At 44.3% G+C, this 576,716-nt stretch overlaps 5 protein-coding genes across 7 annotated transcripts in view; 2 read left to right on the top strand and 3 right to left on the bottom strand.

Annotated features, from left to right (window-relative positions):
• The first annotated feature begins 152,398 nt into the window (after window positions 1-152,398).
• On the top strand, window positions 152,399-416,036 carry CDK6 (cyclin dependent kinase 6). The gene is made up of 8 exons (XM_077490798.1): window positions 152,399-152,791; window positions 162,453-162,887; window positions 260,208-260,343; window positions 294,153-294,320; window positions 384,398-384,507; window positions 400,511-400,561; window positions 407,147-407,282; window positions 409,479-416,036. The coding sequence occupies exons 2-8, from the start codon at window positions 162,658-162,660 to the stop codon at window positions 409,638-409,640; spliced, it is 993 nt and encodes a 330-aa protein (XP_077346924.1). The 5' UTR covers window positions 152,399-152,791; window positions 162,453-162,657; the 3' UTR covers window positions 409,641-416,036.
• A 14,621-nt stretch (window positions 416,037-430,657) lies between these two features.
• LRRD1 (leucine rich repeats and death domain containing 1) lies at window positions 430,658-454,601 on the bottom strand. The gene is made up of 6 exons (XM_077490799.1): window positions 454,369-454,601; window positions 447,461-448,983; window positions 442,019-442,217; window positions 439,621-439,782; window positions 437,453-437,573; window positions 430,658-434,092 (listed from the first exon to the last, which is right to left on the bottom strand). Exons 1-6 carry the CDS (start codon window positions 454,445-454,447, stop codon window positions 433,909-433,911), a joined length of 2,268 nt encoding a protein of 755 aa, XP_077346925.1. The 5' UTR covers window positions 454,448-454,601; the 3' UTR covers window positions 430,658-433,908.
• Window positions 454,602-464,697: 10,096 nt separating this feature from the next.
• Window positions 464,698-489,222, bottom strand: GATAD1 (GATA zinc finger domain containing 1). 2 transcript variants are annotated; one of them, XR_013277496.1, is made up of 8 exons: window positions 489,076-489,222; window positions 482,333-482,368; window positions 480,805-481,023; window positions 477,617-477,742; window positions 474,600-474,659; window positions 473,142-473,325; window positions 469,077-469,501; window positions 464,698-465,106 (listed from the first exon to the last, which is right to left on the bottom strand). XR_013277496.1 is itself a non-coding variant. In XM_077490800.1 (7 exons), the coding sequence occupies exons 3-7, from the start codon at window positions 481,021-481,023 to the stop codon at window positions 469,311-469,313; spliced, it is 780 nt and encodes a 259-aa protein (XP_077346926.1). In that variant the 5' UTR covers window positions 482,333-482,368; window positions 489,076-489,222; the 3' UTR covers window positions 467,938-469,310. The 2 variants fall into 2 exon arrangements, 1 of the variants encoding a protein (XP_077346926.1); XM_077490800.1 differs by lacking the exon at window positions 464,698-465,106 and having other exon boundaries at window positions 467,938-469,501.
• Window positions 489,223-513,280: 24,058 nt separating this feature from the next.
• LOC143996011 (ferroportin-like) lies at window positions 513,281-536,040 on the top strand. Its single transcript, XM_077490801.1, has 8 exons — window positions 513,281-513,604; window positions 520,134-520,201; window positions 527,688-527,847; window positions 529,307-529,422; window positions 530,767-530,893; window positions 531,065-531,310; window positions 531,834-532,493; window positions 534,609-536,040. The coding sequence occupies exons 1-8, from the start codon at window positions 513,565-513,567 to the stop codon at window positions 534,926-534,928; spliced, it is 1,737 nt and encodes a 578-aa protein (XP_077346927.1). The 5' UTR covers window positions 513,281-513,564; the 3' UTR covers window positions 534,929-536,040.
• A 7,747-nt stretch (window positions 536,041-543,787) lies between these two features.
• KRIT1 (KRIT1 ankyrin repeat containing) overlaps window positions 543,788-576,716 on the bottom strand; it is an 82,675-nt gene continuing 49,746 nt past the window's right edge. For both annotated transcript variants that reach the window (XM_077490803.1, XM_077490804.1), the window contains 11 exons: window positions 576,466-576,581; window positions 573,624-573,767; window positions 569,897-570,053; window positions 568,879-568,986; window positions 567,291-567,447; window positions 564,143-564,294; window positions 559,146-559,312; window positions 557,475-557,562; window positions 556,449-556,655; window positions 545,846-545,971; window positions 543,788-544,126 (listed from right to left, as the gene is read on the bottom strand). In XM_077490803.1, the coding sequence (XP_077346929.1) occupies window positions 544,037-544,126; window positions 545,846-545,971; window positions 556,449-556,655; window positions 557,475-557,562; window positions 559,146-559,312; window positions 564,143-564,294; window positions 567,291-567,447; window positions 568,879-568,986; window positions 569,897-570,053; window positions 573,624-573,767; window positions 576,466-576,581 (1,512 nt within the window). In that variant the 3' untranslated portion in view covers window positions 543,788-544,036. The remainder of the gene's footprint in view (window positions 544,127-545,845; window positions 545,972-556,448; window positions 556,656-557,474; window positions 557,563-559,145; window positions 559,313-564,142; window positions 564,295-567,290; window positions 567,448-568,878; window positions 568,987-569,896; window positions 570,054-573,623; window positions 573,768-576,465; window positions 576,582-576,716) is intronic.

A 576,716-nucleotide genomic window follows, 5' to 3' on the forward strand; every position in this document is an offset into this window, starting at 1 on the left:
GAACTCACTACATTCATAGACCTACAGTAGATGCTAAAGTGATATGAAGTTGGCCCCATCAAGCACAAAGTCCAAGCAATGAGATATCCCCACCACACCATTGTAGAAAAGTATAAAAGTGATGCATATTTGCTGCCTTCCCCAGGTAATATTGTCATCACTGCTGCCCGAGGAAAAGGTTCCCAGAGGTCCTGAAACATTGGTTTCCTGTAGTGCCAAACAAATGTACCCTTTATTCTTTTCTACAATGGTATGCTGGTGATGGTGATAGCTCAATGCTTGGACTTTATGCTTGATGGCACCAACGTCTTATCTCTTTGATTCCCTCAACATCTCTGGCTGTTTGGAGTGTGCTGAGTTTCACAACTATATGGACAGACCACATTGTGTGGGAGCTCCCAGGTCCTCCTCAGTCCCCAATGGTGTGCTAGAGACATCTCATTACTTTGACATTAATATGGACCTTCACACCTGGTGGTTCCTCTTTAGGATTATATATATATTTATATATAATTTGGCCAAAATAGATCAACCACATTGCTCGGCTGATCAAGGCCACCAACAATGTATTCATGGGTCCACCATCACCCCCCTTATCACTGGAAACTGGAAGAATTTGTGACAATGCTTGTATATTTAAAAAACCCAAAATGTGACCTGCACAACAGGATTTTTTTAATTCTAATGCCGCGTACACACGGTCGGACTTTCTGACGGCAAATGTGCGATTGGAGCTTGTTGTCGGAAATTCCGACCGTGTGTAGGCTCCATCGAACAGTTTCCATCATAATTTCCGTCGCACAAAATTTGAGATCTGGTTCTCAAATATTCCGACAACAAAATCCGTTCATGTAAATTCTGATCATGTGTACACAATTCCAATGTACAAAATTCCACGCATGTTCAGAATCGAGCAGAAGAGCAGCACTGGCTATTGAACGTCATTTTTCTCGGTTCGTCGTACATGTTGTACGTCACCGCATTCTTGATGTTTGGAAATTCCGACAACATTGGTGTGACCGTGTGTATGCAAGACAAGTTTGAGTCAACATTCGTCGGAAAAAATCCCATGGATTTTATTGTCGGAATGTGCGATCATGTGTACGCGGCATTAGAAAATTTTTAACAAAGCCATTTGAATTTGCTCACATCGATCTGCATTGCACTAAAAGTAGTGCATGTACTAGTTTTGGAAACGCACTAAGAACGGATTGCATGGTGCAGGCAAATGTGCTGCAATTACGACCTGCGTTTGGAGTGTCGCAAACATTACAATAACACCCGCTGCAAATCACAAGGGACGTGCAGGGACATTCATTTTGAACGCAGTGTGGAAAATGTTTTATGGATCACAGGATTTCCGCACTGCAATCTACTGTAAACCAGGACTAAAGCTGCCCACAGATAGATTAAAATTCAGCTGGTTCAGTAGAGACCAGCCGTATGGGTGCTGTAATTGTACAGAAGGTAATCTACCAATCAACTTCTGTACAACCACCCTGTTGGAGAATTTCCTCTGCAGGCTATAGCTCCCCGCAGTCACAATACAGAGACACAGTGGAGAGGATTCCCCATCCACATCTAGTGTGTGCATGGGGGAATTGGGTCCGTTTTTTTCAATAAACCTACTGGATGAATGAAAAAAATGGACTCATCTATGGCCAGGCTTAGTCATTGTGCACATATTTTATATGTATGTGTATACATATATATGTGACTTGTTAGTGTTACAAGGTCTCAAGTGTGAATGGGGAGCAGGTGTGTTAAATTTTGTGTTATCGCTCTCACTCTCTCATACTGGTCACTGGAAGTTTACATGTAAATAACCGGCATTCATATGTAAATAGCACTGACAGTCATAAGTAAATAGCTGCGTCCGGCAGCATTGATATGTAAATGAAGGCGGTATTCATATGTATATCATGCCCCCCTGCAGTAAGGAGATGATGTGCTGTAACCTCTAGCAACCCATTGGTGAGCGGTATTACTGTACGGTAATCTCTAGCAACCAATTAAGGAGCAGAAATAATTTGCTGCAACCTCTAGCAACTAACCAGTGAGCCGTAATGTGTGCTGTAACCTCTAGCAACCAGTCAGTAAGCAATAATGATATGCTGTAACCGCTGGCAACCAATCACAATTGCTGCCTGATCTGATACAGTAAGCTGATTTTAAGTCTAGCTGCTATTTATTGTATGTCTCAGAGCAGGTGGAGAGTGAAATTGCATGGGGGGAGGGGGCCCAAGAAACGTTTTTTGCCCAGGGTCCAATCAATATTAAAGACAGCCCTGCCCTTGACACATCTGTATCAGACACTATAGTGTCAGCTGTAAGTGCACAGGACAGCTCCCCATCACATGAGAATTGGTGGGAAGCTCCTCTGTCTGTATTGTGTAACCGTATAGAGACAAGAATACAGGATAGAGTTAAGATTTTGAACATCTTTGGGGACCAAAGAGACAAAGTAAGGGGAGTGTGTAGCGCTGGCATCCTTGCCTACAAAATTACATTATCATGTACAATGAAAGTCTATGGACGTTTATATGGCTTAGTGTTTGGCGACATCTAGCAGCCAAACACTGATAGTGGACTTAAATGATTTTTGCTTTCACAAAGCATTGAACTTTGTACAGGAAGTGACTGTTATTTACTTTTGGAGAGTTGACCTTTTTACCCAGGGTGCCGGTTGACCTACCCATGGACACCCTCTCTGACAGTGCATGCTGGGTAGGACATAAAAGGAGCCTGAGTGGCCATCGTAGGTCTCTTGGGAATGCATGGCCTGCCTGTAAGGGCTTATGAGGGGGCCTAACGGAGGAAGCGGCCTACTGCCATTGCGGCACGCAACCTTACTCGATTGTGAGTGACCTGAAGTGCCAGGGACACAGTAATCATATTGGGAAGATCCAGAGACACTCGTTTGAGCATCGGAAGACCGAGTCCACCTATTGGAATGGAATGGAGTGACAGAGACGGCTGACATAGAAGCAAGCTGCAAACACCGGACCAGAGCTACCATACCGAGCTTCCGATCCAGTTGGTGAGTGGTTTGCGGCCCATAGTTTATTAACTTTTGCACCTAGTCAGACTTATACAGGCCTCGCTGGGATCGCTCCATAGTCCTACGGAGGAGGAGTATAGCAACTGACACTAGGCAGGCATAAGGCCTATCTGCTATTGCATCTCAAGCCTTGTATCATAGTTACGAAAGCCACATCAGGATCATCATTAACTCTACTTTAATTACTTTATTCCTTGGATTACAAATTATAAGAAATTACAATAGCTAGCAGAAGACAAGAAGACTAAAGACTGAGCACTTTTAATGAGATCTCACAAATAGCTATAAAAGTAGGAGGAGCTCCCTTGTAATTATATTGTTTATAATTGTTTTATCAGAAATCATTGTTCTGTCATTCTATGTTGGGATGACAGCACAATTACTGTAACTAAAAATATACTTTAGTTAAGTACCTTGTTGTGTGGAGTATTGTTTTCTCCCAGCAGGTGGAGCCAGTGGATCCTGAGGTGACAATACAGGTATATTGTGTTATATTATATTGTACTGGATTGTATTGCACCACAGCTGTGTCAAGGGGACTGAGTCAAGCAAGTGGGGTTTATTAGCAGAGTGCAGGCCTAAATCAAACCAGTAGCTCCTTCAGGGGTCAGTGCTACATTTGTTTTTTTGAAAGCCTTAAACTTTTCCTTTAAGTGCCATACATATCACTATTCAGAAGGCCTCAGTCCAAAGCTTGCTGTACAGCAATATTTTGCAATATACAAGAGCTTAATGACAGGGGTCAATTACTCCATTTTATAACTAAGTTTTGCAACATCTAATGAGTAAACACAATCTACTGATGTCCTGGAAAAGTCACAGATCGGCCTTCATTGGCTAAACAGATCTTTATTCAAGAATCAACATTTTGGGAGATTACCATAAAATAGTGCCCTTTGCACAAGCTGTGTAAGCTGAGACTTCTTAAAGAGGAGATGCAGACCTGACCTGTCAAAGCATGATTCACTAACAAATAACAAGCAACTTTCTAGAACGGTAATCAGATGATGGAATTTAATGCTGGGGAAGAAATGATTGCTTATTCAGCAAGGGAATATAGAATGTATGGAAATACATAAAACTATTGAAGGAGCTGGTTACACTCCAGAGGAATATGCTATAAGCAAAGTAAAACTCCAGTCAAAACATGTTTTAGGATTTTAGATTCGATTAGATTTAGACCAGTGGTCCCCAAATTGAAGCCCCCCCAGGCCAGATGTGGCCATTTGCTTTCCTTTAACCAGCCCCTGGGGCACTTTTCCTCCTACTGACACCAACATTAGTGCACTATTCCTCCCATTGACATCAATGTTGGGGCACTATTGCTCTCACTGACACCAACATTGTAGCACTATTCCTCCCACTGACACCAACATTGGGGCATTATTCCTTCCAGTGACATCAATGTTGGGGGCATTATTCCTCCCAACATTGGGACACTATTCCTCTCACTAACATCAACATTGGGGCACTATTCCTCCCACTGACACCAACATTGGGGGACTATTCCTCCCACTGACACCAACATTGGGGGACTATTCCTCTCACTGACACCAGCATTGGGGCACTAGTCCTTCCACTTGGGAGGAATAGAGGAATGATGGGGCACTATTCCTCCCACTGACACCAACATTATGGCACTATTCTTTTTACTGACACCAATATTGGGGCACTATTCCTCCCACTGACATCAATGTTGGGGCACTAATTACACCAACATTGGGGCACTATTTCTCCCACTGACACAAACATTGGGGCACTATTTCTCCCACTGACGCCAACATTGAGGCACTAGTCCTTCCACTAATACCAATGATGGGACACTATTCCTGCCACTGACACCAACATTATGGCACTATTCCTTCCACTAACATCAAACATGAGCACTATTCCTCCCATTGACACCAATGATGGGGAACTATTCCTCAAACTGACACCTATGGAGGGGAAGTACTTCTCCCACAGACACAACAATAAGACACTTTTGTTTCCTATGAGACTAATCATGGGATGCTATTTCTTCTATTACAGGGGTGGCCAACCAGACAAAGACCAAGAGCCACATTTTTTACCAAGTTACCGCAAAGAGCCACATCATACGCATGGGCACACATGAACATCACCCCATCCCTTGCTCATACACACATACGTTTGCTCAGCTGGATTTATTGTAAATGTCACACACTGTTTTAACACTACAAAGACCACAGGCCAGTCATTTTCAACAATGAACACTGTGTGCACTCTCACACAGACAAACTCTGTTTAACCAAATCCATAACAAGAATAATAGAACAATTTACAAAACATTTTACCTTTTATTATGCGCATTATATGTGTTATTTAGTGGGACTTCTGGCAATCCTTGTCTTGAACAATCCTGTTCAAATCTGGCTTGTACTCCGTTGTTGTAACTCGAAGCAATTCTTTCACATGAGTGTCGGTCAGAACAGACCGATGCTTCGATTTCACGTGTTTCAGGGTGGAAAACACAGACTCGCAGACATATGTTGACCCAAACTTTGACAGTATCTTAAGTGCAGCTCGTTTGACATTGGGGTATTTTTCCATTGGCACAAGTTTCCAAAACTCAATGGTCCCTTCCTTTAAAGCAGGTTTCAGTTTGTCCTCTTCACGAAGATCAATCATCTCCATCTCAGCCGCACCCTCATCTATGACTAGCGGGGCTTTCAAACAGTCCGTCTCAGCGTTAAATGGGTCGACAAGGAACGTAATCTGTGGCCTTTTCAGTTGTAGATCACGGAACCGGGCCACAAAGCTTTCGTGCAGCTTTTCAACCAGTGTTGCATATCTGGCTCTTTGCTTATTCAGGACGGTGCTGGTGACCTGCCCGCTGGCTTTTAGTAGAGTGGGAAAATGTGTTAAATCTCCCTTTTGAATATGCGCCTTGAACAAATTCAGTTCGTTGACAAATGCAAACACACTTTGCACCAGATCAGGCAGCATTTTTAACTTACCCTGCAAGGTCAGGTTCAGTTTGTCCAAGTGGCACAGCATGTCAACCAAAAAGGCCAGATCCATAACCTACTCGAGGTCCGAGAGCTGTGGATAGTCCTTGTTCTTCTCTTCCATGAACAGTTTCACAGCATCCAAAAGCTGGAAGAAGCGAGAGAGTACCTGGCCTTTTGACAGCCACCTTACAGTGCAGTGTTGCGCCAGGTCACCTGGAAGCCCTTGGTCCAGCTCAGCGATGAGATTCTTGAATTGCCGGTGGTGAAGCGCATGTGTATGGATGTAGTTGACGATTGCCATCACAGGCTTCATGACACTGTCCAAATTCAATGTTTTAGACACAAGTTGCTCGCTGTGTATGATGCAGTGGAAATTCCAAAACTCTGGAAATGTTTGGCGAGCTTTGCACAGCCCCACAAGCCCATTCACAGATCCAATCATGGTTGGCGCTCCATCTGTGGCTATTGCAGTTAGTTTCGCTATGGGCAGATTTGCTTTCACAAATGCATCCATCATTGTATCTTTCACATCTATGCCACGGGTTCTGTCTTTTAAAGGCATAATATCGAGGAGTTCCTCTTTGATCAAACAATCGTTTGACACAGACCGTACAAATATTGCCAATTGAGCCTTGTCTTGTATGTCACAACTCTCATCCAATGCGACACTAAAATACTCACAAGCTTGAAGATCAGAGTGCAACTTTGACTGAATAGACGTGTTAATGTCTGATATTCTGTGCTCAACAGTGTGGCGGGACAGTTGGAGGTCTGATACCATTCGTTTTACTTTGTCGTTTTCAGGAGACAAGATTTCAACAATGTCACAGAGGCATTTTTTAATGAACTCCCCTTCATTGTATGGCTTTTTGCCCCGTGCAATGTTCCAAGCCAGTTGATACGATGCAAGCGTTACAGTCTCTGTGTGCTTTGTACGTTTTTTGAAAAACTGTGCCTGCTTTTCTGTCTGACTTTTCAAAGTAACCAACTTGTGCTTGCGAAGTTCAGTCCTTTTTGGAAATTCCTGGTCGATGTTAGCATGGAGTGAGCTGAAGTGGCGCTGAAGGTTTGAAGCTTTGAAATGCGACAAGGACACCTGACATATAAGGCAGAATGGCTTTCCATTACGTTCAACAAAAAAATATAAACTCTCCCACTCTGTTAAAAACGTCCTGTGTTCTTCTTCATATTTTCGTTTTGCTGTGCATTTTTTCCCTGCCATTTTGCTCTTACTGAAAAACTGCCCACGTGTGCATTTGACGTAAATACAGAGCAAGGGGGCGGGGTAGAGAGAGTGAGGGGTGAGCGGAGGTGTGTATGAGAGCGGCAGAGTTCTGGCCGAAAAATTTTAAACAAACTCCGACGGATTCGAACATGATGACGTAAGACTCGACTCGAATAAGGAAGTTCATAGCCAGGAGTAGCCAATAGCTGCACTAGCGAATTTTTCGGTAGGAACTGGGTCCGGCAGAGTTCTGGCCGAAAAATTTGAAGCATGTTTTGCAATTCTGATGGACTTTCCGAATGAGCGGACTTGGCCACACACAATCATACCAAACTCCGACGGATTCGAACATGATGACGTACGAATCGACTCGAATAAGGAAGTTCATAGCCAGTAGCGTAAGAGCCGCACGGAACCGGGCAAAGAGCCGCATGCGGCTCGGGAGCCGCGGGTTGGCCACCCCTGTTCTATTATAACCAATAGGGATGATCCGAACACCCCCCAGTTCGGTTTGCATCAGAACATGTGAACAGGCAATAAATTTGTTCGAACATCCAAACACCGTTAAAGTCTATGGGACTCAAACATGAAAAATCGAAAGTGCTCATTTTAAAGGCTTATATGCACGTTATTGTCATAAAAAGTGTTTGAGGACCTGGGTCCTGCCCCGAGGGACATGTATCAATGCAAAAAAAAGTTTTAAAAACTGACGTTTTTTCGGGAGCAGTGATTTTAATAATGCTTAAAGTGAAACAATAAAAGTGTAATATTCCTTTAAATTTCGTACCTAGGGGTTGTGTATAGTATGCCTGTAAAGGGGCTCATGTTTCCTGTGCTTAGAACTGTCCCTGCACAAAGTGTAATTTCTGAAGAAAAAAAAGTCATTTAAAAGCACTCGTGGCTATAATGAATTGTCGGCTCCCAGTAATACAGAGAACGGTCATTGAAAGTTATTAATAAAAAAAAAATGTGTGGAGGTCCCCCCAAATTCAATTACCAGGCCCTTCAGGTCTGGTATGGATATTAAGGGGACCCCGCATCAACTTTTAAAAAAAATGATGTGGGGTTCCCCCCAAATATCCATACCAGACCCTTCAGGTCTGGTATGAATTTTAAGGGGAACTCCACGCCAAATTTTAAAAAAATGGCGTGGAGTTCCTATTTCTGTTACATCAGAGGGGGCGGGGTCACCCACACGTCACTGGGGAAGCCCGGGTTTCCACTTGCGTCGGGGGGGGGGCAGGGTCACTTGACGGGTGGTCCCGTCCTCCTCAGCTAAGAGACCTGTCAGGCTGCCAGGATTCCTGCGGTGTCTCCGGTGGAGACAGGATGCTCTACGCTGGAAATCATCGCTAGACCCTGGACCTGGAGAGGAGAGATGATCACCCATCGCAGGATACCGAAAGTGGATTACCACCACTGGAATCTTTTTTATTTTTTTTAATAAAGGACTTATCCCAACGGTGTCTGTGTGTTTTTTTTTTTATTTTTTACACTTTCTTTGTGAAATGGTAGGGGTTCAATGTACCCGTTACCATTTCAAACAGGGGGGGCTGGGATCTGGGGGTCCCCTTGTTAAAGGGGGTTTCCAGATTCCGAAAAGCCCCCTGCCCGCAGACCCCCACAACCACCGGGCAAGGGTTGTGGGGATGAGGCCCTTGTCCCCATCCCAATGTTGAGGGCATGTGGCCTGGTACTGTTCAGGAGGGGGGGGGCGCTCTCTGGTCCCCCCTCTTTTCCTGTGGCTTGCCAGGTTGCGTGCTCGGATAAAGGGTCTGGTATGGATATTTGGGGGGAACTCCACGCAATTTTTGTTTTTGAATTTGGCGTGGAGTTCCCCTTAAAATCCATAGCAGACCTGAAGGGCCTGGTAATTGAATTTGAGGGGACCCCCACGCATTTTTTTTTTTTTTATCAATGACTTACAATGACTTCTCTGTATTACAGGGAGCCGACAATTCATTATAACCCCGAGTGCATTTAAATTACTTTTTTTCCTTCAGAAATTACACTTGTGCAGGGACAGTTCTAAGCATGGGAAACATTCATCCCACTGACACTAATGAAAGGGCAGTATTCCTTCCATGACACCAATGATAAGGCACTATTCCTCTCACTGGCACCAACATTGGGGTACTATTCCTCCCATTGACATCAATAATGGGGCACTATTCTTCCCACTGACACCAACATTAAAGCACTATTCCTCCCACTGACAGCTATTATGGAGAACTGTTCCTCGTTGATTTCAAACATGGGCACTATTCCTCCCATTGACACCAATGATGGGTAACTATTCCCCCCACTGACACCTACGATGGGGAAGTATTTCTTCCACTGACACAACAATAAGACACTTTTGTTTCCACTGTGACTAATGATGGGCTGCTTTGAATGCCTTTCAAGCTTTGGCCATCTCTCTTTTTTTTTTTAAGATATATGTTTACATTGGCTAAAAAATTTCCCATAAACACATCCTCAGTGGTGGAGGATTCTGCCTGTTATCTCTTTATTTTAGCAAAAATGACACTTGGACTGCATTACTCAGCAAGAAATTATTTCCATGTTTTGGGAAAAAAAAGGCGAGACAGAACATCTCGGTGTAAAACAGGAGGCTTGAATTTGGATGACTTAGCATGTTTTATTGCAGCTGTTAACAGCTTTAGAGCATACCTGTGGTTCTGGAAGAAATAGACAATCAATCAAGATAGGCATTGCCAGTGAGACCACCCATTGCTTTTGATGTGGGATAGAACAGTGCAAGGGTAGGAGGAAGAGGAGTGCCAGAATGTATTCATGAATCTCTGGTCACTGATGGCACAACAGAATCCAACGGTTTTAAAAGGTCTTCATGTGCTCTGGACGTAATCTAGAAGTGCCTGCTGAAAGGTCCTGGGGCCACTTTATCAGGTAGGATGAGCTTGCAGGTTTGATTAAAATTGCAACTGTGGCCAGGATTCCAACATTTTGAGATGGGAATGAGGGACACCTACTAAAAAACGTATGTAGGCATAGGCCACACCCCCTGTCACACCCCCATAAAGGAGAATTAACTAGAAAAAGGTTGATTAAATCCACAAGGACTATTCCCTTATATTGGCTTTTAAAATGTAGAAATACAGCAATTTAGAAATTGGATGAAAGGTTTAGCACTGGGAAACACTTTTTTTTAAAGACAAAAGGTGAATTTTTTATACAACTATATAGATCAAACCAAAATGAGGGACAGATGAGGAGGAAAGAGGGACATTGCTCAAAATCAGGGACAGTCCCTCAAAATCAGGGGCAGTTGGGAGCTATGCATTTAAAGTGATATTAAAGGTAGAACAGAGCCTTGGAGGCATTCTACACATGCTCAGTTTGGTGTGCATTGCTATTGAGAGTATGTTTTTGTTGGGAGGGTGCATGTTATCAGCAGAGGGTGAATAAGCATTGCCCAGACAGAGGGTCAGGAGCCCTGCAGCCTCATAGGACAGTCCAAGGAGAATGAAAACTCCTCCTACAAGCTTTAACCAGTGCTCGGCCAGGCACTGATAGATGTCACAAGACAGTATTTAGCAGTTTATATTTGCTAAAATAATTGCATTTGCATGTTCTGTGTACTGTGGGAGACCAGATATAAATGTAGCATTGTCTACTTAGGTGGGAGCTAGGAGGTTAAGACTTTTGTAGTGTAGGTACATTTTGGCAGGCATAGCTGGAAGCCTGTTTGTTTTGATCTATGTGGGCTAGAAGTGGCTCGGTGTAGCAGCTGTGATACACAGACAGCATTGGTCCATGGTTACCTCCCTCTTGCTTCTAGAGGATTCTAGAAGACGACGAGGGAAAGAGAGGTGGAGCAGTTTGGGGTGTCCTAGGGAGCCCTGACCAACCCCAACTAGGATTGGCAGGGGGCAGGCCTCCTTGAAATATCCAGGGTCAGCCCAGCTGGGGAGGAGTTGTCGGGTGGAAGAACTGAGGATGGAATACTAGGCTGTCGGGGCCTTGGAGGGAGCTCCTAGTCTGGAGGTTGGGGGATGACCTTAGGCCTGGGACTTGGGTGCAGGACTGATCCCTTCAAGAACTCATGAAGGATCTGAACAGGAGCCACAGAGAGGAGTTAGAGAGGACAGCAGGGGCTAATACTGCCGGGCAAGTCTTCAGGAGGGAACCACTGGTTTGCAGCCAGGAGGGCTGGTGAGTGACATGTACTATCAGGAGGTCTGGAGAGGCATGCCAGAGAGGACTCAGAGGAAACAGTCAGAGCTGGGTGTGGAGCCAGTGAGAATTGCAATGTCACAGGCAGGGAAGACAGGCAGCTGCAGCCAGGAGGGCTGGCAGGGCCCGAAGAGGGCTTACTGGGTGCAGTAGTCCACCTAGGACAGCTAGCACTGAAGACTTCCTATTTCTATTTTTGCTACATTAAAGGGGCATGCGGTCCCTGCCCGCAAGTGGTAGGTACTAAGGCTTGGCTGAGTCAGTGTCAGGTCTAAACATGTGCTAGCTGTGCCTTAGAAGTAAGAGATGTGCTGGAGAGATAGAGAGAGAGAGAGAGAGAGAGAGAGAGAGAGAGAGAGTGTAACAGTCTGAAAGCAAGAGTTGTGCTGGAGGAGACTGGAGTACCAATGTGTATATAGCTGTCCCAATTGATTGCTATACAATCGTCCAATTGTTTGTTCCACTGGGCATCCTATAACTCCCCCTACTCATCCAAGTTCTATTCCCTCAATAAAACAATAAAGCAAACTTCTGGATTGTTCATTGTCTCCAAAGTGATTGGGAAGTGAATACCAGTGGGCAGGGTGACAGGCGGGCCACATCACTTAGCAGCCCCTACGGTAACACTTTAAGTTATCTTGTGATTTCTCGCTGTCGCCAGTAGATGTCACTGGTATCATTGATCATAGTATGAGATTTCACAAACAAAACTACTTTTATGAATATCTGTATTTTCATCAGCCAATCCAGTAGGAGATTTAGGCCACTGGTGCAAGCTGGGGGAGGATATACATATTTGGGACAGGTTATGTGCTCTCTCTTTTTCCTTGGGTGAGGTCTAGGCAGGTGCTGCTGGATGGAGCTCTGCTGTTAGGCCTATCAGCCTGTTTGGGGGTCTAATGTGTGCCGAAGTGGTCCTGAAACTGTCCTGCCTGGTCTGGAGGAAGCTGTGCCAAGGAGTAGAGTCAGGGAGGCTCCTTGCTGGAGAGAACCAGGAAGAATGCTAGCCTCATAGAAGGGCCTGGTAACTCACTTGGAGGACGCACTGAAATTTGGGAACATGCTTACACTGTTGTTGGGTCAGCTTAAAGGTTCTGGGACCTCTCTTACCTCCTTAACTGGTCTGCAATAAAACTTTAACAAATGGTTGCGACGGCATACTCTACTATATTTACATATTCAACTTACCGTTATGTATAAGACCTATATATGATTTACCCCTGCACAACATTGAGTGTTTGGAACTATTACGGAATCAATTTCTCTTCTTTTCCTCATGAAATTGTAGACAATAACAAAACATTCCTTTACAAACATAGTTTTAACTACGATCATGAATCAAAAACAATTCATCAATTCATTTAAAAACAATTCATCATTTTTATTGCATATATTTTAATAAAATTTGTTAGGTTTTTTTTTTTTTCTTATTGACCCAATTGGGAGTATAAATGCTTATATATTTTTTTCTTGCACCCACAATAGTTTACATTGCACAGAGGGTAGCGCTCTAGGCCAAATTGCACTTATAGATCCTTTCCTTCATACTAACACCATGTGCAATAGGGAACCGGGAAGTGAAGCCGCAAGGCTTCATTTCCTGATTACCTTACCGAAGATGGCGGCGGCAGCACCCGAGGAACGAGGGATGGTTCAGCCTCGGGTGCCGACATCGCTGGACCCTGGGACAGGTGAGTGTACTTATTTTAAAAGTCAGCAATTGCAGTATTTGTAGCTACTGACTTTAAAAAAAAAAAAAAAAACTGCGGGACTCCCGCTTTAAATACTCCCCATACCCATGAGTTCCCTATTCCCATGACTAAGCTCCAGGGGGGCGGAGTGAAATGTGTTGGGGGCGTGGCCTGGTCCAGAGTCCAGGTTGAGGTTGCCATTCCAGCCATTCACTGCAGCAGGACACCATAGATGTCCAACTTCCGGGGGTCACCCTTCCCTTCTTACTCTCATGCCACATGGGGAAGCATGAATGTAGAACAGGGGTCTCTAAACTTCCTAAAGAAAGGGCCAGTTGACTGTCCTTCAGACTTTAGGGGGAAGGACTGTTGCCATTGGGAGTAAAATATGTCCTGGCCTCAGTGAAAGTGACTAGTGCATCTTTGGCATTAGGGACAGGAAGAGTGCCCCACCGTTGGTGTCAGTAGAGGAATAGTGCCCCATCGTTGGTGTCAGTGGGAGGAATAGTGCCCCATCGTTGATTTCAATGGGAGAAATAGTGCCCTATCGTTGTTGTCAATGGGAGGAATAGTGCCCCATTGTTGGTGTTAGTGGGAGAAATAGTATCCCATCATTGGTGTCAGTGGGAGGAATTGTGTCCCAGCACTGGTGTCAGTGGGTGAAAAATGCCTCATTGTTGTTGTTAATGGGAATAATAGTGTCCCATCACTGGTGTCAGTGGGCTAATACTGCCCCATTTTTGGTGTCAATAGGAGGAATAGTGTCCCATCATTGGCATCAGTGGGAGGAATTTGTACTCCCTCTATTTCCAGTACATCTTTCCTGAGGACTGGTGCCCAGAACTGGACAGCATACTCCAGGTGTGGCCGGATCAGAGTCTTGTAGAGCGGGAAAATTATAATTTTATCTCTGGAATTAATCCGTTTTATAATGCATGCCAATATTCTGTTTGCTTTGTTAGCAGCAGCTTGGCATTGCATGCCATTGCTGAGCCTATCATCTACTAGGACCCCCAAGTCCTTTTCCCTCCTAGATTGGAAAAGGACCAGGGGGTCCTAGTAGATGATAGGCTCAGCAACTATATTCTTCAAAGTACTAATTTATCCTATGAGCATCCCATGTCCCTTTTCCCCAACCAAGTTCAATCCCCTAATAAAAACAACAGAAACAAGCAAAAGACTGTTCATTGACTGTAAAGTATGTCTAATGGGGGTCTAATGGAGGTCTGGGATCATGTGTGAATGCTGTAACACGTAGCAACCCATCGCTACATGTGTATGTGTGCCAATCAGCTTCTGAACTTCTGCATGTTCAATTGAGCTTTGACAATAAATCCTGGAAGCTGATTGGTTTCTATGCAGAGCTGCACCAGATTTTGCAGGCCTCAGTTTTAGCAAATATCCTCCTGCTTGTCATCATAGACAATGCAAAAATCAAAAAACAAACACACAGTAGTTTAAAGTTTAAAGTGGTCGTTAACCCTGGTAAAAAAAACAAAAAACATTGCATACTATCTCATTATGACTTACCAGAGAACGAAGCCCCGGCAGCCATCCACGTCTCTCCCCCTCCCGCCGTCGACATCTCTCCTGGGGGTTTCTTCCGGGTATAGTGGCTCTAGCGCTGTGATTGACTGCACCCGTGATGACGTCACTCCCGCGCATGTGCGCAGGAGCCGCCGGCAACGGCACACAGACTGAAGTAAAGGCACATACGTGCCATTGCTTCAGTTTGCCCCAGTGCGCATGTGCCGATGTCATCGCCACATGCAGGGGACAGGAGATATCTCCTAAACCGTGCAGGTTTAGGAAATATCCTGGGTAGCTACAGGTAAGCTTTATTAGGTTTATTAGGTTTACCTGTAGTATAAAGTTGCTGTAAAGAGTTTACAACCACTTCAAAAGTAGTAGTTTTATGTTAGTGTGTTTTGGGCAGGCGTATACATCGGAGTTTACATCAAGTGTTTTTGTAATCTGACAAACAGGTAACATTCTTAAAGCTGGGAAAAATATTTGGGACTTACAGACAGGAGAGGTTAGGGTTAATTACTCTAGCAATGAGGCCGGGATATTTCTGGAGGTGTGCTGTGGTCTGCCTCTTGCGATAAATATAAAAGTTTATGTTGTTACTGGGTCGATTCGCCGTTTTGGTTGCCAGAAGTCATAAACTGATTATTTCTATACAATACGGCCTTCAGTTCAGCCTTAGAAAACACACGCCGCCCCGTGACGTGACCTTCTCCGTGAGGTAGAGAATGCTCTGCTCCTGCATTCTTCTCCCCCTCTGATTAGAATCACCTGGGCTTAGTCAATGAACTTCTCAGAAGGGTCTGGTTTGGGGCCCAATTCAAATACCTGATGTATGGTAAGGCATGCATAATTGCACTCATTAAAAGTGTAAATATAAATCCCCCACCAAAAATTTAATATATTGAAACTTGTCTCATGTGGTAGCTGCATTCATTTTCTTTTTTCAGGCTTTCTCTCACTTTATTCTACCTGGTGATCCTGCCAGTAAAGCACTTCCTGTCCTTGGGTGACAACCCTCAGTCAGTGTACTGCATCTATGGAGGAGCAGTCTTGTCACCCAAATTTGGACTAAAAACAGTTGACCCTTTGCTCCCCTTCATCCTCCATCCTAAAATTTAACTTTAGTCAGAAAATGAAGTCCTGTTAAATCACTTCAATCTGGCCCCTTGTGCAGGTATAGCGATGTAAAATAATAAAAATAAGTACCTATATTGTAGGGAGGGTGGCCCCTCTAGCCACTTCTGAAAGCCGCCTAAAATGCTTTCATGAGAAAACCAGCCGTCGGCTGTAAAAAACAATACCGGGGTTATGGCTGATATCTTAAGCTATAATCTAAACGTAAAACTTCAGTCATTTTTTCATCTTTACATCTATTAAAGCTTCTGTCCTTGTTGTTTTAACCACTTCAGCCCCGGAAGGATTTACCCCCTTCCTGACCAGAGCATGTTTTACGTTTCGGCACTGCGTCGCTTTAGCTGACAATTGCACGGTTGTACCCCAACAAATAGAGCTTTCTTTTGGTGGTATTTGATCAACTCTGCAGTTTTTATTTTTTGCGCTTTAAACAAAAAAAGAGCGACAATTTTGAAAAAAAGCTATATTTTTTACTTTTTGCTATAATAAATATCCCAAAAAATAAATAAAAATAAAAATGTTTCCTCAGTTTAGGCCAATATGTATTCTTCTACATATTTTTAGTAAAAAAAATAAAATAAAATCGCAACTGCATATATTGATTGGTTTGCGCAAAAGTTATAGCATCTACAAAATAGGGGATAGATTTATGGCATTTTTATTATAAATTTTACTAGTAATGGCGATCTGCGATTTTTATCGGGACTGCTACATTATGGCAGACACATCAGACACTTCTGAAACTATTTTGGGACCATTGTCATTTATACAGCGATCAGTGCTATAAATAGCCACTGTTTACTGTATAAATGACACTGGCAGGGAAGGGGTTAAACACTAGGGGGCGATCAAGGGGTTAAGTGTGTCCTAGAGAGGTATTCTAACTGTGGGGGGGGTGGGCTACCACTGACATGACAGCGATCACTGCTCCCGATGACAGAGAGTAGTGATCTCTGTCATGTCACTAGGCAGAGCAGGGAAATGCCATGTTTGCATATGCATCTCTCTGTTCTACCTCTCCGTCTCACAAACGCGGGACGCCAGTGGACATCGAATTTGCAGCTCCTGTGGTGCACGCAAATTTAAAGGGATGTACAGGTACACCCATTTGCCTGTATGAGCCATTCTGCCATCGTATATGTGTGTGTGGCGGTCGGCAATGATTAACCACTTCAATATCCGGCCATAGTCCTATGACGGCCACAGATGGGATCTCCCATCCTGGAATGGACGTCATATGACGGCCTCGGTATTTCTCCGCTCCTGCGGGCCCCCGGGGGCCCGCAGCGCGGCGATCGGGGATGAGGTGTGTCCCTCGGACACAGCCCATCCCCGATCTGTGGGATTTTCCTCCCCATCCACCCCCCGATACATGTGACCGGCCGTGTCCAATCATAGCCGGTCACATGTACTGTGCCGTTACAGGACTCGTGCGCGCGCCTAGGGCGCGTGCAGAGTGCCGATCGGGGATGCGGCTTGTCACCCTGACACAGCCCAACCCCGATCGCAGTAAAGAGCCAATGAAATTGGCTCTTTACCACGTGACCGGCTGTGTCCAATCACAGCCGGTCACAGAATGTAAACAAACCGTGGTAACGAGATGTTACCGGGTTCTCCTCCTCACACACTGATCGTGTGTGAGGAGGAGATTGAGGTAACATCTTGTTACCGCCCAGTGTACACACCAATCACACTGAATACCCCCCCAATAAAGAGGACCTGTCATCACCCATCACAGCCCATCTGAGTACCCGAGTACCTGTCAGCCCATCTGAGTACCTGAGGACCTGTCAGTCCATCTGAGTACCCGAGTACCTGTGTACCTGTTCCAGCCCATCTGAGTACCCAAGTACCTGTCTCAGCCCATCTGAGTACCTGAGTACCTGTCAGCCCATCTGAGTACCTGAGTACCTGTCAGCCCATCTGAGTACCCGAGTACCTGTCAGCCCATCTGAGTACCTGAGTACCTGTCAGACCATCTGAGTACCTGTCCCAGCCCATCTGAGTACCCGAGTACCTGTCCCAGCCCATCTGAGTACCCGAGTACCTGAGTACCTGTCAGCCCATCTGAGTACCCGAGTACCTGAGTACCTGTCCCAGCCCATCTGAGTACCCGAGTACCTGTCAGCCCATCTGAGTACCCGAGTACCTGAGTACCTGTCAGCCAATCTGAGTACCTGAGTACCTGTCAGCCCATCTGAGTATCCGAGTACCTGAGCACCTGTCAGCCCATGTGAGTACTCGAGTACCTGTCCCAGCCCATCTGAGTACCCAAGTTCCTGTCTCAGCCCATCTGAGTACCTGAGTACCTGTCAGCCCATCTGAGTACCTGAGTACCTGTCAGCCCATCTGAGTATCCGAGTACCTGAGTACCTGTCAGCCCATCTGAGTACCTGAGTACCTGTCAGCCCATCTGAGTACCTGAGTACCTGTCCCAGTCCATCTGAGTACCCGAGTACCTGTCCCAGCCTATCTGAGTACCCGAGTACCTGAGTACCTGTCAGCCCATCTGAGTACCCGAGTACCTGAGTACCTGTCCCAGCCCATCTGAGTACCCGAGTACCTGAGTACCTGTCACAGTCCATCTGAGTACCTGAGTACCTGTCACAGCCCATCTGAGTACCTGAGTACCTGTCACAGTCTATCTGAGTACCTGTCACAGTTCATCTGAGTACCCGAGTACCTGTCAGAGTTCATCTAAGTACCCGAATGCCTGTCACCAGCCCGTCGGAGTACCCGAGTACCTGTCACCAGCCCGTCGGAGTACCCGAGTACCTGTCACCAGCCCGTCGGAGTAACAGAGTACCTGTCACCAGCCTGTCAGAGTACCCGAGTACCTATTTGCAGCCCATGCCTCATAGAATACACATTGGGGTGTTTGCTTTCCAAAATGGGGTCATTTTTTGGGTAATTCCATTGTCCTGGTGCTCCAGGACCTTCAAAAGTGTGATAGGTAGGAACGAAATGAGATATCTAATTTATGCTCCTAGAACGCCTGAAGGTACCACTTTCATGTTGGACCTCTGTATATGGCCAGGCTGTATAAAAGTCTCACACATGTGGTATCGCAATACTTGGGAGGAGTAGCAGAATGTATTTTGGGGTGTAATTTTTGCTATATACATGCTATGTGTTAGATATATCTTATAAATGGACAACTTTGTGTAAAAAAAAAAAAAAAAAAAAAAAAGATTTTAATTTTCTTTCCACGTTTTCTGAAGACTTGTGTAAAAAAATTAACCGTTCAAAAGACTCATAATTTCATTGTCCTGGTGCTCCAGGGCCTTCACAATTGCAATAGGTCGTTAAGAAATTAGATGTGTCATTTATGCTCCTAGAACCCCTTACGGTGCTCCCTGCATGTTGGACCTCTCTGTGTGGCCAGTCTGTGTAAAAGTCCCACACATGTGGTATCGCCATACTCGGGAAGAGTTGCAGAATGTATTTTGGGGTGTAATTGGAAGTATGCATATGCTGTGTATGAGAAATAACTTGTTATTATGACAATTTTGTAAACAAAAAAAAAAACATTCTTCTATTTCCCTAGAATTTTGGGAAAAAATTACAACTTCAAAAAACTCACCATGCCTCTTACTAAATACCTTGGACTGGCTACTTTTCAAAAAGGGGTCATTTGGGGGGTATTTGTACTTTCCTGACAATGATAAAAATTTTGTTTGGGTACAGTGTTGCATGACTGAGTAACTGGCATTCAAAGTGTGAGAGCGCTGAAAGCTAAAAATTGGTCTGGTAAGGAAGGTGTATAAATGCCCTGTATTGAACTTGTTAACTTTGGATAGTAAAACATATTTTTTCTGCCAGTAAATACCTTATACAACCCTGTCTGGTAAAAAGCCTAGGCTTATGACATCATGCACAGCTGTCTCTCTCACTCTGGTGACAGGAAAGGGGATGAGTCATGAGAGGGCCAATCAGATCTGCAGGGCTGCAGACCTGGAGGTGTGCCTCTGTGTAAATCCAGGAAGTGCACAGGAAGCAGCTTCAGCTGCCCACAGTTAAAAGGGTTACAGCCAGAAGGAGATTTCTGCAGCATATTTGGCAAGTACATAAAGCCATGGCCTAATGGTGACCTCCAGAGCCAGAGAGAGCTGACATCCATCTTCACAGTGTGGGTTACTAGTGTAGCACTAACCCCTGAAGGAGCTGCTGGTTATTTTTTTGGGCTTACCGTTACCTTTCGTTCTCCTTGAGACACGTCTAGGGGATGTCCCGTGGTAGATGGCCCAGTAACTTGAGACTGACAATAGATCCAGTTTAATGGATTTTATTTGCAAACGTCAACCATTGAACAGTCTTTTAACTTGAGATTAAAGGGTTGGAAAGGAAAGTTCAGGTACTCTCAATGTCAAAGTCTATAAAAGTTATGGAACTTGCTTACTTCGACTGCATCCAGAGAATAGCCATTCGCAGCTGGATGAACACTCAGGTTGGACAGTCCCTCTCTAACAAGGCCTAGCAGCCAACAAGGTGCTTACTCAGGAACAAAATCTTTATCACTGACATTGTTGCAGAACACGTAGGAAAAATGAAGCGGTAGAACACTTGGCGATATCCCCAAGACCGGATTCTCTCGGTTACTTCAGCCCTTCCAGGCTCTTGTTAAGAAAACCAACCTCACGTGTGGTGTTCTTCTAAAGAGTCTTTCCCTGGAATGCTCGAAGTACAAAGGGTCTCTCCCGGACCGGAGACGGCACCCATCCACCTCGGAATCCTTCCTTAGTTCCCTTGTCTTGGGCTAGCCAGCCCCGAGGCATCAAAGTTGGGTGGAACCGCACCCCAAGCCATAGCCTTCACTGGGGCTGGTTAGGAAGACCAGGACCATACACTCAGCACAGCATACTGGACCGGAACCCCGAACAACGTGACGTTCATGTCTTAAATACCTTCTCCCAGAGGGCACAGCAGGAGGGCCACTCCCACTGACCTGACTCCGAGAGGGAATAATTCAAGCGCCTAACCAGACCATAGTTCCACACCTGCCCCCAGAGACAGTGCCCCCTGTGGCCAGGCTGAACAACTCACAGTCCAGTCAGACTGACACACAAGCCAAATTTTGTCAAATAGGCCCAAACCAAACTGTACTTTGGGTAAAGCTTTTAACTTTGAAAAACATAGTGTGTGCTCTTCAGGAGCCCTGCCGCTACACTAGGCATAGTGGGTGTGGTGTAGATATAGTAAGTTGGGCGCCAGACACTTTGAGAATGCAAAAAGAGATTTATTGTCTCTTAATAGAACTGGGGAGAGAGGGTTAGGCCTGAACACACTTAGGCAGATGCAAAATACGTGGCAACTTGGCAGCTTTACAGTTCAAGGGCCTTTAAGCTGAATTGCAGCAAACTGTACCCATAGACCGCTGCCTCCTATTTCAACTGATCTGGTAGCTTCAACTTCAAAACAGATCACAACTCACAGTATCCCATTGTAGATCCTCTCACTGAGCTTCCAGTCTCTCACTAGACTCTTCAGATCTCAGCCGCCACTGGATCCATCAAGCTCCTCCAGAACTATCCCGCTGTGGCTTCCAAGTGTCACCCACACTGTCCCACTGGGTCCTTGACTTGGCTCCTCAGCTAACCTGCTGAATCCTCTGCAAGCATCACCCACACTGTTCCGATGGGTCCCTATCTTGACTCGGCTGAAGCTTTCCCAACTTCTTCACTGTTCAAAGCTAGTGAAAAGGGATGCTCTGGTACTTCTTCAGTCTCCACAGAACCTGGCCTCTGATAACAGGAGAGATTGTCCCTTGCTGGCGACTGTCCCTTTTACCTCTGACTCTGGTTTTCACTTGCCTCTGGCGACAGGAGTAGTCGTCTGACGGCAATTGCTTTACTTCACCTGTGGCACCTACTTTTTTTTTTTTATTATTAAATCCCTTTATTACATTTCTTAACAGGCAAACAAAACAAAATACAACAAGACATCATACACACTGAACCAAAAATACAATAATACAATTTAAAAATCCAATATATCAATTATTAATCCAAAATGAAATAAAAAAAAAAGGAGCAAAAGATTTTTAAAGCAAACATTAGTTCCTTCTTTCCCCAATGACCCCAAACATTTCTCATATGGGAGCACAGTGCACACCTATTATAAACTATGGCCCCCATGGGCATTCAATGCTATATACGGTTTGTCCAGCCACTTTGCCCACACTTTATCATACTTACTAGAACAGCCCCTATTCATGTAAGTATCTCTATACAATGGAAGATTATTATTTACCAATTGTTTCCAATATGAGAGCGTAGGGGACCGAGGTTTCTTCCAATACAGCGCAATAGCTTTTCTTGCATAAAATAATGTTATATTAACAAACACTCGCTCAGACACTGTGGGAAGAATAGTCTCTACCAGGCCAGTAGACAGACAAAAATTGAAACCGGTAAGGGAACAGAAGTGATAGAGTTCAATAAATCCACCACTTCCACCCAGAAGATAACTATATATGGACCAGAAAATATGTGTAAAATCCCCCTGATTGGCGCCACATCGCCAACACTCTGAAGAACACACAGGCTTTATCTTTTTAAGTCTATGTGGTGTAATATATGCTCTATGTGACAATTTATCTTGAATCATACGATCTCTTAATGATCTCAAAGATCGCAGAGGGAAATCCCACACACCCCTCCAATCCTCCATATCTAAATCTGGTAATGATAGAGTGAGAAGGGGGTCCCCTCAAAATAACTCAACACACAGCCATTAATGTCAAAACCACTGGCAACAAAAGTGAGTACACCCTTAAGTGAAAATGTCCAAATTGGGCCCAATTAGCTATTTTCCCTCCCCGGTGTCATGTGACTCGTTAGTGTTACAAGGTCTCAGGTGTGAATGGGAGCAGGTGTGTTAAATTTGGTGTTATCGCTCTCACTCTTTTATACTGGTCACTGGAAGTTCAACATGGCACCTCACGGCAAAGAACTCTCTGAGGATCTGAAAAAAAGAAAGAATTGTTGCTCTACATAAAGATGGCCTAGACCAGTGTTTCTCAACTCCAGTCCTCAAGGCACCCCAACAGGTCACATTTTCAGGCCTTCCATTATTTTGCACAGGTAATTTGATCAGTTTTACTGCCTTAGTAATTACCATAGCTGTTTCATCTCAGGGAAATCCTGAAAACATGACCTTTGGGATGCCTTGAGGACTGGAGTTGAGAAACACTGGCCTAGACTATAAGAATTTTGTCAAGTCCCTGAATCTGAGCTGCAGTACGGTAGCCAAGTCCATACAGTGGTTTAACAGGACAGGTTTCACTCAGAACAGGCCTCGCCATGGTCGACCAAAGAAGTTGAGTGCACATGCTCAGCATCATATCTGGAGGTTGTCTTTGGGAAATAGACGTATGAGTGCTGCCAGTATTTCTGCAGAGGTTGAAGGGGTGGGGGGTCAGCCTGTCAGGGCTCAGACCATACGTCGCACACTGCCTCAAATTGGTCTGCATGGCTGTCATCACAGAAGGAAGCCTCTTCTAAAGATGATGCACAAAAAAGCCAGCAAACAGTTTGTTGAAGACAAGCAGACTAAGGACATGGATTACTGGAACCATGTCCTGTGGTCTGATGAGACCAAGATAAACCTATTTAGTTCAGATGGTGTCAAGTGTGTATGGCGGCAACCAAGTGAGGAGTACAAAGACAAGTGTGTCTTGCCTACAGTCAAGCATGGTGGTGGGAGTGTCATGGTCTGGGGCTGCATGGGTGCTGCCGGCACTGGGGAGATACAGTTCATTGAGGGAACCATGAATGCCAACATGTACTGTGACACACTGAAGCAGAGCATGATCCCCTCCCATTGGAGAGACTGGGCCGCAGGGCAATATTCCAACATGATAACGACTCCAAACACACCTCCAAAACAACCACTGCCTTGCTAAAGAAGCTGAGGGTAAAGGTGATGGACTAGCCAAGCATGTCTCCAGACCTAAACCCTATTGAGCATCTGTGGGGCATCCTCAAACGGAAGGTGAAAGAGCGCAAGGTCTCTAACATCCACCAGCTCTGTGATGTCGTCATGGAGGAGGGGAAGAGAACTCCAGTGGCAACCTGTGAAGCTCTAGTGAACTCCATGCCCAAGCGGGTTAAGGCAGTGCTGTAAAATAATGGTGGCCACACAAAATATTGACACTTGGGGCCCAATTTGGACATTTTCACTTAGAGATGTACTCACTTTTGTTGCCAGCAATTCAGACAATAATGGCTGTGTGTTGAGTTATTTTGAGGGGACAGAAAATGTACAAGGTTATAAAAGCTGTACACTCCCTACTTTGCATTGTAGAAAAGTGTAATTTCTTCAGTGTTGTCACATGAAAAGGTATAATAAAATATTTACAAAAATGTGAGGGGTGTACTCACTTTTGTGAGATACTGTACATCACCTGTCCTGTATACAGCTCTATATACATCCACCTTCCTTCCTGTATATACTAATACAATCCATCCCCTCTATATACACATACTGTACACCCTCCGTACTGTACAGGCTGAATTTGATGGGCGCAGTGAGGCTGCATATGATGGGCACATTGAGGCTGTATACCATGGGCACATGCCTGCGCTTTATGTGATAATGACTAGGCCCCTCCCCTTCTTGACATTATTTAAAAGGGACGGAGCATAGGTGACCTTAAAATTAGGGGTGCAACGGATCGTCACCGATCCATGATCCGAACGGATCAACCTGTTCGGATCGGCACACCACGGATTACACGGTGTGCTCCGCGGATCGCATGGCTTCGGCCTAGCTGTCTCGTCAGGAAGTGACATTTCATCACCGCCATCTTGTTACACCCCACACTCCTGCACGGTAATGATAGAGTGAGAAGGGGGCAAGCGGACATCTTGTTACCCCCATCGGAGTTTTAAATTTCACAGTTATTTTCAACACAAAACGGAGCTTAAATGCTTAAATACAGTATTTGTAAATCCGACGGACTGTTTAGATGTTAAATTTTAAAAGCAGCAGCAAACCTGTTGACCTTCCATGGTTGCTAATGTGACAGAACACCTCTGATTTTCACATTTAACATTCCGTTTTGTGTTGAAAAACCATAAAATCCTTCCCTCTACCAATTGCTTTTTTTTCTGTGAGCAAGAATCACAAAGGTGACTCATAAAACAAGCATGCCCTCTCTTCTCCTTCCTAGATAATTAATTTCCTCTACACCCATTGTGAGGATAAATAAATTAGGTGATTGTTTAGTGTCCCAGCAAAGCTAATGCATTTTAGAGCCGCAAAAATGAAAGGGTGCATTCCTCCGTCAATTGATTGCTGTTAACAAATATTTATTTGAGTATAATTTGTGAGAGGCTGAGAGTGAACGATGCCCTTTGAAGCTCTGTACAGAGCCTGCACATGATAAATGGCACTGTCTAAACATTCAGATACATTCTCATTATGGATGGAGGTGACGAGGCAGCTTTCACGTGAATTTTCCATAACCTCCTCGGCATTGTGCCTTTCTTGTGTGGCATTTTGCTCAACATCTAAAATCACCCCTTTTTTTAATTTGTTTAAAGGAACAGTACATTAGACCTATTCTGTACAAAAATTGAGTTGAGGATAAAAGCACAATATTTTTGGGTCAATGAAAAAAACACAAAATGTAAAAAGTAAAGCTAGTAGTAGTTAAGCCAGCCATAGATGGAACGATTTTCTTCCCTGCAACCACAGGTAGAAAATCACTTGATTTCCCCATCAACACTGGGAATCCCTCCCGTGAGCCATTGTGCTCTCCAGGTGGGAAGAACATGGTGATTACTGCCATTGGCTATAATTGCCACTGGCAATAATCGCATGCAAAATCCCACAGGCTGCTTGTACGAAGTTGATTGAGTCATCAACTTGGGTACATTTTACCTGTGCATACATAGTTTGAATACCGGCCAGTTCCTGCCGATCAAGCCGAAATTTAAAGCGTCTATTGCTGGTTTTAGTCATATTAAATAGGGCTTGTTCTGTAATGTTGAAGACATTTTGTAGCTTTATCAAGCCGATTCTTCATCCCAAATGAGTGTTGGGAAGATACCCCAACATACAGTATATATCCACACATGTAGTAGAGAAGCCTCAATAAATCTCTATGGAATGGCAGATGTTATTGTCCAAGAACAGGATGGGAGGTGTGAAAGTTGAGGAACCACCCTGTTTTATTTACATGATCGATTCCTTGGTGTTAGAAAGTTTACATAGGTGGTAATCCTTCAAAACAAATGGCCCAACATAGGAGGGAGAATTGTACAGAGTGACCCAACAATAGAAGGGCAAATTCTATAGAATGGCCCAACCAGAGGACACATTCTACAGAATGACCAAACTAAAGAAGCACAAATTCTACAGAATGGCCCAGCATAGCAAAGCCAATTCTACAGAATGGACCAACCATAGGACGGCAAACTCTACATCTCAAGACTCAGCGGTTTTTCACCGAGATGTTAATTTCCAAGAACAGGATGGAAGGTGTGAAAGTTGTGGGACCACCCTGTTTTAGTTACATAATCTCATGCTTTGTGTTGGGGAGTCTGCACAAAGCAAATACTCCAACCATAGAAGGGAAAATTCTACAGAATGACCCAGCATAGGAGAGCAAATTCTACAGAATGGCCCCAATATAGGAAGGCAAATTCTACAGAATGGTCCAAATAATAGAAGGGCAAATTCTACAGAATGGCTCAAAAATAGGAAGGCAAATTCTTTTTTTTTTTTTATAATTGACAGTAGTTATTAAGGTTATATCATTTTTCAATATAAATAGAAGAACAACAACAAGCACTGGAAATCTTGCAAGAATCCAACAGCAATCTGTTAAGGAGTACATGCATTATTTCACTTAGGTAAACAATGGTGCCTTCAAATCTGCGGCTAAGATCAGCTACAATATAATGCATAGACTACAGGAAAATCAGACAAACTAGTTCTAAAATAACATTGCAGTGGTTTCCTGGAAAAAAAAAACTTTCCTAAGAACTTCAAACCCAAAGGGGTAGACCAGGAAGGTATATTCTAAAGAATAGCCTGAGCATAGGAGGGCAAATTCTGCAGCTCATTTCTCACGGAAAAGCAGATTTTATTGTCTAAGCCCACGTACACACAGTCAGAGATTTTGCCAACCAAATCCGTCGGATTTTGCCCGTCGGATTTAGTCCGACGGATTGTGTCTGAAACTGTTGCATACACACAGTCGGGCCAAGTTGGCGAAAAATCCAATCTTTCAGAAAGTGATGACGTAATTTCGTTACGATGGGACTACATTCAGGCTAGTCGCCAATAGCTTTGATGTAGGAATTTGATCTGAGCATGCGTGGCACTTGGTCCGATGAAAATGCTCTACACATGATCGGATTAGGTCCGTCCGGCCCAGTTGGTCGGGAAATCTTTCCAACATGTTGGAAATTTGGATCGGACGGAGATTCGGACAGAATCAGTCCGATGCATACCACACACAGTCGGATTATCTGACGACACTGTCCGATAAGACTCATTCCGACAGATTCTCCGACCATGTGTACAAGGGCTAAGAGCAGGATGGGAGGTGTGAGAATTTTGGAACCACCCTTTTCTAGCTACATAATACCATCGTTGGCGTTTGGGAGTCTGCATAGGTGTCTTTCAAACAAATGGCCCAACAAAGGAAGGTGAATTCTAGAGCAGGTATATGCAATTAGCGGACCTCCAGCTGTTGCAGAACTACAAATCCCATGAGGCATAGCAAGACTCTGACAGCCACAAGCATGACACCCAGAGGCAAAGGCATGATGGGACTTGTAGTTTTGCAACAGCTGGAGGTCCACTAATTGCATATCCCTGTTCTAGAGAATGACCCAACCAAAGAAGGGCAAATAGGCAAGGAGATATTCTACAGAATGGCCCAAAATAGTTGAATATTGGTTGAACTTGATGGACTTTTTCAACCAGACTAACTATGTAATAGGAGGATAAATTATACAGAATGGCCCAGCAAAGAGGGCACATTCTACAGAATGGTCCAACCATTTAAGAGCAAATTCTACAGATCAAATTTTTCCATGCTTTAGGGTTCATTCAAACTAAGTATATAGGGATGGGCTGGGCAGCCATGCAGTCCTTTTTTTCAGTGCAGTGGGTTGCAGCATAAGCCACTGCATCCCAACATTGATGGTTGAATAGAACTTAATGAAATGTCACTTGTGACATTTAAATAAAGTTCTAGACAAAAAAGAAATAGCAATAGGATGGGCAGTTTGGTACTGTATCATCCCAAGCGCACATCAAAGGTCATAGGTACAGCACGGCTGCTGGTGCAAATGGCCCCTAAAAAAAGGAACTTTCTTTTAAGGACAGTGAGGTATGCATTTTGGGCTGAGAGGACAACTGGTTCACAAGAGGCTTGAAAGAGGCCATTTATGCCAAACTGGAACAACAGAGGTGTGGTCCTTCGACCTTCTTCCATAGATAATAGCATTTTAACATCCCTTCCCCAGCGTTTTGATAATGGTACACATCTGGCTATTGACATCTTAAAGTTGAGAAGATCTGATGGGGACGTTAAGAGCTGGTGGGGACCTGTTTGGAAGAAAGGCTTTCTGGTGCCAGGCAGGGCCACACATTGAAGATTGCTGGAATGGTAAGGAAGGTAAGTATTAACCATGACAAGTTGCACTCTTGGTGGGTAGGGAATGAGAAATGATTTAGTAAAGGACAAGTTCACTTGTTCATTAAAGTTCCAGGGTGCTCTAAGGGGGGAGAAGCAGATGGTGCAGGTGCCCAGCCTGGAGTTGTGATTTAATATGACACTTGCATAATACACTTTAAAAACTCAACTAATGGAACAACATGCCACCTTTTGGACTCTGTTACATGTGCAGTGCCATCTGAAGAGTGATCCACAGTGGATCACTCTTCAGAGGGCATATAAAAGGCAGTAAGGAGGCATTATTTAAATGCTTTAACCTCTAAAAATCTGCACCACCACGCCGAAATTGTTTGCAAAATGCGAAAAACTCCAAAAAAGGTATGAAAATGTAAAGGTCACCCTGAAAACACACAGTTATTCCCCTTTAATTCTTACAGAAGAGGCACTGCACAGGTAACGAGCCTTTAGCCTAGTCGGAAGCAGCACGTGAAGCATGGAGATTAATGGAGGGTGCAACTCAACAGGAAACACAAGCCAAATATTTGTTGTAACTTGATAAAAGTCGTGAAATGTAATGTTCACTGAGGTAACTCTCAATTACAATCTTAATAAAGCAATGGCTTGGCATGTCACAGCAAGGGAGGAAATACAATACCTGGGCTGCCTTGTAATTCATATTTTTGTCTGTAGTTACATCATATTTTGTGTAATGCCTTATGCTGCATACACACGATCGGACTTTCCGGCAAACAATCCGAGGGACTTTGCAGCTGAGGTCCATCAGACTTTCAAACGAACGGACTTGGCTACACACTATCACTCCGACGGATTCGAACGTGATGACGTAGAATAAGGAAGTTCATAGCTAGTAGCCAATAGCTGCCCTAGTGTCGGTTTTAGTCCATCGGACTAGCACACAGACGAACGGATTGTCCACTAAAAGCCGAGTCCGGTGGACAAATTTGAAGCCAGTCTTATTTCTAGGTCCGCCGGACTTTTGGGAAGAAAAAGTCCGCTGGATCCCACACACGATCGAATTGTCCGGCGGACTCTGGTCCGCCGGACCATGTCCGCCAGAAAGTCTGGTCGTGTGTACGTGGCATGAGAGTTAGCAATGGGTCACATTAAAGAAGGACTTAAGGTAGGGCCATTTATATCTTATCGATCCTGAAACCAGAACTCCTATTCTTGGGCTCCATTTGGCTCTTGTTCTGACCATACTCATTTCATCCAATGCACTTTGATTCCATAATGCAATCAACTGTATGAAGAAAATGATTGTTTAATAATTTGCCTGCTTTTAATTACATATGTAGCACCCTCCACTTTCAGGTAGGTGCTAGATTAGTATTTTTCTAGTTACAGCTGCAATTATTGGCACAGTAAGGCTACAATTTTGGGCATGGTGAGGCTGCAATTATGGGCACTGTAAGGCTGCGATTATGGCGAGGAGCCACGGGGAAGGAGCTAAAGATAAGTATCTTCATCTCTGAGGAGTGCATCAGATTTCTGTGACCGGGAAACATAGGACTTTGATACAAAAGGAGAAGATCAGTGTAACGTTGAAGAAGCAGCACTAGTACTAGAAGTACTAGAGAGAGTAGCGTAGCATGCTGTGTGGTCTGGTAGCACAGTATGGACAGAAGCGGACAGGCTGGGAGCAATAGTCTGTCATTTACCATGTGCCAAGTTAACAGGAGGGAAGATCCTGTGGGTGCACGGTTGCAGTAACTTCCAGAGACTGTGGGGCTGTTTAGTTCATTGAGCCATGGCAGATAGGCGGTATAGACCTTTGGCTCTCTGATTTGTAGCAGGAATACCACATCAGTCTAATACAGGGGAATTATTCAGAGTGATTCTTCTTATCTAACTGGAAGCCGTGAGTAGTAAATCTTCAGTCAGATAGATAACAGAAGGAGCAATAGTCTGCAGTGAGGACTTTACAAGGGAAATCCATTAACAAGGTCAAGGCCATGGATGATAACCTATCCTTTAAAAATCTTCATGGGCATCTCATACATCCCTCATATCTCTCAAAGTTTATCCCATAAATAAAAGCAAGAAAACGGAACAACTGACTGTTTATTGTCTTTTGGGTGATTGGTGAGGGGGTGGCAGCAGGGTGATTGGCGGATTGGACCACAGGGGTACCACTACACATAATTTGAAAAAACAGTATTGCTGCATGTTATGCTTCAACTTGATTGGTTTTCTCTGTAAAAGGATGCATACAGAGGGTAACTGTAACTTGAAGTTTATTAAATAGGGGCAGAATTGGATTAACAATATAGACAGACACAGAATTTCAAAACAAATGCATTCAGTACAGAACCACTGTCAGAGGACTAACAGAAATCCACCCTGCCAGTGTCGGCGCTTCCCTGTGCGCCTGCGGGGCAGAGTTGTGCAATGGCGCACGCGGGTGCGCGATGTGGCGGGTCTGAGCATACGGGTGCGCAAATTAGCGGGTTCACGCACACACAATACAGCGGGCCGGCCCACGCGTGTGCGATGCGGTGCAACGGCATGCGCACAGTTGTGCGCACAACATGATTCCCCTTGGCAGGCCTATAAAAGGCAGCTCTGTTTCCTCTATTATTGCTGGTTTGTCTTATCAGCTCCAGTGTTCTTGTGCCTTGCCTGTGTTTCCTGTGCCTACCTGTTGTGACCCGGATTGACCTGACTACTCTCAAATCTCTCCTGCACCTGACCCTTGGCTTGCCTTAAGAACTTCTCTACCTGCTTGATACCTGTGTTTGAGCTTCAGCTTCCTCCTGGATCTGTGCCTGCCTGCTCCTTGTGTTTGATGCTCGGCCTGCTGCTTGACTACTGTGTATGACCCCGGCTTGTTTCCAAGACTTTGTTCCTGTTTGGACTTTCGTGTGTTTGGCCCTTGGCCTCCTCATCTGATCCTGCTTCAGGCTCCACCTACAGCTCCAGGTGTTTGAGCCCCAGCCTGGCCTGCTCCAACCAGTGTCAAGTCCACCCTGAATGGGTCTTTCTTCTGCCAGACTTGTCAGCAAGCTTCACCTACCTGCTGTCGACCCGCGCCTCTCCATGCCCACTACCCACCCAGCTGCAAGGAGAGCCGCTCTCAGCAACTCGGCCCTGGTGAGTACCCGACAACCACGTTCAAGAGACTGTGCAAATCAGGGGCTCCTCAAAGCAATGTCACTGTTATTAAGAACACAAGGCATAAGCACTGCAAAGTCTCTATAAGATTCTGTAGCCAGTAAGTAGTATAGTACACAGACAGATACAGATCTATCCTCTCTGGCAGTGTCCCTTGCAGTGAAGTCCAGGTCAGGTATGGTAACAGAGGCGATCCGCTGGAGGAACCTCAATGCTGGTACCACAGGGGGGCACCTGGAGGCACAGGGACATCCCACTTCAACTGTCTTCCATAGAAGCTGTGTGCTATTGGGCTCGTACCTAGCTGCTCACACACTAGAACACAGCACTACAGTAGAAACTGTAGAAGTACTTTCTACAGAGTCTTTCATAGAAACTGCATGCTATTGGTCTCCTACTTGGCTGCCCACACATCGAGACTAACAGTGTCAGAATAGCAATGAGTGTGTAGCCACAGATACCAGAGAACAATCACGATTTCAGAAAATAGTAGGGTACACAAACAGACCTATCCTCTCTGACAACATCCCTCACAGTAACATCTAGACCAGGTCTTCTAACACAGTCAGTTGGCTGGAGGAGTCTCAGAACTGGTACCAACCACAGGCATTCGGTTGGAGGAGTCTAAGGACTGGGACCACAGGCATTCGGTTGAAGGAGTCTAAGGACTGGTATCAGAGACTAGAGATGCAGGGCCACTCCACTTGAAGTGCAGTGCTCTGACATCAGCTGGAGCAGTGCTTTCTGCAGTGGCTGGGTCTTTCTTAGAACCTGCGAACTACTAGCCACAGATACCAGAGAACAACCACTATTTCAGTAAATAGTAAAGTACACAAACAGACCTATCCCCTCTGACAACATCCCTCACAGTGAAGTGTAGGCCAGGTCTTCTAACACAGGCAGTTGGCTGGAGAAGTCTCAGAAATGGTACCAACCATAGGCATGTGTCTGGAGAAGTCCAAAGGCTGGTTCCACAGGCAGTCAGTTTGAGGAGTTTTAGGGCTGGTACAACAGGCGTTCAGCTGAAGGAGTCTCAGGGCTGGTACCACAGACATTTGGCTGGAGGATTCCAAGGACTGGAACCACAGGCAGTGGGCTGGAGGAGTCTCAGGACTGGTATCACAGACTAGAGAGGCACTTGGTGTGCAATGCTCTGACATCAACTGGAGCAGTGCTTTCTCCAGTGGATGGTTCTTTCATAGAACCTGCTTACCATTGGTCTCCTACTTGGCTGCCCACAGAATGAGACTAACTGTACCAGAATAGCAATGAGCATGCATTCAGCATAAAACCATGTTTAACAGATCATGTAGCTGTGCAAAACAATGTGACTGCTACTCAGTAAGTATACAAGGTGTCAGCACTGCACAGTTTCTATAAGACTCTGTAGATACAAATACCAGAGAACAGCCACTATCTCAGTTAATAGTACAGTACACAGACAGCCCTATCTTCTCTTACAGGATCACTCACGCTGCAGTCCAGGCCAGGTTTTCTAACAAAGATAGTTGGCTGCAGGAGTCTCAAGACTGGTACCAAAGGCATCTGGCTGGAGGAGTCCATAGACTAGTACCACAGGCATTTGTCTGGAGGAGTCTCAGGACTGGTACCACAGGAAGTCAGCTGCTGGAGGAGTCTCAGGACAGGTACCAAAGGAAGTCAGCTGGAAGAGTATAAGAACTGGTACCACAGGCATTTGGCTGGAGGAGTCTCTAGACTGGTACCACAGACTGGAGACACAGGGCCACCCCACATGAAGCTCAGTGCTCTGACATCAATTGGAGCAGTACTCTCTGCGGTGGCTTAGTCTTCCTTAGAAGCTGTATTCAATTGGGCTCGTACCTGGCTAACAGTGGAGGACACCTGGCTTCAGATCACATGCCCAGCCACCTTTACCTCATCAAGTGCGGTCTCCCTGAGTTCCAGAGGGTGGGAAACAGGAGCCCAGAGGAGTATGGGAACCCAGGGGAGCTCTGGAAAAATAGTTAAAGGAGCACACACCTGCATTTGAGCATGAGGATTCAAGGGGCACTCTGCTAGAGTTCTACTAGAAATTACAAAAACACTGCACGGTTCATCAAAACTGATCTAAAGGCTGCAGGGATTAGGAATGTCTTGAGCAATACTTTGCAAAACCATTCCTAACCCCACCCAATTCCATCTTTGATCTGATGCCAATAAAATGACTTAATGGGAATGAACTAATTGTTAAAAGCGTTAGATATTTACAAGGTTCCCTCAAATTATCAAAACAATAGCAGATCATGTATGATCTGTAGAAATGTCAAGACTCTTCAAGTTATTTCCAACAGGTCTGAGTCATACAAAAATATATGAAACCCAGCATCCCTTGCAATATGAAGGTTCTTCAGCTACTCGATAGTACTAAGTGTACAAGTATATGATGCACCATGAGGGTACCAGAAAGAAGGGCTGCTGGAATTAAAGCTAAACTCCAGCCTTCCCCTCCATCTTGATCAGTTGTACAGGCTTCTCTCTTGTACAGAAATTGCGTATTCTGGTCTCACTGCACACGATAAGCTTCTCACACTGTGCAATAGAAGCTTCAGAAAGTCAGATAGAATCTGTCTCATTTGCTGGTTGGAGAAGGTCCAGCACTATATAGACCAGGGATCTCCTACTGGTGGCCCTCCAGCTGTTGTGAAACTACAAGTCCCATGAGGCTTTGCAAGGCTGACAGATTTAAGCATGACTCCCACACTCAGAGGCATGATGGGACTTGTAGTTTTGCAACAGCTGGAGGGCCGCCAGTTTGAGACCCCTGATCTAGACCCTTCCTCTTTAGCCTGACTGTCCATGGTCCTCTCCTGGATTTTTATTATTTTAATCATGGAGGCTCAGCAGCATAAGTGGGCATTACCACAGCTTCCTATTTTCCGGAAGCTATGTACAGTACCCTGCCAGCTCCTCCCACCAGCTGTGATCTGCCCGCATTGCATAGAGAAGCATGGGGTCTACAATAAGGTATGTAAGGAGAACGGAAAGGCTGACTTCTTTAGAATGTTTATGAGGGGGGAAAGGGGGAACCAAGGAAGCCAAAATAAAAGCATTTTAAACTTTAGTTTTGTTGTTAACATTTAACTATAGTCAGGGCTATCTTAATGCGTGGGCACCCCTGGGCAGTGCCCAGGGGCCCCAGGTGCATGAGGGCCCTATGATAATCTTGCATTAAATCATATTTGCCATATTTGCTGGGACAATCACACTTTTTACTAAGCTGTCCCAGGATGGCAGTGTCCCGGGAACTAGTACTATGCCCTAATGACCTCACTGGGAACCAGGGGCGTAACTAGAAATCACAGGGCCCCATAGCAAAATGTTGTATGGGCCCCCCCCCCACCAAAAAAAATGAACTAATGCCATTAAACAACAGACTACCACACCCATGTGGCACAGTACCCAGGCAACGGCTTATAATAATTTTGAACAACAAAGTATGCAGTATACTCTATGCAGTCCCTGAAGGGAACACATTGCTGACCTCCAGGCATTTTAACCAATTTCTGTTCTGTTATATAAAATGAAATAGTTCAACTCACCATAATGCAAAATCAGTGGAATCCCTGAGCGTGTCACTTGCCATCATCGCCTGCCACCAGATGCAGATTGTAACTTGTCAAACGTTGCGGAATGTCACCTACCACATGTTGCGGATTGTCACTTGCCAAGTCACCTGCCACACATTATGGATTGTCACTTGCCACGTCCTGGATTGTCACTTGCCACACATTATGGATTGTCACATGCCACATCCTGGATTGTCACTTGCCACGTCACTTGCCACACATTATGGATTGTAACTTGCCACGTCCTGGATTGTCACTTGCCACACATTAAGGATTGTCACTTGTCACATCACCTGCTACACATTGCAGATTGTCCACTTGCCACGTCGCCTGCCACCAGATGCAGATTGTCACTTGTCACACATTGCAGAATGTCACCTGCCACATGTTGCGGATTGTCCACTTGCCAAGTCCCGGATTGTCACTTGCCACATTACCTGCCACACATTACGGATTGTCACTTGCCATGTCCTAGATTGTCACTTGCCACGTCTCGGGTTGTCACTTGCCACGTCACCTGCCACACATTACGGATTGTCACTTGTCACGTCACCTGCCACACATTACGGATTGTCACTTGTCACATCACGGATTTTCACTTGCTACGTCACCTGCCACATGTTACGGATTGTCACTTGCCACATCCAGGTTGTCACTTGCCACGTCACCTGCCACACATTACGGATTGTCACTTGCCACGTCCTAGATTGCCACACATTACAGATTGTCACTTACCACATCCTAGATTGTCACTTGCCACACATTATGGATTGTCACTTGCACGTCCCGGGTTGTCACTTGCCACGTCACCTGCCACACATTACGGATTGTCACGTCACAGATTTTCACTTGCCACGTCACCTGCCACATGTTACAGATTGTCACTTGCCACATCCAGGTTGTCACTTGCCACGTCACCTGCCACACATTACGGATTGTCACTTGCCACGTCCTAGATTGCCACACATTACAGATTGTCACTTACCACATCCTAGATTGTCACTTGCCACACATTATGGATTGTCACTTGCACGTCCCGGGTTGTCACTTGCCACGTCACCTGCCACACATTACGGATTGTCACTTGTCACGTCACGGATTTTCACTTGCCACGTCACCTGCCACATGTTACGGATTGTCACTTGCCACATCCAGGTTGTCACTTGCCATGTCACCTGCCACACGTTACGGATTGTCACTTGCCACGTCTCTGGTTGTCACTTGCCACGTTGCCTGCCACACATTATGGATTGTCATTTGCCACGTCATGGATTTTCACCTGCCACACGTTACGGATTGTCACTTGCCACGTCCTGGGTTGTCACTTGCCACGTCGCCTGCCACACATTATGGATTGTCACTTGCTCTGCCACTTTCCTGCTGTGTCACAGAGTCAGCCAGCAGATTATCAGTCAGGCAGCAGAGAGATAATGTCATCTCTCTGCTTCCTGGCTGCCTGCACAGTGAGGGGGGAACTGCACTGCAGGGATGAGAGGGCGGCGAGAGATGATGTCATCTCTATGCTCCCTCGCCCGTCAGCTCCCTGATTGGCCAGCCCCCTCACGCCCACTCTCTCACCAGCGGACCGGCCACTCTCATCTGCCTCCCACTATCACACCGCCCGCTCTCACCCGCGGAGCCGCGGACTACCCGCGGGCCGCCGGCGAACCGCCAGCTCTCGCCCGCGGAGCCGCCCGCGGACCACCCGCGGAGCCGCGGACTGCCCGCGGGCCACCCGCGGAGCCGCCCGCTATCTCCCGCGGAGCCATAGCGCCTGTCCTCACCGGGCCCCATTTGACTGCGGGCCCCATAGCGCCCGCATGTGCTGCTATGGCGGTAGTTCCGCCACTGCTGGGAACTGTGTCTTTCTGCCTCCCCCTGTACTGTGCCCTTTGTGTTGATTAGTCTTTGATTGATGCCATGTTTTCTCACTGTTTAAAATTGATTTTATTGAAAGTACTAATCAATATATTTTTAATTCTATCAACTAATTTCCACTATAATTCTTGAGAGTAGGTGCGTAAATTGGGGTAGGCTGGTAGGGAACCCAGTGTATTACTTTGCCCAAGGGCCCATGATGTTATTAAAATGGCCCTGACTATAATCCATTAATCCAATGCTGATTAACTATTCTGGGTGTCGGGTTTGCCAGAGAAGATCCTTTGGTTTGCTTTTGAGGCCACACATAGATGTGGGTCCATTTTTCAGAATTTGAAAATGTTCTTGAAATAGGTTTCATGTTTCCTTTTCTCTCTTTATTTTCTTATGAAGTGTAAGACCCCGTTTACACCTGAGTGACGATGAAGCGTCACTTTTTTTGTACATTTTTGTGGTGTGTTTTTGGAGTAGCACCATATATTTTGAATGGGTTTTCCCCTGCTCCAAAAACAAAGAAGCTAATGTAACAAATTTTGCCACTGGGCCAGGCATGTTTGGCCTTGGTGTTCTGTGGCAAATTTTGTGCATTTTGTCGCACCGCATTTAGGGTGCAATTAAGAAATAATGACATCAAAGCGCATCATGCAATTTGTTGCAATTCTGAAATCGCAAGAATTGCTCAATTCTTCCCACGATACCAAGCTCAGGTGTAAACAGGGCCTTACATGTGAAAAAATCAGGTCAGTCTATTAAGTTATCCCTTCAATACACTATAGAGAGGTGCTGACCTTCCTCCACTGTCAAAACAATAATGCTTGTTCAACACTATGATTGGATCCAACAGAAAAGGTTATTTCATAAATTGAAAATGGGAAATTTAACATTAGGAATTTTCTAAATAATTCAGTTTAAAAAACTATCACAGCATATTTGATTTTCAATTAATTCCTGTTTATAAGGGCATATTTACAAAGCTGTGATTGGATAGAAAGGAACAGAAGCTTGCTGATAAGGTTATCTTTCTCTTCTCTCCATTCAGAAAGCTCCAATAGTTAGACTCACAGCACTGTGCAATGCAGTAGAGCCTGGTAGGCTTACAGTAATGTGCATCCCTCTCCCATGTACCCTTTCTTGGCTAAATTAAAGAAGAAATCGAGCTGAAGATACCAAAATAAAAATGAATAGTTTCTACGAATGAAGAACAATCTATGAATGGAGGATGGGCAGGGCAGGCATAGCAACACCTGATGACTGCAAATGACAGGTTCCTGGGCTCTTTGAACCCCCACTACACTGGAAGATTGAGGCAGCTGAGGTGGGGGGGAATCGGAGGAGAAAAATGTCAATGAAAGCAGGAGCCAGCAGCAAGAGGGACACATCTCATTGATTGTAAGTTTGTTTTTATTTTGACTGAAAACTTTGACTTTAAGCCTTGTGGAGTATCTCACAAAAACTGAAATTCCTATTACAGAGGATGCCTAAAATTCAACTTCATTTCTTAGTGCAGAAAATAAGTAAGCCAATCACATAAGCAGGAAATGACATTGCTGGGGTTATTCTGGTCACCTAACATCATACAGAACCCTTTAGGTTGCCATATTACATAACTTTACAGAATTTTTACACATAATTTTTTTGGAAATATCATTTTTAATAACATTAATCTACAACATGGCTTGTATATTGATTATTATTATTTTTTTATAATTATATATTTAATTATATATTTAATTATAAAGTAAGAAGTTAGCCCTTAAACTCCAAATTCTCAGGATTAATTGATGACTAACATGGTAAAAGACTATACTACTGCTAAGTTATTGAGACGAATTTGCAGCAAAATAAATGACATAAGTTTGTGGTTGGTGAAGCATGCTGAGATGCTGGATCGCTTTTTTCCACTGGAAACAGAGTTGGTTTGTCAGTTTGCTGGTTTCTCCTGTCTGAAGCTATTAGGTGAGACATGGAGGATGAATTGGCAGGTCTGTGCAGTTGTACCAGTAATTAGGAAAGAATCTGAGCACATTCCAGGTCTCCTGTGGAATCCATGACATCATGAATCAAAGGTCAATGACCCTGTATACTTCACTTCAACACGTTTGTTCTTTATACATCCTTAGAGTACCAAGTACAAGTGGAGAGGTTTCAGACAACGCCTCCTGAGAAACGTCTCCAAAAAGGGAGAGGACCTCTGAGAACATGCCATGTCCATTTAATCATAGTACAATGACTGCATGGTCATCTATCTTCTGTGAACTTCACACCCTAGAACCTTACTTTTCCTCTGTAGCTCCATGTTTGAAATGAGTATGATAGGCAATTTAGCAGCGTGTAGCAGTGTAGTAGTGAGTCAATAGGTAATGGTAATAGTTCTTCTTACACATTTTTAGGTGGCACTTCTGGTATATGAATTTTCATGCTTGCAACTTAATATCACAGAGTGCACATTTTTTTTTTTTGTATTTTCAGTCAATAGTATGTTGACTTAGACATGCTTGGAGCAAATATAGAGCTACATTCAGAAAAAAATAATTGGGCCAAACTTGATGGACCACATGTTTTTTTTTTCTGTTTCTATGTTACCATAGTCTGCTGATTTTTAGACCTGCGTACATACTTGGGCCAATTTCGACATGAGCCAATTAGTCTATCAGTATGTTGGGTAGGTGCAACGTGGTAGGGCAGTAGTGAACACACAGAGGCCTGGAGTGCAGCAACTAATGTATTGAAGAACTTTCAAACAATAAAACAACTCAGCAGGGAAGCTCACTTAACCAGGAGCTTACAGTTCCATGCAGCAGAGAGTCAGCTGAAGACAGTGCTTGCTACGGGGGGGGGGTGGAGTGTAGCCTGGCCATCCAACCCAAAAGGTAACATGCTGAAGTGCAGATGTAGGCCCATAGCCATCCCTACTACTCTGGAACATGTCCACTAATGCTCTCCCTACACTAGCCACTTTGCAAATGCACCCCAAAACCTGGGGCAGGAGCTTAAAAAGACTCTGCGTGTGGATCACCTGAATGCAGCATAGCCAACCAGAACACTGCTCCAGAGAACCAAGGGACTTCCCCTCCAGCTGCAGTACTGCTCCAGATGAGCACCACCTACACTGGAGACTATAGACTGCACCTGCCTACAAGTATGTCCTTGGAGTGTGGGAGGAAACCCATGCAAGCTGTCACGATCGACCTACTGTTCCGATCGTACATAGGAAACTCACCCGCAGGTTCCCCTTGCAAGAAGCTCGTCGGTGTCCTCAGACGCAGGTTGGCGCGAACGAACGCACACTTGTGCGTGTAGATCCTAACAGGCGCACACGGGTGCGCGTTGACACGAGCGAGCGCACACGGGTGCGCGACCAAGCGAACGGGCGTACGCGGGGACGCGGGGTCACGAACGGGAGCACGGTTACTCGCGGGGGCACGCAAACTCACCGTGCGACCGTTCTTGGCGCCCAACAGGTTATTTAAGGAATCAGCTCCTGTTCTCCCGTGCTGTCCTGTCTACAGCGTTCCCGTGACTTTTGCTACTTGCTCCTGCCTGTTCCTGATACTGAACCTAGCCTGTTTTGACCTTGTTTGATTGCTGCCTGCCTCCGACCCTCTGCCTGCCTGACCACGCTCCTGCCTTCTGCTGTGTACCTCTGCTGCCCGCTAGTTACCGACCCGGCTCGTTCCTGACCACGCCTGCTGTACCCACCTGAACGCCAGTACCAGCTGCTCCTGCTGTTCCTGCCTGTCTGCCAGTACCAGCTGCTCCTGTCGTGCCCGCTGTCTACTACCTCCCGTTCCAGTCTGACCTCCTGCACCAGCTGGTGGTGGATCTCGAACACAACAAGGAGGTCTTCGATAAGAAGAGAAGGGGGGAGCTCAATCTCAAGGTCGGGGACCAGGTCTGGTTGTCCACTCTAAACCTGAAATTGGCCTGCCCATCCAAGAAGCTGGGCCCGAATTTTGTGGGCCCATTCCCTATTGTGAGGAAGCTGAATGACGTGGCTTTTGAATTGAAGCTCCCGGAGTCGTTTCGGATCCACCCGGTCTTTCACGCTTCATTGCTTAAACCTACTGTTCCGGACCCCTTTGCCAATCGGAATGCCAACCCCCCGGTACCTGTGATGATTGATGGAGAATTGGAATACGAGGTCGAATCCATCCTGGACTGCAGGAGAAGACAGAATCGGACTCAGTTTCTGGTCAAATGGAAGGGGTATGGCCCTGAGGAAAACTCCTGGGAACCGGAATTCAACCTGCATGCGAAGAGGCTAATCCTTGCCTTCAAGAGGTCTCATCCGGATAAGATGGCACGGTTGGGCCATCTTGGGGGGGGGCAATGTCACGATCGACCTACTGTTCCGATCGTACATAGGAAACTCACCCGCAGGTCCCCCTTGCAAGAAGCTCGTCGGTGTCCTCAGACGCAGGTTGGCGCAAACGAACGCACACGTGTGCGTGTAGATCCTAACAGGCACACGCCTGCTGTACCCACCTGAACGCCAGTACCAGCTGCTCCTGCTGTTCCTGCCTGTCTGCCAGTACCAGCTGCTCCTGTCGTGCCCGCTGTCTACTACCTCCCGTTCCAGTCTGACCTCCTGCACCAGCTGGTGGTGGATCTCCGTTGCTGCAACCCGGCCTGGCACTTGTGCCCTCCGAACTCTTGAATCCCTGTCTCCACCTCCCGGGGCTCTCGAGCTGGAGGCTTACGAGGCGCCGCTCCCTGCATTCTGGGCTCTCCTACCAGGTAACGTGACACAAGCATCGAAAACAACATCAAGCGCTGCAAGACATAAGTGCTAACCCATAAGCCACTGTGCTGCCCCTAAATGCAATGTTATTCCAGTACAAACAAGGCACTTATCAGCATGGAGTCCCAATGTAATTATTGGGTCCTCAAGGATTCCATGTGGAAAAACAAGCAGTCCAACAGTTTGTGTCTGTGCCCTCCCTTGCACTGAATTATGCTGATTGGGAAGGGAGCTATTTTATTGTTGCATTTTGGGAGCTATTTTTTTCCCCTCCTTTTTGATCTCACAAATAGTGGGAACAAAATCTACCTCTACTCTACCTCTACACTTAACCCCTAAGGAGAACTATTTCTAAAATGATCAGATCATCCAATTTTACTGTATGAAACAACAATTCCAAGGGTGTCAATGAGCTGGAGAGGCTAACAAGCGGGGTGTTCAGACTGGGCTGGCCACGTCGTGACACTGCCAAAAATCACAGACCCTTCATCAGAGATCATGTGATCCAAGCATTTAATCATATCACTGGCAATGAGGAGTTGAGACTTTGTTGTTTTTTTTTTTTACAGAAAAGGTAACTTTATCTGAAACTGTGTAGCAAAAGCTGAACTCAAAGGCCATATAAAAACACCAATGAATCAGGTTACAGTACAGTATGTATTCATTAAATAACTGGTAAAGTGAAAATAAAATGAAAAAGTATAAAAAAAAATCAAACCTGTGAAAAAAAAAATCAAACCTACCTCCCTATTCTCAGTATTCTTTAGAGTGTATTATGAGCTGCGCATGCACAGCTCAGTGAACATGGGATCGCACCAAACCAAATGTAGGCCAGCGAATAAACATTAAGGATTATCATGCATTTGGAGCACAGGGAAGATGGGGAAGTGTGGGGTTAAAACATGTTGTCAGGCAACATGGGGCTGCAGGGGATTGGGCAGTCAGCATGGGGGAGGGACTGCAAGAAGCCAGGAGTGAGGGAGATAAAGGGGACCCGGACATCCGGGGAGTACCTTCCTCTGTGGTTCCATGATGTCTGACTCCCTACACCTGCCAGAGCAGCTCCGCTTGAGCTAGATCGCAGCCATGCTGGCTCAGGTGCGGGCGCTGGAAGGAATCCCCATCGGGGTAGAGCTCTGCGGTGCGGGGATACAGCCCTATACCATCCCCCGGTCCCAGTGAGGAGGAAGAGGCGCGAGAGCGTGGCTGCATCTCTGGCGGGGGTTGCGCTAGGAATGGCAGTTCAATGGGGGGGGGAGTGGCGCTACGGGTCCAGGCCAGTCAGGCGTTGCAACCAGAGACCCCATTAAACCCAAAACCGGGTGGGATCAGAAGGCCTCCATTACTGGTCAGAGCAGCAGGGTGCCTCCCACCAGCGGGGGGTGAAGAGGAGCCATGCAGCAATGGCCGGTCACACCAGTCCTGGGGGACAGAGGCACAGGAGAGACAGCGAGCAGTCGTGGCCTTCCATCCTCAAATTTTTGTGGCATTTTGCTGGCTACGGTACAGCACCTCACAGAGTGTTTTGGTATTCCTCTTATGTCACAAAACAGAAGGCCCAACGTCAGTTCCTGGGTATAGAGATTGATTCCCGGGCAATGGAGTGTCGTCTGCCTGAAGACAAGTTACATGCTCTGAAGGAGGAGGCTCATTTGGCCTTTGGCAGACACAAGATTCAGCTACAAGAGCTACTGTCGCTCCTCTGTAAGCTCAATTTTGCATGACGTATCATGCCGATGGGCAGAGTTTTTGTCGCCGGCTGCCTGCCGCCACTGTTGAGGTTAGTTTGCCAACATTTTATTCGGCTGAATAGGGAACATAGGGCGGACCTGCTGGTATGGCATGGATTTTTGGGCAATTTTAATGGCCATTCTATCTGGATGGAAGGGCTTGTCAGCAGCTACGATCTTGAGATTTTCACGGGTGCTGCCAGCTCCACTGGATATGGAGCATTCTTAGGGGGTTGGTGGAATGCTGTGCTCTGGCCCGCCGAATGGCGGGAGGCGGGATTCCTAAAGAATTTGGTGCTTCTGGAACTTTTTCCAGTGGTGGTTGCTATATCCCTCTGGGGAGAATCGTCGCAACAAAAAAGTTTTTTCTCCACTGCGACAACTTGGGTGTAGTGCAGATTATCAACTCTCTGTCAGGGTACTCCCCTCCGGTTATATGTCTGTTGCAATATCTGGTTTTGTGTTGTCTTCAGCAAAATGTTTTTCTGTACGCTGTGCATATTCCTGGAGTGGAGAATACGGTGGCTGATGCACTCTCTCGCTTTCAGTTGGACAGGTTCGGCTGTGGTGGATTGCATTGGAATCGCCACCGGTTTGATTCGAAGCTCCTTGAGCGAGTCGACAAGGTCCTTCTACACTAAGGTCTGGAGAGAATGGGGACCTGCTACAGTGGGCAGGCGTTGACATGCACAGTTCTGAGGTCGGACATCTGGTTTGTCTGTGTTTTGTGGCTGATGTATCTATTTCTGCTATGAACCAGAAATTGGCTTGCCTGGCCTTTCTGTTCAAATTGCAGGGCATTCCCGATTTTACCAAAGATTTTTTGGTAAAACAGGCCCTGAGAGGTTATCGAACTTTTGATATCCTGCAATCATTGACTTTGCAGATGATGACTGTGTGTTCGTCCAGTTTAGAAAATTTGCTATTTAGGGCGGCTTTTGCTTTTACCTTTTATGGAGCCCTCAGGGTGGGTGAGTTAATTAGTCCATCCAAGGCTGCCCAAGGGGGCTTGTAGGCGGCAACAATCTGGGGATTCGGCCCAGCCGACACCTCATACATGATGTCAATTTTGACGTGCTCTGACTGCAGTTAGCCTTTCCTCATATGGTGGTGGTGTGGTCTGACATGGTAGGTTTCGTTTTGACAGGTCAGTGTAAAAGCTGAACAGGGCCAGAGTAAAGGTTAACAAGAAGGTTAGTAGGTTTATAGCTCAAAACAGTGGTTTCGCAGTAAGGCATCGGGAGCTGGAGGTGGATACGTGGCGGTATCTCCGCAGTGATGGGGTCCACCTGAATGTGGTGGGCACAGATCTGTGGTCCCTGGGTTTGCAAGACGGGGTACAGCAGGCATTGCGTTTTTGGTGGAGCGCAAAGGTTTGAGGCTTCACATTTTGTGCTGTGGTGGCTGGGTCTTTTGAGGCATTTTTAAATAACCTGCTGTGATTAGATGATTGGGACACATCTAAGGTATGGGTCCCCGGTTGAATGCCAGTTATGATCGATTAATAGGTAGTTACAATGGTGTATCTACAGAATGTGGTTCGTCCCCAAGTCGGTGCAGTGCAGCAGAGACCGTGGAAGTTGTGTACGCAGATACAAGGGAAAAGTTTGATACTTAGTGCCTCCAAGGATCGTCCATTTTGCTCCAACCTTTGTGTCAGTATATTTTTGGTAATTATAGTTGGGGCAATAAGATGGGGTACAGAAATTTATGAGTCAGGATACATCTGGGGTTTTTTTTTTTATGTGTAAACTTGAGAAATTAAAAAAAAAAGTTAGGCCAGACATATACCTGGAACCTATCAGACTCCCATCTACCCAGCCTTCTTATTATTGCCTCATCTAGGCCCATCCTAGCCACCTCTGCGGCAGCGCCAATGCGGAAAGAATGGGCCGAGAAGAAGACGTCAGATAAACCAATGACGCTTAAAAACTTTGTATACACTGAAGAGAATTGATATTTGGTAAGTGGTAAACCTGAGTGTATCAAGAAATTACCTGACAAGGGAGGCATGAGAGCTATGCACTTTGTGATGACTATCAAGGAGCAGATTATGGGATCCCTGCATGGGAAAGGCTGAACCCAACACTCTTTCCCCAGCTAATCTGTCTTTGAGTGATGTATAAACAAACAAATACCAGAACCTGAAACAGAAACATCCTGGAACCTCAACCCAGAAGTAATAGACTTATTAAGGGGTACCAATTCCGACACTCGGAGTGCAGCAAAAAAGGCAAGACAAAAAGGCAAGACAAAAATAAATGCCTCAAATTGATCATGGCACACTTGACCTGTAGCTAAGCAAAGCCATTTGAGCATTTCAATGGAGATGAGCCTACGCTTTTCAGGGACAAAAGTGCTCTTTCTGTAACCTTTCAAGGCTTGCTTGACTGAAAAGAATACATTCAATGGAGGCAAGCTATGAAGTTTGAAAAAGAAAAAAATTCCAGCCAAAATCTTAGTTATGTGGCTGTGGGACAGATGGTTGTGCATTAAAACACATAAAAAGACAAAACAGCACCCTCCGAGTGTTGGTAATAATGAAAATCTAAAGTTCTACAGAAGGCCGACCATCTATTCCAAGCAGCTGAATAGTCAAACCATGTGTGAGGGGACAGAGAATTCCTAATCACCGTGGATAAGGCATCTATATCAAATTCCAAAAGTGGGCTGGATACACACATCCCTCACAATCCGCTTGAGGAAAAAGCTGCCGGAAACATGAAATCTGCAAACGGAATAAAGCATCCGCAATTATGTTAAATTTGCCGGAAATGTGCTGAACTTTTACCCATATGTTATGTTTTAAACACAGTAAAACAAAATACCAAATTAACTAAATTACAGAGAATATAAACAGAAGATACTTAGAAGATTAACTATTTATGGCAAAAAGCATGCCATTGTTATCGGTTTGAACAATTATTAGTTTGTTAGCGAAATGAGCACTCCAAAGCTCAAAAGCCACAATAGGAAAAAATTCTAACAAAACATGTGCTTGGTAGCATTCCGAACAATCCAAGAATCAGGCCAAGAACAACATAGCCAATGTGTGCACCAAATGACTGCAAACCCTTGGGAGCCTGCTGCATCAGTGGAGAGCTCCAAGTCGGCTGGAAAAACATAGTCATCCTGAAAGATCAACCGCCCGTTATATTGGTCAAAAAATTTATACCAAACCGATAAGTCTTTTTTCAGGTCTGCAGACAAACAGATGTGGGAAAGAGGCGATTCAAGCCTGGCCATCACCAGGGTCAGGCAACGGGAGAAGATTCGGCCCACCAGCATGACCCTAGATGCAAATGCTAGAAGACCAAGCAGGAAATTGAAGATCCCTCAACAACACTTTGCGCCTGTGAAGCATGACCGAAATTGGTGATTTCAAGCTAACAATCTTGTATGCAGGCAGCCTGAACTCCATGGCTAATATGTCAATTGTGATGCCTAGAAATTCAAGAGAAACGGATGGAAGAATGGTCTTTTCAACTGCAAAGGGGATGCCAAAAAATGCAGAGATACTAGAAAAGAGCTGAAAAAGATAAAAGCAAAGGGGGGAACCTGCCGGACCAACAAAGAGGAAGTCATCAAGGTAATGTACAATGCTATCAAAGCCGTACTCAAAAAACACCACCCATTGTAGAAAGGATGCAAAGGATTCAAAATATATGCATGATAAGGAACAACCCATAGGAAGACACATATCGAAAAAATAAAGACCATCAAAACAGAAACCAAGCGAGTTAAAGGATAATAGGGAAATCTGCAACAATCTAAGAGCGAATTTAATATCCGCCTTAGTCAGCAGAGCCCCCCGCCCAAGGCACTGGATAAACTGAACTGCTCCCTATGGGGAAAGACAAGTGGTGTATTAATCTGAAAGAATTGGGTTCTTTTTTGGGCACGATGCCCAGAGGGGAGACTCGAAAATGATCAAAATGCAGAGAAATAAAGGGGCCAGCCACCTGCCCTTCCCTAATATCTTTTAGGATTTTTGCCAAGACAGTATCTGAAAACCTATCCACAGACCTCAAATTCTTTACCGGCTGGCAGCCTATTCCAGAAAATAATGTTAAGGGAAAACCGTCCCTAAAACTCTCAGTTAAGAGACTGGCCCTCCCCGTGTCTGGGTAAATTGATAGCCAATGGAGCATGTTTTCCAGCCTCACTGGAGTTCAGGCTCTTGGAAAAAATATCCCCCTGTGAGCTATCGGTACTGGATTTTTTGAAGCACCTAGCCAAGGGGTGAGAGCCAGAACAAATATAGCATTTATGTTTATAACGGCAAGAACTACTCCACTTACACTGACTCTCATTAAAAGCGTAGCAATACCCTTTCTTGTAAGGGGATTGGAGGCCAGGAGCTGAAGGTGATTCGGAAGAGAAGATTTTTGAGGAACAATCAAGTTCGGCCAAAGGCCAAGGTCCTTCATGCCCCACTGCAAGCTAAGGTTTTACCCCATGATACTAGAAAAAATGCAAAAAGCCTTAAACCAATTAAAAATTTACCTGGCAATAGGCCTTCGCCTATCATTCTCGACTTTATCTTCAGATTTTCTATCAGCACGCAGAAATTCCTTAGAAGAGGGAAGTAATGATAACATATCAATGAATTCCCACTTCCATATTTTTTCCTTTACTGAAACAGGTAAATGAAAACCAAGGGGGGACCATGCACAGGGCAGAACTTCCCTAAAAGACGTTTCAGGAACAGCATGTTTAACCCCCCTGGCGGTATTCCTGAGTCTGGCTCGGGGTGAAAATTTAGTACCATTAGTGGTAACCCCGAGCCAGACTCGGGACCGTATCGCTGGATCCAGGAAGAGGTTACTTACCTTGTCCCCTGGATCCAGCGATGTCTCCCCGTCCTCCGCTCGATGTATCACATCGCCGGGCTGCGTTCCCTGCAAGCGTTGCGACGCACGGGGACGGAGATCGGCGCCAAATTCAAAAAGTAAAACACACACATTACATGCAGTATAATGTAATCTTACAGATTAAATTGCTGTATGTAATTATTTCACATCCCCTTTGTCCCTAGTGGTTTCTCCAGTGTCCTGCATGCAGTTTTATATTATAAAAACTGTTCTTTATGCCTGGAAACTAGAGATTGTCCATAGCAACCAAAACTGTCCCTTTACATCAAAAATGCTTTTAGACCAGCTAGAAAACAGTGATAATAAATTGGAATCACTCGCAGAATTGAGCAATAGTGATTTGTGGGGAGATCCGTCATCAAGTACTGAAAAGTAATGACAGTGACAATTCTGCAACTGAGCAAATTTCAGTGTTTTTGATTTGATTACATTATTAAATAATTTTTATTATTGTTATATTATTATTTGGTATAATTATTTATAGTTATTTATTATATTATTATATCATTTTTCAAACTTTATCATACCCGGGATGTCTACCAGACTCTGGTTTGGACAGATTTAAGTGAGTTATTCCTAAGAATTACAGGACTACAATATGAAACGCCAAATTTTTCCAGGGAGGTTAAATAAATCAGCTGATGGAGAAATGTCAGGTAAGCATTGTGCGACATGTGTTTGTGCAGGAGCAGATATGTTAAAATTAGGAGACCACACATTAGCAGGTGAAAGAACATGAGGAGAAGAAGAGGAATGCTGGGACACTACAGCCTCAGCTATTTTAGAAAAAGAGGATACCAGAGAATCCAGCAGAGGAAAAGAGCCAACAGAATTAAAATGAGGCAAACACGCTTGTAATGAGGGCACAGAGAGGTTAAATTACCTTACTGTTGTATAGCTGGTGCAGCCGGCAATTGGTCCTGCAGAGGGTGCCCGCAGGCCGCTCAGTGGGTTACCCGGCAACAAGAGCAGGAGGTGGAGGCGTGGCTTGACTTGGCTGACTCCACGACTCCAGCCGGGCCTATTCGGTGATGAGGAGAGAGCTTGCTTGAGCCTGCCAGAGCTCTGCAATGCTGGTGGAGCGGCAACGCCTCCTTCATGCTGACGCCGGGACTCCTCCTGTTGGGGTGCCACAGCTGCTGGCCAGTCCACTGCGCAGCTGCACCTGGGTTTGATGGTGAGGGGTGTGTAGTCATCATGGCACTGGACCTCTGGATGGCTGCTGGAAGCTCCCGTGGACCCGGTTATGGCTTCTCCCTCCTCTTCAAGCCGCGTATCTTCCGTATTCCCCATGGCAAGACAGCGGCGGATCCATTCCTTTCCTCCGTAGCTCTCCCCTTGCTCCAGGAGTTCCATTAGAAGAGTCTTCAAGGCGGGCACGCAGGAGCAAAGTCCAGTGCCCAGCCAGCAGTAAGGAGCACCGGCTGCTGCTGCCTTATATAGGGTCCAGCTGGGTTCCAACCGGTCACCTGCTTCACCTCGACCAGTCAGAGATCACCTTGTCCCAGGTAACCTGTAAATTTAAAGGGGTAGCGACACCAGAAACCAATATGCAATACAAATGACATTTTTTATTTTTTATTTTATAAATAAAACAGAATATTCCTAGGGGAAGGAGAGGGGGAGGGGGGTGGCCGTGAACCCACGTGCATGGGCATAAATGAATTGCACCATTTAATGCCATTCTTGTCATCCCATACCAGCCAATCAAGATGGCCAAATACCCTACCTCTGGAAGAAGATGGCAGCAGCGGCGAGGGAGTTCACAGATGTCTCATCTCTGGACCATGAGCATTTGCAGACTTTGGTGCCACTTTAATCAAATTTTCACATAAAACAAAAGAGCCTTACCTTGTCTTGATCTCATACTTTTGCATTCCACTGGCACAGCAGCACTCAGAGGGGCAACACAGTTAGCCAGTTAGGCTCGGCTGCATGGCTCAGTGCAGTCCACCTACCAACAAAAGTTTCCTGACGGGAAGAGAGTAAAATGATGACCTCTTTTGAGTGCTGCTGCTCCTTTATTGTCCAATCACAGGCTAGGGCAAGTTCTAGACCTGACTATTTCTCACAACTGGCTGTGCTAAATGGAATGGGTGCCTGGATCACAAGACCTCACAAGAGCAGCTGAACAGAATCAGGAATCTTTTATCAGATAAAAATGTATTTGTATTCATTTTAACTGTTTGTTACGCTGTTTGCCTGGAGTTGGGGTTTAGGGCAGGAAAAGTCGGGATGAGTGGATAGTGTGCACAGTACAGATCCGCTTTAATCTTTCTTTGTACAATAATAATGAATGATCAATGAGCAAACATCATTGTACCCCTTGAAGACCCCCATTCAGAACACGGTATACTGTATACTGCCCCCCACCCCGACCGAGCAAGCTATAATCAGTCTTTATATATATTTCTTGTGTTTAGCAGCTCTAAAATGTATACTTATCTACCTCCACTACATATACATTAGACCTGCCGCCCACACAGACAGTTCTGCTCTTATCCAAGCCCTACAGCAAATAATCCATGTGAAATAAGAATGGGACCCACCCAAAGCATATTTTCTTTTAATAGCTTTCCTTCATCATAATGCCTTAATGATGCCCATACTTGCATTCCAATGCTGTTTACTTGCTGGATATTTGATCCTAAATGCCTTTCACCTAACTCACAACTTGTCAGATGTTGATTTAAAGTGGAACTCCAATTTACAGCCCAGAAACTATAAAGATTTAAATTACAGATGCTTTTCACAAATTTTATTTTGACATTTAAAAGGTTGCTAAAATGGTTGGGATGGTGTTCTCTGTCTCCCCCATTTTGAATGATTTTAGAGCCAAGCCATGCCAACGTCCAGACTCCAGGGGCATCTTAATAGCATCATGGGCCCCTGGGAAAAGTAATGCATTGGGGCCCGTACCAGCCCGCCCCAATTTACGCACATACTCTCAAGAATAAAAGTATACAAAGTTGATATTTTACTGGGATTTTATGTGATAGACCAACACAAAGTGGCACATAATTGTGAAGTGGAAGAAAAATAATAAATGGTTTTCAACATTTTTTTACAAATAAATATGAAGCAATGTCTGTGCATTCTTGAGGTCTATGGAACTCAAGTTGCATCAAAGTGGGACCAAAGTAGTGCAGGGACTACTTTAAAGTCGCTGTGACTTGAAGTCGCACAGATATAAACGGTACTCATTGGAAATCATGGGCTATGACTTGTCATGTGACTTTGCAGTCCCAAGTCACATGGCAAGTTGCACTAGTGGAAACCGAGCCTTAGGCCGCGTACACAGGGGCGGATTGTATGGCCTACTTAGTCCGTCATACAATCTGACGGACAGTCCGTCCTACTTTCGAATGAACGGACTTGACCACACACGGATGCACAAACAGTCCGTCGAAAGCTTGCGCGATGACGTGTACAGCACGTACGACGGGACTAGAAATAGGAAGTCCAATACAGAGCAATGCAACCTTTCGCTGTGTAAATCCTTTCTGAGCATGCGCCATTCTTAGTCCGTCGAACTAGCCTACTCACGAGCGGATTGTCCGCTGAAACCAAAGTATGACGGACAGTATTACGGAAATTCCGAAATACTTAGTACGCCAGACTGCACGCTGAAAAAGTCCGCTGAAGCCCACACACGAGCGGACTGTCCGCTGAAATGTGTTTCGACGGACTAAGTTGGCCATACAGTCCGCCCGTGTGTACGCGGCTTTAGTCGTGCACTCCACAAATCTGGCCTTTAGGAAAAGTGGCAAGAAGAAAGCCATTGTTGAAAGAAAGCCATAAGAATTCCCATTTGCAGTTTGTGAGAAGCTATGTAGGGGACACAGCAAACATGTGGAAGAAGGTGATCTGATCCCACCCTGTAATCCTAATGCCTCGTACACATGATCAAACTATCTGCCCGTGTGTGGGCTCCGGCGGAATTTTTTTCCCCAAAAGTCCGGCGGACTTAGAAAGTAGTTTTGACTCAAAAATTGTCCGCCAGACTGCGAGTCAATCCGTGACATTACAATGGGCGGGGACATCACCGGGTGACCCCGCCCATTGTCCCTATATAAGTTGCCGCGCAACACATCCCTGTCATTACGGCCAGAGACAGCGTTGAGTCAACATCTCAAGGAAGAAGAAGAGAAGGCGGCGGTGGAGACAGAAGACCGGGCCACCGCTAGTAAAATAGCTGGAAGAAGGAGCAGAGGCCCGACAAGAAGAACCGAAGAGGGTGAAAAGACCCCCGAAGTCGGAAGAAGTGGCAGCGACAGAAGACCGGCCACTGCTAGTAAAAGAGCTAAAGGAAGAAAGCGGAGGCCCGGCAAGAAGAACCGAAGAGGGGGGCAAGACCCCCGAAGAAGTCAGAAGAAGACCCCCAGGCGGCGGCGACGAACAAGAAAGCCGGGCTCCTCCGCTAGTAAAAGAGCAGAAGATAGCGGAGGAGTCCGGCAAGAAGACCCCCCCAAGACGGAAGAAGACCCCCGGAGCTGTGCAATAAATGATTTTGAAACCTTGTGTTGTGTTTTATTTACATTTTTTTCACAGGTGAATGGGTAGGGGTACATTGTACCCCATACTCATTCACATAGGGTGGGGGGCCGGTATCTGGGAGCCCCCTTATTAAAGGGGGCTCCCGGATTCCGATAAGCCCCCCCGCCCGCAGGCCCTGACAACCAATGGCCAGGGTTGTCGGGAAGAGGCCCTTGTCCTCATCAACATGGGGACAAGGTGCACCCCCCATGTTGAGGGCACGCAGCCTGGTACGGCTCAGGAGGGGGGGGGGGCGCTCGCTCATCCCTACCCCCTTTCCTGACTGGCCGGGTTGCATGCTCGTATAAGGGTCTTATATGGACCTTTGAGGGGACCCCCATGCCGTTTTTCGGGTGTAGGGCTTCCCCTTTAAGTCCATACCAGGTGACGGGGCCAGCGATTTGTCAATCTCGCTGCGATATTTACTCCCTTCGCTAGTCCCGGCTACCTGGAGCCGCGTTCAAAATGAACGGACTTTCCTCCGTGTGTGGGTAAGTCCGTTCATTTTCAAAAGTACGGCGGACTCCCGCCATAGTCCGGTTGTGTGTGGGTAGGTCCACTCGTAAGGAAAGTCCGGTGGACCTCAGCGGTTTGTCCGCTGGGCTAAGTCCACCGGACAGTCTGATTGTGTGTACGTGGCATAAAACTCACTGTAACACAGGGGTCTTAAACTGGTGGCCCTCCAGCTGTTGTGAAACTACAAGTCCCATCATGCCTCTGCCTGTGGGAGTCATGCTTGTAACTGTCAGCCTTGCAATGCCTCATGGGACTTGTAGTTTTGCAACAGCTGGGGGGCCGACAGTTTGAGACCCCTGCTGTAACATAACACTACCCCCTAAAACCCTAACACTCACTGTAACCATAAAATTACCCCCTAAAACCCTAACACTCACTGTAATCACAACACTGCCCCCCTAAATCACTAACACTCACTGTAACCATAACACTACCACCCTAAAACTCTAACACTCACTGTAACCATAACACTGCCCCTCTAAAACCTTAACACTCATTGTAACCATAACACTACCCCCTAAAACCCTAACACTCACTGTAATCATAATACTACCCCCCAAAACCCTAACACTCACTGTAAGTGTACCACTAACACTTACTGTAACACTAACCCTCCCTGTAAATCTAACACTAACCCACCCTGCTAACACTCCCTGTAACTCTAATGCCGCGTACACGGCCAGCAAAAGACTGATGAGAGCTTTTCGTCGGAAAATGCAACCGTGTGTATGCTCCATCGGAATTCTGCTGGCGGAATTTCTGCCAGCAAAAGATTGAGAGCATGTTCTCAAGTTTCTGATGCGCAAAAACTCACGGATGCTCAGATTCAACTACGAAATGGAAGCTATTGGCTGCTGGCTATTGAACTTCCTTTTTCTAGTACCGTCATACGTGTTGTACGTCACCGCGTTCTCGACGGTTGGAATTTGCTTCTGTGAGCACAGGTTCACTTTAAAATGTAATCTATAATAAAAGCAAGTTATTACAGGCCTGGTTAGAGGATCATGTACTGTACATGATTTTATCAAACAGAGTAATTTAATGACAATTTCTCCAGAGTAATTCTGAGAAGTGAACCCTTTTCAAGGTGATGTTTGCCAGTTGTTACACAATCCCACAACTGTCACCGCATATTTCATACCTCACCACCTGTGCATCTAGTGTTCCAGGAAAAACTCTTTGTGTGGAGTGACTAGTATCTCGTGTATATATATATATATATATATATATATATATATATATATATTTATATGTATATCCTGCACAATCTTTACAGTGGGGATAAAAATATCAGTGCTCAAAGACTTTGTTTTGCGAAGGCTTCCCATAGTTGTCAGACAGAGTGCCAGCCAGAAAATAAACGTTTGTTCCATAAACATTAGAGACCGAGGCTGTTACCCACCATGTTGCAATGGGTACATCCGAATGATATCACCCTATGGTAGAGGCTCTGACCCTTGTATCACAGACAGGCGGGCTCACGGACACCCGCGAGTGCAGCACGATCTCCCGCAGAGCCTGCACTGCCACTATGCCTGGAGTAATCACAAACCGCTGTGTCATGCAGCTGCAGTCTTAACTGTTTTTGAGGCTGCATTGTTGGTACAGTGAGGCAGCAGATGGGCACAGTGAGGCTGCAGATGGGAACTGATGAGGAAACAGATGGGCACAGTGAGGCTGCATTGTTGGCACAGTGAGGCAGCAGATGGGCACAGTGAGGCTGCAGATGGGAACTGATGAGGAAACAGATGGGCACAGTGAGGCTGCATTGTTGGCACAGTGAGGCTGCAGATGGGCACAGTGAGGCTGCAGATGGGCACTGATGAGGATACAGATGGGCACAGTGAGGCTGCATTGTTGGCACAGTGAGGCTGCAGATGGGCACAGTGAGGCTGCAGATGGGCTCCGATGAGGAAACAAATGGGCACAGTGAGGCTGCAGATGGGCACAGTGAGGCTGCCGATGGGCACTAATGAGAAAACAGATGGGCACAGTGAGGCTGCATGCATTGTTGGCACCGATGAGACTGCATTGTTGGCACCGATGAGGCTGCAAATGGGCACAGTGAGGGTGCATTGTTAGTGAGTGTGACACAACATTATCTTTTAAAGTATTATTTTATTATGGCATTATATTATTAATTATCTTTAAAGTATTATTTTATTATAGTATTTTATTCTGAAGAGAGGGTGGCAGTTTTTGCAGGTTGGGATGTCTGGTATCATGAAATTATTTTAGTAAAACTGAATGCTAGAATGCTTTTTAAAAGGCAACATGGGGTCTGCTTAACTCCTTCATACCTATGCCTTTTTTTTGCCATTTGTTGCCTACAAGTTAAAATCCATATTTTTTGCTAGAAAATTACGTAGAACTCCCAAACATTTTATATATATATATATATATATATATACTTTATGTCACACCGTATTTGTACAGTGGTCTTACAAATGCAATTTTTTGGGAAAAATAATCACTTCTTTTAATTAAAAAAACAGTAAATTTAGCCCATTTTTTGGGCTTTATGTTTTTCTCTATGAGTAAGTACGTGATAGTGTGAAAGGCATTAGGGTAGTCTAATCTCTCTTGGTACACTGGACTATTTTGCAAACAGGTAATTCTTCTAATTTACTGATGGGCACTGATAGGCTGCACTGATGAGCACTGATGAGGAGGCACTGATGAGGCAGCATGATGGGCATTGATAGGTGGCACTGATAGGCCCTGATGATGAGACACTGATGGGCATCACTGATAGGTGACACTGATGAGGACGCACTGATGGGCACTGATTGGCAGCACTGGTAGGCATTGATTTGCAGCACTGGTGGGACAAATGGTTAAAGCTGAACTCCAGCTAATACTTTTTAATAAATTACAGTAATATTTTTTTTTTCCTTTTGAGATGAAGGTTTTGCATAAAGGAATAAAAGCTGACCATTGCAGGCACCTACATTGATGTTAAATGTTTTGTCTCACCCCTCTAAGAAAGAAAGAAAGTTGAAAAATAACAGACTTCCTGGCAGGAGCACCAGGTGAAAATGAAGGATAAAGCCTATGAAAAAGAAAACTAATGCCACAACCAAATCTAAGAACCAGTAAGCTACAATATAATAAAAATTTAGATTTTGAGTTTACATATGCTTTAACTGATTCACGGCACTGGATAGAAGTGAGACAGTTGTCAGTTTTAGCCCCTGTAAAAGTCCAGGTACACATCTACGTGGTTGCTCGGGCACTACAGCCTATGTATTCAAATGGGCTGCTGCATCCCACTAAAAACATAGGAAACGGTCCCTGCACCTTTTCAGAAAATGTGAACGCATAGTGCATAGTGAACCACTCTGCAGTTTTCACTGCGTGAGGGCGCCATTAGGGTTAATGGTATCCCTACACACCTCCTTAACTGCATCATTTTTTTCCTGCAGGTGCTGCAAGGCATGCGATTACATGCCTTCCCGCAAACCTGCACTACTACCTAAAGAAGGAATGTTATTTGATGGACAGCTAAGACCCAACACAACAAATAAGTATCTCTGAAATTAGCTATTTTTAGCAAGTATGAAGTACATTAGAAAATGTCACACTTCACCTTAAACTGATTGATGTGTATGATTTTTTAAAAGTGATATGTTCTCATTATTCTCAAATTCCAGACGCATGCTGCACTAAAATTTCTCTCTTTGGACTGCCATTGATGCCAATGTTTTTTTTTCAGCTATAACTATTTTCTTCTAAATCCCATAATGAATGTTTGGCTAAAAGGCTGTGACTGCTGGCTCCGGGGATGCAAAATGAAATGGAAAGGATAAAATATATCATAAAATGCTAAGGCATTGGAAAATGGCCCTAACAAACTTATGTCTTTCATTTTTAAGGAGTACAACTTGTTTTTTCCCTGAATGGCATTATTTTACAGGGGATTTTTTTTCTTTGTAAAAGCAGAAAGGTTGGTGAATCTAAATTAAGTTGCAGTTATCTGGCTTGCTTCCCAGGCTCCATTTTAAGAGAAAAAAAGTTTCAGAAAGACAACAGAGATCTTTTGGGCTTCGGCATTCCAGACGTTTGAAGATGGATTACAGCATGGAATGGTTCGGCTCTTTATAGGAGTCTCCTTGGTGGTGCGGTATTGGCTGTAGGCAATGGTCAGTCTAGTTCATCTTGTGAGGTTCTGAACTACCAGATGGTTTCCAGGCATTGACGGCTAGGTACCTAAAAAGTCCCTATATACATTTGGCATATTGTTCCTGAACAAGAGACTACACATTACACAATCCATAAAAAAAAGCTAAATTTTTCTAATTCTTATATTTGTTTGTACCTATAATCCAGACTAATTAAATGGCTTAAAAGGTCAAGCTATCCAAAAAGTGTTTTCTGGTTTTGGGTGGGTAAAGTAAGCCTCTGGCTTCTTGTTTTGGAACAAGATAGGAACAGTCAAACAGCAAGATCTCCCTCCATAATACCTGACTTCAGACTACTCCTTTTACATTCTCCATAAATTAAAATTATTTAATGTATTAAATTAGAGTGGAAGTACTTATAAGGGCCACAGTAGATGTGCAGACCTGGGAACTCACCAAAAATCTCATCAACAGAGTTTAGGAGAGATACACTATGTGGCTAAATGTCTATAGACAACTGGTGATCACAACTGCATGCACTTGATCAACACTCCATTCAAAAACCATGTCCAACACAGAAAACATGCTTTGCCACAAATGACCTGGTAGATTAGAACTAACTGGTGCTTTGGCTGAAGTGCCTTTAGAATATGTAATAATTATCCTCTAATATAATGAAGTTGGCTGCTCATTGACATCCATTGCATTAATTCATTATTGGCTGTATGGCAGGATTTAGCAATAACATGCTAATGTGTTTTGGCCAAAGCTTTACTCATAGCTATGAGTAGGGCTTCGAGCAAAACAGGTTATATTATTACTTTTAGAGGATTTTTCAAAAACCATGGGTATTAATATGAAGTTGGCTCCCCCTTAGCAGTTATAACAACCTTCACTCTTCTGGGAAGATTTTGGAGTGTGTCTATCAGAATTTGTGCTTATTCAGCCAAAATAGCACTTATCAGGTCAGGAACTAAGGTTGAATGAGAAGACCTGGCTCATAATCAATGTTCCAGTTCATCCCAAAGGTGTTTAGTAAAGCTCAGGTCAGGACTGTGCTTATAGAGCTGGCTTTGTACCCTTTAGAGGTTAAGAAGCCATGGTGTGTTATTTGTACGTGCATGGCTTCTTAACCCCTAAATGCATGTACAAATAACATTTTACACACCATGGCTTCTTAAACCCTAAATGCATGTACAAATAACATTTAAGGCACCTGCATACAAGTGACCATGGTGTATTGTATGCTGCAGTAAATAATTTGGGATTACCAAACTGGCTTTATTGTCCTGCATAGAGTGACCATTTGCTATGTCTGACTGAACCAAATTTTAGCAGCTAAAAATGTTAAATTGTATGGATGCTAATGGTGTTTTCGCTGTTCGTCTAGAGTTTGGCTTTAAAGAGAACCTGTTCTTTGCCCATTCAGGCCAAGGCATCAAGTTCGCTTTAATGGCGGTCTGACGAGCCACACATGCTCACCTTTGCTATGCTCCCCTGCTGCTCAGTTTGACTATCAGGAGAGAAGAGAGAAAACGTGTGTAAGCTCCAAATTGCATGTAATAGCTTACTATGGACCCATTCTAAAAATGCTAGTGACCCACACAAATGTATACTATCTGATGGCTAGTATTTTCAGAAGGCAGCCAGCATAGTTCAGCCCTCCTCCATAGTTCTGGGGCCAACGCCACTTGACATAGCCAGTTGCATAATACCAATGGCCTTTATATTTGTCTGTAAGGGTGGCATCCCGACCTCCACTGTAAGGGAGGCATTCTTCCCATTGGCAGACCAGTATAGGGGGCATTTATTTCACTGACTCCTAAAAGATATGGTTTTAGCTGGGAGAGGGGGGTTCTCCATAACTTGGAAATTATTTCAAAGTTTCCTCTGAAGTTAAAAAAAGGGGTTGATAATTGTTGAGAAGGTTGAGAGTGCTGTATGCACCATCAGCATTTCTCTGTCCTGGTCCAACACACAGCTGTATTTCTGCATTCTGTATAGAAATATCTGGAATTCCCAAGCTGCCTTTGACATAGCAAACATTCCAGTTGTGTCATACCTGTTCTTCTCTCATTCCACTAACTGCAATACTTAGAAATACTCTGTCATTCCAATGGGATTTGTATCTGCCTGAACAGAACAATTCTAACATAGCAATAACTATAAATGTTAACTCTATCCTCACTAAAAGAGAGGGCAAGAGAGTGCAGGCATACCCCACTTTTAAGTACACAATGGGGTTTATTTACTAAAACTGAAAAGTGCAAAATCAGGCTCACTTCTGCATAGAAACCAATGTGCTTCTAACCCCAGATTGTTCAATTAAGCTCTGGTAATAAAACTTGGAAGCTCACTGGTTTCTATGCAGAAGTGAGCCTGATTTTGCACTTTCTAGCTTTAGTAAATAAACCCTATTACGTACTTAAAAGTGGGGTATGCCTGTATAGAGAAAAGTTTGCATGTGTGTTGTACCACGTGGTCAGCAGATACTCTGAAAGATAAAAGCTCCACTCAAGCCCAGGTAAGGCACTTGGAAGAGGTTGTAAGCAGGGGTCAATACCCCTTTTAGGGAAACTCCCTCCACTGAGTGAATATGTTGGTTAGGGCTAGCTTAGTTGTTAAAATCAAGAGCCAGAGGCAGAGGGTGATGGTAAGAGGCTTCCTCCAGTATATTGGCAGGTAAGCTTATAGCCTTAGGAAATGTACCCTTCAGGGTAGGCCTAGTACAAACTCCGTTGGATAACCCACCTATAGGAACCTACAGTGAGGGCACTGGAAGGGTTGGTCGGCAATCCTATGTTAAGGTTGAACTTGAACTGTGCAGAGTTACTGATGTTGGGACTAAAAAAGTGGAGGTGAAAAGTGTTTCAGCAAAACAACTGTACATTATGTTTCTGCTACAGTAAAAATGTAAAAAAAGGCTGAATGTGTGGACATTTCTTATTTCTGAAGGTGGGCCTTGGGCAGGTAGAAAGTAAATGACTAAAGATGGCGGAGTTCCTCCATGTTACAGGTGTATGTATTCTGTCTCAGTCCTGTGCGGGAGGACGGTGGCCCTGCTTACAAGGCCATCAACCAATCTATAGCAAGAGGTGGGGAGGGATTGGTCATGCATTATATATAAGTATTGGTATCCAACCTAAACATATGACAATGGAACTATAGAGGTTGGTATTGTAAAACTTATTTTTGAAAATGCTACTTGCATGGCTGCTACGCTGACCATATACTGAAGCTTTAAGATAAATGTGTACTTGGTGCAGAGAAAGTATACAGATAAAGACAGTTCCAAATCAGTGATTCAAAAAATGAAAGCCAGAGGTTCAGCATGACAGCCAAGCAACCAACACTTTCAGAAGGTGAGCTCGGTATTGGCAGCCTTCATGTTTTTCTCATGACACATTTTAGTGCCAGGATTGATCTGAATTTCTTAAAATTCAGTTTTCTGTAATCCATTGCAGCCTTGATGGGGTGTCGACTTACTGAGTGATCCAATGCAGGACACATTCCTCTCGCCCTAAACTATAGAGCCGTAACTTTACATCTACACGCTACAAGTGACATTTCAAATGTTATGTGATGTAATAATACAATTTGTGATTTCATTTGAGCAAGGGCAAGGGTTTTACAAAACATATTGTGGAAATCTATGAACCTTAAAAGAAAAAAGTGTTTATTTTATTTTTTTATTAGGCAAAGGCTGGGTTTACACTGATGCGGTGTGGGGACCACAGAATTTCCATGACGGTTCCCGCACTGCATCAAAATCACAGGCAGTTCACTCTGCACTCTGCAAACCGCTAAGGGTGTCAATAGAAAATTGATGACACCCCCAACTCGGTTTTCAGAACATCGCTCATCGCAGCTCTCTAGACAAGATGAAATCCCGGTGGCACGGAGGCCACAACACACACTACCAGCTGCACAACCACAAAATGTAATGCCTAATAATTGCACAGATAGATCACCAAGGGGATATAGAACAATATGGTAACTAATACAAAAAATATATACAGTGGTGTGAAAAAGTGTTTGCCCCCTTCCTCATTTCCTGTTCCTTTGCATGTTTGTCACACTTAAGTGTTTCGGAACATCAAACCAATTTAAACAATAGTCAAGGACAACACAAGTAAACACAAAATGCAATTTGTAAATGAAGGTGTTTATTATTAAAGGTGAAAAAAAATCCAAACCATCATGGCCCTGTGTGAAAAAGTGATTGCCCCCTAAACCTAATAACTGGTTGGGCCACCCTTAGCAGCAACAACTGCAACCAAGCGTTTGCGATAACGTGCAATGAGGCTTTTACAGCGTCCTGGAGGAATTTTGGCCCACTCATCTTTGCAGAATTGTCCTAATTCAGTTACATTAGAGGGTTTTCGAGCATGAACGGCCTTTTTAAGGTCATACCACAACATCTCAATAGGATTCAGGTCAGGACTTTGGCTAGGCCACTCCAAAGTCTTCATTTTGTTTTTCTTCAGCCATTCGGTGGTGGACTTGCTGGTGTGTTTAGGATCATTGTCCTGCTGCAGAACCCAAGTTCGTTTCAGCTTGAGTACACGAACAGATGGTCGGACATTCTCCTTCAGGATCTCTTGGTAGACAGCAGAATTCATAGTTCCTTTTATCACGGCAAGTCTTCCAGGTCCTGAAGCAGCAAAACAGCCCCAGACCATCACACTACCACCACCATATTTTACTGTTGGTATAATGTTCTTTTTATGAAATGCAGTGTTCCTTCTCCGCCAGATATACTTGGACACACACCTTCCAAAGAGTTCCACTTTTGTCTCATCGGTCCACAGAATGTTGTCCCAAAAGTCTTGGGGATCATCAAGATGTGTTGTGGAGAAATTGAGACGAGCTTTGATGTTCTTTTTGCTCAGCAGTGGTTTTCTCCTTGGAACTCTGCCATGCAGGCCATTTTTGCCCAGTCTTTTCCTGATGGTGGAGGCATGAACGCTGACCTTAACTGAGGCAAGTGAGGCCTGCAGTTCCTTGGACGTTGTTGTGGGGTCTTTTGTGACCTCTTGGATGAGTCGTCGCTGCGCTCTTGGGGTAATTTTGGGCGGCCGGCCACTCCTGGGAAGGTTCACCACTGTTCCATGTCTTCGCCATTTGTGGATAATGGCTCTCACTGTGGTTCGCTGGATTCCCAAAGCTTTGGAAATGGCTTTATAACCCTTTCCAGACTGATAAATCTCAATTACTTTCTTTCTCAATTGTTCCTGAATTTCTTTGGGTCTCGGCATGATGTGTAGCTTTTAAGGATCTTCTGGTGGACCTTACTGTGTCAAGCAGCTCCTATTTAAGTGATGCCTTGATTGTGAACAGGTGTGGCAATAATCAGGCCTGGGTGTGGCTAGAGAAATTGAACTCAGGTGTGGACAACCACAGTTATAGTATGTTTTAACAAGGGGGGCAATCACTTTTTCACACAGGGCCATGATGGTTTGGATTTTTTTTCACCTTTAATAATAAACACCTTCATTTACAAATTGCATTTTGTGTTTACTTGTGTTGTCCTTGACTATTGTTTAAATTGGTTTGATGTTCCGAAACACTTAAGTGTGACAAACATGCAAAGGAACAGGAAATGAGGAAGGGGGCAAACACTTTTTCACACCACTGTAGGGGTATATGGCCTCATTTAAAGTCCCAATGTTTCCCCTCCCCCTTTTCCACAATTGTTGCTTCAATAGGGATGGAAGCACGTGGTTGTAATTAGCTGGTTTATTTATTTATTCTTATTATTTATTCATTCTGCATCTTAGTGGCCCATTATCAACCTTCCCTACTTTACCCCTATATATTTTTTGTATTAGTTATCATACCACGAGGGCTGAACGTGGTTGTGAGGGCACCTGGTCTTGGCGCCTCCTCCTGTTCATGGTGCTCGTGCGTGTGATGTTGGGGGGGGGGTCTGGTGGCAGCGCATATTTATGGGTGGTTGCCCTGGTCGGATCTGGTCACACGAGGCTCCTGCACACACCAGATAACATGTTCCTCCTGGACTAGGGCTCTTCTCTCCCCCTTCTCCAGCACCAGGTAATCTTTGTACAGTTTGCAGTCGCTTTCTTTGGTTTGTCGCTCATACACACTCCTTCCCTCAGGTGTCCTGGTGGCAACCTTTTGTCATGGCTGTCCACCCTCACTCATGTTCATTCACCCTCACCAGTATTTTCCCCTTCCCCTGTATACATTAGTCCCACCACACGACACAGGCCTCACTGTCATCACACCCCCATTCACACCAATTTTGCACTACATTTATTTGGCCTAATCACCTCCTACTCTTATTGTCATATGTTCACCTTAGGAATGCTCCGTCCACCCGGGTTGCCGCCAGTTATGTGTGCCGCCATTGGACCAACATCCCCAGCTCCCGACACTGATGCCTTTTGGGTGGTCCGTGGTCCTTGACACTATGCCTCCAGCTGCATATATACTTAAAAGTGATCTATTGGGGGGGGGGGGCGCATCTATATTCTCCTCCCCTGTATTGATACAAGGTTGTTTATCTAGTTATTAATCTCCCTTTTGCAGATACGCCATGTGCTTGCTCCTGAGCATCAAGCCATGAAACGCGCCGTGTACTACAGCTTTAACAGCTTCTAATGTTTATATATTTGTACCATCACATCATGTGACAGGGACTGGTAAGGTCATAGGCCACTTAGATGCTATCTTGCAACATTGTAAGGGGTGTTTTTATGTGGCGCTACCTAGGTAAATACTGATAGAATAAAAAACTACCAAAATTAAATAAATACGATTGTAAATTAAATTATGTGAATCAATCCAATAATGAAAATGATAATAATCAGGCTACTAAGCAGCAATAAAGTGCATAAATGTCAATTCCTCTAAATATAAAAGTGCATCAACAATAAGTCTTAATTATAAAAATTCATGCGACAGTGCAACTAGTGAGAACACACCTAGCATAATGCTGCCATGCTTCTTATTAGACTAAATAAATAACAAGTGCTTAAAAATCCAGAAATATATCAAAGAAAATAATAAAAAATATTCATATACAAAAGTGGAAAAATCCGTGTTAACCGCAGATTGCATGCACCAGTGTTAAAAAAATAGTGCAAAATCCAGCAAAATAAACAATGAAAATTATATTCTGTGAGCATTCAATTCCAGTGCCCAGTGAAACATAGTGTAAACAGTCCACTCCAAACAATGTGCAGTTCGTTTAGCAATAATATCCGTGCAATGTGAGCAGTCAATATGTTGTCACCCTTTGAGAAAGTCACGTGATCGTGACGCAACGCGTCAGGGAGGAGTTGAGGTGTCACTTGCTACTTCCGGTCGCGGCCGAGACCGGAAGCCCCGCTGTGTACAGTTCTGGAAAAGTTTTTCTTTAATGTAAGTGCTGATTTTATATTTTAAATAAATATTGTGCGTTACTACTCATTGGAGCCCCCCCTCATTCTTTCATATACTGCCTGAATCATCGCTATTGGAGGAACTGGTGGAGGTCTTGGAGGCTGTAGTTTTTGATGGTGGAAGAGTGGTTATTAACCATCCCCTAAGTGTGATCCGGTCTGTAGGGGCCTTTATTGGAGGTAAGAGGCTGGGGGAAACAAGGGGTGCATGTAATAGCACTGAAAGGAAGCACTAAAAGGAAGAGGGAACAACATATTGACTGCTCACATTGCACGGATATTATTGCTAAACGAACTGCACATTGTTTGGAGTGGACTGTTTACACTATGTTTTACTGGGCACTGGAATTTAATGCTCACAGAATATAATTTTCATTGTTTATTTTGCTGGATTTTGCACTATTTTTTAACACTGGTGCATGCAATCTGCGGTTAACACGGATTTTTCCACTTTTGTATATGAATATTTTTTGTGTTTCAATGTTTTTATTGATTATTATTGATAAAACAAAGATTGCATGTTACATACACATAGTAAAACATAAATCTGAATATCATTGTAATTATGAAATACAGAATTTGAAAATAAAGCAACAATATGAATTGATATTTGGCATAAGATAGAAATGCATAGATCAATAAAAAAAATTAAACAAAAAAAATAAAAACACACTTGTAAATATCTATCATATAGATGAAATTACTCCATGCTGGATAAAATTGATTTAAACAACACATGCGTATATATGGAGTCATATTAGTCGCATACCTACATCTCATAAGAAACCAAAAAAAGGTGTAACAAACTAGAGTAACAATGAATCTGTAAATTCCATATTATCTCACGCACCCCTAATGGGATCAAACTGTGAGCGAAAATAATTTGAGTATATGAATATTTTTTATTATTTTCTTTGATATATTTCTGGATTTTTAAGCACTTGTTATTTATTTAGTCTAATAAGAAGCATGGCAGCATTATGCTAGGTGTGTTCTCACTAGTTGCACTGTCGCATGAATTTTTATAATTAAGACTTATTGTTGATGCACTTTTATATTTAGAGGAATTGACATTTATGCACTTTATTGCTGCTTAGTAGCCTGATTATTATAATTTTCATTATTGGATTGATTCACATAATTTAATTTACAATCGTATTTATTTAATTTTGGTAGTTTTTTATTCTATCAGTATTTACCTAGGTAGCGCCACATAAAAACACCCCTTAAAATTTTATTTAGAGTGCAAAGAACACTTTTATATGTGAGCAGCTTCCTATATTCCATATTCATTTTTTATTGAGCAAGAGTGTTGCGCAACAGGACTTTCCCATTTTTTATATCTTGCAACATTTTTGTACCCAACTGTGACATATGGTGGACTCTGTAACTCTGTCATGTTACTCATTTTTAACTATGTTATTACCAGTTACCGCTGTTTTAGGAACTGTCGCCATGTTTAATGTGTATTCCTATTTGTATGTATATCGGAATTATGTGTGTAATCTTGTTATCTACAGAATAATAAATATCTCAGTTTCCACCATTGTATTCATTTCAACCATGTGCTTCGTTCAAAGTCCCACCCTCTTGCTCCTAATTTTAAAAAATATCTTTGTAAAGAGCCAGCTAATGAAAACTGACAGGGTGAGGAAGGTAGAAGGAAGGAGCCATTGCTCTGACTTATTCAATTAAACATAAATTTCAATTTTTTTCTGTATTCTTACATTTAAGACAGGCAGGATATGTTCTTGCGTAGAGAAAAGTCAGTCGGTAACACAATAAAGACATAAACATATTTGCATGTATACAGAGAGCCCATTTAGTCAGAGCAATGCCAGCCTTGTGTCTCTCTTTATTTCTTGCACTTTACCCCCCAGCTATTCCAGTAAGTGTTAGACCCCAAGCTGGGTATACTTTATGGCTTTAGGTTCACATTAAAAAAATTATACTTTTGAGCTCCCTTTCCTTGCTATTTAAAAAAAAAGAAGAAAACTTCAGGCATCTCATGTTCTGATCCTCCTCATTGTTTATGCAGATTGAGCTATTAAGCTCTGTCAACAACTGACCTTTTCAACAAAGCAGGCAGACAAGTGTGTGTAAAAATGAACCTAGAGCTTAACCTGCTGAGTGGAAATGAGATTACAAAATAATCATGTGCAATAATTTATATAAAAAAAAACAAAAAACATTTTGATTGTACTTTTTTAGAAGGAGGGGGAAGTGAAAAAAAAGCTTGGTTTTAGCAGAGGGTTCTCCATGCGGAACTCTGATTGGCTGCCTGTCACTATCGATCATAGGTACTTAACCCTGAAGTGTTTGTGACACCACGGTCACAGTTCTGGGGGTGGTGATGGAGAGTGTCCCAGGACAAGATAGCAACACACATATGTGACAGCTGGGTGTTAAGGCATCTATATCCTGGAAAGTGAAGGCCTGGGGGAAAAAAAATATGAAACATTGGGGGGGAAAAAATATGAAACATTGGGGGAAAAAACTGTTTTGTTCCATATTTTTAAAAGCTGTTTTTTGGGGGATTTTCTGGAAAAATTGGGGAAAAAAAAGTGTGGAATATGTTCTTTTACAAGAATAAGTAATATATCTATTATGTGTATTCAAACCAAATAACATGGAGACCTTAATAAAAGATTTCTGGGATTTTATGTAAAGTATTAAATTATTGCAAGTGCAGAAAGGCTCCAGTTTAGTTTGCTTGTGGGCGCCATCTTGTACCTCCCATAGTTGGGTAATTGTTGGGATGCAGTAGATGATCGTTTCTGTCCTAATTCCTATGAATGTTCTCCACCATCACAGCATAATGTTCCCTATAGTCTGCTCAGTAAATAGTTTTTTCGTTTCCTCCTCTTAGTAAAATGGTGAGACCAACATCTAGAGAGTTTGGAAACATTTCCACAATGCACTTTCTGCTGAGAGCAAAACTGCAATTTGCAAATAATTTGAGAATAAATATTTTCCAAATGCTACAAGGATGACAAAATACTTTATGGAACGAAATGATGAGGACCAGAATGAAAGTGCGAGGAGCTTTTCCCTCCAGAGTTCTCATTCCAGAAACACTCTTTCTGCTGCTTCAGGATCATCACAAAGTGTTTCCTCACCAGCAGCATCTTCAAGTAAGAAAGTGTTACAAACCATAATCAGGTGAACATTCATCAAGTTCTTGCAAGAGCAATATATGCTTCTGGCTCAGCATTGTCAATAACTAAAAATGCATATTGTCAGGAAGCTTTTACATTATTATAAGGGAAATGGGGGTGGTTACCTGCTCTCATGTATAGTTGAAACATTCTTAACATATACAGTCCTTTTCATTCCATTTGTAATGTATCCAAGTCCCGGGGCCCCTGAGGCCTAATGCCTACCTCCAGGGTTAGGGACAGCTGACATCCTTCTCTGTAGAGTGGGTTACAAGGCATGGTAGGTGTAATGCAAAGTAGATTGATGGGCGCCAGACACTTCTTGAATGCAAAGTAATTAATTGTCTCCTAAACAGAACTGTGGGCGAGAGGATTGGGGTCAGGACACCCTTAAGTAGATGCAATGTTAACTGGCAAACTCAGAGACTTCTATAGGTAGTAGACATGTGCAGAGTGAAATATTTAATTTCGGAATTTCGTTTTCGTCCAAAAAATAAATTTATTTAGTTACTCCTGAAATCTGTTTTTTTATTTTTTTAAACATGAGTTCTTTTTATTGAAAAAAAAGGAGGTACGGTACATACAGAAAAACAAATGCGGTCTTCATCGAATCATATGATATTCACAGGTGCACTCATCACACACAATGTATATACACGTCTCACATAGATAGTCAAGTCAGTACATGGTATGGAATGGTTACCGGATCCAGATCATCTCCTCCAGAAATCCACCCACCCCTCCCCTTCCCATCCCCACCCGCCCATACTCAACTCTTCTGCTAAGTCCCATCAAATAGTACCAAACAGTACTCCGCAAGGGGCAGATTAAGTTATGCATGTTGCAGGGTTTTTAAGCCACCTGTCCCAGATCCTCTTATATTTGGAAGGGCATCCCCTGTGGAGGTATATAAGTTTCTTAAAAGGCAAGACACCATTGATGTCCCCAAGCCATTGGGAGATCGTGGGAGGGTCAGATCTCATCCAGACTCTAGCAATCATTTTCCGAGCAGAAAATAGGGTTTCATGTAAAAATATTTTAGTGTATTTGTTCAAAGCCGTGTCTGGGAAAATACCCAAAAGACACAGCTTCGGCTGAAGTGTAACTGGGGAGCCCATCGTATCATGGAGAAACCTCACCACCTGGGACCAATACGCTTGAATTTTAGGACATTCCCAGAGAAGATGAAAAAAGGTGCCAGACGCACGCGCACACATAGGGCAAGTGCCAGGGCACGCGCGCCTGTACCTGGAGACCGTAAGCGGCGTGAGGTACGCTTTGTGCGTTATAAAAATTTGAGTTAACCGGTCAGAAAGTTTGGGCGAAACTAGTTTACAGGTTTCCAGCGCATCACTCCATTCATCATCGGTAATAGGCCCCAACTCCCCCACCCACCAATTTTTAAGGGAGAAGGCAGCTACAGTCATGGAAGGGAGTGATAGCATAGCGTAAAATTGTGAAATTAATTTTTTGGGATCTGGGTTTTTAATTGCCGCCATCAATGGATTGGGGGGTACAGATGGGTCACCCATGGGGAATTGGGCACGGTAGGCATGTCGAATCTGCAGATATCTGTAATAAAAGTGATTCGGGAGCCCGTATTCTGCCTGTAGGGCAGAGAAGGGTTTCAGCTCGCCATCAGTAAGCATGTGAGACATGTAAAACATGCCCTTCCCGCACCATAATCCGCTATCCACTATCCGTCTGAATTCTGGGAGGCACCAATTATGCCATATGGGGGTGTATTCATGCAGGGACGGAAGGCACAACTTCAGAGAGGCAATTCGCCACACCCTCCTGTAATGGTAAAGAAGAGATGTGGCAGACTCCTTCCCCCCTCCCCCCTCCGGCCCCCCAACAATCGCCACCATCGGGTCTGAGGTAGGCCCGATCCATGACGGGCACAAGAAGTGCAAAAACCTGTCTTTGTCTGTTTTATCTATATGAAACATTTGCGACAACTAAGAAGCTATATAATAGATATTAAAGTCCGGCATTGCCAGTCCCGCTAGGTCAGTGGGTTGGTGTAACTTTTGCCATGCTAGTTTGTGCCTACTATTACCCCACACAAAGGGTTTCAAGAGGGCCTCTATCACCTTAAAATGTTTAAGAACCAGGTAGACGGGGGAGTGCCAAAGCATGTACAAAATTTTAGGAAGGAGAACCATCTTGATCAGATTTGTACGCCCCATGACCCCCAAGGGAAGGCATGCCCAAAGCTGCGTCTTCTGTTTAATCAGGTCAAGCAAAGGAGTTATGTTAAGTTTAATATAATCTGACGGGGATCTGGAAGTCATAATGCCAAGATATTTAAGCGTGTCCACCCTCTGCAAAGGAAGCAGAGCTCTGTCTCTAGGGGGCGGGAAACTGTCCAGGGGCAAAATCTGTGCCTTGTCCCAGTTAATTTTAAGACCAGAAAACTTGCCAAAGTCTTCTATCAGTGTCAAAGCAAGGGGGAGTGATTGAGTCGAGTCGTTCAGGTACAGTAGGGTATCATCAGCATAAGTGCTGATCTTCTCCACTATCCCACCCCTACACAAACCCACTATGCCCACGTGTTCACGGATTGCGATAGCCAGTGGCTCCGCCGCCAAAGCATACAGCAAGGGCGACAGGGGGCACCCCTGTCTAGTCCCTCTAGACAGAGGAAACTGCCTCGAGGGCCAGCCATTCGCCAAGACCTTGGCCACCGGGTTCTGATAAAGCAGTTGGATCCACCTAATAAATTTAGGCCCTATACCGAACCGAGCCAAGCAAGTCCATAGATATCCCCACTCAACAGAATCAAAAGCCTTGGCGGTGTCCAAGGCGACTATTATCCTAGAACCAGGATCGTCATGGGGGGTCTGGAGATTGATAAACAGTCTGCGGAGGTTAAACGACGTGTTTCTACCGGGCATGAATCCCGCTTGATCCGCATGGATCAGCGAGAGGATTACTTTATTGAGTCGGATGGCAAGAATCTTAGCAAGTATCTTAACATCTACCTGCAAGAGGGAAATAGGGCGATCAGATTCCGGGAGATGCGGGTCCTTTCCAGGTTTAGGGATTAACACAATAGTCGCCTCCGTCATAGACATAGGAAGTTCGGCGTGCTGAAATATGGACTCATAGATTGCTAGCAGCTTAGGGGCCAGTAATTCTATGTAAGTAGAGTAAAATTCTATCGGTAAGCCATCTGAGCCCGGGGCCTTGGATGACGGGAATGTAGCAATAGCTGAAACTATTTCGTCCCGAGTCAGAGGTGCCTCCAACCCAGAGACCTGTTCCTCAGTCAATTGGGGGAACTGCAGTCCATTCAAGAAAGATTCCATCAGGGAGGGATCGGCCGAGGCAGTAGAGGTGTACAGAGAGATAAAGAAGTCGCGAAACATCTGCGTGACCCGTATAGGATCGGTCTCAAGTACACCCTGTGGCGAGCGGAGGGAGATCACCACAGGAGGTCTCTCCTCACCATGAACTAAATAAGCCAATAGTTTCCCCGCTCGCTCACCATGCTCAAACGACCTCTGCCTGAGAAAGAACAGCTTCTGTTTGGATGTTTCATAGAGCAATAGGTCAAGTGTTCTAGAGCAAAGCCTAAGACTATCTGCCTTTTCTGCCGAAGGGTCACGCATAAAATCCTGTTCCAGTGTCTGAAGAGCATGTGTTGCCTCAGCTACATTAGCAGCAGAAGATCGCTTTACCCAGTTAATTTGGGCCTGCAAGGTCATTCTAGCATGAAGTTTAAAAGCCTCCCAAACTACATACGGTCTGGCCGAGCCCTCGTTAGTCTCAAAAAAAGCCCGCCATCCCGATTCATAGTTACATAGTTACATAGTTAGTCAGGTTGAAAAAAGACACAAGTCCATCCAGTTCAACCCTAAAAACAAATAAATAAAATAAAAAATAATCGTACAATCCAGATACCCAATTTTATGCCCACAATTGATCCAGAGGAAGGCGAAAAAAAAACCCAGCAGAGCATGCTCCAATTTGCTACAGCAGGGGAAAAAAATTCCTTCCTGATCCCCCAATAGGCGATCGGATTTTCCCTGGATCAACTTTACCTATGTTAGTACCTAGTTATATTATGTACCATCAGGAAAGTATCCAGGCCTTTCTTAAAGCAATCTACTGAACTGGCCAGAACCACCTCTGGCGGGAGTCCATTCCACATTTTCACAGCTCTAACTGTGAAGAAACCTTTCCGTACTTGAAGATGAAATCTCTTTTCCTCTAGACGTAAAGAGTGCCCCCGTGTCCTCTGGGTTGATCGTACAGAGAACAACTCAACACCAAGTTCACTATATGGACCCCTAATGTATTTGAACATGTTGATCATATCCCCACTTAATCTCCTCTTCTCAAGAGTGAATAAATTTAGTTCCTCTAATCTCTCCTCATAGCTGAGTTCCTCCATGCCTCTTATCAGTTTGGTTGCCCTTCTCTGCACTTTCTCCAGTTCCCCAATATCCTTTTTGAGAACTGGTGCCCAAAACTGAACGGCATATTCCAGGTGAGGTCTTACTAATGATTTGAACAGGGGCAAAATGATATCTCTCTCTCTGGAGTCCATACCTCTCTTAATACAAGAAAGGACTTTGCTCGCTTTGCAAACAGCAGCTTGGCATTGCATGTTGTTATTGAGCTTATGGTCTACCAAAACCCCATCAAGGTCCCCATCGTCAGGAAGGAGAGTTAGCCAGAAGGGATTAAGGCGCCAAGTCGTCAGGGGGTGAGTATGCCGTAGGGAGAGCGTCGCCCAGTAGGGGCAGTGGTCAGAGAGCGATCTGGGGTGTAGGCCCACGTCAGCAAGTCTAGACTGGAGGGATGTAGAGAAGAGTATAAGGTCTATGCGGGACATAGAGTGATGAGCAGCGGAGAAACATGTGAAAACGCGTTGTGTTGGATGCCTAGTTCGCCACGAGTCCATCAGGTGGAAATCGCGGAGAAGTCTGGCAAACCTGGTTAGAGAGGGGCTCGGGGTGCCTCGAGAGGGGTTCGCCATCCTATCCAGGGACCTGTCTAACACATTATTAAAGTCCCCCATCCACACCACGGAGGCAGCGGGATGAAGAGCCATATAATTAAATCCCTCAGACAGCACACCAAACTGGAATGGTGGGGGCACATAAAAAGCCATTATAAGAAACATATCCCCATGCAGTTTTGCCTTAAGAAATACAAATCTACCCAAGGGGTCAATGACCGAATCCTGGAGCTCAAAGTGTGTGTGTTTAGCTATCAGAAGGGAGACACCCCTGGAATGGGTAGTATGAACAGAATGGTATCCCCAGCCTATCCAAGGACGTCGGAGCGCCCTAAGCATAGAACCCTCAGCATGTGTTTCCACTAAGGCCACCACATCTGCCTTCATCTTTTTGAGCTGCCCGAAAACAGCTGACCGTTTAATAGGGTCCCCCAATCCCCTCACATTCCATGTAAGAAATTTCAGTGTGGCTATGGGTGCTTATCAATCAATGGTGAGACTCCAGGAGACAGATCAACCCACAAGGACAGAGCAACCAAGACCCGCCCCCCCGGAATAAAGGAGGGCCCCACCCCCCCTGCCAGACATACATTGTACCATAGAAAACAATCATAGTAAAACTCAAAAAAAACTTGTTTATCCCATAAAAACCATACATCCCCCCTCCCCGCCCTGCACTGGCCCCAATTAGTGCGGGCATTGACCCCAAACTGCCAACAGGGCATAAACAATGTCCAACTCGGAAAGGAACAACACCGCAACTGGGAATCACCCATAGAAACAGGAGGAGGAAAAAACAAGGCGTTATGCCGGTTGTTCCAGTCCGAGAGGTGCATAGTAAAACTTCGGGCGAAACTTCGCTGTATTATGTGACACTATAGGACTGTGCTCACAGAGCATAGTGAGCTTGCTGGTTAGTTGGTCCCCTCCGCCGGCCAGGAGGGCGCAGAAAAATACATTTCTATAATAAGTAGTAAAAGAACCAAAGTTAAAGTTTCAACACAGACATTGATACGGGTAGCCGTAGTACACAGTGAGATAACACAGGGCTCCGCAGGAAGCAGGGGTCTTCTTCAATCCAAGCCGTCAGGCAAGGCAACTAAAACCGCCCCAATACCATCCTGCATAGGACACCAGACCAAAGTCAGGAGTTCCAGCACATACAGGGTGGGGGACCCTTCCCCCATTCTCTTAGGCAGCAGTATTATCCAGTGAAAGGTGTGTCTAGGTGGACAGGGGCCCCATCACAACATGTCCGGTCCAGCCATGCGTGCGCGTGTCAGGGAAATAGGCGTAACCTAGCGAGGTACGATCGTGTTAACGCGCGTCAGCGCTCACGGAGGCGCAATGTGGTTCCCAGACGAACGCCTGATGCTGCGTCCGATCGAGTGCGAGTACGCGGGGCAGGACGAACGCATAACGTTACACGTCGTAGGCGTACGAACGTGATGGCGCGCTCACGACGTAACCCAAGCACCGTGCCTATTTAAACGTTCACCTGACAGTGCCGCATCGCTGGATTATCGTCAGCTTCTCCTGTGTACCTGTGCCTGTTATCCCTGCTGTCTGATCTCCTGTTACCGACCCGGCTTGTTTGACCTGTTTCTGCTACTCTCCTGGCTCCGACCTCTGGCTTGTACCCGGCATTCCTTGTCTGCTCCCGGCACCCGACCTCGGCTTGGCTTGGCTTCTGCTTTCCGGTCCCCAGTTCAGGACCCATTGCTCTGACCTCCAGATTGCTCTCCCGTGATTGACCTTCGGCCTGGCCTTGACCCTGTCTTTGGACTTCCTTGCACAGTTGCCTCCAGAGACTGGTCTTCTCAGCTTTTCCATCTACTGCTGCTACCCGGCAACCTGTGCTACTGTGGGCACTGCATCCCTGTGTCATCTTCAGGGTTGTACTGCACTCGGCCGCAAGGGGAGCCCTCTCAGCATCTCGGCCTCCTTACCTCGTTATTGATAGCGCGCCAATGAGAATGTTAAGTCGCATGAAACAAAACGGATACAGTCAGCATCACAACATTGTAGGTCTGGAAATAGTGTGTCTAGTAAAAAGAACTGACAGGCCATGGCATAGGCAGTAAGAAGGTGGATAGACACGGCCCCAATCCAGGGAAACAAATACAGTCAGAAGTGTGTAGGTGGAAAAAAAAGGGTGCATTTTCATCTTTGCACATATACTCATCTGCCAGCATCCCGGCGCTCCAGCCACGACAGCACTGTCTCAGGATCCTCAAAAAAGTGGGCCCGGTCCGTGCCTTCCACACGCAGACGAGCAGGAAATAACATGGCATACTTTATATTCTTGATGCGCAGGCGTCTTTTCACTTCCATAAAACGTTTGCGTTTTTTCTGAACTTCAGAGGAGAAATCAGGGAAAACTGCTACGGTTTTGTTTTCAAAAGGGATATTCCCCTTTTCCCTGCTGAGCCGAAGGATGGTGTCTCTATCCCTAAAATTTAGGAATTTAGCAATAAAAGTGCGGGGGGGCGCCCCCGGGGGGGGAGGCTTGCCTGACAGCCTATGTGCGCGTTCCACCGCAAACATGGGGGAGAATGAGTCCCTTCCATAAGTATCCACAAGTAACTTTTCCAAATAAGTTGGGTGGTCTCTGCCCTCCACCCCCTCAGGTAGGCCTATGAAATGCAGGTTACATCTGCGAATCCTGTTCTCAATGTCATCCTGTTTCTGAAGGATTTGATGTACTTGGTGCTGCATGGCCTCTGAGGAGATCTGCAGGGGGGGGAGGGAGTCTTCTACATTACTCAGGCGGGTTTCAACTTCAGTGACCCTCTCCCTAAGCTTCTGAAAGTCTTGCCGAACCAGCGATATATCTACCTTTACCTCCTCAATCCTGGCTGTTAGGTTAGTCTGGCAGTTCGTTACCGCTTCCTGGCAGGCCGTAATGGCATCGAGGAGCCTGTTCGTGTCTGCGCTCCGCGTGTCCTCCTCCCCCTGTATGGCGGCGCCATCTTGGTCTGCGGGGCCTGGTCCTTCATGCCTGAATTGTGATAGTCTGGCGGCCGCTGCTTCGTCGGCAACATGTGCCCCGCGGTTGTCCGGTCAGCGGAGCGATCAGAGCGGAGAAAAAAAAAGGCAATCTGCGTCTCAGGATAGGTGTTCAGGATATGCGGCCGGCGGAGCTCAGCTCACATGCGTCCTATCTCATGCCGCTCCAGGCCACGCCCCTCCTGAAATCTGTTTTTATATTAATTTTGTTTTTCGTTCAAAAATTGCATTAGTCCGAAAATTCACATGAATTACGGTCGAATCTGTCTTTGAAGGCTTATGGTGTCTGTCTAATGTATAAAGAATTTGACTTGCTGCCCCTTCCCACAGTGACAGGGTCACTTTAACTGTCAAGGGACGCACAGTCCTAACATGATACAAATGAAAGCTGTTCTACAGTTGTCAAGGGGCGACTAGCACCTGTCTCAGAAGATAACTTCACTGGAAAATGTAAAAAGCCTGCAGCAAAATGAGCAAACACTTTTATCAGGTGTTTACTCAGTGATTGCACAGTTATCAGATTACTATTGATTTAAAATCACATTAATCCCTTGTTTTTTGGAAAGACTTGAATGCACTTTTTTAATAAAGCACAATGAGTGTTCTGTTTATACTCTTTACATTCACACTGTGCCAAAGCGTTATCCCATATCGGCCTCACTATCGACAATGAATCAGACATTCCTCATATCATACTGAAGGCATTCAAATACAATGTTGTATGAAGTTAATCAATAAAATAATGCAAATAATTCAATCTGAGTTTTATCCCAGTACGGGAAGCTGTACAGATCTCCAAACATTAAAAAAACACCGACCACTAACATCCAGCTCCTGCAATGGTGTGGCCCTTGATCTATGCTGACCTTTGCCCTTCTTCACTTCTTTAAAGCAGAGTTCCACCTAGAAATGGAACTGATCGGATTCCTCCCCCCCTCCAGTATAACATTTGGCTCATTTACAGGTATCTGCTCCACCTTTCAGGGGGAGTAGATACCTGTATAATCCAGGTTAGACATTGGCGCAGTGACAATTTTTTTTTTCATGTTTCATTTCCTTCCGTATGAAAAAAAATCGTTAAATTTCGTTAGATTCGTAAACTTTTCGTTAAAATAACGAAAGTTCGTTATGACGAATTTATCATTATGAGGGGTTCCCACCATCCCTGTGCTGTGCTGACTTTCTGGGTTTTTAACTTTTAAGTTTGTTAACTTTTCGGAACAATTACGAATTACGTCCCTGTTCTGAGTTCCCACTTCCCGGGTCTGTACACCTGCTGTGTGTCCATTATGAGGGTCTCCCACCATCCCTGTGCTATGCTGACTTCCTCTGATTGGTGAACAAAACACCAGTCATGTTTCTGTTAATTTGGATCCGGAATTCGTTAACGAAATTTCGTATTTTGTATGAAATTCCTAAGCATAAAAATTCGTATTTCGGATTCGTACAATTGCACATGTCTAATCCAGGTATTTGCTCCCACTTCCGGCAAAAGAGTGCTGCACATTGTAAGGCGAATTTCGCTATGTCCGGCCCTCCTCCCGCTGTCTTCTGGGAGACACAAAGGTCACAGAAGACAGCAGGGACCATTCAGAGCGTGCAGCACAACTCACAAGTGCGCAGTTGGGAACCAGGAGTGAAGTGGAAAGTCTTCACTGTCTGGTTCCCTTACCAGGAATGGCAGCAGCAGAACCAGTCAATTCAAAGATCGGCTTTGGGTGCCCACATCGCGGGCTCCCTGGACAGGTAAGTGTTCATATATTAAAAGTCAGCAGCTACAGTAGTTGTAGCTGCTGACTGTGAATTTTTTTTCCCAAGTGGATTTCATGACCAGGATATTTTTTGCCGTACGGCACTGCGTTATTTTAACTGACAAGTGCACGGTAAGGCAACACTGTACCCAAATAAAATCAATGTCCTTTTTTCCCCTCAAATAGAGCTTTCATTTGGCGATATTTGATCACCTCTGTGGTTTTTATTTTTTGTGCTAAAACAAAAAAAGACTGACAATTTTGAAAAATAAAACCAATATTTTTTACTTTTTGCTATAAAACATATTCAATAAAAAAGAAAAATGAAAAAAAAAATCGAATTTCTTCATAAATTTAGGCCAATATGAATTTTATTACATATTTTTGGTAAAAATAATCCCAATAAGTGGATATTGATTGGTTTGCACAAAAGTTATAGCATCTACAAACTATGGGATATTTTTACTTATTTTTACCAGTAATGGTGGCAATCAGCGACTTATAGCGGGACTGTGATATTGCGGTGGACAGTCGGGACACTAACTGACACTTTTATGGGGACCAGTGACACTAATACAGTGATCAGTACTAAAAAATATGCACTATCACTATCTTATTGACTCTGGCTGGGAAGGGGTTAAACATCAGGGGCGATCAAAGGGTTGACTGTGTACCTAGCCAGTGTTTTGTGTACTGTGGGGAAAGTGCTTTTACTAGGGGAAAGCATTGATCCATGTTCCTGCTTTGCACAGGATCAATGCCTTCCCTACAGACAGAACGGCGATCTGCCTTGTTTACATGCCTCTGTGCTGGATGATCAGTGGGTGCCAGCGGATATCGAGTCCGCGGTAACCGTAGATCAGCTCTCACTGTCTAATCAAAGCAGAAGCCGGTCGCATGCATGGCCCAGACCCAGAAGTATTGGATCACATACTAGGTACATGATCCAGCGGAGAGCGGCCGCCCTGCCGCAGTATATGTATGGTGGGCAGTCGTGAACTGGTTAAAACTACTTTTTTTTTTTTTTTTTTTAATACTTATATCAGAAAATATAAACATTACAACAGATGTTGACAAAATTCTTGTGGTATTAATGTGGTATAGGCATTTTATCAACATCTGTTGTGATGTTTATATTTTCTGATATAAGTGTATGTAAAGACAAATAGATTAACATATCTATGTTGATTGCATCATTATGTATTTACAGTAATTATATGATATATGGTACATTTCTCAACACTCTATTTGTAGAATTCACACAACGTTTACATCTGTGCTATCCTCAAGGCCCTGATGAATCGAAATCACGCGCGAAACGCGTATGCCATTTTCTGTGACACTAATACAGTGATCAGTACTAAAAAATATGCACTATCACTATACTATTGACATTGGCTGGGAAGGGGTTAAGACAGGGTTTTACCATCCTGCTAGCGCACCGCTCCAGTCTGAAAGCCCTCGGGGCTTTCACATTGGAGAGACAGCAGCGGCTGTTTTAGGTCGGTTTGCAGACCCTATTTTTAGCGCAATAACACCTGCAAAACAACCCTGTGTGAAAGGGGTCTTAGATGCTAGAGGGGAGGGTGGGGGATGGGGTTGATTTCTCCGACAGCCACCCCTAAAGACTGTCTACTGTTGGAAAGTTTAATATACCTGTGTGTCATGTTACTGGAGGAGATAGTTTACCCCACCCTGGGTCATTATGCAAAGAAGGGGGATTGTCCCTGAGTGTATATCTCTTTGTGCCTGTGTTTGAATAAACAGTCTTCTGATCATCTTCACCCCTACACTGATATCTCGGCAAGTGACTGGGTGGGCTATGGGCTCTTGTATCGTGCTGGTATTGGGCAAAGGAAGCTTGTACGGCGGACATACTCTTTTTGAGTAGGGGGGTCTGTCACATAGGGGCTGATTTACAAAAGGTTTGCGCCATGAGTTGCGTCGCACGCAGACGCGCAACGGCCATTTTCGTATTCACAAAGCATTTGCGCCTGTAACACAGTGCAATTTCCCATTTACTATTAGCATGCTGGCGCATGGGCGGCTGCGATCTGTGTGCCGCTATAGACCTGGCACACGGCATCTTCAACTCAGAATTAAAAGAAGCTGGAAGTGTCAATATTATGGGGGTGATGTGGGGAAGTATAGATATAACTGTCCAAGTAACAAATATGCCCAAAATAGAACGGAGAAGTGTGGATTTTGAGGCGGACCCCCACGCCATTTTTTTTTGACGCGGGGTTCCCCTTAAAATCCATGCCAGACTTGAAGGGCCTGGTATGGATTTTGAGGGGGGCCCCCATGTCATTTTTTTTTTTTTTTTTTTTTTGGCGCGGGGTTCCTATTAATATCCATACCAGACCTGAAGGTGTGGAATTTCGGGGGACCCCCACGCATTTTTTTTTTTCTTCATTTTTGTTTTTTTAATGCTAACATGACCTGTGTACAAATAGCCTTAAAAAAAACCCATAGAAGTGAACTAGCACAAAAAAAAAGTCAATTTGAGAGGTGCGCCTGTTCAACTTATGCAAATGAATCTACGCGGCTTGACATTTATTAAGATTTTGCTGGCGCACTTTAACGGGCGCAAATGCTGCTTGCGCATGCGCAGTGCATAAATTGACTAAGCGCAGTTCCAAGGGTATTTGCAGGCGCAGCAGGCTTGCTCAGACTTTTCCGTTCTCTTTTTCTGACAGGTCTTATATAATGGGACCGTGCATCAGAGGGGGCGGGGGGACCTGTCAGAAGAAGAGAAGCGTCACACAGCGGGAGCCTCCCATTGTGCGGAGCGGCCCGAGAACGAAGAAGAGACACCATTGAGGAAGATGACGGACAAGAACACCAGAGCAAGAAGAAGAGGATCAGAGGAAGAAGAAGATGGAGGAAGAAGAAGATGGAGGCAGAAACCGAAGAATGAAGAAAGGAAGAAGAAAGAAGACGAAAGAAGACTTTAATAAAGGAATTCTCAAAAACTGTCTCTTGTGTGTTTTAAAACTTTTGTCACTTTTTTGGTGAAATGGTAGGGGTACAATGTACCCATTACCATTTCACACGGGGGGGAGGCCGGGATCTGGGTGTTCCTTTGTTAAAGGGGGCTTCCAGATTTCGACAAGCCCCCCCCCGCCCGCAGACCCCTACAACCACCTGCCAGGGTTGTGGGGATGATGCCCTTGTCCTCGTCAAAATGGGGACAAGGTGCATTGGGGGGGGACCCCAAAGCATCCTCCCAATGTTGAGGGCATGTGGCCTGGTATGGTTCAGGAGGGGGGGCGCTCTCTCGTCCCCCCCTCTTTTCTTGCGGCCTGCCAGGTTGCTCGGATAAGGGTCTGGTATGGATTTTGAGGGGGACCCCCACGCCATTTTTTTGGGGCGTGAGGTTCCCCTTAAAATCCATGCCAGACCTGAAGGGCCTGGTATGGATTTTGATGGGGACCCCCACACCATTTTTTTTGGTGCAGGGTTCCCCTTAATATCCAAACCAGACCTGAAGGGCCTGGTATGCTCTTGGAGGGGAACCCATGCCATTTTTTTTTTTTTATTAAAGTCGGCTTGCCTGGGGGCGACTTAAAGTCATGTTGTAAGTCGCCGCAAGTCGCGCTGTCATTCACACTCAAGTCGTGTCCAAGTTGCCTCCCAAAGTCACGCTGGAAGTCGCGTTGCCCCTGTGTGAATGGACTGTTAATGATACGGCGTGCGCTATTATCAACTGCGCCGGCATGTTATGTGTTTCGCTTATGCGTGCGCCGGTTCATACGCTCACTTGATAATTTATCTGGCGCATAAATGGAGGTATGAACCAGTGCAGCGCATTCATCTTAGTATATCAGCCCCATAGTGTATATAAAAAAAATATATATATAGTTAATAGTTAAAATCCAACAATCTTTATTACACAAGGTGTTCTAAAATTAAAAATCAAGTATATGATGATCTAATTCATAGTAAATAGCGGGACATAATATAAGGCTGTTTTAACAACATAAATGGTCTGTGCATTTTGCAAAGCTTCCCACTTCGTTAGGACCATCTGTGAACAATCATCATTAGAAATTAAAATAAAACAAAACAGATGGTCCTGATGAAGCAGGAGATTTTAGAACACCTTGTGTAATAAAGATTGATGTACCAATATAGGTATTGGTACAAATACTGAGTACATGTACTCATGCAAATTCTCTGGCACTAAAACTGGTTCCTTGGTTCAACCAGTGAACTGCTAAACAAAGTCTCACTGGAGGGAGTTGAAATCCTGCTGTCAAAACCGGACCGCACATATGTGAACAGTTCTTCATAATTATAAGGAAACAGTAATCATTTTTCATTAGTCTAAAAAAACTGTTACATGACACTAAAAATAGGTATCGGGACTTGGTATTGGCGAGTACTTGAGCAATATTATCAGTACTTGTACTTGGTCTTAAAAAACTGGTATTGGTGCATCTCTACTTTATACACCATTTATTGATTAAAACAAGTCATACACTCACAAACCAAATGTAAAAAAACAAGCTCATCAATACAATCCAGAAACCGCTATGTCAGGACCACTTCACCAACTTATTATCAAGAGAAGAAGCCATGCAGGTCTACAAAGGCTGGCGCATTTTAAGGGGTAGCCCCTCTTCTTCAACCCCCTCTTCTACAGAGATAAAACTGGATTGCTTTGGTGAGCGCCCTTTCTTTTGTCTTTACAATATATGTGGTCATATGTTATGATAAGATAAATGACAGCAGGGAGCAATAATTTTGCTATTTGTCTCCACCATCTGTAGTTATGTCCCTGCCTAGAATAAAGACTTCCAGAGCAACACAAATATGTAGATTTAGTGATGAAGTCTGGTATCAAACAGACAAATGTTTAATGCCATCAGTTTACAGTAGAGCTGCACGATTAATCGCCAAGAATCGTTATCACAATTTTTTCCCTGTTGCGATCTTGACTAAAGTGTTTCACAATTCTTGCTATGCAAAGAATTGTCTCTGCTCTTCTGAAGCCACAGCCATCAAAAGAAAGGAAGAAAAAAAAAACGGGCAGTCTAGCAAGAATCACCACATTCTTAAGCAGTGAAACTTACATATAAACATTGTAACAATTTGTCAATGGAATAGACTTGTGTGTAAGTGAGGAAATGTAACCACTTAAAGTGGAGTTCCAACCAAAAAAAAATCATTAATGTGCATGAAAAAAAACGAAACATTTGGAGATATTTTTCTTTTTACTCACCTCTTTAATGCCTGTTGCTAGGGGTTCCCTCGTAATCTGCCTCCTTCGGCACCTGGGCTCCTGACCTCATTTCCATAGGCGCAGGAAGGGAGATCAGCTCTCCCCCCTTCCTCTAGGGAATAGTTTGTGACACATTATAGGTCGCAGATGATTGCGCGGCCAGTCGTGGCGTGGATCGCGTATGCGCAGTGGGTGCCCGGCTGTGAAGCCACAGCCGGGTGCCCACAGTTAAAATGCCAGCACCGCCGAGCGGAGGGGTAGACGAGCGGGTCTTCGATCCTTCCCGCATCGCTGGACCCTGGGACAGGTAAGTGTGCGATTAAAAGTCAGCAGCTGCAGTTTTTTTTTTAGTGGGAACTCCGCTTTAAACACTAAACCTTTTTATGACATTTGTTGGTTTCAAGTTAAAATCATTTTTTTTTTGCTGCAAAATTACTTAAAACCCCAAACATTATATATATTTTGTTAGTTGAGACCCTATAGAATAAAATGATGGTTGTTGCAACATTTTATGTCTTTGTATTTGCGCAGCGGTCTTTTTGGGAAAAAATTACTTTAACCCACCTGGCATTATTCCCGAGTCTGGCTCGGGGTGAAACTTCAATACCATTAGCGGTAAAACCAAGCCAGACTCGGGATCGCATCGCTGGATCCAGCGATGTCCCCCCGCTGTGCGAGAGGCTTATCCTCTGCTCGATGTATCATGGAGCTGAGCTCTGTTCCCTGCGAGCGTTGCGACGCACGAGGACGGAGCACAGCACCAAATTCAAAAAGGGAAACACACATATTACATAAAGTATAATGTAATCTTACAGATTACATTGCTGTATGTACCGTATTTATCGGCGTATAACACGCACTTTTTTCCCCTTAAAATCAGGAGAAAATTGCGTGTGCGTGTTATACGCCGATCCCCCGCCATTGTGAGCCTCTGGGTGGCTTTCAGCTGCCTTCGGCTCTTCTTAGCAGCTTTTGGCCTCCTTCGGCTCTTCTCGGCAGCTTTCAGCCGCCTTCGGCTGTTCTTGGTGGCTTTCGGCCGCCTTCAGCCGTTCTCGGCGGCCGAAAGCTGCCGAGAACTACCAAGTGCCGCCGAGATACACAGGACATCCGTCTCTGTATCTCAGTGGCACCATTTTTAAAAGGAAAAGCTGCAAAAAAAACTGACAAGGCTGTAAATGACACTGACAAGGGTGCAACGATGGACAAGGTTGCATGACAAGGCTGCAAATGATGGACAAGGCTGCATGACAAGGCTGAAAATGACACTGACAAGGGTGCAATGACGGACAAGGCTGCAGATGGACACTGATAAGGCTGCATTGATGGGCATTTAAATGTAATTTTTTTTCCTTAAACTTCCCTCCTAAAAGTTTTTTTCCTTAAAATTCCCTCCTATACTTGGGGTGCGTGTTATACGCCGATAAATACGGTAATTATTTCACATCCCTTTTGTCCCTAGTAGTCTGCCAGGTGTCCTGCGTGTAGAATTATATTCTAAAAACTGTTTTTATGCCAGGAAACTGGAGATTGTCCATAGCAACCAAAACTGTCCTTTTACATCAAAAGTGGTTTTAAACCATCTAGAAAACCGCGATAATAAATTAGAATCACTCACAGAATTGAGCGATAGCGATTTGTGGGGAGATCCATCATCAAATACTGAAAAGTAATAACAGCGACAATTCTGCAACGAGCAAATTTCAGTGTTTTTGATTTGATTACATTATTGAATAATTTTTATTATTATTATTTGGTATAACTCCTTATAGTTATTTATTATATTTTAATTTATGATTTTTTTTTTCACATTTTATCATACCCGGGATGTCTACTAGACTCTTGTTTGGACAGATTTAAGTTATTCCTAAGAATTACAGGACTACAATATAAAGCGCCAAATTTCCATGCAAAATAATTGTCAGCACCAAAAATCTGAAATAATCATACCGCCAGGGAGGTTAATGAATTAAAATAAAACTAACCAGTAAAGTTAGCCCAATTTTTTTTTGTATAATGTGAAAGATTTTACGTTGCGAGAATCGTGATCTTTTTATTCTAAGCAAAAAAATTGTGATTCTCATTTTGGCCAGAATCGTGCAGCTCTGGTTTACAGTGTAAAAATAGAGTGTGGAATCTGTCTACCCTCAAAATGTATGTGATGGAAAAACAAATATTTTATTCCCAAAGTGTCTGCATGACTGTGGTCAATCTAATCTCTGATGTCCAGGATGGAAAAAGACCCTCCAGAAATTCCATAGGGAGTAGGTATTGTCTCCAGGAGCTGACCGAGGTGCTGAACTCACACTTGCACACCATGCCTCCTTCTTGGCCTAATTTATTAAAGCGTCTATTGGAAAACTGTTCTTTTTTTACTTTTATCAAATTATACATTCCTTTTTCTAGTATAGCGTCAGTCCAATTCATAGTATCTTCGTTTTTGGTGGATACTGGATAGTAAAACCAGCCCGACAACGACCTATACACATTATCTCAGGGACTCTCACTTCTGGATTTTGTGCTTCTTTAATATTATGAAAAATGTAATAGGAGAAGCTGGAACACACATAGATAGGTAGACAGAAACAGAGTCTGAAATTACTGTTATGCCCCGTACACGTGATCCGAAAATCGTACGAAAAATGCCGCATTCGAATCGATCGTACGATAATCGGATCGTTAGTACACGAGAGCTGATCAGGACAGTTCATCTGATATTATTCTATCGGACATGCACGGAAATATTTTTCATACGATGCCAGATTATACGATTTTCGTTTAATCAGTACAGCTGTCGTTCAAAAATGCAATACAAATGCATTACAACACATGACATCACTTCCGAATTTTTATTCTGTCGTACGAGAATTTTCCTGACTTTAGGAAACTCATCAGATTTGACGTTTAAATAGCATGCAAAAAAAAAACGGACAATCATTCTTCCGATAATCGGATGGTGTGTATGGGGCATTAGGCTAAGTTTAGACATGCATTTAAAAGAAGTGGCAGGTTCCTTGGCTTTTTTAATGCCCCCCTTAAGCTGCAATGGCAGTAGATGGGGGTGTGCACATGCTGTGGCCGCAACGGAGATATCCAACAGAACGTAACGCAATTTATTTCTGATTCCTCCAGTATTGAATTGCTTTGTAACTGTACTGTTTGCCCTAATGTTGTAAAGCACTGTTCAAACTGTAGGCATTATATAAATCCTGTATAATAATAATAATGATTTAACCACTTTCAGACCGGACCAATTTGCTGGTCAAAGACCAGACCACTTTTTGCGATTCGGCACTGCGTCGTTTTAACTGACAATTGCGCGGTCATGCGACGTGGCTCCCAAACAAAATTGACGTCCTTTTTTTCCCACAAATAGAGCTTTCTTTTGGTGGTATTTGATCACCCCTGCGGTTTTTATTTTTTGCGCTATAAACAAAAATAGAGCGACAATTTTGAAAAAAACGCATTATTTTTTACTTTTTGTTATAATAAATATCCCCCAAAAATATATAAAAAAACATTTTTTTCCCTCAGTTTAGGCCGATACGTATTCTTCTACATATTTTTGGTAAAAAAAATCGCAATAAGCGATTATTGATTGGTTTGCGCAAAAGTTATAGCGTTTACAAAATAGGGATAGTTTTATAGCATTTTTATTAATAATTTTTTATTATTTTTTTTTTTTACTAGTAATGGCGGCGATCTGCGATTTTTATTGTGACTGCGACATTGTCGGGGACCCATCGGACATTTTTGACACATTTTTGGGACCATTGTCATTTATACAGTAATCACTGCTATATAAATGCAGTGATTCCTGTGTAAATGACACTGGCAGTGAAAGGGTTAACCAGTGGGTGGCAGTGTAGGGGTTAAGTGTTCCTAGGGGTGTGTTACTAACTGTGGGGGGGTTGGGCTTTCATTTAGTGTACACTGATCTCTGCTCCAATCACATGGAGCAGAGATCAGCGTCACTAGTTGCTAGGCAGAATGGGAAAATGTTGTTTATACAGCATTTCCTCCATTCGGCCGCTCAGTGAGACGATCGCGGGGATGCCCGCGGCGATCGAGTCCGCGGGTCCCGCGACTGGACTCACGGGGGTCCCGACCAGCGCGGGAGCGCGCCGCCGCCGGCGCGCTCCCGATGGCACGGCGGCAACGAATATTGGACGTACATGTACGCCAATATGCCTGCCCGTGCCATGCTGTCGACGTACATCGTCGTGCGCTGGTCGGGAAGTGGTTAAAGTGTAATAAATATTTACAGACCTCGCAATGGGACAAAGATGGCAAAAAAATTGCTCTTACTTTATCAAAAATTCAAAAATAAGTTTTGTTGTGGATATACTTAAACCATTTGCTTACTGGCCACTTAAACCCCTCTCCTATCCAGACCAATTTTCATCTTTCAGTGCTGTCGCACTTTGAATGACAATTGCACGGTCATACAACACTGTACCCGAATGACATCTTTATCATTTTTTTCCCCCAAATAGGGCTTTCTTTTGTTGGTATTTGATCACCTGTGTGATTTTTATTTTTTTATTTTTTTTTTAAATGTAAAAAGACCGAATTAAAAAAAATATATATATATATTTTTTTAAAGTGTTATAACTGGTAATTTTTGTCCGTCATCGATGTACGCTGATGAGGTGGCACCGATGGGCACCGATAGGTGGCAGTGATGGGCACTGATGGGTGACAGGGATAGGCACTGATCGGTTACACTGATAGGCAGCACTTCTAGGTGGCCCTGATTGGCACCACTGGTGGGCATTGATAGGTGGCACTGGTGGGCATTGATAGGTGGCACTTGTGGGCATTGATAGGTGGCACTTATGGGCACTTAGACTCTATAAATGAGGCATAATTGCCTCTTCCTTTTCGGGAACGATGTCCCTTTAAGATAAGCCGGTGATCGGCTTTTTTTTCCGAAAACGATCACCAAGCTTTTGTTTTGATCATGTGATCAGCTCTCATTGGCTGACAGCTGATCACATGGTAAGGGGCCGAGACTGGCCCCTTACTCAGAACGATGATCACCCGAGTATCAGTGACTCGGTGATCACAGCGTGCTCCACGTGCGCCCTACAGGGCGTGCGCAGGAAGCGTGCACAGGGGAGGCCGTCATATGACAGCCTCTCCGGGAATTCACATCCGCGCTGTGGCCGTCATTCGGCTATAGTGCGGATGTCAGGTGGTTAACACAGCATCCCTGAATTCAACATCTATATCTATACAGCTGAACAGTTTATGAGCCTCAGATCTTGATTTGTATACAGTGTATAGGGTATATAATCATTTGAACAATATTTCCACTTACTGCACTATATATGCTGGAGGGTTAAAGTGTATAGAAACCTAAGAACAAAAATGTATTATATTGCAGCTTACCAGTCCTTAGATGTGATGGCTGCATTTGTTTTCTTTTTTTTCAGGCTCACTACCCTTTCTGTGGGTCCTACCAGAAATCCAGTACCCTTGTAACTTTCTGCACACTGAAATGAAAGTGATAATACACTCTTATGCCGTTGTAGTGTCACATTTTGCTGCCTATCACAGGATGCTGCGGGGAAGTGACGTTGTTGCGTACTGCGCATGCGCGATGCGTTCCAAACACTCGCGCCGTGCGTTCCAACATAGTTTCGGCAATACAGTTCAGCGAAACCATCACATAATGTTACGGAAGTGATGTTACACACAACACAAACACTGGGCTGTTCGTTACAACACTAATACTTCCCTTGTTACCTAGTAGGTTTTGCATTGCTGGGACTTGTAGTGCCTATCCTGAGCTACATGCTTCAATGTTCAGTGTCCTCATCCCTATCCCCATGCTTCAATGTTCGGTGTCCTCATCCTTATCCCCAAGCTTCAATGTTCAGTGTCCTCATCCCTATCCCCATGCTTCAATGTTCAGTGTCCTCATGTCCTCATCCCTATCCGCGAGCTTCAATGTTCAGTGTCCTCATCCCTATCCCCCTGCTTCAATGTTCAGTGTCCTCATCCTTATCCCCGAACTTCAATGTTCAGTGTCCTCATCCCTATCCCCATGCTTTAATGTTCAGTGTCCTCATCCCTATCCCCGTGCTTCAATGTTCAGTGTCCTCATCCCTATCCGCGAGCTTCAATGTTCAGTGTCCTCATCCTTATCCCTGTGCTTCAATGTTCAGTGTCCTCATCCCTATCCGCGAGCTTCAATGTTCAGTGTCCTCATCCTTATCCCCCTGCTTCGATGAGGACACTGAACATCGAAGCATGGGGATAAGGATGAGGACACTGAACATTGAAGCTCGGGGATAAGGATGAGGACACTGAACATTGAAGCACGGGGATAAGGATGAGGACACTGAACATTGAAGCTCGGGGATAAGGATGAGGACACTGAACATTGAAGCTCGGGGATAAGGATGAGGACACTGAACATTGAAGCTCGGGGATAAGGATGAGGACACTGAACATTGAAGCTCGGGGATAAGGATGAGGACACTGAACATTGAAGCACGGGGATAAGGATGAGGACACTGAACATTGAAGCTCGGGGATAAGGATGAGGACACTGAACATTGAAGCTCGGGGATAAGGATGAGGACACTGAACATTGAAGCTCGGGGATAAGGATGAGGACACTGAACATTGAAGCTCGGGGATAAGGATGAGGACACTGAACATTGAAGCATGGGGATAGGGATGAGGACACTGAACATTGAAGCATGGGGATAGGGATGAGGACACTGAACATTGAAGCTCGGGGATAGGGATGAGGACACTGAACATTGAAGCATGTAGCTCAGGATAGGCACTACAAGTCCCAGCAATGCAAAACCTACTAGGTAACAAGGGAAGTATTAGTGTTGTAACGAACGGCCCAGTGTTTGTGTTGTGTGTAACATCACTTCCGTAACATTATGTGATGGTTTCGCTGAACTGTATTGCCGAAACTATGTTGGAACGCACGGCGCGAGTGTTTGGAACGCATCGCGCATGCGCAGTACGCAACAACGTCACTTCCGCAGCATCCTGTGATAGGCAGCAAAATGTGACACTACACCGTGTACACACGATCGCACATTCCGACAACAAAATCCATGGGATTTTTTCCGACGGATGTTCGCTCAAATTTGTCTTCCATACACACGGTCACACAATGTTGTTGGAAATTTCGAATGTCAAAACGCTGTGATGTGCGATGAGCCGAGAAAATTGAAGTTAAATAATCCAGATCTCAAATTTCGTGTGTCGGAAATTCCAATGGAAAATGTCTGATGGAGCCTACACACGGAATTTCCAACAAAAAGCTCAGATCGCACATTTCCACACAAATCTGTCCGTGTGTATGGGGCATTACATATACCTAGTGAAGTGACTGAACGATCGTTGGAACTACAACATCCTGCGCACGGGGCAAAGAGGTATTGCACGATCATTAACCTCCTACACAAGATGTACCTGTTTATCTGCTGCACTCTCTCCTCTACAGCCTTCCAAAGTACACAGATCAGAAGGTATTTTTGAGCTTCCAGGAGGAAGGGGTCAGGGATCTGAAGACACACCTCCCTCCACAAAGGCTGATAAGGAAGCATGTACATCTGAGGCTGCCAATCAACTGCTTAGAGGGGGTGTGCCATCACCATGGATAGCCTGGAAAACTGTGTCAGGTGCAGATAGCAGGGGAAGGAGAGAGCGGCCAGGATCGACACTGGGTGCTATGGACTGAGGTAAGTATAATTTATATGGGGATACCCAATGTTCATTTTTCATTTTAGAAATTTACAGCACTTTAAATCTCAGATGATGTTAATGGACCTACCTGAGTTCTCCTCTGTAAAATACAGTAAATAGTACCATCCCCCCATACACACACACCATTGTTATAATGATGAGGAGAGGGGGAGGTGTTCTGTAGGGTGGCAATACTGCTCCTCTCTAGATGCAGTACAGTGATGGAGTGTTGTCACCCTTGTTACTGGCAGAATCACAAGATGAAACGAAAGGGAAGAAAGCCTGGAAAAATGAAAACAAATGCAGCCATCCCATCTAAGGACTGGTGAGCTGTTATATGTTTCAAATTTGTTGTTGGAGTTAAATACACTTGAAATCACATTGGGGGTGAATTATAAAAAATATGTAAAAGGGAATATCTATTGCATGTGACAGAAGCACTGGGGAAGACAAAGTGGCCTTAAAAGGGTGGTAATCACTGCAAAAATATATATTTCTTGATGTCACATGGGACAAGCAATGCAGCTCACACACAAAGCCTGGACCTGGAAAAGTTAAAGCTGAAATCCATGATAAGTAAATATTGTCCAAAATTAAGGCTCATGTGTAGTCTGACTTAGATCTTGGTGTGCTTTGTGTATTTCTTCCAGATGTGTGCAGTAATCCAGATTGAGTCATTCCCTCTGTGGAGGAGCTTCCTGTAATAAAGACCGGTGACTGCTTCTCCTTGTGTAGGGTGACTGGTCTTGTCTCCGCCCCCTCCTGTTACTATGGAGGTTACGAGTTTAACCCATAGAATGTTTGGATACTAGTTACTACTCGAATTGCTGGACTGCCATTTATACAGGCCTATTTTTCTGCAAGGGAGTACAATTTGTCAATAAATATTTCCTTCTCCTCCCCTGGGTGAGTCTAATCTACATATATATATTTTCTACTTATTACACTCCCTTAAGGTTATGCAGCTAAGTCTAGTCTGTCAAATTAATTATACTATATATACCTTACATGCTTTCTAGACAGGCTTGATATTGTATGACCTACTCTGCACTTCCCACCTTGTTTATTTGTGGTCTTATATGGCCAACACCTTTCGTCTAGTGTGCGCTACTATATACTGTAAGCCTATATGTGGCTGATTTAAAGCTTGGGTTTGTCTGTAATTCTTCCCTTGTATCAAGTTTGAAACTTACCACTAACCCCATTACCATCTCATTAACGTTATCACGTGTGCCAATCCACATGCTTATTTTGACTAGGTGGCGGTCATCTGTGTGTATATGTGTGTCCCCATGTTAGCATGCGCCATTTGGAGGGTTGATCATGAATGCCATGTTTGATATCAGTGTAGCGGTGACACTTTGGACAAAGTGTCTGTCATGTACAAATTTAGTTTTTGCCTCAGGACAGTAAAGGGGTTCTGAGGGTTAATTGTGTTGGTTTAACTTTGATATCAGTTTGGCTGGGCTGTGTTAGAGTTCTGCCTGGTCATGTGTATAGTGAGGTGCACAGGACAGGCTCAGAACCAGGCCTGTTTGGACGTTTTGGGTATCAGCTTCCCCGGAGCCAATCAGTGGGTGAGCCGCGCCCCGCTAAGGAGTCTGGGGAAGGTTACTTAAGGTGTTGAAGTCACATGTTCCGGGTTCATTCGTGAGGCCTTAGGGGTCTGTTCCTGATTCTGGACCGGGGTATCCCTGCGAGGGGTCCCGGGCACGGGAGCGTTCATCGCTCCGCAAACATTCTTCGGTTGGTAAACCCCAATAGACCCCCCTGGTCTGGGGTAAGGATTCATCTGTTTCAGAGTCTCGGAACCGGCTGGTCCGAGGAGCAGTAACTGAGGGAGGATTCAAGGCGCCCGGGTGTGCCCTCAGCTTGGAGGGGCACTGAAGCTCGTGTAAGTGACTGGGGGAGGACTCTTCGGAGGAGGGCCAACAAGCTGGCATCCTGAGAAGTGCCTGGTTGCTGAGTTGTGAAGGACACTGACGAATCCACGCTTTTTTCCAGTACTGTCAAGGAGACAGAGAACGTTCCAGGTACTGAGGAAAAGGTTCCTGTTCACTTTCAGTTACAACTTGTTCAAGGTCAGAGATTTCACAAGTTCTGAGTCAAAGTGCTGATTGCCATAATCTCTGGCTAGAGATTTGTTCAGCCTTGAAGTGCCCAGCTGTGAGTGGCTACTCTCTGGGTGGTACTAGAGACTTTGTGATATTTGCAGTTCAAGGTGCCTGAGTTTCTTCACCCTTGCCCTCTGTTCCCATCTGAGACTGTGTTTGTTGGACGTTACCCCTGCAAATAAAAACCTTTCAAAAGGACTTTATTGGTGTCAGCGTCCAAGGTTGTTGGGTACTAACTCTGGGAACCCCTAGACGTGGAAGAACAAGCCAAGAGGAGGTAACTGGTAGGCCCAAAAGTTAAGGCCACCCTGTCAAGGGTTATGGCCGCTACATCAGTATAACTATATATTTGCTTTGTTATCTATATGATTTATCACCTGTTTCTGTTTATTTCGAATATTGCCTAAGCTCCTGAGGAAGCGCTGATGCATGCAACAAGTAGATTGCTAATAGACTACAATCACCCACACCAAGCCCAATTGGATACTGGCTATTATTATTATTTAGGGACATATATAGTGCTATCGATTTACACAGTGCTTTACATATACATTCACATCGGTCCCTACCCTCAAGGAGCTTACAATCTAAGGTCCCTAACTCACATTCACATACTAGGGCCAATTTAGACACAAGCCATTGAACCTACCAGCATGTCTTTGGAGTGTGGGGGGAAACCAGAGTACCCGGAGGAAACCCACGCAGGCACATGGAGAACATGTTGTGGTTGGGATTCAAACCAGCAACCCTTTTTACTGCTAGGCGAGAGTGCTAACCACTATGCTGCCCTTATGTACCACTCTTTGGATTTCTCAGGAATGGGTCTTGGTGACTTAAGTGGTGTTATATACAGTATCTCACAAAAGTGAGTACACCCCTCACGTTTTTGTAAATATTTTATTGTATCTTTTTGTGACAACACTGAAGAAATTACACTTTGCTAAAATATAGTGTGTGTACGGCTAGTATAAATGTGTAATTTGCTGTCCCCTCAAACTAACTTGATACACAGCCATTAATGTCTAAACCTCTGGCAACAAAAGTACACCCCTAAGTGAAAATTTCCAAATTGGGCTCAATTAGCTATTTTCCCTCCCCAGTGTCATGTGACTCGTTAGCGTTACAAGGTCTCAGGTGTGAATGGGGAGCGGGTGTGTTAAATTTGGTGTCATCGCTCTCACTCTCTCATACTGGTCACTGGAAGTTCAACATGGCACCTCATAGCAAAGAACTCTCTGAGGATCTGAAAAAAAATAATTGTTGCTCTACATTAAGATGGCCTAGGATATAAGAAGATTGCCAAGACCCTGAAACTGAGCTGCAGCACAGTGCCCAAGACCATACGGCGGTTTAACAGAACAGGTTCCACTTAGAACAGGCCTCGCCATGCTCGACCAAAGAAGTTGAGTGCACGTGCTCAGTGTCATATCCAGAAGTTGTCTTTGGGAAATAGACGTATGAGTGCTGCCAGCATTGCTGCAGAGGTTGAAGGGGTGGGGGGGTCAGCCTGTCAGTGCTCAGACCATATGCAGCACACTGCATCAAATTGGTCTGCGTGGATGTTGTCCCAGAAAGAAGCCTCTTCTAAAGATGATGCACAAGATAACCCGCAAAGAGTTTGTTGAAGACAAGCAGACTAAAACATGGATTACTGGAACCATGTCTTGTGGTCTGATGAGACCAAGATAAACTTATTTTGTTCAGATGGTGTCAAGCGTGTGTGGCGGAAACCAGGTGACAGGTATGTCTTGCCTACAGCCATGCATGGTGGTGGGAGTGTCATGGTCTGGGGCTGCATGAGTGCTGCAGGCACTGCGGAGCTACAATTCACTAAGGGAACCATGAATGCCAACATGTACTGTGACATACTGAAGCGGAGAATGACCCCCTCCCTTCAGAGACTGGGCCACAGGGCAGTATTCCAAAATGATAATGATCCCAAACACACCTCCAAGACGCCTTGCTAAAGAAGCTGAGGGTAAAGTTAATGGACTGGCCAAGCATGTCTCCAGACCCAATCTCTATTGAGCATCTGTGGGGCATCCTCAAATAGAAGATGGAGGAGCGCAAGATCTCTAACATCCACCAGCTCTGTGATGTCGTCATGGAGGAGTGGAAGAGGACCCCAGTGGAAACCTGTGAAGCTCTGGTGAACTCCATGCCCAAGAGGGTTAAGGCAGTGCTGGAAAATAATGGTGACCACACAAAATATTGACACTTTGGGCCCAATTTGGACATTTTCACTTAGAGGTGCACTCACTTTTGTTGCCAGCGGTTTTGACATTAATGGCTGTGTGTTGAGTTATTTTGAGGGAACAGAAAATACAAGCTGTTATACAAGCTGTACACTCACTACTTTACATTGTAGCAAAGTGTCATTTCTTCAGTGTTGTCACATGAAAAGATAGAATAAAATATTTACAAAAATGTGAGGGGTGTACTCACTTTTGTGAGATACTGTATTTGTGTGTGCGTGTGTGTGTATATATATATATATATATATATATATATATATATATATATATTCTAGGCATTAATTGGCAGTGACATTTCATCTTTTAAAATGTGTTTAGTTTAATAAAATGTTGTAATAAAGAAAAACTTATTATATCTGGTTTACTCTGTGCTTATAAAGTTCATGATACTGTCCCATTACATTCTTCTGCATAATTAGGATGTTGCACATTCTTTACTATCCAAAGTTCCACCCTGTTGTGATACAATCCAATTAATCCTGTCTAAATTTGCCCTATCATGTATGTGCATGCATAAGAGAGATGCACTTAGATTGTAAGCTCCTTGAGGTCAGGGACTGATATTAATGCACAGAATGTAAAGCGCTGTGTAAATTGTTGGTGCTAGTCAGCCAGTCTAGGCCTAACACAGCCACTTGGTAAATTCCTTGAAATCCGTGCTAGGTCATAGGAAAGTGAATAACAAGCAGCACTTGTTATTCACTTTACTGATCTCCCTTTGAGACGTAGGTTCTGCCTTGCTTGGGTTATATGCAGGGCCGGTGCTTCCACTAGGCAAACTAGGCAGCCGCCTAGGGTGCCCTGCTGCCTAGGGCACCCAGCCACTTGTGTTACTACTCTCTTCACTCTGCAGCAAGAAACGCTGGTGAGGCTGAATTGATGAGCGCTGGTGAGGCTGTATTTGATAGGCACTGGTGAGGCTGCATTGATGGGTGCTGGCAAGGCTGCATTTGATGGATGCTGTGATGTAGCATTTATGGGCACTGGTAAGGCGACATATAATGGGCGCTGGTGAGGCTGGTGAGGCTGCATTTGATGGGCGCTTCATTAAAAAGGTGGGGTTTACATGGGCAGGGGAAAGGGGGTGGAGTCAGGGGTGGAGCCGGGGGGGCTGCAAAATTAGGTTTCGCCTAGGGTGTCAAAAATCCTTGCACCAGCCCTGGTTATATGCTGCACTTTTCAAAGTTTGCAGAGTAGAAAGACTACCTCTAGTGCACCAATGGTCATCTAAAGGCTCCAATGTCAACCGCTAAAAGATCCCCTTTAGAGACTGTCACCTTCACTAAATTTAATAGCCCCTTTCCCCTTAATCTTTACACAGCTTATGTGGTTTAAGGCTGACCCATGCAGTCTAGGCCTAGCACAGTCACTGTTAGAACTTACGGCGGTATCATTCCTGTGTTGCTAAAGCAAACCATTGGTTCACTGGCTGTCTGGTATTCTGGGTGGCACTGCTACTGTTTCTTCTGACCTGATAGCATCACGCTTTTGTTGCCTGACCCTCTTTATTTGTCAATTGCCCAGTGTGCGGATTTTGTAATCATAATTGCCATTCTGTTGCATTTGCTTGATTAATAACCCTTATAAATAACAATATACAAGCTCACTTTTTCCAACAGTCTTGGCACTTTACTCAAGGTAGTCTTAGTACTGAGTCTCATGAAAATATTAATTGTGTTGCTTTCTCTCTATTAACCTGGTGGCTCAGAGGGGTCAAGGGCTTTGGGAGGTTTTGACAGAGGACCCATATTAACCAGCAGGTCCTTTGGGTGTAGTGCTACACATAGTTAGAGGTCCAGCTTGGACCAGTGTAGCTATGTATATGCTATACCTGTGCGATCCTTCTAGAACAGGGGTCCCCAAATGATGTCCTGTGGCCACATCTGAACCCCTACAAGATTTTATCTGACCTGCACTCCTGGATAAGCTGGGGACTCTGATGGGCACTCCTGTTGCTAAAATGGGACTCTGATGGGCAATCCTGGTTGTAAGAGGGTAGTCTGATGGGCACTCCTGGATGAAGGGGGAACACTGATGGGCACTCCTGGATGAAAGGGGAACACTGATGGGCACTCCTGGATGAAGGGGGAACACAGATGGGCACTCCTGGATGAAGGGGGAACACTGATGGGCACTCCGGGATGAAGGGGGAACACTGATGGGCACTCCGGGATGAAGGGGGAACACTGATGGGCACTCCGGGATGAAGGGGGAACACTGATGGGCACTCCAGGATGAAGAGGGAACACTGATGGCCACTCCTGGATAAAGGGGGAACACGTCCTATTTGCAATTTCGGAACACCCAATAAGAGGACAATATATGATCGGTCTAAACTACGTGGCATGTTCACCAATGCCAGGAGCCTGCTGGACAAGATGGGAGAACTAGAGATACCGTTGTACGAGGAGGATATGGATTTTGTGGGATTTCAGAGACTTGGTTCAACAGCTCTCATGATTGGCTGCCAAAAATTCAAGGTTATTCTCGTTATTGCAGGGATAGAGAGGGTAAAAAAGGGGAGAGAAGCATGCCTGTATATCAAGAATAATGTACAAGTGAATGTGAGAGATGACATCACTAAGGTAGCTAGGGAGGAGGTGGAATCCTTATGGGTAGAGCTCCAAAGGGATGAAACTAAGGGGAAATTAATACTGGGAGTATGCTTTAGGCCCTCTAACCTGAGGAAGGAGGGGGGAGACGGACCTCAGACTTTTTCTGATCGTTTGTAGAGAATTCCCACGGACAAAGTGCCACGCATGCTCAGAATAAATTATGAGATGAAAGCTATTGGGCACTGGCCTCTACGTAGTTCCGTCGTACGCAACGAACATCACCGCATTCACAACTAGCGGATTTTCCAACAACTTTGTCTGACCATGTGTATGCAACACAAGTTTCGGCCAAAATCCGTCAGAAGAAATCCAACGGATTTTGTGGTCGGAATGTCCGACCGTGTGTACGGGGCATATTGCCCCATACACACAATAGGATTTTCCAATGGAAAATGTGTGATAGGACCTTGTTGGAAATTCCGACCATGTATAGGCTCCATTACACATTTTCCCTCAGAATTTTCCGTCACACAAAATTTGAGATCAAATTTTCTGACAGCCAAATCCGTTGTTGGAAATTCCGATCGTGTGTACACAATTCCGATGCACAAAGTGCCATGCATGCTCGGAATCAAGCAGAAGAGCAGCACTGGCTATTGAACTTCATTATTCTCGGCTTGTCGTACGTGTTGTACATCATTGCGTTCTTGACGTTTGAAATTTCCGACCAACTTTGTGGGACCGTGTGTATGCATGACAAGTTTGAGCCAACATCTGTCGGAAAAAATCCCATGATTTTGTTAGGCTCGCAAGTTCCTAAATGTCTTGCAAGAAAAACCCTATCATGTCCATTTTGCCTTCCTGGTTTCTCATCTCTCCCTCATCTGCCTGTTAATTGCCATTGCTGGGTCTCTGTGCTTCTCTACGCAATGCAGGCAAACCATGGCTGGTAGGAGGGGCCAGCAGGGTGCTGTACATAGCTAAGCATCACAGTACTTTTCTCAAGAGCCCTCAGCCCTCATCCTAGCGGTGAGCTGACTCTTGTCTTCATCTTGTGCCTTGATGGGTGGATTGCTGGTGGAATTGTGCACATATACATACATATAGTATAGTTATTTATAGAGATACCTCCAGATGAATGTTGCAGCAAAGACCCATTGCAGGGGCCCCTGAGGATGACCCCCCCTGTGGTGATGAGAAGACTCTCCAGCTGTTATTCAACCAGCCTGGAATGCAGCCCTAGTTATCTGACAATAATTGTCACCTCTGATCTGGTGTTAGTAGCATGGATAGTCTTATCAATATTCCAATCGCATACCTTCCTGGAAACAAGGCTCATCAGTAATGAGTTCTGCGGCGATTAACAGCTGGATAGTGGAGATGCAAATTAAATGTACATATTCGCCATCACGCCAGGAATCTTCAATTACCATCCACAGGTTTTTAATGCAGATAGATCACATCCAAAAACAAGTACAACATTTCAGAGCCGCGCAGGACCCCTTCGTCAGGTATGTGATGAGTAGCATGGACAGGACATGTGGCTGAGACATTCTATCTCTCCACTTCCCCCTTCCAGGATCTTTTCCCAACAACTCCTGCATCAGGAAGTGAAATGCATAATTATACAGTGTGATACTAGCAGTTGACAGTAGAGGGCAACAGGTTACCTTACAACAGGAAGTGCCAGAATAAGGATCCTCGTGGCATAATCATCTGGCATTCTTTTAATAAAAGCTACAGATTTAAAAATAATGAATACGGCTTTTGAAGTTACAGTTATGCCGCGTACACACGACCGGACTTTTCAACATCAAAAGTCTGACGGAATGATTCTGGCAGACCATTCGATCGTGTGTGGGCTGCAGCGGACTTTTGATTTGCAAAAGTCTGACAGACTTTAGAAATGGAACATGTTTCAAATTTTTCCGCCAGAACTCCGCCGGACCCAGTTCCTACTATGTTGGTGTCGCTTGTCAATTTTGCATTGTATTTTTTTAAATGTAACTGTCTACTCCCAAACTGTCATTTGAAGTAAAACACATAGCCAAGTATTATTCTCCACAATTTTTTTTATTGTGCATTAAAAAAAGAAAGCAAATACAATTAGACATGCTATCTGCCAATAGAACTTAAACAAAAAGTGCATTCTATGCATCCAAAAATATAGAAAATATACCAAATCAAATCATTATTATTCAACCTAAAAATAAAATTAAAGCCTCATGCATGTGTCCTGCTTCTTAATATAGGGGGTCAGTAATGGCAAGAGTTGGTGAAAGCAGGGGTCCGTCATCCGGAGATAATTGCGTAAATCATCCGGATTATTCTCCTAGAGCTTCCGCAGCAAAGGCATATGACATAATTGGTCACGAATAATGAAACAAACAATTTTTGGTCTAAGAAATCCTCCTCCTCCTGTCCCTGGACTGGACTTGAGTCAAAGCAATAACTCCAAAGCCAATAATAAATAACACATTATCTCCTCCGATTCCGCAACGGGTCTGGTTGACGAACGGGCGTTCAGAAACGAACTGAAAAGCATGAAATGAAAGGCGCAAACTGAAAAGCGCTGAATGAAAAGCAAGAAATGAAAAGAGTAAATCAACACTCACCAAACTTCGACTAAAACAAAATTAGCAGATGGAGCCCAAAGGGTGGCGCTAAAGAGCTGAAAAACTATGTAGTACGTCACTACGTTTGTGTTTGTTGGCTGACAATTCCTTGCCGTTTGTATGCAAGACAAAATCCAGGCACACGTTTCGGATAAAAGTCAGAGGTTTTGTCTGTGGAAAATACGATCACGTATACAAGGCTTTAGACATGAGTATCACCCCACCTTCTTCTCAGAAAATAATTAGAGAGCTCAGCTGGGGTTAAAAGAACATTCCCGGAAGTTCAGCGATTGTTGGCATAATTAATCTGTTACCTGCGATAGATATGTTCTCAGAGACAGGAGTCTGGTTCTGTTAGTTTTCAAGGCTCCTGGCATTGACAACCAGTGCGCATACTTCAGCTACCCTGTGGTTTACTAAGAACATAATATGTTGTTCCTAATCCTCCAACCCTACATTTAACCTAGTCCTTAATATTAAGAGCGGTCGGTCCATTAGGGGGGCTGGGGTGCTGCCCCTCTAGTTTGTATGAAGGGGGATGCATGCCAGACTCATACGTTTTGTATGAGGTTTTATTTTTATTTTTTTCAAGCCACATGATTAGAGCCAGATGCTCTAATTGGCTTGAAAAAGGTTGGGCTTGGGGCGCCCGAACCCACCCACTTGTGACAATAGCGAATCAATATTCACTATTGTCTTCTGTCTTCTCCTCCTGTCCTGATTGGGTTGGCCAGGAGAAGAAGCAGAGGAAGCCCCAGAGGGCCTGAGTGCGGGAGGACCGTGCTGTGGAAGGGTGAGTGCGGACCGAGGGGAGGTTTGTTTGCCACCCCCCCCCCCCCCCAAAAAAAAAGTTTAGCACCAGCCGCCACTGGTTAATATAATCTTAAAGCAGTACTATATGCAAAATGTTTTGTTTCACTTTGGAAAGATTAAGGGAGGCTTACCCATGCCAGTTGTTTTTTTTTTTTTGCCATCTGTATCCTATTGGGGAGATTTACCTTCACTTCCTGTCCCATAGCCAAAATAGCAAGTGAGGAAACCCCTAAAAGTTGGGAAATTAAAGGACTCCCTTGGGGGGGGGGGGGGGGGCGCCAGGTCACCAGAACTAGTGTACTCATTGGAAGATTTCCTCTCTCTTTTCTGGTGACAACCAAAAATTGGGGACTTTCACTTACTTTCTTACTTTCACTCTTGGTGATAATAGTAAACAGGACAAATAGAGAGGGTGAATCTCCCTAATGGGGGCAAATACAGCAATAAAAACCTATTAGGTGTAACCAAAAAAAATAAAATGTGCCTTTAGTTGTACTTTAACACTTAAAGTGGTTGTAAAGCCTAAACATTTTCTACCTTAAAGTGGATGTGAACACTCACATATACCCGGTGAAGTGAACAGCATCTGATGATACACAGAGATTAAACAAATCTCCCTATATGAGTTTTACATGCATATCTGCTGTCTTCTTCTTGCTATATTCTTTGGAATTCTTACATCGTGTTAGGCTTTTTACTTCCTCATTCAGCTGTAGGAGTGAAGTCTTGGCATACACTGTATGTGAGCTGATTGGAGTAAAGGCACCGCCCCCCACCCCATAGGCAGAGGAACAAAGATACTTTCAGAGCTGTGCTGTGACAAGACAAGCTCCCTGTCAATCTATTTACAGCATCCACCCCGACACAAATTTCAAGCTGGTTTTATCTCGCATCTCGGAGAACTAGTCAGAAGTTATCATACTGATAGCAAAGAAATGAAGCACCAGAATGACACGGGACTTAGTGCTTTGGAGAGAGATAAGTAAACGTTACAGATATATAAAAAAAGAATCAATATATTTACTTAATGTTGGTGCGGTTTGACCAGTTCGGTGTCTGCTGCAGCTAGTGTTCCATTGTTTATTGTTTTCCTGGTAGTGTGGAGATATTCTTATTTACTAGATATATATTTGCCTAGGTCAAATTTCATGAATCGGGTTTACATCCACTTTAATGCATTCCTTGAGAATTGCAGCTCCTCTCTCCCCTCACTTCCGAATCTCGCTGGCTTTGCTGGGGCACCGGGATCCATTGACTCCCAGTGCTATCATTCAAAGCCAGTGACGATGGAGTGGGGGGCGGGGCCGAGTCCCGCTGTCTGTGTCAATGGACGCAGTAGCAGGGCTCAGGTGTGAGGACGTACACGTGCCCCCTGTAGGAAGCACTGGACAGAGGGGAGGGGCTAGGAGCACCGGCAGGGGGACCTGAATGAAGGAGGTTCCCAGCCGCTCTGTGCAATTCCATAGACATACTATTAAAATAACATATATGGTGGCCATGTGTTCTTAGGTAATACAGGAAGTGTCTGCAATTTAAAAATAGGCTAATCACATACTAGCTAAATTTGCTCTACTCTACCATCATGGATTATTCCATTCATAATACTTTAAGTGCTAGCTGAAGATTTGCCGGATTCCACTGAGTTACTATTAACCCCTTTTATTCTCTTCTCATCTTCCCAAGTGACTAGTGTTGTTTAGCACAAGGGGTCCACTCTCATTTCTCTGGAACTCTGTTTAAAGGAGCCAGACAATTTAAACACAACAGTTTGCTTAATGTCTTCTCAGTTGATTTGATGTTAATGGCCTGTGGGCTGAGGAGACAGAAAGGAGTGAGCTGACATAGACCACAAAGTGCCAGTCCCCTACCTTTCTGCTGCCTTTATGTGTCACGTTTACCACAGTATAAACAAACTTGAGCTGCTTCATTGTTATTGTGTAAGTTTCTTGTTATTGGTGTCAACTGTAAAAATGACCGAACCCAGGGTGTCAGAGGTGTTGGAGGACTTGCAGAGTCTGGGCAACCAGTGAGGTACAGATTCTACCGGCGGCCTTCATGAGGAAAGCGCTACTTTTAAAGTGGTTGTACACCTCTGAAACAAAAATGGACAAAACATACTGTATCCGTCTATAGTGTGTACTAGCCTTGATCCAAAGCATCTAGCATGGTGTCTGTCTACTCTCCCATTCCTTTGTAATCTGCATGAATCTGTTTTGACAGATTATCTGACACCACAGGCCACACCCTCCTTCGAGCATGCAGTAGGTGATTGAAAACTGGGCATGTTTCCCTATGACACAATGTAGAGGGGAGTGTGTGCTTTCCCTCCACTCAGATCTCAAATTACACTCAGCTCCCTGTTCTATGCTTTCCAGCAGTGTGTGATATCAGATCTCCACCCCCTGCCTTCTGGAGCTCAGAAATGCTGTGTAAAATGTGTGCTTTAGGAGGATGTAGAGGAGAGAGGACCTCAGATAAACAGGTACAACTTATGTAGGATAATTTATTTAATCTTTGTGTATCAACTGAGGCCAATCACTTCACTGGGTATATGTAAGGGTTTACAGCCATGTTAATATGTAACCTCATCCCTAAAGGCCCGTTTACACAATACGAAAATCGTAAGTAAAATTTTGTCCAACGAACGATCTGCCGATTTTCAGATCATTAGTATGGTGCTTTTGACAGTCGATTCTGATTTTTTATCTGACAAAAGCTGGATGTGCAGACTATAAAATTGTTGTCGTACGTGAACTCTACATCCGATTTTCATTTAATTAGTGCGTTTTTCATCTGAAAAAAATCGTAAGAGCAAGACTATTCATGTTCAGAAATGAAAGAATACATACAAAACTATTCAACACACTACTTCACTTCTGAAGTTGTATTCTGTCTTACGAGAATTTTTGTATAGTGAGTAACCTCTTCACTTTTGACATGAGACTAGCATGCAACAAAAAACAGACGAACGTTCATCCAAAAATCTGATCGTGTGTATGAAGGCTTAACACTGATCCCCTAACCTAAATCCTAACACTATTCTACGCTTGTTCAGCTGATCTTGCAACTGGGGCATGGCAAGGATGTGACAACAGTGTGGTAGTGGGTTATCCTGTTCACCTCTTTAAAGTGGTTGTAAACCCTTACAGACCACTTTCACCTACAGGTAAGCCTAGATTAAGGCTTACCTGTAGGTCCATGAAATATCTCCTAAACCTACACGGTTTAGGAGATATTTGGAAAAAGACAGACACCACTGTCTACGACGCATGCGCCGTAGACAGCAGCGCACAGGCGCGCTGAGCATGCTGCTGCTAACGGCGATATGCCGTTAGTGGCGGCTTCCGTGACGTCATCGCTGTTCCGGCCACTCACAGTGCCGGAGCAGCGATACCCAGAAGAAGATGGACGCTTCGTGCTACAGGGGACATCGGTGACTTCGCTGGCTCCTGTGTCAGGTAAGTGACACATAATGGGCTACTATACGATGCATAGTAGCCCATTATGCTTTACCTTTGCAGGGAGACAAAGAGTAAGTAAATCCATCAGGGTTTACTTCCTCTTTAAGCTACAGAACACCCCCAACTATAGTATAGAGATGAGTAGAGGGGTGATGTTTTGTAGTCCTAAGAGACGCTTCCTGTCCTAGGATGACAACACTGCACTTTTCTAGATAGCATAAGGTGAATGAGCTTTGTTGCCTTAGGACTGGAAGTGCTTTACTGTCAGGATAAAGAGGTGATGAAAACTAAGTGCTGCTAACTGCAGTATTACAATTTTGCTTTTGGGTTTAGATACACTTGAACTGCACATAGCAATGATATGCTATGTGCTATGATTTATATATAAATTTTATATTCCCAATAAATACCCCAAAAAAGAAACCCTATACTGTTACTGGAGTCAGTGGAAGAGTGATAAAAATGTTGGGTGCCTGGCTGTGTGTGTGCTAAGTGGAGAAATATGCCCAAATTCATAGTTTCCAACAAAATTAAATATTTCAACTCACCATAATCCAGAATCAGAGTCCTGAGTGTGTCACTTGCCAAGTCGCCTGCCACCAGATGCCATCAGGTACCCCCTGCAGTGTCCCTCCTTAAACCAGTTATTCCCAGTAGAGTCCCTCCTTACATCAGGTGCCCCCCACAGTGTCCCTCCTTACACCAGGTGTCCCCAGTAGAGTCCCTCCTTACATCAGGTGTCCCCAGCAGAGTCCCTCCTTACATCAGGTTCCCCCAGTAGAGTCCATCCTTACATCAGGTGCCCCCCGCAGTGTCCCTCCTTACACCAGGTGTCCCCAGCAGAGTCCCTCCTTACATCAGGTGTCCCCAGCAGAGTCCCTCCTTACATCAGGTTCCCCCAGCAGAGTCCCTCCTTACATCAGATTCCCCCAGCAGAGTCCCTCCTTACATCAGGTGCCCCCACAGGAGTTCCACCTTACATCAGGTGTCCCCAGCAGAGTCCCTCCTTACATCAGGTTCCCCCAGCAGAGTCCCTCCTTACATCAGGTGCCCCCACAGGAGTTCCACCTTACATCAGGTGTCCCCAGCCAGCGGTGTCCCTCTTTACATCAGGTGTCCCCAGCCAGCAGATTCCCTCCTTACATCAGGTGTCTCCAGCCAGCAGACTCCCTCCTTACATCAGATGTCCCCAGCCAGCGGAGTCTCTCCTTACATCAGGTGTCCCCTCTTCACCCGCGTACGGGCTGCTGGTGATTAGGGCGAAGGGAAGAACCAATCTTTAGGATAGCTGGTCTCCAGTAAAATGGTAGCCGGCAGAGACGTTTTACCAGTGCCGGTCACGGACCTCTAGACCTCTACACTCCTTAACTCATATCTTCAACCTCTCACTCTCTACTGGCATCTTCCCCAACCCTCTAAAACATGCACTAGTCACTCCCATACCAAAAAAGGCCTCAGACCCCACCAATCTTAACAACTTAAGACTCATCTCTTTACTCCCTTTTGCCTCCAAACTCCTTGAATGTTTAGTCTACAACCAACTGAGCAACCACCTCATTGAAAATAACCTTCTCGATCCTTTTCAGTCTGGATTTCGCCCAGAGCACTTCACAAAAACTGCCCTCCTAAAACTCACTAACGACTTACTAACAGCCAAAACCAACGGTCATTATTCCATACTCTTACTCTTGGACCTTTCTACTGCCTTTGATACAGTTGACCACCCCCTCCTCCTCAAAAAACTAAATTTGCTTGGTATCCATGGCTGCACTCTCCGTTGGTTTGAATCTTACCTATCTCATCGCACCTTCAGTGTCACTTAAAACTCCACTTCCTCTTCTCCAACTCCGCTTTCCGTTGGGGTCCCCCAAGGTTCTGTCCTTGGACCTCTACTATTCTCGATCTACACGTCCTCCCTGGGTCAGCTGATAGCCTCCCATGGCTTTCACTACCATTTATATGCTGATGACACCCAAATCTATCTCTCTACCCCTCAGCTCACCCCATCAATCTCCTCACGCATCACTGATCTACTAACAGACATATCAGCCTGGATGTCACACCACTTCCTCAAACTTAATCTATCTAAAACCAAGCTCTTAATATTTCCTCCCCCACATACCCCTTCGCCTGACTTCTCTGTCAAGATCAATGGCACATCTATCAGTCCATCCCCACATGCCAGAGTGCTAGGGGTAACCTTAGACTCCGAACTGTCCTTTCAGGCCCACATACAAACCCTGTCCAAATCATGCCGCCTTAGCCTCCGAATCCTTTCCAGAATACGCCCCTTTTTAACTAATGACACCACCAAGCTTATAATTCACTCCCTGGTCATCTCTCGCCTTGACTACTGCAACTCCCTCCTCGTTGGATTACCTTTACACAGACTATCCCCCTTCCAGTCCATAATGAATGCCGCTGCCAGACTCATCCACCTTACCAGCCATTCAGTGTCCTCCACCCCTCTCTGCTAATCCCTGCACTGGCTTCCACTCACCCAACGAATAAAATTCAAAGTACTAACAATAATTTACAAAGCCATCCATAACTCTGCCCCCAGCTACATCACTGACCTAGTCCCAAAATACCAACCAAACCGCCCTCTTCAGTCATCTCAAGACCTCCTGCTCTCTAGCTTCCTTGTCACCTCCTCCCATACTCGCCTCCAGGATTTCTCCAGAGCTTCTCCCATCCTTTGGAACTCCCTACCCCAATCTGTCCGACTGTCCCCTAATCTATCCATCTTTAGACGATTCCTGAAATCCCTTCTCTTCAAAGAAGCCTGTCCTGCTTCTAATTAACACTGTTTTACTTCCTCCATCAGCTCACCCCCCACAGCTATTACCTTTTGTATCAATTGCCCCTTCCTTTTTAGATTGTAAGCTCTAACGAGCACGGCCCTCTGATTTGTAATGTAAATGTAATGTCTGCCCTCATGTTGTAAAGCGCTGAGCAAACTGTTGGCGCTATATAGAACCTGTATAATAATAATAATAATAATAATAGTGGCGGAGGCAAAAACAGGAAAACTGCGTTTTACCAGAATAGTTCCCAGAAAACAGTTAGACCGGGACAAAGGTCTAAATCCCGGGAATGTCCCGGAAAAATTCGGGACAGTTGTCAACTATGCAAATTCACCAGCGGCTTCTACAGGGGTACACTACACAAGCATAATTTGTTTTTTTCATTTTGGCGTGCGTAATTGCGTACGTTTATGCACCGTTACTGGCATATGGTGTTGAGCAAAACCTCATTCTACAATTTTTTTATATTCTGGCCACTAAAAAATAAATATGCATGCATTGATGGCCATTTAAGGGTGTACGCACATAAATTAACCTCCTAAACTCTTCTCAAACACAAATTAGCTGCGTTTTTTTATGCCTCTAAAAACACAGGTCTTAAGATACTGATCTAAACGCCTGATGTGCATGGCTATGGCTGCATAGGCTAACATAAAATTGCGTTTAAAGCTGTAAAAAAAAATGCTTTATACCTGTAAAATATGCTGTGTGCATGATATAAACTTTAAATGTAGCCCTGGTATAAATACCTAAATGCACAAAAGGGGTTCTTTTTTTACTGCCAGAACTCCAGTCCCATCCTGCTGGGTTGTCTGCTTTCCTCTGGGTCAGCAAGCATGTGGCGGTGTGAATTGCAGGGGAGTGATTGTGTTTTCCTCTTCGGTTCGCTGGAATATCTACAGTTCTACAAAAACATACTCTGGAATCAAGCCAGATACGTCTCTTTTCCAAATTCTTAAAATGCTGCTCGATTAATGTAAATTTAAAAGGGCTGAGAGGAAGAACGATTCCTGTAGATGCACCTTTGTGCCTGCCTGAGTCCCTTTCCTCTTCTAGATTAGGTGTGACCTCCTTCCAACCATTTGGATAACTGTTTTTGTTGCAAATTCCAGGACAGTTGTATCACCATGATTCTGCTTCCTCTGTGAACCATACTGTTTTTTTAAAAGAAAACTACAATTTTACAAGTGGTAGTAAACTTCTTTTTTTTTTTTACCTACAGGTAAGCTTATAATAAATTAAATTAAATGAATATCTCCTAAACGTACATCATAAAGGAGATATTCTAGCGAGCAGCATCTGGTGACGTCACCGGCGTATGTGCTCTGAAGGAACAGCATACCCGTGTTGTTGCTCCAGAACTCTGCATCTCGGCCATGATACACTCCTGGCATTCGCAGGAATGATGTCATCAAGGCTTGGCCACTTAAGAGGCTGCAGACCGTGAACCTGGAAGGAAGACCGGGTGAAGATGGAAGCCTCTGCAGCAGTGACAGCATACCGCTGGAGGCAGGGTAAGTCTTACATAATGTATGCGCTGCCCTTGTGCCCTCGATAACGACCCAAACACACTTCCAAGATGACCACTGCCTTGCTAAAGAAGCTGAGGGTGAAGGTGATGGACTGGCCAAGCATGTCTCCAGACCTAATCCCTATTGAGCATTTGTGGGGCATCCTCAAACGGAAGGTTGAGACATTAATGGCTGTGTGTTGAGTTATTTTGAGAGGACAGCAAATTTACACTGTTATACAAGTTGTACACTCACTACTTTACATTGTAGCCAAGTGTAATTTCTTTAGTGTTGTCACATGAAAAGATATAATAAAATATTTACATATGAGGGGTGTAATCACTTTTGTGAGATACTTTTGTGTGTGTGTGTATATATATATATATATATATATATATATATATAGATACATATACATATATATATATATATATATATATATATATATATATATACACAGTGCTGTGAAAATTTATTTGCCCCATTCCTTATTTTTTTTTTTTTTTGCATATTCCTCACACTTAAACGAGTCAGATCATCAAACTAATTTTAATATTACACAAAGATAACCCGAGTAAATCCAAGATGCAGTTTTTCAATTATTATTTCATTTATTAAGGGAAAAAAGCTGTTCAAACCTGCCTGGCCCTATGTGAAAAGGTAATTGCCCCCTCCAATGCTGAATCATGAATGACATGTGATTAACCACAATTTTTTTAAAAGCTGAGTTAACTTTCACTTGTCACACCCAGGCCTGATTATTGCCAGACCTGTTGAATCAAGAAATCACTTAAATAGAAGCTGTCTGACAAAGTGAAGCACGCTAACAGATCACAAAGAGCAATGCATCATGCCACAATCTAAAAGAATTTAAGAACAGATTAGAAATAAACATGTACGATCTAGGAAGGGTTTCAAAGCCGTTTCTAAGGCTTTGGAACTCCAGTGAACCACAGGGAGCGCCAGTATCTACAAATGGAGATAACTGGGAACAGTGGGGAACCTTCTCAGGAGTGGCCGGTGTCCTATCATATACAGTCCCTCATTGGATAGTGTCCACTGTGTACTGCGCATGCGCAGTACACAGCACACACAGATTCCAAAAATAGGCGAAGATGAACGGCCCCTGCGCCGTGAGTCCAGGTTCTTGCCCCACCATCCAAGTGGACATAGAGTTGGAATATAAAAGAGCTGAGCGCAGCGAGGCTAGGCCCGAAGTGTGGCGAGTGAAGCGTGGCGAGCGAAGCGAGGCCGGGCCCGAAGCGCGGCGAGCGAAGCGAGCCCGCGAGGGGCCCTCTAATTTTCCCAGCCCTATGTCCGCTTGGATGGCGGGGCTACCACTTCGACTCACGGCGCAGGCGCCGTTCATCTTCGGAGATCTTCCGAAGCCTCTTCTGCTCCGTACTGGGCAAGCGATACTACACTATATGATGGCCGGACTGAATATGCCAGAACACCGGCCTCCAAGAGCGTGACGACGACTCACCTATGAGATTGTAAAATAACCCAGAACAACATCTAAAGAACTGCAGGCCTCACTTGCCATAGGTAAGGTCAGTGTTCATGACTCAACAGTAAGAAAGAGACTGGGAAAAATTGGCATCCATGGGAGCGTTCCAAGGCCAAACCCACTGCTGACCAAAAAGAACACAAGGGCTCCTCTTACATTTAGCAAACAAAATCTTGATTATCCCCAAGACTTTTAGCCAAATATTCTGTGGACTGATGAGACAAAATATTTTACTTTTTGGAAGGTGTGCGTCCCGTTACATCTGGCATAAAACGAATACAGCATTTCATAACAAGAACATCATACCAACAGTCAGACGTGATGGTAGCGTGATGGTCTGGGGCCGCTTTGCAGCTTCAGGACCTGGACGACTTGCCATAATTGATGGAACCATGAATTCTGAGCTCTACCAGAAAGTCCTAAAGGAGAATGTCCAGCCATCAGTTTGTGACCTCAAGCTCAAGTGCACTTGGGTTATGCAGCAGGACAATGATCTGAAACACAACAGCAAGTCCACCTCCAAATGGTTCACACAAAGCAAAATTCAGGTTTTTGGAGTAGCCTAGTCAAAGCCCGGACTTAAATCCAATTGAGATGCTTTATGACCTTACACAGGCTGTTCATGCTGGAAAATCCTCCAATGTGGCTGCATTCATTTCACTTGTTGCCAGCAAAGGTGGCACAACCAGGTCATTAGTTTTAGGGGGCAATTACTTTTTCACATAAAGCCAGGCAAGTTTGGACAGCTTTTTTGCCTTAATAAAGGAAACCATCATTTAAATACTGCATTTTGTATTTACTCGGGTTATCTTTGTGTAATAATAAAATTTGTTTGATGATCTGAGTTGTTTAAGACAAATATTAAATATTATAGATTATCAGTGTCCCAATTATCAGTGCAGTCCCAACAGTGTTGCCTACAGCCCACATCAGTGATAGAAAAAAAAATTACCTGTTTGCAAAATTTTATAACAAATTATGGCATTTCTTTTTAGTCTTTTTTTATTTGTTTAGCAAAAAATAAAAAGACCAGCGGTGATTAAATACCACCAAAAGAAAGCTCTATTTATGTAAAAAAAGAAATTAATTTGGGCATAGTATTGCATGACTGTGCAATTGTCATTCAAAGTGCGACAGCACTGAAATTTGAAAATTGGCCTGGGCAGGAAGGGGGTGAAAATGCCCAGTAGGCAAGTGGTTAATATTGCATATTGATCATCATTTAAACCAGCAGGTGGAGCTTTAGGCTCCTTTTTCACATTTGCTTCCATGACGTCCTTTTTTTTCCCACAAATAGAGCTTTCTTTTGGTGGTATTTGATCACCTCTGCGGTTTTTAATTGTTTGCGCTATAAACAAGAAAAGAGCGACAATTCTGAAAAAGACACAATATTTTGTACTTTTTGCTATAATAAGTTTCCCCTTTTTTTTAAAAAAAAAAGCTATTTTTTTTCTCAGTTTAGGCCGATATGTATTCTTCTACATATTTTTGGTAAGAAATTGCAATAAACGTATATTGATTGGTTTGCGCAAAAGTTGTAGCGTCTACAAAATAGGGGAGATAGATTTAAAGCATTTTTATTATTATTATTTTTTTTTTTACTAGTAATGGTGGAGATCTGCGATTTTTATTGGGACTGCGACATTATGGCGGATGCATCGGACACTTTTGACACATTTTTGGGACCATTGGCATTTATACAGCGATCAGTACTATAAAAATGCACTGATTACAGTAAAAATGGCACTGGCAAGGAAGGGGTTAACACTGGGGGCGATCAAGGGGTTAACTGTGTACCCTGTGTGTGTTTCTAACTGTAGGGGGAGGTGACTGCCCTAGAGGAAATGACAGATCTTGACAGATCTTGGTTCCTGTATATTAGGAACTCACGATCTATCTCTCCCCACAGAACAGGGATTTGTGTGTTTACACACACACGTCCCTGTTCTGCCTCTCATGCCCACGATCGCTTGTGGCCGGAGGTCATTGCGACCATTGGCCACGAGCATCGGCACCCCCGCAGTGCAACAGGCGAGTGTATGCCTACTATCCCGCAGATAGGAGCCGACATATAGCTGCGATGGCTCATGGGATCGTGCCAACCTGCCGCTGTATAATGACAGCGGCTGGTCGGCAAGCGGTTAAATTTAAGGGACACTAAGGAGACTATTTATAAAAGATGTGCTGTGCAAATGTCTCAGCTTTTACATAGACTTCACGAATAATACATGTAATGGGCCTAATATGTTTATTAGATATGATCTTTATCTCCATCTAGTGGCCATAAAGCGGTATTTTCTTACATTAGGTATTTCAGGAAATAGCGCATTATGGCCACTAGATGGAGCTGACAATCATATGAAATAAATATATTAGACACATTACAGGAATTATTTGCAAAGCAAATCTTTTATAAATCCATTACTATGGGGTTGATTTATTAAAGGCAACTAGACTGTGGACTTTGCAAGTGCAGTTGCTCCAGAGCTTAGTAAATTAGGGGAAGCTCTGCCTTAATCTAGGCTTACCTGTAGGTCAAAGTGGTCTATAAGGGTTTACAACCACTTTAACTTTAAGTTGTTAAACTCAGCAACATCGTGTACCCAGAAACTTTTCAAAACTGCTGGTCCCTCGGACGGTCATCTCAGCAAATTGTACAGAATAAAATAATAACTATTTTCACTTCTGTTTTCCACCGATGAGTCATGATGAGCATTGCTTTCCAAGTTGCCATTTTTTTTTTCAGTTTAGCAGACCGTATTTGCAGTGCTAATCTACAGGGACAAGGCTATGAAAGGCAGGAAAGTAGCACTGAGCAGAGGAAAGTATCAGCCAAGAAGGTGACTCAGCCTGCAACAGTTTAAAGTGATATAAATAGCCAAAAGGTATAATAATAGTAACAATGAAAATGCAAATACAAATGGTTTCATGCATGTACTGTATATACACTGTACAGGATATGAATTTATTCTTACAGGGTCACTTTAAAGTATAACTTACTATAACTCCCAACTTTTCGTATTTTAGAGCACTTTCACACTGAGGTGCTGGGGCATTGGAGGTAAAACACCACTATTTTTAGTGGTGCTCTACCATCGTTTTAGTGGCGCTTTTCGGACACTATTGGGGCGCTTTTAACCCCCACTAGCAGCTGAAAAGGGGTTAAAAGCACCCGCTGCAGCGGCACTGCCCATTGATTTCAATGGGCAGTGATGCTTTAGGAGTGGTGTATACACCACTCCTAAAGTGTCTCAAAGAGGCTGTTTGCAGGACTTTTTTAACATTCTGCCAGCGTACCGCTCCAGTGTGAAAACACTCAGGCTTTTACACTGGAGTGACGGGAGAGGCGATTTGAAGGCGCTATTTCTAGCACTATAGCGCCTGTTGAAAAGTAGCCTTAGAGGGACAGTCCTGTTTGTGTACCAGGATCACAGTGTCCCTCTTTTCTTTTCTACCTTTTAAACTAACCAAAGTTTTTAGATTTTAAGCATTTTGGCCAGAAAATTCCAGTAAGGTTGATTTCCATTTCCTACCCTAATTTAAGAACTAATTTAAGATTAAATGCTCGATGCTAAACAATTTTTTTCTTGCACATAACCCCTAGTACTAACCCTTATCCTAACACTAATTCCTAAACCCGCCCACTAACAAAACTTTTATCCTAACAATACCTTCTAAACCTAATCCCTAACAATAGCACCTTTTCTAGGTCTAATTCTTAACCCCAAACTCTAACCTTTAAACTAACACTAATTAGTAAACCTAACCACAAAGTCTAACTCTTATCCTAACACTAACTCTGAAATGTAACCCCTAAGGCCGCGTACACACGCGGGGACTGTTCGCCCAACTTTGTCCGCTGAACAGTGTTTCGGCAAACAGTCCGCTCGTGTGTGGGCTTTCAGCGGACAGTTTCAGCGAACAGTCCGCTGAACAAGTTTTTTCGGAAATTCCGAAAAACTGTCCGCTGAAACCTTGTTTCAGCGAACAGTCCCCTCGTGTGTAGGCTTGTTCGTCAAACTAAGTTCCGCGCATGCTCAGAAAGGATTTACACGCCGAAAGTTATAATGCAGTGTATAGGACGTCGTATTTTTCGTCCCGTCGTACGTGCCGTTCACGTCATCGCGCACGGTTTCAGCAAACTGTTCGTCCGTCGTGTGTGGCCATGTCCGTCCATGCTAATTTTGAGCGGACTGTTTGCCGAAACTGTTTGACGGACAAAGTTGGGCGAACAGTCCCCGCGTGTGTACGCGGCCTAAGACTAACTTTTATCCTTACACTAACTGCTAAACCTGATCCCTAACATTATCCCTTTTCCTAACGTTAATTCCTAACCCCTGACTCTAACCGTTATTGCAACACTAAATCCTAAACCCAACCACTCATGCCGCATACACACGATCAGAGTTTCCGTCAGACTTGGTCCGGCCGACCGGAATCTGTCAGACAATTCAATCGTGTGTGGGTTCCAGCGGACTTTTTTTTCCCAAAAGTCAAACAGACCTAGAAATAATGTTTCAAATCTATCCGACGGACTCAAGTCCAACGGACTAAAAATCGGGAAAACCGTTCGTCTGTGTGCTAGTCCGATGGACCAGATACGACGCAAGGGCAGCTATTGGCTACTGGCTATTGAACTTCCTTGTTTAGTCCCATTTACGTCATCACGTTCAAAACAAACGGACTTTCGAATGGACTTAGTCCGGTCATGTGTGAAAGTCCGTCGGGAAGACCGTCGGACCTAGTCCATCGAAAAGTCTGGTCGTGTGTACGTGGCATACCACTAAAGCCTCGTTCACACAATCTGATTTTCCGTCAGGAAATGTGTGATAACGGGCTGTTGGTGGAAAATCCGACCGTGTGTACACTCCATCTGACAACTGTTGTCGGATTTTCCACAGAAGAATGTTGGTTGGCAGGCTTTAAAACTTTCCGTGGACAAATGTCTGTTGTCGGATTTTCCGATCATGTGTACACAAGTCCGTCAGACAAAAGTCCAAAGTACAAAACACGCATGCTCGGAAGCAAGGACGAACCAGAAGCCGTCGGTCTTGTAAACTAGCGTTCGTAATGGAGAATTAACATTCATGACGTGACAAATTATGAAATCTCGAAATGCAGCGCACAATTCTCTTCTTCTTTAATGGGATAATAATGAAGCTGGTTTGCTGGTGATACTGATGGAGTTATTGCAAACAAATTTTCAAAGGTTTTTTTTTAGTTTTTTTTCTAGTGATATCAAGAATAATATTATTATGCTTGTTATTTTTTTTTCGGTGCAAGTTACCAAAACACCATTATCCTGTAGTTTATAAGATCAAAGATACAACTATGTTGGTGTCCTTTGTCAATTTCACATTGTATTTTTTAAAATGTAACTGACTACTTCCAAACTGTCATTTTAAATAAAACACATAGCCAAGTATTATTCTACACAATAATTTTATTGTGCATTAAAGAAAGAAAACAAATAAAATTAGACATCCTATCTGCCAATAGAACATAACCAAAAAATGCATTCTATGCATCCAAAAATATAGAAAATATACCAAATCAAATCATTATATACCAAAAAATTAAATTAAAGCCTCATGCATGTGTCCTGCTTCTAAATATAGGGGGTCAACAATGCCAAGAGTTGGTGAAAGCAGGGGTCCGTCATCCAGAGATAATGTCAAAAATCATCTGGTTTATTCTCCTAGAGCTCCCGCAGCAAAGGCATATGACATAATTGGTCACGATTATACAAGCAACCAATTTATGGTCCAAGAAATCCTCCTCCTCCAGTTCTTGGACTGGACTTGGGTCAAAGCAATAACTCCAAGGCCAATAATAAATAACACGTTCTCTCCTCCGATTCTGCAACATGGCTGGTTGACGAACGGCTGTTCAGAAACAAACTGAAAAATGCGAAATGAAAAGTGCGAATCAACACTCACCAAACTTCTACTAACACGAAATTGGCAGAAGGAGCCCAAAGGGTGGCGCCTGACAATTGAACTTCCTCTTTTTCGGCTCGTAGTACATCTGGTATGTTAATACGTTCGTGATTGTTGGCCGACAATTGTGTACTATTTGTTGCAAGACAAAATCCGGGCACATGCCTTCGGACAAAAGTCTGAGGTTTTGTCTGCGGAAAATTTGATCGTGTGTACAAGGCTTAACTCTAAAATGCAACCACTAACACTAACTCTTACCCTAACACTAGCTTCTAAACCCAAACTCTAATACTAACTCCTATTCTAACACTTCTAAACCTAACACCTAACATTTGCCCTTTTCATAATGCTAATTTGTAACCTCTAACTCTAACCTTTAAACTAACACTAATTAGTAAACTTGACCGTAAAGTCCAACTCTTATCCTAACACTAATTCTGAAATGTAACCCCTAACACTAATTCTTATCCTAACCCTAGCTGCTAAACTTGACCCCTAACATTAGCCCTTTCCTAATATTAATTCCTAACCCCTAATGCTAACCCTTTTTGTAACACTAATTCCTAAACCCAACCACTATCACTGAATCTTATCCTAACACTGAGGCTGCGTACACACGGGCGGACTGTATGGCCTACTTAGTCCGTCGAAACACATTTCAGCGGACAGTCCGCTCGTGTGTGGGCTTCAGCGGACTTTTTCAGCGTGCAGTCTGGCGTACTAAGTAGGCGACGGCGACAGCAGCGACAGAAGACCGGGCCACCGCCTGCAAAAGAGCTATAAGAAGGCGCGGTGGCCCGGCAGAAGAACCGAAGAGGGGGACAAGACCCCCAAAGTCGGGAGAAGAGGCCGGCGGCGGGGAGGAAGAAAGCCGGACTCCTCCGCTAGCAAAAGAGCTACAAGAAGATAGCGGAGGAGTCCGGCGAGAAGACCCCCGAAGACGGAAGACCCCCGGAGCTGTGCAATAAAATATTTTATCTCGTGTGTTGTGTTTTTTTTTTGTACTTTTATTTTACAGGTGAATGGGTAGGGGTACATTGTACCCCATACTCATTCACATAGGGTGGGGGGCCGGTATCCGGGGGCCCCCTTATTAAAGGGGGCTCCCGGATTCCGATAAGCCCCCCGCCCGCAGACCCCGACAACCAACGGCCAGGGTTGTCGGGAAGAGGCCCTTGTCCTCATCAACATGGGGACAAGGTGCTTTGGGGTGGGGGGGCGCGCGGCCCCCCCTTCCCCAAGGCACCCCCCATGTTGAGGGCACGCGGCCTGGTACGGCTCAGGAGGGGGGGCGCGCTCGCTCGCCCCCCTTTCCTGGCCGGCCGGGTAGCATGCTCGGACAAGGGTCTGTTGTGGACTTTGGGGGAACCCCCACGCCGATTTTTTTCGGCGTTGGAGTTCCCCTTTAAGTCCATTCCAGGCGGCGGAGCCCGCGACGTCTCCTTCGCGGGCCCCGCCTACCTTGACACGCACTCGAAATGAGCAGACTTTTCTCCGGGCGGGAACAGTCCGCTCATTTCGAAAGTACAGCGGACTGGCCCACACACGGGCGGACTGTCCGCTGAAACCAAGTTTAAGCGAACAGTTTTACGGAAATTCCGTAAGACTTTGTTCGTCAAACAGTCCGCTGAAACTGTCCGCTGAAGCCCACACACGAGCGGACTGTCCGCTGAAACACTGTTCAGCGGACAAAGTTGGGCGAACAGTCCGCCCGTGTGTACGCGGCCTAAGTCTTATCCTGATACTAACTTCTAAACCTAACAACTAACTCTAACCCTTTTCCTAACACTAATTAGTAAACCCAACTACAAACTCTCACGCTTATCCTCCTAAGGCTAATCGTTATCTTAACACTAACTGCAACAGTCAAGCCCTAACATGAATCTTTATTCTATCTGGCTATCTCCTACTCTGTCCAACTTTAGGCAATCTCTAAAAACTCATCTCTTCAGGGAAGCCTGTCAGGTCGCTACCTAAAAACTGAACTCTCTCCATCAACAGTTGATATATTTTGTACCACCTGCGCTTTCTCTTGGATTGTAAGCTCTCAATGAGCAGGACCCTCTGAACCCTCTTGTCTTGAATTTTATTGTAACTAGACTGTCTCTGTTTTGTAACGTGCTGTGCATGTTGAGAAACCTGATTCACCGACAGCTCCCACCAAGCTGGCCAAGGGCCTCTTCCTCATGAGATAGGGTACACACATACCTGTAAAGAGGGAAACTCTCAATTACCACATATACTGTCAAATGGGCAAAGAGCGTGGTTAGCCCTTGCAATGCGTGATACAGTATTAAGAAGCTTAATAATAGAATAGTGATTTTCTCCAGTAGAAAACTGGGTAGCATGAGATCCCAGGGCAAATCTCACCACCAACCCAATTATACTCTACTTTGCCGCACCTTCTGACAACTTCTTTGCTTCTTCAGTGGCCTTGGGGAAATAACCAAGGTATAGTAGTATGGAGGACCATGTGACCTCATTCTAGGATGCAGTGTTCATGCCTGAGCTGCCAAAAGGACTGACCCAGACGCTGTCATCTGAGGAGGATGGTGACATCATCAAACCTATGTTAGATTCAACATCACCCAACACAGTGCTTTTATAGGGTAGGGACTGTTGACTATGACATGGGAACAGAGGCACGGAAGTACATGTAGGTTGGCGTGGTAGGCTTACTAAAGATTCTCTTACTTTGTCATGAATAGGCAAAGTGACAGAGTCCATTTAAATAGCCCCAGGCTTCCCGAAACTGCCTATGTTGTAATAAAACCACATGCTAACTGGAGCCAAAGCCATTAAAACACCATCCGTAAACAGCAAGCTCTTCTGGAAGAACGCCTCCATGGCTCAGCCCTTTTGACAATTCATAATGTTTTTTTGCAATATGAGATGTTCGGTGTTTTGGCAGCGACTGGTCCTGACTTCGATGAAAGGAAGAGAGTATGTCATGTATTTACTGCTGTAATTTGATTGTGGCCAGTCCATGGAGCTGGATGTGTTGGTCCAAGCTCTGGAATGTTTTTGGGGGTCTGACAAACATCACATAAGCAAATGTGTTCTGGGAATAACAAAGTATTCAACATAGAGAATTGAATTGTAGCAACGGGCAAACATTTGTTTTGCACACTGCAGAAAAGCTTGGGAAGCATCCACTTCTTTTTATTTTGGATAGGAAAAGAAGTATACTGTTTAAATAGCCACCGGCTTCTTATAAAATAGTTTTTATTTCCTGTGGTTCGCTATTGTTTCTATTAGTGTTTTGCCCATCATGTAATACATTTGCTTAACCACTTCAATATCGGGCACTTTCACCCCCTTCCTGCCCATTCCAATTTTCAGCTTTCAGTGCTGTCACACTTTTAATGACAATTGCAGGGTTATACAACACTGTACCCAAATTAAATTTTTTAGTATTTTTTTGAGACAGCTTTCTTTTGTTGGTATTTAATCACCACTGTTTTTTTTTTTTGCAAAACAAAGAAAAAAAAAGATAATCTTAAAAAAAAAAAAAAAAAAAGAAAAAGAAATTAAGACATTTTTATTCAACGATGTGCGCTGATGAGGCTCCATGGGCACTGATGAGGCTACACTGATGGGAAATGATGAGGCTACACTGATGAGTACTGATTGGCTACACAGATGGGCATTGATAGGCTGCACTGATGGGCACTAATGAGGATCTACTGATGGGCTGCACTGATGGGCACTGATGAGGCTGTACTGATGGACACTGATGAGGCTGCACTAATGGGCACTTATGAGGATGTACTGATGAGGCTGCACTGATGATATAGCACTGATAAGCTGCACTGATGAGGATGAACTGATGAGACCGCACTGATGGGCACTGATGATGCAGCACTAATGGGCCCTGCTAAGGTGGCACTGATAAGCAGCACACATGGACACTGATATGCTGCATTGATTGTCACTGATGGGGCTGCACTGATGATCAGTGCCCCGATTATCAGTGTGAATGTGTGCTGTCACAGGATAGTCAGTTATCAGCTTTTCTTACCTTACACAGTGACAGCGCTGAGGAAAGGAAATACCGATAACCGGCATTTGTTTACATGTGATCAGCTGTGATTGGAAACAGCTGATACATGGCAAAGGGGCGCTGCAATTTGCCCTTTACCTTCATCTGTGATCAGCTGTGTCCGAAGGGCACAGAGCATGCCCGGGGGTGCACAGGGGGGCAGGGGTTCTGGGAAGATGTCAATAGACACCCTCCTAGAACCATATGACCACGCTGTAGCCGTCGTACGGCTTTAGCATGGTCGGCAAGTGGTTAAAAAAGAAGCAGTCGCCAAAAGTGATAAGCAAATCCGACAAAATTCTGTTTGCCCAGATTTTTGTTAAATTAAAAGATAAATAGAAATACTTAAAGCTCAATTCCAGGTATGGACTTTGGACTTTATAGCATAGTTATTGGTCTAGCTTGGACCAATGTAAATATACATATTCTATACCTGTTGGAGCCCCATAGAATGTTGGAAATCATTGCAGATGTCACTACTACAGTGATCATTCTTACATTTAAGTACCGCAATGATTACTAGCATCTACAGTGTTCCCAAGGTGGACCAATACAACTATGCAATAAGAACTATACCTGGAATTCAACCTTAACCACTTTCAGCCCAAACGTCATATGACTTCTTTGACTTTCAGTGGTGATATCTGAATGATGCCTGCAGAAAGAATCCGCCACTGCCGCATGAAGAGCATAGAGATCTTTTGTGACCAGATGTGACAAGATCTCTATGACTGTTGGAGGCCCAGGTGTGACGTTATGACCTCACGTCTGGGCCGCAGATGTCAACAAAGCCGAGATCGGATCTGTCTTTTTTTTTTGATCTGATGCTTTCCAGCCTGGAGGTGAGATGTGGGGTTTGATAGACCCCACATCTCTCCATAAAAAGGACATGTCGTGTAACATTCCTATTACAAGGGATTTTAACATTCCTTGTAATAGCAATAAAAGTGATCAAAAAAGAAATAAAAAAAATTAAAAAGAAAGTGTAAAAATAATTTTTTTTTGTAAAATAAACAATAAAATAAAAAGGTTTAACCCCCCTAGCGGTAATCCCAAGTCTGGCTCGGGTTGGGATTTTAATTACAGGAGCGGTAACCCTGAGCCAGATTTGGGATCGCTTCGCTCGATGCAGGGGAGGACACAGGGAGAGTTACTCACCTTGTCCCCTGGATCCAGCGATGTCCACCGCGCTGTGTGATCGAGCTGTCCTGCGCTCCGTGCTCCGTTCCCTGCGACGTTACGGCGCACGGGATCGGAGAATGGCGGCAAATTCAAAAAAGTACACAAAACACAAAAACACAAAACACAGCACTGTAATCTTACAGATTACAGTGCTGTATTAAAAAATACACACACCCTCTTTGTCCCTAGTGGTCTGTGCAGTGCCCTGCATGCACTTTTATATTATAAATACAGTTTTTTTCTGCCTGGAATTTGGAGATTGTCCATAGCAACCAAAAAGTGTCCCTTTTTCAGTGTTTTAGGATTTGATTACATTATTGAATATTTTTTATTATTCTTTATTATATTATAAACTTTATCATACCCGGGATGTCTGCTAGACTCTGGTTTGAACAGATTTAAGAGCATTATTCCTAAGAATTACAGGACTACAAAATAAAACGCCAGATTTCCATGCAAAATAATTGTACCGCTTTCAGCACCTTATTCCAGACTGAATCATACCGCCAGGGAGGTTAACCACTTTCCGACCAGCCGCTGCAGTTGTACTGCAGCAAAATGGCACGGCTGGGCGAAACTACATTATGAAATGTTGCTTCGCCCTGTGGCCACTAGGGGGCTCGCTCCCTGAGCCGATGTGAGTGCCCAGTGGTCTCGCTCACCGCCGGGCTCCTGCGATCGCCACTGAGACACGGAGAACCCAGAACTGTGTGTGTAAACACACAGTTTCCGGTTTTCTGAGGGGAGAAGTGACAGATCCTATACAGAGTATGAACAGCGATCTGTTATCTTCCCTGCACAGTCCCCATCCCCCTTCAGTTAGAAAACAAACTAGGACATTTTTACAGTAATCAATGCATTTTTAATCGCACTGATCGCTGTATTAATGTCAATGGTCCCAAAAATGTGTCAAACGTGTCCGCCATAATGTCGCAGTCACGATAAAAATCGCTGATTGCTGCCATTACTAGTAAAAAAAATTAATAAAAATGCCATAAAACTATCCCCTATTTTGTAGACGCTATAACTTTTGCGCAACCCAATCAGTCGCTTTTTTTTACCCAAAATATATAGAAGAATTTGTATCAGCCTAAACTGAGGAAATAAATGTTTTTTTATATATTTTTTGTGGATATTTATTAAAGCAAAAAGTAAAAAATAATGCGTTTTCCAAAATTGACGCTATTTTTTTTGTTCATAGCACAAAAAATAAAAAAACGCCAAGGTGATAAAATACCACCAAAAGAAAGCTCTATTTGTGGTGAAAAAAAGACGTCAATTTTGTGTGGGAGCCATGTCGCACGACCGCCCAATTGTCAGTTAAAGCGACGCAGTGCCGAATTGCAAAAAGTGCCAAATGGTCCGGGGCTTAAGCACCCCCCCGTGTGCTTGCGCACAGAAGCGAATGCACATGCAAGTCATGCCCGCATATGTAAACGCCATTCAAACCACACATGTGAGGTATCACCGCGTGCATTAGAGCAAGAGCAACAATTCTAGCACTAGACCTCCTCTGTAACTCTAAATTGGTAACCTGTAAAAACATTTAAAGCGTCGCCTATGGAGATTTTTAAGCACCAAAGTGAGGAGTGAACATTTAGTTTAAAAGAAACAAAGTCTCCCTGCTTTTTTCGCCCCCCACCGTAAGAATAAAACGTATGCTGTACTGAGTAAGAAAGCCAATATTGTGGAGGAGCAACACCAGGTGCTCCCCTCAATATGGAAAACCAGGAGAAAGGAGACACAGACGGGGTCCTGCACTTCTGAGCCCATTAGCCCTTGTACACGCGACGGACCAAGTTTTCCAACTTGCCGGTAAAATTTTCCGACAAAATGCTCCTATCGGACATACTCCGATCATGTGTAGCCTACTCAGATGGACAAAGTGCCACGCATGCTCAGATCAAATTCCTACACCAAAGCTATTGGCTACTAGTCTGAACGTAGTCCCGTCATAACGAAAAATAACGTCATCACGTTATGTACAATCGGATTTTCCGACAACTTAGTCCGACCATGTGTATGCAACATCACTTCCGGACCTCTTCCGGAATTAAGGAATCTCCGACCGTGTGTACAAGGGCTTAGAGGAGAACTAGACATGTGCATGACGAAAAAATTTGTTTCATTTCATTTAGATTCGATAATCTATTTATGTAGTTTTGTTAAATTTGGTTGATTCCTTGAATTTGTTTCCTTTATTTTTTCAAGTTTCTTCAATTTTTCCTGTTTTTTTTTTTTCGATTGGAAACGATTAAACCAAAAAATTTTGTCTCAGCCGAATTCGAAAATTTTGAAATTTTTCTACATAAATTGCAATTGAGGCAAAAAAGTTTTTTATATTTCTTTCTTTAGACCAGAGATTATTTATGTTCCTCATAGCCTTAGCCCTTGTACACACGGTCGGAGATTCTGACAACCAAATCCGTGGGATTTTGTCCGTCGGATTTTGTCCGACGGATTTTGTCCGAAACTGTTGTATACACACGGTCGGACAAAGTTGTCGGAAAATCCGACATGATGACGTTATTTCGTTACGATGGGACTATGTTCACGCTAGTAGCCAATAGCTTTGGTGTAGGAATTTGATCTGAGTATGCGTGGCACTTTGTCCGATCGGAATTCTCTACACATGATCGGAGTATGTCCGATCAGAGCATTTTGTCGGAAAATATTTCCGGCAAGTTGGAAAAGTTGGTCCGACGGATATTCCGACGGAAACAGTCCGATGTAGACCACACACAGTCGGAATATCCGACAGAACGCTCTGATCGGACACATTCCGACTGAATCTCCGACCGTGTGTACAAGGGCTAAGAGTCCTTCAGGTGCTTTTTTGAAAAGTCCAAGAAGACTTTATTGTGTTTTGCAATGAGAAGAGGCTTCCATCTTCATCTAGCCACTCTGCCATAATAAAGGCCACATCAGTGGAGGCCTGCAGTGATGGTTGTCGTCCTCGAAAATTGTCCCATCTCCACACAGGATCTCTGGAGCTCAGTCAGAGCCGGTTCACACAAGGGCATCCAACGTCAGGTTGCCCCAAGTCGCACTGTTGAGAAAATCTGTTTTAGTGAATGGAGCCATCTTAATGTACACTACAGCAGTCGCTCTGACTTCAAAAGAGGTTCCTGTACGACTTCAAACCGACTTCTAGGCGACTTGTACCCATTGATTTCAATGGAAGTCGCCTCCAAGTCGGATCTCCATCTATATTGAAGAGACAATGTCGCCTCTCTAATAATAAAAGCCGGCATGGGTTCCCCTCCAAGCGCAAACCAGGCCCTTAGGTCTGATATGGATTTTAAGGGGAACCCCTACGCCGAAAAAACGGCATGGGATCCCCCCAAAATCCATACCAGACCCTTATCCGAGCACGCAGCCCGGCTAGTAAGGAAAGGGGGTGGGGAAGAGCGAGCGTCCCCCCCCTCCTGAACTGTACTAGGCCGCATGCCTTCAACATGGGGGGGTGGGTTGGTAAAATGTGTTTATACTGTTATATAATACAATGATATTCCCGCGCTACCAAATGTGTGCGTTTTTTAATGATATGCTGCAACACTGAAGGAAATATCAGAACCCATAAAATATAAGTGAAGGTAGTGCTGCGCTATGAACCTAAACACTGTGCAAGGTGCTCAATGAAAGATATGGTTGAAAGAGGCAATGTTCAAAGGTCAATATATATATTCAATCCTAGGCAGTATAAAAACGTGTTGCATGCCCTGTGATTTGTACATATAAAACAATAAAAGTGTATCAATAAGACAATAAAAGTATAAATAAATCAATAAATAAATAAAAGTATATCAAACACTCAAATAATTCTTCATAGAACAGTGATAGGAAATATATCCATATGGTGTGCAAATGCAGTGAAAAAAACAGTGCTCAAAAAAAGGTGCACTACAATAAATCCTGAAGGAATAGGTGAAATTCAAAACGACGTATAAAAGCATACAAAAAAGTTTCCTCCATATACGGTAGGTATATGCTGCAAATGTTCTTATAGGTAAAGGCAAAAAAGATAAGTATTGTCCATATAAAGTGCATGGTAGGTAAGTGGTTATATATTAGTAGTGTCAGCATAAAATGTCAAAGTGCTGGTGCTGGTGACAATCCTCTGGCATAAAATGCTGATGATAGGTGACTTCCTGGTTCCTGTGCAGAGTAATGTATAGATGTACCATTACCTTACCGCTGTAAGGTAACAGCATGTGGGTATATCTCATTCTCAGTGTGTTTCTTGGCAGCCTCCCAGTATGGCTCCACTGGTGCGTGCCTCTAGTCTGGAATCAGAATCCCCCTATTGTCCGCATCCAAAGAACCTCGCAATGGGGCATGGGGGGATGTAAAGAGGGATGTACGATAGTGTAGTATTTCCAAATGTTTATTGACAAAACAGTAAAAGTAAAACCAAGGTACTCACAATTATGCCTTGTACACAAAAAAAAGGTCCGATCGGATTATATTGTCGGAAAATCCGATCGTGTGTGGGCTCTATCGGACTTTTTCCGTCTGACATTCCAATGGAAAAAATTTGAGAGTAGGATCTCAAATTTTCCGACAAAAAAATCAGATCGGACTTTTTCGTTTGTAGAGAATTCCGATTGGACAAAGTGCCACTCATGCTCAGATCAAATTATGAGACCAAAGCTATTGACTACTAGCCTCAACATAGTCCCGTCGTAACGAACGAACGTCATCATGTTCTAAACGATTGGATTTTCCGACAACTTTGTCTGACCCTGTGTATGCAACACCAGTTTAGGACAAAATCCGTCTGAAAAAATCCAACGGATTTTGTGGTCGGAATGTCCGACTGCGTGTACAAGGCATAAGAAGTATCAAACAGCCATACAACAAGCTCGCCCACATGTTTATACTGTAATTTGGAGATTTGGATACATCCGAAACTCTGAATAACGAAAAATACAAAACTAACCATACATGTCTAGTCCCCCCTGGTCCCAGGCATTGGTGAGCACGTTCACAGCGAAAGGTATCCCCCTCCACACACCTTCTTTTCAGCTTGTGCCTTCTGCAGAGCAAGCTAAGTGGGTTCTCGCTGGTTTGCCCTTCTAATGTCTTCCCATTTATCATCCAACGGCCTGTTCTCCTAGTATGACCATCTCCTTATACCAAGTGACCCATTGACCTGCTATAGACATTCTAATCAGTTCTATGTTGAAGTTGTTCAAGCTCTGATCGCTTAGAGCAGTAGTCCCCAAACTGCGGCCATTTGCTGGCATTTATCTGGCCCTTGAAGCATTGTTCCCCTCACTCTCAGCAACAGTGGGGCGTAGTTCCTGCCACTGACAATGGGGCACTATTCCTCCCATTGATACCAAAGATGGGGCACTATTACCAATCATGAGACATTTTTATCCTCTTTGATGCCAGGAAATTTCTACTTCTATTGGCCATAGTGCGTGTGCCCCCAACCAAAAGTTTGAAGGACAGTAAACTGGCCCTTTGTTTAGAAAGTTTGCAGACCCCTGTCTTAGATGATCCCACCCATTCCAACCAGTGTCAAGAGATCGCTAAACAGAAGTGGGATTCAAAGATCAAAAATCCATATTTATTCACTGGGCTGGTGATCACAATAAATATTCCTTATACGAGTAGTGCCTAAAAGACCCCATGGGAGGAGGACAAAAATCTTTACAAATGTTTATAGCACACATACTCATCCTCGGCCTATTCACAAACCAGGCATAGCCAATACTTCTCTAAAACACCGCAACAACACTTCACAGACACAATAAAAAATTATTTATAAAAATCATGCACTGTGACAGTCCAATACACAGATATGTTTATAACTTCGACTGTTGTATCAATCTTTGCAGCCGATTGATATTGTATCTAATTAAGATAAGGATCTTTACGGTTCTTTTGTTGGACTATTTGAACTCTATGTCTCTTCGGCACCTTTGAAGCCTATGAGATATTCTGCAACATATTGCTTTGAGGATTGCTTTGAATAGCTCTCACCAGCAGTTATGATTTTATTCTTTGCACCGCCTTACATGCCTTTCCAAGACTTACAGTGATTCTAAAATCTTTTTTTTTTTTTTAAATGGCGATAACAAACAGGTTTATACTTACCTGCTCTGAGCAATGGTATTGCACAGAGCGGCTCGATCCTTCTCTTCTGTGGCCTCCTGCCAGAGCTCTTGGCTCCTTCTCTTCTCTGTATGCAACTATAGGAAGCTGCTTCCTATGGTGGCACACCTGTGGGCTCGCTCCTGAGCTGGGCTTCATTAAGTCCAGTAGTACTTAATGAAATAAGGCAGAGCAAGGCCCCCTAGGGTTTTAGACATTTGCAAAGTATTTTTCGCTATTCTAGGGGTAGCATCCTTCCAGATAAAGGAGATTACTACACTATTTAGATTTTTCTAAGAATGCATTTGGTATAGGTATCGGTGTTTGCCTAAAATGGTATGTAAACTTAGGTAGAATCGTAATAAGGTTAGCTCGTTCAACTGGGGTAAGAGGTAGTGACTTCCAGACAGCGCATCTCTGAGTCAGGAGGGAGACCACTGAGGTTAGATTAAGAGAGATAAACACCCAGATATCTAAACTGAGAAACTTCCTGCAGCGGGGCACTTGTCAGTGAAGGGGCAGCTAAAGGGTGAAGAGGAAATAAAACAGATTTCCTCCAGTTGATAGAAATACCTGAATACTGCCCATAGTTGTTAATAACTGACAGGGCGGCCTTAAATGAGGCATTCTCATCCCTAAGATACAAGAGGGTGTCATCGGCATATAAGGAGATCTTTTCTTGTACGGGACCTATAGTTATGCCATGAACATCCAAGGAGGACCACAGGAGAATGGCCATTGGCTCAATAGCCAAAGCAAAAAGACCAGGGGAAGCTGGGCACCAATCTCTGGTTCCCCTGTGTAGAAAGAAGGGGGGGAGAGTAGACCCTGTAAGCAGGCCCGGACAGGGACAAAAAATAGGCCCGGGCATTTTGCATTAAGCAGCCCATGACGTTAACCGGCCCCTTCCCCACTGTCCTCCCTGACAGATCCCCTGAGAGGGGGAGGGGGTGAGGTGGGACCAGGAAAGAGCATGGGGGGTTGGAGAGCACAGGGAAGAACCTTGAGAACATGGGGTGGGGCAAGTGCACAGGGGAGAGACAGAGAACACAGGGAGGAAGAGGAGAGCACAGGGGGGCAGCGTAGAGCATAGGGGGGGGTGGAGAGCACAGGGGGGCAGTGGAGAGGATGTGGGGAGGTGGAGAGCACAGGGAGGGCAGCGGAGAGCACGGGGGGGGTGGCGGAGCGCACGGGGGGGTGGGCAGAGAGCACGGGGGCAGAGAGCATGGGGGAGGTGGCGGAGAGCACGGGGGAGGTGGCGGAGAGCACGGGGGAGGTGGCGGAGAGCATGTGGTGGCAGAGAGCATGGGGGTGGCGGAGAGCATGGGGGCGGCAGAGAGCATGGGGGCGGCGGAGAGCAATGGGGCGGCAGAGAGCATGGGGGCGGCGGAGAGCATGGGGGCAGCGGAGAGCATGGGGGCGGGGGAGAGCATAGGGGGGTGGCGGAGAGCATGGGGGGTGGCAGAGAGCATGGGGGGGTGGCGGAAAGCATGGGGGGAGGTGGAGAGCATGGGGGAGGTGGCGGAGAGCATGGGGGAAGGTGGCGGAGAGCATGGGGGGAGGTGGCGGAGAGCATGGGGGTGGCGGAGAGCATGGGGGAGGTGGAGAGTATGGGGGGATGGCAGAGAGCATGGGGGGAGGTGGAGAGTATGGGGGGAGGTGGAGAGCATGGGGGGATGGTGCAGAGTATGGGGGGATTGTGGAGAGCGTGGGGGGATGGTGGAGAGTATGGGGGGATGGTGGAGAGTATGGGGGGATGGTGGAGAGCATGGGGGGATGGTGGAGAGCATGGGGGGATGGCGGAGAGCATCGGGGGGTGGCGGAAAACATGGGGGAGGTGGCGGAGAGCATGGGGGGAGGTGGAGAGTATGGGGGGATGGCAGAGAGCATGGGGGGAGGTGGAGAGTATGGGGAAAGTGGAGAGCATGGGGGGATGGTGGAGAGCATGGGGGGAGGTGGAGAGCATGGGGGGATGGCGAAGAGCATGGGGGAGGTGGCGGAGAGTATGGGGGAGGTGGTGGAGAGCATGGGGGAGGTGGCGGAGAGCATGGGGGTGGCGGAGAGCATGGGGGTGGCAGAGAGCATGGGGGCGGCAGAGAGCATGGGGGGATGGCGGAGAGCATGGGGGGGTGGCGGAGAGCATGGGGGGGAGGTGGAGAGCATGGGGGGATGTCAGAGAGCATGGGGGGAGGTGGCAGAGAGCATGGGGGAGGTGGCGGAGAGCATGGGGGAGGTGGAGAGTATGGGGGGATGGCAGAGAGCATGGGGGGAGGTGGAGAGCATGGGGGGATGGTGGAGAGCATGGGGGGATGGTGGAGAGCATGGGGGGATGGTGGAGAGCATGGGGGGAGGTGGAGAGTATGGGGGGATGGTGGAGAGTATGGGGGGAGGTGGAGAGTATGGGGGGATGGTGGAGAGCATGGGGGGAGGTGGAGAGCATGGGGGGATGGTGGAGAGCATGGGGGGATGGTGGAGAGCATGGGGGGAGGTGGAGAGTATGGGGGGATGGTGGAGAGTATGGGGGGAGGTGGAGAGTATGGGGGGAGGTGGAGAGCATGGGGGGAGCGGTGGGGGCGGCTGCATATAGAAGAATAATTCTCTCCATCTTCCTCCTGCAGTCTCGGAATGCCTACTTCTCCTCTCCCTCTCGCAGGCATTCCGCTACTGCAGGAGGAAGATGGAGAGAATTATTCTTCTATATGCAGCCGCCCCCACCGCTCCTCCTATGCAGTTTATGGGGGGGTCTGAACTCACATTTTCACCGGCTCCAAGGTGTCTGCTCTGGCTCCTCCTCCCGGCACCGACGGCTGACCTGTACAGGCGGCCGCGCAGCCGTGCAGAGGCCGAAGGAGTCTCATCTAGGTCCTCCCCCCGGTGCCGATGGCTAAGCAGCCGGGGGGCCGAGGAGAGGCTGGATGAACGGCTCAAGCCCCGCAAGGACTTGCAGCCTGGCGGCCCCGGCCCACCGGGCAAGTGCCCGGTTTGCCCTATGGCCAATCCAGGCCTGCCTGTAAGCACTCTGGAGACATGTACACGGCCCGCACCCAGGAAATGAATTTGGGCCCAAAACTAAAATGAAGCAGGATCTCTCATTCTACCGAATCTAAAGCATTCTCAGCATCCAGGAAAGCTACCACGTTGGAACGGGTAAGATAGGGTAAGATAGCTGGTCCTTAAGTGGCAGCAGTTAGCTGCCATAACCCCGGTATCCCCTTCTTCAGCGGGCAGTCCGCTAAGATAAAAGTAGTCTCTGTGGCGGATTTGCTGCAAGATCACTTTTATCGGTGTTGGGAGAGGGGGGCCCCCCTTCTGCCACTTACCGGAGCTGTCGGCAGCGGCAGAGGCAATCGCGTCCTGTCATTAGCTGTGCATGGAGACGAGTGAGGGGAAGATGGCCCCCACCCGTCTCCATACAATTGCTGGGTGGAAGCGATGTCAAAACGTCACTTCCGCCCACAGCTCTTAAAGGGACAATTTTTTTAAATGATTTTTTTAACCACTTGGGATCCGCGCTATTGCCGAATGACGGCATTAGCGCGGACCTAGATTGCCGGGACTACGTCTATTGACGTCGTCCCGGTTACGAGCGGCCTGCGCGCCCCCTGAGGGGCGCGCGCGGCGCGCTCTGTGATCGGCGAGTCCGTGAGACTCGCCTGATCACCGATCCGTGTAAGGGGTCGATCCCGACCCCTTATCACGTGATCAGCTGTCAGCCAATGACAGCTGATCATGTGATAAAACGGAGCCGGTAATCGGCTAGTATTCCTCCTCGCGCTGACAGCGCGAGGAGAAAAAAAAAAGCCGATCGCCGGCGGCCGTGTTCGGGACATCAGTCCCGATCACGGCCAGCAATTCAAGCGGACACCTGCCCCCTGCCAGTGCCCACCTGCCACCCGCAGTGCCATCCTGAAATAAAGTAAGTGCCCCCCTGTCAGTGCCACCCAGCAGTGCCCATAGTGCCACCCAGCAGTGCCCACAGTGCCACCCAGCAGTGCCCACAGTGCCACCCACAGTGCCACCCAGCAGTGCCACCCACAGTGCCACCCAAAATCTGCCTCAAAGGTGCTGCACCCCAGTGCCGCCCATCAGTGCCCAGCAGTGCCGCCCATCAGTGCCCAGCAGTGCCACCTATCAGAGCCACCTATCAGTGCCACCTATCAGTGCCCATCAGTCTCATCTATCTGTGGTACCTATCAGTGCCCATCCGTGCCACCCATCCGTGCCACTTATCCGTGCCACCCATCCGTGCCATCTTATCTGTGCCCATCTTTGCCCATCAGTGCCGCCTTATCTGTGCCCATCGGTGCCGCCTTATCTGTGCCTATTAGTGCCGCCTTAACTATGCCTATCAGTGCCCACCAGTGCAGCCTATCAGTGCCCACCAATGCAGCCCATCAGTGCCCACCAATGCAGCCCATCAGTGCCCACCAATGCAGCCTATCAGTGCCGCCTAATCAGCGCACTTCAATGAAGGAGAAAAATGACCCGTTTGCAAAATTTTATAACAAACTATTAAAACATGATTATTTTTTTTTTTTTTTTGCATCTTTTTTTGTTTGTTTAGCAAAAAATAAAACTCCGAGCTGTAATTAAATACCACCAAAAGAAAGCTCTATTTGTGGGAAAAAAATGATAAAAATTTCATTTGGGTACAGTGTTGTATGACCGCGTAATTGTCACTCAAAGGGCATCAGCGCTGAAAGCTGAAAATTGGTCTGGGACTGAGGGGGGTTTAAGTGCCCAGTAAGCAAGTGGTTAAACTACAATTTTTTTTTTTTATTGCATTTTAGTCTAAATGTGAGATCTGAGGACTTTTTGACCCCAGATCTCATATTTAAGAGGACCTGTCCTGCTTTTTTCTCTAACAAGGGATATTATTTACATCCCTTGTAATAGGAATAAAAGTGACAATTTAAAAAAAAAAAATGAAACTGTGTAAAAATAAAAAATAAAATGTAAAATAAATAATAATAATAAAAATTATTTTTTTAAACTCGCCCCATCCCGCCGAGCTCGTGCACAGAAGCAAACGAATACGTGAGTAGCGCCCACATATGAAAACGGTGTTCAAACCACACATGTGAGCTATCGCCGTGATCGGTAGAGCGAGAGCAATAATTCTAGTCCTAGACCTTCTCCTATCAATCTTCTACTGTATATTTGGGTTGATAGTCCTAATCATCACAGGTTATTAAGGGTAATTTTTGGAGTAGCCCTTGTCCAAACCCCCCTCTTCCTTATTACACCTAATAATTGGTAAGCTGCGATATAATAACTGTTTGCTTTAGAGTTCAATACCGCTTTAAATGTGGTGGCTGCATTCATCCAGAAGAAAGAAGTATCTTTTTTTTAGGTGGCTCCAGTCCGGTTGTGTGATCCCCTGTGTCTGCCAGCAACGGCTGCAGGGGAAAGGAGCGAGCGCTCCGATAACAGCTGCGTGCATTTTGGTAGAGTTTTGTATTTAACAACCTGACTATTCATACTACAAAAAAAATGCATGAAGCATGAAAACGCATCGAAAACACACCAAAAATGCTCCACAAAAACGCATTATTCTTATTGCTGCCATACTGAGCATCTGACCAAAACAAATCTGGAACTCTGCTCAGAGCTACAGAGTGCTACTAATACTGTGGGTATAAAATAAATAATATGTTTATTAGGAAACCTTTTATATGTTATACAAAGGGTCTTCAGGCAACCAAGATCCCTTGTGTATCCTCAGTTTAATTTCATTTTGTATGATATTTATATCACTAGGGGGCAGTGTTGCCTTGTAGATAATGCTCAATTGCTTTTGATTACTAATACCTTCCAATGGTAACAAATAATTGGATAAACACGCTGGGGCATATTTCTAAGAACCTACAAATCAGAAATGTGCTTTTAAGTTGTCGTTGTATTCATGTATTACAAAAAAGTCAAATGTTCTTAAAAAATACTTTTTATGAGGGGAAGCAAAGCTTACTTTTGGCATTATTGTTTTCCAAAAATTATTTTATTCACAATTTTTAGGCAAAATATGTAAAAAATATATATTTTTTTCTCTTTTGACCGGGGTTAGTTTAAAAAATATAAAAATTAACGTAATGTTTCTTTAAACAATGTCATATTCAGATCAAAGGTAACTCCTTATCCACATATACAGTGCCTTGAAAAGGTATTCATACCCCTTGGAATTTTCCAAATTTTTCATGTTACAACCAAAGACGTAAATGTATTTTATTGGGATTTTATGTGATAGACCAACACAAAAAGACACATAATTGTGAATTGGAAAGAAAATGATAAATGGTTTTCACAATTTTTTACAAATAAATATGTGAAAAGTGTGGTGTACATTTGTATTCAGCCCCCCTGAATCAATACTTTGTAGAACCTCCTTTCACTGCAATTACAGCTGTAAGTCTTTTTGGGGATGTCTCTACCAGCTTTGTACATCTAGAGATTGACATTTGTGCCCATTCTTCTTTACAAAATAGCCCAAGCTCTGTCAGATTGTATGGAGAGCGTCTGTGAACAGCAATTTTCAAGTCTTGCCACAGATTCTCAATTGGATTTAGGTCTGGACTGTGACTGGGCCATTCTAACACATGAATATGCTTTGATCTAAACCATTCCATTGTAGCTCTGGCTGTATGTTTAGGGTCGTTTTCCTGCTGGAAGGTGAACCTCTGCTCCAGTCTCAAGTATTTTGCAGACTCTAACAGGTTTTCTTCTAAGATTTATTTGGCTCCATCCATCTTCCCATCAACTCTGACCAGCTTTCCCGCCCTCGCTGAAGAAAAGAATCCCCACACTATGATGCTGCCACCACCATGTTTCACAGTGGGGATGGTGTGTTCAAGGTGATGTGCAGTGTTAGTTTTCTGCCACACAAAACATTTTGCTTTTAGGTAAAAAAGTTATGCCGTGTACACACGACCGGACTTTCCGGCAGGCTAGGTCCAACGGACTTCCGGCGGACTTTCTGAACGAACGGACTTGGCCACACACAATCACACCAAAGTCCGACGGATTCAACCGTGAAGACGTACGACCGGACTAGAATAAGGAAGTTCATAGCCAGTAACCAATAGCTGCCCTAGTGTCGGTTTTCATCCGTCGGACCAGCATACAGACGAACTTATTTTTCGACCGGACTTGAGTCTGTCGGAAAGATTTGAAAAATGTTCTAAATCTAAAATCTGTCTGATTTTTCAACAGCAAAGGTCCGATGAAGCCCACACACGGTCGAATTGTCCGGCGGATTCGTTCCATTGGATCTTTGCTGTCGAAAAGTCCGGCCGTGTGTACACGGCAATACAATTTGGTTTCATCTGACCAGATCACCTTCTTCCACATTTTTTCTGTGTCCCCCAACATGGTTTCTTGCAAAGTGCAAATGGGACTTCTAATGGTTTTCTTTCAACAATGACTTTCTTCTTGCCATTCTTCCATAAAGGGCAGATTTGCAGCGTGCACGACTAATAGTTGTCCTGTGAACAGATTCTTCCACCTGAGCTGTGGATCTCTGCAGCTCCTACAGAGTTACCATGGGCCTCTTGGCTGCTTCTCTGATTAATGTTCTCCTTGCCCGGCCTGTCAGTTTAGGTGGACGGCCATGTCTTGGTAGGTTTGCAGTTGTGCCATAATCTTTCCATTTTCGGATGATGGATTGAACAGTGCTCCGTGAGATGTTCAAAGCTTGGGATTTTTTTTATAATCTAACCCTGCTTTAAACTTCTCCTCAACTTTACCCCTGACCTGTCTGATGTGTTCCTTGGCCTTCATGATGCTGTTTGTTCACTAAGGTTCTCTAACAAACCTCTGAGGTCTTCACAGAACAGCTGTATGTATACTGAGATTAAATTACACACAGGTGGACTCTATGCACTAATTAGATGACTTGTGAAGGCAATTGGTTCCACTATATTTTAATTAGGCCCCTTTCACACTGGAGCGGTGCGCTGGCAGGACGGTGAAAAAAGTCCTGCTAGCAGCATCTTTGGAGCGGTGAAGGAGCGGTGTGTACATACAAATACAATATGCACCCCACACTTTTCAGATAATTATTTGTAAAAAAGTTTGAAAACATTTTATAATTTTCCTTCCTCTTCACAATTATGTGCCACTTTGCGTTGGTCTATCATATAAAATCCCAATAAAATACATTTATGTTTTTGGTTGCAACATGACAAAATGTGGAAAATTTCAAGGGGTATGAATACTTTTTCAAGGCACTGTAGATGAAATAGTTAATACAAACAAGAAACAATACATTGATTCATTGTATTAGGCCCCCATTCCCATCATTATATAGCGGGAACGAGCATTCCCGCTACGCAAGTTTGTTGAGGGATTAGCACGAGAGTTTGCGTGTCACATAGAGCCATCCCAAAAAGAAGCTCCTGCTCTCTTCTGGGCGACAAGCTTCACGCAAATTTGAAAGGTGAGGTTTGCCGAAATTGCCACGTGATCCTGTCGTGCGACAGTTGCAGGAGAATCACATTACATTTGGGGTGCTATTAGGGGATAATAGCACCCAAACATGCATTGCGCAGCAATTCTGCCTGCGATTCCAAATCGCAAAGTGAAAATGGAGAAAATCTGCAAGCGTCCTTTCACCCAGGATCGGCCGCAGGTTGACAGACGCTCCTCTTGGGTAATACAAAGCCATTCATGGCTGTCATTTTGAAGGCTGGTATTGTAGTTGCTGGTAATAGTGGTGGGAGGTGCAGCAACAGCAGGAGGAGAAGAGCTGAGCGTAGAAGATACGTCCTAAAACCTATATTGAAGTTTTTTAGGACGTACTTCTTACGTTCAAAATCTTCAAGTGATTAACCACTTCAATACCGGGCACTTTTCCCCCTTCCTGCCCAAGCCAATTTTCAGCGCTGTCGCTGTTTAACCATTTCAGCCCCGGAAAGGATTTACCCCCTTCCTGACCAGAGCACTTTTTGCGTTTCGGCACTGCGTCACTTTAACTGACAATTGCGCGGTCGTGCGACGTGGCTCCCAAACAAAATTGGCGCCCTTTTTTTCCCATAAATAGAGCTTTCTTTTGGTGGTATTTGATCACCTCTGCAGTTTTTATTTTTTGCGTTATAAACAAAAAAAGAGCGACAATTTTGAAAAAAACGCGTTATTTTTTACTTTTTGCTATAATAAATATCCCCCAAAAATATATAGAAAAACATTTTTTCCCTGAGTTTAGGCCGATACATATTCTTCTACATAATTTTCGTTCAAAAAATCGCAATAAGCGTTTATTGATTGGTTTGCGCAAAAGTTATAGCATCTACAAAATAGGGGATAGTTTATGGCATTTTTATTAATCTTTTTTGTTTTTACAAGTAATGGCGGCGTTCAGCGATTTTTATTGTGACTGCGACAATTTGGGGGACACAGCGGACAATTTTGACAAATTTTTGGGACCATTGTCATTAATACAGTGATCAGTGCTATAAAATTTAATTGATTACTGTAAAAATGTCACTGGCAGTGAAGGGGTTAACCACTAGGTGGCAGTGTAGGGGTTAAGTGTTTCTAGTGGCGTGTTTCTAACTGTATGGGGGCGTGGCTGTGTGACACCACACTGATTGCTGCTCCTGATGACAGGGAGCAGACGATCAGTGTGCTGTTACTAGGCAGAACAGGGAGATGCTGTTTACATCAGCATCTCCCCGTTCTTGAGCTCCGTGACACAATCGCGGGTATCCCCGCGGCGACCACAGACACGGAGCTCTCGGCAGACGCGTGCACATGGCGGGGAATTCAAAGTAACGTATGGGTACGTTACTTTGCCCAGCCCTGCCATTCTGCCGATGTATATGTGCAGGAGCCGGGTTAAATGATAATTGCGCTGTCGTGCTAAGCTGTACCCAACAACATTTTTGTCATTTTCTTCCCACAAATAGAGCTTTCTTTTTTGTGCTATTTGATCACCTCTGCGGTTTTTATTTGTTGCTAAACAAATAAAAAAAAGACAGAATTTTTTTTTTAAACATTTTTCTTTGTTTCTGTTATAACATTTTGTAAATAAGTATGTTTTCTCCTTCACTGATGGGCAATGATGAGGCTGCACTGCCGGGCACTGATAAGGTGGCACTGATGAGGTGGCACTGATATGAGACACTGATGAGGCTGCACTGCCGGGCACTGATAAGGTTGCACTGATGAGGTGGCACTGATATGCGACAGTGATAGGCACTGATGAGGCTGCACTGCCAGGCACTGATAAGCACGGATGAGGTGGCACCAATGAGGTGGCACTGATATGCGACACTGATTGGCAATAATAGGTGGCACTGATATGCAGCACCAATAGGCACTCATAGACGGCACAGGTGGGCCATAGGTGGCACAGATGGGCACTCATAGGCGGCATAGATGGTCACTGAAAGGCTGCACTGATGGATACTTATGGGTGTCACTGATAGGTGGGCACTGATAGATGGCACTGATTAGCATCGCTGATTAGGAGGCACTGGCAGGTATTGCTGGTGGGCACTGGCATCATCTAAGGGCACACACTGCCACCCATGGCTACCAGGGATGCCATACCTGGTGGTCATCAGTGGTGGCCATCCTTGGTGGTCCTGGTGGCATCCCTGGTGGTCCTAGGTGGGCATCTGAGGGGGGCTGCACTGATAAACAATCATCGCAAACCCCCCCTGTCAGAGGAGCAGCCGATCGGCTCTCCTCTACTCACGTCTGTCAGACACGAGTGAGGAAAAGCCGATAAATGGCTTTTCCTGTTTACATTGTGATCAGCATAGCTCCCAACGGTCCCTGATTTCGAGGGACTGTCCCTGATTTGGAGCAATGTCCCTCTGTCCCGCTTTCCTCCTCATTTGTCCCTCATTCTGGTCTGATCTATATCGTTGTATATAAAAATGCACTTTTTATCTTTCAGAAAAGTGTTTCCCAGTGCTAAACCTTTCATCCAATTTCTAAATTGCTGCATTTGTACATTTTAAAAGCCAATATAAAGGAATAGTAGTGGGGAAAAAAAAGCCCTTGTGGATTTAATTAACCTTTTTTTGGTTAATTCTCCTTTAAGGGGTGTGGCAGTGGGGCGTGTCCTGTGCCTGCATACATTTGTTAGTAGGTGTCCCTCATTCCCATCTCAAAATGTTGGGAGGTATGTGATCAGCTGTGATTGGGCACGGCTGATCACATGGTAAAGAGTCTCTGTCAGAGACTCTTTACCTAGATCGAAGTTGCGGTGTGTCAGACTTACACGCAGGAACAACGATCGGCACGATGCGCAGCAGCTTGTTATCCTGACCACGTCATATGACGTCCAGTCAGGGTATCGCAACCACGATGCCGACATCATTTTGCTCTATGGCAGGCGGCAAGTGGTTAAACATACAGTATATATAAAGCCAAAACATTTTTAGGCCTTGTGTATACTGCTGCTCCTAAATGGGATTTAAAGCGGGAGTCCGCCGGGACTCCGCGTTTTTTTTTTTTTTTAAAAGCCAGCAGCTACAAATACTGCAGCTGCTGACTTTTAAAATAGTGACACTTACCTGTCCAGCGCGCCCGCGATGTCGGCACCCGAAGCCAATCTCTAGAACGTCCCTCGGGTGCTGCCGCCGCCATCTTGGGTATGGGAATCAGGAAATGGAGCCTTTCGGCTTCATTTCCCGGTTCCCTACTGCGCATGCGCGAGTTGCGCTGCGCAATAAGGACGGTCCCCACTGCCTCTGGGATCTGTGTGTTTCCCAGCAGCCAGCGGGGCACTTGCGGAAAGGGGCGTAATCTACGCCCCTTTCCGCAGAGAGCTATCCCGGAAGTGGGTGCAGATGCCTGTACTGTACAGGTATCTGCACCCCCCTCCCCCCTGAAAGGTGCCAATTGTGGCGCCGGAGGGGGGGAGGGTTCCGATGAGCGGAAGGTCCACTTTAGGGTGGACCTCCGCTTTAAGGAGCTTTTGGCGTTTTTTTGCCAAAGCCCCTGAACTCAATAAAAGCTTACGGTGGGGATTTACTAAAGGCAAATAGACTTCAGAGCTTAGTAAATGAGGTAAGGCTAAGAATACCCAATGATGTGCAAGGGAGAAAAAAAACAACTGCATTTTTGCTTGCACATGATTGGATGATGGAAGTCAGCAGAGCTTCCCCTCATGTACTGAGCTCTGGAGCAACTGCTCTTGCAGAGTGAACAGTATATTTGCCTTTAGTAAATCAACCCCTATAGGCTTTTATCAGAGTTTAGCGGTGGAAAAACGACCCTCTCTGTTCAGGAGAATCGCGTTCAGGAGAGGAACATTTTGGCCAAAAAAACGCATGTAAATGCTCCTAAGTGCTTGCCGCACTTGGGGCGTTTATTCATTTTAATGGCGAGTACTCTGGCCAATGAAATAAATAAACTCCAAGTGCTAAGCATGGCAAAACCGCAGTACCGCTTTTTTTGTCACGTTTTTCTGCTGCCAGGAGAGTTGCGTTTAGTGGTGGGCGGTGTATGTGGCTTAATTCAATTTTGGATAGAGTTATGTTTTTGCTGTCTGTACCCATCAAGGACATTTTTTCTTCACTTCCTTTTTAGAGCCACAACAGGAAGTTAAAGGAGTTCTCTGCAAAGGAAGGGAAATCGTCTTTTATAGAGTTGTCTCCAGGCCATGTGCAGACATTGGAAGATTTCCTTGCTAGTCCTGTTCCAGTAGCAACTCAAAAGTTTGGATTTTCTATTTCTATCAGTCGCTCTTATAAAGGTCACTGGGACAAAGAGAGAGAGCGAATCTCCCCACCTCGGGACACATAGAGCAATAAAAACCTAACAGGGGTTCCAACCCTTCCATTCTATATCCAAAATGACAAATTTAACATAAATTGGCTGTAGATACATACACTATATTATCAAAAGTATTGGTACACCTGCCTTTACACGCACATGAACTTTAATGCTTTAAGGGTTCAATATTGAGTTGGCCCACCCTTTGCAGCTATAACAGCTTCAACTCTTCTGGGAAGGCTGTCCACAAGGTTTAGAAGTGTGTCTATGGGAATGTTTGACCATTCTTCCAGAAGCGCATTTGTGAGGTCAGGCACTGATGTTGGATGAGAAGGCCTGGCTCGCAGTCTCCGCTCTAATTCATCCCAAAGGTGTTCTATCAGGTTGAGGTCAGGTCTCTGTGCCAAGTTTTTCCATCCCAAACGCACTCATCCATGTCTTTATGAACCTTGCTTTGTGCACTAGTGTGCAGTCATGTTGGAACAGGAAGGCGCCATCCCCAAACTGTTCCCACCAAGTTGGGAGCATTAAATTGTCCAGAATGTTTTGGTATGCTGACGCCTTAAGTGTTCCCTTCACTGGAACTAAAGGGCCAAGCCCAACCCCTGAAAAACAACCCCCCATCATAATCCCCCCTCCACCAAATGATTGGGACCAGTGCACAAAGCAAGGTCCATAAAGACATGGATGAGCGAGTTTGGGGTGGAGGAACTTGACTGGCCTGCACAGAGTCCAGACCTCAACCTGATAGAACACCTTTGGAATGAATTAGAACAGAGACTGTGAGCCAGGCCTTCTCCTCCAACATCAGTGCCTGACCTCACAAATGCTCTTCTGGAAGAATGGTCAAACATTCCCATAGACACACTCCTAAACCTTGTGGACAGCCTTCCCAGAGGAGTTGAAGCTGTTATAGCTGCAAAGGGTGGGCCAACTCAATATTGAACCCTACGGACTAAGACTGGGATGTCATTCAAGTTCATGTGCGTGTAAAGAAAGGTGTCCCAATACTTTTGGTAATATGAAAAAAAGTTTTGAGCTTTTACAGTAACGGAAGGTGAGGGGAAATCTTCCACCCGTTCCGCTGATAACTGTCTGCCTCCGTTTTGTGTCTCCCACCTGTTACATCTCCAGGACAGGGAGTAAAGGGAACTCTCCCTAATTAGAAAAAATAAATAAAAATAACTGACAGAGGATTTTAAATCTTTCCTACTCTATTCAAAACTAAAAAACGTTTTTGTTTTACTTTCATGCAAACCCTGAAGTACAACTAAAAGCAACTTTAGTTTTTGGATGGAGTGGAGAGGGATTAGACCCCTTGTCAGGCGTTTATTGAGGTCCCTGTGCCCCATTAGGGAGGTTCACCCTCTCTATTTGTCCTGTTTTACTGTTATGCCTGAAAGCAAAAAAATTCCCACATATTGGGTTGTCACCAGAACAGGAATAGATGGGAACTTTTCCAATGGTCCTCATAGTTCTGGTGAGCCTGGTAGAAACTAAGGAGCCCCTGACTTTGAAGGGACTTCCTCTCACTTCCTGTTGTGACTATTAAACAGGAAGTGAAGGGAAATCTCCCCAATGGGGCATAGATGGCAACAAAAAAAAACTGGCTGGGGTACTCCAATACTGTATCCAAGATGAAAATAAAGTTTGCCTTTAACCACTTCCCACCCGGCCAATGCATATATACGGCCGGGTGGGAGCCGTCTACTCCTGATAGGCCGTTCAGGAACGTCCTTCAGAAGTAGCGGATCGCGCGCGCGTTCCCGCGCAGCGGCGCGATCCCGATGTGCTTGTGTCGCCCGGACACGGCACATCTCAGATCGGCAGGAGGGCTCTGTGATTGGCCCTCCTGATCACATGACGGCCGTCATGTGATGTAAACAAACAGCCGGTTGCTAGGCAATCGGCTCTCCTCTCCTCACACGGAAGTCATCGCTGAGGAGAGGAGAGCAGAACGCTGCAGCCGGCTGATGATCAGTGAGTATGAGCTGTTTTTTTACAGCTTTTTACTCACTGATCATCAGTCTAGTGTCAACACACAACACACCACACAGTACAAACACAGTCCCCACATATGTCCCCAAAACATTCATGTCCCCAAATAATAAAAACACATGTCCCCAATAATAAAAACATGTCCCCCACATATGTCCCACTAAAATCACATGTCCCAATGATTATCTGCACACATATGTACGTGATCACCTGCACACATATGTACGTGATCACCTGCACACATATGTACATGATCATTTGCGTACATATGTCCCTGATCACACAAACCAATTATTATACACTTAACTGAATTTTTTTTACCAAAAACATGTAGCAGAATACATTTTGGCTTAAATTTATGACAAAATTTGATTTTATTGGATTTCTTTTCAAATAGAAAAAAGAAAATATTGCTTTTTTTCCAAATTTCCGCTTTTTTTGCGCTTATATCGCAAAAAATAAAAACGGAGTCGTGAATAAATAACACCAAAATAAAGCTCTATTTATGCGAACAAAATGATAACCATTTCATTTGGGTACAGTGTAGCATGACCGCGCAATTGTCATTGAAAGCGCTAAAGCGATGAAAGCTGAAAATTGGGCTGGGAAGGAAGGGGGTGAAAGTGCCCTGTATTGTAGTGGTTAAAGAGGTTGTATACCCCTTTCTTTTACATTCTTACCCACAGGTAAGCCTATAATAAGGTAAACCTGTATGGTTTAGGAGATATTCACCTTCGCCCACCTCGTCAGTGCTCACCAGTGCCACCTATCAATGCCCAACAGTGGTGCCAATCAGTGCCTCATCATCAGTGCCACCTAACAGTGCTGCCTATCAGTGTCACCTATCAGTACCCATCACTGCCACCTATCAGTGCCCTTCAGTGCCACCTATCAGTGCCCTTTAGTGCCTCCCATCAGTGCCACCTATCAGTGCCCACCAGCACCGCCTCATCAGTGCCTACCAGTGCCACCTATCAGTGTTCATCAGTGCCGCCTTATCAGTGCCCATCAGTGCAGCTTCATCAGTGTACATCATTAAAGGAATGTAGCATGACTGGGTAATTGTCATTCAAAGTGTGACAACGCTGAAAGCTGAAAATTGGTTTGAGCAGGAGGGGGGTGACCAGTAAGCAAGTGGTTAAGAGCACTGAGTGTAATTTCTATCTTTTGTGCGGGTATACAACCACTTTCATGCCCCTTCCAGATGGAATGGAATCTGTCAAACGGACCCACCTGCTCAGTGGGGGATCTCTCCGCTGGACAGGCAGAGGAAAGGTCCGTGTCTGCTCCACTATGCAGAGCAGATATGGACACAGCCCACTGTTTTCTATGCAGAGAGGACACGGACACAGCCCACTGTTTTCTATGCAGAGAGGACACGGACACAGCCCGCTGTTTTCTATGCAGAAAGGACACGGACACAGCCCGCTGTTTTCTATGCAGAGAGGACACGGACACAGCCCACTGTTTTCTATGCAGAGAGGACACGGACACAGCCCACTGTTTTCTATGCAGAGAGGACACGGACACAACCCGCTTTTTTCTATGCAGAGAGGACACGGACACAGCTCGCTGATTTCTATGCAGAACGGACACGGACACAGCCCGCTTTTTTCTATGCAGAGAGGACACAGACACAGCCCGCTGTTTTCTATGCAGAGAGGACACGGACACAGCCCGCTGTTTTCTATGCAGAGAGGACACGGCCATAACCCGCTGTTTTCTATGCAGAGAGGACACGGACACAGCCCGCTGTTTTCTATGCAGAGAGGACACGGACACAGCCCGCTGTTTTCTATGCAGAGAGGACACGGACACAGCCCGCTGTTTTCTATGCAGAGAGGACACGGCCATAACCCGCTGTTTTCTATGCAGAGAGGACACGGACACAGCTCGCTGATTTCTATGCAGAACGGACACGGACACAGCCCGCTTTTTTCTATGCAGAGAGGACACAGACACAGCCCGCTGTTTTCTATGCAGAGAGGACACGGACACAGCCCGCTGTTTTCTATGCAGAGAGGACACGGCCATAACCCGCTGTTTTCTATGCAGAGAGGACACGGACACAGCCCGCTGTTTTCTATGCAGAGAGGACACGGACACAGCCCGCTGTTTTCTATGCAGAGAGGACACGGACACAGCCCGCTGTTTTCTATGCAGAGAGGACACGGACACAGCCCGCTGTTTTCTATGCAGAGAGGACACAGCCCGCTGTTTTCTATGCAGAGAGGACACGGACACAGCCCGCTGTTTTCTATGCAGAGAGGACATGGACACAGCCCGCTGTTTTCTATGCAGAGAGGACACGGACACAACCCGCTGTTTTCTATGCAGAGAGGACACGGACACAGCCCGCTGTTTTCTATGCAGAGAGGACACGGACACAGCCCGCTGTTTTCTATGCAGAGAGGACACGGACACAACCCGCTGTTTTCTATGCAGAGAGGACACGGACACAACCTGCTGTTTTCTATGCAGAGAGGACACGGACACAGCCCGCTGTTTTCTATGCAGAGAGGACACGGACACCGCCTGCTGTTTTCTATGCAGAGAGGACACGAACACAGCCCGCTGTTTTCTATGCAGAGAGGACACGGACACAGCCCGCTGATTTCTATGCAGAGCAGACACGGACACAGCCCGCTGTTTTCTATGCAGAGAGGACACGGACACAGCCCGCTTTTTTCTATGCAGAGAGGACACGGACACAGCCCGCTGTTTTCTATGCAGAGAGGACACGGACACCGCCTGCTGTTTTCTATGCAGAGAGGACACGAACACAGCCCGCTGTTTTCTATGCAGAGAGGACACGGACACAGCCCGCTGATTTCTATGCAGAGCAGACACGGACACAGCCCGCTGTTTTCTATGCAGAGAGGGCACGGACACAGCCCGCTTTTTTCTATGCAGAGAGGACACAGACACAGCCCGCTGTTTTCTATGCAGAGAGGACATGGACACAGCCCGCTGTTTTCTATGCAGAGAGGACACGGCCACAACCCGCTGTTTTCTATGCAGAGAGGACACGGACACAGCCCGCTGTTTTCTATGCAGAGAGGACACGGACACAGCCTGCTGTTTTCTATGCAGAGAGGACACGGACACAGCCCGCTGTTTTCTATGCAGAGAGGACACGGACACAGCCCGCTGTTTTCTATGCAGAGAGGACACGGACACAGCCCGCTGTTTTCTATGCAGAGAGGACACGGACACAGCCCGCTGTTTTCTATGCAGAGAGGACACGGGCACAACCCGCTGTTTTCTATGCAGAGAGGACACGAACACAGCCCGCTGTTTTCTATGCAGTGAGGACACGGACACAGCCCGCTGTTTTCTATGCAGTGAGGACACGGACACAACCCACTGTTTTCTATGCAGAGAGGACACCGACACAACCTGCTGTTTTCTATGCAGAGTGGACACTGACACAGCCTGCTGTTTTCTATGCAGAGAGGACTACGACACCGCCTGCTGTTTTCTATGCAGAGAGGACAAGGACACAGCCCGCTGTTTTCTATGCAGAGTGGACAAGGACACAGCCCGCTGTTTTCTATGCAGAGGTGACACGGACAGAGCCCGCTGTTTTCTATGCAGAGAGGACACGGACACAGCCCGCTGTTTTCTATGGGGTGGTCGGATGGAAATGGACTGCCTGTCCATTTCCATCCGACTGTCATCCAATCCGATATGCCGGACATATCCCCATACGTCTGTTTATGGTGAACCAGATGCTGGCGGGTGTCAGCCGACATATCCGCCGCTCCATAGAGAGCAATAGGTGGCCCCATCGGGTCCGCTGAAAAACTGACAGGCGGACCTGATAGGTCCGCTGGTGTGAAAGGGGCCTAAAGTGAACCAGTGCATCGCACACGCAGGGTAAATGCATCAGGAGCACTTGACCACCAGCTCCGCACACTGTACCTCCCTTCCTTTCGGCAGAACTCTGGGTCACCTTAACCCCATAACTCCTGACCCTAATTATGACCCTAATGCCCAGGCTGGGAGAGGTCCCTCAGCTGCCAACTGCCATGGGGTGTGCCCTGCCCGGGACACTAGGAGCTGTTGATCTTGTATAGACACCCGCGCACAAACACCTACACACACACACCCAACCGTTTGTGGTCTGGCTGTACACACACAGCTTTCTGTGCACATTTAACCCTTCCTCCCCTACAAGGGAATTCCTGCTTTCATTATGTGGTGATGAATTCATTAAAACTTGTGAAACTACAGTGGTGCAATACTTTTTTTTTTTTAACGCTTTTGTCTGTATTCACACATTTTCTCCAGTGTTATCCACTGAAACAAACGGAAACACATGCGTTAAGATGTCTTTGCATCATGGTGCCTGCAAATGCATAGTGATGAGCATCAATACATGTTGACATCCAATACAAAGTGCATTGCAATGCACATTAAAGCCGCACGGCTATGCGCATGCGTGAGCGTCTGGATGCGTTTCCATTTATTGCACTGGGGGGGGGGGGGGAATGCAAAGATGTGAGTCCAGCCTTGAAGTGGCTGTAAACCTCAGACATGACATATGAACAAAGCATATCCCCCTATAGTGTGTACTTGTCTCAGTTATTCTCCTCGTGTCCGCACTATAACCTGCATTGCTGGGACACCGTCATATGACGTCCTCCCGTGTATGAGCTGTATGAGCTGCCTGTGCACTCCTGCTCTGTGATCACCAAATCAATGAGACTCGGGTGATCACAGATCGGACTAAGGGGCCGATCTGACCCCTCACCACGTGATCAGCTGTCAGCCAATCACAACTGATCACGTGATGAAAACAGAAGATCGGCAATTTTTCTTTTTCTTCTCCTCACGCTGGTAGCCGAATACCAGCTTCTGTGATAGGGACATCGGGCACCTCATCTGTGCCCCCCAGTGCATATCAGTGCCACCAGTCAATGCCCACCATTGCCACCTATCACTGCCCAACAGTGGTGCCAATCAGTGCCTCATCATCAGTGCTGCCTATCAATGTCACCTACCAGTACCTATCAGTGCCCGTCACTGCCACCCATCAGTGCACCTATCAGTGCCCTTTAGTGCCTCCCATCAGTGCCACCTTTCAGTGTCCACCAGTGCCATCTATCAGTGCCCACTGGCGCCGCCTCGTCAGTGCTCACCAGTGTGACCTATCAATGCCCACCAGTGCCACCTATCACTGCCCAAAAGTGGTGCCAATCAGTGCCTCATCATCAGTGCCACCTAGCAGTGCTGCCTATCAATGTCACCTACCAGTACCCATCACTGCCACCCATCAGTGCCACCTATCTGTGCCCTTTAGTGCCTCACATCAGTGCCACCTCACAGTGTCCACCAGTGCCACCTATCAGTGCCCACCAGTGCCACCTATCACTGCTCAGCAGTGCTGCCAATCAGTGCCTCATCATCAGTGCCACCTAGTAGTGCTGCCTATCAATGTCACCTACTAGTACCCATCACTGCCACCCATCAGTGCCCTTTAATGCCTCCTATCAGTGCCACCTCTCAGTGTCCACCAGTACCACCTATCAATGCCCACCAGTGCCGCCACTCGTCAGTGCTCACCGGTGCCACCTATCAATACCCAACAGTGGTGCCAATCAGTGCCTCATCATCAGTGCCACCTAGCAGTGCTGCCTATCAATGTCACCTACCAGTACCCATCACTGCCACCCATCAGTGCCCATCACTGCCACCTATCAGTGCCCTTTAGTGACTCCCATCAGTGCCACCTCTCAGTGTCCACCAGTGCCACCTATCAGTGCCCACCAGTGCCGCCTTAACAGTGCCCACCAGTGACACCTATCAGTGTCCATCAGTGCCGCCATATCAGTGCCCATCAGTTCAGCCTCATCAGTGTACATCATTGAAGGAGAAAAATTACCTGTTTGCAAAATTTTATAACAGAATATAAAACTGTTTTGTTTGTTTTTTCAAAATTTCTCTTCCCTCCAATCAGCTGTCAGAGCTATCCTCACTGAACTGTGCAGAGTGTAACTTCAGCTCTCCACCCTTCTCTTTTTTTCTGAAGGATTAGACACACTTTATAGTTTTGGACAGATGTAGAGAACAGAAGACAGCAGATAAACAGGTACAACTTGTGTAGGAGGATTTGTTTCATCTCTGTGTATAACCTGAGGCCAGTCACTTCACTGGGTATATGTAAGGGTTTACAGCCACTTTAACCACTTGCCCCCCAGAAGGTTTACCCCCCTTTCTGCCCAGGCCATTTCTTGTAATACGGCACTGCGTTACTTTAACTGACAATTGTGCGGTCGTGCGACGCTGTAGCTTTATGACACTTACTAATGAATGATTAGTAATTTTTACCTACAGAGTATGAATCAGTATAATAATATATAAAGAAAAATATATTAAACTAAATATGGAGACACTAATATACTGTACAGTCATATGTCATTTTTTTCCCTTATATAAATATATATTTTGGTAATATTTAAAATGATATAGAAAAACATATATCTATGAAAAGGAAAATTAATAAACAAATATGATAAATAAAAATAAATATGATACATATCATACATAAATATGAAACAAATATGATAAATAAAAATAGTGGTGCAAGTACAATAAATTAAGAACATGCGATAAAACAGAAACAGAAAAAGGAGTAGAGTTGGTGTAAGAAAAAAAAAAAAAAAAAAAAAAAAAAAAAATATATATATATATATATATATATATATATATATATATATATATATATATATATATATATATATATAGATATTATATAGATATCTCTCTTTCTCTCTCTCCCTCTTTGTCTATATAAAACATGGACAATTTACTGAGGGAGCACATTTTTTACTGTCAACCTGAAAAATGACAGAACTCCTAATAAAAACTAAGACAACCAATATTTAAACAGTACAAACATAATATGGAAACACTGACAATACCCATAAAATTTCATTTGCGTGATTTACACTTAAATTGTCAACACGACATGACAAATTATCAGCCCCTGATATTTACAGACAGTTGTAAAAAATCACTTGTTTTTACAAAACTGTTGTAAATTTACTGACAGTTGGCAACCCTGAATGATAGACAGATGTGGACTGATGATAGATTATTGCTAATAAAAGTAGATGGCATTATAGACAGGTAGATATTCAAGAAATAACAGATAGATATTATTGATAGAATATCTATCTATCTATCTATCTATCTATCTATCTATCTATCTATCTATCTATCTATATATATACATACATATATATATACATATATATATATATATATATATATGTCTGTGTGTGTGTATATATATATATATATATATATATATATATATATATATATATATATATATATATATATATATATAGCTATATATATCTATATATATATATATATATATATATATATATAGTAGGAAATATCTATAGCTATATCTATATATTTTAGATTATAGGTGGTTAACAGTAGACTGCTAATAAATGATAGGTAGGTGAATACATACAGTATAAATTATAGATGTTGATGAGAGCTTCTATTACATAGATATAGATAATAAGTAGATATCAATAGACTGGTAATAAATTACAGGTAGGTAAATTAATACCAATACTAGATATTGATGACTGATAGATAGCTATTGATAATAAATTATAGATAGATATGCAGACAAGTACAGAATAATGATAGATTATATTATAAATAGGTTGTCACTTATAGATTACCGATTAAAGATTATGGCTATGTTAATTAATAGATACTGATCATAGGTGATAGATGTGGATGGATGATACAATTACAGATATTGATGGTAAATGATATTATAGATAGATAGATAGATAGATAGATAGATAGATAGATAGATAGATAGATAGATAGATAGATAGATAGATAGATAGATAGATAGGATAAGCCAATGATAGATGGATGGATGGATGGATAGTGATGATAGACCGGTAAAAGGCATAGAAGTAAATATGTATACAGGTACAGATTATAGATATACAGATAAATAGATGCTGGGTGTGGACTAATGAGAGATCATAGATATTGATGATAGATATAAGAAGACTGAGGATACATATTATAGATTGTGATAGATAGGTATCGATGATTAGGTATGACTTTCATGCAACTTTTCAGGGTTAACATTTAAGTGTATGTATGGCACTGTAGTTGCATGAAAGTCAGACCAAAGTAGTGTGTGAATTACTTTGAAGTTGCTGCGACTTTAAGTCGCACACATATGAATGATTATCAGGGCTGTTTTTAAGGCAGGGCAAAAGGTGCAGCTGCCCTGGGCCCTGTCATTGTTGTGGGGCCCAAAGCAGCTGCCTCATACTTGCCAGCTATCCCAGTTTAAATTTCCTTGTGTCTTGCTGTGTCCCACTATCTCAGTGTGAAATGATGCTACTAATGCTGCCCAGCTCTGCCCTATTGTTGTGTACAGATGACTCACCTGCATACCCTGTGTTTACATGTAAACAACCAGCATTCATATGTAAATATCAGCAGCTTTCATATGTAAATAGCTGCATAGATATGCAAATAAAGGCGGCATCCATATGTATAGCATGACCCCTGGAGTGAGGAGATGATCTGCTGTAACCTCTAGCAACGAATCAGTGAGCAGTATTACTGTACACTAATCTCAACAAGTAGAAATCACGTGCTGTAACCTCAAGCAACTAATCAGTGAGCTGTAATGTGTGCTGTAACCTCTAGCAACCAGTCAGTGAGCGGTAATGATACACTGTAACCTCTGGCAACCAATCGCAATCGCTGCCTGATCTGATTCAGTAAACTGATTTTAGTCTAGCTGCTATTTATTGTATGTCTCAGAGCAGGTAGAGAGCAAAACTGCATGGGGGGGGGGGGGGGGGGCAAGAAAAGTTTTGCCCAGGGTCCAATCAATATTAAAGACGGCCCTGATGATTATCATTGGAAAACATGGGGAACAACTTTGTCATGCAACTTTGAAACATAACAAGTCACAAAAGTGTGAATGGAGATGGATAGATAGATAGATGATAGATAGATAGATAGATAGATAGATAGATAGATAGATAGATAGATAGATAGATAGATGATAGATAGATAGATAGATAGATAGATAGATAGATAGATAGATAGATAGATAGATATTGATAATAGACAGCTAATCAGACATAGATTTATATATGTAAATAGATACAGATTAAAGATATACAGATAAAAAGATTGTATTTATGTATATATATATATATATATATATATATATATATATATATATATATATATATATATATATACACACAGTAATATAGATTTTAGACAGATTTATATTCATGATAAGTGATTGATAGAGTTAGATTAATGGCAACTAGATAAAGATTATTGGATTATAGATAACCAGATAGATATTTATGATATATGTAGGCTAAGGATACGTTATAGATAGATATTGATGATTGGTAAGCAGATGTAAATAGATACAGCATATATATATATATATATATATAAAATAGGTGTGTGCCGGTGGTGTGCCGGACGTGCCTGGGCACACCCTAATCACCCTGTGTGGTGCAGATTCTCCCTGCTGATATTTCACCAAAGCCCCCCAGTGGGGCTCCTCATTTTATTTATTTTTTTAATTAATAAAAAAAGAAAAGTAAGTAAAGTAAAAAAAACGACTGACACCATCCACTGCCCTACTGACAAGTCCACTGCCCTGCTAACACCGTCCATGTCTTATAAAATTTGGGGTGCACCTATATATATATATATATATCAAGAAAGTAAAAACAAAAATATAAAGTGACAAAAGTAAAACTGTAAGCCATGGAGAGAGAAGAGGGAAGTTGGGGTGAAAGTAATATAAAGTGCCCCTTCGCCGTGTGTCTCCCGGGGTCCCCCCTGGCAGGGAGGGCACAGGAGGAGGCGGCTGGCTCTTTGTAGTCGGAGGAATGCGGAAATGTTCTCCTCCATGTCAAACGGTTTTTGAAGCGAGGTCACATCAGCCAGCGTGGGAAAGAGAAGAAAAGTGGGAATAGAAGAGAGAGGAGAGGAGAGGAGGAGGGAGGACGGGGAGAGGAGGAAGAGGCACGCTGCTGCCTCCACTCTACTACTACAAGCACTGCTACCTCCTCCGCTGCTACTACCACTACCTCCTCCGCTACTACTTCCTCTACTATCTCTGCCCGTCCTCCTCCCCCATGGACTGGCAGCGCTGTGTATGGGGAGGATGGCTGTAGGCGGCGGAGCGGGGCTACCTGTGTGGCCGGGGACTTTGTGAGGGGCAATCAAGCAGGAAAGATCATAGAAGAGCCCTCCTCCTCCTCCTCCTCCTCCCCGCTCTGCCCTCCGGTGGATGCCCCGGCTGTGCGGACAGGTAATGTCACCCATACATGTGCTCACCGAGCCGCTCCTCCTTCCATGTCAGCCCGGAGAATTGGACGGACCAGCCGCTGCCATGTGCCCGACCCCTCCTGGGGACCCTGACTCTGCTCTGCCCCCGACTCATTGTTACCACGGTTTACTTTTCATCCAGCTGCTGAGGAACCACAAGTTCCAGCATGGACTCCAGATGCTGGGACTTGTGGTTCTTCACCTTGTCCTCCAGCTGCAGGGGAACCCCGAAATCTAAAATGTTCTCATGGTCTCCAGATGCTGGGACTTGTGGTTCTTCACCTTGTCTTCCAGCTGCAGAGGAACCCCAATATCTAGTATGTTCTCATGGCCTCCAGATGCTGGGACTTGTGCTTTTTCTTCTTGTTCTCCAGCTGCAGAGGAACCCCAATATCTAGTATGTCCTCATGGCCTCCAGATGCTGGGACTTGTGCTTTTTCTTCTTGTCTTCCAGCTGCAGAGGAACCCCAATATCTAGTATGTCCCCATAGCCTCCAGATACTGGGTCTTGTGCTTCTTCTAACTTGTCTTCCAGCTGCAGTATGTCCTCATGGTCTCCAGATGCTGGGACTTGTGGTTCTTAATCTTGTTTTCCAGCTGCAGAGGAACCCCAATATCTAGTATGGCCTCCAGATGCTGGTACTTGTGGTTCTTCACCTTGTCCTCCAGCTGCAGAGGAACCCAGAAATCTAAAATGTCCTCATGACCTCCAGATGCTGGGACCTGTGGTTTTTCTTGTCTTCCAGCTGCAGAGGAACCCCAATATCTAGTATGTTCTCATGGCCTCTAGATGCTGGGACTTGTGGTTCTTCACCTTGTCTTCCATCTGCAGAGGAACTCCAATATCTAATATGTCCTCATGGTCTCCAGATGCTGGGACTTGTGCTTTTTCTTATTGTTCTCCAGCTGCAGAGGAACCCCAATATCTAGTATGTCCCCAGAGCCTCCAGATACTGGGCCTTGTGCTTCTTCTAACTTGTCTTCCAGCTGCAGAGGAACCCCAATATCTGGTATGTCCTCATGGTCTCCAGATGCTGGGACTTGTGGTTCTTAATCTTGTCTTCCAGCTGCAGAGGAACCCCAATATCTAGTATGTCCTCATGGCCTCCAGATGCTGGGACTTGTGGTTGTTCATCTTGTCTTCCAGCTGCAGAGAAACCCCAATATCTTGTATGTCAGCATGGCCTCCAGATGCTGGGACTTGTGCTTCCATTTCTTGTCTTGCAGCTGCAGAGGAATCCCAATATCTAGTATGTCCTCATGGCCTCCAGATGCTGGGACTTGTGCTTCTTCCACTTGTCTTCCAGCTGCAGAGGAACCCCAATATCTAGTATGTCCTCATGGCCCCCAGATGCTGGGACTTGTGCTTCTTCCTCTTGTCTTCCAGCTGCAGAGGAACCCCAATATCTAGTATGGCATCATAGCTTCCAGATGCTGGGGATTTTGGTTCTTCATCTTGTCTTCCAACTGCAGAGGAACCCTGGTATCTAGTATGTCCTCATGGCCTCCAGATGCTGAGACTTGTGCTTCTTCTTCTTGTTTTCAGCTGCAGAGGAACCCCAATATGTAGTATGTCCTTGTGGCCTCCAGTTGCTGGGACTTGTGCTTCCTTGTCTTGTCTTGCAGCTGCAGAGGAACCCCAATATCTAGTATGTCCTCATAGCCTCCAGATGCTGGGACTTGTGCTTATTCTTCTTCTTGTCCTCCAGCTGTAGAGCAACACCGATATCTAGTATGGCCTCCAGATGCAGGGATTGTGGTTCTTCTTTGTCTTCTAGCTGCAGAGGGACCCCAATATCCAGTATGTCCTCATATCCTACAGATGCCCAGACATATGGTTCTTATTTGTCTTTCATCTGCAGAGGAACCCCAATATCCAATATGTCCTCATAGCCTCCAGATGCTAGGACTTGTGTTTTTTCTTATTTGTCTTCTAGCTGCAGAGGATCCCCAATATCCAATATGTCCTCATAGCCTCCAGATGCCCAGACATATGGTTCTTATTTGTCTTTCATCTGTAGAGGAACCCCAATATTTATTTAGTATGTCCTCAAAGCCTCCTGATACTGGGACTTGTGGTTATTCCTTTTTGTCTTCCAGCTGCAGAGGAATCTCAATATCTAATATGTCCTCATGATCTCCAGATGCTGGGACTTGTGGTTATTCTTATTTGTCTTCCAGCTGCACAAGAATACCAATATCTAGTATGTCCTCATAGCCTCCAGATGCTGAGACTTGTGCTTATTTGACTTCCAGCTGCAGAGGAACCCCAATATTTAGTATGTCCTCATACTCTCCAGATTCTGGGACTTGTGGTTCTTCTTATTTGTCTTCCAGCTGCAGGGGAACTACAAGTTCCAGCATGTCCTCATAACCTACAGATGTTGGAACTTGTGTTTTTTATTTGTCTTCCAGCTGCAGAAGAACTACAAGTTCAAGCATGTCCTCATAGTCTCCAGATGGTGAGATTTGTGTGATTCCTATTTGTCTTCCAGCTACAGAGGAACCCCAAGATCTAGCATGTCCTCATAGCCTCCAGATACAGAGACTTGTGGTTCTTCTTACTTGTCTTCCAACTAAAGAGGAACTGCAACTTAGTTCCAGAATGTCCTCATGGCCTCCAGATACTGATACTTTCAGAGGGACCACAAGTTCCATCATGGCTGGATGTCAAGACGTGTACTTCTTTTTATCTGTCTTCTATCTGCAGGGGAACCACTTGTTCCATCATGTTCTGAAAGCCACCAAATGATGGGACTTGTGGACCTTCTTATTTGTCTTCCAGCTGCAGAGGAACCACAAGATCGAGTAAGTCCTCATATCCTCCAGATACTGAGACTTGTGGTTCTTATTTATGTTCTTACTTGTTTTCCAGCTGCAGGGGAACTTCAACTTAATGAGACTTGTGGTTCTTACTTGTCTTTCAGCTGCAGAGGAACCGCAACTTAGTTCCAGAATGTTCTCATGGCCTCCAAATACTGAGGCTGGTGGTTCTTACTTGTCTTTCAGCTGCAGAGGAACCGCAACTTAGTTCCAGAATGTTCTCATGGCCTCCAAATACTGAGGCTGGTGGTTCTTACTTGTCTTTCGGCTGCAGAGGAACCACAGCTTAGTTCCAGAATGTTCTCATGGCCTCCAAATACTGAGGCTGGTGGTTCTTATTTTTTTTCCAGCTGCAGGGGAATCCCAAGTGCAGCCTCTAGATGCTGGGACTTGAGGTTTTTTTTTTCCAGCTGCAGGGGAAGCACAAGTTCCAGTATGTCCTTATGGCCTCAAGATTCTAGGACTTGTTTATTTTCATTTGTCTTCCAGTTGCAGAGAAAGTACAGTTTGCTGTATGTGCTGACAGCCTCCAGATGCTGAGACTTGTGGTTATTTTGTTTCATCCAACTGCAGAGGAACCACAAGTTTCAGTGTGTCCTCGTGGCCTCCAGATACTGAGATTTGTGGTTCTTCTTATTTGTCTTCCAACTGCAGCGGAACTGCAATTTAGTTCCAGAATGTCCTGATGGCCTCCAGATACTGATACTTTCAGAGGAACCATGAGTTCCATTATGGCCAGATGCCAAGACGTGTGCTTCTCTTTATCTGTCTTCTATCTACAGGGGGGACCACTTGTTCTATCGTGTCCTCATGGCTTACAGATGCTGGGACCTGCAGTTCCAACTATTTTTTTTTCAGCAGGAGTGGAACCACAATTTACAGTAAGGCCTGATGGCATTCAGATACTGGAACTTGTAGTTCTTTTCATTCTTTTACTGGAGCTTGTGGTTAATACTATTTCTTTTAACTGCAATGGAACCACAAGTTTCATCAAGTCCTGGTGGCCTCCAGATATGGGGACATGCAGTTCTTCTAATTATTTTACATCTGCAGCAGAATCCCAAATTCCAGCATTTCCTTTTGGCTTTCAGATGCAAGCACTTGTTATTATTGGTTATTATTTATTTATTTGTTTTGCAGAGGAAACACAATTTCTATCTTGTCTTCATGGCTTCCAGCTATGGCAACTTGTGGTTCTACTTACTTTTTTTTCCATCTGAAGCAAAACCCCAAGCATCCAGCATGTCCTGATATCTTTCAGATGCTGGGACTTGAAGTTATTAGTTTATTTCTTAAAATGAACCACAAGTTCCATCATGGCCTTCAGATATTGGGACTTTTTTTCTTCCAGCTGGGATGAAACCCCAAAATCCAGCATGTTCTGAAGGCTTCAAGATACTGGGATTTGTGGTTTTCCTTATTTATTTTTTTGCAGCTATGGAGGAACTACAAGTTCCATCATGTTCTGATGAATGCTTGAACTTGCAGTTCTGCAACTGGAGTGTTGAACTTTATTGAATAGTGAATAAACAACTTGACGCATGCCTAGATTATAATAATTTTATAATCAGAAGGAGAAAGTTGTAGGGTTTTGCACTGAAAGTGTAGGTTAGGTTCTTCAAGTCATCATATGACAAAAATTAGTGAATCTAATAGAATGTAGTGAAGTTATCCAGATCATCGAATGGCAACAATAGGTACACTGGGTTATGTTTAGTACATGTGCTTTTAGAGGTGTTATATACTGTATGCAAGATTGCAATACCGAAAGAAGTTGGCAGTTGTTTCCGATGCAAGGAGTTCTTTGTTGTGTTCTGGAGGTATGACCTTTTCATGGTACAAAAAAAATAATAAACTGGATTTGGGGTCTGCAGCTGGTGTGGACATTGAAGTCTATCTCTGGGAGGGTTTTCTTGGACCTGGAGTAGATAATAAGTCTGTAAAGGTTCTCAGGTCATGACATTTCAAGTAGTAATCACATTAAACAGGACTTTCTAGATATTTTATAGCTTCTCCAAGCCACTTCTGCAGGTCCAGTGAGTGCTGGGAAGATACCCCGGCATTTAGATCCACACCTTAGGACAAGTTCATCCAATCACCATTGAATGTGTAGATGTTGATTGTCCAAGAGCAGAACTTTCATACCACCCATTCAGTTCTTGGACAATCAACCTCTACATATTCAATGATGATTGAATTAAGATGGCTTCTCCAAGCCATTTGTTCAGTTCCAGTGAGTGTTGGGAAGATACTCAAGCATGTATATCTACACTTTAGGACACCTTCATCTTATCGCATCAAATGTGTAGATGTTGATTTCCAAGAACTGGATGGGAGGTGTGAAAATTCTACTCTTCGACAATGAATATCTACACATTAAATGGTTATTGGATGAAGGTGTCTTAAGGTATGATATAAATGCTTGAGTATCTTCCCGACACTCGCTGGAACTGAATAAGTGGCTTGAAGAAGCTACCTTCATCCAATCATCATTGAATGTGTGAATGTTGATTGTCCAAGAACTGGATAGGGGGTGTGAAAGTTCTGCTCTTGTACAATCAACATTAACACATTTAATAATGACTGGATGAAGGTGGCTTCTCAGAGTGTCGGGAAGATACTCAAACATTTAGATCCACACCTTGGGACACCTTCATCCAACTGAATGTGAAGATGTTGATTGGTCAAGAACTGGATGGGAGGGGTGAAATTTCTGCTCTTGGGCAGTCAACATCTACACATTCTATGGTGATTGGATGAAGGTGTCTTAAGGTGTGGATATAAATTCTGGGGTGTCTTCCCGACACTCTCAGAAACTGAAGAAGTGGCCTGGAGAACCCACCTTCATACAATCATCATTGAGTGTGTAGATGCTGATTGTCATAAGAACTGAATGGGAGGTGTGAAAGTTCTGCTCTTGGACAATCAACATTTACACATTCATTGGTGATTAGATGAAGGTGTCCTAAGTTGTGGATATAAAAGCTGGGCTATTTTCCCGTTACTCATTGGAACTAAAGAAGTCGTTTGGGGAAGCTATAACTTCTCCAACAAGTCCTGCTGATCGTGACTAACTACTACTAGCGGTAGATACTAGGGTTGTTGTCCTCTCCAGAGGTTTGCCCCATTTTTCCAGTAATATGGTATTTCAATTTGTATGTTCCTGTTGTCTATTGATGTGCAGATATGTTATATATGCTGAACTGTCTTCACTGCTCACATTTAAACTTGCGGTCCTAGCTAGGAAAGTATAAATACACTAGCTGTAAAGAGGAGAAGAGGGTACTAATCACCCCCATTTGCTAGTATAGCTCTTCCAAGGGCTCTTGCACAGGCCTGTGTATTAGGGCATATGACTGCACAGAGTAAAATATTAGTTTAACATTTGATTTGCTCGGTAGCCACAGCTGTTGCTTAATTTTGCCCATAGACACGCATTACAAAATATGCTGTACATGGCTATATGTGCGTGAAAGCTGGTACTTACACTTACATATGCATGGTGGATGTATTTTCTCAACCACAGAATTTTACCCTACGCCTTAATATTCAGCCATTTGCAAGAATCCTAAATGGTTTTGCATTCAACACGTGCAGGCAGTGAGCACAGGGCAGTAATGCCTGGCAACCAATCAGAATTTATCTTCCATTGATCTGACTACTGATAAGTGACTGCTTGTTTTGGGTTACTGCATTCTGTATATGATCACTAACAGATATAAAAAAAAAATTGAGAAGTTTTAGATTTATGATGTGTTTGTAAATATACATGAGCAATCTTAGCTACCAAAATAATTGTAATTCTCTTCAAGCTTCTAAACCGCATACACCTGTCATATTCTATAGCCAGGTCTTGGCCATTTAGCTTTCTTCACTGTGCACTGAGCAATGCAGCTTGCTTTTGTAAATGCCCAACCTGTGATTGGATAGCAAAGGAGTAGCAGGTCTCTGAGGAGGTTATTTGTTAGCTCTCTCTTCCAGTCAGCACTGTGCAATGCAATAAAGCCTGCTAATAATTGTAATAAATACTTGAAAAGTGTGTTTGTGCTACTAAAATTAACAAAACATACACTGGATGGTTTGATCAGGGACATCTGTTTCTGTTCAAACATATCAGCTACATCATAGCTAAAGTATCTGTAAGTATCTGAAATTGACCTGGTATCAGGCTCTTACAGTCCCTGTACAGCAGAAGTGGATTGTGGGAGGAAGAAGCGGCACAAGGAGCCATGTGCTGACAAGGAGCGTGCTGAAAGTAGGAGAGATCAGAGTGATGAGCTTATCACTGTGCTGCTTCTTCTTTCACTGTCCAGTTACAGGCTTGGGGCAGGTGCAGGGCAGCCAGGGCATAGAGGAAGTAGGTTCAATAATTCCGGCCATCAGACTCAAGATATCTAGTGCTGCAGGGGAAATCTGTGGCTTTAAGCTGAATATTGCAGCAAATGCTGTTTTCATTATTTATTCTTTTAATTTACTGTTCATTTATATCTTCTTTTTTTTGGGGCTGAAAGTCTGCTTTAAAAATATATCATATATTATAATTGTTAGTTCTGATGTCATCATTTAAAGTATCTGCTTCAAGATTTGAGGTAGGGTAGTGATGGGCACTCCACATCATAGCACTGTGACATGGCCAAGCCTCCCGAGCTCCGTGTGACCGCAGTCACTGCACCCAAGCAATGTCAGGAACAAAGGTGACTCCTTGTATAATGTCATGTTGATAAGGCTTTAGATGACACTCATAGATGACATGACTGGAGTCTCGGTATCATCCAACTGCCCTTCCATCATACGACTAAGTGGAAAAGTGACACTAGTGGTCACACATAGGTAGCCAAGGAAATGTGATGACAGCTAATAGCAGACAATAGTCAGGGGACAATGAAGTCCCAAATGGTTTTTCCTTAGAAAAGAAAACACCCTATTTGGAGTATGCATAGAACAATATGTCATTTTGTTCCTGCCCGGAGTCCAAGTTTGCAGTAATACCCCATTGTCCATCTTTCTTATTTGTTATCGGAAACCTTGCGGGAGGTATCCCCATGCTGGACTGTGCTCTCCTTTATTTCCTTCTGCTTTACTTCCTTCTTACTTTACAGTTCTTTCCTTCTTCCCTTTTCCTTCCCTCCCTCCCTTCGTCATTCATGTCTTTTTTTTCCTCCTTCCATCCCCTCTTCCTTTCTTCCTTCCATATTTAGAAGCTCCATTCACACTCCATCCATTCATATATTCTTTCCTTTCTTCTCCTTCTTTATCCTTCCTCTTGTTCTCCCTCTCTTTCTTCCTCCTTCTTTCCTTCCTCCCTTCCTTCTTTGCCTCCCTCTTCCATCCCTTCATTTCTTCTTTCTTTCCTCCCTTCTTTCTCTCCTTCCTCTATTCCTTCCTTTTTTATTACTTCCTTCCTTCTCTTCTCCCCTCCCTCTTTTATTTCCTTCCCTCTTATCTCCCCTTCTTTCTTCCTTCATTTCTTCCTTCCTTCATTTCTTCCTTCCTTCTTTCCTTCCTTCTTTCCTTCCTTCCTTCCTTCCTTCCTTCCTTCCTTCCTTCCTTCCTTCCTTCCTACCTCTCCCTTCTTTCTTCCTTCCTTCCTTTCTTTCTCCCCTCCCTTCTTTCTATCTTCCTTCTTTCCGTTCTTTCTCCCCCTCCCTTCTTCCTTCCTTCCTTCGTTTCTTCCTTCATTCCTTCTTTCCTTCCTATCTTCCTTCCTTCCTTTATCCCCCTCCTTCCTTTCTCCCTTCCTTTCTTTCTCCCCCTCCCTTTTTTCTTTCTTCCTTCCTTCCTTTCTTCCTTCCTTCCTTTCTCCTCCTCCTACCTTTCTTCCTGCCCCTTCTTCCTTCATTCTTTTCTTGCTGACTTCTTTCCTAGCTTTCTTCTTCCGTCTCTCGTTACTTCCTTTTCATTCACTCTGTACTGAACAGCACTGCAGTGGAAGTGACCTCGCACATAAATTCTCTTTATTTTAGTTCAGTTTAAACTAGCATTCATATTATTATTTACAACTATATTGATATCAAGCTGGTCTTTGTTACAAGTATATAGAAATCATTGAGAAGGCGAAACTTCCTCTTTGAGGCCCCCTGTATGGATCTGTGTACAGATCTGTAACCTCAGCTCTGCTAATGATGAGAATGGGGAGGGGACGTAGCTGGGGAGTGGAGAGGAAGACACGCTGGCTGGTCGGGGGGACAGTGATGATCTGAATAAGTATTTTGGGTTGTCCTGTTGACTGTACACCGTGACAGCAGCCAGCTTACCCTGTCTACAGGCACCCATAGACATGAGATTGTGGCCAGATGTAGCTGATAATGAACAATGAACAATGAACTTTCCTTTATTATCTATAGACACTTCACAACTCCTAGCCTTTTCACACCCTTAAATCTCAGTGGAAAGTTAGGGTGTTATAATAGACACAGCAGACCATGCATCTGCTATGGGGCCCTGAAGAACCAGGGATGCAGGACTGTCTGACTACACAGATAGTATTTGGCATATACTGTACATATCGATGAACTACATATATACAAAGTTCAGAAACTTTATATACAATTTCTATTAAAACAATTAACATTCTGAATGAGAAAAATTGCCTTCCAGATTGAGATTAGAGAAATGGGGGCCCCTTCATGGTTTTGTTATGGGGCCATATCATTACGACAATGCCCATGATGAGGTTTACTTGTGTCCTGTCCATCATCAACTTGACTTTGGTTTAATAACAATCCAGGTGTAACCTGTGTAGCCTAATTCTTTCACAGAGAGTTAAATAAATGTTATGTGATAGTGTGAAGTAACAGTGTTTGGTTTCCCTTTCCCTGCAGATGATGTAATCCTTCGGATCGGTGCCCTCTATGCGCTGCGTCCCGCAGCTCGCCCCCCCGCAGTTCTTGGCTGCGTCTCTCTTCAGGACCTTCAGGACCCATCAGCCACCACAGACTTAGGAATCCAGCTCTTCTACTCATACTTGGACCACTGGGAGGAGGAAACCCTACCCCTGCCTCCTCCCTTCTCATCTCTAGGGTGCTTATGATGGAGAAGGACCAACCTGCAGATCAGCAATATGAGTGTGTGGCGGAGATAGGGGAAGGGGCATATGGCAAGGTGTACAAGGCCCGTGACCTGAAGAATGGAGGACGCTTCGTGGCCCTGAAACGGGTGAGAGTGCAGACTGGGGAGGAGGGAATGCCGCTTTCCACCATCCGGGAGGTGGCTGTGCTGAGACATCTGGAGACCTTTGAGCATCCAAATGTAGTCAGGTAAGAACGAAGGTGGCTCCTGTGACCTCACAGGCACAGGGTTCGATTCAATGTTTAAGAAATGTAAGCATTTGCTAAACGAACAGCGCCTAAAGTTGTAAAATGCTTGTAATAGTCTTCCAAAAAGCCTCAAAAACTCAAATAAAAATGCCAGTAAATTGCTACGCTCGGGTGTTAATGCAGCCTAGGACTACCCTGTCCACAGGTTGACCACGATGTTCCATGAACGGTGTTGTCATCCTGTTATAGGGAAGTGGAAAAAAGAGAATGAATCCACTGGGAGGCTCAACAGGTTAGAAAAATATATTACTGGGGGACTGTGGAAAATAAAAACGTCAACGTTCGCAACAAATTGTAGTGGGGTTTTGTTTCCCAAAGTGACAGAGTCTGTCTAAAGCTATCCTCTCCGACCACTTTATACTCAGCTTTACAGGGCTCTCCCACTGATCCTTCCTCTGTGGCAACCTTACCTGGTGCTGTTAGGTATGGGGGAGCATATTCCTTTTTCCCTGCTCGGGCCTACTGACCAATCTAGATGCCACGGAGAATCATCGAGAAGGCGAGCATAAGATGGCTTGGGGGGGGGGGGGTAGGCTTTAATCAAACCCTGTCATGGGCAAGATCACATGATCTCATTAGGGGGGACAACGTTGACATAAACAGTGCTACCAGGGCCTCTTCTTAAAGTGTTGTGCTGTAGAGGTGCGCGATTAATCGCGAAACGATCGCGATCTCGATTCACCCCCCCACGCGATCTAAGTTCTGGGTGACCTGCGATTTTCGATTTTCTTTTAGTGCCGCCGGTTCCACGTAACCAGCGTTGAACGCAAATGGCGGATATCGGAACTGACGTCAGCCATCGGAACTGACGTCAGTCATTGGAGCGTGCGATGTGGCATGCCACTGCCTGGTTGTGGGCGGGTACAGTGGCCAGGAAACAGCACGCTGTTTACACTGTGATCGCTCAGACGGAGCGATCACTTGTAAACAAACCGGCGTCATATCATGACACCGGTTCCTCTCTCCCCCTCTGTACTAATCTGTGCAGTGGATGGGAGAGATCCAGAGATGGAAGCAGCCATCCCTCCTTACCCTGCCAATACTCTAGCAATACCCTGCCAATACCCTAGCAATACCCTGCCAATACTCTAGCAATTCCCTGCCAATACCCTAGCAATACCCTGCCAATACTCTAGCAATACCCTGCCAATACTCTAGCAATACCCTGCCAATACCCTAGCAATACCCTGCCAATACTCTAGCAATACGCTAGCAATACTCTAGCAATACCCTGCCAATACTCTAGCAATACCCTGCCAATACCCTAGCAATACCCTGCCAATACTCTAGCAATACGCTAGCAATACTCTAGCAATACCCTGCCAATACTCTAGCAATACTCTGCAATACCCTGCCAATACTCTAGCAATACTCTGCGATACCCTGCCAATACCTTTCCTGCCAATACTCTGCGATACCCTGCCTGTAAATTTTTCAAATAAAACAGTTTTTTGAGAATCGTGAGATAATCGGGATCTTCATTCTAAGCAAAAGAATCTTGATTCTCATTTTTACCAGAATCGTGCACCTCTACTGTGCTGTCTATACAAAGGTGATCTCAGAGTCTTAAAACAATAAAGAATTTCTCATTGCATTGTATTATTGTATTTGCATTCCATTGCTATATGCGTGTAGGTGTCTTCTGTGGATACGATTGCATTTCAGTTTACAACAAATGTCTTGTCAGCAGCATTGGTGGATATGTATCCTTGAAATGACCAGCTGTGAGGCTCTGTGACGTGAAGTTCTATTGCTTCTTCAGCGATACAAGGTCAAAATATATTTTCGTTAAAATAAAAATTGGAACATTTGTTTCCTACATTTCCTCAGTGCTCAGGATTTTGTACTTGGATTGAGAAAAATATGGAGGCCGCCATTGCTGACCTCTCTGAAAACGTCAGTTGCCTGTCAGTCTCTGGTGTTGGCACTTTTTGAGCCACATCCATGGAGAAATGTTATGAGTGGAGCAAGTCAGAATCCTTGTTTGGATCACTGGCTCAAAGGTATTGAGGAAAGCAGGAAAGGAAAGTGACAGATGTGTTTTTTCTAGAATATGTTTTTTTTGCCTAAAGTTGTTCTCATCAACAGTAAAGCCAATACATTTTGGTGGTCAACAGGTCCTCCGTCACCAAGGCGTAATGGATGCTGAAGAAAAAAACCCAGATTGCTTCTGGAGCAGACTCTTTCTATCTTTTGTTACAGAAATGATCCTTCAGGATCACCACATTCTTACCAGTCCCCTATATGTGTTCTTCCTTCAGAATCCATAAAGCCCTGATGAAGGATGGGCTGTGGAACCCCTAAAATATGTTGGATTTAACTGAATCTGAATGTTAATATAACAAAACTTTTGGGCTTTCAAAAACACATCTGGTGCTTCTCCTTTGCATACTGGCTGATCCAAGACGTTCCTCTGTAACTCCCTAGAGAGCTACCACAAACTGAATCGTTTTTATATGTCAGACCTTAGTTTCAGTTGGAATAGTTGCTAAAAAAAACAATGCCCTATCATTGGTATCAGTGGAAGGAATAGTGCCCCATTGTCGGTGTCCGCGGCAGGAACTATGCCCCACTGTTGTTGACAGTGAGAAGAATAATGCCTCAAGGGCAGGATAAAAGCAAGCAGAGGGTTGCATCCAGCCCCAGGGCTGCAGTTTGGAGACCACTTTTCTAAAGCCGGCCATAGACAGAGCGATTTTCTTTCCTGCAACCACGTGTTGCAGGAAAGAAAATCGCTCGACTACTCCATTTACACAGTCAGTGTTGATGAGGGAATCAGGGAATCCCTCCCACGGAGCCATTGTGTTCCCCCAGACGGAGAGGCATGGGGAGCCATCCTCGCCTGGAGAACACAGTAATTAGTGCTAGCAGCTATAATAGCCACTTACAATAATCGCATGTAAAAGCCGGCAAGCTGGTTGTACCTGAGTTAAACGATCAATCAACTTGGGTACATTCAGCCTGCCCATACATGGTTCAAATCTCGTTCCTCCTATAGCGGCTGAGATTTGAACCATCGATGGCTGGGTTTAAGCATTGGAACCACTGTATCAGCCTGGAAGTATGTTAGTGACTTTTTTCAGCCCATGGTGTGAGGATCACACAATTATGACTTCATAAGATATAATGTGGTGTTGGCCACCATTAATTTAGCATTGACTCCACATGGTTGCGGACTGGGATATCCAGCAAGCTTAAAAAGGTGTGATAGTCAGGCATCCACAATATGTGGCTTCCTATCTGGGTGCTTACTCATTTGTTGGAAAAAAAAATGGCCCCTTGATTCTTACCCTTAGAGGAAAGTGTGGAGTTTCCCTTTGTGAAACTCCACAAACATTCAAGTTCAACATTCCCAATGCACGCATTCCTGAAACTGACTGTAAGTGTAAACGGGTGTTACAGCGACCAACTGGAGACCGAAGACATTCAAAAGGGAGAAGAATGTCACCAGCACACCAAGGATCTCAAGAATGGGTCCAAAGCTTTATTCAAAGATCACTTCATAGTTATAGTGACAGTGTTTCAGAGACTTGCAGGACCCCTTCATCAGGCATGTGACAGATGTCTGATGAAGGGACCCTGCGATTCTCTGAAACAACGCTACTGTAACTATGATGTGATCGCTGAATAAAGCTTTGGACCCATTCTGGAGATCCTTGGAGTGTTGGTGACATTCTTCTTACCCTCAAACATTGACACACAAACACGATGCAAAACTCTTTGGGGTTGATTTACTAAAGGCACATAGGCTGTGCACTTTGCAAAGCGTAGTTGCACTCTGCAAGCACAGTTGCGCCAGAGCTTAGTAAATTAGGTAAAGCTTCACTTTGCAAAAAATAAACAATCACATGCAAGGGAAAAGAAAACAGCAATTTTGCTTGCATATGATTGGATGATGGAAGTCAGCAGCACGTCTACTCATTTACTAAGCTCTGCAGTAACCGCACTTTGCAAAGTGCACAGTCTATTTTCCTTTAGTAAATCAACCCGTCTATTTTAATACTGTTCAATGTAATGAATTATTTGCGGAAACACAAGAGAAATTCTGCATAAGGACCTAAAGATAAAACCTATCTTGCAATGTGATCCACTGATGTTATCCAAAAATTGATAAAACAACATCTTGTGAGTCACTGTCCAGAAATAAAACCTCCAGTAAAGGCCTAATTCATCAAGAAGATCTCCAAGAAACATGATCAGTCAAATGATGTAACCCCATCATTTTTGTCTTGCGTTAAAAAGTTATGTTTTAAGAAAATCTCTTAATGACCCTCCTAAAAAAAAAAAGAAAAAAAAAGAAAAAAAGAAGCCTGCTTCAGGTATGAGGCGCAGGTGTCTAGAGGGTCTCATGGCTTTTTCTTAAGGCTGAAATCCTGGCCGTTTTGACAAGCCAGGATTTGGCACTTCTTGCTGAAGCTTGCCCATCCTTGCTTGCCCTGTAGGCCAGTGATGCAGTCCATCATAGTGAAGGGCCAATCGGAATGTGAAGGGGGCTAATGGAAAGCCTTGACACTGCCCTGAATTAATTTAGCTTTGTTAGAAGGGTTGAAAGCTTGAGGTTGGGTTCACACTGATGCATTTTTCCCGCATCCAATTCGCATGACAGGAGACTGTGACCGGCTCTCAATGGAGACGGTTCACACAGCTCCGGGGCGGCCACCGAGTGCATTGGAAAAGGGTCCTGTGTGTCTTTGGCTCCTGTGAAAGCAGTAAGTGAGGGGGGCAGTGCTGGGGCCGTGGACAGTGCAGGAGCAGTGAAAGAGGTAATTTAGGTGTTTAGGGACAGAGGAGGGTAGGATGTGTAGTGGGGTTTATTTTACATTAACACGGAGTTCCGCGGTTTTTTTTTTTATATATAAAGTCAGCAGCTACAAATACTGCAGCTGCTGACTCTTAAAATATGGACACTTACCTGTCCAGGGCACCCGCAATGTCGGCACCCAAAGCCAATCTGTCCCTCTGTCCCGTGCTGCCGCCGCCATCTTTGGTAAGGGAATCAGGAAGTGAAGCTTTGCAGCTTCACTTCCTGGTTCTTGACTCGCACTGCAGGTTCCCACTGGTACCTGCTGTCTCCTGGGACCCGTGTGTCTCCCAGAAGACAGCAGGGGGGGGGGGTTGGGCGAAGTAGCGTAGATAACCGCGGGTGGCTTAGGTATCTATGTCCAGAAGTGGGAGCAAAATACCTGTATTAGACAAGCATCCCCCTCCCCCCCCGAAAGGTGCCAAATGTGACACTGGAGGGAGGGGGGGGGGGATCCTGAAAAGCGGAAGTTCCATTTTTGGGTGCAACTCCGCTTTACTGTATTAAAAAGTAAAAAATGTTTAGGCTTTAGTACCACTTTAATTGCTGATGCATGTGGACATTAAAGGGGTTGATTTACTAAAGGCAAATAGACAGTGCACTTTGCAAAATGTAGTTGCACTCTGCAAGTGCAATTGTTCCAAAGCCTAGTAAATGAGGTAAGGCTTCACTTTGCAAAGAATACCCAATCACATGCAAGGAAAATTTAAAAAAAAAATGTATTTTTGCTTGCACATGATTGGATGATGGAAGTCAGCAGGGCTTCTGCTCATTTACTAAGCTCTGGAGCAACTACACGTTGCAAAGTGCACAGTCTACGTTTAGAAAATCCCTCCCATAATATGCCTAATTTAGATCTAGATGGGTTAGAGCTCATCCTACCTCTATGATAGCCAAGAGTAACCGAGGAGAAGTACTTGCTCACCACTGTGCATGCCAGATACTTGCTTAGCTAGAGCACTGTGATGTCATCGAGAATGCAATCTATCCATCTACTAAGCAACAATGATGGATGAACATGGCCCAAGGCCTAGGAACTTGGTCATGTGACCTCTACTGATGATTGGCAATCCTAGAGCATATCATGCTAGGCAATCCGTACCATGCCGGGAACGTTTGACCACCACAGTCCAAATTGTTTGACTAGTATGATGGATCTGTACAGTGGTTCAGCATATCATACCCTGGATCAGTTTAAGAGAACATGGTTCAGTTGGTCTCAGGCATGGTATAACTCTGTGTAATGTAGAGCTAAAGATAAATAGACTGTGCACTTTGCAAAGTTGCTCCAGAGCTTAGTAAATGATAAAGTTCAGACTTCCATCTTGGCAAAGTGAAACATTACCTCATCTACTAAGCCCTGGAGCAACTGCACGTTGCAAAGTGCACAGTCTATTTGCCTTCAGTAAATCAACCCCAATGCGTCTATGCAAACAGGGGGGTTGATTTACCAAAATGGAGAGTGCAAAATGTGGTGCAGCTCTGCATAAAAACCAATCAGCTTCCAGATTTTATTGTCAAAGCTTAATTGAACAAGCTGAAGTTAAAAGCTGATTGGATGACATGCACAGCTGCACCACATTCTGAGAGCTCTGGTTTTAGTAAATCCCCTCCAGAGTCGTTTGATCAACAGCCTAGCCATATAGTCATATGATTTCTCTTGAAGGGGAGAATCAGAATTTAAACTTTATACACCTATAAGGATTTTTGTATTTTGCTGGGGTGATGTACTAAATACGTGGCTTGTGTTTTAGGCACGTTTTACGTGCATTCCTCTCGAGTAATATGTAATGTGCATTTTGTGGAGACCTGCATCAAAGATGCAACAATCATGAGTTTTTCCAAGGCACCACACCCACAGAGAACCTACACGGTGCAGATGTTAACAGAGGCCAAGGGCATATTCATGCAGGGCATAGTTGCCTTGTACTGGGCCCAAATATGATTGTGCCCGTTCCGTACTCCTTCACTGACCTGCAATCACATTGTGTTGGGCCCCAGCACACTTATGTCATTAGCTCTACATTACACAGAGTTATACCATGCCTGAGACCAACTGAACCGTGCCCAAGTTCTCTTTAAGTGATCCAGGGTATGGTACGCTGAACCACTGTACGGATCCATCACACTAGTCAAACAATTTGGACTGTGGTGGTCAAACGTTCCCGGCATGGTACGGATCGCCTAGCGTGATATGCCCTAGGATTGCCAATCATCAGTAGAGGTCACATGACCAAGTTCCTAGGCCTTTGTCCATGTTCATCCATCATTGTTGCTTAGTAGATGGATAGACTGCATTCTCGATGACATCACAGTGCTCTAGCTAAGCTAGTATCTGGCGTGCACAGTGGTGAGAAAGTACTTCTCCTTTGTTACTCACAAAAATAACCATTACTAAAATTGAAGTCAGTTGATTATTTAAATATTATCTAACTTCCTCTATATAAAGGGGATAATAGGAAGTAATGAACAGAAATTTTGGACCTATATACTTTTTTGTGTGTATGCGGAGCTCTTGTGCAAACATTGTGGCTCATTGAGTAGTGTGCAGTGCGGAGGAGCCCATTCAGTTCGTTCAGAACAACAAGAGATGAATTGCCATGGGCTATGGACATTTGCATGTTATTCTTTGTCTTGCAAAATAACTCCAGAAGTGTTTGTCTTTATTTATTGGCATCATTCCTAAATAATCAGAAACAAGCGTGACGAAATAAAGAAGTGAAAACCGGTCCGTGATGGTTAATTGTATCCAGAAACATTGCAGCTATGAATAAGCACCTGTTTTGATGGTGTGAAACGCGTTAGTGGTTTTATCCTTGCTGTATGGATTTATATTAATAAAGAAATAGTTTATTATTGGAGTGCGGCCACCCGGACTTTTTGTTCTTTTCTTGCATTGCAGTTATTTTAGAGATTATGTAGACTGTCTGTCTAGCAAGCTTATATATTTAAAAGAAGAAGTTTAGCCAAAGCTCGTTTGGCTGGGCTTCTATGGATCACAGGAGTGCAGTCTGTTTTGCACTCTTGTGACCTGTTTTCAGCAAAGAGCGGGCTGAAGTCCACTCTCTGTTGACGTTATGGATGTCAGTCCAGGTACCGCGTCATCCCGACAATAAAGTCTAGATCCGCCAGGTGCCTGGACTGACACCCCGGTCAGCCTCTCAAGGAGACGACCGTTTCCTGCCCTTCCACAGTCCAGCGCTCCAGTGAGCAAGAAGGGGGACTGACAGTCTACAGCTCTCTGAGCTCTGAAAACTGAGCAATCGGCAATGTTTGATCGCTGGGTTCTCAGTGCAGAGGTGCTGGGGGACAGATGCTGCATCCACCTAGGTAGGTAGGATTCGGGAAAAAAAAAATCCTTTACTTCTCTTTTAAATTAGTACTATTGACAAAACTTTTTTTTTTCATTTTGGATACAGCAAGGGAAGTTTATAACCCCTGTCAGATTTTGTTTTTTTCCCCATCTGTGTCCCATTGTGGAGATTTCCCTTCACTTCCTGTCCTATAACCAAACAGGAAGTGAGAGGAAGTCCCTGCAATGTAAGGGAACCTCTTGAGGACCCCCAGGTCATCAGAACTAGTGTCCCCATTGGAAGATTTCCCCTGTATTACTATTCTAGGGACAACCCCAAACTTTGGATTTTCTATTACTTTCACTTTCAGTGATAATAAACAGGACAAATAGAGAGGATGAATCTCCTTAAAGCGGAGGTCCACCCTAAAGTGGAGCTTCCGCTCATTGGGACCCTCCCCCCCTCCGGCGCCACAATTGGCACCTTTCAGGGGGGAGGGGGGTGCAGGTACCTGTACAGTACAGGTATCTGCACCCACTTCCGGCGTAGATATCTGCAGAATACACGCCCCTTTCCGCAGATATCTACGCCCCTTTCTGAAGGCCCCCAGCTGTCTGCTGGGAAACACACGGATCCCAGAGACAGCGGGACCATCCTTATTGCGCAGCGCGACTCGCGCATGCGCAGTAGGGAACCGGGAAATGAAGCCGCAAGGCTCCACTTCCTGATTCCCATAGCCAAGATGGCGGCGGCAGCACCCGAGAGACAATCGAGAGATCGGCTTCGGGTGCCGACATCGCGGGCGCGCTGGGCGCGCTGGGCGGGTAAGTGTCATTATTTTAAAAGTCAGCAGCTGCAGTATTTGTAGCTACTGGCTTTAAAAAAAAAAAAAAAATGGCGGACTCCCACTTTAACAAGGATAAAGACAGCAATAAAAACTGACAGGTGTTCTAATCCCTCTCCACTCTATCCAAATAAAAAAAAAAAAATGTTAGTTGTACTATAAAGGGGTTGTAAACCCTCAAGGTTTTTCACCTTAATGCATTCTATGCATTAAGGTGAAAAACCTTCTGTAGTGTAGCAGCCCCTCAGAGCCCCTCCTTTTACTTACCTGAACCCGATCGTTCCAGCAACAAGCACAAGCCCAGCAGCTCCAGCCACTGTCCCGGGTCCTCATTGGATAGATTGATAGCAGCAGGAGCCATTGGCTCCCACTGCTGTCAATTAAATGAAATCCAGTGACATGGGGGCGGGGCCAAGTCCTGCTGTCTGTGTCAATGTTCGCAGCAGCAGGACTCATGAACACGCCAGCACCAGTGCTCCCATGGAAAGTGGCTCTCCGTGGGGGCACTTGATAAGAGGAGGAGTGCCACTGGGGGACCCCAGAAGAGGAGGGTCTGGGCTGCTTTGTGCAAAACCCTTGCACAGTGGCGGTAAGCATAACATGTTTGTTATTTAAAAAAAATAAAAAAAACCTTTACAACCCCTTTAAAGTAATTTGTGATGTGGCATAAATGGTTTTGAATGCTTGCTTTTCCATATTATTGTGTTGAAGATGAGCCACTAGATGGAGCTGTCAGTACCTCAGTGCAATTACTTTGCCTCAGCTGGCCCCCCTGCAGGTAATGCCTTAATGTGCTAACATGCAACACATACTAGCACATTATGGTACACTTGCCTTCCAAATGAAAACCTCCAGCAGCGTGATGTCACCATTGCCAGGCCTTCCATCTTCACTTGGTCTTCCTATTGTGCGCTTCGACCATTTGAATGGCCAGGCTGTGATGACAGTGTTCCACATCCCCCTCGATAAGTGTGGGTGCCTACTCCAATGGCCTGCTCCTCCAGGTTCGTTTTAGGGTAGGCGCTCACTCCTTGTGAGGATATAGAGGTCCAATGGATGTAAAGGTCGCTTTGGCCCTACACTTCCATAGTCATTCTAAACAGCTTTTCAATGCAATTATACTTCTATTTTGTTTGGAATACACACTTGAACTTTTTTAGGTCTGCAAAGGAATGTGAAGGTGCAGTTATCCTTCAAAAACATCCACAAAATGGCCGCCTTTGTGGTTTTTAGATTATGGCTGTAATGTCCAAGTTTCAAGGTTATTTTTATCAATGACTTGCAGATTGTCGGCGCTGAAAATGAGCCAATTATGGTGAATGTGTCATCTCTTCCAGAAGGAAGTTGTGGCAGCTAGACTTCCTCTTGGTTCCATCCAGTCGTGACGTGGTGACACCAGCTCGAGCCTTGGTGTCCGCTACTTCTTCAGTCTCAAGAAGACTTCCTCAGCTAGGCTTTCTCTGTACTGTGCAACGAGCAGTGTTTGGGGGCCAGTACTAACCAATCAGATTTCAGTGTTACTGTAGTCAGAGGGGTGACGGGTGCTGATCTTTTGGATGCTGTCAATGTTTCAGCCACCTTGACCACTCGTCTATGGAAGGTGGACAAGACCTAAACCACCGAGCATCTACAATCTACCCAACTTCACCAACACACAGAGAGGTCTAGCCAACAGGCTGCTTTTCTTCCAAGAGCAACGATAATGTGCAGCAACCCGTACCAACCAATCAAATTTTACTTTTCTTTAAAGCTGAAGGCTAGAAAAATCAAATATTGTCTACATACAAAAGTCAGGTGTATTCTTCTTGAATCTCATTGTGCTTTGTGTATTTCGTCCAGATTTGTGCAGTAATCCAGTGTGAGACTTTCCCTCTGTGCAGGAACTTCCTGTAAAAAAGACCGGTCACTGCTGTTCTCTCTCCTGGTGCAGTGTGACCAGTCCTGTCTCCGCCCCCTCTTGTAGTTCTCTGCAGGCAGCCTGAAGTGGGTGGGGCTTGCTGGTCCCTCCCACTGCTCTGCCCTCTGCACAGCCTATGTACAGCCCAGTGATGATTCCACTGCTAAATTTTCATAGTAATATCTGGATTTGAAAAGGCATTTGGTACACACAGATTGGATTTGCACCCTTTTTGTACATGGAATTTATTTCAATAAAAGTTTTTGTGCCTGGAGTTTAGCTCAAAGTTGACTTTCACCCCCAAAACAGAGATTTGCTCCCTGCAACCTCTCCATCCTGAAAAGACAATTTTTTTTAATACCTCCTCATCCTTGCCGCTATTCTCACCGCAGAATGTTGTATCCCTGGATCCACAGCAGTGTTGCCAATTTACCAGATTGAAATTTACTGACATGACACCCAAAATTTACTGGCACAGCTAGGTTTTTACTGGCATTTCCAAAAGTTACAAAATTACAGTTTTAAAGAGGAAGTAAACTCTCCCACTCTGATGCTTCTTTTCATTTAGTCCATTATAATACGTAATTATCAAACTATAGCCACTGTAATCCAGCCCAAATCAAATATTACTTACTGTTTAAAGAAACTTTAAAAAACTTGTTTCCAGGGGTTAGGCAGCACCATCTTAAGTATTGCTTTCTGAGTCCACAGTGGACTGTATTTCTGCCCTTACACTGAGCACTTCCTGTACTGTTAACCAAGCCTCCTTCTCAATCCAACGTTTCTATGGCAACCCTGCTTCCCTGTTCATAGCTGACTTGTTTTATTTCATAGTATTTACTTGTGCTGATTGTCTAATGTTTACCTTTGTCAGTCTTATCAGCTTCAGCTGATAAGACTGCAGTAATGACCAGGTTTACACTGCATGTGATGTCACATGGTCACATGGTGTGTAGGAGGAAGCTCTGAGTGATTATGAGAAAGAGAAAGGGTTAAAACCACTTGCAAAGTGCTGCTGCAACAGCTCTTTGCTGGCGGTATAGCCACGCTGCCCATTGATTTCAATGGGCAGGAGTACACACCACTCCTTCACTGCTCCAAAGATGCTGCTAGCAGGACTTTTTTTAGCGTCCTGCCAGCGCACCGCTCCAGTGTGAAAGCCCTCGGGGCTTTCACATTGGAGACACGGGAGCGGCTCTTTACAGGCGCTATTTTTAGCGCTGTAGCACCTGCAAAGCGCCTCATTGTGAAAGGGGTCTAAAAAAAAAAAAGAACACACATATAAAAGTCCTTGCAGTCCCAACATGTGTTGTGTTCATATGTGTTTGTGTTCTATATAACTTAATCCGTGCTCCATAGACTTGTGCTCAGACTGGGTGCCCTACATGGGTATGCCCTCACCCTTAGATGTTGACCAACTATTTCTAGTATGGTCGATTAGGCATGTGGGGAGACCCCTAGATAAGTCCATTGTTGACACCTCATGCACTAGATAGACCTCACATGGATAGATGGAAATAACAGAGGGAGAACCGCATAGCGTAAAAACGTAAGTTTATTGGGTGGAAACAGGTGTGAAATTACACTCACATTTGATGGTGCCTATCATCCTGGCACCCGGTGTGTACAGCATGTGATTTTTTGGGGGGAAATCAGCCTGCAATCTGCTGATGACATACTCGTGGATTGCCTTCATTCCCAGAAGTGGTGTGGGTGGACGTGTGTCGCGATGACGCGATCGAGCCTCGACACATTTCAGCCAATCAGTGGCCCGTCATCAGGAAGCTCCTCGGGGTTGTTCATCATTCAGAGGAGGTGTAGTACCCTATCATTGGTCTCAGTGGCAGAAATAGTTGCCCCATCATTGGTCTCAGTGGGAGCTGTAGTGCCCATCAATGGTGTCAGTGGGAGGAATAGTCCCTTATGTCAGTGAGAACAGTGTCTCGTGGCCAACAAAGGGCCACATTTGGCCCATAGATCACTGGTCTAAGTGAACCAATGCAACTATGCATTATGAATACAATAACACTGGTGAAAGTGTTATTGTATTGATAAAAAAAAAGAAATACAATGCGTTTTGTGAATGGCAGGGCTGAGTGAGCAGCTCCCTGCGGTTACTAAGCAGAAGGAAAGCTGCTTGGCACCGAAGACAGAAGATCGCTGCTATCAATGTAGTAGCGCCAACTACTACAGTGGTTCTCTTTCACAGGGATCGCTCAGGTATGAGATTTTTCACACTAAGCCCTTGTACACATGGTCGGAGATTCCGACAACCAAATCCGTCGGATTTTGTCCGACGGATTTTGTCCGAAACTGTTGTATACACACGGTCGGACGAAGTTGTCGGAAAATCCGATCGTTCAGAACGTGATGATGTTATTTCGTTACAATGGGACTATGTTCAGGCTAGTAGCCAATAGCTTTGGTGTAGGAATTTGATCTGAGCATGCGTGGCACTTTGTCCGATCGGAATTCTCTACACATGATCGGAGTATGTCTGATCAGAGCATTTTGTTGGAAAATATTTCCGGCAAGTTGGAAAATTTGGTCCGACGGATATTCAGACGGAAACAGTCCGATGCAGACCACACACAGTCGGAATATCCGACAAAAAGGCTCCGATCGGACACATTCCGACGGAATCTCCGACCGTGTGTACAAGGGCTTACAATGACCCAAGTGGACCAATGCGACTATGCAATTAAACCATTAAAATGGAACTATGCAATAAAATAATTACAATGTAACTATACAATAAAAATATACCTGTAGCTGAGCTGTAAGCTGTATCGGTGAAAGTGTTATCGCACTTTGTTTTTTTGCTTTTCTTTTTAGTCCTTCAGAAGCGCCATCATTTCACACCTGATTCGGCATATCCTAAGATCGCAGCAAGCAAATTCCGGTCCTTTTCCTTTGTAGAAGTGACCCGTTACCCTTTTCCTATCCGCTTGTTTTTTGGTTGCTAAGCAGATATCAGCAGTACAATCCCGTGATGGAATAGCTTGTTTGTATTTCAGCGTCAAACTGTTGCTGTGCAAAACACAGAAATATTCCAAAACCTGGCAAGTTTAGACAGGCCGACAAAGCAACACACAGATTGAAAATGAAAGTGCTGGAATTTTGAATGATGGTATTCCGTTTACTGTCCCATGGCTCATACCAGAATTAGTGAGATCATTAATGACATTTCCAAACTCGTATAGACATAGGATTTAGACGGCCTACGCAGGATATGAGCTTAGAGCCCGGGCATGGCTTGTTCGCTTCATTCGTACACTCTGAATGAGCCAAATTAACTAATGTGCTTTAAAGCAGAACCTTAACCAATAATGAGATGATATGAAAATCCAATTAGAACAGTGGTCTCCAAACTGCGGATATGGCCCATTGCTTACTTTTATTTGGTCCTTTGGGCATTATTCCTTCCATCGAATCAAGCCTCCTATTGACAACAACAATGAGACAACATTTCTTCCAGTGCGACCAACAACTAGGCATAATTTCTCCCACTGACACCAATGATGGGGCACTATTCCTCCTACAGACACCAATGATGGGGCACTATTCCTCCCATTGGCACCAATGATAGGGCATTATTCCTCCCATTGACACCAGCGATGGGGCACTATTCCTCCAATTGATACCAACGATTGAGCATTATTCCTTCCATTGAAAGCAATGATGGGGCATTATTCCTCCAATTGACACCTATGGCGGGGCACTCTTCCTCCCACTGATACCGTTGATGGAGCACTATTCCTTCCACTGGAACCAATGATAGGCCATTATTCCTCCCATTGACACCTACAATAGGGCACTATTCCTCCCATTGACACCAGCGATGGGGCACTATTCCTCCTATTGATACCAATGATTGAGAATTATTCCTTCCACTGACACCAATGATGGTGCAATATTCCTCCCATTGACCCCTATGATGGGGCACTCTTCATCCCACTGAGACCATTGATGGAGCACTATTTCTTCCACTGGCACCAAGGATGGGGCACTATTCCTCCCACTGGTACCATTGATGGAGCACTATTCCTTCCACTGGCACCTATGATGGGGCACTATTCCTCCCATTGATACAAACAGTAGGGCACTATTCCTGCCATTGACATCGACATTAGGCCACTAATTCTCCCATTGACACCCATACTGGGGCATTATTGCTTCCACTGACAGCAATTATGGGGCATTATTCCTTCCACTGACACCAATGATGGGGCATTATTCCTTCTACTGACACTGATGATGGGGCACTATTCCTTCCATTGACACCAATGATAGAACACTATTCCTCCTATTCACACCAATGATGGGGCATTATTCCTTCTACTGACACCAATAACGAGGCACTTTTCCTTCCACTAATACTGTACCAATGATAGAGCACTCTATTTACCGTATTTATCGGCATATAACATGCGCCGGCATATAACACACACCCCAAATTTAGGAGGGAATTTTAAGGAAAAAAACTTTTAGGAGGGAAGTTTAAGGTAAAAAAAACGTACATTTAAATGCCCATCAATGCAGCCTTATCAGTGTCCATTGCAGCCTTGTCAGTGCAGTCTTGCTAGTGCAGCCTTGTCCCAGTGCAGCCTTGCCCCAGCGCAGCCTTTCCCCAGTGCAGCCTTGCCCCAGTGCAGCCTTGCCCCAGTGTCTAGTGCAGCCTTGCTAGTGCAGCCTTGTCCCAGTGCAGCCTTGTCCCAGTGAAGCCTTTCGCCAGTGCAGCCTTGCCTCAGTGCAGCCTTGCCCCAGTGCAGCCTTGCCCCATGCCCCAGTGCAGCCTGGCCCCCAGTGTCCATCACAAATTGGCACTGCCGAGACTTACCGGAGTGGAGCGAACGCCGCCAAGATCACAGGGACTGGGCAGAGCCGAGATACACATAGCTGAGTGTACTCGGCTCTTCTCGGCTCCGCTCACAGTCACGCCCAGTCCCGCCCTATGATGGACATAACACAGGTCCAATGGTGGCACTGGGTGTGGCTGTGAGCGGACCCGAGAAGAGCCGAGTACACTGGGCTATGTGTATCTTGGCGGCGATCGCTCCGCTCTGCTCACAGTCAACGGAGATCGGTGGGGATTGGCGTATAACACGCACCCACGATTTTCCCCTGATTTTAAGGGGGGAAAAGTGCGTGTTATACACCGATAAATACGTTATTTCATTTCCACTGACCACAAGTTCAAGGAATTGTTTACTCCATGCGGCACTTTCTAATCCCACTGGTCAAAGTTTAGACTCCCTAAAAAGTTTGAAAACTGAGCGATTAGTGGTCTTTGATCATTAAGTTCTCAGCCTTAGAGCTGGCAGGGGAGATGCAACATTGGTACGACGTAAGTATGATTTCTGAAACAGAAATAAAAACCTAAACTTCTCTTTTAAGGTAGGTTACAATTTTGTGTTGGGCCATGTTCCTTGCCGTCTTGGGCCGCAGGTTGGACACCACTGATTTACATCCTTTCCACCCTAGACAGCAGTCCCACAGGGAATTAACTGGGGCCACGTTTCTAGACTTAATGCTCAGGAAACAGCCCCATTCATCGCCCTTTGGAGAGCAAGGAACTCAAAGAGCCGCTTTACTTTTAAAAATTGAAAATACATTTTGGGTGCTGGTATTTGGAGCAAATCCTAAACATATGATTAGAAAGCTATCTCTGCGAAGGAAACTTACAAATTATAGTGTTCAACGTGATTAGACACAAGTTTGTGTTTTTCGTTTTAATCTCTGAGCGTATAATCAGCATGCAGATGACAATTGCTGTAATTGGAATGGCAAGTGGTTTTCATTAACCCTTTCCTCCAAGGAGAGACTTGCTGTTTTTTCGCCATTGAACAAAAAAAAAAAAACAGCACGTGTTTTGAGTCAGAAACAGATGTGTTTTTATTTGCAGGGTCTGCTGGGGATACGGTGTGTAGTAGACGCATGTCTTATAGATGGAGGGATTTTAAACTGTCAACAATGTATAATAGGTGATAAAAATAACTCAGTCTGGCTGGCTTGTTTACAGCTGTGTTATACATTAAAGAGGACCTGTTCTCATGAACCTCTGGAGCCTAGATCCTTGTACCTGTCCGTGTTGTGTAGATTTAAAGGAAAATGCATTGGTTAGTCGACGTTTTAGTAGTTAGGTCTACCTGTGCTTTTGTGAGGAAATCCCCCAAAAAACACAACAGTAAAAGGGTGTACAAACCTAGCGCAAAGCGTGGTGCCTTGATATTTCCAGTTGAGAAGAGGATGTATATGAAGAGCTGGTGCCAGATCACCAACACACTCATGTGCAGAAGATGTTTTGTCCCATTGAGGAAATCCTCTTAACATATTCTGATGACGAGCCCAAAGTACAGGGTCAAGACCCACTTTAACCACTTCAATACCGGGCACTTAAACACCTTCCTGCCCAGACCAATTTTGAGCTTTCAGCGCTGTCGCACTTTGAATGATAATTACTCAGTCATGCTACACTGTAACCAAATGAAATTTTTATCATTTTTTCCCCACAAATAGAGCTTCCTTTTGGTGGTATTTGATCACCTCTACGGTTTTTATTTTTTGCTAAACAAATAAAAAAATACAGAAGATTTTGAAAAAAAATATGTTTTTTTTTGTTTCAGTTTCAAAACTTTGTAAATAAATAAGTTTTCTCCTTCACTGATGGGCACTGATGGGGCTACACTGATGGGCACCAATGAAGTGGCACTTATGGGCGACACTGATGGGCACTGATAGGTGGCACAAATTGGTACTGATAGCTGGCACGGATTAGCATGGATGGGCAGTACAGATGGGCATGGATAGACTGCACAGATGGGCATGGATAGGTGGCACAGATGGGCATGGATGGGCACTGATAGGTGGCACGAATGGGCACTGATTGGCGGCACAGGTGGGCACTGATTGGCGGCACAGGTGGGCACTGATAGGCGCCATTGTATTATGTTATACTGTACTAATGGATGCCAATGAGTGCCAAACAATAATGCATGCCAATCAGTGATGCCCATTGTGGGCACTGATTGGCATTCATTATGGACACTGACTGGCATCCATTGTGGGCACTGACTGGCATCCCTGGTGGTCTAGAGAGGATTACCTTGTTCTGGGCATCCCTGGTGTCTGGTGGCGCCCCTGGCGGTCCAGTGTGGGCATCCTCGGGGGGGCTGTGCTGATAATCGATCAGCACAGACCCCCCCCCCGTCAGAGGAGCAGCCGATCGGCTCTCCTCTACTCACGTCTGACAGACGCGAGTGAGGCAAAGCCGATCACCGGCTTTTCCTATTTACACTGTGATCAGCCGTGATTGGACACGGCTGATCATGTGGTAAAGAGTCTCCGTCTGAGACTCTTTACTAAGATCGCAATTGCAGGGTGTCAGACTGACACCCCGCAACAACGATCGCCACGATGCGCAACCCCGGGGGCTCAAAATCCTGATCACATCATATGATGTCCGGTCAGAATTTTGAAACCACTATACCGCCGTGTATCTGCTATAGGGCAGGCGGCAAGTGGTTAAAAGACTCAGTGTGCACTCTGACCAAAATGACCAAAAAGCTTCTATACCTACTATATGACCAACGTATGGGGACACCCCTCCAAATAATCAAAGTTAGGTGTCTCCAGTGAAGGGTACCGGTATTGCTACAACATACAAAAACATTTTAGACAATTTTGCACTTCCAACCTTTGTGGGACCATTTGGTAGAAGATTGTTTTTTGTTCCAGTATGATTGGTCCCCTGTGTACAAAGCCGGATCCGTAAAGTCATGGTTTAATGAGTTTGATGTGGAGTCTCTCAAGTAACCTGCACAAATCCCTGACCCCCAATGCTACTGAGAACGTTTGAGATGGGTCGGAATGCCAATTGCCAGCCAGGTCTCCTTGTCCAACATCAGTATCCAACCTCAGAAAGGCTCCTTGGTTAGATGGCCAAAAATTCCCATAGATACATGCCACAATTTTGATGAGTTGGATGTGGAGGAACTCAAGTAGCCTGCACAAATCCCTGGCCTTAGTGCTACCGAAAACTGTTGGAGATGGGTTGGAATGCCAATTGCAAGCCAGGTCTTCTTGTCCAACATCTGTATCCAGCCTTAGAAATGCTCTTTAGTTGGAAGGGCATAAATTCTCATAGATACACTCCAAAATCTTATGGAAAGCCTTCTCAGAAGAATGGAGGCTGTTATAGTCATAAAAGATGTGGACAGCTCCATATTAATCACCATGGTTTTGGAATGGGACACCAGGGCAATAACTTCTCTGCAGGATGTTTAAACCTTGCAAGAAGATCTGAACAAATGAAAGGGGTGGGCAACTACATGGCAAATGAGGTTTAATGTGGAAAAATGCAAAATAATGCATTTGGGTGGCAAAAATACGAATGTAATCTACTCACTGGGGGGAGAACCTCTGGGGGGAATCTAGGATGGAAAAGGACCTGGGGGTCCTAATAGATGACAGGCTCAGCAATGGCATGACAAAGCAAACAGAATATTGGCATGCATTAAAAAGGGGATTAACTCAAGAGATAAAGCAGTAATTCTCCCGCTCTACAAGACTCTGGTCCGGCCTCATCTGGAGCTGTCCAGCTCTGGCCACCAGTCCTTAGGAAGGATGTACTGGAAATGGAGTGAGTACAGAGTAGGGCAACAAAGCTAATAAAGGGACTGGAGGGTATTAGTTATGAAGAAATTTTGCGAGCACTGAACTTATTCTCTCTGGAGAAGAGACGCTTGAGAGGGGATATGATTTCAATTTACAAATACCACACTGATGACCCCACAATAGGGATAAAACTTTTCAGTGGAAGGGAGTTTAATAATACATGTGGCCACTAATTACAATGAGGAGAAATGAGATTTAACTTTAAACTGCGTAGAGGGTTCTTTACTGTAAGAGCGGCAAGGATGTGGGTTTCCCTTGCACAGGCAGTGGTTTCAGCGGGGAGTATCGATAGTTTAAAAAAAAACTATTAGATAAGCACCTGAACGACCACAACATACAATGTAATACTGGCATATAATCACACACATAGGTTGGATTTGATGGATTTGTGTCTTTTTTTCAACCTCGCCTACTATGTAACTATATAACTATATAACAAGCTCATAAAGGCAATGATGGTAAGGTGTTTACAAAATGTTGGGCCACATAAAAATAGCTGAGATTTTTGTACCTGTCTGTGTTGTGTAGATTTAAAGGAAAACATATTGATTAATCAGTGACAGAGTAGCTAGGTCTCCCCATGCTTTTGTGAGGAAATCCCCTAAACATATGCTGATGATGAGCCCAATGTACAGGGTCAAGACCCACTTTAAATGACCCAGTGTGCACTCTATATGACCAAATGTTTGTGGACACTTGACCATCACACCTACTGTGTGACCAAAGTATGGGGTCACACCTCCAAATGATCAAGGTCAGGTGTCTCCAGTGAAGGGTAATGGCAATGCTACAACATACAAAGGCACTTTAGCCAAATGTGAACTTCCAACCTTGTGGCAACATTTGGAGAAAGATTATTTTTTGTTCCGGTATGAATGTGCCCCTGTGTACAAAAGCCAGCTCCATAAAGACGTGGTTTGATGTGGAGTATCTCAAGTAACCTGCACAAATTGCCAATTGGAATGCCAATTGTGAGCCAGGTCTTCTTGTCCAACATCAGTATCCAGCCTCAGAAAGGCTCTTTGGTTAGATGGGCACACATTCCCATAGATACACTTCAAAATTTTGTGGAAAGACTTCCCAGAAGAGTGGGGGCTGTTATAGCCACACAGAGTGGGGACAGCTCCATATTAATGTCTATGGTTTTCGGAATGGGATCTCCAACAAGCTCATAAAGGGGATAATGGCCTTAGAAGTGAGGGTAAACCAGATCATCTCTCCTCTTCACCTCTATGACCTAGGAGGACTGGGGCGATGTCATGACATCCCTTCCGGTTTAGGGCAGATGTAAATAAATAATTTTTTAGGCATCAGATTAAAGTGGTTGTTAAGCCCTTGCAAGGTAAAGGCATAATGTGCTAGTATGCATCGCATATTAGCACATTATGTTAAACTTACCTTAAAACAAAGCCTGCGCTGAGATCTCAGAGCTCCCATCTTCACCCATCTTGCTTTCGGGTTTGCAGACTCCGGCTCTGTGACTGGCTGGAGCTGCGATGACGTTTCTCCCATACATGCGCGCAGGAGTCGCCGATTACGGCACGGGCTCGGAAGGAAGGACACGGGACAGAGCACATGCGCCAGTGACATCACTGGCTGCATGTAATGTAAATATCTCCTAAACGGTGCATGTTTAGGAGATATTTACACTACCTATAGGTAAGCCTTATTATAGGCTTACCTATAGGTAAAAGTAATGTGTGTAACTATACTTTCTCCTTAATGGTTCTTGTTTTTGACCTGATGTATTCAAGGGTAGAGTAGAGATCTGGTGTTTTAGCCCTTGTACACACGGTCGGAGATTCCGACGGAATGTGTCCTATCGGACCGTTTTGTTGTATAATCCGTGTGTGGTCTCCATCGAACTGTTTCCAACTTGTCCGTAAAATTTTCCGACAAAATGCTCCGATCGGACATACTCCGATCATGTGTAGCTTACTCCGATCGGACAAAGTGCCACGCATGCTCAAATCAAATTCCTAGACCAAAGCTATTGGTTACTAGCCTGAACGTAGCCCTGTCGTAACGAAATAACGTCATCACGTTATATACAATCGGATTTTCCGACAACTTTGTCCCACCGCGTGTATGCAACAGTTTCGGACAAAATCCGTCGGACAAATTCCTTCGAACAAAATCCAACGGATTTGGTTGTCAGAATGTCCGACCGTGTGTACAAGGGCTAAGAGCGGATGAGGACCTGTCATCCCTTATTTCTATCACAAGAGATGTTTACATTTCTTGTGAAAAGAATAAAAGTGATAAAAAAAAATAAAAATTAAGGGGACAGTATAAAAATAAATAATAATAAAACATTTTTTTAAAGCTCCCCCATCCCTCCATGCTCAGGCGCAGAAGAAAACACATATGTAGGTTGAGGGAAAGAGCTGGGAACACGCCGCTCAAAGCCTCCTGTGAGGATCTGATGAGTTGCTGAAAAGATCCAGGTGCTTGCCTGGTCCGCAGCCAGGGAAATCCAATAGAAACAAAGAAGAATGGCGGCACATCCGGAAGTAAATTCAAGAGAATTTATTGAAAGTCCATAAAATTAGGTGAACATGACAAACATCAATCCAAAAAAGATGCTCACTCATCATATGTAGGTTGCACACGCATATGTAAATGGTGTTTTCACCACACATGTGAGATATCACCATGAACGTTATTGCAAGAGCAATAATTCCTCCTCTGGAACTCTAAACAGGTAACCTGTGAAAAATGTTATAGAATTGCCTATGGAGATTTGTAAGTATCGTAGTTTGTCGCCATTACACTAGCGTGCGCAATTTAAAAAAATGACATGTTGGGTATCTGTTTACTTGGGTTAACATCATCTTTTATCATTTCCCAAAAAAAGTGGGTTATATATTGTGTTTTTTTGCAGTAAAATTCATTAAAGTGTATTCTTTCCAAATAAACTGTGTTTGAAAAACCGCTGCGTAAATACCGTGTGAAATAAAAAAAATATCAATGTTTGGCATTTTATTGTCTAGGGTCTTTGCTAAAAATGTATATATAATGTTTATATAATGTTTGAGGGTTATAAATAATTTTCTAGCGAACAAAATACTGATTTTTACTTGTAATCAAAAAAGTGTCAGAAAAGGCCTGGTTTTAAAGTGGTTCATTTTAAGGATGATCTAACTGAAGTTCTTCTTCGCTCGAAAAATTTGACTGAAAAATGTACATCAATGAGATGAACAAAAAAGGAAACATTACTGAAACCTGAATCAGACCTCTTCTCTGAAATGTTCGTTTCACTTGTCTTTATGCAGTTTCTTAGGAAGGAAAGTCGAAAGCTGCATGTGGGGTTTCCTTGTACTTCCCCTCAGGTGGTGATTTGGTGATTTGGAAGGATGAGTTGAGTCTGACACATGGGTGGCGTTCTGGGTTTTTTGCAGGATCACAAACCTAAAGACCAAAATCTAAGATGTCATTGGTGGCTCAGTAACATGTATCACAAGGGGTCCACGTAGAAATATATTTTAATTTACAGTACAATTTTAAGATGGTGTAACCTTGAATTTTTGGCAAATACCTACACAAAGAGATAAAATTCACACAAAGGATTTGCATTTCTGTCCATCCAGTCCTGGATAGAAAGCCCTGGAATTGCATGGTCAATGACATCACTGGACTATAGGAAATTCATAGGACACACATTGACGTCATTGTTCTCAAGTGAATGTATAGGCAGCTTTTTCAGTGATGTCTCTGGTGGATGAATAGGCTGTATGTTCCATGATGTCATGGTAAACAATCCATGGATAGGCTGCATTCACAGTGATGTCACTACTCTATAGTGAATGGATATGTTGCGTTCACAGTGATGTCACTACTCTATAGTGAATGGATATGTTGCATTCACAGTGATGTCACTACTCTATAGTGAATGGATAGGCGGCATTCACAGTGATGTCACTACTCTATAGTGAATGGATAGGCGGCATTCACAGTGATGTCACTACTCTATAGTGAATGGATAGGCTGCGTTCACAGTGATGTCACTACTCTATAGTGAATGGATAGGCTGCATTCACGCTGATGTCACTACTCTATAGTGAATGGATAGGCTGCATTCACAGTGATGTCACTACTTTATAGTGAATGAATAGGCTGCGTTCACAGTGATGTCACTACTCTATAGTGAATGGATAGGCTGCATTCACAGTGATGTCACTACTCTATAGTGAATGAATAGGCTGAGTTCACAGTGATGTCACTACTCTATAGTGAATGGATAGGCTGCGTTCACAGTGATGTCACTACTCTATAGTGAATGAATAGGCTGCATTCACAGTGATGTCACTACTTTATAGTGAATGAATAGTATGCATTCACAGTGATGTCACTACTCTAAAATGAATGGATAGGCTGAGTTCACAGTGATGTCACTACTCTATAGTGAATGGATAGGCTGCATTCACAGTGATGTCACTACTCTATAGTGAATGAATAGGCTGCGTTCACAGTGATGTCACTACTTTATAGTGAATGAATAGGCTGCATTCACAGTGATGTCACTACTTTATAGTGAATGAATAGTATGCATTCACAGTGATGTCACTACTCTAAAATGAATGGATAGGCTGAGTTCACAGTGATGTCACTACTCTATAGTGAATGGATAGGCTGCGTTGACAGTGATATCACTACTCTATAGTGAATGAATAGGCTGCGTTCACAGTGATGTCACTACTTTATAGTGAATGAATAGGCTGCATTCACAGTGATGTCACTACTCTATAGTGAATGGATAGGCTGCATTCACAGTGATGTCACTACTCTATAGTGAATGAATAGGCTGCGTTCACAGTGATGTCACTACTCTATAGTGAATGGATAGGCGGCACTGTCAGTGATGTCATTGGTCTCTAGTGAATGGATAGGCTGCATTCACAGTGATTTCACTACTCTATAGTGAATGGATAGTAGTCTGCATTGTCAGTGATATCATTGCTTTCTAGAGAATGAATAGTAGTCTGCATTGTTAGTGACATCATTGCTTGCTAGTAAATGGATAGTCTGCATTGTCAGTGATGTCACTGGTCTCCAGTTAATGGATAGTCTGCATTGTAAGTGATGCCACTGGTCTCTAGTAAATGGATAGGATTCATTCTCAGAGATGTCAGTAATCGCTAGTGAATGGATAGGCTGCAGCATTGTTAGTGATGTCACTGCTTTTTAGTTAATGGATAGGCTGCATTCTGAGTGATGACATTGGTCACTAGTGAATGGATAGGCTGCATTGCTTGTGATGTCATTGATATCTAGAGGACGGATAGTGTGCATTGTAGTGATAACTCCAGTGCCAATGGGATTATCTAGTTTCTCTTCAGATGCAGATTGAAGATGTTTTGGGTCTTCTAGTTGTTCTTTATTGTGACTGAATAAAATAATGCCATGATTGAAGATCTATCAGACATCATTGTGCCAACTGGAGAAATTAATCTGAATGAACATTTATTGGGTAAAGCCATTTTAGGTGGATATTGATGATATTGGATGGATATTGAATCACCCATCAGCTTTTTAAAGCGGAGGTCCACCCTAAAGTGGACCTTCCGCTCATCGGAACCCTCCCCCCCTCCGGTGCCACAATCGGCACCTTTCAGGGGGGAGGGGGGTGCAGTTACCTGGATAATCCAGGTAACTGCACCCACTTCCGGGATAGCTCTCTGCGGAAAGGGGCGTAACTTACGCCCCTTTCCGCAAGTGCCCCGCTGCCTGCTGGGAAACACACAGATCCGACAGTATGGGCCATACACGGAATAATATATCTACATCAAGTACTTTCAAATTCCGGGCTTAAACCATTTCAAACACTCAAAGAAGAATTTATGCTCCCAAATCATCCAATCGTCAAATACCTACAGCTCCAACATGCAATCAGAGCCCAATTACCAAATCTTGAGATAGCGATGGAACCCCCACCCCAGTACTGAATATAGTCATGGGTGAAGACCCCTCTAAACTTATATCAAACCTGTATTTCACGCCCAGACATCAGAGAAACATAGCAATTACTCAAATGGTAAAAACGGCATGGGAACAAGATATAGGCCCAATTGAAGACGCTGACTGGGATGAAATACCGGTACTTGAAGGAACAAAGACACAACTATATATAGTACATAAAGCCTACCTAACGCTGTTGAGAATGGCAAAATTTCAGCACACATACAACCCGATAGTTCCTATATGTCAGTGCTGCTCCTGGCACATGCTACCACCTAATATGGAGCTGCCCAACGGTACACACATATTGGACACAGGTTGTCCGCTTCCTGCATGATAATATGGGATCCCCGTGGTTCTTGACCCTAATTTATGCCTGTTGGGATTGTTACCTAATGCAGAAATTGATAAATATCAAACTACATTCATATATGAAACTTTATTTCTAGCACGTAAAGTGATAGCTAAGATATGGATGCAGACTCTGCCCCCACAATACAGCTATGAAAGATAGATGTCAATGATACACTGCCATTCAAAAAACTGGCATATACTCACAGGGGTTGCACACACAAGTATTCCAAAGTATGGGACAGATGGCTGGAGGATGGTGAAACATGTATATAAAAATCCCAAACCCTACTGATCTCCCAGGGGCGGACTGACAACTCATGGGGCCCCCGGGCAATAGGAGATTATGGGGCCCCCAGGCAATCAGAGATTATGGGGCCACACAGTATACACAAACAGACACACACAGTATACAAACACACAGTATAAACAGACATGTTTCTATTGGCTGAGAAGGTACTGGAGAGGTGGGTAAGCTATAATCTCGGAATTTTTAGACCAAAAGGATGTCGGTAAGGGACATTTCAGAGACAGATGTAAAAAAAAAAAAAACACACATTTTTACATACTGTCCCTGGTTTTACTGAGGCTGGCAACCCTGATGGGGCCCCCTAGTGGCATGGGGCCACTCGGGCAGTGCCCAGTGGCCCAATGGTCAGTCTGCCCCTGGGATCTCCTAAATTAAACTTCTACAGGTACCACTAGCATAATAAAAAAAACGAAAACCACGGTGAATGCTATGTGAAAGCATACCTTTATTGACAAATATAATTGAATGCAATGTATTCTGTGCTTTATTTATAATCAATCAATTTAGAAAATATAAATTATATTTAAACAATTCTTTAAAATAGCAGTAAACATTTACAAGATTCTCGTATCATTTCTTTTAACACGTACAGCCACTTCTTACTCTACATGGTTCGCTCAGAAGAGCTTCCTCAGGAGGTTTTTGGAAGTGACGCATGAAGTAATATATACTATAAGAGAAACAACAATTGTAAATGAGTATGCTTAAAAATTGACGTGAATAAAATCGCATGGCATGTCAATAAGACGTACCTGTATATATTATTATAATGAAATAATCATATATTATACAAATTACATTTTATACAAGATAATGATGAACTGAGACTGCGTGCCTACCGGATGCTTGCATTCATGAAGCCTGGATTTACAAAGTGAGAAGACCTTTTGTAACCAGAGAGAGAGGATACATTAAATTAAACATATTGGTATAAATTAGAGTGATCTTGTGAGGGTTGTAGTAATGAATATGGCAAAACATTTACCTTGATTCTAGATAATAAGGAAAAGTGGAACCAATTTAATCTTCCATCCCTAAACTGAAAGGATGATGTAATAAAACAGACAAAAAACCGAAGGACTGGAGATGGAAAATGCCGCCCCTTGTTTTTATCTTTACAGCTCCCAGAGACTCACCCCGTGTTACGTCTACTAAAGGGTTCTACTGTTGGAAACAGAAACCTGGATTTGTCCTATGGAATAAGAAAAAGTTTAATTTAATATATTGTTAATGTTCTCTATAGAGAAATTGAACATATTCCAAGCTTTCCATCCATAGTGGGCGATTGATCGAGGAGTCAGTTAATAAGGGAGGGGGGAGATGGGATGTAGTACCAAATTCTGATCTCCTATCACCCAGCTCTCAAATATATATCATTCGTAAGTAGGGCACTTACTATATAAACATACTTACAGTACATTGTTCTAAGCCGGACCAACATAAATATTGACTTCCCTGGAATTCATCTTTAACCACTTGAGGTCCGGGCCATAGCTGAATGACGGCTACAGCGTGGATCTCAATTTCCGGGAAATGTCATAAGACGTCCTCTCCTGCAAGATGCGCGGGGAGCGCGCTGTGATCACAGAGTCACTGAGACTCAAGTGATCACCCGGCCTCTTACCATGTGATCAGCTGGCAGCCAATGACAGCTGTTCACATGATGTAAACAAAAGCTAGGTAATAGTTATTTTTTTCTCGCTGAAAGCGTGAGGAGAAAAAAAGCCGATCAATGGCTTATGTTAAAGGGGTATCAGTCCCGAAGAGGAAGGAACACAGGCACCTCATCTGTGCCAATCAGTACCCCCTGCCAGTGTCACCTGTTATTGCCACCTGCCAGTGCCCACCAGTGCCACCTATCAGTGCCCATAAGTGCCAGCTATCAATGCCCACAAGTGCCACCTATCAATGCTCACCAGTGGTGCCAATCGGTGTCACCTATCAGTGTAAGCAATCAGTGCCCATTATTGCCACCCATCAGTGCCCATCACTGCCACCCATCAGTGCCCATCACTGCCTCCTATTGGGACCCATCACTGCTGCTAACATCAGTGTACATCAATGAAGGAGAAAAATTACCTGTTTACAAAATTTTATGACAAACTATATAAAAAATAAAAACCGCAGAGGTGATGAAATACCACCAAAAGAAAGCTCTATTTGTGGGAAAAAAATGGATAAAAAATTTAATTTGGGTACAGTGTTGTATGACCGCACAATTGTCATTCAAAGTGCTTCAGCGCTGAAAGCTGAAAATTGGTCTGGACGAGAGGGGGGTTTAAGTGCCCAGTAAGCAAGTGGTTAAAGTATAACTCAAGGCAAAGCTTTTTTTTTTGTTGGATAAAGTAGAGATGGATTAGAACCACTTTCAGGTTTTTATTTCTGTCTGTGTCCCCGTTAGGGCGATTCCCCCTCTCTTCTTTTCCTGTTTACCATTATTATTGAAAGTGAAAGTAAAAGAAAATCACACATTTTGGGTTATCCTCAGAAAACTAATAGAGGGCAAATCTTCCAATGCTGGTCACCTGGGGGTCCCCAAGGAATTTCTTTAATTTGCAGGAATTTCCTGTCACTTCCTGGCTATGGGACAGTGAAATAAAATCTGACAGGGGCTGTAACTAGGGGTTGACCGATTATCGGTGCGGCCGTTATTCACTTTTTTTTAAGCATCGTTATCGGTCACAAAACTTACCGATATTGCTTCAAGGGGTTGTACCAGGGTGATGCCTGCAGCTGCAGGCATCACCACAATACCGTAGAGTAGATGCTCGGCTAGCTCGTGATAACAACCGATGCGGCTCAGCAGCAGCTCAGCTGTTATTACAAGCAGCGGGAGGGGACGTCCCCCGCCTTCCGCCTCTCGCCCTGGCTCTCCCGTCCCACCGGGAGACCCAATCCACCAGCTATATAAGTCATTCATCATTCATTCAGCTGGCACATCCGCCGGCTGGCTGAAGACCCGAACAAAGCTGATACTTTCGCCTCTGATCTAGTAACGTGGAAGTGATCTCAGGACATCTTAAAGTTTAAAAAAATGTAAAGTATTCAAAAATGCAGATTTTGACATTTTGAATATATTTAAGTGCAGAGGAGGGGTTTGGGGTCTTATAGACCCCCGATTCCTCCATAAAGAGTACCTGTCACTCCTTATTACTGTCACAAGGGACGTTTACATTCCTTGTGACAGCAATAAAAGTGATTAAAAAATTTAAAAAAGGACAGTGTAAAAAAAAAAAGTTAAATGTACAAAATATTGGCAGCCGATATCGGCTACTGGCCTGAAAGGCAGCCAAAAAATCGGTATTATATCGGCCCTGAAAGACCGATATTGGTCGGTCCCTAGCTGTAACTCTCCTTTATGCTGCGTACACACAACCGTTTTTTCCATCAGAATAAACTCTGATGGTTTTTCCGACAGAGTTCCGCTGAAACTGACTTGCCTACGCATGATCACACCAAAGTCTGATTGTTTAGAACGTGGTGACGTACAACACGTACGACGAGACTAGAAAAAGGAAGTTCAGTAGCCAATAACTTCCGTCTCGTACTTGCTTCAGAGCATGCGTCGTTTTTGGTACATCGGAACAGCATACAGACGAGCGGTTTTCCCGATAGGATTGGTTCCGTCGGAAATATTTAGAACATGTTCTCTTTCTAGGTCCATCAGAATTTTCAGAAAAAAAAGTCAGTTGCAGCCCACACACGATCGGAATATCCAATGAAATGATTCTGTCTAACTTTTTCTGCCAGAAAGTCCGACCGTCTGCACACGGCATTAATGAAAAAAAAAGTTTTGCCTATAGTTCTACTTCAAGAAAGAAGCATATGGGCGATGGATGAACTTCCATCTGCTCACAGAGCAGACTACAGTCTGAATTAGTGAAGTACTAATGTACAATAAGGATTTCCCTTTGGAAAGCCTACCTAGAGACTGTTAGTTGTATGTATTTGCTTTTATCCTGCTCTCCAGATGGGACATGATTCCATTTTCGCCTCATAAATCTGATTCCAGAGGTCCAAGAAACTCATTGTTCTTAATAATATGTATTCTATATGAGATTCAGAAAATCAGTCATGCATTGTTAATCTTTGAATCCGTTCATTCTACAGCTGGATGAAGCAGAATGTAAATTGTGAATGAATTTGCCAAGCCAAATTCGAATGGATGAGGCAATAGATTGAGTATCTGTGTCATACAATGGCAGTCTAGCACCGAGGAGATACAAATTGGAATGTTTCTGGCATAGAAGATGTAATTGTGGAATGGCTTGTATATTACCACTACTAGGGCCAATTTAGACAAGTATCAATATATCCCCCAGTTTGAATTTGGAGTGTGGGCAGAAGCATGCAAACTCCATGCACATAGAACCGAGGCGCCCAATACTGCAAGACAGAAGTGCTAACGACTATTCCTCTGTGCTGTCCCACATGTCTGAGAGACATTTTTTCCATAGCATTTTCATGGCAGGTCAAAAGTGGAACTAAACCTTCCTATCGTTTTCAGCCAGGAAAGCTGTCATCTTTGCTTCCGCTTGATGGCGCTGGCTGCCATGGCACTGCACATGTGATCAGTTATGACCCCAACCATTTTATGGATTTGTACTTTGGCTGAGAGCACAAGCAAATGTGACAGTTACATTCCCAAGATGTCTGATTGGCTGCTTTTCTGGGCCGCTAATGGCCATGTAAACAAAGAGGCAGAACCAGAAGTGATGACATACTCAACGCTCCGGGTTTCTAGGGTTACAGCGAGAGAGGAACAGCATCAGTTCTTCTCTCTTTGTACAGGGCAGCCAGTGTTCTATCAGTCTTATTCATCAGAAAGTGCAACCGAAGTCATGTTTCATCACGGCCATCTTGGTACGCCTGCACTCTGCCACATTAAGCCTATAGTCTGAAGTTGCAAAGCGGACATCTTTTTTTTCTTTTTACCAGTTAACTGAGCTTATATAGTGACATACAGTATTTAGAAGTCCGTGTGACTGTTTTGATGATGTTTGATCTCACAGATTTACTAATCTGACAGAACACTGCTGATTTTAAAATTCAACATCAAAATAGTTTGACGGATTTCTAAATACTGTATGTCACTATATAAGCTCAGTTAACTGGTAAAAATAAGTGTGAAATGCAAGACCCCGGTGGGTTTAAAAAGATGTCCGCTTTGCGAATTCAGACTGTAGGCTTGGTTTGTCCAAGTGCGGGTGTACCAAAATGGCCGCGACAGAACGTCACTAAGGCTGGATTCACACCTATGCATTTTTAGTGCTTTTTGCATTTTGTAGATTTGCACTACAGCCCATTTAACATGGTTTCCTATGGAACACGTTCTGTAGTGCAAATCTGCAAAATGCAAAAAGCACTATAAAAGCCATAGGTGTGAATCCAGCCTTAGGTTGCTTTTTCTGATGGGTATCGGCTTTCTTATAGAACCCCTGGCCGCATCGCTCCTGGGCACCGCGATGGGACCGGAGAGGCTGGAGAGGCCACCCACAGAAGTGACTGAGTGGCTAATTAGCCACTCAGATCATTTCTGCAAAAAAGATCATTTCTGAAAAAAAAGAGAATCGATGATGGGATGATGCCTGTAGGTGCAGGCATCATCCTGGTATAACAACAGAAACCCAAGGATGTCCATGTACGTACCTTGGGTGTCAAGTGGGTAATTAAAGTGACCTACCTTGTAAAAAAAATTCCAGAGCAAACAGAGGCTAAGATGTCAGCTTTCATGGCTGAAAAAGGATAGGAGGGTTTAGTTCCACTTCAATCCACCCAATGGCTAGGCTTGGCACTTGCACTCAATAATACGTGCAAAGCCAATTTGTACATGCCTACTAGGGCCAATTTAGGCAGCATGTCTTTGGATTGTGAGAGGAAACTCACGCAACATGCAAACTCCATGCATATGGTGTCCTGGCCATGATGTAAACCAGGGATCCCAGTACTGCTAACCACTAAGCCACTGTGCCAACTGGATATCTCCTAAAGACTGGAGATAACATGTTTTTTTTTTTCCTTCATGATTTTACTGATTAATTGAGTTGCTTCTCCACTACTGCAGGTATAGGCTTTCCTATCTTACACTGATAAGCCAGTGGTTTTGGATGTAAGGGTAACCATAACATTTACTAGATTTTGGAGCTGTCATCTATCAAAACTGAGCCTCCTCTCGATGTTTTCCTGCACATTGGTAGGCAGGCTGCCAAAGTAGAGCAGTATATCTAATTCAAAAACTTGCGCTGGAGAGTTAACTCAAATAGTGAAATATGAATAAACAAAAATGAAAATTAATAGGAAGACCGCAGCTGCTGTACAAAGGTGCTACAACCTTAAAGCAATGAAAAATATATAAAACAGCACCAGCAGCCTATATCAAGCAATATACATCCTAATAAACAGTGCCTAATGTATCAATGTTAAGAGAAAACATTGATGACGCCCTGGAGGAGGGGCAAAACGCGCTGACGTACTTCCGGTTTGTGTTAACCATTGACGCAAATTTCCTTCTCTGTGGAACACAAGCCATTCAACGGCGAACTTGGATGTATATAATGTATCAATGTTAAGAAAAAGCATTGATGGCGCCCTGGAGGAGGGGAAAAACGCGTTGACGTACTTCTGGATGGTGTTAACCATTGATGCAAATCTCCGTCTCCGTGGAACGCACGCCATTCAGTGGCGAACTCAGATGATTTTTTTGCAGATGCCTGTTTTTGCAAAAAAATCCTGTAAGTTGTGCATTGAATGCGCTTGATAATTGATGCCAAACGTTATTTCGCTATGAGTTCTCTGTCTGTTTCCCCATCTATGGAGTGTGGTATATCCTTCCAGCCTTAAAATGTCTCCCTGCAAGATTTTACTGAGGAACCATCCAGCATATCCCCAGATCATTTGATCAATACCTTTTTGATCCAAGGCTACGAAGCTGAGGATCCAATAATTTTGGTGAGTGGGGACACCAAAGGGGGAGCCGCTTCACCAATTCAAATGTGTTGTAGCACCGTTGAACTTTTCACTGAAGCACCTGAGCACTTCTAGATTTGATGTTTTTGTTTTCTCTTAACATTGATACATTAGGCACTGTGTATTAGGATGTATATTGCTTCATATAGGCTGCTAGCGCTGTTTTATATATTTTTCAAAGTGGAGCAGTGCCCACCAAAAACATACCCACACCCAGCGAATCCAGTGGTGTTTTGTAGTAATCCACCGCTTTGCTGCTGCACACCTGGTTCCGCGCTGCCATCTTCTTTTCTTATATCATCGGGGGCCGGCTCTCCCTTCCTGGATCTTGCAGCCGGCTCCCAGATAACACGCGAGGGCAGAAGCACATCATAAGGGGGCTGGCTGCAAGAACGGAGTGCAGGTTGCCCAAGTAGAGCGGTGTCCACCAAAACATATTGACGCCCGCAAATCCCGTGGTATTTGGCAGGAAACTGCCATTTTGCTGCTGCACACCCAGTCCTACACTGCCATCTTCGTTTCTTACATCATTGGTAGTTGGCTGTGTCTTGCTGGATTGTGCAGCCAGCCCCTTGACAACACACATGCATGGAGGCACATCATCGGGGGCTTGCTACAAGACTGTTGCCTCCCGCCCCATGATGCTCTCAGCAAATGCCGTAGGTTACCCAGAGGTGATGAAAAAGTCATCTCCGTCCAGACAAGAATCCAGGAAATCCAGAGAGGGCTTTCTGAAAAAAAGTATTTAATAAATAATATGCGGTTGTTAGAGAAGAGAAGGGTAGCAATAGAATGACAGAAAAATGATGGGGGAAGGGGGGTAGGGGTAAAGATCTGCTTCAAATGGCAGCTCCACTAAAGTTCAGTTGGAACACAAAGGGCTGTCTTATGGCAAAAGGTTTGCAATGCTTGTGATCCACCCACATCATCCACACCCACACCTTTTAGGGTCTGTGGTGCCACTGCCCCACCTCATTTATGCTGATAGGCCTGTCAGTGATCATCACCACACTGGTGACCGCCCACGCGGATCTCCCTTTTCCTGAGCTCTGATTCATTCTGCATCGTATGGGATTTATACTGTACTTTCCCTTCAAGAGTTTATAAACGTTTTATATCATTCCTGGTTCCATGGTTAGACTGTTAGCTCAGGATCGGAGTCTGCATAACTTCTTCTTTTTTTATATTTTTGACCCTGGATGTACATTTCCTTTACAACCAGTTGTAAAACGCTAGCGAAATTACTTTTACTTTATAAGTAAAAGATAAGTAACCCTTCCCATAATCTTACAAAGCAGGCACTCAGCATTCCCATTCTCTGGCTGATTTCAGATCTGGTTGTTTATGCAATTGCCTGTTGCTGTTCCTTAACTCCAGCCTCACTTTTAGTCTTGCACAGCTGTAGGGGGCTCCTCTTCTGTACTGACATTGCTTACTCTGATTTCACTGCACACTGTGAGCTTCCCACAGTGTGCATTAGAAGCTGCATAGACAGTAATTCCGCTCACATCCTGTCTGACTCTTCTCAGTGATAAAGCCGACAGCATTAAAGAAAATCTTTACTGAGAAAAGGTAGAGTCTTCCATTGCTGACTTCGTCTTTAGAAGGCACTGGTTGCCTGGTAGTCACGTGATCTAATGACACCAATACTTTAGGTACAACCAAGAACAGTTACTTTTATGCTCATAAGTTTACATACCCTGGCAGAATTTATGATTTCTTGGCCATTTACCAGAGAATATGAATGATAACATAAAAACTTTTCTTTCACTCATGGTTAGTGTTTGGCTGAAGCCACTTATTATCAATCAACTGTGTTTACTCTTTTTATATCATAATGGCAACAGAAACTACCCAAATGACCCAGATCAAAAGTTTACATACCCCAGTTCTTAATACTGTGTATTGCCCCCTTTAACATCAATGACAGCTTGAAGTCTTTTGTGGTATTTGTGGATGAGGTTCTTTATTTCCTCAGATGGTAAAGCTGCCCATTCCTCTTGGCAAAAAGCCTCCAGTTCCTGTAAATTCTTGGGCTGTCTTGCATGAACTGCATGTTTGAGATCTCCCCAGAGTAGCTCAATGATATTGAGGTCAGGAGACTGAGATGGTCACTCCAGAACCTTCACTTTATTCTGCTTTAGCAAATGACGGGTAGACTTGGCCTTGTGTTTTGGATCATTGTCATGTTGGAATGTCCAGGTACGTCCCATGCGCAGCTTCCTGGCTGGATAATGCAATTGTTCCTCCAGTATTTTTTGATAACATACTGCATTCATCCTGCCATCAATTTTGACCAAATTTCCTGTGCCTTTGTAGCTCACACATACCCAAAACATCAGCGATCCACCTCCGTGTTTCACAGTAGGAATGGTGTACCTTTCATCATAGGCCAAGTTGACTCCTCTTCAAATGTAGTGTTTATGGTTGTAGCCAAAAAGCAACATTTTGGTCTCATCACTCCAAATGACTTTGCGCCAGAAGGTTTGAGGCATGTCTCTGTGCTGTTTGGTGTATTGTAAGTGGGATACTTTGTGGCATTTCCATAGTAATGGCTTTCTTCTGGCGATTCGACCAAGCAGCCCATTTTTCTTCAAGTGCCTCCTTATTGTGCATCTTGAAACAGCCACACCACATGCTTTCAATTTTCCTGGCAGTTGTGGCTGAAATTTTAGTTGGTCTACCTGACCGTGGTTTGGTTTCAACTGAACCCCTCATTTTCCACTTCTTGATTAGAGTTTAAACACTGCTGATTGGCTTTCTGAATTCCTTGGATATCTTTGTATATCCCTTTCCTGTTTTATACAGTTCAACTACCTTTTCCCACAGATCTTTTGAAATTTTTTTTACTTTCCCCATGACTCAGAATCCAGAAACGTCAGTGTAGCACTGGATGAAAGATGCTAGGGTCTGTCAGGAGTCCAGAAACGCATTGACCTTTTATACACATACTAATTACAAGAAAACAGATCACAGGTGAGGATGGTTACTTTTAATAGCCATTCAAACCCCTTTGTGCCAGCTTGTGTGCATGTTATCAGGACAAAATCACCAGGGTATGTAAACGTTTGATTGGGTCATTTGGGTAGTTTCTGTTGCCATTATGATTTAAAAAGAATAAACACAGCTGATTGATAATAAATGGCTTCAGCCAAACACTAACCATGAGTGAAAGAAAAGTTTGTGTGTTATTATTCATATTCTCTGAAAAATGGCCAGGAAATCATAAATTCTGCCAGGGTATGTAAACTTATGAGCACAACTGTATGCAGGTCAGGAGTTCTGACTTCTCTATGACTTTACTTGGCGCATTCTGAAAGAAAAACAATGTCTGCTCGGAGCCTCGCCACCGGTCCTCAATCCACCGTGGTGCTGCACGGCTCAGAGATGACATTGTTTTCCTTATAGGAGCTTTTGAGTGAGCGGATCCACTGCTCTTTTATTATTATTGAATGTGCTGTTTTACACTGTTATCTATTCACATACTGTATGTCTGACCTGGATCAGTGACCCAGAAAGTACTGAAGCCGTGGGATCAGTGTGACAGATGGGCAGCTAGAAAAAGGTCAGCAATGGCAGCCCCTTATTTCACTCTGCAGAGGCAAACATCTCAACACACAGATGAAGTACATATATGGAAACTACCTACCAAAAGATTTGTATTTCTGTCCATCCAACCCCTGAGATTTACACAGCTCTAGCACACAGTATGCCCCTGTCTGGCAGGGAAGGGGACCTGATTTTTCCAAACTTGATGTAAGGGGGCACTGTGATGGGGACACATGATGGAAGGGGGGACTCTGATGGGGACACCTGATGGAAGTGGGCACTCTGATGGGGATAACTGATATATAGGGCACTCTGATGGGGACACCTGATGGAAGTGGGCACTCTGGGGACACTTGATATATGGGGCGCTCTGCTAGGAACACCTAATGGAAAAGGGGCCACACTGATAGAGACACTGAATGTAAGGGGGCACTGTGATGGGGACACCTGATGGAAGGAGGCACTCTGATAGGGACACCTGATAGAAGGGGATACTCTCATGGGGACACCTGATGGAAGCGGGCACTCTGATGGTGACAATGGATGGATGTAAGGGGACACTCTGATGGGGACACCTGATAGAAGGGGGCACTCTGATGGGGACACCTGATAGAAGGGGGCACTCTGATAGGGACACCTGATAGAAGGGGATACTCTCATGGGGACACCTGATGGAAGCGGGCACTCTGATGGTGACAATGGATGGATGTAAGGGGACACTCTGATGGGTACACCTGATAGAAGGGGGCACTCTGATGGGGACACCTGATAGAAGGGGGCACTCTGATAGGGACACCTGATAGAAGGGGATACTCTCATGGGGACACCTGATGGAAGTGGGCACTCTGATGGTGACAATGGATAGATGTAAGGGGACACTCTGATGGGGACACCTGATAGAAGGGGGCACTCTGATGGGGACACCTGATAGAAGGGGCACTCTGATAGGGACACCTGATGGTAAGAGGTATTTTGATAGGAACACCCGATGGAAGGGGCATTCTGATGGGTAAAACTGATGGAAAGGGGAAATGTGATGGGGACACCTGATGGAAGAAGGCACTCTGATAGGGACACCTGATAGAAGAGGATACTCTCATGGGGACACATGATAGAAGGGGGTACTCTGATGGGGATACCTGATAGAAGGGGATACTCTCATGGGGACAACTGATAGAAGGGGGTACTCTGAAGGGGGATACCTGATGGAAGTGGGCACTCTGGATGTTAGGGGGCATTCTGATGGGGACACCTGATGGAAGAGGGCAGTCTGATGGGGACACTTGATACATGAGGCACTTTGCTAGAAACACCTAATGGAAAAGGGCACTCTGATGGGGACATGTAATGTAAGGAGAATTCCAATAGAGACACCTGATATGGGGGGCACACTGAAAAGTGACAATATTATTGAAATACACTGGACATTGCACATTGCTTATTTTTATGATAGGTATAAAATGACTATATGTATATTAGGATCTGAGTCTGCTGGAAGAATATTTTACTGAATGACCTCCTTGAATTTTAATTGAATACCTCTGATTTTCATATTGTGGGATGGAGAATAGTAATTCCTCCTGGGTTGTGACATTGGTATCCAATACAGACAGTCCCCGGGTTACAAACAAGATAGGGTCTGTAGGTTTGTTTTTAAGTTGAATTTGTCTGTAAGTTGGAACAGGTCCATTTTTTAAGTATAACTTCAGCCGAAAAAATTATTTGTACGTTTTTTGGGTAGCATAGGGAAGGGTTCGCACCCCTGTAACATTTGTTTTGCTGTCTGTGCCCCTGTTCAGAAGATTTCACCTCACTTTCTGTCCCTGTGAAAATTGGATTTTGAAAATTTTGGGTTGTCTTGGAATCAAGGATTGGTGATAAAGCTTCAGTGGAGACATCTTTTCTTCACGATAACTCTTATGCCACGCACACAAGACTGGTTTTTCCATCAGAATAAACGCTGATGGTCTTTCCGACAGAGTTGCACTGAAACGGACTTGCCTACACACGATCACACCAAAGTCCAATCGTTTAGAACGTGGTGACGTACAACACGTACGACGTGACCAGAAAAAGGAAGTTCAATAGCCAGTAGCCAATAGCTGCCCTTGTGTAGTTTTTGGTCTGTCGGAAAAGCATACAGACAAATGGTTTTCACAATAGAAATTGATTCTGTCTGAAAGATTTAAAACATGTTCTATTTCTAGGTCCGTCAGAATTTTTGGGAAAAAAAAGTCAGATGGAGCCCACACACGATCGGAATATGCGATGAAATGATTCCGTCTGACCTTTTCTGCCGGAAAGTCCGGTTGTGTGTACACGGCATTACAGGAGTGAATTTCCCTTCCTAGGGGTAGATTTCTTCTCACTTCCTGTTGTCTCCCTCCATTTGTAAGTATGAGTCGGATGTATGTAACTTGGGGACTGCCTTTAATTCATTGCTATCCTCCATTCATGCTACAATATGTAAACAGACGTGCCAGTTCCTCGGTGTGCACATATGTGGGATCTGGCACTGCGTCTTTGGGGGGGTTGCAGGAACTAGAAAGAGGCAGCCGGCTCTATGTAATGTAAACAAGGAAGATGGCGGCATAGTGCAAGAGAACAGGACAACACTGCACCAATGGCTCTTAAAGCCCCGTACACACGAGCAGACTTTTCAACATCAAAAGTCTGACGGAATGATTCCGGCAGACTATTCGATCGTGTGTGGGCTGCAACGGACTTTTGATTCGCAAAAGTCTGACAGACTTTAGAAATGGAACATGCTTCAAATTTTTCCGCCAGAACTCTGCCAGACCCAGAAATCCGCTCGTGTGTGTGCTAGTCTGACGGACTAAAACCGACACTAGGGCAGCTATTGGCTACTGGCTATGAACTTCCTTATTCTAGTCCAGTCATACGTCATCACGTTCGAATCCGTCGGACTTTGGTGTGATTGTGTGTGGCCAAGTCCGTTCATTCGGAAAGTCCGTCAGAACTCTGTCAGAACTCCGCCAGAACTCCGTCGAAAGTCTGCCGGACTTAAGTCCTGTCGCGTGTACGCGGCATAAGTGTATTTTGTTTCTCTTCATTACTATTTTCAGTAGGTTCCTGATCCTGTAAAAAGCTGATAGGAAGTACAGGGGACCTGCTATAGAAAACAATAAAAATATGACAGATAGAGAGATCCTTCTGCACTCTATCAAAAACATAAACCAAACGTTTCCCTGGAGTTCTCCTTAAAATATAGCTAAAGGCAAAACTTTTTTTTTGTTTTTGTTTTAGAGAGGAGAGGGATTATTAGAACCCATGTCAGGTTTTCATTGATGTCACCACAATCTCTGTGTTCAGTGTGTGGTTCTGCATGTGCATTTACATGCATTTGTAGTGCATTTTTGTCACCTTTGCGATGCAATTTTAAAGTATTATTTTTTTTATTTTTTTTTTAGCTGAGGTGCATTTATAAATATTATTGCATTATTATAAAAAAGTATTTATACCCCTTAAAAAATTCCACAATTTATCATGTTACAGCCAAAAACGTAAATGTATTTTATTGGGATTTTATGTGATAGACCAACACAAAGTGGCACATAATTGTGAAGTGGAAGGAAAATGATAAATGGTTTTCAAATAAATATGTGAAAAGTGTGGTGTGCATTTGTATTCAGCCCCCCTGAGTCAATACTTCGTAGATCCCCCTTTCGCTGCAATTAGAGCTGCAAGTCTTTTTGGGGATGTCTCTACCAGCTTTGCACATCTAGAGAGTTACATTTTTGCCCATTGATCTTTACAAAATAGCTCAAGCTCTGTCAAATTGGATGGAGCAATTTTCAAGTCTTGCCACAGATTCTCAATTGGATTTGGGTCTGGACTTTGACTGGGCCATTCTAACACATAAATATTCTTTGATTTAAACCTTTCCATTGTAGCTCTGGCTGTAGGTTTAGGGTCGTTGTCCTGCTGGAAGGTGAACCTCTGCCCCAGTCTCAAGTTTTCTGCAGACTCTAACAGGTTTTCTTCTAAGATTGCCCTGTATTTGGCTCCATCCATCTTTCCATCAACTTTGACCAGCTTCCCTGCCCCTGCTGAATGAGAGCAACCCACAACATGATGCTGCCACCACCATGTTTCGCAGTGGGGATGGTGTGTTCTGGGTGATGTGCAGGGTTAGTTTTCCGCCACACAGCGTTTTGCTTTTAGGCCAAAAAGTTACATTTTGGTCTCATCTGACCAGAGCACCTTCTTCCACATGTTTGCTGTGTCCTCCACATGGCTTCTCGCAAACTAAAAATGGGACTTCTTATGGCTTTCTTTCAACAATGGCTTTCTTTTTGATTAAGAAATGGTGTTGCGCTCCGACTACTTAGATCTAATTAAATTAACATGTACTCAAGTGACAACCAAAACAGAAATAAACTAAAATGTGAAACTGTATGTTTAAATAAGCTCAGACAATGTGCATAAATATTAAAGTGCAATAAACCAGGTCACATTGTGCGCTTGACAAAAAACTTGATATGAAAAATCCTCTATAGATGACAGTGAGATGATATTAAGTATATATCCAAATATATAAATGATATGAAAAAAAAAAAAAAAAAAAAAAAACACAACTGAGTGTCGTTATAAAAGTGCAAAACAGATCAAAGAATACACAAAATACTAATAATCCATGTGTAGTGTATCACGTGTCTGAACAAAATACTAATAGTCCATAAGCAGTGAAATGTGTGTTTGAGCAAAAATTCCAAAAACAAAAATAAGGTGAACTATAGTTATATGGAGAGCATATCCATTTAGTGATAAAATGCGTCCATTTGATGATCAACAAGGCAGTATCCTGCGTGCTCCAAAAGCAGGGGGTGGATTCCACCAGTGCTCCTATGCGTATAATATCCTCACACTAGGTGCAGTAATTACCTTACCTTACTGCTGTAAGGTAAACAGCATTTCCAAAGTGACGCTTGTTGTCCAATGTAGGTTCAGTAGGTGATGTAATCCTGGACTCTCATTCACCATGGGCACGTTGTAACATGCAGAGAAAGCAAGGGGAACACTCCAATAGTGAAGTACGTATTCACAATTTATTGGGTATAAAACGAAGGTAAGGTACTCACATTTAAAACAATAATAAAAGCACAACTTAAACGAACGCGTGTCACGTTCGCGCTTCCGGACGTCACTTCCGGTGTCCTTACTGGCCAATTGTGTTCCTACGCGTATCGTCAAATGACTTCATCAGGGAAAGTTTTGCCACTCTTCCATAAAGGCCAGATTTGTGGAGTGCACGACTGATAGTTTTCCTGTGGACAGATTTTCCCACCTGAGCTGTGGATCTCTGCAGCTCCTCCATGCGCCTCTTGGCTGCTTCTCTGATTAATGCTCTCCTTGCCCGGCCTGTCAGTTTTGGTTGGACGGCCATGTCTTGATAGGCTTGCTGTTGTGCCATACTCTTTCCATTTTCGGGAACATAGATTGAACAGAGCTCCGTGAGATGTTCAAAGGTTGGGATATTTTTTTAAACTAACCCTGCTTAAAACTTCTCCATAACTTTACCCTGACCTGACCTGATGCTGTTTGTTCAATAAGGATCTCCAACAAACCTCTGAGCGCTTCACAGAACAGCTGTATTTATACTGAGATTCAGTTACATACAGGTGGACTCTATTCACTACTTGTTGACTTCTGAAGACAATTGGATCCACTAGATTTTAGTTCGGGGTATCAGAGTAAAGGGGGCTGAATACAAATGCACACTTCTCAGATATTTATTTGTAAAAAATTTGGAAAACCATTTATAATTTTCCTTTTACGTCACAATTATGTGCCACTGTGTGTTGGTCTATCGTATAAAATACATTTACGTTTTTGCTTGCAACTTGACAAAATGTGGAAAATTTCAAGACGTATGAATACTTTTTCAAGGCACTGTACAGGTTTGCAGTGCATGTATGTAATTTCCGGTACATATATGTGCAAAATGTTGCAGCATGCACACACATGAAAGCATCGCTCACAATGGTGTAAATTAGGCTCATAAAAATATGTTCATGTTTCTTGCATAGGTATCTGTACTGTATTTAACCCCTTCCTGCCCAGCCCTGGCATCCTCTTGGAACTTTCTGAAGGCCCAGGGGACTGGGAAGGATCAGCGATCATGTGACCACTGTGATTGTTTGCCACTGTGATTGGTCACATGATCGGGAGCTGGTCCTGTTAGTGGAGACCAAGAACTGTCTATCACAGCTTGGTCTCTGTGCTTCTAGCACGCAGTGAGTGCGCTTTCAGCTCAGAAACATCCGGCCCAGTGATGCTCAAGTGCGGCACGTGGGCATTAAAGCGCAAACTTTGGAGGGATTTCTTCTCACTTCCTCCTGTAGCTATGGGACAGGAAGTGAAGGGAAATTTTCCTAATGGGACACAGATGACAAAAAAAATACTTTCCAGAGGTTATAACCCTTCCTTATTCTATCCAAATGAAAAAAACAAAAAGTTTTGCCTTTAGCTTTACGAATACCATTGGAGATGTCAGCCGCTTCCAGTAGTTTGTGCATTGCTGACGAGCAAAGCGTTAAATAATCCCTCTCGGTTCCCCAGAACGTAATTATGATCTGCACGGCTCCTTTTGTCTCTGGAGAAGGAGGAAAGCGGTTGGAGGGACAGAAATCTTTCATTATTTTTTTTTCTTCTCCTCCTTTCTGTCCACATTTGATGTGGTCGTTTGCATACAGCTGCCTAGTAGACAGTTACCTCTGAAAAGAACATTTGGCTGGTTTAATTTGATTAGGGAAAACCACCTCAATCATTTCTGGACTAAAAGCGTTCTCATTTTCACTTGGCAGAAGGAGTTGGGAATGTACTGTTTGCCATCACATACGCGGGGGGAACAAAAGGGGACACGGCGAGCCTCTTAAAGGAACAGTGCACCTTGTGGTTTCCAGGATCCAGGGATCTGCAATGTTCAGGGGGCCTATTTATAAAGAGTACATGTCTTATTATGACGCGCACTCCAATCCACTCTTGTACCCAGTACCGTGTGCACAAGGACGACAGCCTAATGGCATGAATTAGGCATCTTAACCAATACAGGGCACTTTCACCCCCTCCTGTCCACGCCAATTTCTAGCTTTCAGCGCTTTCGCACTTTGAATGACAATTGCGCGGTCATGCTACACTGTACCCAAACAACATTTTTATCATTTCTTTCACACAAATAAGCTAGTGCAGTACAGCGTCATAATCATCATCATATTATCATCAATAGGGCGGCACAGTGGTGTAGTGGTTAGCACTCTCACCTAGCAGTAAAAAGGGTCGCTGTTTCGAATCCCAACCACGACACTACCTGCCTGGAGTTTGCATGTTCTCCCTGTGCTTGCGTGGGTTTCCTCCGGGTACTCCAGTTTCCTTCCACACTCCAAAGACATACAGGTAGGTTAATTAGCTTCTGTCCAAAACTGGCCCTAGTGTATGAATGGGGACCTTGGATTGTGGGCTCCTTGAGGGTAGGGACCGATGTGAGTGTGCAATGTACAGGGATAGGAACAATTGTAGACACTCACTCAGGTTGAACTGGATGGACTGTTGTCTTTATTCAACCTTACTAACTATGTAACTATATGACCTTGTACACATGGTCGGACATTCCGACGGAAAATGTCTGATCGGACCGTGTTGTCGTATAATCCGACCGTGTGTGGGCTCCACCGGACTGTTTCCGTCGAAATATCCAACCGACAAAGTTTTAGAGATGGGCTGTAAAATTTTACAACAACATGATCTGATCGGACTTTGTCCGATCGTTTGTAGAGAATTCCGATCGGACAAAGTGCCACGCATGCTCAGATCAAATTCCTAGACCAAAGCTATTGGCTACTAGCCTGAACGTAGTCCCGTCGTAACGAAATAACGTCATCACGTTCTGAACGATCGGATTTTCTGACAACGTTGTCTGACCGTGTGTATGCAACACCGGTTTCGGACAAAATCCGATGGATTTGGTTGTCGGAATGTCCGACCGTGTGTACAGGGGCTATGACGGGAGTGGCGGTGATCAGGGATTCTGATTGGTGACAGCACGTAAAAAACATTTTTCATTTTTTTTCAATTTTATTTTTCTTTTATAATATTTTTTTTTTCTTTTTGACTGTACTACTCTGGGGAAGTGATCAGGATTTTATTGTATTTATTTTTTACATATTATGATTGTTTATACCAGTGAAATTCACTGGTATAAGCAACCATTTTTTACTGAATGAATCTGATTCATTCAGCATGTTTTGTTGTTATTGGCCTCAACTAATCATGTGGTACAGATGGACTGTGATTGGCCCTGTCTCTACCATGTGTTCACTGTGACCAATCACAGCTAGCAACACAATTGTACACAATGGATGTCATGAAAGGAAGCCATCCATTGTTTATGTGTGTCATGTGATCTGCTGTGATTGATCTCAGCGATCACATGACACTGGCAGTGGGTCGGAACAGTGATTAGTCATTGGTTATGTCTGCTGGACCCAAAACAGGAGAGATACAACTCCCAAATTTCAGAGGCAGATCTCTGTCAGCTTGGGTATCTTGGGGGACCATCTGAGTAGTCTAAAGCCCCATACACACTATCAGTTTTTCTGATGAGTTTTTCCTTCAGATTTACCAAAACCACATAATATGAGGTCAAACCTTTAGGCCGCGTACACACGCGGGGACTGTTCGCCCAACTTTGTCCGTCAAACAGTTTCGGCAAACAGTCCGCTCAAAATTAGCATGGACGGACATGGCCACACACGACGGACGAACAGTTTGCTGAAACCGTGCGCGATGACGTGAACGGCACGTACGACGGGACGAAAAATACGACGTCCTATACACTGCATTATAACTTTCGGCGTGAAAATCCTTTCTGAGCATGCGCGCAACTTTGTTTGATGAACAAGCCTACACACGAGCGGACTGTTCGCTGAAACAAGGTTTCAGCGGACAGTTTTTCGGAAATTCCGAAAAACCTTGTCCGTCAAACTGTCCGCTGAAACTGTCCGCTGAAAGCCCACACACGAGCGGACTGTCCGCCCAAACACTGTTCAGCGGACAAAGTTGGGCGAACAGTCCGCCTGTGTGTACGCAGCCTAAGAGTTTCAATTTGTATGCAATCAGGCAGGCCCTTGCACTACATGGTTTTGGTAAACCTGAAGGAAAGAATCTGCAGAAAATCTGATAGTGTGTATGGGGCATAAAACAATGTGAGAAGGATGAGAGCTCCAAGGGTACAATGTGAGTCCAGTTGATCTTTATTTCACGTGGCAGAAGATAATAAGCATAACCCAACAAATAGAGCTTTCTTTTGGAGGTATTTCTTCACCTCTGCGGTTTTTATTTTTTGCGCTATAAACAAAAAAAGACCGGCAAATTTAAAAAACAAAACAAAAAAACAATATTTTTTACTTTATGCTATAAAACATATCCATACAAAAATTGAAAAAAATCAAATTTCTTCATAAATTTAGGCCAATATGTATTCCGCTACATATTTTTGGTAAAAAAAAACAATAAGTATACATTGATTGGTTTGCACAAAAGTTATAGCGTCTACAAAATAGGGGAAAGATTTATGGCATTTTAATTTTTTTTACTAGTAATGGCGGTGATCAGCGATTTTTAGCGGCCGACAGATCGGACACCTAAATTACATTTTTGATACTTTTTTGGGAACCAGTGGCATTATTACAGTGATCAGGGCTAAAAATAGGCATTGGCATTGTATTAATGACACTGGCAGGGAAGGGGTTAACATCAGAGGTGATCAAAGGGTTAAATGTGTTCAATCAGTGTGTGTTTCTAACTGTGTGGGGGGGATGGGCTGCCTGAGACTACACACAGATCCGCCTTCCTGCATAGAAGAAAGACAGGATCCCTGTGTCATCCCCTGACAGAACGGAGATCTGCCTTGTTTACCATCGTGGGTGGCCTGCTGGTTGGCCGGCCAATGGGCGCACGCGCGTGTGCCCACAGAACCTTGTGCACGAACCGACGTACACCTACGGCGATTCTCGCAGCCGAACCAACCTTACGTGGTATAACTGCGGCGGCTGGTCGGCAAGAGGTTAATTTGCAGGGATTTCCTCTCACTTCCTGTTTGGCTATAAGACAGGAAGTGAAGGTAAATGACTGCAATAGGGCACAGATGGCAAAAAAAATAAAAAATCTGACCGGGATCGCTCTTTAGAGGAGCGGAGCATTTCGCCATATGTCTAAATGGACCCTTACTTTGTGAGTGCTCCGAGACGCCTCTGCAGTCCATGATTTGTGGAATAAGAGACTGTAGCCAACGAAACAAATAAAACAATAAAATCTGAATTTAGAAAAGTTTTCCAACCTCTGGGTCACATCATGTGATCAAACAAACCTCTGGACTCTCAGGTCACTGCGACCCCAAAACGCTCACAAACAGCACCAGCCGTGGGCTCCCATTATAATTGAAAATACACAAAGCTGCTATCAGTTCTGGCGGCTCAGTCTTGTGTCATCCTATAAACGTTTTATATTCATCAGAATTGCACCTGTGCGTTTTATATTTTGTAAAAGTTTGGGAAGGGAAGTTTCCATGTCTGAGTGCAGCATAACCATTGGTGACCCCGTCCCTTGTTCACACCAATGCATTTTTTGGTGCTTTTTGCAGAAACGCACTATAGTCCATTTAACATGGTTTCCTATGGGACACGTTCACATTTATGTTTTTTTCAGCCGCTGCATTTTTGGAAAGGGTCAGGGATCTTTTTTAACGCAAAATTGTGCTTTTTGGTTGAATAGACTTCAAAAAAGAAGCTGCAGAAAAGTATGTAGTATGTATTGTATGTAGTAAGTATGTAGTGCGTTTTTGATGCATTTTGCGTTTTTAATCTGCCTGACAACAAATTGACTAAAAAAAAAAAAACTGAAAGGAACACAAAAAAATTGTGAAAAACGTGTAAAAAAAACATGTGCAAAAACACATCAAAAGCATAGCATAGGTGTGAACCAGTCCTTAGAACTGCAAATGCAGTGTGCTTTTGACATTTTGTGTCACATGTGAGATCATTGACAATTCAGTAGCTGCATTAAGGCTGGATTCACACATATGCATTTTTAGTGCTTTTTGCATTTTGCAGATTTGCACTGCAGTCCATTTAACATGGTTTCCTATGGAACACGTTCTGTAGTGCAAATCTGCAAAATGCAAAAAGCACTAAAAATGCATAGGTGTGAATCCAGCCTAAGGCTATGTTTCTACTATTGCGTCCCCAAAGTCGAGCGATTTTGCCACAATTTCACTGCCATTTTTTTGCCGTGACATGAAGCAATGCCTGTCTATTCTTGAGGTCTATGGACCACAAGTCGCATCAAAGTGGGACAAAAGTAGTGCAGGGACTACTTTGAAGTCGCTGCATCTTGAAGTCGCACAAATATGAACGGTACTCATTGGAAATCACGGGGTACGACTTGTCGTGCGACTTTTCAGTCCCAAGTCACATGAAAAGTCGCACATAGCCTTAACCTCCTACTGACCTACCTCTGACTTGTTTTTATTGACATGTATAGATAGAGAAGCAGTTCCGAACTGAACAACCTATCGACACCGGCCTCAAAAATCAATGCATGGCATCAGATCACGTGTCGAGCAAGTATTGTACATGCTTGCTTGTTTACTCTTGGTTCACACCTATGCATTTGTTTAGTGCGTTTTTTAGAAACGCTTAACAGTCTATTTAGCATGGTTTCCGATGGATCTAGTGAACATCTGTGCATTTTGAGCCGGTGCGTTTTTTAGAAAGGGTCGGGGAATTATTTTTTTCCCACAGTAGATTGCGTTTCACGTGTAATAGACTTCAATGGACCCGCACCAAATTGACAAGTGTGTTTTTGATGCATTTTGCTTTTTCTTTTTTGTTAATAGGAAAGTATGATAGTTCTGTTCATGGAGTGCGACTTTACACTCTCTAGCACATCAAAGTTGCATCAAAGTAGTGCAGGAAGCTTTAGGTGTTCAAAGTCACATGTTAGAGTAGGGGTTATGGTTAGGGTTAAATGTTAGCATCAAAGTAAGGATTATGGTTGGGAATTAGAGATAGGGTTAGAGATAGCGTTAAATGTTAGGATTAGCAGTAATTGTTAGGGTTAGGATGTCCCTAATTCTAACCTAACCCTAACATTTTTAAACGCAACACTTAACCCTAGCTCTTAACTATAGCCCTTAACACTAACATTTAACCCTAACCCTAGCACCTAACCATAATGCTAACATTTCATTCTAATCCTAACATTTAACCCTAGCCATTAACTCTAAATTCTATCCCTAGCCCTTAAAGTAATACTAAAGGTTCGTAATTTTTATAAAAAAAATAACAAACATGTCATACTTACCTCCGCTGTGCAGCTCGTTTTGCACAGAGTGGCTCCGACCAACGTCTTCTGTCTCGGCTCTGCCCCGCATCACCTAATCCCCTCTGGGAAGCGCTTTCCCAAGGGGGTTACCTTGCGGGCGCGCTCCCAAGTCCAACATTTGCATCCATAGACACCAGAGGCGTAACTAGAAACCTCAGGGCCCCGGTGCAAGAAATTAGGAAGGGCCCCCCCCCCCCCCGAAAAGCATGATTTTGATACTATATTTTTTTCCACTGTACAACAAAGTAAAACATTTCTGTGCAACCTGTGTCCCCAGTGGAACCTGTGTCACCAGTGCAGTGTTGGTCCTGGAGAGGGGTGGTGGTACTGGAGGTGGGTGGCGGTGGTGGTACTGGAGGGGGGTGGCGGTGGTGGTACTGGAGGGGGGTGGTGGTACTGGAGGGGGGCTGGTGGTGGTACTGGAGGTGGGTGGCGGTGGTGGTACTGGAGGGGATGGTGGTCCTGGAGAGGGGTGGTGGTACTGGAGGGGGATAGTGGTCCCGGAGAGGGGTGGTGGTGGTACTGGAGGGGGATGGTGGTCCTGGAGAGGGGTGGCGGTGGTACTGGAGGTTGGTGGCGGTGGTGGTACTGGAGGGGGATAGTGGTCCTGGAGGGGGATGGTGGTCCTGGAGAGGGGTGGTGGTGGTACTGAAGGTGGGTGGTGGTGGTACTGGAGGTTGGTGGCAGTGGTGGTACTGAAGGGGGGGTGGTGGTACTGGAGAGGGGTGGCGGTCCTGGAGAGGGGTGGCGGTGGTACTGGAGGGGGATGGTAGTACTGGAGGTGGGTGGCGGTGGTACTGGAGGTGGGTGGTGGTGGTACTGGAGGAGGGTGGCGATGGTACTGGAGTGGCATGGTGGTCCTGGAGAGGGGTGGCGGTGGTACTGGAGGTGGGTGGCGGTGGTGGTACTAGAGGGTGAGTGGTGGTACTGGAGAGGCATGGTGGTCCTGGAGAGGGGTGGCGGTGGTACTGGAGGTGGGTGGCGGTGGTACTGGAGGTGGGTGGCGGTGGTGGTACTAGAGGGTGGGTGGTGGTACTGGAGAGGCATGGTGGTCCTGGAGAGGGGTGGCGGTGGTACTGGAGGTGGGTGGCATGGTGGTGGTACTGGAGAGGGGGTGGCATGGTGGTGGTACTGGAGAGGGGGTGGCGGTGGTCCTGGAGGTGGGTGGCGGTGGTACTGAAGGTGGGTGGCACAGTGGTGGTGGTACTGGAGGAGGGGTGGCGGTGGTACTGAAGGTGGGTAGCACGGTGGTGGTGGTGGTACTGGAGGAGGGGTGGCGGTGGTACTGAAGGTGGGTGGCACAGTGGTGGTGGTACTGGAGGAGGGGTGGCGGTGGTACTGAAGGTGGGTAGCACGGTGGTGGTGGTGGTACTGGAGGAGGGGTGGCGGTGGTACTGAAGGTGGGTAGCACGGTGGTGGTGGTGGTACTGGAGGAGGGGTGGCGGTGGTACTGGACATCAGGATCCCCAGATACCCCCCCTTAATTTAGGGTCCCCAGAGAGCCCCCCTTACTTTAGGGTCCCTAGACAGTCACCCCCCTTAAAGAGGTTTCTCTGTACCTTGCTGGACTCCGCCGTGCACCTTGGCCCCCAGCAGATCTCTGTACCTCCCCCCGCACCTGGGGGGAGGCAGCGATCAGCAGCTCTATGATGTTGATGGGCGGCGGGATCTTCCTGAGTCTCTGCACACACTGGAGAGGAGTCAGCACGGCTGTGAGTGAAGAGCGTGTCTCATGTAAACAGCAGCACAGAGACACCGGCACTCGGGAGTGAAGTTTCATTTTCCCTTGTCCTCTCGCAAAACACACAGCTGATCCTGCTCCCCCTTCGGCCCCCCCTCCCCTCCTCTCCTCTCCTCTCCTCTCCTGTGTTCTCCGCGGGAAATGTGAGCTTGTTAGCTTCACACCTGAATGCCCGCGGAGAACACAGGAGAGGAGAGGAGAGGAGGGGAGGGGGGGCCGAAGGGGGAGCAGGATCAGCTGTGTGTTTTGCGAGAGGACAAGGGAAAATGAAACTTCACTCCCGAGTGCCGGTGTCTCTGTGCTGCTGTTTACATGAGACACGCTCTTCACTCACAGCCCTGTGAATAGCAACCACGCCGGGGCCCCCCCACAGTGATGGAATTCCAGGGCCCAGTCGCAACTGCGACTGTTGCGACCCTGATAATTCCGCCACTGATAGACACGCATGCTGGACTCGGCCCGTCCCCGATGCCCGTGTCATTTGGATTTGATTGACAACAGCACGAGCCAATGGCTGCGCTGCTATCAATCTATCCAATGAAGAGCCAAAAAGACTGGGCCGAGAAGAGCCGAGAAGCCAGCGTGTTCTCGAAGCGGGACTTTCGAGGGCTCAGGTAAGTAAACTGGGGGGCTGAGGGACTTGTAACTATCAGATGTTTTTTCACCTTAATGCATAGGATACTTTAAGGAGAAAAAAATTGAAGGTTTACAACCCCTTTAACCCTAAAATTTAAGCCTAACCCTAACTCTTGACACTAAAATTTAACCCTAACCCTTGACCCTAACATTTATTCCTAGCCCTAACATTTAACCCTAGCCCTTAACGTTAGCATTTAACCCTAACCTGTAATCCTAATTCTAACATTTAACCCCCGCCCTAACATTTAACCCTAGCCCCTAAACCTAACATGCGACTTTGGATGCATAAGGGTTCCTGCACTACTTTGATGTTACTTGAGAGCTAGAGAGTGTAAAGTTGCATCAAAGTTGCACTACATGAGCAGAACTGTCATACTTTCCTATTAGCCAAGAAAAAAAAAAGCAAAACGCTTTAAAAATGCATGTTCAAAAATGCAATATGCGCTAAAAAACGCATCAACCACAACCTGCATAGATGTGAACCTAGCCTTACTATGTTTCAGTGCAGTTAAAGGGTTAGTCCACCTGAAAGCTATATTTTAGTTATAGTTGGAGCCTAGTGATCTGAGTCGGCCCCTGGCGTCTTATATACTGTATCTGGCATACTCCAATAATGTGATCATCCTGCCATAATTATTGGCTCTGTTCCTGACAACCTGGGAGTTGTTTGGGTGTTTCTGCCCACCTCTGTGTGTCCCAGTTCCTCCTCTTACATTCTCCATTATGAAAAATAAATAAAAGATCCCCTTCTAATGGACACAGTGTTGTATCTAGAACAGGGGAGTCAAACTCAGTTTCATTGCGGGCTACATCACTATTATGGTTACCCTCAAAGGGTCGGTTATACACTATATTACCAAAAGGGTTGGGACGCCTGCCTTTACACGCATATGAACTTTAATGACACCCCAGTCTTAGTCCGTAGGGTTCAATATTGAGTTGGCCCTCCCTTTGCAGCTATAGCAGCTTCAACTTTCTGGGAAGGTGTTTTTATTGCGTCTATCTAGCAAGGTTACTTTGTGGTATAAGCAACAAAGCTGAGACCTCTGCAGTGTGTAAATGTGCTTTTACTATACAAAGATTCTGCACATACAAAACTATTACAATATTAGGAATACAATGCAAGACCGACAGATCTATAACAAGCAAAATGCCTAGCAAATAAACAGCCTATGGTCTGTAACAGTAGAAATACACCTAAAAGTTACTTAGCTCCAGTTACTGTGTTCATGATCTCCATTGCTCGCTGATTACAGATTCAAGTGTTCTTCTGTGTTAATTCATGTTGAGACAGTAGCCTATTCATACTGTCAGTTGAATACAACAATGGTATCTACGTTCCCATTGTATCCAACAGCATTTGTTTGAGAAGTTCTGTGTCTGAATGCTGTTCCAGTCTTATAATAGAAAAATCATATTTTTATATCAACCGCAACACATTCCGCCCTTGATTTTTCTTTTCAGACTACACACTCTCTTCATTACTAAACTCATTCTAAACATTAAAGTAAACAGGGAGTTTTGGGACTTTGAATGAAGCACCTGGATAGTGGAGGTGAGTTTTAACCATATTTAGATGTTTATTAATTGTTTGTTCAGTGGAAGACCATAGATTTTAGAAATAGAACATATTCATAATATATATCAACATGAATGTAATAAAAACACAATGTATAGTATCCACATAACAATATTTCACAATAATAAATGCAAAAAGTAAATGAGTGAAGTGGCATGGTATTGCCCAAGACTGCCAGCCCGGCATTGACAAGTAGGCCCACATGGTAGATAAGCATCCACTAAAAACAGTTATTATTTGATTAAGTATACAATCTATAATAAAATCGTAAAAAATTTAGCTGGAACATCAAAATCAAAAGCTCGACGCGTTTCGTGGGTAACTTCCCACTCATCAGGAGCTGATGCTACCACAGAATTCCTATGAGATAAAAAAAATATATAGATAATATAATAATTGTTGTATTAATGGAAATTTCATAATTGTATATATATATGGTTTAAGCCAAGCAAGCTCACCGGTCAGGACGGCAAGTGCAGTGCATGGCGATGGATGCTGGGCGGACCAGGGACAAGTTCCCTCCATGGGAACTGAGGCGACATAAAGATGGATGCGATGTCAGGCAAACCTGAAAAATGCACCAGCTGGTGCATTTTTCAGGTTTGCCTGACATCGCATCCATCTTTATGTCGCCTCAGTTCCCATGGAGGGAACTTGTCCCTGGTCCGCCCAGCATCCATCGCCATGCACTGCACTTGCCGTCCTGACCGGTGAGCTTGCTTGGCTTAAACCATATATATATACAATTATGAAATTTCCATTAATACAACAATTATTATATTATCTATATATTTTTTTTATCTCATAGGAATTCTGTGGTAGCATCAGCTCCTGATGAGTGGGAAGTTACCCACGAAACGCGTCGAGCTTTTGATTTTGATGTTCCAGCTAAATTTTTTACGATTTTATTATAGATTGTATACTTAATCAAATAATAACTGTTTTTAGTGGATGCTTATCTACCATGTGGGCCTACTTGTCAATGCCGGGCTGGCAGTCTTGGGCAATACCATGCCACTTCACTCATTTACTTTTTGCATTTATTATTGTGAAATATTGTTATGTGGATACTATACATTGTGTTTTTATTACATTCATGTTGATATATATTATGAATATGTTCTATTTCTAAAATCTATGGTCTTCCACTGAACAAACAATTAATAAACATCTAAATATGGTTAAAACTCACCTCCACTATCCAGGTGCTTCATTCAAAGTCCCAAAACTCCCTGTTTACTTGAATCTAATTACGGGATGGAGGCACATATCCATGCTTCATGTAAAGTCCCAAAAAACCCCCCTCTACTCTACTGGCATTCTAAACATTAATTTTCCTTGAATGCAACCCCTCCCATATTTCTGTCATTAAGAAGGTGTTTCAGTCTTTGGCTAAAAGTTCATTAGAAAGTCCATTCTAAAGTTCTTTAGAAACAATTCCAGGCTTGTAATACATTGAAGGCCTTGCTCTCCACAACTCTTGTGGTCTTTTGTCATTCTGTCCATCATGTAACCACTTTTCTCTGGTTTTCCTATGGACCAAATTGGAGACAGCCTGTGGAGTGGAAAACAAAGCGGATTATCTGTTCCTTCTAATAATACATAAACAGTAGACCCCGGCCCTTAAGCTACAATCTCTCCTCTAACTAGCTTTTTTGCCTGGATCTCTGACCAACACTTTGCCACCTGCCTTTATCCACTTCTGCCCCTCCCAAAGAACATCAATAGGGAAGAAAAGAAATATACTGATATTTCCCAGAAGATCACTGCTGTTTATTGTTTGACGTTATGTAGCCTCACTTTACACTCTTGCTGAGAAGTATCCACTTAACAGTCAAAGTCCCAGCCACTGTCTTAAAAAGCTCATTTGCCAATGCAAATATAACTTCAAACCTTCCTGCCAGATTCCCTCTCATTCCTAGATAGGCTTCCACTTCAGATATGTCACTCTTGGTTTCTATGTCATGGGAAGCAGTAACATGGTATCTGTTAAGCACTGTTCTTTCAGGAACCTTACATAAATACTGAACTCTACACTCCAGCTGTGAAATCTGTGCCCCAGCCCCTACCATCCTCTCGTATCGTGCTTTTGGCTATTGGCCTAGAATTTAACAACATGACTGCCTGTGTGAGGACCCAATCACACCCCCTTAGTGTATGTGTGGGTGCAAGTTTGCATATCTGGTCCTTAAATAGCCCATTGTATCTTTCAATCAAACCAGTTGCCTGTGGATGGTATGGGATGTGGCACAACCAGTACATTTCAGAATCTTCGGCCCATTGCTGTACTGTTGATCCAGTGAAGTGTGAGCCGTTATCACTTTGGACTTGTTTGGGACAACCATAAGCAACGACAAGTTTCTGGAGCAGTTGAAGCATTGCAGCTTGATCTGCAGGTTTGCAAGGATGAACGGTCTCCTGCAGGACTGTGTCTGTACTTGGGTTGTAGGCTGCTTCTGTCCATTTACGCCCAGACGAGACGATTATGGCTGAACCATCAGTGAACAATGCTGACTCCTTCATGTTTTCTGACAGAGACTCAAAGGGTGGAGCCTCTTGAATGGGGGATGAATGCAGCACAGGAATTTCTTCTTATGGCTGGGTGCTGGTAAAAGTAACAAGCCCTCCCAACTGTTTTGAAATGTCTCTAACATCCCTAGCTGCAATACCCCCTCCGTTTTGAAGGTAACACTTCCATTTCATCAGTGTCTGGTTCTGGGCTACAGCTGCCCCAGTCCATTAGCTCTCACCCATCCTGCTATGGGCAGTGCAGTATGGATGGTGACTGTGTCCTTTCCTGTAATGGTCTCTACATGTTGACATGCTGTGTAGGTCCCAAACAGGTACTTCTCTAGGAGCATGTATCTCTTCTGTGCCCCTGTCAGTTGTTTGGACCAAAATCCAATGGGTATGGCTCTCAGTCCTTTGTTTTTGTTTGGCCGCCATAGACCCCAAGATATGATACCGTCCTGCTCCACTACATCCAGCTGAAACGGTACTCCTTGTCTTACGGGTCCCGATCCCTGATGCTGCAAAATGGCTTCTTTAGCAGCAAGGAATGCAGTCCGCTGCTCTGAACCCCATGAGAACTCAGTCTTTTCCCTGGCAACATTCTATATAGGTCTCAGAATCAGTCCAAGATGTGGGATGATCTCCAGAATCCCACAACTCCCATGACAGCGCCTGGATAGTTTTCACAACTATCTCTGGAATTTTTCTCTTTGGCCTAGTCCACATCATTCCTAGGAATTTCAACTCTGTGGCAGGTCTTTGGACTTTGTCTCTGTTGATAGCCCACCCTCTGTTCTCCAAGTGCTGTAATAGCAGGTGCAGTGCTTCAGTTACATCTTATTTTGTCCCAGAGATTATGATGTCATCAATGTAGTGAAACACCGCGACTTTCAAATTCAGGGTACTTAAATCTCAGGCAATCAGTTCATGACAAATTGTTGGAGAATGAAGATAGTCTTGCGGAAGGACAGTGAAAGTGTACTGGTGGCTGTCCCACACCATAGCAAACTGGTCTTGACACTCTGGGTCTATCAAAATTGAAAAGAAAGCATTATCCAGGTATAGCACAGCATGATATTCTCCTGCCTCTTTAACAATTTTCTCAACAATGAAGATCATATCTGGTACAGACTTCAATGGAGGGGCCACTTTGTTTAGACCTCTGTAATCCACAGTCATTCTATATGTCCCATCAGGTTTCTTTACTGGGAATACCGGACACGAGTTAGGACTTACAACAGGTCTAAGAATCCCTACTCTCAACAGTTCTTGAATAGTCTCCCCAATTTCTTTGTGGCCTCCAAGAAGTCTGTACTGCTTGACAGACTGGCTTCTTTGGTGGAAGAATGTAGACAGGGGTCCATTTTGCATGACCTCTGACCACAGCCTTTACCACCCTAACCAGATACGCTTTATCAGGATACCCGTATGTGAATGTACCCCTTTCAGTCTGAATTGACTGACCTTGAAGTACATCCATCCCAAGAATATTTTCAGGTAACTCTGATAACAAAACATTTGTCCTAAATCCTGATACCTTGTCAATAGCCAATTTCACTCATATCCTAACTTTTGGTGTGGTTTGCCCTCCCAAACCTTCTACATAAATAAATTCTTCTTTGTGATTTAAATGATTTCCTTTCAAAAGTCTAACTTCAGCTGCTGTATCAATTAAGATGACTTCCCCCACCATACAGTGACAGGTGCATATTGGCGTCGGTCTGCTGCTGTCACTGCCCTCACTACTATTACAGGAGACTCACCTTCCCTTCATAAAAGATAAGGAACCTCCCAATCCCCTTTCTGATTCTCTCTAACTCATCCCCAGCATAAAGGGATTTGAGTTTGGGTTCGTGTTGAGTTTTGAGAATTGGTTTGGGACTAACAGGAGTTGTCCATACTGTTTTCTCTAAGTCTAGGCTGATGTTATCTTCACTAGGAGTAGTATTTCTAACCCTGACAGTTTTCCCTACAAAATGTTTCCACCTCTTCAGCATTTCTGCAATAGAAATCCCATCTATCTCATCTTTAGGTACTCCTGCCCTTACTAGGTCCACCCACATTTCTTTCCTAGAAATAACTAGCCTGTGTTTCTCTTTTCACCTCCTGTCTTCTCTCCCACATTCCCTTTCTTCTCTGTAAAAGTTATTTTCTGCTTGTATTCTTCTTGTCTGGCCTTGACCTTATGTACTGCCCTGACCGGTTTTGTTTTAGTCTCCTCTAGCTCCCCCAACTGGCTTCATGGATCTTGCTGTTTAATCCCAGGCCTCCGAACAAGGACAATAATGGAGCCCTGAGATTAAACGGAGCAGACTTCATCAGCTTAGAGCGCAGAGCAGAAGTAAAGGGTTCCATATCTGGACCCATCCATTCTGGAAATGTAATTAATCAGGTTATACAACCCATCTCACGTAAACCTGGAAATACCCTCTCCTATTGACCTCCAGGAGTAGGTATTTTCCAGGTCCAGAGGACTAGCTTATACTCGTACTATTCCATCTCTCACGAGGTCTAACAATGAAAAATTCACACTAAACTCTCTGGCTTTTTGCATTGCCTGATCCAATTGTTGTTCGTGGGTTAACACTCCCATAGCCACTGCTTCCTTACCTGACAAAACAACACTGTCCGTCCCTTCATCCCACAAGCGTAAGAGCCAATTCAATAGGGACTCCTCAGACCTTTGTTTGTATTGTTTTGCCAGCTCATGGAGTTCAGTTTGTGTAAACTCCCGTACCTCTTAAAATTCAACATCTCTGGGGTTGAGATAATGCACCTTCCCATCTGCCATATCCTCTCTATCATGTTGCTGTTTCCTATGCTTAGCAATGAGAGGTCTGGCATATTTTTTCTTTCCCACTAGCAGATCATCATCTGAAATATCAAACTCTCCTCATCCTCACTATCATTTGAGGAGAGCACATCCTCACAATCCTAGTTTTGGGATGTGACAATGGCACGTACCCTGGCTTTCCTAACAGGTTTACGGTGCTTCCTTTTCCTTAAGGCATTCATTGAGTCATAAGGGCTGCACACCGCTCTTGCAAATCATCAGCCCAACTAGTGGTTGAATGTACACACTGAAACAACTGCTAGCTGGTCTTTTAATACCTTAACTTCTGCCTCTGCCTTCTCCCCTCTATGTGATTCAGTATAAATAGCATGAAGGAAGTACTAACTCACTCTGGACACTGTCCTCTTCTCTTTTTTTTACTTAAATCCAACCACTTAAGGCTAAGGCCTCATGCACACGAGACGCAGTTAAACGCGCGTTCAGATGCAGTTGGACAGTTTTTTCAACTGCACCTGAACTCATTCAATGTTATCCTATGTGTCCATGCACACAGTCTCGTTTTTTTGCGTTTATATGCAGTTGCGTTTAATCACGTTTTTCCAGAAGCAAAAAAATGCGTTCAGAGACAAAAATTTCTGCGTTTCAGACGCAAAACGGGGCTAAACGCGGCTAAACGCGGCTGAACGCGGCAACCGCGTTTAGCCGCGTTTGCGTTTATATGCGTTTTTAAAGGTGACCTTTTTTTTTACATTAAAAATCTCAAAAATGATTGCAAATGATGAAAAACCATTAGAAAAATATTTTAAACAATTGCAATTGCAAGTGGACAATCCACAACTTGTGGCAAGTGACGTGGCAAGTGGACAATCCACAACTTGTGGCAAGTGACATGGCAGGTGGCAAGTGATGTGGCAAGTGGACAATCCACAACTTGTGGCAAGTGACGTGGCAGGTGAAGTGGCAAGTGACGTGGAAAGTGGACAATAGACAACTTGTGGCAGGTGACGTGGCAAGTGACCTGGCAGGTGACGCGGCAAGTGACTTGGCAGGTGACGTGGCAAGTGGAAAATCAACAACTTGTGGCAGGTGACTGGCATGTGACGTGGCAAGTGGACAATCCATAACTTGTGGCAGGTGACGTGGCAAGTGACGTGGCAAGTGGACAATCCACTTGTGGCAGGTGACGTGGCAGGGGACGTGGCAAGGGACGTGGCAAGTGGACGATCCACAACTTGTGGCAGGTGATGTGGCTGGTGACGTGGCAAGTGGACAATCCACATCTTGTGTCAGGTGACGTGGCAGGTGACGTGGAAAGTGGTGTGGCAAGTGGACAATCCACAACTTGTGGCAGGTGATGTGGCTGGTGACGTGGTAAGTGGACAATCCACAACTTGTGGCAGATGGCATGGCAGGTGACGTGGAAAGTGGACAATCCACATCTTGTGGCAAGTGACGTGGCAAGTGGACAATCCACAACTTGTGGCAGGTGATGTGGCAAGTGATGTGGCAGGTGATGTGACAAGTGGACAATCCACATCTTGTGGCAAGTGACATGGCAGGTGGCAAGTGATGTGGCAAGTGGACAATCCACAACTTGTGGCAGGTGATGTGGCTGGTGACGTGGTAAGTGGACAATCCACAACTTGTGGCAGATGGCATGGCAGGTGACGTGGAAAGTGGACAATCCACATCTTGTGGCAAGTGACGTGGCAAGTGGACAATCCACAACTTGTGGCAGGTGATGTGGCAAGTGATGTGGCAGGTGATGTGACAAGTGGACAATCCACATCTTGTGGCAAGTGACATGGCAGGTGGCAAGTGATGTGGCAAGTGGACAATCCACAACTTGTGGCAAGTGACGTGGCAGGTGAAGTGGCAAGTGACGTGGAAAGTGGACAATAGACAACTTGTGGCAGGTGACGTGGCAAGTGACCTGGCAGGTGACGCGGCAAGTGACTTGGCAGGTGACGTGGCAAGTGGAAAATCAACAACTTGTGGCAGGTGACTGGCATGTGACGTGGCAAGTGGACAATCCATAACTTGTGGCAGGTGACGTGGCAAGTGACGTGGCAAGTGGACAATCCATTTGTGGCAGGTGACGTGGCAGGGGACGTGGCAAGGGACGTGGCAAGTGGACGATCCACAACTTGTGGCAGGTGATGTGGCTGGTGACGTGGCAAGTGGACAATCCACAGCTTGTGGCAGGTGGCATGGCAGATGACGTGGAAAGTGGACAATCCACATCTCGTGGCAAGTGACGTGGCAGCTGATGTGGCAAGTGACATGGCAAGTGGACAATCCAAAACTTGTGGCAGGTGACGTGGCAGGTGACGTGGCAAGTGACGTGGCAGGTGACGTGGCAAGTGATGTGGCAAGTGGACAATCCACAGCTTGTGGCAAGTGACGTGGCAAGTGGACAATCCACAACTTGTGGCAGGTGACGTGGCAGGTGACGTGGCAAGTGAACAATCCACAACTTGTGGCAGGTGATGTGGCAAGTGACGTGGCAGGTGATGTGGCAAGTGACGCGGCAAGTAGACAATCCACAACTTGTGGCAGGTGATGTGGCTGGTGACGTGGCAAGTGGACAATCCACAGCTTGTGGCAGGTGGCATGGCAGATGACGTGGAAAGTGGACAATCCACATCTCGTGGCAAGTGACGTGGCAGGTGATGTGGCAAGTGACGTGGCAAGTGGACAATCCACAATTTGTGGCAGGTGACGTGGCAGGTGATGTGGCAAGTGGACAATCCCCAACTTGTGGCAAGTGACGTGGCAAGTGGACAATCCACAACTTGTGGCAGGTGCCGTGGCAAGTGACACGGCAAATGCAAGTGTACAACTGCTCTCTATGCTGCTGCTGCTCACTCTGATCAAAATAGCAGAAATAGTTAAAAAAAATGCTTTGAGAGCTTGGGGAGGGTCTACATGATGTTATCTTTATAAACGCGTCTAAACGCAAACGCGTCTAAACGCGTCTAAACGCGTCTAAACGCGACATGCAAACGCGGCAAAACGCGCGTTTCTAAACGCGCGTTTCAGCTTTTTTTTGACAGAGGTTTCATCTGCGTCTCGTGTGCATGAGGCCTAAAATCTACAAAATAATCTGAGATTTTATCACCCCAAGTCATATTCAAGGGAGAAGCATACTTCACAAATTCTTTAGCAAGAGGCTCCCACTCATTGTCTCTGGCCCAGATAGGTAAGCTGTACACTATCTTCTGGCCACCAGAACCCTCTGCAGCCTTGCTTTTCCTAAACAGCTTACGCAGCATTTTACCTAGTACAATTTACACAACACACCACAGAAAAACAGGTCTGCTTCAGTTGAATTATAGCATAGATCACGGCACAAACCCCCAAATTGCTTGCGTGTATCTAGCAAGGTTACTTTGTGGTATAGTGGTATAAGCAAGGAAGCTGAGACCTCTGCAGTGTGTAAATGTGCTTTTACTATACAAAGATGCTGTACATACAAAACTATTACAATATTAGGACTACAATACAAGACTGACAGATCTATAACAAGCAAAATGCCTAGCAAATAAACAGTCTATGGTCTGTAACAGAAGAAATACACTTAAAAGTTACTTAGCTCCAGTTACTGTGTTCATGTTCTCCGTTGCTCCTGGAGATCAGACACCTTCTTCTTCGCTGATTACAAATTTGAGTGTCCTTCGGTGTTAATCCATGTTGAGTGGCTTTCACTATTAGTCTCTACTGCTCCTTTTATTTGTCCCAGTTTGTTGAGAATGGTTACAAACTTGTTTTCCATAACAACCGACTAACAGTCATTCTTTAAGTTTGAGAGACCCTCTCTTACCTGTTTACTGTAGCTATAGAGACAATAGCCTATTCATACTGTCAATTGAATACAACAATGGTATATACGTTCCCATTGTATCCAATAGCATTTGTTTGAGAAGTTCTGTATCTGAATGCTGTCCCAGTCTTATAATAAAAAATCATATTTTATATCAAACGCAACACAGAAGGCTGGCTGTCCACAAGGTTTAGGAGTTTGTCTATGGGAATGTTTGACCATTCTTCCAGAAGCGCATTTGTGAAGTCAGGCACTCATGTTGGACGAGAAGGCCTGGCTCGCAGATATCCACTCTTAATTCATTCCAAGGGTGTTCTAGCGGGTTGAGGTCAGGACTCTGTGCAGGTCAGTCAAGTTCCTCCACCCCAAACTCTCTCATCCATGTCTTTATGGACCTTGCTTTGTGCAGTTGTGGAGAAGTTTAAAGCAGGGTTAGGTTATAAGAAAAATATCCCAAGCTTTGAACATCTCAAGGAGCACTGTTCAATCCATCATCCGAAAATTGAAAGAGTATGGCACAACTGCAAAACCTAAGAAGACATGGCTGTCCACCTAAACTGAACAGGCCGGGCAAGGAGAGCACTAATCAGAGAAGCAGCCAAGAGACCTATGGTAACTCTGAAGGAGCTGCAGAGATCCACATCTCAGGTGGGAGAATCTGTCCACAGGATAGCTATTAGTCGTTCACTCCACAAATCTGGCCTTTATGGAAGAATCAAGAAGGTAACTCTCCTGCACTCAGGTGTAAAGCTCAAGGGAAGGAAGTGTGACTAATCCTTATTGTCCAAGCACAGTCTTGCTTCCTTCTCAGAATCATGGGTATCCATATATATTGTTTTCATTGTTGTTCCTTATGGAAGAATGTAAAGAAGACAGCCATTATTGAAAGAAAACCATAAGAAGTCCCATTTGCAGATTGTGGGAAGCTATGTGGGGACACAGCAAACCTGTGGAAGAAGGTGCTCTGGTCATATGAGAAAACGCTAGGTGTGGCGGAAAACTAACACTGCACATCACCCTGAACACACCATCCCCACGGTGAAACATTGTGGTGACAGCATCATGTTGTGGGGATGCTTTTCTTCAGCAGGGTCGGGTAAGCTGGTCAGAGTTTATGGGAAGATGTATGGAGCCAAATACAGGGCAATCTTAGAAGAAAACCTGTTAGAGTCCCGCCAATACCAGGCACTGTATTTGGTATGAATCTTAAGGGAGAACTCCACGGCAAATTTTTAATAAAAAAACAGCATGGGTTCCCCCTCTGGAGGCATACCAGGCCCTTAGGTCTGGTAGGGATTTTAGGGGGACGGAAAAAACGGCGCTGGGGTCCCCCCCAAAATCCATACCAGACCCCCAGGCCGGCCGGTCAGGAAAGGGGGTGGGGACGAGCGAGCGCCCCCCCCTTCCTGAGCCGCACCAGGCCACGCGTGCCCTCAACATGGGGGGGTGGGTGCTTTGGGGGAAGGGGGGCACCCTGTGGCCCCCCACCCCAAAGCACCTTGTCCCCATGTTGATGAGGACAAGGGCCTCTTCCCGACAACCCTGGCTGTTGGTTGTCGGGGTCTGCGGGCGGGGGACTTTCAACATGGGGACAAGGTGCTCTGGGGTGGGGGGGCCACAGGGCACCTCCCTTCCTCCAAAGCACCCACCCCCTCATGTAGAGGGCACGCGCGGCCTGGTACGGCTCAGCTGGGGGGGGTGCTCGCTCGTCCCCACCCCCTTTCCTGACCGGCCGGCCTGCGTGCTCAGATAGGGGTCTGGTATGGATTTTGGGGGGACCCCCATGCCGTTTTTTCAGAGTAGGGGGTTCCGCTTAAAATCCCTACCAGACCTAAGGGCCTGGTATGCCCTGAAGGCATGCAGGTCTCATTAGTGAACATTGTCGCTGATCTCTCTTGCTCGGTACTATAGGAAAATTACATTTTCCTATTGCAGCCAGCGCGAGAACCAGCGCGGCGGGATCGCGCTGGTTAGAGAAGCCTGTCGCCGGGAACCAGCAGCACCTACTGTACTGTACCCAAAAAGACTTGCAGCTGTAATTGCAGCAAAAGGGGGTTCTACAAAGTATTGACTCAGTCGAATACAAATGCACGCCACAAATTTTCACATATTTATTTTGAAAACCATTTATCGTTTTTAGGGATGCACCGAATGGGTTTTTTGGTACCGAAACCGATACCGAAAATGAAAAATGCACTAGGCCGAAAACCGAAACCGATACCGAAACAGCACCGAAACCGAAAATGGCTTTTTTTATATATTAAAAAAAATATATATTTATATAAAATTGCCTTATAGTATTATTCATTATAGTATTCATATTCAACTGAATCATTAATTTTATGAATAAAAGAATAGTCCAGTAATGTAAAATAACAGTACTTTAATAAAGCAACCCAAATAAATTGGACAGTGGACACAGAAGATAAAATCATAAAATAAAATACAAAATTAAATTATAAGTTACTACAGCATATCCTGCAGTGTAGACTGCAGTCAGTGCACATTGAACCATAACAACAAAATAAATAAAAAAAATGAAATAAAATAATATAAAAATAAAATGATTAAGACTAAGTCTAAGAAGACTTAAATTCTTAGCCCCTGTACACACGGTCGGAGATTTTGCCAACCAAATCCGTTGGATTTTGTCCGTCGGATTTAGTCCGACGGATTGTGTCCGAAACTGTTGCATACACACGGTCAGGCCAAGTTGGCAAAAAATCCAATCTTTCAGAACGTGATGACATAATTTCGTTATGATGGGACTACATTCAGGCTAGTAGCCAATAGCTTTGATGTAGGAATTTGATCTGAGCATGCGTGACACTTGGTCCGATGAAAGTGCTCTACACATGATCGGATTAGGTCCGTCCGACCCAGTTGGTCGGGAAATCTTTCCAACATGTTGGAAAATTGGGTCGGACGGAGATTCGGACGGAATCAGTCCGATGCATACCACACACAGTCGGATTATCTGACGACACGGTCCGATAAAACTCATTCCGACAGATTCTCCGACCGTGTGTACAAGGGCTAAGGTGTCAGCGGCTGCATGTGCGATAAAAGTGTATGTTGTAGCTGCGGGTTACATACATAGTCATACAGTAGACCACACTGTTTTCCGGCCCCTGGGTATGAGCGGAGAAATCCTGGAACACAGTCTACAGTCTGGTCTACAGCAGCGATGCCCAGGCAATCACAGCAAGCAATGTAGACTAGTCTGTTTCTGGAAGTCTCCGCCCATATCTGGAACACAGTGTGGTATAGTGTATAGTACTGGAATATGTAGACAGCCACAGATACAGGACATACAGTTTTGCACATGCAGCGGGCTGAAAGCTTAGGGAGAGGCAATCAATGACTGACAGTTTTGTCCCAACAACAAACTATAAAGAATAACAATGGCAGAAGGCTGTTATTCTATTTCACAGTAATATATAAGTATGCTAAATGCAATAAATATTTTCAACCTGAGAGAACTCTAGTAATTTTATTAATTTTCCCCTAAGTTCTCTCCCTAAGGTGTCAGCGGCTGCATGTGCGATAAAAGTGTATGTATGTAGCTGCGGGTTACATACATAGTCATACAGTAGACCACACTGTTTTCCGGACCCCAGGTATGAGCAGAGACATCCTGGAACACAGTCTACAGTCTGGTCTACAGCAGTGGTGCCCAGGCAATCACAGCAAGCAATGTAGACTAGTCTGTTTCTGGAAGTCTCCGTCCATATCTGGAACACAGTGTGGTATAGTGTATAGTACTGGAATATGTAGACCGCCACAGATACAGGACATACAGTTTTGCACATGCAGCAGGCTGAAAGCCTAGGGAGAGACATAGTTTGGCCCAACAGCAACAAACTATGTATGATGTGTCTGTACAGTACTAAAACTGGAGATCTCTTAAAGCGGGAGTCCACCGGGACTCCGCTTTTTTTTTTTTTTTAAAAGCCAGCAGCTACAAATACTGCAGCTGCTGACTTTTAAAATAGTGACACTTACCTGTCCAGCGCGCCCGCGATGTCGGCACCCGAAGCCGAACTCTAGGTCGCCTGTCGGGTCCTGCCGCCGCCATCTTGGGTATGGGAATCAGGAAATGGAGCCTTTCGGCTTCATTTCCCGGTTCCCTACTGCGCATGCGCGAATCGCGCTGCGCAATAAGGATGCTCCCCGCTGCCTCTGGGATCTGTGTGTTTCCCAGCAGGCAGCGGGGCACTTGCGGGAAGGGGTGGGCACTTGCGGAAAGGGGCGTAAGTTACGCCCCTTTCCGCAGAGAGCTATCCCGGAAGTGGGTGCAGTTACCTGGATTATCCAGGTAACTGTACCCCCCTCCCCCCTGAAAGGTGCCGATTGTGGCACCGGAGGGGGGGAGGGTTCCGATGAGCGGAAGGTCCACTTTAGGGTGGACCTCCGCTTTAAATTGAAGAAGTGCAAAAAACTGTAGAACTACTACAATGAACAAGCAACTAATGGCAGTATGGCACAACTAGACAACTGGAACATACTGGTAGTCAGTCATACTATGTTGTGTGTTCCAATTGTCCAATAGCACAGTCCAATGCCAATTAATTTACTATGTTCAACAACATGGTAAAGGAATTGGTCTATGCTACGGTTTTTTAAATCTATTTCAGTAAAAGTGGCAAATTTCGCTTTAAGAACAAAAGTTGCTCTGCTTTCTGACAGGAGAGACGGTTTCTCTTCTCGTCAAGAATATGAGATGCTAGACTGAATAGTCTCTCACTCTCTGTACTGGTGCTTGGGGCAGATAAATATCTGCGTGCAATCTGTGCAAGCAAAGGAAAACGTTGTTTGTTGATGCGCCAGTACACAAGGGGATTGTCACTTCTGGCGATAGGCTGTTGAGCTAAATAAATGTCCAGCTGTTGGGTAGCTGCACTTGTTGCACTGCTATGGACCGGGGTGCATTCATGTAAAATTTCTTCAAACATATCAGATATGGAGGGAGCGTGTTCCTCTTCACTTGTATGCAACCGTTTCTTCTCACTTTCCTCTGTGCTACACCTCAAAACTCCTTCACCGGATGCCTCCACCACCTCCATTTGTGCCTGTATCATTTCCCGTGCACGCTGCTTTTTCTCAACATTAAAATAATGCTCTTTAAATCGAGGATCTAGAACTGTTGCAATGCAGTACAGAGGGTTGGACTCGGTGTCTTGAAACCGGTTGGTAACGGCCTCCAGTAGAGTGGTTTTAGCCGTTTTTACGCCATGGTCTGTTTCCATCTCTTTTCCTAGCAGACGCTTCAGTGTGGCAATCAAGGGAATAACTTCAGAAATGGAAGCATTAGTTGAGCTTATTTCTTTTGTTAACTGTTCAAATGGAGATAGAAGAGACAAACTATTTTCAACTAACATCCACTGATGTGCACTCAGTGTTGCCAGCAGCTTGTAAATTGGAATGTATGCAGCTAAAACACGCTTTTGTTCAAAAAGACTTTGCAACATATAGTAGGTGCTGTTCCAAGGAGTGGCTACATCTTGCTGCAGTCGTTTCGGTGGCATTCCAAACTGTATCTGCAAAGCTTGTAATCTGGAATAAGCAAGCGGAGAATGCTTAAAGTGACCCACACTTTTTCTTCCTTTTGTTACAATATCAGATATGGTGCGCTGACTCAGCAATCCTTCATTCACAGCCAATTGCAGCGTGTGTGCCATACACGGTATGCTTTTAAGTTCACTGTCCTCCATTGCCTTTGCCATGTTCCGCGCATTATCTTGGACAATCAAATGCAATTTAGACTTCTCAATGTGCCAAGTTTCAAGCATGGATTTTAAAGTGTCAGCTATTGCTGCTGCAGTATGTGATCCAACAAACTCACGTGCGTTAAGTAGGATGTTTGCAATTGAAATTTGTCATCTATCCACTGCGCTGTCAGGCTAAGCATGCTTGTTGGACTGACGTCTGAACTCCAAATGTCTGTAGTAAAACTGATTGCTATGATGTCGGTAGTCATGAGCTCTTGAACGTGTTTTCTAACACTGCAAAACAATTCAGATAGACAGGTATCTGCAAAGTAGCGTCTGCTTGGTAGTGAGTAACGCGGCTCAATATGTTGCATGAGCCTACGGAATCCAATGTCCTCCACAACAGAGAATGGCTGGTCGTCTAATGCAATAAATTCCATAATTTTATCTGTTATGGCACGAGCTTTGGGACTGTCACTTGCAAATTTTTTAACCTTTTCAAAGACCGTGGCCACAGATGGTGTTGAGCCTGAGTCACTTTTTGGAAGTGCCACTGTTTTCTTGTAATCTGAATGCTGAACTGGATGTCGTGTTTTCAGGTGGTGTATCAAACCTGTTGTTGAAAAATGCCTTGGCACTGTACCCCCTCTTGAAATTTCTGCTGAGCAAAGACTACAGATTGCAAATTTGGGGTCTTTATCAGAAACTTAATAAATATTCCACACTGCAGACATGGTCCACCTTTGCTGATAGCGCAGAATAATAGCATAGAATGATCTATAGTGGGAGCGAAATCTGAGGGGGAAAAGTAAAAAAAGGACGAAATCAATTTAAAAGCTAAACCCTAGGAGGCAGCTTTAAAAAATAACAAACTAATCTATCACTTTTTTTTTTTAAACGCTGCAGCTCTTGCCATGCAAGGTAGTTAATAATATGTCTGCACTGCAGTACATCTGACTTGTACCAAAAAGATAATATAATTGCACTGATTAAATTTCATTGCAAATGGAATGGATTGCTTGCATGCAAATTGCAATTGCATGCTATATTAAATTTTTTTGAGCTATTCTGCAGTATAATATACTATAACTTCATGCGCTTGTTGTTGTCATTGCATTTGTCAGCGTAGTATTAACTAAGTTATACATGATTTGTTGAAACATGACAGTACACAATAAAATATATAATATATAGTTATTAAATATAATATATTATATTGCGTACTGTCATGTTTTAAAAAATCATGTGCTTGCTGTCATGTCAGTGTGCTATACTATACCAAAATGACAAATTCAATGACAACAAGGGCATACATTTTATAGTATACTAGTACTACAGAATAAATAGCATGCCATTCCATTTCAAATCAAATTTATATAAAAAAAATTTTTTGCTACGTCAGATGTACTGTAGTGCAGACAGACAGACATATTTAATACCATACTGCATGGCACAAAAGGCACAAAGGCGTAAGTAATACATGTTGTTTGACTGCTATGACAGTTTCAGTAGTATAGTAAAATAAATAAGCTGGATTGTTTGGCAGTTTAAGGCAAAAAGGCAATGCATTGCTCACCGGCGAATAGTAGTAATGGTAGCCATCCAGGAGGGACAGTGCCCACTCTTGTACTTCAGTATGCTATGTGCAGCCCTCTATGAAGCCGTCTCTCGGGTCCCAGCAGCGTCTCTCGGGTCCCAGCAGCGTCTCTCGGGTCCCAGCAGCGTCTCACAAGCATGAGGAGCGTCTGCGGGGAAGGTGCCAGCGTCTCAGCAGGGAACGTGCTTATGAGTGCGGCGTCTTATCCGCGAGGAACGTGCAAGCCGCCCACAGAACGAGTGATGTCATCCGAAGTTTCTCCCACCACTACTGTGCATGCGTGATTTTCGGCGCCATTATCGGCAAGAATTCTCTTTCAGCAAAATGCCGAAAAGGCCATTTTCGGCTGATATGTTTCGGCGGCCGAAATTTCGGTGCAGACCTAATCATTTTCCTTCCACTTCACAATTATGTGACACTTTGTATTGGTCTATCACATAAAATACCAATAATATACATTTATGTTTTTGGTTGTAACATGACAAAAAAGTATAAAGACTTTTGCAAGGCACTCTATATGCCATGCTGTACATTCCCTATTCCGCTACACTACATTCTATTTGCCATGCTGTACGTTCCCTATTCCCCCACACTACATTCTATATGCCATGCTGTACATTCCCTATTCCGCTACACTACATTCTATATGCCATGCTGTACATTCCCTATTCCCCTACACCTCATTCTATTTGCCATGCTGTACGTTCCCTATCCCCCCACACTACATTCTATATGCAATGCTGTACATTCCCTATTCCGCTACACTACATTCTATATGCCATGCTGTACATTCCCTATTCCGCTATAATACATTCTATATGCACGCTCCCTACATTCTATATGTACGTTCCCTATGCCCCCACACTACATTCTATATGCCATGCTGTACGTTCCCTATTCCTCTTCACCTCATTCTATATGCCATGCTGTATGTTCCTTATTCCCCTACACCTCATTCTATATGCCATGCTGTATTTTCCCTATTCCCTTACACACCGTTCTATATGCCGTGATGTATGTTCCCTATTCCGCTACACCTAATTCTATATGCCATGCTGTACGTTCCCTATTCCGCTACACCTAATTCTATATGCCATGCTGTACGTTCCTTATTCCGTTACACTACATTCTATATGCCATGCTGTACATTCCCTATTCCCCTACACTTTTTTCTATATGCCATGCTGTACGTTCCTTATTCCTCGACACCTCATTCTATATGCCATGGTGCATTTTCCCCATTCCCTTACGCATCATTCTATATGCTATGCTGTATGTTCCCTATTCCGCTACACCTAATTCTATATGCCATGCTGCATGTTCCCTATTCCGCTACACCTAATTCTATATGCCATGCTGCATGTTCCCTATTCCGCTACACCTAATTCTATATGCCATGCTGCATGTTCCCTATTCCATTGCACATCATTCTATATGCTATGCTGTCCCTGACCCACATCGCCTCATTTGTTATACCACACTGTCCATTTAATATTCTGCACCCCCTCATTCTATACACCTTGTTATACATGTTATACTCCACACAACCTCATTCTGTACACTTTCTTTATTCTGCACCTTACAGGCCCAGCAGCTCTAGTCTGTATGTGTGTCTGCATGTGCCAGAACTGGGGGCATCAGATATTTGGAAAGGGGCACAATTTCAGTGCTTGCCATGGGCAATATTTACCATAGATATGCCCCTGGGTGTGCAGCGTCCCACCAATAAAGTCAGTGTAAGAAACAGTCAGGGTCTAACTTTCCTGACAGTAGTTTGGTCTGACCCGTTAAATGGAAATTTCCTTGATAAAGCTCACAAGAGAACGCAACAAAGCTTAGTTTTCCGTGGCGGAGATGTCTGATCCTTGGAACAGACAACGTCTCGATTACCTGTTTGCTTGCGGTACTGAAGCTTAACGCCGGTTACATGCATCCTCACTTTGGTAAAGGTCCTTTGATCTGGCAGCTCAGCTCTGACGTAGTCTGCAGTGATGGGTGAAATGAATGGTTTCTTCACCTCCGTGTGCCTTTCCATACAGGCAAGGCGTGCGGTTCAAACACTACTGCTAATGAGTCTAATGCACCAAGTTCACATAGGGCTTTTTATTCCTTCATAGGTTTACTATGGTCATTTATATGGCATAACAGTCCAATAATCCGTGAAAGGGCTAAAACTAAACAGACCTTGCTGGCATTTGGGCCTGGAAGATTTGGCTTGGAAAGTTTTTTGAATTTAACATTGCATTTTGTATTTAATATTAAAATGCAAGGGCTGCTTCTTAGTTAGACCCCTGCCCCACCATGTACAAATAGCACATTTAAAAAAAACTCATGCATTAGGAAAGTGTATGTAATCCCCAATTTTTTTTTCATTATACAATATATTACCAAAAGTATTGGGACACCTGCTTTACACGCACATGAACTTTAATGGCATCCCAGTCTTAGTCCGTAGGGTTCAATATTGAGTTGGCCCACCAGCTATAACAGCTTCAACTCTTCTGGGAAGGCTGTCCACAAAGTTTTGGAGTGTGTCTATGGAAATGTTTGACCATTCTTTCAGAAGTGCATTTGTGAGTTCAGGCACTGATGTGGACGTGAAGGCCTGGCTCGCAGTCTCCACTCTAATTCATCCCAAAGGTGGGTTGAGGTCAGAACTCTTTATGTCTTTATGTACCTCACAAATGTGCTTATGGAAGAATGGTCAAGAGATCAATATTGAACCCTACAGACAAAGACTGGGATGCCAAGTTCATGTGTGTGTGACCACACCACTGACATGTTTCGCCCCACCTATTAGGGCTTAGTCATAGGCCTCTATGACTAAGCCCTGGTAGGTGAAGTCAAACTCATCAGGGGGAGCGCTCAGTGGAGCAGCGCTGGCTGATGCCATTACACACACATTTACATGGATCACTCGAGTACTTGGTGGGGCTCCGCTGAAGGGAGACCCCATGGGAGGGGGAACACCTGACCATAAGGCCACATGCCCTCCCCTCAAGACTTTTTTAGGGCAGGTCCAAGGGCCTATACCATACTGGTCAGAGTGAGTTAGGTGATATTGTCACTGGCACAGAAAGTGACGGGAAACTCAAAATGATACAGTTGTCACTGAAATACATGGGAAACCATCCAGTTGGAATATCTGTGACAACTTCTTGTTGTAGCTCCAGGACAGGGCACAAAGGGAAATGTTCTTGATCAGCGGTCTCCAAACTGCAGTCCAGGGACCAGATGTGGCCCTTTGCTTCCTCTGATCTGGCACTTGGGGCTCTATTCTACCAATTGACACCAATTGACGCCTTATTTCCCCTACTGACACCATCAATGCCGCACTATTCTTCCCATTGATATCAACAATGGGGCACTATTCCTCCCATTAGAACCAAAGATGGGGCACTGATGTTGGGACATTTTTTGCTCCCACTGGCCACGTTCTTCCCACCCCCCTAAAGCTTGAAGGACAGTACACTATCTCTTTGTCTACAAAGTTTGGAGACCCTTGATCCTGATGAAGGGAAGGATTAGAGTTTAGGTAGGCCAACTCTCCTCTTCAGCAGAGATCATTTGACAGTATGCCTACATCTTCACACATTGTTCAGCAGTGAAGGGAACCTGGAGCAACCTTTTCCCCGGGAAAAGCCGATCCTATATTTCTGGCATTCTGTTACTTTTTTCAGTGCTCTTCTCTGCAAAACTACTAAAATAACTTCAGGTCAACTTTTGAGCATGCTATTGCTTTCATTTAGATATTTGGCAGCTACTGTTGTGTGATGGGCAAATAGCTGTCACTCTTGCACAATCATGCAATCTATCTAATCATGGGAAGTTTTATTTCCAAAGGAAAAAAATATCACAGAATTTGGATGAGGAATTTAAGACATTCTGTGCTTCCAAATGCAAAGTCTGGATTACAGAAGCCATCGATCACAGTACATATTCTCGCTGTCCTCAGGATTAGGGTCTGGGATGCATGCTTTATTTTCACTGAACATGTATACACCTAGCTCAGCTCCGGGCAAGTAAAAAATGATCACAGCCCCACCGTAAGGGTTAATTGCTTGTTTAGATCTAGGGCAACAATAAAAGGAGATTTACTTACCCGATCCTCTGCTCCTCCCCACAGCTAGATCGATCCCTGCAGCTTCTGCACCCCTGCACTGTGGGTTCTGATGTCATCAAGACCAGAGCAGGGCCTATAGCCTAGTTCTGAATGTGAGGATGCCAAGGGACAGTCCAAAGCCTGATTGCAGGGGAAACGCCATATGTTGGGGGAGTGGAGGATCAGGTAGGTAAAACATCTTCTCCTCTCCCATGGACAGAAGGAGCTCTTAGCCCCACTGCAAGGAATATGTTTTGTTCCTGCCTGGAGTTGGGTTTTAACCAATTGCCAACAGCCTACCACAGATGTACCTTGGCAGGTCAGCTGTATTGCGAGAAACGACATACCTGTAAATCATTTTGTGCAATAGCCACTGGGAGACGCAAACGCACTGCCGGAGGCATGACCGCTCGCTGATTGGGCACAGGGAAATGCCCATCAGTGGGTCCGGCAGACCCAATATCCACCCGCCACCCACGATCGTTCCCGGGAGAGTTGTTCCGCCTATGTAAACAAGGCAGATCGTCGTTCTGAAAGGGAAGAAGATAGAGATTGTGTGTACCTGCTAAACCTGTTAACCCTTTCATCACCCCCTGGTGTTAACCCCTTCCCTGCCAGTCTCATTAGTACAGTGACAGTGCATATTTTCTAGCACTGATCACTGTAATAATGTCACTGGTCCCTAAAAAAGTGTCAGTGTCAGATTTGTCCGCCACAATGTTGCAGTCCTGCTAAAAATAACTTTTTGCCACCATTACTAGTAAAAAAAAACAAAAAAAAAAAATGGCATAAAAATATTTTGATAACTTTTGCGCAACCCAATTAATATACGCTTATTGGGATTTTTTTTACCAAACATATGTATCTGAATACATATCAGCCTAAATTGATGAAGACATTTTTTTTATTTTTTATTTATTGGATATGTAGTAATTTTATAGCAGAAAGTAAAAAAATTTATGTTTTATAGCAGAAAGTAAAAAAAATTGTGTTTTTTCAAAATTGTCGGTCTTTTCTTGTTTCTAGCGCAAAAAATAAAAACCACAGAGGTGATCAAATACCAGCAAAAGAAAGCTCTATTTGTGGGGAAAAAGGACATCAATTTTATTTAGGTACAATGTCGCATGACCGCGCAATTGTCAGTTAAAATAACGCAGTACCGTATCGCAAAAAAATGGCCTGGTCATTAAGGGGGAAAAACCCTCTGGGGCTGAAGTGGTTAAAGCCCAACTATTTATTTTTTTGGATAACATAGGGAAGCAATAAAACCTCTATCAGGTTCATAATGCTGTCATTCCCGCAGGTCAGAACCCCGTGACACCAAAATGTATTTTTTTTAATTCAACAGTGGCAGTTGACAGACGGACAGGTGCGAGGCAATATTTTGCCTCCTCACTGCCTGTTTAACCCTGAAAAGCCCACAACCTTGACTTCTGCGTGCTGTTAGCAAAAACCCGGGCATGTATATATGTGGCCTCACAGACAAAAACCCTATTCCATTAGGCCACATATACAGTATCTCACAAAAGTGAGTACACCCCTCACATTTTTGTAAATATTTTATTCTCTCTTTTCATGTGACAACACTGAGGAAATGACACTTTGCTCCAATGAAAAAGTAGTGAGTGTACAGCTTGTATAACAGTGTAAATTTGCTGTCCTCTCAAAATAACTCAACACACAGACATTAATGTCTAAACTGCTGGCAACAAAAGTGAGTACACCCCTAAGTGAAAATGTCCAAATTGGGCCCAATTAGCCATTTTCCCTCCCCGGTGTCATGTGACTAGTTAGTGTTACAAGGTCTCAGGTGTGAAGGGGGAGCAGGTGTGTTAAATTAGTTTTTTTCGCTCTCACTCAATCATACTGGTCACTGGAAGCTCAACATGGCACCTCATGGCAAAGAACTCTCTGCTCCCCATTCAAACATGAAAAGATATAATACAATATTTACAAAAATGTGAGGGGTGTACTCACTTTTGTGGCTGAAGATTGAGATTATATTTCACTCCTCCCCCCATCCTGGTACCCTAAAGCTTGGTTCACACTGCCGTGACTTGGGATCTGATGTGTGAGACCCCAAGTCACATGACATGTGAAATCCCATGTTAGTCAATGAGAACGGTCTTAACTGACACTACTGAAGTAGCTCTGACTTTAGAAAAGGTTCATGTACTATTTCAAGGCGACTTCTATCCGACTTATGCCCATAGACTTTAATGGAAGTCGCCTCCAAGTTGGATCCTCATCTGTATTGATGTGATTTGGATCCAACATTACAGGACGAGATTACCCAGGCAGTGCACAAGACAAAGTCGCATCAAAGTAGTATCCAAGTTGCCAGCAAAGTCACCTGGTTAAATCGCACCGTAAGTTGTGCGACTTTCAGGTCGCAGTAGTGTGAACCGAGCCTAATGCCACTTATGCCGCGTACACACGATCAAACAATCCGGTGGAAAAGTCTGGTAAACTCAAGTCCGCCAAACAATCCCCCCGTGTGTAGCCTCCGGCATACTTTTTTGACCCAAAAGTACGGCGGACTTAGAATGCCGTGTTGCACTCCAATCTTCCCGCCGGACTCGCATTTCGGCGGACAATCCGGCCGTGTGTATGCCAGTCCGCCGTACTTTTGAAATGAGCGGACTTTTCCCGCCCGGAGAAAAGTCCGCTCATTTCGAGCGGGTCTCCAGGTAGGCGGGGTCCGCGAAGGAGACGTTGCTGGCCCCGCCGCCTGGTATGGACTTAAAGGGGAACCCCAACGCCGAAAAAAATTGGCGTGGGGGTCCCCCCCAAGTCCACAACAGACCCTTGTCCGAGCACGCTACCCGGCCGGCCAGGAAAGGGGGGGCGAGCGAGCGCCCCCCCCCCCCTCCTGAGCCGTACCAGGCCGCGTGGGTTGATGTCACATGGCGACAGTCCCAGCATCCTCCGGGACTGTGGCATCGTAAGGGGGCGGGGTCACCATGTGACACCAACCCATGTGACATAAACCCATGTGACACCGCCCCTTGTCCCTATATAAGTGGCAGCGCAGCGCGTCCCTGGCATTGCGGCCGGAGAGATCGTCGAGTCAACATCTCTTGGAGAAGAAGAAGAAGAAGAAGAAGAAGGAGAAGAACGGAAGGCGGCGGCGGCGACAGAAGACCGGGCCACCGCCTGTAAAAGAGCTATAAGAAGGCGCGGTGGCCCGGCAGAAGAACCGAAGAGGGGGACAAGACCCCCGAAGTCGGAAGAAGAGACCGGCGGCGAAGAAGAAAGCCGGACTCCTCCGCTAGCAAAAGAGCTACAAGAAGATAGCGGAGGAGTCCGGCGAGAAGACCCCTGGAGCTGTGCAATAAAGTATTTTATCTCGTGTGTTGTGTTTTTTTTGTACTTTTATTTTACAGGTGAATGGGTAGGGGTACATTGTACCCCATACTCATTCACATAGGGTGGGGGGCCGGTATCCGGGGGCCCCCTTATTAAAGGGGGCTCCCGGATTCCGATAAGCCCCCCGCCCGCAGACCCCGACAATCAATGGCCAGGGTTGTCGGGAAGAGGCCCTTGTCCTCATCAACATGGGGACAAGGTGCTTTGGGGTAGGGGGGGGCCGCGCGGCCCCCCCTTCCCCAAGGCACTCCCCATGTTGAGGGCACGCGGCCTGGTACGGCTCAGGAGGGGGGGGGCGCTCGCTCGCCCCCCCTTTCCTGGCCGGCCGGGTAGCGTGCTCGGACAAGGGTCTGTTGTGGACTTTGGGGGGGACCCCCACGCCGATTTTTTTCGGCGTTGGGGTTCCCCTTTAAGTCCATACCAGGCAGCGGGACCAGCGACGTCTCCTTCGCGGGCCCCGCCTACCTGGAGACGCGCTCGAAATGAGCGGACTTTCCTCTGCGTGTGTGGGCGAGTCCGTTCATTTCAAAAGTAGGGCGGATAGTACGGCGGACTTAGTCCGCCGTATTAGTCCGCTCAAAAAGTGCCGTGTGTGGGCAAGTAGCCCGTTCGGAAAGTCCGACGGACAGTCTGGCGGGAAGTCCGCCAGTCTAAGTACGTCGGACATACCGCTACGTGTGTACGCGGCTTTACGCACGACCGGACTTTCCGGCAGACTAGGTCCGAAGGGATTAGTCCGTCGGACAAACCAATCGTGTGTGGGCTAGTCCATTTGTTTTTCGGGGAAAAAAAATCAGACGGACCTAGAAATAGAACATGTTTCAAATCTATCCAATGGACTCAATTCCAACGGACTAAAATCGGGAAAACCGGGCGTCTGTATGCTGGTCCGACGGACCAAATACGACGCAAGGGAAGCTATTGGCTACTGACTATTGAACTTCCTTTCCTTGTTTAGTCCCGTCTTACGTCATCACATTCAAAACTAACGGACTTTACAACTGACCTAGTTCATTCGCATGTGGCCAAGTCCGTTCGTACAGAAAGTCCGTTGGAACGCTGACAAAAGTCCATCGGGAAGACCGTCGGACCTAGTCTGCCGGAAAGTCCAGTTGTGTGTACGAGGCATAAGGCAGCCGCCCAAGAAGCCTAAGGCCTCTTTCACACGGAGCGCATCTGTGATGATCCGCCCCATGAACATCGGCTTGCTTATCCGGGATCGCTCCGTCGATCCACTGAGCAGGAAGGTGACAGGTCTGTCTCTGCACACTGCGCAGGGACGGACCTGTCAGGGCGCCGCTCTCCCCTATGGGTGATCGGATGACGATGGACCGCAGAGTCCATTGTCACTCGATCCGATGACGGATGGAAAAGTAGGTTTTTCCTCCGTCACACTTTTTCGGATCGGAGCGGGTCGGATGTGAGCGGACATGTCACCGCTGACATCCGACGCTCCAAGGAGGTCTATGGAGCATCCGTTCAGGTCCACCTGAAAAACTGACAGGTGGACCTGAACGGACAGTCTGTGTGAAAGAAGTCTTATGCTGGCCCCGGCCCAGGACGGGCTTTGTTGTCCTTTCATGTCTTGGTGGACTCCTATGCTCACATCCCGGAGCATGCACATTGAAAATGAGCATTTACTACACATTTACACATTTGATACTCTTGTATTTAGGCAATATTTGAATATTTCGGAGTTCAGCTTTAAACCTCTTTATTCTGCCCCATGCGGCCTCTTTCATAGGTTTGATGGTTGGCTCTGCCAGCATGTGAGATGCCTGGCAAGAAAGGTGTTTTTGAGAATTACAGTAAATGTAAGTCAACACAAAGAAATCATACAGACGGAATATTTTCCAGTGCTTAGATTTCAGGCTTCAGAGCGGCCTAGGTGCGGGTTATTTACATGTGTTAGGTAAAGGCCGTCCTTCTCCCTCCATTCACATAAATAAAATTTTTTTGCAAGTTGCTGACCTACAACCAAATGCATGCAGACACTTTGTATTCAGAGCGTTATTCCTTCTGCAAGATCCGCCATTTTTCCTTTTCTTTTTAAGGCATGGATGGATATTAGAGCTCATGAAAATTAATTATTTCCAATTGTGATGTCACTATGAATTTTTCTCAGTCTCACGGCCTCATCGAAGGACTCCAAACACGTTGGGATGTGTCCTTTGGCTTTTGAAAGCAGTTAAAGTGGTTCTAAAGGCAGACATTTTTTTATCTTGATGGATTCTATGGATTAAGATAAAAAACCTTCTGTGTGCAGCAGACCCCTAATTCTTACCCGAGCCCCATCTTCATCTAGCGCTGTTGCCTGAGACCCTTGGCTGTCCGGGACTCTCCCTCCTGATTGGCTGAGACACAGCAGTGGGAGCCAATGGTGCCAATCAGTCAATGAGCCAATGAGGAATGAGAGGGGGCGGGACCGAGCAGCGGCTCGGGTGTCCCTATACCAAGCTGCTTGCTGTGGGGGCACTCAACGGAAGTGAGGGGCCAGGAGCACCAAAGAGGGACCCAAGAAGAGGAGGATCTGAGCTCCTCTGGAGCAGCTAAGTATAAAAAAAAAAAGAAAAGATTTTAGTATGACTTTAAGCCCTGGTTCACACTTCTGCGATGCGGGAAATAGGGCGATTTGAGTGCCCTATGCGAACCGTTGCAGATGTCAATACAAAGTTAATGACACTCCAGAATGGTTCGTATATCGCATCGCAAACTGTGAATTTGGACATGCGATGTCTGTGATCACAGAAGTGTGAACCGGCACTGACGCTCCAGGATCCAGGCCATTTTTCACATTAAAGTGATACTAAAGTCTTGTTAGTTTTTTTTCGTTAAAAATAACAAACATACTTACCTGCTCTGTGCAAAACCATTGATCCTCCTCTTCTCAGGTCCCTCTTTGGTGCTTCTGGCACCTCCCTCCTGTTCAGTGCCCCCACAGCAAGCAGCTTGCTATTGGGGGAATCTGAGACGAGCCACAGCTCACTGTGTCCATTCAGACATGCAGCCGTGGCCCAGCCACCTTTCTCTCTTTATTGGCTGACTGGCTTTGATTGACAGCAGCAGAAGCCAATGGCACTGTGCTGCTATTTCAGCCAATGAGGAGGGGAGTCCTGGGCAGCTGAGACACTCCTGCCACATCGCTGGATCTTGATGGACCTCAGGTAAGTATTAGGGTGGGCTGAGGGGTCTGCTGCACACAGAAGGCTTTTTATCTTAATGCATAAATTGAATTAAAATAAAAAAAAACCTTCTGACTTTACAATCACTTTAAAGCCTCAGGCACACTGGACATAAAAAATGCTGCTCATTCGGGCATCCATGTCCGTGCACATTTGGGCGTTTACAGGCATATTTGCAGTGGAGCGTTTACAGGCTAAAAAGAAAAACCCTTCAGTAGTGTGTTTTTGAGAGGAGCTATTGGGCAGAAAAATGCTTGGCATACCCAAATGCAACATTTAGGGGTATTAAGCATTAATGTGTACATTTTTCTAGTGTTTTGGGGAAAAAACGCTTAAAGGTTCATATACGTGCGCTCTGCAATGTCCGTGCGATGTGATTTCAGCTATATAGATAGTAGTGAATTCACATTGCATCAGACCAAACTTGCGCAGGACTCTTTTTTGGTCTGCACCAGAATTGGAAGCACACATGGGATCCTATTCATGACCGAATTGTCAGTTTGCAGTGCGATATGCGAGCTGAAATGGGGATTCCATTAACAATGTATGGACACTCCCAGAAGTTCACATAGGGCAATGTGAACTGCCCTGCGAGTCGGGTTCGATGCGGGAACCTGCAGTAGATTCGCAGTGTTCCTGCATCGCACCTATGTGAACCGGCCCTCCTACGTTCTGCACTTCCGTCTAGGGGGCGCACGTTATTAATCACAGTAGAAGCTGACCCGCAGGTGCCGGGAACTTGATGTCCGCCATCACCCCACTGATCGACAGGGCAGAGACTCAGAACGGACCTCTGCCTATGTAAACAAGGCAGATCTCCATTCTGATAGGGAGGAAGGGATGGATTTTGTGCCCCTGCAAAGTAGGCAATAAAATCCATCTCTTCCTCTAGTAAAAGCAGCACATACGTGACACAAAAACACTGGCTAGGCACACAGTTAACCCTTTGATTGCCCTAGATGTTTAACCCCTTTCCAGCCAGTGTTCTTAGTTCAGTTACAGTTTATATTTTTAGCGCTGATTACTGCATTAGTGTTACTGGTTCCTGCACAGTGTTAAGCCTCTTACACGCGATTGGATTGTTGGTCAACAAAAAAACGTGGACTTTTGTCCCAAGGGCGTTGGCCCAAACTTGTCTTGCATACACATGGCACACAATTGTTGGCCAACAATCACGAACGTAGTGACGTACTACGTGTTTTTCAGATCTTTACCGCCACCCTTTGGGCTCCTTCTCTGAATTTTGTGTTAGTAGAAGTTTGGTGAGTGTTGAGTTGCGCTTTTCATTTTGCGCTTTTCATTTAGCACTTATCATTTCGTGCATTTCAGTTAGTTTCTGAATGGCCGTTCGTCAACCAGCCATGTTGCGGAATCGGAGGAGCTAACGCGTTATTTATTATTAACCTTGAAGCTATTGCTTTGACCCAAGTCCAGTCCAGGAACAGGAGGAGGAGGAGTTCCTGGACCAAAAATTGGTTGCTGTAATAATCGTGACCAATTATGTCATATGCCTTTGCTGCAGGAGCTCCAGGAGAATAATCCGGATGATTTTCGGAATTATCTCCGGATGACGGACCCCTGCTTTCACCAACTCTTGGCATTGCTGACCCCCTAAGAAGCAGAAGACATGTATGAGGCTTTTATTTTATTTTTTTGGTTGAATAATGATTTGATTTGGTATATTTTCTAGATAGCATGTCTAATTTTGTTTGTTTTCTTTTTTTAATGCACAATAAAAAAAAATTGTGGAGAATAATACTTGGCTATGTGTTTTACTTCAAATGACAGTTTGGGAGTAGGCAGGTCCATTTAAAAAAATACAATGTAAAATCAACAAGGGACACCAACATAGTTATATATTTGTTCTTAAAAACTACAAGATAATGGTGTTGTGGTAACTTGCCAAAAAATTTTTAAAAAATAATAATATTATTCTTGATATCACTAGAAAAATAAAAACAACTTTTTAAATACGTTTGGCATAACTCCATCAGTATCACCAGCAAAGCAGCTTCATTATTATCCCATTAAAGAAGAAGAGAATTGTGCGCTGCATTTCAAGATTTCATAATTTGTCACGAATGTTAATTCTCCATTACGAACGCTAGTTTACAAAACCGACCGCTTCTGGCTCGTCCTTGCTTCTGAGCATGCGTGTTTGGACTTTTGTCTGACGGACTTGTGTACACACGCTCGGAAAATTTGACAACAGACATTTGTCCGTGGAAAATTTTAAAGCCTGCCCTCCAATATTTGTCTGTGGAAAATCCGACAACAATTGTCCAATGGAGCGTACACACAGTCGGATTTTCTGCCAACAGCCTGTCATCACACATTTCCCATCGAAAAATCTGATCGTGTGTACCAGGCTTTAGTTAGTGTCCGAACGTGTGCCGCAAAGTCTTTGATCGTCGCCATTACTAGTATAAAAAAAAAAAGGGCATAAATATATCCCATAGTTTGTAGACGCTATAACATTTGCATTAACCAATCAATATACGCTTATTGTGATTTTTTTTCTTACCAAAAACATGTAGCAGAATACAGATTAGCCTAAACTTTGAAGAAATGTGACTTTTATATTTTTTTATTGGATATGTTTTATAGAAGAAAGTAAAAAATATTATTTGTTTTTCAAAATTGTTGTTTATAGCACAAAAGATTAAAAAAACTCAGTGCTGATCAAATACCGCAAAAAAAACGGAAAATTCCTATCAAAATACTTACCGTAATTTTCCTTTCCTGATGGACTCCATGGCAGCAACGTGTGGGTTAAGTCCCGCCTCCACTACCCTATAGGACACCACTCCCATAAATCTTTGCTCCCTGCCCATGGCCGTGTTCGGTAACTAGCCTACTCCAGCCATTTTGGGAGGGAACTCCTGCTGCCATGGAGTCCATCAGGAAAGGAAAATTACGGTAAGTATTTTGATAGGAATTTTCCGTTTTCCTGACAGACTCCATGGCAGCAACGTGTGGGAAATAACTCGCCAAACACACTCGGGAGGGCAAAAATGCTGAACAAAAATGTATGTAACACTGTCAACCGACAGCACCTTTAAACCAAAATCAATGGAAGATAAACTGGTAGGTTCGACACAATAGTGAGCCATGAATGTATGAATGGATGACCAAGAGGCAGCCTTGCAGATAAACTCAGGAGCCACATGACGTGAAGCTGCCCAAGAAGTAGAGAGACTTCTCGTGGAATGTGCCGTAACCGCCTCAGGAGGAGCCAAGCCCTTCTCTTTAAAAGCCCACTGGGTCGCCTGAACCACCCACGTGGCGATGGATCTGACCAAAGCCCAAAGGCCTTTGTTTTTACAGTGAAAAAGAACAAAAAGATAATCCGATTGCCGGAAAGAAGCTGTTGCCTCCAAGTATCGTTTCAGAATAATTCCCATGTCGAGAGGATGAAGATCCTGACTCCCAGCCGAATTAAAGGTAGGAAGAGTAATATCCTGAATTTCGTGGAAAGACTGAGGTAACCTTTGGATTCGACCCCAGTATTGGCACTAGGACCACTCTGTCAGGAAAAAATGTGAGGAAAGGATCCTTTGATCCTAAAGACTGAAACTCAGAGACTCCTTTTGCTGAAGATATGGCTACCAAAAAAGATGTCATTAGGGACAATTCTTTGATTGAAAGTGTTCAGTCCAGTTGTGAAAAGAAGACGAGAACCAGCGGTAAATCCACTTGGGGAATCTAGGTTTCCTCTGTGGTCTAAGTCTAATTGCTCCTTTAAAGAATTGCTGAACCAAGGGATGTTTAGCCCAGGATACTCCAGAGACTTGTACACGAAGAGCGCTGACAGATAGGGGAATGTCTAGTCTGGACTGTAAGAGAGTCAAAACATCCTGAACCGTCAGATTACCATTAGAGCAAGACTTGGAAGACAAGTGACTTGTGAATCTAGACCAAATCCTCTCATACACCTGGTTGGTACTTTTCCTCCTTGCACTCATGAGAGTAGAAAAGGCCTCCTTGGGACAACCCAGAGCCTCTAATCTTCCCCTCTCAAAAACCAGACCCTCAGACATAGATGGGCCGGACAGGGATGGAGCTTCGAGCCCTGGGATAGAAGATCGGGTCTGAGAGGTAAGGGAATCGGATCTCTGACGCTGAGGAGCATTAGAAGCGGAAACCATGGCCTGTTGGGCCAAAGAGGTATTACAGCTATCACCTCTACTGCTTCTGATTTGAGTCTCCGCAGGAACTGTAGAATAATAGGAATCGGAGGAAAGGCGTAAGCTTTGTTGAACCGCCATCGATCCGTCAGTGCATCCACTCCGTAAGCCTGAGGATCCCGAAACCTGGAATAATACCTTGCCAGTTTCTTGTTGCAAGGAGAGGCAAATAGGTCAACCTCTGGGGAGAAACATAACGTTAGAATCCGCCTGAAAACTTCCTCGTGAAGAGACCATTCGTTGTTGTCCAGATTGACTCAAGACAGGAAGTCCGCTTGGACGTTCTGCGTTCCTGGAACATAAGTTGCTGTAATGCTGACCAGGTTCTTCTGAGCCCAAGACATGATTGGCTCTACCCCCTGAAGAAGGGACAGACTCCGAGTACCTCCTTGTCACCTTATATATGCCACTGCTGTTGTGTTGTCTAGTCCGAGAAGAACCGAAGTTCCTGAGATCAGATGACGAAAGGCTAGGAGCGCCCGGAAGGCTGTCTTTAATTCTAGAATATTCGACACCATCCCCCTGGAAGGGAAGTCCCAGGTGCCTTGTGCTACTTCCGTCAAACAGTGGGCGCCCCAGCCCCTGTTGCTGGCATCCAAAGTTATTGATATCCATGAGATGGGGAGAATGGAATGACAACTGAATAGATTCTCCTTCCGAAGCCACCAGGGCAGAGAGATTCTCATTGAAGATGTGATCCGGATAAGTTGAGTCTTGTCGCCTAACCATTGGTGAAGAAACCCTTTTTGGAATGGTCTCATCTTCCATTGGGCCCACTTCGCCATTGGAATGGTGGCCACCATAGTGCCAATAATTCTCAGGCACTGAAGAGCCGGGAGATGGGAGGCTGAGAGGGCCGGACGAATTCTGTCCCGAATTACCGCTACTTTCTCTTCGGGTAATGAGATGGTGCCCTTCACTGTGTTGAAGAGTGCGCCTAGGAATACAAGAGACTGAGAAGGAATTAACTGACTCTTTTCTAGATTCAGGATCCAACCGAATTCTTGAAGAGTGGAAATAACCTGATCCTTGTGCAATAACAGACGGTCTCTGTCCTGGACTAGCAGCAGAAGATCGTCCAAATAGTGGTGAAGACGAATCCCCTTGGATCTCAATAGAGCCACTACGGCCAACAACACCTTTGAAAGACTCGGGGGGATGTTGAAAGCCCGAACTGAAGACATACGAACTGAAGATGTGGTTATCCTACTGAAAATCGCAGAAACTGCTGAAAATCTTCTGCCACAGAGACATGAAAGTAAGCGTCCTAGGTCCTTGAAAAAGGACGGTTTATTGAAAACATCCAGACGCCTGACTGTTGTATTGTTGACAAGGTTTCTATCTTGAACCTTTTCCTTTTTGATAAAATGATTCAGATGTGTAAGGTCTATGACTGGCCTCCAAGAACCGTTTTTCTTTTGGACCATAAAAAGAGGAGAATAAATTCCTCTCCCTCGTTGATCATCTGGCACGGGAACGGCAGCGCCTTGAGCCAGTAAAGATTTCACGTAGGCCAACAGGATCTGCCTTTTTTTCTTCTGAGGTCGGAAGGGAGGTGGGAACATACTTTAGTCCTGGGGACCTGCTGAAGGTCCAAGAATGACCTGAAGAGACCGTTCTGACGGTTCAGAAGTCCTGGACTGAGGCTGCCCAGACATGCCGAAAAAGTAGAAGATGAGCCCCCACCTGGCCTATCTGAGCGGGCCCAATCTCAAAAAGATTTGCTTGGTTCCCTCTCTCCTGTCGCACTGCTCTTGGCGGATTTCTTGAAAGGAGGACTGCCTTGACTTCCATGACCTGGAATATTTTTGACCCGGTCTATAGCTACGGGCCTCCCTGGCCTGCTCTTGATATTGCTTTTTAGGAAAAAATCTCGTCTGGCTTTCTAAACGTCTATCCTGAGGGAGAAACCCCGACTTCCCACCAGAGGCCCGGGTTATGGCATTATCCGACTTATTCCCAAAAAGGGAAGAACCCTCGAAAGGGATATGGCACCACACCTGTTTAGATGCTGGATCAGCCAGCCAGGGACGGAGCCCAAGAGCCCGTTTGGCGGTTACAGCTGAAAGCATAACCCGAGACACCAAGCGGATGATATCAATCGAAGCCTGCCCCAGAAAAGCCGATACAAGCCGTAACTCCTGGATAGGAGAGTTTTGCGACTTCATCCGAAATGTTTCTGAGGGTATCATCCACCCTGTCCGTCCAGACTTCCATGGCCTTGGACATTGCCGCTAAAGCCAATGCTGGCTTGCATGCCAAACCAGCAGTGAGGTAGACTCTTTTTAAATCGGAATCAATCCGCCTATCTAAGGCATCCTTAAATGAAACTGTATCTTCCAATGGAAGGGTTACATGTTTTACTAGTCTCATCACCGCTGCATCCACGAGAGGAGCTGGAACCAGATACTTGACCTCATCCTCCTTAAAGGGATATAACCTTAGGACTTTTGAGAGCATACTATTCTTTTTCTCAACTTTTAGTCCATTCATCCGTGCTGACCTCACCAAGTTCAGACAGGAATGGAAAGTTAAGACGCTCCCTTTTAAGATGCTTAAAATACTTCCTTTGTTTGGAAGGATTAGCCAAGATCACAGCCTCTCTGATGGCCTTCACCAAGGGGGAGAGTAAGGCAAAGTCAAACCCCACACAGGTACTATCTTCCTCAGAAGCTCCTGAGCATGCGACTCCCTGACTGGAGACTGAGGTGACTCTGACTGAGGCACAGGAGCCTGACTGGCACCGATCCCCTTGAGGGATTCTTCACCACATTTTCCACAAGGGACCTTAGATGCTGGTCCGTACCCCCTCTCTCACTAGAGGCTTTGGAAAAGCAGAGGTCACACAGGGATTTCCCAGTAGGAACTTGCGATCTGCATCCCCAGCAAGTATTAATAACTGAACGGCTGGATGAGCCTTGGAGGAGCGAGATCGATCCTCGCTACGGCGCCCAGATCTTGAGGGTGAGCCGTGATGTTTAGCCTTAGAATATGAATGCCGGTGGTAAGACTTAGAAGAATCGCTTCCTCTATGCGTTGAGCTGCGTTGCTGTGCTGATCTAGATGGGCTAAGACAGAGATAGAAGAGACACACAGATAAGGAAAGAAAACACACTGACTAATACCGGACCACCCCCCCCCCCCTTACTTCCTCCCCAGACAGTACCTATTATGAGAGGGCTGGCCACATACCGGCGGAGGTGAGTCCATATCTCTAGGGGTTTCCATAAATGCTGCAAAGACATATAAGTAAGGCTGAGGGCATAAAACACACACACGCCCACCCCCTTCTCCCAGAAGGCCACCTACCTCCACAGCAGAAAACCTGGACAAGGGGAAGTCACGAAATAACCTGCAAGCATTCCCAAAGCCTGCAGGCTATTTTCTAAGTTTAAATAAAGCGCCTTAATGACGTCATCACCGCGTCCTGTGTACCGCTACAGCGCATGCGCGAATAGCATTATCCCGCCGCCACCGCGCCCGCGCGAACCAAGCCTCGGTCCTGTGCCGTACGCGCGCATGCGCAGAACGAACGTACCGACGAAGACCCGGAAGTGAGCGCCGGTCTGGAACGCAGGCTAATCCGACCGTCATGCCTATACCCACATACACAGACATAGAAAACGAACGGAAAATGAAGGAGAAACGGCAAAAAACAAACACAAACTGCTGCCATGGAAAAGAGGAACAATCTTACCGCTCCCACACGATCGTCTCCAGGCCGAAGGTAAGCACCATACATACCGGACTTCTCAGGGCAAAATAGGTCACCTGCTATTTAGCTGGGCTATCCGACCAAATGCGCAGCCTGCCTGCCAGTGGCTAGGTTTCTGGCTTCCTCCAGCGCTTATATCCAATGCCCACTCCATACCCCGCTAGTAGCTAGGGCTTAGCGGAGTCATGCGACAATTCCATCCAGTCGCAATTCGGCCAAACCAACAATGGAACCGTGTGGGAGCAATCTTCAGGTAGAAAGACCATAACGTCTGGTCCTACGGAGGAGGACAAAAAAAGAACACGGCCATGGGCAGGGAGCAAAGATTTATGGGAGTGGTGTCCTATAGGGTAGTGGAGGCGGGACTTAACCCACACGTTGCTGCCATGGAGTCTGTCAGGAAAAAAGCTCTATTTGTGTGGAAAAAAAAAATGATGTAAATTTTATTTGGGTACAGTGTTGCACGGCAATTGTCAGTTAAAATGAACCCAGTGCCATATCGCAAAAAATGGCCTGGTCATGAAAGGGGGTAAAAAATATTATTTGTTTTTCAAAATTGTTGGTCTTTTTTTGTTTATGGAGCAAAAGATAAAAAAAACGCATGAAGGGGGGTAAATCTTCCGGAGGTCAAGTGGTCAATATGCCTCTTAAAGCTGAACTCTGGGTATAGATTTTTATTTTTTTTTGCATCCAGCTTGGAGCAATGAAAGTTTGCAAAAGCCATAATGAACCTATGGGATCCCCGTGGAATTACTGTAGTAGTCAATGCTAAAAGACCAGGCCTTGTGCTGCCCTTATGTGTAGTGAACTTCTATCGTTGCTCACTTAGCAAGGGTGCCATTCGCAGAATGTCTTACATTCTTCTAATTTAATGCAAAACGTTCTCTGATTGGACGAGGTGTAGAGGTGGAGAAGTGACATCACCAATCAGAGAAAGTCTTGCATTCATTGCATTTCCAAGTATTTATTACATTTCATTAGAGCTGCACGATTCTGGGAAAAATGAGAATCACTATTTTTTTGCTTAGAATAAAGATTGCGATTCTCGTGGCGTAACATCATCTTTCACATTATACCAAAAAATTGGGCTAACCTTACTGTTTCCTTTTTTTTTTTTATTCTTTATTCATTAAAGTGTATTTTTTTCCCCAAAAAATGCATTTGAAAGACTACTCCACAAATACAGTGTGACATAAAATATTGCAAAAACCACTATGCTATTCTCCTGGATCTCTGCTAATATATATATATATATATATATATATATATATATATATATAATGTTTGGGGGTTCTAAGTAATTTTGTAGCAAAAATAATAAAAACCAACAAGTGTCAGAAAAAGGTTTAGTCTTTAAGTGGTTAAAGCGGAGTTCTGCTTAAAAATAAATAAATGAAAAGTCAGCAGCTACAAATACTGCAGCTGTTGACTTTTAATAATTGGACACTTACCTGTCCCAGGGTCCAGCGATGCGGGGAATGAAGCCCCACTCGTCTTCCCCTCCTTTCTGCGGCGCCAGCATTGTCACTGTGGACACCCGGCTGTGGCTTCACGGGCGCTGTGACTGGCCGTCACAGGTCCCAAATGATTGCCGAGAGGGAGGGGGGAGGTTAACTTGTTTCTGGCGCCGTGGTGCGCCAGGAGAAAGTGGGAGCTGGAACCCTCTAAAAAAGAGGGTTTCTGCTCCCCTCGAAATAAAGGACATGCCAGATGTGGCATGTCAGGGGGTCACCTTCCCTTAAAGCGGAAGTTCCATTTTTGGATGAACACTGCTTTAAACTTCCCTCATTTACAGACCCAACAGCATTCCTTTGATCTAACAAACACAACGTACAATGTTTAGCTCAGCGGATGTTGTGAAACTTGGCAGACTGCCTGTTTTTTTTGGACAGCTGTTGGCTAGAGCAGAGAACTCTGCATAAATTTGGGAAAATGCTTTGTTAAGATCGCCAGGGGGAAAGAATCGTGATCTCGATTCTTAATGCTTAATCGTGCACCTCTACCTCTCATAAAGATTACCTTGGCTTCATTTGCTTTTCTCTCCATAAGGATGGAGCCTTCTTTCTCTAGGTATCACCCAAGGTCACCATTGACTTCCTAGACTGAGATGCTGGCTGAGAAATGACGCGGTCGCGTTCATCCCAGTGCCTGCACAATTCTTGGGTTTGGCCACAATCAGGCCACTGCTGTAGTTTCTCATTTTATGACTTGCTACAGTGTTACATTGTACTGTCATAGGGATCTCTGGGGAGGGGAGACTAAGGAAATGCTTTGCCCTGCCTGCAACAGACGGATGGCATCAGCTCAGGCAATGTCACTGGACTTTAGGACTATAAGGACTTTATTTAATGATGAAGTGTTTGATGCTGTACTTTGTGACATGTCAGAAATGTATACATGCAGACTTGTAAAGTTACTGAAAGTCAACTTTGACTGATGATATGAGAGAGTGGGGCTGCCACTCCTGATAGTCTGACAATGTCCTGGCTGTCATGTACTTTCTGAGTCACTGGCCTAGAACTAGTTTGCAGACTGGGCTTTCTAGATACAATGGCCACATACATGCTTGGGATCTGTGACGGAACCTCTGTACTGTGCTGCACTGTTATCAGTTAGCATTGCTTTTGGCTGTTTCTGTGGACTACGAAACCCTTCTTTCCCATAAGATGCAAAGATGATGGGGTGATCTGCACCCTTGTCCTAAAGCTGGAGTCACCAAACTACAACCCAAGGGCCACAATCGTCCGACTACAAGATTTTATCTGGTCTTAGATAGGATCAGTGGTGTATCCTCAATGTGCACAGGGGACTCTAATGGGGACCCTGATGTAACTGGGGACTCTTATGGGGACTGATGTAAGGGAGACTGATGGAGATCCTGATATAAAGGGAGACTCTCATGGGGACCCTGATGCAAGGGGGGAATCTGGTGTAAGGTGGAAGGTGGATTCTGATTAGGGATGCACTGAATGGGTTTTTTGGTGCCGAAACGGATACTGAAAATAAATCTTCCTTGATCCCGAAAACCGAAACTGATACCGAAACAACACCGATACCGAAAGTGACTGTTTTTAAAAATATTTTTATACAGGAGATGGTCAGCGACTGCAGAGATGGTACAGGAGATGATCAGAGACTGCAGAGATGGTACAGGAGATGGTCAAAGACTGCAGAGATGGTACAGGAGATGGTCAGAGACTGAGGACATTAGGGATGCACCGAATGGGTTTTTTGGTGCCGAAACCGATACCGAAAATGAAAAATACACTAGGCCGAAAACCGAAACCGATACCGAAACAGCACCGATACCGAAAATGACTGTTTTTAAAAAATATTTTTATACAGGAGGTGGTCAGAGACTGGGGACATGGTACAGGAGGTGGTCAGAGACTGGGGACATGGTACAGGAGGTGGTCAGAGACTGGGGACATGGTACAGGAGATGGTCAGAGACTGGGGACATGGTACAGGAGGTGGTCAGAGACTGGGGACATGGTACAGGAGGTGGTCAGAGACTGGGGACATGGTACAGGAGGTGGTCAGAGACTGGGGACATGGTACAGGAGGTGGTCAGAGACTGGGGACATGGTACAGAAGGTGGTCAGAGACTGGGGACATGGTACAGAAGGTGGTCAGAGACTGGGGACATGGTACAGGAGGTGGTCAGAGACTGGGGACATGGTACAGGAGGTGGTCAGAGACTGGGGACATGGTACAGGAGGTGGTCAGAGACTGGGGACATGGTACAGGAGGTGGTCAGAGACTGGGGACATGGTACAGGAGGTGGTCAGAGACTGGGGACATGGTACAGGAGGTGGTCAGAGACTGGGGACATGGTACAGGAGGTGGTCAGAGACTGGGGACATGGTACAGGAGGTGGTCAGAGACTGGGGACATGGTACAGGAGGTGGTCAGAGACTGGGGACATGGTACAGGAGATGGTCAGAGACTGGGGACATGGTACAGGAGATGGTCAGAGACTGGGGACACGGTACAGGAGATGGTCAGAGACTGGGGACACGGTACAGGAGATGGTCAGAGACTGGGGACACGGTACAGGAGATGGTCAGAGACTGGGGACACGGTACAGGAGATGGTCAGAGACTGGGGACACGGTACAGGAGATGGTCAGAGACTGGGGACACGGTACAGGAGATGGTCAGACTGGGGACATGGTACAGGAGATGGTCAGACTGGGGACACGGTATAGGAGATGGTCAGACTGGGGACACGGTATAGGAGATGGTCAGAGACAGAGAACGTGGTACAGGAGATGGTCAGAGACTGGGGACGTGGTACAGAAGATGGTCAGACTGGGGACATGGTACAGGAGATGGTCAGAGACAGAGGACGTGGTACAGGAGGCATCCCCCATTGCAGCCAGTGTGCCCCATTGCAGCCAGTGTGCCCCATTGCAGCCAATTGCAGCCAGTGTGCCCCATTGCAGCCAGTGTGCCCCATTGCAGCCAATTGCAGCCAGTGTGTCCCATTGCAGCCTGTGTGCCATTTTGCAGCCAGCCTGTGCACTGTGTGCAGGGAAGAGAGCCGCCTCCGCCGCCTGTTTGATCACAGCGCCGGGAACATCACAGCTTTCATTTCAATTGCTGTGTGTTCCCGGCCGTGCGCCGTCACACGCAGCCCCTCCCCCTTGTCCGGGCACTTTGACAGACAGATCATCCGTCCAATCCTGCGGATGATCTGTCTATCAAAGTGCCCAGACAAGGGGGAGGGGCTGTATGTGCTATACACCCCCCATGATGGGCGTCACCAGGGGCGGGGGCGGAGCCCCGCCCCCACCCAGGCCACGCCCCGCCCCCACCCAGGCCACGCCCCATTTTCGGCTCCATTATCGGCCGTTTTTCTCTTTCGGCAAATTGCCGAAAAGGGCATTTTCGGCCGATATGTTTCGGCGGCCGAAATTTCGGTGCATCACTAGAGGACATGGTACAGAAGATGTTCAGAGACTGAGGACATGGTACAGGAGATGGTCAGAGACTGAGGACATGGTACAGGAGATGGTCAGAGACTGAGGACATGCTACAGGAGATGGTCAGAGACTGCAGAGATGGTACAGGAGATGATCAGAGACTGCAGAGATGGTACATGAAATGGTCAGAGACTGAGGACATGGTACAGGAGATGGTCAGAGACTGCAGAGATGGTACAGGAGATGATCAGAGACTGCAGAGATGGTACATGAGATGGCCAGAGACTGAGGACATGGTACAGGAGATGGTAAGAGACTGCAGAGATGGTACAGGAGATGGTCAGAGACTGAGGACATGGTATAGGACAGTGATGGCGAACCTTGGCACCCCAGATGTTTTGGAACTACATTTCCCATGATGCTCAGCTACACTGCAGAGTGCATGAGCATCATGGGAAATGTAGTTCCAAAACATCTGGGGTGCCAAGGTTCGCCATCACTGGTATAGGAGATGGTCAGAGACTGAGGACATAGTACAGGAGATGGTCAGAGACTGAGGACATAGTACAGGAGATGGTCAGAGACTGAGGACATGGTACAGGAGATGGTCAGAGACTGGGGACATGGTACAGGAGATGGTCAGAGACTGGGAACATGGTACAGGAGATGGTCAGAGACTGGGGACATGGTACAGGAGATGGTCAGAGACTAGGGACATGGTACAGGAGATGGTCAGAGACTGGGGACATGATGAAAGAGATCAATGCAACCTCACCAGTGCCCATCAGATGCAGCCAGCCAGTGTCCCCAGTAGTGCAGCCAGTGTCCCAGTCTGTGTCCCCAGTAGTGCAGCCAGTGTCCCAGCCTGTGTCCCCAGTAGTGCAGCCAGTGTCCCAGCCTGTGTCCCCAGTAGTGCAGCCAGTGTCCCAGCCTTTGTCCCCATTGAACGGGTGATCTGTCTATCAAAGTTCCCGGACAAGGAGGAGGGGCTGTATGTGATGGTGTGTAGAGTGGAACACACAGCTATTGAAATTAAAGCTGTGATGTTCCCGGCGCTGTAATGAAACAGGCGGCGGCTCTCCTCTTTCCTAAGATCTAGAAAGCCCCCCTGATAGGCAGCACCAGGGGCGGAGGGCGGAGCCCTGCCCCCACCCAGGCCCCTGTCGGCAGGAATTCTCTTTCAGCTTTTTGCCTAAAGGGCCATTTTCGGCCGATATGTTTCGGCGGCCGAAATTTTGGTGCATCCCTAATTCTGATGTAAGGGGGGTGTAACGAAAACGTCCCACACTCCGCTTGGGTGCGTTCGTCATATACCGTTTCCTCCAGTCTGAATATAGATATCAGATATTCCAACTGCTTACAACCAAGAACTAAAGCCGCGTACACACGGGCGGACTGTCTGTCCAACTTAGTCCGCCGAAACACATTTCAGCGGACAGTCCGCTCGTGTGTGGGCTTCAGCTGACTTTTTCAGCGTGCAGTCTGTCAGACTAAGTATTTCGGAATTTCCGTAATATTGTCCGTCCAACTTTGGTTTCAGCGGACAGTCCGCTCGTGAGTAGGATAGTTGGACGGACTAAGTATGGCGCATGCTCAGAAAGGATTTACACGGTGGAAGGTTGCATTGCTGTGTATTGGACGTCCTATTTCTAGTCCTGTCGTACGTGCTGTACACGTCATCGCGCAAGCTTTCAACGGACTGTTTGTTCATCGTGTGTGGTCAAGTCCGTTCATTCGAAAGTAGGACGGACTGTCCGTTGGATTGTCTGACGGACTTAGTTGGCCAGACAGTCCGCCCGTGTGTACGCGGCTTAAGCAGTACTTATTTTGGCTGCTGAACTGGAACATAAACTGTTTATTGAAACACAGGTACACAGAGGTAACACTAGACAATTCCCCCCCCCCCCCCCTCCCCTTTGCATTTAGGGTGGGATAGACTGTCCATTCAGCATCAAGAGCTGCTGGAGGAATTCCCCCCTCCCTCCTCACAGCTAATACACATACACATCCTATAATACCCAAGGCAGACAGACACAATAGAGCAACGGAATACAGGCACACCCCAAACAACCCAACAATGGTATGAGACAATATACACTATATATATATATATATATATATATATATATATATATATATATATATATATATATATATATATATATATATACAGTGGTGTAAAAAAGTGTTTGCCCCCTTCCTCATTTCCTGTTCCTTTGCATGTTTGTCACATTTAAGTGTTTCGGAACATCAAACCAATTTAAACAATAGTCAAGGACAACACAAGTAAACACAAAATGCAATTTGTAAATGAAGGTGTTTGTTATTAAAGGTGAAAAAAAATCCAAACCATCATGGCCCTGTGTGAAAAAGTGATTGCCCCCCTTGTTAAAACATACTATAACTGTGGTTGTCCACACCTGAGTTCAATTTCTCTAGCCACACCCAGGCCTGATTATTGCCACACCTGTTCACAATCAAGGCATCACTTAAATAGGAGCTGCTTGACACAGTAAGGTCCACCAGAAGATCCTTAAAAGCTACACATCATGCCGAGACCCAAAGAAATTCAGGAACAATTGAGAAAGAAAGTAATTGAGATCTATCAGTCTGGAAAGGGTTATAAAGCCATTTCCAAAGCTTTGGGAATCCAGCGAACCACAGTGAGAGCCATTATCCACAAATGGCGAAGACATGGAACAGTGGTGAACCTTCCCAGGAGTGGCCGCCCGCCCAAAATTACCCCAAGAGCGCAGCGACGACTCATCCAAGAGGTCACAAAAGACCCCACAACAACGTCCAAGGAACTGCAGGCCTCACTTGCCTCAGTTAAGGTCAGCGTTCATGCCTCCACCATCAGGAAAAGACTGGGCAAAAATGGCCTGCATGGCAGAGTTCCAAGGAGAAAATCACTGCTGAGCAAAAAGAACATCAAAGCTCGTCTCAATTTCTCCACAACACATCTTGATGATCCCCAAGACTTTTGGGACAACATTCTGTGGACCGATGAGACAAAAGTGGAACTCTTTGGAAGGTGTGTGTCCAAGTATATCTGGCGTAGAAGGAACACTGCATTTCATAAAAAGAACATTATACCAACAGTAAAATATGGTGGTGGTAGTGTGATGGTCTGGGGCTGTTTTGCTGCTTCAGGACCTGGAAGACTTGCCGTGATAAAAGGAACTATGAATTCTGCTGTCTACCAAGAGATCCTGAAGGAGAATGTCCGACCATCTGTTCGTGTACTCAAGCTGAAACGAACTTGGGTTCTGCAGCAGGACAATGATCCTAAACACACCAGCAAGTCCACCACCGAATGGCTGAAGAAAAACAAAATGAAGACTTTGGAGTGGCCTAGCCAAAGTCCTGACCTGAATCCTATTGAGATGTTGTGGTATGACCTTAAAAAGGCCGTTCATGCTCGAAAACCCTCTAATGTAACTGAATTAGGACAATTCTGCAAAGATGAATTGGCCAAAATTCCTCCAGGACGCTGTAAAAGCCTCATTGCACGTTATCGCAAACGCTTGGTTGCAGTTGTTGCTGCTAAGGGTGGCCCAAACAGTTATTAGGTTTAGGGGGCAATCACTTTTTCACACAGGGCCATGATGGTTTGGATTTTTTTTCACCTTTAATAATAAACACCTTCATTTACAAATTGCATTTTGTGTTTACTTGTGTTGTCCTTGACTATTGTTTAAATTGGTTTGATGTTCCGAAACACTTAAGTGTGACAAACATGCAAAGGAACAGGAAATGAGGAAGGGGGCAAACACTTTTTCACACCACTGTATATATATATATATATATATATATATATATATATATATATATATATATATATATATATATATATATATATATATACACACACACACACACACACACACACACGACATTCCAGTGTGATTGTACAGTGAGTTAGATTAGTACAGATCAGACTGGGGTTCTCGTCACCCTGTGCCCCTAATAGAAACAGGATGACTTACACATAGTAGGGGCCGGGGGAGCTGGAAAAGGAGCTTCCAGTGCTCTCCAAGGTAAGCTGGGTTTCACAAGCCCCCTGTCCAAAGTGATTCCCGTCACAGGGGGACTCTTGTGTAAGGAGGACTCTAAAGTAAGGGAGACTGAACTAAGGGAGACCCTGATGTAAGGGGGAACTCTGATGGGGATGCAACGGGAGGCCCTGATGTATTATCAATACAATACTGTGAAAATACATTAAATGTATTATGTTTTTGTTTTCAGGTTTTAAAAAGCCTTTTGCTACATTTCCTATAGTAAACGATGAAGCAATGAGGAGGATAAGTAACAGTCCCTTTGTCTTTCTTCCTCAGATTGTTTGATGTGTGCACCGTATCACGGACAGACAGAGAGACGAAGCTGACACTGGTGTTTGAACATGTTGACCAAGATCTGACCTCTTACTTAGATAAAGTGCCTGAACCCGGAGTGCCTAATGAGACGATAAAGGTATAAATACGCCTATCTGTATGGGTGATGTATCTTTTACTTGGTTGAAGAACGGGTTTTTACAAAGCTCATATTGCAACTATCTCAACTTTGCTCATCATAATGAAAGCCCAAATGTTTAATCTTCTGTTTCCCAGTTTCACTCATGGTTTCTAATTTAGTCTGGTTTTCAGCCACATCTAGTGTGCCGTTATTTAACAACGGTTTATTCCCCTTGATTGCCATAATGATAAAAATCAAAATGGCAACTGTAGCCATAGAAGGGTATTTTTTTACTCTCTGTGTCCATTTTGAGATTTAGACCCATTGCACATGGGGCCATCTGCTACTGTGCATCCCTTGCAGCATTTTAGTATGCTTCGGAAGAACAGGTACAGCATCTCGTAGTGCTGTAGGCAGCCTGTCAAAGTCAATGGCAGGCTTTGGCTGGATCAGGCAGTGCTGGCATTTAGGGGACTGTCCGTTTTGTATGAAGGTCCAGAATGCAAGTGTTCTGCATGACTATTTCAGGGTTGACAAATAGAACAGGAAGTGAAGGATAATCTCCCTACTTCCGGTCTGTTTGGTGGGTGTTAGGTGGAGTAGGAAGTGAGGGGGAGTGAGGAAGGATTAGAATAACCTTTCTCAACTAGGGTTCCTCCAGACGTTGCTAGGGACTGCTTAAGTAATGTGCAATTCTTGCTATATGTAAGTTATCACTGGCACTATTGACTTCTTCAGTTATCTGTAAAGAGGACATTCTTTCCACTGACCTCCAATGTAAGGAGTATTCTTCCCACTGACCCCCAATGTAAGGAGGATTCTTCCCACTGACCACCAATGCAAGGGACATTCTTCCCCCTGGCCGCCAATGCAAGGGACATTCTTCCCCCTGGCCACCAATGTAAGGAGAATTCTTTCCACTGACCACCAATGCAATGGGGCCGTTCTCCGTTGACCACCAGTGTAGGTGGGGCTTTCCTCCACAGACCACCAATCAAAAGGTACTCTTCTCATCTGACCAGGAATATAATGAAGCACTTCAACAACACCAGTGTAATTGGATGTTTTACTGATCACCAATGTAAGGGGGCACTTTTCCACTGACTGCTAATGTAACTATTCTGCACTGATCAGCAATGTAATGGAGCACTTTACTGAACACCAGTTTAAGGGGATACTACATTGACCACCATTGACAGGGGTCCCTTTTGCACTGACCACCAATGTAAGTGGGGCACTCGTCCACAATCCACCAGTCTAAGAGGACCATTCTGCACTCACCATAAATGTAAAAATGTAATGGAGTACTTCAGTGAACACCAGTGTAAGGGAGTACTACATGGGTCACCAGTGTAAATGTGCATCTCAATGACCATCAATGAAGATGGGTCTTTCCTCCACAGACTACCAATCTAAAGGGACTCTTCTCATCTGACCAGCAATGTAATAGAGAGCTTCAACAACACCAGTATATCTGGATGTTTTACTGATCACCAATGTAAGGGGGCACTTTTCCACTGAATGCTAATGTAAGTGTGGCAATCCTCCACAAACCACCAGTCAATGAGAAACATTCTGCACTGATCAGCAATGTAATGGAGCACTTCACTGAACACCAGTTTAAGGGGATACTACATTGACCACCATTGAAAGCGGTCCCCTTTCCACTGACCACCAATGTAAGTGGGGTAATCCTCCACAAATCACCAGTCTAAGAAGACCATTCTGCACTCACCATAAATGGAATGGAATACTTCACTGAACACCAGTGTAAGGGAGTACTACATGGGTCACCAGTGTAAATGTGCATCTCAATGACCATCAATGTAGGTGGGACTTTACTCCACAGACTACCAATCTAAAGGGACTATTCCCATCTGACTAGCAATGTACTGGAGATGTTCACTGACCACCAGTGTAATTGGGCACTTCACTAACCACCAATGTAAAGAGGCATCTTTCCATTGGTCACCAATGTAAATGAGACAATCTGCCACAAACCACCAGTCTAAGAGGACCCTTTTGCACTGACCAGCAATGTAATGCAGCACTTCACTAAACACCAGTGTAAGGGAGTACTAAAGGACCACCATTGTAAATGAGCACTTCACTGACCTTCAATGTAAGGGGGCACCTTTCCTCAGACCACCAATGTAAGGGGGTACCCTTCCACTGAGCACCAATGTAAGGGGGTACCCTTCCACTGAGCACCAATGTAAGGGGGTACCCTTCCACTGAGCACCAATGTAAGGGGGTACCCTTCCACTGAGCACCAATGTAAGGGGGTACCCTTCCACTGAGCACCAATGGAAGTGGGACAATCCTTCACAAACAAGCAGTCTAAGCCCACGTACACACGGTCGGAGATTCTGCCAACCAAATCCGTCGGATTTTGCCCGTCGGATTTAGTCCGACGGATTGTGTCCGAAACTGTTGCATACACACGGTCGGGCCAAGTTGGCGAAAAATCCGATCTTTCAGAACGTGATGACGTAATTTCGTTACGATGGGACTACATTCAGGCTAGTAGCCAATAGCTTTGATGTAGGAATTTGATCTGAACATGCGTGGCACTTGGTCCGATCAAAATGCTCTACACATGATCGGATTACATCCGACCAGCCCAGTTGGTTGGGAAATATTTCCAACATGTTGGAAAATTGGGTCGGACGGCGATTCGGACGGAATAAGTCCGATGCATACCACACACAGTCGGATTATCTGACGACACGGTCCGATAAGACTCATTCCGACAGATTCTCCGACCGTGTGTACAAGGGCTAAGAGGACTCTTCACCACTGACCAGCAAAGTAATGTAGTACTTCACTGAACACCAGTGTAAGGGGGATACTACATGGATCACCAGTGTAAATGGACTATTCACTGACCACCAATGTAGGGGGCGCTTTACGACTGACCACCAGTGTAAGAGACCATTACAATTTTCATAGTGTGCACTTCATTTCTAGCTATTACTATTATTTGTTTCATTTCATTATTATAACTAAACAGATTTTTTTGGGATATAGTAGCCCTAGGTGGTGTCAAATAGGCTAAGTACACCACATTCCTTATTCTTGTATTCACTCTTATATCTACAACTTACTGTTCATGTTAATATCCCGTGAGCAATAGATATAATCATTATTAACCATTTGCTTACTGGGCACCAGACCAATTTTGCTGATGCACTTTTAATGACAGTTGCGTGGTCATACAACACTGTACCCAAATTAAATTGTTATCATTCTTTTCCCACAAATAGAGCTTTCTTTTGATGGTATTTGATCACTCTGCGGTTTTTATTTTTTGTTAATAAAAAATAAAAAATACAGTTTAAAAAATATATATATATTTATATTTTATTATAAAATTTTGCAAACAGGTAATTTTTCTCCTTGACTGATGTACGCTGATGAGGCGGCACTGATGGGCACCAATAGGCGGCAGTGATGGGCACTGATGGGTGGCAATAAAGGGCACTGATCAGCACTGGTTGGTTACACTGAAAGGCAGCACTGCTAGGTAGCACTGATTGGCACCACTGGTGGGCATTGCTAGATGGCACTTATGGGCATTGATAGGTGGCACTCATGGGCATTGATAGGTTGGACAGGTGGGCACTGGCAGGTGGCACTGGCAGGGGGTACTGGTGGCACAGATGAGGCAGAATTGCCTCTTCTGGACCGATGTCCCTTGCACATAAGCCGGTGATCAGCTTCACCCCCCCTCCCCCCGCAAAACGATTACCAAGCTTTTGTTTACATCATGTGATCAGCTGTCATTGGCTGACAGCTGATCACATGGTAAGGGGCTGAGATCGGGTCTCAGTGACTCGGTGATCATAGTGCAGGGGGCGCGCGCAAAGGGGAGGCTGTCATATGTATAGGAAATTTAGGTCCGCGCTGTGGCTGTCATTCGGCTATAGCGCGGACGCCAAGAGGTTAATAGAGGTTCACTGAGACCTAAATATTGTTTCAAGGGTTCCTCTGTGTTAAACAGGTTGAGAAAAGCTAGAGTAAAACATGTTGGGATTTTATTGATGTTTGTGTCCCTATGAGCGATTTTCCCCTTACCTCCTGTCAGAAAACAGGAAGAGACGAGAATTCTATATAACGGGGTCACAGGGACTCATACAGCATTTCAAATCTGACCAAGATTCTAACTTATAATAAAATGCAGATTGAATGTAGGGCATGTTTTCTTACAGCTGAAAATTGACTGTGGGGACAAAGCTCTTATCTTTCAGAATATCCATAATTCCATGGCTCGGAGGAAGTGCCTTTGTTGTCTAATATGAAATAAGAAAAAAGGCATGGCTGTCCCCAAATATCAGTGGATTCTTCAAAACCAAATGGTATAAACCAGTACAGGTATACCTCACTTCAAAGTACACAATGGGGTTTATTTAATAAAGCTGGATTATGCAAATTCAGGCTCACTTCTGCATAGAAACCAATGAGCTTCTAACCCCAGTTTGTTCAATTACACTTTGGTAATAAAACCTGGAAGCTGATTGATTTCTATGCAGAAGGGAGCCTGATTTTGCACTCTCCAGCTTTAGTAAATAAACCTCATTGTGTACTTAAAAGTAGGGTATGGCTGTAGTCTCTAAACTGGGGGTGGAATGCGGCCCTTTGCTTGCCTTTATCCAGGCTCTTGGGGCATTATTACTCCCACTGACATTAACAATGGGGCATAATTCTTGCCACTGACACCAATAATGGGACAATATTCTTCTCACAGACACCAATGATGAGGCACTATTCCTTTCACTGACACCAATAATCGGACACTATTGCTCCCACCGACTCCAAATGACGGGACACTATTCTCACAGACAACAATAATGGGGCACTATTTTTCTCACGGACACCAATGATGGGGTGCTATTCCTTTCACTGACAGCAATGATGGAGTACTATTCCTCCCACTGACAATTACAATGGGGAATAATTCCTGCCACTGACACCAACAGTGGGGCACTATTCCTCCCATTGACACCAAATGATGAGGAAATATTCTTCCCACTGACACCAATGATGGGGCACTATTCCTCCCACTGGCACCAATGATGAGGCACTATGTTTTTCACTGACACCAATGATGGGGAACTATTCCTCTCACTGACACCAATAATGGGACTCTGTTCCTCCTATTGACACCAAATGATGGGTCACTATTCTCACAAACAACAATGATGGGGCACTATTCCTTTCACTGACACCAATGATGGGATACTATTTGTTTCACTGATTCCAATGATGGGGCACTATTCCTCTCACTGATACCAATGATGGGGCACTATTCTTCTCACTGGCACCAATGATGGGACATTGTTACTGACACCAGGAAATCTGCTCCCACTGCCACAGTCCAGTCCCTCTGAATCCTGAAGGTTAGTAAACTGGCCTTTCGTTAGGAAAGTTTGTAGACCCCTGGCCTAAACGAAAACTCCACTGTTCCGTTTTTAATCTGTTTGAGCAAGAGGAGAATGTTTGTGCATCCATTACAAAATATGCCCTCATGGCCCTAAAACCAAACAACAAACTCTACTTTGGTCCAATAGCTTCACCAATAATAGTGAGGGGGGTCCTTCTTGCTATGATAAAACCTTGCTTAATTGCTTGATTTCTTTGAAGGCTATGTTAGGTGTTAGTTTGTCCAAGTCTATACAACCTGCTGCGTCTTTTTTTTTTTTTTTTTTTTGTTAAACATGAGTTCTTTTTATTGAAAAAAGTGTGGTACATACAAAAATAAAGGGTATCAAATTGGTAACATATGCTTGTCTCTGTTTAACTTCTTATACATAATCATAAAATGTCATTCACAGAAATAAGTACATCAGTGCATAGTATTCGAATTGGTATCAGAGCCATACAAACACCTCTATGGGCCCACCCGCCCCATCCCACCAACTCCCAACATTTCTCCCTAGACTCAACCAAAGTATAGGACAATGCCTATCTGAAATCAAACCATTACGTGCATGTTGCAGAGTTCTTGAGCCATCTGTCCCAAACCTTCTCATATTTGGAGGGGCATCCTCTATGGGTATACAGGGGTGTAACTATAGGGGGTGCAGCAGTCGCGACCGCAACTGGGCCCTGTGCTGCAGGGGGCCCATGCAGCCCCCTCTATATATGGCCAGCAGCAGCATAGGCAGCTAGGGGTACCAGTGCACAGGCACACGGGTGGCTGGAGGTGGAGGGTGACTAGCAGAGCTCCATGCTCGACTATCGCACTGGCTGCTCTTTAGTTGTGCATTCCCCGCATGACCTGTGTCCTCGGCTGGCTCCTCAGAGTACCCCTCTCCTGCTCCATGCATTGCCACTCAGTCCGATGTCTGTTCTCCCCAGCCAGAGTCCCGCCCCTCTGAGTCCGGCCCACACTGCACTGCATACTTCTCCCGGGTAAACAAACTTTAAGCACACAGATGCAGTGCAGCCCTATGAGAGCCGGCTCCCCGGAGGACACTGCAGGCTTGTCTGCCAGCCCTCCTCCTCCCCCGTCATACACAGATGATGAAAGGTCTTTCTGGGAGATATGCTGATCACCCGTCCAGCACACTGGATGGAGCCCAGGCCAACATGGATGAGTGCGCGGCCTGCAGCTTGGTCATGGTGAGTGAGAGGACCCCATCCCCCACACACCATTACTTACCCCCTGCATCTCCCCCTGGGGACAGGGGCCCCTTCTCACGTGGGGACAGGGACCCCCATCTCCCCTGGGGACAGGGACCCCTTCTCACCTGGGGGCAGTAACTTCATCTGCCCTGGAGAAATGAACCTCATCTCTTCTGGGGACGGGGACCCCATCCTGCCTAGGGACAGTCCCCCAATGGGGCACCTAAAAATAAAAAATAAATAAATAAAAAAAAACTACTGATACCAGTGGTGGAACTACAGGGCTCACAAAGGTCATACCTGTGACCACGCCCTGGAGTTCCACCGCCGGACTCGGAGGGAAGGGCCCTGGCTGGGGTTCAGGGGGGCCCTTCATGGTTTCTTGCATTGGGGCCCTGAAGGTTCTAGTTACGCCACTGTGGGTATATATAAGCTTCTTGTACGGCAGTACATTTTTAATTTCCCCAAACCATTGTGAGACGGTTGGGGGATCAGGTCTCATCCAGACTCTGGCAATAACCTTCCACGCAGAAAATATTGTTTCATGCAAGAATATTTTAGTGTATTTATTAGAGTCGGGACCCGGGAAGATTCCCAGAAGACACAGTTTCGGCTGAAGTGTTATGGGGGGAGCCCATCATGTCTTGTAGGAATCTCACCACTTGTGACCAGAACATTTGAATTTTAGGGCATTCCCACAGGAGATGAAAGAAGGTACCAGGTACATGTGTACACATATGGCAAGTACTAGAATAGGTGTGGTTATATTTTGAAATTGTAAGTGGTGTGAGATATGCTCTATGCCAGAGATATGCAATTAGCGGACCTCCAGCTGTTGCAAAACTACAAGTCTCATCATGCCTCTCCCTCTGGGTGTCATGCTTGTGGCTGTCAGTGTCTTGCTATGCCTCATGGGACTTGTAGTTCTGCAACATCTGGAGGTCCGCTAATTGCATATCCCTGCTCTATGCGTTATAAAAACTTGGGTCAGTCGGTCAGAGAGTTTTGGCAATGCTAGTTTACAGGTGTCCAATGCATTACTCCATTCATCATCTGTAATAGGCCCTATCTCCCTAACCTGCTGCGTCTTTAGACATTTATCACCTCTGATGGTCTTTATTAAACCTAGTCCAAGTGGTTTTGAGGGATCCACAAATACTGGCAACAAGGTTGCATTATTCCTCTGAGGGTCTTGGACGGCAAAATGTCGCTTTTGAAATTGCACAGACCACATTCAGTGTGGAGGGTCCAATTTTGATCCCCAAGATCAACTTCCAGCTCTTCAGCTCTGATTTTATGCAATGAAACGTTCTATGACTCAAAATTTGTTTGTAGGGTGAATATTGTAGATCACCTCCACTGGCCCCTCCGCTTCTTGCCCCGCGTGACCACCGAGGGGAATTCTAAGGTGAAAAACTAGATGAATCATGTTGTAGACCTCCCGTTGTACTTGAGGAAGTTGTTAGGACCTCATTGTATACCTAACAGACATTTTCATGTAATCCTAACATCGTAACACCCACACAGATTGAGGCATTTTTCTCCTCGGCTCAGCGTGCAAGCTTGCTAAAAATGATGTATAAGTCGTTCCCCTCCGCCAGGAATAATATTCACGGTATTAAATGAAACATTTTTCTTGACTAGATCTAAATATCCTGCCACATAAGGAGAGTCTCATGGGCACAAAGTGGAGCCGTATTGTAGCCCCGTTCCTGCCTCGTAACATCTATAAATTGTGAAATCTGCTGCGCCAGCTGTTTGTAAAATGTCAAATTCAATCATTGTAATGCCAGAAGGTGTGTGATAATCCGTATGCACTGTTTTTCCAAGGGTTTCCAAACTTGTGTGTAGGTTTACACTGGCGATTAGTGGAAAATGCAAACATATAGAATGTGCTGTACAGATGGGGTTCTGTTAAAGGGAAGGTGTCGTTTTCTTCAGAACATATGTCAACCAAATCGCTAAAATCTCCTATAAGCTTTAACATGTTAAAGTCATTTCAAAAGTCCTATTCAAGTTTGAAAAATGTGCAGTTTTCATTGAATACCTGGTGATCCTGCCATGGAGGTCCTTGTTCAGGCATGTCCTGTTAAGGGGTGACAATGCTCTGCCCCAGGCTCCTGCATTGTCACCCTATTACATGAGATTCCAGTGGGGTCCATGGGGTTAATTTACTAAAGGCAAAGAGACTGTGCACTCCGGAGCTTAGTAAATGAGCAGAAGCTCTGCTGACTTCCATCATCCAATCATGTGCAAGCAAAAATGCTGTTTTTTTTTTCTTTGCATGTGATTGGGTATTCTTTGCAAAGTGAACCTTTACATCAATTACCAAGCTGTGGAGCAACTGCACTTGCAGAGTGCACAGAATATTTGCCTTTAGTAAATCAACCCGTGTCCGTTTCCAGACACAATGTGGGTTAGTTACGAAAGACAAATGCACTTGGAAGTGCAGTCGCTCTAAATCTAATGCCGCGTACACACGGTCGAACTGTTTGACGTACTTTGACGTACTTACAATCCGCTCGTGTGTGGGCTTCAGCGAACTTTTTCAGCGTGCAGTCCGGAGTACTAAGAATTTCGGTTTTTCCAAAAATCTGTCCGTCGTACTTTGGTTTCAGCGGACAATACGGTCGTCAGTATGCTAGTTCGACGGACTAAGAATGGCGCATGCCCAGAAAGGATTTACACGGCGGAAGGGTGCTTTGCTGTGTCTTGGACTTCCTATTTCTAGTCCCGTCGTACGTGCTGTACACGTCATCGCGCAAGCTTTCGTCGGACTGTTTGTGTATCCGTGTGTGGTCAAGTCCGTTCAGTGGAAACTACGACGGATTGTCCGTCGGATTGTATGACGGACTAAGTACGCCATACAATCCGCTCGTGTGTACGCGGCATTAGGAGTAGATCTGAAATGTGTGGAACCTCTGCTGATTTTATCATCCAATAATGTGCAAGCTAAAAATGCTGTTTTTTTATTTTCCTTGCATGTCCCCCTCGGATCTACAGCAACTGCACTTTCAAGTGCACTTGCCGTGCAAAGTGGATTTGCTTTAGATAACCCCCACAATGTGGTTGATATACTAGGCAAATAGACTATGCGCTTTGCAAAGTGCAGCTGCTCCAGAGCTTATTAAACGAGTCAAAGATTCAATTTGCAAAGAATACCCAATCACGTGCAAGGAAAACTAAAAAATATTGATGATGATTAATGATGGAAGTCAGCATTGCTTCTGCTCATTTACTAAGCTCTGGAGCAACTGCACTTTGCAAAGTCTATGGGGGTTATTTACTAAAGGAAAATCCAAAGTGCACTTGGAAGTAAAGTCGCTGTAGATCCGAGGGGGACATGCAAGGAAAATAAAAAAACAGCATTTTAGCTTGCACATGATTGGATGATAAAATCAGCAGAGCTTCCCCTCATTTCAGATCTACCCCTTAGATTTAGAGCGACTGCACTTCCAAGTGCACTTGCAGTGCAAGGTGGATTTGCCTTTCGTAAATAACCCCCTATATGTCTTTAGTAAATCAATCCCACTGGGTGAGATTTACTAAAGGCAAATAGGCTGTGCATTTTGCAAAGTGCAGTTACACTCTGCAAGTGCAGTTGCTCCAGAGCTTAGTAAATGAGGTAAAGCATCACTTTGCAAAGAATACCCAATAACATGCAAAGAAAATTTGAAAAACAGCATTTTTGCTTGCACGTGATCGGATGATGGAAGTCAGCAGAGTTTTTGCTCATTTACTAAGCTACGGAGCAACTGCTCTTGCAGGGGGTAGCACTTTGCAAAGTGCACCGTCTATTTGCCTTTAGTAGTTCAACCCCATTGGGTGAGATATACTAGAACTGGAGGGTGCAAAACCTGGTGCTTCTCAGCTTTCAGGTTTTATTGTCAAAGCTTAATTGAACAAGGTGAAGTTAGAAGCTGATTGGCTACCATGCACAGCTGCACCAGATTCTGAGTGCTCCAGTTTTAGCAAATCAACCCCATTGTGCATGCATGGTCCACTGACAGGAAACCCATGCAGTTATTGCTGGAGTGTAGACTAAGGGGTTGCTTTAATAAAGGCAAGTAGACTGTGCACTTTGCAGAATGCAGTTGTTCCAGAGCTTAGTAAATAGGGTAAAGTTTTACTTTACAAAGAATACCCAATCACGTGCAAGGAAAATAAAAAAAACAGCATTTTTGCTTGCACACGATTGACTGGTCATCAGTCATCAGAGCTTCTGATCATTTACTAAGCTCTGGAGCAGCTGCTCTTGCAGCGTAAAAAAAAACTCTATTTGACTTTAGTAAATCAATCCCTGAATGTAGCTACAAAGAGGTAGGTGATCAGAACCACCAAGATGCAACAAAGGTTTAAATCAGGGATATGCAATTAGCGGACCTCTAGCTGTTGCAGAACTACAAGTCCCATGAGGCATAGCAAGACTCTGACAGCCACAAGCATGATACCCAGAGGCAGAGGCATGATGGGACTTGTAGTTTTGCAACAGCTGGAGGTCTGCTAATTGCAGATCCCTGGTTTAAATGCTTGGTTTTTGTCTGGTTCCTTCTGAATCGGCAGAAATTTGAGCTGTGGGAAGAGCTGTTGGTTTCTCAGTGGACTTTTGTGGAAGGAGCTGTCATGTTTGACTGTATGACTGCAATACACCTGAGACACTGGCTTGAAGCTAGTAACCATCTCAGACTTCATTGGTGGCAAGTTTCAACTACATTCATAAGAACTCAAGAGTTCTGACTCAGAAACCATTGAAGCCAATGGCTTTTTTTCCTCTGATGACAGGTGCCCTTTAAAGGAAACCTGTCAAAATACCTAGGCTATATAAATGGAGCTTACAGCCAATAAGTGATGAAATGAGTATGCAGATGCCGGCCTTTCCTGTAAAATGTGGACTTGGTTTCTTCTCTCCATCTGTTGAGCTTCCTTTTGGATCACTGAGGCCACCTATCATGCGGAGAGGTTTGACAAAACTTCCCTTTTGCAGAAAGTACAGTAGAGAGGCTTTAAAATATAGCTGCAGAAATTGCACCACTTTCTGGATCTACTGATTGTCTTGTAATGTGATTTACATGGAGGGTAAAGAAGAACCCTTGACATGCGGGCACCACACCTACCTGAGCTTGTTGGACATGGGGATTAGCACTAAAATGGGCATTGTTGGTTCCCTCTTTATGGCTATGCCAGCCTTCACCTTTTTGAAAAGGCTTTCCTCAAGATTTTGTAGTGTGTCTGTGGAAATGTGTACCCATTCAGTCAGAAGAACATTTGTGAGGTCAGCTACTGATGCTGAGTCTGAAGATTTGGCTTGCACTCAATGGTCCAATCCACCCCAGAGATGTTCAGTAGAGTAGCACCCTGTGCAGGTCACTTGAGTTCCTCCACAACAAACTGGTTAAACCATGTCTTTTATGAAGCTTTGTGTAGGGTCATGCAATCCGTTCCTTAAAGCGGGACTGTACTGGGAAAAAAAAAATAAAAGCCAGCAGCTATAAATACTACAGCTGCTGACTTTTAATAAATGGATACTCACCTGTCCCGGGGTCCAGCGATGCTGGCAGCCGAGGCTCTCGGCTGCTGCCGCCATCATTCTAGGTGAGGGAATCAGGAAGTGAAGCGAATCGGCTTCACTTCCCGGTTCCCTACTGCGCGAGTCACGCAGCGCAATAGGAATTGTCCACGCTGTCTCTGAGACCCGTGTGTGTCCCAGCAGACAGCGTGGCAGGACAGGAAGAGGCATAGACTCCCACGGGAGTCTATGCCCGGAAGTGGGTGTAAATACCTGTCTTTGACAGGTATCTCCACCCCCCCTCCCCCCTGAAAGGTGTCAATTGTGACACCGGAGGGGGCGAGGGTTCCGATCAGCGGAAGTTCCACTTTAGGGTGGAACCCCGCTTTAAAGTGGTTCTAAAGACTCAAAGATTTTTACCTACTTACTTTCTATGCATGAAGGTAAAAACCCTTCTCTGTGCAGCAGTCCCCCCCTAGTACTTACCCAAGCCCCATCTTCCTCCAGCGCTGTGCACTAGAGCCTTGGTTCTCCATGAAATGGACTTCCTCACTTGCTGAGACAGCAGCGGGAGCCAGTGGCAATCATAGCCAGTGAGCCAATGAGGTTTAGAGAGGGGTGGAGTCAAGCCACGGCTCTATCTGTGAATGGACACACAGAGCAGCGGCTCGGGAGCGAGCATGCTTGGGTGCCCCAATAGCAAGCTGCTCGGCGGGAGGAAGGGGCCAGGAGCGCCAATGGGGGACCCGAGAAGATAAGGATTGGGGCTGCTCTGTGCAAAACCATTACACAGAGCAGGTAAGTATAACATGTTTATTAATGTAAAAAAATCCAAAGCTTCAATCTTCAATACTTTAAGCTGTTGCCACACATTTGGAAGTTTACAACTGTCTGCAACATCTTTATATATTGTAGTATTATTATTGCAAACTCCATGCTCATTGCTTGACTTCCTAAACAAGGCAGTGCAGTAGAGACGGAAGCTGGGGGAATTTCAGCTTTTTCATAGATATAGAAGTTGTAGAAACAAATAGCAAAAAATATGAATAATTTGAAGAAGTGCTGATGATTACTTCTGCATTGGTTTGGCAGACCTTAAGTTTATTCGACAAGACAGGTTTTGACTAATACTCCTTCCTGAAAATAGATGTGAGATATTAATGGTTTGTCTCGTTTCTGCTGGGCAGAAGTGCTCTTCAAAGGGACATCCCCGCTGATTCATGATATGAGCATGTGGGACAGTGATGGGGACAAAATGAGAGCAGAGCTGTAGCTTGTAGCTTGTAGCATCTGGTTAGGTTGAGGGGTGACACAAGGGTGTTTCCTGGAACTGGAAGCTGTAAAAAAATTTTTATGTGGTTCACTATGAGTAGTCCCTGCAAAGGTTCAGCCACTGAATCATGATTATGTAAGGCCGGGGCACTTCAATTGTCTTCTATGAAGTTACTTGGAAATAGAAACGCTTGCAGCACTATCTTTGTTGATAGTATATCTTGTACATGCCTGTGTATTCTCCATTTATTAATCTTCGCTCTTTATAGTTGTACCCCAAGGCCAAATTAGGGGCCAGAGTCAATGGGGCAGCTTTTCTCTCCATAGATGTCTATGGGAATGCAAAAGAAGCTTGAAGGAGGTCAGATGCACATGCCGATACATTTTGTGAATGATCTCTTAAGAGTCTCAAACTGATGTCAAAAACATGATGCATTTGCCCCAAGCCCATAAAAAAGGCTTTTATACACAATCTTTCCAAAACCAAGCTCATAACATCTCCATGCCCCCTTTTCCTCCATCCCCTCCCCTGACATCTCCATCGAGACCAACAGCACAGCTCTCTGTCCCTTGCTTCAGGCCAGGGTGCTGGGTGTAATTCTGGACCCTGACTTTTCCTTTCGGCCCCACGTCCAATCACTGTCCAAATCTTGCCACCTTAACCTCCATAACATTTCCACAATTCTCAGCTTCTTAACAAATAACACCACAATGCTAATTCACTGCTTTGGCATCTCTCACCTTGACTATTGTAACTCCCTCCTCATTGACCTATCTCTACACAAGCTATCCCTCCTTTAGTCTATCATAAATGCTGCTGCCAGACTCTTGTACATTACCAGCTGTTCAGTGTCCGTCATCACTTTTTACTCTTCCCTTGACTGGCTGTCGCTCGCCCTACAAATAAAATTTAAAGTACTAATACCAAAAAACAACATACAAAACCATCCACAACTCTGTCCCCAGCTACATCACGCTCTTTGCAACATTCAGACTGTTCTCCTCGCTCCCCCTAAGACCTCTTCTCTAGTTATCTTGCCACCCCCTCCCATGCTCTCCTCCAGGACTTCCCCAGAGCTTCTCCCACCCTCTGGACCGCACTACCCCAATCAGTCCATCTATCCCCCACTCTATCTGCCTTTAGGTGATCCCTATACTTCATGTCCCCCTAGGCCAACTGTTTTGTTCGTCCTCCCTTCTACCCTAGATCGGTGGTCTCCAAACTGTGGCCCGAGGGTTTGCTTGGCTTAATTCAGCCCTCAAAGTACTATTTTGTCCACTGATACAGGGTACTATTCCCCCCACTGACACCATCAGTCGGCACTATTCCTCCCACTGACACCAACAATTGGGCACTATTCTTCCACTGACACCAGTGACAGGGCACAATTCCTTACACTGATGCCAATTATGGGACACTATTACTTATTCTGAAACCAACAATGGGGCACTATTACTTTCACTGATAGCAATGATGAAGCACTATTCCTTCCATTGATACCAACAATGGGAAACAATGGGATACCGATGATGGGTCATTATTTCTTCTAGTGATACCAATAACGGGAGACTGTTCCTCCCACTGATACCAGTGATAGGTCATTATTCCTTCCAGTGACACCAATGATGGGATACTATTCCTCCCACCGATACCAGGGATGGGACCTTACCCTTCCCACTGATACTGATGATGGGTCACTATTCCTTCCACTGATTCCAATGATGGGACACTATTCCTCCCACTGATACCAATAAGGGGACACTATTTATTTTTACTGATACAAGTGATGAGTCATTATTCCTTCCAGTGACACCAATGATGGGACACTATTCCTCCCACTGATACCAATGATGGGGCATTGTTTAGTCTTGTTTAGTTTAATTTGTACTCACATTGGCCATAGTCGGGCCCCCTCAAAGTCTGAAGGACAGTAAACTGGCCCTTTGTTTGCAATGTTTGGTGACTCCTGCCCTAGATAATTGTTTGCCTGCAGTGTTACACTAATGTGAATCTGGTGTCATAGCCACACAAAGAAGAACAAGGCTACGGGTGGTGAGGCTAAAAGAGACAGTTTGCCCTCTCTATGCCAGTACTGTTTGTTGTTTCATCAGCATTTAATGTTAGGTCCAATAATAATATAAATATGTGAGCGCTCAGATCAGAGCAGCTTGCACGCAAAGTGACTCCACAAACCCTGTGTATATGTCTAACACTAAAGTAAAGTGCAGCACTTCTAGTGAAAACAATATAGAATCAATACATTGTATGTATCAAAATATAATGTTTTTATAATATAAAAAATTCAGTCCAAATCCACCAATAGAGATCATTCACAGAAGAGATGGGTAAATCTCTATTCAAATACACCTTTCTGTGTTTATATGTGAATAAAAACTTGTAGATAAACAAAGATTTCCACCCCGTGAAGACAAATCACCATTCCTGTGATTCCACCACCATCTGTGCACTCACCAGAGGTACATGATGATCATGCCCTTCTTAATTCTACCAGCATTGGAAGGCAGAACCCCTGAGGACGTTTTTGTGTTCGAAATGCGTTGGATGGTATGTGATTTATTCACATATATCACAGAAAGATGTATTTAAATGGAGAGTTAACCATCTTTTCTGTGAAGGATCTCTATTTGTGGATTTGTACTAGATTTGATGTTAGGTGCATGGTTTCCAGTGTCATTCAGCCCACTCCCTGTAAGTGCACGGTGTCATGGATTTGCCCTCTTAGATTGAATCTCAGTGGCACAGAGAAGAGTGCTGTCAGCAATCTTCCTGCATCCCTGGACCATAACAGTCTTTATAGCAAATTTCAGGCAGTGTTGACTATTCGACTGAATCGCCCACTTCGTTCCTCCCAAGACCTCCTGCTCTCTAGCTCCCTCATCACCTCCTCCCATATCCGCCTCCAGGACTTCTCCCGAGCCTCTCCCATCCTCTGGAACTCACTACCCCAATCTGTCAGAATGTCTCCAAAGTTATCTATTTTTAGGCGATCCCTGAAAACTTTCCTCTTCAGAGAAGCCTATCCTGCCTCCATCTAACAACTGTACTATTTTCTCCATTAGCTCATTCCCCACAGCTATTACCCTTTTGTATAACTTGACCCTCCCTCCTAGATTCTAAGCTCTAACGAGCAGGGCACTCTGATTCCCCCCTGTATTGAATTTTATTGGATTGTAATGTCTACCCTAATGTTGTAAAGCACTGCGTAAACTGTTGGCGCTATATAAAATCTGTATAATAATAATTCCTAAAACCCTGCTAAAGGCTTGTTAAAAGCTACAGCTCCAGTGCTGTTCTTCATATACCTATTTGACACCTCCAAACTGGAGCTGTAGGGTACTTAGAGGGCTTCAGGAGAGTATCCCAGCACTTTACAAATGCCCTATTAATGCTTACTGAATAGATCAGTAAGTTGGAGGAGGCATCTGCTTTAGACTGGGTTGGAGCCAACAGGTTTAATGGACATCGCGTTGCTTTATTTCACCAAAAGACGTGTTTCATTGCTTTAAATTGCCACTTCCTCAGTTTAAAGAGAAACACAGGTTTTTAAAACTTTTTGGATTGCTGCTTCACCCAAGTTTGTTCGTGTGACTTAATAACACTAGAGTCACATACTACACCAAAAAGGGGTTTCCCGAAACGTTCTTGTTTTCCGGTGGACACACCAAACCTTCCTATGGGTCTCTAATCTGCCATTGTGGTGCCCCTCCGCAGACCCCCACATCTTGAATCCTAATGAATACATTGCTCTTCAGGCTAGTGATTACTAAGATTAAGCAATGTCCATGTGTACGGGGTCTTTGCCATCATTCAGAAGGATCTTGTACGAAGGTTTCCCAGCTCCGCTGGTCTTGACTGTTCCATAACTCTTATTTCAAAGTGCCGCCAGCGAAATCAGCTTAGCGCACTGTTCCTGGTGATAAAGATCATGTGGTCACCATAATTGTGTTGTGTAAGTTTCACCCCGCGCATTCATGCAGGCCACGTCTTTTGTGACAGCTGTGCATTATCCTTCCATTGGAAGGTACGGTTACATATAGTCATACGATACCCTTTAGAAAACATACCGCGGCCATTAGCAGGCCGAATGGGAACGTCTATTAAAAGTTATTTCTACCCTAACTTGTAGCTTCATCAATTTACATCTCTCATTACAGACGTTTGGAAAAGGCAGCCCTATAGATTGACAGTAAAAGTGTGAGAATGCATCAATATCACGAGGGGTTGTGAGTTCATCCGGACATATGTTTGAGGTGACACATAACACTTTAAATCACTTAATCCTGGATTAATAGGAAGTTCTCAGACACTTTGTGTTTTTCTTTTTTTTTTTTTAAAGTGTATGTTGGGGAAACAAAAAAATCAGTACCTTTGTGCAATACAAGCACATTGCACCACGTTTTATCCCTTTAAAAATGCTGCAAGTACAGAAAGATATCCTATTGACCTGTCAGAAATCCAGTGAACGCCTAACTTCCTGTTTGAGCTGACAGCACAGTTTCTCTACTGTACTGAAATACCAAGTAGCATTTTTGCCCCCCCGTTGGACTACAGAACCCTACCTATCCCCTTAACCCTTTTTACCGCCACTGCTGCTAAGGTGGTGGCAGTGGGGAAGTTCTAAACCAGGGATGCCCAACCTTTCAAAGAGTGAGGGCCACTTAACTGACTTGGTAACCAGTCGCGGGCCACAATGGAGTGGAGTGGAGCGGGTGGATGACAGGTCTGTGTCCACTCTGCATATAGAGAGCAGACACGCATACAACCCACTCTACTCTATGGGCCCTTCGAGGTAGGTGGTGCACCTGCAGATCAGTTTGAAAGCAGCCCAGTACCCACTACAGAACAGATATGGCCATATATGGTATCACTCCGCCTGTAACAGGAGCCAGCGCTATACAGGAAGCATTGGCTTATGCGGCTCTTCTCCGCAGCCAATTGCTTTCTCCACCGCCAGCTTCATTCACAACACTGGGGCTCTAGGATGACAGATCGGTGATACGGGCTTGCCAACCAGCCATCCCTGTTCTACACACACCTCCAGCAGCTGCAGCCACTGTTGGCTTGTCAGGAATATGTGTTTCTAATGAAAGCGATCCAGTGGTTGTATAACTGCCTGATCGCTTACTCTGTGACCACTGTAGTGTGCCCCCCTCTCCGGCACCTTACCCACACCCCCATATTTCCCAAACACTACTGTCCCAACTTCGGGTCAGGGACCAACTTGGCAAGTGTCACAAAGTGGAGCGAAGGGAGACCAGCAAACATTTGTTTGCTGATCTCCACTAGCGTGCATAACCTGGAAGCTAGGGGACATATAAAACGTCACTTATGGTATTTGGTATTACTTTCAGGCAGGGAAGAAGCTAACAGAGCATGATCTGATTGGTATGGGGTTTTAGAGTGTCGTGTATGGAAAATACATAGGGTACAGACGTTCTGCACCGCTTTTTGGGCACAGACAAATTTAAAGCTTGGCATGTTGGGTATCCATTTACTCTGCACCACCACATCTTTCATATTTGACCAAAAATAGGGTAACATATTGGGGTTGATTTACTAAAGGCAAATAGGCTGGGCACTTTGCAAAGTGCAGTTGCATTCTGCAAGAGCAGTTGCTCCCGAGCTTAGTAAATGAACAGAAGCTGACTTCCATCATCCAATCATGTACATGCAAAAATGCTTTTTCTTGCATGTGATTGGGTATTCCTTTCTCTTGCATGTGATTGGGTATTCTTTGTAAAGTTAAACTTTACCTCATGTACTAAACTCTGGAGCAATTGCACTTTGCAAAATGCACAGTCTACAGTATTTGCCTTTAGTAAATCAACCCCATTGTGTTTGTGTGCCCTAAAATTAATTTTAGTGTATTTTTTTTACAGAAATGTTGTGCTTGATAAGCCATTGCATACATACTGGGGTTGATTTACTAAAGGCAAATAGACTGTGCACTTTGCAAAGTGAAAATACACTCTGCAAGTGCAGTTGCTCCAGAGCTTAGTAAATGAGGTAAAGCTTCACTCTGCAAAAGAATACCCAATCATGTGCAAGGGAACAAAACAAAAACATTTTTGCTTGCACATGATTGGATGATGGAAGTCAGCAGATCTTCTGCTCATTTACTAAACTCTGGAGCAAATACACTTGCAAAGTGCAGTCTGTTTGGCTTTAGTAAATCAACCCCACTGTGTGAAATAAAAAAAATTGGAGTAATTAACATTTTGGGGTTGATTTACTAAAGGCACACAGACAGTTGCACTGTCATTTTAGGCCTGAAGATTAGTTAAAAAATCCCCAAACAAAAAGGGGTTGATTTACTAAAGGCAAATAGACTGTGCACTTTGCAAAGTGCAGTTTCACTCTGAAAATGCAGTTGCGCTAAAGCTTAGTAAATGGGGCAAAGCTTTACATTACAATCACCTTCAAGGAGAAATGAAAAAAAACAGCATTTTTTGCTTGCACATGATTGGATGATGGAAGAGCAGAGCTTCCCCTCATTTACCAAGCTCTGGAGCAAATGCATTGCAACAGTGCACAGTCTATTTTCCTTTAGTAAATCAACCCCTTTACTATCCAGGATGTCTGCTTTCAGAAACAATATAGAGGATGATTTTCTAAAGGTAAATAGACTGTGCACTTTGCCCCAGAGCTTAGTAAATGAGGGGAAGCTCTGCTGACTTCAATCATCCAATCATGTGCAAGCAAAAATGCTGTATTTTTTTATTTCCTTGCATGTGATTCGGTATTTTTTGCAAAGTAAAGCTTTACCTCATTTACTAAGCTTTGGAGCAACTGCATTTTCAGAGTGCAACTGCACTTTGCAAAGTGCACAGTCTATTTGCCTTTAGTAAATCAACCCCTTTTTGTTTTGGGATTTTTAAACTAATCTTCAGGCCTAAAAACTTTTTTTTAAATATGTCCAGGGCTGATCTTTGCAGGTAGTCACTCCAAGAGAAATGATATGCAGTTGCATATAGCTGTGGTAGCTATCACCCTTCCATTGCTTTGAATGGTGCTGCCGACTGGGAACTAATCACTGGGAACCCCATGCTGAATGTCCCGCATTTAAAGTGGAGGCCCACTCTAAAAAATAAAATAAAAAAATACATAAAAACAATCCTTTAAATACATTAAAAAAACATTTGAAATTTTTTTTTTTTTTTACTTACCAGAAATGCCTGTTGCTAGGCAGATCGTCCTAATCTGCTTCTTCCTACTCCGCGATGATCTTCAGTCTTCTCCTCCTCGCGTTGTCTTCTGGGTAATGGGTCGCACTGTGTTGTGGGAACTGTGTGTGTCCCAGAACACAGCCCATTCCATTCACAAGCGCGGCGCAACTCGTACATGCGCAGTAGGAAACGGGCAGTGAAGCCGCAAGGCTGCACTGCCTGTTTCCCTTAGATAGAATGGTGGCCAACATCGCGTACACCCTGGATAGGTAAGTGTGCTTATTAAAAGTCAGCAGCTACACTGTTTGTAGCTGCTGACTTTAAAAAAAAAAATCTTCAGCTGACCCTCCCCTTTAAGTGTCAATGGGACCTTAAAGAGGAAGTAAACCCTGATGAGTTTACTTCCTCTTTGATTCCCTGCAAAGGTAAAGCATAATGGACTACTATGCATCGCACAGTAGTCCATTATGTGTCACTTACCTGACACAGGAGCCAGCGAAGTCACCGCTGTCCCCTGTAGTCCGGAGCCTCCATCTTCTTGGTTGGTCTCGCTGCTCCGCCGCTGTCATTCATCGGAGCCGCAATGACGTCACTCCCGCCCATGCGCACGGGAGCCGCCACTCGCGGCATATCGCCGTTAACTGCGGCGCGCTCAGTGCGCCTGCGTGCCGCTGTCTACGGCGCATGCGCCATAGACAGCGGTGCCTGTCTTTCAGCAAATATCTCCTAAACCGTGTAGGTTCAGGAGATATTTCTTGGACCTACAGGTAAGCCTTAATCTAGGCTTACCTGTAGGTCAAAGTTGGTTGAAAGGGTTTACAACCACTTTAAACTGGCTGGCTAATGTTGCAAAGGGTGAATCACAAAAATATGGGCAGTGTTCTTAAATCTGTACATGGACGGTAATCCTAGAGAATAAAAGCATTGTCCCATACACCGATTGTTGTGACCATATTGTCTAGAAATCAAAATAGGCGGTTTAGATAATGAACAATCACTTTCATCGAAAAGGACCAATCAAATAGCTGGATATGCGATGCAGATCTGAGAGTACGTGCGTAACTCTGCAAGGTCCCCGGCACATAATAGAGCACAGGTAGACATATCTTCCCCCTGAATCATGTTTTGGGTGACACTGAAGCTGGGCATAAATAAATATTGTGGAGAAAACCTGAGCTGCCCATTGAGCCGCCTGGGCTAATCTCTTTCATTAGTATTCTTATCTGCTCCTCGGTTTGGTCATGTTTCCTGATAGCATGACAGCGTCCATTACAAGTTTTTAATGTCACATTTCCGGAACTGGGAACCCATCCAGATCTGCGTATTGAAGAATCTCTCGCTGCCCTCACACCACCCCGCTAAACAATGCTTGGCATTGTGCTGAGGCTGTAAAGCTTTCCTTAATGTACCCATACACTGCGCAAAGAGAAAACGTCCATATGGACGATTAGCATTCTTTCAGGTGATCATCTGTCTGTGTGTATGTGTATGTACTTGCAAAGATTAGATTAAAGCGGATCTTTCGGTAACTCTACAATTGTCTCCGAATAAATGACACAATACACAGCAGTTGTATTATACAAAAGAAAAAAAAATCATCAAAAAGCAGTCGAGCTCCAGCCAATGGCTTTGCCTTGGCTGAGATGATGTCATCAGTCTGCTGCAAGCTGTAGGAAGAATTTCCTTAGTCTCCTCTTCAGCTAGGTTCACACGTATGCATTTTAGTCTCCTCTTCGGCTAGGTTCACACGTATGCATTTTAGTCTCCTCTTCGGCTAGGTTCACACGTATGCATTTTTTTCAGTGTGTTTTGCAGAAACATGGTTTCCCATGGGACAAGTTCAATCTATGGGGTTTATTTACTAAAGCTAGAGAGTGCAAAATCAGTCTCACTTTTGCATAGAAACCAATCAGCTTCCAGTTTTTATTGCTTAACCACTTACAGACCGGACCATTTTGCTGGTCAAAGACCAGACCACTTTTTGCGATTCGGCACTGCGTCGTTTTAACTGACAATTGCTTGGTCGTGCGACGTGGCTCCCAAACAAAATTGACGTCCTTTTTCTCCCACAAATAGAGCTTTCTTTTGGTGGTATTTGATCACCCCTGCGGTTTTTATTTTTTGCGCTATAAACAAAAATAGAGCGACAATTTTGAAAAAAACGCATTATTTTTTACTTTTTGTTATAATAAATATACCCCAAAAATATAAAAAAAAAACATTTTTTTCCCTCTGTTTAGGCCGATACGTATTCTTCTACATATTTTTGGTAAAAAAAAATCGCAATAAGCGTTATTGATTGGTTTGCGCAAAAGTTATAGCATTTACAAAATAGGGATAGTTTTATAGCATTTTTATTAATAATTTTTTATTTTATTTTTATACTAGTAATGGCGGCGATCAGCGATTTTTATTGTGACTGCGACATTGTGGGGGACCCATCGGACATTTTTGACACATTTTTGGGACCATTGTCATTTATACAGTAATCACTGCTATATAAATGCAGTGATTCCTGTGTAAATGACACTGGCAGTGAAGGGGTTAACCAGTGGGTGGCAGTGTAGGGGTTAAGTGTTCCTAGGGGTGTGTTACTAACTGTGGGGGGGTTGGGCTTTCATTTAGTGAACACTGATCTCTGCTCCAATCACATGGAGCAGAGATCAGGGTCACTAGTTGCTAGGCAGAATGGAGAAATGCTGTTTCCCATTTCCCACTCCATGTAAAACTTAAATAAAAAGTTTTAGGTTGACTTCTACTTTAACTTTAACGCCATTGTTAACCAATAGAACAAGCTGCTACAGTGTATTGGGTTCCGTATTTCACTTGTTCACGTACATTTCATTATGTCAACACATTGATTATGAATAAGCTTCATCTGGAATAACTGAAAGATGTGGCAAAATAAGTCTTCTTGTCTAAAACAGGAGTCTCCAAACTTTCTAAGCAAAGGGCCGAATTACTGTCCTTCAGGCTTTAGGGGGGCCAGACTGTGACTAGTGGGTATAGAAAATCCCATTGAATCAGTGCCCCTTAATTGGCTTCAATGGGAGAAATAGTGCCCCGTTGATGGTGTCAGTAGGGGGAATGGTGCTGCACCATTAGGTGTCAGTTGGTGGAATAGGGCCCCAAGAGCCAGATAAGGGCATGCAAAGGGCCACATCCAGCCCTTGGGCTGTAGTTTGGGGAGACCACTGGTCCAAAAAAACTGTTTGGTTGGACCTTCCCTTATAAACAAATGGATGTAGATAGTAACAATTCACAATGTTTTGAATGAGTATTACATATGGAACCTCTGTGATGTGGTCAGGCATTCCAAAGTGATGAAAACCTTAGCTGACGGCTTCATTGGTCCTGTGCCTGAGTGAAGCCGTGGGATTTGTAACAAGTAAATCTCCACTTAAGTTATCCGCCAGCAAAAACAGGTGAAATGCAGCTGACTTGTTTTAAAGTGGTGTGAAAAAGGAAAAATAGCTCTGTTTGTGAGATGTCTTTCTATCAAACATGGTGATTTATTGGTTAGTACTGCGGCCATACAGTGCAGGAATTCTGGGTAAAGCTGGGATTCTGGGTACAACCTGACATAAGGTCACAGACATGGCACCTCATGATGCCTACATATTAGGTCAGCTTTATTACTTAGCACAGGTAGCTCTGAATCCCATAAAGATCTGTTATCCAAAATTCTCTGGTTGAAGGACTGGCTCTACGTCCTCCACCCCACTATGGGCCCATCACTTTAATGGGCAACCTCACTGGGAAATGTTAACATTCAGGAGGCAGGACCAAGCTCTTGATCATGGTACCTGGGGTTGCCTGCTGGCACATTAACACCCTGGCTACATTAAATGTTCTTTTCATATTTTGTAAGGGAATCTCTTTCTTACCAAATTACTCTAGAAGAGTAAATTCATGTAAATTCTCCTAACCCCATAGGAGGAATTCGGGGTAAAGCTGGGATTCTGGGTACAACCTGACATAAGGTCACAGACATGGCACTTCCTGATGCCTACATATTAGGTCAGCTTTATTACTTAGCACAAGTAGCTCTGAATCCCAGAAAGATCTGTTATCCAAACTTCTCTGGGTGAAGGACTGGCTCTACGTCCTCCACCCCACTATGGGCCCATCACTTTAATGGGCAACCTCACTGGGAAATGTTAATGTTTAGGAGGGAAGGATCAAGCTCTTGATCAGGGCACCTGGAGTTGTCTGCTGGCACATTAACACCCTGGCTACATTAAATGTTTTTTTCATAGTTTGTAAGGGAATCTCTTTATTACCAAATTAAAAAAGAGTCAATTCATGTAAATTCTCCTAACCCCGTAGGAGTTGCTGTTGTTACTGGGTCCTCTGCTTTTTCTCAGGCCCTGGTTGGAGCCTCACTCGTACTGACACCATCAAAATCACCTTGAAAAGCAGCACAGAAAATCAGTAGTTAGGGGTAACTGTTACAATACAATATCCCAACCTAGGAGTGAATTTGGTGTGTACTGCAGTCAGACTAGATCACTTAAGGACTCTCTGGCCAGAGACTGGAGAATCTGATTCACTTCTCTCAAGCCCCCAGGTAGGCCTCAAAATCTGCACAATTCTGAATGTTAGCTTCTACCGGGGCCATTTAACATTGGCGTTCATAAACTATTGTTTAGAAGTTGTATTTTGTGGAACAAAAATTCAGAGACGTTTAGTTTGCAGGTTATCCTTGCCATCGGGTGAGCCCCTTTAAGAGCGGAAAGTGCCACCATGAAGTTGGGCGCACACTGTGAACAGGGGACTTGAAGGAGTTTAGGTTTCAGGTTTTTGTACAGCACTTGCAATGTGGAAAGGGGGTATTGACAAAGTCAGCAGTCTGGGATGATAACAACAGTGGAAATTGTCCTTGGCTTTGGGGTCTCCTGCTGCCAGTGGAAAAAAAAAGATATAGGGAAAAGATAACTATGAGTCTAATTTGCAAAGTGGAGTCACCAGTTGCTTAAAGCTATAGAATGGGTCCAAAACCCTCTCAGCCCAGTCCTGTAGAGGCAGTCTCTGGATGCTGAGGCAATCTCTACACCATGGGGGGGGGGGGGCGCCCCCTTAGTTGATAATGTAGCAGTAGTCTGACCAGGTGCAGCTCGCATTTGTTCTAAATAGGGCTTGCACCACCTTAGATCCTCTCAGCAGTTGGGCATTTGGCTTAACAGTCTGTCCTTAGAGCCCTGATTTGGCCCAATGAAGTTCAGCACCGCAGGGCACACTGCTCTCATTCTCCTTTCCGGTTGGCGTGTCTCTCCCCAACTGACTGGCTTTTTCCTGGGATTTTCAATTTATCCTCCTCGTTCCTCCCACTTTTTCTGGTCATTATGGGGTTTGTAGTTGTGCCCCCAGCTTAACTGTATGCAGGATCCTCCTTCAAGACTGCAATTCCCAGAATGCTCTGGGTGCCTGTATTAGTAATAAGCCAAAACAAAACAGCATCTGCTTCCATGGGCAAATAAAGTTCTGCATTTCCAGTAACCATGCCATGTTACACATGTTTTAAATTAACCACTTGCCAACCTGCCACAGTACATTTACTGCGGCAGGTTGGCTTGTACAGGTTTTTTTTCTTGTGTCTGTTCGCGCATGCACGGAAGACTTTGCTGTGTTTCGCTGCAGTACAAGCCGATCAGCCAGGGATTTATGGCTAGCACCCACTGATCGGCTGAGTGAATGACAGAAGAGAGCCCTGTGCTGGTAAACAACACAGGGCTCCCTATAGACTGCAGCAATGTGTCAGGTTTTTTTAATGTTTTTCTTGACTGTAAAACAAGGAGTGAAAACCGCCACATTGCTTAGTAAAAACAGTCCACAGTACACACACTAAACATTGTTAAGCACACATTTAACCCCTTGATTGCCCCAGATGTTAACCCCTTCCCAGCCAGTGACAATAGTGCAGCAACAGTGTATATTATTAGCACTGATCACTGTATTAGTGCCACTTTTGATGTCAGTGGCAGTTAGTTCCCCCGTCAGTCAGTGTCAGATTGCTCACCGCACAATCATAGTCTCCCAAAGTCGCTAATCGTCACCGTTACTATTATAAAAAATATAAATAAAAAATCCCAGTATCTATTATGCCGTGTACACATGAGCGGATTGTATGGCGTACTTAGTCCGTCATACAATCCGAAAGACAATCCGTCGTAGTTTCCACTGAACGGACTTGACCACACACGGATACACAAACAGTCCGTCGAAAGCTTGCGCGATGACGTGTACAGCACGTACAACGGGACTAGAAATAGGAAGTCCAAGACACAGCAAAGCACCCTTCCGCCGTGTAAATCCTTTCTGGGCATGCGCCATTCTTAGTCCGTCGAACTAGCATACTGACGACCGTATTGTCCGCTGAAACCAAAGTACGACGGACAGATTTTTGGAAAATCCGAAATTCTTAGCACTCCGGACTGCACGCTTAAAAAGTCCGCCGAAGCCCACACACGAGCGGATTGTCCGCTGAAATGTGTTTCAACGGACTAAGTACATCAAACAGTTCGACCGTGTGTACGCGGCATTAGTTTGTAGATGCTATAACTTTCACGCAAACCAATTAATATACACTTATTGTGTTTTGTTTTGTTTTTTAAACCAAAGACATGTAGCAGAATACATTTTGCCCAAAATGTATTAAGCAATTTTATTTATTTAATTATTTAAATTTTTTTATTGGATGTTTTGTAGCAGAAAGTAAACAATATATATATATATATATATATATATATATATATATATATATATATATATATATATATATTATTTTTTTTTTTTCAAAATATTCAGTCTTTTTTCTTTTATATCGCAAAAAATAAAAATAAACCCAGTGGTGATCAAATAGCACCAAAAGAAAGCTCTATTTGTGTGAAAAAATCTACGGTATATACATTTCAATTGGGTACAGCATTGCATGATTGCACAATTACCAGGTAAAGTAGCGCAGTGCTGAATTCAGACAGCGGGAGGTTTCCCCTCCATCAAAATACAACGATTACTGCCATCAGCTATTGCCGGCGGAAGTAATCGCGAGAGAAGAAATGACAGGCTGATTGTACTGAAGATGATTGATAGAATATAGCAACCACATTTAAATCTGGACATGAAGACGGCCCTGCATGAAAACGATCTATTCATCTTGTACACTCACCTCCATAGATCGACTTCAGTACAACCAGCCTGCCCATAGATAAATTGGAATTTGTCTGGTTCCTGTTGGGCCAGACACTTTTTGATCCATCTATGGCTAGCTTTAGATTAAAAACAAAAATTAGAAGAAACAAGTAAGTTGCTTACCTTGCAACCTGGTTGCTATCCACTAGCAAGCTTGCGTAGGTGATGGTGATGTCACTGGGCCTTCTCCTAAACTCCAAGAACACTGAGAATCTCACATTCTGCAAGAAGGCTCTCCAACACTGTGCAGGATGTCTTCTCACCAGATTTAGGATCTGCAGCTTTTCTTAGGATCACACAAGAAGACCCAGTGACATCACCCTCACCCAAGCAAACTTATTGGAAATCATTGTGTAAAATTTGTGTTTTTTTACAGTGTTCTACTGTTCTTTTTATTATTTAACTATAGACTAGAGGCCGCATGGAGGTGAGTCTGCAAGATGAATAGATCGTTTTGATGCAAGGCCCTCTTAAGGGTCCAGATTGATTTGAATATGGGTGTTATATAATGTAATTATTGAACAGAACATGATTTATTCACTGGTAGCTTTCTGAAACAAATGACAAGTATTTAAAAGAAAGACATAACTCCCACATCTCCCACTTTGACCACCAGTTCTTGTACTGCAGCAGTAAACACGATGCGGTGAATGAAGTGTCTAAGGAAGCTAAGGTGTTGTATTTGGTTCTCACAATGATGAAGATTTTAGTGTAGTGGATGAGTCGTGTTAATGATACACTCATAGGGGTACCATGACTGACTTGCTTTTTAAAGTACAAGTTTGGTGCCATCATTCTCATATTTGGTTTACTGCCACTGAAATTGGAACTTTATACTAGTTCCAGGACTAACTAAATCATGAAAGGAAACTGTACCAACAGATTATAAAGACCGCCATTGCTGACCTCTGCTTGTAAAATTGGTAGTTGCTTGGATTGATCGATTGGCTGATCCATGGGCTTCAATACTTTGAGACACCGACCTGGAAAAAAATATTTAGAATTCGTTTGATTTTCTGATTTACAAGATTTTCCCAGGTCAGTGACCCCAGGATTATTGAAGACAGAAATGGCCAGGCAGCTAGTATTCCTTAAAGGAAGAATGTAATAGCAGCTCAAGCTCCTTTGTGTAGTAGAATTTTAACCTCTGTAGGTATCCAACACTTCTGACCATGTGGAATACTTGCTCCCCATTACTGTGGGACATACAAGCTGGCAGGAGGCTCCACAGTGTTCCACAGGAGAGCAGGTATTCAACACACCCAAAAGTGTTGGATACATGCAACAGTTGGAGACCTTCAAGACATAGACCTCCAGAAAGGTACATCTCCTTTTACTGACTTTACGTGATTGAACCCCACAAGTCACTTTAAGCATGACCCTTCCAAAATATACCCAAACCTTTATTAAAGGAATAACTTCATACTACATTCTCTAAAGTCTTTTCTAGGCATTTGGCAGTGTTTTACTGGGTTTTATGGGACTTCAGGTTCCCAGCATTGCAGGACCATAGTCCTACCACAGCCTTAGGTTTATTGCTACAATACAGAGTGAGAGAGGGGGGTCTTGTGCACAAAAAGGGACATTTGCAAACCGTGCCTCTCATTTAAATGTTAAACAACTCTTGAGCCTCTTTCGGCAGCTTCTTGTGTGATTACAAGGGCACTTGGGGTGTAGTGGGGCCCCTGCTTAGTACAAAGGGGTTAAAATCATTTTTGCTTTAGAGCAGTTGCTAAACCTCTCTCTGTGTGACTGCAAGCCATTGTTTTATCTCTAATCAGCAACCAGCTGGCTCGTCAGTGAATAGCGCTGCGGGCCCCTGGCCATGTTTCATGTGGGGTCTTGGCTGGGTGGCCAAGCAGGCAGCCCGCAGACAGTGTCAGAGCCATTCAAGGCTATTGGCACAGCAGTGTCCCCATTAATTTCTGCTTGTCACACGCTGTCATGCAAGTTACACCAGAGAGGAAATGACCGTTAGAGGAGAGGAAACAAATCCTCGTTGCTTGTATTCTCCCAGACATTATCTCTGAGGTTAAACGAGTGGAGACAATTAGCATCCATCCAGAGACAGCTGCAGGAAGGAGAGCCCTAGATGTGGGGCCCCCTATGCTAACGTACCTTGCAGGCCTGCCCACAGATTCCGTTATCAGCATCTGCCACATGGCAATCCCGCAAAGTACCAGTTACAGAAGTTACGTTCTGCTTCCTGGAGTCTTGGTTCATTCATCAGAGCCCTGTGTTTGGGCCTGGAGGCTTATGTGGTTAAAGTGGACCTATCAGTAACGTTTTAATGTCTATATGAATAAACTTCTGTAATAGCACAATATACAAAATAATTATTTTTCTAAAAGCTCCAACATTTATTATCAAAAAGCAGTGCTTGATCTCCAGTCTAGTGACTGAGCCCCTGAAGGGATGATGTCAACTGTTTGCTGCGGGCGGGCAGGAGTCTGATGTGTGTTATAGCACTGGACCAGACACAAGGTTGGGATCTGATGGACATACAATGGCATGCATCTTCCGTCAAAGGAGCTGATACCTAAAGAAGGCATAGTGTAGGTCAGTGGTCTCCAAACTGCAGCCTAGGGGCCAGATTCGGCCCTTTGCTTACTCTTATCTGGGTCTTGGGACATTATTTCATCAATGGGGCATAGTCGTCGCCCCCCCCCCCCACCACACACACACACACTGACTTTATTTGAAAGAGCACAATTCATCCTAATGGCACCAACAATAGGGCACACTTTCTCCCAATGACACCAACAATTGGCACCAATGAGACCATGGTATAAAGTGGAAAACTGCCTCGAATCTTAGTAGTAAATATAGTGAATGTAGTAAATTAGTAGTAAATATATTGATGTATGAAAAATAGTAGTGAAAAAAACATATTAATAAATGATGAAAAATACATAAATAATAAATATATGATGCAAAAGAGCAACAAAAATCACAAAAACTATATTTATAACAGTGTGTCAGGTGCTGCAACTTAAATAGCCTGAATATTCAGCTCATAAATTTGTGAAAAAAATCAAATTGCGCAACCAAAACCTTAGAAACTGATACAATTTAAATACTATAAGTGTTCAAGTCCATATAGTGTTTCAATAGAATTTTGAGATTTTAACCATTCCAGATATAACTTGAAACTTCTGTTGGATCCTTATCGTAAGAGAGGCCGCTTACCGGACCAGGTGGATTCTCAAATTGGGTCTTTCAGCCTGTGAGTATTCCTCCTGGGACTGTATCGGGAGGGATACCGTCTCTAGAGGAGTCCCAGGAGGAATACTCACAGGCTGAAAGACCCATTGCTGAGCAAGTTTGATCTCTAGAATTTGAGAATCCACCTGATCTGTTAAGCGGCTTCTCTTACCATAAAGATCCAACAGAAGTTTCACGTTATATCCAGAATGGTTAACATCACAAAATTCTATTGAAGCACTATATGGCCTTGAACACATATAGTATTTCATTTGTATCCGTTTTTAAGGTTTTGGTTGCGCAATAAAAAATTTTACACCAATGACAGGACACGATTCCTCCCAATGACACCAACGATAAGGCATTGTTTTTTTTTCCCATTGTTGGGACTTTTCTACTCCCATTGCCCCCCCCCAAAGTCAGAGGGACAGTAAACGGGCCTTTTGTTTAGAAAGTTTGGAGACCCCTGGTGTAGGGGGACCTTTCTCCGATCCTAGGCTGCTTCCTTCCTGATCGCAATAAAATAATCGCTCAGTAGATGGGTATTAAGGTTCGTCTAGAACAAAAGTTCGTATCGTTGAGAGGTCTTTTTGATATGTTTAGGGGTTAAGAACATCAAATATGATGCACTAGGAGACCTATGTTAGGGCCAGATCTTCACGGCACTATATCATACATATCCCCCCAAATGCATTGGATTTTGCTCTTAACCAATAAATATTTAAAAAAGACCTTAGAGTTACTTGAACTTTTGTACTATGTTCTCCTCAATACCTATCCTAGAGTGTATGTGTTGCAGGCAGGAGGAAGCATTTCCTCAGTCTTCTCTCACCCAGTGGTCAGACTGCAACATAGTAACTTTGTTGCAAGTCACAAGATTAGAGGTTGCAACAGGGGCTAATCTGTATTAGACCTTTGCATGGCCGTCTGTAAGGCAGGGCAAAAGGGGCAGCTGCCCTGGGCCGTGTCATTAATGTGGGGCCCAAAGCAGTGGCCTCTATACTTTTCAACTGTCCCAGTTTAAATTCCCTCGTCCCTTGAGTTTTTAGTCCCATGCTGTGTCCTGATATCTCAGTGTGAAGTTCTGTTACTAATGTTGTCCAGCTCTGCCCTATTGTTTTGTACAGTTGACTCACCTGCAGACCCTGTATAGTAAGTAAGTGAATCCATAGACTAATTACTTCAATGAAAGCTAATTGGAGTCATTAGTCTGCACACCTAGAGTTCAATGAATAAAAACACGAGTTTGGAGGTGTGGTTTGGATCCATTTTGATTGATAAAGGCCACTCAAACATTTTAAGATCAAGAGCAGTTGATCTGCATAAGCCTTGAAAGGGATACAAGGCAATCTTAAAGCGGGAGTAAACCCGCTGACTTTTTTTTTTTTTTACACCTGCAAGGGAAAAGGCATAATGAGCTAGTATGCACCGCATACTAGCTTATTATGAAATACTTACCTTAAAACGAGGCGCGGGCATCTCACTCGGTCCACGCCGAGGGAGCTGACATGTTCCCTCGGCATGTCTTCCGGGTATCGCGGCTCCGGCCACTCACAGCATGCGTGCGTGAGTTTTCTTCCCAGCAGGGTCTGGTGTCCACCTGACTTTCAGCCGAGAATCCCTGGTGTGCATGCACCGCTGAAGTCAGCGGCTCATTGCGAGGGGAATATCTCCTAAACCGTACATATTCTTTTTACCTACAGGTAAGCCTTATTACAGGCTTACTTTTAGGTCAAAGTTAAAAATGTAACTATACAACCGCATTAAAGTGTTTAGGCATCCATCAATCGACACTTATGCCGCGTACACACGAGCGGACTTTTCAACATCAAAGGTCCGACGGAACAATTCCGGCAGACTATTCGATCGTGTGTGGGCTGCAGCGGACTTTTGATTTGCAAAAGTCTGACAGACTTTAGAAATGGAACATGTTTCAAATTTTTCCACCAGAACTCCGCCGGACCCAGTTCGTACCGAGAAATCCGCCCGTGTGTATGCTAGTCCGACGGACAAAAAACTATGCGAGGGCAACTATTGGCTACTGGCTATGAACTTCCTTATTCTAGTCCGGTCGTACGTCATCACATTCGATCCGTCGGACTTTGGTGTGATTGTGTGTGGCCAAGTCCGTTCATTCGGAAAGTCCGTCAGAACTCTGTCAGAACTCCGTCAGAACTCCGTCGAAAGTCTGTCGGACCTAAGTCTGGTCGTGTGTGTACGCGGCATTAGATAAACTGTCTAGAAAGCCTTAGAGCATATGGGACAAATGGCAGGTGTCATTGGCCGGTTCAACAGAAACCAGCTGACATTCGGCCTGTGTGTACTGCAGTAGGAATCTACAGCAAAGATCAACCAAAGGGAAATGTTATATTCTGAACAAAAGTGGAGTTACTCTTTAGGTACATTAAATTGGGGTTGATTTATTAAAGGCAAATCCACTGTGCACTACAAGTGTACTTGGAAGTGCATTGCAACTTCTCTTGGAAGTACCGCTGCTGTAGATCTGAGGGGGACATGCAAGGAAAATGAAAACAGCATTTTTGCTTGAACATGATTGGATGATAGAAGTCAACTGAGCTTCCCCTCAGATCTACAGCGACTGCGCTTCCAAGTGCACTTGTAGTGTACAGTGGATTTGCCTTTAGTAAATCAACTCCATTGTGTTTGTCTATCGTTGTAGCTTAGATATGGATCTGATCCCATTTTTTGGTAAATTACGGCAGAAAACCAGGGGTTCACATACTTTGTCTTGCCACATTAGTATACTCAGGTATAGTCAATTTTGCGGTCTCTGAATACCGACCGCCAGTGGTAATTGTAGTCTATTCTGCTTTTTCAGGAGATGATGCACCAGCTTCTCCAGGGACTGGACTTTCTCCATTCACACAGAGTGGTTCACCGGGACCTCAAACCTCAGAACATTTTGGTCACCAGCAATGGACAGATAAAGTTAGCGGACTTTGGCCTTGCACGGATCTACAGTTTTCAAATGGCACTTACATCTGTGGTAAGTCAGTTTGGCTGTCTTTTATGGTAAACATTTCTTGCAGTCATTGCATACTCCTGATAATTGGTACTTATTTGCAAGAAGGTATTTTTTTGCCCAGTCGATGAAATGGTGAAATATTAAAGTAGTCACGACAGGGCTTGGGCGTAAACCGGAATTTTAATTGTGAAAGATGTATGTAATTGCTTTATTTCATTTTATTAACTTTCTAATCATGTAACTGATATATAGCAGTTATCAAAGGGGTCAGAAGTCATCTGATGCTTGCAAATTACTGCCTGACCAAGATAGTGTGAGGTCAGGGTGTTGACAGGCCAGACATCAGGTGACGTTTGACCCTCTACTTGCCTCAGCAATGACAGTTCCCATATGTCTTTCCTGTCCTGTAAAAATAAAGCTTTACACTTAGTAGCCCTCTACAGAATCCTAACTCATGTACCTGAGTACCCAAGAGCCAACCTAGGATTCTGTTACCCCAACTTTGCTTTGACCAGACAAAATTGAACTCTAGTAATCTGCCACCGATCCTCATTATTGGTCTCTAAGATTGATAGACAGACTCACGGACCAACTACAAGGTTTGGGCCAGTTTGAGATTTAAAAGAATAGAATGTAAAGTGAAGCTTCACTCTCTTAATCAACAGTGACTATTTTTAATCCTTATGTTGCTAGCATTAGTAAATAGATGGGAAGGTATAACATATTAACTAGTTTTAGACTTTTTTTCATTTCTTCCGTTACTTCCTGGTTTCTGGCCTAGGCTACAAGACTAGGTCTCCAGACTTTCTAAATAAATTGTCCGTTAGATTTTAGGGTGTCCAGACTATGGCCAGTGGGAGTAGAAAATGTCCCAAGATCAATGGGAGTAAAAAAAAAAAAAGGCAACATAGTGCCCCATCATTGATGGCACTATGAGAGGAATGGTGTCCCACCCTTGGTATCTCTGGGAAGAATGGTGCCCCGTCATTGATGGCACTGGGAGAAATAATCCACGTTGTTGGTGTCAGTGGAAGGAATAGTGCCCAACTGTTGAATAGTGGGAGTGGGAGGAAATGTACCCCACCGTTGGTGTCAGTTGAAGGAATAGTGCTTCGTATCAGTGGGAGGAAGGTGCCTCAAGGGCCAGATAAAGGCAAGCAAAGGGCAGCATCCAGCCCGGGGGCCACAGATTGGAGACCACTGTCATACAACCTAGGAGTCTTTAAAGTGGAGTTCCACCCAAAAATGGAACTTCTGCTGTCCGGATTGTCTAATACAGGTATTTGCTCCCACTTCCGGCAAAAGATCGCTGCAGTATCTGCTGTGATCTACACCATGTCTGGCCCCTCCTCCACCCTGTTGTCTTCTGGGAGACACACAGGTCCCAGAAGACAGCAGGGACCACTCAGAACGTGCAGAGCGACTCACACATGCGTGGTAGAGAACAAGGCTGTGAAGCCGCAAGGCTGTGAAGCCGCAAGGCTTCACTTCCTGATTCTCTTACTAGCAATGCCGGAGCCTGCACCCGGAGCTGAGGGACAGGTCGGCTTCTTGTGAGGACAGCGTGGGCACCCTGGATAGGTAAGTGTCCTTATTTTAAAAGTCAGCAGCTGCAGTATTTGTAGCTGCTGACTTTTATTTTAAATTTTTTTTAGGCGGAACGTTTTAAAAGAGGGAGAGGGGCTTGCTCAGCTAAGCACGCCTGTGTGACTGAACAAAGAGCAAATGAATTCCAGGAAGTGAATGCCATATAAATCATCCGTTGTGTTTTTGGTTTGTGGTGCTCAGATGCAGTGCAGTTCCACATTAAATACGGTAACATTGCAACTTTCTAAAAATATGAAGAAATTTGTTTGCTGCAATATTTCTTCTCTTACCCATTTACGAACATGGGAAAACCCATTGCATTTTGCCTTATTTATAAACCAGTAAAGGTAACTTTTCACATCTTTGCCTTGAACCATTATTACACCTTGCTTAATTAAGTGTAATCAGTTTAAAATGGAAAAAGAATTGATTTTTCGAGGTGTCCAAAGACCTGCGTTGGTAAAGGCATCCAGTGCATACAAAATGGATTTCTATCCTTTTTGTCTGTTGAGGAATATATATAAAAAAAAATTCTGTGTTCAAGGTATAGCGTTAAGATCTCTTTGGAAACGGGCAAGTGCATTGGTTAGTTTAGTGCTGCCAGGCCTCTTTACCCTGTTTCTTCTGTGCCCACCATGTCCTGGCTATATTGGGAGCCTGTACTATACTTTGGCAATTGCTGGGTTACATTATATACTGTTTTGCTATGGAGTCTCACATCCCCAGATGACTCTGGTTACGCGTTGGGAAGCCTCGCACGTGACATATTTACGCAAGTTGGCCTGACCATCTTCACCTGCTGGTTGTTTGTAACACATTCTGTGTAATGCCTTAAAAATTGTAGTGTGGTTTTATAATTTTATTAAAATCTTGGTGAAATACTACACTATGTGGATTTTCCTCTGGTCTTTAACCTCCTTTATGGAGTCTATCTTGGCTTATCTTGCATGCAAGATCGTGGCGTATATGGCTGCTATGCAGCAAGGCACCTGATGGTCTCCTTGTGGGAATAGGGCAGCTGGGAAGGAGCTCATTTAATTGCTTGTGGTAATTCCTTTTGGGAGCACTTTTTCTTCGGCGGTGCACGTTATCATCATTCCTTCAAGGCAGGAGAGGGAAAAGAGAAGAAAAATTCTCTGTGGCAGGGAGATACTGTAGGTCTGTTTTAAAAAATGTTACCTCTTATCAGAAGCACTGACTAATTAGGAAACATCGAGGTCAGCTGCCTTGTCAGTATGACAGAAGTTCAGATTATGTTTCAGTAAACGTTAGTCATATAACGCTTCCCTGGTGTAATGTCTACCAATATTGCACACGTAACGCACTTCTCAGGTCCAGAAATGAGCACAGTGGACCTAATTTATGGTTCTCTCTAGAGAGGAACTGACTCAGTTCATGGTTCCCATAGCAGTCAGTTGGGTTCTTCCAGTGCAATATTGGAGAGTGAGAAGCAAAATTCAAGTCACGCAGGTTTTCAGTTCATGGTTTTCTTCTGAAAACAAGTTTTAATAACTTTTCGAAAAGTAGAACTTCAATAAAACCAAACCAGTTAAAGATATTTTCCTATATTTTTCTACATATCTGCTTGTAAATACTAAAATTCTTGGTTAACGTTCTTATGCTATAGTTATTCCTCTCTCATTTACATAGTTACATAGTTAGTAAGGTTGAATAAAGACACCAGTCCATGCAGTTCAACCTGAGTGAGTGTCTACAATTGTCCTTATCCCTGTACATTGCACACTCACATCGGTCCCTACCCTCAAGGAGCCCACATTTATTAAACTACACTAATAATAATACCCACCAACCCCCTTTCTGTTCCTAGGGCCCAGCCCAGCAAAATGGAAACCCAACAAGCTATAGCAGCCACTAACTCCATAGCTGACCTATGCTGGTCAACATTAGACTATTCTTTGAGTCCGCCACTCCTGCTGTCAGTTTCACCACTCCTGCTGTCAGGTCCACCACTCCTGCTGCTAAGTCCACAACTCCTGCTGTCAGGTCCACCACTTCTGCTGTCAGATCTATCACTCCAGCTGTCAGGTCCATCACTCCTGCTGCTAAGTCCACAACTCCTGCTGTCAGGTCCACCACTTCTGCTGTCAGATCTATCACTCCAGCTGTCAGGTCCACCACTCCTGCTGCTAAGTCCACAACTCCTGCTGTCAGGTCCACCACTCCTGCTGCTAAGTCCACAACTCCTGCTGTCAGGTCCACCACTTCTGCTGTCAGGTCCACCACTCCTGCTGCTACGTCCACAACTCCTGCTGTCAGGTCCACCACTTCTGCTGTCAGGTCCACCACTCCTGCTGCTAAGTCCACAACTCCTGCTGTCAGGTCCACCACTTCTGCTGTCAGGTCCACCACTCCTGCTGCTACGTCCACAACTCCTGCTGTCAGGTCCACCACTTCTGCTGTCAGGTCCACCACTCCTGCTGCTAAGTCCACAACTCCTGCTGTCAGGTTCACCACTTCTGCTGTCAGATCTATCACTCCTGCTGTCAGGACCACCACTCCTGCTGTTTATACTTAACCCTCCCTGGCGATATGATTATTTCAGATTTTAGGTGCTGAAAGCGGTACCATTATTTTGCATGGAAATTTGGCATTTTACATTGTAGGCCTTTAATTCTTAAAAATAATTCACTTAAATCCGTCCAAACAAGAGTCTAATAGACATCCCGGGTATGATAAAATTTGAAATACGAAATCATAAACTAATATAATGTAATATAATATATATATAAAACTATAAATAATTATAACAAATAATAATATAATAATAATAATAAATATTTAATATAAAGTAATCAAATCAAAAACACTGAAATGTGCTGAGTTGCAGAATTGTCGCTGTCATTACTTTTAGTGTTTGATGATGAATTTCCCCACTAATTACTATCGCTCAATTCTGCGAGTGATTCTAAATTTACTATCCCTGTTTTCTAGCTGGTCTAAAAGCACTTTTGATGTAAATGGACATTTTTTGGTTGCTATGGACAATCCCCAGTTTCCTGGCATAAAGTATTTATAATATAAAACTGCATGCAGTACACTGGACAAACCACTAGGGACAAAGGGGATGTGTAATATTTGATACAGTACTGTAATCTGTAAGATTACAGTATACTGTATACTGTGTTTTTTACTTTTTGAATTTGGCGCCGAACTCCATCCCCGTGCGCCACAACGCTCACAGGGAACGGAGCTCAGCACAGTGACAGATTGAGCGAGACACGGCGGCTCGCTGATCACAGCGGGGAGACATCGCTGGATCCAGGGGACAAGGTAAGTAAACCTCTACATGGATCCTACGATGGGATCCCGAGTCTGGCTCGGGAAAACCGCTTATGGTAATGAAATCTCACCTGAGCCAGACTCAGGAATACCACCAGGGAGGCTACAAATGTTAAAAAATACAAGACTTGTAACAAATGGTTCATCCTGCAGAACTGAGACGCATGCCTGTCATAACCTGAAACCATGATGTTATCTTATTACTTATCATCTTTTATTTGATGGATGGAATCCGACTATTATTGTAAAACTCAAGTCTTGATAAGTGGCTAAAAAATATCTTTGGTTAAATTGTCTTTTGGTCTGTACAAAACAAGCTGGAGGGTTGACTTTGATCTCTTGTTGCCACTCTAGACATGGCCAGTCCAGCCCACTCCAGCCACCAGTTGAAGGATTAAAGTAAAGTAGTGAGTGTACATCTTGTATAACAGTGTAAATTTGCTGTCCCCTCAAAATAACTCAACACACAGCCATTAATGTCTAAATCACTGGCAACAAAAGTGAGTACACCCCTAAGTGAACATGTCTAAATTAGGCCCAATTAGCCATTTTCCCTCCCCAGTGTCATGTGACTCGTTAGTGTTACAAGGGCTCAGGTGTGAATGGGGAGCAGGTGTGTTAAATTTGGTGTTATCGCTCTCTCTTTCATACTGGTAACCGAAATTTCAATGTTACACCTCATGCCAAATGACTCTTTGAGGGTCTGAAAAAAAGAATGATTGCTCTACATAAAGATGGCCTAGGCTATAAGAAGATTGCCAAGACCCTGAAATTGAGCTGCAGCACGGTGGCCAAGACCATACAGCAGTTTAACAGAACAGGTTCCACTCAGAACAGGCCTCGCCATGGTCGATCAAAGAAATTGAGTGCACGTGCGCAGTGTCATATCCAGACGTTGTCTTTGGGAAATAGACATATGAGTTCTGCCAGCATTTCTGCAGAGGTTGAAGGGGTGGGGGGATCAGTCTGTCACTACTCAAACCATACGCCACACACTGCATCAAATTGGTCTGCATGATTGTCGTCCCAGAAGGAAATCTCTTCTTAAGATGATGCACAAAAAAGCCAGCAAACAGTTTGCTGAAGACAAGGAAACTAAGGACATGGATTAATAGAACCATGTCCTGTGGTCTGATGAGACCAAGATAAACTTATTTGGTTCAGATGGTGTGAAGCGTGTGTGGTGGCAACCAGGTGAGGAGTACAAAGACAAGTGTGTTTTGTCTACAGTCAAGCATGGTGGTGGGAGTGTCATGGTGTGGGGCTGCATGAGTGCTACCAGCACTGGGGACCTACAGTTCATTGAGGGAACCATGAATGCCAACATGTACTGTGACATACTGAAGCAGAGCATGATCCCCTCCCTTCAGAGACTGGGCCGCAGGGCAGTATTCCAACATGATAACGACCCCAAACACACCTCCAAGACGACCACTGCCTTGCTAAAGAAGCTGAGGGTAAAGGTGATGGACTGGCCAAGCATGTCTCCAGACCTAAACCCTATTGAGCATCTGTGGGGCATCCTCAAATAGGAGGTGGAGAAGCACAAGGTCTCTAACCTCCACCAGCTCCATGATGTCATCATGGAGGAAAAGAAGAGGACTCCAGTGGCAACCTGTGAAGCTCTGGTGAACTCTATGCCCAAGAGGGTTGAGGCGGTACTGGAAAATAATGGTGGCCACACAAAATACTGACACTTTGGGCCCGATTTGGACATTTTGACTTAGGGGTGTACTCACTCTTGTTGCCAGCGGTTTAGACATTAATGGCTGTGTGTGAGTTATTTCGAGGGGACAGCAGTTAGGCCCCTTTCACATGATAAGCCCGCTTAGATCTGCCTTTTCAGGCAGATTGGAGCGGGCAACCCTTTGACTCCTATGACAAGCAGATGTCAGCGGAGATGTGTCCGCTGACACCCACCTGCCATACGATCTGCTCAAAACAGACGTATGGCGGCACGTTCGCCATACGTCTTGGCAGATCAGATCGGATAAGATCTGATGAAAATAGACATGCCGTCCATTTTCATCCGAAATCAGCGGGGCTCTGACAGGTTCCTCCCCGCTCAGTAAACAGAGACGGACCTGTCATCCGCCGGCTCAGCGGAGATCAACGGAGCTATCCCCCGCTGAGCTGGTGGACTCCCCTGATCCGCCTTATGTCTGTAGCACCCTCTACCAATAGTCTTCATCAGTCACAAAGTGAATGATGAGGAGTCCTGGATAAGAGACTGGGGATTTGTGTCAAGTCGATGTGGCCTGAGGGCACAGGATTTGCAATTTGGGCTAGCTGGGAGATGTAGTCCACCACTTAAAGACATGCTTTTAAACTACTAGGCCTCCGAGGAGAGGTGCTGCAGGCCTCAGGCCTAGTGGCAGCGAGCAGAGCCTGATTAGGGACTTATTCAGAGCGGGCCCTTATCTCTCAAAAGAAGATGTGAGAGGGGCCTTATACAAGCTGTATTCTCACTACTTTACATTGTAGCAAAGTGTCATTTCTTCTGTCACATAGATATAAAATATTTACAAAAATGTGAGGGGTGTACTCACTTTTGTAAGATACTGTATATATGTATGTGTATGTGTGTATGTATATATATATATAAATTATTTTTTTACGTGCTGTTACTGTGGTAACACTGTATTGCTCTGGCCACAGTGTGTTAAAACAATAGTTAAAAAAAGTAATAAAAAAGGAAAGAATTTTTAAAATGTATATGTGTTATATTTGTGTGTGTGTGTGTGTGTTTTACACGCTGTTGCTATGGTAACACTGTATTGCTCTGGTCACAGTGCATTAAAAAAAACATTATAAAAAGGAAAAAGAGTAATAATAACAAAAATAAATAAATATATATTACATGCTGTTACTGTGGTAATACTGTATTGCTCTGGTCAGTGTTTTAAAAAAAATATATAAAAAACCCAAAATGTAATAAAAAATAAAAACAATAAGAATAAAACTAAAAGAATATATATTTTTTTTTTTACATGCTGTCACCAGTCAGTGTCCTTGATCATTGCCATACTGGTTATATGATGATGCTGTGCTGCTCTGGTGTCAGTATTTAACCCCTTCAATACCGGGCACTTAAACACCTTCCTGCCCAGACCAATTTTGAGCTTTCAGCGCTGTCGCACTTTGAATGACAATTGCGCGGTCATGCTACACTGTACCCAAATGAAATTTTTATAATTTTTTCCCACAAATAGAGCTTTCTTTTGGTGGTATTTGATCACCTCTGCGGTTTTTATTTTTTGCTAAACAAATAAAAAAATACCGAAAATTTTGAAAAAAAAATGTTTTTTTTGTTTCAGTTTCAAAACTTTGCAAATAAGTAAGTTTTCTCCTTCACTGATGGGCACTGATGGGGTTACACTGATGGGCAATGATAAGGCGGCACTGATGGGCACCGATGAGGTGGCACCAATGAAGTGGCACTGATGAGGTGGCATTGATGGACACCGATATGTGGCACTGATAGGCGGCACTGATGGGTGGCACTGATGGGCGACACGGATGGGCACTGATAGGTGGCACAAATTGGCACTGATAGCTGGCACGGATTGGCATGGATGGGCATGGATAGGTGGCACAGGTGGGCATGGGTTAGTCAGCACAGGTGGGCATGGGTAGGCGGCACAGGTGGGCATGGGTAGGCGGCACAGGTGGGCATGGATGGGCACTGATAGGTGGCATGGATGGGCACTGATAGGCGGCACAGATGGGAACTGATAGGTGGCATTGTATTATAATATATTGTACTAATGGATGCCAATCAGTGCCAATCAATAATGCATGCCAATCAGTGATGCCCATTGTGGGCACTGATTGGCATCCATTATGGGCACTGATTGGCATCCATTGTGGCACTGACTGGAATCCCTGGTGGTCTAGGGTGGCATACCTTGTCCTGGGCATCCCTGGTGGTCTGGTGGCATCCCTGGTGGTCCAGTGTGGGCATCCTCGGGGGGGCTGTGCTGATAATCGATCAGCACAGACCCCCCCTGTCAGAGGAGCAGCCGATCGGCTCTCCTCTACTCGCGTCTGACAGACGCGAGTGAGGAAAAGCCGATCACCGGCTTTTCCTATTTACACTGTGATCAGCCGTGATTGGACACGGCTGATCACGTGGTAAAGAGTCTCCGTCAGAGACTCTTTACCGAGATCGTAGTTGCCGGGTGTCAGACTGACACCCCGCAACAACGATCGCCGTGATGCGTGCCCCCGGGGGCGCGCAGCGGCTCATAATCCTGATCACATCATATGACGTCCGGTCAGGATTATGCAACCACTTTGCCACCGTCTATTTGTTATAGGGCGGGCGGCAAGTGGTTAAAAAAAAAATTGTGAAAAATATTTTTTTTAATTTCTTCATTTTCCCAAAAATTGTATGGAATGAATATATTTTGACCTAAATTTAAGAAAAAATATATTTATTTGTAAAATGTTATAACAGAAACAAAAACAAAACAAATATTTCAGATCTTTTTTTTTTTTTTTAGCAAAAAATAAAAAATAAAAACCCGGTGGTGAATAAATACCACCAAAGGAAAGCTCTATTTGTGTGAAAAAATGATAAAAATGTAATTTGGGTACAGTGTTGCATGACCACCCAGTTGTCATACAAAAAGTGTGACATCGCTGAGAGCTGAAAATTGGCCTGGGGAGGAAGTGCTCAGTATTGCAGTGGTTAAAAAGGTAAGTAAAAACGAAAGTATAACTTACCACTGTGGGGAAGGGGGGCACAAAACTTGTAGTTTGGCTTTAAAAAAAAAAATCTGTACCAATAGAAATGGCTATTGCTAACCTTCCTCTGAAATGTTAGTTGCATGGCTGTCTCTGTCTGTAGCGCCATTGCTTGCTGTGACATACACATAGTGACAGTATTGCAGACAATGAAGTAGCATGGCAGCCAAGGAACTCTTATTCCTGAAAGGGGAGGTTAGCAGTGGTGACCTCTATAAATCTCAATACAAGTTTCTTTTATTTGGAGCTATGGCCTCCAATTAAAAAATATTTGCTGCAGAACCTAATGATAAGTTCATCTGCACTTACGTCTCAAAAATACCTGTTGATCCCGCCAGTGAAGTCCACTTAATGTAGCTTCCTTTAAGGCAACAATGCTGCACTGCTCCTGAATTCAGAGCAGAGTTGTCCCTCTCGTGTAGGCTGTCCCTGCTTGCATTACAGTAGAAGATTTTGCAGGGGGCGTGGCTATCAGCATTATTATTGCTGATTCACAAGCCTGTAGCTTGCCAATCAGCACCTGGCCACACCCTGTCCCACCCACTGCTTTTTAGATTGACTGCCTATGTTGCTGGAACCCTCCCTCTGTCAGCTGCAGTGTCTGGGAGGGGGAGCGTGTGAGACGCAAATGAAGGAGGATTTGGTTCATTCAGGGGAGGTACAGAAAGTTTTTTGGGTAACTTTATAAAGCTTGTGCATCACAGTAACTGGATGTATTGCCTAATTAGACTTTCATACAGGGACCTTTAACCCCTTCATGCTGACCAAACGCAAATATGCAGCCCCACTGGACTGGCCTTCTTTCCGCGGGGCTGCATATTTGCATCTCAGCAGGAGCCTACGTACCAACAATCGGGATCCAGAACTCCTGATTCTGGGTCCCTGATCATTGTGATAGTCTCCGATTGGCTATCACAATGATCAGTCATGTGATGCCAAGCCTGTGTTTTCTTTCTCTTTGCAGAAAAAAAAACACTAATAATAATAATAAAAAAAAAAATACCAAGATCAAGTGTTTGATCTAGGTCAGTACCAGGGTTAGTGTTTGGGTCAATGTCAGAGTTAGTATATTTTTTGTATCAGTTTAGTGTGTTTAAAAAAACTGTGCACTGTTGTTTTTGGGCTGTACTACGGGTACATACAACGCCTAGCATACACATATGTGATATTGCTGACAGGAGCAGGAGAATTTAATTTGGGTTGTTCTTTGGTGGAAGGTTATGGTTGTAGCAAGAAATATACCGCTAAATTCGAATAAAATCTTTTTTTTTACTATTTTGGGCAAGTTTTCCCAGCCGTGCATCACTGGATTTGATTGACAGCAGCGGGAGCCAATGGCTGCGCTGCTATCAATCTATCCAATCAGGACACGAGATGCCAAAGATGGTGTGCTCGTCCCTGGGGCAAAAAAGACAGGGCTCAGGTAAGTAAAACAGGGGGTCTGGGGGGCTGCAGCATTAGAGAAGGTATTATAATGCATTAAGGTGAAAAACCTTGAGGGTTTACAACCCCTTTAAGCATGAAGGGGATAAAGAGGAACTTGATTTCCCTTTATAATATTTTCCCTCCTCTTACATTGTCCACCGGGTTGTTAAAACAAAACATTTCCATGTCCATCGAATCCAGCGTTGTCTGGTATAAACCTATTCAAAGACTCCTACCAATCCTCGCCCGCTAACAACCGCTGGAAGAGCAGGCAAGGAAAGAGCTTGTCTCAGCTCAATAGATACAGGCAGAGGACAAAAAGTGGTCCCAAGTGCCGCACATCTTACAAAACCCTGTGTGAATGGTAAGAGCAGCCTCAGCCTTTACTGTATCCAGGTCACACTTGGCTTAGACATGAAGCCCTATGGTCACCTGCCTGTATAGTGGCTGGGCTTTGGTGTGCGGCGTTTCCACCTTCTGTCTTCTGATTTGCTTTTGCTAGCCTGCATGAGCTTGTTTGAATGTGTCAGAAACCATGAAATCAGGCCGAGACAGAAGTACAGTTAAATCACACTTGTTTCATAATAAAAGTAAAAAGAACTAATGTAGTCAAAACATAGCCAAAGTTCAGTAACCGGAACGGATAGTCAGATAAGCCAGAAGTCAGGGATCAATGTAGTAGAACAGCAAGCAGGATCTGGAGCCATAAGAGATGTCAGAGAAGCAAGTCTTGAACAGGATCGCAGGAGATGTTTCTGTGATGTTGACCAAGGCGAAGGCACAGAACCTCTGGACTGGACGGCGTAAGTAGGCAGGACTGACGAGCAGGATATCATCAACAGGCGAGTAACTGTGGAGAGATAGGAGCTGGCAATTAGCCGACAGCTGAGCGGCCAGTTTAGAGAAGGAAGGGCTGTGCCCAGTCCTGACAGAATGTCAGCACCTGTTTTATGCTTTGGATTGCAGGGGGAGGTTCGTAGTGCTTTAAGCGGCTCTCCGAGTCTTTTACACGTGGGTCACATCGTCTGGTGTAAGGCGCCTCTCTGTTTTAGAACTCTGGAACCTGCACCGCCCTCTTCTCATCTGACGTCATCAGGGGCTGGCTGTCTCTTCCAGGTTCTTGAAGCTGGCCCCTGGTAATGTACAGTGGTGGATGTGTAGTGCAGTGAAGATTGCCAAGGAAGCCTACTGGGATATGTGACATTGATATTCCAGGAGGCTTTGGGTGGAGGGGGGTGTCATTCTCGCCTAGTAGGGAAAAACAGACGTACGGGTCCAGGTCCTGTAGAAAAGTTACTTTACCTTAAAAAACAATGTAACATTCAATAGTTTAGGGGGGAAGGTGTACATGAGAAAAATTATAGCAAGTCATTGAAGAGGGTAAAGGTCTGCTTAAAGTAGACTGTCCAATCAGAGCATGGCATATGCTCAAGGGTGACCATGCACAGGATAGAAAAAAGCAAACAATGCAATCTTTTTAGCAAGCTTGTGACAGTAAGATGCTAAGGAGGGCCACAGAAAAAAATTCTACGGAGTAAAAAAAGGTGGTAAAAAGGAGCGCCAATCCAATCCAATGAAATTCAAGTTGGAAGGTCAATTTGTAATCATTATTGGAAGTAGCAACAAGTGATCAAGCCAACGCGTTTTGGGGGAACAAAGACTCCCTCTTCCTCAGGGCTGTTGCCATATGCTAATGGTGAATAAGGAAGGATGCCAAATAGGTGTGTCTGAAACCCCAAGATCGGAATGATAGATGTCTGCTGTGTTTGTAGACATCTATCATTCCGATCTTGGTTTCCAGACACACCTATTTGGGATCCTTCACCATTAGCATACAGCAACAGCCCTGGGGGAGGGGGAGTCTTTGTCCCCCCAAAACGCATTGGCTTGATCACTTATTGCTACTTTCAATAAAAAATTACAAATTCATATTCCAACTTGCATTTTTAATTGGCTATCAGGCACTCCTTTTTACCTACCTTTACAAGTACATGTGGAAACGACATCAATGCCGTTCCCTGAGGTAGCAGCCCAAGCTCCCAAAAAGGGCCTACCACCACCACCTTCCTGTTAAGTTTGGCAAAAATCATTGGAAGAGAAATCTTTCAACCCAAAACCCCACCACCCCCTACCCATTGACCTAGCGTAACCTCCAACCCCATGTAGGAATTAAGAAACACGGCCTTCTATGCACAAGCATGACTAAGGCTTGCCAACGGCAATGGATAAGAAGATGACGGGCCAGGCAGATGTCCCACCTACACTGTTCAGAAGGTGCATGAGAGTTGAGTGATCTAGAACTCTATATTCCTGAGATTTCTCCTAATAGTAGATCTGTCTATACATAATACAACATATTTCTCCTCAGAAAGAATGAACTAGAACAAGTGGCACGGCTGTGTTAAGGCACTAACTTCGCCCCTTTAACTACTTCCTGACTGGCGGGCTCCTGACTCAGGCTCTGAAAATACCAGTAGATGTGAATAGGCCGAGTTCTGTGCGCCCTATCAGTTCTTGTGGGAAAATATGCTTCAGTGACTTATTGGCACCGGCACTGGAATGTGGCATTTAAAAGCACCTTTTTACAGTGGGAAAGAATTTGGTGAAGAATAAACAATGCAAGCAATGCTGAACGGACCGCGGACATCGCATAACCCAGGAAACTTGTTCATGCCAGTCATTGCAGAACTCTGAACACGCAGATTTTTAATCTACTTTCCTTAGAGTCAGAAAAAATAAATAAGTAGCAACTCAGAGGCTGACCTGTGGGTTTTTTTTTTTTTTTAACTCCAAGTAAATAGCTAAATACAAAACTGAAATGTATACTGTATATAATGGGAATTCCGTGCAGCCAATCTTGCGATCCAGAATCTCCTGCCAGACAACACAGTTAGGTCCTGTACTCCAGAGACCATCTGGCTTGAGATTTTTTTTTTAAATTCACTATACAACAGCCTCTCTGCATTTTTTTTTATCTCTTTATAGGATTGTGTTTGCTGCAAAACTTGCAGCTTGCTTTTAAAACAAATTGACAGGATTGTTGTTTAAAGCCCATCTCAAGGCAAAATAAGGAAATCCCTCCCTCTTATCCTGCTTCATCCATCCCATTCTCCCTCATCCTGCTCCCACCCATCCCACTTCATCCATCCCACTTTCCCTTATCCTACTCCCACCCATCCTGCTCTCATCCATCCCATTCTCCCTCATCCTGCTCCCACCCATCCCGCTCTCATCCATCCCACTTTCCCTCATCCTGCTCCCACCCATCCTGCTCTCATCCATCCCACTCTTCCTCATCCTGCTCCCACTTATCCCGCTCTCATCCATCCCACTCTCCCTTATCCTGCTCCCACCCATCCCGCTCTCATCCATCCCACTCTCCCTCATCCTGCTCCCACCCATCCCACTCTCATCCATCCCACTTTCCCTCATCCTGCTCCCACCCATCCTGCTCTCATCCATCCCACTCTCCCTCATCCTGCTCCCACTTATTCCACTCTCATCCGTCCCGCTCTCCCTTATCTTGCTCGCACCCATACCGCTCTCATTCATTCCACTCTCTCTCATCCTGCTCCCACCCATCCCACACTCATCCATCCCACTCTCCATCATCCTGCTCCCAAACATCCCGCTCTCATCCATCCCACTCTCCCTTATCCTGCTCCCACCCATCCCGCTCTCATCCATCCCACTCTCCCTCATCCTGCTCCCACCCATCCCACTCTCATCCATCCCACTTTCCCTCATCCTGCTCCCACCCATCCTGCTCTCATCCATCCCACTCTCCCTCATCCTGCTCCCACTTATTCCACTCTCATCCGTCCCGCTCTCCCTTATCTTGCTCGCACCCATACCGCTCTCATTCATTCCACTCTCTCTCATCCTGCTCCCACCCATCCCACACTCATCCATCCCACTCTCCATCATCCTGCTCCCAAACATCCCGCTCTCATCCATCCCACTCTCCCTTATCCTGCTCCCACCCATCCCGCTCTCATCCATCCCATTCTCCCTTATCTAGCTCCCACCCATCTCACTCTCATCCATGCCACTCTCCCTTATTCCACTCCCACCCATCCCGCTCTCATCCATCCTGCCCTCATCCATCCCACTTCCCCTCATCCCGCACCCACACACCCTGCTTTCATGCATCCTGCTTTCACTCATCCTGTTCTGACCCCTTCCAATCTCATCTATCCATGTCTGATTCCATTCTGCTCTCACTCATCCCACTCTCCCTCATCCTGCTCCCACTCATCCCGCACTCCCTAATCCTGCTCTCACTCATCCCACTCTCCCTCATACTGCTCCCACCCATCCTGCTCTCATCCATCCCACTCTCCCTCATCCTGCTCCCACCCATCCCACTCATCCTGCACTCCCTCATCCTGCTCTCACTCATCCCACTCTCCCTCATCCTGCTTCCACCCATTCTGCTCTTATCTGTCCCACTCTCCCTCATTCTGCTCCCACCGATTCTGCACTAATCCATCCCACTCTCCCTCATCCCGCACTCACTCACCCTGGATAAGGAAAGTCACTCCTATTCTGATTTACTTTGCACACTGACATTACCCAATACAGCAACACAAGATTACAGGTCACTATTGATGACCTACATTAATTTCCAATGGCGGGCTATGAGTGTGGCTGACCAGGCAGCACTGCAGGAGTGACCGCAAGACAGTAGATCATCCCTGATAGAAGGACGTGGGATCCGTTATTTCCATAACAGGGAAGTCATACCAATTGGATAACCACATTACCCTTAACTGGGGGATATGCTCAGAATATTGTCAAGTCTAGTCTATCTAGTAAACCTTCATTTAAAAAGGTGGTGGATACACATTACTACACATCGTATGAAGAGTTGTCACTGGGTGTCTAATTAATACTCACATATTTGGTTTACTTCAATGAGTGGACTTTTTATATATCTGTACAATAATATCCATTATATAGACTTTCTGAGACTATATACACTAAGGTGTACTGGGGGTGACACATTCATTTAATTTGTTAGTTTCTTTTCACAGCGCAGCTCCATTTGTTTTTACTCACTCATCCCGCTCTCACTCATCCCACTCTCCCTCATCCTGCTCCCATCCATTGTGCACTCATCCATCCCATTCTCTGTTATCCTGCTCCCACCCATCATGCTCTTATCTAACCCACTCTCCCTTATCCTGCTCCCACTCATCCTGCTCTCATCCATCCCACTCTCCCTCATCCTGCTCCCACCCATTCTGCACTCACCCATCCCACTCTGTTATCCTGCTCCCACCCATCCCACTCTCATCTATCCCAATCGAGCTTATCCTGCTCCCACCCATCCCACTCTCATCCATCCCAATCATGCTTATCCTGCTCCCACTCTTCCCGCTCTCATCCATCCCACTCTCCCTCATCTTGCTCCCACTCTTCCCGCTCTCATCCATCCCACTCTCCCTCATCCTGCTCCCACCCATCATGCTCTCATCCATCCCACTCTCCCTCATCCTGCCCCCACCCATCCCGCTCTCATCCATCCCACTCTCCCTTATCTTGCTCCCACCCATCTCGCTCTCATCCATCCCACTCTCCGTTATCCTGCTCCCACCCATCCAGCTCTCATCCATCTCACTCTCCCACATATTGCTCCCACCTATCCCACTCTCATCCATCTCACTCTCCCTCATATCGCTCCCACCTATCCCAGTCTCCCTCATTCCGTTTCCTACACATCTTGCTCTTTCAGTCTGAATGGACACAAGGATTTGTAGCTTGGCTCCGGTGCCCCCATATCAAGCCGCTTGCTATGGAGGCCGAGGAGCGAGGGGCCAGAGAGCCGAAGAGGGATCAGAGAAGAGGAGGATCTGGGCTGCTCTGTGCAAAACTAACTGCACAGAGTAGGTAAGTATAACATGTTTGTTATTTTTATACTTTACAGAGACTTTACAATTACTTTAAATAGTAGAATTTGTTTTGATGTCAGGTTACTTTAAAGCGGAGTTCCAGCCTGTATAAAAAAAAAAAAAAAAGTCAGCAGCTGCAAATACTGTAGCTGCTAACTTTTAATATAAGGACACTCACCTGTCCAGGTTTCCTGCGATTTCGGCACCCCAAGCCAATCTGTCCATCGGCTTAAGGTCTAGCGCCACCATTGCTAGTAAGGGAAAATGGCAGTGAAGCTTTCACTGTCTGCCCCCAACTGGCCTTGCCGCTGATGTCAACATGCCACCACTGTGGTCTTTAGGACTCTGGTAGAACCCAATAGGAAGTCTCTACATCAACAGGCAGCGCCATGGACAACCTAAGAAGAGCCCTCCCACTTTACAGTGAAGAGGCAAAAAGACTCAGAACAGACGTTTCACATGACCACAGATGCCGGTAAGTATTTAGGGGCATTTGGCTTAGTTTTATTAGTGTTCAGTTAGTTTTGTTGTTTGGGGGTAATGGACCGCTATAAAGTCAAACTTCAGTTAGCTGAAAACATTGCCCATGCACTGCCTTCCACCCCACCCACGCACACACTTCAGGAATGTATTGTTAGTTTTGTCTCGGGGTAGAGAATAAGGTGAAATACCTTGTTTCTTGCTCCTGCAGCCTTCCTTCCCGCTATATGACCGCTCCCCCAATGCCACACCTTTTCACTGACTGATTGGTAGCAGGCTTTCTGATTGATGACATTCTTTTGTAAAGCACCACGCACACACCTTATGTCATGTGTGGAGGAAAACATGCCGTCTGCTTAACCGGTTGTGGATACTGCACTTGTCATCAAAGTGCACAGGGCATATATACTATGTCCTGTCCTTCCACCACTCCCCCTCACACTTGTCATCACAGGGCATATGTACTATGTCCTGTCCTTCCACCACTCCCTCTCACACGTGTCATCACAGGGCATATGTACAATGTCCTGTCCTTCCACCACTCCCCCTCACACTTGTCATCAAAGTGCACAGGGCATATGTACTATGTCCTGTCCTTCCACCACTCCCCCTCACACTTGTCATCACAGGGCACAGGGCATATGTACTATGTCCTGTCCTTCCACCACTCCCCCTCACACTTGTCATCACAGGGCACAGGGCATATGTACTATGTCCTGTCCTTCCACCACTCCCCCTCACACTTGTCATCACAGGGCACAGGGCATATGTACTATGTCCTGTCCTTCCACCACTCCCCCTCACACTTGTCATCACAGGGCACAGGGCATATGTACTATGTCCTGTCCTTCTACCACTCCCCCTAACACTTGTCATCACAGGGCACAGGGCATATGTACTATGTCCTGTCCTTCCACCACTCCCCCTCACACTTGTCATCACAGGGCACAGGGCATATGTACTATGTCCTGTCCTTCCACCGTGTCGTTCAGAAAATGTATTAAAATAAAAGAATCGCACTTACATACAACAGCTTTCTGTCAGGCATCAAAACAGAACAAACTACGCCTGCCGGCATACAAACAAGCGTCCCGTCCTCCCCTCGTAGAGCGTAGTGGCGTCACTGCGTACTATGTCCTGTCCTTCCACCACTCCCCCTCACACTTGTCATCAAAGTGCACAGGGCATATGTACTATGTCCTGTCCTTCAACCACTCCCCCTCACACGTGTCATCAAAGGGCACAGGGCATATGTACTATGTCCTGTCCTTCAACCACTCCCCCTCACATGTGTCATCAAAGGGCACAGGGCATATGTACTATGTGCTGTCCTTCAACCACTCCCCCTCAGACGTGTCATCAAAGTGCACAGGGCATATGTACTATGTCCTGTCCTTCAACCACTCCCCCTCACACGTGCCATCAAAGTGCACAGGGCATATGTACTATGTCCTGTCCTTCTACCACTCCCCCCTCACACTTGTCATCACAGGGCACAGGGCATATGTACTATGTCCTGTCCTTCTACCACTCCCCCCTCACACTTGTCAGCAACTCTTGACTGTCAAAATGACAGCTGCTGCTGTAAAAAAATGGACCATCTGACACAGTTTGTGAGCTAGATACATTCAAAGTAACATTTTACTTATGTTTCATTCATCTGCATATCAGTGGGGTGAGCTGCATAGGATGTCTGTTCAAGCAAAAAAAAAAAAATATGCTACTATTTAAAGTGATTGTAAAGTCTAATTTTTTAAATAAAAATAATAAGCATGTTAAACTGACCTCTGTGCAGCTGGTTTTGCACAGGTCAGCCAGATCCTCCTCTTTTCAGGATCCCTGGATGGAGCTCCAGGCCCCTCCCTCCTGTTTAGTGCCTCCACAGCAAGCAGCTTTCTATGGGGACACCCAAGCCCCAGCTCCATGTGTCCACTCAGACACGGAGACCCTGTTCGGCCCTGCCGCATCTCTCTCCTGATTGGCTAACTGACTTTGATAGCAGCGGGAGCCAATGGCGCCACTGCTGTGTCTTAACCAATCAGAAAGGAGAGTCCCGGATGGCCAAAAAACACTTGTGGGGGTCAGTGGATAGAAATAGGGCTCAGGAAAGTATTGGGGGGCTGAGGGGGGCTGCTGCACACAGAAGGCTTTTTTTCTTAATACATAGAATGCATTCAAATAAAAAACATTCTGACTTTACAATCACTTTAACGCCTTATTAAGCCATAGTTTACCCTAAATGGGCATAATTAACCCCTTTATCCCCTACTTCCCATAACTGCTGTCTTTGTTTTATTTTTTTTAACTATTAATATTTTTTTTTTAAATGTTTCACTCTTCTTCTTATTGCTTTATTTTTTCTGTGACACATTTAAAACCAATAAATAAAAGGCTTTTTTTCATTTGTAAATAATTTTGCAATACTTTTATACATAGTTACACCATTAGTCGGGTTGAAATAGGACACAAGTCCAACTAGTTTAAAGTAGTATTAATTTCAAAAACAAAAATGTATTATAATGCAGCTTATAATGGTCCAAATCATTTGGTGGAGGGGGGATCATGATGGGGGGTTGTTTTTCAGGGGTTGGGCTTGGCCCCTTAGTTCCAGTGAAGGGAACTCTTATGGCATCAGCATAGCAAGACATTTTGGACAATTTCATGCTCCCAACTTTGTGGGAACAGTTTGGGGATGGCCCCTTCCTGTTCCAACATGACTGCTCACCAGTGTACAAAGCAAAGTCCATAAAGACATGATTGAGCGAGTTTGGGGTGGAGGAACTTGACTGGCCTGACCTCAACCCGATAGAACACCTTTGGAATAAATTAGAGCGGAGACTGCGAGCCAGGCCTTCTTGTCCAACATCAGTGCCTGACCTCACAAATGTGCTTCTGGAAGAATGGTCAAGCATTCCCATAGACCAGTGATGGCGAACCTTGGCACCCCAGATGTTTTGGAACTACATTTCCCATGATGCTCAATTCCACTGCCAAGTGCATGAGCATCATGGGAAATGTAGTTCCAAAACATCTGGGGTGCCAAGGTTCGCCATCACTGCCATAGACGCACTCCTAAACCTTGTGGACAGCCTTCCCAGAAGGGGTGAAGCTGTTATAGTTGCAAACGGTGGACCAAACCAATAATGAACCCTACGGACTAAGCCCTTGTACACACGGTCGGACATTCCGACAACAATATCCGTCTGATTTTTTTCCGACAGATTTTGTCCGAAACTGGTGTTGCATACACACGGTTGGACAAAGTTGTCGGAAAAGCCGATCGTTCATAACCAGATGACGTTCATTCGTTGCGGCGGGACTACGTTGCGGCTAGTAGCCAATAGCTTTGGTCTCGTAATTTGATCTGAGCATGCGTGGCACTTTGTCCGATCGGAATTCTCTACAAACGATCGGACAAAGTCCGATCGGATCATGTTGTCGGAAAATTTTATATCCAGCTCTCAAACTTTGTCGGTCGGACATTCCGACGGAAAAAGTCCGATTTAGCCCACACATAGTCGGATTATCCGACAACACGGTCCGATCGGACATTTTCCATCGGAATGTCCGACCGTGTGTACAGGGGCTAAGACTGGGATGCGATTAAAGTTCATGTGCGTGTAAAGGCAGGTGTCCCAATACTTTTGGTACTATAGTGTATCACTATATTTGTAGAAAGTAGAGCGCCGTAGGTAAGGGGTGATATTTTTCTGTAGTAGTATAAATTCTGGAAATACCAATACCTTAATGCAAACACTGTATGCATCCAACTATAACATCAGTACTTCCTTAAGACAGCACAAAAAGAAGCCTCTGTGTGTATGGGAACATATAATTAACATATTTTTCTTTTACTCGTACTTCGTTCATGCGGAATGAAATCTGCTTGTCTCTTAAAGATCAAGAACTGAGTGATTACATGACCGCTGATCAGCTGACTCGGGGTTACAGCTGAACAAAAGTATATATGTACTCCTTTGACCCACATGAGAAGTTTTGACCATTCTTCCATTTTAATAGTGTGCCCAATCATTTAGACCCCTTTCACACTGAGGCGCTTTACAGGCGCTACAGCGCTAAAAATAGCGCCTGCATAGCGCCTGTAAAGAGCCGGTCCTGTAGCGCCTGTAAAGAGGATGCATTAAGGTGAAAAAACACGAACTCCACTTTTGTGTGGGGAGGGGGGGGATTAGCAAATAATGAAAAAAATAATATAGCATATAACAGGCATATGCAATTAGCGGACCTCCAGCTGTTGCAGAACTACAAGTCCCATGAGGCATAGCAAGACTCTTACGTCCACAAACATGACACCCAGAGGCATGATGGGACTTGTAGTTTTGCAACAGCTGGAGGTCCGCTAATTGCATATCCCTGGCATATACCATAAGTCATATTGCTATTGAATGTTATTAAAAATGACCTTTCCTTTTCAATCTGCAGCCGCTGTAATTTTTTTGAAAATGCAATATGGTTACCTGGAGATGTTCTGTCCACAGAATATGTACAGAACGCCCCCCAGAAACATCATTTCCTGCTTATTGATTTTCCCAGAAGTCTACACTAAGATACAAGTCAGACTTCAGACATCCCCTGCAACAAAAAAAGTAATTTTTGGTGAGATACTCCCAATAGGAAATCATGTCTAAAGGGATGCAGACCCTGACACTTTCCTCATTAGAGTCCTGCAGGTGCAGCAGCTAATTGATAACTATAAAACCGCTCCCATTCGATTCACTGATCCCATGGACACAGAAAAACACACAACGTTTGTTAAAATCCTTGTAATGTACATACAGGGCCTTGAAAAATGATTCATACCCCTTGAAATGTTCCACATTTTATCATGTTACCACCAAAAACGTAAATGTATTTTATTGGGATTTCATGTGAAAGACCAACACAAAGTGAAACATAATTGTGAAGTGGAAGGAAAATAATAAAGAATTTTTTTACAAATAAATATCTGAAAAGTGTGGTGTGCATTTGTATGGCGCCCTCCTGAGTCAATACTTTGTAGAACCCCCTTTCACTGCAATTACAGCTGCAAGTCTTTTTTGGGGATGTCTCTACCAGCTTTGCACATCTAGAGAGTGACATTTTTGCCCATTGATCTTTGCAAAATAGCTCAAGCTCTGTCAGATTGGATGGAGAGCATCTGTGAACAGCAATTTTCAAGTCTTGCCACAGATTTTCAATTGGATTTAGGTCTGGACTTTGACTGGGCTATTCTCACACATGAATATGCTTTGATCTAAACCAGGGATATGCAATTAGCGGACCTCCAGCTGTTGCAGAACTACAAGTCCCACGAGGCATAGCAAGACTCTGACAGCCACAAGCATGACACTTAGAGGCCGAGCATGATGGGACTTGTAGTTTTGCAACAGCTGGAGGTCTGCTAATTGCATATCCCTAATCTAAACCATTCCATTGTAGCTCTGGCTGTATGTTTATGGTCATTGTCCTGCTGGAAGGTGAACCTCCACCCCAGTCTCAAGTCTTTTGTTTCCTTTGAAGATTACCCTGTATTTGGCTCCATCCATCCTCCCATCAACTCTACAAGAAAGGCTCGCTGCTCCAGGTGAGACGAAGAAGCCTGGTGTATCCAGTAGGTGCCTGTCCCGGCTCGCCTCCGTATAGGACAAAAATAAAAGAAATGACTGCACACCACTGTATGATCCAAAATCCTTTATTAGGACATCCCAAAAGACACTACAGGAACAGAAAGCTTGGTAGACGCGTTTCACACCCTTCATTATGGCAGTAATGATTAAGCGCACCTGAAGTGTGTGAAATGTGTCTACCAAGCTTTCTGTTCCTGTAGTGTCTTTTGGGATGTCCTAATAAAGGATTTTGGATCATATAGTGGTGTGCGGCCATTTCTTCTATTTCTTTCCCAACAACTCTGACCAGTTTCCCTGCCCCTGCTGAAGAAAAGCATCCTCCAAACATATTGCTACCACCACCTTGTTTGGATGTGTGTTCAGGGTGATGTGCAGTGTTAGTTTTCCGCCACACGTGGCATTTTGCTTTTAGGCCAAAAATTATTATTTTGGTCTCATCTGACCAGAGCACCTTCCACGTTTGCTGTGTCCCCCACATGGCTTCTCGCAAACTGCAAACAGGACTTCTTATGGGTTTCTTTCAACAATGGCTTTCTTCTTGACACTCTTCCATAAACGTCAGATTTGTGGAGTGCACCACTAATAGTTGTGCTGTGGACAATTTCTCCCACCTGAGCTGTGGATCTCTGCAGCTTCTCTGGAGTTCCCATGGGCCTCTTGGCTGCTTCTCTGATTAATGCTCTCCTTGCCGGCCTGTCAGTTTAGGTGGACAGGTTTGCAGTAGGGTTGCACCGATTTGGTGGACAGGTTTGCAGTAGGGTTGCACCGATACCGATTCTAGTATTGGTACCGATACCGAGCATTTGCCTGAATACTTGTACTCGGGCAAATGCTCCCGATGCTTCACCCAATACCTTTGCATCCCGGAAGTCAGTGGGTGGAGTGAGTGGGAGAAGGCGGAGTGCAGGTCCTGGAACAGTGAGAGTCCTTGCAGCGAGAGAAGGTAAGCTTATGGGGCAGGGGTGTGGGCCACGGTCTCAGCCGTGTGCGATCCATCAGCATCGGTGACCCAGACCATCAGAAACGTTAAAGGAAGTGACAGCTCGAGTCTCCATCAGAGGCTGTACACTGCAACATCCATCTTGGTACACCCTGGACTTGGCCTCAGTAGCCTGTAGTCACAAGGCGGCAGCGTACATCTCGTTACACCCAGCCCATATAGTTCACTAACTATATGGGCTGGGTGTAACAAGATGTCTGCTACTGCATTCTGACTAGGCTTACTGAGGCCGAGTGCAGAGTGTATCAAGATGGGTTCTTGTATACTCATCACTTATCGATTTTATTTTATCATGCCAGGCTGCCAGCAATTATTTAGTGCTGTATTATTTTCAGTGCCACTGCCTACCAAACAGTTCCACCTATCATTTCCCATAAGTGGTACCTATCAGTGCCCATCAGTCAGTGCCACATACCAGTATCCCCTATCAGTGCCCATAAGTGCCACCCATCAGTGTCAGCCATCACTGCCCATCAGTAAGTGCCAGCCGTCAGTGCCGCATATTAGTGACCATCAGTAAGTGCCAGCCATCAGTGATGAATATCAGTGTATATCAGTCAGTGCCACCTATCAGTGCTGCAAATCAGTGCCCATCAGTCAGTACCACCTATCAGCGTCACCTATCAGTGCCTATAAGTGCCAGCCATCAGTGTCGCAAATCAGTTGTCATCAGTCAGTGCCCATCAGTTAGTGCCACCTATCAGTCCTGCATATCAGTGCCAGGCATTAGTGCTGCAAATCAGTGCCCATCAGTGCTGCAAATCAGTGCCCATCGGTCAGTGTCACCCATCGGTGCTCATCGACACTGCTACATATTAGGGTTTCCTCATCAGTGCCACTGCCAGTTACAGTTCTTCAGAATTAGAAAGAAGATATCGTTAGTCTGTATTGTGCTTTGAAAACTGTCACTTGACATTAAAAAAGTATCGGTAATTGGTATCGGCTTGTACGTGAAAAAAGTATTGGTACTGGTGCTCGGTCTAAAAAAAGTGGTATCGGTGCAACCCTAGTCTGCAGTTGTGCCATAGTCTTTCCATTTTCAGATGATGGGTTGAACAGTGCTTCATGAGATGTTCAAAGCTTGGGATATAACCTAACCCTACTTTAAACTTCTCCACAACTTTATCCCTGACCTGTCTGGTGTGTTCCTTGGAGTTCATGATGCTGTTTAGTCACTAAGGTTCTCTAACAAACCTCTGAGGGCTTCACAGTACAGCTGTATTTATACTGAGATTAAATTACACACAGGTGGACTCTACTAATTTACTAATGGTGGAGTTACTAATTAGGCGACTTCTGAAGACAATTGGTTCCACTAGATTTTAGTTAGGGGTATCAGAGTAAAAGGGGCTGAATATAAATGGATGCCACACTTTTCAGATATTTATTTGTAAAAAATGTTGAAAACCATTTATAATTTTCCTTCCACTTCAGAATTATGTGCCACTTTGTGTTGGTCTATCACATAAAATCTCAATAAAATACATTTACGTTTTTGGTTGCAACATGACAAATCGTGGAGCATTTTGAGGGGTATGAATACTTTTTCAAGGCACTGTAGATCACCCAGAGGGGAATGTTTCTTTCTCAACAAAAGTAGAGCCACTTTTTAAAGAGGAAGTAAACCCTGATGAGTTTACTTCCTCTTTGATTCCCTGCAAAGGTAAAGCATAATGGGCTACTATGCATCGCATAGTAGCCCACTATGTGTCACTTACCTGACACAGGAGCCTGACACAGGAGCCCTGTAGTCCGGAGCATCCATCTTCTCGGTGGGTCTCGCTGGTCCGCCGCTGTCATTCGGTGAAGCCGCGATGACATCACTCCCGCGCATGCGCACAGGAGCTGCCACTCGCAGCATATCGCCATATTGACACCGGCGCGCTCAGCGCATGCGCCGTAGACAGCGGTGCCTGTCTTTCGGTAAATATCTCCTAAACCGTGTAGGTTTAGGAGATATTTCTTGGACCTACAGGTAAGCCTTAATCAAGGCTTACCTGTAGGTCAAAGTGGTTTGTAAGGGTTTACAACCACTTTAAGGAACACAATGCAGACAGACTTACCTACCAGGGTTACCTGGAACAGACAAGGCTTGGGCATTTTAACCACTTGCCGACCAGTGCACGCCGATATACGTCGGCACAATGGCAGCAGTGGGCAAATGGGTGTACCTGTACGTCCCCTTTAATTGGCGGGGCTAGTGGACACCCACTGCGTACAGCGTGACCATGCCCGTGGGTCCTGCGGACTCGATGTCCACCGGGGGGCCCACGATCGTGTCACGGAGTGGAAGAACGGGGAGATGTAAAGAAGGCATTTCCCCCATTCTGCCTAGTGACATGACAGGGATCTACTACTCCCTGTGATGGGGAGCAGTGATCCCTGTCATGTCAGTGGTAGCCCCGCCCACAGTTAGAATCACTCCCTAGGACACACTTAACCCCTTGATCGCCCCCTAGTGTTTAAGCCTTTCCCTGCCAGTGTAATTTATACAGTAATCAGTGCATTTTTATAGCACTGATTGCTGTATAAATGACAATGGTCCCAAAATAGTGTCAAAAGTGTCCGATGTGTCCGCCATATTCTCGCAGTCATGATAAAAATCAAAGATTGCCACCATTATTAATAAAAAAAAAAAAAAATGCCGTAAAGCTAGCGGGCGAGAAATGGTTAAAACCACCGCAAAGCACTATGCCGGTGGTATACCCGTGCTGCCTCATTGATTTCAATGGGCAGGAGCGGTGTATACACTGCTCCAATGATGCTGCTAGCAGGACTTTTTTTTGCGTCCTGCCAGCACACAGCTCCAGTGTGGAAGCCCTCGGGGGGAGACACAGGAGCAGCTCTTTAAGGGCACTTTGCAGGCGCTATTTTTAGTGATGTAGCACCTGCAAAGCGCCCCAGTGTGACAGGGGTCTAACTTTTGCGCAAACCAATCAATATATGCTTATTGCGATTTTTTTTACCAAAAATATGTAGAAGAATACATATCGCCTAAACAGCAACGCAGTGCCGAATCGCAAAAAGGGCTCTGGTCAGGAAGGGGGTAAAATCCTCCGGGGCTGAATCGGTTAAGTAATCCGCTCTGTACTGTGTCCTGGGAAATGGGGTATAAAATCATTACGCAACCCTTGTTTATTATCACAGATCATAACCCGTGGGTTGGCATTCTCTGAATTAGACTATGGAATGACTTGAAAAAGCCGTATTCATGCACAGCACTGCCTGACAAACCACACTCTACCTAGATGTGGAAAAAGGGCATTGGGAGCCGGGTGCCCTGCCAGATCGGGAGGCCTCCGACCACTCAGACAGACAGCCCATCCTCCAAGGCCTCCACTTCAGACATACAGACAGCCTTGGTTTACATTGCGGGCGTAAGGGCATGGCAGCTCGGTCAGCTGGTGGCATGTGAGGTTTGGAACGATCGTCTGGCGCAGAATTAAAACCAACGGTGTCACGTTTGTCCTATCTGGGGTTTATCTGGGATTTTGGAGGACCGCGGTCCATAGATTGTATAGGACACAGATCATATACACACACACGCTAATGAACACTCATATGAGAGAACTACCAACACCACCCCAGTTATTACTGAAAGGATTGCTTTATGTGACTTTCACATTTTTCCTTCCTGTGTTAGTGAAGATCTTGTTTTTCCGTAGATAGGAAACTGACAGGTTTGCAAATATATCACCATTGCAGCACTAAAAATACCATAAATTATACACAAATAATATAAAAATACACTCAAATTACAAAAAAATACACTCACTGCCCACTTTATTAGGTACACCTTGCTAATACCAGGTTGGACCCCTTTTGCCTTCAGAACGGCCTTCATTCTTCGTAGCGTAGATTCAACAAAGTGTTGGAAACATTCCTCAGAGATTTTGGTCCATAGTGACATGATATACATCACACAGTTGCTGCAGATTTGTCGGCTGCACATACATGATGCGGATCTCCCATTCCACCACATCCCAAAGGTGCTCTATTGGATGAGATGTAGTGAGTGTGGAGGCCATTGGAGTACAGGGACCTCATTGCCCAGTGGTGAGATGATTGGAGCTTTGTGACATGGTGCATTATCCTGCTGGAAGACGCCATCAGAAGATGGGGACACTGTAGTCATAAAGGGATGGACATGGTCAGCAACAAGACTCAGGTAGGCCGTGGTGTTTAAATGATGCTCAATTGGTACTAAGGGGCCAAGAAAATATCCGCCACCATTACACCACCAGCCTGAACCATTTATACAAGGCAGGATGTATCCATGCTTTCATGTTTACGCCAAAATTCTGACTCTACCATCTGAATTTTTTCTTATTTTGTTTTCTTTTGAAAGCCCATGGAGTGTGAAACACTCAAAAACTTCACCTGGTGCCCAAAAAAAAAAAGTGCACACATATAAAAAGATGACACAAAAAAAAGTGCAACAGGTACACAAACCCTCTAAAATCAGAGGGCCTTGCCCGGAATCCTCCAGAGCGTTAGGCCCCTTTCACACTGGGGCGGTTTTCAGGCGCTACAGCGCTAAAAATAGCGCCTGAAAAAAACAGTCCCTTTCACTCCGGTGTGAAAGCCGGAGGGCTGTCACACTGGAGCAGTGCGCTAGCAGGATGGTAAAAAAAAGTCCTGCTAGCCGCATCTTTGGAGCGGTGAAAGGAGCAGCTATACCGCCGCTGCAGCGGCTCTTTGCGGGCAGTTTTAGCCCTTTTTCGGCCGCTAGTGGGGGTTAAAACCACCCCGCTAGCGGCCGCAGACCGCCGCTAAAACGACGGTAAAGCGCCGCTAAAAATAGAGCCGCTTTACCGCCGACGGCCACACCGCCCCAGTGTGAAAGGGGCCTTAGGCTCCTGACGGGGACAATGGTACGTACACTTGCTCTATCTGGCCGAAAACCAGACGGACCCCTTTCTCTGGAGGGTCTGCCGAAACAGACCCACCCAAGTACTCGGTGGGGCTCCCTCGAAGGGAGACCCCATGAGAGAGGGTGAACTAAGCCAAAAGACTTTCAGGGCAGGCCCGAGGACCTGCACCTTACCAGTCACACAGTGCAAAAAAACATGTACAAACAAAAAAAAAAGACAAAAATGTGACACACAAATGAATAAATAAAGAATCATCAGACCAGGCAATCATCATCCAATCATCTACATCTACAGTCATCTATTGTCCACTTTTGGTCAGCCTGTTCTTAGCTGACAGGAGTGGCTCCCGGTGTGATCTTCTGCTGCTGTAGCCCATCTGCCTCAAGGTTCAATGTGTTGTGCGTTCAGAGATGGTATTCTGCATACTTTGGTTGTAACGAGTGGTTATTTGAGTTACTGTTGCCTTTCTATCATCTTGAACCAGTCTGCGTATTCTCCTCTTACTTCTGACATCAGAAAGGCATTTTCCTCCACACAACTGCCACTCACTGGATATTTTCTCTTTCTTAATCCATTTAAACACAAAAGATGGTTGTGTGTGAAAATCCAAGTAGATCAGCAGTTTTTGAAATGCTCAGACCAGCCTGTCTGGCACCAACAACCATGTCACGTTCAAAGCCACTTAAATCCCCTTTTTTCTCCATTCTGATGCTCGGTTTGAACTGCAGTCGTCTTCACCACATCTAGATGCCAATATACATTGAGTTACTGCTATGTGATTGGCTGATTAGCAATTTGTGTTACCAACCAATTGACCAGGTGTACCCAATAAAGTGGCCGGTGAGTGTGTGGCACTATCGCAGCACTAAAAATACCATAAATCATATCCAAATAATATATCCAATGCAATCAAATTACAATGCGAAAAAAAATATAATTCACGTGAAGGAATAAATGTCTCTTATAATCTGTGACTTCCCCCATATGTAAAGGAACAAAATCCAAGAGGAAATTGGTAAAATCAAAACTTAGCCTGCAGCAGAATAAATGAGACTCCTCTTTAAAATAAGTATCCTGAGCTAATAGCTTATGTCAGGTATCAGTTCTCTGGGTAGGATGGGCCCTCAGTGACAGAGAGCCTAGTATTGTACAATCCCCATCCTGGATAGAGGAACCCTCACCATCAATGTGTTTTCTCCAATCATTTATCATGCAAGACTCGGATTGTACCCTAAAAAGAGAAATGTTTTTTTTAATATAGATCGGGGGCTTCCACCTGTGTGTAACTTAATCTCAGTATAAATACAGCTGTTCTGTGAAGCCCTCGGAGGTTTGTTAGAGTACCTTAGTGAACAAAAAGCATTGTGAAGGCCAAGGAACGCACCAGACAGGTCAGGAATAAAGCTGTGGAGAAGATTAAAGCAGGGTTAGGTCATAATAAAATATCAGAAGCATTGAATATCTCATGGAGCTCTGTTTACTTCATCATCCAAGAATAGAAAGCGTATGGCACAACTGCAAACCTACCAAGACATGGTCGTCCACCTAAACCCACAGGCCGGGCAGGGAGAACAATAATCAGAGAAGCAGCCAAGAGGCCCATGGGAACTCTGGAGGAGCTGCAGAGATCCACAGCTCAGGTGGGAGAATCTGTCCACAGGACAACTATTAGTGGTGCTCTCCACAAATCTGACCTTTATGGAAGAGTGGCAAGAAGAAAACCATTGTTGAAATAAAACCGTAAGAAGTCTTGTTTGCTGTTTGTGAGAAGCCATGTGGGGGACACAGCAAACATGTGGAAGAAGGTGCTCTGGTCAGATGAGACTTTTTGGCCTGAAAGAAAAACGCTATGTGTCGCGGAAAAATAAAACACTGCACATCCCCCTGAATACACCATCCCCACCGTGAAACATGGTGGTGGCATCATGTTGTGGGAATGCTTTTCTTCAGCAGGGACAGGGAAGCTGGTGTCAGAGAACTCACCATGTGAATGCCCGTCCCCGTGCAGCAGTGGCTTATTATTGTTCCGTTAATGCTAATGACCATGCGCGGTGTCCCCGCCAGAGGCGAACGAGTTCTGGAATGAACGGGCGCACGCACACACGCCAATACGAATGCGTGTACACACTCACGCACCAATCCGAACGTGTGTACGCACACTCACGCACGTTCACGTCCACCAATCCTGGCGCATGACATCATATATAAACAGGGTCCTTACCTGATACCGGTGCTGGATCATCTTCAGCTTGTTCCTGAGATACCTGACCTCTATTGAACCTGTTACCTTGTTCCTGACTATTCTCCTGGATCATCCTTGCTTATTACTTACCTGGATTGAGTATACTGACCTCGGCTTGGACTCTCTACTTCGGCTCTGCTTCCTGATTCTGTACCTCGCTGCCAGCACATTGCCAACTCTTGCCTGTCCTTGACTACAAACCTGTTCCTAGTTGATAGTAACAGAATCTCACCAATCAGAACATCACTCTGCTTTCTTAAAAGCCAGAATCTACAAATACTGAAGCTGCTGACTTTTAATATTAGGACACTTACCTGTCCATAAATCCAGCGGTGTCTTCACCCGGGACGTTTTTTCAATAGAGTCTCGGGTGCAGCCGCCGCCATCTTGGCTAAGGGAAACTGGCAGTGAGGCCTAGCAGCTTCACAGCCGGCTCCCTACTGCACATGCGCAAAGCACACTCCACTGGCAGTAAGGGAAGGAGGAGGGGGGGGGGCGAACTTCTGGCTGACAAAGTGCTAAATGGAGCGGGGGGGGGGGGGGGGGCAAAGCAGGTCCTTTCACACTGAGGAGTTTGTCAAGCATTTTTGTGTAAAAAAAAAAAAGCATAAAAAGCTCAAGAAAAATGCTTCCCTTTAGCCCTAGAATGGGTGCACCGCATCAAAATCGCAACCCCCCTGGTCATGTAAATCAATTGAGGAGTGTGTAGTTAGTAAAAAGGCTTGATTTAACCACTTCAGCCCTGGAAGATTTGGCTGCTGAATGACCGTGCCATTTTTTGCGCTATGGCACTATGTCGCTTTAACTGACAATTGCGCGGTTGGCATATAAAAATGCACTGATTACTGTAAAAATGTTACTTGCAGGGAAGAAGTTAACACTAGGGGGCGATCAAGGGGTTAACTGTGTTCCCTGTGTGTGTTTCTAACTGTAAGGGGAGGGGACTGACCTAGAGGAAGTGACGGATTGTGGTTCCTAGCTAATTGGAACTCACGATCTGTCACGCCTCTCAGAACAGAACAGAGATTTGTGTGTTTACACACACAGGTTCTTGCCTCTCATGACCGTGATCGCTCGTGGCCGGCGGTCATCGCTATCGTCGGCCATGAGCATCGTCACCCCCGCGTGCGCACCTGCTATCCCAATCCCGTGAGCAGATGTATAGCTGCGACGGCTCGCAGGATGGTGCCAACCTGCCTCAGTAAAATGACGACTGCTGGTCAGGAAGCGGTTAAATTAAAAATTTTAAAGAGCAACTGTCATCTCTGTTCTGCAGCGGCTCCTCCTCTAACATGCTGTTGACTCACCGACAGTCCCATTCACTTTAATGGGACGGCTGGTGATGCGGCAGTGACACAACAAGGTGAAGGACATGGCGGCAGCAGGTAAGCGGATGCCCGCTAACAGGCGCTGCCATAATGGATCTGAAATGACAGGTGATCTTTAAATGCCAATTCGAATCTTTAATATTTGCAAACAAAATGAAGGTTTCCTATATAGAATAATAAGCTGTCGGGTTATTAAAACAGCGATATCAGAACTGATTCAATCATACAGTTTGTAGTGTACATAGATTTGCAAAACAATGGGATAAAGGAATATTCCTTTGTTTTTATCTCATGGTTACTGCAAAATTGTGTGAATGCATCAATGCAGTGCATGTTATCTCAGCTTGCAGAGCTTGGATTCATTGAATGAGTTCATCAAAAATGTAAATATTGCAGAATATACAGCCTCGTGCTACATAACTAAGCTCCATTTCATGCTGAATAAACTAAATTATTAATGTATCTTAAATGGAAAACTATCTTTAGATAGATTTTTACTCCAAACGCATTTTTATTAAAATACATTTGATAAAAAAATCAAAATTCCGATTTAAATCAAAAAAATCTTTTTTTTTTTTAAATCATTGATTTTTATCCACCCTGGCTTGATGTTGCCTAAACTTCACCTGCCCTGACCCCACTTGGACTTCTAACTGATTCGGTTTCACGTTTTGGCATTGACGCATTGTTTTTGGACCCTTGGCTATAGACCACGGCTACATTGTGTTCAATGTGTCCCCATCGTTCCTCTTACTCTGGTTTGACTCGGATCGTTTGACTGCCTGCTTGTCCTCAGCGTCAATTTGTGAGCTCAGGTGAGTACCAGTCCGAGCATATAAAGTGTAGCAAAACCAGGCGAGGCACACAGTTTCCAGACTCCACCTCCTTCTTCATGATCTGTATAAATAAAGTTGAATTCCTACTTTTACATTTCTGTTTTTTTTTTCTATTTCATTTTCTATTTCTGTCTGAATCTGTCATTACCCATACAGAGAAGTGTGATAGGTTCGCTTAACGTTCGTTTGGCTGTACTTCTCCTGTGGATCACAGGAGTGCAGTTTGTTCTGCACTCCTGTGACCTGTTTTCAGCAGACAGAGGGCTGAAGTCCGCTGTCGGCTGATGACACAGAGCCGGTCTAGGCTGGGGCAAGATCAAGACAATATGGTCGGGATCCACCCATAAACCTTGGACCGGCATCTGGCTCAGCCGCTGAGAGCCTGAGCCGGCCTCTCCTGCCCCCGCCACAGCACAGTGCTCCAGTGGGCAGAGCTGAGAATGATGACTGACACCAGTCCCCAGCTTTCTGCTCAGGGAGTTCTGAGAACTGAGCGATCAAAAGCCGCCGTTCTCACCCAGATAGCAAGCAATTGTGCTGCAAGTTTGAAAATGACTTGATGAGCTATTGCTAGACTTGCAAAGCTTCACAAGTTTGTTGCACAATTGCAGTCCGCGTTGCATGACTCCAGATCAACTTTCTTTGCAATTATTCTGCAAGTCTGCTGCAGGTTCTGGTTCAGTTATGTTCAATAATAATCCCACCACAGGGGTCACTGTGGCTGGACTTGCAGAATTCTTGCTGTAGTCTCACCACTGCAACTTTGCTCTTGCTAGAGACTTGCCACACAAGGTCGCTACAAATTGTCAACTAGAACTTGTGTTTCTATTGCTCTGCAAGTGTACAACTTGCCAGTGAAAATGTGCAGCAAGTTAAAAGACTTACAATTCAACACTGCCACTAATTTGTGGCACGTTATACTTGGTATCTGGGCAGTCTTAGAGCCGGCGGTGGACAGATGCAGCATCCACCTAGATAAGTGTGATTCTTAGACCCCTTTCACACTGGAGGCATTTTTCAGGCGTTTTAGAGCTAAAAATGTTCCCCAGTGTGAAAGCCTGAGTGCTTTCACACTGGGGGGCTAGCTGACAGGACGTTAAAAAAGTCCTGCAAGCAGCATCTTTGGGGCGGTGGAGTTGCGGTGTATACACCGCTCCACCAACACCCATGCCCTTTGAATTAATGAACACCGCTGCCGAAGCGCCTAGCAAAGCGATTCAGCAGCGGCGCTACACGGGCGCTATTAACCCTTTCTTCGGCTGCTAGCGGGGGGTTAAAATCACCCTGCTAGCGGGCCGAAAAGCATCGCTAAAACTACAGTAAAGCCATAGCTCCCAACTGTCCCTGATTTAGAGGGAATGTCCCTGATTTCGAGCAATGTCCCTCATTCCTCCTCATTTGTCCCTCATTTTGGTCTGATCTATATAGTTATATATAAAATGCACTTTTTATCTTTCAAAAAGTGTTTTCCAGTGCTAAACCTTTCATCTGATTTCTAAATTGCTGCATTTGTAAATTCTAAAAGCCAATAAAGGAATAGTAGTGGTAAAAAAAGCACTTGTTTAACCAATCTTGTTTTTTGTACAATTCTCCTTTAACCACTAGAGATCCGCGCTATAGCCAAATGACGGCTACAGTGCGGACCTCCTTTGCCGGGACAACGTCTATTGACGTCGTCCCGTGCATGAGCGGCCTGCGTGACCCCGGAGGCGCGCTCTGTGATCGGCGAGTCTATGAGACTCGCCTGATCACGGATCCGAGCAAGGGGTCGATCCCGACCCCTTACCACGTGATCAGCTGTCAGCCAATGCCAATGACAGCTGATCATGTGATACAACGGAGCCGGTAATTATTCCTCCTCGCGCTGACAGCGCGAGGAGAAAAAAAAAGAGCCGATCACCGGCGGCCATGATCGGGACATCAGTCCCGATCACGGCCAGCTTACCAGTGTCCACCTGACCCCCTCAGGAATAAATAAGTGCCCGCCGTAAGTGCCACCCAGCAGTGCCCATAGTGCCACCCAGCAGTGCCCACAGTGCCACCTAGCAGTGCCCACAGTGCCACACATCAGTGCCCACAGTGCCACCCATCAGTGCCCATAGTGTCACCCACAATCTGCCTCAACAACGGTGCTGCACCCCAGTGCCACATATCCGTGCCCATCAGTGACATCTACCAGTGCCCATCAGTGCCGCCCATCAGTGCCCAGCAGAGCCACCTATCAGTGCCCATCAGTCCCATCTATCAGTGGTACCTATCAGTGCCCCTTAGTGCCACCCATCCGTGCCACCTTATCTGTGCCCATCTTTGCCCATCAGTGCCACCTTATCTGTGCCCATCAGTACTGCCTTATCTGTGCCTATCGGTGCCACCTTATCTGTGCCTATTAGTGCCGCCTTAACTATGCCTATCAGTGCCCACCAGTGCAGCCTATCAGTGCCCACCAGTGCAGCCTATCAGTGCGCCTCATCAGCGCACTTCAATGAAGGAGAAAAATGACCTGTTTGCAAAATTTTATAACAAACTATTAAACATGATTTTTTTATTTTTTTTATTTTGCATCTTTTTTTGTTTGTTTAGCAAAAAATAAAACCCCCAGCTGTAATTAAATACCACCAAAGAAAGCTCTATTTGTGGGAAAAAAATGATAAAAATTTAATTTGGGTACAGTGTTGTATGACCACGTAATTGTCATTCAAAGTGCATCAGGCTGAAAGCTGAAAATTGGTCTGGGCAGGAGGGGGGTTTAAGTGCCCAGTAAGCAAGTGGTTAAGGGGGTGTGTCCTATGCCTGCATACTTTTACTGATAGGTGTCCCTCATTCCCATCTCAAAAAGTCCCATACTTCTCTTTTAAAAGTCCACCCCACATTGATACTTACCTTTCTTGCCACATTGATACTTACAATACCTTTCCTGCACCCTTTCCTATCCTATTCTGTTCACCTGCGATAGCCCTGAGTCTGAAGTTCTTTGTTGGACCATACACCGGAATATCCATTAGCTGCTCAGGGCCAAGCAGGGCTTCCTAGGAGAAAGGGATGAAGGCCACATGCTGCCACATTCCTGGAAGTACTAGGGGGTACCGAGAACTCCAGTAGGCATTGGCGGGGGTCCCTGCTCAGGCCTGAACCCTGTATCCTGGAAGGTAGAGGAGAAAGTCTTATGCGCCTCCATACTTGGAACTACTCTGTATTTCCAAGGGCCTCCAATAGATGAACAGAAGTGCAGTTGAGCCAGCTTCCAGTCCGATGCAAAGACACCCTTGGTACATGACAAACTGCCCACCTGTGTCTACAGCCCTGGTGCCCAACCAGTGGCCCTTTGGTATATGATGTGTGGCCCTCGGACCTCAGCAGTCTGTAGTGGGTACATTGATTGGGGTAATAGCATTGATCTCCACTAACCTCATGTAACATGTTCCCAGTTTCGTATTGTCTTCTGTAGCATATCTCCAGCCAAATACATAGCATGTCCTCACTCTCTGACCCTCATTTCCTCTATTAGGTCTGCAGTCTCTGATAGCCCTCTCAAACATTACATATATTGAACATTATGTGTGGCCCTTTGGTGATGTCGGGGGCCCCATTTGGCTCATAAGTTGACAAGCACTGATCTACATCATCTCCGACGTCTTCCATGTCTACAATCAGCTATGCACACCATTTTGAGGTTTCTATTTCCTTCCCTTCTATAGGCAGGCTATCTTTTGTCATCTCCCTCAGCTGAATGGCACATTGTATGAGTTCTCTAGATGAAATTCTTCTCTCTGGCTTGCATACATCTGACTTAGCTCAGCCTGATCCCTGGTCCTGAGCAGGAGACTGGTACAAGCTCCATGGAGGCCATCAGGAGATATGTGCTAAACTGACCCCAAGGGAAACACTTAAACTGTTACTAAACCCAGGAGCCTGCATTCACTATATCTGGTCTCCCACAGTACACAGAACATGGAAATGCAATTGTTTTAGTAAATATAAACTGCTAAATACCTTTTTTCATCAGTAGTATATAGCAGTCTTGTGACTTCTATCAGTGTCTGGATAAAGCGGTTGCATACCCCTTTAGCACATTTTTACCTACAGGTAAGCCTATAATAAAGCTTACCTGTATGTAAAATGAATATCTCCTAAACCTACACGGTTTAGGAGATATTCACCCTGCATGCACTTGCTGATGTCAGTGGTGCATGCGCACTGAAGGTCCGGCATATAGTGCCGGAACTTTCCGGAACTGAGGAGGATGTGATCACGCCCCTGGCCACTCACAGCGCCAGAGCCCACGACCCCGGAAGAAACACTGAGGCAACATGTCAGCCCCCTCAGCGCTGACCGGGTTGGGCAGTGGGAGCTTTCTTCTAAGGTAAGTATTTCATAATTTGCTTGTATGCGATGCATACTAACACTTTATGCCATTGTCTTGCAGGTTTTTTTTTTTTTTCCTTCAGCGGTTTACTACTGTTTTAAAGCTTGTAGGAGGAGTTTTCATTCTCCTCCGTGTGTCCTATGAGGCTGCAGGGTCACTGACCCTCTGTCTGGACAGTGCTGATTGGCCTTGTGCTGATCACATGAACCCTACTAAGAAAAAAAAACTCTCTAGCAATACACACCAAACTGAGCATGTGCAGAATGCCCCAAAGTCTCTGTACTATCAGGAGATGGGCTGGGGGCAGTAAAAGAAGGGGAGGATCATAAAAGACAGGGTCAAACAGCCTTTTTTACAAATTGCACAGGATTAACCCCTTAGGTCCCACAGTGAGTATAACAAGCATGCTTTACTGCATATACAGGCTGATTTCACTGTTGTGGGTTTAGTAACACTTTTAAGTGTTCGTAAAATAAATCGGGTGGTTTTCGATTCCCCCTACTTAAATTATAAATACTGTATGTACTATCTCGTCTGTTCCTATAATGGGCTAGTCTTTTAAAACTCTAATAATATTAACGATGACACTATAGGTCAAGAATTGTATTGTATTGTTTTTCTTAACATAGTGTAATAAATACATCGTGACATCAAAGAAAGATATATATGAATACAATAGACATATAAAGGTATCCCTAATAAAAAGGAAGTAGGGATATAGCAGACAAATAAGATACAATAAATAAATAAGATATTTAACAAAAGATTAAAATATATAAATATATATTAAATAATATTTACAAAAGATGCTGACACTATAAATAATAATAACTATAATAATAAACACAATGCTCAAAGAAGAAAAGGTCTTATTGATAATAAATAAAATAAAAAAATAAAGTCTTATTGAAAATAAAGTAAAACCCTAACAGAAATCTGAAATAATATTACAGAGCATATAGAAATAAAAGAGCAGAGATGACACGTTTATGTGCCTGTCCTCAAACTTCTGTATCTTGGCTGGGCTCCAGGAAAAAAGGGAGATAAAGACTATGGTGCACCCTGGCCTTTTATATTACACACAAGCCACACCCACACAGAGACCTTCTACCCGCCCCCTGTGCAGTCCAATGAGCAAAAATCTGTAAACTATCAGGGCTGTCCTTGATAACTTTCAGGAGGTATGTCACTGCCCATTTATATCCTCCACCAGATGGTGCTGTTGCACTGCAGGCATATTCTTTGGTCCAGGTCAGCATTCCATCCCCCAGCTGGCCCTTAGATCTTGTAGAAAGCCAGGAAATCCTTTTAACCCTTTAAAGTCCACATTTTTCAATGAGTTAGTGTGACTTGTATAGCGCTACCTATGCGAACTGAATCGCCTCAGGGCGCTTTCTTGCCCCCTGTAGCTTTTTTTTTTATGCGGTCCTTTAACCTGTAGGGTCCCGACACAATTGCAACATTGACATGCACATACGGTAAATTTTTTAGGCCAGGGTCTAATTAACCTACCAGCATGTCTTTGGAGTGTGGGAGGAGGCCGGAGTACCTGGAGGAAACCCACGCAGGCACAGGGAGAACATGCAAACTCCAGGCAGGTAGTGTCATGGTCGGGATTTGAACCAGCAACCCTATTGCTGCTAGGTGAAAGTGCTAACCACTACACCACTGTGCTGTCCCTCAAAATGTGCTCTACCAAATGTGCTCTACCAAATGGTGGAGCAGAACGTTAAAGGGTTAATCTCCAAATCATCAGGAGATTGGAGGCAATGCTTGCTTATCTCCATGGGGGGGGTGTGCGTGAACTCTCTTCCAGAGGCAGGATCCTGGTAGGCAGTCTTTTGTTACACATACAGTCCTGACCTAAACCCAATAGAACACCTTTGGGGTGAATTAGAGCAGAGACTGCGAACCAAGCCTTCTCCTCCAACATCAGTGCCTGGCCTTACAAATGATGAGGGTGTACACAGTAATAGTTCACCTTTACCTTTTTTTCTGAACTAACCCTTAAAAAGTATAGGCAAAGCATTTTAGTTGAGAGTAGGGAGGGATTAGAACCCCTGTCTTTTATTATATTGCTCTCTGTGTCTGTGTGTATTAGGGAGATTCACCCTCTATATTTGCCCCTCTTTGCCATTATCACCAAGCTTGAAAGTAAAAAAAAATCCTATTTTGAGTTTACAACAGGACAAGAATGGAGGGGAAATCTTCCAATGGGGACACTAGTTCTGGTGACAACCAGAGATTCCCTCGATTTCCTGCTGGGGGACAGGAAGTAAAAGTAAATCTCCCCAGTGGGACACATGGCAAAAAATAATCTGTCAGGGGTTATAACCCACCCTTACTCTGTTTAAACATGAAACAAAAGGCTTTGACTTTAGTTCTGCTTTCAGTTCCGGTACGATTAGCAGAGGGACTGTTATTTGGCTTTGTTTTTACACGCGGTTGTTGGGCAGGATTGAGCTTTGATGGGTCATATGCTTATGGCTTGAAGCGGAACTAAACTCTCTCACTCAACACTAATTATTTTAAAGCCTTAGGCTGCTAGCATTAGAAAATAGATAGGAAGGTATATAATATTTACTTGTTATAAACTTTTTTTTTACATTTCTTCAGTTACTTCCTGGTTTCTGGCCTAGGCCAAAATGATGTCATCCATCCCAGGAGTCTCCATGGGCATTGTTTTCCTTTCATCTAGAGGTTTGGGAGGAAGGGCTTTCTCAGCTAAGCACACCCTTAGGTAAGGGCAGATGGATTCCAGGAAGTAAATGCTGCCCTTACTCAGTGGCTTCAAAGAGATTTCTCAACAAAATAAAGCATGGTGACATGGATGGGGGAGTTTGCTTTGAGTATTAAAAATTAATGAAAGCGGAGTTCCACCTAAAAGTGTAGCTTCCGCTTATCTGCTTCCTCCCCCCTCTGGTGCAATGGGTACCTGTTTTTGACAAGTACCCTTCCCCACTTCCAGTAGACAGCGCAGCAGCACCGTCCCTCGGAAGTTCGGCCCCCTTCCTCCGCCGCTGGACCAGTTAGAAAGTGCACCACGCATGTGCAGTAGGGAACCAACTTTGATCCTAAAAAGCTTCACTGCCAGTTTCCCTTACGATGAATTGTGGCAGCAGCACCTGACAGCTGATCTGAAAATCAGCTGGGGGGCCGACATCGCAGGCTCCCTGGACAGGTAAGTGTCCATATAGTAAAAGTCAGCAGCTAAAGTATTTGTAGCTGCTGACTTTTATTTATTTTTTTCCCCAGGCGGAACTCCTCTTTAACACCTTCCCACAAAATGAGGGCAGTAGCGTGAGCTGTCACCAGCTGTGTCCACCAGACGATGGATCACTTTACCAGCCTGCAATCATAGCAGATCACTTGACAATTGTACACAATGGATGGCTTTCTTTCATGCCATCCATTGTAAACAATTATGTTTCTAGCTGTGATTGGTCACAGTGATCACATGGTACAGACAGGACCAATCACAGCCCATATGTACCATGTGATTGGCTTTGGCTAATCACAGCTACTCACAACAAAACATACTGGCTGAATCAGTTTTATTCACTAAAAATGGTTGCTTATACCAGTGAAATTCACTGGTATAAGCCAACATAATGTGTAAAAAAAATACTGATCACTTTCCCTTACTATGGTATCGCTGTATTGCTCTGATCACAGTGTGTTAGAAAAAAAGAAATCGTAAAAAAAAAGAAAAATATAATAATTCTTTTTTTTTTTCTTTTTTTTTTCATTCTGTCACCAGTCAGTGTACCTGATCACACCTATTATATGATAACTCTGTACTGCATTGGTGACAGTATGTAGAATACATTTTTTTTTATTTTTATTTGATTTTTTTAACCTTTTTCAATAATTGTTCCAAAAAATTGCAACTGCAATAAGTTGCCTTTTACTTCTTACTAGTAATACCCACATCGGGGGGGGGGGGGGGCATTCCAAAAAAGTGGAAGTTCCATGTTTGGTTGGAACTCCCCTTTAACAAGACTTGTGGACACTCATTAAAATTAGAAGAAAAGAGCTTTAACTTTAGACTATGCAGAGGGTTCTTTACTGTAAGAGTGGCAAGGATGTGGAATTCCCTTCCCTTCCCTTAACCTTTTTCAATAATTGTTCCAAAAAATTACAACTGCAATAAGTTCTTACTTCTTACTAGTAATACCCTGCACTGTCTACTTTCCAAAAAGGGGGGTCATTTGTGGGTATTTGTACTGTCCTGGCATTTTTGTGCCTCACAAAATGTGAGAGTGTCCGTCTGTACATCAGATGTGATCAATTTTATTTATATATATATATATATATATATATATATATATATATATATATATACACCATAGTTTGTGGACTTTCCTATGGACTAAATAATATACACTGATTTGGGTTATTTTACCAAAGAAATGCAAATACATTTTGACTGAAATGTATCTTTTCTAAAATAGTCTTTTCTAAAATAAAAAAACCTAAAGGTGATTAAATACCATACAAAAAAAGCTCTATTTGCATGAAAAAAATGATAAAAAAACAGTGCTGCAAGCTGAAAAGCTATTTAAACCTTCAATACCAGGCACTTTTCACTCCCTTCCTGACACCTATTAGTGCCCATGAGTGCTGCTTATCAGTGCCCATCATTGCCTATAAAGGCTGCCCATCAGTGCTGCCAATTAGTACCCGTCAGTGCTGCATATTAGTGCAGCCTCCTCAGTGCCACCTATTTGTGCCCATCAGTGCTGGATATTAGTGTCTCCTCATCAGTGCCCATCAGTGAAGGAGAAAATGTACTAAAATGTTATAACAGAAACAAAGAAAAACTTTATCAGTCTTTTTTTATTTGTTTACCAAAAAAAAAAAAAAAAGTGGGGATTTAATACCACCAAAAGAAAGCTCTATCTGTCTCCAAAAAATTGTAAACATTTCATACGGGTACACTGTAGCATGACCGCACAATTGTCATTCAAAGTGTGAGAGCGCTGAAAGCTAAAAGTTGGTCTGGGCATGAAGAGGGCGAAGTGCCTGGTATTGAAGTGGGTAAATAGGATTTTTTGTGTTTTTACAGAATTTTTGGTGTACTGGCCCTTTAAGGTTCCTGTTCCTGCAGCATTTTTAGACTTCTTAGAATTTCATTGTGGTCGTTGTGGCTTGGGTTTGGTTTTTAGTGACATGACGTTGTTTCTGCAAGTTTTCACACTTCTGTCATACAAGACTCGCTTTTCAGCCCTAGAAGAATCTGTATGTGTGTTTGGTTATCTATGTCGCCTATGATATAAGCCGGGAGCGCGCTGTTGCTGTGTGCGCTGAACAAAACAATGTACAGATCCGGCCAAAGCTCCACTTCTTTCATTCTGTTACATTTTTGCTGCACATTCTGGTCCTGATTGTGTTAATTTCCCCCCTTTCCATCGACTTTCAGGGCCGGGTTCACACCAGATGCAGTCCAGTGCGCTTGTGTTCAGCATCAAAAACGCATGGACTGTGCTTAACTTGAATTCCGCTAGCCCAGGTTTACAGCAGAGCAGTCAACAAAAGGAGAATGTGAATCTGCATTTTTCTGTATGGATCGCAGCAAAATGTACCGGAATGCAAAGTGGTTGTAAACCCTTTCATATACCCAGTGAAGTGACTGGCATCAGGTCATACACAGTGATTAAACAAGTCCTCCAACATAAGTTGTTCCTGTTTATCTGCAACCCTCTCTGCTCTACATCTCTTCAAGGTGCAGAATTTATACAGCTTGTCTGAGCTTGCAGGGGACGGGAAATGAGGGGAGCTCTGAGAGCTGATTGGAGGGAAGAGACACACCCCCTTCACACAGCACACAGGAACAGAGCTGAGACTGTCAATCAGCTGGAGGTCCATCCCCTGTCACCATTTTGCTCTTGGTGTCAGGAAAACTTTTCAGAAGTGACTCATGCAGATAGCAGAGGAAAGAGTCAGCAGACAGTAATGAAACTTAGTGCTTTTAACTGAGACAAGTACACAATATATAGAGCAGTAATGGTGAACCTTGGCACCCCAGATGTTTTGGAACTATATTTTCCATGATGCTCAACTACACCACATAGTGTATGAGCATCATGGAAAATGTAGTTCCTAAACATCTGGGGTGCCAAGGTTCACCATCACTGATATAGAGCATCAGTGCTGAACCTGTGTCCCTCCAGCTGTTGCAGAACTACAAGTCCCATGCGAGGAGAGCGCTTCTCCAGTGTGGACACTTTAAGTGGGGAGGAGCCACCAGCGCAGCTGAAGGACCCCAGAAGAGGAGGATTGGGGCGACTCTGTGCAAAACGAACTGCACAGTGGAGGTAAGTATGACATGCTTTTGTTTTTTAAACAAAGGTTTACAACCCCTTTAACCACTTGCTGACCACGTTATAGCCGAATAATGGCTACAGCACAGACAGCTAGTTAAAGCGGTAGTAAACCCGCACCTGCAAAGCAAAAGGCATAATGAGCTAGTATGCACCGCATACTAGCTCATTATTTTTGTTTATAAGCGTTTTGTTTATAAGCGTTTTTGTTTATAAGCGTTTTTGTTTATAAGCGTTTTTAAAGGTACCCTATATTTTAGACGAAAAGACAAAAATATGATGGAAAACAATGAAAAAACATCATAAAAAAATATAGTTAAAAATGTTTTAATTACTTGCAATGATATACATATAATTGTGATCATATTCATATATACATATATATATATATATATATATATATATATAGACCATATATAGTCATACTTTTTCAAATAGAAGGTCAAATGTGGCAATGGACATGCGTGTGAAATAAAAAAATGTGTCGGGGTAGGTACGCAGCTGTACCTACATGTTTACAAAATATCCTGCCGACATTCGCTGCGCAATCAAAGGATGGTTCCAATAGCGATAATCTCTGACTCTGCGCCTCTCACGCAATTTTCTACGTCGTTCTGGCCTCATCAAGAGCAATGTCAGGAGCATTTCCTCGCATATGCTCGTTATGGGATCCATTGCAAAAAAAAGCACAGAAATAGAGGCAAATACAAGTAAACAACTGCTCTCTCTGCTGCTGCTACTCACTCTGGTAAAAATGGCTGAAATAGTTAAATGAGGTCATCTTAATAAAAGCGGTTAAACGCGGCATGCAAACGCAGCTAAACGGGCATTTTAAACGCCGGTTTCAAGGTCTCAAAAAAATTTGTTCAGAAGACTTTGCCTCAGCGTCCCGTGTACATGGACCCTTACTTTTATATCTGAATATGTTTTACTTCTTGTTCTATCTATCTTGTTTGTAAATTTGCAACTTCCTGGAAAAATAAAGGAATTACAAAAAAAAAGAATTGAGCTCACGTTTTTTCCCCCTTGCAATCTTAACAAAGCATTTTCCTGATTCTTTCTATGTAGAGAATTCCCTGCTCAAGCCGAAAGCTGTAAACCCCCCCCCCCCCCCCCAAAGAAAAAACAGGCAGTCTGCCAAGTTTTACAACATTCCTCAGCTGCTGAGCTAACTATAAACATTGTAACGTTTTGTTCTTTAGATCAAAGAAATTAACTTGGGTCTGTAAATGAGGGCAGTTTAACCACTTAAAGCAGAGATCCACCTAATTTTTTTATTTTTTTAAGTCAGCAGCTACAAATACTGCAGCTGCTGACTTTTAAAATAAGGACACTTACCTGTCCAGGGCGCCCGCAATGTCGGCACACGAAGCTGACCCGTCCCTCAGCACTCGGGTGCTGCCACCTCCATCTTTGGTAAGGGAATCAGAAAGTAAAGCCTTGCGGCTTCACTTCCTGGTCCCCTACTGCACATGCGCAACATACTGCGTGGTCTCACTGGTCCATGCTGTCTTCTGGGACCTGTGTGCCTCCCAGAAGACAGCGGGGGAGGGTGGACGGAGGAGGAGCTGGAAGTGGCGTAGATACCCGTGGGTGGTCGGCTATCTATGCCTGGAAGTGGGAGCAAAATACCTGTTTTAGACAGGAATCTGCTCCCCCCTCCCCCCTGAAAGGGGCCAAATGTGACACCGGAGGGGGGGAGGATTCCAAAATGCAGAAATTCCATTTTTGGGTGGAACGCCGCTTTAAAGACTAACTTTTTTTCTGACACTTGTTGGTTTCAAGTTAAAATCATTATTTTTTGCTCGAACATTACTTAGAACCCCCAAACATTATATATATATATTTTTTAGGAGAGACCCTAGAGAATAAAATGGTGGTTGTTGCAATATTTTATGTCATGCTGTATTTGCACAGCGGCCTTTCAAAAGCAATTTTTTGGGTGAAAAAAATACACTTTAATGAATAAAAAAACAAACAAACAAACAGTAAAGTTAGCCCAATTTTTTTTTCTATAATGTGAAAGATGTTACACCGCGAGAATCATGATCTTTATTCTAAGCAAAAAAATTGTGCTTCTTATTTTGGCCAGAATTGTGCAGCGCTGGCCTCCAGTAATGTGATCTCAGATGCTTCTTATGCCTGGTACACATAATGAGATTTTCAGACAAGTGATCGTCCCTTTTTTTTTTTTTTTTTTTTTTTTTTTTAGGCATGCTAGTCTCCATATCGAAAATAAAGAGGTTCCTAAAGTTATGAAAATTCACGTACGACAGAATAGAAATTCAGAAGTGATGTAATCTGTTATAGTGTATTTGTATTGTATTTTCGGACGACAACTTTTCTGACTAAACAAAAATCGTACGATCTGGTATCCTACAAAGAAAAATGTTCGTGTTTGTCCTTTCGGATAATATTGGATAAACTGTCGTGATCGACTTTTGAAAGCAGTGCACCTAACAATCAGATTATCGTACGATCGCTTTGAAGGCGGTATTTTTCGTATGATTTTCTGTGCGTGTGTACGGCCTCTTAGGTTGGTAAAAAAAAACAGCTTGATCCAACATGTTGGAACGTCTCCATGCGACTTGAGCAAGTTCTGCTGCCATCCACCAGACGGGAAACGCAGGAAGATCAGGTGACCGATGTCTTCCTGCACATTCTTCTCTTGGAGGAGCTCTGTATTTATGTTGGTTTATGGATAGCCATAGGCCTTAGCATAATAAAGTAAGATGTTAACTAAAGTGTTACGTCGTAGAATATTGGCTACAGTTTGGCCTCTTCATCTCACAGTACTGCGAACTGAAACAATCGATTATGCATGACGGAGCTTGGGAAGCGGTAAACCGCGTCCACACTTTTCAGATTCTCAGCTACATTACAACAGAAAACGTAACTCAGCCCATGTGCTGAATTATTTTTTATTTTTTTTAAATAGAAGTTTATTTATTTTTTTATATTTTCCTTAATGAGATATTTCCTCCGTCAGCTGCAGGAAGCGTACGTTATTTTTCTGTTATAATAGTGGACCAGAGCTGGCCGCTGGCCAAATGTGCAGCGACAGATAAGGAGAGAGGGTGGAGTGAGGGGGAATGGCATCTGGACACTGATGCTTTAAAAGCGCTGGGAAGAGGAAAAAAAAAAATACAAAAAAATTACGACATGTATCTGGAATTTTCCAACTAACGATGTACGGATGTGGTAGCGCAACAGAAAAAGAGCCAAACTGAGCTTGCTTTGTTCGGAAAGAGAGGCCCCTGTAGCATTCCACATGGCTGTGCATATTTTGGCTCTACATTTGCAGCTTTAACGAAACACGGCGCATAAAATAGTCCGGTTCTTACCTCTTGCATTATGTAAGTTTTCCACCAGCCTGGTTATCAACTGGACAATCCCAGTGTTTCAGCTCTTCTGCCTACAGATTGGTTGCAGCAGACTAGCTTTGCTGTCTGTTGCCATCGACAGGATAGCCGGTATAAGTCAATCACAAGGCCTGTGGGTCGAATCTGGCCCACCAGGCCATTTCATGTTGCCCTCGCACCGCTTCTGCAGCTATTGCACCCCCCCCTGGTCTCCGCCTCCACCTTGTCTCAGCCACAGAGAGGCTTATCTCTGCCCCCCCCCCCCCCATCAGCACCAAAGAGGAGGACAGAACTCCTCCTACAGATCTTGCGCCTCTGTGCAGCCACAGCGCTTCCACGTCTCCGCCTCCCCTGCTCTCAGAATCCAGCAGCTGAATTCAGGCCTTCTCTTGTCCTCCCTGCACTCTCTGCTTCCTAGCTATGCCCCCAGCTTCTTCCCAGCAGCAGCACCACCGGGTAAGGGGGGGGTGCACTGTGATGTAAAGGAGGGTGGAGAACTCTTGACTTCTGATGGTGGGGGAGCTTGTGACATCTGATGTAATGGGTGTTGGGGTGCTCTGGACATCTAGTCTTAAGCCCCGTACACACGATCGGACTTTCCGACAACAAAACCGTGGAATTTTTTCCGAAGGGTGTTGGCTCCAACTTGTCTTGCATACACACGGTCACACAAATGTTGGCCAAAAATTACGAACGCAGTGATGTACTAAACGTACTAGGAGGTTTTTCAGCTCTTTAGCCCCACCCTTTGGGCTCCTAATTTCGTGTTAGTAGAAGTTTGGTAAGTGTTGATTTGCGCGTTTTTTTTCACGTTTTTCATTTCGTGCTTTTCAGTTCATTTCTGAACGGCCGTTCGTCAACCAGACATGTTGTGTAATCAGAAGAGATAACGTGTTATTTATTATTGGCCTTGGAGTTATTGCTTTGACATTATTTTTTTGGTTGAATAATAATGATTTGATTTGGTATATTTTCTATATTTTTGGATGCATAGAATTCACTTTTTGATGAAGTTCTATTGGCAGATAACATGTCTAATTTTTTATTTTTTATTTTTTAATGCACAATAAAAAAAATGAGTAGAATAATACTTGGCTATGTGTTTTTACTTCCAATGACAGTTTAGGAGTAGGCAGTTATATTTTAAAAAATACAATGTAAAATTGACAAGGGACACCAACATGTTGTATCTTTGATCTTAAAAACTACAGGATAATGGTGTTGTGGTAACTTGCACAAATAAATAAAAAAAAAAAAAAAAAACACATAATAATATTATTCTTGATGTCACTAGAAAAAAAAAAGCCTTTGAAAACGTTTTTGCAATAACTCCATCAGTATCACCAGCAAAGCAGCTTCATTATTTTCCCATTAAAGAAGAGAATGCGCACTGCATTTGGAGATTTCATAATTTGCTGCGTCACGAATGTTAATTCTCCATTACAAACGCTAGTTTACAAAACTGACCACTTCTGCTTCCGAGCATGCGCGTTTGGACTTTTGTCCGATGGACTTGTGTACACACGAACGGAAAGTCCGACAACAAACTTTTGAGAACATGCTAGCCAACATTTGTTGGCGGAAAGTCCGGAGCTTTCCGCCAACAGCCCATCAGAAAGTCTGATCGTGTGTACGGGCCATAACAGTTACCACCAGTCTTTTGAGGACAATCTTAATGCTGATGTGGTCCTCAAAATTGAGTTTGACACCCCTGGGATAGCTAGAAAAATCTAACAAACACACCTATTCTTAGGGCACCACTATCTACCGGTCCCTGGAAAAGTGAGGCCTTGCTGACCAGAACACTGCAGAATCTCTGCCATTAGCAAGGCAACGCTATCTTACAATACTGGCCAGTGAGGAAGCAATGCCATAGAAACAACAGAGAGGCTAAAAATCAAACCAGGGGCAGCCTACCCAGCAACACCAACGTTCCTGAGGAAATTCTTCCTTACCATAAATGGGGTTGATTTACTAAAGGCAAATAGACTGTGCACTTTGAAAGTGTAATTATTCCAGAGCTTAGTAAATGAAATAAAGCTTGCATGTTATTGTTACTGAATGATGGGAATCAGCAGAGCTTCCCCTCATTTACTAAGCTCTGGAGCAACTGCACTTACCAAGTGCAAAGTCTTATTTTTCTTTACTAAATCAACCCCTTTGAGTCAATCCATTGATCAACTTCAGTACAACCAGCCAGTTGGATTTTTGGCATGCTAATATTGCCAAGGAGGCTCCTCCCGCCCCCCACCAGCAAAACACAATGACGGTGTTGATGGGGGATTCAAGCAATCTTCTTTCCTACCTGGAACCTTCTATGCCCTGCCTTAGAATCCCATTCGGTCAAAAGAAAATTTCCATCCTGCTCCTTCTAATTTTCGCCGTTGGACGGTCTTTTAATAGATTGATATCAATAAAAGTTATGTCATTTTTTATCATACCTCTTTTTTGTGTTTATACTGGTGCTTTAAAGTCCTGATATTTCCCCGTTCCTTGTTGCTTCTAATTTTCTCGTCCTTACATTCGAAAACAAACATCAATTTGACCCCACTAACCATTAGGAAACTGAACAAATTTTCTGAAAAACACAATTTTTGAACAAAATTTTACTGGAGTATGGCCAGCTTTAGAGTATTCTTCAGCGTGGCCTTCAGAGACCCTCTGGCAAATCACTGGGATTATCTTAAAATATGAATTGCAAACCCTATTCAGATAGAAATTAACAATAATCTGCCAGCTGCACAGTGAAGACTCCCTCAAGTAGCCTTTTGTGTTGTATGACTTTTGATGTCATTATCAGAGCCATGTTGGGTGGCCCCGTCTGATGAGGTACCATGAGAACTTAGGGAAAGCACCTTGTGGGGCCTGCATGTACCTCTGTTAGACTGGAAATGGGTCCCATTGTTCCTGGGTATCCCTCTTAAAATTGAGGCCAAGACTGTACAAGGTCCTTGACTTTCCTCCAGGTTGAGGTTACGTCTTACACCTTTTCGACATGAAGCCCCATTACTTCTTTTGCCTGATGAACATCTGGCATTTGACATTTGTATGACAGGGGGCCTGGCTTGGTAATAGGGGAATGGCTTAATTTGACTAGAAATCTGTTGTGTTCTGTAACCTCCCATGAGGTGAATATTTTTAATGGAATGACAGTTATGCAGTCCTCCACGTTTTAAGGCTCAGGAAGTAGACCTTGTATCAACTCTGTATTATGTGCAGACACATTCAGGCTGACAGGTTTACTTTAGGCCTCCTATCAAAATCTATTTGACTAGTATGTCTCTCATCGGATCAGCCCAGCTTTGCAAATTCTCTATGCTATAAGTATTCTATATGTAGGACGTCCGACCTGTTATTACTCCCACACAAATATGTGCAGCCTTCGATCGCTCCTTCAATGCCCTTTACTAAAATGTACATCTGTTATAAATTGTACTGTATATCTGTGCTACTCACAATTTCTAGGAATTCCAGTTAGCTAATGATCACAAAAATGAGAAAACAGATCTTACCACCATTCCACCCATGTAAGTCTATATGAACATTTAAATTGCTCATGGTAGGTTGCCTCTGTCATTTTGTTTATTTTTGCGATCGAAAAGCTGATTTCAAGGGGATTTATTTGCCTGAAAATCAATGTGTGTATGTTTAACATAGGACTTCTGGAAGTACTGTTCCAGATTTTTATGATATGCTCCCAAACCCAAATGGAGGTACAGATCGATCTACACTATATTACTAAAAGTATTGGGACGCCTGCCTTTACACGCACATGAACTTCAACCACTTAAAGTGGTTGTAAACCCTTACAAACCACTTTGACCTACAGGTAAGCCTAGATTAAGGCTTACCTGTAGGTCCAAGAAATATCTCCTGAACCTATACGGTTTAGGAGATATTTGCCCGAAGACAGGCACCGTTGTCTACGGCGCATGCGCCGTAGACAGCGGCACGCAGGTGCACTAAGCGCGGCATCGTCAATGACGAAGATGCCGAGCGATGCCGCACGTGTCGGCTCCCATGCGCATGCGTGGGAGTGACGTCATCGCGGCTTCGCCGAATGACAGCGGCGGAGCTGCGAGACCCCACCGAGAAGATGGATGCGCCAGACTACAGGGGACAGCGGTGACTTCGCTGGCTCCTGTGTCAGGTAAGTGACACGTAATGGGCTACTATGCGATGCATAGTAGTCCATTATGCTTTACCTTTGCAGGGAATGAAAGAGGAAGTAAACTCATCAGGGTTTACTTCCTCTTTAACTCCCCTGGCGGTATTCCCCAGTCTGGCTCGGGGTGGAATTTTTATACCAAGAGCGGTAACCCCGAGCCAAACTCGGGACTGCATCGCTGGATCCAGGAGGAGGATTACTTACCTTCTCCCTCGGATCCAGCGTTGTCTCCCCGCTGTACGAGCGAGCCGTGTCTCGCTCGATCCATCACGGAGCCGATCTCCGTGCCCTGCGAGCATTGCGACGCACGGGGACGGAGATCGGCGCCAAATTCAAAAAGTGAAACACACAGTATACATACAGTATAATGTAATCTTACAGATTACATTGCTGTATGTAAATATTTCACATCCCCTTTGTCCCTAGTGGTCTGCCCAGTGTCCTGCATGCAGTTTTATATAATAAAAACTGTTCTTTATGCCTGGAAACTGGAGATTGTCCATAGCAACCAAAACTGTCCCTTTACATCAAAAATGGTTTTAGACCAGCTAGAAAACAGCGATAATAAATTGGAATCACTCGCAGAATTGAGCGATAGCGATTTGTGGGGAGATCCGTCATCAAATACTGAAAAGTAATGACAGTGACAATTCTGCAACTGAGCAAATTTCAGTGTTTTTGATTTGATTACATTATTGAATAATTTTTATTATTGTTATATTATTATTTGGTACAATTATTTATAGTTATTTATTATATTATAATTTATGATTTCATTTTTCAAACTTTATCATACCCGGGATGTCTGCTAGACTCTGGTTTGGACAGATTTAAGAGAGTTATTCCTAAGAATTACAGGACTACAATATAAAACGCCAAATTTTCATGCAAAATAATGGTACCGCTTTTAGCACCTAAAATCCGAAATAATCGTACCGACAGGGAGGTTAAGGACCAAGCCTTTTTCTGAGGTTTGTTGTTTACAAGTTAAAAACAGTTTTTCTTTGCTAGAAAATTACTTGGAACCCTCAAACATATACTATATATACTTTTTTTTCTAACACCCTAGAGAATAAAATGGCAGTCGTTGCAATACTTTCTGTTACACTGTATTTGCAAAGCGCACTTTTTTTTGAAAAAAAACAACACTTTTTTTAGTTAAAAAATAAGACAACAGTGAAGTTAGCCCAATTTTTTTATATTGTGAAAGATAATGTTACGGCGAGTAAATTGATACCCAACATGTCACGCTTCAAAATTGCGCCCACTCTTGGAATGGCTTTTTTACTCTTAAAAATCTCCATAGGCGACGTTTAAAAAATTCTACAGGTTGCATGTTTTCAGTTATAGAGGAGGTCTAGGGCTAGAATTATTGCTCTCGCTCTACCGATTGCAGCGATACCTCACATGTGTGGTTTGAACACCGTTTTCATATGCGGGCGCTACTCACATATACGTTTGCTTCTGCATGCAAGCTCAGCAGGATTTATTTATTTATTTATTTCACCTTTTATTTTTTATTTTTACACTGTTCTTTAAAAAAAAATGGTGTCACTTTTATTCCTATTACAAGGCATGTAAACATCTCTTGTAATAGAGAAAAAGCATTACAGGACCTCTTAAATATGAGATCTGGGGTCAAAAAGACCTCAATTCTCATATTTACACTAAAATACAATAATAAAAAAAACAATAATTTGTCATTTGAAAAAAAAACAAAAAAATGGCCCTTTAAGAGCTATGAGCAGAAGTGATGTTTTGACGTCGCTTCCTCCCTGAAATAGTATGGAGACAGGTGGGGGCCATCTTCTCTTCACTTGTCTCAATGCCTAGCAGGAAGAAGGATCCGATTGCCTCCGCCGCTCCTGATGGCTCCAGTAAGTGGCGGAGGGCACCGGAGCATGGCGGGAGGGGGAGGGCCCCTCTTCTGCCGCCGATAAAAGTGATCTTGCGGCAAATCTGCCGCAGAGATCACTATTATCAGAAACTGGTCCGCCCGCCGAAGAGTAGGATACTGGGGTATTATGGTAGCAGCTAGCTGCTGCCATTAGAAAGATATCGCTCTTCAAAGTTAGGACATATATCGGCGTGCGGCGGTCCGGAAGTGGTTAATGGCATCCCAGTCTTAGTCCGTAGGGTTCAGTATTGAGTTGGCCCCCCCTTTGCAGCTATAACAGCTTCAACTCTTCTGGGAAGGCTGTCCACAAGGTTTAGGGATGTGTCTATGGGAATGTTTGACCATTCATCCAGAAGCGCATTTGTGAGGTCAGGCACTGATGTTGGACGAGAATGCCTGGCTCACAGTCTCCACTCTAATTCATCCCAAAGGTGTTCTGAGGTTGCTCATCCATTTCTTTATGCCCTCAGTTGCAATGAAGGGAACTCTTGAGGCGTCAACATACCAAGGCATTTTGGACAATTTCATGCTCACAGCTTTGTGGGAACAGTTTGGGGATGGTCCCTTCCTGTTCCAACATGACTGCGCACCAGTGCACAAAGCAAGGCCTATAAAGACGTGGGGGTTAATTTACTAAAGGCAAATCGACTTTGCACTACAAGTGCACTTGGAAGTGCAATCGCTGCTATAGATCCGAGGGGGACATGCAAGGAAAATAAAAAAAACTGAATTTTTGCTTGTACAGGACTGGATGATAAAATCAGCAGAGCTTCCCCTGATTGCAGAACTTCTCCTCAGATTTACAGCGACTGCACTTTCAAGTGCACTTGTAGTGCAGAGTGGATTTTGCCTTTAGTAGATCAACTCCATGGATGAATGAGTTTGGAGTGGAAGAAATTGACTGACATGCAAAGTCCTGACCTCAATAGAACACCTTTGAGATGAATTTGAGAGGAGACTGTGAGCCAGGCCTTCTTGTCCAACATCAATGCCTGACCTCACAAATGCGCTTCTGGAAGAATGGTCAAACATTCCCATAGACACACTCCTAAACCTTGTGGACGGCCTTCCCAGAAGAGTTGAAGCTGTTATAGATGCAAAGGGTGGGCCAACTCAATATTGAACCCTACGGACAAAGCCTGGGATGCTATAAAAGTTTATGTGCGTGTAAAGGCAGGTGTCCCAATACTTTTGACAATACAGTGTATATATAAATGTTTAAATTGCTCATAGTAGGTTGGCTTGGTCGTTTTGATCATTTTTGGGATCCAAAGCTGATTTCAAGTGGATACATTTTCCTGTGTATGTATAGCATAGGACTTCTGGAAGTACTGGTCCAGATTTTTATTTAAATGATATGTGTTATGCTCCCTTCATACCTGGAAGGGAAAAGGCATAATGAGCTAGTATGCACCGCATACTAGCTCATTATGAAATACTTACCTTAGAACAAGGCCCCAACATCTCGCCCGATACACGCAGAGGGAGCTGACATGTTCCCTCGCCGTGTCTTCCGGATATCGCAGCTCCGGGGCTGCAAGTGGCCGGAGCAGCGATATAGTCGCCGGCAGATTTCTTTGCGGCAGGGTCCGGCGTCTGCCGGGCTTCCAGCCGAGAAACCCCTGTGCGCATGCGCCGCTGCAGTCAGTGGCTCATTGCCAGGGGAATATCTCCTAAACCATACAGGTTTAGGAGATATATTTTTTTTTACCTACAGGTAAGCTTTATTATAGACTTTCCTGTAGGTAAAAGTAAAAATTAGACTATACAACCACTTTAATTGTGATTGATAATGATTTAGATCAGGGGTGTCCAGCCTGCAACCCAACACAAAATCGTAAACTTACTTAAAAATGTGGGGGTTTTTGGAGGGAATTTTCTGTAAAACTGAATTTACACTTAGGCCTCATTCACACCTGAGCGTTTTGTGGTTTGAAGAAGCTACAAAATGCTGGAGGGGAAAAAAATCTATTATTTTCTATGTAGATGTTTCACATCTCCAAAACGCCTGAGGCTAGAAGCTCCAGAATGTTTCTCTTCTTTTTACATTTGACCTGTACAAAATCGCGGTAAAATTGTGGCAAAAACGCAGCAAAATTGCGCTAAAAGCATGCGAATTTCTGCCTGAAAACAAAACGCTCAGGTGTGAATGCAGCCTTAAGCCGCGTACACACGGGCGGACTGTCTGGCCAACTTAGTCCGTCGAAACACATTTCAGCGGACAGTCCGCTCGTGTGTGGGCTTCAGCGGACTTTTTCAGCGTGCAGTCTGGCGGACTAAGTATTTCGGAATTTCCGTAATATTGTCCGTCAGACTTTGGTTTCAGCGGACAATCCGCTCGTGAGTAGGCTAGTTCGACGGACTAAGTATGGCGCATGCTCAGAAAGGATTTACACGGCGAAAGGTTGCATTGCTGTGTATTGGACTTCCTATTTCTAGTCCCGTCGTACGTGCTGTACACGTCATCACGTAAACTTTCGACGGAATGTTTTGCATCCGTGTGTGGTCAAGTACGTTCATTCGAAAGTAGGACGGACTGTCCGTCGGATTGTCTGACGGACTAAGTTGGCCATACAGTCCGCCCGTGTGTACGCGGCTTTAGCGAACACATGCGGCCAAAGAAAAATTAGATGATGTCACGTTACTGGACTTTTATATGTTTTATCACACTCTTCACAATCACGCCTTTGTCATGTCATCAGTTTTTGGCAGCACCAATATTTGTGAGCAACTATTTTCAAGGATGAAGCACATGAAGGGAAAAATATCTGATGAGTACCTTGAGAAATCATTAAGAATTGCTGCTCCATCCAATCAGATATTGATGCATTAGTTTATCAAAAACAATGTCAAATATCACACTAGTTTTATGTTGCCCTCTTTTAAAGAGGAAGTAAAGGCAATAAAAAAAAAAAATGCAACCTGCAAGGCAAAGGCATAATGAGCTAGTATGCATAGCATTCTAGCTCATTATGAATAACTTACCTGAGAACGAAGCCCCTGAAGCGGTCCTCCGTCTTCATCTTCGCCGCTGCCATGTATCCCGGAGTGACCTCCAGGTCTTGCTGCTCCAGGAACTGTGATTTGCAGGAGCCACAATGACGTCACTCCCGCGCATGCTCACGGGAGCCGACACGAGCGGCATATCGCAGTGATCTGCGGCCTGCTCAGTGCGCCTCAGTGCGCCCACCGTAGTCAGTGGTGCCTGTCTTTTTGTAAATATCTCCTAAACCGTATAGGTTTAGGAGATATTTCTTGGACCTACAGGTAAGCCTTAATCTAGGCTTACCTGTAGGTCAAAGTGGTTTGTAAGGGTTTACAACCACTTTAAGTTTATAATAAAAAATATTATAAAATACATTTTATTTTATTACTCAGGTAGGTACATTATCTATATTATTGATCATTAACTTGTGATCTGCCTGACTTTTTCTGCTCATCAGCTATCCCTATTTATTGTTGATGTATTTTATGTGTGGCCCAAGACCATTCCTTCTCTTCCAATGCGGACCAGAAGGGTCAAGAGGTTGGACAACCCTGCTTTCGATTTTGATGATTTGTCTACAGCTTTTAAAAGCTTTTAAAGACTCCACATTTTTGGAAAGGCTAACACTTTTGAGTTTGTATGTGGAAATGTGTGCTTATTCTGCCAAAATAATATTAGTAAAGTTGGATGCTAATGTTGGATAAGAAGACCTGGTCTGTGATTGACATTACAATTCATTCAATTGATGTTCAGTAGGGTTGAGGTCAGGACTCTGTGTAGGCCACTTGAGTTTCCCCATACCAGATCTTCTCAAACCATGTTTTTATGGAGCTGGCTTTGTGCTCAGGGCCACAGTCTTGCTGGAACAGTATAGGGTCCTCCCTAAAATTTTACCACAAGGTTGGAGAAACACAATTGTATAGAACAGCCATTCTTAACCAGGGTTCCTTCAAAGGTTGCCAGGGGTTCCTTGAGCTAAGAGCAACTTCAACCCCTGATGCCAGTCATCTTTTAAGCAATCTATAAGGTAAGGATTCTTGTAACTGACTATAAATGTAAGGAGCATTTTTCCCACTGACCATCATGTTAATGTACCATACGATGTAAATAGGTATTAGTGGGGGGTTCCTTGAAGCTAAAAAGTTAGTTTAAGGGTGTGGTATTGGGGTTGATTATACTTATGTGGCAGATACTTTTTTCCAATGAATTGTGCCACTCCAAACTGTATTCTAGGGCATGGCAGCCCACTTTTATTAAACAAAACAGAAAGTTCACATAAATATCAGTTGCACATGCAGGGGTTGTTCCACATCAACATGATTAGTCAACTAAAAATGCCAAGTCATCTGGATTCCTTGTCAACAGCACTGCTGCTGTTCTTACATGTCCCTCTGACTGTGTTACCCAGCTCTCCTAGTTCACTTGACTCGCTTAGCTTTTAGTCGCAGTGCCCTATAGCACAGCCCACTCCTGGCCTGTGGATGGGGGTTCTCCTGACACCCCGATAGGAGCCCACCTGGGACAAAACCTTCTGTCTCTTGGCTGGGGTGCCTCTGACCCCTGATTGAGACCTGCCTCTTGACTCCTGGCAGGGGGTTCCTCTGACCCCCTTGGGTGAAACCTTCTTTCTCTAAACAGGGAGCCATGAACAGTCCTCAGGCTTGAGCATATAAAGACCCTGCACACCTGTGTACTCGCACAGGCTGCAGGTATCCATCAAAATACACAGGATTGAAGTTTCCATCCCACCCAAGACACTTTGGAACCTTCAAGCTCCAGGCCCAATCCAGGTTTACAGAATCCAGAGAAAGCCAAGAATACAGCTTTCTCTGCTCAGAATCGATAGTCTGGAACCTCGCAATAAACCTTAATGTGAATCCTGTGTCATATTTCGCCTACATTTTCACAGTCGCAAGACCTCGTATTGTCACAAGGGTTAAAAGGTTGAGAAAGGCTGGTCTAGAATGTCTTTGTATGGTTCAGCATTAGCAGTACCCTTCACTGGAAAGACCTTAGCTCAATATTTAGAAGTGCCCATTACCATTGGTTTTGAATAGGGCTGAAACAACTAATCAATTAATCGACAACTAATCTATTAGGAAATTAATAAATTACTATTTTCATAATCGATTAATCGGCCAGCAACAAAATGGGGTTAAAGTTAATGAGTCTGCTGATATTTACCAGATTGACCATTTAATAGTATATCTCTCCTCTAATAGTATATGCAGTATATATCCTCTAATAGTATATACACTATATATCCTCTAATAGTATATACACTATATCTCTCCTCTAATGGTATATACAGTATATCTCTCCTCTAATAATATATGCAGTATATCTCTCCTCTAATAGTATATACAGTATATCTCTCCTATAAGGGTATATACAGTATATATCCTCTAATAGTATATACAGTAGAGTATATCTTCAATAGTTTATACAGTATATCTCCTCTAACAGTATATATCCCCTCTAATATACTGTATATCTCCTCTAATAGTATATGCAGTATATATCCCCTCTAATAGTATATACAGTATATCTCTCCTTTAATGGTATATACAGTATATATCCTCTAATAGTATATACAGTAGAGTATATCTTCAATAGTTTATATAGTATATCTCCTCTAACAGTATATATCCCCTCTAATATACAGTATATCTCTTCTGTCTTTTATTCTCAGAGTGGATTAGATATTTTGCTCCCTAACCATATAGTTGGTTATTTATAGTTACCATTGCATATAGAGATATTTAAGAATAAATTGCCTTTTTTTTTTAAACTTTACATATTAACTAAATTATACACCACACTTTTTTCTAAGGTTATTAACCGATGAATCGATTAATCGAAACAATAATCGGCCAACTAATCGATTATGAAAATAATCGTTAGTTGCAGCCCTAGTTTTGAAGCACAGATAAATCCTATAGAACAAATTTTTCCAACTTTCTTACTATTGTCTGACACGTGGTAGACCACATCAAAACAAGATAGGCAACCCTTTGCTGCTATGGATTGGAAACTTGTGAAGCAAAGGTACATTTTATATTTAGTATTGCTAGGAAAAGAGGTTGCCACTTTGTCTTTACTGTTACTGGTGAATGCCATTCAAAGCTATGTTTATTAAAGCCAAATTGCAGTGTTGTGGGATACCGGTCCTTTAAAAATCGGTGGAACTCTTTCCTTCTACTCATAAAAGCAGCCATAGGGCTTCAGAGCCATGGAAAAGATTGCCTTCTCTGGTTGATGTAGGGAATAGGCAGCAGTTTAACAGGCAGGAGACTGCAATAAATAAATAAACCAGAGACTCGAGGTCACGGCGACAACAACAAAGGGTTTCTGAAGGCTGCGGTACAGAGCTTTTCACCCTGCTTTCCCACCCAGGGGCTTGTAAACACTGGCTAATGGCCATCAGACTGTACAGACCCGCTCAGTGTTCTCAGCATGTACAGTAATTTAATTCCCGTTAACCACTTCAGCGCAATGAAGGAGCACAGGTAACGCACTGGGAGGAATTTGCAAAGACAGACTCAGAATGAACCAGGCTCCCGTCCAATGCAAATAAAGCTCCAGCTGATTGTAAAGTCTTTTCCCGCACACAGACCTTTAGGTCTAAACATTTACTCAAAAGTTTAATAAGTTGAATTTTTATTAATGTGTCATTGCATTTTAGGGATTTCTGTTTCTGAATCTTGAACCTAATCAGATGCGCATTCTAATGTGGTGTAGTTCAGCTTCTTGCCACTAGGGGGGAGCCACAAGACCAAAGGTGGGAGTTCACAAAGTTTAGGAATAGTGAGGATAAAAGCTGAAGCTTAAAGGAGAAGTACAGCCAAAGCTCGTTTGGCTGTACTTTTCCTGTGGATGATAGGAGTGCAGTTCGTTCTGCACTCCTGTGACTCATTTTCAGCAGACAGCGGGCTGAAGTCTGCTGTCAGCTGCCGTTACAGAGCCGGTCCAGGCTTGGGCAAGATCGTGACCATAAAGTCAGGATCCCCCCACATAGCTGAACAGGCACCTGGCTCGGCCTATCGACAGCCCAGCGCTCCAGTGAGTGAGGGGGGTCAGAGCAGCGAGCGATGACTGACAGCAGCTCTCTGCTCACAGAGCTGTGAGAACCAAGCAATTGGCGGTGTTTGATCACTCGGTTCTCTGTGTTAGAGTTGCTGGGGGAAGATGCAGCATCCACCTATGCAAGTATGAAAAAAAAAACATACTTCTCTTTTAATCTATCTTTATTTGTCTTCCCTGGTTCAACTCTTTCCCACTTATAAACGATCACCCTGTAAAACAATTAATTCATTTTATAACAGTAATAAAAGGCAGAACATTTGTGTGTGTATATATATATATATATATATATATATATAAAGCATTATAAATATTTTTTCCCTTTTTTATAAGTGAGCACATTCCCTCTGTTCTCAGCTGCATAAGAGCTGGGGGAGGAGAAGCAACAGTACACTCAGCTTCCCAGTGAATGGCTGTGCAGCAGGGGGGTTGTCAGGACAAGTCTGATCATTGGAGGAGAGCACATTCAGCATAACTTGAGAACTGACCATGATGTGCTCTCCTGCTTAGTGTGGTCAGTTTTAATAGGAAAGCAGAGGGACTGGCAGGGATTTCACATAAAGGAAGCAATACAAAGAGAATAGGATACTTTCTCATACAAGTACATGGTACAGCAGGCACGTATCAGGAATATGAAATGTTGGGGTAACAAACACTTAAACATGCTAATGGAAATTTGAAAAATTTTATTCTTATTTGAAATTAAAAAATGGTTCATTATAAGCCTCATTTTAGACACTCATCACTGAGGCTGCATTCACACCTGAGCGTAGCGTTTTCAAGCGTTTTTTGCCGCGTTTTTTACCGCGATTCGCTGCGTTTTTTACTGCGTTTTGTCGCGAATTTGTGCAGGGCAAAAGGTCACCAATGTTAAATGAAGAAAAACACCCAAATCAGCCCGATTCGCGCGTAGGGCTTCAGGCGACTTGGAGTGGAGATGTGAACCATCTCCATTGAGAATAATGGATTTTTTCCCCACCAGCGTTTTGTAGCTTCAGGCGTCAAGCTACAAAACGCTCAGGTGTGAATGGGGTCTGAGTCTCTGTTTCTCCATGCAATGCAAACAGAACATTGTTGGTGGGAAGGCTTTTTAAAGCTGTCTGAAAACAGAAGTCCACCCTAGGCAATGGTTACATGTGAGGTTGAGACCCGGTTCACACTGGTGCGACATGAAAGTCGAGCGACTGCCGACCCAACTTTGGCCTGCAGCTTTGGTCCGACATCAATCCCATGTCCATGTAATGAACAGGATCAGATTTTGATCCGACTTTGAAAAAAAAAACAGTGTGGGGTCCCCCCTAAAATCCATACCCCAAGACCCTTATCCGAGCATGCAGCCTGCCAGGTTGGGGCATGGGGGGTGAGCGAGCGCCCTTCTTCCTGAATCATACCAGGCCACATGCCCTGGACATGGGTGGGCTGTGCCCCATCCCAAAATACCTTGTTCTCATGCTGATGGGGGTAAGGGCCTCTCCCCCACAACCCTTGGCTCTGGTTATGGGGGTCTGTGGGCAGGGGGCTTATCGGAATCTGGAAGCCCCCAGATCCCAGCCTCCCCCACGTGAATGAGTATCAGGTACATTGTACCCATCTACCCCCAGTGTTACAAAAAACATCATATTTTGACAAGTCCTTTATTAAAAATGAATAAGGTCCCCCAGATGTAGATCCAACTTCAATCACGATGCCTGCCACGGCCCGATAAAGAAAAGGAAAAAGCTCCTCCCCGATGAATGCTCCCGCCGCTTTGACAGCTCCTGTGTCTGACAGTTCTTATATAGCTATGGAGCGTGACCATGTGGTGATGTCACCTGGAGACCCCGCCCTCTTGTGACGTCACCGCCCCAGCCAGGAAATGAAGAGGGCTTTATGTCGCTTGCTGCAGCTTCTACTGCATACTTTGAAAAGCTCACAATATGCAGTGGAATGAAAGTAAGTCATTTATTACAGTGGAGGAACCTGTAGTTGGTCTTTTACTTGCCACAGGATTTGTACTTCTGTCCATCCAGGCTTAAAGTCTTAGATGTAAAGAATGCAAGCAGGCTTGGTCTTTACTACAGAAATGATAGTGAATAAAATCTTCTTTGGAAGGTTCACTGGGCTTTGGGGAGTGGAGATGAGGTTTTTTGGAATTTTATTCTGCTGTTCACTCTAGAGAAAGGCGCGTTCCATGTTCATTTTCTGCTGCGTGTTCAAAACGCATTGTCTTTGGAATCTGCTGCGGAAGCCAATATGTTGTTATCCACTTGCTGACCGCCCTACCGTATTTTTACTGCTACGGGGCGGCAGCTGTTCCCCTGATTACATATATATAGCCCCTCCCAGATAGTGTCATTAGTACAGTAACAGTGCATATTTTTTAGCACTGATCACTGAATTAGTGTCGCTGGTCACCAAAAAAGTGTCAGATTTGTCCGCTGTAATGTCGCAGTCCCGCTATAGGTCACTGATCACCGCCATTACTAGTAATAAATAAATAAATAAATAAATAAAAATTCTATAAGCAGATATCCCATAGTTTGTAGACACTTTAACTTTTGCGCAAACCAATCAATATTCACTTATTGGGATTTTGTTTTACAAAAAACATATTGGCCTAAATGAATGGCCTAAATTTGTTTTTGTTTTTTGTTTTTTTATTGGATTTGTTTTATAGCAGAAAGCAAAAAAGATATATATATATATATTTTTTTTTTTTATTGTCGGTGGTTTTTTGTTTATAGCACAAAAAATAAAAACGGCAGAGGTGCTCAAATACCACCAAAAGAAAGCTCTATTTGTGGGAAAAATGGACATCAATTTTATTTGTTTACAGCGTCCCGCGACTGTGCAATTGTCAGTTAAGGTAACACAGTGCCATATCCCAAAAAAATGGCCTGGTCATGAAGGGGGGAAGGTAAACCTTCCAGAACTGCAGTGGTTAAAGACACCCCTGCCCTCCAATGAAGCTCATAAAGCATGAGCTTCCTTACTATCCATACTGGCTGGGGAAAGCGACACCGGGACTTCGGGAGTGATGTTTTACACATCTCTTCTGAGTCATTCGATGGAAGGGTGGATAAGCAAACAGACGGATATTTTCCAATGGGGACACTAGCTCTGGTGACAGCCAAGGATTCCCTCGCTTTGCAGGGATTTCCTCGCACTTCCTGTTTTGGCTATAGGACAGGAAGTGAAGGAAAATCTGCACCGATGGAAAAAGTAAACCTTATGCCCCATACACATGATCGGACATTTCGGACAGCAAAAGACTGATGAGAGCTTTTGGTTGGAAAATGCGATCGCGTGTATGCTCTGTCGGACTTTTGCTGGCGGAATTTCGGCATTGAGCATGTTCTAAATTTTTCAGTCGGAAAAAGTTCCTATCAGAAAATGCATTCATGTGTATGCAATTCCGACGCGCAAAAACTCACGCATGCTCAGATTCAACTAGGAGACGGAAGCTATTGGCTACTGACTATTGAACTTCCTATTTCTAGTCCCGTCATACGTGTTGTACGCCACGGTGTTCTTGACGGTGGGAATTTGGTGTGACCGTGTGTATGCAAGAGAGCTTGAGCAAAATCCTGTCGGAATTTCCTTTGGGAAAACCATCAGAGCTTTTTCTGACCAAAATTCCGATCGTGTGTACGCGGCATTACAGGTGTTCAGGGGCGGACTGACCATTCGGGCTCTCGGGCACTGCCCGAGGGCCCCATGCCACTACGGGGCCCCATCAGGTTTGCCAGCCTCAATAAAACCAAGGACAGTATGTAAAAATCCCAAGATTATAGCTGCCCCGCCTCTCCAGTACCTTTGTGTGTATATGTATTCTGAGTGTGTATATTGTGTGTCTGTGTGTGTATAGTGTATGTTTGTGTGTGTGTATACTGTGTGGCCCCATAATCTCCTATTGCCCGGTGGGCCCCATGAGTTGTCAGCGCACCCCTGCAGGTGTTATAACCCTCCCTTGCTCTATTCAAAAATGAAAAATACGTTTTGCCTTTAGTTCTACTTTCAGATTCAAACTGAGTGAATCTTCTGACTTTACCAGAGTTTCCTGAACAGCAGACAGATCGGGGACATAGAGCTGCTCATTAAACAGGAATTCCAGAGTGATGGAAGGAAAACTTTTAAAACAAGGAGCCATTAAAATCAGTAAATACAACCAATTACCACTTGTATGTCTGGGTCTGGGGGGGTATCCAGAGTCGCTGTCACTAATGATGTCGGAGCGCAGAAGCACAGACTTGGGCCTTGTTCAGGCACGCAGGCGGTGACGGCTCTCCGATGACATTTGTGAACTGCGAGGAATGTGCAGAATGCTGTCACCGCTTTAGAACTTCCGAAGAAACACTTGTCTGTAGCACATGGCAGTCACAAGCCTGGCTTTTATCTGCCTGTCCTGGGCTCAGGGTCGGTGTCATCGGACATGGAAAGTGCTGGCCTTTCCTGTTACTAGAAAGCTGCATTGTGCACCTCTAGAGTCCCATAGCGTCCCAGAGCTGATGGCTATCCTTTAGATGCAAATCTGGCTTTGCTTAACAGTTCCTTCTTTAAAGGAGAAGTATAGCCAAAGCTCATTTGTTCTGCACTCCTGTGGCCCGTTTCCAGCTGACAGCGGGCTGAAGCCTACTGTCGGCTCGTCCAGGCTCGGACAAGATCATGACCATATGGTCGGGATCCCCCCACATGCTGGATCAGAACCCGGCTCAGTCGATCGCTCCCGCCCCCCTCCACAGACCAGTGCAGAACTAGCAGATAACTTCCATGCTAGAAATAGAGGCATATAAAAGCACCTTTACTAAATGCTTACTTTAAACTATATATACAGTATATTGTGAAATACATTATCAAAAATATCTATTTTTCCTCCCTCATACCTGTACACCCCTATGGACCAGAGCAGTTTTTCCATTCCTGTTTATTTTGCAATAACTCTGTCTTACTTACTTGTGAAAACACAGTCATACATACATCATCAGGACTTTCTTTTGGTGATATAGTATTGTAAAGGTATTTAAAATTGTTTATGCAATCCATAGACAAAAAATGTAGCAGAAAAAACAAAAAAAAAACTCTCTTTATTCAATTTGATTGGTATTAACCACTTGATTCCCAGGCCAAATCTCGCATTTCTCTCATATGTAAAAATCTTTTTACTAGAAAATTATTAAGAACACCCAAAAAAAAACTCCTACACTCTGTATCTAGCGCACCCCTAAACCCTGTACTCTGTATTTAGTGCACTCCTGAACTCTGCACTCTGTACATAGCGTACCCCTAAACCTTACACTCTGTATATAGGGTGCCCCTGAACTCTGCGCTCTGTACATAACGCACTCCTGAACTCTGTACATTGGACACCCCTAAACCCTGCACCCCTACAATAATCTCTACACTCTGTATACTGCACACTCCTGAACTCTGCTGTCTTTATATAGCGCACACCTGAGCCCTGTACTCTGTATGTAGCATACCCCCAAACCTTGCACTCTGTATATAGGGCACCACTGAACTCTGCACTCTACATAACGCACTCCTGAACCCTCCACTCTGTCATAGGACACCCCTAAATCCTGCACTCTGTACTTAGCACACCCCTATCCTAATCTCTACACTCTGTACACTGCATACGCCTGAACTCTGTACATAATGCACTCCTGAACCCTGTACTCTGTGTGTAGTGTACCCCTAAACCTTGCATGCTGTACATAAGGCACCCCTGAACTCTGCACTCTGTACATAATGCACTCCTGAACCCTGCACTCTGTATATAGGGCACCCCTAAACCCTGCACTCTGTACATATTGCACCCCTACCCTAATTCCTACACTATGTACACTGCGTACTCTTGAACTCTGCACTCTGTATATAATGCACTCCTGAACTCTGTATGTAGTGTAACCCTAAACCCTGCACTCTGTACATGGGGCACCTTGAACTCTGCACTCTGTATGTAATGCATTCCTGAACCCTGCATTCTGTATGTAGCACATCCCTAAACCCTGCACTCTGTATATAGCTCCCCCCTACCCTAAACACTACACTCTGTACACTGCTTACTCCTGAGCTGTGCACTCTGTATGTAGCACACTCCTAAACTCTGCACCCTGTATGTAATACACTCTTGAACCCTGCACTCTGTACATAGGTCACCCTTGAACTCTGCACTCTGTAGGTAATGCACTCCTGAACCCTGTATTCTGTACCTAGCGCATGAACTCTGCACTTTGTGCATGGGGCATCCGTGGAACTGGACTCTGTATATAGAGCACCCCTGAACCCTACACTCTGTACATAGGACATCCATGAATTCTGCACTCTGTGCATAGGGCATCCCTGCAACTGCACTCTGTACATAGCGCACCCCTGAACTCTGCACTCTCTACATAGCGAAATCCTGAACTTTGCACTTTGTAAGTAATGCACTCCTGAACTGTTCACTTAGCACACCTCACATACAACCGCCCCTTTGAGGGCAACCACACTGCTGATGCGGCCTGTGATAAAATTACATTTGACACCCTTGTTCTAAGGTTAACAGTCAGAGGCAGCAGTGCCTTAGATGATCACATGCTATAAAGCTCGAGGCCCAGCAGTTTCTAGGCACAGGGACTGCCCTTCCTATTTTTCAGGAGGAATTCAAGACAAAAGGTAAATTTGGGATGAAACTACTTAGACACAATTAACATTTATGGAACTTTCCTATAAGATAGATTTTTTTTTCTGCATTCAGATCCACTATTAGTGCTAAATGGCATTTCCTCTAAGACTGGATATGTTTAAGAAAGGTAATTTAGCTCAGAATTTCAGAATCTGTTAGAAATGCTTTTTAAATATCTCCTACAAAGAAAATTTAGTACAGAATCGTGCTGGTGTGGAAGTCTATGGATAATTGCTAATCCTAGGATCAGCACAGGATATTCCCTGAAGTACTTCCCCGAAGGAACCGTCTGGATTGGACAGAACATCTTGGAGAAGCCCTATAATGAGAAACACAGGCATGTCAAGTGAAGAGAACACCAATGTAGGACTCTAAAGCTGGCCATGACCCTAGAAAAAGTAAAGGGCACTGCTCCAAGTGCGATTTAACAAACAACTTGGTGACTCCCATACAGTTGGGTGCTGGCATTCATTAGGGCTTGCTCAGTTTAATGGAACTAGCTATCAATAAGGATAAGGAGCCACACACCGGCTATCCGCCCAATTATTGTCTGTGAGAAATCAGCTTGAGCATGTCTCCTCCCAAGCCCCCCCCCCTCTTCAGACGCATTTCACCTTACCACAGGCTTAGTCATAGAGGGCTATGACCAAGCTCGTGGGAGGGTGAAATGCGTCAGTGGTGTGGTTCGGGGAGGAGAAATGCTCAAGCCAATTTCTCATTTAATGAAGATTGGGCGGATAGCCGATGGGCGGCTCCTTACCCTGGTTGATAGCCATCTAAAGTTGGCCACGCCCAATAGGATTTCATACAAATGTTTGTATGAACATTCATATGAAAATTCTTAGTACATTCCATGAATTAATGGATTTCATTCGTAAGTTCTTCAAAGTTTCATTTGCTTTTACCTTCCGTTTTAGAATGGACTCTCTTAGAAATCACATTCACTGGTAGAAATTCATTCAGTCAAGAAACGTTTTTCATCATGCTTCTTCAAATGTTCTCATCACTACAGTCATAAATAAATGATGATATGACCCCGCTAATGAAAATTGAACGAGCGTTCCCAAAACAGAAGATTTTGAACAAAATTCTACTAGTATTTGGCCAGCTTAAAGTGTTACTAAACCCAGGGCCCTGCATTCACTATATGCCTGTATCTGGTCTCCCACAGTACACAGAACATGGAGATGCAATTGCATTAATACCGTATATACTCGAGTATAAGCCGAGATTTTCAGCCTCTTTTTTGAGGCTGAAAGTGCCCCCCTCGGCTTATACTCGAGTCATCGCTGTCTGCCCGCTCGATCAGCGTGTCGAGCAGACAGACAGCGGCCATTCTATGATTCAAAAGCCGCGCCTCCGGCTCCGCCTTCGCCTGTGATAGGCGGAACACTGAATTTCCCAGCAGCCTGTGTTCCGCCTATCACGGGCATCTTCTCATCCTCGTACTACGGACGAGGATGATACGACGTCCGTGATAGGCGGAACACAGGCTGCTGGGAAATTCAGTGTTCCGCCTATCACAGGCGAAGGAGGAGGCGCGGCTTTTGAATTTTACAATGGCCGCCGACGAAGAGGGCACGGGACGGAGGCAAGGCACGGCACGGGACAGGACGGGACGGGACGGGACGAAGGCAAGGCACGACACGGGACGGAGGCTCGGGACAAAGGCTCGGGACACAGGTAGGCTGGACACACACACACACACACACACACACACACACACACACACACACACACGGATGGAGACACACACACACGGATGGATGGATGGATGGAGACACACACACACACAGGGATGGATGGATACACACACACACAGGGATGGAGACACACACACACAGGGATGGATGGATGGATGGATGGATGGAGACACACACACACAGGGATGGATGGATGGATGGATGGATGGAGACACACACACACAGGGATGGATGGATGGATGGAGACACACACACACAGGGATGGATGGATGGATGGACACACACACACACAGGGATGGATGGACGGACACACAGGGATGGACGGACACACAGGGATGGACGGACACACAGGGATGGACGGACACACACACAGGGATGGACAGGCATGTCTCACCCTCGGCTTATACACGAGTCAATAAGTTTGCCAGTTTTTTTGGGGGTAAATTGGGGGCCTCGGCTTATATTCGGGTCGGCCTATACTCGAGTATATACGGTAAATATAAACTGCTAAATAATACCCTTTCTCATCAGCAGTATATAGGGCTACATTTACACTTGCGTGACTTGTCCTGCAACTTTGGCAATCAAAGTCGCATGGCAAGTCGTTCCCCATGTTTTCCAACCATAGCCATTCATGTATGTGTGATTTAAAGTTGCAGCAACTTCAGAGTAGTTTATGCACGACTTTGGTCCCGCTTTCATGCAACTTGAGGGCCATAGACTTTAGTGTTAACCCTCAGAAGTTGCATGAAAGTTGTACCTGAATGTTATGCAATACAACTTGTGTGCACCAGTTGTCCATTATCACAAGTTAAAGCCAAAGTCATATCCAAGTTGCACCCATCCAAAGTTGCATCAAAGTTGCACTCCAAAGTCGGTGCAACTTTGGAGTCATACAAGTGTGTAAGGAGCCTAATGCCGCGTACACGTGATCGGAAATTCGGCCAGCAAAAGACCGATGAGAGCTTTTCGGAAAATGTGACTGTCTCTATGCTCCATCGGACTTTTGCTGACGGAATTTCGTCCAGCAAAAGATTGAGAGCATGTTCCCAATTTTTCAGACGGAAAAAGTTTCGATCGGAAATTCTGATCGTCTGTAGCAATTCCGACACTCAAAATTCCTACGCATGCTCGGAAACAATTTGATGCATGCTTGGAAGCATTGAACTTCATTTTCTCGGCTTGTCGTAGTGTTGTACGTCACCGTGTCCTTGACTGTCGGAATTTGGTGTGACCGTGTGTAGGCAACACAAGCTTGAGCAGAATTCCGCCAGAATTTCGTCAGGAAAACCATCAGAGCTTTTTACAACCATAACTCCGATCATGTGTACGTGGCATAACAGTCTTATGACTTCTATCAGTGTCTGGTTAAAGCTTGTAGGAGAAGTTTTCATTCTCCTCTGACTGTCCTATGAGGCTGCAGGACCCCTGATCTTCTGTCTGGACAGTGCCGATTGGCTTTGTGCTGATCACATGCACCCTCCCAAGAAAAAAAAAAAAACTCTAGCAATACACACCAAACTGAGCATGTGCCCTCAAGGCTCTGTACTATCAGGGGATGGATTGGGGACTGTGAAAGAAGGGGAGGATCAGAGAAGACAGGATCAAAAAGCCTTTTTAAACAATGAAGAGGATTAACCCCTTAGGTTCCACAGTGAGTATAGCAAGCATGCTTTACTGCATATACAGACTGATTTTACAGTTGTGGGTTTGGTAACACTTTAAGACCCCTTTCACACTGAAGCGGTTTTCAGTTTTTAGTGCTAGAAATAGCCTCTAAATAATGCCTGAAAACCGCCTCCCATTTATTTAAGTGTGACTTATCACATTGGGGCGGTGCGCTTGCAGGACGTTAGGAAAAGTCCTGCAAGCATCATCTTTGGGGCAGTTTGGGAGCGTTCAATACAGCTCTCAATACAGCACTCCCAAAATGCCCTGCCCATTGAAATGACGTGGCCACCAATCAGTGTGAAAGGGGTCTTACTCCCTTCTGTACACCAAAAGGGCACATGTAGGATAAATGTCAGGGCTCAGTTAATTTGCAAAGTTCTGTTAAAGTGGTTGTATATTCTTAATTTGAACTTTTACCTACAGGTAAGCCTATAATATGGCTTACCTGTAGGTAAAAAAAAAAATCTTCCCCTCACAGTGCGCCGCTGGCTGCAGCGGCGCATGCGCACAAGGGATTCTCAGCTGAAGGTCCGGCATCTGCCGGACCCTGCTGGAAAAATATTTCCCACGCGGGAGTGACGATATCGCTGCTCCGGCCACTCACAGTGCCGGAGCCGCGATATCCGGAAGACACGCCGAGGGAGCATGTTAGCTCCTTCGGCGTGTATCGGATGAGATGTCGGCGGCTCGTTCTAAGGTAAGTATTTCATAATGAGCTAGTATGCGGTGCATACTAGCTCATTATGCCTTTTGCCTTGCAGGTGTGACAAAAAAAAAAAACATGTCGGCGGGTTTACTACCTCTTTAATAAACAGTTTGATCATGCTTACAGGAGAGCAGAAGGAAGACCTCATCAGTCGGCTGCTTCCCCTTTATTGTTCATTCCCAGGTTGGTGGCAGCTCAGTGACCAAGCAGATTTGTTTGCTTGCAGTAGAGCAGTGGTCCTGTCGTTTATCAGTTTGAACATGCTTACAGAAGAAGAGAGCAGAGTGAGGACCTCATCAGTCTGCTGCTTCTCCTTTATTGTCCATTTACAGGCTCTCCCAGGTTAGTGAGCCAGCAGTTTTGTTTGCCTCCAGTAGAGCAATGGTTCTGTTTTAACATGCTTACAGAAGAAGAGAGCAGAGTGAGGACCTCATCAGTCTGCTGCTTCTCCTTTCTAGTCCATTCCCAGGCTGGCCATAGGCTGTTTTGCTTGAGGAAAGTGCAGTCACTGAGTTTGCTGTGATGTCTTCCAGTTGTGCCTGGATCACAAGACTGCACAGTTACAAATCCCTGGGCAGGTATAACAGTTCATGCGTATATTAGCTGCAAGTTTATCTGTTTGCTAATAGTTCATTATTAATAACCGTCGATGAAAGGACATGTAGGCGATGGCTCTATTTTATATTAATTGCCTGCAGAGCCGCTGTTTTCCTTTCCTCCACAGGTAACGTATGAGACTGTGAGTCATCTGGCAGCCGTCTCCCCAAACATTGCCATCTGATGAATGTACAGTATGTTATTTAACATTCCTGGGGAGAGTGGACAGAAAACTGTGTCCCCAGATGTCCTTCCATCCTCTGGACATGGGCCCAGGTTACTTGGAACTTTCTAGTCGGTGGTGTTCACCTCAAGCTAAGATTGACAAGCATCTTGTGTGTAACAAGCGTCATTTAAAATGGAACTATATTCTTCTATTAGATACATATGCCAATGTTGTCAACTTAAAGCATAAGTCTATAAAAAAATAAAAAAAAATCTATTACCTTGCATTTGTCAAAAAAAAAATAGATTTCACTGCAATGTTCACCTTCGATCCGGAGCTGTCCCCCACAAAAGTCCCCTATTGCAATGAATGATGTTCCTCTTCTGGGCTGAATGATAACCATTGTCATTCAACCTCTGAGCCTTGGCTGGCAAGGACTCACCCCTGAGGGTGCATAACGAGGCTGGCATAGGCTCACAATACTACACTTTATGGGGCTCACATATCATCATGTGGTCGCCATTCAGTGCAGGAGTAAAGATTGTCCACCACCAACATCAGACCAGCCAGAAGGCTCTTGTAAAAAAAGAAAAAAGGCATGTATACCTTTGTAGAGTGGCCTTAGGGGGTGGGGGCCTACAAGCTAGAGATGGACTTTAACCACTTCACCTACAGAAGGTTTTACCCCCTTCATGACCAGAGCATTTTTTTTTCTATTCAGCACTGTGCTACTTTACCAGAAATCAGGGCCGGCGATCCCGCTAGGCGAACTAGGCAGCCGCCTAGGGCGCACTGCTGCCTAGGGGGGTGTGGCCCCTCTACCCTGGCCAGGAAACACAAGGGGCTGAAGAATGTCCAGTGGGCACAGATGAGGAGGCGGAGGAGGACAGTGGGGAGAGGATCATAGGGAGCTGGATGAGGCAGGCACAGCTGAGGAGGTGTCTGGGGAGCCGGACGAGGTGGACACAGCCGAGGAGGCAGAGGAGGACAGTGGGGAGCTGAATGAGGTGGGCATAGCTGAGGAGGACAGTGGAGAGAGGATCGTGGGGACCCGGACGAGGTGGGCACAGCTGAGGAGGCAGAGGAGGATAGTGTGGAGCCGAACGAGGCGGGCATAGCTGAAGAGTCAGAGGAGGACAGTGTATAGAGGATCATGATGAGCCAGACGAGGCGGGCACAGCTGAGGAGGTGGAGGAGGACAGTGGGGAGCCAAACGAGGCGGACATAGCTGAGGAGGCAGAGGCGGACAGTGGGGAGAGGATCATGGGGAGCCGGACGAGGTGGGCACAGATGAGGAGGCAGAGGAGGACTGTGGGGAGAGGATCATGGGGAGCCGGGCGAAGCGGGCACAACTGAGGAGGCAGAGGAGGACTGTGGGGAGAGGATCATTGGTAGCCGGGCGATGGGGGGGGGACCACTGAGGAGGCAGAGGAGGACAGTGTGGAGCCGAATGCGGCAGACATAGCTGAAGAGGCAGAAGAGTACAGTGGATAGAGGATCATGATGAGCCGGGCACAGCTGCGCTGAGGAGGTGGAGGAGGACAGTGGGGAGCCAAACGAGGCAGGCATAGCTGAGGGGGCAGAGGAGGACAGTGGGGAGAGGATCATGGGGAGCCAGACGAGGCAGGCGCAGCTGAGGAGTTGGAGGAGGACAGTGGGGAGCCGAACGAGGCGGGCATAGCTGAGGAGGACAGTGGAGAGAGGATCATGGGGAGTCGGACGAGGTGGGCACAGCTGAGGATGTGGAGGAAGACAGTGGGGTGCTGAATGTTCGTTTTTTTCGGACAGTTAATGGGCACAAAATCGATAATCGTTGGCACGTTTTTGAGCTGAAAAAACGAAGGACAAGTTTGGAAATTTTCTGCCAAACAAACGATAAATTGAAAGGTTAATGTGTTTGCCGTCTGTACTGTCTGCACTAGGTATAATGCATTCATTTATGCCCACTGAACGATTTGTCGGTCATTACATGATAGTACTATCTTTTGCGCTCATGGCCGAATGCTCATTTTTCGAAAATGGATTTGTCGATTTTTCGTATAGTGTATGGCCAGCATAAGTATAATATTTTATAGTGAGTTGAGCTTAAAAAAGAAGTAGGTTGCCCCTAGGGGCGACACAGCCTCTGTGGCCCGTTGCTGGGGCCCACGCCTTTGGCCGCTGTCTCCTGGGCATCCTGACGGGCGACCGGTGCCGTGGGAGGCTTGAGCGGGGTTCCGGGTGATGCTTCCCCCCTGACGGAGTTATGCTGGAGGCTTGAGGCCCCACTCCGGGGGGGGCGTTGGCCGGGACCCTGCTGAGGGCCGCCGTGGGTGTTTTGCCCCAATTCGGGTATTGACAGCTGTTGGGGGGTGTGTGCCTTGGGCTGGGCCTCTGAAGGGGGTCCCCCCCATGATGTGAATCGCACTGGTAGGGCCTTGTTTTTCCCTTCCCCCCTCAAATGTTCTATCCAGTCATATGGTTACTGTTTTTCCCCTTCTGTCTTGATTTTACCTGATGTTTTGCACAATGTTAGATCTGTTTAACGTGGTCAATTACTCAGGATAGTGATACATTGTCGATTGTATTGTGCACTATATGTTTTGTTATGTTCAACAGAAACTAAAATAAAAATACAGATTATAAAAAAAAAAAAAAAAAAAAGAAGTAGGGCCAATTAATTTTGTGCCCATATTTCTCCTCTGGGTCACAGGAGTGTACTTACTTTTGCTCTCCGGTGACCCAGAATCAGCAGACAACGGGCCTGCTGGCCAATCAGAAAAAATGAATAATCTATGGGCAGCCTAAAGCCTCGTATACACGATTGGATTGTTGGTCAACAAAACCGTGGACTTTTGTCCGAACGGCATTGGCCCAAGCTTGTCTTGCATACAAACAGCAAGGAATTGTCGGCCAACAAATACGAACGTAGTGATGTACTACATTGTTTTTTCAGCTCTTTAGCTCCACCCTTTGGGCTCCTTCTGCTAATTTCGTGTTAGTAGAAGTTTGGTGAGTGTTGATTCACACTTTTCATTTCGTGCTTTTCAGTTAATTTCTGAACGGCCGTTCGTCAACCAGACATGTTGCCGAATCGGAGGAGATAACGTTTTATTTATTATTGGCCTTGGAGTTATTGCTTTGACATTATTTTTTTGGTTGAATGATTTGATTTGATTCGGTATATATTTTCTATATTTTTGGATGCATAGAATTCACTTTTTGGTAAAGTTCTATTGGCAGATAACATGTCTAATTTTATTTGTTTTCTTTTTTTAATGTACAGTAAAAAAAAATTGTGTAGAATAATACTTGGCTGTGTGTTTTACTTCAAATGACAGTTTGGGAGTCGGCAGTTACATTTAAAATACAATGTAAAATTGACAAGGGACACCAACATAGTTGTATATTTGATCTTAAAAACTACAGGATAATGGTGTTGTAGTAATTTGCCCAAATAAAAAAATAAAAAAACATAATAATATTATTCTTGATATCACTTTAAAAAAAAAGCCTTTGAAAATGTGTTTGCAATAACTCCATCAGTATCACCAATAAAGCAGCTTCATTATTATCCCATTAACCAGTTCCCAACAGGCCCATAGCCAAATGACGGTTACAGGGCGGTTGGATAACTCTGGGAGGACGCACAGTGACATCCTTCCAGAATTCCGCTCTCATGCGCCCCCTGGGGCGCGCACCCGAGAATGTCTGTAACCGCTGATCGCAGCCATGTACCACATGATCGCTCCGTCATTTGACTTGTAAACAAACAGGCGTCATGTCATGACGCCGGTTTCTACCGATCGGTACAGAGAGGGGAGAGATCGGATGGCAGCAGCGATGTGGACTGGATCTGTAGTGCTCACAGCGCTGCTCTGTGACAATTGCAGTCACATCCAGCCATACATCCATCCATGCTCAGCCATCCCTCTATACTCTGCAGTACTCTGCCATACCCTGCCAATACTCTGCAGTACTCTGCCATACCCTGCCAATACTCTGCAGTACTCTGCCATACCCTGCCAATACTCTGCAGTACTCTGCCATACCCTGCCAATACTCTGAAGTACTCTGCCATACCCTGCCAATACTCTGCAATACCTTGCCAATACTCTGCCATACCCTGCCAATACTCTGCAATACCTTGCCAATACTCTGCCATACCCTGCCAATACTCTGAAATACCCTGCCAATACTCTGCCGTACCCTGCAATACCCAGCCGTACCCTGCAATACCCAGCCATACTCTGCTATGCCCAGCCGTACTCTGCAATACCCAGCCGTACCCTGCAATACCCAGCCGTACTCTGCAATACCCAGCCATACTCTGCAATACCCAGCCGTACTCTGCAATACCCAGCCATACTCTGCAATACCCAGCCGTACCCTGCAATACCCAGCCATACTCTGCAATACTCTGCCATACTTTGCAATACCCTGCGCCATACTCTGCAATACCTTGCAATACCCAGCTATACTCTGCAATACCCAGCCATACGTTGCAATACCCTGCGCCATACTCTGCAATACCTTGCAATACCCAGCCATACTCTGATACCTTGCAATATCCAACCATACTCTGCCATACCCTGTAATACTCTGCAATACCCTGCCATGCCCTGCAATACCCAGCCATGCCCTGCCATACCCAGCCCTACTCTGCCATACCCAGCCCTACTCTGCCATACTCTGCAATACTCGGTGATACCCAGCCATACTCTGCAATATTCTGTGATACCCAGCCATACTCTGCCATACTCTGCAATACTCGGTGATACCCAGTCATACTCGGTAATACACAGCCATACTCGGCGATACCCAGCCATACCCAGCCATGCTCGGCTGTACTCAGCCTCTGTATGTGGCCAGGCTGTGGAAGTCTCACACATGTGGTATCGCTGTACTCAGGAGGAGTAGGAGAATCTATTTTGGGGTGTCATTTTTGGTATGTACATGCTACGTGTTAGAAATATTGTATAAATGGACAACTTTGTGTTAAAAAAAAAAAAAAAGCATTTTAACCACTTCCATATGATGTCCTTGACTTTGTGTGGGGATATCTGAATGATGGGTGCAGCTACAGGCATCATTCACATATCAGCTTTTTCAGCCGGCGATTTCCTACACCAACGGAATGATCATAGCGGCTGTTCCGCTGTTTGATTGTTCTTACGGGAGGCGAGACATCCCCCCCTCCCGCCACCGCCCTCCGGTGCTTCTACCGACTCACCAATACGATCAAAGCCAGGATCGTTTTTTTATTTTTATTTCAGGCTTCCCAGCCTAGAGGTGAGATGTGGGGTCTTATTGACCCCACATGTCACTGTAAAGAGGACCTGTCATGCCATATTCCTATTACAAGGAATCTTTACATTCCTTGTAATAGGAATAAAAGTGATCAAAAAATAAATTTTGGGGGAAAAAGTGTCAAACTAAAATAAATAAATTTAAATGAACAATAATTTTTTTTTTTTTTAAATCGCCCCTGTCCCCATGTGCTCGCATGCAGAAGCGAGCGCATACGTCCTGCTCACATATGAAAAAGGTGTCCAAACCACACATGTGAGGTTTCGCTGCGAACGTTAGAGCAAGAGCAATAGTTTTGGCCCTAGACCTCCTCTGTAACTCAAAACATGTAACCAGTAAAAAAATGTAAAGCATCACCTATGGGTATTTTTAAGTAGCGAAGTTTGGTGCCATTCCACGATCTATTTACTCGGCGTAACTTCATCTTTCACATTATGCAAAAATATTGGGCTAACTTTACTGTTTTTTTTTTTGTTTTGTTTTTTAAAGCACAAAACAGTTTTTTCCCAAAAAAATGCGGTCGAAAAATTGCTGCGCAAATACCGTGCGAGTTAAAAAGTTGCAACAACAGCCATTGTATTCTCTAGGGTCTTTGCTAAAAAAACATATATATATAATGTTTTGGGGGTCTATATAATTTTCTAGCAAATAAATGATGATTTTTACATGTAGGAGAGAAATGTCAGAATTGGCCTCGGTGCTCCAGAATGCCTGAAGTTGCTCCCTGCATGTTGGGCCTCTGTATGTGGCCCTGTTCAGGGCCAGATTACCCACAAGGCCACTGAGGCCAGGCCTCGGGGCGGCAGTTATGCAGGGCCGGCGCCGCATGCAGGGCCAATCTGCTCGGGGTGCAGTGCACCCGGGCGCCAGAGAGGTGGCGGCGCTGAAGCGCCAGAGTGCTCCCTTCCTTCCTCCTCCCTCTTGTTCATTTCCAGAGGCGGCTCTCTCCGCCGCTCACTGCCGCTGCGTTTCCTGCTCAAGCCCCTCCCCGCCCCCCTCCTCCTGTCAGAGAAGGCAAGCAGCTGGGGATGAGGTTAGAGGTGGAGCGGCTGGTCTCTGTGTGGAAGGAGACCAGCGGCAGCAGCACAGTGACCTCATGGGGGGGACAGGGTGGTCCTCGTTGACACGTTCTCCTCCTCTTCTTCCTACCTGCTGTCAACAACTGCTCTATGTACCCTAATGGGGGGGTCTGTACTAATGGAGGGCGGTCTGTCCATATGGAGGTCTCTCTAGGGGGTTCTGTACTAATGGAGGGAGGTCTCTCCAGGGTGGTCTGTACTAATGGAGGGGGGTCTGTACTAATGTAGTGGGGGATCTGTACTAATGGAGGAGGGTCTGTCCTGGGGGAGTCTCTACTAATGGAGGGGGTCTGTCCTGGGGGGGTCTGTACTAATGGAGGGTGGTCCGTCCTGGGGGGGTCTGTACTAATGGAGGGAGGGGGTCTGTTCTGGGGGGGTCTGTACTAATGGAGGGGGGGTCTGTCCTGGGGGGTCTACTAATGGAGTGGGGGTCTCTCCAGGGGGGTCTGTTCTAATGGAGGGGGTCTCTCCAGGGGGGTCTGTACTAACGGAGTGGGGGTCTGTACTAATGGAGGGGGGGTCTGTCCTGGGGGGTCTGTACTAATGGAGGGGGGTCTGTCCTGGGGGGTACTCTACAAATGAAAGGGGGTTCTGTACTAATGGTGGGGGGTCTGTACTAATGGAGTGGGGGGTCTGTACTAATGGAGGGGGTCTGTACTAATGGAGGGGAGGTTTTCCTGGGGGGTCTGTACTAATGGAGGGGTGGTTTTTCTGGGAACGGTCTGTACTAATGGAGGGGGGGTTTTCCTGGGGGGGTCTGTACTAATGAAGGGAGAGAGAGAGAGAACCCCGCTGCCCTGCGCCACCAGAGGGAAAGCCACACAGCCTATTGCCATCCCTGGCAGAGAAAGGAATGGAGTCATTGCAGGAATACAGATCTGGGTGTTACCCAGCAGAGTCGCCATGGGCAATTCAGTGTGAGCTGACTCCTGATCAGAGGAACCGTTGCTGTATTGCTGGGTCAGGTGAGAGGGCCGATCAGCCATTGTCTACTAACGTCCATAGGAACTGCAGGTCTCTGACCATCTCCTGTACTGTCTGCAGTCTCTGATCATCTCCTGTCATATGTCTGCAGTCTCTGATCATCTCCTGTCATATGTCTGCAGTCTCTGATCATCTCCTGTCATATGTCTGCAGTCTCTGATCATCTCCTGTCATATGTCTGCAGTCTCTGACCGTCTCCTGTACTATATCTGCCGTCATCGATAAAGGATGAGAATGGTGGTGTGTGTGTGTGTGGGGGGGGGGCGTTATTGAAGGACCCGGCCTTGGGGCGGCAAAGGGAGTAAATCCGGGCCTGGCCACGCTGTGTAAAAAGTCTCACACATGTGGTATCACCGTACTCGGGAGTAATAGCAGAATGTGTTTTGGGGTGTAATTTGTGGTATGCATATGCTGTGTGTGAGAAATAACCTGATAATATGACAATTTTGTGAAAAAAAAAGAAGAAAAAAATCTTGATTTTGCAAAGAATTGTGGGAAAAAAATACAACTTCAAAAACCTCACTGTGCATCTTTCTAAATACCTTGGAATGTCTTCTTTCCAAAAAGGGGTCATTTGGGGGTTATTTGTACTTTTCTGCCATGTTAGGGTCTCAAGAATTGAAATAGGCCTTCAGTACTTCAAGTGTGATCAATTTTCAGATATTGGCACCACAGCTTGTGGACTCTATAACTTTCACAAAGACCAAATAATATACGCCAATTTGTACTTATTTTTACCAAAGATATGTAGTAGTATAAATTTTGGCCAAAATTTACGAAGAAAAATTACTAATCTACTAAATTTTATAACAGAAACGAAGAAAAAAATTTTTTTGCGAACTTTTCAGTCTTTTTTCTTTTATAGCGCAAAAAAAAATAAAAAACCCAGCGGTGATTAAATACCACCAAAAGAAAGCTCTATTTGTGTTTAAAAAAGGACAAAAAATTCATATAGTTATAGTGTTGCATGACTGAGTAATTGTCATTCAAAATGTGAGAGCACCAAAAGCTGAAAATTGGTCTGGTTAGGAAGGGGGTTTAAGTGCCCAGTGGTCAAGTGGGTAAATCAGAAGAGAATTATACGCTGCATTTGAAGATTTCATAATTTGTCGTGTCACGAACGTTAATTCTCCATTACAAACACTAGTTTACAAAACCGACCGCTTCTGGCTCATCCTTGCTTCTGAGCATGCGTGTCTTTACTTTGGACTTTTGTCCGATGGACTTGTGTACACACGCTCGGAAAATCCGACAACACACATTTGTCCGCAGAAAATTTAAAAACCTGCCATCCAACATTTGGCCGCTGAAAATCTGACAATTGTCCGATGGAGCGTACAAATGATCTGATTTACCATTTACAAATGATCGTGTGTACGAGGCTTTAGATTGTAAGCTCTCATGAACTTATAACCCTCCTGCATTGAATTGTATTTTAACTTATTTAGTAAAGTCCTGCACAAACTGTTGGCGCTATATAAATAAATCCTATGTAATAAAATGAATATATATAGAAGTTTACAAAGCCTCGAAGTTGCAATTAATAACGCTCAGTTCCCTGTTGTAGCTCCCTCTCCTTGTATAGCTCTAAGCAGAGTTTCGGGATGAAGGTAAAGCCATTGGATTTATTACTCTTTTATACAGAAGGCCATCTGATCGCCGCTCTTTGAATCAGGCTCGCAGCTCATACATCTTTGCGAACAACAACAAGGTCACTTGAGGATTTGTTTTCACCACGGCTGCGCTTTAATGTGTTAAAAAGAACTACCGAGAATCGTCTATCTTACATCCTCTACCCCGCACACCACCATCTTCCTAGAAGCACCAACCAGATTTTTTTTTTCCCTTTTTAATAGCACATTTCATAGAAAGTGAAAGAAGCCTTTTTATTTATCTTTTGTTTATTTCGTGTTTCCTCTCCTGGAAAAAGCAGCAAGTGCCGGTAATTGAGCATAAAAATAGCTCATCGCTGCTCAACAATATAGAAGAAGCCCCTATAATGTGGTGGTAGGTTTCATTTAGTAATATGCAGGATGCTAATTATTTAAAGTCATACCCACCCACACTTCCCTGCCACAAGTGATAGTTGAGCGTTTTTGTGGTTGCTAACAAGTTACTCATTCTCAGAAATTCCCATTGATTTGAAAATTCTACCAAAATGACAAAGCCAATTAAGTCTGTCACAGTATTTGTGGATTCTTTATATTAGGAGGTGCGAAAGAAGCGCCTCTATTGTGGCCGTATGGGAGAAGGGGGATGCAAGAAAAAGTCATAAAGGAGATTAGATGGTAACCATTGAATTGACTGTGCTCATGGGCAGCTACCTGGTTTGGGTTCCGGTGTTATACCAAATAGTGCCCTCCGTCTACCGAATAGTACCCTCCGTTTACCAAATAGTGCCCTTGGTTTAGCGAATAGTGCTCTCCGTCTACCGAATAGTGCTCTCCATCTCCTGAATAGTGCCCTCGGTCTCCTGAATAGTGCCCTCCATCTACTGAATAGTGCTCTCCGTCTACCGAATAGTGCCCTCCGTCTACTGAATAGTGCCCTCCATCTACCGAATAGTGCCCTCCGTCTACCGAATAGTGCCCTCCGTCTTCCGAATAGGGCTCTCCGTCTCCTGAATAGTGCCCTCCGTCTACCGAATAGTGCCCTCCGTCTACCGAATAGTGCTCTCCGTCTACCGAATAGTACCCTCCGTCTACCGAATAGTGCTCTCCGTCTACCAAATAGTGCCCTCCCTCTACCGAATAGTATCCTCCATCTACTGAATAGTGCCCTCCGTCTACCGAATAGTACCCTCCGTCTACCAACTAATACCCTCCATCTACCGAATAGTGCTCTCCGTCTCCTGAATAGTGCCCTCCGTCTCCTAAATAGTGCCCTCCGTTTACCGAATAGTGCCCTCCTTCTACCGAATAGTGCCCTCCGTCTACCGAATAGTGCCCTCCCTCTACCGAATAGTGCCCTCTGTCTACCGAATAGTGCCCTCTGTCTACCGAATAGTGCTCTCCATCTACTGAATAGTGCTCTACGTCTACCGAATAGTGCTCTCCGTCTACCGAATAGTGCTTTCCGTCTACCGAATAGTGCCCTCCGTCTACTGAATAGTACCCTCCGTCTACCGAATAGTACCCTCCGTCTACCGAATAGTGCTCTCCGTCTCCTGAATAGTGCCCTCCGTCTACTGAATAGTACCCTCCGTCTCCCGAATAGTACCCTCCGTCTACCGAATAGTGCTCTCCGTCTCCTGAATAGTGCCCTCCGTCGAAAAGTGATTGCACATGCGCAGTACGGAAGGCCACTCCAGCTGATTTCCCGATCAGCTACCATGATGTCACCATAGTGCATGCGCACATTGTAGGGGGCATTTTTCGACAGTAGATACCAATTGACGGGCAGAATTTAAACCTAAGCAAACAACAAAGGGAGACCCTAGTTGTCAATTTGTGCCTCACTGTTGCGGTGCGGATTTACAGTGTCCTCAAGGTCGGGTTTTGTGTTGCATGGCGGGTTTGGTGTGTTGAACGGCGGGTTTTGCCTGTGTCTAATGGCAGGTTGTAACACAGCCACAACCCGCCCTGCAACAGCGAGGCACAATCTGAAAATGGCGGTCTCCCTCCGCTGTTTGCATAGCTTTCAATTCTGCCTGTCAAATGGTATCTCCTATCAAAAAATGTTTCCTACGATGTGCGCATGCGCTATGGTGACGTCACGCCAGCTGATCGGGAAATCAGCTGGAGTGCCCTTCCGTACTGCACATGCACAAGCCCTTTTCGACAGAAGACAGTATTCGATAGGACACTAGCTCACTTTCACCCTTAGTATACCACTCCACATCCTGATGGTTTTCAAGGAAATATCCAAAAACTGGTGCTTGTGGTTACATACACTATATTGCCAAAAGTATTGGGACGCCTGTCTTTACACGCACACGAACTTTAATGGCATCCCAGTCTTAGGGTTTGATTTACTAAAGACAAATAGGTTGTGCACTTTTGAAAGTGCAGCTGCACTCTGCATGCGCAAAAAGCTGAAACTAAAAATCCCCATAAAGCGCTTGGACTCTGGTATATTGCTCAATGTAAATGTAAGATAACATGTCTCAATATTGTATGTAGGAAACAGCCTCTATAAGATCCATGGTTAAAAAACAGTAGTAATATTTTATTGAAAATCATTGTAAATATCAACTTACATAGAGTCTGCCACGCCAGAAAGCCGATTTTCTAACCACAGGTCTCAAATGGCCAAGAGACCACGGGGTTGATTTACTAAAACTGGAGCACTCAGAATCTGGTGCAGCTGTGCACGGGAGCCAATCAGCTTCTATCGTCAGCTTCTTCAATTAAGCTTTGACAACAACACCTGAAAGCTGATTGGTTTGTATGCAGAGCTGCACCAGATTTTGCGCCCTCCAGTTTTAGTAAAACTGCCCTCATGACTCTCCTCAGATGGAAGGATCCTAGGTGTGCCACTGTACTTGCCAATGATTGTATTAATAGAGGAAATGGACTTTCCAGGCACCAATCATAGAAAAATAAACAAAATAATAAACAATAACAATAAACAATAATATTTTATTAACAATTAATACAAAGCAGTAAAAAACATTTGAAATACTGCAAATGAATTGCAATTTTTAAATGTTTTCGTTTGCATTTTTTAAAGTTTGCAGTATTTTAGATGTTTTTTACTGTTTTGTATTAATTGTTAATAAAATATTATTGTTTATTTTTCTGTGATTAGTGCCTGGAAAGTCCCATTTTTTAAATTTGCTCTATTTATCCAATTAATATTTAGGATGTGGCACTGCGCTACCTTAGGCTCCCACAGTTCCATCCTGTATTGGTGCCTTTTGTGACTCTTTGATTCATACTTGCTAATGATGCCGTGGGTGTTGAAAGCTAGTTTGCTCAGCGGCAGAGTCGATCGATGGATGAGGAGTCTCTGTGCCGTTCTGGAAATGGTTTGTAACCAGCTGAAGGCTGCGCGGGTCTCCCTGTAGTGGCACCGTATGGAAGCGATGACGTCACTCGCTGCGCCAAAGGATGAGGCAATGGCCGAAGGAAAGGGTGGAGCAGTGGCACGGGGAGGCAGGTCGTGTGCGTGGTCCCGCCACTGCGGCGACATGTTTTACGTTCCTGCGCCTTGTCAAGGGGATGTTTAGTTGCAGCTTTTTTCATTATTCTCCCTCCCAGGATTTATTTCCAGCAGCTTAGACTCATTAGGGCAGTGATTCTCAACTAGGGTTCCCCCAGAGGTTGCTGGGGGTTCCTTCAGCATTGGGCAATTTCTGCCTCTCAGATAAGTTCCCACCGACACCATTGATCTTTTTAGATATCTGTAAAGAGGTAATTCTTCCCAATGACCACAAGTGTAAGGACCATGCTTCCCACTGACCATCACACTAATGTATCATGAGTTGTAGCGTTCTAATTTTTAGCAGGGGTTCCCCGAGACCGGAGAACTATTTCAAGGGTTCCTCTGTGTTGAAAAGGTTGAGAAAGGCTGCATTAGGGGTTTACGAAAGGCAAATCCACTTTGCACTACAAGTGCACTTCAGTGGTTGTAGATCTCAGGGGGACATGCAAGGAAAATAAAAAACAGCATTTTTGCTTATACGTGAATGGATGATAAAATCAGCAGAGCTTCCCCTCATTTCAGATCTAAAGTGACTGCACTTCCAGGTGCACTTGTAGTTAGTGCACAGTGGATTTGCCTTTAACCACTTGGGATCCGCGCTATTGCCAAATGACGGCATTAGCGCGGACCTACTTTTCCGGGACTACGTCTATTGACGTTGTCCCGTGCACGAGCGGCCTGCGCGCCCCCTGAGGGGCGCGCGCGGCGCGCTCTGTGATCGGCGAGTCCGCGAGACTCGTCTGATCACCGATCCGAGCAAGGGGTCGATCCCGACCCCTTATTACGTGATCAGCTGTCAGCCAATGACAGCTGATCATGTGATAGAATGGAGCCGGTAATCGGCTATTATTCCTCGCGAGGAGAAAAAAAAAGAGCCGATCACCGGCGGCCGTGATCGGGACATCAGTCCCGATCATGGCCAGCCCTGCTAGTGCCCACCTGCCCCCTGCCAGTGCCCACCTGCCCACCAACATTAATAAAATGTTAGTGCCACCCAGCAGTGCCCACAGTGCCACCCAGCAGTGCCCACAATGCCACCCAGCAGTGCCACCCAGCAGTGCCCACAGTGCCACCCAGCAGTGCCCACAATCTGCCTCAACAAAGGTGCTGCACCCCAGTGCCACATATCCGTGCCCATCAGTGTCATCTACCAGTGCCCATCAGTGCTGCCCAGCAGTGCCACCTATCAGAGCCACCTATCAGTGCCCATCAGTCCCATCTATCCGTGCCACCCATCCGTGCCACCCATCCGTGCCACCCATCCGTGCCATCTTATCTGTGCCCATCTTTGCCCATCAGTGCCGCCTTATCTGTGCCTATTAGTGCCGCCTTAACTATGCCTATCAGTGCCCACCAGTGCAGCCTATCAGTGCCCACCAATGCAGCCTATCAGTGCCCACCAATGCAGCCTATCAGTGCCCACCAGTGCAGCCTATCAGTGCCGCCTCATCAGCGCACTTCAATGAAGGAGAAAAATGACCTGTTTGCAAAATTTTATAACAAACTATTAAACATGATTTTTTTTTTTTTTTTGCATCTTTTTTTGTTTGTTTAGCAAAAAATAAAACTCCCAGCTGTAATTAAATACCACCAAAAGAAAGCTCTATTTGTGGGAAAAAAATGATAAAAATTTCATTTGGGTACAGTGTTGTATGCCCGCGCAATTGTCATTCAAAGTGCATCAGCGCTGAAAGCTGAAAATTGGTCTGGGACTGAGGGGGGTTTAAGTGCCCAGTAAGCAAGTGGTTAATAAATCAACCCCATAGGACTGTCATCAATTCTCCGGCACAAGTCTGAATATCAGGCGGCTGATCTCTTGTGTTGTTTTTTTTTTACTCTGCATGTGCAGTTGCTCCAGAGCTCGGTAAATCAGGTAAAGCTTCACTTTACAAAGAACATCCAATCACATGCAAGAAATATAAAAAAAAAAAACAGCATTTTTGCGTGCAAGGGACTGGATGATGGAATCACCAGCATAGTTCTCCCTCATATACTAAGCTCAGCAGCAACTGCACTTTCAAAAGTGCAAAGTAAATTTGACTTTAGTAAATCAATCCTTTACTCTGTAGGGTTCAGTAATGAGTTGGCCCACCCTTTGCAGCTATAACAGCTTCAACTCCTCTAGGAAGGCTGTCCACAACGTTTAGGAGGGTGTTTATGGGAATGTTTGACCATTCTTCCAGAAGCGCATTTGTGAGATCAGGCACTGATGTTGGACGAGAAGGCCTGGCTCGCAGACTCTGCTCTATTTCATCCCAAAGGTGTTCTAAAATAAAACATAAAATAAAACATTTATTGATTCTTTTTTTCCCCCCGTTATGTAACTACTTTGGGAATGTAAGTGAATCAGCCATGTGTCTGCTGAGAGCAAGTCTCTAGCAGCGGCACTGAGAACAATTTTGTATGTATTCTTATCTACTGACATGAAAGAATGCCGACAAATATTTGTTTGGTTCCCATAGTGAGCGGGAGGGGACTGTAAACTGGTTTTGTTGGAGCCATAGTGCATTGGACTTTGTCAAGGGAACGTCAGGGGACAAAGCTCTGTGCTCCTTCTACAGACTTTTATTTAATAGAAATAGATTGTTTTAGTACATGACCATTTCAGATTATATAGCGAGCCCGGCGCATCCTCAAACTCACATTGCAGCTGTCACTAGCAGTTTACATCTTAATAATATGTCTGGGGGGATTGCGGTTGTGTGATCTCTACGCCAGAATTCACAGTTCTGCCTAAATTTGTGGCAATTGTAAAGCAAAGTGATGATATGTATGTGTATATCCATTCAGTCATGTCCAGTTTTTTTTGGGAAGCTATGGGCCAGGTATCTGGGCACCATGTCTGATGCACCTGAAAGCCTTTTCCATAGAGTTGGACATAGGTTGCCAGGTCTTTCCTCAGCCCTCTGCAATTGTTCATCCTTGAGACTGGCATGCAGAATCTGTATGTACACAGCCATTTTTTACACACACTAGGGCCAATAAACCTGTCAGTATGTCTTTGGAGTGTGGTAAGAAACCCATGTAAACATGCAAACTCCATGCAGATCAAGTCCTGGCCAAGGTACAAACCAAAGACCCTAGTGTTGCAACCACTAAGGCTGCCCAAAATGATGGTGTGGAATCTCTTTAATTGTACAGTTTATAGAGATGTCAAGTTGTGAGGAAGTGACACCATCTTTATGGACATATGAAGAAACCTCATTACACTCTGGGTTTTACTTTAGCCCAACATTGCCTGCCCAGAACTAGGTTATGTTTTTAAGTGGAGCTTGCCTTTAGAGAGTCATTGAACTCTAGCTACAGTTCAGTGGTTTCTTATATATCTGCAGACTCCATTCCCTACCTGTGCTTATAAGATGGCTGGAGAAAGGGGAGAGAGCAGGAACTTGAGCTACAGACTCTACCTCCCACCTCTGGTTACAAGGTGGCCGAAGGAAGGGCAGAAACCTGAGCTACAGACTCAACCTCCCACCTGTGGTTACAAGGCGGCTGAAGGAAGGGGAGGAACCTGAGCTACAGACTCAACCTCCCACCTGTGGTTACAAGGCAGGTGAAGGGAGGGGAGGAGCCTAAGCTGCAGACTCCACCTCCCACCTGTGGTTACAAGGTGGTCGAAGGAAGGGGAGGAACCTGAGCTGCAGACTCTACCTCCCACCTGTGGTTACAAGGCGGCTGAAGGATGGGGAGGAACCTGAGCTGCAGACTCCACTTCCCACCTGTGGTTACAAGTTGATTGAAGGAAAGAGAGGAACCAGAGCTGCAGACTCAACCTGCCACCTGTGGTTACAAGGTGGCTGAAGGAAGGGGAGGAACCTGAGCTGCAGACTCAACCTCCCACCTGTGGTTACAAGGCGGCTGAAGGGAAGAGAGGAGCCTAAGCTTCAGACTCCACCTCCCGTCTGTGGTTACAGGGTGGCTGAAGGAAGGGGAGGAACCTGAGCTGCAGACTCAACCTCCCTCCTGTGGTTACAAGGCGGCTGAAGGGAGGGGAGGAGCATAAGCTGCAGACTCCACCTCCCACCTGTGGTTACAAGGTGGCTGAAGGAAGGGGAGGAACCTGAGCTGCAGACTCAACCTCCCACCTGTGGTTACAAGGCGGCTGAAGGATGGGGAGGAACCTGAGCTGCAGACTCCACTTCCCACCTGTGGTTACAAGATGATTGAAGGGAAGAGAGGAACCAGAGCTGCAGACTCAACCTCCCACCTGTGGTTACAAGGTGGCTGAAGGAAGGGGAGGAACCTGAGCTGCAGACTCAACCTCCCACCTGTGGTTACAAGGCGGCTGAAGGGAGGAGAGGAGCCTAAGCTGCAGACTCCACCTCCCGTCTGTGGTTACAGGGTGGCTTAAGGAAGGGGAGGAACCTGAGCTGCAGACTCAACCTCCCACCTGTGGTTGCAAAGCGGCGGAAGGGAGGGGAGGAGCCTAAGCTGCAGACTCCACCTCCCACCTGTGGTTACAAGCTGGCTGAAGGAAGGGGAGGAACCTGAGCTGCAGACTCAACCTCCCACCTGTGGTAACAAGGCGGCTGAAGGATGGGGAGGAACCTGAGCTGCAGACTCCACTTCCCACCTGTGGTTACAAGTTGATTGAAGGGAAGAGAGGAACCAGAGCTGCAGACTCAATCCCCCACCTGTGGTTACAAGGCGGCTGAAGGGAGGGGAGGAACCTGAGCTGCAGACTCCACTTCCCACCTATGGTTACAAGTTGATTGAAGGGAAGAGAGGAACCTGAGCTACAGACTCCACCTCCCACCTGTGGTTACAAGGTGGCTGAAGGAAGGGGAGGAACCTGAGCTGCAGACTCCACCCCCTTCCTGTGGTTACAAGGTGGCTGAAGGGAGGAGCGGAGCCTAAGCTGCAGACTCCACCTCCTGTCTGTGGTTACAGGGTGGCTGAAGGAAAGGGAGGAACCTGAGCTGCAGACTCCACTTCCTACTCATGGTTACAAGGTGGTTGAAGGGAAGGGAGGGCCTTGAAATGCAGACTCCACCCCCTACCTCAGGTTACAGGGTGGCTGAAGGGAGGGGAGGGCCCTGAGCTGCAGACTTCACCTCCTACCTGTGGTTACAAGGTGGCTGAAGGGAGGGGAGGAACCTTAGTTGCAGACTCCACCCCCTTCCTGTGGTTACAGAGTGACTGAAGGGAGGGGAGGGCCCTGAACTGCAGACTGCACCTCCTACCTGTGGTTACAAGGGGGGTGAAGGGAGGGATGGCCCCTGAAATTCAGACTCCACCTCCTACCTGTGGTTGAAGGGTGGCTAAAGGTAGGGGAGGGCCCTGAGATGCAGACTCCACCTTCCACCAGCCATGGTGTAAATGAGGCTGCAGGGTGTTTGCCTGGAAAATGTTGAAACCAGCAAACTCTCCACAGGCCCAGATTTAGTGACTGCCAGCTATCCTGATTTACAGGGCAGTGAAGAAAACAAGAGGCATAAGATTCTATTGTTTTAGAATCTGTTTAATTGCAAACTCATTTGATGTTTATCTGTATTTGCCACAACAATTGTTTTCCTTCTAGAAAGGGTGCTGTTATGCTTACCAGCTACATGTATCTCCATATGTAACCCTGCACTGTTGAATTTCAGGTGGTCACGTTGTGGTACAGAGCACCGGAGGTTCTCCTGCAGTCCAGTTATGCCACGCCGGTTGATCTCTGGAGCGTCGGCTGTATATTTGCAGAAATGTTCCGCCGAAAGTAAGCCACATATTTGTATTAACTTATTTATGTTGGTGGGGGGTGACTAGAAATTCATAAATGACTACACCAAAATGTCTGCATTGTGCACACTACACAATTTTATGAAAGCAGGAATGATATGTTGTGCAACAATTGACAGTTCAGATTCATAACTAAGATCTTCTACATATTGCACACTGTAAAGTTTGTATGCAGTTATAGACTTTTTAAAAGTCAGTATTTGCATATAAATAGACACACCCCCATTTTCCAGTGTTTAGGCCTTCTGACTACTACATTGTAGGGGAGTTGGGGTAAAGTGATTTGTGCCATACCCTGAAGCGTGTGAGTTATCAGCCAGAAATTATGGCACCCAAGGGTCCTTGGTGATTATCTGCTTTGTCACCGTAATTTGTACCAAAATTAGTGTATTCGGTTAGCTTTAGGCCTCATGCAAACTGGGCGTTTGCTGAATCGGAGGTGAACGGGACGGATGTCAGTTTTTTTACATCTGTGCCCAGTCAGTTTGCGTCCGCATCTATACAGTGGGTGGGGTGGATCTGTGATGGCTCTATGGTCATCTAGATGTAAACGGACCCTGTCTGTTTACATCACGCTACCTCCAATCTGTCACATTTAGGTTTGGAAAAACAGAAAAGGATGTGGTCCTATTTCCTTTTCCATTTATTTTTTTGGACGTGGAAGGACTGACCTGATCGGAAAGCTTGTGTGTAAGGGCCCTAAGAATTCATTATGCTCTGCAAAAGATTGAGGACATCTAGTGGCAGAAAGGGATTAATGCAAGAGTCAGCGCCAAAGAGGAGATGAGTATTGCAGCCAGAACCAGCTAACATTCTGTGACCTTTTTCGGGAATTAGCTGTCAGTTGGGCTGGCCTCCTAGCCTGATCCTAGATCGTGACATGCATTAGCATACAGTAAAAATAATTTTACTGCATGAAAATAGACGTGTAAATAGGCCATGAGACATTACCCCTGAGAAAAAAAGAGTGGTGCCTGACTTCTCTGCCCATCTCTTGTGCTCGACTTCTCTGCCCATCTCTTGTGCTTGACTTCTCTGCCCACCTCTTGTGCTTGACTTCTCTGCCCATCTTTTATGCCTGACTTCCCTGCCCATCTCTTGTATCTGACTTCCCTGTCCATCTCTTGTGCCAGACTTCTCTGTCCATCTTTTGTACCTAGCTTCTCTGTCCATCTCTTGTGCCTGACTTCTCTGCCCATCTGTTGTGCCTGACTTCTCTGTCCATCTCTTATACTTGACTTCTCTGCCCATCTCTGGTACCTGACTTTCCTGCCCATCTCTTGTACCTGACTTTCCTGCCCATCTCTTGTACCTGACTTTCCTGCCCATCTCTTGTACCTGACTTTCCTGCCCATCTCTTGTACCTGACTTTCCTGCCCATCTCTTGTATCTGACTTCCCTGTCCATCTCTTGTGCCAGACTTCTCTGTCCATCTTTTGTACCTAGCTTCTCTGTCCATCTCTTGTGCCTGACTTCTCTGCCCATCTGTTGTGCCTGACTTCTCTGTCCATCTCTTATACTTGACTTCTCTGCCCATCTCTGGTACCTGACTTTCCTGCCCATCTCTTGTACCTGACTTTCCTGCCCATCTCTTGTACCTGACTTTCCTGCCCATCTCTTGTACCTGACTTTCCTGCCCATCTCTTGTACCTGACTTCTCTGTCCATCTCTTGTACTTGACTTCTCTGCCCATCTCTTGTTCCTGACTTCTTCGCCCATCTCTTGTTGCTGACTTTTCTGTCCATCTCTTGTACCTGACTTCTCTGCCTATCTCTTGTACCTGACTTCTCTGCCTATCTCTTGTACCTGACTTCTCTGTCCATCTCTTGAACATGACTTCTCTGCCCATCTCTGTTGCCTGACTTCTCTGCCCATCTCTTTTGCCTGACTTCTCTGCCCATCTCTTGTGCCTGACTTCTCTGTCCATCTCTTGTGCCTGATTTCTCTGCCCATCTCTTGGTGCCTATTGCCTTTTAGACCCAGAGATACACTTTAAGTTGACAGTTTATTTCTGATCTCTCATCTGCTAACAGATGTTTCCATAAGCATCAGGAACCATTTGATTGATAGCCGTTGTGAATTCTGTAATAGCATTATTCTGCGGTTGGGTTTTACTGTTATAGTGGGCGGCTTAGGCAGTACAGTTGTGGTTTTCTTCTGCGTTTCCATCTTTGCCAGGCAGCTGTGTATTGTGGTAACAGAAACAGTCATCCCGCCTTGGCTCTCCCTGTATTATCTTGCTTTTTTTGTTAAAAAATACATGTCATGTACTGACATCTAAGACTGCACACAGCTTGGCAACTCTGGAAGGCCCAGGGCTGGGGGGGATTCCCTTAAGTTGCTAGGGTTAGGAAACATCTTTCATTTTGGATTCCAGAAATTCTGGATCCACTGCTTCTTCCCAGAATCTAGAATGTAAGACAAAGCAGGGGAGTATATTGCTGGTACTGTAAATTAGGAATTAGGTAAAACCGCTAAAGCAAATTACTCCTGTCTGTAATGGAAAATCTATCAACCTTTATGGAAATGAGGTTGCATAGGCCTCTGTTTAAGGGCGCAGGTGTAAGGAGGCACTTATTTTCACTATAGAGCCTATACCTTCACCTATTTGGTTTAAAATATATATGGACATACAAACATGCATACATTTTTTTTATAACCCACACTGCAGGAAGGTACAAAGTTCTTCTTTGTAAGGAAACCATAGTGTTTTAGTGTAAATATATTAGGTATCATTGGGTATTTTAAGTATTCTAGTGTGTGTTTTTTAATGTGGGTTTTCCATTTTATGTTGCTTGCTGTTCCTTATTTTGATCATTGCATATCATAATGTATGTTTGCCGATCTTCCCAACCAGTGGATATCTACTGTATAAGTCAGGGAATGCAATTGGCATCCCTGCTTAAACTGCAACTTTTGTGCCCAAAAGTCATTGATGGTTAGATACCCTGGCCAAATTTTGCAGTATCAGTTTACACCAGTTACCTTGGCTACAATTCTGACTAATTTGTATCCCTAAATAATGTTTGTTAATATTTTTTTAGGACATATATGGCTTTTATTTAGTACACTTTCAATATAACATATGCCCTGTTTTCATTATAGGCTGATAAATGTACAAAACAGATATATATATATATATATATGTATGTATATGACGTGGGTGTGTGTATATACAGTAGAATATATATATATATATATATCTTTGTATGTGTGTGCGTATATATATATATATATATATATATATATATATGTACACACAGGGACTAAAGGAAAATCCACTTTGCACTGCAAGTGCACTTGGAAGTAAAGTCGCTGTAAATCCGAGGGGGACATGCGAGGAAAATAAAAAACAGCATTTTAGCTTGCACATGATTGGATGATAAAATCAGCAGAGCTTCTACTCATTTCAGATCTATCCCTTAGATTTAGAGCGACTGCACTTCCAAGTGCACTTTCAGCGCAAAGTGGATTTGCCTTTCGTAAATAACCCCCACAGTATCTCACAGAAGTGAGTACACCCCTCACGTTTTTGTAAATATTTTAGTCTATCTTTTCATGTGACAACACTGAAGAAATTACACTTTGCTACAATGTAAAGTAGTGAGTGTACAGCTTGTATAACAGTGTAAATTTGCTGTCCCCTCAAAATAACTCAAAACACAGCCATTAATGTCTAAACCGCTGGTAACTAAAGTGAATACTCCCCTAAGTGAAAATGTCCAAATTGGGCTCAATTAGCCATTTTCCTTCCCATGTCATGTGACTAGTTAGTGTTACAAGGTCTCAGGTGTGAATCGGGAGCAGGTGTGTTAAATTTGGTGTTATCAGTCTTACTCACTCATACTGGTCACTGGAAGTTTAACATGGCATCTCATGGCAAAGATTTCTCTGAGGATCTGAAAAAAATTATTGTTGCTCTACATAAAGATGGCCTAGGCTATAAGAAGATTGGCAAGACCCTGAAACTGAGCTGCAGCAAGGTGACCAAGACCATACAGCGTTTTAACTGGACAGGTTCCACTCAGAACAGGCCTCGCCATGGCCGACCAAAGAACTTCAGTGCACATGTTCAGTGTCATATCCAGAGGTTGTCTTTGGGAAATAGACGTATGAGTGCTGCCAGCATTGCTGCAGAGGTTGAAGGGGTGGGAGGGTCAGCCTGTCAGTGCTCAGACCATACGCCACACACTGCATCAAATTTTTCTGCATGGCTGTCATCCCAGAAGGAAGCCTCTTCTAAAGATGATGCACAAGAAAGCCCACAAATAGTTTGCTGAAGACAAGCAGACTAAGGACATGGATTACTGCAACCATGTCCTGTAGTCTGATGAGACCAAGAGAAACGTATTTAATTCAGATGGTGTCAAGCATGTGTGGTGGCAACCAGGTGAGGAGTACAAAGACAAGTGTGTCTTATCTACAGTCAAGCATGGTGGTGGGAGTGTCATGGTCTGGGGCTACACGAGTGCTTCCGGCACTGGGGAGCTACAGTTCATTGAGGGAACCATGAATGCCAACATGTACTGTGACATACTGAAGCTGAGCATGATCCCCTCCCTTCAGTTGGAGACTGGGCCGCAGGGCAGTATTCCAACATGGTAATGACCCCAAACACACCTCCAATACGACCACTGCCTTGCTAAAGAAGCTGAGGGTAAAGGTGATAGACTGGCCAAGCATGTCTCCAGACCTAAACCCTATTGAGCATCTTGTGAGACATCCACCAGTTCCATGATGTCGTCATGGAGAAGTGGAAGAGGACTCCGGTGGCAACCTGTGAAGCTCTGGTGAACTCCATGCCCAAGAGGGTTAAGGCAGTGCTGGAAAATAATGGTAGCCACACAAAATATTGACGCTTTGGGCCCAATTTGGATATTTTCACTTACGGGTGTACTCGCTTTTTTTAAAACAAAAAAGTGTGGCGCTTAGGTGGCAACAAACCACATGAACCAGTAAGGCACTAATTCAAGGAAAGAAAATTACATACACTTCAAAAAAAAGAAATTATGTGTAAATTCCGTTGTATATTAAGAGATCTTACTCCCAGGTGGAAGAGTGCATGAACCTCATGCACACAAAAGATTAAGGTAAATAAAATTAATTTAACATATACAGTCCATCAAGTGAACGTCTAACAGTCCTTGAAATGTGTAATATCAATCACAATTCCAAACTTGAGGTGACGTGAAAAAAGGTGAAATTCAACTTCTGATGTGTAGAATAATACCACCACCACCGTGATAAAGAAGGGGAGAGGAGGCTTACCAAATGACGTGGACTCAGAGGAAGGCTTACGCCTCTCGAGTCATATGGGCCTGTAGGTAAGCAAACCAGATAATCGTAGATCTAGTATGTAATCTCCTGCAAGTCTTCAGGTCATGAAATCATCCGTAGCGATCCTCCTATAGTGCTCATCCCACGAAAATAGGGGGCTCAGGTATCAAAGACCATGGAAGTAGAAAACTAGCATAGCGTGATACCGTTTTAACATCCAATTTATTAAAAAATAATAATAAAATTACACTCACATTTGGTTCAATCGTAATAACATAGTCAGAAAGTAGCGATGTCTGTAAGGGGGTCCACCCAACGCGTTTCAACTAAACAGCCGTCCTCTGGGGTCTGTACTCGCTTTTTTTGCCCATGGTTTAGATATTATTGGCTGTGTGTTGAGTTATCTTGAGGGGAAAGCAAATGTACACTGTTATACAAGCTGTACACTCACTACTTTACATTGTAGCAAAGTGTCATTTCTTCAGTGTTGTCACATGAAAAAATATAATAAAATATTTACAAAAATGTGAGGGGTGTACTCACTTTTGTGAGATACTGTGTATGTATGTATGTATATATGTATATATATATATATATATATATATATATATATATATATATATATATATATATATATATATAATTTTGGTATTTTTTTTTTATTAATACTGGTATTGTATCTGACAATTATAGGATCAAACAGAAGCACACTGCCATCTTAAAGCGTAGTTCCACCCAAAAGTGAAACTTCCACTTGAAGTACTTCTTACCCCCTGACATGCCACATTTGGCATGTCATTTTTTGGGAGGGGACGTACCTGGTTTTGACAGGTACCCAGCTCATACTTCCGCTCCGGGCCGCCTAGGCAACTCCTCCTCTCCGCCTAGGTAGCCCCTGCCTCCCTGCAATCTTCTGGGACACGTCACAGGTCCCAGAAGATTGCACAGCCATTCACGACGCGCAGCATGACTCGTGTTATGCGCAGTGCACACCTGGCTGTGAAGTCGCCAGCTGTCACAGTCAGGTGCCCATAGTAGTAATGCGGCACTGGGGACAGGCAGGGGAGAGGAGCGAGGCTTTGGGTGACCGCATCGCTGGACGGTGGGACAGGTGAGTGTGTTTGTTAAAAGTCAGCAGCTAAGCTTTTTGTAGCTGTTGACTTTTAATAAACACAGAATCAGGTGGAACTTTGAAACCTCCAGCCTGTGTGTAATCACTATGGTATAGCTGAGATCATGACCACATGATCTGGAACCACTCTGTTTGGCTCCCAATGATTAGTATGAACCAAAACTGTTAATGACATTCCTGTCTGACAGCTATGTACCAGCTGCTATCTGTCAAAGAAGAGACCCACATCTACAGATTGCGGGTGAGAATGGGTAGAAGTTGCAAGCCCTGTGGTTGAGATCTTGATCCTAGCTTCACTGCTTTGTGAATTGTTTGCATGCAACCAGTGAAGTCTGAAAACTCCAGATTCCTGTGTGATTATTGTTCGGGGGGCAATCAATTACTAGTTAGTTGTACATGAACAGACAGTAGAGCAGGAGGTGCACAGGCAAAGAGGAGCAGTAAAGCAGAGTCACTGTATAAACATGTTTCCATTGCATATACAGTATATTTACAAGCTATACACAGCAGCAGGATTTTAAAGACATTTACACTCATTGGAAAACAATATGCATCCAGCTGATTTTGCACATATACAGTATCTGTGGGGGAAAAAAAAACCTGCAAGGAAAATGTAGTTTCCCTTTAATCCAGCGGTGATCTGGCCATTATCATTGTAGAAACCATGACGTTCTGCATAACGAGCCCAGCCCGGTTATGTAAGGGGGAAGTCATATGGCAAGGACACGGCCTCATGGAAGGCTGATTAGAAAGCCGCAGCTCACTCTATGTACATAGCTTGAATACTTTCCCACGACACAGGTGCCACTTAATGGGATTCACCGTGCTGGAGCACAGAGCAAGTGTAAAACCATGGCCAGCAGCTAGGAATCCAGACTGAGGGCCAGGGGGGGCAGGGACGCAGCCAAGGCTCACACTGATTGTGTGAAGGGATTTGTCTAGATTGGACACACCGGCAGCACCATTTAACACTTGTACAGCTTCACAAACTTTATACAGTTTTTCAACACTGCAAAGTGTGTTAAAGGTGCACCAAAGTCAGAATAGAAGATTAAGTGTGCATATGTAATGCCGCGTACACACGAGTGGACTTTTCGACAGCAAAGGTTCGACGGAACAAATCCGTCGGACAATTCGATCGTGTGTGGGCTCCATCGGACCTTTGCTGTCCAAAAATCTGATGGACTTTAGAAATAGAACACGTTTCAAAATTTTCTGACGGACTTGTTCCGGTCGAAAAATGTATTCATCTGTATGCTAGCCCGACTGACAAAAATCGATGCTAGGGCAGCTATTGGCTACTGGCCATGAGCTTCCTTATTCTAGTGAGGTCATACGTGATCACGTTAAAATCCGCCGGACTTTGGTGTGATTGTGCGTGGCCAAGTCCGTTCATTCGGAAAGTCAGTCGGAATTCTGACAAAAGTCCGTTGGGTAGACCGTCGGACCTAGTCCGTCGAAAGGTCCGGTCGTGTGTACGCGGCATAAGCCGTGTTTCTCCAGACGCTGCTCATGCCACCTCACTTCCTTTTTTTGTAGATAACTGACAATCTAGGAACCACTTTTGCTTGTGTTGTGAATCAGGAGAGGGGTTCCTAAGCACACCTATTACAGGCTACCCTTTGTCTCTCGCATAAAGAAAGCCTGATCTATCCAAGAAGTTCCTCATAGCCGAGGAACCAAGTTCGTTTGAAAGCTTCCTTTGGAAGTTTGAATATGATGTGTGACACAAGGAAGTAGGAAGTTGTGCAGCATAGATTCAGTAAGCAGACCCATCTACGCTCTGTGGAATCTTGGCTGCAAATGATTGTATAGAATTCCAATTTAAAGTACACTATATTACCAAAGGTATTGGGAGGCCTGCCTTTACATGCACATGAACTTTAATGGCATTCCCGTCTAAGTCTGTAGGGTTCAGTATTGAGTTGGCCCGCCCTTTGCAGCTATAACAGCTTCAACTCCTCTGGGAAGGCTGTCCACAAGGTTTAGGAGTGTCTATGGGAATGTTCGACCATTCTTCCAGAAGTGCATGGGTTGGACGAGGACTGGCTCGCAGTCTCCGCCCTAATTCATCCTAAAGGTGTAGTATCGGATTGTGCAGGCCAGTCAAGTTCCTCCACCTCAAATTCGCTCATCCATGTGTTTATGGACCTTGATTGTGCGCAGTCATTTTGGAACAGGAAGGGGCCATCCCCAAACTGTTGGTGAAGTAGGAGATGGATTGGGAGTTGAAGGTTACATCAGAGGTAGAGAGAAGGGAGCAGGGTAAAAAATTTGCTTGATGCTGGATCAACGGGAAAGGGAGACCATGAACACTTAGAAAATTGTGGGAGCATTGGTGTCAGATGGAAGCCAACTTTACCTCTAACACTCATATCGTGTCTGTAGGCATTAACCCAACACACCACCAACCAACCAATACACATGAATGATAATTCTTGTCTTATAAACAGCAATATCATTTCCAGTGTCCATTCTTTTCTTTTCACCAGATGGTCTCAATCAGTACATATCTGGCTGAGAGCTGTACAGCGGGTGTCTGCTGAAAATTTGGACGCTTTTCAAGAAGCTGTTGTATCATCATACAGTGCGCCTCCAATTTCTGGAAAGAATCACCCTGCGGAGATAAACGGGTGGTTGGCCATTTCATGGCCGTCTACCTGAGGCCGTGAGAATATTCTTTTGGATTTCTGCCACGGAATATGATCAAAGACCGAAGGGTGACGACATGTTGGGTTATTGGTAGAGAACCAACATTTTGCATCACTTTAGGCACGCGTGAAATATTCACATGAATTCCACAGATATTCTGTGCCAGGGCCTCCTGAAAGAACAGACATCTGTGATTGCTTCGTAATAAGAGATAGCTAGCATTTTAATACATTTTTGGGTTGGAGCAACAGCACAGAATAGCTGAGAAATTTACTGGTGTTACAGCTGCCAGGAGCTTGGTTTAAACTGGCCCGTGGTGTAGCTACTGGGGCTAGAGAACCTTCCTTCTCACAGCCTATGTCCTCTCCAGCTGGGGCATCCTCTCCCCCACTTTAGTGCCCCCTAGGAGAGAAATCCCCGGGTGTCACAGTTGTTCAGATTTAAACTGGACAGCAGTGTAGCTACTGAGATTAGAGTACCTCCACTTCCACCGGCACATCTTCTTCTGATGTGGGTGTTCTCCAGCTGTGCATCCCCATACTTAGGGCCCCGCTGTAAAGTACAAATCCACATCATACTATGGGGAATTGGTGGATCCTATACTGCAGGGGGCATGTGGGAAAGCTTTTTTTTGCCACTCAAGACTGGCTCTGTAGCTTCATTCAACTCTGCAGAGGAGGATCCAGAACATTCACTTTGTGCATACTACATTAACTGTTACATTACAGTCAGAGCAGGACTTAGGGTGGTGGGGGCCCCTGGGCTTGAGTCACTTTGGGGCCCTACCTTCTATACATTACCGTATTTATCGGCGTATAACACGCGCCGGAGTATAACATGCACCCCAAGTTTAGGAGAAAATTTTAAAGCGGGAGTCCGCCGGGACTCCGCGTTTTTTTTTTTTTTTTAAAAGCCAGCAGCTACAAATACTGCAGCTGCTGACTTTTAAAATAGTGACACTTACCTGTCCAACGCTCCCGCGATGTCGGCACCCGAAGCCGATCTCTAGATCGTCTGTCAGGTGCTGCCGCCGCCATCTTGGGTATGGGAATCAGGAAATGGAGCCTTTCGGCTTCATTTCCCGGTTCCCTACTGCGCATGCGCGAGCCGCGCTGCGCAATAAGGAGGGTCCCCGCTGCCTCTGGGATCTGTGTGTTTCCCAGCAGGCAGCAGGGCACTTGCGGAAAGGGGCGGGCACTTGCGGAAAGGGGCGTAATCTACTCCCCTTTCCGAAGAGAGCTATCCCGGAAGTGGGTGCAGAATACCTGTACTGTACAGGTATCTGCACCCCCCTCCCCCCTGAAAGGTGCCAATTGTGGCGCCGGAGGGGGGGAGGGTTCCGATGAGCGGAAGGTCCACTTTAGGGTGGACCTCCGCTTTAAGGAAAAAACTTACATTTAAATGCCCATCAATGCAGCCTTATCAGTGTCCATCTGCAGCCTTGTCCAGTGTCATTTGCAGCCTTGTCAGTGTAGCCTTGTCATTTGCAGCCTTGCCCCAGTGTTATTTGCAGCCTTGTCATTGCAGTCTTGAAGTTTAAAAATGGCGCCACCGAGATACAGAGTCCTGTATATCTTGGCAGCCCTCGGGTACTCTTGGCGGCCCTCGGGTCCTCTCGCAGTCCCGAGCATAGCCGAGAGTAGCCGAGTGTACTTAGCTCAGCTCACAGTCGCACCCAGTTCCTGTGTTATGTCCATCATAGGGCGGGACTAGGCAAGACTGTGAGCGCAGCCGAGCTTAGTACACTCAGCTATGTATCTCGGCAGGGCCCGCGGGGCCCCCTATTGGGCAGGCCCATGGGCTTGAGCCCAGTCAAGCCCAATGGTAAGTCCAGCCCTGATTACAGTAGGAAAGAAAGGGTCTGTGGTCTTGCTGTGTTGTAGCCCAGGTTCTACACAAATTGTAAGCTCTATGCACCAAAGGTTACCATATTTTGTTCAGTTTGCAAAATATGCAATAGACTGCAAAGATACCTTCAGGTCCTGTAGGTATTCCCTGTGGTGTAAAGATGGGTACTTCCACCCATCAGAACTGCTCACTTTACTGCACAGGAGTTTTCCAACTGGTTGATTTAGGGAAGTGGGGTTGATTTACTAAAGGCAAATATACACTTTGCAAGTGCAGTTGCTCCATTAGTAAATGAGAAGAAGCTCTGCTGACTTCCTTCATCTAATCACATGCATGCAAAAATGCTGGATTTTTTTTGGTTTTGCTTGCACATGATTGGGTATTCTTTGCAAAGTGAAGCTCTACCTCATTTACTGAGCTCTGAAGCAACTGCCCTTCCAATGTGCACAATCAATTTGCTGGTGTTTAGTTATTCCAGACTACTACAGGCAGAGAAATATGAATTGTCTTGTAAGGCTATATTCATGTGAAGGCAGATTACCTACTTCTAACACCCTAGTACAGGCATGTCCAAAGTCCGGCCCGCAGGGCCAATTGCGGCTCGCTTTCCGGTTTAATGCGCCCCCCCCCTGGTAATTTGGATATATATATATATATATATATATATAAATATATATATATAAATATATAATATATATATATATATATATATATATATATATATATATATATATATATAATCTCTTTTGTGGCTTCCAGGGCCACAAAAGATATACTGTATTTATTGGTGTATAACACTCACTTTTCACCAAGAAAATCAGGTGCAAATAGCGTGTGTGTGTTATACGCCAATACTTTAATTTTAGCTGCCTCTGAGGGGGCAGGGAGCTGCACTGATGGCAATGGTGAGGCTGTTGCCTTGAAGGCAATGGTGAGGCTGCTGCACTGATGGCAATGGTGAGGCTGCTGCACTGATGGCAATGGTGAGGCTGCTGCATTGATGGCACTTGTGAGGCTGCAGATGGGCATTGATCAGGCTGCATTGATGGCAATGGTGAGGCTGCGGGTGGGCACTGGGCACTGACCCTTATTTTGCTTCAAAGTTACTTATTTAAAATGTTAGTTTTTTTCATGAAACTAACCTCTTAAAATGAATGTGTGTGTTATACGCTGATAAAGGTATACTGTATTTATTGGTGCTGCTTTGGAGGGGACAGGGAGGGTGCGGGATGCGCGCCCTCAGATTACATACAGGAGAATCTCTTGTTTACTCTGCGGCTTCTGTAATAGGAAGTCCCGTCTGCTGGGCTGCTATTGGACGACTGTTCTGTCTTTCAGGCAGGACTTTGTATTAAAGAGGCCGCTGAGTAAACAGGAGATTCTCCTGTATGTAATCTATTGGCGATCGTCCCGCCTCCTCCCTGTCCCCTCCAAGGCTGCAGATGGACATCAATCAGGCTGCACTGATGGCAATGGTGAGGCTGCATTCATGGCAACGGTAAGGCTGCATTGATTGCAATGGTAGGGCTGCATTCATGGCAATGGTGTGAGGTTGCATTCATGGTAAGGCTGCATTCAGAGCAATGGTAAGGCTGAATTTAGGGCAATTGTGAGGCTGCAGATGGGCACTGATTAGGCTGCATTGATGGGCACTGACCCTTATTTTTCTTCACAGTTCTTTATTTGAAATGTAAGTTTTTTCCTGAAACTTTCCTCTTAACCACTTGCCTACCAGGCACGAACTCCCCCTTCCTGCCCAAGCCATTTTTCAGCTTTCAGCGCTGTCGCACTTTGAATGATAATTGCGCGGTCATACAACAATGTACCCAAACAAATTTTTTATCATTTTCTTCACACAAATAGAGCTTTCGTTTGGTGGTATTTAATCACTGCTGGGTTTAAAAAAGACCCCAAATTTCAGGGGAAAAAAGTTTTTTTACTTTTTTTCTGTCAGTAAATTTTGTAACTAAGTAATTTTTTACCTGCGCTGATGAGGCGGCACCGATGGGCACTGATAGGCTGAACTGGTGGGCATTGATGAGGCAGCACTTATGGGCACTGATAGGTGGCACTGATGAGCACTGATAGGCGGTACTGATGGGCACTGTTAGGTGGAACTTATGGGTACTGTTAGGTGGCACTTATGGGCACTGATAGGCGGCAGTGGTGGGCACTGATAGGCAGCACTGGTGGGCACACACAGATAGGCCGCATGGATAGGTGGCACAGATGGGCATTGATGGGTGGTACTGATGGGCATTGGTGGACAGTAGTGATGGGCAGCACTGATAGGCAGCACTAATTGCCAGCACTGACTGGGATGGCTAATGGTAACTGATTTGGGGCACGTGTGGGCTCTGATCACTGGCATTGGTGGGCACTGGATGCTGGCATTGGTGGGCACTTAATTTTTTACACTTTATTTATATATTGTGCCCTGATTACTTCCCTAGCTGTCCCCTGTGAGGAGATGCCGCTGATCGGCTCTCTTCTCCTCAAACTCTGTCAGTGTGAGGCGAGGAGCGACGATTACCGGCATCTCCGTGTTTACATGTGACCAGCTGACGCAGTTCTTTACATAGATCGGTGTCGCACCGTGTCCTAGCAACATGGTGCGGTCACGATCGCCGCGCTCTCTTTAATGGTTCAAAGAATGTCAGAAAAAATGGTCGGCCCTCAAGCATGTTCACTTCATCAAATCTGGCCCTCTTTGAAAAAAGTTTGGACCCCCCTGCCCTAGGATCAAAGCACCGTGTTGGCAGAAACTGCTAGGCTGTAATCATTTGATTTTCTGTTACATTGTTAACAAGGTCACATGGTTTTATGTGTATTTTCTTTATATAATATGGTTAAAAATATTTAAAATAAATACATAGAGGTAATTAATGGTCGGGTTAATACAATAAATTGTGCAAATGTATTGTTTTTAAGCCAGCAAGTGGAGCTTTTGTCTCCTTTTCCTGCATCTGTCTGTTTTAAAAACCTTGTTGTTTATAAGGTTCAGTAGCTGAAGCTGCAGCTGCTACTGCTGCACTGTTTCTTTGGATCTCTGGGATAACCAGATATTGGCTGAATAGAAGAGGCATGTGTATTCTAACTTAAATCTTGATGTCAGAACCTGCAACCACTGGTGTCTGGCGGTTTCTCTTCTTGCTGAGAAACCAGAGATGCTGGACAGCTCCTTGGACAATCTTGCCGTAAGCCTTGTTTTTGGTGATCCTTGAACTTTTTGCTCCTCCAATGAAATTTAATGACGTAGGCCAGGGGGGTCAAAGTCAATTCCATCAGGGGGGGCCACATCAGCAATATGTATGGCCTCAAAGGGCCGATTGTATCTGTAAGGCTAGATGTCCAGAGCACCCTCTGACGTCAGCTGTCAAGAACCCCCACACCATCAGTAGTCAAGAGCCCCCCACCCTCCCTTACATCACATTGCACCCCCCCCCCTTTACTTTGTGCTGCCGCCAGGAGGAAGCTGGGAAGCAGAAAGCGCAGTGTCTGGAGGAGGACCAAAGGAGGCCTGGCGTCTGCTGCTGGAGACTGCTTAATGCTGAGACCAGGGGAGGAGGAGACAAGAGGGGGGCTGCGGCTGCACAGAGAGCTGCAGGATCTGTAGGAGTCCTGGCCTCCTCTCTGCTGCCGACTGCTCAGACATGAGAGGCAGAGACAAATCTCTCCGTGGCTGCATGGAAAAGTGCAGGATCTGCAGGAGGACCAGAGGAGGGCTGGAGTCAGCAGCTGGAGACTGCTGAATGCTGAGACCAGGGGAGGAGAAGAGGCAGAGACAAATCTCTCTGCGGCTGCATGGAGAAGTCCAGGGTCTGGAGGAGGAGTTCTGTCTTCTCTGCTTCCAACTGCCTAAACAAGGTGGAGGAAGAGACAAGGGGGTTGCCGTAGCTGCAGGAGAGGTGTGAGGGCCACGTAAAATGGCCTGGTGGGCCTCATTCGGCCTGCGGGCCTTGTCTTTGACACATGTGATTTAAGCCATGCCTTCCTGTTTGCCAGATTATTGTGCTCTCTCCAGCCAATATCTCACTCTTGTCACTCCTGCTGCTTCCTGTATCTTTGCTGTCATTCGTTGCCGACCTTTGGCTTGTTCCTCGACTACACTTCTTGTTCCCAACCTGCAACCACTTGTTACCGACCTTTGGCTTGTTTACTGACTATGCTTCGGCTTGATCCCTACTTGCTGTATCTGTTACTGGTCCCCGGCTTGTTCACCTCCTAGTGGGGCAATCCTGAGGACCACTACCTGGTATTAGCAGACAGCAAATGCCATCTCCACCATCAGGAGGTCCGGTGAACACCAGTTAGTGCTGTGAGCCCGCATAATCCACCAAGGTGACCTACTTGTGTACTTATCCAGCTGGTTGGTGGGAGCCTCTGTGCATGGTAGCCAATCAGCTTCTAACCTCAGCTTGTTCAATTAAGCTTTGTCAATAAAACCTGGAAGCTGATTGGTTTCTATACACAGCTGCACCAGATTTTGTGCTCTTCAGTCTTAGGAAATCAACCCCTTAGTTTCCTTTGTGTTGTTATTTAAGATCTGTATAGTAAACCATTGTGAAAGACCAGTCACTGCTGCTCTCTTTCCTTGTGCAGGGTGACTGGTCATGTCTCCGCCCCCTCCTGTAGTTTTCTGTGGGCAGCCCGTGGAGGGAGGGACCTTCTGGGTCCCTCCCACAGCTCTGCTCTCTGCACAGATTGTGTACAGCACAGCTATGATGTCACTGACACTGATGTCAGATCTGGGATTGTAAAGACATTTGGAGCATACAAAAGGGTTATTTACTAAAACTGGAGAGGGCAAAATCAGGTGCACTTCTGCATAGAATCCAGCTTCTGTGTTTTATTGCCCCAGCCTAATTGAACGAGCTGACGTTAGAAGCTGATTGGGCTTTACACAGAACTGCACCAGATTTTGCACCCTTAGCATAGGCGATGCCCCTTTGATGCCCAGAGTTCAGCTTTAAGTATGTTGTCTTTTTAAATACAATAAAAATGTAGATTGTTGCCAACATATCAGAATGTTGCCTAAATATAACGCTGTGTTATTATGTTCTTCTTCAAGGCCCCTGTTTTGTGGAAGCTCAGACGTGGATCAGCTAGAAAAAATATTTGAGTAAGTCAATACAATTATCTGTTTACCAAAAACATTTAAATCTGATAAGTTTGTTCATGCTGCGTACACGTTTTATTTGCACTGTGTGGAATAAATGTTTGAGTGGCACCAGACGTTATGCTGCCACTGCGCTATGTGGAGCTCTAGCTCCCTCTTGTGTACACTCCTTAGAACACCCTTTACAAAGAGAGATGAGACACATCATGCAGAGTAATATCTATATTTATTGTAATAAGGAGGGAAGCCTGTATAATTAAGAGGTGTCCAGCCTTCTGACCTTCCTGGGCCACATTGGAAGAAGAGGAATGGTCTTGGGCCACACATAAAATACAAAAACAATAAAGAGAGCTGATGAGCAGAAAAAGTCGGGCAGATCACAAGGTAACGATCAATAATATAGATAATGTACCCGTCTGAGAAATAATTTTATTTGTAAAAGAAGGCAACATATAACTAATGCGATATTTTACACTGTTTTTGATAAACAAAATCATCAATATTGGATGGACGGAGTAGCAATTCTCAATGAATTCTCAAGGTGCTCATCAGATATTTTGGTTTTAATTTTGCCCTTTGTGTAATTCATGCTTGAAAACAGTTGCTCACAAATATAAGTGCTGCCGAAAAGTGATGACATGAATTAGGCCCCTTTCACAGTGTAGGACCGTTCGGGTCGGCCTGCCGGCGGTCCTGAACGGGCGCTCCATGTTGGTCTATGGAGCGACAGATGTTAGCGGTGATATGTTCACTGACATCCAACCCGATCCGATCCACTAAAAGCAGACAGATGGCCCTATGTTCGTCGCTATCAGATCGGGTGAGATCGGATGAAAACGGACATGCTTTCACCCAAATGAAAAACACTTTTTTTGGTGGTATTTATTCACCATTGAGTTAGTTTTATATATATATATATATATATATATATATATATATATATATATATATATATATAACAAAAAAAACTGAAAATTTAAAAAAAATATTTTCTAACTTCTGTTATAAAAGATAACAAATACAATTAATTTTTTTAAATCACTTTGTCTTTGGTAAAAAAAAAAAATTACAAATAAATGTATATTAACTGGTTTGTACAAAAGTTATAGCATCTAAAAACTATGGCATATATACTAAAATCTACACACCTACAGGTACTACTACACTATAATAGCTGTGATCAGCGACTTATAGTGAGACTGTGATAGAGTGGCGGGCAATGTGCCGCTAACAGACACTGGTTGGAAGGGTCACTAACTGACACTGACGAACCTAGTGACACTAATACAGTGATACTATACACTGTCACTGTACTAATGACACTGGCTGGGAAGGGGTTAACATCTAGGGGTAATCAAGGGGGCTACCTGTGTGACTAACGAGTGCAATGCGTGCTGCTTTTACTTTTTTTTACTTTTTGATCTGGCTGTTTTTTCTCCCTGCTTTTCAGAAGGAAGAAACAGCCACATCGCTGTTTCTATGTACACAGAGTTCTGTGTGTTTGTAAACAAAGTACTCTTTGTGTAATTAGACACAGCCGATTAGCAGGTTTCAGACAAAATCATTGGCTGAAATCAGCTGCCAAACTCGTGTCCAATCACAGCACAGTGTGGCAGGGGCACACACATACCCGGAAGAAGGCCGTCAATGTACACGTACGTGACCGTGCCTGTACCTGCCGCAGTATATTTACTTTGAACAGTCAGCAGGTGGTTAAAGTAACATCAACTTTTTTTTTTTTTTTTTTAAGGCAAATTTTTTTGTTTTGGATTACTTGTCAGATTTATATTGCTGTCTCTGCCTATTTAAACTTCCCCAAAATGAAGGGGGAATCCAATCTGACAGCAGTCACCAGAACAGGTGTCACCATTGGATGAGTTTGGATTCTCCCTCACTTCCTCTAACACTTATGGTCATCAGGTCAAATTGAGAGGTTAGATCTCCCCATGTGAAACCCAACAGCAATAAAAAAATATGTTAGCAATAGAGATGGGCCGAACATTGAAGTCTATGGGACCTGAACATGAAAAATCAAAAGTGCCCATTTGAAAGCTTATATGCAAACTTTTTTAAAACAATCATTTTTAAAGGAGCAGTGATTATATTGATTCATAAAATAAAACAATAAGTTGCCAGCCAGCGATATAAAAAAATGGTATGTGCCCCCCCCCCCCCCCCCCCAGTCCATACTAGGCCCTTTGGGTCTGGTATACATTTTACGGGAAACTCCACAGCAAAGTAAAAGAAAACAAGCTGTGGGCTTGTCCATACCAGATCCATACCAGACCCTTATCCAAGCATGCAGCTTGGTAGGCCAGGAAAGGAGGGGAGGACGAGCGAGTGCCCCCCCCCCCTCCTGGACCACACCAGGCCACATGGGGGTGGGAACTTTTGGGTGGGGGGGGCTCTTTGCTCCCCAACCCAAAGCACTATGCCCTGATGTTGATGGGGACAAGGACCTCTTCCCCACAAGCCTGGGTTGTGGTTGTGGGGGGTCTGCGGGTGGGGGGCTAATTGGAATCTGGAAGCCACCTTTAACAAGCCCCCCCTTATGTGAATCAGTATGGGGTAATAAAAACACAGACAGTTTTTTACAATTCCTTATTAAAAAATAGAAAAACAATGTCCCCCGATGCACAGGCATCACCAATCACGACGCCCGCCACACCATTGCCTGAACTGTTTGCCCAACACTAGTTAGCTATAAAAACTGACAAGTGTCACCAGGACAGGTGTCACCATTGACAAAAAGGTTGGTTTCTCCCTCACTTTCTTTAATATTGATGGTCACCAGGACAAATTGTGAAGTTAGGTTCCCCCCAAAGGGGCCCAGACAGCAATAAAAACCGAACACTTTACTATTGCTTTATGGGTACAGCATTTGTCACACGTCTGATATGATTTGTATCAAGTTCAATAAAAGGATCATAAATGTTACAAATGGCAAGTTTCAAATGTTGTCGGTAACCCGTCCGTAGTATACCTTTAAAAGAGCCATCAATCTAAATCTCAGCCTAAATGTATAAATGACTTTCTCAAGTCAAGTCAAGTTTTATTTCCATTCCACTACACGTAAGATCATATGGTAGAACGAAATATCGTATCTCACAGGGCCACTCTGCTACATGCAAATGAAACATAATTATAACTAGATGTACAAAGAATAAAAACACGGGGAGGAATACACATCTGGGAATTACGTAACTGTACAAATACTTTATGTTTCCAAAAGTCTTTGTAGCAGCAAGTGTTTATAAAAATGTCTAGTGCATATTCAAGAGTAAAAAGGAGGGGACGTCAGACGTTCCTGATCACAATATATAGGAAGAGAAGAAGTTTCAAAGAGTATTGGAGTTGAGGGCTCTCACTGCCCGGCGGAAAAAACTGTTGAACAGTCTGACAGTCCTGGTTTTGATACTCCGGTACCTTCTACCTGATGGCAAGAGCTGAAAGAGACTGTGGGAGGGATGAGTAGGATCCCTCACCATACTGGTAGCTTTTCTGGAGCACCGTGTATGGAAAATGTCCAGGAATGGAGGGGTAAGAGACACCAATAATCTTTTCAGCCGTCTTCATTAGCCGCTGCAGGGTCTTGCGATCAGCGGAACTGCAGATCCCATACCAGACAATGATGCAGCTGGTCAGCCCGCTTTCAATGGTTCCCCTATAAAATGTAAGGATGGGTGGGGGGAGACTGGCTTTTTTAATACGGAGGAGAAAGTATAGGTGCTGTTGTGCATTCTTGGTTAGTGACATGATGTTGGTTGTCCAGGTAAGATCCTCTGAGATGTGCACTCCCAGGAATTTAATACTGCTTACTCTCCCCACGGTCAAGGTGTCGATGGTCAATGGGAAGCAATCAACAGAATTTCTCTTGAAATCGATCAACTCCACTTTTTACATTTCAGGGAGTTTAACAACGTTTGTTGCAGATTTCCTACCTTTTGTTATTCTGAAGAAATATCTGTTTGTTTGCCTGTGTCCATGTGCTCAGTGAATCTAGAGTTATGCTCATAAGTTTACATACCCTGGCAAAATGTATGATTTCTTGGCCATTTTTCAGATAATATGAATAACACAAAAATGTTTCTTTAACTCATGGTTAGTGTTTGGCTGAAGTCATTTTTTATCAATCAACTGTGTTTACTCTTTTTAAATCATAATGGTAACAGAAACTACCCAAATGATCCTGATCAAAAGTTTACTTACCCCAGTTCTTAATACTGTGTATTGCCCCCTTTAACATCAATGACAGCTTGAAGTCTTTTGTGGTATTTGTGGATGAGGCTCTTTATCTCCTTAGATGGTAAAGCTGCCCATTCCTCTGGGCAAAAAGCCTCCAGTTCCTGTAAATTCTTGGGCTGTCTTGCATGAACTGCACATTTGAGATCTCTCCAGAGTGGCTCAATGACATTGAGGTCAGAAGACTGAGATGGTCACTCCAGAACCTTCACTTTATTCTGCTGTAGCCAATGATAGGTAGACTTGGCCTTGTGTTTTGGATCATTGTCATGTTGGAATGTCCAAGTACTTTCCATGAGCAGCTTCCTGGCTGATGAATGCAAATGCTCCTCCAGTATTTTTTGATAACATACTGCATTCATCTTGGCATCAATTTTGACCAAATTTCCTGTGCCTTTGTAGCTCACACATCCCCAAAACATCTTCGACCCTACTCCGTACCTTTCATATTAGGCATTGTTGACTCCTCTCCAAATGAAATATTTATGGTTGTGGCCAAAAAGCTAAATATTGGTCTCATCACTCCAAATGACTTTGTGCTAGAAGTTTTGAGGCTTGTCTCTGTGCTGTTTGGTGTATTGTAAGCCGGGAAACTTTGTGGCATTTGTGTAGTAATGGCTTTCTTCTGGGGACTAAACCATGCAGCCCGTCTTTCTTCAAGTGCCTCCTTATTGTGCATCTTGAAACAGCCACACCACATGTTTTCAGAGTCCTGTATTTCACCTGAAGTGATTTGTGGGGTTTTCTTTGCATCCTGAACAATTTTTCTGGCAGTTGTGGCTGAAATTTTAGTTGGTCTACCTGACCATGGTTTGGTTTCAACAGAACCCCTAATTTTCCACTTCTTGATTAGAGTTTGAACACTGATGATTGGCATTCTCAATTCATTGGATATCTTTTCGTATATATCCCTTTACTGTTTTATACAGTTCAACTAAATTTTCCTGCAGATCCTTTGACAATTCTTTTGCTTTCCCCATGACTCAGAATCCAGAAACATCAGTGCAGCACTGGATGAAAGATGCTAGGGTCTGTCAGGAGTCCAGAAACTCATTGACCTTTTATACACACACACTGATTACTAACAAACAGATCACAGGTGAGGATGGTTACCATTAAAGTGGTTGTAAACCCTTACAAACCACTTTGACCTACAGGTAAGCCTAGATTAAGGCTTACCTGTAGGTCCAAGCAATATCTCCTAAACCTATATGGTTTAGGAGATATTTGCCCGAAAACGGGCACCGCTGTCTACGGCGCATGCACCGTAGACAGCGGCGCGCAGGCGGACTGAGCGCGGCATTTCCAAAAATGGAGCTGCCGCGCATGTCGACTCCCGTGCGCATGCGCGGGAATGACGTCATCGCGGCTTCGCCGAATGACAGCGGTGGAGCTGCGAGACGACACCAGCAAGATGGATGCGGCGGACTACAGGGGACAGCGGCGACTTCGCTGGCTCCTGTGTCAGGTAAGTGACACATAATGGGCTACTATGCGATGCATAGTAGTCCATTATGCTTTGCCTTTGCAGGGAATGAAAGAGGAAGTAAACCTATCAGGGTTTACTTCCTCTTTAATAGCCATTCAAACCCCTTTGTGTCAACTTGTGTGCATGTTATCAGGCCAAAATCACCAGGGTATGTAAATATTTGATCAGGGTAATTTGGGTAGTTTCTGTTGCCATTATGATTTAAAAAGAGTAAATACCGTTGATTGATATTAAGTGGCTTCAGCCAAACACTAACCATGAGTGAAAGAAATGTTTTTGTGTTATCATTCATATTCTCTGAAAAATGGCCAAGAAATCATAAATTCTGCCAGGGTATGTATACTTATGAGCACAACTGTATATTGAAGGGGTTTTATAATTATTAATCATCTGCAGGGTTCTAATGAGGAAAGTTGCAGGGTCTACATTCCTTTAGACGTGATTTCCCTTTGAGAGTATCACACCAAACATGACACTATTGTTGCAGGGGATGCCCAAAATCTGATTTGTATCTTAGTGCAGACTTCTGGCAAAATCAGTAAGCCAATCATACAGGCAGGAAATTACATTTCTGGGGAGAGCGCCTTGTACACCATCTATGTACAGAACACCTCTAGGTTGCCATATTGCATTTTACAGAAAATTACAGAGCTGCAGATTGAAAAGGAAAGGTCATTTTTAATATCCAATTACAATATGACTTGTGTAGCAATTGTATGCGCTATATTATTTTTTTTATTTGCTATTTTGTTCCCATGAAAGTGGAGTTACCCTTTAAATCCCACTGTATATGCAAGAAAAGTATCAATGGTTAACATAGGTAAGCCTTAATGGGTTGTGTCATCTTCTCCTTCCAGTGTCATTGGTCTCCCAGGTGAAGGGGAGTGGCCTAGTGAAGTACCCATCCCACAAGCTGCCTTCCATTCCCGGCATCCGAAGCCATTAGAAGACGTTGTTCCAGACATTGATGAACTAGGCAAAGATTTACTTATCGTGAGTTTACAAGCTTTTTCAGAATTTTTCAATAAGAAGGCATTTCGTCCTAAAGTGGAACTTTTAGGACTCACTCACATGGAGACTCTAACCTGTCTATGGTGACACAGTGGCTGCACGGACACAGACGCTCATCCCAATTTGCCTGGGTCGCCAGCACCGAGGCCCCGATCACAGGAAGAGGGCTTACCAGTAAAATCTAAAGATTGCAAGTCTGCATTTATGAGTTCCAGTTCAATGCACTGGCTAGTGGCTAGATGCACAGTTGACTCTTTGAATGCCCCTGATGTTTGACCCCTTCCTAGCCAGTGTCATTGGTACAGTGACAGTACATATTTTTAGCACTGATCACTGTATTAGTGTCACTGGTTCCCAAAAAAAGGTGTCAAAACCATCAAATAGGTGTCCAATTTTGCAATTTCCCAGTCCTGTTATAAGTCGCTGATCGCTGCCATTAATAGAAAAAAAAAATATTCCATAAATATATACCATAGTTTGAAGATGATGTAACTTTTGCACAAACCAATCAATATACACATTTATTGGGATTTTTTACCAAAAAAAAATAGCAGAATATATATTGGCCTAAATTGATGAAGAAATCAGATTTTTTTTTTTTTTTATTGGGTTTGTTTTATAGCAGAAAGTAAAAAATATTGTTGTTGTTTTTTCAAAATTGTTTGTTTTTGCTTATGGTTCAAAAAATAAAAAAACGCAGATGTGATCAAATACCACCAAAAGAAAGCTCTATTTGTGGGGAAAAAAAGAACATACATTATATTTGGATACAGTGTCGAACGCCTGCCCAATTGTCAGTTAAATGAATGCAGTGCCGTAACGCAAAAAAAATGGCTTGGTCGTGAAGAAGGGTAAATCTTCCAGAGCTCAAGTGGTTAATTGAAACAGCAGGGGGAGAGATGTCACTGTTTAGACTTGTTCACATGTGTAAATTTCAGCTTGAACAATTTGGCTAGTCTAACATTAAAAGCAAGAAAGGAAATACAGGTAAATATGGTAAAGGAGCTTAGAGCTCCACCTGTTGGCTGGATGTGAGAATGCAAAAATAAATACCCAATATTTCATTTATTTACCGTATATACTCGAGTATAGGCCAACCTCAATATAAGCCAAGGCACCTAATTTTACCACAAAAAAATGGGAAAATGTATTGACTCAAGTATAAGCCTAGGGTGGGGAATGCAGCAGCTACTGGTAAATAATGCCCATCTGCAGCCTCACTGTGACCATTTGCAGTCCCACTGTGCCCACCTGTATCATCAGTGCCCATCTGCAGCCTCACTGTGCCCATCTGCAGCCTCACTGTGCCCACCTGTATCATCAGTGCCCATCTGCAGCCTAACTGTGCCCATCTGCAACCTCACTGAGCCCACCTGTAGCCTCACTGAGCCCATTTGCAGCCTCACTGTGCCCATCTGCAGCCTCACTGTGCACATCTGCAGCCTCACTGTGCACATCTGCAGCCTCACTGTTCACATCTGCAGCCTCACTATGCCCATTTGCAGCCTCACGTGCCCACCTGCAGCCTCACTGTGCCCATTTACAGCCTCACTGTGACCATTTGCAGCCTCACTATGCCCATCTGCAGCCTCACTGTGCCCATCTGCAGCCTCACTGTGCCCATCTGCAGCCTCACTGTGCACATCTGCAGCCTCACTGTGCCCACCTGCAGCCTCACTGTGCCCATTTGCAGCCTCACTGTGACCATTTGCAGCCTCACTATGCCCATCTGCAGCCTCACTGTGCCCATCTGCAGCCTCACTGTGCCCATCTGCAGCCTCACTGAGCCCATCTGCAGCCTCACTGAGCCCATCTGCAGCCTCATGGTGCCCATCTGAAGCCTCACTGTGCCCATTTGCAGCCTCACTGAGCCCATTTGCAGCCCCACTGAGCCCATCTGCAGCCTCACTGTGCCCACCTGATTTTAAAAGAAATGTAGTGCTAAGCAGAAAAATAAAAATTTGTATGTTACAAACCCACCATATATTATCTTTAACTAAGCCATTAGGGGCTATTTAGCTATTTATGTCCTCGCCCCATGTGACACAAGTCCTTGGCAGCTAGGCTACACCCCTGAAGTGTTGTAGGCTTAGGTAGAGCTGAATTAGGTAGAAAGGCAAATATAGACATCATCTTCCTATAACTACACTCACCTCTTTTGTTTTTTGTTTTTTGCAGAAATGTCTGACATTTGGCCCTGAAAATCGGGTGACGGCATTCAGTGCCCTGTCCCATCCTTACTTTGACGACTTACAGATACACAAAGACAGTTCAGACCGTCACAGGCCCAATGGACAGAAGGCTGGAGAGGACAATACAACTGAAACAAAGAACCCCTGAGCCAAGGAAGGTCAAAATATAGACTTGCCCAAGTGGCCATGAGTGTCACACAGCTTATCCTGGGCACCTGACCTGCAGCCTTCCTCATGTATCTGCAAACAAACCAATCAATGCAAGCCGTGTGCAGCTTACTTTTTATTTTTTATCATTTTTTTTTTTTTTTTTTTTAGTCTGGGTTGTCTCCCAGTTTAAAGCAAAGCTGCTGATCAATTTTGCTGCCTTTTTTTTTTCTTTTAATTTAACTTTCCAAAACACCGGTAGAACATAGACTGATCCGGCATCCAACACAGGATGGACTCTTCTTACAGCTGCTGTCCGAATGATCTTCAGTTTTTTAATATTTCTGGTTTAAATCTTCTCTGTTGTGCATTATTGTAGCCTTGGTTAAAGCCTTGGTGACGTTAGTAGCTCATAATGAATTTACAGATTTAATCTGTCGGTTTAGCCAGCAAAATGGTTCTCTCACATGTGGAAACAAGTGGGGTGCATTTTACAAATGGGTGTCTTGAATTATTTCAGTCGGTAATATCTTTGGGCTTGGGGCTTTGAAAAAGAACTTGAGCAAGCTTATCTAGTAAGGCAGTGCAGAGTTCAAGTGCAGAATGTCAAAGCAACCAATCGTGTTCTGTCAGATTGTGGTCAGATCAATACAAAGGTGGCCATAGACTTGAAATGATGGCTGCCCATCCCATATAATCCTGGCTAAGATCTTGAAGGTTAATAGTTGCTGGGCTGGCTTGATGTATGTACCTTCTTTCTCCTCATTCCATGACCTAAATATGAACTGTTAGGAGATCTTCGCACTCATGTTTTATGTCTAAGCCTGGACCTGAGGACACCTTCAGACAGTTGGACTCTTGGCCATGTCTTTGGGCGGTATAAGAAATACCAATCACAGCCTGGCTGATGGAAAAATTTTAACCTTAAAGGGATATTAAAGTCAAAAATGTTAAAAAATAAATAAAAATAAACATGTTATACTTACCTGCTCCGTGTAATGGTTTTGTACAGAGCAGCCCAGTCCTTCTCTTCTCGGGTCCCCTGCCGGTGCTCCTGGCCCCTCCCTCCTGCCAAGTGCCCCCACAGTAAGCAGATTGCAGTGGGGGCACCAGAGCAGGCTCTCCCCCGATGTCCATTTACACACAGAGCCACGGCTCGACCCCTCCCCCTCTTTGTCCTCTTTGGCTCACTGACTGTGATTGACAGCAGCGGGAGCCCTCTGCTGTTTTAGCCAATTAGGAGGAAGAGTTCCTGGAGAACCGAGCTGCTCGTGCACATCGCTGGAGGAAGATCCGGCTCAGCTAAGTATTTGGGGGGATGTTGCACATTAATGTTTTTTTTACCTTCATGCATAGAATGCATGAAGGTAAAAAAAACGTTCAGCCTTTACAAACACTTTAAAGAGGAAGTAAAGTCTTCCTCTTTGTTCCTACAGGTAAGTCTTACCTGTAGGTACTGTAAATATCTCCTAAACTTGCAGGAACAGCCCGCTGGTTTAGGAGATATTTACTATATACGCTTCCGCCAATGTCATCGGCGCATGCGCACTGAAGGAACAGCCTACTCGTGCCGTTTCTTCAGGATCCGTGCCGTGACCGGCGGCACCTGCGTGCATGCGCGGGAGTGATGTAATCGCAGCTCTGGCCAATCACAGTGTCGGAGCCTGCGAACCCGGAAGTAACTATGGGAAAGATGTCAGCCTTGGGAGCGGAGTGTGGGTGGCACTGCAGGGCATCGTTTTAAGGTAAGTATTTCATTATGAGCTAGTATGCAATGGATACTAGCTCATTATGCCTTTGTGTTGCAGGTCTTTTTTTTTCAGAGGTTTACAACCTCTTTAAATCTTTATTTAGTTGAATTGTGTAGGCTTACTTATAAAAGGTTATTATTTGCATACTTAGATTTATAAACTTTTGAGGGAATTCATTAGGAAGGTATGATACCCTTAAGAATTCCATAATGCCTTTAATTGCAGGTAACAGATTTAGTACCAATTGGAAACAGGTACGTGAATTTGAGGCAAGCATCACGTGTAGATGCACACTGAACCCAGAGTGTCCGTACGATGCAGCGAAGCTGCTGCCCTGAGACATTAGTTCCCCATCAGGTTTGCCCCCCGTGGGATTGTCAGTGAGCAGAATCTGTCCACTGTGTGCTGTTAATCACAAGAGGACTTGATGGGGCAGTAAACCGCACCAAAAAAGTGAAAAAAAATGGGCCCACGGAAGGTTTATGTCATAATGTGCTAGTATGCACCACAAACTAGCACATTATGACAGACTTACCTGAAAACAAAGCCCTCCAGCTGCACTCTGACACAGCACTTCCATCTTCACCTGGTCTTGCTTAGTAAGCTGCAGTCGTATGAATGGCCAAACCGCGATGACATCACTCCCACGCATGCGCACAGGAGTCCCAGCCCCGGCAAAGAGCTCTGAAGGAACGGTATCCTTTAGCACGCCTGTGCCGGTTATGTCACTGCTGCTGCTAAAGTAAAGATGTCCTAAACGGTGCACATTTAGGAGATATTTACTGTATCTATAGATAAAAATCAACCCAGTGAGTTTACTACCACTTTAACATCCATATAAGTGCCGTGTGCTGACTGATTGCGTCAACCAGTGACAGGAGGGATGGGGGTGGCACCGGTAAACATGCTGCTATGCTACTTGACGTATAGAGACAATCACTGTGCCCGTCTCTGTACGCCAGATTATAGTTAATCTTAGTTACTTAAAGTTTTATTATCTACCAACTGTAGGAAATTCTTTTTGAACTTACAGTACAGCCACAGCATCCCTTTTTATAAGTGGCGCTATGAAGAAATACCTGAACTTGTCGCCTATTTCAATTAGGCCTCATGTACACTGCTGCTGATAAACGGATGTTCAGAGGCAGTTGGATGCTTTTTTCAGCTGCCCCCGAACCCATCCAATGTTATCTTATGTGTACATGTACACAGGTTCGTTTAATGTTGTTTTTAGGCAGTTGAGTTTAGAGGCCTTTTTTGGAAAGCAAAAAAAATAGTTCAGATGCTGAGTTTAGAGCCATTTCAAGCGCTAAACGTGTTTACATGCGTTTTTCATTTTTGCCTATTTTGAAAAAAAGAAAAAAAAATTGTTTTCAAACGCTTCTAAACGCGGGATGTAAACGCGGCAAAACGGACGTTTTAAACATGGGTTACTATCTGTTATGTTAAATTGTTCAGGAGAGGTTGTAAAAACGTACATTAAGCATAAAGCTACAGAAACTGGCGGCAGGTTTTTTTTATTATCTGGCACAGGCCATTTTAAAAGACCATGCCACATCTTTAAAGCGGATCTAAACCCTCCTATTGCTTTCATCCAAGGAAGCTGCCATCTTGGCCTCTTTTTGATATTCAACTGTTTTGATTCTGCATGATGCTGACCGTTTGTATGAGAGCACAACCAATGTGAATGTTACATTCCCGTCACTTGTCAGTATTGTAGCTGTTTTTAGAAACTGTTAAATTGATGAGTTTAGTTCCGCTTTAACACCAGCCATGTAACTGTAATTTTCAAATTTGGTTGACCCCAACTGTAAATAACTGTCCCCTTTTTGATAATAATGATACTTATTCTGGTGTGTTAAAGCGAAACTAAACCATCCTAACCTTTACAGCCAAGGAAGCTGCCATCTTGGATTCTGTTGTGATCTGCAGTTGCCATAGTGCTGTACATGTGATTAGTAATGACACCAGCCATTTGATGGTAGGATGGTTGACAGCACAAGCAAATGTGAAAGTTCTCCTTTACAGCATGCTCTGAAAATAACTGTTTTAGAAAAACAGTTCATTTGATGGGTTTAGTTTCACTTTAACTTTGTAAATTGAGTCCAGTATCTGAGGTTAAAGTAGAATTAAACTCTGGAAGATACCTCCACCTTCCAGTGATGGGACGCTTACATCCTTTACTGGCCTCTGTCATACTCTTCCTGGGCTTCCTACATGTGCTGGGTTTTTGGCCTCTTGATTGGCTGGTGGGGACGTTATAATCCCACATGTGTACAGGAGTCAGTCATTCTGGCACAGTAGCAGTGCACTGGGAATAAACGCTGAGCTGTGCATGCGTAGGTCAATGTAAATTTAGTAGTAGACTGCAAACCGTTTTCTTAATTGTAGGTTTAGTTCCACTTTAAGCAGTTTTCATAGCGGCAGTGGTCAGACTTCGGGTGACCCCTAACCTGTAACTTTCATCCTGAAGAGTCAGACTCAAGGACCAAAGCTAAATAGGGTTACAAATTAAAAGCTTTTATAAGTCTGCATAATTGTACAGTAATAATGTAAGTATTCAATAGCTTAAATAAGCTCCATCATGACTGGTATAAACTTATTTCCAAAGAACTAAGCTAATTGGCATGCCCTAAGAGCTCTACAACACTGGTTCTCATCATGCAGATACCAGACAGGAGAATCAAACTTAGACCAGCCACTCCCATCGCTTACAGTAGAGCAGTAGGGTCCCTGGTCACACTGAAGATCCACTAGCAAAGTGGAGGAGCTGGGAGAGGGCAGGTAAGAGGACTTTTCTCACCTAACCCAGTATTTGTACAATAGAGGGCCCATTTGCAGTTATGCATTACAGTGATGTGTGGTAATACACACGTACCAAGGTGCCGTGATTTGTGGTGCATTGGCAGCCTATTCAAAATAAATGCAGGGCATGTTAACAGGGGCCACAAAGTGTGATCCTTAACATAACGCAAAGCTAAATAGGCCCAAAGTGTACCTAAAATCGTTTGTGTTTACCAGAGTGAAATATAACTTTATGTTAAAGTGAACTAGACCTGGCATAAAGGGTTTCTAAGGTTACAGCATTGCTTACAAGTTTCACCTTGTGGTGCCCTCAAGTACCTGCATTTGTTTTGAATTGATCCTGATAAAAACACATTGGATCCTAGGAACAGACATTTTAGTGGTAAGTCCCATCCTGAACCTTCAATGGACCATAGAGGCTTGGATATTTGCCCTTGTGGAGGGCTAAGTGTCACGATGGGAAGGAACCTAAAAGGGCATCTGCAGCCAAACTATTTTTCTAAGTTCTGGATAGAGAAGGATTAGGACCTCTGCTAGTTTTTTCATTACTTTCTATCTTTACGCTGGAGAGATGCACTCCCCCTCTCTCTCTCTTTTTGCTCTGGTCATCATTGGATATAAGATCATGGGAAATTCAAAAATCGACTGTTTGCATGGGAATAGGAGACATTTTTTAGTGGAGACATCTTCCTGGTCCATTTACAGCCGTGTGGAGTTTCCCTCACTTCAGAAAGATTCCCACTTACAGTTGTTCCTCTGGGGCAGGAAGAAGAGAGAAATCTCCACAAGATACTATTGGAAAAAACTTACAAGGGTTTCAAGCATTTCTTTCTATATCTAAAACTAAACAAAAAGCTTTGGCTAGACATATACTCTAATGATGACTCGGGCAGAAGTCAAGACCCCTGGTACATACTGGGCCAGTGATGGATTGATCAGAAGTCAAGACCCCATGTTATTCCTGAGTGAGCCAATGATGACTTGAGCAGAAGTTGAGACACCGTGTATGTTCTGGGCCAGTGAGGACTTGAGTAGAAGTTGAGATCCTGTGTATCTTCATGTGCCAATGATGACTTGAGCAGAAGTTGAGACCCTGTGTATGTTCTGGGCCAGTGAGGACTTGAGCAGAAGTTGAGACCCTGTGTATGTTCTGGGCCAGTGAGGACTTGAGTAGAAGTTGAGATCCTGTGTATCTTCATGTGTCAATGATGACTTGAGCAGAAGTTGAGACCCCGTGTATTTTCTGGGCCAGTGAGGACTTGAGCAGAAGTCGAGACTCCATGTATTTCCTGAGCCAATGATGATTTGAGCAGAAGTCAACACCTCCTGTACATCCTTGGCTGATGATAATTTGGTTAGAAATTGAGACCCCCTGTACATCCTGCTTCGATCATCCAACGCATGCACCTGCAGACCCACTGAAGGTCCCTGCACTTCATCAGTATTACTTTCTAAACATATTAGGCCAGATCAGGTTTAATTTAAGATCATTTCTGATTAGTTGATGTGGGTTATTGCACTTGTGGTCTTACTGGCTAAGTCTGTGTATGCTGCTTATAATGACAGTCGTTTTCTAACGAGCCTCAAGAAACATGGAAGGAAGAAGACGATTGGTTGCTCTAGCCAACACAGGCAATCCCTAAATGATGTATAAGGCACCAAATGTTGTTTAGTCTCCTCCATCAAGGGCTGGGGTTATAATATTTTTCCTTGTACAGAAATGAACTGGGATGCATACATGAGGGGTACTGGATGCTGGGATAGTTCTAGAAAGTTTATTGTTAAGCTTTGTGCAAATGTTTTGAAAATAAAAAAAGAAAAAAAACATTATGCAGATCAAAGTATCAGATGTCATTTTTTTTTCTTAGCAAATGCATAGAGCCGCCAAGCAGAAGGGAAACATGGATGGATTTGCGATGTTACTGTATATATGAGTGTAAATTGTAGTGCAAATCCTTATAAAGGGACAAGAGCGGCCTTATGTCCCATTTTGTCGTCCCAGGATCTTTGTGGTTTTCAAAGGATTTCCAAAAAGATTTTCAGTTATAAATAGCTGTCTATGAGCATTCTGTATTCTGCATCTCTCCCTTTCAGCTGGTTGGTCAAGAATGTTTCTGTTATGCATTTCTTGGCTGCATTAAGAGTTAGGGGTGTTTAACCTCCCAGGCGGCACGATTATTTCAGATTTTAGGTGCTGAAAGCGGTACAATTATTTTGCATGAAAATTTGGCATTTTATATTGTAGGCCTGTAATTCTTAGGAATACCGTATATACTCGAGTATAGGCCGACCCGAATATAAGCCGAGGCCCCCAATTTACCCCCAAAAAACTGGGAAACTTATTGACTCGTGTATAAGCCGAGGGTGAGACATGCCTGTCCATCCCTGTGTGTCCGTCCATCCCTGTGTGTCCGTCCATCCCTGTGTGTCCGTCCATCCCTGTGTGTCCATCCATCCCTGTGTGTGTGTCCGTCCATCCCTGTGTGTGTGTCCATCCATCCATCCCTGTGTGTGTGTCCATCCATCCATCCCTGTGTGTGTGTCCATCCATCCATCCCTGTGTGTGTGTCCATCCATCCATCCATCCCTGTGTGTGTGTCCATCCATCCCTGTGTGTGTGTCCATCCATCCCTGTGTGTGTGTCCATCCATCCATCCCTGTGTGTGTGTCCATCAATCCCTGTGTGTGTGTCCATCCATCCCTGTGTGTGTGTCCATCCATCCCTGTGTGTGTGTCCGTGCAGCCTTGTGTGTCCAGCCTACCTGTGTCCCGTGCCTCCGTCGTCCCGTGCCTCCGTCCCGTGCCTCCGTCGTCCCGTGCCTCCGTCCCGTGCCTCCGTCGTCCCGTGCCTCCATCCCGTGCCTCCGTCCTTCTGCCATGCCAGGATCGCCGCTCTTCGTCGACGCCTCGGCGGCCATTCCTCTGTTCAAAAGCTGCACCTCCGTCTGTGATAGGCGGAACACTCAATTTCCCAGCAGTCTGTGTTCCGCCTATCACGGACATCCTCTCATCCTCGTCCGTAGTATGAGGATGAGCGGATGTCCGTGATAGGCGGACCACTGACTGCTGGGAAATTGAGTGTTCCGCCTATCACAGACAGGGAGGCGCGGCTTTTGAATAGTAGAATGTCCGCCGTCTGTCTGCTCGACACGCTGATCGGGCAGGCAGACGGCGATGACTCGAGTATAAGCCGAGGGGGGCACTTTCAGCCTCAAAAAAGAGGCTGAAAATCTCGAGTATATACGGTAACTCACTTAAATCTGTCCAAACCAGAGTCTAGTAGACATCCCGGGTATGATAAAGTTTGAAAAATGAAATCATAAATTATAATATAATAAATAACTATAAATAATTATACCAAATAATAATATAACAATAATAAAAAATATTCAATAATGTAATCAAATCAAAAACACTGAAATTTGCTCAGTTGCAGAATTGTTACTGTCATTATTTTTCAGTATTTGATGACGGATCTCCCCACAAATCACTATCCCTCAATTCTGCAAGTGATTCTAATTTATTATCGCTGTTTTCTAGCTGGTCTAAAATCATTTTTGATGTAAAGGGACAGTTTTGGTTTCTATGGACAATCTCCAGTTTCCTGGCATAATGAACAGTTTTTATAACATAAAACTACATGCAGGGCACTGGGCAGACCACTAGGGACAAAGGGGATGTGAAATAATTACATACAGCAATGTAATCTGTAAGATTACATTATACTGTATGTATACTGTGTGTTTCACTTTTTGAATTTGGCGCCGTTCTCCGTCCCCGTGCGTCGCAACGCACGCAGGGAACGGAACTCGGCTCCGTGATAGATCGAGCGGAGGATGGCTCACTAGTACAGCGGGGGGACATTGCTGGATCCAGGCTATAAGGTAAGTAACCTCTTCCTGGATTCAGCGATGCGAACCCGAGTCTGGCTCGGGGTTACCGCTAATGGTACAAAATTTTCACCCAAGCCAGACTCGGGAATACCGCCGAGGGTTGAAGAAAATCTCAATTCGATTTTTGTTTGGGACAAAGTACATGTAGTTACTTCATCCTATCTTACTAGGTGCCTTCTAACCCTAGTTCTGAGATCCCACCTGCTACCTCTCCTCCTGCTGTAACCAATTTGAGAACAGCTAGAGAGGAGAAGGACGATTCATAGCTAGTGTCACGCCTGCCCCTAGCATGGATGATCAGGCACTATAGCTGTTCTTCACCTATAGCATCCCCATTTCCTTTAAGGCAAGCAAGCAGGCCTACCAGTACTCGGTTGCCCCAGATCTTATACACAATGCTATAGTGCCTTGGCACCATGCTGGGGCAGGTGCCAGCTAAGCACAGCAAACAGGTACTTGCGGTTGGCAGACAGGCAGTGTGATGGCTGTCCAGGTTAATCAGGGTCAAATCCATGGTCAAAATGCTGGCTGAGTTCAGTGAGTAGTCCAAAGTCCAATCCGAGATCAATAACAAGAAAATCCAAACTAGCGGGCAGGGCAGAGGATGGGCGAAGGTCAAGGCACAGGGACAAGGCAGGCAAACTGGAAGCTTGAACCACGTGTTGCAAACACTATCACAAACATGGCACTACGAGCTTAGCAGGCTTAAAACAGGTTTGGTCTCCACCCAGAGGCTGTGTCTATATTGATCACCCTGAAGGTGGACACTCAGACAGGGAGAGTGCAGCTCAGCCAAAACTGGGATGCTAGAATGAGACCAGCAGCTGTGATGGAACAGGAAAGTTACATGCTCCTGACATGCTTGTCCCAGCTGTGTGCACTTTCCACAGACAAGCAACGGCAAGAGGAATGCAGAGGCTGACGCAACCCCCCTTCTCTGCATTGCTCTTGCTGTTGAAAAATACTACATTATGGCAACTAGATGGAGCTAATGACCATAGTAAATAAACATGATACACACATTACAGTGATTATTTTTGAGATGACTGAATTCTTGAGCCATGTGCACAACATTCTTTTTTTTTTTTCTTTTTTTAAGAAATGTACCCCTATGTCTCTTCTGCAATAAAGTAATATTGTTCTGAGCTGCCATCAGTGTTTCGACCGATCGTGGCTGGATGGTGATCATAGTAAGTGGCGTAACTAGAACCTTCAGGGCCCCGATGCAGGAAACCATGGCGGGCCCCCCCCCCCCCCCCCGACCTCCAGACAGGGCTCTTTTCTCCGAGCCTAATGGTGGAACACCAGGGCCCAGTCCCAAGTGGGTGGCTGCATATAAAGGAACCGATTTAAAAAACATCAATTACAGCCACTGTGCCCATCAAACACCACCACTGTACCATCTAATGCCACCACTGTACCATCAAATGTCACTACTGTGCCCATCAAACTCTTCCGCTGTGCCCATCAAATGCCACCGCTGTGCCCATCAAATGCTGCCAGTGTACCCATCAACTGCTGCTACTGTGCCCATCAAATGCTGCCACTGTGAATCCCCACCGCCCGCTCACTGTCTGCCCGCCACTTACCCTGTCTTGGTGGGGCAGCGGGTAACGGCCATGAGCGGGGTCCTCCATGCAGCTACTGCCATCCTCATCTCCCATCCTCTCCTCCTGATGGGCGTCCAATAGCTGCACCTATCGTTTCAGCCAATCTGGTGATGGGTAAAAGACCCGCACACCTGATTGGTGGAGAGGTGGTTCAGTGTTAGGAAAGTGAATATTAATTCACTTTTCTAACACACCTGGGTAGACTGTGAGCGTCAAGCATGGCGCTCGCAGTTCACCTATTTTGAAGCCTATTAGAGCCCATGGCTCTAATCAGGTGCTGCAAAAACACCCCCCGCCGCTGTAATTCAGGCACCCGGCACCCCAAAAGGGACCAGACACCTAAATATGGGGGTGGGAGCGGTGGCCATGGATAGATTCCTGCTATGCTATGCATGAATCTATCCATTGGTCACAGAGGGGGTGGAACCTGTGCACCCTTTTGGATGCACCGCCACTGATAAACACATGCACACACACATGCATACATACACATACATATATGAACACACACACATACATACAAGCATGCTCACACGCACACATACAAGCATGCTCACACACACAAGCATGCTCACACACACACACGAGCATGCTCACACACACAAGCATGCTCACACACACACACACATACATTAATGCTCACACACACACATACATGCATGCTCACACACATACAAGCATGCTCACACACACACATACAAGCATGCTCACGCACACACATACAGGCATGCTCACACACACACACATGCATGCTCACACATGCTCACACACACGCACATACAAGCATGCTCACACACACACAAGCATGCTCACATGCACACACAAGCATGCTCACACGCACACACAAGCATGCTCACACGCACATACAAGCATGCTCACACACGCACATACAAGCATGCTCACACACACAAGCATGCTCACACACACGCACATACAAGCATGCTCACACACACGCACATACAAGCATGCTCACACACACAAGCATGCTCACACACACGCACATACAAGCATGCTCACACACACAAGCATGCTCACACACACACACGCACACACAAGCATGCTCACACACACAAGCATGCTCACACACGCACACACAAGCATGCTCACACATACAAGCATGCTCACACACACATACAAGCATGCTCACACACATGCACATACAAGCATGCTCACACACATGCACATACAAGCATGCTCACACACATGCACATACAAGCATGCTCACACACATGCACATACAAGAATGCTCACACACATGCACATACAAGCATGCTCACACACATGCACATACAAGCATGCTCACACACACACACACACACACACATACATACAAGCATGTTCACACACACATACAAGCATGTTCACACACACACACATACAAGCATGTTCACTCATACAAGCATGCTCACACATACAAGCATGCTCACACACACATACAAGCATGCTCACACACATGCACATACAAGCATGCTCACACACATGCACATACAAGCATGCTCACACACATGCACATACAATCATGCTCACACACATGCACATACAAGAATGCTCACACACATGCACATACAAGCATGCTCACACACATGCACATACAAGCATGCTCACACACACACACACACACATACATACAAGCATGTTCACACACACATACAAGCATGTTCACACACACACACATACAAGCATGTTCACTCATACAAGCATGCTCACACACACACACACATACAAACACAAATACAGTAGATTGTCTTATTAAAAAAAAAACAGCAGACATTTACCTTTTGCTCTTCCTGCTGGGTACTGCACTCTAGGGGGAGACAAAGAGCACACACTGTGCTTTCACTAAGCCTAATGTGAGGAGCTCCCGCACAGTGCCGATTTCAGTTCGGCTGATGATCGGGGAGCTCCTCTCAGCCTCCCCTCCTATCGAAGAGTACAGGGGGCCCTCGGGCCCCCTGCAGCAAGGGGCCCGGTCGCCATGGCGATCTTGGCGACCCCTATAATTCCGCCACTGATCATAGTAATAGCAGTGGATGGCTCTGGCAGAACCACAGGAAAAAGAAGGGGAGTCACCAGCACTCAATTGAAAAAAGATTCACATGTATTTATTTGCATAATGCCATATGGGTCAAATACAGAGTGTCTATAGTATGCCTGCAAAGTGGTGTATTTTTCCCGTGTTTAGAACAGTACCACAGCAAAATGACATTTCTAAAGGAAAAATTGCCGAATTGTCACTCACTTTGTTTGTAGTCCCCAAAAAAGAAGGGGTACATCCAATCTTGGACCTGAAATCCCTCAATTGCTTTGTAAAAGCACAGAGGTTCAGAATGGAATCGGTTTGCTCAGTTGTTGCTGCACTCCATCAGGGAGACTCCCTGGCGTCTTTGGACATCCAGGACGCGTACCTGCACATACTCATATGCCTCAGGCATCAGAGGTTTCTGCAATTTGCAGTAGGGGAAGCCCGCTACCAGTTTGTGGCTCTCCCCTTTGGCTTGGCTTCAGAACTCTGAATCTTTACCAAGGTATTGGCTCCAATTTTGGCGTTGTTGCGACAATGCGGAATCACAATCGTGGGTTACCGAGACGATCTCAGAATTAAAGGAGGGTGTGGCGATCACCATGCAAACCCTGCAGGAATTTGGGTGGCTGTTGTCGGTGCTTAAGAAGTCGGTGCTTGTGCCGACTCAGCGCCTGGAGAACCTAGGCTTAATGCTGGACTCCGTGGAAGCGAGAGTGTTTCTCCCTTCAGACAAACTGCAGACTCTCAGAGCCGCGGTGAAGCTGTTGATGAACCGCAGGTGGTCGTCACTGCGCTTCTGAATGCGAGTCCTGGGTCTCATGGTGGCCTCCATTTGAGGCAGTACCCTACGCCCAGTTTCACACGAGAGTCTAGCAGAAGGAGATATTGACAAAATGGGACAAATCTCCGTTATCCCTGGATCGGCAGATTCAGGTGAGCCAGTCAGTCAGGGACTCCCTGCTCTGGTGGCTGAGATCCCCGGCACTTCGGTCTGGGAAGTTATTCCTACCTCTACATTGGACAGTGATCACAACGGACGCCAGCCTGACCGGCTGGGGTGGAGTACTGGGAGTACAGTTGACCCAGGGCCTCTGGTCGGTGGAGGAATCCAAGTTACTGATCAATGTGCTCGAGCTCCAAGCAATCATGCTATGCCTCTCCGCATGGTCAATGAGACTAAGAGGGTATCCGATCAGGATCCAGTCAGACAACGCCACGGCAGTGGCATATATCAATCATCAAGGAGGAACAAGAAGCTTGGCTGCAGCACGGGAGGTCGCTCACATCCTTCGGTGGGCAGAGTGCCATGTACCGGCCCTGTCGGCCATATACATCCCGGGAGTAGAAAACTGGCAGCCGGTCTATCTAAGTCACCAGATGCTGGACCCAGGAGAGTGGTCGTTGCATCCGGAGGTGTTCAGGCTTCTGTGGAAGATATACCATCATATATGGAAGGCTTATATCTCCATGTGTGAGGAGATGGGGTGGCGTCCGCGCACCTATTCCGTTTCAAGGATCCTGCTGTTCCTACAGCAAGGAGTAGACCAGAATCTGTCTTTAAAGTGGAAGTAAACCCTTCTATCGTTTTTAGTCAAGAAACCTGCCATCTTGGCCTCTAATGATTCTTCAACTGCCATAAAGCTGCACATGTGATCAGTTATGAAACCAGACATTTGAAAAGTGGTTGGTTTGAAAGTTTGGTTGAAAGCACAACCAATGTGAAAGTTAGCATTTCCGGCATGCCGGGAATGTAAGTGTTTTTTGAAACTGGGTTTACTCCCGCTTTAAGCACCATCAAGGGACAGATGTTAGCCTTGGCTGTCCTTTTTCCAACGACCCCTTGCATCTCACTCTCTAGTGAGCACATTTGTACAAGAGGTCAGGCATGTAGTCCCTCCGGTGCGTCCACCCTTGCCCCCATGCGATCTGAACCTGGTGCTATCAGCGCTTCAGAAACCATTGTTTGAGAACATCAGGGAAATTCCCTTGTTGACTCTTTTTCAGAAAGTGGTCTTCCTAGTGGCCATTACATCTGCCAGGAGGGTTTCTGAACTGGCAGCCTTGTCTTGCAAGTCACCCTATCTGGTTATCCACAGGGATAAGGTGGTGTTGCATCCAAACCTTCTTTTCTGACGGAGGTGGTTTAGGCCTTCCATCTCAATGAAGACATTGTGCTACCATCTCTGTGTCCTAAGCCGACACATCCTATGGAAGTGGCCCTCCATTCCCTGGACATGGTCCGGGCTCTGAGGGTATATCTGTCTGCCACGGCTCTCTTCCGGAAGTCAGATTCTCTGTTAATTTCGGTGGCTGGTCCAAAAAAAGGAATAGCAGTATTGTCGGCCACCATTTCCAGGTGGACAGATTGTGGTCCAGGCTTACGCCTTGAAGGGGCAGGTGCCCCCCTTTCCTGTCACGGCCCATTCCACCAGAGCAATTGGGACCTCTTGGGCTTTCCGACATCAAGCGTCAGTCACTCAAGCGTGTAAGGCGGCAACTTGGACGTCCGTTCACACTTTTAAAAAGTTCTACAATGTGGATGTAAGTGCATCTTCTGATGCTTGCTTTGGCCGCAAAGTTTTGCAGGCGGCCGTGGAGTGTTGCAATTTTACACTCTTTCTGCTGTTAAGAGAAAGTTACCTTTTTGAATGTTAATGCACTCTGATGCATACGTTGACCGCAAGTTCTGATGCGGTTCATTCAGATGGTGACTCCCCCGTTGGGAGCACCTCTGGTTGTGGGTGAAGTTATGTTGCTGTTCCCACCCCTCATTATGACACTGCTTGGTGACGTCCCTACGGTCAGGTCAAGATTACTGGAGCTGTGTCAGTCAATGAACGAAAGAGAAAATAGGATTTTTGTACTCCCCGTAAAATCCTTTTCTCTGAAGTTCACCGCATACTAGCTCATTATGAAATACTTACCTTAGAACGAGGCCCGACATCTTTCCTGATATGCGCCAAGGGAGCTGACATGTTCCCTCTGCGTATCTTCCGGATGTCACGGCTCCAGCGCTGTGAGTGGCCGGAGCAGCGATATCGTCATGCGGGAGATTTCTTTCCAGCAGGGTCCGGTGTCTGCCAGGCTTCCAGCCGAAAATCCCCTGTGCGCATGTGCTTCTGCAATCAGCGGCTCATTGCCAGGGGAATATCTCCTAAACCATACAGGTTTAGGAGATTTTTTTTTACCTACAGGAAAGCCTTATTATAGGCTTACCTGTAGGTAAAAGTAAAAAAAAAGACTATACAACTGCTTTAAAGCAGAATTGTACAAAAAAAAATGATTGGTTAAATCCACAAGTGCTTTTTATTTTACTACTATTTCTTTATTTTGGTTTTTGGAATTTACAAATTAAGCAATTTAGAAATCGGATGAAAGGTTTAGCGCTGGGAAAATCTTTTTGATAGATAAGTAGTGCATTTTATATACAATTATGTAAATCAGATCAAAATGGTGGAGGAAAGACGGACAGAAGGATTTTGTTCCAAATCAGAGACAGTCCCTTAAAATCAGGGACGGTTGGGAGCTATGCATACAGGACAAGTGAAGTACTAAGCTGACCATACACCATACAATTTTCTTATTCAATTTTCTTTAGATTTACCTTCAACTGTATAGTACAAGAGCCTGCCTGATTGTATACAAATTAAAAGTGTTTAGGTTTGACCTCCTATTATATGGTTTTGGTTAGGGATGCACCGAATGGGTTTTTGTTTGTGCTGAAACCGATACCGAAAATGAAAAATACACTAGGCCGATACCGAAAAACAGCACAGATACTGGGGACGTGGTACAGGAGATGGTCAGAGACCGGGGACGTGGTACAGGAGATGGTCAGGGACCGGGGATGTGGTTACAGGAGATGGTCTGAGACCGGGGACGTGGTACAAGAGATGGTCAGGGACCGGGGATGTGGTTACAGGAGATGGTCTGAGACTGGGGACGTGGTACAAGAGATGGTCAGAGACTGGGGATGTAGTGCACAAGATCAATGCGGCCTCACCAGTGTCCAACAAATGCAGCTTCACCAGTGCCTGTCAGATGTAGCCTACCAGTCAGTTGTAGCAGCCTGCCTGTGCCCTTCACGCAGCCTCACCAGTGTCTGTGCCCATCAGATGAAGCAGCCTGTCATGCAGCCTCTCCAGTGCCTGTGTCCATATGTAGCAGCCCGCCAGTGCCCATGCCATGCAGCCTCACCAATGCCCATGCCCATCAGATACAGCAGCCCGCCAGTGCCTATGGCATGCAGCCCGCCAGTGCTTATATAATGCAGCCTGCCAGTGCCCATGTTGTGCAGCCTGCCAGTGCCCATGGCATGCAGCCTGAGCCTACCAGTGCCTGGTAATGCATTTCATGCTGTGTGGATCTGAATCACCGTGCAGCCAATGTAATGATGTCCCGCCTCTTGTGATAGACGGCACTCTGATCCAATGCTAGGAATTATTGTGCCGTGTGTCATAGGAGGCGGGACATTGTTACATCAGGTGCACGGCAATTCAGATCCACACAGCGGGAAATGCATTACCAGGCACCGGTAGGCTGTGTAGGACAGGAGTGAGAGGAGGAGGGAGTGGGCGATCCTCTTTCACATAAAAGTGGTTGCGGTGGCAGATTCACCACAAGATCACTTTTATGGGCAGCAGGAGAGGTGCCCCCCCGCCGCTTCCTGATTGTTTTCCCCGATTACAAGAGCCGTTGGACAGGAGGTTTGTTTCTATCCGACTGCCGACAAACAGCAAGTTCTGTAAGTTGTTAGACCCCTTTAACACTCAGGCGGTTTTCAGCCACTTTTGTGCTTAAAAATAGCTCCTGAAACTGCCTCCCATTCATTTCAATGGATGCTTTCACACTGGGGCGGTGCGCTTGCAGGGTGGTGAAAAAAGTCCTGCAAGCAGCACCTTTGGGGCATGTTTGGAGCACTTTAAAAAGCGCCTCAAAAATGCCTCTGCCCATTGAAATGAATAGGCAGCACTTCCAAAGTGCCTTAAAAGAGCTTCAAAGGCACTGCAAAACAACTAATTTTTACGTTTTTTTTAAGGTCACGTTATCACGTGGCCTTAAGAAAGCGCACCGCTAGTTCCTCAAAAGCGCCGCAAAAGCGACCAACGTTTTATTGGCAATTTTGGCAGCACTTCAGTGTGAAAGGGGTCTTACCGATCCTCAAGAATGAATTACACAATAGTACCTGCAGCTGTTCAGTGAGGGTTTGTTTTAAAATCACTTTTAACCACTTGTCGACCATATAACCTAAATATACAACGGCAAGGTGGCTCGGCTGCACCAGATCATGTATAGTACCTAGTATGTGATCTGACACTTCCAGATAGGGGTCGCATGCTGATTAAACACAGCAGATGTTGATCACAGGGTGGCAGCCAATGGATTACCGCCGACACCCAGCGATCATCATGTATTTACATAGGACAGGGCTCTGTCTATGTAAAGAAGGCAGAACCCTGTCCTGTCAGAAGGAAATAACAGATTTTATTTCCCCGCAAAAAAGGGGGAAAAAAATGGATTACTTGCCCTAGTAAAAACACTGCACACAGTACACCAAAACACTGGCTAGGCACGCATTTAATCCTTTATGTTGCCCCTGATGTTTACCCGTTCCCTGCCAGTGTCATTAGTACAGTGACCATGCATATTTTTAGCACTGATCATTGTATTAATGTCACTGGTTCCCATAAAGTGTCAAACGTGTCAGTTAGTGCCCGAATGTCCATCGCAATATCACAGTCTCGCTATCAGTTGCTGATCACCGCCATTACTATTTGATTTACCAAAAATATGTAGCTGAATACATACTGGTCTAAATTTATCAAGAAAGTACATTTTTTTAAAAATATTTATTGGATGTTTTATAGCAGAAAAATCTATATATTTTTTTTTTTCAAAATTGTCGCTCTTTTTTTTGTTTATAGCGCAAAAAAATTAAAACCGCAGAGGTGATCAAATACCACCAAAAGAAATCTCTATTTGTGGGAAAAAAAGGAAACCAATTCTATTTGTGTACAGCTTTGCACAACCGCGCAACTGTCAGTTAAAGTAATGCAGTGCCGTATCGCAAAAAATGTCCTAGTCATGAAGGGGGGCAAACCTTCTGGGGGTCAAGTGACAGATGAAGCCTGGACCCTGTATAGGGATCTGCTACTCAGGGTGCAGACAATATGCAACTAATAAATGAGCGGTGCTAGAGGCGGGTTTGGAGGGCGCTTACATCACTTCCGGTGACGTCACATCCCACCGGTGGAATGCACACCGGTTGCGGGAATCAGAACAGAGACAGCTTGCATCTGCAGCATTGCTGGATACACTGGGTGCCGGTTCTGGAACACTATTTTGTGAGCGCACATTTTTTTTTGCTAACAACATAAAGTATAATATACCATACTAGAACAAAATCATGTGGGACTTTACATGTACCTTGTGGGGTCTGATAAATACACAAACCAAGGAAATTTTTAAAAATATAAACAAATCTTTATTTTACATATACAAAGGGTTTGTTTTAAAAAATTGAAGACAGGACTAGTTAAAATCACAGTTAAGTTGTCCGGGGTGCTGTTGTCCTGGCTGAAGAATCCGGGAAAATGGCCTACACGTTTCGCAGGGTAACCCGCTTCATCAGGGCCTCAGATTATAATACAAATTGTATATATAATTTAACCTCCCTGGCGGTATCCCCGAGTCAGGCTCGGGGTGAGATTTCAGTACCATAAGCGGTATTCCCAAGCCAGACTCGGGATCGCATCGCAAGATCCATGGAGGGGGTTACTTACCTTGTCCCCTGGATCCTGCGATGTCTCCCCACTGTGATCTGCAGGCCGCCATGTCTCGCTCGATCTGTCACTGTGCTGAGCTCCGTTCCCTGCGAGCGTTTTGACGCACGGGGACAGAGTTCGGCACCAAATTCAAAAAGTAAAAAACACAGTATAGATACAGTATACTGTAATCTTACAGATTACAGTACTGTATCAAATAATTACACATCCCCTTTGTCCCTAGTGGTCTGTCCAGTGTCCTGCAAGCAGTTTTATATTATAAATACTGTTCTTTATGCCAGGAAACTGGAGATTGTCCATAGCAACCAAAAAACATCCGTTTACATCAAAAGTGCTTGTAGACCAGCTAGAAAACAGTGATAGTAAATTTAGAATCACTCGCAGAATTGAGCGATAGCGATTCGTGGGGAAATTCGTCGTCAAACACTAAAAGTAATGACAGCTACAATTCTGCAACTCAGCACATTTCAGTGTTTTTGATTTGATTACATTATTGAATAATTTTTATTATTATTATATTATTATTTGTTATAATTATTTATAGTTATTTATTATATTATATTATAATTTATGATTTCGTATTTCAAATTTTATCATACCCGGGATGTCTATTAGACTCTTGTTTGGATGGATTTAAGTGAATTATTTATAAGAATTACAGTATAATATAAAACTCCAAATCTCCATGCAAAATAATGGTACCGCTTTCAGCACCTAAAATCTGAAATAATCATACCGCCAGGGGGGTTAATGATGTACAAGCATGTTGTTAACACAAAAATGTATATAGAAATTGGAAAGAAAATGCATTGGATATTCCAACAATGTTAACATGTGACATTGTTAGTTAACATTGTTGGACGATCCAATGAATTCTCTTTCCAATTTCTTTTTTTTATTATTCTTTTATTTCAAAAGTAGAAGACAACAAAACAAAGAAAGCAGTAGGGGGAGAAGATCCCTGTACTAGCGGTCACAGTTTGAAAACAGCGCAGCTGTGCGGAGCTCCGCCCACACGATGGCGTCATTCATACACACAGCTCTGTGTGTGAATGAATTACAAGACCCGAAATCCTTAGCGGCTGTCGGCTTGTAGTTCTGAATTAACTACCATGGCGTTGTGGGGCGCTGTGGTAGTTCATTGAGTCAGGGAGTATCGGCTTACCTGTACGGGATGTATACTGACAGAGTGCAGGAGACCTGCATGGTATCAGTGATCTGCTGGTGCAAAGCTTTTCTGGCTCATACTACAAAAAATAATAAATGCACATTTTTTTACCTGCAAAAAAATGTGCATTTATTATTTTTTTTAACCACTTTAGGTCCACCCTATAGTAGTTTTACGGCTACAGGGTGGCACCTCTGCACCGGATCATGTATATATACATGATCTGGCTGTTCTGGGTGGTGTGCGCGAATGCGTGCCGCCAGCGGCTCGCTCTCACTGTGATTGTACACAGCAGGAGCTGATTGACGGGTACCATGGACTCGATGTCCACTGGGCACCAACTGATTGTTCGGTACAGAGGCAGAATGGCATGCTGCCTATGTGAACAAGGCAGATTGACTTTCTGTCTGTTAAAAGCACCTTCCACAAAAACATAGGCTAGGTACACATTTAACCCTTTGATCGCCCCTGATGTTAACCCCTTCCCAGACAGTGTCATTAGTACAGTGACAGTGCATAGTTTTTAGCACTAATCACTGAATTAGTATAACAAGATGTGCGGTTGCTACGTTCTAAATTGAAATTCAGACAAATTTTTTGTTATTCGGATATATCCAAATTTCTGAATTATAACGGTAATGAATCCAAATAACAAAACAAAATTTTGGACAAATTTCAAATTGTTTTCGAATCAAATTCTAATAGTTTTAGAATCCGAATAGTTTTCGAATTCAAATTGTTTTCGAATCAGATTAGAATTTCCAAAGCACATACAATAGAATAGGGATAAAAAAAGAATAGAATAAAATAAAAAGAATATAACCTGAAATTCTAATTTTGAATAGAATAAATTCAAAAAGAACAGAAAACAATAGAATAGAACAGAATAAAAAAAAATAGAATAGAATAGAAAGAATATAACCATTTCCTTTCCCAAAATTCTAATAGAATAAATAAATAAGTACATTTGAAATAGAATAGAATAGAAAATAAAAGAATAGAATAGAATAAAAAGAATAGAAAATAAAAAAAATATAGCCATCTTTTGAAATTCTAACTTCGAATAGAATAAATTTGAATAGAATATAAAAGAATAGACTAGAATAGAAAATAAATAAAATATTGGAATAAAATAGAATAAACAATAGAAAAGAATAGAAAGAATATAACAATATAACTGTTTTCCAAAATTCAAATTTTCGAATAGAATCAATTTCAATAGAAAAGAATGGAATATAATAGAAAAGATAAGAATAGAATAGGAAAAACAATAGAATGGAAAGAATATAACCATCTTCTAAATTTGATTTTGAATGGAATTAGATTCAATTGGAAACTAATTCTGAAAACAAATTAAACAAATTAAAAATTTAAAACTAAACATTATTTATGTAAATACCAAATCGAAATGAAACTAAACACATTTTTTCATTCTGCACACGTCTAAGTATCACCGTTCCCCAAAAAGTGTCTGTCAGTGTTAGAATGTCCATTGCAACATAGTTAGTAGACATTAACTTTTGCGCAAACCAATCAATCAAAACTTATTGGGATTTTTTTTACATAAAAACATGTAGCAGAATACGTATTGGCCTAAATTGATAAACACTTTTTTTTAATATTATTATTGGATGTTTTATAACAGAGTAAAAAAAATTATTTATTTTTTTAAATTGTCTGTCTTTTTTTGTTTATAGCACATATAAAAAAAAAGCCCAGAGGTGATCAAATACCACCAAAAGAAAGCTCTATTTGTGGGAAAAAATTGACATAAATTGTATTTGGGTACAGTGTCGCACGACCACGCAATTATCAGTTAAAGTAATGCAGTGCTATATCGCAAAAAATGGCCTGGTTGTGGGGGGGTTAATCTTATGGACATCAAGTGGTTAAAAAAGTGTCATACACAGTGAGGTAAAAGCATGATCTGGAAGCAGGCTGAGGTCAGTACCAGGGAAGCAGGCAGAGCAAGGTCCAGTAGCAGGCCAAGGTCAGTACGAGGAAAGCAGACAGAGAATAGTCAGGGGTAAGCCAAGGTCAGTATCTGGAATCAACAGAGCAAGGTCAGGAACAAGCCAGGTCAGCAAAGGAAAATCAATCAGCAAACAGGAACAAGGATCAAGGGGAAGCTGAAGTACATCCAGTGATTAGCACACACCAGCATCTCCTTTAAATAGGCAGCTTGTGCAGATGAACGTGCATGCCGATACACTGAGTCACACACAAATGTACCTACATGTCAGTGCACGCAGGATACTAGCCTGAGCTCGACCTGTGTGCTGGTACATGTTCACGAGCATTAGATGCATGAGAATGAGCATTAGCTGTATACGTTTCCTGACACCAGTGTGTCATTGGAGACAGAGTGGTTTTAAGAGTCGTAGCACAACAGAGGATCCATTGTCATCACCATCAATAGCTCCTGTGGGGGCGTAAGAACTACATAAGCTTCTTGAAACATCTGTATTTCTGTGAGTAAGAGGGGAATGAGGGGCTAATGTAAAGGCAACAGCTATACATTGAATGTTTACCTCTGTGTATCTGCTACCTATAGGCACAGGTCTACTGGGCCTTCCGCTAAATTCTGGCAGAAAAAGACGCTAATTTGGGGGCTGCTACTATGCTAGAATATGATTGTGCTCAGTTCAGTTGTTTTGGTATAAAGTGGACCTGAATTAAAAAGTTAAGATTTTCTTTTATTTAACAAACCACAGAAAAGTTAATTAGATCTAAGCGATACCATGAAATATGGACTTTTTCTCTTGAAGGTCTCTTGAAACATAACAGTCCTTTGCCCTGGCACTCCAGTGCCCTGAGCCTCATAGCTGTATATCTGCAGTGTGAGATCATCTAAAGCAGGGGTCTCCAGACTGTCTAAACAAAAGGGCCAGTTTACTGTCCCTCAGACTGTAGAAGGACCTGACTGTGACCAATGGGAGAAGAAAATGCCAATGGGAGTAGACAGTGACTCGGGCTTGGTGGTCAATGGGAGTAATAAAATGACATAGCTCCTATGGTCAATAGGATGAGGAATAAAGCCCCATAATTGGTATTACCTGGAGGAATAGTGCCGCATTACTAGTGTCAGTGTGAGAAATAGTGCTCAATAATTAATATTAGTGGGAGGACTTATGCTCCATTGTTGGTGTCACTGAAAAGGAAAAATGGGCCTTTGTTGGTGTCTGTGGAAGGAATAGTATCCCATTGTTGGTGTCTGTGGAAGGAATAGTATCCCATTGTTGGTGTCTGTGGAAGGAATAGTATCCCATTGTTGGTGTCTGTGGAAGGAATAGTATCCCATTGTTGGTGTCTGTGGAAGGAATAGTATCCCATTGTTGGTGTCTGTGGAAGGAATAGTATCCCATTGTTGGTGTCTGTGGAAGGGAAAATACCCCTTTGTTGGTGTCAGTGGGAGGAATAATGTCCTGCTGTTGGTGTCAGTGGAAGAAATGGTTTCTTATTGTTGGTGTAAGTGGAAAAATGGCTCCTGATTTTTGGTGTCAGTGGGAGGAATAAAACCTCATATCAGTGGTAGAAAGAGTGCCCCAAGGACCAAATAAAGGCAAGCAAAGGGCTGCAGCCACCATACAGGCCACAGATTAGAGACCACTAATCTAAAGTACTGCTGTGTTTAACTGCAAATTGCACCCGAATTGAAGATGTCATTACTGTGATACTCACTGTACTTGATGGAGAGAAAGTGGCAGTGCAAGTATCTCCCTGCTTGTAGTTCCTGCAGCTCTAATGCTAATTCCTAGTCCTTACCATTAATTAGGGGTAGCTCTTATATGAGGGAGTAAAGCTCTTTTTTAATAAGATGGCCACGTCCACAAAAAGACAGTGTAGAAGAAGACACGTTAGGTCAGTAATCGGGGAAAAGATCAGCTGTAAGGACATTATAGACAATACTGGTGATCAGCCCTTTTTTTTACACAGCTTCAGGCCCTCTTTAAATACGGATTCAATGTAAGGGTCATGCAGATATATAGAACTTTTCAGTGTCTTATGTTAAATAGTTATATTAAAAAGTAGGCAGAAGTTCTGTGGCAGTGGTAGTTTCCTTCAAATGACCACACACACTCACACACACACACACACACACTCACACTCACACTGATAGTTTTGGGTTCCAGGCAGGTTTGCGGGAAGCCATAGATCAGACTGAACTGGGCTGAGGTTGATATAAGTTAATTCAGTGTTCCTGTATAGACGGTAAACTATCACATTTTGGAGCTCACAGTTTTATTGACTTTGCATTGAGTTTTAGCATGTTGGCTTTTAGTGCAATCTCATGTAAGTCAGCCATCACCAGCACCCTAATTAGCTGTTCAGAAATAGCTGCTGGACTTATATTAGGCTGTCTGACAGTTCTCCAGAGGTTCAACGCATGCAGGACCTTGTCTGGTAGTTGCAGAGATCTGAAATATAAATGCACAGTCATTACCAAGTGTGGACAGTGCTGAGGTTGTATTGGTGTTTCTCTAGCAAATGAATGTATTATGACCTGGCTAATCATGATATATCATGTAGTGTATATGTACATGCAAAAAAAAAAGAAATTGGTTCTAGTTTTGGTGAGAGTTCTTCTCTCTCCTCACTTCTGGGTCTCGTTGGCTTTGCTGGGGCACCGGGAGCCATTGGCTCTCAGTGATGTCAATCAAAGCCAGTGACAAGGGGGCAGGGCCGAGTCCCACTGTCTGTGTCAATGGACGCAGAAGAGGGACTCAGGTGTGAGCACGCACAAGTGCCCCCATGGGAATTGGCCTCTTATGGGGGCGCACTGGCCAAAGAGGAGGGGCCAGGAGTGGCGGCGGGAGACATTATACAGTTTTCTTATTCAATTTCCTTTAGATTTACCTTCAACTATGCAGTGCAAGGTGAGTATTTATATTTATGACAAGTAGTAGCGCCAATCAAACAAAAACTATATACACACACATACACACAGTATCTCACAAAAGTGAGTACACCCCTCACATTTTTGTAAATATTTAATTGTATCTTTTCATGTGACAACACTGAAGAAATGACACTTTGCTACAATGTAAAGTAGTGAGTGTACAGCTTGTATGACAGTGCAAATTTGCTTTCACCTCAAAATAACTCAACACACAGCCATAGAGCTTCACAGGTTGCCACTAGAGTCCTCTTCCACTCCTCCATAATGACATCACAGAGCTGGTGGATGTTGGAGACCTTGCGCTCCTCCACCTTACATATGAGGTTGCCCCACAGATGCTCAATAGGGTTTAGGTCTGGAGACATGCTTGGACAGTCCATCACCTTTATCCTCAGCTTCTTTAGTAAAGCAGTGGTTGTCTTGGAGGTTTGTTTGGGGTCGTTATGTTGGAATACTGCCCTGCGGCCCAGTCTCCGAAGGGGGGGGATCATGCTCTGCTTCAGTATGTCACAGTACATGTTGGCATTCATGGTTTCCTCAATGAACTGTATCTCCCCAGTGCCGGCAGCACCCATGCAGCCCCAGACCATGACACTCCCACCACCATGCTTGACTATAGGCAAGACACACTTGTCTTTGTACTCCTCACCTGGTTGCCCCCACACACGCTTGCCACCATCTGAACCAAATAAGTTTATCTTGGTCTCATCAGACCACACGACATGGTTCCAGTAATCCATGTCCTTAGTCTGCCTGTCTTCAGCAAACTGTTTGCGGGTTATCTTGTGCATCATCTTTAGAAGAGGCTTCCATCTGGGATGACAGCCATGCAGACCAATCTGATGCAATGTGTGGTGTTTGGTCTGAGCACTGATAGGCTGACCCCCCACCCTTTCAACTTCTGCAGCAATGCTGGCAGCACTCATACGTTTATTTTCCAAAGACAACCTCTGGATATGACGCTGAGCGCGTGCAATCAACTTCTTTGGTCGACCATGGCGTGGCCTGTTCTGAGTGGAACCTGTCCTGTTAAAATGCTGTATGGTCTTGGCCACCGTGCTGCAACTCAGTTTCAGGGTCTTAGCAATCTTCTTATAGCCTAGGCCATCTTTATGTACAGCAACAATTCTTTTTTCAGATCCTCAGAGAGTTCTTTGCCCTAAGGTGTCATGTTGAACTTCCAGTGACCAGTATTAGAGAGTGAGAGCGATAACACCAAATTTAACACACCTGCTCCCCATTCACACCTGAGACCTTGTAACACTGACGAGTCACATGACACCGGGGAGGGGAAATGGTTAATTGGGCCCAATTTGGACATTTTCATTTAGGGGTGTACTCACTTTTGTTGCCAGCGGTTTAGACATTAATGGTTGTGTGCTGAATTATTTTGAGGGGACAGAAAATTTACTCTGTTATACAAGCTGTACATTCACTACTTTACATTGTAGCAAAGTGTCATTTCTTCAGTGTTGTCACATGAAAAAATGTAATAAATATATATATATATATGCTTCCTGATGACACATGTTTATTGCTAAATGTATTGAGGCTGCACATCTGCCTATGCTGACGTCATAATCAGGTTTCTGGTTCCTGCCTCTGGTGTATTGGAACGTACGCCACATCCTGGAGAGACAGCGATCGCACATTTTAAGCTGTACATATTGGTGCTGACTTACAGCACCTCTAAATGTAAGTGCGCATTTTTATTGGTTTCCGGAATTTAATTTTTAATAAACATACTGCACGATGATGTTTATTATGCTTCTCCCGAGCTTTATTGTTGGATCAATGTAAGGAGATAACTCTGGGGTTAGGAGCCACTACTTCCAGTAGTTAGAATTTTTGGGAGGTGCATTTAATATAGATATTTGGTGAGTTTGCATTTCATTTTGTGGTGGAGCATGGTTTAAAGAAAAAAAAATCTTTTAGCTTCCATCTTTCAATCTCGGTGATTGGACTGTTCTGTGAAGATTTCTGTCACTTTTTAAGGAACCTCTACAATACGGACTGTTGGATTCATATTGATAACTACAGATTGTTTGATTTATGCTGATTACCACATTATTTATTTAAAGCGGTGTTCCGTCCCCCCCAAAAAAAAAAAAGCCAGCAGCTACACATACTGCAGCTGCTGGCTTTTAACAATAGGACACTTACCTGTCCTGGACTCCAGCGATTTTGGCACCGCAGCTGATGTTTCCATTAGCTGTAGGGTGCTGCCGCCGCCATTGTGGTTAAGGGTACCTGGCAGTGTAGCCTTATGGCTTCTCGCCGGGAACCCTACTGTGCATGCAGGAGGCCCTGCTCCTCTCTCCTACTGGATTGGCGACAGGGGGAGGAGGAGGGAGCCCTGCGGTGATGTCATGGGCCGCGGCATGATCTCCTGGAAGTGGGAACAGGATACCTGTCAAAGACAGGTGTCCTGTCCCCCCTCGAAAGGTGCCAATTGTGAAACCGGGGGGGAGAGGAGACAAATTAGAGGCAGTTCCACTTTTGAATGGAACTCCGCTTTAATATTGTTTTTTGTGTTTGAGTTAGCACCATACCTTGATTTCATATGTAGTGCAAGGGCCTGCCTGATTGCATACACATTGAAAGGGTTTAGGTTTGACCTCATATTATATGGTTTTGGTAAATCTAAAGGAAAATTGTACAAGAATATTGTATAATGTATGGACAGCCTTAGATTAAAATATACTGAAGGTGGTTCCAGTGGCGACACATGATAGATGTCTGGGGTATATTTATGTGCAAAACTGTAGTTCTTGAAATATAAGAAACTTTAGTTTTTTGTAGAAATGCAAACTAGAAAATAAAAATGATACAACAAATTCACTGAAGGGATAAGATAATGTATTAGTTAATTTCTTACTTGTTCTTTAATATTGCTTTGGCATCTTCACTTCGAAGCTGAAGTTTGGTGCACAGAAATGTAAAGTCATCTGTAAAAAGACTGCTTGAAACTAGCTTAAAAATCTTCTGCATAATCCTTTCTACAATGAAGAAAATATACAGATATTAAACAGCATCTCCAGGCAAACAATTAAAATCAATCAGTGAACTCCTAATGCAATTGTTGTTATACCACAACTAAGCTAAAAACTGAAACACCATTCAATTTACCTTCAAATTTACCTTCAAATTTAGGGCTTAAATTACAAAACAACCAGAAGGACACACCAGCTTCGTGCATTACCTTTAAGTATTATTTATTTGTAAAAAAACACATGTGGTTATTCTCACAAATGAACTATAATTACAGACTCCTCAACTCCATAGGACACCAACCACTTCAATCCAGAACACATTCAGTAACCGGACCTGGATGACACTCCATGGCAAGGATAATAGCTTACATGTTTCAAGGCTTATACCCTCTTCCTCAGAGCTCTGAATAAGGGGGTATATCCCTCGAAACACATAAGCTCTTGTTTCTGCCATGAAGTGTCACCCAGGATTGTCACATACACTTGTCATCAGTTCATTACACTTTAGTGGTGAAGTGGTGTTTTTCTATTTGTTTGGATCACATTTAGGGCTACTGTAAATAATTGCTCATAAACAATGTCCACAATACCATTATTTTAAACCAGCGGTGCCCAACCAGTGGACTGGGGGCTGGGATGGCGGGTTGGCATGCCCAGATCGTGGGTTGCCGACAGGCCATCGCAGAGCATCATGATGTGAATGAAGCCAGCGGTAGAGGAAGCAAGCGGCTGCAGAACAGAGCCGCATAAGACGATGCTTCCTGTATAGCACCACCTCCTGTGACAGGCGGAGTGATACTAAATGTACTCTGCCTGGGGCAGCAACAGCCGGGGAAATTTGAATGGAAGACTGATGGATTTTACTTCCTCTTTTGCTCCCTGCAAATTAAAAGCATAATGGGTTAGTATGCATCGCATACAAGCCCATTATGTGACACTTACCTGCAAACAAATCCATCGCTGTCCCCTGTGCAGGCTGCATCCATCTACCCCCCTCTTACTTCCGGGGGCCGGCTCTATGACTGGCTGGAGCCGCGTGACTTCACTCCCACGCATGTGCGCCGGAGCCATCAGTAATGGCACACGCTGGGGGAAGAAACGGCACGGAGGTAGTGCGCCGATTACATCATCGGCGCACTACAAGTGAAATATCTGCTAAATGGCGCACGTTTAGGAGATATTTCCACTACCTATAGGTAAACCTTATTCTAGGCTTACCTATAGTTAAAAGTTACTAGGGAAGGTTTACAACCACTTTAAAGGTCAGTTTATATTATAAAATCACAGTATATATGGGCATATCTGTTCTGCAGTGGTTACTAGGCTGCTTTCAAACTGATCCGCAGGCACAGTGCGGTGCACCTGTGGGTTCCTGCACTGAGCCATACACTTCTGTTTTTATGCCAAAGTGCAGCTTACCTGCAGGAAAGCACTGCATTGCACCCGCAGTGTGGGTAAACCGCAGAGCAGCAGTGAGAAAGCAGCCTTAGGCCCCCTTCACACAATCGGTCTGACCAAATCGGACCCTCCATTCACCTCTATGGAGTGGCTGATGTAAACGGACTTGTGTCTGTTTACACCGATCTACCTCCAATCCGATCCACTAAAAAAACAGAAGGGGATCCGTCCCCTTTCATCTGGGTGGATCGGAGGGCCCATAGAGTAGATCGGGCTGTGTCTGTGTCGCTTTGTATATGCAGGATGGACACGAAACATGTCATCCACACGCTCCACTCATTATGGCGTGCGACTGGTTACCAAGTCCCTTAATTGGCCCTCGCTCCTCAAAAGGTTGGACATCCCTGCTTTGAACAAAACAAAATAGAATACCACATATTTATAAAACACAGCCATGTGAATTGCACTCCGCTGTCTATGGGAGTACTTCTCAATTTTCTGTGGATGTTGGATATGTAAACTGCATAAAAGATTCTTATATCTTGGAGACTTTATTCTTGATATAAGTAAAATACACATTTTTTCCCAGTGGAAAGTAATGGGTAGTCTTTACTACATGATGTTCTTGTGGCCCTATGTTCATGTTTCTGCTCACCTTCCCTGATGTCAGTAGCCTGTAAGTAGCACCCGATAGGATAGAGCTGTCTCCCTTCACACACAAGACGTGGAGGTCTCACCATCGGATTTTTATCAAGATCAATTATATGCAGTTTCTTCAGGCGGTGGATGTCTACAGGCAATGAAGTTAGCTTGTTACCTATAAAGGATGATTTATTTATATTGTCATAACTGCACTGTGAGTTGGAAACAGAAGTAGAGGATGCAAATAAGAACAGCTAAGAGGTGCAGCGTTACAATATTATAATATCCACACATGACGGGAGTGCTTCTCCGTGATCAGTACCCCCCAACGTCCAACCCAAGCACTTACATGCATCTGGTAAATGAAAAAATAAGGGGTGTGCTACAAAATAAATCTTATTTATAATGATTAAGAGCAAAAAATAAAAACTTTATTATTATTTAGTTTAAAAAAATATAACCTTTATTATTTAATAAGTATGCACATTTATGATCAATTAAAAGTGTGTATATTCCCTAATAATATACACCTCTTATTTGTTACATTTTGGTCTAATGAACCAAATATTTAACCATAAAATAATTGGTGGTTAAACAGACTATTGAAGGTGTTTTTTAGGCCTGGTTCACACCTACCCATTTTTTAGTGAATTTTTAGTTTTGCAGAAACACACTACAGTTCATTTAACATGGTTTCCTATGGATGTAGTTCACATCTGTACATTTTATGGAAAGGGCCAGGGTTTTTTTTTTTTTTCTTGTTTTTGGTTCCATAGACTTCAGTGGTTTAAAGACGTGTATTGAAAAATGCAAAATGCACCTGCAATATGCAAACTGCAACCTGCACAAGTGTGAATCGGGCCTAAGGCTGGATTCACACCTATGCAGTTTTAGTGCTTTTTGCAGATTTGCAGTAGAGAACGTGTTCCATAGGAAACAATGTTAAATAAACTGTAGTGAAAATCTGCAAAATGTAAAAAGTACTAAAAATGCATAGGTGTGATCCAACCTAAGGCCTGATTTACACTTATGCATTTTTAGTGCTTTTTGTATTTTGCAGATTTGCACTACAGAACGTGTTCCATAGGAAACCATGGTCAATGGACTGTAGTGCAAATCTGCAAAATGCAAAAAGCACTAAAACTGCATAGGTGTGAATCCAGCCTAATATCTGCCCAAAGTGCATAAAATAAATTTAGTAAGATGATTTAGTAACCTAAATTAAATGTATTATTATTATTTCCATTTTTTATTATTATTATTACTATTATTAATAATACATGAAATACATTTGGTACCCTAAATCAAATGTATTATTGTTATAAAATCAAATATATTATTATTTTTATTATTAATAAGTGAAATACATTTAGTAACCTGTGCTGCAAAAATACCAGTGTGCAGAGTTACCGATTAATTCTGTGGACTACAGATCACGCCCCCCCCCCCCCCCCCCCTCATGTTATGGAGTGAGTAATTTTCTGTAGACCTGACACATTTTCTATCCTAGGGTGACCAGATTGCTCCTGCTTAGATACAGTAAGTGCTGCGACCCTAGGACAGTAAGTTTGCTACTGGCAGGGTAAAAAAAAAAAAAGTACCGTCATAAAAATAAAGGAGAAAAAAAATAATATGCCCACCACTTCTAAGGAGTGGCATGCTGAAATCAATTCCATTTTTATTCTTTGGTTTAGATAGACTTTAAGGGCTTTTACATATATGTGAATTGAATTCAGTTTTCACTGCAGCCAATTCGCATGACATGTGAGTATGACCGGCTCTCAATGGAGCCAGTTCACACATGTCCGGGGTGACCGCAGTGCGAATTACAAAAGGATCCTGTGCATTATTTCGATCCGGTTCAGGTGAGAATTCAGGCAGTACCACTACTATTCCTTTATTTTGGATTTTGGAATTTACAAATGCAGAAATTTAGAGATAAAAGGTTTAGTGATGGAAAACACTTTTTGATAAATAAAGTGAATTTTATAAACATCTGTATAGATCAGACCAAAATAAGGGACACATGAGGAGGAATGAGGGACAGAGGGACATTGCTCCAAATCAGGGACAGTCTCTCGAAATCAGGGACTGTTGGGAGCTATGGAAATCGCACCTGGACTGGTGAACAGGAATGCACCGGATTCCAGGCTGGAAACTGCAGCTGCACATATGTGAACCTGAGAGAGAGAATATTGAGATTCTGCATTCTTTGCATTCATGGCTGTTTCTGTATGAGGGTAATAAATAGGTACATAGTTGTAAACAATCACGGGTCTATGATGACAGTTTAGCCCTGGTTGGTCAACTTGTTACCCTTCAAGAAATGACCTTCCAGTTCTCTGCCAGTAATTTGGAAGACCCATGAGGAGCCAAAGCTATAAAGAGATCACAGGTGTGCCGGTACGTACCGCTCAGGTTTATGTGTTGCAGATCCTTCATATCAGCTATGGATGCAGGAAGGCAAGAGAGCTGATTGTTGGCTGCAGATACATGCGTCAGACTTTTCATTTCTCCAATGTTGTTTGGAATTAATTTTAAATCGTTTTCTGAGATGTCAAGACTCTTGAGGTTTCTCAGTTTACATAGATCATCTGGGAGCTCTGCCATCTAAAAAAAAAAAAAACACACACATTTAGAGGATATAATGCATAAACCATATCTCCCAACGGTCCCTGATTTCGAGGGACTGACCCTGATTTGGAGCAATGTCCCTCTGTCCCTCATTCCTCCTCACTTGTCCCTCATTTTGGTCTGATCTATATAATTGTATATAATTAAATTCACTTTTTATCTTTCAAAAAGTGTTTCCCAGTGCTAAACCTTTTATCCAATTTCTTAAATGCTAGATTTGTAAATTTCAAAATCAGTATAAAGGAATAGTTTTAGTAAAAAAAAAGCACTTGTGGGTTAACTAATCTTTTTTTTTTTACGTATAATACTCCTTTAAGGGGGAGTGGCAGGGGGTGGGTCCTATGCCTACATATATTTGCTAATAGGTGTCCCTCATTCCCATCTCAAAAAGTTGGGAGGTATGCCTAAAAATATATTGCATATTAAGATAAATGTGTAAAATTCATGCAGTATTACACTATTACAATGCCAGACTTTACATCAGGGGTCTCCACAGTATGGCCCCCCCCCCCCCCCCCGGCCAAATCTGGCCCACTGCAAGATTTTGTCTACTGTATGATGATAAGGGGAAATTCTGATGGAAACTCTGATGTGAGGTGGGACTCTTATGGGGACCCTGATGTAATGGGCAACTCTTATGCAACGGGGGACGTTGGTGGATACCCTTAGGTGCGTTTGGGGCCGTGCACCCACACTTGCACAGATGTCACATTGGGAGCAGCAGGTATGTTTGTGCACCTGTGCCCCACCATGCAGGTAAACACGACCATCACATGAGCCATGGAGTCATACTCCACAGGTGAATGAGGCCTAATATTTACACAAACTTGCCAGATGGCACAGGTTGGTGACCACACTTTTCTCTATTGCAGTTAAGGAATACAGATCCCTTCCTAGTGTTGCCACCTCATCCCTTTAAAACCGAACACATATTATTTACACAGGATCTGTGGCTAATTAAGGTGGTAATTAAACCCACTTGGTGCCTTATCTGCGTTAAATTGGCCTCATGACCTGTGTAATTCATATGTGTTCGGTATAAAGGGTATAAAGGGATGAGGTGGCAACCCTATCACTTCCACAAATCCAGTCTGTGTTTTGACAATACAGAAGCAGGCGCAGACTGATGAGGTCATATCCCTCTTCTCCTGTCAGCACACGCCATGTCAGCTCAGGTTCATATAATTGGACACTGATTGGCTTCTTGTGGTGCCGCTACCTTTTTTTCTGAATGCTGCTGTACAGGGATTGCTCAAATAAGGGCAGATTCTGATACTTGGTCTAGGTTCTCACTAGCGCTGCTGCATAATCATGCATTTTTCTAGTGCTTTTTTTGGCATTTTTGATACATTTTCATACTTCGTTTGTTGTTTTGTCTAAGGAGGAGATTGGTTATTCACCCATTTCTGAGTGCCCAAACACATATATGTGACATCTAGAAAGTGGGCTTCATTTCTAGGCATCGCATATATTCGCTTCTAAGTTTGTGATGGAAGTGCGCCTGGTTGCATGCTCCCAGCACTGAGACCAAGCTATTACCGTCAGCCCTGGGTCTCGCTCTAACGAATGGGAGCTGGGAGAACCATTTGAAAGAAGTATAAACAATAGTCGACGTTTTGCAGAAAAAAAACAGCTGCTAGCACTAACGGTAAAATATGCCCAAACCTTAGTAAACAATAGTGGGAGAACCAGTTACCGATCATGGGATCACTGTGATTGGCCAATCACACTGCAAGGGTGGCTCCATAGGATGCTACAAGAGAAAGGAGCCACCCAGAAACAGGAAACCTGTAGCAGTGGTCTTGGCTTCAGATGAACCATTTGCTAAAGAATTTTATATATATATATATATATATATATATAAAATGGAAATGTTTTATAGCAGAAAGTAAAAAAAATATAAGATTTTTCATAATTCTCTGGATTTTTTTGTTTATAACGAGGTGATCAAATACCACCAAAAGAAAGCTCTATTTGTGGGGAAAATTACATAAATTTTATTTGGGTACAATGTTGTATTACTGCACAATTGTCACTTAAAGTAACGCAGTGCTGTATCGCAAAAAGTGGCCTGGTCATGTAGGGGGTAAATCTTCTGGAGGTCAAGTAGTTCAGTAAATGACTAACCACTTACGGACCGGCCGCCGCAGTTTTACGGCGGCTGTTTGAAGGAGGATATCGTTATGGCAGCAGCTAGCTGCCATAACCCCGGTATCCCCTTCTTCAGCGGGTGGTCCGCTACAAGATAAAAGTGGTCCCTGTGGCGTATTCTCCACAAGATCACTTTTATTGGTGGTGGGAGAGGGGCCCCCCCTCCCGCCGTGATCCGGTGCCTTCCGACACTTACTGGAGCTGTCGGCAGTGGCGGAGGTGATCACGTCCTTCCAGTAGCCGTGCATGGAGATGGCCCTCACCCGTCTCCATATAATTGCTGGGCGGAAGCGACGTCAAAACATCCCTTCTGCACATAGCTCTTTGCATTTTAGTGTAAATATGAGATCTGAGGACTTTTTGACCTCAGATCTCTTATTTAAGGGGACCTGTCATGTTTTTTTTCTATTACAAGGGATGTTTACATTCCTTGTAATAGGAATAAAAGTGACAGTTTTTTTTGCCGCATATGAAAACGGTGTTCAAACCACACATGTGAGGTATTGCAACGATCGGTAGAGCAAGAGCAATAATTCTAGCCCTAGACCTCCTCTGTAATGCAAAACATGCAACCTGTAGAATTTTTTAAACAACGCCTATGAAGATTTTTAAGGGTAAACGTTGGTTGCCATTCCACGAGCAGGCGCAATTTTGAAGCATGACATGTTGGGTATCAATTTACTCGGCGTAACATTATCTTTCACAATATAAAAAAAATTGGGATAACTTTATTCAAAAAAGTGAATTTTTATCAAAAAAAGTGTGCTTGTAAGACCGCTGCGCAAATACGGTGTGAAAAAATTATATTGCAACGACCGCCATTTTATTCTCTAGGGTGTTAGGAAAACAATATATAATGTTTGGGGGTTCTAAGTAATTTTCTAGAAAAAAAAACAGTTTTAAACAGTAAAATCTCAAAACGAGGCTGGTCCTTAAGTGGTTAAATCTGCTGAAAGTGCTTAAAACTGAGGGTTTAATATCACTTTAAATGGTGATATCTGCCTATAGTTCAGGTTTGATAACTAAGATACTCAGATCTCCTTTGTATATGATTTATTGTTTGCTAAAAATCTAAGCTGATATTCTGAATTCACTTTAACAGACAGACCTTGCCGGAACTCTTTGGTGTACAGTACTGGTTGAGTAGCTATAGTCCATAGATATTGTCCACAGTCGAATACAGCCTTTCTCTGCCTTTTTACCACAGAGGAGCTCTTTTAAATCATTTTTGGGTCCCAGAGGACCCCTGAAAAACACAATTCATTGGGCTTCAGTGGGAAAAATGCTCCCCATCCAGTGGTGTTGAGAATGCCACCCTTACAGACACCTAAAAAGTCCACTGATGTCATAATGCTGGCTCTGCCAAGTGGCATTGGCCCTGGAACTATACAAGTAGCATCAGATGGGAGTTCAAAGTTCAAAGAACCCCTAGCAACCTCTGAAAGATCCCTGTGGTTTCACAGAACCCTGGTTGAGAATGGTTTGTTTAAAGTATACAGTTTCAACAGGTTCCACAGAAGCCATGGTTTTCATAAACTCCACTGATGATGGTCTACAAGCCTGAAACAGCTGTATTCAATTTGTATTCAATTTGTACTATACATATCTGGTTCTGGGTGTACAGTTAGCCGAGGGAGCATAAAATAATAATTTTCATGGCTGTGCCCTAAAATGAGGCATAAAACCATTTTTTTTTAATACGTGATGGAATGAAACTGGTAAAGGACTATGGTTTGTACTGCTGCATTTATTAAATGCAGCAAATGCTTGCATCCCGCTGTGTTGGAAGCAGTCCACTGCGCCATCCTCTTGTGGTTCACCAGGGTCAACGAGACTCACCAATGGTGACACTGCTAGCCTCAGCCAACAATAGGGAAGAACGCTGTAACAAAACGTGGTATTACTGAATGGAGTTCATGTGTGGCGTATAGAGACCTTATGGGCTCACATGCTTAAGTCCTACTCTGTTTCTACCCACCCCCCTGGGGTATTTGAGACTAAATGATTACCAAGCAGTTGCTCGGATAATGCACAGTTCCCTGGCTCCGTCCCACCTTTCCTTACTTTCTTCCTCCTGTGCTCCCTTCTTTTCTCCCCCCATAAGAGTTTTGTTTTTTCTTTGTTTTTCTTACCCTCTTCTTACTTTTTTGGTTGTGACCCTGTTTTAGGCAGACCTGTTTTTTTTCCGTATATGCAGGGGCAGTCTCCCTCTTTTAGACTTATGGGTCTTTTGACCGAGGGCCTCAAGTGAATGTTACTTTACCAATATGGCATTTGAAATAAATGAAAGTGGTTGTAAAGGCACAAGGTTTTCTACCTTCGTGCATTCTAAAAACCTTCTGTGTGCAACAGCCCCCCAGCCCCCCTAATACTTATCTGAGCCCCCTCTTGATCTAGCAATGTCTACGAGAACCTTGGCTTTCTGGGTACTCGCACTCCTGATTGGCTTTTGGTAGCAGCGGGACCGATTGCCTCCCGCTGCTGTCAATCACAGCCAGTAAGCCAATCAGGAGACGGAGGGGAAGGGCCAAGCCGCGGCTCCATGTGTGAATGGACACACAGAGCTGTGAATTGGGAGCGCTCCTGCTTGGGTGCCCCCACAGCAAGCAGCTTACGATGGGGGAACCTAGCAGGAGTAAGGGGCCAGAAGCGCTGGCGTGGGACCGGAGGAGAAGAGGGTCTGGGCTGATCTGTGCAAAAACCATTGCACAGAGTAGGTAAGTATAACATGTTTGTTATATATATATATATATATATATATATATATATATATATATATATGTATATATATATATATATATATATATATATATATATGAGGGTTTAGTAACACTTTAATGATGTGCTCCTGGTTTTATGACTTAAAGTTTTGCTTGACAGCTGAGCGGAGATACCATCGATTTTTGCCAAGAAAAGGTTATATGCATTTGCGTTTCCCAATACTTGTTATGTCAATACCTACTGAGATACTGCCCATCTCACTCTACAAAGCTATATTTTTTTATAGTCAGGTATATAAAACATGAATGCTTGGGCCAGTGAGCAAAGATTAGCAAATATTTGATTACCTTTGTTCCCTTCTCTTGCTTGATATTCAGTGTTTCCAATGACAGAACAGAGCAAACCTCAACAGGAAAAGCTCTAAAACGATTGTTCGAGAGGTCCAGCTCCATCAATGTTTGTAGCCAACTGATTTGTTCTGGCAAAAACTGAATCTCATTGTCCGACAGGTTTAGTCTCTTGAGACTCTTTAAAGTGCAGAGTTCAAGAGGAAAACGTGTAAACTTATTACACTGGAGAAGAAGATCAGTCAAAGAATCCATCTCAGACACGTTTGGTGGGACTTCACAAAGTTCATTCCTGCTCAGATCTAAGTAAATTAGATTGTTAAGTGTGCACAAGTAAACTGAGAAAGTACTTAATTTGTTTCCACTCATCTCTAAGCGTTTCAGCTGCCTGTTGTAAACAATGGTCTCGGGTATGTTATGAATTTCATTTTTATTAAGGTTCAAATGTAGAAGTGATATCATGGATGACAACGCTTGTGGAACCTCCGTCAGCTTGTTACCACTCAGATCCAGCTGGCTGATTTGTAAACAATTTTTCAATTCGATTGGAACATAAATAAGCTGATTTTCAGCCCAGGAAATCGATGAAAGACTTTTAAGGTGAGACAGTTGCTCTGGTAAAACTGCCAATGCGTTTTGGTCAACCAGAAGTTTCTTTAGGTTTTTTAGCTTGTGAATATTTCCCGGAAGAGCACACATATGGTTGCCACTTAAATTTAAATTTTCTATACTATGACAGTTGCAGATGCTCTCTGTGATGAACTGAAGCAAATTATTAGAAATAGAAAAAACTTTGAGATGTTGCAGTTGCTTGATTTTGTCCGATAATCTGGTTATACGGTTGTTATCAAGGATAAGTTCTTCCAAGCTGGTCAAGTTGTAAAGTTGTACAGGTAAAAATGTGAGCTGGTTATTACTCAGTGACAGTTCACGAAGGGCTTTCAGGTCACCAATTTCTTTTGGCAAACTTTTGATCTGGTTTCCACCTAAACACAGCTTGACCAACTGCAGGAGCCTGAAGATGGACTTGGGCAAGCTAGACATCCGATTGCCATCTAAATTTAGCACATGTAGGTTTTTAAGATTGACGACTGACTCGGGCAATGTTTTTAGGGAATTCCCACTAAGTCCCAAGATCTGAAGCGTTGCAAGGTCTCCAATACACGTAGGTAATTGTGTGAGATGGTTATTGTTGGCAAATAGTTGTCTGATGTGTTGGAGGTTTGAAATGTTATCTGGTAGAGATGTAATTTGGTTACGGTTTATGTTTAAAGCCTGTAGTTGTGAAAGATGGCCTAGTTCAGAAGGCAGACATTGCAACCTGTTTCCTTCAATGGATAATTTCTCAAGATGTAGGAGAAGCTTTACATTTTGAGGCACGTGCTGGATCAGATTGTTGTCCAACTGCAGAGACTTTAAGGTTGGGCATTTAAAAATGTCTGCAGGAATTTCATTTAGCTGCTTACTGTTAAAATTGACAGTCGTAACATTGTCCGCCTCTGGTGACATTGTTGCTTTCAAATCTGTAGATGACAGTAAATATAGACAGTTTACATAGACCAAACTTGCATGCTAAATCTACAAATCTATACTGTATAGTCACTAGACATGTGCATTCGTTTTCGTCCGAATGCATCTTCGTCCAAATTTCAGGTATTTTCGTTTTCATTTTGAAAAACGATAACGAAAGTGCTATAACGAAAGATCCGACATAAATAAATGCTTTATTTTTGTTTTCGTTGTTACAACAGTTCGATATAGAATAGGAGATTTGACGTGACTCTGACAATAACAATCTGTGTCTATAGAACCTGTGGTCGAATGTGCCTAACCTTACCTCTATTAGTGCAAGATTATATAGAGAAAAGATTTGACAGAGAGAAAATATTCGACATAGAGAGAAAAGATTCGACAGAGAGAAAAGATTCTGGAATTGGGTGGAGGAAGTAAAATAAAAATAATGATGATGATGAATGTTATTGGCTGATTGTAACCAAAGAGGAGGAGCAGTAAAATAGCTAGAACTAAGTACACACGTACAGCAAACTTACTTTCACTTACGATTGCTAGCAGAGAGAGACACACACACACTGAATCATTTCAGAAGACAGACAATCTTAGCTGGTCCGTTTGAATTGTCACTTGTCAGAGAACCCGAATTATTATTAAGCATAAGCACAGCAGCAGAACAATAGTGAAGCAAGCTACAGTTCAACTTAACTTTTTCATAATAATCTGCTGCTATTGTGTTAGTGGGAGAACCTTATAGTGATACTAGTGTTTCTGCTGTGTTGTTGTGATAGCCTCAGAGGCTGCCTGTGTTGTGGGGGAGATTTATTATTATAGAATCTTGTTACCTGTCTGATCAGTGATCGCTATCACCAGTCCACCAGTTTCTGTTTGAACGAGTGTATAATATATATATACAGAAACACTTGTAGATGGCTCAGGAACGTCCTCCAATGCCTCCATGTCGCTCTCACAATGGGTTGCCGCCATATTCGTTATTATCAGTCATTCACTATCTGACACCTGACACTGTGAGACTTAGACCATTCATTCAACATGAACGGCGGAGATTCGACAAAGCAACGAAAAACACACACGTTTATAATAATATTCGACGGAGCATCAAAACTGTACGACGCTGCAATCTTACATTTCTGGAGATAAATGCTCCGCCTATAGGCTATATAGAGTTTAGCAGCCCCGTTAAATCTTCTTTATACATTTGACAGACACCATAAGCCTTCAAAGACAGATTGGAACGTAATTCATGTGGATTTTCGGACAAATGCAATTTTTGAACGAAAAACAAAATAAATAAAAACGAATTTCGGGAGTAACTAAATAAATTTCTTTTTCGGACGAAAACGAAATTCCGAAACAAAATATTTCACTTTGTACATGTCTAATAGTCACAAACCCTAGAGAAGAACTGTGTTAGAGTCCATATTGCAGTCTCAGTGTTATTTTAGAGGTTTGTGTAGAAGAGATCCATTTGGGTGAAAGCCATCAGTGGGGCAGTTTCTGGGAGGGGACCAGCTGCTGCTGTCTGTGGCTGAAAAAAAAAAGTTTATCTGGATGTGACATCATCAGTGTGTGGCCTTCTGTCTATTGCAGTGACAGTACTGGGAGCAAGGATGAGCTATTTGGCCAACACCTGGCACGTACCCATTCAGTGCAATGTGATGCGATGGGGGTTGATTTAATAAAGGCAAATAGGCTGTTTACTTTGTAAAGGAAGTTGCACTGTGCATGGAGTTTTCCACAAAGCTTACTAGATATGATGCAGTTTCCCTTTGCAAAAAATACCCAATTATGTGCAAGAAAAATTAAGAAAAAATGCATTTTGCTTGCACGTGATTGTGATAGAATTCAGCAAAGCTCCACTTCATTCACTAAGCTCTAGAAATTAATTCCTTGCAAAGTGCAACTTCCCTTGCAAAGTGAACAGTCTTTTTGTCTTTAGTAAATCAACCACAATGTCTTTATAAATGGTTCTAAGCGCCCTTAACCCTCCCCACTGCTCCTCCCCAACCTTCTCCCGTTGCTCCTTCCTTGCTCTTAGCCGGTAAGAGTATTAAGCACAAGTTTAATCTAATAATTTGATTTGCTTGATTCTTTGTATCCCTTTGAAAAGGTTTAGCTTGGTACTGGATATATTGTGGCATGAGTAATCTAATCACCAGCATTTGAAGCAATTGAAGCCTTACTTACAACATGATGCTGAATTATTACTCACATTACCATGTTGGCACAAAGTGAGCTATTCAATGTTATAAGGGAAAGAACAAGAAAACATGGGAACCACTAAGTGGAACTTTAATCAGAAAATTAAGTCCTGCTAGATCACTTCAGGCTGGTCCCTTTTGCAAATATAGGTATGTAAAGCATTAAAAAGAAGTGTCTATACTGTTTACCTACTTTCTGACCAGCTGACCAACCTGCCGCATTATACTGCGGCAGGTTGGCTCCCCTGCGCGAATCGCTGTAGTTGTACGGCGGCCGTTTTAAGGGCTATAGCAGGCATGAGCAGCGCGACGCCGGAGCCGATACACATGGCTGGTGGCCGCGATGTGCATTAAAAAGAAGTGTCTATACTGTTTACCTACTTTCCGACCAGCCGCCATCATTATACTGCGGCAGGTTGGCACCCCTACGCGAATCGCCGTAGCTGTACAGCGGCTGTTTTAAGGTCTATAACAGTCGTGCGCAGCGCGACGCCGGAGCCGATACACATGGCTGGTGGCTGCAATGGCTGCGGTCGAGCCACGATCACTCCTCAGAGAGCCATAATGGTGATCTGTCAATGTACACAGACAGATCCCCATTCTGTCTGGGAAGTAGAGAGAGATCTGCTGTTCCTATTGATCAGGAACAGCGATCTCTCTCTACTTCCAGGCAGTCCACTCCCCCCCCCCCACAGTTAGAAACACCTCCCTAGGACACACTTAACCGCTTGATCACCCCCTAGTGTTAACCCCTTCCCTGCCAGTAACATTTATACAATAATCAGTGGCTATTTGTAGCTCTGATCGTGTAAAAAATAAAGTGTCTAATCTGTCCTCCGTAATGTTGTAGTCCCGCTAAAAATCGCTGATCACCGCCATTACTAGTAAAAAAAAAAAAATGCTGTAAATATATCCCCTATTTTGTAGATGCAATAACTTTTGCGCAAACCAATCAATATACACTTATTGCACACTATGCGTTTTTTTGTGTGTTTTGCATTTAACTGAAAGGTACTACAGTCCGTTTGACATGGTTTCCTATAGGACACATTCACATCTATGCGTTTTTCAGCTGCTGTGTATTTGGAAAGGATCAGGGACTTTTTTTTTCCCCGCAGCAGGTTGCGTTTTGAGTGTAATAGACTTCAATGGACCATCACTACAAACACAAGTGTTGCGATTTTAATGCAGTTTGATGCATTTTGCTGCGAAATGGAAAACCCACTAATAAATGCATAGGTGTGAACCGAGCCTTATACTAACCCTCGCCATTACCACTTAACCCTAGGCCTAACATATGCCTTAGGACACATAAAGGTTCCTGCACGACTTTGATGCTACTTGAGTGCCAGAGAGTGTAAAGTCGCATCAAAGTCACACTTTTAATGATCAGAACTGTCATACTGTCCTATTAGCAAAAGAAATGCATCAAAAGTGCATGTTCAAAAATTCTAAATGCATTGGAAAATGTGCCAGAAAACGCATCAACCGCAACCTGCATAGATGTGAACCTAGCCTAAATGTAAATGCATGACATCCAGTTACATCTGTCTAAAGAGAAATAGGAATCTGTTTAAAAAAATAAAACTGACAAACTCAGATGTAGGCAGTTGTAAGCAGATGATCCTCCATGTACATCTGTCCACCTATAGACATACATTGTGGTTCATTCTGAAAAACTGAGACCGATCCAAACTGAATGCCCATATGCAATGGTCCTCAGGGACATACAGATTTGATAACTGAAGCGAATGAACATCTATTAGTCCCATTTGTCACACTTTGACTAGATGTAACATTAAGGCCTGCCATACACAGATCCTACTGAACTGTTAATGGGCAGGCTGAATGTACCAAGTTGATCGGTCGATCTATTAATTAGGGTACAACCAGCCTGCTGGATTGTGCTGCGATTATCGCTAGCAGCTGCTATAGCAGCTAACTATTATCACTATCTTCTCCCCCGCCAGGAGAAGACAATGGCCCGGCAGGAAGGATTCCTGTATCAACACTGTCTGTGTTGATGGGGGAATCTAGCAAATCTCTTTCCTGCAACCTGTGGTTGCAGGAAAGAAATTCATTGTGTGTATGGTTGGCTTAACCAGACACCGCTAAGCTGAGAGAAAGCACCACTCAAACTGAAATCCCCCGATATTGGGGATATATTTCCTTAAAGCAGAGTCATATCCATCTGACTGTTGGCTCCATGATATTTGTCATCAATGCAGGCGGTGGCCTCCACTTCTAGCATCACGATATTTGCACAAACTGCGCATGCGCGACATCTGGAGGTTAACCCAAAAAATTATAATTCAGATCCTGGTCCCTTAAAGCAGATTAAACAGCACAGTGCTTGTGCTGTGTAATCTGCCCCCCTCTAAACTGTGAAAAAACCCTGCCTGAACCTGCCACTTCCTGTATCCCCTCTTGGTACTGACCACGAAAATCAGGGCTGCTGAGCCCTGACCACCGTGGTCAGAGTGCCTCCCTCCATCATACAAAGCTGTCCTTTCTGCTCTCCCCATCACCCCCACTTTCCTGCCGGTCAGCTCCCTCTGTGTCTCTGCCCATCCCGCTAAACAAACAAAAAAACAAAAAAAGGACCTACAATGGTCACTGCCAGCCCCTCTATTAGAGCCTGGCATACCACACTATTTAAGTCATTTCTAAAAACGAGCGCTGTAAATACCTATTTAGAGCTATCTTCAGGCCGATCGCGTGACTCGTGGCAGCTTTACGGCTCTGAGACAGGGCTTCTGCGGCAGGCCATGTGATCTCCCTGGCTGATGTCAGAGGGAGATCTCGGCCCTTCCCCGCAGAAGACCTGTAAAGTGGCCGCAAGTCACGTGACCGGCCCGAAGATATCACTAAATAGGTATTTACAACGCTCGTTTTTAGAAATGACTTGCATAGTGTGGTATGCCAGGCTCTAATAGAGGGGCTGGCAGTATTTTCTAAATTTGACTTAACAAGTACTTTAATAAAACAAAAAATACTACATTTACTACATAAACCGGAATATATGCAATAAGCTGCGACGATCGCGAGTATGAAAAAAAAAAGTCTGGAACTCGGCTTTAAGCTATTACTGAGGCACAACAGAAAGTCTACATGACAATACACCCGGTTGCTATGGGGAAAGAAATGGGATTAGCTGTCATACTGCCTACTTACCAGAGCTGTTCAGGAGAAGCAGGCTGAAGAATCCTGAGACTTGAAGTTGATTGGAATCCCTATTGAACTGACAGAACATTGAGGGGGGGTCTGTGAGCAGAACTTCACTAAACCAAAGTTCACATTTCTCTCCTCAGGAGCTCCTTCTAAGCCCCAGCTGACTGCAGCAGTGATTGCAAGCACCAAGAGCAGACATGTTGCTATGGAGATGTACATAAACACTCACTGAAGGAAATGTAGGGACTTAGTTACACTGGATGTGGTCAACTGTTTACTTTTGCTATTTCTCAGTAGAGGCCATTCTTGTACTCCAAACATGTCTATTCAGTCTCTACCCTGAGCTGACCATTGTAAAGTGACAGCTCAGATGATTCATTCATGACAACAAGACTGTGTGTACAATAGATATGCAGAGAGCAGAGGAGGCCTTATGTAGGGCCTGTCCTTAAGCTGCCTCTTCTGGTATGCCAGTAAAGTGTATTCACTTGAAATCTTTCCATGGCAACCCATTGCAGACTCATAGTATTTCCAATGATGTCAACACGGGCGCATTGGGCCAGTAGGGTGAAATATCCACTGTAATACCAGGCCTTTTCTGGAACTTTTTACAAGTTTAAATTAGTATTTTTTGCTATAAAATTACTTAGAACCCTCAAACATTATATATATATATATATATATATATATCACTGCAGTAGGGATGAGCTCAGGCGTGTTCGCATGGAACACGTGCAGAGCCCGCCAGGAAGTTGGCGCAGCGCTGCGCTAATCACAGGCAGTGAGACATTGCCCCGATGTGCAGCTGCTGTCTCACTGCCTGTGATTAGCGCAGCGCTGCGTCGACTTCCTGGCAGGCTCTGCACGTGTTCCATGCGAACACGCCTGAGCTCATCCCTACTGCAGTGATCGGGAAATGTCTCAAAGCCTGTGATTAGCGCATGCTTTAAAATTGTGTAGGCTCGTGGAATGGCAACAAACTGTGATACTTAAAGAGGAGGGCCACCTTAAAAAAAATTATTAAAAGTCAGCAGCTACAAATACTGCAGCTGCTGACTTTTAATAAATGGACATTTACCTGTCCAGGGTGCCCGCAATGTCAGCAGCAGATGACGAGCAATTGCTGGTCTCTCAGCTGCCCCCGCCGCCATCCTCAGTCAGGGAATCAGAAAGTGAAGCGTTGCGGCTTCACTGCCGGTTCCCTACTGCGCATGCGTGAGTCGCGCTGCGTGTCTTCACTGGTCCCCGTTGTGTTCTGGGAACTGTGTGTTTCCCAGAACACAACAGGGGTGGGGGCGGGCATCTGCGGCTAGCTATTCCCGGATAATCCTGGATTATCCAGGTATCTGCACCCCCCTCCCCCCTGAAAGGTGCCAATTGTGGCACTGAAGGGGGGAGGAATCCAATGAACGGAAGTTTCACTTTAGGGTGGAACTCCACTTTAAAAATCTCCATAGGCAATGCTTTAAATTTATTTACAGGCTACCTGTTTAGAGTTACACAGGGGGGTCTAGTGCTAGAATGATTGTCCTCACTCTAATGATCGCAGCGATACCTCACGTGTGGTTTGAACAACATTTACATAAGCGGGCGTGACATACATATGCGTTCGCTTCTGCATGCAGGCACAGAGGGATGGGGCGCTTTAAAAAATTTATTTATTTATTTCGGTTTACACTGTCCCTTTATTTTATTTTTTTATCACTTTTATTCCTATTCGAAGGAATGTAAACATCCCTTGTAGTAGAAATAAGCATGAACAGGTCCTCTTCATTGAGAGATCTGGGGTCAAAAAGGTCCCAGATCTCTCATTTACCTTTAAAAGAAAAAAAATGATTTTGACGCTTGACTTTAAAAAAAAAAAAGGAAAAAAAAAATCATCTCTTTTAAGCCCGATAACCGGAAGTGATATCGGAGGTCGCTCTGGTCCTCCAAGAGCATAGAGCCGAGTGAAGGCCATCCAACTGAACGAATCCCTCCCGGGTTTACGGACACTCCAGTAAACCCGGAAATAACTGCAAAAGTGATGGTGGTGAATCTGCCGCCGGGAATCACTTTTAGCAGACGTCGAATCGCCCACAGCAAAAATGATACCAGGGCTGCAGCCATAACCTCCAGCATGAGGGAATCCCAGGGTGGCACTAAGTCCAACAGAACTAGTATCCCCATTGGAGGATTCCCCCTCTGTTAGGGTCCTTTCACACCGATGCGTTTTTCCTACGTTTTTTACCTTGCAAGAAAAATGTTAAAGCCTATGGAACTCTTCATACCACTGCACAGGGGGTGCATTTTGAAAATTCCTGCATGCTGCATCTTCGATGCGGTTTTTAAAATTGCACCAAAATGCATCTCCCAATTAAATAGAATGGAAAACGCATCAAAAAGACACCCCGTTCACATTTTTGGTGTCACAGGTCTATTTTTCACAGGTGCAAGCAACCAGAAAACGCACCCGGAAACGCATCTAAAATGCAACAAAAACACGCATTCATTTTTCATATGATTTTGCTGTAGGGCAGTGTGAAAGCAGATTTAGTTTAGGTGCACAGTGAATGTGGCTTTGAAATTGTGCAACTTCTCTTGAAATCACACAATTTCAAAGCCGCATGTCAGTGCAACTTCAGGTGTGAGTTGGCTGACATCTGTGCAATGCACAGATGTATACACAAGTTGCACCTGAAATCAGCAAAAGTAGTGCAGGAACGACTTTACTTTAAAATCGGTGCGGCACCGCAAAGTCAGCATTGCATTGATTTGAACAGTTCCATTTCCAACAATAGGGTGCAACTTGTTACGCGAGTTGACCTGTGAAATTGCATGACAAGTCGCATCGATGTGAACGGGGGCTTATTGTTCTGGAGACAATACAACATTTGGGATTTTCTTTTAAATTTCGTTTTGATAATGATTGTAAACAGGACAAATAAAGAGGGTGAATCTCCCTAATGGGGACACAGACAGAAATAAAATCTGACAGGTGTTCTAACCCCTCTCCACTCTATCCGAAACAAAAAAAAAATATGCATTTAGTTCCACTTTAAGATTCAATGGAAGGACAGACAGAAAACTGCTGTTTTCACACCATACATGTAGAGTGAATAAGAATGCAGCATGTATGCATTTTTTTTATGTAGCGCACCGCTCTGCATCACATATCATTGCACTCTAGAATATCACAATAGAGTCACTATTACACTTCCAGTACTACAATGCACCTCCTCCTTATAAACACTATGTTACCAAAAGAATTGGGACACCTGCCTTTACACCCACATGAACTTTAATGGCATCCCAGTCTTAGTCCGTAGCAGTGGCGGCTGGTGCTCAAAATATTTGGGGGGGTCACAAACAAACCAAAAAATACTGAACCCCTCCATCAATTGCAGCCTCACTGTGCCCATCAAATGCAGTATTTGTGCCCATCAAATGCAGCCACTGTGCCTGTCAAATGCAGCCACTTGTGCCTATCAAATGCAGCACCTTGTGCCCAACAGTGGCAGGCACACAGGACCCAAGGGGGGTGGGGCCCATTATGCCCTCATGCATTGCACAACAAATGTGGGGAAGCGTCGGTCAGTTCTGTGTATTTGCTGTACCTGCAAATGTCATGTGCAGCTACTGTACAGCAGAGATCCCTCCAGTGCTTGTCTATGGGGAAGGGATCGGGTGCTAATCTCATGTTGATTGGGTAGCAGAATTGTGATTGATCAGTGTGGCCACACTTTGGCTCCAGCTAACGGATCTAGGGAAGAGAGGTAGAAAACCTCCGGTGAGGACAGTGGAAAACACAACGGGGGATATTTACTGAAACTGGTACACATGGGATCTGGAGCTGCTGTGCACAGTAGCCAATCAGCTTCCAGGTTTTATTGTCAAAGCCTAATTGAACAAGCTGAAGTTAGAAGCTGATCGGTTACTATGCACATCTGCACCAGATTCTGTGTACACCAGTTTTAGTAAATCTCTTGCCATGATTCCAAGGAGCATAGTGGTAAGATTTGCAGGGGAAGGGATGTTTGGCTGTACGGTGGAATCGAGGATCACTTCTGAAGTTTGCACTCTGCATTACTGACCCCTGAGCTCTGCATCACCTACAACTGACCCCTGAACTTTGCAGTAATTACTCCTGACCTCTGAACTTTGCATCACTTACTACTGATCCCCGAACTCCACTTACTGTTGAACCCTGCACTGTCCATCACTTACTACTGATCCCTGAACTCTGCACCATTTACTCCTGACCCCCCGAACTCTGTCTCACTTGTGTTTGAATCCTTGACCTCTGCACCACTTACACCTGACCCCTGAACCAATTACTATTCATCCCTGAACTCTGCATTGCATACTCCTGACACCTGTCATCTACATTACTCACTGCTGACCCCTGAACTCTGTATCACGTAGTTCTGACCGCTGAACGACACTTACTACTGATCCCTACACTCTGCATCACTTATTACTGATCCCTGAACTCTCTGCCATTTACTCCTGACCTTCTGAACTTTGTCTCACTTGTGTTTGAATCCTTGAGCTCTACATCACGTACTACTGACCCCCTGAACTCTGTGCCACTTACTATTCATCACTGAACTCTGCATCGCATACTCCTGACACCTGATTTCTACATTACTCACTACTGACCCTTGAACTCTGCATCACTTACTACTGATCCCTGAACTCTGCATCACTTACTACTGATCCCTGAACTCTGCGCCACTTACTCCTGACCCCCTGAACTATGTCTTACTTGCTCCTGAATCCTTGACCTCTGCATCACTTACTCCTTGTACACGTCAAACAAGTTTTTTTCATAACATTGGGCCAGAATAGGCACATAAGTAAATGCTTTAATGTGTACTGTATATAAACCCAAAATATGTTTTTTTAGCTACAAAATATTTTTTTTTTTGTGAATCTGTTGTAGTTTCCTTGAAATCCTATCACGGCACTTCCTGTTTCAGGCTGACAACACTGCCTTACAATTACCAACAATGTTGGCAGCCTGCTGTATACACTACATCATTTGGCCATTTGAGCTACCTACGAGGTTGGCAGAAGATATGAACAGGCTGGACAGACAGCCCAATGGCTAATTGAATGAACGCTCATAGCAGGCAGATACTGCTGCTGCTAATTGCAAGGTAGCAGCTGAGTGTTGTCAGTCTGTAAAAAGAAGTGTTCTCACTGTATTGGCAGGATATCTTTAAAACTCTGCAACATGTTCTGAAAACATTATTTGCTTAAAGAGTTCACCTTTAGGCCGGGTTCACACCGCTGCGATGCGGGAACGCCGCGAATCCGCTGCGTTTTCCCGCATCGCACACCTCCCGCCGGCAGTTCACACTGCCCTATGCGGACGGCTGGGAGTGTCAATGATATGTTAATGACACCCCCAGATCCGTCCGCATATCGCAGTGCAATCTGCCGACTCGCACAGGAATCGGATCGCATGGTGTGAACCCCCATGCGATCCGATTCTGTTGCGGACCAAAAAAAGGGTTCCGTGCGAGTTTGCTGCGGGAGCGATGCGAATTCAGCCATACTATCTGTATGGCTGTACTCGCATCGCTACGGAGATCGGATGTGATTAGCACTGCAGTGCGGTGCGAATCACTTCCGGATCTCCCCCCGCAGCTGTGTGAACCCGGCCTTACAGAAAAATCTGTAAGGCAAACTTACACTGGACCCTCTCCCCTGCCCCGCTGTACCTGAGTCCAGGGCTGTCTTTAATATTGATTGGACCCTGGGCAAAACTTTTCTTGCCGCCCCCCCCCCCCATGCAGTTTTGCTCTCTACCTGCTCTGAGACATACAATAAATAGCACCTAGACTCAAAATCAGTTTACTGAATCAGATCAGGCAGCTATTGCAAATGGTTGCCAGAGGTTACAGTGTATCATTACCGCTTACTGACTGGTTGCTAAAGGTTACAGCACATGATTTATGCTTATTGACTGGTTGCTAGAGATTACTGTGGATATGACCTCAGGGGGGCATGATATATGGCGGCCATCCCTATTTACATATGAATGCCAGTAATTTACATGTAAACACAGGGTCTGCAGGTGAGTCATCTTTACACAACAATAGGGCAGAGCTGGGCAGCATTAGTAGCCGCACTTTACACTGAGATATTAGGACACAGCACAGGACTAAAACCTCAAGGGAAGAGGGAATTTAAACTAGGATAGTTGCCAAGTATGAGGCAGCTGCTTTGGGCCCCACAACAATGATAGGGCCCAGGGCAGCTGCCCCTTTTGCCCTGCCTTAAAAACAGCCCTGCCTGAGTCCCGCGATCACCCACTATGACACATTCGATCACTGCTTCACCGGACTGGGGATTTGAAATCCCTGTGGCTTAATCTCCTAAATGTACCTCCTAAAAAGGTAAGTATAGGATGCATTTTAATTAGTGGGTGTCGTCCACATGGACGTCGCTGACTGATCCTCTAGCCCATCCTGCCAGCAAATCCCTGGACCGGTAAAGCAGCGACTCGATCTCTCACAGAGGGTGATCGCAGGACTCGGGTACCAGATTTTCTGTAAAGTTGAACTTACCCTTTAAAGTGGTTGTAAAGTAAATTTTTTGACTTTTACCTACAGGAAAGCCCATAATAAGGCTTACCTGTAGGTAAAAAAAATACCTCCTAAACCTGTACGGTTTAGGAGATATTCCCCTCGCATGCGCACAGGGAATTTTCGGCTGAAAGTCCGGCAGACGCCGGACCCTGCCAGGAAGGAATCTCCCGCGCGCATGCGGGAGTGACAATATTGCGGCTCCGGCCAATCACAGCGCCGGAGCCACAATACCTGGAAGAAACGCAGAGGGAACATGTCAGCTCCCTCTGCGTGGATCGGGCCAGATGTCGGGGCCTCGTTCTAAGGTAAGTATTTCATAATGAGCTAGTATGCGGTGCATACTAGCTCATTATGCCTTTTCCTTTACAGGTGAGTAAAAAAAATAATAATAATAATTCAGCGGGTATACAACCACTTTAAGAAAACCTGTATACATTGAGACAGGATGCCAAACCTTTGTTTCTAAAAAAAACATATTGCGGTAGTATCATGTTTAAAGCCTCCCTATTGCAGATTTACTGCTACAGGGCGGCCGTTCTGTGCAGAATCCTGTGTAATATATATATATATATACACACAGGACTCTGCACTTCTGCATAGGAGGCACGGGCACTTCTGCTGTAATTAGTCACAGCAGATGTCCGCCGGCACCGGTTGATTTGTGAGAAAAGACACAGGAGTTCCGCATATGTAAACAATAAGGCCGGGTTCACACCTATGCGAATTAGATGTGGGTTTTTCTCTGCATCCAATTCACATAGCAGGAGAATGTAACTGGCTCCCTATGGAGCCAGTTCACATATCTCTGTTGCGGCTGCGGGGCGCACTGCACAAAAACACTGTGCGTCTTTGCCTCCGTTTCAGGGCCAAATTCAGGCATAGAATCGGCCCTGATTCGTCTCTAAGCCCTTGTACACACGTTCAGAGATTCCGACAACCAAATCCGTCGGAGTTATTCCGACGGATTAATTCCGGAAGAGGTCCGGCAGTGATGTTGCATACACACGGTCGGACTCAGTTGTCGGAAAATCCGATTGTACATAACGTGATGACGTTATTTCATTATGACGGGACTACGTTCAGGCTAGTAGCCAATAGCGTTGGTCTAGGAATTTGATCTGAGCATGCGTGGCACTTTGTCCGTCGGAGTAGGCTACACATGATCGGAGTATGTCCGATCGGAGCATTTTGTCGGAAAATTTTTACAATTTTGCAAGTTGGAAAAGTTGGTCCGTCGGATATTCCGACGGAAACAGTCCGATGCAGACCACACACAGTCAGAATATCCGTCAAGACGGTCCGATAGGAAACATTCCGTCGGAATCTCTGACCGTGTGTGCAAGGGCTAAAACGGGGAACAGGGACGCACAGCACTGTTGTAGTGTGAAGCCGGCCTAAAGAGCTCCATCCTTGTCAGCAGGGATGTGGTGGATTTTGTTTCCCTGCAGAGCAGGAAATAAAATCTAGCACATTCTTTAGTGAAAACACCACACTGTGTACACATAAACACTAGCTAGACACACAATTAACCCTTTGTTTGCCCTGTTTACAGTACAGGGACAGTGCATATGTTTAGCATGGATCACCGTATTGGTGTCACTGGTCCCCAAAAAGTGTCAAAAGTTTGTTAGTGTCAGATTGTCTGCTACAATATCGCAGCCCCACTAGAACTACTAGAATTACTAGTATAAAAAAAAAAAATTCCAGTGTATAATATATACCATAGCTTGCAGTCGCCATAACATTTGCGTAAACCAATCAATATATGCTTATCATATAACTTATGAAGAATTTTTTTTTTATTGGAAACATTTTATAGCAGAAAGTAAAAAAAATAAAAAAGTTTTTTTTTTTAGTTTTTCTTTTGTAAAATTGTTTGCCTTTTTTTTGTTTATAGCGCAAAAAATAAAAAATAAAACTCAGTGGTGATCAAATAAAATCAAAAGAAAGCTCCATTTGTGAGACAAAAAGGACATAAATTTAATTTATGTACAGCGTTGCATGTTTGCACTATTGACAGTTAAAGTAATGGAGAGCCACGTAGCAAAAAAAACGGTCAATTGGTAAAGACTAATTAACGTTTTTGTTTATGGTTTAATAATTTAGGCACGATTCACATCTATGCGGTTTGCAATTGGTACGTTCTACAGTGCATTTTTGCATAAGCAATTTTACAGGCGATTTATGTTTCTTATGCTTTTTTTTTTTTTTTTGGGCAATTTGCTATTGGGCAGATTAAAAAAGACAAATCGTGGCAAAAACGCACTACATGCTTTTCTGCAGCGTCTCCATTGAAGTCCATGGAACCAAAAAAAAAAAGCAGTTTTGCATTTAAAAAAGTCCCTGACCCTTTCCAAAAATGCAGCGATTGAAAAAAGCACAGAACTGTTGCACAGAGTGAAGATACTGGTGCTGATGAAGGACGCTGGACCATTTAACCATTCCAGCCCTGGAAGATTTTATCCCCTTCCTGACCAGAGCACTTTTTGCAATTCAGCACTACGTTGCTTTAACTGACAGTTGCGCGGTCGTGTGACATTGCACCCAAACAAAATTGACGTCCCTTTTTTTCCCACAAATAGAGCTTTCTTTAGTGGTATTTTATCACCTCTGCGGTGTTTATCTTTTGCGCTATAAACAAAAAAAAGCGTAAATGTTGAGAAAAAATACAATGTTTTTTACTTTTTGCTATAATAAATATCCCCCAAAAATATATATAACAAAAATATATTTTTTTTCCCCCTCAGTTTAGGCCAGTATGTATTTTTCTACATATTTTTGATAAAAAAAAAAAAATAATCGCAATAAGCGTATATTAATTGGTTTGCGCGCAAGTTATAGCGTCTACAAAATAAGGGAGTCTTAGGGCATTTTTTTTTTTATTGGTAATGGCGGTGATCTGTGATTTTTATCGGGACTGAGACATTATGGCGGACACATCGGACACTATTTTGGGACCATTGTCATTTATACAGCGATCAGTGCTATAAAAATGCATTGATTTCTGTGCAAATGACACTGGCAGGGAAGGGGTTAACCATTAAGGAGTGATGAAGGGGTATGTGTGTCCTAGGGAGTGATTCTAACTGTGGGGGGGGGTGGGCTTCAACTCGCATGACTGCGATCACTGCTCCCGATGACAGAGAGCAGTGATCTCTGTCAGGACACGAGGCAGGACGGGAAAATACCCTGTTTACATAGACATTTCCCCGCTCTGTGGCTCCGTGACACGATTGGCAGGAGACCAGCGGACATCGGGTCCGCTGGTCCCGCGGGCACGATCATGTTGTATGCGGTGGGCCCACACCTGCCATCCCCACCTCTTAAAAGGGACATACAAGTATGCCTATTTTCCCACCGCTGGCATTGTGCCGATGCGGTCGGTAAGTGGTTAAGGAGAGGAAAGCATTGCGAACATTAGTTTCACTTTTAGGCCTGATTCACACCTATGCAAGTTGCAGTTTGCATATTGCAGGTGCATTTTGTGTTTTTCAATTCACGCTTTTGCTCCATTGAAGTCTATGGAACCCAAAAAAACTGAAAAAAGTCCTTTCCATAAAATGAACAGATGTGAACTACATCCATAGGAAACTATGTTAAATGGACTATAGTGTGTTTCTGCAAAACTGAAAACGCACTAAAAAATAAATTGGTGTGAACCAGTCCTAAATACTGCTATCCCACCAACAATATTATTAAAATGTACAATATTCGAGGTGCAGCTCTTAAAGAATCTAACACGAAACAAAACACATGTCAATAAGAAATCATTTTAATTTTACTTCAAAGATAGCGCATCATAAGTTATAGATCTTTGTTAAAAGATTACATACACCAGTAGGGTTTGATAAAAAAACAAAACAAACAAAAAAAAAAAGTTCAGTTTGCACAGTTAGCCATCATTTCCTGTAAAAGACAATTTAAATAAATGTATTTTGTCTTTCTTGAAACTGCAATAAAGTTTGTAGTCCAGACTTGCAGACTCTTCGTTGCTGTACTCCTGTAACCACAGAGCTCGATTTTCAGCTGTAAGCAGCCTGCTGCATAGAATATGGAACCTCCAGCAATGTCCACATGCTCCATCTTTGGTGAGGTACTCGCGAGAAGTGCTGCACATATATATATGGACACTGAGGGGAACTGTGGAATTTCTTATTGTAACACTGGGAGAAAATGAGAATGAGATTATAGTAAAGGCGTGACTCAAGCAAATGCGCTACAAAGGCCTATCTTGGTACATACAAATCAGAAGCAAGTGTGCAGACCTGTAAACGCAGTGCAGAGCAGGATGGATAAAAATGTATGTTTTTTTTTTTTTTTATCAAAATTATCGGATTTTTATTTATTTTAATCTGATTTTTTTTTTAATAAAATGCTATTGGAGTAAAAATCTATCTAAAGATAAATTTTCTTTTTAAAGGTACATTAATAATTTAGTTTATTCAGCAATAAATGGAGCTTAGTTATGTAGCATGAGGCTGTATATCCTGCAATAGTTACATTTTTTTGGTAAACTCATTCAATGAATCCAAGCTCTGCAAGCTGAGATAGCATGCCCTACATTGATGCATTCACAGGATTTCACAGTAACCCTAAAATAAAACAAAGTTCAGGAATATTCCTTTATCCCATTGTTTTGCAAATCTATGTACACTACAAACTGTATGATTGAATCAGTTCTGATATCGTTTTACTAACCTGACAGCTTATTATTCTAAATAGAATCTTTAATATTTGCAAACAAAAATGAAGGTTTCCTAACTACCAGCAAGAATAAGTCCTTACATTTAAAGAGCACCTGTCATTTCAGATCCATCATGGCAGCGCCTGTTAGCGGGCATCCACTCACCTGCTGCCGCCACGTCCCTCACCTTGTTATGTCACTGCCCCATTAAAGTGAATGGGACTGTTGGTGAGTCAACACAACAGCGGGTCAGAGGAGGAGCCGCAGCAGGACAGAGATGACAGTTGCCCTTTAAAAATTTGGATTTAAATCAAATCCACCCTGGTGCAGGGATCCCACCACTATAGTCCTCAAAGAGACAGAAGAAACCATCAGGGGCTATAGTCCTCCAGCATCCACCAAACATTAAATTATCACTTGGGTGAACAGACCTTTTGTTTTTTTAAATAATAAAAAGATCTTATGAAAATTAAAAAAGGAAAAAAACTTAATTTCATAAAAGTATAAATCGGACGCCAAAACTTTGTTCCCCCCCCCCCCCCCCCCATTTTGCACAGGGTAAAAGAGAGTTTAAACCTTTTTTCTTTGCCATCTACACAGCATGGGGCGGTTGATTTACTATAACTAGACTGCAAAATCTGGGGCAGCTCTACATAGAAACCAATCAGCTTCCAGGTTTTTTTTTTCTGTCAAAGCATAAAGTGGTTGTAAACTCCGTTACACCACTTGTATCTACAGGTAAGCCTATAATAAAGGCTTACCTGTAGGTACTGTGAATATCTCCTAAACTTGCACTGTTTAGGAGATATTCAGAGTGCACGCAGCCGGTGACATCAGGTGCAGTCGCTCTGAAGTTCCGGCATACAGCAACGTGCTGTAAACGGCGGCTCCCACCACTCATGTAGCCACAGGCCGCAAACCAAGACTGGGTGAAGATGGAAGCCCTCTCAGTGGTGACAGCATGGTGCTGGAGGGCTTCGTTTTGAGGGAAGCCTCCCATAATGTGCTAGTATGCAAAAAATACTAGCGCATTATGACATTGACTACCGCTTTAATTGAACAAGCTGAAGTAGCCGATTGGCTACCATGCACCAGATTTTGCACTCTCCAGTTTCAGTAAGGCTGGGTTCACACCTCCAAAGGATGCGGCTCGCAGCAGGGGTCCGGTGTGTCCCTGTTCTCCATTTCAGGGACAAATCAGGGCCAAATTTTTGCCTGAAACTGAGCCAAAGATGCACAGCACTCCTGTGAAAGCTGCTCCATAGCCGCAATGGAGATATGTGAACTGGCTCCATAGAGAGCCGGTCACAATCTCCTGTCATGCGAATTGGATGTCCTGTAGACACAACAAACAGAGATCTTTCCAATGTGAAGGAAACCCTCTCTTAGCCCCCATACACACTATTAGATTTTCTGATTTTTGTTTTCAGATTTACCAAAACCATGTAGTGCAAGGGCCTGCCTGATTGCATACACATTGAAACTTTTAAGGTTTGACCTCATATTATATGGTTTTGGTAAATGTGAAGACAAAAATCTGCAGAAAATCTAAATAGTGTGTATGGGGCTTTAGGACCCTCTACATGTTACTATTTTACCATACAATCTTTGTACAATTACATTTACCAAAACAATGACATATATGAGGACCCATGTAATCTGCCCAATCAATTTGTATCTAAATAGGCAGACCCTTGCACTAGATAGTTGTTGGTAGGTCTAAAAAGGAGATTGTAGCATGTGTGTTGTGTTTTGAAGAAAGTGAATCTCCCTAACAGGTACGCAGCAATAAAAACCACAGGGGTTCTAATCCCTCCCCACTAGCCAAAATAAACAAATAAATAAATAAATAAAAGTTTTCCCCTTTAGGCTGCTTTCACACTGATCCACTTTGGTGCAGGTGCTTAGATTAAGAATAAATAAATAAAAAAAACAGAAGAAAAATGCATCCCTTTAACTTTTTATGTAGCTCTTCACACCGGTCAGTTGCGTTTAAAAAAAAAAATCCTGCTTGCTGTATGTTTGGTCAGGTTAAAAAAAAAACACACAACACACACACACACCACCTCCCTATTGAAATAAATGGAAACTGCATAAAAAACACAACACGCCTGTGGGAAGGTCTTTGTGATGTAAAAGAGGGGCTTGAAAATGCATTAAAAATGCACCATGCGTTGCAGTAAAAATTAACGCAATGCACCAAAAAAGTGACAACGAATATGCGTTTTCCCATGCGGTTTTGCTGCAAAGCAGTGTGAAAGTGCCTTTAGTTATACTTAAAAAATAAAATTTGAACTAAAGCACAATTCATTTTAAATGTAAACCTTCAGTACATCTCTTTAATGCATACACATTTCCCCATGTTTAGTCTCCTTACAAACAATAGAATTATAGAAAAATAGCATTTGATCCTGTTATAAATCCAGTAAGCTCTTAGCTTTCTGTAGTGAGCTGACAACACTTCTGCCGCACCGAAATCCAAAGTAGTGTTGTCAGCCCTGCCCCCCGCGTTCAGGTACAGGTGTACATTCAGTGTTTTTAAAGAGACGAAAAATAGGTAATTGTATATGTATTGGAGCAATGTAGCTGATCTGGTTTGACTAGAGCAGGGAAGGATTAAACCCATAAATTTGTTTTTGTTTTTTTACTGCCTGTGTCCTGTTGGGGAGATTTCCCTTCAATTCCTGTCCCAGAGACACAACAGAAAGCGGGAGGAAAGCTCTACACAGTAAGGGAAAATTCCTAATGCCCCATAAACGCGATCAGGAATTCCGTCAGAAAAAAACTTGTTTTTTTTCAGACGGAATTCCGCTCAAGCTTGCCTTGCATACACACGGTCACACAAAAGTTCTCTGAACTTTCGACCGTCAAGAACGCGGTGACGTACAACACTACGACAAGCCGAGAAAATTAAGTTCAATGCTTCTGAGCATGCATCGAATTGTTTTCCGAGAATGCACGATTTTTTTGCACGTCTGAATTGTATACAGACGAACGCATTTTCGGATAGGAACTTTTTCCGGCCAAAAAATAGAGAACCTGCTCTCAGTCTTTTGCTGGCTAGTATTCTGCCAGCTAAAGTCCGATGGAGCATACACATGGTCAGAATTTCTGACCAAAAGCTCACATTCCGACTTTTGCTGGCGGGATTTCCGATCGTGTGTACGGGGCATTAGTTGTCACCGGAATAGGTGTACCCATTGGAAGATTATTACTCACCTCTTGTTCTGGTGACAACTGTAACCGTTTTGGATTTCCTGCCGTTTTCTGTTTCAGTATTAAATGGTCCCCATATAAAAAGAGGGTGAATCTACACCAGCAGGGACCCAAACAGCAAGAAAAAAAAAAAAAAAAAAAAAAAAACTTGATGGGATTTTTCCACCCAAAACTGAAAATAATATTTTTGCTATACATACAGTAACTGAAATATCACCAATGACTGGACTGACCCTTTTAAAATGATGCCATTGCTACGCTTTCATAACTGATAGCTGGAATCCAACTGGTTGCTATAGGTAACAGACTTTTTTTTTTTAAAGAAGATTCGATGAATGTGGCAGTTGTGTCTCCAGAGAGCGCTCCTTCTGGTTCCTGCAAGCATTAGAGTCATTTCTAAAAGATCCTCTACTGTCACCATCCTAATCATTCAAAAGTTCCTCTACAGTGTCCAGATATTTATGAGATTATACATTATTGCCGACTGTGTCCTTAATCGTGATGGCGGGTGTAGGGCCAATGTGAGTCCAAATAAAGCCTCTCTCGGGGCGGGAGGGGAGAGTCGGGAACGGCGAAGAGCGAGATTTGAAGTACTCAGAGGGGGCGTGGCAGACAAAGTCCAAACAATCCATTTTGCGGGGAAGGTCTTCATCTGGTCCTAGAGGAGCCAAAACAAAGACATCAGGATTAAATTATATCAAGTAGTAAAAAATACTCAAACATGTTGCATGCTAAGCATTAACAAGGTTAAAGTGGTTATAAAGCCTAAATATTTTTTACCTTATAGTGTTACTAAACCCAGTGATATCAAAATAGTTCACCCCCCCACAGCTTATAAATCTTTTTACATTAAAATATTGTCACTATATACCTTTTTGGATGATCTGTATACCACGGTTACATCATAAACTGCACAGTTTCTTCAGTGCTGAGCGTTCAGGAAGGAGGAGATTTACACTACCACCTGTATACATGCCCACATGTGTGATGTTAATATCATGTGACCTGGCTAGTTCTGATCAACCAAGTAAATATTCTCTTCAGCACAATGGACAACTGAGCATGTGCAAGTTGGCTACTCTGCCTGTGTTAGCTGGCCTTCCCCAGATAGACAGTGCAGGAGGGGGAGGATCTGTACATACAGGAAAAAACTGCTTTTTTTACACAAGGCAGAGGATTAAGCCCTTAAGTTCCACAGTGAGTATAACAAGCATGCTTTACTGCATATACAGACTGATTTTACTGTTGTGGGTTTAGTAATACTTTAATGCATTCCTTACATGAAGGTAAATAATGTTAATGCATTCTTATTCCATCCGGCGCTGCACACCTCTGCAGCTCTACTCTACCTTCACTTCCTGGCTTTGTTGAGGCAGAGGGATCAATTGGCTCCTGCTGCTTTCAATCAAAGCCAGTGATGATGGAGCCCCGCATTCAAATGTCAATTGATACAGACAGCGAGGCTCAAGAGCAAGCCCACATGAGTGCCCCATAGAAAGTGATGCAGGAGAGCAGCCAGGAATGCCAGCAGGGGACCCAAGAGGAGGAGGTTCGGGCTGTTCTGTGCAATTCAATTGCACAGAGTAGGTAGGTAGAACTTTTTTTTCCCCCCCCCCCTTTAAAATTTACATTTACAACCACTTTAAATCCACCCATGAATTGTACATGTGTGAGTTCTGTTTCTACAAATATTTTTCTTCCCCCCGTCTTAATTTTCCGATCATGGATGGTTTTAGCCTACTTTATTGTGGAAGCAAACTTTTTGTATTTAAAATCCTCTGACAAGTAGGGTATTTATGACAGAAAAGACCCTATTGGTCTCTTCTGCCATAAACGCATCCTTCTGCCTGTCAGCTGTCATGTTCACTGAGCCATGTACGCGCTGATCAGAGAACATTTACAGCCCCGATGTGGTCCTGATGACATCTGACACATCCAGTTGGTATTTAGGGGGTGTATTCAAGTTGCTTTAGGCTTATGGAAAAGGGGGGCAGACAGAGGATCCTACGTTTTTGGGCCACGGTATCCAATTATGTGTGCTCAGGGTGTGGGTGATGAGAAGTGGGAGTAAGAATAGCTCACTTTTTGATTAGCAGGGGGAAGGACAAACCCACCTTTGCCGTGAGGGGAAAGGCTGGGACTGCAGCCCAGAATACCGGTGACCATAACGGTATTACACTAATGCACGCCTCTATTATTCCCTGTATGCGTATGAGGTGATCTTTGAAATACCAGACGGAAGTTGTGGCTTTATTGATCAGCGTTCTTACCAGGAGGTGGAGTGAATATGGGGTCTGCGTTTACCATCATTTGCATGACCATCTAAGCTGTTACTATTTACTACAGGCTTGTTTTTAAAGCCCTTAAGGTTGAGGGCACACCTGAAGGGTGAGAGTGCACATGGCAAGAAGACACCAATTTGTTTCACTTATTCCATTGACAGCCCTATGGACTATTTTTGTGTGCTTGCAAATTAATATTGAGGACTGTGTATATAAACACTGAGCACTTGCACTTTATTTATTTTTTTACTGAGCACTTGAACTGTAATTGGGGATACATTTTATATAATATCACATAATATTTTATTTTTAGTATATTGTATACATTTGCTACTCTGTCACATGTTAATTTTAGCGTAGCACATTGGTTATATATGTTTGCATTGTCACATTTTGAGGAAGTGGTGGCAGCTATTTCCTAGTATAGTTATTTTAGTTTGGTGAGGTTTTGGCAGCTCACAAGGTTTATATATACACACACACTATATATATATATATATATATATATATATATATATATATATATATATATATATATATATATATATACACACACACACACACATATATATACATATATATATATATACATACATATATACACATATATACATATATATATATACACACACACACACACACACATATATATATATATACACATATATACACACATATATATATATATATATATATATATATATATATATATATATATATATATATATATATATATATATATATATATATATATATATATATATATATATATATACATACATATATACACACACACACACACACACACACACACACACACGTTCTGTGCAAAACCACTATACAGGGGAGGTAAGTAACATGTTAAACAAAAAAAGAGGGGAGACTTTAGTATCACTTTAATACTGTATAATAAAAATACATTTCTAATTGTGGGAGAGTCCGCCCTGTCTTTGCATAAAATGCAAGACTGCAGCTTTTTTGTTATTATATTTGTATCTTGATGGGAGAATGCAGAGAACAATAAAAGCAGCACTTTTAGAGAAAGCTCTGTACATTGATGTGTGTTGGGTCCTTTTGTGATGCTGAATTGTCTGTTCCCTATAGATATGCAGCGCTCACTAGGGAGACAGTCTCTCGGTCACAGGTTGTGTAAAGGGAGGTTGTGTTGTGCAGAACACAACCCATCAATTAGACACCGGCTGCCCGGAGACCACTGCAATCTCATTGAGAATGGACAACGCAGCATTGCAAGAAAAAAAGTGATGCTGTGGTAAGTCAGAGCCTAGTGACATAAATGGTACATGGAGGTTTCCTTGAATCAGCCAATGTAATAGCAAATTAAAAACAAACATATGCAGTATGTCTCTGCAATATTACTTTCTTTACGGTTACTTGATGATCTGACAGAAATCCAGTGAGCTCCTACCCTCCGTTCGGACTGACAACATAATGCCTCTGCTGCACTGAAATCCCAAGCAGGGTTATCAGACCTATAGGACAATAGAATGTTTCCATCTCTGTCCCATATACAGAGCCTGCCCCAGGAGCTGACGTCCCCCCCCCCCCCCCCCCCGCAAACTTGGTGATGACATCACATCAAGTAATAAAAGCCATTTATCTCCAAGGTACAGGTTAAAAAGGGAAAGAAAAAATATATGATAGGCTGCTTTAGAGTATGTCCTTTCTCAACCTTTTCAAAACTTGATATAAGTTTCTGGTCTCAGGGAACCCCTGCTGGTGGCGGTGGGACCTTATCTGAGAGGCAGAAATTGCTCATTTCTCAAGGAACCCCTAGCAACCACTGGAAGAACCCTGGTTGAGAAACCCTGCTCTAAAGAATATGTGGGAGTAAATTTGGGTAATGTCTGGGTATACACTTTAATGTTTGCAAAACCTTGTTTCTATGTGTAGTTTGTTAAATAACATCAGATCTTGAGAAATTTGCATCTGGATGTAGTCATTAGTTTTATTGTACAGTCTGGAAGGATTCAATGGACGAAGGCTTGTTATACACACCTATGATGTAGGTAGCTGGATCAAAGTGATCTTTGGGACTGGCGGCAGTTGGGATGAGCCAGGTCAGAGCCGCACTCTTCTCACAGTACTGATCCTGAATGAAGCCTCTGATCTGAGCATAGTACATCTTTCCATCATCCTCATCAATGACAGACACCACATCACCGACCTGATAGTACAGTCCCTGCAACAAGTCACACCCTGTGAGTTAATGACTCATTCAACACTACTTAAAATGTTTTAAAAGGATAATTTTATTTAGTTTTGGATAGTGTGTGGAGGGGTTAGAACCTCTGTCCAATTTTTATTACTTTCTGTGTCCCCTCACTATCTTCCCTGGTGCCCTGTCACTGGGAATAAAAGTAAGAGAAAACCCATATTTCTGAGTTGTCACCAGAACTTAACAGAGGGGAAATTCTCCTGACAGAGCATTTTTTCCAGTGACAAACATCTAAAAGAAGATTCACCTCACTTTGGAGAGATTTCCTCTACTTGTTGTGTCTACAGGACAGGAAGTCAAAAGAAAATCTCTGAATGGGACACCGAAGGAAAAAAAAAAAAAAAAAACAGCGAAACACACAGTTCAAAGAATTACATTACTAGCTGAAATCACAATCACAATGTACCCAGAAAGTGAACAAATATTGGGGGTAGCAGGGTCATTCACTTTTTCACTGACTCCCTCTAGAGTACAGACCCAAGTTTTGCTCCCCGGTACAGCTCATGGTGTGCATTCACTACTTCCAGTGTGATGGGGTTGGTACGTTTTACAGTCAGAAGTCCTGTTCTCCATGCTAGAGTGATTAAAATGAAAATTAGGCCACCAAGCATGAAGGGATAGCATTTAACCCTAAGGGATAATTGCGCAGAGTAATTATAAAAAAATAAAAATAAAAAAAATAAAAAATTAATTGTAAAAAAATGTTTACAACAGGGTGTGCAAGTTCCTAAGCTGTGTTTAGCATTGCTTTAAAGTTACTGCGGGACATTCATCTACTCTGTTACACAGCACAGAGTAGTAGGATGGATTAGAAGACAGATTTACTATTAGCTTGATTCATAAATGTTCTCTGCTGCTCTAAAATAGCACTGCATTGGAATAATACTTGCTCCCAACCAATTCCTAATTATGCCCCTCTTTAGAGAAAAATTTGGTTTCATCTTTAGTGAAAAACCAACCATAGGAAAAAGTAGTACCCGGTGCAGGGGTCACAAATATGTATAAAAAAAAAAAAACACATCACACAGACTTTGCTTAACAAGAGGCAGCCAGATTTGTGTCCAATTGTGGCGCAACTCTGCTTAACAAAATGTCCTCAATTGTGTCTAAACATGCAGTATTTTTCAGCCAATACAACTGTGAATAATTCTTCCTTATTTGAAGCATCAATTTATTTAAAAAAAAATATATAATAATAATTTAACAGCAGAAAAAGGTCAGTATATACAAGAACGTACCTTATGAAATAAGGATTCTGAAGTCACTATGGTGGACACGGCTTCCGGAGCCTTAATAGGCTAAAAAGACAAAAAAAAAGGAAATTGTAAATGTTAACTGTATAGATTTAAAGACGACCTGTATGAATATGAAGCAAGTAAGCAGTCATTGCCCCACCACAATTATTGATGGATGGTTTGCTACAGATAGGAGTACTGCTAATAAACACGCTATGTGTATTGTTTTTGATGACCCCCACCTGATGGAAACGGTTTTAATCCTTAATTAGCAGGTTCCGTGTAGATTGTTGCAATACTGACCTCTTTTGGTCATGTAGAACTATGCAAGCTTGAATGTCCTGTATTTTATTTGCCATGTTACATTATTGTCTTGTTTTTTCGTAAGAGTTTGGAGATTATTGATTATTGGACTCCTCTGCAGACATCGTTGTTTCTCCATTCATGTACATGCCGTTTTTAATTTCTTCTAAATGTGAGTTTTTTTATGCCTATTCATTAAAAAATCTTTTATGAGAATATTACGCTATGTTAGACCTTTGCTTTTATGGTTTTATGTAAGAGACCATTACGTCATCTCACATTGGATATTAATGAACATCCCGCCTATGTGACATGGTGGTGCAAGCTGAGTCTGTGGAGTATCTACACCTATCGGGTGAATTCCATATATAAAGCCTATATGACTTGGGGGGCATACGCCTGACTAAGTCCAAGTCTTCTGGTAAGCCTCCCCCAGTTTCACGGTGGTGGTGGTGGTGATGCATGTTTGAAGAGTACACAATTTCCTTTGGAAGCTGTTTCTTGGAAAGTTGATTCTTCTAAAAATGTATTTTTTGGACTTTATATTTTGGGACTTACTTAGCACCTGCACTTTTTTGGATAATTGTTCACGAATGATCAATATTTATAGTTTTATTCATTTTTTTCACTTGTACTTGTTTTTTCATAAGAGTTTCGAGATTTTATATATCTCTATATCTATCTATATTTATTACTGATTTGTGTTTTAAAATGCTAACTTCCTGGCTGGTCTTAATACATCCCACAGTAATATATCATTTTATAAAGGCTGCAAGGTGGGGCAGGCAACATTTATTAGATTTAATTTTATTGAACTAAAGTTTGCAGATTCAGGAAGGGTTTGAAAAGAGCTTTCAAATAACGGATTCCTTATCTATAATTTACCAGAACATTGCTTTTTGCACACAGTGTGACATTGCCACATTTCCTTAGCTATTGTTACCTGTACTCCAACAGAGTTGATCTGAAATGTCCAAGGGTAATTGTTAAAGATACAAGAGTTTCTTATGGTTATTCATAATCATTTAAAATTATGTGGGATTGTTGATGGTTTAGACATGTGGTTTTTACATAAAGGGACTGTATTGTGGCAATAAAAAAAAGGTAAAGTGTCTCTTTCAAGAAGATAGTTACTCATCTCTTCCACTATCCAGTGTGTAGATCTCTGCTGTACTGAAGGAAACCCAATGCTTGATGGATCACTATGCGAAACTTTAGCGCAGGTGTCTCTAACTGGTGGCCCTCCACCTGTTGTGAAACTACAAGTCCCATCATGCCTCTGCCTGTGGGAGTCATGCTTATAACTGTCAGCCTTGCAATGCCTCATGGGACTTGTAGTTTTGCAACAGCTGGAGGGCTGCCAGTTTGAGACCCCTGCTTTAGAGTGTGCCACCCTCTGCACACAGTAATCTGATCCACTGGCCCCTACTTAACTGCCATGACCTTTAGTGACGTGTAGGCCTGCAGGAGGAACCACAGCTCACAGAAGAAGACAGCAAATCCAACACTGATGAAAGTGTTGAATATTGAAAAATCCCCAGACAGCAGCATCTCTTAAAGTTGATGTAAACCCGAAATTTGAGCTGGGCACATATCTGCAGTGTTTTCTTATCTCTCTCCAAAGCCCTGTGTCCTGTAGCTGTCTCCTGCTAAGTTCTTCTGTTATCAGCCTGATAACTTCTGACAAGTTCGCCTTCAATTGAGATAAAAGCAGCCTCAGGTTTTGTGTTGGGGAGGATGCTATCAATAGATTAGCAGAGTGCTGAACTATTCAAACAGTTCAGAAGTCTTTTTCTGTGAGGAGAGGGGATGTATGCCTTTCCTCCAATCAGCTGTCTTGGCGGTGAGCCCACTGTAGTGCTAAACAAGAAGAGAAAATATAACAGGAACTTTCTAAAGAATATATAAAGCTGAAGGCAGCAGATATACATGTAAAACTTATGTAGGGAGATTTGTTTCATCTGAGGCTGTTCACTTCACTGGGTATGTATATGTGAGGATTTACATCCACTTTAAGATCCCTTTCACACTGGGGCAGCATTAGCGATAAAGCGTTGCTCACTTTAGTGGCGCTTTTCGGCCGTTAGCGGGGCGCTTTTAACCCCAAAAGCAATGGGCAGAGGCGTTTTGGGAGCGCTGTATACCGTCCCGAAGATGCTGCTTGCAGGACTTTTCCGGAACGTCTCGCAAGTGCACCGCCCCAGTGTGAAAGCACCCATTGTAATGAATGGGAGGCAGTTTTCAGGTGCTTTACAGGCGCTATAACGTCTGGAAACTGCCTCAGTGTGAAAGGGGTCTAACTAAAGCAAATATTGACAGCACAAGCAGGGTGAGTATTTTTGCAGGGGAGACATTTCACAAATGTTTTTTTTTTGTTTTGTTTTTTTTAGCAAAACAGTCCCTTTAAAGTGGTTGTAAACCCTCCAAAAAATAAAATAAAAAAAAAACCCACAACCTACAAGACAAAAAGGCATAATGAGCTAGTATGCAGTGAACATCCCCTAAACAGTGCAGGTTTAGGAGATATTCACAGTACCTACAGGTAAGCCTTATTATAGGCTTACCTGTAGGTAAAAGTGGTAGTACAGGGTTTACAACCACTTTAAGCAAATCTCCCTTTATGTTCTTTCAACATTACATTCTTAGATTGAATATGCTAGGATTGTGAAAAGTCAATGAAAAAAAAAAAAAAAAAAAAAAAAAAGTTATCTGCCTACATTTTTCAGCTTAAAAATATGCCGCCTTCCTTTGCCTTTGGTGGAAACCTTCTTTTCTACAGCAGGAGCCGACTTATATTTTGTATTCCTTAAACGGGCAGATCTTCTGTGAATTTCCTGCTTGGTCTATGGAAATGGGGAAAAAATAAAAATAAATAAAAGAAAGATGTGTCAGTATTTTAAACTGTAAATACTGCAAAATGTACAATAGTTAAAAACAAAAACAGGTTTCCCATGTTCAGCACCTAAACCCAGGACATGTTGTAATGAAAATACTGACCTATGTCCACATATGCCTGACCTATCTTTCTCTAACGGTCATGTTAAGTATTAGTGAGACCTCATCTGGAATATGCAGTTTTGGGCATCAGATTATATATATATATATATATACACACACACACACACACACACACACACACACACACACACTGGACGAAGGGAAACCAAACTGATAAGAGACATGGAGGAACTCAGCTATGGGGAAAGATTAGTGGAAATTAATATATTTTTTTCTTGAGAAAAGGAGATTGGGGGGGGGGGGGGGGGGTGATCAACATGTATAAATACTCTAGTAGTCCATACAGTGAACTTGGTGTAGTTATTCACTGTAGGGTCATTACAAAGAAGGGGGCATTTTTTATGTCTGGAGGTAAAGAGATTTGAGCTCCACATCTGGAAAGGCTTCTTCACAGTAAGAGTTGTGAAAATGTGGAATAGACTTCCTCCAGAACTAGTTCTGGCCAGCACAGTAGACTGTTTTAAAGAAAAAGGAGCTGGATGAATTCCTAAGTACAAAAATATAACAACCCTAGAGATCGTTAATCCTGGGAATATCCAACTGCCTTCAGCGGTACAGGGAGGATTTTTTTCTCCTGCTGGAGCATATTGAACCATTTTATAGGCTTTTTCTGCCTTCCTCTGGATCAACTGTGGGTAAAAGGTTCTGTACAGAGAGGTGTTCTATTGGTTGAGTTAGATGGATTGGTGATTTTTTTTCAACCTATGCAACTATGATTTGTGAACGATATTTGCTTAAAAATTACTTAAAATATATTTTGCAATACAATGCTTCTTACTGCATGCTGACAGAGCTGAATAACTACCTCATCCCTCAAGTGTACTCACCTAGAGAAGCAAAGGCGAGGGCAGGTCTGCTATTAAGAGCTGATTACTGAGTGCACTGGGTCTAATGGGTAGCTACTGGACTGCAGTCAGTCATACTTAGACGCCCTGTGCAACTGGGAGGATGAAAATTGGAGTGTTTAGTATAATCCCCATCTAGGTATTTTATTAATTGGGCTATAGAAATCGTTTATGCATTTACTTAACACTGTACAGTGCGAAGAGCCCGCTGTTTACTTTTCTGTGCTAGTGTTGAGCTGCATGCAGGCATCCCATATTCATGAACGGATATAGGGTTTAACCTTAAACAAGCAATAAGGATGTGGAATTCTCTTCCACAAGCAGTGGTATCAGCAGGGAGCGTAAAAAAAAAACCAAAAAAAAAACCTATCAGATGGGCACCTTAACCCGCTTCAGCCATGGAAGATTTTACCCCCTTCCTGACCAGAGCACTTTTTGCAATTCGGCACTGCGTCACTTTAAGTGACAATTGCATGGTCGTGCGACATTGCACCCAAACAAAATTGACATCTTTTTTTTTTCCCCCACAAATGGAGCTTTCTTTTGGTGGGATTTGATCACCTCTGCGGTTTTTATTTTTTGCACTATAAACAAAAAGAGTGACAATTTTGAAAAAACAAAAAGCAATATTTTTTACTTTTTGCAATAATAAATATCCTCCAAAAATATATATAAACAACTATTTTTTTCCTCAGTTTAGGCCGATATGTATTCTTCTACATATTTTTGGTATAAAAATAAATAAATAAAATTGCAATAAGCGTATATTGATTGGTTTGCGCAAAAGCTAGAGTGTCTACAAAACAGGGGATAGATTTATGGCATATTTATTATTAATTTTTTTTTTTTTTTTTTACTAGCAACGGCGGCAATCTGAAATTTTTATCAAGACTGCGACATTATGGCGGACACGTCGAACAATTTTGACACATTTTTGGGACCATTGGCATTTTTACAGCGATCAGTGCTATAAAAATAAAATAAAAAATGCATTGATTACTGTAAAAATGTCACTGGCGGGGAAGGGGTTAACACTAGGGGGCGATCAAGGGGTTAATGTGTTCCCTAGTGTGTTCTCTAACTGAAGGGGGGAGTGGACTGTGTAGGGGAAGAGATAGATCGCTGTTCATACATCAACAGACGATCGGTCACTTCTCTCCTCAGAGAACCGGAAACTGTGTGTTTACACACACAGATCCCGGTTCTCCGTGTGCCCCGAGCGATCGCGGGAGCCCGGCAGTGATCGCGACCGCCGGGCACTCGCATCGGCTCCGTGGGCAAGCAGGGGGCGCACGGCCCTAGTGGCCACAGGGAAAAGCGACGTCACAGAACGTTGTTTCGCCCAGCCAAGCCATTCTGCTGCAGTACAACTGCGGTGGCTGGTGGGCATGTGGTTAACGATCACAACATATAGGGATATACAATGTACTATTGACAAACAAACACACACACACACACACACACGTTTAACTGGATGGACTTGTGTCTTTTTTCAACCTTACCTACTATGTAATATACAGACTCACCCACACAGCCAAGTTTGACAGATACACAGGGACAGGTGCACGACCTTGGATTTACAGGCTCTATGTTCAAGTCCATGTATCTGTCCAGCCAGTGCATGTTAATACAGTTCTCTCAGTTACCCTCAAATTGAATTGCTCTTGAATGCTGACAGAGCTGAATAATTGCTGAATAATTGCCTCAGCCCTCAGCACAAGTGTCCTCACCTAGACTTGTGTTTCAGAGCAAAGCAGGGGACTTTACTCATTGCCTGCATGCAGCTCAATGCTAGGACAGAAAAATAAAGGGCTTTTCATGCTGTACAGGACTGCGTGTCAGTTCACAAATGATCATATATATTTTATTTATTTATTTTAAGTATTTGCAAAGCTTGTATAACAGTAGTTCAACTTCAACTTCAATGCCTGATCTACCCCAGTAGCTAATACAGTGGTAAAATCATATTTGTCAGGATAATGCAAAAACAGACATTAGTGGTCAGTACCCAACCCGCCAATTGTATTTATGAAATGGCACACCTGCTTAGTGCTGCCCCCATTATTCTGTTGGGAGGTGGAGGCACTGGCAAAGCTGGTCCCACTGTGAGCAGTACTGGAACTGCTGGCACCAGTGCTGCCCCCTCCACTGCCTTTTCCAGTGCAGCTATTGCAGAGAATTTCTCCCTGGTTTCCTTTCTTCCACATAGAAGACGAAGTGGTTTTGCACATACTGCATGTTGGCTTCAGTCCAAGAGGCATCTATTGAGAACATCAAAATTAGTGGAAATAATAAGAATAAAAAAAAAAAAAAGATATACACAAGCCCACACACTACCAGTTATAGCTAGAGCAGCCTTTCTCAACCAGAGTTCCTCTAGAGGTTCCTTGAGTAATTCCTGACTTAGTTAAGTAACTCCTGACAACAAAGTTCTTTTTAGCCATCTGAAAGAGTGGGGATTATTTCCAAAGACCACAAGTGTAAGGAGCATTTATCACAATGACCATTACATCATGACCTGTAGACTTAGTAATCATTAATAAAGAGTTTCCAGAGACTGGCAAATTATTAAAAAAAATATATATATATATATATATATATATGTGTTTCTCTGTATTAAAGAGGTTGAGAAAAGCTGATCTAGGAGGCAAATGTGGCAAGAGGATGTGTCACAGTAATGGGGCGGGTACTGATCTGGGATGTTTTTCTTGTAAAGGCTATGGTATGGAACAGGCAGGGTATGACACAAATGCAAGAGAGTGAAGTGTATATATCTATATAAAAAAAATAAAAATAAAATAAATAAAAATAAAAAAAAAACACAAAAAACAAAGAAAGGGCGCTCTGATCTAGTGCGTTATCCTAAAACCATTGTTTTATTATTATAAAAAGTGGTAAGTATTATACTCACAAATTAGCAATTGCATCAAATTTCATCACATAGTACAGCAATGTTCAGTCCACAGTACATCAAACCATGTAGCAGGAGTTACAGATCCAATAGGTCAACACGTTTTGAGGACTAACTAGGCCTCTTCCTCAGAGCCCTCTGAGGAAGCACTCGAAACATGTTAGCCTATTGGATTTTTACCTCCTGCCACATGGTTTGATGTACTGTGGACTGAACATTGCTGTACTATGATGAGCTATGATGCAATTGAAAATGTATGAGTATAATGCTTACCACTTTTAATAATAATAATAATAATATGGTTTTAGGATAATGCACTAGGTCGGTGCGCCCTTTCTTTCTTGTTTGTGGTTCCAGTCTTCCTCAGTCTTATGAGGGCAGCAAGACTATTCTTATCCTTATTAAGTCAAGATGGAAACGTAGCCTACTCATATTGAGCAGGCACACTCCCAAATCGCACAAGAATGTGTGTTTGTAACCATTTATATATAAAGGACAACTGGGCCAAAAGTCAAGGTGACATTTGAGAGTAAAATAATATTCATACTTGGCCTGAAAAAAGGATATTTTGTGCATTCTCAAACTACCCCAACTGTGACAATCATCCAAACAGTACACAGAGCACATTACCTGAGTTGCACTGACAAATTGCTACTTACTTTCAAATATTAAAAGACCCCTCATCTACCAGTCACCTGTAAGAGATGAAAATGATAGATTACCATTATATATTATGATGTATATATTTATTAGATCACTACAATTTTAAAGTGACTGTCAGACATTTTTAACTTCGGCTCTTTTGCTAGATAATTCTAGATGAGCAGAATTCACATTTTAGCAATAGGCTAATAATTTATGATATAAAAAATGATGCGCTATTTTTTTTGGGGGGGGGGGCAGCATTCTTTGGTTGAATGGTTTTTCAAAAATAATTTAAACATGTGGTTGTAAACCTCAGACATGACATATGAGCAAAGAATATCCCTCTAGTGTGTACTTGTCTCTAGTTAAAGCACTAAGTGTCTGCTGCCTCATTCCTCTGCCATCAGTAGGAGTCACTTCTGACAAGTTTTTATGACACCAAGAGAAAAATGGTGACGAAGGAGGGACCTCCAGCAGATTGGCAGCCTCAGCTCTGTTTCTGTGTGCTGGGTAAAAGGGGGGGGGGGGCTTCCCTCCATTTAGCTCTCAGAACTCCTCACTGAGCTCTGCAGAGTGTAACTTAAGCTCTACACCCTTTTTTCTGCACTCTCAGACACGCTTATAAATTCAGCACTTTGAATAGATGTAGAGAAGACTGCAAATAAACAACTTATGTAGGATTTGTTTCGGTTCTGTGTATCCTGAGGATAGGCCCTTCACTGGGTATATGTATTACAATCACTATAAACTGTAAGTGCACCTTGCTCCAAAATGCAGAGGTCTCAGCATACCTTGGGGTGAATTAAGGAGTTCCTGTGTTCATTATAGAAGAACAGGTCTCCCCATACCCCGAGGTAGAATAAGTCCCCCCAGCTCGCCAAGGCATTTGTATACTCTGGAGAAAAATGAGGAGTCCCAGCAGACGTTGCAGAGGAGCCACTGGTTTCAGCCTACCCTGAGGTAGGATGATAAATCCTAGCATGCCTTGCAGAAGAACCACAGGTCTAAGCATATCCATGGGTGGAATGCAAAATCCCAGTATGACTTGCAAAGGAACCAAAGGAATGAACATACCCTGAGGTGAAATGAGGAGCCCCTGCAGGCCTTGCAGAGAAAGCACAGTTCTCAGCATACCTTAGAATGGAATAAGGAGTCCTAGAATGACTTGCAGAGGAACCACAGATCTCAATATAAGTTCCCAGTGGAACCTCAATTGTCAGCATGCCCTGGAAAAGAATGAGGAGTCCCAAGTATAAGCGGCCAAGGCATTCTCTGCCCCGTATGTACACAAGGGCCATGTATATGTGTGGCTGGGAGTGAGGAATGAGTGAGGAATGCCTCGGCTGCTTATGATTGGCATTGTGCAGTGACCGCTTTCTGGTGGGATAGCTCAGGTGGGTTAAGACTAGGATCTGGACACGCCTGAGCTCATCCCTAGTCTCAACTTCCTTCAGTCTCAGCTTAACCTGGGGTGGAATTTGAAGTCCTAACATGCCTTGCACAAGAACTGTGGGTCTTAGAATACCCTAGCATACAATTATGAGTCACAGCATCCCTTGTACAGGAAGCACAGGTCTCATAATCCACTGGGGTAACATGATGTCTCAGCCTACCCTTTAGAAGAATGAAGAGCCCCAGCTGATCCATCAGGTTCCTAGGGAGGGTGGTGCACCGATCTACCATCAGGTCCCACACTACAGGTGTGAACTTGTGTGCCATCGGTGTGCTGGTTGCCTGCAAAACCAGATTCCAGGATTGGAGATTTCTCTATCCCAAATCTCTAGGCTCCAGGTCCCAAACTCGGTTTTACCAACCACTGAGGAAACTGCAAAAGCATCCTGGAGCCCCTCAACCTGCCTAGTTGAGAACCGTGGGTGACCTAAAATCCATAATAGGGCACCACACGGTCACAACTAGAATAGAATGAGGAGTACCAGCAGGCCTTGCAGAGGCTGCAAAGGTCTCAAACATAGCTTGGGATGAGATGAGGATCCCCAATAGGCCTTGCAAAGCATCCACAGGCCTTAAAACTACCTTGGGCTGAAATGACCAGTTGCAGCATCCCTTTCACAGAAAGCACAGGTCTCAGCAATCCCTGGTGCAATATGATGAGCTCGTTATTATAGATAAAAACTCACCCAAGTTCTACCGCATGATTGTAGAATTATGAGCTGAATAACAGTGCTCAGGCTTGTTGTGTCCCATAAACATCTAAATAGCAAGAAATGGCTGCAACTTGATTGCTTCTTCTTAAATCTTTATTGAGCACCAACAGCAGTGCGACATCAAAAGTGCTAACATATTTCAGCCAGAGCCTTCCTCATAGCAAAAAGATGAGCTTGGTATGCCTTGCATTGGGAACCATGAGTCTCATCATACCCTGTGGAAGAATAGAGAGTCCCAGTAGGTCTTGCAGGGGAACCAGAAGTCTCAGCATACCCTGAGATAGAATGAGCCCCAGTTAAACTTGTAGAAGAGGATCTAGACCTCAGTATGCCCTGGAGTAGATTGAGGAGTCCCAACATGCTTGCACAGGAACCACAGGTCTCAGCATAACATGGGGTGGAATGAGGAGTCTCAGCATGCCCTGGGGATGAATAATGAGTCCCAGAAGGCCTTGCAAAGGAAGCTCCCATTTCAGCATACGATAGAAGGGGACCAAGCTTGCTTGTAAAAGAGGACCCAGATCTAAGCATATGTTGGGTAAGAAAGATGAGTCCCAGCAGGAGAACCTCATCTCATCTTACCCAGTATGTGTCCCAGGCCTTGCAAGGAAACTACAGGTTTCAGCATTCTCTGAGATAGAACAAGCCACAACTTGCCTTGAAGAAGTGGGTCTAGACTTCAGTATGCACTGGAGTAGAATGAGGAACCACAGGTCTCAGCATAACCTGAGGTGGAGTAAGGAGTCCCAGCATGCCCTGGGGATGAACGAGTTACAGAAGGCCTTGTAAAGGCAGTGCCAGTCTCAGCATAAGGTAAAGTGAGGGACCATATCTCAGCATATGCTGGGGAAGCAAGAAATCCCAACAAGGGAACCACATGTCTCAGCATATCCTGTGAAAGAATGAGGAGCCCCGACATGTCTTGCAGGGGAGCCACAAGTCTCAGCTTACCCTGGAGTAGAATGAAAGGGTGTATAGCAGTGTGTAGAGGGTTTATCCATAATTTGTAGTGATAACATGTGGTCACACCCCTTTAGCACCTGATAGTTTATATACAAGTACAAGCTATTGGTATGTGAGTAGGGCCACAATCTGGAAAATATCAGAGATCAAACTTTTTATTCAAAGAAAAAAAAAAAAAAAAAATGAAAGAAAGACTGTTTTGGGGATTTTCAGACAGAACTGTAATATATTATGTATGACAGACTCCCCTGTCAAAGGCAGGTGGCTTTATAAAAGCTACCTGCGCCTTCTGTCACTTACCATACAAAAACAATGTCTTCCTTCAAAAAAATAAAAAATAATAATAATTTTAAGAACATTCGTTTGATTTTCTAATCGTTAGTGGGGTCAAATCGACATTCATTTTTTAACCACAGTGATGGGAAAATTCAAAGGAGCAGAATAAAAAGCTTCTTGGCCAAAGTAATTTTCAGACAGGGTATGTGGTTTTCATTCAGAAATGACATTAATTTTAAAACTGAATGTTAAAAGCAAGTGAAATTTTCAAACGTTCTTTCATTCAGCGAATGTACAAAGATTATTCGTATGAATATTCTTGTCCAAAAATCGATACGTGTATTGCCAGCATAAGGCTCAGTTCACACCTATGCAGTTAGCTTGCTATCCCTTTCTGTAGTGCTTTTTGCACACATGATTTTGCTGCGTTTTGCATTTCTTAGGCTTTTTTTTGGACCAATTTGTTGTTGAGCAGATTAAAAAGTGTGAATCGTGCCAAAAACACACTACATGCTTTTCTGCAGCATTTCTATTAAAGTCTATTGAACCAAACAAGCAAAAAAAAAAAAAAAAGCACAGGTCTCAGCACACCCTGGGGGCAAATGATTGGTCCCAGCATGCCTTGCAGGGGGAAGCACAGGTCTCAGCACACCCCGGGAGCAAATGATGGGTCCCAGCATGCCTTGCAGGGGAAACATAGGTCTCAGCACACCCTGGGGGCAAATGATGGATCCCAGCATGCCTTGCAGGGGAAGCACAGATCTCAGGCACACCCTGGGGACAAATGATGGGTCCCAGCAGGGGAAACGCAGGTCTCAGCACACTCTGGGGACAAATGATGGGTCCCAGCAGGTGAAACGCAGGTCTCAGCACACCCTGGGGGCAAATGGTGGGTCCCAGCAGGCCATGCAGGGGAAGCGCAGGTCTCAGCACACACTGGGGACAAATGATGGGCCCCAGCAGGCCATGCAGGGGAAGCGCAGGTCTCAGCACACCCTGGGGACAAATGGGTCCCAGCAAGGGAAACGCAGGTCTCAGCACACCCTAAGGGCAAATGAGGGGCCCCAGCAGGGGAAACGCAGGTCTCAGCACACCCTGGGGGCAAATGATGGGTCCCAGCAGGCCATGCAGGGGAAGCGCAGATCTCAGCACACCCTGGGGACAAATGATGGGTCCCAGCATGTCTTGCAGGGGAAACACAGGTCTCAGCACACCTTGAGGACAAATGATGGGTCCCAGCAGGCCATGCAGGGGAAGCGCAGATCTCAGCACACCGTGGGGACAAATGATGGGTCCCAGCATGTCTTGCAGGGGAAACACAGGTCTCAGCACACCCTGGGGGAAAATGATGGGTCCCAGCATGCCTTGCAGGGGAAGCGCGAGTCTCAGCACACCCTGGGGACAAATGATGGGTCCCAGCAGGCCATGCAAGGGAAGCGCAGGTCTCAGCACACCCTGGGGACAAATAATGGGTCCCAGCATGTCTTGCAGGGGAAACACAGGTCTCAGCACACCCTGGGGGAAAATGATGGGTCCCAGCATGCCTTGCAGGGGAAGCGCGAGTCTCAGCACACCCTGGGGACAAATGATGGGCCCCAGCAGGCCATGCAGGGGAAGCGCAGGTCTCAGCACACCCTGGGGACAAATGGGTCCCAGCAAGGGAAACTCAGGTCTCAGCACACCCTAAGGGCAAATGATGGGTCCCAGCAGGGGAAACGCAGGTCTCAGCACACCCTGGGGGCAAATGATGGGTCCCAGCAGGCCATGCAGGGGAAGCGCAGATCTCAGCACACCCTGGGGACAAATGATGGGTCCCAGCATGCCATGCAGGGGAAACGCAGGTCTCAGCACACCTTGGGGACAAATGATGGGTCCCAGCAGGCCATGCAGGGGAAGCGCAGATCTCAGCACACCCTGGGGACAAATGATGGGTCCCAGCATGTCTTGCAGGGGAAACACAGGTCTCAGCACACCCTGGGGGAAAATGATGGGTCCCAGCATGCCTTGCAGGGGAAGCGCAAGTCTCAGCACACCCTGGGGACAAATGATGGGTCCCAGCAGGCCATGCAGGGGAAGCACAGATCTCAGCACACCCTGGGGACAAATGATGGGACCCAGCATGCCTTGCAGGGGAAGCGCAAGTCTCAGCACACCCTGGGGACAAATGATGGGTCCCAGCAGGCCATGCAGGGGAAGCGCAAGTCTCAGCACACCCTAAGGACAAATGATGAGCCCCAGCAGGGGAAACGCAGGTCTCAGCACACCCTGGGGACAAATGATGGGTCCTAGCAGGCCATGCAGGGGAAGGGCAGGTCTCAGCACACCCTGGGGACAAATGATGGGTCCCAGCAGGCCATGCAGGGGAAGGGCAGGTCTCAGCACACCCTGGGGACAAATGGGTCCCAGCAAGGGAAACTCAAGTCTCAGCACACCCTAAGGACAAATGATGAGCCCCAGCAGGGGAAACGCAGGTCTCAGCACACCCTAAGGGCAAATGATGGGTCCCAGCAGGCCATGCAGGGGAAGCACAGATCTCAGCACACCCTGGGGACAAATGATGGGTCCCAGTATGCCTTGCAGGGGAGGCGCAAGTCTCAGCACACCCTGGGGACAAATGATGGGTCCCAGCAGGCCATGCAGGGGAAGGGCAGGTCTCAGCACACCCTGGGGACAAATGATGGGTCCCAGCAGGCCATGCAGGGGAAGGGCAGGTCTCAGCACACCCTGGGGAAAAATGATGGGTCCCAGCAGGCCATGCAGGGGAAGGGCAGGTCTCAGCACACCCTGGGGACAAATGGGTCCCAGCAAGGGAAACTCAAGCCTCAGCACACCCTAAGGACAAATGATGAGTCCCAGCAGGGGAAACACAGGTCTCAGCACACCCTAAGGGCAAATGATGGGTCCCAGCAGGGGAAGCGCAGGTCTCAGCACACCCTGGGGACAAATGGTGGGTCCCAGGATGGGAAACAGGTCTCAGCACAGCCTGGAGAATGAATGCGCCCAGCATGCCTTGCAGGGGAAGCACAAGTCTCAGAAAACCCTGGTGAGAAATGATGGGTCCCAACAAGTCTTGTATGGGAAGCACAGGTCTCAGCACACCCTCGGGGAAACGGAGTACCAGCTCACTTGTCGAAGAGAGCCCAGACCATAGCATATAGCGAAGTAGAATGAGGTCCAGCGCACCATCTAAAGAAAGCACAAGTCTCAGCATACCCAGAGGGAAACAATAAGGCCAGGGCTCGGACATGCATGGGATTTATTGTTTAAGAGAAGCCTGGAGGTGTCACCAATCACAGTTCCCTCACAGTGTGGACAATGGCGGTGTATACAGTATATGAAGTCAGGACACACACCTCTCTCTCCCCGCCGTCTCCTCTGATCCCGTTCCTCTCATGTAAACACAGCATTCACTTCCGGGTCACGGCACCTCTCCGTCCTTGATTCGCCAGAAGTGATGGGATGTTTAGATCCGCGGCCAATCAACCGAGCGAGCCCCGATCTGTCATCTTTCTGCGACCCGCCCACTTCTAATGACGTCCAATAACTTTGTTACTGGAGGCGCCTGTGTTGGTTGTAGCAACCTGTATCACGCCCCCTTGGTTACTAGGATGGCCTACTAAGAAAACATGGCTCTTCTCTTATAAGCTTAAGTAGTCAAAAAGCAGCAGACATTCACAGACTAATATAAGAGACAACAGTGCAATGCTTATCTAGCATCTAGTATTGTATGGGGCTGCATTCACACTTGTATAGCATGACACTGAGCATTGCATTTTTTGTGCATTGTGTCTAGGCAGGCCATGCATTTCAGTGTGGTGCTGTACATTAGGGATGAGCTCGGGCATGTTCGCACACTCCACGTGCAGAGCCCACCAGGAAGACGGCACGGCGCTGCGCTAATCACAGGCAGTGAGATGTTTCCCGATCTCTGCAGCCGCGCATATCGAGAAAATGTCTCACTGCCTGTGATTAGCGCAGCGCCGTGCCGACTTCCTGCCGGGCTCTGCAGGTGGAGTGTGCGAACATGCCCGAGCTCATCCCTAATGTACAGCACCACACTGAAATGCATGGCCTGCCTAGACACAATGCACAAAAAATGCAATGCTCATCCTTACTCTATATGCCACAAATGTGCCAAAAGAAGACCCCTGCTTACCAATACAGGTGTTCTGTGCATCCTGTGCAGGCAGTCCCATTGCTGTCAGTTGGGACACAGGGACTGCCTGGACACAGCTGCTACTCCCAATGTGACATCCATGCAGATGGCATGGCAAAACAAAAAATGATTTGTCTAAAAGCTACTTTCCTGGTGCCTTCATGGTAGCATATGCATGAATTGTGCGTATGCTGCCATGGATAGTCACCAGGAAAGAAAAATTACAGAGAGGTAAGTATCCCATTTTCCATTTTAGCGCAGTGGTTCTCAGCCTCAGTCCTCAAGTACCCCCTACAGGACATGTTTTGGGAATTTATCTTAGCTAAAATAGCTGCCAAAAATACCAAGCCATTGACTGATTTAAAGCACCTGGGCAATATGAAGGAAAACCTGCAAACATAGCCTGTTGGGGGTACTTGAGGACAGGATTGAGAAGCACTGATTTAGAGCACTGAGCTAAAATCTAGCTCAAGCCAATCCTATTCTAATTGTAGGCATTTGAGGGAAACCAAGCATTGGAACCCCTGGGGCTTTCACACTGGAGTGCACGGAGCAGCTGGTTTAGGGCGTTTTGCAGGCGCTATTTTATATCTTTATATCAATAGCGCCTGCAAAACGTCCTCAGTGTGAAAGGGGTCTCAGGCAAATTGCACTCTATCACTTTGTTGTGTACACCCCAAATTATTAGGTATTTTTGGGGTTTATTAAAGGCAAATCCACTCTGCAATACAAATTTCGGGAATCGGGATGTACTTAAACCCGTCCTCCTTCCTCCTTGCCTGTCGGTTTCTCTCGTGCACAGGGACTACTTCCGGTTCATGACGTCAGATCGCTGACAGGGGCTGATATTTAAAAGTATATCAATATTTGTATTATCGCCAAATATACCTGATATTATTTTACACTGAATTTTTAGTTAACAAATATATCTTTTTAGCATATCATTGTGTCATTTGTCTTCAAAATAGCACAGATAAACAAACTTGAATTACTTGTTTGTGGAAAAATTTGAAAATCTCCCTAAAAGCATAGATTTTGCATAATACCATAAATATAATATTATTTTACTATTTCAGTATAAACATTCTGACAGCCTGCATTGATGGATTTTATCTTGTGTTAATGACAGCATGTTTGAGACACTTCTGAGATCATTCAGAATTCATTGTCAGGCAATTTGACCTGCAGCTGGCTTCCTTCTGACCTGCATCTCATCTGCTTCAAGGGGGTTTTGCATTCTCTTGGACATGTATAGGAATGCAAAACCTGCTTGAGGTAAACAAAATTATCCACACCGACTCTTATACTTGTGTGAATGATTTTTGGCTAGCTCTAAATCAGAGTTGGCGTTTTAGAAATTATATTTAGTAACCTTGGTGATGGTGTTCATTTCTAGTACAGGGCAGGACATTACCACTCAAATCTGGTTGACAATGCTAAGTAGCGTCATGATGCTATCTATTTACAGGTAGATGGTGATCACTGTGCATGGGGGCCAACCCTTCCTGATAGCTGGGGACACTCCCAGTAGTTGAAGATTTGTCTCTGGAAATGTCCTGACCAGATACATACAGCATATGCATCTTCCTTTGTGGGTAAGGATGAGCTCAGGCGTGTTCGCATGCTCCATGTGTAGCACACGCCAGGAAGTCGGCGCATCACTGCGCTAATCACAGGCAGTGAGACATTGCCCTGATGCGCGGCTGCAGAGATCAGGCAATGTCTCACTGCCTGTGATTAGCACAGCACTGCATTGACTTCCTGGCAGGCTTTGCACGTGGAGCATGCGAACACGCCTTAGCTCATCCCTATTTGTGGACAGCACACAGTGGTGTAGTGATTGGTACTCCTGTCCTGCAGCACTGGGGTACTTGGCTGTAATTACAACCAGGATGCTGTCTGAATGGAGCTGGGACAAACAAGACACAAGGTGTAAGGCAGAGCCCCCTTATCAGATTTGCTTCTACCAGGTATGTGACAGCTTGCCAGGGTTTCCTTCTGCACTCCAAAGATATGCTGATAGATCAATTGGCCATAGCATGTGAATTGGGGACCTTAGATTGTAAGCCCCTTAATAGCAGAGATTGATGTGGATGTACAATATGTAATGTGCTCTGTAAAGTGTCAGCTCTATTTAAATACCTGTAACAAATACATTATTTGTTGTTATTTATATAACTGATTTCCTATATAAGCCATGTAGCACTATTAATGTAGTACCCTTGTCCCTGGAATAGGGCTACAGGTACATTTAGTTGTGCTGGGTTGTAGCCAGCCTGGCTAATTTGTAGTGTGTAGTATCACATGACTTCTGTTTAATTCCATTCAATTGTGACTTCTCTCTTTGTCAGTAGGTGCCACTCTTGCCTTGGACATTAAAGTGATGAGCTACAGTACATTCCAGTTATGGATAAACATACTTTTCTCAACCAATCATATTTTCTGCGATGCATGCTGGTGTAGCAGTGGCACTTTGGACAAAGTGTCCGCTATGTACAAATTTAGTTTTTTCCTCAGAACAGTAAAGGGGTTCTGAGGGCTGATTGTGTAGGTTTAACTTTGGCATCAGTTTGGCTGGGCTGTGATAGGGTTCTGCCTGGTCATGTGTACAGTTGGGTGCACATGACAGGCCCAGAACCAGGCCTAGTTGGACGCTTTGGGTATCAGCGTTCACGGGAACCAATCAGTGGGTGCGCCTGGCCCCGCTGAGGAGTCTGGGGAAGGGTACTTAAGATGTTGAAGTCACGTGTGCGGGGTTCGTTCGTGAGGCCAGAGATTCCTGTTTCTGAGTCTGGACTGAGGTAACCCCGTGAGGGGTCCCGGTCACAGGAGTGTGTGTCGCCCCGCAACATGGTCCGTTTGACTGACCCCATTAGAACCGCATGGTCTGGGGAAAGGATCCATCTGTTCCCGAGTCTCAGCCGAGGCGCAGTAACTGAGGGAGGATTCAAGGCGTCCGGGTGTGCTCTCAACTTGGAGGGGCATCGCAGCTCATGTAAGTGACCGGGGGAGGACCCTTCGGAGGAGGGCCAACAAGCTGGCATCCCAAGAAGTGCCTAGTTGCTGGGTTGTTAAGGACATTAACAAATCCACGCTTTTCCAGTACTGCCAAGGGGACAGAGAATGTTCCAGGTACTGAGGAAAGGTTCCTGTTCACTTTCTGTTGTAAATTTATTCAAGGTTAGAGACTTCACAAGTTCCGGATCAAAGTGCTGACTGTCATAATCTCTGGCTAGAGATATGTTCAGCTTTGAAGTGCACAGCTGCGAGTGGCTACTCTCTGGGTTGTATTAGAGACTTTCTAATGATTAGCAGTTCAAGGTGCCTGAGTTTCTTCACCCTTGCCCTCTGTTCCCATACGGGACTGTGTTTGTTGGATGTTACCCCTGCAAATAAAAACCTTTCTAAAGGACTGTTATGGTGTCAGCGTCCAAAGTTGTTGGGTACTAACCCTGGGAACCCCTAGACATGGAAGTACAAGCCAAGCAGAGGTAACCGGTAAGCCCAAAAGTCAAGGCCGCCCCATCAAGGGTTATGGCCGCTACACTGGGAGAAGTCATTTAATGGAAGGAAGTCAGGTGATCAGGGTCAGTGTTCCCCTGGGTGGATGTGTGCAGCTCCTGGCTGCTAGGCCTGAAGCATGAGGCCTATCCAGGGGGCTGTCGGCTGCTAGGCCTGTCCTGAGAGAACTCATCCAAAGAATTCAGTATGATGCAGTGAGAAAATCTCAGTTACTAGAGGAGACAGCCTATCCTACAAAGGACAGATGTGCTGGTTCAGCTTAGAGGCTCTTTTTCCCTATCATGCTGTCTGCCTAGTCTCACCTATTTTTGTCTAAGGAGTCTGCCAATCTGCCTGTTGCTGATCGTTGTTAAGGGTGTCCTGTGCTCTGTCCCCTCTCTCCCACATTTTTCTTGTTCTGAGAAATACACTTCACTCTGTTTAAATCATAAAAGTGACTGGCGCCCAATGATCTTTTCTTGTTCATAACCACTATGCCCACAAACCTGCACCCTGAGAATATATGTTGGCCACCCCCACCCCTAGTAGTCACCATTAGGCTCCCGGAAAATCGGGGTAGGTGCTACATTACAAATACCTATTTCATTTTGCAGTCCCTGAGATTCCAGATATGCTGTCAGTAACATCCAGAATGAACACACTGCTCAGCACACATATACAGTAAGTAAAAACACATCTGTGTGTAGCACACCCTAGTGTTATTAGAGTGCTAGAATTTTTGTGTTAGTGTAGGTACATTATTTTCAGGCTTGGCTGGCAGCCCTCCAGGCCATTTTTATGTGGCCTTCGCACCTTTCCTGCACCTGCGGCACCCACCTCACCTCCACCCCAACTTGTCTCAGCAGACGGCAGCTAAGGATGAGCCGAACACCCCCATAGTTGCCAACTGTCCCGAATTTCCCGGGACATTCCCGAGATTAGGACATTTGTCCCGAATTAATTTTGTCCCGGGAAATGTCCCGGGAAATGTCCCGGGAAATTCGGTTTGTCCTGGGAAATTCAAATTTCCTGTTTTTTGCCGCCGGCCGCTAGAGGTCCGCGGCCAGCGGAGACAATGTCTCCGCCGGCCGCCATTTTTAAGAAGACCAGAAGCTGGTCTTCAATAGAGAACCTGTGGCGCCAGTGGGGGCCAGTGAGTCCGTGCAGTGAGTATGTGGGCGCCAGTCTCGTGTATAAGTGACCCCGCCCCCCTCTGATGTACCGGAAACCTGCGTTACATCAGAGGGGGCGGGGTCACCCATACGTCATGGGGGAACCCCTGGCTTCCCTCACCAGCGTCAGAGGGGGCGGGGTCAGGTGACGGGTGGCCCCGCCCTCCTAATATAAGAAACATCAGTGCTGGGATCCCCGCAGTGTCTCCTCAGTGGAGACAGAAGATGGATGGATGGACTGCGCTGGACTGAAAATCACCCATTGCTGGATCAGATCAGCCATCGCTGGACCCCGGAGAGATGATCATCCGTCGCTGGATAGCAAGAGTGGATTACCACCGCTGGAATCTTTTTTTTTTTTTTTTTTTTTTTAATAAAGGAATTTTTCAAAAGTGTGTTTGTCTTATTTAACCATTTTTTACACTTTCTTTGTGAAATGGTAGGGGTACTTTTGTACCCCCTTACCATTTCAAACAGGGGGGGTCCGGGATCTGGGGGTCCCCTTGTTAACGGGGGCTTCCAGATTCTGATAAGCCCCCCGCCCACAGACCCCCACAACCACCGGCCAGGGTTGTGGGGATGAGGCCCTTGTCCCCATCAACATGGGGACATGGTGCTTTAAGGGGTCACAGACTCCCAAAGCATCCTCCCAATGTTGAGGGCATGTGGCCTGGTACGGTTCAGGAGGGGGGGGCGCTCTCTCATCCCCCCCTCTTTTCCTGCGGACTGCCAGGTTGGGTGCTCGGATAAAGGGTCTGGTATGGATTTTTAGGGGGGCCCCCACGTCAATTTTTTTTTAAATTTGATGTGGGGTTCCCCTTAATATCCATACCAGACCTTAAGGGTCTGGCATGGATATTTAGGGGGACCCCCACGTCAATTTTCTTTTTAAATTTGACGCGGGGTTCCCCTTAATATCCATACCAGGCCTGAAGGGCCTGGTAATTGAATTTAAGGGAACCCCACGCTTTTTTTTATCAATGAATGAATTGTCGGCTCCGTAATACAGAGAACACTCATTGAGTGTTCTCTGTATTACGGGAGCCGACAATTCAAAGTGATTTTAAAAGACTTTTTTTACTTGCGAAATGACCCTTCTGCAAGGACAGTTCTAAGCACGGGAAACATGCGCCCCTTCACGGGCATACTATAGACACCCCCCAGGTACGGAATTTAAAGGAATATTACACTTTTATTGTTTCACTTTAATCATTATTAAAATCACTGCTCCTGAAAAAACGTCCGTTTTTAAAACTTTTTTTTGCATTGATCCATGTCCCCTGGGGCAGGACCCAGGTCCCCAAACACTTTTTAGGACAGTTATACAAGTAAAGCCACGCTTATGGGATGGGTCTTGATCAGCAGGAGTATGTATAGGTGTTAGTTTATACCTGTAACCTTGTGTTTTATATGATTTTACAATTCTTCTGTCTAATTTTTATCCTATTAGTTTAAAAGGTTAAATAGAAGCTCTCTTCGTTTTGTGAGGTTGCTGCCACCCTGATATGCAAAGGCTGCACTAAACAACCTGCATTAATGGAATGGTTCTTGATTATAGGTTATTGGCGCTACCTCCAACCAATTAGTTTCAATAACACTCTTTGCTTCCTCAACCTTTTATGTCTATCACCTTAACGTGTCCCCAGGGACTGCGTGAATTAAACCCGTGTTCCGTATTTTTCCTCAGCAACACCCCATTTATCCAACACCTCAGCCTCAAGCCAAAAAATGATTACACACCACTTTGTATCACCTCTACTAAGTGGGCTAGTACCACTTATTTTACATATAGTTTCATTAGTATTTTAAGAAATTCAGAACAAAAAGATATAGATGTAAATACGAAAAGAACAATAAAAAATGATTGATAGAAACCTCTACCGTAGAGAAAACCTAACCACAAGCAAAAAACAGAAAAAACAAAAAAACAGAAACAAAGGAAGAAAAAAACCCCAAAGAAAAAACTTAGTGTTACACAGTGCCAAAAGTCTTCCTAATGGGGGAAAAAACCTATCTCCAATTTTCATACAAATTCTTTGTGCTAATTATTAAATACACCAGATCTCCCTACATTAGTGAATATGAAAGGAGGAAGCAAGAAATTTCCTCATACAGTGATATCCAAAATAAAAACAATAAACAAAAAACAAAATTCCAAAGAGACAAAAAATGTGAAAAGTCCAATTACATCCAGTGATATGTACACCAATCCAAAAACATGTAAAAATGTGAAAGGGTCAAATGAGACCAGTATATATAAAAAATAAACAGTATATATATTATAAAAATATTTCAGTCCACAGTGAGTCTTCTATAACCGTATCAATGTGCCTCTTCAGAATACAGGAAAGGTGACTTTCGTGAGAGTGCCTGCGCTTTATTAGTGACTTTCGTGCTTGTTCCCCCTCAAGGATCCCCACTCACCAGATCCATTCACCCCCTAGGGGGTTATACGCCTGTAATCTGTATCCTGTTTATCCGAAGATTCCACCATCCAGTTGTGTCTTCAACGGGTCCTTCTCAAGGTCTTTTAAAGAGATGCAGGTAAGTCCTTATATCCACTAGTGGTTCCTCAAATAAAAGAAAATTCCCTCATGGTGTAGTATTTTTGATTATAATTGGGGAAGAGGGGAGAACAGTCTGATATTCTTCTTTAAAGCAGGTATTTTTAGTTATGTAGGAATAGTAGGAGGCTAGTATCCACTTAAAAAAACTTTATTACAAAAAAGCTTTATACAACACTCTATGCAAGAAAAGGTTTTTTTTATGCAAGATGCAGTCTAACAAACCATGCATCAGCATACACCGTGTATAAGTTGTGTTTATACGGCTCAAAAAGATATAATATAACAACCCTTTTCAGCAAAAAAAAAGGAGAAACAATATATCTTTAAAATATATAAAAAATAAAAAGAAAAAATGCAAAACAAAGAATAGATATAAAGCACTGATTCCGGAGTGCAAAAAGATATTTATATACCAAAAGTCCACAAGTTATAAACATAAAAAAAAAAAAAAAAAAAAAAAAAAATCAGGATCACCTACAGCCCTTTCCGTATGTCTGCAGAGTAACTGCACTTAATCCCAAAAAGCCCTATTCCCCCAGTGCTACAGTCCCCTTACTACAGTGGGGTTAAATGGTGGTCTCCTCAGGGGGCCGTTTGCCAGGCTTAATTAGGTTAAGAATGGGGCTACGTAGGTAAAAAAGCCAAAAAAGCAAAAACCATTAATGTTAAAAAAATTGAAAAGTTGTCGGGCTTGTTTCCACTATCTTCAGCCCAAGTTCTCAACTCGCCGGTCCGCCGCAGAACAGTTCCCCTGAACGCGTGGCGTGCGTTCCAGGCTGCGTTCCAGCGGGTCTGGCGCACCGGAAGTGACGTGTGTGCGTAATGACGCTGTACGCGTTTCGTCAGAGACGTTGCTGCTGAGGACGTCTCTGACGAAACGCGTACAGCGTCATTACGCACACACGTCACTTCCGGTGCGCCAGACCCGCTGGAACGCAGCCTGGAACGCACGCCGCGCGTTCAGGGGAACTGTTCTGCGGCGGACCGGCGAGTTGAGAACTTGGGCTGAAGATAGTGGAAACAAGCCCGACAACTTTTCAATTTTTTTGGCTTTTTTACCTACGTAGCCCCATTCTTAACCTAATTAAGCCTGGCAAACGGCCCCCTGAGGAGACCACCATTTAACCCCACTGTAGTAAGGGGACTGTAGCACTGGGGGAATAGGGCATTTTGGGATTAAGTGCAGTTACTCTGCAGACATACGGAAAGGGCTGTAGGTGATCCTGATTTTTATTTATTTATTTATTTATTTATTTATTTATTTTTTTTTTTTTTTTTTTTATGTTTATAACTTGTGGACTTTTGGTATATAAATATCTTTTTGCACTCCGGAATCAGTGCTTTATATCTATTCTTTGTTTTGCATTTTTTCTTTTTATTTTTTATATATTTTAAAGATATATTGTTTCTCCTTTTTTTTGCTGAAAAGGGTTGTTATATTATATCTTTTTGAGCCGTATAAACACAACTTATACACGGTGTATGCTGATGCATGGTTTGTTAGACTGCATCTTGCATAAAAAAAACCTTTTCTTGCATAGAGTGTTGTATAAAGCTTTTTTGTAATAAAGTTTTTTTAAGTGGATACTAGCCTCCTACTATTCCTACATAACTAAAAATACCTGCTTTAAAGAAGAATATCAGACTGTTCTCCCCTCTTCCCCAATTATAATCAAAAATACTACACCATGAGGGAATTTTCTTTTATTTGAGGAACCACTAGTGGATATAAGGACTTACCTGCATCTCTTTAAAAGACCTTGAGAAGGACCCGTTGAAGACACAACTGGATGGTGGAATCTTCGGATAAACAGGATACAGATTACAGGCGTATAACCCCCTAGGGGGTGAATGGATCTGGTGAGTGGGGATCCTTGAGGGGGAACAAGCACGAAAGTCACTAATAAAGCGCAGGCACTCTCACGAAAGTCACCTTTCCTGTATTCTGAAGAGGCACATTGATACGGTTATAGAAGACTCACTGTGGACTGAAATATTTTTATGATATATATACTGTTTATTTTTTATATATACTGGTCTCATTTGACCCTTTCACATTTTTACATGTTTTTGGATTGGTGTACATATCACTGGATGTAATTGGACTTTTCACATTTTTTGTCTCTTTGGAATTTTGTTTTTTGTTTATTGTTTTTATTTTGGATATCACTGTATGAGGAAATTTCTTGCTTCCTCCTTTCATATTCACTAATGTAGGGAGATCTGGTGTATTTAATAATTAGCACAAAGAATTTGTATGAAAATTGGAGATAGGTTTTTTCCCCCATTAGGAAGACTTTTGGCACTGTGTAACACTAAGTTTTTTCTTTGGGGTTTTTTTCTTCCTTTGTTTCTGTTTTTTTGTTTTTTCTGTTTTTTGCTTGTGGTTAGGTTTTCTCTACGGTAGAGGTTTCTATCAATCATTTTTTATTGTTCTTTTCGTATTTACATCTATATCTTTTTGTTCTGAATTTCTTAAAATACTAATGAAACTATATGTAAAATAAGTGGTACTAGCCCACTTAGTAGAGGTGATACAAAGTGGTGTGTAATCATTTTTTGGCTTGAGGCTGAGGTGTTGGATAAATGGGGTGTTGCTGAGGAAAAATACGGAACACGGGTTTAATTCACGCAGTCCCTGGGGACACGTTAAGGTGATAGACATAAAAGGTTGAGGAAGCAAAGAGTGTTATTGAAACTAATTGGTTGGAGGTAGCGCCAATAACCTATAATCAAGAACCACTTTTTAGGACAGTAACTTGCATATTAGCCTTTAACCACTTCCCGACCAGCGCACGACGATGTACGTCGACAGAATGGCACGGGCAGGCATATTGGCGTACAGGTACGTCCAATATTCAATGCCGCCCTGCCATCGGGAGCGCGCCATCGGGAGCGCGCCACCGGCGGCGCGCTCCCGCGCTGGTCGGGACCCCCGTGAGTCCAGTCGCGGGACCCGCGGACTCGATCACCGCGGGAATCCCCGCGATCGTCTCACGGAGCGGCCGAATGGAGGAAATGCTGTGTAAACAACATTTCTCTATTCTGCCTAGCAACTAGTGACGCTAATCTCTGCTCCATGTGATTGGAGCAGAGATCAGTGTTCACTAAATGAAAGCCCAACCCCCCCACAGTTAGTAACACACCCCTAGGAACACTTAACCCCTACACTGCCACCCACTGGTTAACCCTTTCACTGCCAGTGTCATTTACACAGGAATCACTGCATTTATATAGCAGTGATTACTGTATAAATGACAATGGTCCCAAAAATGTGTCAAAAATGTCCGATGGGTCCCCCACAATGTCGCAGTCACAATAAAAATCGCTGATCGCCACCATTACTAGTAAAAAAAAAATAATAAAAAATTATTAATAAAAATGCTATAAAACTATCCCTATTTTGTAAACGCTATAACTTTTGCGCAAACCAATCAATAATCGCTTATTGCAATTTTTTTTACCAAAAATATGTAGAAGAATACATATCGGCCTAAACTGAGGGAAAAAAATGTTTTTTTATATATTTTTGGGGGATATTTATTATAACAAAAAGTCAATAGATTCATAAGTGGTATGATTGTTTAGTAGGAATTTAAATATCTCTCCAACAAGCACATATCACATAGTTCATATAGAAAATATACAAAACTATAATATATATATTGTGGCAGTGAGATCCTGTGCTACTTGGAGGATTGCTGGTTTAGGCTGGGTTCACACTGATACGACACGACAGTTGTATCACTTTGAATCCGACTTTGCCCTGCAACATGCATCCAACTTCAATGAACAGGGATCTGTTCTGACTTCTGACTTTGATCCCGACAATGCAGGCACTGTGTGGTATGAATCTTTAGGGGAACTCCACGCAAAATATAAAAATTCATGGTTTCCCCCTCCAAGAGCATACCAAAAACGGTGTGGGGGTCCCCCCCAAAATCCATACCAGACCCTTATCTGAGCACACAGCCTGGCAGGTCAGGAAAGGGGGTGGGGAGGAGCGAGCACCCCCCCCCCCTGAACCTACCACGGTGCATGCCATCAACATGGGGGTGGGTGCTTTGGGGCTGAGGGGCACCCTGCGCCTCCCCCCCAAAGCATCTTGTCTCCATGTTGATGAGGACAAGGACCTGTTCCCGACAACCCTGGCCATTGGTCAGGGTCTGTGGGCAGGGGGCTTATCGGAATCTGAAAGCCCCCTTTAATAAGGGGGCCCCCAGATCCCGGCCCCCCACCCTATATGAATGATTATGGGATACATTATACCCCTACCCATTCACCTAAAAAAAAGTGTCAAAAATAAAACGCAGCACGCAGGTTTTTAAAGTAATTTAAAGTAATTTATTAAGTAACTCCGTCTCTTTCGACCTTCTTCTCTGCTCTCCGACTCTTCTGCCTCCTCCGCTGAGGTCTTCTGCCTCTGACAGTTCCCCCTCTCTGGTTCTTCTCCCCTCTCCAGCTCTTCTCTGCTCTCTCTCGGGTTCTTCTCTCTCTGTCCACTGTCTTCTGCCTCTGCCGGGTCTCCTTCGCTGTCTTCTCACTCTTTTGCTAAGTTTTCTCTGCTGTCTTCTCCCTCTGTTCTTCTTCCGATGTTGACTCACAGCTCTCTCCTGGTCTAATGCCGGGTGCGTGGTGTGCCACTACTTATATTGGCATGGGGTGGGGTCACTGGAGGCCCACCCCTTATGATGTCACTGCCCATCATGCCACGGGCGGTGATGTTATAAGGGGAGGGGCCTCTGGATGACATCACATAGTGACCCCGCCCCATGCCAATATAAGCGAAAATAGCGTAGAAGTCCCGGCAGAGGCAGAAGACAGTGGACAGAGGGAGAAGAACTGGAGAGGGTTAGAAGACATCAGCAGAGAAGACCCAGAGAAGGGAAAAGAACCAGCAGAGACAGAAGATGTCAGCGGAGGAGGCAGAAGAGCCGGAGAGTGGAGAAGAGATCGGAAGACGATGGAGTTGCCTTAATAAATTATATTAAAAACGTGTAATGTTTTTTATTTTTGACACTTTTTTTAGGTGAATGGGTAGAGACCCCCGAAGACGGAAGACCCCCGGAGCTGTGCAATAAACTATTTTATCTTGTGTGTTGTGTTTTTTTTTGTACTTTATTTTACAGGTGAATGGGTAGGGGTACATTGTACCCTATACTCATTCACATAGGGTGGGGGGGCCGGAATCTGGGGGCCCCCTTGTTAAAGGGGTCTTCCTGATTCTGATAAGCCCCCCAACCGCAGACCCCGACAACCAACGGCCAGGGTTGTCGGGAAGAGGCCCTTGTCCTCGTCAACATGGAGACAAGGTGCTTTGGGGTGGGGGACGCAGAGCCCCAAAGCACCCACCCCCCATGTTGAGGGCATGCGGCCTGATACGGTTCAGGGGTGGGCGCTCGCTCGTCCCCACCCCCTTTCCTGACCTGCCAGGCTGTGTGCTCAGATAAGGTTCTGGTATAGATTTTGGGGGAACCCCCATGCCATTTTTTTCGGCGTGGGGGGTTACCCTAAAGGGCCTGGTATGCTCTTGGAGGGGGAACCATGCCATTTAAAAAAAAAAATTGGCGTGGAGTTGCCCTTCAAGATCATCAGAGCACAAGTCGCATGCCGAAGTCGGATCAGTCAAGATAGCAATCCGACTTTGATCTGATATTCAATGTGCTGAAGTAGGATCACAGTCAGACCAAAGTAGTGCAGGGGTAATTTTCAAAGTCAGAGCGACTTATGTCGGACCAGTTAAGACAGCTCCCATAGGGAAACACTTCATGCGACATGAGCTTCCAATGTCAGAGCGTTTGTCGTACCAGTGTGAACCTGGCCTGACAGTCGTAAGACTGTCGTGTAATATCAGTTTGAACCCAGCCTTTCACATGTTATGCAACATGAGCTCCCAACCCGGCCTTGTGCAAGATTTTGGAGAGACAGGTATGCTGATTGCACAGCTGTGTGCTGGGCTATTTAGTTGTGACCTGACGATAGCTCAGGGCCACACCCAACAGACAAGAGGTCTGTGCATAGGAGTCAGGTGGACTCCCATTCCTCTGCAGGAGTCAGAGGCTGCATAGGGAAGTCAGAGCGTGCATGTCTGTAGGAGGCAGATGTAGTCTGTGACAAAGTAGCAAGCAGCTGATCAGGAGTAAGCTAGGAGAGAGCTTGACTCTAATGCCGCATACACGACCGGACTTTTCGGCGGACTTGGTCCGGCGGACTGGAATCCATTGGACAATTCAATCGTGTGTGGGTTCCAGCTGACTTTTTCTTCCCTAAAGTCAGGCAGACCTAGAAATAAAACTTGCTTCAAATCTTTCCGACGGATTCGAGTCTGGTCGAAAAATGCGGTCGTCTGTGTGCTAGTCCGACGAATAAAAACCGACGCTAGAGTAGCTATTGGCTACTGGCTATGAACTTCCTTATTCTACATCATCACGTTCTAATCCGTCAGATTTTTGGAGTGATTGTGTACTTTCGTTTTTGAAAGTCCAGCGGACCTCAGCTGGAAAGTCCGTCGGATTGTCCGCCGGACCAAGTCCATCGAAAAAGTTCAGTCGTGTGTACGCAGCATTAGGAACTCTTTTGGTCTGAGACCTAAGGCCTAGACTGGAGCCCTGAAGCAGCCATGTGGCAAGATGGCACCTGTTAATAATATCCTGCTCATCAGTCCTGCCTGCTTAAGACGTCCAGCCCAGAAGATCTCTGCCTTCAGCCTTGGTCAACATCACAGAGGCTATCTCCTGTGTTCCTGTTTAAAGACTTGCTTGGCTGACATCCCTTCTGGCTCCAGATCCTGCTTGATGTTCCACTACACTGATCCCTGACCTTCTGCCTTCGCTGACTATCTGTTCCGGTTACCGAAATTTGCTATGTTTTGACTACGTTTGTTCTATTTTCTTTTATTATTAAACAAGTGGGATTTAACTGTACTTCTGTTTCGGCCTGATTTCATGGTTTCTGACAGAAAGCAAGAATTGCCTTGCTGTCAAAAATTTTAATGATATGCATTTGTCAAACAGGCACGGAAAATTGGTCTTTGGGTGTTAATTGTGCCCATGAAACCTACACCAAAAGCTTTCTTCCAACTGAAATCAACACCCACAATGCTATGCAGCCTAGAAATCTTGCAGACATTCCACATCCCAAAAACAAATAATCAGCAACATCAACATCAGGGGTTTCATAGCTGCTAGTAATCCAGGACTGATTCATTTTGATAAATGCTTGCCGGTCCACGGAGTGGACAGACACACTCTATTATCAGTAACAAAACCTCTGGCAGAAATGAATGCCCTTTCGGAAAGCACACTGGATGCAGAGCAACCCAGCAGCTCAATTGAATACTGGACAAGTTCTGGCCAGTGGTCTATTCTCGTAACCCAGTGGATCGTCAACTGGAAATGTTGAAACTGCAAATCTCTGTTTTCGCCCCTAGATAATTGTCCACCATATGATGCAGATGCTGCCAATGGGATGTGGAAGCTGACAGCTCTGAGAGCAGAGGATTAAAAAACTGTGACATGCATCACTTAGGCAGCCCTCTTCTCCACCTCTCCTCTGCTGACCAACAGGAGCCTCAAATCTACGTTTTCCATGCCACTGTAACCTACCAGAATCAGGAAAAGCATTAGATAAACTCCTCTTTAAGGTGTTCTCAATAAATTTCATCTTCTGGTCCCTCTGTGGGGACAAGATGAGCTCTGAGACTTTCCCCTGTAATGATGGTCAAGGAGGGTTGCCAACCAATAGTGTTCCTTCTCATTGATGCCATGTATTCTCGGGTCCTTTTGCAGGCTTTGAAGCATGAGGGTGCCCATTCACTGCAAGTTTGCGGAGACATGAGAAGCAGACTCCTCTGGATCACTTAGGATTACAGTATCTGAAACTGCCTCCTCCCACCCACGTAGTACTCCCAAGGGTTCTGGGGATGGGAAATCATCTCTTACGGCATGCCGTATGTCTTCCTCTGCTTTAATGCCTCCAAAACTGACAGAATCTTCCATCTCCTTCCTCTTGTGTATTTTGTGGCATAGGAAGAATGGTGTCTGCATAAAGCGGGCCTTGAGAGGAAAGGAAGTCCTCCTCTTTCTCCCACTGCTCTGCATTAAGTGCCTTGTCCATAATGCTATGCAGAGTCTGCTCCAGCAGCAATACAACAGGGATTGTGTTACTGATGCATGCATTGTCACGACCCACCATCCTTGTGGCCTACTCAAATGATGACAGTACATCCATCCTTTATCAGCAGCCATTGGCGTGGGGTAAAAAAAGACGAGGCTGAGCATTTCGTTATGCCATACTCACACAGGTTCTCGTTGACGGCCCTCTGCTGCATGTGCAGCTGCTGCAGCATTGCCAAGGTCGAGTTCCACCTGGTGGGCATGTTACACATCATACTTTTTATGGGCAGGTGGAATTTCCACTGAATTTCAGCCAACCGAGCACTGGCTGTGTATGACCACCTGAAATGGCTACAGAATCTTCTGGCCTGCTTTAGCAGATCTTCCAACCCTGGGTACATATCTAAGGATGTCCAGGAGGTTTGTGCCATTATCACACACCACCATTTTTGGCTCCAGCTGGCGTGGCATGAACCACCTCTGGACCTGCCCCTAAAGAACTGCAAGAATCTCTGCTCTGGTGTGGTCCCTGTCCCCTAGACACACCAGCTGAAACACTGCATGGCACCTTTTTAGCCTAACTCATTGATTAGCCGTCGGAAAAACGCTTAGGGGGTACTTGTGGTTCATAGGACAATTCAGCAGAGGAGGGTATGTGGGGAGGAGGAGGAGGGGGTAGAGCTGACAAATCTCGCATCATCACCACTAGCTGTATGGAGACGTGGCAGCACAACAAGCTGCAGCACTGAGCCCTGTCCTGCACCCTTCCGAGTTGCAAGCAGAGTTACCCAGTATGCTGTGAACAAAATATATTGTCCCTGACCATGCTTCCTGGACCAGGTGTCAGCAGTAACATGGACTTTGCAGCTGACTGCCTTGTCCAACGATGCCACAGCATTGCCTTCCACATGATGGTACAGAGCTGGAATGGCCTTATGTGAAAAGAAGTAGTGACGGAACCTGCCATTGTGGTACAGCATAACATGCAAATTCACAGAAGGGGGCAGACTCCACCAGATGGAAATGCAGAAGTTGTAAAGCCAGCAGCTTTGACAAGCTTGCATTTAGATGCTAGGCATGTAGTTGGCAGTGACTGTATTTTTTTTTTTCGCTGCAGCAGATGGGGAAGAGAAATTTGCCAGCTATAGTCTACAGCTGGTGGTGTGCTGCTAGCAGATGTTCTGCAATGACCTGGCACACCCAATGGTTTACCATCATCCCTGTCAATGAAGTCTGCTGGGAGGTCATAAGGCATAGCGGGGTAGTCTGAGGTGAGTAAGAAGGAGGAACAGAATTGCGTCCCTTTTGTGTGGCTTTCAGGTGCTCTTGCCAAGGGGCTGAATGGTGGTAGGTTAAATGCCTTGTCAAGCATGTGGTACCCAAATGGCTGGTGTTTTTGCCACGCTTGATGTGCGTGAGACAAAGTTTGCAAATTGCAACAGTGTGATCAGCTGCACATGTGCTAAAAAAGGAGCTGTGGGAAGTGGACTGGGAGATAACAGCTCCACAATGTGATGGAATAGGGTGGCTCCTCTTTACTCTTCCATGATAGCTGCCTTGGTGGGGTTGTGCCTCACCCTCACTTTTCTCCTCTGCTATATCCTGTACCCAGGTCCCATCAGTGACCTCTTCATCATCATCACCTCCATCCTCATTATCACTGGAGACAACTTGGTAAGGGATAAGGATGGTTTAGTAGGCCAGCCCGCCACCTCCTCTTCATGCTATGGCTGGATAGCACGGGCAACATCACTAAACAGAGGAAATTATGTCCTGCCTGGGGACTGACTACATCCACCTTTGCCTGTGGACACATACAGTGCTGACCCCCTTACAGTGCCATGGGAACGTCTGCCTCTCTTTGTTGGCCTCCCAGACATGATGGGGGGGGTGCTTATTAACAAAATGTAATAAAGACGTTAAACATGCACTCACACACTGAAATATACGGCGTTAAACGGCATATACCGCACTGAAATATACTGTGTTAAACGTGCAGTAACACACAGAAATATACTACGTTAAACGTGCAGTAGCTGCGTTAACTGCAACGCACCGAAATATACTGCTGTAAATGTGCACTATTTCACGGAAATTTAGTGCGTTAAATGGCACATAACACACTGAAATATACTGCATCAAACGTGCAGTAAAGCACAGAAATATACTGCGTTAAACGTTACTAACGCACTGAAATATACTGAGTTAAAAGGGCATGTAACGCACTGAAATATACTGCAATAAATGTGTACTAACGCACTGAAATATACTGTGTTAAATGCCACGTAACACACTGAAATATACTGCGTTAAATGTACAGTAAAGCACTGCAATATACTGCGTTAACCGCGCACTCACGTACTGAAATATACTGCGTTAAATGGCACGTAACCCACTAAAATATACTGCGTTAAACATGAAGTAAAGCACAGAAATATACTGCATTAAATGTGCAGTAAAGCACAGAAATATACTGCGTTAAATGTGCACTAACACACTGAAATATACTGCATTAAATGGCACGTAATGCATTGAAATATGCTGCGTTAAATATGCAGTAATGCACTGAACCTGTCCTGATAAAATAATAGCAAAAAATATGTATTTTAACCTGTAAACACTTGTAAACACCAAATGAAAGTGCACTTGGAAGTGCAGTCACTGTAAATCTAAGGGGTAGATCTGAAATAGGTGGAAGCTCTGCTGATTTTATCATCTAATCGTGTGCAAGCTAAAATGCTGTTTTTTATTTTCCTTGCATGTCTCCCTTAGGTCTACAGCGACTTTACTTTTAAGTGCACTTGACAGTGCAAAGTGGATTTTCCTTTAGTAAATAACCCCCATGGTGTTTTTTTTTCTTAGGTGATGTGGATGTTGTGGAAGAAGAATCTTGTTTCACAAGTGCAAGTGCACACGTCCTCATCGGGGAGATCATGGTGTGCAATTGGGATTTACAGAAGATCAAGGAAGACATCAACGATGTTGAAAAAATACTCAAAAATATTATCGATGTTTTAGGCAGAATCGAAAACACACCAACATTTATCAAATTGTTTCTACTTTTCTAACTTTTCTTTAAAATTTTGAAAGCCACATTTTGAAGATGCACACAGTGGGGGTTATTTACAAAAGGCAAATCCACTTTGCACTACAAGTGCACTGCAAGTGCACATGGAAGTGCAGTTGCTGTAAATCCGGGGGGGGGGGGGGGGGGCATGCAAGGAGAATAAAAAACAGCATTTTAGCATGCACGTGATTGGATGATAAAGTTAGCAGAGCTTTCCCTCATTTCAGATCTACCCCTCAGATTTACAGCGACTGCACTTCCAAGTGCACTTGTAGTGCAAAGTGGATTTGCCTTTCGTAAATAACCCCCAGTGTGTCAACATGTGCTATCTGCCATCACAGGATATCAAGGTACGCGTTTTGTGGGTGCAACCCCTTCCTCGCAAAGTAGCTGAGAGGAAGGGGCGGCACCCCCGAAACACGTCCATTGATCTCCCATGATGGGAGCTAGCACATGTTCACATTAGGCATGGGATCAGGAGGGAAATCCCCATTTTGACGGTCAATTTGTGTGCATCTTCAAAATGTGGCTTTCACAGGGGTGACATCACCCCATCTGATGAAGAAAATATCAACACAATTTGGACATACTAATGTCTGATATTGCCTTCACTTTGTCAAAGTTGAACTTTGTAAGTTCCTGAGTTGTGTATTGTTTTATGGTTTTAAACATGCCTGTTTTAACACAAAAAAGGCTATTTGTACTGTCAAAAAAAAAATGTATTATTAAAATATGTTGGTTGGTTCAAAAACGAGGCCCTGACATCTGGCCCGATCCACGCCGAGGGAGCTGACATGTTCCCTCTGCGTTTCTTCAGGGTATCACGGCTCCGGCGCTGTGAGTGACCAGAGCCGCGATATCGTCACTCCCGCGCATGCGCACGGGAGATTTCTTCCCGGCAGGGTCCGGCGTCTGCCGGACATTCAGCCCTGAATCTCCTTTGTGCATGCGCCGCTGCAGTCAGCGGCGCATTGTGAGGGGAATATCTTCTAAACCTGTTCGGCCTTATTATAGGCTTTCCTGTAGGTAAAGGTACCTAAATTGACTATACAACCACTTTAAGTAAAACATTTTACTAATGGCCCCCCTACCCGAAAAGTACTTGACATACTTCTGTCTTACTTCGCGGGCACTTTGGGGGGCATGCCAGGACGGCCAGCTTCAAACGCCATCAGGGTTTTTTCTTGAAGTCCAACCTCAGGCCCAACTGAGGCCACATAGTTCATTGAATTTCTCCTTAAATAGTTGTGGAGAATGCAGCATGCAAAGATTATATGGTTACGTTTATATTCCGCCATGTTGGTTGGCATAAGGAATAGGTGGAACCAGCTGGCCTTTATCCCACAAGCGTTCTCCACCACTCTTCTGGCTCTGCCCAGATGGTAGCTAAAAACCCTCTGGTCCGGGGTGAGGGTCCTCATGGCTTCAAAACGGTCGGCTGGTCAGAACAAACTAACAGAAAGCACTGAAATACTGAAAGGCCGGAGCTGAAATTCAGAAACGTGCGGACAAGAACGCACTGAAAAACAAATACGTAATATAAATACGAACCCACAAGCACAAACAGAAGAGCAGTAATGATCGGAAAAGCATGAGGCTGAAAAGCGCGAATCGTCTCTCACCAAACTTCTACTAACATGAGATTAGCAGAAGGAACCCAAAGGGTGGCGCACTGGCTATTGAACTTCTCTTTTCTAGTGCCGTCGTACATGTTGTATGTCACCAGGTTCTTGACGTTCGAAATTTCTGACAAGATTTGTGTGATCGTGTGTATGCAAGCAGGGCCGGTGCTAGCAATAGGCGGGTCAGGCGGCTGCCTAGGGCGCCAGGGTAGGGGGGGGCGGCAAAATACGGATCCCCAGCCACACGCAGTGATTCGGATTATTAATCTCCAGGATTGTCATTTTTTAAAAACATGCTGCCTCTTGGCGCCAGCCGCCAGGCTAGAGGACGATTGCGCTTGTGAAGACATCCCGGGCCGCTCTGTCCCCAGCCTGCAGTGCCGCCCTAGCAGCGGCAGTGAGAAGATGAAGGGAGACAGCCGGCCGGTCCAGGAGTGCAGCATGATCGGTGGAACTGGCTAGGGCGGATGAGATTGCATGTAACTCTGGGCTTGCCGATATCCACTCCCCCTCCTCCTGGCCGCTCGGGCATCTATCATGGAAGAACAGGCAGGCAGCAGCGCCGCTCTCCTGGAGTAAAGCCATCACCGCCGCTGGCTCAGGTATAGTGGAAGCTCAAGCAGCATGCTTAGTGCTGCAGCCTGCAATCACATGAAATAAAAAATGTACTCTGTCAAGTTTATAGTGTATTTCACTGTGTGTGTGTGTGTGTGTGTGTGTGAGGGGGGGGTTAGGAACAGACTAGCAGGGGGGTACGTAGGGGGAACAGAGGTGTGTGTGGGGGGGTACATAGGGGGAACAGAGGTGTGTGTGTGTGGGGGGGGGGTACGTAGGGGGAACAGGTGTGTGTTTGTGTATGTGGGGGGGGGGTACAGAGGGGGAACAGATGTGTGTGTGTGTGTGTGTGTGTGTGTGTGTGGGGGGGGGACAGACAGACAGACGTGCGGGGGGGTACATAGGAGGAACAGATGTGTGGGGGGGGGAGAGGAACAGACGTGCAGGGAGGTACAGAGGGGGAACGGATGTGTGAGGACAGGGGACAGATGTGCAGGGGGGGTACAGAGGGGTAACAGGTGTGTGTGGGGGGGGGAACAGGCGTGCAGGGGGGGTTACAGAGGGGTAACAGATTGTTTGTGTCTGGGGGGGAGAGACGTGCAGGGGGCTACAGAGGGATAACAGGTGTGTATGCACGCGCGTGTGGGGGAGGAGGGAGGAGACACACGTGCAAGGGGTACAGAGGGGTAACAGGTGTGTGTGTGTGTGTGGGGGGGAGACATGCAGGGGGGTACAGAGGGGTAACAGGTGTGTGTGTGTGGGGACAGACGTGCAGGGGGGTACAGAAAGACATCAGGTGTGTGTGTGGGGGGGGGGCAGACTTGCAGGGGGTACAGAGGGGTAACAGATGTGTGTGTGGGGGGGGCAGACTTGCAGGGGGTACAGAGGGGTAACAGGTGAGTGTGTGGTGGGGGGAAAGACGTGCAGGGGGATACAGAGGGGTAGATTGTGTGTGTGTGTGTGTGTGTGTGTGTGTGTGTGTGTGTGTGTGTGTGTGTGTGTGTGTGTGTGTGTGTGTGTGTGTGTGTGTGTGTGTGACTGATATGTGTGTGGGGGGTTTGAGGGGAACAGAGATGCAGAGGAGGGGTGCAGAGGGGAACAAGCATTCAGGGTGATAAAGTGATGGAGTGATCTGACGTGTGAAGATGGAAGAATTGTGGTGATCTGAAATTTGAAAATAAAGAAATTGGGGTGATTTGAGGTGTGGAGGTTCAAGTCCACCTTTGTAAAAAAAATTAAGAAATGAAGATCTTTTTGCATACAAAAAGGTACAAAAATGTGCATTTATTATTATTTTTAGTAGGTGCCTGTAAAGCATGGTAAGTGTATCTGTATACTCGTACAGACAGGCAATTATACAGTTAGCATGTCTGTATACTGCCCTAGCTTGTGGACCACAGCTGGCTTGATTAAGCAAGCCAGTGCCATCCACTATTTGTTTTCGGCCCGGGTCCAGAGGCACAGGTACAGGCCTGTGGACCACGGCTGAAGAAATGGGTGAAGAGGCGCCGCAAAAGTCTCAGTGAGGGGCGGAGCCAATGGGGGCGGCAAAATTAGGTTTCGCCTAGGGTGCCAAAAATCCTTGCACCAGCCCTGTATGCAAGACAAGTTTGAGCCACCATCAGTCGGAAAAAAACATGGATTTTGTTGTCGGAATGTCCAGTCGTGTGTGCGCGGCATAAGTCTTAGCACTGAACAGAGCCCTGTTCTTCCTCTCTCCACACCAATATCATACTGCAAATGGCTGCTATTAAAATAATACTTTTATAGTGTGGAGTGTGACTAAGAGCAATGAGCCATGATTGCATAGTGTCATCATGACAGCGTCCAACCATGGCTCTGACAGTGCTATGTGTCCTGATTGGGCAATGCTTTCATTGCTTCAGCCAATCAGGGCTTCCAATGCACTGTGCAGCGGTGCAGTGCATTGCGGCCGTGCGGTGGGCCGAACAAACATTCAAACGCCCTGATAACAAGGGTGTTCGTCGAATGGGCGAACAGCCAATCTTTGGCCTGAACTCATGCTTGGGCCGAACCGTTTTCCCATCCCTAGTACCTAACCCTTTGATAAAAATGCAGCTGCATTTAACCGTAGGGTGCTATTGTACCATGCGGTTTCACTCACATGCACCTGAACTCACACCGTGTTTTCCAAAACGTGGCGGTGCCATTAAGAATTAATGGCTCCCCAGTGCGTCTGCTAAAAAGCAGTGCCTTTTTGTTGCAGGTGCAGGAACGTATGTGATTTAAATGTGATCCTGCACCCACATATGTGTGTACAGGCATACCCCACTTTTAAGTACACGACGGGGTTTATTTAGTAAAGCTGAAAAGTGCAAAATCAGGCTCACTTTTGCATAGAAACCAATGAGCTTCTAACCCCAATTTGTTCAATTAAGCTTTGGTAATAAAACCTGAAAGCTCATTGGTTTCTATGCAGAAGTGAGCCTGATTTTTCACTTTCCAGCTTTAGTAAATAAACCCCATTGTGTACTTAAAAGTTGGGTATGCCTGTACCTAGGCTTAATCAACGTCTAGAAAGCAAAGATAGTTACAGTCAAGTCCAAAAAATTTTTTTGGGATAGTAAGGTTGGAACCCCTGTAGGATTTCTGTATTATGCAAGGCGGATAATAAGGTCACTTGGTAATTTCTAAACCTTCCTCTGCCTGAGGCTGTCACATATGTAATGTATTGCATCCGTATAGTTGTGTATAGGGCAGGCTCAGCTGGGCGTTCACATGTAAATCTATGGATTGTGATTGGCTTTGTACCATCATCATGTGAGCAGTCCTTGTGAATTGGAGGAAGCGTGTGCAGAAAAGTCATAAGCAGAGCAGCAAAGACCAGGAATGTTATAAAACAGGAGCAACAGGAATAAGCAGATGACAGCGACAGGACAGGTGTTCTCGCTATACCATGGTCCTCCGGACTCTGTAAGATGCTCTGCTTCCACATTCACTATAATAGTGAAATCTGCAAAGGATTCAAGGAATGCAGGCACTTCTATTTTTCCACTATATATTTCACATTGTGGAGGACTGTATGATACTGCAGCGGTGGCGAAGAATTTATAAAACATAAAAAATCATGGCAACAGCAGCGAACCAGAAATGTATGGGCTGTTCTGGTGAGTACCTTGGTGCTTTGTACTGAACTCTTTCTTTCAGAAATACAAGCAACACGAGAACTTCTATTTGCACACGTACAGGCTGTACAGTACTGAGACCTGCGGCTGCCACTTTGGGTTCCACACGAAGATTTTTTTTAAAGGTCACTTGAACCTTCAATTTAAATCAGCCACATAGATAGGGTTACTTGGAGATCATAGGTGTGTGCAGCCTATTGCATTATGATGTGCACCCCAAAGATCAAACACACACTTGTGTGTGTGTATGTGTGTGTATGTATGTATACTTTATACATTATATTACTAAAAGTATTGGGACGCCTGCCTTTACAAGCACATAAACTTTAATGGCATCCCAGTCTTAGTCCGTAGGGTTCAATATTGAGTTGGCCCACCCTTTGCAGCTATAACAGCTTCAACTCTTCTGGGAAGGCTGTCCACAAAGTATAGGAGTGTGTCAATGGGAATGTTTCACCATTCTTCCAGAAGCGCATTTGTGAGGTCAGTCACTGATGTTGGACAGGAAGCTCTGGCTCACAGTCTCCACTCTAATTCTTCCCAAAGGTGTTCTTTTTATTGGGTTGAAGTCAGCACTCTGTGCAGGCCAATCAAGTTCCTCCACCCCAAACGTACTCATCCATGTCTTTATGGACCTTGCTTTGTGCACTGGTCCAAATCATTTGGTGGAGGGGGGATTATGGTGTGGGGTTGTTTTTCAGGGGTTGGGCTTGGACCCTTAAGAGGAAGTAAACCCTGATGGGTTTACTTCCCCTTTTTTTCCCTGCAAAGGTAAAGCATAATGGACTACTATGCATCGCATAGTAGCTCATTATGTGTCACTTACCTGACACAGGAGCCAGCGAAGTCGCCACTGTCCCCTGTAGTCCGCCGCATCCATGTTGCTTGTGGCGTCTCGCAGCTCCGACGAATCACAGCGGCGCAACCGCGATGACGTCACTCCCGCGCATGCGCACGGGAGTCGCGTCTCGCAGCTCTGCCGCTGCCATACGGCGAAGCCGCGATGACGTCACTCCCGCGCATGCGCACGGGAGTCGACAAATTTGGCAAATCCATTCTTGGATTTGCCGCATTTAGTGCGCCTGCGCGCCGCTGTCTACGGCGCATGCGCCGTAGACAGCGGTGCCCATTTTCGGGCAAATATCTCCTAAACCATATAGGTTTAGGAGATATTGCTTGGACCTACAGGTAAGCCTTAATCTAGGCTTACCTATAGGTCCAAGTTGTTTGGAAGGGTTTACTTCCTCTTTAGTTCCAGTGAAGAGAACTCTTAAGGCATCAGCATACCAAAAAAATAAACAAGTAGTGAGGCGCCTCTTGGTGCAGTAGTTAAAATACCAAATTTATTAAGCAACAAAATGTGCACTCAACATGTAAAAGGAGAATAGCAGGCATTGTATAAAAGTTTCATGGACGTTTTCCCCGAAATGGAATCTGGCCATCTGATCGAGCTGTTCGTTAGTTGTTATGCTTCCGAACGTTGGAAAAGCTGGCTTGTGGAAGGACGCCCTCAAAACGAGGCTTGGGACACAGCGTTCAGTTGGCTCCAGGGGATGTCGTCATCAGTAAAGGACGTGTTTTGTGAGCGTGCGCACTTGGGTGACGTTTCAAGTCGCGCTCCTTTGTCAACACCTCAACATACAAGCCCCACAATCGTAATATATACAGAAAAGGGGAGGGGACACGAACGGATTGGGAACAAATTATGTATCAAAACGATGAGTTGATCCAGAACTAAAAACAACTTGTTGAAATTGGCATATATAAAAAGATACATGGGGATATATAAAAATAAATAAAAAAATATAATAAAAGTACAAAAAGTATGTATATATATAATGAATAAAAAAATGAAAAAATAAGAAGAAAAAATAAATTAGAAAATAATTAAAAATAAATTTTAAAAAAAGGGGACGAATTAGTCATTATTGGTGGACAAATAATATATATATGAAGTAATATTAATCAATGAACTATTATATGGACTGGAAAAAATTATAAGTTAAAAGTTTTATAGACTAATAAAAAAATGATTATTTTGTATATAAACATAGGACTCGATATATTTCCCATGTGAAGGGTATTTTTATTGGCTTAAGTGTATTTAGTTTATGGTAATATTAAAAGTATGGTATTTGGACCTTTATTCTATGGATTATATTCTATCTGAGGCGATTCAGTTCGTATAGGTAGCGCTATACAAGTCATTCATTCATTCATTCATATCTAGTGGATTATAAGCAAAAATGTATCTCTTTTTTTCAGCATAAAATATACGTATATGTATAAATATACACCAACCTGCCCAGCAGAGGTGTCACCAGCCTGGGGCCACAGGTCTGGTGACCCTGACCCCCCAACATCATACTGGGCCCCCCCATGTGCCCCCCCCAACAGGTCCGGATTGGTCCTACCGGGATACTGGGACATTTCCCGGTAGGCTGCCTGCCCTGAGTCCGTTTGGATCTATGCTGTGCATGGCTGCAGCTCTACCCTCCCCTCCCTCCTTCTGACGCACAGGCACAGCAGGAGACCGCTGTGTCACGGAGCTGTGAAATCTGTTCTGCCACGCTATGATAAAAGTCCTGCCCTCCTCCTAGACCAGCTCGTGTGATAGACGCAGTGTTCTGTCTATCACACGAGCTGGTCTAGGAGGAGGGTGGGACTTTTGTCCTAGTGAGGCAGAACATGATTTCACGCTCAGCTCTGTGACACAGCGCTAAGGCTGCAATGATGGACAAGCTGTCATAAGTGCACAGTGAGGCTACAATGAGGTCACAGTAAGACTGCAATGAGGGCACGTTGAGGCTACAATGAGGGCACAGTAAGACTGCAATGAGGGCACGTTGAGGCTACAATGAGGGCACAGTAAGGCTGCAATGAGGGCATGGTGAGGCTGCAATGAGGGAAAAGTAAGGCGGCAATGGGATGGGCATGGTGAGACTGCAATGAGGGCATGGTGAGGCTGCAGTGAGGGCACAGTAAGGCGGCAATGATGGTGAGGCTGCAATGAGGGCACGGTAAGGCAGCAATGATGGGCACAGTAAGGCTGCAATGAGGGCAAAGTGAGGCGGAAATGAGAGCACAGTAAGGCGGCAATGAGATGGGCATGGTGAGACTGCAATGTGGACATGGTAAGGCTGCGATGAGGGCACAGTAAGGCGGCAATGATGGGCACGGTGAGGCTGCAATGGTGGGCACAATGAGGCTGCAATGATGGGCACAGTAAGGCTACAATGAGGGCATAGTAAGGCTGCAATGAGGGCACAGTGAGGCTGCAATGGGGGCACAATAAGGCGGAAATGAGATGGGCGTGGTGAGGCTGCAATGAGGGCACAGTAAGGCGGAAATGATGGGCACAGTAAGGCGGCAATGATGGGCACGGTAAGGCTGCAATGCTTTGTCTGTGCTGCAGCCCCTCCCTCTTCCCCTCCCACCTTCCACATTTTGATTATAGTTCCAGGAAGAAGAAGCCAGAATCAATCCTCAAATTGCCAGCATCCATGTGAGTTTTTTTTCTTTATGTTTACTTCAGGGAGGGGGAGAAGGATGTTCTGCAGCAGCAGGGAGAGTCATAGATTCATGCTTTTAGTGCAGGTGATGGAGGAAGAGGGGAACAGGACTCTTATCTATTCATGTTGTCATGTATTTACTCTGGCACTACCACCCTGACCTGCCACTATTACCTAACCTGGCACTACCTCCCAAACCTGCCACTATTACCTAACCTGGCACTACCACCCTAACCTGCCACTATTACCTAACCTGGCACTACCACCCTAACCTGCCACTATTACCTAACCTGGCACTACCTCCCAAACCTGCCACTATTACCTAACCTGGCACTACCACCCTAACCTGGCACTATAACCTAACCTGGCACTACCACCTTAACCTGACACTACCACCCTAACCTGGCACTATTACTTAACCTGGCATCAGGGCCGGGACAAGGGGTGGGCAGGAGGGGCGGCTGCCCCTGGCGCAATGGTTTATTGCAGGGGTAGGGGGCACCCTAACCCTAAGGGAAAGGGGGGCGCAGTTTGGCCTGGGCGCTGGATGACCTTGTCCTGGCACTGCCTGGCACTATCGCTTAACCTGGCATTACCACCTAACCTGGCACTGCCACCTAGCCTGCTACTACCATCTAACCTGGCACTATTGTATATCACCTAACCTGGCACTATTGTATATCACACTAACCTGGCACTATATCACCCTAACATGGCACTATATCACCCCAATCTGCCAGTATACTACCCTTATATCACTTGACATTGACGTATGGAGCGCTGCCTGTCCACCTGGGGGAGGGAAACCAGATATAGGATCCACACCAGGTGCCAATTTTGAAAACCATTTATCATTTTCCTTCCACTTCACAATTATGTGTCAATTTGTGTTGGTCTATCACATAAAATTCCAATAAAATACATTTACATTTTTGGTTGTAACATCATAAAATGTGGGAAATTTCAAGGGGTGTGAATACATTTTCAAGGCACTGTATGTGTGTGGTGTGTGTGTGTGTGTATATATATATATAAGTTTGTTGAATTCTCATCCTCTATGGGCAGATCTTTCAGGGATGCAGGAATCCAGGATATCCTCAGTTTTCTTCAATCCGGCCTAGATCTGTCTCTGTCCATCAGCTCTCTCAGGGTCCAAGTCTCTGCCTTGTCGGATTTCTCTGGAACATCATGGGCTGTTCACCCTTTAACTCAGCAGTTTTTCCGTGGGGCAACAAGACTCAGGTCTCAAAGAAGACCAAGATTCCCCGAATGGGATCTTCCCCTTGTTCTCGACTCACTGACCTTTCTGCAAGAGTCGCTTTTCTAGTAGCCATCACTTCGGCTAAAAGGCTTTCTGAGATTGGGTCCTTGGGTTTTGAAGAGCCTTTCCTGACTTTCTTCCCAGACTGGGTGGTCCTCATCCCTATGCTCGGTTCAAACCTGAAAGTCTCTCCAGTGTTCCATGAGAACCAAGAAATTTTTCTACCTACATTCAGGACTCCGGGGTCCACCGAAGTTCATCCACTGGATGTGGGCGAAATGCTGAAGGAATACCTGCAAGTTACTTCCTCCTTTAGATGCTCTGACTACCTCTTTGGTCTACACTTTGGCAGTAACAAGGAGAAGCGAGCCTCGACCAGAAGGATTGCGACCTGGATTGTCCAGTTTATCCAGCAGGCTTACAGGGCTAAGGGCTTGGCTCCTCCGGAAGCGGTGACAACACACTCTACCAGGGGTATGGCGGCTTTGTGGGCAGCAGTCCGGCATGTGGCTCCTGATGTCATTTGCCTCCATTAATACCTTTATGTCACACTATTGCATAGAACCTGCTTCTTTATCCTTTGTGAACTTTGGTTTAAAAAATCCTGTCGGTTGACGGGGAAAATGAAAATTTTTGTTCAGCATACCCAAACGTGTGGTTTGGCTAGTTATTTCCCACATGTAGTCTGCCATGGAGTCTGTCAGGAAAACTGAAAATTTATTATCAAATACTTACCGTAATTTTCCTTTCCTGATGGACTCCATGGCAGATGGAGTTCCCACCCATTGGTCAAAAGTTGGCTAATTACAGAACGCAGTCTCTAGTGGTGAGCTCAAATTTATGGGAGCGGGGTCCTATAGCATTGGAGAGGAGGCGGGGTTAACCCACACGTAGTCTGCCATGGAATCCATCAGGAAAGGAAAATTAGGGTAAGTATTTGATAATAAATTTTCAGTTTTTTTGTCTTTGGAAAAAATGATCAATAAAAATTGTTATTGGTAAAAAAAAGTAAAAAAAAGTTTGTGCGTGTGTAAAGGCAAGTGTCCCAATACTTTTTTTTTATTGATTACAATTTAATTTTTTTTATCTTTTTAAAAAAAAAATTGTCAATTTTTTTATGAGCCCTGTTGGGGGGCTTTGGTGTTAGCAAAAGTGTGCAATAGGACACACACCCCCTTAAAAAATATTAGATAAACCCACAAAAGCTTTTTTTTCACTACTACTATTGCTTTATACTGGCTTTTGAAATTTACAAATTCAGCAATTTAGAAATTGGATGAAAGGTTTAGCACTGGGAAACACTTTTAAGATAAAAAGTACATTTTATATACAATTATATGGATCAGACCAAAATGAGAGACCAATGAGGAGGAAAGAGGGACAGAGGGATTTTGTTTCAAATCAGGGGTGGTTCCTCAAAATCAGGAACAGTTGGGAGCTATGCCTTGATAGCTCACTTTTTAAACAGATACTTCCCAGTCCCTTTCTCTGCAGCCTCAGCTGCAGTGGACAGGTAATATGTGCTGAGCGGCTTCCTGTTCATTCACAAACTGAAGCATAGTAAACATAATTCTGATTAGCTTTGTAAGTTTTCCACCCTTTGCTCTTCTTTATAGAACTGAATAGCCCAGGACGATATATATATATATATATATATATATATATATATATATATATATGAGATCCCTGAGGTTTTGTGTGTATTCTTTACTGTGCCTAACATGTTTTCTTGTTGCAGGATCCTGTGTTGAGTACCTGACGTCCCCAAAGTTTCTAATTTACCTTGGACACTCTCTGTCAACCTGGGTAAAAATATTTCTAAACTCAAATTCCTCTTGTCAGTTTGGCCTGAAGAGCTATAAATTGTATATGTCCTATGAGCCTGACAAGGGTTACCCATTCTGGACCTGTAATGTGAAAATTGCTCCTCGCTGTCCCTCATTAGAAAGAACAGTACTGGTTTTGGGGCCAAATCCCTCTGTCCCTTTTTCAAATGTCCATCATTGAGGTTTAATGCTCATTATATGGGCAAAAGTTTGAGGACACTTCGCCATCACACCTATATGAGCTTGTTGGGCGTTCTTTTCCTAAACCATGGCCATTAATATGAATGTTAACATCTCCCACCCCTTAACAGCCTCCACTCTTCTGTGAAGATTTTGGAGTGCCTGTGAGAATCTGTGCTTTTTTCAGCCAGAAGAACATTTTGGTGTTAGGTATTGATGTTAAATGTGAAGGCCTGAATCAGCATTTCAGGTCACCCAAAGGTGTTTAGTAGGGATGAGGTCAGGACTCTGTGTGGTACCCTCAAGTTGCTCCACACCAAACATGTCAAGCCATGTCTTTTTGGAGATGGCATTGTACAAAGGGGCATAGTCATGCTGGAACAGAAAATAATCTTCCCCAGCTGTTACAGCAAGGTTGGAAGTGCACAATTGTCTAAAATGTCTTTGTATGCTGTAAAATGAACACACTTGAAATCAATAACTGGGAGGGTGGCCTACTTTTGTCCATCATTTATGTTGCTCTACTTTTCACCTTCAAATAACTTTACTGTAATATTTAAAGGAAACTGTTCTTGATTAAAAAAATATATAGTCTGCCTTTGCTGACTTCTGAATATGCTAGTTGCTTGGCTTTCATGATAACATTGTGGCTTCAATACTTTGAATCTCTGACCCAGAAGAAGTAAGCAGATTAAAACTCCTGAAATAAATCTGAGTTTCCTAATCTATGTATTTGCTCCAAGTGAGTGGCTCAAAAAGTATCAAGAGCACAGTGTACAGCTTTTAGAATGAAGTCAGCAGGGGCAGCCGCGAACTTCCAGTTTAAATTGGCAAGTCTTACAGATTTCTTTAGAAAGTTGCCACAGCCTGAGTAGAAAAGCCTGTCCCCTGTCAGCATGCTGTAGAGTGGGACCCTTGCTCTCTGTTTGAAAGCAGAGGTCTTTCTGCAGAGGTTCGTTGCATCCCCTGCTGACTCAGATCTAGAGCACTCCATGTGGTTGGTATCTTAGTTTAACAGAAAGGCTATGTTCACACTATTCCAACACAGAAGTTGCACGACTTCTGATCTGACTTTGCCCTACGACTTCATAAACAGGATCCAACTTTGAGTATGATATGGATCTTTAGGGGGAACCCCAAGACCATAACAGATCCTTAGGATCTGGTAAGGATAACCCCCATGCCAAAACAAAAACAAAAAACGAGTGGGTTAACCCACCAAGATCCACACTAGACCCTTATCCGAGCAAGCAGCCCGACAGGACAGAAAATTTGGGGAGGAACAAGCGAGTTCTCCCCCCCGGACCCTACCGGGCCACATGCCCTCAACATGGGGGTGGCTGCTTTGGGGCAGGGGGCTTTGAACCCCCCACCCCAAAGCACCTTGTCCCCACGTTGATGACATGTGGCCCAGTATGGTCTGGGGGGGGCGCTCGCTCATCCCTCCCCCATTTCCTGTCCTGCCAAGCTGCTTGGTCAGATAAGGGTCTGGTATGGTTTTTGTAGGGGTTACCGACAAGCCTGGGCAGTGGTTGTTGTGGTCTGCGGGTGGTGACTTATTGGAATCTGGAAGATTCCGCCCCCCCCTCCCCACTGTGACCCTCCTGTGATGTCAACTAGAGACCCTGCCCTCTTATGATGTCATGCCCCATCATGCCCCAGGCGGTGATGTCATAAGGGAGCCGGGTCTCCAGATACTACTTTGGTCAGATTTCTTGCACTACTTTGGTCAGACTTCTGTCCCATTTCAGCCCATAGAATTGAATAAAAGTCACATCCATGTCGGATCAGCAACTGATCCAGCTTGTGACATGTGACAGGCAATGAGCAATGCAAAATGTATTGAAAACCCCCCAAATCCATAACCCCCCAAAATCCATACCAGACCCTTATCCGAGCATGTAGCCTGGCAGGTCAGGAAAGGGGGGACGAGCAAGCGCCCCCCCCCCCTGAACCATACCAGGCCACATGCCCTCAACATGGCGGGTGCATTGGGGTGGGGGGCAGGGGGGCTCTGCCCCTCCCCACCCTAAAGCACCTTGTCCCCATGTTGATGAATCGGATCCCGTTCGCGTGGAAGTAGGATCGATATCGGACTGAAGTTGCAGATCAATGTCGGATCAACAGTCACACAACTTTCAAGTCGCATCATTGTGAACCAGGCCTTAAGTAGGAATGTTGATTGATTGTGAAGTAATCCCAATAATTTAAAAAAAATGGCGTGGGGCCTCCCAAAATCCATACTAGACCCTTATCCGAGCATGCAGCCTGGCAGGTCAGGAAAGGGGGGGGAGAGCAAGCGCCCCCCTCCTAAACCATACCAGGTCACTTGCCCTCAACATGGCGGGTGCATTGGGGTGGGGGGCAGGGGGGCTCTGCCCCTCCCCACCCCAAAGCACCTTGTCCCCATGTTGATGAATCGGATCCCGTTCGCATGGAAGTGGGATCGATATCGGACTGAACTTGCAGGACAATGTCGGATCAACAGTCACACAACTTTCAAGTCGCACCAGTGTGAACCAGGCCTTAAGCAGGAATGTTGATTGATTGTGAAGTAATCCCAATAATTAAAAAAAAATGGCGTGAGGCCTCCCAAAATCCATACTAGACCCTTATCCGAGCATGCAGCCTGGCAGGTCAGGAAAGGGGGGGAGAGCAAGCGCCCCCCTCCTAAACCATACCAGGTCACTTGCCCTCAACATGTGGGCGTATTTTGGGGCAGGGGGGCTCTGCCCCCACCCCAAAGCACCTTGTCCCCATGTTGATGGGTAGTATGCTGCTGCAAATTGTGGGTGTGGCAACATTTGTAGGGGCTTAAAGAGGTATGGGTAAATAAAACCTGATACTACTCTGCTATAGGTCAGGCTTCATACACAGAATGAAGTAGTCAGGAGCATGTAAAGTACAGATTGCAGAGGTCAGGAGCATATAATGCAAGGAGAGCAGATGTCAGGAGTCAGTGATGCACAGAGAGCAGAGGTCAAGAGTAAGTAACACCATGGGTGACGGATGGAGTGCAGGTGTCTGGAGTGCATAATACAAAGAGTGCAGAGGTCAGGAGTAAATAATGCAAAAAGAGCAGAGGTTGGGTGTAAATAACTCAAAGAGTGTAGAGTTTAGGCATAAGGATGCACAGAGAGCATAGGTCAAGAATATGTATCACACAGAAAGCAGAGCAGGTTAAGAGTAAATAGCACACAGATTTCAGAGGCCAGGAGGAAGCAAGGTGCATAATACACAGAGTGCAGAGGTCAGGAGTAAGGGATCAAAAATATGTATCACACAGAATGCAGAGGGGGTTAGGATTAAATAACACATGGATTTCGGAGGCCAGGAGCAAGCAACGCATAGAGTGAAGGGGTTAGGAGTAAGTAATGCACAGAATTCAGAGGTCATAGATAAGTGATGCACAGAGTGCAGAGGTCAAGTGTAAGGAACACATGGAAAGCAGAGGTCAGGAGAAGGTAACACATGGAGAGCAGAGGTAGGAATAAGCATTACACGGAGCACAGAGGTCAGGAGTAAGTATCACACGGAGACCAGGGGTTAGGAGTAAGCAACACCAGCAAGTAGTGGTATTTTATCCATCAGAGGAATCAGAGGAGTAGGGATCCCTCCTCACACTTCTACTCCCTTGCATTTCCACAGCTGTGGGGTGGTGGCATGTAAATATTACACTGTGCAGGCACCCTGATCATCCCCCAAAGTGATACTTTTGGACTCTAGCCAAAAGCTGTCCTCCTGCATGAATATTGCCACGCTTATATAATTGGTTACTGAGGCCAGAAGCCCCACTTTGGGGAAAGGAGAAATGGGCAAGGTGTCAGGGCTGGGTTCAGCCCTTCCTTCTCTGAGCTGGCCGCTCAGCTGTTGGCTAATTGCCAGCTCCTTTCTCTCCATAGTGACTCAGCTGTTGTTGATCTGCTTGTCAGTCCTGCCTACTTAAAGCCATCCAGCTCACTTCATCTCTGCCTTTGCCTTTGGTCACATCTCAGAGACTTTTCTCCTGCGTTCCTGTTGAAGACTTGCTCGGCTGATGTCCCTTCTGGCTCCTGATCCTGCTTGCTGTACTACTACGTTGATCTCTGCCTCTCTGACATTGGCTGACTACCCGATCTGGTTACTGAACTCTGGCTATGTATTGACTACGCTTACTCTGTTTACCTTTTTATTATTATTAAACAAGTATGATTAAGTGCCCGTTCACACAGGGGCGACGCGACTTGCAGCGCGACTCACAGACGCGACCTGCACACGACTTCAGTGCCGACTTGCAAAACGACTTCTGTATAGAAGTCAATGCAAGTCGCCTGAAGTCGCCCCAAAAATAGTACAGGAACCTTTTTCTAAGTCGGAGCGACTTGAGTCACTCCTATTAGAACGGTTCCATAGTACAGAACGGAGCGCGACTTGTCAGGCGGCTTAGTCGCCTGACAAGTCGCGGTAGTGTGAACGGGCACTTACTGTACTTCTGTTGCGGTCTGATTCATGGTTTCTGACTGTCAGAAACCAGACCGAGAGAGAAGTACAGTAAAATCACACTTGTTTATTAATACAAATAAAAAGGTAAATAGAGTAAGCGTAGCAGTGTTGCCAACCTACCAGATTGAAATTTACTGATACGACACCCAAAATTTCCTGGCACAGCCAAGTTTTTACTTGCATTTTCAAAAGTTACAAAATTACAGTTTTAAGTGCAAATTTTAGTATTTAGGCTACAAACAAGTACAATATGCAATTAGCAATGTGATTTAAGGTAGATATTAGGGCAAAAACATATTTCTTATTTTATTTTCGATATAGTAAGTAAGTAGCTCAGGGACAGGACTCAGGAGGGCAAGGAATTAGAATAGGAAGGCACACACACACATGGAGTTGACTATTGTTCCCTTCAGCCCACTCCAGTCTAAATGGCACTGACAGTTCTGCTCCCGACCTGCCCTGCAGACCCGCACACGAGGCTCTGGCCGCTCTGCTTGGCTCTCTTGCACCATGGCATCACACAACATGCTCGGGCACCACCTCCACCAGAGCTGCCTGAACACACTGTAGCAGGGACTCGGATGGTCTCGGTCGGCTCTGGACTGAGCCGAACATCACAGCCATATTTTTTTGCTGGCATTTTTTTCCTTTAACTGGCATTTACTGGCAGGAGAAAATTGCCTGTTTTTTACTGGCTGCCAGTAAAAATACTGACGGTTGGCAACACTGAAGCGTAGTCAAAGCATAGCCAGAGTCCAGTAACCGGATGGGGTAGTCAGCCAAGCCAGAGTTCAGTAACCAGATCGGGTAATCAGCCAGGCCAGAAGTCAGTGATCCAAGTAGAGGAACAGCAAGCAGGATAAGGAGCCAGAAGGGATGTCAGCAAAGCCAGTCTTTAAACAGGACCACAGGAGATGGTTTCTTGTGATGTGACCAAGGCGAAGGCAGATATGAAGTGAGCTGGACAGCTTTAAGTAGGCAGGTCAGACAAGCAGGATCAGGAACAGCTGGGTAACTGCCTCCCCACTAATGTCCCTGCTACGCTTCAGCCAAATGGGAGACCTGCTCACCGGCGTGTAGAGGACAGTCGGATATGCCGGAGGAGGAGGCCTCCCCTGCTACAAGGGTTTTCCTCACACTTGGATGCTATCAGCTCCCCATTGCTCCGAGGACCTCCAGTGACACTGTAAGCTTTTTACTTTCCCTTTCATCTTTCCCAACCTCTTCTTGCATTGACAACAGCTTGTATAACAGTGTGAATTTGCTGTCCCCTCAAAATAACTCAACACACAGCCATTAATGTCTAAACCGCTGGCAACAAAAGTGAGTAACCCTTAAGTGAAAATGTCAAAATTGGGCCCAATTAGACATTTTCCCTCCCCAGTGTCGTGTGACTCGTTAGTGTTACAGGGTCTCAGGTGTGAATGGGGAGCAGGTGTGTTAAATTTAGGATTATCACTCTCACTTTCTCATACTGGTCACTGGGAGTTCAACATGGCACCTCATGGCAAAGAACTCTCTGAGGATCTGAAAAAAATAACTTTTGCTCTACATAAAGATGGCCTAGGCTATAAGAAGATTGCCAAAACCCTGAAACTGAGCAAGGTGGCAAAGACCATACAGCGGTTTTAACAGGACAGGTTCCACTCAGAACAGGCCTTGTCATGGTCGACCAAAGAAGTTGAGTGCACGTCCTCAGCGACATATCCAGAGGTTGAATTTTGGAAGTAGACGTATAAGTACTGCCAGCATTGCTCCAGAGGTTGAAGGGGTGGGGAGTCAGCCTGTCAGTGCTCAGACCATATGCCGCACACTGCATCAAATTGGTCTGCAAGGCTGTCATCCCAGAAGGAAGCCTCTTCTAAAGATGATGCACAAGAAAGCCTGCAAACAGTTTCCTGAAGACAAGCAGACTAAGGACATGAATTACTAGAACCATGTCCTGTGGTCTGATAAAACCAAGATAAGCTTATTTTGTTCAGATGATGTCAAGCATGTGTTGCGGCATCCAGGTGAAGAGTACAAAGAGAAGTGTGTCTTGCCTACAGTCAAGCATGGTGGTGGGAGTGTCATTGCCTGGAGCTGCATGAGTTCTGCTGGCACTGGTGAGCTACAGTTCTTTCAGGGAACCATGAATACCAACACATACTGTGACATATTGAAGCAGATCATGATCCTCTCCCATCGAAGACTGGACTGCAGGGCAGTACTCCAATGATAACGACCCCAAACACACCTTCAACATGACCACTGCCTTGCTAAAGAAGCTGAGTGTAAAGGTGATGGACTGGCCAAGCATGTCTGCAGATCTAAACCCAATTGAGCATCTGTGGGGCATCCTCAAACGGAAGGTGTAGGAGCGCAAGGTCTCTAACATCCACCACCCCCGTGATGTCTTCATGGAAGAGTGGAAGAAGACTCCAGTATCAACCTGTGAAGTTCTGCCCAAGAGGGTTAAGGCAGTGCTGGAATATAATGGTGGTCACACAAAATATTGACACTTTGGGCCCAATTTGGACATTTTCACTCAGGGGTGTACTCACTTTTGTTGCCTGCAGTTTAGACATGAATGGCTGTGTGTTGAGTTATTTTGAGGGGAGAGCAAATTTACACTGTTATACCAGCTGTACACTCACTAATTTACATTGTAGCAAAGTGTCATTTCTTCAGTGTTGTCACATGAAAAGATATCATAAAATATTTACAAAAATGTGAGGGGTGTACTCACTTTTGTGAGATACTGTATGTAGTATCAATCAACTACTGGATAGGCTCAGATTTTACCCATTATTATTTCTTTACAGGGGGATCGTATGTGGCATTTTGCTGTATCTCTCTTCCTAGTAGAGCTGTATGGAAACAGTTTACTTCTGACTGCCATCTATGGGCTCGTGGTAGCCGGCTCTGTTCTCCTGCTTGGAGCCATCATTGGAGCCTGGGTGGACAAAAACCCCAGGCTGAAAGGTAGGAAAAAATATGAGACCAGTTTTATCCCCACTAAGGACAATAAATAAAATGATAAAGAGCCCTGTCACCTGTTGATAAAATGTAAAGTTAACCTGTCCTGAAAGAAATTGATCCTGATCCTGCTGTAGCATCATCTGGAATTCACTGGCTCCAGTCTCGAGTGCTCCATTTTGTGGTTTGAATTTATACTTGGCGTTGAATGTTTAACAGCCTTGCATTCATGTGATATAGTAGATTTGGGTATTCCTGGGAAGTAGTAGAGCCAGGACAAGGGGAATGGGTGGGAGGTGAGGCTGCCCTGGGCGCAATGGTTTACTGTAGGGAAAGGGGTGCCTTCCTTCTGTTACAAGGTTGGACAGTTTGCCATCTTCGCCCTGGGCACTGAATGACCTTGTCCCAGCACTTGTAATACCCAACTGTCATTGCCAGTGTAGTTGTAGCCAAGGGCGGCAACCCGGGAGCAGTTTCACAGCAAAGCTCATCACCCCTTGTTGGTGCACTGATGAGGGCCATGATTCTGCATCTGCATCATGGCCCTCTTCAGGACCCACATTCACCTGGCAGTGAGAAAGATCCGCTACCATTATGAAATTGTTGGCCTTCTTAAATTGCTAGCTGCCTAGCAGTCAGGGAGATCAGGGAAATCAGAGAAAAGACAGACATCCCTATCTACATGCTCATTCCAGGACAGTGACTGTAACTATTGAGGCTAGAGAGTTGGCTTGCCTGAGTTACCATAAAATAAATGATCATAAATGGAAGTCAGTATTGGTTGCAGGGCTGGATTAAGAATTAAGAAAAATAAGTACATACTTAGGGCACCACAGAGTTTTTTTTCCCCTAGCTAGCATGCACTTAAAAGATAAGTACACTTTATAATGAAATGCACTTATCATTTTTGCTTCTTCTTTGCCTGTGCAAAGTGATACCTTCCTCCTCCACTGATCTATACTTACCAGGATCTGAATTCCCTGACCTCTGTTGATCATTTACAGTTTGTACCATGAGTCCACTCTGTTCTGGATGCAAAAATGTACTAACGGCCCTGTAGACTTCTATGTGACTTGTCTGCCTTCATCTCCCATAAAGGTTTTTGAATGTTTATTTTCCACCTTCAGCACCTATTTAAGTTTGAATGACTTATTGGTTAAGCAATGCAAGGGGCTGATGGTGGAACCATTATTGGGCTGTGCTTAGTGTATCAGTTAACCTAGCCCATAGTGGAAGCCTAAACATTTTGGTAATGATAGGTTTACTATAACAGCACATTGTCTAGTATGCTATATGTAGTGCCTGGCTCAGGGCTGATAGGTATGAGTAAGACACGTATGAAGACAGTGATCAATTTATATAAGGGATGAAGTGTTTTTTCATGTACAGGAAGATATCTTATATCTAAATATTGTGTTGTATATTGTTTTACCAATTTGTCTGTTTTTTTCTTAACCTTTCACAGTAGCCCGGATTTCACTGGCTGTGCAGAACATCTCTGTAATGATCTGTGGCATTGTTTTGATGGTGGTCTTCCTGTACAAGGCTGAACTGTTATCCATGTATCAAGGATGGCTATTGGTTAGTCCTTTTGTTTATTAATTATACATGGTGCTCTATGTATAAGGGCAAAGCCCAATATGAGCAATGATGCAACAAATTGGGCTATGTGGAGTTAAAGCTGTTTTTTTTTATTCAGATTTTACGTTTTTTTTGTTTTTTTTAATAGAATCACATCTACACAAAATAAGTAAAAAACAAAATGTCATAAGTAATCATATCAAGCCAAAAACATCAAAAGAGCAAAGAAAAAAAAAAGATATATTTACACTATTATAGCAGTCAACAATCCTCCCAAATTGTAGATGGGACCTATTTTTAACCATACACCTATATATATATATATATATATATATATATATATATATATATATATATATATATATATATATATATATATATATATAAACAGTCCTAAACCCTAGCTCATGGTGTCCAAATAGAGTTGAACCTCTTAGATAAATTTCTCAAAGAGAAAATATGTCTCTCAAAGGAAATGCACCTATTAAGCTTGAATATCCAGTCAGATATAGTCATAGTCAGAGGATGTGGGGAGGTCCGCCTAAGGGCAATTTGTCTCTGAGCCACTAACAGCGCATAGCGATCCACTTTGGTGGCTTGAGTACTTACCTTAATTATTACTTTAAGTCCTGCTAGATCACTTCTGGCTGGCCCCTTTTGCAGGTATAGCTATGTAAAACTTTTAAAATGAGTGCCTATACTGTTTAAAATATAGTAAGACACTATCTCACCTCTGCACGTGCTCAGTTGGTCTTCTTTCTTGGTATTTTTCTGGCACTGTGCTAAAAATCTGAGTCACTAGAATCTGATCAGTCTAAAGCTTTACTGCTGCTTGTGGGCTTTGGGGTATGGCAAGAAAAAACAGGAGCAAATCAGGAGGCAATTTAAAACACACACTAATCTTGGTAGGATAATTATTAATGTGGAATATATGTTCCACATGAACATTATTTTTTATCAAGTTGTTACAGGTTCGTTAGGTTAAAGTTCTGTTTTAAGTTCCACTTTAAACCAGTAGAAAGCATTACATTGGAATATCTCTGCAACCATTAACCAATTGTTCTTTTTCTTCATCTGGTGCTTTCACTGAAGGTAGACCTTATTCTAGTATCAGCCAAAGATTGTGGTGACTTTCCAGGTGGATGGTCTGCTTTATCCCTATCTGTAACTTTTGGTGAGAGATCTGCCCCTCTATGGCCACTCAAAAGGCTTCTCACCTCAGATTTCATTTTCCTGAGTTTTGACTGTAAAAAGTCGGTTCTAAAAAAAAAAAGCCATTAAAACTGACAGGAGACATTACTGATTAGAACTAGATACTTTTTCTCATCTTTCTCTCTTTTCTAGATTTTGTGCTACGTTATCGTCATCTCAATAGCAGATGTTGCCAATCTAGCAAGTACGGCCATGTCTATCACCATTCAAAGGGACTGGGTTGTTGTGGTTGCCGGAGGTGACAAAAACCAACTAGCAGGTAAAATCTTTTCTTTTTCCAAGAGAGCATCGGTACCTTGAGACAGTCTGAGCCTCATTGTTCTACAACATGATCCTATACAAGCATATGCATTTTAAGCTAGGAGTAAGTCATCTTTCAGGATTTGTGGTTTTGGTTGTAGCTAAAAATATATAACTTTATTCACATCAGATATGAATGCTACAATGAGGCAGATTGACCAGCTGACAAACATCCTGGCTCCCATGGCTGTTGGACAGATTGTAACCTTTGGCTCTTCGGTGATTGGTTGTGCCTTCATTGCCGCGTGGAACTTTGCATCTATGTGTATAGAGTACCTGGTGCTATGGAAGGTCTACCAGAAGACACCAGCTTTGGCTCATAAGGCGGGAAGGAAGAAGGAACAAGAACTGAAACAGCTGAATGTCAATAGCGTTGGTAATGTCTCTTTTAGATTGATGCTTAGAAAACCAGAACATCCTTAAGCTTTGATGTTTTCTGTTTGGTACTGTATGTCATTCCAGACTTGTGCTATGTGTTAATAATTCCCCCTTCTCATTAAGCAACGTAAGGAATATTTGGAGAATGCCCTGTCTGCCACTGTATGACATGGTGGGAAGAGTACTCTTCTGGGGTCATAGACAGGCCTAAAGAACAGATAGAAGGATCATATTCTTTCCTGCTCCATCTAAAGAAAAAAAAGAAAAACTGAGACAATATTTCAACTATTGCCCAGCAATAGTGTCATCTTTGGTGACATACTTTCAGTTAGAAGTGCATGGCTAAGCAGGGGAAGTTGTACAATTTCAAGGCAAAGGCCACTGTGTTGTAGTAAAGGTGGAAATTTCCAACTGGCAATCGCCTTTACCATTTATCCTGTTTCCCATTTTTCTCTTTCAAATATGAAATAGTATTTACATTTATATTTTTCTTTCTTTGATTTTTTTCTTCTAAATTATAGATCCAACCTCAAACAACCATGAGAACCCTGCAGAAGATGATCACCTTATGGTAGAAAAAGCTGAGTCATCAATTGAAATGACTGTAGAACCAGGCTGCTTTCACAGAATGACAGAACCATTCCTCATATTAAGGGATGGCTGGGTGGCCTACTATAGGCAGCCAGTGTTTTGGGCTGGAATGGGACTCGCCTTCCTCTACATGACTGTCCTCGGATTTGACAGCATTACGACTGGCTATGCCTACACACAAGGGCTAAGTGCCTTCATTCTCAGCCTTCTTATGGGAGCATCTGCTATTTTTGGTATAATAGGAACTGTGGCCTTCACCTGGTTGAGGCGGGTATGTGGCCTGGTTCATACTGGCTTTATATCTGGAATAGCTCAGCTTTGCAGCCTTGTTCTTTGTACGGTGTCAGTCTTTATGCCTGGAAGTCCATTTGATCTTAATGTTTCTCCATTTGAAAATCTTGGACCTCATTTATTTGGGGGACAGCCAGTTTCCACAGTGTCTTCAGCTATTGTGCATCAAGAGAATTTCACAGGCACTATACAGAGTCTACTGAATGACTTCAACACAACTACCACCCAACCTCATGATGTCTCCATCCCGTTGACCTCTGTCAGTATGCTCTTTGCTGGGATCATTGCAGGCAGAGTTGGTATGTGCAACTAAAGATTATTTTCTCCTTCCTCCCTTCTCTTCCTTCCTGACGCCCTTCTTTCATTCCCTTCTTCCTTCCTCCCTTCTCTTCCTTGTCCCTTTTTTTTCTTCTCTTTTCCTTCCATTTCTGTCTTCCTTTCTTCTTTACTGTTCATAGTTTCCTTGTTCCCTTCTTTTTCTCTCCCTGCTTCCTCCTCTTTCCATTCCTTCCTTTCTTATTTTTTCTATATTATATATATCAGTTACTGTACTTTACACACTGATCTATGATTATATCAGTGAGAGGGGGAGTTTTGGGACTTTAAATGAGTCACAATGAATGTGCCTCAATCCCTGGTTCAGGAAAACAAGAAATGAATGTGGGACTTTGAACAAGGCCAATAACTTACATTATTTATTTGTGACAATAGTATGAAACAAGTAAAAAAAGTAATTTAATATATACACATACACATGGCATCAACATTATGGATACATCAATACATACAGTATATGTCAGCTTGGCAACAGATGAAAAGTAACAAATAATTATTGATGAAATGGTATAAATACATAAACCGTATTTATCGGCGTATAACATGCGCCGGCGTATAACACGCGCCCCAAGTTTAGGAAGGAATTTTAAGGAAAAAAACTTTTAGGAGGGAAGTTTAAGGAAAAAATAAATAAATTTAAATGCCCATCAATGCAGCCTTATCAGTGTCCATCTGAAGCCATGTCAGTGTCATTTGCAGCCTTGTCCATCATTGCACCCTTGTCAGTGTCATATGCAGCTTTGTCATGCAGCCTTGTCCACCATTGCAGCCTTGTCCCCTTGTCTGTGTAATTTTCAGCCTTGTCTGTTTTATTTTGAGCTTTTATTTTTAAAAATGGCGCCGCCGAGATGTCCTGTATATCTCGGCGGCGCTCAGTAGTTCTCGGCCGACTTCGGCCCTTCAAGTCGGCTTTCGGCCCTTTCTGTCGAAAGCCGCCGAGAAGGACTGAAGGGGGCCGAAAGCCGCCAAAAGCCGCCGGGAAGCGCCGAAGGTGGCCAAAAGCCACCGAGAAGGGCCGAAAGCTGCAGAGAAGGGCTGAAGGCCGTCCCAGAGGCCACCCAGAGGCTCCAAAATGGCGGGGGATCGGTGTATAACATGCACCCACGATTTTCCCCTGATTTTAAGGGGAAAAAGTGCGTGTTATACGCTGATAAATACGGTATGTACACATGTCATAGAAACTGCATTTGGCAATAAGGTAAATGATATAAATATTGAACAAGATTAATTGTAAATATAGTACAAGATATTTCATATTAATATGCATTGGTACACCATATGCAACAGAGGTGTTGTAAAAACAAAGCAAGCTACACATACACAATAATAATCACATAGTACTCAATAAATATTGAATGCATAAAGGTATATATGGGCCAGTGAATAGGTAATGAGCCAGACTTGACTGAGCACCCCATGGAAACTCGCCGCTTTTCATGGCTATATGCCATTCATCAGGAGTTGGGTACAGAGATAAAAAGTCGGCTAAAGCACTGTGCTTGGCTAGCATCGAGGAAGATCGGAACCCCAAACTGATTGTCTGTTCAGGAGCCGAGGCAAGGAACCCTGTCCCAGCAGAGAAAACATCCACATAGAATGCCTGATTGTCACCAACACATTCCACGTGTGAGGATGATTGCAGGTATAGTGTTGTGTGTGTATCCAGTGAATGGGCTGTATGTGCTACCTCCCTGGTGTAAAACACATCATTTTTATGATTAGATCAGTGGAACTGATTTATCTTGGGGAGGTGTTTTAAATAAATAGCACACTGGCTGGCACTGTGACCGTGTAGCATTTGGGTCCTGTATTTCATTTCCAGGGTCACTAGCTGCATGGTCTTGCAAAGCTTGTATGGGTTTAATGGGTTCTCTGATTTTCTTATAGGTATGTAAACTGATTCATGTTAACCCAGTCATAGTGGTAGGTGTCTGTATAACTGTGGTAGAGGCAATACACTGTACACTTCTTCAGAGGCAGGAACATGTGTGTCTACATGGGTCTATCTACTATAGGTTATTATTCAAGATGACAACTGTATATAGAACATGAATGAATGAATATGCTTTTCTTTTCAGGACTTTGGTCATTTGATCTCACAGTCACACAACTACTTCAGGAAAATGTGATGGAATCTGAAAGAGGCATCATAAATGGTGTTCAGAACTCCATAAATAACCTGTTGGATCTGCTGCATTTCATTATGGTGATCCTAGGACCCAACCCAGAGGCTTTTGGCCTGCTTGTTCTAATTTCAGTATCCTTCATAGCTATGGGTCACATGATGTATTTTCGATTTGCTTACAAAAACCTAGGAAGACAACTGTTCTCTTGCTCTTCCTCTGACCCGGGACCAGTTCCAAGCAATCAACAACATATAGATAACTCTGCTGTTTAACAGGTTCTCCTATTTTGGTCCGCTTTTGGTATTGCACTGTCAGAAGGGAATCTTTCGGAATCCTCTTCACAAGATTTCCTTTACATTATAAACTGTTCTCTGGCTGGGATTCCCTCAATCTCAAATGGTGAAGGGTGCTCCCAGCTTCTCCATTCAGCCAGGACTACAGGGAGAAGGGAAGCTTGGTGCTAGATGTAGAACCAAAGACTGAATATTTTAAGGAGCAGCATAGTTTGAAAAAAAATAGAATGTTTTTCATACTGACAAGCACCTCTGAGTAATTGGTAATGGTTTTCCTGTTGATCTCTCCAATTGCATCTAACTACTTCATTGCCATTGCTTTCCTACTTCTGATAATGAAGGTGCCCTCTCAACTTCCGTGACCTGGAGCAAGCAACAAGTTAATATATACATTGCCTATAAACCTTGATACTGTCGGGCTATCTTGGTACACAATTCCTGCGTTAAAAATGACTGCTGGTTCATGATTGGCCATAGACTATACAATTTTCTTATTAAAGTTTTCTTTTATTTACCTTCAACTGTGTAGAGCAAGGGCCTGTCTGATTGCATACACATTGAAAGTATTTAGGTGTGACCTCAGATTATATGGTTTTGGTAAATCTAAAATAAAATTCAATAAGAAAAATATATAATGTATGGCCAGCCTTAGTGACAGATTTCTACATAACGTAGTCCACAGCCTAAAGTAGTAGGACAGCCAACTACACATCATGTTACTGCCAGCAATGCATTCCTTTGCGTAATGAAAGGTTGCAGATTGCCAACTTGTGTGCCTGTAACATCCAATCGGGTCCTCATTTTTGCTTTTTCAACATGGTTTGTGCTTTAATTTGTTTAATTTAGTTTGTAGAATAGTTCACTGAGCACTTGAAGCTACACTGCCAGGATAGGACAACAGTTTTCCTGCTCTTCAAGCCAGAGATTTGAGGTGTACTGCTGCAAAATGGACATTTTTGTAATTGGATTTCAGTATTTACGTGAAAACACTAATCGGGTTGCTGACATATTTGTACTTTCATGTAAGGGTGATTTATTGCTATTTTTTGTCATTCAAGATAAAGTATATATACTTTTTATATATATATATATGTGTGTGTGTGTGTATGTTATATGTTTCATAGTCATTTGTCTTGTGTATATAGTACGCCTTGAGCAGTAAACCTGCCAGTCACAGTGTGTCATGCAGGTATGTACTTGAAATCCCCTCTGCTGTAGTTATTGCATTATTCAATACTGGAGCCTTGTAGACCACTTGTCTTGCAGTTTCTAAGGGCTCAACTCCAGTGGAAGAAGTGGACAAGCCATTGCTGAGGTTTCCCAGTTGTCACCTATCAGTACTGGGACCACTACCTCTAGACTGCTGAATGTATGATAGAGAAGTCATCCAGTTCGTGATTTTTTTTTTTTTTTTTTTTAAGAACACACCACAATAACATGGAAAAACAGACAAGATTATATCTGCATTGGCCATTCACATGTACACTATATGGCCAAAAAGTTAGCGAACATCTGACTATCGCAACTACAGTATATGTGTTGGACATTCCAAAACAAGACGTTAATATTGTGTTGTTCCCCCTTTGTGGCATTTAAAGCCACTAAGAGTATTTGTGAGGGTAGGTGCTGATGTTGGTTGAGAAGACCTGGCACACATTTGGTGTTCAGCAGGGTTGAGGTCGGGGGTGTGCGCAGGCCACTAGAGTTTCTCTACACCAAACTCATCAAGCCATGTCTTTATGGAGCTGGCTTTGTACACTGGGACACAGTAAAGCTGGAACAAAAAAATAAATTTTCAAACTGTTTCCGCAAAGTTTAGAGTGCAAAAATATCTAAAATATCTATAGCATTATCAGTGCCCTTTACTGGAAACCCCTGAACTCAGGTGTCCACTAGCATTTGGTCATATAGTGTACATCTTCCGGATACTGCAGTTGTAGAATTTGTGTGTTAATTCTTTTGTGGACACTAAGTATGACCAAGGGGGCAAACAAAGAGTTGCACCACCTAGAAAGTAAACTTATAATAAAAAAAAATAAAAAAATCAACACAAGGCACTGTACTTACCATCAATGAGACTCATTCGTTTGTGCTGATGGCTGCTGCTTTCGTTGAAATCCAACGTCATCTTTCCCACCTGTAATCTTCTGGTGCTGTGGGAGTTAATAGAATAGAGGGACTGCTGACAGACACACTCATCAAAAGTGCTGACTATGCCCACCTCCTCCATTCATAGAAGCCATACTTATTGCTTCTACGAATAAAAAAAGGCTCTATAAAATGAGGAGGTAGACCTTGCTTTATAGATTACTTTCCGTACATGGAAGCTATAATACAGCTTCTATGATTGGAAGGGGTGGGTGGAAAGAGCGGGATAGTCAGCAGTATTGATGACCGAGTTCCTATCAAAAGTCCCTCAGCTTCATTAACCCCCAAAGCACTGGGAAATTACCATCTCAGTGGTAGGGGGTTCAAAGCAGCAGCCATCATCACAGGAAACGCTTTGCATTAATAAATAGTACTTTGTGCAAAATTTTTTTTGTTTGATTAAAGCGGAACTTTACCCTTAATAGCCAATTCACCTTTTTTTCCCCCTAAATTCCAGCTCTCCTATGCACCAATATAGCATTCATTTCTATAAAATCTATAGACACATACCTTACGGCCCTCCATCCATGATTCCGAACGTATGTATTGCTTCTGTCTTACTTCCTTACAGACTTTAGGTTATGACACAGGAAGGAGTTGACCATCTGACCTCATTAGCACACACCCTGCATCATCTACTCCCAGCAAATAAAATGCAATCAGTGATCGCCCTTCTCACTAAACACACAATCATATTGCATAGTGTATGGCCATCTTTATACAAGTATATAGGAGGGAGTGGACAGAATCACTCAGCTGTCAATCCCCATTCACATCTCTGCATAGCAGGAACTCACAACACCCACATGGGTTTTTGTTTTAGCGAGGGGGGGGGGGGGGAGGGGGGCGTTTTGGAGCATTTTCACTCATTACACATAGGGCAGCCCATCTACCTGAATGGGCTGCCCTATATGCAGCAATTGCTCCAAAGAAGCTTCAGAACTTTTTTTTTTCTTTTTTTAAGAGTTCATTTCTGAAATGCACAACAAGGAAGAGGGGGTCCCCTTAGGGTGGACTTTTAAGGCACGTACAAATTATAATAGTATACAAATTATTTTATTACATAAAACCAACAAAAGGTAATTGAATATACAGTATACATTAGAAAGTACACCAACAGGTATATATACAACCAGTATTGATGCTATGTCGTATCATTCATTTGAACAGAAACACCCTAGGCGTTTCGGAGCTTGGAAAAGCATGTCCTTCTTCAGGGGTGTGTGGATACAATGTTTCTGTAGAATCTAATAAATGGCAAGGAAAAGGGTAGCACAGTTATATAGTATCTAAACAGGTGGTGACACACGGGTACAAAAAAATAGTTAAACAGACACAATTTCAAAATACTTACAATACTGTTAACATATATAACAAATAGCCGCTGGGCACCATTTGATAAAAGAACAAACAATTGTACAGGACCATATGGGTATATTTGACTCCGCCAATGCTCGAGGTATATGCCCCAGTCTATTTCTATTCAATAAAGTGTTGTAGAGATCCTGCAGGAGTGGTGTGAAAACAGGTCTATTGGGGGAAGAAGATTTTTTTTCTTATAAACTGGGACTTTTATAGTTTTACCCAGACCAACACCTGGATAGGAAAAAATGAGAAATAAAAAGTAATGATAGTAATTTGAATGGGGTAAGAAAAAATATATATAATTAAAGACTGAAAATTAAACATTGAACAATGCAAAAAATAAATAAATAAATAAATAGAAAATAAATAAAATAAAAAGTAAAAGGTTTGACCCCATCGGGTGAGCGGCGCAAGTGGGGAAACACTGGGGCTGACAATTACAGTGCAGGGCAGAAACTAGCGTGTCGTTTAAAAAGTACAAATACTTTTTTTTTGCATTGTTCAATGTTTAATTTTCAGTCTTTATTTATATATATTTATTCTTACCCCATTCAAATTACTATCATTACTTTTTATTTCTCATTTTTTCCTATCCAGGTGTTGGTCTGGGTAAAACTATAAAAGTCCCAGTTTATAAGAAAAAAAAATCTTCTTCCCTGCAGACCTGTTTTCACACCACTCCTGCAGGATCTCTACAACACTTTATTGAATAGAAATAGACTGGGGCATATACCTCGAGCATTGGCGGAGTCAAATATACCCATATGGTCCTGTACAATTGTTTGTTCTTTTATCAAATGGTGCCCAGCGGCTATTGTTATATATGTTAACAGTATTGTAAGTATTTTGAAATTGTGTCTGTTTAAAGCGGAGGTCCACCCTAAAGTGGACCTTCCGCTCATCGGAACCCTCCCCCCCTCCGGTGCCACAATCGGCACCTTTCAGGGGGGAGGGGGGTGCAGTTACCTGGATAATCCAGGTAACTGCACCCACTTCCGGGACAGCTCTCTGCGGAAAGGGGCGTAACTTACGCCCCTTTCCGCAAGTGCCCGCCCCTTCCCGCAAGTGCCCCGCTGCCTGCTGGGAAACACACAGCTCCCAGAGGCAGCGGGGAGCGTCCTTATTGCGCAGCGCAATTCGCGCATGCGCAGTAGGGAACCGGGAAATGAAGCCGAAAGGCTCCATTTCCTGATTCCCATACCCAAGATGGCGGCGGCAGGACCTGACAGACGACCTAGCGATCGGCTTCGGGTGCCGACATCGCGGGCGCGCTGGACAGGTAAGTGTCACTATTTTAAAAGTCAGCAGCTGCAGTATTTGTAGCTGAAGAAGGACATGCTTTTCCAAGCTCTGAAACGCATAGGGTGTTTCTGTTCAAATGAATGATACGACATAGCATCAATACTGGTTGTATATATACCTGTTGGTGTACTTTCTAATGTATACTGTATATTCAATTACCTTTTGTTGGTTTTATGTAATAAAATAATTTGTATACTATTATAATTTGTACGTGCCTTAAAAGTCCACCCTCAGGGGACCCCCTCTTCCTTGTTGTGATGTTTTAGGATGTGGCACAACAAATTTACGTGTCCCTGTCATACCCTCTCTTTTATTTCTGAAATGCAAGGAAACACACACTTGTGTTATCGCACCAATTTCACTTTCAGGCCCCATTCACATCTAGAATAGTGGGAGCTAAGGTTTTGCGGCTCGCTTTTACTGTGACACGCATACGGCAGCCCGTTGATTAAAATTGGCTGTGCTATATGTGGCTTATGGGGACATGTTGGCGTTTTGTGGGTTGCGTGTTTTTTTTACTGTACATTTTGCAGCATTTGCAAAACAAGCAAATTGTGTGTTTGCTTATGCGTAGGTGTGTTGTTAACAATTAATGGCACTGAAAGCGCAACTAGTAATTTTAGGTGTATAAAGGTGGCCATACGCTATACAATCCAATTGTACAATCTCCTTTAGACTTACCACATTGATATAATAAGAGGAAACGCCTATCTAGCCAATCACGCAGGCTACATAATTGATGGCAGATCAATTGGTGGAGGTGCCTCCACCTCGCAGGAACGGATCGACGAACTGATGACCAGATTACCCCCCATGTTGGGACTTATTAATGCCTACTCATGACTTCTCAAATGTGAGTTGCCTGTATCAATTGTTATTAAACATGTCCTATGTCTGCACCCAGAGGCGTCTTTTTCCTTGTGTATTACAGAAGACAATGCTGCTGATAGTTGCTAGAGATCACAGAAAGCAGAGACCGGTAAAAAATGCTGACAAATGCTGATTCATACTGATCTTCACAACCAGGATACGTGATCACCTGCAGGCACGATAAGACAAGAGGGATTTCTAGAAGGTGTAAGGTTTCCTCTGTGTAACATAAGGGACATCTGAAGTGCTTATGTCAGTCTAGAGAACACAAATCACACTGGGGTTTATTGTAAGGGAAGCAGCATGAATATATCAATCTAGAGCAAGTCACGACTCTAATTATTAACTATCAGCGAAGGGCCTACTCCATAAAAGTCATGGTTTTCATATGATGATAGGGATGAATGTCAGCAAGAGGGAATGGGTGAGGTGGCCAGGGAGGAATGGATGTCAGTGCAGGTCAAGTAGCCAGGGAGTATTGGATGTCGTCAGAGGGAGAGTTAAATGTCAGCAGAGGAGGTTAACTACGGAGGGAAGGGTAGATAGAAGTGGAGGGGGTAGGGAGGTGAACGGGGAGGGATGCATGTAAGCAACTGAGGTGGGAGGGCAGGAGAGGGTTGATGGGTGTCAATGTAGGGGAGAAGGAAGGCAGTTGCGGGGAGACTGATGACAGTGGCTGGGTGAGGCAGCTGGAGAGAGGAAAGTCAGCAGAAGGGGCTAATGTGGGTGGGGCAGGATAGATGGCAATGGAGGGGGTAAAGGGTTCAGATGGTTGGATGCATGATAACAAGTGAAGAGAGAAGGTGTGCAAGGAGCAATAGATGGCAGTGACACCCCAGTCCTACTAATCGCATCATTGAAATCGTTCTACATCACTTGAAGTAGCATGATTTAAAAGTAGTTTTACTTCAGGTGCTACTTAGAAGACATCTGTGAGACTTCACGCACAGATGTCTATGCAAGTCATACCTGAACTTGCAAAAAGTAGTGCAAGAAATACTAATCGGTGTGACTCGGATGGCGTTGGAGTTGCACCTTTTTGACCGCTTCTAGTGCAGACAATAGGGCGCAACTTTTGTGATTAGGTTGCATCGGTGTGACCGGGGGCTGAAGGGGGAGATGGATTTCAGCAGAGAAGGGATCAAAGGGCAAGAGTGGGATGGATGCCAGCAGAGGGGAGTGAGGTGGCTGGGGAGAGGGATTGATGCCAGCAGAGGGGAGCAAGGTGGCTGGGGAGAGGGATTGATACCAGCAGAGGGGAGCGAGGTGGCTGGGGAGAGGGATAGATGCCAGCAGAGGGGAGTGAGGTGGATGTCAGCAGAGGGGAGCGAGGGATGGATGCCAGCAGAGGGGATCTAGGTGGCTGGGGCGAGGGATGGATGCCAGCAGAGGGGAGCGAGGTGGCTGGGGCGAGGGATGGATGCCAGCAGAGGGGAGCGAGGTGGCTGGGGCAAAGGATGGATGCCAGCAGAGGGGAGCGAGGTGGCTGGGGCAAAGGATGGATGCCAGCAGAGGGGAGCGAGGTGGCTGGGGCAAAGGATGGATGCCAGCAGAGGGGAGCGAGGTGGCTGGGGCGAGGGATAGATGCCAGCAGAGGGGAGCGAGGTGGCTGGGGTGAGGGATAGATGCCAGCAGAGGGGAGCGAGGTGGCTGGGGCGAGGGATAGATGCCAGCAGAGGGGAGCGAGGTGGATGCCAGCAGAGGGGAGCGAGGTGGATGCCAGCAGAGGGGAGCGAGGTGGATGCCAGCAGAGGGGAGCGAGGTGGATGCCAGCAGAGGGGAGCGAGGTGGATGCCAGCAGAGGGAAGCGAGGTGGATGCCAGCAGAGGGAAGCGAGGTGGATGCCAGTAGAGGGAAGCGAGGTGGATGCCAGCAGAGGGGAGAGAGGTGGATGCCAGCAGAGGGGAGAGAGGTGGATGCCAGCAGAGGGGAGAGAGGTGGATGCCAGCAGAGGGGAGAGAGGTGGCTGGGGCGAGGGATGGATGCCAGCAGAGGGGAGCGAGGTGGTTGGGAAGAGGGATGGATGCCAGCAGAGGGGAGCGAGGTGGCTGGGGCGAGGGATGGATGCCAGCAGAGGGGAGCGAGGTGGCTGGGGCGAGGGATGGATGCCAGCAGAGGGGAGCGAGGTGGCTGGGGCGAGGGATAGATGCCAGCAGAGGGGAGCGAGGTGGCTGGGGCGAGGGATAGATGCCAGCAGAGGGGAGCGAGGTGGCTGGGGCGAGGGATAGATGCCAGCAGAGGGGAGCGAGGTGGCTGGGGCGAGGGATAGATGCCAGCAGAGGGGAGCGAGGTGGCTGGGGCGAGGGATAGATGCCAGCAGAGGGGAGCGAGGTGGCTGGGGCGAGGGATAGATGCCAGCAGAGGGGAGCGAGGTGGCTGGGGCGAGGGATAGATGCCAGCAGAGGGGAGCGAGGTGTATGCCAGCAGAGGGGAGCGAGGTGGCTGGGGCGAGGGATAGATGCCAGCAGAGGGGAGCGAGGTGGCTGGGGCGAGGGATAGATGCCAGCAGAGGGGAGCGAGGTGGATGCCAGCAGAGGGGAGCGAGGTGGATGCCAGCAGAGGGGAGCGAGGTGGATGCCAGCAGAGGGGAGCGAGGTGGATGCCAGCAGAGGGGAGCGAGGTGGATGCCAGCAGAGGGGAGCGAGGTGGATGCCAGCAGAGGGGAGCGAGGTGGATGCCAGCAGAGGGGAGCGAGGTGGATGCCAGCAGAGGGAAGCGAGGTGGATGCCAGCAGAGGGAAGCGAGGTGGATGCCAGCAGAGGGAAGCGAGGTGGATGCCAGCAGAGGGAAGCGAGGTGGATGCCAGCAGAGGGAAGCGAGGTGGATGCCAGCAGAGGGGAGAGAGGTGGATGCCAGCAGAGGGGAGAGAGGTGGATGCCAGCAGAGGGGAGAGAGGTGGATGCCAGCAGAGGGGAGAGAGGTGGCTGGGGCGAGGGATGGATGCCAGCAGAGGGGAGCGAGGTGGTTGGGAAGAGGGATGGATGCCAGCAGAGGGGAGTGAGGTTGAAATTGTTGAGGACAAACAAATGTCAGAAGGGGGGGGGGGGGGGGGGGAGGGGAGTGAGGTATCTGAGAAGGGACAGATGTTGGCCTCAAAGTAATAAAAATAATCACTAAAAAAAAAAAAAAAACTATAATAAACACAAACCGTGATGAACACCAACCATATTTTATATAAAGACTATATTTAATAAATACAAGCATTCTACAGCATTTCAATGAACAGGCCTAGGAAAGTTTGGGAACATATAAAAAATATATATATAAAAAAAAGAAGCAGCTGGATGGGCAGTAATTGCCACTCTGTCTGTACTGAAGGCATTGGTGGGGAGAGTCCATTGCTCTGGAGACATGGTGTAAGCAGGCAGGAGGAAGGTGAGGGTAGATGGCAGCCTCTTTGTGCTACCCATAGCCGTATCGCTCTGTCGTGCTCTTATCTCCGGGTGTAAACTGCCCGCTCAGCTTCATCAACAATTTCACCACAAGGCCGGCCTGTTAGCAAAACAAGAAAACAAATAGGAATTAGGCTCTGGGTTTAAAAAAAAAAAAAAACAACACCACATTGCAGGGATCATTTTTTTTGTAATGATTCATGCACTTCACTACTGATCTTTTTTCTACCACGTCTTTTTGCAAACTGACTGAATGGACAGGTCAGCTTTTTCTTAAGTCACCTGAGCAATCTCCATGTTGTAAACTACAGATCACAAAAATCCATATCAAAATTTTGATTGGGCCTTCATCAACCGCTCTCTGTTGTGCCTGACAGGGTTAACAGAAGCAGTAGTATAATAGAGTTGTAGTAATAATACTAATAACCACCAGAATTATATTTTACATTATTTACAGTGGCGGTGCGTCCATTAAGGGCATACAGGCACCACCACCTCTCTCCAGCCACCCCCTTTATGACTATTGGATAGACTCATGCATTGCATGAAGCTATCCACGGCCGCTGCCGCCACCCCCTATTCAGGCATCCGGCCCCTTCTCAGACGCCGGGTGCCTGAATTACAGTGGCGGGGGTGTATTTTTGAAGCACCCGATTAGAGCTATAGGCTCTAATAGACTTAAAAAAAAAAAAAAAAAAAAAAAAAAGGTGAACTCGGACCGCAAAGCATTGCACACGCAGTCCACCCAGGTGTTAGAAAAGCAAATGAATATTCGCTTTTCTAACAGTGAACCGCCTCTCCACCAATCAGGTAGCGAAAATCTGATACCTGTCATCTGATTGGCTGAAAGGACAAGTGCTGCGATTGGATGCCTATCAGGAGGAGGGGAGGAGACGCATGAAGGACACAGCTTGCCGTTGCAAGATGAGATAGCAGCAGCTGCCACCGAGATAGGGCAAGCGCCAAAGGGGGGGGGGGGGGGAGTGAGTGAGGGGCACAGTGAGTCTACAATTGATGTTTGTTTTCCAGAATTTTTTCAGTTTGTTTGAGCCCCCCCAAAATATTTTAAGCACCAGCCGCCACTGCATCATTACATAATTGGTAGTGATCCTGTTTAGAATTGCTCTGCGAGCATAATGCCAACTTTAAACTGGGACTGGAAGCACAATGCAGTAATAGAAAATTTTAAACCAGAAGTATCCAAAAAACCATAAGAACAGTTTTGGGTGTCACTATGTCACTACTCTTTCTCAAGTTCAAATGTTTGAACACGAGAAAAGGAAGGGATGGCTGAAACTGTTGTACCTATGTTTCTTCTTCACTGTATTATAGAAGGATTTTTCTGGCTTAAAATTTTCCATTACTGCATAGCACTCACACTGTGTTTATATATAAAAATATGATTGAGATAGAGATTATATATATATATATATATATATAAATTTGATCCAGGTCTAACTGACCATCCACACTTTTAATTTTCACCACCCAAGTTTTCAATTGAAATCAATAGAAACATTTGGAACGGAGGTGTACAGTGTACTTTTGGCCCCAAAGATATGCAATTGGAGTTCTGTGAAAAACATGTAAAACCTGTGTTTTTCAGGCAATTCCATTAAAGTTTATGGGGCCAAAAACATGATTCTGCCCCAAAGAATCTCACATACCTTTCAAGTTTTAGGCGACAGTGCTCAGATGTAAAAGAGCCTATTCAGAATAATTGGATTGTTCATCTTGAGCGCTATCCCTCTTCAGGAATCGCATAACAAAATGTTTAAGGCTGAATGGCACAACATTTATTTGAACATCAGAGACGTACCTGTTTTGTGTGTACAATGAAACTCATTTTGTTCTCCATATTATGGATGCTGTGGATTTGGAAGCAGGTGTCCCCGTCGCCCAACTGCCATTTGAAACCGCCAAACTTTAGACTGATCAACAAAGCCTGAAATCACAACATAAAAAGGATCTGTGAAAGCTGTGAGAGGAGGAGGGACCCTACAAGTATAGGACAGCCATATTGTCTCTAACCAACACCTGATGGCTAAAGCCATCCTATGTTGTAAGACTCTCTACATTTTACTAAATATCACTTCAACAGCTCTAAAATTGTAAAAAGGTTCAGCGTGAATGTACAGTGCCTTGAAAAAGTATTCACCCCCCTTGAAAGTTTCCCCATTTTGTCATGTTACAACTGAAAATGTAGACATATTTTATTGGGGTTTTATGTGATAGACCAACACAAAGTGGCACATAATTGTAAAGTGGAAGGAAAATGATAAATGGTTTTCATTTTTTTTTTTACAAATAAATATGTGAAAAGTGTGGTGTGAATTTGTAGTCAATACTTTGTAGAACCGCCTTTCACTGCAATTACAGCTGCAAGTCTTTTTGGGGATGTCTCTACCAGCTTTGTACATCTACAGAGTGACATTTTTGCCCATTCTTCTTTGCAAAATAGCTCAAGTTCTGTCAAATTTCTGTTCAGATGCTCTCCATCTGATCTAAGTCTTGCCACAGATTCTCAATTGGATTTAGGTCTGGACTTTGACTGGGCCATTCTAACACATAAATAGGCTTTGAATTAAACCATTCCATTGTAGCTCTGGCTGTATGTTTAGGGTGGTTGTCCTGCTGGAAGGTGAACCTCCACCCCAGTCTCAAGTTTTTTGCAGACTCTAACAGGTTTTCTTCTAAGATTGCCCTGTATTTGGCTCCATCCATTTTCCCATAAACTCTGACCAACTTCCCTGTCCCTGCTGAAGAAAAGCATCCTCACCACATGATGCTGCCACCACCATGTTTTACAGTGGGGATGGTGTGTTCAGGGTGATGTGCAGTGTTAGTTTTCTGCCACACATAGTGTTTTGCTTTTAGGCCAGAAAGTTCAATTTTGGTCTCATCTGACCAGAGCACCTTCTTCCACGCTTGCTGTGTCCCCCACATGGCTTTTCGCAAACTGGACTTCTTATGACTTTCTTTCAACAATGTCTTTCTTCTTGACACTCTTCTAGAAGGGCAGATTTGTGGAGTGCACGACTAATAGTTGTCCTGTGGACAGATTCTTCCCCTGAACTGTGGATCTCTGCAGCTCCCCCAGAGTTACCATGGGCCTCTTGGCTTCTTCTCCGATTAATGCTCTCCTTGTCCGGCCTATCCGTTTTGGTGGATGGCCAAGTCTTGGTAAGTTTGCAGTTGTGCCATACTCTTTCCATTTTCGGAACATGGATTGAACAATGCTCCGTGAGATGTTCAAAGCTTGGGATATTTTTTTAACCAGTTCCCGACCGCCGCACGACGATGTACGTCGACAGCATGGCACGGGCAGGCATATTGGCGTACATGTACGTCCCTGCCTTGCCCCGGGTCGGGGGCCTGATCGGGCCCCCGCCCGGTGCCTGCGGCGGTCGGTATTCGTTCGGGACCGATCCGGGATGAGGGGGCGGCCATTCATTCATGGCCACCCCCTCGCGATCGCTCCCGACGAATAGAAAGTCTTCGTGACATCACTTCCTCTCCTGTAATGTAAACACAGGAGAGGAAATGATGTAATCTCTCCTCGTGTCGGTCTTTTTCGTTCCGGCACGGAGGAGAGAGGATCGGTGAGTTGCACCAACACACTACACTAACAGTAGAACACGCCAGGCACACTTTTCACCCCCCTGATCACCCCCCAATCACCCCCCAATCACCCCTGCCCCCCCCAGTCACAGTGACACCAAGTGCATTTTTTTTTTTTTTTTGCATTGGTGTCATTTGTGACTGTAATAACTGTTAGGGCAGTTAGGGTTAGCCCCCTTTAGCTCTAGGGTGCCCCCATAACCCCCCCAATAAAGGTTTAACCCCGTGATCACCCCCCGTCGCCAGTGTCACTAATAAGCGATTTTTTTCTGATCGCTGTATTAGTGTCACAGGTGACGCTAGTTAGGCAGGTAAGTATTTGGGTTCGCCGCAGCTTTTTATAGCGTCAGGGACCCCCATATACTACCGCATAGCCCCCTGATTGCCCCCCAGTTAACCCTTTCACCAGTGATCACCATATAACTGTTACAGGTGACGCTGGTTGGTTAGTTATTTTTTTTTTGTTTCAGGGCACCCGCCATTTATTACCTAATAAAGGTTTAACCCCCTGATCACCCGGCGGGTGATATAAGTTTGAGGGTCAGATAAGGCCTGCGTCGCCCCAGCGTCAGGTTAGTGCCAGTACCGCTAACACCCACGCGCAAAGCATACACCTCCCTTAGTAATATAGTATCTGATCAGATCTATATTAGCATTGCCTGCATTTTAGGTTTCCCAAAACGCATTGTTAGCGGGATCAGCCCAGATACCCGCTAGCACCTGCGTTTAGCCCCTCCGCCAAGCCCAGCCCAGCCCACCCAAGTGCAGTATCGATCGATCACTGTCACTTACAAAACACAACACACATAACTGCAGCGTTCGCAGAGTCAGGCTTGATCCCTGCGATCGCTAACAGTTTTTTTTGTAGCGTTTTGAAACAGTCGCTGACAGGCTAGGTGCTTTTTTACCTGTGAGTCTCACTAGTGTACCCCTAAATTTAGAGCCCAAAATGGCAAAGCGAAGGTACACTAGTGAAGAGGCCTACACGTTTCTGAGCATGACAGATAGTGAAGAGGACGTCACTCATCTGTCAGATTCAGGCTCAGAATACGATCCTGTAGAGGACAGCGGCTCCATGACAGATAGCTCTGACGACGGAGATGAGGCCTCTGTTAGGGACAGGTGTGCCCGATCCTGAATGTATTCTGTTGTTGAGGTGCATAAACCGCAGGCCACTCGTATGGAGCAGAGACGTACTAGAGCCGCTCATCCTTCTGGTGAACTGGCAAGCACCAGCGGCCTAGTACACCCTGGACCTACATCCAGCACTGCAGTAACACGTGGTGACGTGGCGAGTCCCATAAGTGCAGTTCAAGCTGGCGAGGTGGCAAGCACAAGTAGTGTCCCGCTGCCACCAAGAAGACAAAGACAGGCCCGTCGTACCCATAGTGCCCTTCCTGCAGAATTCGCCAATCCTATTTGGGTGCCCACCACTTCTGCAGAACCCGTACTTCCCCCATTCACTGGCCAACCTGGCATTAAGGTGGAAACAGTTGATTTTACGACACTTGACTTTTACTCACTGTTTTTCACCGAAGATCTCTTTAGATCTATTGTGGACCAAACCAATTTGTACGCTGCTCAACACATCGCCACTATTCCCCAGTCCGCCCTTGCCAGACAATGGAAACCAGTTACGGTTTCCGAATTTAAAATCTTTCTGGGCCTCTCCCTCAACATGGGCATAACCAAAAAGAGTGAGTTGCGGTCATATTGGTCCACTGACCCAATTCACCATATGCGCGTGTTCTCTGCTTCCATGTCCAGGGCACGATACGAGATGATTTTGCGGTTCATGCACTTCAGCGACAATGAACTCTGTCGTCCTCGTGGAGACCCTGAGTACGATCGGCTCTACAAAATTCGGCCCCTCATAAACCACTTCAACCAACGTTTTGCAGACTTGTTTACTCCCGATCAAGTTGTCTGCGTTGATGAGTCCCTGATTAAGTTTTCTGGTCGCTTGTCATTCAAACAATACGTCCCCAACAAGCGTTCCAGATACGGGGTCAAGATGTATAAGCTCTGTGACAGGGCCACAGGCTATACACGTAGTTTCATGGTTTATGAGGGAAGAGATAGTCACGTAGAGCCGGAGAACTGCCCTGACTACATAGGAAGCGCTGGCAAGATAGTGTGGGACATGGTGTCACCCTTATTCGGAAAGGGGTACCACTTGTACGTGGACAATTATTACACAAGCGTGCCACTGTTTAGTCACTTGTTTGATCAGCAGATTGGAGCATGTGGCACCGTGCGACCTAATCGCCGGGGCTTTCCCCAGCGGCTTGTAGAGTCTCGTCTTAGGCTGGGGGAGAGAGCCTGCTTGCGCAGTAATAATTTGCTCGCTATGAAGTGGAGGGATAATAAGAATGTTTTCGTTCTTACCTCCCTTCATGCAGACACGACGGTCCAAATTCCTACGGCGACTGGTATTGTGGAGAAACCCCTCTGTGTCCACAAATATAACCTTAACATGGGAGGGGTGGACCTCAATGACCAGTTGTTGGCGCCGTATCTAGTTGCCCGTAAGTCCAGACGCTGGTACAAAAAAGTGTCTGTTTATTTATTCCAATTGGCTATACTGAATGCTTATGTACTACACAAAGCTTCAGGACGGACTGGATCCTTCCTCAAATTCCAGGAGGATATCGTCAGAGCCCTTCTGTATCCAGGCGGTGCTCCACCTCACCTTCCCCTACCAGATGCAGTAAGCCGGCTGCATGAGAGGCATTATTCTTATGTCATCCCGAGTACCCCTACCCAACGAGCCCCCCAAAGAAAATGTCGTGTCTGCAGAAAGCGCGGATTTAGGCGTGACACCCGTTCTTATTGTCCCCGCTGTCCTGACCAGCCTGGTCTTTGTCAGGGTGAGTGTTTTGAACGCTACCATTCACTAGTTGAGTATTAGCGTAGGGTACAGCATTGCACAGGCTAGGCACACGTTCACAGGGTCTCCCAAGATGCCATCGCATTTTGAGAGACCCAAACCGCTGGAACCGTTACAACAGAAAAAGTGTTAAAAAAAAAAAAACAAGTAAAAAAAAAGAAAAACAAAAAAAATATAAAATAAAAAAACCAAAAATAGTTGTCGTTTTATTGTTCTCTCTCTCTCTATTCTCTCTCTATTGTTCTGCTCCTTTGTACTGTATTCTATTCTGCAATGTTTTATTGTTAACCATTTTTTGTTTTCAGGTACGCCATTCAGCTGTAGCGTGGATTTATTTATCTTGACAGCAACAGCGTTTGCTCCCACGATAAGTAAAGCCACGACTCCAGCGCTGTCGGAGGTGATTTCACCACCACAGTTAAAAAAGAGCATATATGCCGAAGCATGGGGGCATAAGGGGTGGAGGAGCGATTTTGCTCCTAATGCCGCGTACATACAGTCAAAATTCCGACGGAGGGCTTGCCCGTGGAAAAGTTTGAATGTATGTACGCGGCATAACTTTTTTGCGGGAGGATGCCCCCATGCTTCGGCATATATATATTTTAGGCACAGATTGTGTTAAATGTGTTATTTTTTGCGATTTTTTTTGTATTTGCTTTGCAGGTATGGTAAGTCCTACTGTTATACTGTAATGTTACTTTGTTTTATTGTTAACCATCATTTGCTTAGCAGGTACGCCATTCTGCTGCAGAGCGGATTTATTTATCTTGACAGCAACAGCGTTTGCTCCCATGATACATAAAGCCGCGATTCCAGCACTGTCGGGGGTGATTTCACCACCACAGTTAAAAAAGAGCATATATGCCGAAGCATGGAGGCATAAGGGGTGGAGGAGCGATCTGCTCCTACCTTTTGCGGGAGGATGCCCCCATGCTTCGGCATATATAAATGGTGCATGTATGCCCACCATTAGAAAGTGGGTGGATGAAGGGTGGTATCTAATGGTGGGCATACCCACCGATCAATATTTTTTTTTCGTTCAGCCCACAGGCTGCATGAAAAAAAAATTACAATATATGCCCAACCAGTTCCAGCAACATACTGGTATGTTGCGGGACTTTGAGTGCTTATACCAGAATGATGCCTGCAGGTTTAGGTATCATCTTGGTATCATTCTTTTCAGCCAGCGGTCGGCTTTTATGTAAAAGCAATCCTAGCGGCTAATTAGCCTCTAGACTACTTTTACAAGCAGTGGGAGGGAATGTCCCCCCCCCCCGCACCATCTTCCATGGTTTTCTCAGGCTCTCCTGTCCCAACAGGAAACCTGAGAATGCAGCCGGTGGTTCCGCCAGCTGACCATAGAGCTGATCAGAGACCAGAATGGCTCCAATCATCTCTATGGCCTAAGACACCGGAAGATACGAGCATTTCATGACTTAGATTTTGCGGGATGTAAACAGCGCCATTGGGAAATTGGGAAAGCATTTTATCACACCGATCTTGGTGTGGTCAGATGCTTTGAGGACAGAGGAGAGATCTAGGGTCTGATAGACCCTAATTTTTTTTAAAAAGAGTACCTGTCACTACCTATTGCAATCATAGGGGATATTTACATTCCCTGAGATAACAATAAAAATCATAAAAAAATATATATAAATGAAAGGAACAGTTTAAAAATAAATAAAAAAAGCAAAATAAATAATAAAAAAAAAATAAATAAAAAAAAACACCCCTGTCCCCCCCCTGCTAAGGCGCAACGCGGAACGCAAGCGTTGGTCTGGTGGCATATGTAAACAGCAATTGCACCATGCATGTGAGGTATCACCACGAAGGTCAGATCGAGGGTACTAATTTTAGCAGTAGACCTCCTCCGTAAATCTAAAGTGGTCACCTGTAAAGGCATTTAAAGGCTTTTAAAAATGTACGTAGTTTGTCGCTGCTGCACGTTTCTGCGCAATTTTAAAGCATGTCATGTTTGGTATCCATGTACTCGGCCTAAGATCATATTTTTTATTTCATCAAACATTTGGGCAATATAGTGATTTTTAGTGCATTAAAATAAAAAAAAGTGTGTTTTTTCCCCAAAAAATGCGTTTGAAAAATCGCTGCGCAAATACCGTGTGAAAAAAAAAAATGAAACACCCACCATTTTAATCGGTAGGGCTTTTGCTTTAAAAAAACACTTCATGTTTGGGGGTTCAAAGTAATTTTCTTGCAAAAAAAAATATTTTTTCATGTAAACAAAAAGTGTCAGAAAGGGCTTTTTCTTCAAGTGGTTAGAAGAGTGGGTGATGTGTGACATAAGCTTCTAAATGTTGTGCATAAAATGCCAGGACAGTTCAAAACCTCCCCAAATGACCCCATTTTAGAAAGTAGACACCCCAAGCTATTTGCTGAGAGGCAGGTCGAGTCCATGGAATATTTTATATTTTGACAAAAGTTGTGGAAAAAATACATTATTATTTTTTTTTTTTTTGCACAAAGTTGTCATTAAATGATATATTGCTCAAACATGCCATGGTTATATGTAAAATTACACCCCAAAATACATTCTGTTGCTTCTCCTGAGTACGGGGATACCACAAGTGTGAGACCTTTTGGGAGCCTAGCCGCGTACGGTACCCCAAAATCCAAGCACCACCTTCAGGATTTCTAAGGGTGTAAATTTTAGATTTCATTCCTCACTGCCTATCACAGTTTCGGAGGCCATGGAATGCCCAGATAGCACAAAATCCCCCCAAGTGACCCCATTTTGGAAAGGAGACACCCCAAGCTATTTGCCGAGAGGTATGGTTAGTATTTTGCAGACCTTCATTTTTGTCACAAAGTTTTGAAAATTGAAAAAAAGAAAAAAAATATACATTATTTTTTTTTTCTTCATTTTCAAAAACAAATGAGAGCTGCAAAATACTCACCATGCCTCTCGGCAAATAGCTTGGGGTGTCTACTTTCCAAAATGGGGTCATTTTGGGGGGTTTTGTGCTATTTTGGCATTTTATGGCCTTCAAAACTGTGATAGGTAGTGAGGTGTAAAATCAAAAATTTACACCCTTAGAAATCCTGAAGGCGGTTCTTGGTTTTCGGGGGCCCCGTACGCGACTAGGCTCCCAAAAAGTCCCACACATGTGGTATCCCCGTACTCAGGAGAAGCAGCAGAATTTATTTTGGGGTGTCATTTCACATATGTCCCTGGCATGTGTGAGCAATATATCATTTAGTGACAACTTTGTGAAAAAAAAATAAAAGTTTGTAATTTTCCCGCAACTTGTGGCAAAATATAAAATATTCCATGGACTCAACATGCCTCTCAGCAAATAGCTTGGGGTGTCTACTTTCTAAAATGGGGTCATTTGTGGGGGTTTTGTGCCATCTTGGCATTTTATGGCCTTCAAAACTGTAATAGGTAGTGAGGCGTGAAATCAAAAATGTACGCCCTTAGAAAGCCTGAAGGCGGTTCTTGGCTTTCGGGGCCCCGTACGCAGCTAGGCTCCCAAAAAATCCCACACATGTGGTATCCCCGTACTCAGGAGAAGCAGCAGAATTTATTTTGGGGTGTCATTTTACATATGCCCATGGCATACGTGAGCAATATATCATTTAGTGACAACTTTGTGAAAAAAAAAATTAAAAAAAAAAAGTTTGTAATTTTCCCGCAACTTGCGGCAAAATATAAAATATTCCATGGACTCAACATGCCTCTCAGCAAATAGCTTGGGGTGTCTACTTTCTAAAATGGGGTCATTTGTGGGGGTTTTGTGCCATCTTGGCATTTTATGGCCTTCAAAACTGTAATAGGTAGTGAGGCGTGAAATCAAAGATTTACGCCCTTAGAAAGCCTGAAGGCGGTGCTTGGTTTTCGGGGCCCCGTACGCGGTAAGGCTCCCAAAAAATCCCACACATGTGGTATCCCCGTACTCAGGAGAAGCAGCAGAATTTATTTTGGGGTGTCATTTTACATATGCCCATAGCATGTGTGAGCAATATATCATTTAGTGACAACTTTGTGAAAAATTTATAAAGTTTGTCATTTTCCCGCAACTTGTGGCAAAATATAAATTATTCCATGGACTCAACATGCCTCTCAGCAAATAGCTTGGGGTGTCTACTTTCTAAAATGGGGTCATTTGTGGGGGTTTTGTGCCATCTTGGCATTTTATGGCCTTCAAAACTGTGATAGGTAGTGAGGAGTAAAATGACATATGTATGCCCTTAGAAATCCTGAAGGCGGTGCTTGGCTTTCGGGGCCCCGTACGCGGCTAGGCTTCCAAAAAGTCGACCACATGTGGTATCCCCGTACTCAGGAGAAGCAGCAGAATGTATTTTGGGGTAAAATTCCACATATAACCATGGCATGTGTGAGCAATATATCATTTAGTGACAACTTTGTGTAAAAAAAAAAAAAAATTTTTTTTTTTGTCATTATTCAATCGCTTGCGGCAAAAAAATAAAATATTCAATGGGCTCAACATGCCTCTTATCAATTTCCTTAGGGTGTCTACTTTCCAAAATGGGGTCATTTGGGGGGGTTTTGTACTGCCCTGCCATTTTAGCACCTCAAGAAATGAGATAGGCAGTCATAAACTAAAAGCTGCGTAAATTCCAGAAAATGTACCTTAGTTTGTAGATGTGACAACTTTTGCGCAAACCAATAAATATACAGTTATTGACTTTTTTTTTACCAAAGACATGTGGCTGAATACATTTTGGCCTAAATGTATGACTAAAATTGAGTTTATTGGATTTTTCTAATAACAAAAAGTAGAAAATATCATTTTTTTTCAAAATTTGCAGTCTTTTTACGTTTATATCGCAAAAAATAAAAATCGCAGAGTCAGTCAAATACCTTTAAAAGAAAGCTCTATTTGTGGGAAGAAAAGGACGCAAATTTTGTTTGGGTACAACATTGCATGACCGCGCAATTACCAGTTAAAGCAGCGCAGTGCCAAAGTGTAAAAAGACCTCTGGTCATTTACCAGCAAAATGGTCCGGTCTGAAAGTGGTTAAATAACCTAACCCTGCTTTAAACTTCCCTACAACTTTATCCCTGACCTGTCTGATATGTTCCTTGGGCTTCATGATGCTTTTTGTTCACTAAGGCTCTCTAACAAACCTCTGAGAGCTTCACAGAACAGCTGTATTTATACAAAGATTAAATTACGCACTGGTGGATTCTTTTTACTAATTAGGTGACTTTTGAAGGAAATTGGTTCCACTAGATTTTAGTTAGGGGTATCAGAGTAAAGGGGGCTGAATACAAATGCACGCCACACTTTTCAGATATTTGTTTGTAAATTATGTGCCACTTTGTGTTGGTCTATCACATAAAATCCCAATAAAATACATTTACACATTACAAAATGTGAAAAATGTCAAAGGGTATGAATACTTTTTTCAAGGCACTGTAACTTCTCTCCATATCAAGGCATACTTACTTCACCCAACTATGTACTTCAAACCACCCAAAGGTAAATGTACTACCCAGGTAATAGTACTCTTATTTTTTATCATCATTGTCATTGGATTAAACGCCATTAAGGATGAAAAAGTAGAAAGAATTATTAATATTAGAAATTGATCCGAGTTACATCTTTAGATACTACAAGGTCTAATCATATCCTTAATGACTTTGATGGCCCCTGTTGGGCTAAATCACAAAACGGCATCTTATGTCTTCTGGAGATTCCAGCCACAAGCTGCAGTACTTTGTCTTTGGCGCTCCAACAAAGACATAGCGATAATGTTCCTCCCTTGCGGCCTGGGCATAGCAATTTGTCCTGCAGCATGCATAGTCTTTGGCCACTGTACTGTCCACAGCAGAACAGAATACTCTGTTGGGGATATCGGAACCACTGACTAGATTAATATTAACTTCTTCCATCTACTCAGCCACAACATTCAAACGCCCAGGTACCTTGGTCTCCAGGTTGAGGAGGTGCAGCCCATTGACGTTAATGCTGACGTAGACCCGGATGACCTTGTTGCTGCTGGAAGTAGCCTTGGTGAATATCTGACCAGTGAAGAAGGCCGCTCCATAGGTGGAAATATCCCAGCAGTTCTGGAGGAACATGCGCTGTAGGTGGTGCATCTCTTTGCTCACCCCCTCACTTGTACTCAGATTCTGTAAAGGAAATAAGACACTATATTACCACCATTCAGATGTGCACCAGCCAAATATAGTCAATTGTTTGGGCATACCTGGCCATCCCACCTACACTGGAAGAGGGGGGGAAAGCATGTGAACACCCCACCAAACTGCTGAGCTCTGGCATGTTCCAGTGAAGGGTACTGTTAATGCTACACCATACAAATATTTTAGATATTTAGAAACTTGACAATTTAAGGGAAAGCCATTTTCTGCTCTAGTAGGACTGTGCAAAGCCCGCTCCATTAAAATGGTTATTAAAGATGGACATTTTTTACCTTGATGCATTCCTTTTATTAGGGTAAAAAAAATCCTTCTATTTGTATCGCCCCCTCACCGTCTTATACTTACCTGAATCCTTTCTCGATCGAGCGCTGTGCCCATCTGAGCGGCTTTATCCTCTCATTCAGCTTACAGTGGCAGCAGGAGTGAGTCATTGGCACTGGGTGCGATCAATCAAATTTTGAGAGGGGGGGTGGATGGGTTGCCAAGATGTGCTCTCTGGGTCTATGGATGCAGGCAGCCTGGTTGGGATTGAGCCCCCATAGGAAGTGGGTTACTATGGGAGTAAACCAAGAAAAAGGGAGGAGCCAGGAGTGCTGGAGGACCCCAGAAGAGGAGGATTGGGGGCGGCTCTGTTCAAAACCATTGCACAGAGCAGGTAAGTATACCATTTGTTTTTTCTTTTTATAAATACAAAAACGTATTTGATTCCTTAGTTCTTTGATTGAACCTCTGCACCCTCTTGGCTCATAATAATTAGCAGGTAGACCATTACCCCAGAACCTGACTCACCTTGTACTCGTGGAGAATGCGACTTGTCCAGTGTGGAGCTTTACTCTTCAGCTTTGTGTTTGGTACAATAGACTTTAAAGTCTCTTCACTGGACAGCAAGAAAAAGAGAACATCGAATTAGAGACTCCCCTGGCTTTATTTAAAACTGAACTCTAGGGAGGTCTAAAATACAGAATTGAATGCAAATCTATTAAAAAAATAAATAAAAATTAAATGGATGCAGTGTATATACCTGAATTTGACTTGGTATCAGCCTCTTACAATTTCCTATACAATAAGGCTCAAACTAGAAGAGGGAGAAACAGCACGAGGAGCCAATCAGGTGTGTTGAAAGTACTTATGACCTAATTTAGGCGCATACTGATAGAAGAGAGCAGAGCGACAGAAAAGGGAGTTCATCAGTTTACTGCTTCTCCTTTTACTGTCCAGTCACAGACTGAGACTGGAGAAGAGACTTGTAAGTGCTCAAGAATTGCAAAAGAAAAAAAAAAAAAAAAATCAGGTCTCCTGTCCTGTCAATCAGTGCTGTGCTGTGTGGGGAGCTGTGTAAATCTCAAGACTGCATAGACAAACAAATCCTTTGAGTAAAAACGCTTATATTCATGTTATCTGTGCATTTAGCGGTTTACCTGCAGTTTAGCTTCAATTCAAAGGATAAGTTCATCTTTCACAACATGTTATACCCTGGATACGGGTGTAACATGTAACTAAATGAGCAGCCCCCGCACTCGCTGTCACAATTTAAAAAACATTTTCTGTGACTGGGAGAACTACAACTAGTCAGACATTGTGGCTGACAACTTGTAGTTATCAATGAACTAACGGGGTGCCGATGAGCATGATAGGCAGTTCATTGAAATCTTCCAGTCAGTCATTCATTAGAGGCCTTCCCGTAAAAGGTACAAGCAAACAGGCTACATGAGCCTGAGATTGCACCCATGATCTGCTGATCGCTGGTGCATTGCTTTACAGGCTCCTAATAAAAAATAATAATAATAAATGCACACTTTACCTGCAAAATGATGTGCATTTATTCTTTTATTTATAAAAAGGTGAACTTATCCTTTAAGGTGTGTGCTTTTATGAGCAGCAACCAATCAAAAACTGTTTTGCTGTAGTCAAACCAGCAAGTTTGACAAATTTAGAAGGTGCAGTCTCCATGGCTGTGATCCTAATCCTTTCTTCACTATTTACTGCAGTCTTTAGCTGGAACAAGCATTCTGGCAGTTGTTCGCTGGTAGTGAAGTACCAATGTGACAGTCCTGGAGTGTGCAAGTCGGCAACCCCGACCCTCGTCAGAGAAAAAAAAAAAAAAAAATTCGTAGGCCTTTCTTTTCCACTTTATTAGTTAATATGTAAAAGGTACGCTTAGAGAAAATCTTTCCAGGAGAGAATCATGGGAGGATGCCACTGCTGACTTTGTATTCTGAAAATGCCAACTGCCTGGCTGATAGGCTAACCACCTTGACTTCAATAACTGAATGACCTTGAAATATGTAGATCGGATCTAATCTCATTTACCTGATCTGCGAGAGACTGAGGCATCTCTGGATCAGAGAGGTTTGTTATTGGCTACTACACCTTGTCCTATCAAACATCGACCATTGTCCAGCAGCTGCCAGGGGTCCTGCACTGACTATGTAACCCTCCAACACCCCTGACATCACTTACTTGAGGAACCCTTGCTTGTGCTTCTTGCTTTCATAGTTCCCATATACGATCTGAAGAAGCAGACTGGCCAGGGTGATGAGTTTCACATCTGGAGACGGATAAAAACCTTTCAGCAGGTTGTACCGAGCCTCATCGAACAGAATCAGAATGGACAAGGGGTCTTCAATCTGGGATAAAGCACAGGCACAGGGTTAACTGCAAGACGCTCATGAAATACTCCCCTGTAACAATATGAATATATAAAACACTGCTGCACCACTTGGCTCCCTACAGGAGTAATTTCAGCCATTACATGGTGCTACAGTGAGGGGAAAAAGTATTTTATCTCTTGCTGATTTTGTACGTTTGCTCACTGACAGAGAAATGATCAGTCTAGAATCTTAAATGGTAGGTTTATTTTAACAGTGAGAGACAGAAGAATAACAAAAACATCCAAAAAGTTATAAATTGATTTGCATTGTAATGAGTATTTGATCCCTTATCAATCAGCAAGATTTCTGGCTCCCAGGTGTGTCTTCTATACAGGTAACAAGCTGAGATTAGGAGCACTCCCTTAAAGGGAGTGCTCCTAATCTCAGCTCGTTACCTGTATAAAAGACATGTATCCACAGAAGCAATCAGATTCCAATCTCTCCACCATGGCCAAAGAGCTGCCCAAGAATGTCAGGGACAATATTGTAGACCTTCACAAGATTGGAATGGACTAGAAGACCATCACCAAGCAGCTTGGCGAGAGGGTGACAGCAGCTGGTGCGATTGACAATCTCCCTCGGTCTGGAGCTCACCTCGTGGAGTTTTAATGATCATGAGAACGATGAGGAATGAGCGCAGAACTACACGGGAGAATCTTGTCAATGATCTCAAGGCAGCTGGCACCAGTCACCAAGAAAACAATTGGTAACGCACTACGCCGTGAAGGACTGAAATCCTGCAACGCCCGCTAGGTCTCCCTGCCCAAAAAAGCACATGTACAGGCCAGTCTGAAGTTTTCTAATGAACATCTGAATGATTCAGAGGAGAACTGGGTGAAAGTGTTGTGGGCAGATGAGACCAAAATCAAGCTCTTTGGTATGGAGGAGGAGGAGGAGATGATGGAGGAGGAGGAGGAGATGATGGAGGAGGAATGCTGCCTATGACCCCCAAGAACACCATCCCCACCGTCAAAAATGGAGGTGGAAACATTATGCTTTGGGGGTGTTTTTCTCCTTAGGGGACAGGACAACTTCACTGCATCAAAAGGGACGATGGACGGGGCCATGTACCATCAAATCTTGGGTGAGAACCTCTTTCCTTAAGCCAGGGAATTTAAAATGGGTCATGGATGGGTATTGCAGCAAGATAATGACCCAAAACACACAGCCGAGGTAACAAAGGAGTGGCTCAAGAAGAAGCACATTAAGGTCCTGGATTGGCCCAGCCAGTCTCCAGACCTTAATCCAATAGAAAATATGTGGAGAGAGCTGAAGGTTCAAGTTACCAAACATCAGCCTCGAAACCTTAATGACTTGGAGAGGATCTGCAAAGAGGAGTGGGACAAAATCCCTCCTGAGATGTGTGCAAACCTGGTGGACAACTGCAAGAAACGTCTGACCTCCGATTGCCAACAAGGGTTTTGCCACCAAGTACTAAGTCAGGTTTTGCGAAGGGGTCAAATACTTATTTCACTCATTAAAATGCAAATCAATTTATAAGCTTTTTTGAAATGCATTTTTCTGGATATTTTTGTTGTTATTCTGTATTTCGCTGTTAAAATAAACCTACCATTAATATTATATAGACTGATCATTTCTTTGTCAGTGGGCAAATGTACAAAATCAGCAGAAGATCAAATACTTTGTTTCCCGTCACTTTATATACAAACAAGAGCAGCACCATGCGGCCCTTTGTTCGCCTTTATCCGGCCCTTGCGGCAGTGTTCCTCTCACCGATACAAGACAATATTCCAACCACTGACATCAACGATGGGGATAATTTCTTTCTTCCTACTGATATCAATGATGGACATTATTTTTCCTACTGACACCAACAATGGGGTACTATTCCTCCCACTGAAACAAACATCTGCGCCCGCCCCCCCCCAGTCTGAAGGACAGTAAACTGGCTCTTTGTTTGGAACGTTTGGAGACCCCTGGCCAAATGCATTCTCTGCATTATAGCAAAAAAACACATCTATTGTTAGCTGCCCCCTCCCAGAGCCCTTACTTACCTGACCTGATCTCGATCCAACCATGGGCCCTGCACTCTCTTCCTCCACACTGGGCTCCATGAGAGCAGCGGGAGCCATTGGCTCCTGCTGCTGTCAATCAGATCCAGAAAGGAGGTGCACTGTGTGTGTGTCAATGGAAGAGGAGTAGCCAAGATCGTTGGTGGGGGACCCCAGAAGAAGAGAATTGGGAGTGCTCTGTGCAAAACCATTGGACGGAGCAGGTAAGTATGACATGTTTGCTATTTTAAAAAGATAAACTTTAAAATTACTTTCAGACCTGATTCACACTGCATGCAATTCACACAGGAATCACACCGCATTTCTGTGCTGTGTGGTGTAATTGGAGCCCATTCATTTTTAATGGCTCCAAGTACCGCATCAGTGTGTGCCAAGGCTAACTGTAAAAGTAAAACTTTTTAAGCAGCTTTTTTGTTTGCAAATTACATACTATGAGGGTTATTTACTAAAGGAAAATCCACTTTGCACTGCAAGTGCACTTTTACGTAAAGTTGCTGTAGATCCGAGGGGGACATGCAAGGAAAATAAAAGACAGTATTTTTGCTTGCACATGATTGGATGATAAAATCAGCAGAGCTTCCCCTCATTTCAGAACTACCCTTTAGAGCAACTGCACTTCCAAGTGGACTTTCAATGCACTTTCAAGTGCACTTGCAGTGCAAAGTGGATTTACCTTTCGTAAATAACCCCCATGTCTCTTTTGCAATAAAACATTCTTACCTGTCTGCTTGCAAGCATCTGTAGAAAGCACACTAAGCTGCATATGTGCAGCTCATTTACATTCTCAGTATTCCTTGGAGCAACTCCTTCACACATGCCTGGGAGTTATGGCATCTGTCCCCTCGCTGGCTCTCGGACGGAGAACCGAGCGGTCAAACAATGCAGACCGCTCAGTTCTCAGGGCACTGTGAGCAGAGAGCTGGTGACTGTCAGTCATAGGGCCTGCATCCCTTTAGACGTGGTCCTATTAGAAATATCTCACCAAAAATGACATTTTTTGTTGCAGGGGATGCCTGAAATCTGACTTGTATCTTAGTGCAGACTTCTGGGAAAATCAGTGAGCCAATCACACAAGCAGAAAATGTTTTTGGGGAGTGGTCAGTACACATTCGGTTTACAGAACAACTCCATGTAGCCACATTGCTTTGCATTTATAGCAAATGACAGCGGCTGCAGATTGAAAAGGAAAGGTCATTTTTAATAACATTCAATTACAATATGACTTGTATCGCAATTGTATACGCTATATTTTTTCTTTGCCATTTTTTTTCCCCCCACCAAAGTGGAGTTACCTTTTAAAACATTTGATCTGGTCTGGTCATGTGATCTCCCATGTCCGCCAGCGGCGGCTGCAGGGGAGAGGAGAAAGCACAGACATCTGATGGGCCATTGGGTGATGTCACTGCTCCAGGTTTTACCAGCTGTTGTCAAGCACTCTCTCCTCTCCCCTGCACTGGCTGGCACAGGGAGATCACGTGAGCAGACTGGAGCAGCATGGAAATAAGCAAGTATACATATCTTTCTTACACAGGTTAGTCAGCATAGGTGTTGGGGGAGCATTTTTAGGATTAGTTAGGTTTATCCAGGAGTTCTACTTTGAGCTCTATGCAACAGCCTCCAGGAAGCATGCCACCAGGTGGCTGCAAATGGTAAATTTGAAACATGCATGTACAATATTTTACTTTTTTTATTCTTAAAAAAATAATACTCACAGAAAATATGAAGATAGAAAAAAATTATTATAAGTTAAACAATATCCATTTCATTTAACGGCTTCCCGACCGCCTCATGCCGATATACGTCAGCAGAAGGGCACGTACAGGCAAAATCACGTACCTGCACGTTGCCCTTTAAGAGGCGGCGGGGACGCGTGAAGCTCTGTGAGTCTGGTCGCGGGTCCCGTGGACTCGAACGCTTCGGGGATACCCGCGATCGCTTCACGGAGAGGAAGAACGGGGAGATGACTATGTAAACGGCATCTCCCCGTTCTGCCTAGCAACAAGTGACACTGATCTCTGCTCCCTGTGATTGGAGCAGAGATCAGTGATGTGCACAACACAGCCATGCCCCCCACAGTTAGCAACATGCCCCTAGGACACACTTAACCCCATACACTGCCATCTCCTGGTTAACCCCTTCACTGCCAGTGTCATTTACACAGGAATCAGTGCATTTGTATAGCACCGATTGCTGTATAAATGACAATGTCGCAGTCATGATAAAAATCCCTGATCGCAGCCATTAAAAAATAAAATTTTTTTTTAAATAAAAATGCCATAAAACTATCCCCTATTTTGTAAATGCTATAACTTTTGCGCAAACCAATCAATCGCTTATTGCCTTTTTCTTTTACCAAAAATATGTAGAAGAATACGTATCGGCCTAAACTGAGGGAAAAAGTTTTTTTTATATATTTTTGGGGGATATTTATTATAGCAAAAAGTAAAAAATATTGTGTTTTTTTCAAAATGGTCACTCCTTTTTTGTTTATAGCGCAAAAAATAAAAACCGCAGAGGCGATCAAATACCACCAAAACAAAGCTCTATTTGTGGGAAAAAAAGGACGTCAATTTTGTTTGGGTACAACAACGCACAACCGCGCAATTGTCAGTTAAAGCGTTGCAGTGCCGAATCGCAAAAAGTGCTCTGGTCAGGAAGGGGGTAAATTCTTCCACGGCTGATGTGAAAGTTGTCTAATCAGGAGAAAAACCTTAATTGGTTGCTACTACTTTTTGTACTGTCATTGAGTGGGGGAGGATCTGTACCGCCTCACCTTTTTCTCAACGTCCAGCGGTAACTTCACGTCTCTGCGTAGGAAGAGCTGCGGAGTCTCCCTCTGGGGGTCCAGGTTGGTGAGCTCATTAACAATCTCTGCCCAGTCCCTGATGTGTTGCAGAGGTTTGTGGAATGGCTTTAGCTGCAGGCCTGGAAGAATTAAAAGCAACAAAAAAGGAAACTTTGGTAAACTCAGGAAACACAATCACAATGCAATTTCAGAGTGACTTTGTGAAAGCGTGATAATGCTGGTCATAGACAGGATCGTTTAGAGGTAATTTGATGGCTTTCAGCCACAATTGTTTGCAAGTTTTCAGCAAATAAATTATTGAAAATGGGGTGAAAGTTGTAGGAAACCATCTCAACACTACTCAAAATAGCATCTTCATTTGATTTTTCCTTTTTTAATTTCATGAAACCAAGAAACATTAGCACTTAAAAACAAGAGAATTACAAAGTGCTTGGCCAGGGTTACCGTATAAAATGTCTAGCAGATTGCTGCAACACAACGTGAATAGCAGTTAGTGCCAGTTTAGCATATAAAAGGCCAACTGTTCTTTTAGAACACCTGAACTCTGAGCTTAAAGCGATTGTAAACAATCAACTTGTAAAACAACCCATTCAGTTTAACCAGTTCCTGATCGTGCTATAGCGGAAAAAGACAGCGATAGCTCAGTTGTCCAGTTCTGGGAGGACGTTATTAGATGTCCTCCCAGAATCCCGTCCCCTTCGTGTACAGAGCATGTTCTGTGACCGCTGTGTCCTTTGGGTAAAGGACCAATTACAGTGGCCCTTTATCAGGTGATCAGCTGTGTCCAATCACAACTGATCCAATGTAAACAGACTTGCCGATAATCGGCAGTGCTTTCCTCCCACGCTGTGTCTGTGGAAGGTAAGGAGAGCCGTTAACTGGCAAGCCGGTCAGCACATCATTTAGGCTGATAATCAGTGCAGCCTCACCAGTGCCCATCAGTGAAGAAGAAAAAATACCTATTTGCTAAATTATTTAACAGCAAATATTAAGTCTTTTTTCGTTTGTTTAGCAAAAAAATATAAAAACCCAGTGGTGATTAAAACCTGGAAAAAACTAATTAAAAAAAAGGACACTTACCTGTCCAGGGATCCAACGATGTCAGCACCCCTAGCCAATTCGTCAATTGGATTTGGGTGCAGGCGCCCGCATCGTCACCAAGGTTAACAGAAAGTAAAGCCTTACGGCTTCACAGCATGTTTCCTACTGTGCATCCGAGAATCGTGCTGTGCTTTCTGAATGGTCCCGCTGTCTTCTGGGAGCTATGCTTCTCCCAGAAGGAAGGGGGGGGGGGTGTTAGAGAAATTTCGTAGATCGCCACAATAAAAGTGCGGCGATCTTACCCAGAAGTGGGAATCTGGTTCTGACAGATATCCCCTCCCCCCCAAAAAGTGCAAAATGTGGCAGTGGAGGGGGCGCGAACAAGTGGAGCTTAGCTTTAAATACCACCAAAAGACAGCTCTGTCTCAATGGTATTGAAGTGGTTAAAATAGAAATAAAAGACAAAATATTTGTGCGTGTGTGTATAATATATATATATATATTTTTATTTAATTTACATATACCCTCTCTGTTCTCAGCTGCATAAGAGCTTGGGATGAGAAGCAACAGCACACTGATCTTCCGAGGGAAAGGTGTGCAGGGTGGTGTGTCAGGACAAGCCTGACCATTTAAGGAGAACAGGCTGAGTTCCCAGCATAGCTAGAGAACTGACCACACTGTGCTACCCTGCTTGGTGTGGTCAATTTTTAACAGGAAACCCAGGAACAGCAGGGATTTCACACAAAGGAAGCAACACAAAGCAAATGGGATACTTTTTCATACAAGTACATGGTACAGCAGGCATATATGAGGAATATGAAATATTGGGTTTACATACTCTTTAATAAGTCCAGGTAGAGCAAACAGCTTTGCAAATATAACCTATGGGGCCAGAGTAAACATTTCGGCGTTTACATCAATGCTGTCTGCAGTCTGGACCAATTAACTGAAAATCAGACAATCATCCAAGACAGTTGGCACACGGTCACTAATCTATGCTTTAGCTTGATAAAACTCTAGCTCTAAGCTTGATATAAAGTTTAACGCGTGTCGTCTGGAATGGCTCTACTTCAGCTATGGGGGAGGCCATAACGGCTGAAAACGTGTTATTGTAGATCGTCTGTTCTAACAATGTGCTGACTCTCTTTCTTAATGTGGAGGATAGTCTGGCTACCAGGAGCCTGAGCGAGCACCAGTGTCCCTTGTTGATAGAATATGGAGGAAGTTGGGGGGGAGGAAGTTGGGGGGAGGAAGTTGGGGGGGGGGGGGAGTTGGGGGTTCTCATTTTCGAATGAACTGGAAACTAAGACTGTGAATAAGGAAGGCATCTTCTTGACACACATTTGACTTAATGTCTTCGTTGACAGAAACCATCACAATTTCTATGCTGCACTGCATTCATGAAATCACCAGAGATAAACTGCTAGATGCAGGCAGTCCATGCATGAGTTTAACTTATCCCTGCTAAGTCACCAATCTTATACATTGATAGTAACAAACAAAATAAAATGCCAAAAATAGTTTGACCAATTTGCTATTATTTTAAGATTTGCATATAGTGGGTAAGAGACAAATCCTCTCAGGTTTCTATTGTTGTTTTGTAGTTAAGGTTGAAAAAACATAACACACAAAAAAAAAAAAAAACACAAGTCCACCAAGTTAAACCAATAGAAGAAAAAAATAATAATTATAGGAAACCTCTATAAACAGAACTCAATACCCTCAGTTGATCTAAAATAAGGGGAAAAAAAAAAAAACGTATAAAGCAGGGTCCAATTTCCTCCAACAGGGTAAAAAACAACTCGTTACTGTGTCCCTGTATAGGAGATTGCCTCATTTCCTGTCCTGCCCTAGTGACCACACAGGGAGCGAGGGGGAGCATTTCCAATAGGGTCAGACAGCAATGTAAAGAGGTGCAATAATCTACAGAGTAAATCCAAAGCAACCAATCAGATTTCATATCACAGCGCCCAGATAAGTGAAAGCCATGTCCTGACTTGGTTACTGTATATTGTGCTTGGCTGTGGGTGGATGAACAGGCTGGCTGCTATTCACAAATCACAAGTCTCCTTACTGATATTTTCAGAACAGATCCAGATAGCAAAGAACTGTTGCGTTTCCTGAGACAGACGCATCCCCTCCATAATCTGCTGCACCGTTGTGTTATTTCCATGCTTCAACTCCACTGAGCGGTAGGAGCCGTCCATCCGATAGATGCGCACCTTTTCATACTGACGGAGAGAAAAAGTGACAGAGTGCCATCAAAGAAGGGGTTAACAGAAGGTTATATTGCACAGGTGAGAAAGAAAAATGGCTGATAAGCTGATGTTTTAAACATCCCAGAACATGGATCCACCTTCCACATAGGCAGAAAGAGAACAAAAAAAAAAAAAGGGAGAGAAAAAGCAAAAAACACACCACGACGAAGAAGGAAAGAGAGAAAGCGTGAAAAAGAGAGAAAGCAAAAAAGGAGAGGAAAAAAAAAAAAGAAGAAAGAGCTCGAAAAGGGAGAGAAAGTGAAAAAGGAGAAAAGGCAAGAGAAAAAAAAAAAAAGTAAGAGAAAAAGCTAAAGCTCGAGAAAGTGAAAGAAAAAAAAAAGGAGAGAAAAGAAAAAAGTAAAAAGAGAAAAATCGAAAGAAAAAAAAATAAATAAATAAAAAAGAAAGGGAAAGAAAAAAAGCGTGAAAAAGGAGAGAAAGCAAAAAAAATAAATAAATAAATAAAAAAAAAAAGGGAGAGGAAACAAAGAAAAAAGTGAAAGAGAAAGTGAAAAGCGAGAGAGAAAGCGAAAAAAAGAGAAAAATCGACAAAGAGAAAAAGCAGGAGAGAAAGTGAAAAGAGAAAAAGTGAAAAGAGAAAAAGCGAAAAGAGAAAAAGCGAAGAAGAACGCAAAAGAGAACAAAAAGATATAAGAAGGAGGAAAAAAAAAAAAAAAAAAAAACAGAAAGCAAAAACAGAAAAGGGAGAGAAAACGAAAGAAAAAAGTAAAAAAAAGAGAAAGCGAAATAAAAAAAGGAGGAGAGAAAACAAAGAAAAAAGTGAAAGAAAGAGAGAACGCGAAAAGAGAAAAAGAGAGAGAGAAGGCGAAAAGAAAAAAAGCGAGAGAGAAAGCGAAAAGAAAGAAAGCGGGAGAGAAAGCGAAAGAGAAAAAGCAAGAGAGAAAGCGAAAGAGAAAAAGCACGAAAAGGGAGAGAAAGCAAAAAAGAGAAAGAACAAGAAGAGAAAAAACTCCCACAAAAAACAGAGAGCAAACACAGAAAAAGGAGAGAACGAAAGAAAAAAAAAAAAAAAAAAAAAGGAGCGAAACTTGGAAAAAAATAAAATAAATAAAAAAATAAAAGAGAAAAAAGGAAAGAAGTAAAGCGAAAAAAGGAGAGAAAACAAAAAGAGAAATAGGAGGAAAAAAAAGGAGCGAAAGCTAAAGAAAGCGAAAGAAAGGAGAGAAAACAAAGAAAAGAGTAAAATTGAAAATCTAAATAAAAAAATTAAAAATAAAGAGAAAGCAAAAGGAAAAAAAAGGAGGAGAGAAGAGAAAACAAAAAAGGAGAGAAAGCAGAAGCGAGCAAAAAAAAAAAAAAAAAAGAGGAAAAAGCGAAAGGAGAGGAAAGAGAAAGCGAAAAAGGAGAGAAAACGAAAAAGAAAAGAGAAAGCAATCTTCTTACGGGTTTGTTGAGGGAATTCTTCAACAGCTCCGCCGTCTCCTCCCATTTACTCTGCTTGTTTTCTTCACATATATCCAGAGGTGTGCGCCCTTGCTGATCGGTGATGTGCTATAACCAAAAAAAAAAAAAAAAGACGGTTAAGTTCAAACGGCAAACTACGGTATGTAGTCTTCTATTCACAAGGAAATGTCAGAGCTGCAGTCTGCAGACTTACAGAGAATTTAATGAGAGAAAACGGCTCATCAATCTAAAAGCAGTAAAAAGGAAGCTTGAGGTGGGAAGGACAGTCCATCCATCAAACCTACCTCTGATTTTCCAGAAAAATAGCATGTTACCCTAACACAGGATTCACCAAACTGCAGCCAGCAGAGGCTCCCTATGGTCTCTGCTTCAACAACCCCCTTTATAAAAGGGGACTGTGAGTGGGGAGACTGATGGGGATGTAAGTGTAAATACAGGGACCCCGATGTAAGGGGGGGTGTCAGACTCAAGAGGGTGGGGGTAGATACTCTGATGGGAACTCTTATGTGTGGCTACGAAACATTTGAAAAATAAAAATAAAACACGCTCATGTTGGGCATGTCAGCCGTTTCCATTGAAGTCTATGGGGACAAAAAATTTACATTCTGCCTGGAAAGTAGTTCTTGTACTTCAAGGGACAGGTGTTTTGCTACAAGTGGCAGAACGCTCAGATGTGAACAAGGTCTATTGAAAACAAAAGGTTTTTGCTTGTTAAGCGTCTTGTAGCTCCCAGCTCAAAAACAAATAAGTGTGAACGAAGCCAGACTCAAGAAGAACAGAAGTACAGAAGCAGACTAGACTTGGGAACACATCTCCTACATCTATACCAAGGTGGTGCATGCATTCAGCAAATAACTGCTAATGCATGCAGCTGAGACCTCTGTTTTTATTGTGACATTGGTTTGCTGGCAAAACGGAGCATTGGGGAATTGTTTAATGAAAATAGCTGGTATGACACAAATTCATATAATCTGAACACCAAGAAGTCACGACTTACCCTATCTATCTCTGGGTGATTGAGAAGGATCTGCACGATTTCAGCATGGCCACCTCCAGCAGCAAAGTGTAGAGGAGAGCTGAGTTGTCCATTCAGCAAGTTGGGATTACATTTGCCTTTATCCAGTAACACGCTGGTGGCCTCCACCTTCCCGTACCTTGTGAAACAAAGAAATCATTACAATTCCTTTTAGTATGGCACACTCTGCCTCTACTGGAGCCTCATATGAGAGTAAAAACCCATCAGTGATACGAGAGATCAGTAAGCGGTAAGGGGCCTCATGGTCACATGGTGAGGAGTGAGGTGGCCGAGGTCCCCCCCATCCACAGCGTGATCCCATAGGGGTGGCTGGTGGGACTCTCGCCTATCCTCTTCTCTCTTGCACGCAAAGAAGTACTGTTGCAACAATCCTTGGGGCAATATATACCTAAACAGTTAGGATCCAAGTTATGATTTTCTCAATAATGCCTAACCATGTATGGGTTGAGTTCAGTCAAAGTTGGATGTAGTTACTTGTAGCGGTGTTGTACAGAAAAAAATAAAATAAAAAATTCATAAAAATTCCTAGAAAAAAAAAAATATGAAAAAAACATTCGGAATTTTTTTTTTTTTTAAACTCGCCTCTAAATGCCTGTTGCTAGGGGGTCCCTCATAGTCTGCCTCCTTCAGTGCCTGGGCTGGTGACATCACTTCCCCTTGGCGCAGGAAGGGCTCAGCCCTGCCCCTTCCTTCCTGTCAGTCATCTGAGACAAGTCACAGGTCCCACATGACTGCGCAGCCAATCACAGCGCACTTAGAATGCCGGTGGCGCCGAGCGGAGGGGGGAACGAGCGGGGCATAGTTCCCCCTCATCGCTGGACCCTGGGACAGGTAAGTGTCCGATTATTAAAAGTCAGCAGCTGCAGCATTTGTAGCTGCTGACATTTTTTTTATTTTTTTTAAGGGGAACTCCTCTTTAATCACCCATGGTACACCAACTATTGTGATACTGAAGTTGACATTATATTTTCGCAATGCCTCGTAGGCCAAGATTTTTTTTCTATTTTCACTGTTTTCAGAATGTATCTTGTATTTTCTACCTGTTAAAACCAATAAATACTATTGGAAGAGAAAGAGAAAAATCCATCAGTGGTTCTAACACTCCCCCAACAGTATTAGCCGAGCATATATTTAATAAGTTATGTTATAAGTTAAAGCTGAACTCCGGGATAAGCAAACATTGTCTAAATACATTGGTCATGTGAATTCTTCCAATAATCTTAGTGTCCTTTGTGCATTTCTTCCAGATCTGTGCAGTAATCCAAATAGAAAATTTCCCTCTGTGCTGGGGCATAAAGACCGCTCACTGCTGCCCTCTCTACTTGTGCAGGGTGACTGGTCTCGTCTCCGCCCCCCTCCTGTAGTTTTCTGCAGGCAGCCTGTGGTGGGTGGAGCCTGTATGGTCCCTCCCACAGCTCTACTCTCTGCACAGGCTATGTACAGCACCATGATGATGTCACTGCTACCTTTAAATGGTAATATCTGAGTTTGCAAAAGAATTTAGTGCACACAAAGTGGATTTATATTCTTTGTGGCTATTGAACATATTTAAAAAAAAGTTTTTTGCCTTTTTTGAGCTGGAGATGGAGGTTTACATATTTCTATAATGACAAAGTTCTCTGTACACTTTTAAAATGAAAAGCCTCGGTTCACATCTACGCAGTTTGCTTTTGATCCACTTTTTTTTATGCATTTAGCATTTTTTTTTTATTGTTTGTTGGGTGGATTAAAAAACACAAATCGCAGCAAAAAACGCTTCATTCAATTCTATTGAACCAAAAATGCACTGTTTTGCTTTTTAAAAATTCCATGACCCTTTGCAAAAACTCAGTGGCTGAAAAAAAGCATAGATGTGAACGCGCCCCAAAGGAAACCATGTTAAATGGACTGTAGTGCGTTTCTACAAAAAGCAATAAAAACGCATAGGTGTGGGGTCTGCCTACTATAATCACAGCCTCAGATTACATTCCTGATAAGCATACTGTTGCCCTTTATTGTAACCTATGTATGCTATAATCATTTAAAAAAAAAAAACAGACATTCCTGAGCTCCAGTCTGGAGACTTTGCCAAGGCTGAGATGATGTCATCAGTCTGCTGCAGGCAGGAGGAAACTCCTCCCCCAGGGACCACACTGTATTATTACTGTGCCTCCTCCAGCTGCAGTGGCAGGGGTGTACACATGCCCATGTACCCCCTACCGAGTGTGATGCATTCAAGTGAATGAGGCCATCAGTTGCGCTACACTAGTGTGGGGTCCAAGCAGGCAGTGAGGAGGCATTGTAATGTGGATCGCTCTTCAGAGATTACCCACTTGCTTACTTGGCCAATTCTGACATACATGTAAAAAATCTACTTTTTTCTTAAAATTAGAAAATTACTTAAAACACCCCAAATACACATACAAATGATAGAGATAGAGAGACCATTTTTTTTATATTATAGTTTATTTAATTTTATTTATATATCAATATTGAGTTGGCCCACCCTTTGCAGCTATAACAGCTTCAACTCTTCTGGGAAGGCTGTCCACAATGTATAGGAGTGTGTCTATGGGAATGTTTGACCATCCTTCCAGAAAAACATTTGTGAGGTCAGGCACTGATGTTGAAAGAAAAGAACGCTCTAATTCATCCCAAAGGTGTTCTATCGGGTTGAGGTCAGGACTCTGTGCAGGCCAGTCAAGTCCCTCCACCCCAAACTCGCTCATCTATATCTTTACGGACCTTGCTTTGTGCACAGGTCCAAATTATTTGGTGGAGGGGGGATTAGGGTGTGAGGTTATTCTTCAGGGGTTGGGCTTGAACCCTTCAATACAGTGAAGGGAACTCTTAAGGCGTCAGCATACCAAGACATTTTGGACAATTTAATGCTCCCAACTTTTTTGGGAACAGTTTGGGGATGGCCCCTTCCTGTTCCAACATGACTGCATGCCAGTGCACAAAGCAAGGTCCATAAAGACATGAATGAGCGAGTTTGGAGGGGGAGGAACTTGACTAACTTGCACAGAGTCCTGACCTCAACCCGACAGAACACCTTTGGGATGAATTAGAATTCACACCTAGCCTTTCGTGAACACTCTTTTTGCTACACGCATAGGGCAAGCCCATTAATTTCAATAGGCTGTCCTACGTGCATCAAAGTACTGTAGCTCGTGTAGCTTTTTGGGTATTGAACTTCACAGGTTTCTCAAATTTTTTGTTTTTTTGACCACTCGTCTGCTTTCTGCGTTTGGGGTGCCCTCAACAATGAATAGCACCTCAAGTGTGACACACTTTTTTTACGCATTTCTGAAAGATTCACTTTTGTATGGGTTCACTGAATGCTCAGGTGTGATTGCAGTCAAAAAAAAAAAAAAGATAAACAGGGATTCAAGTTCAAGTTTAAAGGCTGGTACATACTGGACGAATATTGGCAGGTTCAACAGAAACTGACCGACATTCAGCCAGCCTAAATGGCTTCTGTCGAGCAGGCATGCTGGGGGGAAAAAAAAAAAAAAAAAAAAAAAAAAAAACACACAGCAGTCGATCGGCGCTGGCAGCCAATGACAGTTATATTTTTTTTCCCATTCAGCCGGCTGGGTTGAACAAGAAAAAAAAATAAATAAAAATAAACACCTGTGTGTACCAGACATTTATTTTTGCTCAGGAAATCTCCTCCGACACAATATAAAGTCATCAGTACACTCACCAGCAAGCATAATGTATGGGGGCCCATTGGTCATTGTCTAATTGGTTCACCGAAAATCCCTCATCTAATAATCGACTTGATAGTGTGGAATCTCCTTCACAGGCGCTGCGATGCAGAGGGAAATCGTCCACCCACTGGCGCTCCCTATTGGACAAAATTAAGGTACATTACATTCGACACTTTATTTGCAAAAATGAATAAATAAATAATACTAAAAATAAATAAATTGTCAATTCATCTATTTCAACGTGAGATGACACTGTAGTGTACTTTTTACAAATATTTTTTAGTGCACAGTAGCTAAGTGGTAAGAACTTCCACCTAGCAGCACTAGGGTCGTTGGTTCAAATCCCAACCATGACACTACCTGCCTGGAGTTTGCATGTTCTCCCTGTGCGGGTTTCCTCCGGGTACTCCGGTTTCCTCCCACACTCCAAAGACATGCAGGTAGGTTTATCGGCTCCTGTTTAACTTGGCCCTAGTATGTGTATGTATGACTGTGAGTTAGGGACCGATATATAATTAATATATATTATATATATATATATACATATACATACACATATACACACACACACACACACACACACACACATATATACACACACACACATATACACACACACACTGCTTAAATTGATTGACAATGCTATACAAGTACCTGCAATAAATAGTTTAACATAAAAATGATGCTTTTATTGTATTTGGATAGAGTAGTGAGGGGTCAGAACCACTGTCAGGTTCCCCCCTCTATAACTGTCCTGATCAGCAATGCTGGCAGGATAGGAAGGGAAACGTCCCCAACGAGACACAGAGGGAAAAAAAAAATCCTGACAATGGTTTTAAAGTAGAACTAAAACCATTTTTTTTTTTAAGTTTTGGATAGAGTGGAGGGATTATAATATCTTTCAGATTTTTATTGTGGTCTGTGTCACATTTGGGAGATTCTTCACCCTCTGTATTTATCCTGTTTACCATTATTGCCAAAAGTGAAAGAAAATGCCAAATTTTGGTTTGTCACCAGAACAGAAAAGTAGAAATTTTCCAATGGGGACACTAGTTCTGGTGAGAACCCAGGGATTCTCTGACTTTGGAAGGATTTCCTCTCAATTCCTGATGTAGCTATGGGATAGGAAGTGAAGGGAAATCTCCCCAATGGGACACAGATGGCAAAAAGCTGACAGGGGTTATAACGTCTCTCTTCCTCTACAAAAAAAAAAAAAAAAGTTGCCATTGGTTCTACTTTAACCACTTCAATACCGGGCATTTTCACCCCCTTCCTGCCCAGGCCAATTTTCAGCTTTCAGCGCTGTCACATTTTGAATGACAATTGCGCGGTCATACAACAACACTGTACCAATATGACATTTTGATAATGTTTTCCCCACAAATAGAGCTCTCTCTTGGGGGTATTGGACCACCTCTACGGTTTATATTTTTTGCGCTATAAAACAAAAAAAATTTTGAAAAAAAAAAAATTATATTATAATATAATTATATATATATATATATATATATATACATACATACATACACACACACACCACACAACTATATATAAATATGTACACACTATAGAGGAATATGCTTTGTTCAGTTTTCATGTCTGAGGTTTACAACCACTTTAACAGCTTCTGGACCACCCCACGCACATTTACTGCAGCAGGGCTGCCCAGCTGCACAAAATCACTTACCGGTACGGTTAAGGGGGCGTGCACACAATGCCCGCTGCGACCCGCCGATCATTTACAGGAGAGACAGAGCAGCCATCTGCCTGTTTAAACAAGGCAAACTGTGGATCTGTCAGGAAGGGAAAGGGATCTTGCGATTCAGCTAAGCTGAGTCACGGATCTCTCTTTTCCTTCAGTGTGACACTGCCCCACATTTAGTAAGCAGCTCCCTAGGAAACATTTAACCCCTTAATCACCCCTGGTGTTAACCTCTTCCCTGCCAGTGCCATTTATACTGTAAATCAGTGCATTTTTATAGCACTGATCACTGTATTAGTGTCACTGGTCCCCAAAAAGTGTCACTCAGTGTCAGGTTTGTCCTCCACAATGTCACAGTCCTGCTAAAAATCGCAGCCATTACCAGAAGAAAAAAAAATAAAAAAATAAAACTCCTCAAATCTATCCCGCAGTTTGTAGACGCTATAACTTTTGCGCAAACCAATCAATATACGCTTATTGGGATTTTGTTTTACCAAAAAAAAATGTAGCAGAATACATATTGGCCTAAATTGATAAAGAATTTTTTTTGGATGCATTTTATAGCAGAAAGTAAAAAATATTTTTCCCCCCAAAATGGTCGGTATTTTTATTTTTTTTGGTTTATAGCGCAAAAAATAAAAAGAGCAGAGGCGATCAAATATCACCAAAAGAAAAGCTCTATTTGTGGGGGGAAAAAAAGGACAGTTTTATTTGGGTACAGCATCGCACGACAGCCCAATTGTCAGTTAAAACTACGCAGTGCTGTATCACAAAAAATGGCCTGGTCAGGAATGGGGTAAAACTTTCTGGGGGCTGAAGTGGTTAAAAATGAATGGCACTTCATCACACCAATATGCGTGTGTGGCTGATACACACATCACCACAAAGCAACAGTATGAACCCTTCCCTAACCAACTGCTACCGTTTCTCCCAGGTAAGCAGCACAGAGATCATTTAGCTTTCCCTCCCTCCTCAGCTCATCACAAGTATAAGAAACCGCTCAGCAAAAACCAAGCATTCATGTTTCCACGCAAACAGGCGGGCACTGGTACTGGAGGACGGTCCAACCATCCCAGCATGTCTACGGCCACCATCAGAATACTAAAAGCAAAAGAAGGTAACGGGGACTGTACTTGTCTTCCATGACGCTGCTCATGCTCCTCTGCCACTTGTCCCTCTTTGGAATCTGGATTTTGGAATAGTCCGGAGCTCCGAGTCCAAAATACGGGTTTATTACCACTTTATCCACCTACAATGAAGGAAAACATGGTTATTTCAACGTGATACCTCGCTGTAAATGTAAAGATTTGGAGAGTCATCCAACAAAGTTGGACGTCAGTTGAGGAGCTTTGTACGCTTCGTGATTGAACACCGTACTGCTCAA

This window comes from Lithobates pipiens, unplaced genomic scaffold (genome assembly GCF_037356315.1).
Source record: "Lithobates pipiens isolate NorthernLeopardFrog02 unplaced genomic scaffold, aLitPip1_a1.2 Scaffold_19, whole genome shotgun sequence".
Classification (NCBI taxonomy): domain Eukaryota; kingdom Metazoa; phylum Chordata; class Amphibia; order Anura; family Ranidae; genus Lithobates; species Lithobates pipiens.

Coding starts and splice junctions, on each gene's coding strand:
- CDK6 (XM_077490798.1), top strand. CDS start 162,658: ATGATGGAGAAGGACCAACCTGCAGATCAGCAATATGAGTGTGTGGCG. Junction 294,321..384,397: donor AAATGGCACTTACATCTGTG/GTAAGTCAGTTT, acceptor GTTGAATTTCAG/GTGGTCACGTTGTGGTACAG. Junction 384,508..400,510: donor GCAGAAATGTTCCGCCGAAA/GTAAGCCACATA, acceptor TTCTTCTTCAAG/GCCCCTGTTTTGTGGAAGCT.
- LRRD1 (XM_077490799.1), bottom strand. CDS start 454,447: ATGTTCTGTCAGTTCAATAGGGATTCCAATCAACTTCAAGTCTCAGGA. Junction 439,783..442,018: donor GCAACACATAAACCTGAGCG/GTACGTACCGGC, acceptor CATCCTTTATAG/GTAACAAGCTAACTTCATTG. Junction 434,093..437,452: donor AAAGCAATATTAAAGAACAA/GTAAGAAATTAA, acceptor TTTATATTTCAG/ATCTCTGCAACTACCAGACA.
- GATAD1 (XM_077490800.1), bottom strand. CDS start 481,023: ATGCCTCTTGGACTGAAGCCAACATGCAGTATGTGCAAAACCACTTCG. Junction 477,743..480,804: donor ATGGGGGCAGCACTAAGCAG/GTGTGCCATTTC, acceptor CCATTTCCATAG/ACCAAGCAGGAAATTCACAG. Junction 473,326..474,599: donor CAGAATCCTTATTTCATAAG/GTACGTTCTTGT, acceptor GACTTGTTGCAG/GGACTGTACTATCAGGTCGG.
- LOC143996011 (XM_077490801.1), top strand. CDS start 513,565: ATGGCAACAGCAGCGAACCAGAAATGTATGGGCTGTTCTG. Junction 529,423..530,766: donor TGTATCAAGGATGGCTATTG/GTTAGTCCTTTT, acceptor TCTCTTTTCTAG/ATTTTGTGCTACGTTATCGT. Junction 530,894..531,064: donor TGACAAAAACCAACTAGCAG/GTAAAATCTTTT, acceptor TATTCACATCAG/ATATGAATGCTACAATGAGG.